At 43.6% G+C, this 563484-nt stretch overlaps 3 protein-coding genes across 9 annotated transcripts in view; 2 read left to right on the top strand and 1 right to left on the bottom strand.

Annotated features, from left to right (window-relative positions):
* WDFY3 (WD repeat and FYVE domain containing 3) overlaps positions 1 to 16371 on the top strand; it is a 642313-nt gene extending 625942 nt beyond the window's left edge. For all 5 annotated transcript variants that reach the window (XM_033914678.1, XM_033914667.1, XM_033914648.1 and 2 more), the window contains 2 exons: positions 6003 to 6200; positions 14921 to 16371. In XM_033914678.1, the coding sequence (XP_033770569.1) occupies positions 6003 to 6200; positions 14921 to 15041 (319 nt within the window). In that variant the 3' untranslated portion in view covers positions 15042 to 16371. The remainder of the gene's footprint in view (positions 1 to 6002; positions 6201 to 14920) is intronic.
* A 60008-nt stretch (positions 16372 to 76379) lies between these two features.
* On the bottom strand, positions 76380 to 445623 carry LOC117345659 (phosphatidate cytidylyltransferase 1). 2 transcript variants are annotated; one of them, XM_033914615.1, is made up of 13 exons: positions 445289 to 445623; positions 378943 to 379076; positions 351402 to 351498; positions 276013 to 276110; positions 252079 to 252218; positions 232648 to 232706; positions 212761 to 212843; positions 183040 to 183127; positions 161180 to 161248; positions 134080 to 134232; positions 116739 to 116858; positions 104274 to 104377; positions 76380 to 77370 (listed from the first exon to the last, which is right to left on the bottom strand). In XM_033914615.1, the coding sequence occupies exons 1-13, from the start codon at positions 445376 to 445378 to the stop codon at positions 77238 to 77240; spliced, it is 1368 nt and encodes a 455-aa protein (XP_033770506.1). In that variant the 5' UTR covers positions 445379 to 445623; the 3' UTR covers positions 76380 to 77237. The 2 variants fall into 2 exon arrangements, with proteins under 2 accessions (XP_033770506.1, XP_033770516.1); XM_033914625.1 differs by lacking the exon at positions 445289 to 445623 and having other exon boundaries at positions 378875 to 379071.
* A 73036-nt stretch (positions 445624 to 518659) lies between these two features.
* NKX6-1 (NK6 homeobox 1) lies at positions 518660 to 526100 on the top strand. 2 transcript variants are annotated; one of them, XM_033914592.1, is made up of 3 exons: positions 518660 to 520061; positions 521955 to 522127; positions 524278 to 526100. In XM_033914592.1, exons 1-3 carry the CDS (start codon positions 519470 to 519472, stop codon positions 524524 to 524526), a joined length of 1014 nt encoding a protein of 337 aa, XP_033770483.1. In that variant the 5' UTR covers positions 518660 to 519469; the 3' UTR covers positions 524527 to 526100. The 2 variants fall into 2 exon arrangements, with proteins under 2 accessions (XP_033770483.1, XP_033770491.1); XM_033914600.1 differs by lacking the exon at positions 518660 to 520061 and adding an exon at positions 521060 to 521084.
* The last annotated feature ends 37384 nt before the right edge of the window (positions 526101 to 563484 follow it).

The following is a 563484-nucleotide window of genomic DNA, read 5'->3' as shown; positions in this document are numbered from 1 at the left end:
CTAGTTCTCATCAGTTTATTTTTTTCTATATGCTCATTGATGCTGTCCTTGGTTAGCGATTCGGCCATCTTCCCCGGAACTGAGGTTAAGCTGACCGGCCTATAATTCCCTGGGTTGCACTTGAGATAGAAGGCACAGAGGGGAAGGAACAAGCAATGATGTTGGCTATCACCATGGAGAAGCCATTCAATAGGGTGGATTTGGAGTTCCTGATGGGGGTGATACAGTAAAAGAAGCTCAGAGAAAATATCATCTCCTGGGTGTGGAAACTGTATGAGGAAAAAAAAACCCAGAAGAAAGGATCAAAGAGAATGGAAGGTATTCAAAACCTTTTGGGCTGGAGCAGGGAAGAGGCAAGGGTGCCCACTATTCTCACATCTGTCAGTGGAACATTAGCAGAGAAAATTAGGAAGAATGGTAATATTGAGAGAATAATAGTGGGAGCTCAGGAACACAAGATTGCACTATTTGCAGACAATATTCTGTTGTACATGACTCATCTGATGCTTTAGTTTCTGGTGTTGAAGAAAAACTAAAATAATTTGAGGATATTGCAGGGTTTACAGTTAATATGGATAAAATAGAGGCCTTACTTAGGAGGGGGATGCAGTAGGAAAGTTACAAAGCTACATCCCCTTTAGATAGGAAAATAAGTTAAATATTTGGGGGTCCTGACAGGTTGATTTAGGAAAATTATATGATTATGGAAAAGTGTTTTAAAGGCATAATGGAAGATCTAGGCAGTGATGAGAGCTACCTATGTTGGTGGGGCACAATAGCAGTGATTAAGATGAATGCTGTTCTAAGGATGCTGTATTTGTTCCAGGTGCTCCAGTTGTGGTCCCTGGGGGGAGGGGGGGTTGGAGGCAAGACAGGGTATGATACCAACGTTTTTCTGGGGAAGAAAGAGACCTCAAGTATCTATAAGTATTTTATATAAGAACAAAAAGAAGGGGGTCCTGGCATTGCTAAACTGTAGAATTTATTATTTGACAGCATAGATGATGCATATTTTGGATTGAGAGATGAAAGAGTATAAATTGATTATACAAACAGAACCATGGGTATGTGGGAAGTACAAACTAAAGTGCCTAACCTGGATGACAGAGCAGAGTGAGTGGTTGAAAGAAGTAGATAATCCCTTCACAGAGCATTTACTAGGGGTGTGGAGAAAGGGGGGGGGTGTCCAGCCTGTCAACAATTATGCTGGAATCATTTGTGGTAGCAAGAGACATGTGGGATTGAGAGATGGGATAAACTGGGCTTATCATGGTTTAATCAGTTGATGAATAAGGGGAGATATCTAACATTTGCTGAATTAAAAGAGAAATAGAGACTTTGATGGGGGAGACTTTTTGCTACTGATTCAGGTACAGTGATATTGTACCCTCTCTCGCTCTCCTCTCCTATGTTCAATCATTTTGTACCTTCTCTTAATCTTTTGTAAACCGCATAGAACTTCACGGTATTGTGGTATATAAACTGTTATTATTATTATTATCATCATATTTTGAAGGCCCAGGGAACAGGAAAGGGAAGTGGATTAGGCTATGGGGAGTTTCGAAAACATTAAAAGGGGTGAATGACTAAGATTTTATTTTATTTATTTATTTATTTAAATCTTAATTAATTTTTCAAAGCCAATACAAAGTGCCATGAATTATACAAGCATTAATAACAAAATAAGCACTTAAATTCCATTAATAACAATGCAGAAGATAAATATCCCTCCCCTCCCATCCAACAATTTAATCAAGAAATAAACCAAAAAGATATCCCTTCTCTCCCCCCCCATCCTGGATATGTATAAAAATAAACAAAAAATTTAAACAAAGACAACTATGTTGAATTAACAAAGGTTGTCAATGGGCCCCAAACCAAATTAAATAATTTGCCAAGCCCCAACATATCCGCATTCATCTTTTCGTTTTTGTACCCTAAACATAAATTGGCCCACTCATGGAATCACTGATCAAACAGAAACTCGACAAAATTCTAGATGAAGAAAATTTACGTGATCCACATCAACACGGATTTACCAGGGGAAGGTCCTGCCAATCTAATCTGATTGATTTCTTTGACTGGGTGACCAGTCATCTGAATGCCGGGGAGTCCCTGGATGTGATATATTTGGACTTCAGCAAAGCTTTTGATAGCGTCCCACACCGCAGGCTGTTGAACAAACTAAAATCGATGGGATTAGGGGATACATTCACTACATGGGTAAAGGATTGGCTAGATGGTAGGCTTCAAAGGGTGATGGTAAACGGTACCCCCTCCAAAACGTCAGCTGTGACGAGTGGAGTACCTCAGGGCTCCGTCTTAGGGCCGATTCTATTCAATTTATTCATAGGAGATTTGACCCAAGGGCTTAGAGGAAAAGTATCACTGTTTGCCGACGACGCCAAACTATGCAACATAGTAGGCAAAAGCGGTGTGCCTGACTTTATGACGCAGGACCTACGGCAGCTGGAACAGTGGTCATCAACTTGGCAGCTAGGCTTCAATGCTAAAAAATGTAAAGTAATGCACCTAGGCAAAAAAAATCCACACAGAACTTACACACTAAATGGTGAAACCTTGTCCAGGACCACGATAGAACGTGATTTAGGAGTGATCATTAGCGATGATATGAAGGCTGCCAATCAGGTGGAGAAGGCTTCGTCCAGGGCAAGACAAATGATGGGCTGCATCCGTAGGGGTTTTGTCAGCAGAAAACCAGACGTCATAATGCCACTGTACAGATCCATGGTGAGACCTCATCTCGAGTATTGTGTTCAATTCTGGAGACCACACTACCGGAAAGATGTGTTGAGAATTGAATCGGTTCAGCGAATGGCTACCAGGATGGTCTTGGGGCTCAGGGATCTCACGTATGAAGAAAGGCTAAAAAAACTGCGGATGTACTCACTGGAAGAGCGAAGAGAGAGGGGGAACATGATTGAGACCTTTAAGTATATCACGGGGCGTATAGAGGTGAAAGATGATATCTTTAGTCTTACAGGGCCCTCGGTAACCAGAGGACACTCGCTGAAAATCAGGGGAGGGAAATTTCAAGGTGATGCTAGGAAGTACTTCTTCACTGAAAGGGTGGTCGATCATTGGAACGAGCTGCCTCAGCAGGTGATTGAGGCCAACAGCGTGTCAGATTTTAAGAGAAAATGGGTTATTCACGTGGGATCTATAGGGGAGTAAAAGTCAGGGAGTGGGTCATTGGTATGGGCAGACTCGATGGGCTATAGCCCTTTTCTGACGTCAATTTCTATGTTTCACCAAAACGGAAAGTTGAGGTGATCGCAATTTTTCCAGTTGCGGGTTATCATTTGCATACCTATCCCTGTCATAATCAATAAAAGCCTGCCTATGTATGAGGTTTGATATGCAGCAATGTTCCAATGACTATGGGCTCCTTTTACGAAGGTACGCTAGTGTTTTTAGTACATTCACCAGATTAGCGCACGCTATAGCACACGCTAGCCCAAAAACTACCGCCTGCTCAAGAGGAGGCGGTAGCGGCTAGCGCGCACAGCATTTTAGCGCACACTATTCCGCGTGTTAAGGCCCTAACGCGCCTTCGTAAAAACAGCCCTAAGATTTTAAAGACTGCTTAGGGGGAGGGTTGTAAGAAGGTTTGCTTTATTGTTAGGGTAAAACTGCACTGAGCAATTTACCAAATGTGTAAACTTTTCTCTTTTGGCTATGATTTTATCCAAGGCCTGTATTTTTTTATTTAAGCTAATGTTGGGAAACTGTTCTCAAGTTCATAAAATCATCTTTCATATAATATACCACCCCAGTATCTAACAAAAGAGACCAGAAATGTAACTTAAAATAATCAGATAAGTTTATTGGAAGAATTAATTCAGCAAAAATACAAAGGAAAAAAAAGAACTCAGTACAGCTGGTTAATATATTACTGGAGATAAATTTGTTCCTAACATTATGACACATTGGGGAAAAAGATTTAGGGAAAAGCTATTAGAGGAGGATGGCGGGTATTTTGAAAGAGGCAGGCAAGGTGTCTGCATGTATGCTTTTGAAGGAAATGCATGTATGGTCATCTATAGGTGGCAACCAGGATTAAATCAATGTACCTGGGGGCATCAAAACAAATGTTGGAGAGAGTTACCAGAAGGAGGATAAATTTTTGCATATTTGGTGGACTTGTCCAATGATAAATGAGTTTTGGGAAGCAGTAACATAGAAGGTTGGGGAATTAGTAGGGGGCACGAATGGACTTGGAATTGAAACTGTTTTTATTGGGGAAGATATCAGCAAAGTTCACTAGAGAGTTTAGAAAGCTTCTGAAAATGAGGTATGTTACTATAAAATGTGAAGTGACAGTAAGTTGGAAGAAGCCCGAGGCACCCAAAGTGGACACCTGGAAGCAAAGATTGGGGTTAATAGAAATAAAAGATAAGCTAACAGATTTGAAGTTTGGAAAGAAATAAGGGGAAGAGGGTAGAATAGTGAATTATCAGATACCGGAGAAGTAAATGACATTACAGGAAGCAAGAGAGTTTAGGTGGAAGAAGTAGACAGAGAGTAGTTTAGAAGATTTAGGGGAGGTACTAAGGAATTAAGGGGTTTGGGGTTATGGCATTGATGAGGCAAATGAATGGAAGATCTGGGAGAAGAACCAGAGCTGGGCAGAGGGGCAGTAGATGGCAATAAGGAGCAAAAAGCAATATTAAGAAAGAATGGGGATTATCTTCGTTTGATGGTTGTTGCATTGTAAGAGTTACATTTTGTTATGGTTAAATATTTTGATACTATCACAACTTATATTGATCACCTATTCACAATCTGTAAATCTCTCTGTATAAAAATTAACTACACATGATTCTATGTGCTTAATGGTGAACATTCAGATCCCAGTGAAAAATCACAGAGAAGCTGTGTAAAGAGACCATCATTGCAATTTCACAGTCTCTCCCACCAATACTATCACATTAACAGTAACGCGACGCCAGAGCGTTCTGTATGTTGGACAAAGGAAGTTGCTTTCCCATTCCCCTCCTGATGAAGCCAACCGGTGAAACCTGGGTTGGGGGGTCGGTGAAATTGTACCTGGTTCAGTTGAGGTGATTAAGAATGTACCCCGAGCAGCTGTAATGACTACACCACCACCATACTCAGATAAGTTGTTTTTGGTCCTCTTTTTGGAGTTGTTAATGTGATAGTATTGGTGGGAGAGACTGTGAAATCGCAATGATGGTCTCTTTACACAGCTTCTCCGTGATTTTTCACTGGGATATAGTTGTGGGTCTGAGCGTTCACCATTAAGCACATAGAATCATGTGTAGTTAATTTTTATACAGAGAGATTTACAGATTGTGAATAGGTGATCAATATAAGTTGTGATAGTATCTATCACCTTCTTTGTTATTACAATTCCCTCTTTTTAGTAAGTTAAATATTTTGATAAAAATAATGTTAAAAAAAGATTTGCATTGTTTTAAGTATATTTTGTCAGACACAAACTCCCCAATGATATTCTATCATATTGGCTGTCAGATTAGTCTGCCATTTAAACCTATCTGCATTTTTTTCCCCAAGACTTCCATGTTAGATGATAATTTTGAGCTGCAGGGCTATCTCAACACAAGAACAGGGAATTTCCACCCAATGCAATGCACCACCACTCTGACTCTCTAGCTCGCAGAGTGAGCAGGTTCAGAATTAGACCTCATGAACTATCACATCCTGCTGCAGATTTTGCAATACTGGAGATCACCTGCAGGAAATTCCAGTGCTGAGATTTGAACCAGTTCATTCCCGTTCCTCTTTGACAGCTTTGCTTCCATCCTATAGCATCAGTATTAATGCAAGACAGGATATGTAATGAAATTCTTCTAGAGAATTGCGCCTTCTTGGCAGTCTTGAACTGTGTTTTTACAAATATTATCGCTATAGGGTCATATATATGTGAGGTCTGATGGACTGATTCCTGTTATTGAGCTTCTGACCACTTTTATTTTTTTTGTTCTTTGTTCCTTTAGGGATCACAGCCGTATCCTGGTAGGGGACAGCCGTGGGAGGGTGTTTAGCTGGTCCGTTAGTGACCAGCCTGGTCGCTCTGCTGCTGACCACTGGGTGAAGGATGAGGGAGGAGACTGCTGCTCAGGATGTGCTGTCCGGTTTTCTCTCACCGAGAGGCGTCACCACTGCAGGAACTGTGGGCAGCTCTTCTGCCAGAAGTAAGATGGCACTTACATGAAGTCCTGGAACTTGCTCCCTTTCTTCACTTCCACACCCTCATTGGGAAAGTCATGTTACTTAGTTGCTGGGAAAGTTTCTAAATCTGTTATTTTGCAGTAATAGAGTAAAAAAACTGAATTGGGGCAGGTCCAGAGGGTTGAGATATAGTGCTGTAGTATAGAAGATTTGAGTTTAAATTCCTCATCTGTCATGGCTAGTTGAGCTGGGTGTACCATTAGAGTGGTCCCAAAAAAATTAACATATTTTGTTTGTCCACAAGGCTAATTTTCTTTATATAAAACTGAAAAACACACAAAAGTTTACTTAAAAAACCCAAAGTTTAGGGGTTGCCCCACCTCGCTGTTTTTTTAAACTACCACTAAGGGCTCCTTTTACAAAGGTGCGCTAGCAATTTTAGCACGTGCTTAGTGTGCGCTAAAATACCCCGCGTTCTAGCCGCTACCGCCTCCTTTTCAGCAGGCGATAATTTTTCAGCTAGCATGCACTAATCTTGTGCGTGCACTAAAAACACTAGCGCATCTTTGTAAAAGGAGCCCTAAGTTTAATAGTATATTGTAATTCTTGTGCACTCGACAAATAATCAACAGGAAACTTCTTTCAGTGGCTTGCCACCAGCCAAAGAACAAATTGCTTCTGTTCGTCATCTTTTGCCAAAGTATCATTGTATTTTTCAATGAGGCTTATCCCTCATTTTGCTACATCATTAACAACAGTCAGTTTAGATGCCCGATTCCAAAGTTCCTTAAAAACTGGATCATCAGTCCACTCTGTGAGATGCTTCATCAGGAATATTTTTGCTTTTGTTGAGCCTCCTTCAATCAAGAGATCAAAAAATGACAGTGTTTTCTGTGTTGCAAGACTTTCAAAGGTCACAGGTTCCATTTTATTTTTACTCACGAGACGTCATGGAATGTCTGGCAATGGTGGACGCTGTAAGTTTTGCACCATTCATATCTTTGTTTCTGGTATGATTCTGTCATCAAGAAAGGCACGTGCTGCTAGCTGCTTGGAGAGAAACCATAGATGTCTGGAAATGGCTGTCAGCGCCTTGTTTGCAACAGTTTTCAATTTCCTAATGCGAGAGTCTATATGTTGTGTCGGTATCTTGGCTTGATCCCATATCACCATCGCTGATTCACATGCCAACTTATAGCTTTTCGTTAAAGGTTTTCCTTCATCATAGTGATGAAAGTTGAAGAACATCCAGTTCATGTGGCAGTCTAGCAGTTGACAGACTGGCTTCCCAAGGAGCCAGTTTTCAGGTGCAGATCGCAAACTAGACGACACCATATAAACTAATTTTATGCAATCACCTATATACACACAAGCAAACAGTGCATGCTGGGGTGACCTCTAAATATTGTCTAATCAAGCTGAAATTTGACAAATGAGTAAAACATACCAAGTGGATAAAAATAAGCCTTGTGGAGACAAGATTTTACAAGGTTGAAATTTTTTTTTGCACACTACCATGGATCGCCCTAGTGTACCATGGAGGTGGTTTAATAACCTTAACAAAATATAAAAATAAATAAAATAACAATTAACTATAGTCAAATTCAGCTTGAGAAAATAAAATTCAAACTAGAAATTAAAAAGTAAAATATGATACAATTTCTTAAAAGTAAACAAGGGACTAATTGTAACTAATTAGGAGGGCTGCCTCTTATTGATGTCAGAGAAAGCTTGAGTAAAAAAACAATGTTTTAGTCCCTTCTCGATTTAGGATAGGATAATTCTAAGTGGAGATCAAAAAGGTAAATGTTTTTAAATTGGGGATCCAGGCAAGAAAATATAGGATTCCTAGTAGTTTCTAAGCATACATTGCTAGGTGTGGGTAGAGACGTTCAATTTGCTTGTGAAGTTCTCAGTTGCTGAGAATGTAAATAAACAATGAAAAAATTGGCAAGATATTTGAGAAATCCAGAATAAAAGACTCTACAGGTATGTGCAAACAGATTTATCTTAAATTTAAGCTTATAAGTTAGAGAGGAGATATGGTTAAAATGTTGAACACTAGAGGCTCCTTTTACGAAGCCGCGTTAGCGGTTTAACGCGCGTAATAGCGCACGCTAAACTGCCGGCCGCGCTAGCCGCTACCGCCTCCTCTTGAGCAGGCGGTAGTTTTTCGGCTAGTGCGGGGGTTAGCACGTGATAAAAAGTCACGTGCGATAAAGCCGTTAACGCGGCTTCATAAAAGGAGCCCTATATAACAATTTAACAGCAGTATTTATATGTCCTGGACCAACTTTGGTGTCCTAGATTGGAAACCATTGTAAAGAGAATTGCAGTAATAAGTTGAATTTAAAATAGAGTATGAAGAAATAAAAGAAGATCTTTCTTATCAATAGTAAGTTCTGACTAGAGCAAAGCTTTGCAAGTATAATTATAGTTAACCACTGATGAAATTTGAGGCTTAAAAGACAAAGACAAATCATATGTCATCTAATTTGGTAAGTGTATTGGTTAGTTCAACAGACTTTTCAGAATCTTGTGGGCTAAAAAGTAAAGGGGATATTCATCCTTGAAAACCAAATAATATCAATCTATTTTCCCTCTGTCAGTCTATGGCAACATCTAGATACTGATTCAAGACATCCAGGTCAGGTCCAAGAATCTTGGATGATGATGATTACCTAATAGTATCTGCTCATACCTAGATCTTGAATAATTATGGTCGGAAAAAATTAACAAAATAGGCACATGTATGGAAATACATTCTGGAAAAGTATGAAAACTATGATCAGGGAGAGAAAATTGGATAAGCTACTAAGAAGAAGAGAATGATCAAGAAAGTAAAAGCTACGCTGTGGTCCAAAGATGGCTTTTTTTCCAGAATCAAGAAGAACTATTTCAGTGATGTGTTCTTCGTGTAATCCTGACTGCCTAGGATGAAAAAAAAGAAGCTTTTTAGACAAATATTTTTTTAAAAAAATCTGTAGGTTGGGCCAAACCATTTTCTTGACCACTTTAGAACTAAATGGCAAATTCAGTATTAGCAAATCATATTAAGAAATAATCTAGTGATGTCTTTTTCACAAGTTGTGGGAATTTGTCCTAAATGTAGATTCCTAAAAGGCAATGCTGTAAAGGGCAACTTAATTTAGGCACAAAGTACTAATATTTATAGAATACTAGAATTTATGTTCATGATTGGCACCAGTTGGCAGTTAAGAGCAGCAGTGCTAGTCACCATTCTGTAAACAGTGCATTCAAATCTAATTACATGCAACTTCTAGAATTCTGTTGTGTGCATTGCATGGCGCACCTAGACAAGCTCTCACTTATGCCTGCTATTGAGATGGCATAAGCGGTTATGCCTAAATCTTGGCACGCTAAAGCAGCAATGTGCTAGTATTCTAGAATGGCTAAGGCACATCTTTAAGCTGTTGTAGAACTGAAGTTACTACGCCGCATTGTGCCACTTTAAAGAATTGCTCCCTAATCAATATTTGTTTCCAAAAGAGGAATACAATCAGAAATTGTTTTACCACTTAAGAGTCTAGATAGCAATGGATCCACCATTGATAACAAAACCTATCCCACTCTTTCTCAAAGCTAGATTAAATGAAGATCAGCAATAACAAATCCTCAGAATGGGAGGGAACACCTAGAACTATAGATTTTGAAGGTGAGCTAGGCCTGAGGAGGAAGAGAGGCAAAATCACTACTGCTCTAGTGGCATCCTTTGCCAGCCAGCCTTCATGCAGCCTCAGAAGCAGCAGCCAACAGCCTAATGAAGACGCTGTGAGCCTCTCAAGATTTCCAAAGGGAAATGGGGAGAAGCAGAACCCTTGGAAAGGAGGGGGGAAGGGAAAATACCTTCTCCCCCATTAAAACAGTATTTTAATCAATGTTAGTAGGAAAACCAACACTGCTTTTCAGTGAGCAAAATCTATTTTATGAAGTTGCGTCTTCTCTCATCTTTCCTTTACCCATAGCATAGAAGTCAAAAAGAAGACACTGATCAAGTCAAGGGTGGGATAGGGATGAAAGGGGCACCATAAAAATTTGGTAAAAAATAAACTTGGTGCAATGGCTCTTCACTTAAACAGCTGAAAAGGGGAATTTAGGGAAGGAGGTGATAATGGTGAAAAATACAGTATCTGTTAAAAAAAAGATACATAGATATAGATAGAAAAATATGGATATGTGAGGGTTTTTCAAAAAGTTTCCACACTCACATTTTCACAGGAAATGGATGGGGCAGGAGAAGTGGTTAAGAAGGTGTGTTGTAGAACAGTGGTTCCCAACCCTATCTTAGAGGACCACCAGCCAATCAGGTTTTCAGGATAGCCCTAATGAATATGCATGGAGCAGATTTGCATGCCTATCACCTCCATTATATGCAAATCTATCTCATGCATATTCATTAGTGTTATCCCAAAAACCCGACTGGCTGGTGGTCCTCTAGGACAGGGTTGGGAAACACTGTTGTAGAATGACACATGACTAGTCAGTCAAGGAACCCAACTCACCATGCAGGTAGTGGTGTAGTTTGAATTTGAGATAAAAAGACACAGCGCCAGCACTCGCCATTTTCCAGCACGACCGGGCCGGCGTGGGAGCCCTGCTCCGCCCCCCCGATCCCGCAGGAGGACAATTAGAATAAAAAGACACAGCGCCAGCACTCGCCATTTTCCAGCACGACCGGGCCGGCGTGGGAGCCCTGCTCCGCCCCCCCGATCCCGCAGGAGGACAATTAGAATAAAAAGACACAGCACCAACGGCGCGCCGCCGTTCGGCGTGCCGACGAAGGCGCACGACAAAGGCGCACGACAAAGGCGCCTGCGCCTTAGTGAGCGCCTTCGTGGAGCACCTGAGAGGAGCACCAGCGGACCTTGGAAACGGGAACACCAACGCCCCAGAGACCACTCCACCGGACCTCCTGCCGACTTCCATTATAAGGTAAGGAGCGAAAGATCCCCGCTCCTCCCCCTCCTCCAACCAGGACTCTAAGAGAGAACCATTCCCTCTACCTAACACTCCGAACACTCCGAACCAGACATCAAACATGAAGCTCTCCCTGCATACACACAAACTAGCCACCCTTCTGATAATCCTCCTCATCTCTAGCTGGAAAACAACAGCAAACAACTTACCCACCACAACATCAACCGCCAGTACAACCAACTTCCAAATTCCCAACAGAAGAATACTCACATCAAGAAACCCGAACCACCACACCAGCACTCAACACCCCATCACTGTTATCTGGAGAAGAAGATCAACACCTCCGAAAACAAAATCTCATCCAACTCCCACAACACTCATATACCCGGAAACAACTTACATTCCCCAGACCGACACGACCTCCCTTACATGTGCCTATGTTAACATCAGATCTCTAGGACCCAAAACAGAAAACATAAAAAATTGGATAAAAACAGAAAAACTTGACTGCCTATTCCTCACTGAAACCTGGTTAACCTCAGACACAGACCCTAGAATAAAAGAAGTATGCCCGCCAGGATACAAAATAACAGTAACCTGCAGAGAGAAAAAAAGAGGAGGAGGACTAGCAATAATAATCAAGAACTCCCTAACTCTAAACATACTTGAGAAAACATCCTCTCCACAAATGGATTTCCTAGCGTGTCAACTCACAAACCCAACACTAAAAAACTCTCTAAACTGCTTGCTCTGCTACATAACACCAGGAAACTGGACCACAGTGAGACCTGAATTTGAAAACTTCATCTACCAAAACTCACTAACAGCTGAATATAACCTCATCCTAGGAGACCTAAACCTACACCTAGAAGACACAACCTCCACACCAGCAAATAACTGTCTATCCTTCCTCAATGCCTTATCCTTCCAGATCCTAAACCCACAAACCACTCATGAAAAAGGTCATCAACTGGACATTGCTGCATTCATGTCTCACCAACCATCCAATCCAGCAATCCAAACTCCTAACGGAACATGGTCCCCATCCCTATGGTCAGACCACTACATTTATAACTTCAACATCAATTGGACCAAGACCAAACACACACCTCAATCAAAAAAAACCACATATACCTCACGCAAACATATCGACCCAACCATTTTCTGGTCAAATGTAGACGAAACTATCCAAGACTGCGACCCAAAAAACTTCATCTCCCACTGGAAAAATGTATCCACCAACATCCTTGATGATCTGGCACCCCTACAAACCAAAACCAGAACCAGCAGGAAATCAGACCAATGGTTTGATAATGAATTACTCCAACTCAAAAGACAGTGTAGAAGATTAGAAAGAAAATGGAGAAAAAAGAACCAAGATCAAACAAAAACCGACTGGAAAAAAATCAACAAACAATACAAAAATCTACTAAAAGATAAGAGGAAAAGCTACTATACTAATCTCATAGGCACGGAAACACAAGATTCCAAAAAAATATTCCAAATCCTGAAAGAATTAACAGACACCAAACCATACACTACCACCACGAACACACCTCCACCATCACCCACCCTCTTAGCAGAACACTTCAAGAACAAAATCACCAACACCAGAGCCACACTCATCCTTAACCCATCCCATCAAAATCCAATCACAATCCACCCTACAGGAAAAGAGGCAATCGCAGCAGACAGAATTTGGACTCAATTCCCTAACATACAATGGTCAGAATTCAACAAATTCTACAAAAAATACAGCCATGCCTCCTGTGACCTCAACCATTGCCCCTCATATCTCCTTACCACCTCTAGTGTAAAATTCCGCACCATAACTCTACAATGGATACAATTCACGCTCACAGAAGGCACATTCCCTGCTGACCTCAGCGAAATTGTCATCACCCCAATCCAAAAAGACCCAAAAGCACCACAAAACCTCCCATCTAACTTTAGACCTATAGCCTCAATTCCGCTATATGTCAAAATTATAGAAGGCATAGTAGCCAAACTCCTCACCAATTACATAGAGGACCACAACCTACTCCACCCCATGCAATCAGGCTTCAGAACAAACTTCAGCACAGAGACACTACTAGGCTCCCTTATGGATACCGTCAGACAACAACTTAGTACAGGGAAAAAAATGCTACTCATACAACTGGACCTATCGGCGGCATTCGACCTAGTAGACCACAACATCCTTCTACAGATCTTAGATGCAATAGGCATCTCAGATAAAGTATACTCCTGGTTTGAAGGATTCCTAAAACTCAGAACCTACAGTGTAAAATCAAACAAAGAAAAGTCAGAATCCTGGTCAAACCCCTGCGGCGTACCACAAGGATCTCCACTATCCCCTACCCTCTTCAATCTCTACACTGCTTCTCTAGGAACGCATCTGGATAATCTAGGCATAACCTCCTATAGTTATGCGGATGACATCACCATCCTCGTCCCATACGATCATTCCAAACCTACCATGACAGACAAACTTCACCAAACACTTGAAGCAGTCACAACCTGGATGAAAAATCACAAACTTAAACTCAACCAAGACAAAACCAAATTCATCCTCCTAGAAAATGACAAGATCCAAACCACAACCAACCTAGACATAAACGCAACCAAATATCCCATCCAAACCACCATAAAACTACTAGGCATGACCATAGACAGATGCTGCACAATGCAACCGCAAATAAATAAAACAATTCAAAAATCATTCGCAATCATGAGAAACCTGAGACAAGTCCGAAAATTCTTTGAAAGAACACAATTCCAACTTATAGTACAATCCCTAATACTAGGTATATTGGACTACTGTAACATACTCTTCCTTCCATGTCCTGCAACTACGATAAGACAACTCCAAACAATCCAAAATACAGCTTTGAGACTCATCTACTCATTGAAAAAACATGACCACATCACTGAAGCCTTCATCAACTCACACTGGCTCCCAATCCAAGAAAGAATCCAATTCAAATTCTACTGCATATTATTTAAAACCCTACACGGAGACAGCCCATCATACCTGAACAATCGCCTCATCCAAGCACCCAGTACTAGACACAGAAAAACGCACTCCCCATTCATACCCCCCCCAATCAAGGAAGTAAAAAGAACAAAACTACACGACGGCCTCCTAGCCACTCAAGCCGCAAGACTGGACAACCAGATCTCCAACCTTCTGATGACCACCCCAGACTATAGGACGTTCAGAAAAGAAATAAAAACCACACTTTTCAAGAAATTCCTGAAACAGCAATAACAACACGACCTCTAAATGCTCTTAAGATCTACAACTTACCTCTCTAGCTAATCATTGTAATTCTGTCTTTTTTAAATTAACCTTTTGTAATCCGCCTTGAACCGCAAGGTAATGGCGGAATAGAAATCCCTAATGTAATGTAATGTAATGTAATATTTAATAAATAGTGTTTAAAAAAAATAAAAATGTGGAAACTTTTTGAAAGTCCCTTGTATATACACATATGAAATGAGGGGAAATGTCTAAAAATGTATAAATAAATTTATAAGGGAAAAAGATATAGGTTGAAAGTTTAAGGAGGCCCTTTTGATGTATTGGGCCCCTCGCTACACTCTTGGTGGCAGAGAAATTTGGTGCTGACTTACACAGTGGAATAAGAGTGCAGTTTTCTGTACTTAATGAGTTTGAAAAATACACATTGTGCCTGCCACCTGGTCTTGCAAGCAATTTGACTAGATTGAATGCTGCCTACAAAAACCTTTATTTCTTTGATTTATCCTTTTTTTTTTTTTTTTTTTTCCAATCTCCTTATAGGTGCAGTCGGTTCCAGTCTGAGATTAAACGTTTGAAAATCTCCTCTCCGGTGCGAGTGTGTCAAAACTGTTACTATAACTTGCAACATGAACGAGGCTCAGAGGAGAGCTGCAGAAACTAGGAAAGACTCAACTGGCAGGTCTAAAAGCTGTAACCCAGCCAAGGAGAAGGGGAGAGCAATCCCGGAGTATAAACCCACTGAATGACATCCTGTGGCACTTTTTTATGCAGAGCACTCAGAGGGGAACAAAATATTTTTTGAGTTTACATGCCGCTTTGCTCTTTTGAAGCACTGAAATTAAGAAAAATGGATCATGGAGTTCGAGTCATGATCAGGGTTAGGAGGGAGTGGAGAGAGTAGACGACTGACACAGAAGATGATTGTGGTAGCACCACATACAATGATCCCATGTATATGCTGCTCACAGCAAAAACTTACACCCTTAATAATTGCTCATTCTCATCTTGTCGCATTCTGCAGAGCACCCCATCCTCCTGTGGATACCATGACTCTCGAGGGAGATGGTAATACATCTGCCTCTTTTGTTGTCAACTGTGTATATTGTAAATAGGTGCAACTGCCTTTTTATCTAAATACAAATTGAATTATTCACCTGTTACATGGGACTTATGCTAATGACTAATTTAATGACTTCCCTATGATTCCTTTGTCATCTGTCATCCTGTTGATCAGCTTGCGTATTTGGACATTAGAAATGTACAGCAGCCTGTCTCAGCGCACATCAGAGGTGTCATGTGCATATTCCTTTCTTTAAATGTCATTTTGTATGGGGGGTTTATTGTTCTTGTCGTTCCATGTTCTAATTTAGCTTGTTCCTGGAATCTTGCTTTGAAGTAAGCCGTTTATGGAAACTACAGAGCACCTTCTGAATGCAAACTATCTGCATTGATTAAATAGGACTCAGAGTTGGCAGAAAATTAATTGAATAACTAAGTTTCTTAACACCATAAGATTTTCTTGCTTTACCTTCTTTTCCCCCCATTAGCTAACATTGCTAAATGGTAACTGGTTACCAGCTAATTTCACCCCCAAAAGCGTCAGGTGACTACTCCTTAAACCTATGAAGAAAAGCTTATCTGTAATGCACTACCGTTCATTTTTCTTGATGCAGATGTTCCAGGAATGGCTCCAGTGAATCTGGCTTTCCCACATGTGTGCCTGTTTTAAAACACTATACAGAAGAGCAGGGGTAATTCTTTCGGGAATGCATACTGAACAATCTTGAACCAATGGTAATGGCTCAGGACCTGCAGGCCCCAAAGAGTTAACCTTTGTGGCAACAACTAGTAACAGCTAAAGAGCGTTCACTGTATGTAATTAAGGAAAGTGTTGATAATGAATATGTATTTGATTACAGTATATTATGTAAAAAAAAAAAAAAATCCAAATATTTTAATATCCAGTTATTTATTTTTGGCATACATGAGATGCAGCACAAAAGCTGCCAGATTAGTACATCAGGAAACATGCATTGGAAAGGCAGATGGAGATTTTGTTTTGCTTTAAAGGTATGGTAAGAAGTGGAAATACAGGGATTCTACATCTCAGTTTGTAAACCAATGTTTGTATATAAGAAAAGTGCACACACATTTCAGTACTAGTAAATTTAAATACTGAACAACACTGGGGTATTTTTTTTTTTTTAAACAAAGGAAGGCAAACGGCCTTTTTTGTAACTAGGACCATAAGTTGTGCCAGTGATATTGCATATCTTGGAACTGGCAAGTTACTAAGAATAAAGAGCAAAAATAGTATTGGTACCCAAATCTCATCTCCTTTGTAATGTTCTTTAATGGATGGAAATATGCTTGGGCATGGGCAATGATGAACAGAACAACCTTGGGTTTAGGTCTTGTGTTGGAGGCTTTAAGGCTCCAACACAATGCAGTTTTTCATTTTTGCCAGATAGCGGGCCACCAGAATTGTAGATACTGATATATGTGCTTGCTCACGCTCCCTCTGGCAGCTAGCATTTTGGGCATCCCATTTTATTCAAGAATAAATTGATGTCCATTTTGCAATTAGTGCAAAAGGGAAAAGAAAACCTTTTGTTTTTCTAGAATGGCTATTTTATTTTCGAAGAACAGTAATAAAAAATGTTCTGTGTAAACTATACTCAAAAGCTCTGCAGTACCATTAGCAGGGGGTCTATATTCTGTGTGAGTCCTGTACCTCGCACGTTTCTCCTGCCTTGTTCTTGACTGTATACTTAGTCATTCATGTACTCTTAACATATTGTCGTATTTAGTGTAAAATTCTGCATAGACGTCGGCTTTTATCTATCCAAAAAGCAAAACACGTCAGATAAATTATTTTGCACCTTCTTATGTACAAATATTATTAGGAATTTTCTTTGCCCCATATCATTTTTAATATTTCTTTTTGTTCAGGTAAATGAATTGTGTATAAAATATTTATGCCGTTAAAAGTTTTTAGAAAGTATTTTTAATTTCAGCAAGTTTTGTTACTTGTTGCATGATGATTAACACAGCTGACTTTTTGTGTCAGTGCAATGTATATTTTTTTTGTCCTCTTATTAACATGAGAGCCCTGATAAATGACCATTTATTTGTACAGCAGCTGAAGAAAATGGAAGATAACTGGTTAAGACTGTGGAATTTTGTACTGTATATTGCAGAATCCAGTATCTGGGAGGGAGGGGTTGGTGGTTGAATGTAAAACAAAAATGGTAATAAAAAAAGGCCAAGCATAACAGTCTGTAGAATCTGAATATTCATTGTGAATTTGTCTTCAACACAAACAGGGATAACATTAACACAAACTAAAATGCATAACTAAATACAATAATTCAGATACTATAATTTTTTTTTTTTCATTTCAAATAAATTACCCGTTGTTTACCTCCAGCAATTGGTCTTGTTTTAATTATCTAAACAATTTCCAGGTAATGTATTTTTCTAGATCAATGGTTCTGAAAGGTCATCACAGGAAAGGAAAAAAGAAACAACAGATCATGCTACTACACTCCATATGACATCATCACTGGTTGTTCCTCGAAGGCTAAAGCAACAGTGGCAGGATTAGGGCAGCCTTTGAGAACCAGGAGCATGAGTGGTGTTTGTGGCAGGATTATCATTATAATTATTTTAACAGGCTACAGTGAATTTATTTTCATTTATGTATTATGATCTATTTAACGCCTTTTTGAAGAAATTTATCCAAGGCAGTGTACAAGATCAGTCTGGACATAAACAATTTCAATAGAAAAAATATTCCTATTTTGTCAGAGGTAGACTATATAGACAGGTGGAGGGGCATTTTCTTTTTTTTTTTTTTTAATCTTGATTTTCAAGTAGTAACTGCAATACATATGAATCTGAACGTATAACAAATCAAGAAAAGTTATCTTTCCTCCCCCACAAACCCCCTTTGCTTAATCAATAATATAAATGCAATAATCCTTCCAATAACCCACTCTTATTTAAAGTAGTAATACATTCTCACACTGGATATGTAAGGAGATCAGACAAAAATTAAAGAGAAATGACAACTATATAGAAGCAATAAAAGATGCCAATGGGCCCCACACCAAGTTAAATACATTACTATGCCCCAAGATTTCAGCATTCATTTTTTCATATTTGTAGCTGGAGCATAAATTCACCCACCAGAAAAGACAGTTAAGTCGGTCATAGTTCTTCCAATTGCGTGTTATCATCTGCATGGCTATTCCCATCATAATTAAGAAAAGCCGTCATTTATAACAATCCATAGGGGGTTTAACATGTAATAGTGTTCCACATATTATGACTTCATAAATTAATGGGATTGATGACTCAAGTACAACATTAATTTGACCCCATATCGACTTCCAAAAATTAAGTATCAAAGGACAACAGATAACAGATCCAAAGTCACTATATCAAAATGACAATGCCAGCATCTATTAGATTTAGAACTGTCTATCTTTTGCAAATGAACTGGGGTCCAAAAATTCCTATGCAACAACAAAAAAAAAACATGTTTGTCTCATAGATGCCGACGCAAACACCTCATCCTCCAAGTCCAAATTCGTGGCCATCGAGACACAGAAATATACTGCTTTATCTCAATGCTCCAAATGTCTCTAAGATTAGATTTTAGTTTTTAATTCAAGAACTCAGAAATTAATTTATACCACCGGGCGGCCTGATGTCCTAGAAAATCTGTCTGGAAGCAAGGGATCTGCAAGCTATAATGAGTTTTTATGTTTCACCAGTCAAGGAACCCACTCTGAATGGCCTGCTTCAACTGCCTCCACCTATAATTTTGAGACTTTGAAATACCGAATGATTGATGCAGTCATGAAATATCACAAGTCTCCAATATTCACCCAACCTCCAAAATATCCAACATCCCTCTCCACAAAATTACAAGTTGTTCCACATGCTCTCATATATTTCAAATCTGGCAAAATGTGGCTTCAGGTACACCTTAGTAATGTTCAATAGCGGTAGGGATACCGGTGTTTTTATTCCTCATTGGCCCACATTCTTTTATTGTAGTTATTTAGGTAAACTTTTTAAAAACTTTTTTATCCACCATAATCTTTTTAGAAGTTTCCTTGAGATTATTCTATTTAAACATATTCCAATAAATTGTATACTTAGCTTAGTATGCTACTGGGTTACATGATCCGACATGTTTCGCAACAATTTGTTTTATCAAGGATCCCCTAGAGCAGGGGTGTCAAAGTCCCTCCTCGTGGGCCGCAATCCAGTCTGGTTTTCAGGATTTCCCCAATGAATATGCATGAGATCTATTAGCATACAATAAAAGCAGTGCATGCAAATAGATCTCATGCATATTCATTGGGGAAATCCTGAAAACCCGACTGGATTGCGGCCCACAAGGAGGGACTTTGACACCTGTGCCCTAGAGCCATTATGTTCACCATCTTACTCAGAGTTTTTTGCACAGTCATGAAATATCAAGCAGTTTTCCATTAGATATATCATCGTCTAATGTACGAATGCCTGCCTGCATCCAATGCTTCCAGAAGATCCCAGACCTGCCTATTTGAATCTTGGAGTTTAGCCATAAGGATTGAAAAGTAGATTTCTCTATTGGAATATCCGTTAATTTATTAATAAATTTCAAAGCTTTCCACGTGTCCAATAAAATACTATTATCCTTAACATATCTAGGTAATTTGATACTCAACACATGAGACAGTCGTAATGGGGACATAAGTTGCCACTCTTAATATAACCAATCAGGGAGATGTTCCATGAGCTTGGGGAAGATCCAGTACATACCTTGACACATTATATAGGCTTGATGGTATCCATAAAAATTAGGAAAATTTACCCCACCTGCCGCAATTGGTTTTTGTAAAGATACTAAAGCAATTCTTGCAGTTTTACCTAGCCAAATAAATTTGGTAAGAATGCTATTTACCCATTTGGTAGCAAACCACAGGCAAAACCATCATCTTCACTGTTTGAACTCTCCCCCACCAAGAAACATGTAAAGGGTTCCATTGCTCACACATTTCTGTAACCTTCAGCAATAAAGATTTTTCATTTACTTTCATCATCTCGTCCAATGTTTTTTGTATTCAAATACCTAAATATTTTATACCCTCTTCCTTCTAAAGGAAGGGGAATGAATTAAATAATCCTCTTGGACAATGTTCATTTAGTGGAAGAACCTCCAATTTACTCCAATTTATTTTATATCCAGAAAATTTCCCAAATTGGTCAATCAAATCTAGTAAATGCAGAATGGTAGATTCAGGATTCCTTAAATGAAGCAAAATATCATCTGCATAAGCAGAGACCTTATATTCACGACCTGCATAAGGAATACCCTGTATCTCCTCTGCCTGTTGAATAGCCAATAGCAAGGGTTCCAGAACAATATCAAATAGCAAAGGAGATAATGGACAGCCTTGTCTAACTCCCCTCTCCAGACAAAACTGCTCTGAAAAAGTATTATTAATATATAATCTGGCAGAAGGTGCACTATACAAGGTTTGAATCGTATAAATCCTGAACCAATACCAAACCAATCCATTGCTTGATACATGAAGGTCTATTCCATATGATCAAAGGCCTTCTCTGCATCCAAGGATACAGAGAAGGCCGGATCTTCCATGTTTTTTGTTAAATTTAGCATGTGAAGAGCCTATCTGGTGTTATTTGAAGAATCTCTTTGAGCCACGAAATCCATTTGGGCGAGCCTTAGCAAAGCGCAAAGCCAATAACTTAGCCAACAGTTTTCCATCTACATTAATCAAAGAAATAGGCCTATAATTTGAAACCAACATGTGATCTTTATTTGGCTTTGGCAAAACAATAATTAACGATTCTGCCATAGTACCTAAAATGCAACCTTTAGTTAGTTGAACCTGATATAAATTTAAAAGATGAGGTAATAGGGTAATTTGGAATCTATATATATAAAATCGGAGGTATGTATGTGTGTATGTATGTGTGTATGTGCCGCGATCACGCAAAAACGGCTTGACCGATTTGAACGAAACTTGGTATGCAGATCCCTCACTACCTGGGATGATATGTTCTGGGGGTCTCGCGGCCCACCTGCACACGTGGGCGGAGCTACAAACAGAAAATCAGATTTCACCCATTCATGTCAATGGAAAAAATGTAAAAAGCTGCCAACACAAAAACGGCTTGCCCGATTTGAACGAAACTTGGTATGCAGATCCCTCACTACCTGGGGTGATATGTTCTGGGGGTCTCGCGGCCCACCTGCACACGTGGGCGGAGCTACAAACAGAAAATCTGATTTCAACCATTCAAGTCAATGGAAAAAATGTAAAAAGCTGTGGGACCGATTTGAACAAAACTTGGTATGCAGATCCCTCACTACCTGGGGTGATATGTTCTGGGGGTCTCGCGGCCCACCTGCACACGTGGGCGGAGCTACAAACAGAAAATCATATTTCACCCATTCAAGTCAATGGAAAAAATGTAAAAAGCTGTGGGACTGATTTGAACGCAAATTGGTATGCAGATCCCTCACTACCTGGGGTGATATGTTCTGGGGGTCTCGAGGCCCACCTGCACACGTGGGCGGAGCTACAAACAGAAAATCAGATTTCACCCATTCACGTCAATGGAAAAAATGTAAAAAGCTGTGGGACCGATTTGAATGAAACTTGGTATGCAGATCCCTCACTACCTGGGGTGATATGTTCTGGGGGTCTCGCTGCCCACCTGCACATGTGGGCGGAGCTACAAACAGAAAATCAGATTTCACCCATTCAAGTCAATGGAAAAAATGTAAAAAGCTGTGGGACCGATTTGAACGAAACTTGGTATGCAGATCCCTCACTACCTGGGGTGATATGTTCTGGGGGTCTCGCGGCCCACCTGCACACGTGGGCAGAGCTACAAACAGAAAATCTGATTTCACCCATTCAAGTCAATGGAAAAAATGTAAAAAGCTGTGGGACCGATTTGAACGAAACTTGATATGCAGATCCCTCACTACCTGTGGTGATATGTTCTGGGGGTCTCGCGGCCCACCTGCACACATGGACGGAGCTACAAACAGAAAATCAGATTTCACCCATTCAAGTCAATGGAAAAAATGTAAAAAGCTGTGGGACCGATTTGAACGAAACTTGGTATGCAGATCCCTCACTACCTGGGGTGATATGTTCTGGGGGTCTCGCGGCCCACCTGCACACATGGGCGGAGCTACAAACAGAAAATCAGATTTCACCCATTCAAGTCAATGGAAAAAATGTAAAAAGCTGTGGGACCGATTTGAACGAAACTTGATATGCAGATCCCTCACTACCTGTGGTGATATGTTCTGGGGGTCTCGCGGCCCACCTGCACACATGGACGGAGCTACAAACAGAAAATCAGATTTCACCCATTCAAGTCAATGGAAAAAATGTAAAAAGCTGTGGGACCGATTTGAACGAAACTTGGTATGCAGATCCCTCACTACCTGGGGTGATATGTTCTGGGGGTCTCGCGGCCCACCTGCACACATGGGCGGAGCTACAAACAGAAAATCTGATTTCACCCATTCAAGTCAATGGGAAAAATGTAAAAAGCTGTGGGACCGATTTGAACGAAACTTGATATGCAGATCCCTCACTACCTGGGGTGATATGTTCTGTGGGTCTCGCGGCCCACCTGCACACGTGGGCGGAGCTACAAACATAAAATCATATTTCACCCATTCATGTCAATGGAAAAAATGTAAAAAGATGTGGGATCTCCAGTTATTTTACTTAGCAACCTTGACCCACCAAAACTTTGCAATGGCACAAGACTTTGTGTAAAGAGGTTACTGTCCAATGTAATTGAAGCGACTATCTTAACCGGAAAGGGACAAGGTGAAACCGTATTTATCCCGCGGATACCACTTATTCCAACAGATCTTCCTTTTCAGTTTAAGAGATTGCAAATTCCAATGAGACTTGCATTCTCTATCACAATCAACAAATCACAAGGACAGACTATTACATACTGTGGAGTGGATTTAAGATCCCCCTGTTTTTCCCATGGACAACTCTATGTTGCTTGCTCAAGGGTGGGTTCACCCAAGAATGTATATGTTCTTGCTCCTGGAGGTGAAACTAAAAATGTTGTTTATAATCAAGTTTTGTGTTAGTTGTATTGTATTCATTTTGTCAAATATTTCACATTATTATTTGAATATTGTACTTTTTATAAAGCTGTAAAAAAATAATTTATTTCACCACTATAAAGTATCTTTATTTGAATCCATTTACAGTGTTATTGCTATAATTAAATACCCGTGCAACGCTGGGGCATCAGCTAGTGATTTATAAAACTCTACAGTGAAACCATCACCACCTGGAGCGGATCCAACTCTAAGGGACTTCAACGTTGTTTGTAATTCCTTCATTGATATAGGCGCCTCAAAAGTTTCTTTTATATGCTCGGGAATTTTTGGTCCCTTGATTAACTTTAAAAATTCTAAACCCTCTAGCTCTTTATTTGAATAAGGCTCAGAAGAATATAAAACTTTATAAAAGTTCAAAAATTGTTTTAAATATTTCCAAAATGAGAATGAGTTTCTCCCTTCTCATCTTTAATCGCAACAATTTTTACTTTTATTTTCTTAGCTTTAAGGTAATTAACTAATAATCTTCCTGCCTTATTTGAGTTTCCATAATACAGAGCCTGTTGAGAAAACAAATCTTTCCTGGCCAATTGTGAAGAGATCTCATTATATTTATATTTTGCTTTTAAGAGGGCCTGTAAATTAATTTGTTCCCACTTCGCAGCCAATTATGACTCCAATTCCTTAATATCTTGTTCCAAATTTGAAAATTCCATTTTAAGTTGTTTCCTAATATGTGCCGAATATGATATGTGCCCCCTCATGATAGCTTTGAAAGCATCCCACAATGTTTCTAAGGAGATTTCCTCTGAGGCATTGATTTGGAAATATTTATTCATTTTTAATTGAAATTCTTCAAGAAAGTTTGAGTCCGCAAGCAATGTATTATTAAATCTCCACACAGGTCTACTAGAATCTTGTTCAGCAAACTTAAATTCAATCTAAACTCCACCATGGTCCGACAAAATAATCGGATCTATGGTGGCTTTTGTTACTTGCTGTACTAATTGATCTGAAACAAAAATATAATCTATTTATGAAAATGATTTATTAACATGGGAGCAAAATGAAAATTCCCAAGCATCAAAATGAAGGATCCGCCATATATCTTTCAAACCATAGGATTGTACCAAGTTATCTAATCCTAATGACTTTAGTATCTTAATGGGATTTTTGTCCAGCAATGGATCCATAACAGCATTAAAGTCCCCTGCTACTACTACATTAAAAATTTCTTAATGCTCTTATTCTTTTTGGATTCACAGCATGTTGCCCTAAAAAGCTCACCTACTCCCTGAAGAAAGGGATGAAACAGATACTTTGTCAGAGAGGTGGTGCTGTTGAGCAAGCTAAGTACACGGTCGCTAACTTGTAGTGTATTTGGATGATTTATTGATGAATTGAATAAGCATAATTTGCACAAGAAGAGTGAACACATGAAGTGAACAAATAATTTAAAATAATTTAATATACTAATTAATTTAATGAATCACAAACATTTATAAAATATATCAATTAAACCAATGGGACTAATGAGGAGCCCAGTCAGTTTGTGTCTATTGATTCAACTGGCATTCTAAAGACCTAATGGTTGAACACCAGCATATCTACACATTTTGTTTTGTAAAAGTTGTACTTTGATGCATAGTTTTCACATAGGTATTTAAACATCTCTTAACATATCACCCCTCACCTTCCTTTCCTCCAATATTGAAATTCCTCCATATTGAAATTACTGCAACTTGCTTCTTAAAGGTCTTCCACTAAAGACTAAACCATCTCTCTCCCCTTCAATCAGTTCAAAATTCTGCTGCATGACATATTCTGCCAGTGTTGCTATGCTCACATTACCCTTCTCCTCAAGTCACTTCATTAGTTTCCTGTCCATTTCTTCATACAATTCAAACTCCTCTTACTGACTTACAAGTGCATTCAAGTGCAGCTCTTCAATATCTCTCCTTATACTACTCTCTGGGAACTCTATTTATTGGGTAAGTATCTCATCTAATCTAATCTTCTATTTGTGCTCATACCTATACAGGCTCAAGGCTCTTATCAGTCCCCTTCTCCTCTACTGCCAGCTCCAGACTCTATCCCTTCTATCTTGCTGCATTATTTGCCTTGAATAGACTGCCTGAATCAGTACATCAAGCTCCCTCTCTGGCAGTATTCAAATCTAGGCTTAAAACCCACTTTTTTCAGGCTGTTTCTAACTCCCACTCACTTGTAAAGTACCCATGTCTGTTTTATCATTCCCTCTGTAAGAAATACCCTAACCCCCTATTTCTCCTGTTTGTCTAATTTAATTAGATTGTAAGTTCTATTGAGCAGGAATTGTCTCTTACAAATGTTAAGCAGAGCTATAAAAATGATTAGTAGTATGCTCTGTGTAGTATAGCTAATCACATAGGCTCCCATATTTTCTGATAACCTTATCCACCTTTCTCACAGTCCATCCTGCTCTATAGCACTCCATGCCCATTATAGCATACAGTATAAGAGATCTAACCATTGCATAATATTAGGTGGGGAGGTATTTTTCCATTGCAAAATAACTTTATGCACCAAGAGGAGCACATAATAATAAAGAAGCCGAGAGAGATACGTCTGACGAAAGCACAGGCGGAAGAATAAATGGCTAAAAATGTAAAAAAGGGAGACAAAAATTTTTTCAGATATATTAGTGAAAGGAGGAAGATGAAAAATGGAATTGCTAAACTAAAAGATGCTAGGAACCGATATGTTGAGAGTGATCAGGAAAAAGCAAATGTGCTAAACAAATATTTCTGTTCTGTGTTCACAGAGAAAATCCTGGAGAAGGACCGAAATTGTCTGGCAAAGTTACACGAGAAAATGGAGTAGATTCTGCGCCATTCACGGAGGAGAGTGTTTATGAGCAACTTGAAAAACTGAAGGTGGACAAAGCAATGGGACCAGACGGGATCCATCCCAGGTTACTAAGGGAGCTCAGAGAGGTTCTGGCAAGTCCTATTAAAGACTTGTTCAACAAATCTCTGGAGATGGGAGTGATTCCTGGGGATTGGAGGAGAGCGGATGTGGTCCCTATTCATAAAAGTGGTCACAGGGATGAAGCAGGAAACTACAGGCCCGTGAGCCTCACTTCAGTTGTTGGAAAAATAATGGAAGTGCTGCTGAAAGAAAGGATAGTATACTTCCTTGAATATAATGTGTTACAGTATCCAAGGCAACATGGCTTTACAAAAGGTAAATCTTGCCAAACGAACCTGATTGAATTTTTTGATTGGGTGACCAGAGAGCTGGATCGAGGACATATGCTAGATGTAATTTACTTAGATTTCAGCAAAGCCTTTGATACAGTTCCTCATAGGAGGCTGCTGAACAAACTTGAAGAGCTGAAGTTAGGACCCAAAGTGGTGAACTGGGTTAGAAACTGGCTGTCGGACAGACGTCAGAGGGTGGTGGTTCATGGAAGTCGCTCGGAGGAAGGAAAGGTGAGTAGTGGAGTCCCTCAGGATTCGGTGCTGGGGGCCAATCCTGTTCAATATGTTTGTGAGCGACATTGCTGAAGGGTTAGAAGGAAAAGTGTGCCTTTTTGCAGATGACACCAAGATTTGTAACAGAGTAGACACTGAAGAGGGAGTGGAAAATATGAAAAAGGATCTGCAAAAGTTTGAGGAATGATCTAATGCCTGGCAACTAAAATTCAATGCAAAGAAATGCAGAGTAATGCATTTGGGGATTAATAATAGGAAGGAACCGTATATGCTGGGAGGAGAGAAGCTGATATGCACGGACGGGGAGAGGGACCTTGGGGTGATAGTGTCCGAAGATCTAAAGGCGAAAAAACAGTGTGACAAGGCAGTGGCTGCTGCCAGAAGGATTCTGGGCTGTATAAAGAGAGGCGTAGTCAGTAGAAGGAAGAAGGTGTTGATGCCCCTGTACAGGTCATTGGTGAGGCCCCACTTGGAGTATTGTGTTCAGTTTTGGAGACCGTATCTGGCGAAAGACGTAAGAAGACTTGAGGCGGTCCAGAGGAGGGCGACGAAAATGATAGGAGGCTTGCGCCAGAAGACGTATGAGGAGAGACTGGAAGCCCTGAATATGTATACCCTAGAGGAAAGGAGAGACAGGGGAGATATGATTCAGACGTTCAAATACTTAAAGGGTATTAACGTAGAACAAAATCTTTTCCAGAGAAAGGAAAATGGTAAAACCAGAGGACATAATTTGAGGTTGAGGGGTGGTAGATTCAGGGGCAATGTTAGGAAATTCTACTTTACGGAGAGGGTGGTGGATGCCTGGAATGCGCTCTCGAGAGAGGTGGTGGAGAGTAAAACTGTGACTGAGTTCAAAGAAGTATGGGATGAACACAGAGGATCTAGAATCAGAAAATAATATTAAAAACTGAACTAAGGCCAGTTCTGGGCAGACTTGCACGGTCTGTGTCTGTATATGGCTGTTTGGTGGAGGATGGGCTGGGGAGGGCTTCAATGGCTGGGAGGGTGTAGATGGGCTGGAGTAAGTCTTAACAGAGATTTCGGCAGTTGGAACCCAAGCACAGTACCGGGTAGAACTTTGGATTCTTGCCCAGAAATAGCTAAGAAGAAAAAATTAAAATTGAATCAGGTTGGGCAGACTTGATGGACCATTCAGGTCTTTATCTGCCGTCATCTACTATGTAACTATGTTCCCTTTCTGCTCTATTAGTCTTCTGTTTAAGTGTCAACTAATCAGCAGTGGGAGATACTGGTGACACAACTCCAGAATCCTAAAAATATTATTTATTACTCCCATAATTGTTGGATAATGGCACTCATCCAGAATTGGTGACCAAGGATAGCTATAGCTTCCTTGCATTTTGAACAACAATTATGCCTTATTCTCTAAGGGGATGTTTATGTTCTAAACATAAACAGTTCTTTTCTTTCATTAGAATGTGTATAAATTTATTTATTTATTCAATTTTCTATACTGTTCTCCCAGGAGAGCTCAGAACGGTTGGCATGAGTTTATTCAGGTACTCAAGCATTTTTCCCTGTCTGTCCCGGTGGGCTGACAATCTATCTAGTGTACCTGGGGCAATGGGGGGATTAAGTGACTTGACCAGGGTCACAAGGTGCAGCATGGGTTTGAACCCACAACCCCAGGGTGCTGAGGCTGTAGCTTTAACCACAGCACCACACTCCTCCTAAATGTATCCATAAGCATATAAGATGGGAATCCAAGAAAAATAAAATCAACTTTAGTACAATTTATCAAAATCCCATCTAGTCCATATCATCAGGGGGGGGGGAGGGGGAATGCATCAGCTGTTAAAGGGGAAAAAAGACAAATCCTTACATTTCTAGACATTATATAATAGTTAACTCCCGCTTTCATCTATAAATTATTAATTCCATATACTTCCAATAGAATGTTGAGATCCAATGAACAGCATTTGCTAACGATTCCCTCTCTCAAAATTATTAATACAAGACGACAATTTATTTTTTCTGTTACGGCTCACCACAGTTGAAGTGAACTTAGATCAGATATACTATCAGATCGACAAACTTAAAAGTGACAAATCCCCTGGACCGGATGAAATTCACCCAAGAGTCTTGAAGGAATTGAAGGTTGAAATCGGAGAGTTATTGCAAAAACTTGCAAACCTGTCAATCAGAACTGGTCAGATACCAGACGACTGGAAGAAAGCAAACGTCACGCCAATTTTCAAAAAAGGATCGAGAGGAGAACCGGGCAACTATAGACCTGTGAGTCTTACGTCTGTCCCCGGCAAGATGATTGAATCACTGATCAAGGATAGCATAGTTCAGCACTTGGACACACACGACTTGATGAAACCCAGTCAACATGGATTCAGGAAAGGGAAATCGTGTTTGACGAATTACTCCAATTCTTTGAGACCGTGAACGAGCAAATTGATAGTGGAAAGCCGGTGGACATAATATACTTGGACTTCCAGAAAGCGTTCGACAAAGTTCCACACGAAAGACTTCTCAGGAAACTACAAAGCCATGGCATAGAGGGAGATATACAAAGATGGATAGGCAAATGGCTGGAGAACAGAAAACAGAGAGTGGGCATAAATGGGAAGTTCTCCGACTGGGAGAAAGTGACTAGTGGTGTACCCCAGGGCTCAGTACTTGGGCCGATCCTTTTTAATATTTATATCAATGACTTGGAAAACGGAACAACCAGTGAGATCATCAAGTTTGCAGATGACACAAAACTCTGCCGGGCAATCAGATCGCAGGAGGATAGTGAGGAACTCCAGAGCGATTTGTGTCGGTTAGAAAAATGGGCGGAGAAATGGCAGATGAAGTTCAACGTGGAGAAATGCAAGGTAATGCATTTAGGCAGTAAGAATAAGGAATACGAGTACAGAATGTCAGGTGCAACTCTGGGAAAAAGTGAACAAGAAAGGGATCTGGGTGTACTGATAGATAGGACCCTGAAGCCGTCGGCACAATGCGCGGCAGCGGCAAAGAAGGCAAATAGAATGTTGGGCATGATAAAGAAAGGAATCTCAAGTAGATCGGAGAAAGTTATAATGCCGCTTTATAGGGCAATGGTCAGACCCCACTTGGAATACTGCGTCCAACATTGGTCTCCCTACCTAAAGAAGGATATAAAACTGCTGGAGAGGGTGCAGAGACGAGCAACTAAACTAGTGAAGGGTATGGAGAAACTGGTATATGAGGATCGACTTAAAACACTGGGATTGTTCTCCCTTGAGAAAAGGAGACTGCGTGGGGATATGATCGAGACCTTCAAAATACTGAAAGGAATCGACAAAATAGAGCAGAGAAGATTATTTACATTGTCCAATTTGACACGGACAAGAGGACATGAAATGAAGCTAAGGGGGGACAAGTTCAGGACTAATGTCAGGAAGTTCTGCTTCACACAGAGAGTGGTTGACATCTGGAATACTCTCCCAGGGGAGATTATTGCGGAATCGACAGTCCTAGGCTTCAAAAGCAAACTAGATGCATATCTCCTTGAGAGAGGCATATAAAGATATGGTTGGCTGTAAAATAAACCAGGTGTATACCTGGCAGGGCCTCCGCGTGTGCGGATCGCCGGACTTGATGGACCGAAGGTCTGATCCGGAGATGGCGGTTCTTATGTTCTTAAGCCTGGAATTATCTTCCTGTTTACTTGAGGGAAGAATACAATTTGGAGAAATTTAAGAGTAAATTGAAGAGTTTTCTTTTTAAAGACGCCTTTGAAAATTAGTTATCTAGTCAATTTTAATCTGACTCTATTATTTTATTGAAGCTTTTTAACTTCATCCCCCCCATGTTTTTCCCCTGAATGTCTCGCTTTCTGTCAAATAACTTGTAGTTCTTTTCCTTTTCCCTCTGTTTTAGTTTTGTCAAGTTTGTTAATAGTTCCGTAGGACTTCGTTTTTGTCATGCATTGTTTTGTTTACCCAACACTGTAATTTTTATTATGTACATCGCTTAGAATCAAGATTAAGCGATTAATCAAAATTTTATTAAACTTGAACTCAAATAGAAATCACCATTACATTTCAAGAAAACAAACAAAAGAAAAAATAATAATTCTGTTCCTTATAAACCTACATGTATCAATGGCAAGAAAAAACAGAAGAGTCGTCTCCACAACCAAATAACAAACAAGTAAACAGTGGAGACTTTCAAAACACAAATGTACTCATTTCTTTCAAAACTTTGCTTTATTTGTACGATGGATCGACACCCATATGTTTCGACTTAAGCGGCCTGCCGCAGGAGCCTATAAAAATGTTGACACATAAAACATTAAAAAAACATTTTTAATAATAATTTACATGTATAACTATAAAAACATATGAGATTCCAGAACTTGGGGGCAGTGAGGATGGCTGCTTGACTGCTGAGCTCCTCCTTAGGCAGCACATTTATCAGCATTGAAATACTGCTTTTCTTCTGATAATGGCATTAGGGAAACAAACTAGAGTAGAAGTTGCCTCTACTGCTAATGAAACAAGTAAGAGACTGAAGGCTGATCCCATTGCTCCATATAATGTGCCTTTACCTAAAGACTCCATAGAGATGTTTGAACAAATGATGGAGAGATTGAAAAGTGTACATGAACTGCTTCAAGATAATTCAAATAAACTGGCATCAATGCAAGAAGAAATGGGAAATTTAACTAAGCAGGTACAGATCTCTAATCTTAGGTTGGAGACCTGTGAGCATCGAGTAGAGACTTGTGAGACCAAATTGCTACAGTGCCAGTCTGAGCATAAGGCTGTTTTACGTTTGTCAAAAGAGCTGGAAGATTTGAGCAACATGGAGAGATGGAAAAATGTAAGAGTGATCGGTATTCCAGAGGGGGCTGAAGGTTCAGATCTTATAAAGTTTTTGAAAGACTTATTACTGAAAACCCTATCATTAAAGTTTTCACAGCTGTTAAAATTTGAGAGGGCTTACAGAATCTCATTAAGAAAAAATAATGGCTTTTAAGGGCCCAGGCCGATAATTTTTCCCAGGTAATGGAAATACTGCAGATGGCCAAAGAAAAGCAAAATATTAAATGACAGGATTCAAAGATCTTTCTCTTACCTGATTTTGCTCCGAAGACTGCAAGTGTAAGAAAACAATTTCTAATGCTCCGCCCACAACTTCGGCATTTAGGAGCAAAGTATGGGCTCTTCTATCCAGCGGTGATGAGAGTAACTCACTTAAATAAGACTGTCAACTATGAGGAGCCAGGAAAGTTGCAGGAGTACATTGACAAATGTGCAGAAGAAAAGATGTCATAATTATTGGAGTATGTTTTTTTTTTTTTTTGGGGGGAGCTTAATGTCGGTCTAGTAAGAAATTTTTTTGAGAGTAATAACTTTTATTCCTTTTGATTTATCTATTTATCCATTTCAATGTTTATATAATTTACAATTGAGGGACACAGTTGGAGACAGTTATTTTTTTAAAAAAGAAAAAAAAAAAAAAGCAATGTTAATATTCAATCATAGATTCCTAGCTCTAATGCCAGTTTTCAACACTACCTATTGGATATAAAGATTGGTACGTAATTGGATGTGTCAATCTCTGGAAGACGCTATGAAGTCAGGAAAATGGGGGTGGATAATATAATGGAAGTTTACTGCTGATGCCTTACTTTAGTGTGGTAATGTGGTATCCAACTGTAAAGAGCAACTTTAAAGAATGAATAATGTGAGTTTAGTGACATCACCTGGTTTGTGAGTGAGGCTTGGTTGATGGCTGGAATTGCGCCAGAAGTCGTGCGTGGCCTTCTATGTGGCCCTGTCTGGGAAGGTCTACATCAGCGCTACAAGCCATTTCAGGAAATGCACAATCGTAAACTGATCTGGCACGGTTCCCGCACAACCAACTTTGCAGGTATTCTTTTTTTTTTGAAAATATTTTTATTAAAGGATCAATGCATACGAGAAAATACAAAGTATGACCATACAAGAAAGACATCAGATACAATAATCAAGGGTGCAGGTAAAGAATAAACAAACATCGATAAATCCACAACATATCATCCCCCATGCAGATCCAATTTTTAAATGAAACCCTCCCCTCCAGCCCCTCCCCCACCCTGTGCACCCATGATCTCTAACCAGCCCTAAAAGGAACTCCAATAATCCAAATAGGTCCTAGATTTCCAGCTCACAGCCCCCCGACGGTGCTGCCGCTCCCACCCAGCCATCAGAGACATATTAGCCCGCCACTGTTGCACCGATGGCCGAGTGGTACCAATTCAGTGGCGAAGAATTAGTTTCTTTGTGATTCCTAAGGCCACTAAAAGGAAGCGCCTTCCAGAATCGCTAACACCCGCTTCCACCAGGGGACCTGTGACACCCAACAGCAACGTCTTATAAGACCAGTCTATAGATAATCCTATAACCTTCTCCAGCTCTGAAAGCACAAAAATCCACAGGGGCCCTACATGTGAACACTCCAAAAAGTGATGTAACAAGGTGTCCCGCCGAGCCGGACAACGGGGGCAGCAGTCGTCAGGCCATAGCCCCAGCGTTCGTCCCTTACATCTCGTTAAATAAGATTGGTGCAGAATCTGCAGATGTACTTCCCGCAAACTTACATTAGAGGAGGCAGAGGCACACTCCCGAAAACACAGAACTAATTCATCAGCAGTGACCTGCTCACCCAAAGCTGAGGCCCAATCCGTTGCCATAGCATCAAGAAACCTATCAGACCGTCATTCCCTCCCCACTTTATACCACTCCGAGAGCGAGTTAAATTCAGATGGTGCTGACAAAAACTGTTGATCCAAGGAGGTGAAGGTGGGCAATCTGCCCTCCGGCGAACGGAGCACCAAACAATAACTACGCATCTGCAGGTACGCAAACATAGACCCTGCGGTCCAACCCCAGCGGTCCTGGCATGCCAGAAAAGAGGGAACCGATCCCGACCCCACTTCAGCAACCTGCCCCACAAAGCGACACCCAGACGTCCGAACTGAGGCAAAAAATGCATGCAACGAACCAGCAGGAAACTTAGGGTTACCCACCAATTCCGTAAAAGGCGAAGGACCCACCGCGCCCCCCAAGGAAGACATCCACCAGCACCAGGCCATTCGTAAGGGTCGAAGCATAGAAGGGGAGGGTCCCGCCCCATGCCACAGGAGTTTAAAAACTGATACCGGAGCTGACAAAATGTACCAAAATCCAACCGGGGCAAACCTGGCAGCTCCCGTATACAATTCATGTACCCATCTCAACAAAGCAGCAACATTATAAAGACGCAAATCGGGCAAGTTCACACCTCCGTGCTCGCGCCCCCTAATCAGTTTGTTATAGCCAATTTTCACCCGGCGGGAGCACCATATAAAGGACAAAACGATCCCCCTATAGGTCTGCACATCTTTCTGTTTGATCCAAATGGGCACCATTTGTAGTGGATACAGGAGCTTCGGCAAGAGGACCATTTTAATAAGGGCAACGCGTCCCAGGAGCGAAAGGGGAAACTCCATCCACTTCTTACACAGAGCTCGTACTGCATCAAGTTTATCAAGTACGTTCTTCCGGTAGACCACCCCCGGATCTGCATGCAGATATATTCCCAGATATTTGAGCGTACCCTTAGACCAGGGGTGTCGAACTCAATCAGAGAAGGGGCCAAAATCTAAAATCCAGCCTAAATCGCGGGCCGAATGGTTTACTGAACATTCATAAACTGACAATGTTAACCAGAAATGTGAATTTAAAATGAGTGGAACAATCTTTTCCTTAACAGTGCTGTTAACCAACTCACATGCTATCAAGCAAAACAGTATGGAGGTTATCGGTAATGCGTGATCTGTGCTTGTTTTTGTTCAGATTCATTATTGAAAACATCTGTTCACAAAGATAGGTGCTCCCGAACATGGATAGAATACGGGCAGCATGAAGTCGGAGCTCTGGCATTGAGTCAGGGGGCAGTAGAGGGTAGAAGTCCTCAATTTCAACATCCTGAAACATTGATTTCAGGCCACTGTCAGACTGAAGCTCGATTATCTCCATCTGAAGGTGATGGGGCACATTGTTGACATCAACTGTAAAAGGATTGGCAAAGATGTCAAAGCCTGAGTGCTGTGTTCTAAAGTCAGAGAAGCGCTGCTCAAATTCACTTAGTAAATGGCTAACTTTGGTAGCCAGCCGACTGCAAGGAAAAGTACCAGAAATAGTGGTTGAGATACTCAAACAAACGGGAAAGTGGGCAAGATTGTCCTGTTCCAGTTGGGACTTCCATAGTTGAAGTTTACGCTGGAATTCTGTGATCATGTCAGACATCTTCGTGATGACTTGTTTGCATCTCTGCAGCTTCAGATTCAGTTGGGCGAGATGCTCGCATATGTCACACATCATAGCAAAATCACATAGCCAGGCGGGATCCGACAGTTCAGGCAAGGGCTTTCCTTTACTTTCCATGAAAAGAGCAATTTGTTCTCTGAGCTCAAAAAATCTTTTGAGGACTGCGCTCTTGCTCAGCCATCTTACTTCTGTGTGGTATGGCACGTCTCCATGCTCTGCACCCACCTCCTGTAAAAACTGCTGGAACTGGCGATGATTCAGGCCACGTGCCCTTATAAAGTTAATAGTTTTAATGACTGTGGTCATTATGTCATTCATGTCCAGAACTTTTCCACACATAGCCTCTTGGTGGATAATGCAATGATAAGTAATCAAGGGTGTGTGGCAGTGACTTTTTTGCATTCTTTCCTTCATTAGTCCAACCAAGCCTTTCTTTTCTCCGCACATTGAAGGTGCGCCATCGGTAGTTAGCCCCACCAACTTTTCCCAGGGTAATTTAAAATTATTTATAGATTTCTCCACAGCCTCAAATATATCTCTACCAGTCGTCGTCCCATGCATGGCAGCTACATCCAAAAGTTCCTCAGTGACAGAGAGGTCGGTCTTCGTAGCACGTATAAAGATGGACAGCTGCGCTGTATCAGTGTTGTCTGTGCTTTCATCGATAGCAAGTGAAAAAGCGAGATAACTGCATGCCTGTTTGGCCAGCTGTGATGATAGATTTCCTGAGAGTTCTTGAACTCTGTCTGCAATGGTGTTTCTTGACAAACTGACAGTTTGAAAACTCTGTATCTGGTCTGGGCATACTTTCTCACACACTTTTAGCATGCATTGCTTCAAAAAGGCACCCTCTGAAAAACACCTTGAAGTACGGGCAATTTCTTCAGCCACTATAAAGCTTGCTTTCACTACAGCATCATTTTTCGCTGTAGCCTTTGTAAACATTTGCTGTTGTGATTGTAGTTTGCCTTTTAGTTCTTTAACAATTTTATGCTTTTCTTCCAAAGTATATTTGCCATACTTAATATTATGTTTGGTGTCAAAATGACGACGTATATTGTACTCTTTCATCACCGACACTGTCTCATAACACAATATACACACTGGTTTGCCCTCACTAAGCACAAACATGTATTCATTTTCCCATTTGTCATTAAATTGTCTGCCTTCACCGTCAACTTTTCTTTTCCTGGACATTTTGGGATCAATATTGGCAGTAAAAGATGTAGTTTATTGGAAATCTGCGTTAGAATGAAAAAGTCAGTCAATAAATGCCTGGCTGGGTACAGATAGCAGATTCTGTTGCGATTTTTATCCCTACACTTTATGCCAGGAACTGGCAGCTTCTGCTGTGTATTTTTTATGCTCGCACACTCACTCTCTCCTCTGCTCTGCCACCCGCACAACCACATCGGATGCCGGACTATAGGTCACGCCTCCTGAATCACCCTTGCGCAGTATACGCGTGAGCGCGTTGTACAAAATTTTTTTTACATAGTTCCCCCCCCCCCCCGACGTCCGATTCACCCCAAGCAGGACCGCTCGCACGCACCTGCACCCCCACCCCGAAGGACCGCCGACTCCCCGACTCCCAACACGATCGGGGCAAGAGGGAGCTCAAGCCCTCTTGCCCCAGCCAACCGCGGCACCCCCGACACGATCGGGGCAAGAGGGAGCTCAAGCCTTCTTGCCCCCCCGACTCCCCGACACGATCGGGGCAAAAAGGAGCCCAAGCCCTCTTGCCCCGCTGATTCCCCAACTCCCCGACAATATCAGGCCAGGAGGGAGCCCAAACCCTCCTGACCACGGCGACCCCCTACCCCCACCCCGCACTACATTATGGGCAGGAGGGATCCCAGGCCCTCCTGTCCTCGACGCAAACCCCCCTCCCCCCATCGACCGCCCCCCCCAAGAACCTCCGACCCCCCTGGCCGACCCCCACGACACCCCCACCCCCCTTCCCCGTACCTTTCTGTAGTTGGCCGGACAGACCGGAGCAAAACCCGCCTGTCCGGCAGGCAGCCAACGACGGAATGAGGCCGGATTGGCCCATCCGTCTCAAAGCTCCGCCTACTGGTGGGACCTAAGGCTCCCGGGTCTATTCTGATTGGCCCAGGCGCCTTAGGCCCCACCAGTAGGCGGAGCTTTGAGACGGATGGGCCAATCCGGCCTCATTCCGTCGTTGGCTGCCTGCCGGACAGGCGGGTTTGGCTCCCGTTTGTCCGGCCAACTACAGAAAGGTACGGGGAAGGGGGGTGGGGGTGTCATGGGGGTCGGCCAGGGGGGTTGCGGGTCGGCTGGGGGGGGCGGTCGATGGGGGGAGATAGATAGCAAGTACGGCCGGCGAGATCACAAGCCTCCTATGTCACTGCGCGTCATTGTAATGGAACGCAGCGGCGTGCAGTGATGACAGCGCGGTGCGGGCCACATTGCAAGGCCTGGCGGGCCGGATTTGGCCCGCGGGCCTTGTGTTTGACACATGTGCCTTAGACCATTGCAACGGAAAGGAAGGATCCTGCCATAGAGTACACGGGGGGCGGACCGCCAGAGCCTCTGACTTATCAAAGTTAATTCGCAACCCAGAAAAGGCTCCAAATCTCTGTATAAGATCTATTAATCGAGGAACCCCCTCTGCAGCATCTCCCAGAAAGATGAGCATGTCATCCGCAAACAAATTAATTTTAAATTCCTGGGAACCCAACCAAATACCATGCAAGTCGGTGCTCTGACGGAGCTTAGCCGCAAGAGGCTCTAGAGCCAAGACAAAAAGCATCGGGGAGTGGGGCCAGCCCTGGCGCGTCCCCCTCTCGAGTTCGAAAGAAGAGGTAAGCTCCCCATTAATCAGGATTTGGGCCGTAGGATGAGCGTATAATGATCGAATCTCAGTCAGAAAGCTCCCCATAATGCCGAACTGAGGAAGAACCCAAAAAAGATAATCCCACAACACTTTATCGAACGCTTTTTCCGCCTCTAAACTAACTATAAGAGCTTTCTGCTGTCCCGGGTGTTGCCCAACAAGTCCAGGATTCTGAAGCACCGAAAGCGCCCTCAGCATATTAGCAGATGAATAGCGGCCCGGCACAAAACCTGCCTGATCCGAATGAATTAAATTGGGCAAAACCCGACCCAGGCGAGCCGCCATGATAGCAGCAAACAACTTGATATCTTAATTGAGCAGAGAAATAGGTCTATAGGATCCCAGCTGATCTTCCGCTCGACCCGGTTTCGGTAGAACCACAATGTTGGCGTGAGTTAGTCTATGTGGAGGCAATTCACCTCTACTAAGAGCCCCACATAGGGCTTGAAATGGGCCCACCACTCGTACCCCCAACAACTTATAATATTCAGAACCCAGTCCGTCAGGCCCAGGGGCTTTAGCCAATTTTAAGGCCCGAATAGCTTGTTGAATTTCCAACCCTCGCTGCTCAGTTCCCAGGGACGGAAGCTGTAGGTCTTGAAAGAAAGTCGTCCTCTGTCCTGTGTCACAGGTCCCCCTTTCATATAGTGCCCTATAGTAGTTAACAAAACTTTGCTGTATTCCAGCTTGGGCAGTTACCTCCCTACCATCAGGCGCCTGAATCTTTGAAATAATGCGCTTCGGAGCCCGTGAGGTAACCAAAGATGCAAGCAGTTTCCCCGCTTTGTTACCCCAGCGATGGAGGCGATATTTATACAATCTGATATCTCTAAGGGCTCTTTCTGCCAATAAATCATTAATTTGCCTACGTAGGTCAGAATATTGAGATCTAGCTGTCGTAGCACCCGGAGCATGTAAACTCCCACGCAGCGTGGCCAGACGCTGTGTTAAGTCCAACAGTGTCTTATCTTGGGCTCTGCGCTTGCGGGTAGTGTACTCAATAATTTTACCACGCAAGACCGCCTTGCTCGCCTCCCAAAACACCACCTCTGATACATCAGAAGCAGGGTTTTCGTTCACAAAGAAATCCCATTGTTCCAGGAAGTCCTTGAACTCATCATCTTCGTATAACGTGGGATTCATACGCCAGCTAGTAGTCGACCCCTGGGACCCCGGCCTATCAATGAGCTCCAGCCAAACCAAGTGGTGATCTGACAAAACCCCATCTTCAATCACCACTCGTGGAATACCCGCTAGCAGAGAAGGAGCCACCAGCAGGTAGTCCAAGCGACTATGAACATCATGCACGTGAGAGTGAAAAGTGAAGTCAGATTCAGTAGGATGCAGTGTGCACCAGACATCAATCAGACCCAGTTGGTGTAGCACAAAGTTCACCCCCTTGTGATCGCCTCCTTTCAATCGAGGCTTAGGCGGCTTGCAATCAACAAGTGGGTCTGCAGTGATGTTAAAGTCCCCACCTAGTACCAATTGGTATTCAGAAAAGGGCGTCAAAGCCGCTACTAATACAGAAAAAAATCTATGAGAATGTACATTAGGTGCATAAAGAGAACAAAACACATATTTCTTCCCCAAGAAAATTCCGGCCCAGATCACATATCGCCCCTCAGGGTCCCGTATCACCTTGTGCAAAGTACAAGGATGCTTTTTATGAAAGAGGAGAGCAACACCTCGCTGTCTGGAGTTATATGAAGCAAAAACTACGTCTCCTACCCAATCCCTCTTCAGTTTAACATGCTCTGTCACGCTAAGGTGAGTCTCCTGAAGCATTAAAACATCTACTTTTAATTTCTTACAGTATTGAAATAATTTACTGCGCTTCACTGGGGAGTGCAAGCCATCAATGTTGAAGCTGGCAATCTTAACAGACCTCACAATAGCAGTTGGTAAGAAGTAAGTCCCCCCAGAGACAACAGATCTGTGGGGCAGCAGCGCCGGCCTCCCAGCCAAATCAGCACGCCACCCACTGAGTTATCAGTACATTCCTGACCAGAGACCCCAGGTGCATCCCACCCCCCACCCTGCCCCACCAAAACCCCCCTCCCATCCCAATCTCGTCCTCTCTCATCCCCTCAGCCCTACCCCCAGGTCCCCAATGCATCTCAACCATTCTCACACCAAACAATCCCCACACACACATCCAAAACCCCAACACTACCTCCATTCCCCTTCCCCTTCTCACACGAACACTCTCGTCCTCCCACCCACCACCCAGCCCTCGGCTGAAAACTAAAGTGAGAACCCCCACAACAACTCTAGAGGGCTAATACATCCAAGTATATAGAAAACACATTAAAGCAGTGCAAAAAGAGCTGCATAAACAACAAACTGGCAAATCTTTCAAACAGACACTCAACATAATCTCAAACCAAGAGTCCAGCGGCCAGAAGTCCTTGCAGTGTAGGTCCCCTGCTTCCGATGGGTGCCGAGACAGTATGGCTTCCAATAGCTCAAGGAGACTGTATAGACTGGAGTCATGCCACGCAAGCAGGTCACACAGGCGGCAGCAAAACATAGGCCCCCAGCAGCAGTGAGCAGGACAGAGTCAGCACCACACTGTCAGATGACCAAAACGACATGATAGAAGAAACACCACCAGAAACCACACGACAGACGCCCATCAGCACTCCTGAGGTGCCGGCAGCTTCTCGAGGAACTTTTTCAGCTCATCCGCCGTGCTCATGGTGAAAGTCCGATTTTCATGAGTTAGTCGCACCTTAGCGGGGTATAGAAATGCAAATCTTATTCCCCTCGTGACCAACTGCGAGCAATACGGCGTAAGAGCCCTGCGCTGCTCTGCGACTTTGGTGGAGAAATCTTGAAATAGCATAATCTTAGCCCCTTCATAGGACAGAGATCTATTTTTCTTGAACAGGTCCAACAGGCGCACTTTGATTGCATAATTGTGGAATCTTGCCAGCACCGGCCTCGGACGGCCCGGTCCGTCTCCATCGCGACGTTGACCAACACGATGGACTCGCTCTACCACCACCGGGCCAGCCTGCTCTGCCAGGCCCAGCTCCTTCGGCAGCCATCTTTCCACCACGTGGAGAAGCTCAGAGTCTTTAACTGACTCCGAGAGCCCTATCAGACGGAGGTTCTTTCTGCGGGCCCTGTTCTCCTGGTCCTCCACTTTCTCGAGCAGTTGGCACACTCGGGTCTCCAAGGAGTCAAGCCTGCTATCTGCGACCCCTGCTCTATCTTCTTGCGCCGAGACCCGTTCCTCCATCTGGTGGATCTGCGTCGCATGGCCCGCCAGCACATCTTTGATTTCATCCATTGAAGCATGCAACTTGGCCAATTTATCATCTAATAATTGAGAGAGGTTCCGCATGGATACCTGGAGCACCTCGTCCGAAGTGCGGTCCACTGGCGCCTCCGTTTGCGTCCCCGCCATTTTAAGAGCCGGTGCCACGCTGTGTCTAGGGGCCTTCAGGGCTCGAGTCGGCATCCCCCGCGCCGCCACCGTGAGTTGCGCTCCCGATGCTCCCCAGCTAGGCGGGAGCGATCCCGGAAGTGCAGGAGCCAAAATAATCACAAGTTTACCGGCGGCGGCAGGCGTTAGGGGAGCTGAATGGTGCAGGGAGGACGGAGCTCCGCGTTCAGGCGTCCGCTCAGGTGCCGGCCATCACGTGACCCCTGCCGGCCATCACGTGACCCCAACTTTGCAGGTATTCTGTCGCATCGCTCCACCTGAAGCTCCTGTGACCGGCTATATGTTTGGTAAAGGCATCTATTTTGCAGACATGGTCTCCAAAAGTGACAACTATTGTCATGCATTCCCTGGAAATCCCATAGGCTTACTCTTATTTGGCAAGGTGGCCCTTGGAACATAGATGAACTGAAATCAGTCTCCAAAATAATTAAATTGCCTAAGGGGAAGCATAGTGTGAAAGGTTTGGGAAGAATAGCTACTGACCCTGCTGCTAGCATTACCCTCAATAGTGTGGAAGTTTCTTTAGGAAAAGGAGTTGATACGTACATCACTGGTGTCTGTTGACTATGATGTTGCTTAGGTCAATCTGAAGTACCTGCTGAAGCTGAAATTCAACTATAAGACATCACTCTGGTGAAGAACTCCAAAGTGCCCTCAGTAACAAGTTATCCCATCTCCCAGAACCACTTACAGGACATTTCATTGCTGAACTCCCTCACCCATCTACTGTGGTTGAAAGCGGATCAGAACGAGCTTGTGCACATACAATTGTATGAACTGCCCTATCTGCAGGTTGCCAACTTTAGTCATAACCACATCAGGGAGCCTGGAGGCAACAGCAACCCCAGTCTGGAGTTGCTTAATCTTAATGGGAATGAAATATCCACATTCTCTAGAGTGAATTGTGCGAAGCTGGAAATCTTCAGACTCTAGAACTCTGAGGCAACAGGCTAGAGAGCACAGCGGGAGTCCTTTTTCCCAACCTGCGCAACCTTTACCTGGCTCAAAATGCGATCAGACACCTAGATGGACTCCACCTGACAAGAAGAGGCAAGAACGTCTTCGGACATCGACTAGCCCACCTCCTCCGAAGGGCTTTAAACTAGGTAAGTTGGGGGAGGGTACCCACTCATGTACTAGCGCAGTAAGTAATTTTCCAGGAGATGTGAATCGACACTCCATTTCTGAGACCGAGGTAAGTTCACACAGTAAAAACAATCATATAAAAGCCACTCAAACTCAGGCGGGAAATTCTACACAGGGTCTTAGCAAACATAAAGTATGGAGGGCTATGTATGTTAATGCACACAGCTTAGGCAATAAAATTCTAGAATTAGAGACAGAGATAACGAACGCCGACCTCGATGTAATAGCGATATCTGAGACTTAGTTCACAGACTCACATGGGTGGGACATGGCTATACCAGGATACAACTTACTTCATCGGGACAGAGAGGGAAGGATAGGGGGTGGGGTAGCACTATACACTAGAGATAACATCAAAGTCACCAGAATCACAGATGTCAACTACACCGGGGAATCACTCTGGGTGAACCTGGCCAGAGGAAATGAAAAATGCTTGTATCTGGGTGTAGTATACAGGCCCCCAAAACAGCAGGAAGACAGGGATATGGAACTAATCAAAGACATTGAGAACATCACTTTATGCGGGGACACGGTTCTGCTAGGGGACTTCAATATGCCCGATGCTGATTGGAAGACACTTTCCGCTACTACCAGCGGCAGCAGAAGGCTTTTAACCTCCATAAAAGGGGCGCGACTCAAACAAATGGTGCTGGAGCCCACCAGAGATCAGGCGACACTGGACCTGATACTCACCAACGGAGAAAGCGTTTCAGAAGTTTCGGTAGGCGATACACTAGCCTCCAGCGACCACAACATGGTATGGTTCAACATCAAGATAGGCTTCACTAGATCAAACACAGCAACAAAGGTCCTCGACTTTCGGGGCACTGACTTTAAACGCATGGGAGACTTCGTCCATCAGGCGCTACAAAACCAAGCTGAAACCAATAATGTAGAGGCTATGTGGTCAATCCTGAAATGCACCTTGCATGAGGCAACAAACCGCTATATAAAAACAATAAGCAAACGACGGAGAAAGAACAAGCCCCAGTGGTTCTCTGCAGAGATCTCGGATCTTGTCAAGGAAAAAAAAAAGCTTTTATTTCCTACAAGCATACAGGAAACAGGGTGACAAAAGAAGACTATCTGACCATGTCTAAAGCAGTCAAAGCGGCAGTCAGAGAGGCCAAGATTCAAACAGAAGAACAACTAGCGAAAAACATTAAAAAAGGGGATAAATCCTTCTTCAGATATATTAGCGACAGGAAACGAAACACAGATGGGATAATACGTCTCAGGAAAACAGACGGGACCTATGCAGAAACGGATTCTGATAAAGCCAAACTACTAAATGAATACTTTTGCTCAGTCTTTACTTGTGAGGCGCCGGGGACCGGTCCACAACTGCAGGCAAGGCAAACCTCAAAAGACCCATTTCAAAACTTCAAGTTTACACCCAGCAGCGTCCATGGTGAACTATCAAAACTCAAGGTGAACAAAGTCATGGGACCGGACAATCTACACCCCAGGATTCTTAGGGAGTTGTGTGATGTCCTGGCGGAACCGCTATCCGTGCTGTTCAATCTTTCCCTAAGTACCGGAAAAGTCCCCATGGACTGGAAAACAGCTAACGTCATTCCATTGCACAAAAAAGGTTGCAGAACGGAGGCTGCGAATTACAGACCGGTCAGTCTCACCTCAATAGTGAGCAAACTCATGGAAAGACTTATTAAACAAGAATTAGATACGATCCTGACCGAGGAGAATCTACAGGATCCCCAGCAGCATGGATTCACAAAGGGAAGGTCCTGTCAATCCAATCTGATCAGCTTCTTTGACTGGGTTACAAGGAAACTGGATATGGGGAAGTCTCTAGACGTCGTGTACTTGGACTTCAGCAAAGCTTTTGATAGCATCCCGCACCGCAGATTGTTGAGCAAGATGACTTCGATGGGATTGGGAGTGATATTGACGACATGGGTCAATGACTGGTTAAGCGGTAGAGTCCAGAGGGTGGTGGATAACGGTACCCCCTCCAATACATCGGAGGTGACCAGTGGAGTGCCACAGGGATCAGTCTTGGGACCGATCCTTTTCAACATATACATAAGAGACCTGACTCAAGGGCTTCAAGGTAAAATAACACTATTCGCGTTCCTGAACCCACCCCTTCAACTTCCGGTACATGACTTTTAAATTCAGTCACTTTGCGGCGCACGCCAAAGGAGCGCGCTTAAGGAGCAAGTCTTGCTCCTTAATGCGCTCCTTTGTGCAAAACTGCAGTGCCAACTATGGATTTTCTTCACATTTCTTCTACAATTCAAAAAAATTACACAAAAGTTAAATAAATATTCTCAACTTTGCTTAATAGCTCCCTTTTTTTGTGCAATACTACTGGAAGTTAATTCAAATGCTCCTTGTATTCCTAATTCTAACTTTGTAGAAATGGAGAATACATCAACTTTTATTCCTGTTTTTTGGGGTCATAGACTCATTAAAATTAAGTCTAATCAGACTGATTCTCTCTCTGTACTACCATCAAATTTAAAAGTGCTCTCTACAAATAAAACACTTTCCACTAATTCTAAATTACCTTTTAATCTTAAATTCAAATCTCTAAATATAGGGCTAATTAATACTCGCTCTATCAAAACAAAATATCATCTTATTAAAGATCTTCTCATAGATCATTCATTAGATATACTGTTTTTAACGGAAACTTGGTTATCAGAAGGAGAAGAAGCATATCTTACTTTTGCCTGTCCAGATGGTTTTTCTTTTTTTTATAACCATCGTTATAAGAAAAAAGGGGGAGGTTTAGCAGTTATATTTAAAGAATTCTTAGTGACTCAAATTGATAAATCCACAGGCAATGTGCCTATTGAATATCTATAACTCGCCATACAAACAAAACCCAGAACAGAAGTTTTGCTAATTTATTTACCTCCTCCAATAAATTCTGACAATATTGCTCTCCTTCAATCCTTATTGTTTGAATTCGGCAGCTCATCTTCAAATCCATTAATCTTAGGGGACTTCAATATCCATTTTGATGATCAAGATAACCATTTTGCTAAGTCTGTACTTTCGTATATGAAACAATTAGATTTATACTCATTAATAACTCAACCAACACATCAAGCAGGTCATACCATTGATACAGTATTAATTCCAATATCAGAAAAAAATAATTTTTCCTTAAATTGTTGTAATTCAGTTCCCTGGTCTGATCATTTTTTGATTACACTGAAGTATGTTAGCCCTTATATTAAACCAAACACTAAACAACAAACAATTTCATTCAGGAATTTTAAGGAACTTTCATCGGATTCAATTCAATCTACATTTAAACTCGATTTTTCAGAATCGATTAATACTTCAATAGATGATTTTAACGACTTGTGGAATAAAACTATCCAAGCTACTTTAAATAAACTTGTTCCATTACAAAATAAAATAATTTCTGCCCGAAAAATTAATAACCCTTGGTTTACTGCAGATCTTTTACTCCTCAAAAAACAATTAAGATCTTTGGAACGAAGATGGAGGAATGATAAATCTCAGAATAATCTAATATCATACAAGGAACATATGAAACTCTATAAAACAAAAATAAATCAAACTAAAATGAAATATTATTCTGAAAAGATTTTAAAAGCTAAAAATCCTTCCATACTTTATAATATTCTCAATAAAATAGCATCTCATAACAAAATACAAAATGATACAAGCAGTAGAGTTCCTACAGCCCAAGAAATTGCAGACTTTTTCACTAAAAAAATTAGTAACATCAGGAAATCATTCAAAAATTTATCACTTCCAAGTGATTTAGAACAAACTACCTCAGATTTATTATCCTCTAAGTGTTCAAAATTCAAAATACCTACCGTTAAGGAGATTGAAAATATTCTAAAAACTCTGAATATCAAAAGTTCAAAGGCTGATCTGATACCACCTCTAATTCTCAAACAATATTTTAACATTTTTGGGCCTTTGATTCATGTATTGGTTACTGAGAGTTTGAATCAACATACGGTGCCCTTGGATTGGAAGAAATCATATATCCGCCCAATAATTAAAGATAAAAATGTAGGTCAAGAAGAACTGTCTAATTATAGACCAATTTCTAATATTACATTCCTGGCAAAATTAACAGAAAAAATTGTTTTCAATCAAATTTCAGAGTTTATAGAACAAACCAATGTGTTACACCCGAATCAAACCGGTTTTAGACAACACCATAACACAGAACACTCCCTTATTGGTATGACAACTTCAATTCAATATTTTTTGGATCATCATCAATCAGTGCTGTTAGTTTCTCTTGATCTTTCAGCAGCGTTTGATACAATTGATCATCAGTTGCTCCTTGCTAGACTTCAATCTATTGGGGTTACAGATGAAGTTCTAGCTTGGTTCACATCTTACTTTACTGATCGCACGTCTACAGTCATTTTCAATAATTTATTATCCCTCTCATCTCAAATTTCACATGGGGTTCCACAAGGATCTATTCTTTCACCTTTGCTTTTCAATATTTTTCTGGCACCTTTGTTGACTTTATGCCAATCCATAGGATTTCATGTTTTTGCCTATGCCGATGATATCCAATTATTGCACCCTTTAAATAATAATAATCAAAGTGAAATTTTGGTCATTAATGAAAAACTAGATCAAGTACATCATTGGCTAGATAAAAACAGATTGGCACTCAATATCAATAAAACCAATGTTATGCTATTTCCGTGGAAAGAGAGTTTTCCTCTTGTTGCTCCTATTTCTATTCTTAATGTACCCCTACAATTAGTAAAAAATACAAAAATTTTGGGGGTAATTTTTGATACTAAACTTTCTTACCATGATCACATCAGTAACATTGTAAAATCACCTTTTATAGGTTACGCAAAATTCGTTCCATTTCAAAATTTCTTTGCCCCAAATCAATTACAATACTTATTCACTCTTTGGTGATGTCTAAAATTGATTATTGCAATTCCTTATTTAAAGGAATTGCACTATATGAAATTAAAAGATTACAAATCATACAAAATACAGCCATAAAATTAATAACCAATGCAAAAAAATATGATCATGTAACACCACTCCTCAAAGAGGCTCATTGGCTCCCTGTTAATTACAGAATTACTTATAAATTATGTTTAATTATCTTTAAGACTCTGATCAACAAGACCCCAGCATTTTTATATCGATTTCTTGTTCCTTATTCTACAAAAAGAATATTACGTTCTAGCGAACAAAATCTGCTATCTGTCCCTTCGTTAAAAATTATCAATACAAGGAGACAATTTATTTTTTCTTGTACTGCACCACAGACATGGAACGCTCTTCCTATTTTTTTACGAGAGGAAAAAGAACTTGGAAAATTTAAAACTGAACTTAAAACCTTCCTTTTTAAAGATGCTTTTATATCATAATTTTAATTTTAGTATTATGTTTTTCTATATGAAACCTATGTTAATTATTTCCTTTTGTGTTTCCCCTCAATGTTTCTTCTTTACTTTATGAATTGTAGTTCATCCCTTCTTTCCCATGTTTATCAATGTTATTAATCATGAGTTCTTACCCATTATTTAATAATTGTATGTACTGTCTGCCAAGTCTCTTCCCTGAAGAAGCCCTTTCTGGAAACGTCAATCGCTCCTCCTAAACTTACTTGCTCCACTTCATCACTGACGCTGAAACCGTGGATTGAAGACAAAGTTTTATTTTATTTTTCTTTCCAGCTTATGATTTATCTTTAATCTTATCTATTGTTTTGCCTTTTGTCTTTGTTTTGTTCTATTTCTATCATTTAAATTTCTCCAGAATTCTACTGTTCAACGGCTCCCCCTTCTGCTTCTATTCCTTTCTCTCCTCTCTTCTACCTTCCAAAGTATTTAGATCAATGCTGTCTTGTTAAAATGTTTATTTTATTTTTATTTTTCCTCTAACTCTACTTTTCACTTCTCTATTACCCTCCAGGTACTTTAGTTAGATTGTGAGCCTTCGGGACAGTAAGGGAATTTTTCAAGTACCTTTCTTATTTCTAATCTTAATGTATATTTTCTGTAAACCGCTTAGAACCTAACGGATGTAGCGGTATATAAGAAATAAATTACATTACATTACTGTATTGTTTGTTTTTGTTTTTTATATTTAATAATTGTTAAATTTAAAGTGTACATCGCTTAGAATATTTGATTAAGCGATTTATCAAGTCATCTAATAAACTTGAAACTTGAGAGGACTGCAGGCCCTGGCAATGCAGGCTAACCCCTGTACAGAGGTTGATGACTATCACATGGAAGCGCTAAGTGAAGGCTTTCCTCCTCCTCAAATGGCCAGTGCCCATATTGCTAATGTTGGAAATCTGGGATGAAAAAATGTTTTGGTGCCAATCTTCTGCTGTATTATTCCTACCCACTGGCTGTTAAAAGAGGAACTGGCATTTTCCTAATTAAGGGAAGGAGATTAATGTTGTAAAATTGTACAATTGAAAGCTGAATATAGTTTAGGTGAGAAAAGGGGGGTTGTCTGATATAAAGTTTGGGTATTGGCTTTATCTCAGAATGGAGTGAATGAGTTGAATGGTTGTTTAAGGATAAGGTGCCAAGACTTCTAGAGGCATAAGGGTACTTGGATAATAATAGAGGAAAAATTGAGGGAGGAGGGAGGGGGGAAAATGTGTTATGCTCTTTTTCTGTGTAAGGAACTAAGAGGGTAATAGTGGATTATTATATACAGTAGAGGGGTTTCACGTTTGCAAAATATAGACATGATATGATATATGTGATTTAGAGGAAGATATATTGTTATATATAAGATAGGAGGGAAAGTTAATGAATTATATTTTGAAGAAATAATTATTCTGTAATTCTTGTTGTTTTATATTCTTTGTTTATGTGTCTAAGTGATGCTGAATAAGAAAAATTTGTGTTGGTTAGATGTGCCTGAGAGGGGTTGGTAGTTGCTAGTCGTGATGCACACTCCCAAGTCTATGAGGTATTTTAAGGGAGGGTTTTGGGAGGGTTGGGGGAAGGGATTTAATTTGGGTCCCTGGATGTGGGGGGGGAGGGGATTATATCTATTTATGTGTTTAAACGGAAATCAAGGAAATATTGGGATGAATGGTATAATCACTTGTGATGGATTTAAAAATATTCTCATTGAATGTCAATGGCCTTAATCCAATCAAGAGAAAAAAACGCTTAACTTTCTAAAACAACAGGATGCGGATATTTATTATATACAAGAAACACACTTAGCCATAGAATTGGGCAAATTAGAAGGGGGATAGGTAAAGCATTGTTTTTTTGCCCCTGCGGTAGGTAAGAAGGCTGGGGCGGCTATCCTAGTCCATAGGAAATGTTCGGCTGTATTCAATCAGATTTCTGCAGATCCTGTGAGCAGGTGGATTCATGTGGATATGAGCTCGGAGAATAATACGCTGGTGCTCTTCAACTTATATGCCCCTAATTCAAATCAAGCTGACTTTTTCAAAACTCTTCAACAGTTGGTACTACCACTGGTCACTTCTAATATAGTTGTGGCGGGGGACTTTAACACTGTAGTGGACCCAATGATGGACAAAAAAACCAATAAAATTATAAAGTCATTGAGATTAGATAATCTGATACAATCCTGTAGTTTGAAAGATATATGGCAAATCCTTCATTATGATGCTCATGAATTTTCTTTCTGCTCCCAAGTTCATAAATCATTCTCACGAATTGATTATATTTTTTCTTTTAGATCAGTTAGTACAGGTAGTAACAAAAGCCACCATAGATCCAATTATTTTGTCAGATCATGGTGGAGTTTGGATTGAATTTAAGTTTGCTGAACAAGATTGGAGATGTGGAGATTTAATAATACATTTGCTTGCAGACTCAAATTTTCGTGAAGAGTTTCAATTAAAAATGAATTAATATTTTCAATTCAATGCTTCAGAGGAAATCTTATTAGAAACATTGTGGGATGCTTTCAAAGCTAACACAACAAGTGAATGATGTGTATCAACAAAGTAAATACAAGTACCACCACATGTTGATACTAATTGATATATATCTTAAATGGAGGAAAAAAGATCTCAGAGTCACCTTTTGGGGATCACAGATTCCTCGCCCCAAAAACTGTACGGTGACGAGTCTCTGTCATTGATCAAAAACCTCCATCTTATCCTACAAAATCTTCTTTAGATTGTATAAATTAATATCTTATATTCTCTTTTAGATTTCTTTTTTAATTTTTAATTTTCTTATATTTTAAATTCTCATATTATAAATAAATCAATGTAACTGAAACCAGTAATGAAATAAATTTAAACACATCTGAAGATGATGATAAATCAAAGTGTCTTTCTGCAAGGGTAAAATACCCAAAATGGAAAAAGAATCATTACTTTCTCCAATTCCATGCTGGAACTCAGTTAAAGTGTTCAGTGCTTTAGTAATCATCGACGGGTCCCGTTTCGCCCTAGTTTCTGGGCTTTATCAAGAAATGAGCTATAAAAGATATACAAAAAAGCATTGAAAGTTCATTAAAGTTAACCACATTGATTTTATAGTTAAAACCACACACAAATTTACTTACCGCACGTATCTGGTTGATCTTTTAAGAATCACATTGTGTACCAGTCAAAATGGCGCTTAAATCTCAAAAGATTCAATTTACAATGAATTCATCCACTGAGAAAATTCATTTTCTGGATGTGGACATAGATTTAGAGTCCCATTCATTTTCAACTAAAGTGTACACCAAGAGTACCAATTATATCGATTTGATTGAACGATTTGGAAAATTTTCTGGATATAAAATAAATTGGAGTAAGTCGAAGATTCTTCCACTAAATGTGCATTGTGTAAAAGGATTATTTGACTCATACCCTTTCCTTTGGAAGGAAGATGGTATAAAATATTTAGGTATTTGGATTCAAAAAACGATGGAAGATGCAATGCAAGTAAATGAAAAATCTTTATTGATGAAGGTCACAGAAATGTGTGAACAATGGAACCCATTACATCTTTCTTGGTGAGGGAGAGTCCAAACTGTAAAAATGATGATTTTGCCTGTCATTTGCTACCAAATGAGTATATTGCCAGTTTATTTTCAGGGGTCCTTTTATAAGAAATTGAATAGTATTCTTACTAAATTTATTTGGCTGGGTAAAACTGCTAGAATAGCTTTAGTATCTTTACAAAAATCAATTGCGGCGGTTGGGGTAAATTTACCAAATTTTTATAGGTATTATCAGGCCTATATACTGTGTCAGGGTATGTATTGGATCCTTCCTGAGCTCATGGAACATCTCCCTGATTGACTTTACTTAGAATGGCAACTTATGTCCCCATTAAGATTAAGATTATTAATTCAAAGTAGCTACCGACTTCTTTTAATTCATTAATTTTTTAAAAAACAAACATTGTTCTTGCTTATTTATATTCAATTGTGCTATATATATATATATATATATATATATATATATATATATAAACTCAAATCATAATATTGATTATTAAAAATATTAAAATTATTTCTTCCCGCTTTTAATAAGTGCTCAGTCTCTTATCTCCTACATGGGAGCCACAGTGAGATCATTCCAGGACCATCATCACACTTATGGGTCCCTTATTGTTTATTTGTATTTGATCACAGAGTGTTAAATATCCAGCCTGTGCTTTTATATTTCTATTCCACTTCTCTACTAATAAATATGGCACTTATCTTATCCAGCATGGATGGTTGAATCTCGTGGCTCTACAGGTTTTCTTATCCATTGTGAATGTGTAAAAACGTGCAAATGTGCAAAATGTGCTGACAGGTGAGCTTTTATCCTTTCACCGGCATGAGGGAGCCCAAGCCCTCCTGCCAGACAGAACTTCCCCCCCTCGCTCACCAGTAGGTGGGAGCCCAAGGCCTTTCTGCTGGACAACCTCCTCCAAAGCCCCTTCCCCTGACCGAGCCTCCCCACAGACCCCACCCCCACTAACCTTAATCGAGGGGAGGCCAGACGTGTCCTCCCTCCATCCAGCTGGCAGGACTGCCCCTTCCCAGTGCATTGTGCGATACAATGGGGAGGGGCCTAGGGCCTGATTGACCCAGATGCCTAAGGCCACGCCCACAGGAGGGGCCTTAGGCACATGGACCAACCAAATATTTGATTATGAACCCCTTAGTGTACACATATATAAATGTTCTAGATACATCTGTATGTACACGGTTGGAGTATAGTGACCTTCACATCAGATGCACTTGGAATGTAGTGCCATGTGATCTTTACATCAGATGTACAATCCATGTAGACTCTAATTTTTAAAGAAAAGTAATTGCATTGCTTTTACTTTCTAGCAACTGTGGATTACTCATCTTCAAAGAGGTACATTTGATTGTTTTTGTTTTTCTTTTTTGAGGCAGGAGCAATGTTAAGCCCTTGGTGTTTCAATTTTTTGTATGCTTTTTATGATACATTGGGGGGGGGTTCTGTTTGAGTGTTTTTAGGCATTAGTCATGTGGTTTATAACAGTTACCATTAATAATTGCTTTACTAATGAACCTGCGCTCTGTTTACCTTGTCAGCGTATTTTATGCACTGTTCTTATACATACATCGTTGGCACAATCTAACATTAGTTTAGTTTCTAAAATTTATTGTTGCTCAAGAATATTTTGATCTGATAATGCATGTTACAATAACTACCATTAATAATTACTTCACCATTGCACTCATTCTTCTTTCATCTTATCAGCATATTTTATGCGCTGCATTTTAACATTTTTTTGGTGTTATGTTTTACATCATGATATTTATGCTTATTTCATTTAGTTACAAAAAGAGAGGCAAAAATGTCAATAAGGACTCTATGAGTGGGTCTATCAGCCAATCACTTCTAGCAAACCAAACCACACTAATAATAAATGTCGATTTAGAGATAGGGACGCTCTCAGTGTGAGGTTATTAGCGACGGGAGAACAAACTCCAGCGCTTCCACTTACAAAGGCGAAGGTGAATCACCCCGCCTGCATACCATCATCGGGCGTCCCTAGTGTGCAAAATCAATAGTGCAGAATTAATATAATAAATAAGTCACAAACTGTGAACAAGTGAGAGAGTGAACAAACTGAAAACCCACTCATAGAGTCCTCCCCAGCCTGATCCCCAAGATGTAAAATGAAACCACAGCCAACTTAGCTTTTAAAACGAGCCAAATGAAGTCAATGAAAATTGCAGGAGACCAGAATAGTCATTGGATCAACCGGTTTCGGGTGGAACCCTTCATCAGAATCATAAGGCTGGAGCAGAACCGGCTGGGAGGGAGAACCCAGCCGGTTCTGCTCCAGCCATATGATCCTGATGAAGGGTTCCACCCGAAACCGGTTGATCCAATGACTATTCTGGTCTCCTTCAATTTTCATTGACTTCATTTGGCTCGTTTTAAAAGCTAAGTTGGCTGTGGTTTCATTTTACATCTTGGGGATCAGGCTGGGGAGGATTCTATGAGTGGGTTTTCAGTTTGTTCACTCTCTCACTTGTTCACAGTTTGCGACTTATTTATTATATTAATTCTGCACTATTGATTTTGCACACTAGGGACGCCCGATGATGGTGTGCAGGCGGGGTGATTCACCTTCGCCTTTGTAAGTGGAAGCGCTGGAGTTTGTTATCCCGTCGCTAATAACCTCACACTGAGAGCATCCCTATCTCTAAATTGACATTTATTATTAGTCTGGTTTGGTTTGCTAGAAGTGATTGGCTGATAGACCCACTCATAGAGTCCTTATTGACATTTTTGCCTCTCTTTTTGTATCTTTTTAAGCACCTTTTGGCAAACGTTGAGGAGTTTATAGTATTTATTTCATTTAGTTAGCATATTTTATGCACTGTTGTATATTTTTTTTGCTGCTTTATGTTTGTCAGCATCACATTTATACAGTATGGGGCTCAAAATAAAAAAGTCGTCTAAAAAGCTGGCCTAAATCGGTACTTGGACGATCAAAAAGCCAGATCGTCCAAGTACCGATAATCAAAGCTGGTTTTAGATGTATCTAAAACCAGCTTAGGCTTTTCCCCTGCCTCTAAACGCCTAGAGCGAAAAGAGGCGTTTTTAGAGGAGGGGAAAGGGCAGGAGGTAGGCCGACCTAGATTTAGTCGTACAGCAGGCATAACTAAAAGTTTAACAGATTGCCTAGTCGGCACTTATAAGTTTTGACTTAGACCAAGTCAAAACAGGTATAAGTGCCGAAAAGGGGTGGCTGCCACGATCAGATCAGCAGCCCCTGTAACCTGCCCAGCCCCCACTGAAACAATCACAGCAGGAGAGATACCTCATCTCCCCCGCCGCGATCTTCCCCCGAAGTGCCGTGGTTCGGGGGAGATCGCCATCGCGGCAGGCGAGATAGCCAATCTCTCCTGCCGAGAGCAACCCCTCAACCCCCCATCCAATATGGGCAGGAGGGAACCCAACCCCTCCTGCCCGGTGACCCCCCACAACCACCCTCCAAACTCCCCATCAGCTCCCCGAACCCTTGATCTTCTCAACACTCCCTTTACCTAAAATCAGTTGGCCGGCCAGACAGGTCCCAAGCCTGTCCGCCCGGCAGGCCCACCATCCGCCGAATGGCGGGCCTAGGGCCTGATTTGGCCAGGCGCCTAATCCCCCACCCATAGGAGGAGCCTTAGGTGCCTGGGCCAACCGGAATTGGCCCAGTTGCATTAGGATTGTCCTGTGGGCGGGGCCTTAAGCACATGGGCTGGGTTGGCCTAAAAGGTCTGGTTTTGGGCGTTTGGGGCTTAGGCTGTTTTGGGGTTGATAATGTGTTGTAAGTGTAGACGTAGTTGTGGTATGGCCGTTTAAACTGCTGAACGTAGAGGTAGTATTTACTTTCTCCAAAAACTTATGATTAATATATAATAAAGATCTTTGCTCAGAGTATAGAATCTGTATTATGGTTTAAGTACTCTGAGCACCTACAACTGAAGTTTATGAAGTTAGATGAACTAAATGATACAAAGCTAAGTTATTTGATCTATTTATATATTATTTATTTATAAAATATAGATGAGGTTGATGAAATAAGTAAGCATTAAGCACTTTGATATAAAGTATAAGGAAGTGTGCAATAGTATAAGGCACAATGCACTTTTAAAATAGTTGAGAACAAGAAAAAATGACAGAAAGTAGAAAATAGAATGAGTCAGTGAGGAAATAACCATGTAAAGCTCGCTGCGATGAAAGCAGTTTTAGGCAGTGGAGTGGTGGGGCTGAGGCTCAAAAATTTTTCCAAAATTCAAAAGTTGTGTAGGTGCTCAGAGTACTTAAACCATAGAACGTAGAGGTAGGCCAGTCTTTTTTAAAAAACTCATTTTGGACTTTTTTTTTTTAGAATGGACATTTTCCCTGCTTCTACTTTCAGCGTTTAGGGCCTAGGCCATACGGGGACTTAGATGTTTTTTAAAATTATGCCCCTCACTAGCTTCTCTATTTTACAGAAGTTGATTTTCAATTTCTCATTTGATGAAAAATGAAACTTTTAATAGGTGTCACAACTTTTTGGTAAAGCCTATATATTGAGATTGATCAAGTATTTGGAAGCAATTCCGTGTTTGACTTATATGGATTATGTTCCAACTTTTGGGATATTACAATGTCTTTTGAGGAGCTGTTCTTTCCTGTGAAATGCTATATTCTGCAATATATATATAAGAACATAAGAATAGCCTTACTGGGTCAGACCAATGGTCCATCAAGCCCAGTAGCCCGTTCTCACGATGGCCAATCCAGGTCACTAGTACCTAGTCAAACCCAAAGAGTAGCAATATTCCATGTTACCGATACAGGGCAAGCAATGGCTTCCCCCATGTCTTTCTCAATAACAGACTATGGACTTTTCCTCCAGGAACTTGTCCAAATCTTTCTTAAAATCAGCTGTGCTCTAGTCTGGATATTCAGAAACCAATGTTTTAAGAGCAAAATTTGATAGGTATTAAGGCTGACGTTTTGATATATCCGAATTTGTTAATGGCATTGTCTATGTATGTCACAGTTATACACATATATAAATGTCTTAGATACATCTGTATGTACATCTAATATGTACAGGAATATTGCATCTCAAATGGGGAGGGTGGCAACTTTGTGTAGTGAAACAAAGTGTTTCTGTCGGTGGGTTTTCGATGGATTGTATATGAAAACCCCTCCATTGTGAAAGTGACCAATAAATCCAAAAAACAAATCTGAGTTTCATGGTATGCAAAAGTGAACTTAAGATTATTATCACAGCCATTAAACCACCTAAAAAAAGTTGCTTAACTCTTCCACATCTGTGCGTATGTTATTTAGATGTTTTGACAGAAAGTTGTCCCCGGTGCCATTTAAAAATTTTTTGAAATCATAATGTGAATATAAGGGTTGTATATATGCGTTTTGGAGGATTGAAATGAGTAGTTTGAAATTAGCCCATAGGGGTTGATTTGTATGTATAAGGAATGTTAAGATGGGTTGTTTGAATAAAGTACATGATAAGCCTTGTGGGAGTTAGTTTAATAGGCTATTTACTGTGTAAAGGATTAATTAGTGCATGAGACGTTTGAGGAAGTGCATTTAGACATGTCAATCCAGCAGACTGAGGGAGTTTCTAATATTTGGTAACAATATCATCATATCCTTTATTTTATTTTTCTGTTCAGCTTTTGTGTCCAGTTTGTTTGTAGTTTTGATTATTCATTTGAGTTTGGGGCTTTTTTAGGTTCAGGGTTTTCATTGGTTTGGGAAATTTGTGATGTTGTGTTTTGTTCTTACGAAGGCAGTGCATATGAAAAATCCACCGAGGAAGATCCGTTTGGGATTGAAACGCCTAAAATAAAAGGCGTCGGGAGTCTGTACTACATATCAATGTTGATTGTGGTAGGATCCCCTAAGATAAATGTTGCCTTTCATGATAAAAAAATTCTTGAGTCATGTTTTTCATGGCAAAAAAAATTTTTAGTCACAGAACACTATGGGTTGCATGGAAGTCTTTTAATCATTTTTTGATATATAATAAATTAATAATTTAGATACTAAAGCATGATAATAATTTAAAAAGTATTAGGGCGGTAGGAAGTGATGGACATAAATGATTATAAAATACAAACACAGGATGTGGACCTGGAATGGTATATAAATCACATGAAGTCCTAAGATCTGACATCTGTATTATGATATGCCTACCACCCTTTGAGTAGTTTGAACATAGTTAAAATACTCCAAAAGAAAATGGGAGTAGTCCAAATAGAAAGTGGATTAAGTATGATATTATAGTTATAATGACAATGAACACACATAAAAAAAGTTTCTTTAAAAAAGGACCATTGTGGTCATCTGATCAACCCCCTTTTTTCTGTAAATACAGATTGGATGTTTTTTTGAGGCTTGATTTTTCTCAATATTTTAGTGGTAACTGTGTTACCGACAGATCTAAATGGGGGGGGGGGGGGGGTCATTTTTTTTAAATGGCACAGATATTTTGCATATATTACACAAGCAAAATATCTGCCCAATTTAAAAAAGCCACTCCTTCCTGCCATCGCCACCGAAATCATATGCGGTGTGGTCCAGTCGGCCAGGCCACACACCCCCTGTTTCACCCCCCCGTTCCTGTAACTTTAAGATGGGAGCAGAAGGGGTGCCCCATCAAACCCTCCTGCTCCTCTGGCCTGCTCCTGCTGCAATGTAGGCATTAGACCCCTCCCCAAGGCATCATGTGATACATGGGGAGAGTCCTAAGGCCCTGATTGGCTCAGGCTCCTCCTTTGGGATATGTGTATACTTCACAATTTTTCAAGTACATACCCATTTGGAAACACTTCCTAGACAATCTATTTTGTTCTTTGGAAAGGATCTGAAGAACAACTGAATCTACACTTGCAGGGGTGTCCATCTTGTAGCCCCAGTCGAGGATGACGCAGTGTTTTCCTCTGCTGCCCCCGGATGTTTACCGTCATGCCAGCTCCCTTCTCTGTCTTGCTTGCAGTGTTTGCGCGTTTGTGCGGCCCTAGAAAATTTTTTTTCGGCCAATGCTGCCCAGGGACGCCAAAAGCTTGGACAACCCTGACACAGGATATTCACCTACAGTTTACTGTAGCATATAATAAAAGGAAAATCAAATTTCTTGATATAGAAATCAGTAAAATAGGTGATGACATCCATACAACCCTATGTAGGAAGGCAGTTGCCCGGAATACATTTCTGCATTTCTCAAGCTACCACCCCTACTCCTTAAAATTCAACTTACCAGTAAGTCAATTCCTTAGGGCCAGAAGAGTCTGTTCTCTAGCTGAATACACAAAGGCAGCAGATAATCTAAAACAATGCTTCTATAATAGAGGATATCCAGCTAAAGCCATAAAACAAGCACACTTACAGGCTAGATATGCCCATAGGGAACTTTTACTGGAAGAACAAACTGCAGAAAATGTTAATGAAAATAATCTAGTGTGTGTTTTACAGTTTTCAGAAATAACCAAGAAATTAATACTAGTGATAAAGAAATACTGGTATGTTCTCCAAGTTTACAAATTGTTCTAAGAATGATATCCCCACCCGCCCCTCCCCAACTACCACTCTCCCAGAAGATGCAACCCAGTATCTGCAACCCTACCACAACATGAGGCTCAAAGATCTGTGTTCTGATAATCACCAAACTACTTCCCCACCACAAAACATAGCCAAGTTACAACCCCCCCCGCCACCACAATCCCAAAAAATATCCCATCACAGAAGATTACATGGTTCAACAGAAAGCCACTACACTGAGTATCTCCACCTCACCAACTTCACTCCTACCCAGGAACCCACACCAATCCCAACCCTCCAATACCAGGACTCACCATTTGCATACCACAACATTCACAGGGCATTCAGAATAAGACTACCGTATTTTCTCGCATATAACGCGCGTGTTATACGTGGTTTTTACAAACCGCGCATACCCTTGCGCGTTATAAGTGTGAGCGCGTTGTACAAAATTTTTTTTACATAGTTCCCCCCCCGAAGTCCGATTCACCCCCCCCGCAGGACCGCTCGCACCCCCACCCCGAAGGACCGCTCGCACGCACCTGCACCCCGAAGGACCGCTCGCACGCACTCCCACCCGCACCCGCACTCCCACCCTGAAAGACCGCTCGCACCCCCACAGCCTCCCGACCCCCCCCATCATGTAGAAGCTCCTACCGGTGTCCTGCTGCTTCATCTTGGCGGTCCCGGCCCTTCTGTGAGCCCTGCGCCTGCGCTGCTTCCTCTTCCGGCGATTCGCCTTTTCTCTAACGTCAAGCCCTCTTGCCCCGCCGACTCCCCGACACGATCGGGGCAAGAGGGAGCTCAAGCCCTCTTGTCCCAGCCAACCGCGGCACCTCCGACACGATCGGGGCAAGAGGGAGCTCAAGCCCTCTTGTCCCAGCCAACCGCGGCACCCCCGACACGATCGGGGCAAGAGGGAGCTCAAGCCCTCTTGCCCCCCCAACACGATCGGGGCAAAAGGGAGCCCAAGCCCTCTTGCCCCGCCGACTCCCCAACTCCCCGACAATATCGGGCCAGGAGGGAGCCCAAACCATCCTGGCCACGGCGACCCCCCTACCCCCACCCCGCACTACATTACGGGCAGGAGGGATCCCAGGCCCTCCTGCCCTCGACGCAAACCCCCTTCTCCCCAATGACCGCCCCCCCAAGAACCTCCGACCGCCCCCCCCAGCCGACCCGCGACCCCCCCTGGCCGACCCCCACGACACCCCCACCTCCCTTCCCCGTACCTTTGTGTAGTTGGCCGGACAGATGGGAGCCAAACCCGCCTGTCCGGCAGGCAGCCAACGACGGAATGAGGCCGGATTGGCCCATCCGTCCCAAAGCTCCGCCTACTGGTGGGGCCTAAGGCGCCTGGGCCAATCAGAATAGGCCCGGGAGCCTTAGGTCCCTCCTGGGGGCAGGGCCTTGGGCACATGGTCGGGTTGGGCCCATGGCATAGCATGCGCATAGCATGCGCGGTATACGGGTGTGCATGGTATATAAAAATTTCTGTACATAAATTTGTGTTTTCCGCGCGCTATACCCGTATGCGCGTTTTACACTGGTGCGCGTTATTTACGTGAAAATACGGTACAGCCGTTAGGATGTAACTGCCTTAAATATGGATCCCAAATTTGCAAAAATCTTTGATCCCCTTTTCTAGAACCTCTCATATCCCTCGCTTTCAAGCAGGCCAATTGATGTACATCAGCCCGCCAACACCAAAACCCAGGGGGCTCACTCAAAGTCCAATGTTTCATGATACATTTACAAGCCACCAGCCCAAGCTTGCGACACAATAATCTATGTGCTCCTCCCAGGGCCCCAAACGCCTCAGATAAGACCAGCACTAATTGTTCCAGGGTACCTGTCAAGGCAAGGTGGAGGCTATTACACATAAAATGTAAAATATCCCTCCTATACGATTGAATAATACTACACCCCCAAAACATGCCCAAACGTCCCTTCCACTGTCCCACATTTAGAACACATGGGATGGGCGGTTCCCCACTGTAAAAATATTGTTTAGGTGTTAAGATGCCCTATAAATCACCCTATAATAACACTCATTCCACAAAAGATAGAAATATGTGCCTGCGGAGACACATAGAGCGCGTGTAAAGCAGAAACAAAGAGGCCCCCGAACCCATATGCCTTCAAAGTCTCAAACATAAAATTCCACCTCACCCGGTTGATGGCATTTTCTGCGGCGAAACTGATTAAGAGTGACCGTTGTTGCCGGGTGGCCCTCAATTCCAAAGAAAGCAATAGTTTACGCATATTCCAGGCAATCAACCTACCTTTCATAAACCGCTGTGCCTCGTGCAACAACAGAGGCAAGACCCTAGCCATTCGATTCGCCAGTATTTTTGCTAGCAATTTAACTTCCGCATTTAACAAAGAGATAGGCAGATAGGCTTCTGGCACCGTGTGGTCCCGTCCAGGTTTAGGGAGAACCAAAATATGCGCTATATTCAAAGTCTACGGCATCGCCTCCACCTGAATCATTACATTAAATGCTTGAGGCAGTGGCTGCATGATCCCCGCACCAAGAATCTTGTAAAACTCATTCTGTAGCCAATCCTCTCCAGGGGCCTTTAATAACAGACTCTGCACAATAGCCGCATATACCTCCTCCGGCGTTATCAAGGCTTCCAATTTTGCTCTCCCGCAAGTTAACACGAGGGTGACTAACATTCTGAAGATACAGTGAACCACACAAACCCCCATCCACATACAACCGCTGATAATACTGCTGAAAAATCTCACAAATGCTCTTGGCCATGTGGACCCGCTGGCCATGTTTATTCCTCAATCCGCCTTGAACCGCAAGGTAATGGCGGAATAGAAATCTCTAATGTAATGTAATGTAAACCCTGGGCTGGTGCAACCAAATGAGCTAACAATTTCCCTTCTTTCTGTCCATAGCGATATAACTGATATCTATAATAAGCCCGTTGATGTAACAACTCATTTAAAGCTACCTGTATCTCCAGATACCGGGCCCTGTTCGCAACCAAGTGGGTACGGCCAAATTGATGGCGCGCTTGCCTCAGATCTTGATCCAGACGCAAAATCTCTCAATCATGCGTCTTACACACATGGCTGGTGTTAACTGATAGCCCCTCGCAGCACTGCTTTAGCAGCCACCCAAAAAAGCACTAGGTGGTCTCAATGGGCCTCATTATGATACACATAAACATTCCATTGCAAATGCAACATCTCCTGAAATTTAACGTCCTTGTACAGGTACAGAGAGAATATCCCGCGCCTATTGTTCTTTTTGTTCGAGCCGGGCGCGTCTCGCAGTCCCGGAACCATTTTGAGAGGAGCCAGCTGTACAATTGTGGCGTTGGAAGAAGCGTGAGATATTTGGACATTGAATTTTCCCCTGAAGTAGCCTTCTTGGCGAAACAGAAAGACTTTTCTGTCGGGATAAGGAACTGAGAATCTTTTGAGTCACGTTGCATCTTCAGATGAGTGGATGTTTTTCTCTTATTTTTGTTCCAAACTCCTTGCTTCAACAATTGCTTTTCCCTATAAAGTTGAGCTGTAGCCCTCGTCTAGTTTTTAGTTAGTTTGGGATCCTGTTTATGCTATAAATAAGTTCTAAATTATTGGACTCTGCTTATATTGCTCACACCACTAAAAAAATCTTTTGGAAAAGAAAAAATCATTGAAAAATACTAAATTGCGCATGAATGAAATCATTTATTTAAATGTACACGGAGTTTTTTTATAAATCAATGATGATGTGAGTTGGCTCGGGTACTTGTGTAGTCCCGGCCTCTCGCAATTGAGGTTTATTTTTCTCTGTTGTTTTATACTTTATGATATTAATGGTGTGATGTCAAGAGTTGTTGTTAATGTGGTATGAATGATTCCCTACTGCTAAAACACTATTTTCAATACGTCTTTTTTACATTTCAATAATGTAGCCACCATCCATTTCTAAAAGAGGGGGGTCATAGACATTTGGAGCATAGTAACAGCCAAAAATAATTGTTCGTTGAGCAACCTCCCCCCGACAGATGACAGAGCGCCCTCCTGCATCTTTATCCAATAATTCAAGATTGGTCACCACCCCTTTTCGAAACAATATGACAACCCTTTTTGTCTTATCCATCCCATCTGCAGCCACATAATCCTTCACCCACCATCGTTGAAGTTTACTATGTTCCTTTGCATCTAAAAGGATTTCCTGCAATAGGGCAAATCTACCTTATGCCTCTGTAAGTGTTGTAGTATTTTAGACCTTTTTATTGGTGAGTTGATACCACCCACATTCTATGTCACCACCTTAAATATAACCAGCCCATACCAGCCATTCACTATACATCACTATCCCAAATCTAAATACGGCCAGCCCAGCCTCCAGCCACGTTACCCCCCTAATCAACCATGCCTCCCCTAGAAGGAAATATCCTTGACCACCAAAATGTCTTAACCCCTCTACCCCAGCCCCACCCCATCCCACCCCCTCTACCCAATTCAACCCCATAGATGGCCAAGGCCAACTAAACATGGAAGGCCCATCAATGACAAGGCCACAACAGTGACTTCAAACATGCTAGTCCTGCACTTACTACCCCAGTACCCCTCACTCCCTTTTATCCCATCACCCCACCAATAAACAGATCAACTCCCACCGTCCCAATCAGACTCTCCCACACCCACACCTCCCCACATATAACCATCCTCCAACATCCCTGTCTCCCCATACCCCGAGAGCTCTAAACCATGCTCCCAAACATTTAGTAAAGAGTAGAAGACCCGCTACAAGTCCAAACTGCAGCATCACTGCAGATACTGTAGGCACTCCTCTCTGCTTGCCCTGCAACCGCACTCTCTGCCCATCTGGTACTCCGATCTCCAGCAGGGCCCCCTGCCAATCTCACTGTACACATCTCCTAACAATTCTTTCAAAGCACTCCATGCTTCCGCTGTGGTTTTGACACGCTTGTGCACTGATCCAATGATCATCAGCATGGCAAAAGGTATATTACATTACAGTAGGGATTTCTATTCCAGCCTAACGAAGGTAGCGAGTTACTCCTTGAAAGTCCCTCCGCTTTTACAGGGTCAGCGCTGCTAAATCTTGATAGACCACAATGGGCAGCCCATGCCATTTGTAATCACTACAGTGGCGGGCCATTTGTAAAATGGTTTCTTTCACTCCATATGAAGTCAGGCAAATTACAATGTCTCTGGGAAGATTCCCTTGCGCCCGGCCCAAAGTTCTATGTGCACGTTCAATATGCACTCCAGGGTCTCCAATTGACTCTCCCTGAGCCAGGCGCATCAAGTCTTTACAAATATCTTGCACTACTTGCTGCACATCTTTGTAGGTCTCCTCCTCAGGTATACCCCTTAGGTGCAAATTACATCTGTGAGTGCGATTTTCAATGTCCTCCAACTTCTCCCAGATGTCTGCTCCATCTTTCTGCAGGGCGTCACATCACCCTGCATGTCAATTAGATCCTCAGCCATTGCGTTCACTCTGGTCTCCAGCTCCTCCTGTCAGCGCGCTACCTCGTGCAAGTCCTTTTTTATATCCATTACAGCCTGTTTAATATCAGCGCTGATAGTAAGGATATCTTCCCAGAGGCTTGCTATTTCCGCCAGCCCTCCCGATTCCGGAGGTCCGTGCTCTCCGACACTCACTCCTGCCTCTGGTGTCTGTGTATCCACACTCCACACAGCGCTCAGGTCTGCCGCCATCTTGGATACGCTCGGGAGAGGCGAGGTCTTTTCAGTTCCTGGACCTGCTTTGATGCTCGCATATTTATAAGTGTCCAGCTTGCAGCAGATGGACGCCATCTCACACCACTTCAGGATTTGTTATGGGAGGAAAACTGTGCCAATTTCACTGCTAGATTGCCACTATTTGCCGCGGCCCCAACGGAGCTTCAGCCTCTTGCGACCTGCCACATCGGTGATGTCACTTCCTCCCAAAAAGGCAAATGATGGAGATAATATGTCTGCAAATATCTGTGAACATTATGTTTCAGCAATACAGAATACTACTACTATTTATTATTTCTAAAGTGCTAAAAGGCATATGCAGCGCTGTACATTTTAACATACAATAGACAATCCCTGCTCAGAAGAGCTTACAATCTAATTTAGACAGGAGATTTCGGGGTTGGGGAGATTATGGTAGAGGAAATGATACAGTAGGTATAGGTATCTGACAGCTGTGAGTGGGAGTTAGGAGTTGAAAACAGATTCAAAAAGTGGGCTTTTAGCTTGGATTTGAATGCTGCTAGGGAGGGAGCACAACATATTGATTCAGGCAGCCTGTTCCAGGCATACGGCACCACAAGAAAGAAGGGACGGAGTCTGGAGTTGGCAGTGGAAGAGAAGGGTACAGATAAGAGGGGCTTGCCCGATGAACAGAGATCACAGGGAGGAGCAATGGGGGAGATAAGCAAAGAGAGATATGGGGGGCTTCAGAACGAATGCACTTGTAAGTCAGCAAGAGGAGTTTATTTGGAGATGGACAGGAAGCCAATGAAGCAACTTGAGGAGAGGGGTAATGTGAGAATAGTGGCTCTCACGGAATACGAGTCGCGCAGCAGGCTTTGTTAAAATAACAATTTGAAGGACACAAGAATGTAGCTGGAGGGATGAGAACATGACAGAAGGACTGGGTATGTGAATAACCATATATGGGAAGAAGTAAATAAGGCTGAGTTCGGGACAAATAAGAGTAATGGGAGAAATAAACAGGGGAGTGGAAAACAGAAGTATAGGAGGTGGCATTTGATAGGTTGTGAACTGTTACTACCCTAACCAATGGGTATGCAAACAGGAGGGACCAGAAATATTTGAACTAACTATATAATGCATAATTTCAGGTAGCTTTATGTGTCTACTTTGTATATACAATACCCTTTCTTGCAAGAGAGATAAAGAAAATAAGTTCTGCTTCACCGTGAGTCTTTCCCGAGTGTCCCAGTGGGGATACCTTACTTCTCACATAGTGAATCAGAACTCTTGATGGGATTTTAAAATGCTTGAGAAAGATGGTAAAGAAAAAGGGTGAGGATAAGAGCTAGAAGGTATGACACAAAGGAATATACTTGGACAGAATAGTAGAGGAAGCAGGGATCAAAGGCTGAATAAGACATAGGTGAGAGTTTGCTGGTGTTGGTTTTGGCAGGATCATGTCAAACAATAACTGCACCCCGTCTAACTTGCTCCCTCCTCCACTCTGTCCACTTTGCCACCGCCAATCAGCAGAAACAATTTTTATGCTCCTCCATATTTGTGTCTTGTGCGCCCACATTGCTCACATAGCTGTTGGTATGGTGCTGGGTTTAGCCAATGTGAATTTGCTTATTTACCGAGAAAAATCAGAGTGTGATTTATTTAGACAGACCAGAACAACCAGTTGTAGCAGGTGCTGTTATCTACAGTTACTATGTAACAGCTTGTACTTGGAGTCCAGGCTGTTTACTCAAATTCTGTGGTTCATTTTATGTGTTTGGCTGCAGAAGCTCTGGCCACACCAAGTCAAAGGTGATAGAGTTTCAAGTTTGTTTATAATATAAAAGCACTCCTTCTAAATTGATTTAAGCTCAGACAGCTAAAAACTTTGGAACACACAAAAGTATCAAGATTCATATTTTAAAACAATTTTTGTTGGTAAATACTGATTTAAACAGGTAAATTAGCCTTCCTGACATGTACTCTCTAAGCAGCTAAAAACAGGAAAGGGGACTCAAGAGAATGCATACTTTTAGCTGTGTTAAAAAGGGCATTTCTTCAGGAAGAAGACAGTAGACATACATTTTTTCTCTCCGCTGCTTGCAGAAATGAACCAGTGCAACGCATATCAATGGCTTTAACATGTATATTTATGAATAATTTTATAAACTATTTTCTGCATATAAAGCCTGTTTTACATATGGAAAATAACTTACAAATTGCACCCACATGTGTGCATAAAATGTATGAAAATATACATAGGCATTATTGGAGGCATAATTTTTTTTTTAAAATAAAATATGGGTGTACAGAGTACATGTACAAATTTGCATTTTGTTCAGAGCAAGTACATATTAATGCAGTGGTAGCTCCAAGCTACTGAGGCTGGTTCTGAGAACCTAGTTTATAAAATAGACACCTGTCTGGACTTCTCACATAAGCCTCCTGTTATAAAATCAAGCCCTTTATTTAGAATTTCAAAAAGGCCAGTACTGACTTTGCTTCCTTTAAAAATAAAAGCAAACTGTGTGTTAAACTTGCCTGCATAGAAATTAGTGGAATTTTCCTTTTAAGGAGATATATTTGAGGAGTTTGATTTAAGCATTCTGAGCCTGATTCTATAAATAGCATCTAACTTGTAGGCACTGCTCCACGCAGTTGTCAATCAACCGTTAGGCATCCTAGTGGTAGGCACTAGTGCTGCCCGATTCAGGAAAAAAAATTTTTGATTCGATTCGATTCAGCCTATTGAATTGGTTTTTCGATTTGATTTTCCTGCTCAATTTGGTATTTTTTTTTTCAAACATCCTGGTGGGTTTATTTTATAGCCTCTTCACCCCCTTTGCCTTCTCCTAACCACACTGGCGCTGTGGTGTAAACAAAATAAACAAACAAAAAAGACTTTTCCTTTCTCTGTTAAATCCTAGCTCATGTTTGCAGTCTAACACCATCTTTGGCAGGATACACATTTCAAATCTGACATATGGTAATCACAAAACAGAAAATAAAATTAGTTTTCCTACCTTTTGTTGTCTGGTCATTATTCAAATTTTGTTGGTCCCAGACTCTGGTTGTCTTCTGATAACTTGCTTGCCAGGGTCTCCTTCTTTCTTCGTGCTAACCATCCATCTGCCATCTCTCCCTCCGTTTCCCTTCCTTCCCCAGGAGGTCTGGCATCTTTCCTTTTTTTCGTCTCCCTCCACAGATCCACCTTTTCTTAACTATCCTTTCATCCAGCATCTCTCCCTCCTTCCCCACCACCCCAGGGTCCACCATCTCTCCCTTTATTTTCCAAACTACCTTCCTATCCAGTATCTCTATCCCCCCTTCCACACCATCCCTTGTGTCCAACTTCTCTCCCTTCCTCCCTAAATCCCATTGTCCATCATCTCTCTCCCTTTCCTCTATTTTTAGACCCATTATTTCTTTCCCCCCCAGTCCAGCATATGCACGTCTCTGTGAACCCCCCTTCCCTCCGTGTACTGCTACACCAGGGCCCCCCTCTCCTGAAGGTCTGTTCCCCCAGAAGGTCTGCACCCCACTCCTAAAGGCCTGTGCCAACATCCCTGAAGGCCTGTTTCCCCCTTGAAGGCCTATCCCCCCTTAAAGGCCTGTACCCCCCTTAAGGTCTGCATCCCACCCCTGAAGGCCTGCCTGTCCCCCCCCGAAGGCCTGCATCTCCCCCAAAGGCCTGCCTGTCTGTCCCCCCCGAAGGTCTGTCCCCCACCTGAAGGCCTGTCCCCCTCTTAAAAGCCTGCATCCCATCCATGAAGGCCTGCATCTCCCCTGAAGGCCTTCCTGTCCCCCCACCTTGAAGGTCTGGCCCCCTTGAAGGCCTGGTCCTCACCTGAAGGCCTGTCCCCCCCCTTAAAAGCCTGAATCCTACCCCTGAAGGCCTGCCTGTCCTCCCTAAAGGCCTGTCCCACCCCCCACCCCAAAGGACTGCTCACCTCTCCCTCCCCGCCCCCGGAAGGCCTGCGTGTTCCCCCTGGCCTCTCCGCACCGTTTACCATTGAGGAGCAGCCTGCAGATAAGATCGCGGTGCTAGCGACCTTTGCACTGTTTCGGAGCTGTTTCCTCTGCTGCAGTCCTGCCCCTCCTCTGACATCAAAGGCAGGATCGCAGCAAAGGAAACAGCTCAGAAGCAGTGCAAAGATCGCTAGCACCGCAATCTTATCTGCAAGCTGCTCAGCGGTAAACGGTGCGGGGAGGCCGGGGGGGGGGGGGGGTAAGCAGAATGCCAGGGAGGAAGCCAACAGCAGAACTTCCCGACTGACCCTCCCCCCTCGCCCACTAAAGCAGGTGCAGCAGCGGCCAGCCAGCAAGAGCAGTGCTGCCACTCCTGCTTTAGGGGGCGAGGGGGGAGGGTCAGCCAAATTGGAAAGCCAATTTTTTTTGTTTTGAATTGATTCGAATCGTGAATCGGGCAGTACTAGTAGGCACTGGTATATAAGGCCAGGATCTTCCTAGGCTAATTTACTGGCACCTAACTATAACACCTAGCAACACCTAAGTGAACCACACCTATTCTCTGCCCCTAACCACACCTACTTTTCAGGTAGGCATCAGAGTGCTTTGACTTACATGTTACTAGGTATTGCGTGTATATTTGTATATAACCTAACTTGATCATTAAAATAAAATTTTTAAAATCAATTTTTAATAGTGTGGTCAATTAAAAACAATTAGGTTGCACATGTAACTAAGTTAGATATCGCTAGGCATCCATGATTAGGGCAACTAATCTAGGCGCTGTTTATAGAATCAGGCCCTCTGATGCCAACATATTAACCTTGTGTAATTTTGAAAGGTTATCTAACAGGAAAAGAGCAGACTGAACTACATGCCTCTGCTACTACTGAATGAATGCCTTTGTGATTAAAATCATGCAGTATAGACATTCAATTTTGTTTTATTGCAAGTAGCAACCAGGTGGATCTACGCTCTCCCTGTTGGCCCAGAGCAGTATGGACAGCATAAAGATCAACAAAATGGAGAAAAAGGTGGCACAATTTCTGGCATTAAAGGATGGCACAGGAAGACTCTAAATTTGAGCCTTTCCCTGAAGTTAAATTTCCAACTGTAGTCATCCAAAAGATCAACTCTGGTAACTGGGGGCTAACAACCAAAAGTTTTGGAACCTGTCAATGGTAACTGTACAAACCACAATTTTAAACTTCTAACAGTAGCTTAATACTTGATATTCCCCTCACTGTGCATGCTAAAAAATATGCACTGTAATATACAGGCCTCTATAATAAAGGAAAATAAGGAAAGTCCATTACACAAATTGCTATCCATATTCATCTGTTTGGTTGCCTTGAATAGCATCCGATTCAATATAATATATTATGGTCTACTGCTCTCTCAGATGCTTGATTAGCAAGCATTGTAAAATTCCTTTGAAATGAGATTGCAATTGTCTTCTCTATAGCAACAGTACAGCAAATATAAAGTAAATATCTGCTATTCCTAGTAAATACAGTAAGTAAATTTAACAGTTACAATAACAGTCAACTGTGTCAAATTAAGTTTTTATAATATGTTCTTTAGATGTCACCTATTCAACAGCAAATGTAAAAAGCTGACTTGTATGTGTAAATGGGCACAGGTGTGTAAGCACAGATTTTAGAGAAGTTGATACTTACATGAGTATATCACAGCATTTGAAAAAACAAAAGGTTTCAGCTTTAGAGTTCTGCTCCCTAGCTCCTTTGGATGTTCAGTTTTGCAAAGCACAGTTACTTACCTGTTAATATGTGTTATCTGAGGACAGCAGGCAGATATTCTCACATGTGAGGTGACATCACTTTAAACTTTTTGAAAGTCTTGAGGCTGCCCATACTGTGCATATACCGGTGACTTCCTGCCCATCAACTCGCAGGACCATCAGTTCAGTAAAAAAGCTAAGAAGCCAACTAGGGGTGGTGGGAAGGTTGTGAGAATATCTACCTGCTGTCCTTGGATAACACTAGCTGCAGGACAAGCAGGCAGCATATTCTCACATGTGTCACTCACTAGCTGAAACTGAATGCATTGGAGGGAAGTTGGCTTTATGTAGAGAATAAATTTTGTAGAACTGTTTGGCCAAGACAACTAACTACCCCATCTGGAACGATTGTTTAGACAGTAATGGAATGTAAAAATGTCCTCAATGGGAGAGGAATGTAGATGAGCTACTAAAGTTGCCATTGCTTTAACTCTATGCGCTGTGACATAACTTTCTAGCAGCAGCCCAGCCCAAGCATAACATAAAGAGATATAATCCGTGAGCCATATGGAGATTGTCCTCTTGGTAACTGGTGCTCCAAGTCTATTAGGATCAAATGACAAGAACAACTGAGTGGATTTTCTGTGAGGTTTTGTTCGATCCAGGTAATAAGCAAGAGCACATTTGCAGTCCAATGTATGGCGTGCAGTCTCATCAGTGTGAGAACGTAGTCTTAAGAAGAAGACAGGAAGAACCATAGACTGAATGAGATGAAATTTGAAGAAGACAGGAAGAACTATAGACTGGATGAGATGAAATTTGAGATGTCCTTTGAGACAAATTAGGATGAGTTTAGAGAATGACTCTTGTGGTAGAATGTTGTATAAGGAGAGTCCGATACAAGTGCTTGTAGTTCACTGTCTTGATGTGCAGAAGTGATAGAGATGAGGAAAACCACTTTCCAAGTGAGATATTTAAAAGATGAAGACACTAGTGGTACAAAAGGTGGCTTCAGAGTCAAAAGTACAATATTAAGATTCCAAGTCACTGGAGGAGGTTTGATTAGTGGTTTGGTTTGAAGAAGGCCTTTCATGAATCTGTAAACTAAGAGATGTACTGATAATGTCCTTGGGTTTTTGCCAGGTACTAGTGACTTTGATTAGCCACTGTAAAGATGGGCTACTGGGCTAGATGGACCATTGGTCTGACCCAGTAAGGCTATTCTTATGTTCTAAGAAGTTCATGAAAAGCACTAATAGCACTGATATGAACTCTGACTGAAGTAGTTTTAAGGTAGTTTTAAGGCCAGAGTTGGAAAGATGCAAGAGATATTTGAGAACCAATGACACAGGAGATGTTTCTGGTTGCAGAGAACATTGAATACACCAGAGTGTGAAGCGAATCCACTTGAAATTGTACATTGCTGGGTGAAAGTTTTTTGGAAGCTTCAATGATAGCTGACATTGGTGCAGAGAGAGTAAGAGCAGCTACTCAGAGGGAGAAAGATACCACATTATGAGAGCTAGCGAATGGAGATCAGGATGGAGAAGTGATTCTTCATTTTGTGTTGAAATTGGAAATATTTGTAGTATGATGGGTTCTTGTACACTGAACTGAAGGAGAGGGAACCATGGCTGTCTCAGACATTGAGATGCAATGAGTATCATGATAGCCTGTTGTTGGTGTAGTTTGAACAGTCTTCCAGAGTAGTATTGGAGGGAAAGCATATAGGAATTTGTCTATCCAGTCTAGGAGAAAGGCATCAGACTCCAAGTGATTAGCAGAGTAAATTCTGGAAAGACTGGAAGCTTGTAATTGTGGGGAGAAGCAAAAAGATCCACTTGTGGGGTCCCCCAATTGTCAAATATTTGACATAGGACAGCTGAGTTGAGTGACCACTCATGAAGCTGCAGAAGTCTGTTGAACTTGTCTGCTAAGATGTTCTGTTTTCCTGCAAGATAAACTGCTTTGAGAAATATGTTGGAAGGAATTGCCCAAGTCCAAATTTTGATCACTTCTTGGCAAAGTGATTGAGACCCTATGCCTCCTTGTTTGTTGACATAATACATAGTGACTCGATTGTATGTTTGAATGAGTACTACTTGATTGAAGAAGCAATCTTGGAATGTGAGTAGAGCATTGTGGATCACCTAAAACTCGAGGAGATTGAAGTGGAGAATTTTCTCGTGAGAGTTCCACCTGCCTAGAGTATGAAGTCTTTTGAGGTGGGCTCTCCAATTGAATATGTATGCATCCGTTGTTAATATCTTTTGATGCGGTGGGGTATGGAAAAGGAGGCCTCTATACATATTGAGTGGTGAAAGCCACCACTGAAGGGAGTGGCAAAGCACTGAGGTTACTTGTAGTTGCTGGAATAGCAGATTGGTGGTTGGGACCATTCAATTGAGAGTGTCCACTATGGATCTTGGACGTGTAGACGGGCAAAAGGAGTTACATGAACTGTAGATGTCATGTGACCTAGACGATCTATTATTTGACATGCGGTGATGCTTTGAAGAGTGGAGACCTTCTGGCAGATATGAATTAGATTGTTGAGCCTCTGTTGTGAAAGAAAGGCTTGAGTTTGAGTTGTGTCAAGATGTGCCCCGATGAATTCTAGAGTTTGAGTGGGTTGGAGATGAGATTTCTCGTAATTGACTGCAAATCCCAGAGATGAGGCCTTGATCAAGGGGATACATGAAAGCCATGTGAACGAATGGTTACAGCTGCTACCACTAAGCATTTCATGAATACTCTGGGTGCCGAGGCCAGACCAAAAGGTAGCATTTTGTATTGAACATGGTGAGTTTCCATTCAAAACTGAAGGTATTTCTTGTGGAGTGGGAGAAAAGGAATGTATGTATATGCTTCTTTAAGATCTAGAGAGCACAGTCAGTATTTCTTCACTTAAAGAGGTAACAGGGTTCCCAGAGAGACCATGTGAAACTTCTCCTTTACCAAGTATTTGTTGCGAGCATGGAGGTCTAAGATTCCATGGAATCCTCCTGTCTTTTTTGGTATGAGGCTTGATGGCATTGGAGTAAGGCTGAGAGCTATTGGTGAAATAGTGAGGTCTGACTGGAATTGAGAACAGACTCTTTTGGAGGATGATTTGGAGGTGGTGTTGTAGTTGAAGAGTAAAACCTTGTCTAACTAATTTTAGGACCCACTGGTCTGTTGTTATGAGGGCCCAACATTGATGGAAATTAGGGAAATGGCCTCCAGTAGGAAGAGACTGAGGAATGGGTTATGTTATGCTGGCTAAGCTCTGGAGAAGTAAGTCAAAATGACTGCTGAGACTTTTGCTGAGTCTATGATTAAGTCTTCTGAGTCTTTTATTGCCTAGAACATCTTTGAGGAGGAGCCCTGGAGGATGTAGATAATACATATTGATGTCTTTAAGGGGCACTTTGGGTTGTAAAAAGTACTTAATTGACTGAGGCTTGGATAATTTTGCAGTAGAAAGAGTAGACATGAACTACTCATGCCTGGTAATCTTTTGGGTAGCCTCTTCTATCTTTTTTCCAAAGAGCTCATCACCGAAGTAGGGAATGGTGGCCAGGCATTCAGATCTGGCACTCTTTGCCAAGCTTGCCTCCTCATGGCAATAGATAAAGCCAATGCTCTGAATGTGACATCAAAAGTGTCAAAGATTGATCTGGACATATACTTTTGTTTCCAGAAAGTCATTGGTAATATGTTAGAAAGCATTTAGTTGGGCATCTGGAAGATACTGTTTATATTTGGATAGTTTCTGAACTAAGGACCTTCAAGTAAAAAGTCATAAAAAATTATAACTCAAAATTCTTCAAGTCAGCATTGAGTTTTAAAACAGTTTGCGACCAAATATCTCTAATGTTCTTCCTCTCTTTCTGGAGGGGTGCTAGGGTAGGTTTTGGAGCTGCTAGTTTTTTTCAACACAGACCCTACCAGAAGTGATTGATGCTTGAGCTGCGGGTTATCAAATCCCAGGCATGATTGAACCCTGTATAAAGAATCCAACTTCCTTGGGGCAACAGAAACCAACAGTGGAACTTTCCAATTCTTAAACATGGTATCTTTCATGAGGTTGTAAAATGGGAGTTTTAGACAATCCCATATCTCTGGTCATAGTCTAATGCATCAAAGAGTTCTGCCCTAGGTTCAGATTCTGACTCCATTTTGATTGGGAGGGCTTGCCAATCTGCTAGCTAAATTTTGTAAAGACAACTCTCTGGTGGTGAGTTCCTGCAAGGTGGCGGAAGAGATGTGTCTGAAGAGATCCCATACGATTTCTCAGCCGAGAGCTCTGGACATTCAGAGGAAGAATAATTAGACAAGTTAGAGTTGTATTCTTCAATTCCTTCTCTTGGAGATGGGGAACGTCGAGATAGATGACGTTGAATGGACATCAAGGCAGGGATGAGTACTGACCATGACGTCAAGGAGAATGTTGAAAGGCACTTCTGAATGCTGTATGACATTGATCTGACATAAAATGAGAAGTACTTTGGCCACCTCAATGATGTTTATCTCCTTGACCTTGTGCGACATCTGTGGGGAGTATGAGACCTGGCTCTTGAGGATCACTTGGAGCGCTGCTCAGACTAGGCCAGTACCAATTGTGTCACAGTAGGGGCTTAAGCTACCTGGGTTTGCAGAATGTTAGCCAACTCCCTTTGTATGAGCTCTCTTATCTGCTCCTGAACAGAAGACACCGGTACTGTGGATATCATTGGTACAGAAGGTGCTGTAGTGTGTCTAGGCACAGGTTACCTCGATGAGGCATGCTTTTGAGAAGACAGTACTTTTAATGATGGTGAGTGTGTCTCTGTGCACCAATGCTTTGAATGTGTTGATGAAGTACACGCTTCAGACAACCTGCATGCCTGGAAGGAGACGCATGCTTATAAGTCTTAACTTTTCACTGGGTGTTACCAATGAAGGCAGTGGCAAGGATGCTGACACCAAATGAGGTGTTGAAATCGATGCCAGCTTTGTTGCTAAAGATGGTCTTTGTGGCTTAGCGTCAGAGATAGCAGACATTTTCAATGTTCCTGCTGTTGATCTGAAGGTTTGTCAAACTGGAACTGTCTAGCCTTCAGCAAAATATTTTGAAGCTTGGAGCAGCGCTGGTAAGAATCTGGACTGTGCGCAGGACCAAGGTACTGAAGACACCAATTATGTGGATCAGTGACTGTAATGGTCCTGCTGCACTGAGTGCACCGCTTAAAGCCACTGGAAGGCTTTGAGGTGGAGGGGAAGACCACTTATGCAAGACTGAAAAACTCAATGGTCTAGGGAGGGCAAATAAATTTGAACCCGAAAAGGGCTTAACACTCCCAGCCTGAAAATAGGCTAGATGGGGTCAGAAGGTCCAAAAATGAAAATTTTTACACAAAGGAAGTAGATAAAAGAAAATAAAGCAAATTAATAACAAAAACAATCGGAAAGGAACAAAAGACAAGTTTGATGCACTTTTGGACCGACTCCAAAAGAACACAGCGTCTCAGCTTCATGGAAAACTGAGAACTGATGGTCCTGTGAGTCAACACTGGGTGGAAAAACACCTGCGCATGTACAGTATGGGCAGCTTCAAGACTTTCAAAAAGTTTAAAATTACAGTACACTTTTGCATTGTCCGTACCAGGCTCCGTGGATGACGTCATTCCACATGTAAGAATATGCTGTCTGCTTGTCCTGGGATAAAATCTACTTTCACGTATAACTAGCAAATGTGCTGCTTATATAGGTGAATGCTGCACCCATGTGTTGTGGCTCTCTCTCTGATTTTTTTTTTTTTTAGAAATAGCTGTTCACATTGTTTATGCTACTGAAAATATTACCACCACAAAAAGCTTCATGTTTAACCAATAGAAGATAAATATAAAGAAGTAAAATAACTGAAGGATTACAAGAAAGACTTATGTAGGATTCAAAACACTGTAGTCTGGAGACAACAGTCAGATCCTTATTTACTAAAGTGCTCTAAGGTTCTGCAGTTGACACATGTTGACTGTAAACCTGTGGTTTCTGTTGGGGGAATTCCTAACATTTTTGGGAGGGCCGCTATGCAGCTAACACAGAAAAGTTTGATACATCATAATTATAACATTGAGGGTCATTTCAATTTAAAACTGGCATGTCTACATTTAACAAAGTTTTCATATACAACTATAACACTTTGCATTAAAATCAAAAGAGCTGTACTGTAGAGATAAATTTCTTACTTGTAGGCTATTTGTATACTACTTTCCCAACCAGAAAAGACTGTCCAAAGCAGCGTTACCCATTTTGCAGACTGGCAAAGCCACCTTATTAATGTTTTTTCCAGAACAAACATCAGAGCTCTCAAAATCAACAGGAATAATTCTTCAAAATCATGATGACTCCCCTGAAGGGATGGGAAGCAGATAGTGACAGAAGAGACACAAATAAAAGTACACCTGAAAATGTCAAGTTCTATCGGATATAGGACAACTTCTTCAGTTATTTCTGAATGGGCACACTCCTGAATTTAAAACATTTAGCTATGCCTGTTTCCAGATCTCAGTTGGGTATAGTTTCCTGCTCCAATTCCATCAGTCTTCTTGTAGCTCATCAGCTAGTTCTATGGTGCTGGTAGTACAGGCTGGAGTAGTCCCCTCTCTGTCAAATAAGCTCTCAGGATTTTGTAAATATGAAGTTGCTGTTCTGGCTGCAGTACAAGAAGCTGCTGAAGTACTTTGCTGGGATTTGGGCCTCTGAAAATGAATACATTAAAGAAAAAGTTTATTACCATTTGTAAGGATGAGTCCCCATCCAAAATGTAAGATTTTGGAGGGGTAAAGTTGAAGCAAATAAGCCCCAATGATATAATGTGGCGGCCTTACAATCCACCAGGCCCCGGGTTAGATACTCTCGTTGAAGATTCAGTAGGAAGTAAAATTACTGACAATGACAACCCAGAGTGATTACATAAAGAATATATATTGTACAGAAAGGCAAAATTTATAAAGATACATCAAACATATACTGGATTACAAACATACAGAAAGAAATAGACATAAGCTTTACAAATACAGAGAGGATTCAGAGACTGCTTGTTTATGTGAGAGAGAAAGAGAGGATAGTTTTCCTGCATTACAGTCCAGAGGAAAGAGAGAAGGAAGGGGAGGGGTTGGTTCAGGCTTCAGAAAGGAGTAAGCCAGGGTCCAGGTTCCAGAGAGAAGGGAGGGGGTGATGGTCCAGACTTCAGGTTCCAGAAAGAGAGAGAAGGGGGGGGGGGGGGTGTTGCAGAGAGGAGGCTTTTATAGGTTGGAATCTTATTCTAAAAATAGAAACTATTGTATTTCCCAGTATCTTTCTATTTATAATTTGTAAACTGTTTGAAACAATGGTTAGTTTAATTGATAAGGAAGGTGTAACACTTAAAGGAAAGGTAGGATGGGATTAGTCTGTCTGGCTTCTTTGTCCCATTCAAGTAGCATACCTTCTTGCTAAACAATCCAGTCTGGCCTGATGCTTAATGTATGTGAATTCTGTGCTGGAGCATTTAGCTGCGGCTGGTGTTCATCTTAAGTACCAGACCTTAGCACATCTTTAGAATCTCAGGTCTGTTAATCACTGATCTTTAGATGTAATTTTCTGAGGCTGTTTGCACTGACATGCTCAAAGGTATAACTGATATGATCTCCCCTATTGGTAAGGCCAGCAAGTTAAGGCTGGGCTGAAACCAGTTAGTTTATTCATAAATATATAGATGGAAAAATAATAATAAATGTTACACAAATGTGACATCAAAGTGCCCCTCTGAACATAAAACCTAAAAATATAACCTTTTCATTCCAAATATGTATCAATTTTCAGACATCCTTCTTGAGGTAAAATTGTTCTTCTATCCTCCTGATTATTCTGAAATGAAAGCCATGTTCCAGGCATGATGTATTCAGTCATGCTATACAACCTTAGCAACTATTTGAAAATAGAACAAATTTCTAAACTGGGATTAAGAAATGTATGTATATTTTCATAAAACATGTGTTCTCAGAATTTATAAGACTATTTATATTTAAAAGAAAGAAAACATATTCCTTGAAGAAAATTAGTAGCAAAGAGAAATAGTTTTTTTGTTTTTTAAAAAATCTTTATTAATTTTCAAAACTAATACAAAGTGCCAGGAATTACACAGACATTAATCGTCAACGTAAGCACTTAAATTCCTTCAATAACAATACAGAAGAAAAATATCCCTCCCCTCCCATCCAACAATTTAATCAAGAGATAAACCAAAAACATATCCCCCCCACCTGCCCCATCCTAGATATGTATAGAAATAAACAAAATAAAATAAAAGACAACTATGTTGAAATATCAGCATTCATTTTTTCATATTTGTAACCTAAACATAAAGAGAAATAGTTGCTAGCATGAAATTTTCCAAAAATGCTCTCAGCAACATATATGTCGACACCACAAGTAGCTCCTCTATTCTCCTTAAGCAAGTTAGCACCCACCCTTTTCAACATGTTCATGTTCACTCTTACCCAGTCACTGGAACTCACCACAATGACGTATGCTGATCTACAAACTGCAGGCCTCAATCCCAATGACAGTCTTGAAACAATTTCTCTTTAATAACTAACTATTCCTTCATAGCTGATTGGATTCTTAATCACAAATTTAAACTCAATCCAGAAAAAGCAAAATCCTTGTTTATCTGTTGCATTATCACTCAAACACATACAGTTCCAATTACAATCTGAGGTTCTTCTGTCATTCTTAAGCATGACCATTAAAGATCTCTCCTTCCAAACACATATTTCTCGTATTACATGACACTGTTTCTTCAAATTAAAAATGATTTACTCAGTATGGAACCTATTTACAAAATATGCCCTTCAGTACAGTTACTTACCTGTAACAGGTATTATCTAGGGACAGCAGACAGATATTCTCAAAGATGGGTGACGCCATCCACGGAGCCCCAGTACGGACAGTGTAAAAGTGTACTGTCACTTTAACTTCATTAGAAGTCTTGAGACCGCCCATAACACGCATGCCCAAGTGCCTTACTGCCTGCTCGAGGGACCATCAGTTCAGTATACAAGCTAAGAAGCTAACTAGGGGAGGAGGGAGGGTTGATAGAATATCTGCCTGCTGTCCCTTGATAACACCTGTTACAGGTGAGTAACTGTGCTTTATCCCAGGACAAGCAGGCAGCATATTCTCGCAGATGGGTCTCCCTAGCTACTACAAATGGGATGAAGGGAAGTTGGTGACTAAATAGAGAATACATTTTATAGAATGGCTTGGGTGAACCGACTATCCTGTCTGTAATTAGTCTCCAGACAGAAATGGAATGTGAAAATATGGACTGGGGACCTAGAGTCTGTTTCATAAATGTCCTCAATGGGAGAGAAACAGAGTGAACTACTGAAGCTTCCATTGTTCTAATTTTGTGTGTTGTAATACGACTTCCAGTGGCAGCCCAGCCAAAGCATGGCAGGATGATATGTAGTCCGCTAATTGTGGAGAGATTATCCTTTTGAGTACAGGAGCTTCTAGGCTGTTGGGATTAAAGGATAGGAACAGATGAGCTGTAGTTTTGAAAGGCTTAATATGATGTAGACAGTAAGCTAAGGCAGGTTTATAGTCCAATAAGTGGAGTACAGCTCACTGAAGATAAGAACGTGGTCTGGAAAAGGCGGCAGGTATTGCTATAGACTGGTTGAGATGAAAATTTGAGACTACTGCTGGTAGGAAGTTGAAATGTGTGAGAAGGACAACTCTATCGGGAGAAAATGTGTATAAGAGATTAGAATTCACTGACTCGGTGTGTAGAAATTATCCAAAGTGAGAAAACTATTGTCTAAATGAGGTTCTTGAGAGATGAAGTTGTGTTTCAAATGGAGGCTTCATCAAGTGGAGAGGACATGTAGGTTCCAAACAACTGTAGGAGGTTGGATTGGAGGTTTTGACATCATGAACTGAGAAAGCAATGGATATGGAGTCAAAGGTTTGGTACGCAAAGGCACATGTAAGGTACTGATAAGTCTTGAGATGAACACATACTGAAGTGCTTTACTTCTTTCTCATACTAGTAAAAAAAAAAAAAAGAAAAGAAAAAGAGCAATCAAAAAGGTAACCCAGGACTGATATAGGACATATGTTTGGAGCCAAGTTCTGTAGGCGACACCAGAAGGTAAAATGCATCCACATGAAGCAGTAGAATCACTGTGTGGAGAGTTGTGCATAGAAGTTATGATGGTTGACACTGGAACAGAGAGATGGAAGTTATTACGAATGGAGAGCCAGGAATCAGGCTGTAAAGTGCTGATACTGCAGACCCAGTAGGCAGAAAGGGATCTTTCACTCTGAGTCAAGACAGTTGAAAGGTTTGAAGAGGAACTGGCTCCTTAACATTGAGTTGAAAGAAAGGTAATCAGGGTTGCCATTTTTAATCTGGACATTTTCTCTTGGAAGTTCATTTAGGACAGGTTCATGAAGAAGGATTATTTCCGAAACTGAATCAGTTGAACCATCTATGTTTCCTGGAGTACAGCTTCTGCAATTGGACCCCTTGTGAAATACGTTTGGGGAGTTCCTGCTTTTGCAGGCCGTCCACTTAAGTTAAATCTTTTTACTGCTTTTTGGATAGACTGTGCAGTTATTCTACCTTGTTGTCAGTTAATGTGTTACTGCAACTTTATATAATTTTGTATGATTTATCACGAGTGTTTATGTGCATTGTTATTTTGATTCACTAAACAAAAGTAAGATTCTATGATGGTGTGGTGTGCTGGGTTGTAACCCGCGCACGGAATGAAGGATTGAACGGTTTCTGTTCATTTGATTGACCAATCCACACTGAGATCTTCTCACTACATATTTTTTTTATTATTACTGATATTAGTATTCAAATATTATTACTGATATTAGCATATATATATATTGTGTTACATGCATATATATATATATATATATATATATATATATATATATATATATATATATTTCTGCCTCAAGCTAGTATTATCTAGAGCTTTTCTGCTCAGCTGTAGATCCAACTGAGAATTGGCTAACACTCTTAATCCCTTGGAGGGAATGTTTGAAATAAAAAGTTACTTTGAATAATGGACATCAGTATGAGCCCTTCAAGTATAAACGAGGGATTTTGGGCTTGGGCAGTAACTCATAGGTGACCAGCACCAGACATAAGTCTAAATAAGAACTGCCCCTTAGAGATCTGGCCGCCATCGAATCCAGTCATCCAAAGAAACTTTTTATTAATATGACGACTGGTAAATTTCAAGCTCTTCAATCTTTACAACAAGATCAACACTTTATTATTAAACCAGCGGATAAAGGAGGTTCGATAGTGATTCAGAATAGACAACAATATGAATCAAAGGTCCTCCGCCAATTAGGTGATCCTCAGAATTACGATCTTTTATAAAATGATCCTACCAAAACTCTTCAGTTGGAGATTGGTAAATTGGCCCAGGGAGCTTTAGAAAGTGGGATGATTACTAAGGCAGAAAGTTGCTTTCTTCAAATTTCTTATCCCAGAATTCCTGTTTTTTTACACAGTGCCCCAAATTCACAAATCCTTTAAACTTCCTATGGGCAGACCCATTGTTTCCCTTTAAAAAAAAAATACAGTTTTGGAACCGTTATCTCAATCTTTGGATCATTTTCTTCAACCACATGTGGGCAAAGCTAGATCCTTTATTAAGGACACTACAGATTTTCTTTGTAAGCTGCAAACTTTGGAATTACCTAACACTGATGTATATGGCTTTATACACCTAACACTGATGTGGTGGCTTTATAAACCAGTATTCCTCAAGACCAAGCCTTGAACATTGTTGAAAAAACTCTGGCTCAACGAGTTCCACCATGCAGAGTTTCTACTTCTTTTTTGATGAATCTAGCTCATTTAGTTCTTACTAGGAACTATTTTAGATTTGATTGTTCCTTTTACCAATAGTCCCAAGGATTTGCCATGGGCACTACAGCAGCCCTGAGTATTGCCAATCTGTTTATGGCCCAATTCGAAGAAGACTTCTTCTATACTAACATCCAATTCCAATATGTTGTTGGGTTAGATGCGTTTTATTGATGATATTTTTTCCATTTGGACTAACTCTGATGAACATCTTCAAGTTTTTGTCAACTGGCTTAACTCTCTTACTAATTACTTACAATTCACAGAGACCAGTCACAGACATTCCATCATATTCTTGGATACCAGTGTTATATTAGAGAATGGGAAACTTTTTACTAAAGTGCTTCACAAATCCACTGAGAGAAATAATTTTTTATCTTTTTCAAGTTGCCACCCCAGATGACTGAAGGCAGCCATTTCCATTGGACAATTCTTGCGTGTCAGGCGCATTTGCACTTCAGATGAAGAATTTAAGAAAGAGACCAAAATTTTTGGCCAGAGGTTATCCTAGAAGTGTTATTCATAAAACCTATCTAAGAGCTTGGCATGCAAATCGTAACCTTATGCTGGCAGGCAACAGTAAGGAAGCTTCTACTAATCAAATTTGTGTGTTATCTCATTCTACTCAGTCTTCTGCTGTGGCTGCCAGTATTAAATCTCACTGGCACGTATTGCAACTTCATCAGGCATTTCATGAAAATCCATTGCCTTCACCCAGGGAAAAAATTTCTCTGAATATGTAGTTTCTTCTGATTTTCAAGTGAAACCTCAGTATCAACGTGGCACAGGCTACCATTCTCCTTGTGGAAAATATTCTGTATGTAGTATGTCTCTTTCAGGCAACCAATGGGTTCATCCCATCACCAAGAAAGTGTACTATCTTGGATCCCACACTACCTGTGAGTCGAAGTTTGTAGTTTATGTTATCTCTTGTCCCTGTGGATTAATATATGTGAGCTGCATCACTCGCAGTATCAAAACCAGATTAATTGAACACCGCAGTTGTTTGAGAATAAGGAAACTCACTGCTCCAATGGTGACTCACAATGATACTTATCACCATAATTTTCCCACCTGAAATAGTGTGTTTTGGAACAAATCTACACGAGTTTTAACGGTGACAGAAATACTTACCTACTTAGACGAGAGAATCTGAAATCATATCCTCCTATGGGACTTAATGAAAATGTGGATAGATGCTTTATTTATTAGTTAGTTTTTCTTTATCAGCATGTTGAGGTTTTCATTTCATCTTTTGAAAAGCCGATTTGGGATAATTGACATTCAGATTTTAATTTTCATTCTTATTTTCATTTTTTAAATTTTTTTCTGGCATCTTAGATTCATTTTTTGACACTTTTCATCATTACATTTTTCTGACATCATCCCGTCAGGTCATATGCGCTGTTCTCGAGGGTTCTCCTTGGCGCTCTTAAACTCCTGAGACGCCATTATTATCTTTACTCTCCTAAGCAATTTATGGATTATTTTCCCGCTTTAGTGGATCGTGCTGATGGATTTGATTAGATTCTGTCGCCTTTCTAAAGCATTGTTCCTTAGTAATCTCCGCTCCTGATAAAGGTGGCAAAATGGAGCTCTGTCAAGTGGTGATATCAATTTCTACAGGCAGCATTTATTCCTTTCAGGATTCAGCTAAATACTCCTTTGTGCATAACAGACCTGGATGAATTTTTTTCAGATATTGAGTGGCGTTATGAATTGCCATAAGGGAATATGAATTTTGCAAGGTGATATCAATTTCTACATGCAGTATTTATTTCTTATAGGTCTCAACCAAGATTCCTCTGTGCACAATAGTCCTGGATGAAGTTTTTCATAAATTGAGTGGTGCTATGAATTGCTATAAGGGAATATGAACTTTGCATAGGATATATATTATCCGTGATTTAATGTATGAATTGCATATTTATTCATTGGGCACATGGACATGAAATTGGATTTTTGGATCAACTTTTACAACACTAATTTCTGCATGAATTTTTATTAAACATTTTTATGCACTCAGTTTACTTTGAACTATTTTTAATTTTTTTTAATTTGTCTTTAACATCAAAGAAAATACCTTTGGTATGGAAAATAACAATATCCAGTTAGGAAATAATAGGCATTGAAAATTTATTGAAATTTTTCAATAAAAGATTACAGAAAAAAATAAAGAATTAAACAAAATAATGAGAAAGGGGCCAATAATATGTTATTAGTGATAATGGAGGCTTTGGGAGATGAATACAATATTTTAACGTAATCTATAAATTTAGATGGGATTCCAAACCAGGACATTGTGCTAAACAAATGAGACCATTCTAATCTAATCTAATCCTTAGGTTTGTATACCACATCATCTCCACGTTCGTAGAGCTCGACACGGTTTACAGTAGGAGAAATAGGAAGGAACCACAACAGAGGGTTAGTATCAAATGCTTTTTCTGCATCAAGAGAAAGGGCTATGCATGGGACTTTAGCAGTATGTGCAATAGAAGCGAGATGGAAGAAAAGCCTGGAATTATCTGTGATAAGTCTACCTGGCATGACCCACCTGATGAGTAGAAATAAGCGAGCCTATAGAATGTTGAAGTCTGGAAGAGAGAACTGTAGCATAGATTTTGTAGTCTGCATTTAGTAATGAAATCGGTCGATAATTTGAGATTTGTTGAGTCTTTGTGTGGTTTTTTGGAATTACTGTAATAATGGCATCTAAGAAGCGACTCTTAGACACTATTTGAAGGGCCAGTGAGTTAAATAGAATGGTAAGAGTCGGTGACAATTTGTTTTAAAGAGTTTATAAAATTCCACTGTAATGCCATCCGGCCTAGGTGATTTTCCAGTTGAGAGGCGTTGTATAGCCAATAAAATCTCCGAGGCTTTAATTTGAGATTGTAATACCTCTATATCTGCCGCGTCTAGAGAGGGCGGCTGTAGAGACGTTAAGAAGTCATCTGAACCGGTCAGATAGTTCATATTCTCTGATATATAAAGTTGGGTATAATATGAATGAAAAGCTGCAGAGACATCCGAGTGCGAGGAAAGAAGTGATCCCGAAGGAGTCTTAATAGAGGAGATCTGAACTTTGACTCGCTTTCTTTTAAGATAATTAGCAAGCAGTTTGCTGATCTTATTCATTTCCACGTAATATTTAGTGGCAGTAGTAACGATATCTTGTTGCGCAGCCATACTGGCTAGTTTGTTAAAGGAGTATTTGAGTTTATAGATTTCAGGTAGAAGAGCTTTATCATTAGATGCTTAAAAGGCCCTTTTTGTTCGCCACACTTACTAAATTTGGCTTCCCCTCACAATTTATTCAAATGATTAAAGTTTTATACTATGCCCCCTGTACTAAGATTTGCATCAATGGATGCCTTTCTGCTTCTTTTAGACCATCAAGAGGAACAAGACAAGGATGCCCGCTTTCGTCACTGTTATTCAACTTGGCTCTAGAGCTGCTGTTGACTGCTATCCGAACAAATGACTCCATTAAGGGATTTGGCTTTGAAACCATGGAGGTTAAACTATCCACATATGCTGATGACATAATACTTTATGTAACTCCTAATTCAATTCCATCTGTCCTCAACGTGATAAACAACTATGCATTGGTCTCTGGATACAAATTGAATACATCAAAATCTGAGATAATGCCATTGAACTGTGCTCAAGACAAACATGAATTGGACTCGCATGGTTTTCTTTGGAACCCAACCAAGATTAAATATCTAGGTGTTTATGTGGGCCCCAATTCTGGAGGATATGGAGCAGTACAACACAGACTATATTCTAAATACCATCAAAGACTCCATTCGGAAATGGTCACCTCTCAAGTTGACCTGGTGGGGCTGACTGGATACCATTAAAATGATGCTACTTCCTAAAATAAATTATATACTGAGCATGGTTCCATTCCTGTTCAAACGACGTACATACCATAACATTGAAAGTTCCTTGAGTGCATTCTTATGGCAAAATAAACAACCTAAAATTGCCCTACATAAATTGAAGCAACCTAAAGAGATGGGGGAGTAAATTTTCCTGACTTTTTGCACTACAACCAAGCTTTCATCATGTGACATGGATCATTGTGGTTGGATTCTGATTCCAATCCTAATTCTCCCATCTGGTTACAACTGGAAAAATGTCTGTATGATCCAACTCGCCTAGCCTACACTCTATCTATCCCTCTACGGACGAAGGATAAACAACAACCCATTTTCTATTCCACTCACGAAGTGCTTAAAGCCTACGACAACTTGTTTGAAATTAAATGGCATGAATCCCGTCGTATTTTGCTGTGGCATAACGATCATATCAAGATACAGGACAGATCACTTAGAAATAGAAATAGACGGCAGAAAAGGGCCACGGCCCATCAAGTCTGCCCACTCCAGTGATCCTCGCTATCTATCTTTGCGGATAGATCCCACATGCCTATCCCATCTGGCCTTAAAATCCGCCACACTGGTGGCCTCAATAACCCGAAGTGGAAGACTATTCCAGCGATCAACCACCCTTTCAGTGAAGAAGAACTTCCTAGTGTCACTGTGCAGTTTCCCGCCCCTGATTTTCCACGAATGCCCCCTTGTTGCCGCGGGACCCTTGAAGAAGAAGATGTCTTCTTCCACCTTGATGCGGCCCGTGAGATATTTGAATGTCTCGATCATATCTCCCCTCTCTCGACGCTCCTCGAGTGAGTAGAGCTGCAAATTCCCCAACCGCTCCTCGTACGGGAGCTCCCTGAGTCCCGAGACCATCCTGGTGGCCATCCTCTGGACCGACTCCAGTCTCAGCACATCCTTGCGGTAATGCGGCCTCCAGAATTGCACACAGTACTCCAGGTGCGGTCTCACCATGGATCTATACAGTGGCATAATGACTTCAGGTTTACGGCTGATGAAACTCCTGCGTATGCAACCTATGATTTGCCTTGCTTTGGATGAAGCTTGCTCCACTTGGTTTGCCGACTTCATGTCTTCCCTGACAATCACTCCCAAGTCTCTTTCTGCTACAGTTCTTGTCAGGATCTCGCCATTTAGGGTGTAGATCTTGCATGGATTCTGGCTTCCCAGGTGCATGACTTTGCATTTTTTGGCATTGAAACTGAGTTGCCAGGACCTAGACCAGTGCTCCAGTCATGCACCATATCGTCTGCCATTGCTTTTTTGTCTGTTGTGCTTTTGCTCACTACATTGCACAGTTTGGCATCATCGGCAAACAATGTTATTTTACCTCGAAGCCCTTCTGTCAGGTCTCTTATATAGATGTTGAACAAGATCGGGCCCAGGACGGAGCCCTGTGGCACTCCACTTATCACCTCCGACATCTCGGAGGGAGTGCCATTCACCATCACCCTCTGAAGCCTACCTTCAAGCCAGTTCCCAACCCATTTGGTTAAAGTGTCGCCCAAACCTAAAGAACTCATCTTGTTCAGCAACCTGCGGTGTGGCACGCTATCAAATGCTTTGCTGAAATCCAGGTAGACGATGTCCAGGGACTCACCAACATCCAGCTTCCTCGTCACCCAGTCAAAGAAGCCGATCAGGTTGGATTGGCACGATCTCCCCTTAGTAAATCCATGTTGATTGGAAGTTATGGCAGAATTGTGGCATTTGGTCTCTTCAAGATTTAATAAAGAACTCCCAATGGATGTCCTTTGAAGACCTTCACACTCGTTACCACTTGCCCTCTCATCAACAATACCGTTGGATACAGCTGAGACACTGCTTGACCGCTCTTTATCCGGATGTGAGGAAATTTGGAACTACTCCGACATTGATTTCTCAATCATTGTTAATTAATAAAAATAAAAAAGGAGTCGCCTCGAGATGGTATATCCTATTGAGAAAGTCTTCGATTTATTCCCTGTCAAAGGTGATGAATGCATGGTATGGAGACTTGGGACTAGTATTAGAGGATGAAACTTGGCAGGCTGTCTGGAAAAATTTGTTTAAATCCTCTCGATCTGCCAGCATTCTTCAATCTATGTTCTTTCTGTTGCATAGAACTCACTGGACCCCAATTAATGTAGCAAAAATCTCAACCGGTCTTTCTCCCATGTGTTGGTCTTGTAATTTGCAGGAGGGCACCTTAACGCATATGATCTATGATTGTGCACACTTAGTAGGTTATTGGAATAAAGTATGGGAAACTATTTCTAAAATCTTAAACATTTCAGAACCTCTAAGTTTGCGTATTATTGTACTAGGTCATCATGGCCTCCCGCATGCACTGCCTGATCACAATGCGCGACTGCTCAACATATTGATATTTCTAGCCCTTAAAAATATATTACATTGCTGGAAAGACATGTCTAAGGTGAATTACAACACATGGTGGAATACGCCTTACAGTAAAATATGAAAGTGTTATTGCAGAAAAACATAAGGCCATGAGTTCCTACACTAAAATATGGAGTCCGGTTAACTCCTATTGCAACACAGGCTGACGACATTCAGTTCATGTGCTGAAACATGGATATCATCATCTAAACCTGGCTCTTACTTTATGGCTCACTCCCAGTGTTCCTATAGGTGTATGGCTCCGGTGTCTCTCTGTGCTCTGTGTTTTTGGATATTACATGTACTTTTGGCTGCATGTCGTGCTGCTACTTTCCTCCTTATAGATAGGCATAGGTCTGCCTGCTGTATTACATTATATAGATAATATTTTGTGAATCTTTGCATTCGTACGGCATGCATGTTTCTTGCCTTGTTAACATTTATTGTACTTCATCTATTAAACTCAATAAAAATTTTTGAACTAAAAAAAAAAAAAGAAGAGCTTTATCATCCTGTTCTCGGGATTTGAGTTGAAGTTCAATGTTTTGCTGTTCCACATTAATTTGTTTCAATTTGTATGCATGGCATGAGATAAGTTCGCTTCTGAGAGAAACTTTAAATGCTTCCCAGATAGTCAAGGGATCCATCGAATCTGTGTTATTGAAATGAAAGAATTCAGTGATAAATTTGTCAAGCCGTTGTTTAACAGATTCATCTGTTAATAGATGGTTAGGAAGATGCCAAAGGGGAGATCTAGGAGAAGTCAAGGCTGACCACTTCAATTCAATAGATATGGAGGCATGATCTGAAATAACAATCGAATTGATAATTGAATGTTCTAAGTTGGTTATTAATGAGGAAGAAATAAGAAAATAGGCAATTCTCGAGTAACTATTATGTGGAGAAAAAAAAGTAAGAATATTCCCTAGTATCTGGATGTTGTAATCTCCAAGGCTCTGTAAGATCATAGTGTTTAAGTAAGGAGTGTAAGGTGTGGGTTGCCTTAGAGGGGAAGAGAAAACAGGATGAATGCCTATCAAGCCATATATCTAGGGGTAGATTAAAATCACCTGCCATAACAAGGGGTAGAGGTTCAAATTCAGAAATAGCTTGAAAAAGTTGTAGAAAAAAATTGGGGGAACCTACATTAGGGGCATATATGTTAACAAGAAGCACCTCTTGGGAGTAAATATTTGCTTTAGCAATCAGCCACCTATCTTCTGTATCACATTTTGTATCTAAAAGCTGGAAAGGTAATTTCTTATGTGATAAAATTGCAACTCCATGTTTCCTACCAAAGGCTGGTGCTTCTGCAACGTGAATAAGCCAGTCATTAGTACCTATAAAATGTGAGAGATTAGAGATGTGGGTTTCTTGTAAAAAGACAATAGATGGCTTGAGTTTTTTAAGATGAGTGAAGATTTTTTTCCTTTTTATAGGATGTCGCAAGCCATTCCAGGATATGAAAGTAAGCATGGAAAAATTAACCCTATTAGAGGCCATTATGTGATAAATCCATACAAGGACAGAATAGGAACTGCGTGAGAGTAGAGGAAGAAAAGAACAGAACAGAGAAGAAGGACCTCTGAGGGAAAAAATACAAAGAAGGCATGAAGAGCTAAAAGAAGCTCAGCCATATGGAAGAAATTGAGACCATGGGGGAAAAGCAAGTAAACAAGAGACACCTGAAGGACAGGAAAGAAAATCCTCCAATTTGTATCATATAATTTGGGGAAGCCATAAATACAGAAGAAATAAATGCATAAGTTTTGTACATAATCAACGCAAGGAAGTTAAAATGATAAAGATCATAACTCCTAAGTATAAAAAGTGCATTAGGATAAAAGAAAAAAGCACAACACAATTGATATTTATCACGAAGAAATAAATATAAAAAAGGAAAAGGTTCATATGCAATGTATTAAACATGGAAATTCATTAAGGTATAAAGTCCATATATATATATAACAGCTTTAGTTGGTAGTAAGGATACATAAGCAAATATATTTCATTTGATATGGATTGATTCTACAGCACAAAGAGAACTAAGACTCATAACACCAAATTTATATTTAAATTTAAATCATAAGTCTGATTATGGAATTTGGATACAGATAGAGATAAGCGGAACAATTAATTCTGAGAACATGTAATCAATTCATTAGTGGTGTTTGAAATAAAAAAAACAAAAAAAACAACTAGATAAAGAGCTGAGGAAAGTGCAATTGATTGTAACAGTCTAGGCAATAATAGGTAATATTATATTATAATATAATAGTCGCAGGGACACAAAAAAGTAGTACACAGGGTATAGTAAGTTGATAAATAGAAGTCATCAGGCAGTCATTCAACAAGGGACACTAGGACATAAAACTAATAAATGAAAGGAAATAAAACCCATTGCAAGTAGTTGAGTTAGGTGTAGAAAAAAAGGCTGTGGAATATAAATAGATGTGAAGTTAAATGTAAAAAAAAAAATACTTTTCTAAAAACCAGCCAGCCGAGTGTGCATATGTAGATTAAAGTTGTAAAGGCATAAATAACATGGCTATTAAGAAGAGAGAGATGTATTTAATAGAACAATTAATTATAAGAGTATCAATCTAGTTGCATATATATTAAGAAGGGGAAAGAAAGAAGATAATTCATTTTAGAACATTAGGATATTATTAACGACAATGAAAATGTTGTACAGGAGAGAAAGTTGATTATGTGACAGAAAGTACATAATAAAAAAGAAAGATTGAAATGATAATAAAATAGATTTAATTGGGGAATATGGTGGTTAGACAGGAAACTAAAGACAAAGAAGTATGAGGAGCGAATCTATAAAAAAAAAATCAGAGGAGAGAGTTCATGAGCTCTGAGCGCAGTACATATAAAGGAAGGAAAAGACGAGCGGGGTGTTAATAAAGGTAGAGAAGATAATTTAAAGCAAAGGAAACAAGCGGTATATATTGTCACAACCCTAGCCCTAAAGCTCGGCTTGTGCCAGGTAAGGCTTTGGATAAACCTAGCCCAGCCATTAAAAGAGCTAATCAGTGTGACAGGCTAGAGTCCAGGAATAGGGAAAACTTTGCATTCCCCTTTAAATCCCAGATTACAGATCCCTGGGGAGAAGAGGACTATGAGGGTAACAGCCTGGAACAGCTACTGAATCCTCCTACTCTCTCAGCTAACTCCCAGCTGCAGGAGCTAATTAGAAGTCCTAGGAAAGCTAGGCAGAAGCTGCAGGCTGTCCCTCCCCCTCAGAGAACAGGGCGTGGTCGCCTCAATGCACTAGAGGCTGCTCTGAGGAGGAAGCAGTCAATCTGCCCTGGGTCAGCCCAGGAAGGAGGTTGGCAGGATAGCTCTCCTGAACCTCAACTTTGCCAGGACATTGAGATGGTGGATCCAGCCCCTGACCCTGAAGCTAACCAGCTAGCAGAACCAGAGCTCATGGACTGCCTTGAAACTGCCAACATTACAGAAGCTTGCCCTATGGAGGAAAGTTAAGTTTAATTGATGGTTGTGTTCTGTTTGTATGCTCATGCTAGCAATCGTTTAGGCTTCTTGCTGGGGAATGCTGTGCACCTGTAAGAAGTAAGGGAGCAGTGCTGAGCTCCTTACTAGGTGCCTGGAAGTGAAAACCTTTTTGTTAGGTTTCAGTGTGCTGGACTGTTTGAGTTTATGTTTTTGTTTTGAAAGCCAGCAAAGTTTCAATTTTTGATTGTGTGCCTGAGGAAGTAGTTTGGGGGAAGAATCCACATAATATCCTAGGTTGGGATTGTGGGGCCATTTGTGGCATTCTGTTACTTACAGAGTAAAGTTAGTGGATTCTGCTACTCCCCTCCCCCACCAACTACTGTTAAGTTGGTTGGGGCCAAGCCGGCTTCAATCTAGGCTTGGGCACAGCACTGGCTTTATTTATAAAGGAAGTGTGACAATTTGTTACTGCCTGTTTGCCAAAGGCAGAACGATTGGGACTACACCTTGCTACTTACCTGTATCACCTGCAAGGAAGGTGTGAGTTGTTGGTTGTTTGCTTTTCAACTCGATTTGATTTTTGTTCCATTTTTCTTATGTTTTGGGAAAGAATGAACTGAACCTTGTTCAAGCTGCATTGCCACAATAAAGTGGGACTTTATTTTATTTTGAAAGTGACTGTTTGGAATCCTTTTTGCTTCCTCATTGGATTGTGTGCCCAGCAGGACTTCCAGCTTTTCTGGAAGCACGTAGGACGCAGGCTGTTCTGAGCGTTGACCGGAGCCGAGCGTATCCACGGGCCCGGCGGCGCCACAATATATATATATATATATATATATATATATATATAAACCAACAACCGAAAGGCATAGTGGTAATCCAAAAAATTAGGAAAATTAGTACCACCCTCGCATTTGGGCAATTTTAATCTGCTTAATGCAATTCTGGGAGTCTTATTATTCCACAGAAATTTAGTTAGCAATTGATCTACTCTTTTGTAGAATGATGGGGGAAATAAAACTGGCAACATATTTAGGGGATATAGGATTTTTGGAGCTATCATCATCTTAATCGTTTCCATACGACCCCACCAAGACAGATTTAAGGGACTCCACCTAGCAGTGAGCGTAGTAATCATATGTATTATATCTTCCATTGCAAATTTAATAGTGTCCTCTATCGTAGGTCCAAAATGTATTCCTAAATATTTAAGTTTTACTTGAGACCACTTAAAATTATGATCTATAATAGTATTTTGTAATACATGTTTATTTAGTGGGAGCAATTCTGTCTTAGAAGTGTTGAGTTTGTAACCTGAGTTTTGAGAATAAGAACTTATTAATCGCAACAAACTTGACAGCGAGTTAGGATCAGTATAGATTAACACATCATCTGCGTACGCAGAAAGTTTTATTTCAGTAGATCCACATCTAACACCCATTATTTCAGGAGATTGACGAATACTAATGAGTAAAGGCTCTAGCGCTAAGTTAAATAGTAACAGGGATAATGGACATCCTTGTCGGGTACCACGTGTGGGGTAAAACGATTCCGAATTTAATCCATTTATTCTAACAGAGGTAGAGGGTTTAGTGTATAACATCCGTACCATTGATATAAATTTATTAGAAAACCCAAACCAAGACATTGTTTGAAATAAAAAATCCCATTCAACCCGGTCAAATGCTTTTTCAGCATCTAACGCCAAAGCCAGGAAGGGATGAGATGAATGCTGGGCAATTTGAATGATTGAGGTGAACAGTCTGGTATTATCACTGGCAAGTCTACCTTGCATGAAACCATTCTGTTCTTTACCTATCAATACAGGTAATACTTTTTGAATTCTATTAGCTAAAATTTTTGCATATATTTTTGCGTCTACATTAATCAGGGATAGTGGTCTATAATTCTGTATTTTCAACGGATCCTTCCCTGGCTTAGGTAACACTATTATGGACGCTTCAGTAAAAGTTCCCCTAATATCCTCCGTGTCATAGTAATAATTAAACAGCTGGCATAACTGAGGTGCTAATATATCTTGAAATGTAGAATAAAATTCAACTGTGTACCCATCTGGTCCCGGGGATTTTTTCTTAGCCATCAAGGACAGAGATGCTATAATATCGTGCCCAGTAATCTGAGCTTCTAAGTGATTGTTCACGAAGGCCTGGCATAGCTTACACAATATGTTGTCTCAGTTAAATTTAATAGATTCTTGGAGATTTTTACATCAGATGGAGATGCAGTACTCTTTCTATTCTCCACCCCATAATTCCTACTCTCGAATAGATTATTTTTTCATAAGCAAATGTTTAACTCCATGTTTACTAAGTGCAGTGATAAATGAGATATCGATTTCAGATCATGCTGCTATAGAAATACACTTGGATAATCTATTACCTAGACCAGGGGTGTCAAAGTCCCTCCTCGAGGGCCGTAATCCAGTCGGGTTTTCAGGATTTCCCCAATGAATATGCATTGAAAGCAGTGCATGCACATAGATCTCATGCATATTCATTGGGGAAATCCTGAAAACCCGACTGGATTCCGGCCCTCGAGGACCGACTTTGACACCTGTGACCTAGACAGTCTTCATCTACATGGAGATTTAATAATACATTACTAGAAGATCCGCAGTTTACTACTCACATAAGGAATGCTTTACTTGAATACTTTGAGATGAACGATACTGTACAAGTTGATAGAGTAACATTGTGGGATGCATGTAAAGCATACATTAGAGTTTAGAAACATAGAAACATAGAAAATGACGGCAGAAAAGGGCCATAGCCCATCAAGTCTGCCCACTCCAACAACCCTCCCCTAATCTACACTCTATCACTCGTCCCCAATCTGCCCTCCTCTATGCTACCCTCGTAGGGATCCGACGTGGGCGTCCCATTTATTCTTAAAATCTTGTATGCTGCTGGCCATGATCACCTGCTCCGGGAGCTCGTTCCAATGGTCCACCACTCTTTCAGTGAAGAAGTACTTCCTGGTATCCCCATGAAATTTCCCCCCCCTGATTTTCAACGGATGTCCCCTTGTGGACGAGGGCCCTTTTAGAAGGAAAATGTTGTCTTCCACCTCTATTCGACCAGTGATGTACTTAAACGTCTCTATCATATCTCCCCTCTCCCTACGTTCCTCGAGAGAGTATAGCCGCAACTTGTGCAGCCTGTCTTCATACGAGACATCCTTGAGCCCCAGGATCATCCTGGTGGCCATTCGCTGAACCGACTCAACTCTCAGCACATCCTTACGGTAGTGCGGTCTCCAGAATTGCACACAGTATTCCAGATGAGGTCTCACCATGCTTCTGTACAGCGGCATAATGACCTCTGGCTTCCGGCTAACAAAGCCTCTACGGATACATCCCAGCATCTGTCTAGCCTTAGATGAAGCCTTCTCTACTTGATTGGCTGATTTCATGTCTCCACTAATGATTACCCCCAAATCCCGCTCTGCTGTAGTCCTGGACAAGGTTTCACCATTCAGTGTGTATGTCTTACACGGATTATTGTTACCAAGGTGCATGACCTTGCATTTTTTCGCATTAAAGCCCAGCTGCCAGGTTGTGGACCAATGTTCCAGTAAAAGCAGGTCCTGCCTCATGCTGTCGGACAAATCATTTTTACTTGCGGTGTCACTCACAGTGTTACATAATTTAGCATCGTCGGCGAATAATGCTATTTTACCTTGAAGCCCCTGAGTCATGTCTCCTATAAATATGTTGAAAAGGATCGGGCCCAAGACTGATCCCTGCGGCACTCCACTGGTCACCCTCGACGTTTCAGAGAGGGTACCGTTAACTAACACCCTCTGAAGTCTCCCGCTTAGCCAGTCGCTGACCCATGCAGTCAGTGTATCACCCAATCCCATTGATTTCATCTTGCTCAGTAATCTACGGTGGGGGACGCTGTCAAAAGCTTTGCTGAAGTCTAAGTACACGACGTCTAGGGACTCTCCCAGGTCCAGCTTCCTAGTTACCCAGTCAAAGAAGCTGATAAGATTGGATTGGCATGACTTACCCTTGGTGAAACCGTGTTGGTGGGGGTTGCGTAGGTTCTCCTTATCAAGGATCGTGTCTAGTTTGTGTTTGACTAGTGTTTCCATGAGCTTACTCACAATCGAAGTGAGACTCACCGGTCTGTAATTTGCAGCTTCTGCCTTGCAACCCTTTTTGTGCAGAGGAACGACGTTAGCTGTTTTCCAGTCCAATGGGACTTTTCCCGTACTGAGAGAGAGATTGAAGAGTACGGCTAACGGTTCCGCCAGAATGTCACATAGCTCTCTGAGCACCCTTGGGTGCAGATTGTCCGGTCCCATGGCTTTGTTCACCTTGAGTTTCGATAGTTCGTCGTAGACGTCACTGGGTGTAAACTCGTGGTTCTGAAATGGGTCTCTCGAGTTATGCTTCACCTTTAACTTTGGACCTGACCCTGGCGCCTCGCAGGTGAAGACTGAGCAGAAGTACTTATTTAGTAGTTCGGCTTTATCTGTGTTCGATTCTGCATATTTTCCGTCAGGTTTTCTGAGGCGTACTATTCCATCTGTGTTTCTTTTTCTATCACTAATATACCTGAAGAAAGATTTGTCCCCCTTTTTAATGTTATTCGCTAAGTTTTCTTCTACTCGGAGCTTGGCTTCTTTGACTGCCAGTTTGACTGCTGACGACTTAGTCATATATTTTATTTTAGCCTCTTTACCCTTCGTGCATTTGTAGTGAATGAATGCTCGTTTCTTGTCTTTAACGAGGTCAGATATCTCTGAGGTGAACCATTGAGGTCTGTTTTTAATTCGCCGTTTACTCACGGATTTTATGTACCGGTCTGTTGCTGCGTGTAGGGTTGATTTCAAGGTTGACCACATAGCCTCCACATCGTTGGTCACTGCTTTGTGACGCAGTGCTTGATGGACAAAATCCCCCATGCCTTTAAAGTCAGTACCTCGAAAGCTGAGAACTTTTGTTGTCGTGTTAGATCTATTGAACCCTTTCTTGAGGTCAAACCATATCATGTTGTGGTCGCTGGAGGCTAGCTTGTCGCCCACTGATACCTCCGAGACACTTTCTCCGCTGGTGAGTACCAGATCCAGTATCGCCTGGGCCCTGGTAGGCTCCAATACCAATTGTTTGAGTTGTGCTCCCCTTATGGAGGACAATAGCCTTTTACTTCCGCTAGTAGATGCTGAAAGTGTGTTCCAGTCTGCATCGGGCATATTGAAGTCCCCTAGTAGTACCGTATCCCCCCGTAAAGTGATATTCTCAATGTCCTTGATTAGTTCTGTGTCTTTGTCTTCCAACTGTCTTGGAGGTCTGTATATTACACCAAGGTATAGGGATTTTTCGTTGCCTCTGGCTAGGTTAACCCAGAGGGATTCCCCGGTGTACCTGACATCTGTGATTCTCGTAAGTTTGATGCCTTCTCTGGTGTATAGTGCTACCCCTCCCCCTACCTTTCCCTCTCTGTCTTGACGAAGCAAGTTGTAACCTGGTATAGCCATATCCCACCCATGAGAGTCCGTGAACCAAGTCTCAGAAATTGCATATCAAGCAAGAATAAAAAAAAGCACCCAAAAATCCCTTATTGATCAAACATCTGAGATTAGAAAACTTGAGATCTCGCACCAATTGAATCCAACAAATATGCAGTTGTTACAACAACTAAGAGAAAGAAGATTAAAATATAATTTAACATTAAGTACTCAGGCTGGGAATACATTATTCATGCAATCTGCGTCTTATCATAGTTCAAACAATAGAAGTGGACATTTATTAGCTCAATATTTAAAGATGCGTGAGGAGAAATCCTATATTTATGCTATTTTAGATGAAAAAGGCACCAAACATACGGACCCCAAACTAATCATTCAACACTTTAAATTATTTTATGAAACTTTATACGCTACAGAAATGTCTCACTCTGACCCGAAAATATTTTTAAAACCGTCTCTTCAAAGACCACAATTAAACTCGGTTCATTCACCTGGGCTTTAACTGAATACATTTAACGTATTAGTTGTGTCGTGTGCTGGTCGGTGGTTGCTTTATAGTTCGCTTTCATTAAACGTTTTCTGGCAGACACAACAAAGTGTTAAGAATTTGGTGATTTTGGCGGGCTTTTCCAATTTTGTTCTAACCTGCCTATGCCTTGCCTTCAAATGGTTTAAAAAAACTCAGACTTTTGCTTGCCTCTGCAATTTTATTTTGCTTAGCCTTTGCGTTGATTCTACACTGCAATTTTATTTCGCCTTGCCTTTGCGTTGATTCTACTCTGTGTGCAGAATTTATTAAATCGCGTGTGGTGGTATTTGAACTTGTTTAGTGGTATTTGATTTTATCTGGTTCGTTGGACAGGTATTTGAGGGTTTTTTGATGATTATTTGGTGGTATTTGATTATTGGTTCCAGTATGATGAATTCTTATTTTTACTTTTAGAACTGCATGTGTGGTTTTGGCATCTCCAGTCCTTGTATTGCACATCATCCAGAGGCCTTCAGTTCCTGTTGATCTTTAATACTTTGGGACAGTGACAGTTTTGGATCAGATTCAGCCAGTGTTTATACTAACTTAGCAGATCTGGCCTTCTTACATCCAGCCACTCCAGTATAACGAAGATGAGTGTTCCAAAGAAGAGCAAAACATAAGAACATAAGAATTGCCGCTGTTGGGTCAGGCCAGTGGTCCATCATGCCCAGCAGTCCACTCACGCGACGGCCCTCTGGTCAAAGACCAGCACCCTAACCGAGATTAGCCCTAACAGCGCACGTTCTTGTTCAGCAGAAACTTGTCTAACTTTGTCTTGAATCCCTGGAGGGTGTTTTCCCCTATATCAGCCTCCAGAAGAGCATTCCAGCTTTCTACCATTCTCTGGGTGAAGAAGAACTTCCTTACTTTTGTACGGAATCGATCCCCTTTCAACTTTAGAGAGTGCCCTCTCGTTCTCCCTACCTTGGAGAGGGTGAACAACCTGTCCTTATCTACTAAGTCTATCCCCTTCAGTACCTTGAATGTTTCGATTATGTCCCCTCTCAATCTCCTCTGTTCGAGGGAGAAGAGGCTCAGTTTCTCTAATCTTTCGCTGTACGGCAGCTCCTCCAACCCCTTAACCATCTTAGTCGCTCTTCTCTGGACCCTTTCGAGTAGTACCGTGTCCTTCTTCATGTACGGTGACCAGTGCTGGACGCAGTACTCCAGGTGAAGGCGCACCAAGGCCCGGTACAGCGGCATGAATACCTTTCTCTGATTTGTTCGTGATCCCCTTCTTTATCATTCCTAGCATTCTGTTTGCCCTTTTTGCTGCCTCCGCACATTGTGTGGACGGCTTCATCGACTTGTCGATCAGAACTCCCAAGTCCCTTTCCTGGGAGGTCTCTCCAAGTACTGCCCCGGACATCCTGTATTCGTGCATGAGATTTTTGTTACCGACATGCATCACTTTACACTTATCCACGTTGAACCTCATCTGCCATGTCGATGCCCATTCCTCGAGCCTGATTATGTCACGTTACAGATCTTCGCAATCCCCCTGCATCTTCACTATTCTGAATAATTTTGTGTGGTCTGCAAATTTAATCACCTCACTTGTCATATTTATGTCCAGATCATTTATAAAGATGTTAAAGAGCACAGGTCCAAGCACTGAGCCCTGAAGCACCCCACGGGTAACCCTCTTCCAGTCCGAGTATTGTCCATTTACCCCCCACTCTCTGTTTCCTATGCTCCAGCCAGTTTTTAATCCACGTGAGTATTTCACCCTCGATTCCATGGCTCGCAATTTTCAGAAGTAGTCGTTTGAGAAGGCGGAACCTTGTCGAACGCCTTCTCAAAATCCAGATATACAATGTCGACCAGATTGCACTTGTCTATTTGTCTGTTTACTCTCTCAAAGAAGTGCAGCAAGTTTGTCAAACACGATCTGCCTTTGCTAAAACCGTGCTAACTGGTCCTCATCAGCCCGTGTCCGTCAAGGTGATCAATAATGCTGTCCTTTATCAGTGACTCTACCATCTTTCCCGGTACCGAGGTCAGACTCACAGGTCTTTAGTTTCCCGGAACTCTCCTCAAAGCTTTCTTGAAGATCGGCGTAACATTCACCACCTTCCAGTCTTCCGGAATCTTTCCTGATTTGATCGACAGATTGGCTATTAGTTGAAGGAGTTCAGCTATGGTCCCTTTCAGTTCCTTGATGACCTTTGGATGGATGCCTTTGGATGGATGCCATCCGGTCTCGGGGATTTATCGCTCTTAAGCCTGGGAAATGGACTAATTATTCATCATGGTGAAAGACAAATGTTGTTGTCTAATTTGTAACGCCCCAGTATCCTTGCCCAAAAAGGGTAATCTGGAACGTCATTATAAGGCTCTGCATAGCAAAAAATTTGATGCTGATTTTCCACCCAAAAGTGAAATTCATAAACTGAAGCTCAAAGAACTTAAATCAAAATTAGCTACTCAGCAACAGTTGATGGTGAAGCCAAGGCCACATTCGGTCAATGCAACAATAGCATCCTTCAAGGTCAGCAACCTGATCGCAAAGAAATGCTGACCTTTCACTGAAGGGGAATATGTAAAAGATTGTTTTCTTGAAGCAGCTGACAATCTTTTTGAAGGATTTAAAAATAAGAAAGAGATCATAGCTGCTATTCAAGATGTACAATTGTCAAGAAACACTGTTGTGCAGCGAATAGAAAAGATGTGTGGAGACACAACTGAACAATTGTTGGAGGATGTTTCAAATTGTGTTGCTTTCTCACTCCAACTGGATGAATCCATAGACATAAGAGACATAGCCCAGTTACTCGTCTTTTATCTGGATGGTTTTTGAAGACTTCAGTGTTAAAGAAGAACTACTTGGAAAGATTTCTTTAAAAGGGAGAACTACCAGTTAGGAAATATTCAGTTCTTTCCATTCTTTTGTGACAAAATGAAATCTTCCATTGCACAGACTTGTTTCCATCACTACTGATGGAGCAAAAGCAATGACAGGTGAGGTTAAGGGTTTCATAGCCCTCTGTAGACAGCATGATGACTTCCTAGATTTCCTTACTTACCACTGCATCATTCACCAGCAAGTTTTGGCAAGCAAGAGACTCAATACAAAGACTGTCATGGACATCACTTTCAAAATTATAAATTCAGTTCGTGGAAGATCACTTTAAAGATGGCTTTTCAATCTTACTTTTGATGAAAGGGCAACAGAAATCATTTTGCACACAGATGTAAGGTGGCTAAATAGACACAAATTTCTACAAAGATTTCATGATTTGCTGAATGAATTAAGAAGTTTTTTGAAGGAGAGGGGAGATGACCAAGCAGAGTTGGAAGATGAGGAGTGGTTATGTGATCTGGCATTTCTCGCTGACTTTACAGGCGAACTAAATGATATGAACCTTGAACTACAAGGTAAAAACAAATGCATTGGCAAGACGATGAGTACAGTTTCATCCTACAAGAGCAAATTTGAGCCACTGATGACTGACCTTGCAAACAACACTTTTGATCATTTTCCTAATACGCAGGACCATCTGGGATAATATCCAAACTTTGTTTTTCAGAATGAGAAGTATGTGACAGAAATCTGTTCTGTTATCCATGAATTCAAAAGTAGATTCTGTGACTTCCCAAAAATTGTAGAGTACTTGTCATACCCATTGAACGTAGATGTGGACATTAAAGAAACTGCAGCTGCTATCAGTAAAAATTACTCATTGAACAAGCCATCTCCTGAAAATGAAATATTAACCCTTAAAAATTACATTTTTCTCAAGACCCATGCTGAGCAAGAATTGTTTTGGAAGCTAGTGCCTAGAAACAAATTTCCCAACTGGAGAAGATGCAGTGAAGCTGTACACTCCTGTTTCAGTTCAACTTATTTGTGTGAATCTGCATTTTCCCATCAGAAAATGACAAAGAGTACACATCATTCTAACATGACAGATGAACATCTCCAGGATTCCCTGAGACTGGCCCTCATACAATATTCACCCAACTTCAATAAGCTGGTGAATGAAATGCAGGCTCAGACGGCTCACTAATGAACAAGAGCGAAATATTAAAGATTGTGCAAGATCAGCCTGGATCAATACTCGACCTAAATTTAACATAAATTACTCAATAAAAGTTAAAGAAGACAGTTAAAGTAAGTTATTACTCAATAAAACTTTAAGAAAAAATGTACTTTCCATTTCCCCTCGCAGTTGTTATTGGATCTCCAACCTATTGACAACAACCCCAGACTACAAGATGTTCAGAAAGGAAATAAAAACTATACTCTTCAAGAAATCCCTTAATAAAGCTTAATACCATGATAAAGCTTAACCCCCCTCTTACCATCCCCTCCCTAACCCCAGATCCTACTTTTCCCTCTCTTGGAAACCTTCGCTGATCTAACGTTGTAACCCTTCTTCCATAACTTTTTTTGTAATCCGCTTTGAACCGAAAGGTAATGGTGGAAAAGAAATCTGTAATGTAATGCATCTTCGTCTCTCTTTTGTTTTTGCTTAATTTGCTTAAAAGCTGATTACATACAAGTAAATGACAGAAGATTCATTAAAAATGGGGGGGGGGAAATCCTCCAACTTTATTGGGTTAAAATTTAATTGGACATGCCTGGTATATTGCAAGGACATGTGCCATTTTCTTCCTTTTCAGGTTCTGTTAGGATTTTGCTTTTCACTAATTTTTGCTTCAGATTAGGTAGTTATGAGAAGGCCAGCACTGATAGAGCTGGACGTTCATCCTTCTGGATAAATCTTTTATGGTTCTTTTTAGTTTTTCCAGCTATGGATTGTATATTACTACTAGGGGAAGACTCTTTTCTTTTGGAAGCTTATTACTTTCTGTTGGTCCTGTGTTAGACAACACTAGAGAAAAAGTTTGCTGTTTTCCCAGACAGTTTCCTAGTTGGATAATAGTTTGATTGCCTATTTATTATTCTAGAGAGGTTTCTTTTCTGTTCAATTTTCTACTCTTTTTCAGAAGGTTCAACCATGTCATGCCATAGCTGTTAAAACTTTCTGTTTCAAGGATTAATTGCTACTACTCTGCAACTTGGCAGAAATCTCAATTTCTAACTGTCAGAAGTTACAGTTTTGTAAAGAAGGCATCCTGTACTTTGTATTCATCTTGGGACAGGATGAAAGAAAGCTGAAAACAGCTAGTTTTCAATCTACAACCGAGCTACCAAGACCCATCACAAAGAATCAACTAAGAGGATTTCTGGGGATGATCAAACTTAGATATTGAGGGAAACTATCCACTATTGAACCACATTGCCTTTCCTCTTCTTTATTTCCTATTCCTCCAGACTTTGAATCACAGAAACTCGATGATCAGGTTAATAATCTCAATTCTATCTTAACTTCTAGCTTAGATCAAATAGCTCCACTATAACAGATAAATCTGTCCTCTTTGAAGACTAAGGCTCCTTGGTTCCACAATGGCTTCAAGCTACTTAAAAGACAATTGCATAAATCAGAGCAACTGTGGAAGAAAACAAATAAGAATACAGACAATGGAATGGAGGTTAGAGAAGAACAATTGAAAAAATTTCCTTGGATTTATTTTAAGCCTTCTTTATATGATTTGCAAAATAAGAGGTCTTTGTTTTCCTTACATAAAAGTGATATTCCTAAGCTTTTGTTTATAAATATTCATGTGGGTTTTCTTATTTGCCCTCCCCCCCCAGCTACTGTCCTATGATCTCTGGGAACCTCTGTAGCATCAAGAAGCCTCAAAACTAGATTTAAAAAACCCAAAACAATATAACAGATACAAAGCAGAAAAAAATACACTTTCTCAACTCGTTTTCAGAAGGAAAAATTGAGGGACTGAAGCAGAATTGAAGAAAAACGTACATGATGCCTTCTGCAATCCTCACAGGTAAACAGAAAGAACCAAATAATGAGGACCCCTGTCCTTCCCGCACTGGAACATGTATGTTTAAATAAATAAATAAAGTACCTTATGAAGCTGGCAATGTACACATGAACAAATGTGGCCATCAAATACTGACAATCAAACCGATCCATTATTCCTCCATGGCCAGGGATAGTGTCTGCAAAGTCCTGTTGAAATCACATTTTGTCATATTACTCAAAAAATACTTTCTTTATGGAATAACCCTTTCATTATTCTTCTTTTCTTAAGCAACTGCTCCCCAATAAATAAAGAGAGAATGAAGCTGCTGTCCTCTATTAAATCATTCGCTTTGCAATCCCCATCCATTTGAAGTAGTAATGCTAAATTGTTCCCAGATACCAAAGTGGAATTCCTTCCCTCACTATGACACCCTATTTCTAAGAAAGCAAAGTTATTCACCTGTAGCAGGTAGCTGGCTTTAGGTGTAGAAACAGAATTGCCCTGAGACCCCATTCTATAGGTGGCCTCTAATTCTGCTTAAAGCTGAAGTTGATGCAACTGGCTGAAGAGCATTGAGACCTCTTTCAGGTTTCTGTTTTGGGCCCCCCGAGGTTAAGCTGCTCAGGAAAGATTTTTGGTACTACTATGGGAGATAGATTAGGGAACCTTCTGGACCTTATGTCCGATACTCTTGTCCTAGTCCAACACTCATCAAACTTTCTGTGGCTGCAGCCACGGAAAGCATGTAATCCTTGTCAGTGTGCACCGTTGCTTTGAACAGCCTACCTAGGTCACAATCGCAAATGCAGGTTTTGTGACCTTGTTTGGAGTCACGGTCCACAGTCTGGGAAGCTTTGTCCTAGCCTACTCCACAGATAGTTGTCTAACCACACAGGCTATTGCTCTAGAATTTATATTTAAGTTTCCTGTTTTCAATACAGTACTACAGTTTGCTATAGGCCAAAGTTTCCCAACACGCTGTATGCATACCTAAGGGAGTACATGGAATATGGATTATAGCAAAAAGAAAGGAATTGTTCCCTCTTGCTCCCACCACCCTTTTCATGGTCTTTAGAACTTTAGGTGTAGCACAAGTGGGCCCAGGTCCACCCAGGATCAGTGCATGGAGAACCATTATGGAGGCAACAGGCTGGGCTCCTGCAGTCCTGCATCTCTCTTCAAAGAGTCCCTACCAACAACAGCAATTGCTACTGAGTTGGAAGCTTCCCCTCTGCCGCAACTTTCTGTTTCTCTGTCTGGGTGGGATACGGCAGAGGGGAGGCTTCTGGGCCATCAGGAAGCAGGATGTGAGAATCGCTGCCACTGCTGGGGTCTCACTGAACTGAGAGGAAGAAGTATAAGTGCAGTGGCATGAGGGAAAGTAGGAGAGATGCATGGGGGGTGGGGGGAAGAGAGGGAGAATGGCTGTTCATGGGGTGGAGGTGAGAAAAGGAGAAATCTTGTATATGGGGTGAAGGATGCTGCAGGGGGTGAGGGATGATTGAACATTGGGGAGGTGGAGAGGAAAAGGTACTGGACATGATGGTGGAGGAATAAATGTTGCATTAGGAATGGGGAAGAGAGATGGTGGACTCAGGGCACAAGGGAGGGAGATAGGGAGAGATGTTGGACTTGAGGGTAGATGAAAGGAAAAATTGCTAGACATGGGGTAGAGAGAAGGAAAGATGAAATCTTGTATAAGTGGTGGAGGAGATAGAGATGATGCGTGGAGGGGGCAAGGGGTGAGAGGGAAAGGGAGAAAATTTTGAACATAGGGGTGGAGGGGAGGAAGAGATGGAGCATGGGGAAAGAGGGATAAATATTGGACATGAGAATGGAAAGGAGGGAGAGATGGTGCATATGGGGGGGAGGGGAGATGTTGGACCCATAGCACATGGGAGGAAGAGATGTTGACCATGAGGGAGGAGATATACATAGGAAGCAAAGAAGGGAGAAAGAGGGAGATGCTAGATCCATGAGCAAAAAGGAGTGATGGAGAGATGCCAGACAATGGGAGTGAGGGGAGAAAGGATGAATACTGAACCATGGGGAGAAGGCAGGAGGGAAGAGAGAAGGGACAGGGAAATGAGAGCTGACGGGGAAGGAACAAAGAGGGAGCAGATGCTGGGCTAGAAGGGTGGAGGTAGGAAGACCTGGGAATGGTGTAACTATGTGGAAAAGAAGGGTTTGGCAAGGAAATGAATAAAAAAATATAAATACTGAAAAAATAGGGAGAGGATTCATAGACGGCATCAAATTCAAAAACAGACTGGAGATATACCTCTGAGAAGTAAAACCCAAGATCAGAGACCTTACAGAATGGGTGAGACTATGGTATGAGACACTGGACTGAAGTCTAGAGCAGTGTTTCTCAATATGCAGTACGCATACCCTTAGGGGTACGTGAGCCGTTGTTGGGGGTATGTGCCACCATGGATATTGCCTGCCTGTCCGCCTCTGCCGGGAATCCCTCCTTCCTGCCCACCAGCCTCTGTCAAAGCCAACACAACCCTAGCCCCCACTCCTCTCAGCCGGATCCGACCTCTCCCCAGTTCCCGATTCCCCCACCTACCAGCTCCCCGCCACTGTATTTGAAAAACTTTGGGTAACCAGCAGCGAAACAAAACCAGTCTCCCGCCATCTACTTGCCTGCTCCAGAAGTGTTCTTTCTGCAGCCTACGCAGAACGCTCCAGAAAGAATACTTCCGGGGCATTGGCAGAGGCAGGTTTCGTTCCCGATTCGCCCACCTACCAGCCCCGCCGCTGTATTTTAAAATCTTCAGGCTGCCGGAGGCGCAATGAAGCCAGCCTCCTGCCATATGCTTGCCCCTGAAATGTTCTTTCTGCAGCGTTCTGCCTATGCAGAATTCTGCAGAAAAAATACTTCCAAGGCAGGTAGGCAGATGGCGGGAGGCTGGCTTCATTGCATCTCCGGCTGCCCAAAGATTTTAAAATACAGTTGGTAGGTGGAGGAATCGGGAACTGGGAAGAGGTCAGATCCAGCTGAGAGGAGTGGGGGCTGGAGTTGGGAATAAGGGAAGGACAGATGCTGCATAGGGGTAGTGGGGGTGAGTGGGAGGACAGATGCTGTACGGGCTGGGAGTTAGGAAGGGAGGGAAAGAGATGCTGCCGGTGGGTGTGGGAACAGGAAAAGAGAATTATTGTATATAGGTGTGGAGTGAGAGGGAAAGACATAGTGCACATGGGGAAAGGAAAAAAGAGGAAAATTGGGCAGAGAGAGAGAGGATATGCATGAGGCAGAGAAAGATGAAAGGGAGAAATATTGGATATGGTGGTGGAAAGGGACATTTTGAAGGGGAAGAAAAATGGAGGAATATTGGACATAGTGATGGAGGGAGAGATGTGGTATTGTGCTGGAGAGGGGTGATTGAAGGAGAAATGGGTATGGGCTGGTGGGCAGTGGTAAAAAATGCTGCACTTACTCCTGGGGATGAGAGGAGAAATGTTAGATATGACAGTAGAGGAGGTGGGAGAGATGCCTGGATCTCTTATGACAGATGGACAGTGAGAGAGGGTAACATGTTGCCAATAGAGGTGGAGGAGAGAGGAAGAAAAGTTGGATTCATGGAGGGACAAAGAGAGAAGTTGGTTGGGGAAGGGAATGAGGTCCGGAGGAGAGGAAGCATGCAGGAGGCAGAAAGAAAGAAATATTGGATGCACAGTCAGAAGGAAGTGTAACCAGAGACTCATGAAATCAACTGACAACAAAGGTAGAAAAAATGATTTTATTTTCAATTTAGTGATCGAAATGTGTCCGTTTTGAGAATTTATATCTGCTGTCTATATTTTGCACTATATTTGTCTATTTTTCTGTAGTTGTTACTGAGGTGACATTGCATATTTTAAAATCATCTGCCTTGACCTCTTTGAAAAAAAACCCAAAAAACAAACATAAATGATAATTAAGATTTTCTTGTGTACCATGTGCTTTGTGCTTTGTGGTTACCATTATATATTAATAAGATTATAGTATGTGTATATGAAAAATGGATGGAAGAAATTGCATTACAATTAGTACTATTATTATAGGGGGTGGGGTCTGATGCAGAGCCTGGGAGGGTCTGGGGTGGAGCTTGAGTGGGGGTATTCGTTCGATATTTGTTAAGACTTAGGGGGTACTTGGCTTGAAGAAGTTGAGAAACACTGGTCTAGAGGAGGTAGCCCCATTAAAATTACAAACAAAAGAAAAGATGGATTCACCTCCTCAGATGAAATCATGAAGCTTAAAAGAGAGAAGAAAACTTGAAAGGAAATGGAGGAAATCAGACGAAGATGAAGAAGCCAGAAAAACCAGGCTTAAGAGTCAACAGAATTTACATTAAGATAAGAAAAGAAAGAATTTCTCTCAAAAAAGATCCTAGAAGCTGGAAACTCCACAAAAATCCTATACCAGGTAGTATATGGTTTGTTGGAGGGGGGGGGGGGGGCCTGAAAGAAATCATCAACAAATGTTACTTGACTAGTAAAGAATTCAGCAACTTCCTCACAGAGAAAATGAAGCTACAGAAAAACATCGGCCTAAATAACAACATATTAATAGACAAAGAAACAGGGGAAATGGGAGAGAATTCAGCAACTTCCTCACAGAGAAAATGAAGCTACAGAAAAACATCGGCCTAAATAACAACATATTAATAGACAAAGAAACAGGGGAAATGGGAGACACAGTGGAAGAGTTTGAACCAGTCAAAGATCCAGGTGAAGAAACTTCTGAGAAGAGTGAAACCGGGCCTACCATCCCTAGACACATGCCTGATACAACCGATGAGAGAGCTCGAAGATTTCTATCTCACAGACCTTATCAATGAATCATAACAGTCTGGACATGTTCCACTGAAATGGAAACTTTCAGTTATCAAGCCTATCCTGAAGAGTATAGAAAAAGACCTACAAGATCCCTCCAACCACAGAGCCGTAGCTAACCAACCGTGGATATCTAAATTAATAGACAAACTAGCTTGTCAACAAATATCAAACTTTCTAGAAAACTTGTCAAAGCTAGACCAGGCCCAATCAGGGTTCAGAAGAGACCTGAACATAGAAATTGTGCTAGTAGCAGTACAGGACTCAGTCCTCAATTGCCATGCAAAAGGAGAAGATGTACTGCTGGGGTTCCTTGACCTCTCAGCAGCCTTCGACCTAGTCTGTGTTGCTAAAATCAAGATGCACAGAATTGGGCCTCAAAGGCCATCATGGCATGGATAGAGTCCTTTCTATCCAAAAGACTAATGAGGGTAGAATGGCAGTGGAACACAAGCAAATGGAAAGAATCAGATATAAGGGTACCACAGGGTTCTGCTATGTCAACCATGCTGTTCAACATCAATTCCTCCAACCACTGGGGAAGTTCATCAGAAAACTGGGATGGGAATGCTACATTTACGCAGATGATGTCCAACTGATCATCCCGCTGAAGAAACAGGACACAAAGATTAAACAACGGATTAAGACAGGTCTAGAGAAAATCTTTGGATGGTTGCAAACAATGGACTAGTAGCTAACAAGGATAAAACACTTCCAATTAACAAATGGGGAGGAAATAGCCCGAGATACCAACTAACTGAATTGCAATACCATAAAATCATCCATGGAAGGGGGAGGAACATTACATTACATTACATTAGTGATTTCTATTCCGCCTGTGCCTTGCGGTTCTAAGCGGATTACAAATTAGAAGAGATCTGGACATTTCCAAGAGAATTACATAACAAAGATTTATGTAGATACATGTTACAGTAGAGAGTTACAAGTATAAGATATCTGGATTTTTTTCGAGAGAATTGTATAGCAAAGATTCAAGTACATTGCAGAATACAGTGGAGAATAACAATATTTTTGGGTAACAGAAAACGTTATCTAACATTGAAGGAAGAAGTTTATTGGATACTGATGGAGGGTGCTTATTTAGGCTTCTGAATATATATTGGTAGGTATGGTTTGAGGAGTTAACTAATGTGTTAACATGGGGGGAAAGCGTGTGCGAATTGGGAGGAGATTAGTAAGTAGGGAAGTGTTTTTTGAATAGAATTGTTTTGATTTCTTTTCGAAACACTTTAATGTCTGTTGTTTTGCTCATCAGTTTGGTCAATTTTTGCTGCCTGTGTCGCTAGAAGGTTGTCGTATAGTTTCTTGCATCGGGTGCCATTGTGAGGGGGGAAGGTGAAAGGTTCTGAGTTCTCCTTGTTCTGGGTGTGCGGTAGCGGTATAGGCGGTTGTTTAGGTAACTGGGGGCAGTACCATGGGTTACTTTAAATAGAAGACAGTAGAATTTGAATTGAGTTCTTGCTTTTATCGGAAGCCAGTGAGAGTCTACGTAGGCGGCGGTAATGTGGTCAAATTTGCTAAGTGAGTAGATGAGTCTGATGGCGGTGTTCTGAACAGTCTGTAGTTGTTTTATCATGTTGTTTGGGCATGGTAGGTAGAGGCTGTTGCAGTAATCTAAGATACTGAGTATAAAGGATTGTACAATGATCTTGAAGTGCTCTTTGATGAAGAATTTTCTTATTTTTCTTAGGTTTCGCATGGTGTAGAATGCTTTTTTTATGATTTTGTGGATTTGTGTCTGCATTGTGCAGCATCTGTCTAAGTGTACTCCCAGGATTTTGAGGGTGCTCTGTATTGGATATTTGATTGTGTTTACTTCCAGTTCTGTTAGGGATGGTTTTTTTTCCTTCTCTAGTAGTAGGAATTTGGTTTTATCCGCATTCAGTTTCAGCTTATGGTTCATCATCCATTTTTCTACAGTTTCCAGTGCTGTTTTCAGGAGTCCATTGGAGATGGGGTCTTGGATGTCGAAGGGGAGGAGGATGGTTATGTCATCCGCGTAGCTGAAAGATGTTATGTTTAGAGCATCTAGGGCTGTGCCTAGGGAAGCTATGAAGAGGTTAAATAGTATGGGCGATAGTGGGGATCCTTGTGGTACTCTGCAGGGGTTTGTCCAAGGGTCTGATATAAGTTCTTTTGACTTGACTCTGTATGATCTTGTTTTAAGGAAACCTTGGAACCAGTTGTGAACTTTACCTGATATTCCTATGGCGTCAAGTATCTGGAGTAGTATGGAATGGTCTATTAAGTCGAATGCTGCTGAAAGATCGAGTTGGATGATTAGTAACTTGTTTCCTTTGCTGAGGTGCTGTCGTGCTATATCTAGTAAAGATGCCAGTAGTGTTTCAGTGCTGTGATTAGCTCTGAATCCTGATTGAGTTGGATGCAGAATGTGGTGGTCTTCTAGGTAATTGGTGAGATATTGTGCTACTAGACCCTCTGAGTTTGACGTATAGTGGGATAGAAGCGATTGGTCTATAATTTGTTGGGTTGTCTATTGGGCCTTTGGGGTCTTTTAGTATGGGAGTGATTATGATTTCGCCAAGTTCCTGAGGGAATAGACCTTCCCTGAGCGTGGTTTGCAACCATAGCGTGAGACCAGCTATGAATTTAGTGGACGCTGTAGCTAGTAGATAAGGAGGACAGTTGTTCAAATCACATGAAGATTTGCAGTATTTTTTGAACAGCCGGTCTAGGTCCGACCATTGTGTCGTTGGGAAGTTGGTCCAGATCCTATCTGCTGAGATGGCTTCGTCTATTGTGGGTGTTGTTAGTATCTCTTCTAAGATGTTTCGAGAGTTGTTGAATGTGGATCCGATTGTGATGATTTTATGTTTGAAGTGGTCCGCTAGTTGAGAGGCTGTTGGGGTCTGGTTTCCTTGGGTGGCGAGGTGGGGTTTGGTATCAGTGAGATTTCTTACAAGGTTGAAAAGTTTTTTTGTGTCCGGTTTTTCGGTGCCAATGAGTTTGGAGTAGTAGTCTTTTCGTTTTTCCTTCAGTTTGATGTTGTATTGTTTGATTTGGGATCTCCATTCTGTTTTGTTGTGGTCTTGTTTCTGTTTTTTCCATGTCCGTTCTAGTTATCTGCATTGCCTTTTTAGGTGTAGGAGTTCGGCGTCAAACCATTTATCTGATGCTCTGCATATTTTGTTTTTTGTTTTTAGTGGTGCTAGTGTGTTCAAAGTGGATTCACTTGTGGCGTGCCAGGTGTTTATGAATTTTTTGGGATTGTTTAAATCTATTTCTGGCTGAACCCAAACCTAGACATGACGTTACAGATCAAACGCATTGTGAAAAACGCTTATGGCAAACTCTACTGGGTTAGAAGACTTAAACCCTACCTCACCCATCAAGCAATGTCCAACGTAATCTTTGATTACTGCAATGGCAAACTCTACTGGGTTAGAAGACTTAAACCCTACCTCACCCATCAAGCAATGTCCAATCAATCTTTGATTACTGCAATGCAATCCTGCTGGGCATTCCAATGTACATGATCAGGCAGATTCAAATGGTACAAAATGCAGCAGCAAGATTTCTGCTGGGAAAATCAAGGCAGACAGCTCCTGGACGACTCCGTCAATGTAGGCCTCATCCTCTTGGATGCTTCTCAGGCGTTTCACCTCCTCCCTGAGAGTCCTAAGTTACTGAATGATGTCTCCGTCTAGCTGGTCGACCTCCTCTGTCTGTGTAGAGACTGTGGAGAACAGGGGGGAGGGGGATGATCTCGGTCTGCACGGAGACCTCTGTCCACAGTCCTGGGTCCTCCTCCTTCTGAACGCACACCGTGGTCGCCCCCTGGGTCCCCCCCAGTTACCGGACAGTTGGTCTTGATTGCAGACATGGAGCTTCTTGTTCTCCCTGCCATAACCAAGTTGTAGCTGAGGTCTGCCTGATAGTGAGTAAGTTAGAGAGTTAGAAGAAATATCTGTCTGTGAGTCAGAGTGAGAGATTGAAAGATCAGAGAGAGAGTTTGAAAGATTAGGGTATTTGAGAGGGTGTCTGCCTATGGGTTAGGGTGAAAGTTTAGAATAAAGTTTAAAGAATAGGGTAAAGATTAGGCTCTTCTTAAGGCTCTTCGCAAAGGCGCTCTCGCTAAGGCGCTCTCGCTAAGGCGAGCGCCTTCGCCACGCACCGAACGGCTGCGCGCCGTTGGCTCATCCCCTTTTATGGGGGGAGTTTGGCTGGTGACATCGGGGGTGGGCGGAGTTAGCTCTCGCCTCTTCCCCTGCTAGAACCGCCTTCTCTGCTCCTCTCTCCGCTCCTTCCTGCTAGCACACTCTCTGCTCCGCTCACTGTTCTGCCATGTGCTCAGGACTGTTCTACCATGTGCTCAGGACTAGGCACAGCTCCTACAGTCTCCCTTCGGCTGGCCTTGCACTGTGGACTCTCTGCCATTGGCTCGTCCCCTTTTATGGAGGGAGTTTGGCTGGTGACGTCGGGGTGGGCGGAGTTAGCTCTCGCCTCTTCCCCTGCTAGCACCGCCTTCTCTGCTCCTCTTTCTGCTCCTTCCTGCTAGCACACTCTTTGCTCCGCTCACTGTTGCCTCTGCCTCTGGAAGATGTAAGTGATATTGGAGGGGGTGGGCCGGCAGACGCAGGGAGTTGCGGCAAGGTTCCGCAATGACTGCAGCTGCCGGTCCACCCTTTCCGACGTCATTTACGTCTTCCGGAGGCAGAGGCGGTAAATATAGTCATCGCGGGACCTTCCTGCACTTCAGTGCGCCTGCTGACTCTGCTTCAGAATAAGTACGGCAGCCGTGCTGAGGTGCAGGTGCCATTTAGAGCAGCTTGGAAGGTTCTGGATCCAGCCGGCTGTGTACCCCCCTAGGGCTGGCACCCGGGGCAGTCTGCCACTGTATGAGGGGACAAAAAATAATAAAAAGAATGGATAACTTGACCGATTTAGACATATCATACAATTATAACCACAAAAATATGTCATAAAATGTAATTCTAAACTCAAAAGACTCCAGACGAAAAGCAGACTATAGAAAGGAAACCAGAAAAGGCCAAACCCATAGTACTAAGATCGGACATGTCCATTACGAAGAGACGTGTGGTTCACCGCTAATTATAATGAGTGAGTCTTTAAAATATGAGACGGTAACGGATAGCCAGACCTGGTGGATGGAAGTGACAAATACTGGAGCCAAAACCAGAGCACCGTGATTAAACTTGAATATGGATACCTATTTATACTTTTGAATAAAATTGCGATGTGAACATGTCATAGAAAAGAATAAATAATGTGTAAACTAAAAACCAAGAACAACATATATTATAACACCGAACTCAGAATTAATGAAACAACATGCTAAAAGAAGTTAACCCCCTCCTAAAATAGGGCATATATATACTTAAAATGATGGCTGGTTACAAACAGTATGCCTAGACTATATAGACCTAAACAGGGCAAAAGTAAACGTATGGGAAATGAACAGCTGATAATACAGAGTGTATCTTGAAAACATAAGCCGATAGTAGCTCAAAGACAAGCCGACCGGGTAGATGATAAGTGAACCTGGGAAAGATCTAAATTATTGTACAAATGAGCTTCTAATAAAACCAAAGAATAAAACCACAGCACTTGGGAAAGTAAAAAAGGGAGAGTAAAAGGACTTACCAAAAAGGTCTCTGCACTGATGAGATAAACTCGTACGCAGAATAAATGTGAACATGCGACAGACAGTGGGGCTATGATATTTGATCCGTTGAAAGAGGCGCCAAAAAAGTGTCAGCAGTGGATTGAATGCACACTGATAGGGGAGGGGCATCAGGCTGTTAAAAAAATGCTGCTTTAATAAATAAATGAAAATACTGGTGAAAAACTAAATATGACAAAACCATGATAAAATGCCGAACCTGACTGCAAGTGGTAGTGAAAGTAGCATAAGGCACCCGTAGTACTGTTAGTGTCAGAGCTGCTTAGAATAAAGAACCGTTCTGTACATAAGGAGAAAAAAGAAAGAATGAGGTGATAAGACGTAAAGTGCTGGCCCCTCACTGCACCACTTGATAAAACTAAGGAGCGATGTTCTAGAGCAGGGGTGCCCACATTTTTTGGGCTTGTGAGCTACTTTTAAAATGACCAAGTCAAAATGATCTACCAACAATAAAATTTTAAAAAAACCACAAAGCACACGGTACGCAGAGAAAATGTTAATAATCATTCCTATTCCGGGGTTTTTCCAAAGAGGTCAAAGCAGATGTCTCTATGCACTGTTACCTCAGTAACAACCATACAAAAATAGATAAATACCCCCCTTTTTACTAAACTATGATAGCAGTTTTTAGCGCAGGGAGCTGCGCTGAATGCCCAGCGCTGCTCTCAATACTCATAGGCTCCCTGCGCTAAAAATCGCTATTGCAGTTTAGTAAAAGGGAACCATAAAATATAGACAGCAGATATAAATTCAGACACATTTTGATCACTAAATTTAAAATAAAATCATTTTTCCTACCTTGTTGTCTGGTGATTTCATGAGAGTCTGGTTGCACTTTCTTCTTCTGACTGTGCATCCAATCTTTCTTCCCTTCTTTCAGCCTGTATGCTTCCTCTCCTCCTGACCTCATTCCCCTCCACCAACTTTTTCTTCCTCTCTTCCTCCTCTGCCCTTTCTTTCTTTCTCTCTTCATGCCCACTTTCTTTTTTTGTTTCTCTTCTTTCCTTCGTCTCCCTGCCTGCCCTCTTTCTTTATTTCTCCTTGCCCTCCCCCAAGCCACTGCCAATGCCGCTGCCATCGGGGAACAGGCCTCAAAGCCGCCGCCACCGCAAGTTCTCCCTACTTCGGGCCGACCAGCATTCCTGTCCCCGACATCAATTCTGCCGTCGGAGAGGAAGGCTGATCGGCCCAAGATCACAATCGATTGGGAGAAATGCTGCCGGGTCCTGTCTTCGCGGTAACTGAAAGTAGGCAGGAAGAGCAAATGGAAAGATTCACTGACCTGTCTCCCGCCTTAGCCCATAGCGAACACATGCTTCGGGGCTCTAACATGTGCATGCCGGCTTCCCTTCTCTTCCCCCCCCCCCCGGACATAACTTCCGGTTTCGGAGGGAAGAGAAGGGAAGCCGGCATGCACACGTTAGAGCCCGGAGCATAAGTTCACTACGGGCTAAGGTGAAATCTCCAAGCCGGCTTTTTTTTTTTTTTTTAATGTTGAGCAGCAGCGGCAGGGGCAGAATTTAGCTGGGCGGTCATCTAAATTACCTGGGCGGACCGTCCGGCTGAAAGGCCCTAGGGAGAACACTGCATTTATGAACCAAAGAAGTAAACTAGACATGATGAAATGTATATACTTTATGTCAGGAAATTAAAAAAATTTCCATAACATTATAGGGTCCTTTTATTAAGGTGCGCTAACCAATTTAGTGCACACTAAATGCTAAGACGCCCATAGAATATAATGGATACCTTAGCAGTTAGCGTGCCTTACTAATGGACCCCTATGTACTTTGAGCACCCTGAGATTTCAACTAAACTGGTCTTACCCCTTATAGAGAATAAAACAAAACAGAAATTTTAAGAGCAGGCTACATCAGATAAACATGAAAAGTATGAGCTAGGATCGCTGGATACTACTTGTGTCACAAATGTGAACAAACTGAGATGAATGGCTTAAAGGTAATTGGGGTAAATGACGGACACTGAAGGAGAAACAAAGATGTTTGTCTTATAGGGTAATACAACTGTTGTTTTAAAATTGAGATTATTGTGCATACCTTAATTTTGAAAGCTCTTTTGAATCCACTTGCAAAAAAACCTCCAAATGGCCCAATCAATGAAGCAAATGTGGCGAGGGCAATGCTGTGTATTTGGAACGGGTACAAACTCACAGTTTTCTACAAGAGAAGCATATATTTCAACTATGGGTTTCACTCATTTTACTGTATTCCTCTTTTTTAAAACCAATAACTATACAAAACCAATGAAAAACATTTTTTCTTTTTTAACAATGGGAAAATTAGGTTCTTATCTCGATAATTTTCTTTGTAGTAGAAGGGCAAAGAATTCTGGACGATAGGTTATCACCTTCTTCCCATGAACTGTTTGCAGAAGGATGTCAATCACATCTTTCATCTGCGCCTTCTTCCCCAAACGACTGCACTGCCACCTTAAGTTTGCACCAAAGCAGTCAAATATCACTGTAACTAAGAAAAAGCAGTCAAACACACACTGTAACTAAGAATAGCTCTTGAAAATACAAAGGAGGGGCATGGGGAGCCTCCCAGACAAATCAATGCTGTTCTGCTCTGTAACAAATACATTAAAAGGAGATTATGTACTTACTCTAATAGGCTCTTTTCCAGTAGATAGGTGAGACATTCTAAACCATAGGGTTATTTCCCCTTACTCGCATGAGTTGCAGAAGAAATCCATTCCAGCTTTTTCACTCTGCCTCCAGAGTACATCACCGCCACTAATTTAGTGCTCTCTAGCAATCAGTACCCAAGCACAGAGAGACACACCCATCTGTGAAGTAGAGGCACCTGTAATGACAAGCTAAAATATTGTTCAGCTCAAACAATTAAAGAGTACCATTAACCATTAAAGGAGTTCAGAACTACTCCCACAACAGGTTATACATATGTACAAACTCTTCTTAACCCCATAGGGTTGACTGGTCTTCAAGAAACAGATTGGATAAGCAGGAGACTGAAAATTGAAATCAGAATCTGAAACAGACACAGTAAGGACAGAGCGGGCGGGGAGTCTAGAATGTCTCACCTATATACTGGAAAATAGCTTACCAGGGTAAGTACATAATCTCCTTTTCCAGTGCAATAGGTGAGACATTCTAGATCACAGGGATGTACAAAAGCAGTCCCCCAAGAAAGCTAGGGCAGGCTTGCTGTGCTGGCCCTTAAGACCAAGTACCCAAAGGCAGAGTCCTGTCTGGCAGCAACATCCACTCTGTAGAACTTGGTAAACATGAGAAGAGAAGACCACATTGCCGTCCTGCAAATCTCCTCAGAAAAAACAGATCTAGCTTCTGCCCACGAAGAAGATACATTCCTGACAGAATGCGCCTTAACAGAAATAGAGGACAGCTGCCCCGCAAGAATGTAATATGCCTTAACAGAAATAAGGGGACAACTGCTCCGCAAGAATGTTAGTGGACTAAATGGCTCTACGGATCCACCTGGAGATCGTAGCCTTAGAAGCGCGAGAACCTCGCATAATAAAATGAGCCAGCACAAACAGGTGGTCAGAAAGTGAAACATGTTAGAGACCTGCCAATAATGCAGGAGACCCCTGCGCACGTCCAACTTCTTTAGCAGATGATCCTGATGATTGGAACCCATCAGCTGAACAACTGGCAAACACTACCGGATGGGCATGGAAAGCCGAAACCACCTTCGGCAAAAAGAAAGGAACAGTCCGCAGGGAAACTCAGTCTCCAGATGTCGGAGCAAAGGGTGTTGACATGACAATGCTTGCCATTCAGAAACCCTATGGACCCAAGTGAGGGCGACCTGAAAAAAAACAGTCTTGAGTGTTAAATCCAGGAGAGAAGCACCCCTCAAAGGTTCAAAAGTAGCCCTGACAAAGCCAGACAACACCACACTAAAAATTCTTAACGGGCGGCTGGATCAGAAGATATTTCTGCAAAAACTGAGCAACATCCAGATGCAACGCCAAAGAAAACCGACAATCCTGGGATCTAAAACCAGATAGACCGGCCACCTGGATCTGCAGTGATGCCACCATGAGCGGCTTGGAGAAAAGCAAGAACTTGCAACACTGGAGTCGAATAAGGGTCCACCTGTTCCTGGAAGGTCTTTTACACCTTAACATATGCCGACACCATGGACGACTTTGTAGACCTAAGAAGCATAGCTATGACAAGCTCTGAATAGCCGTTATATTCTAAGGCTGCATGATCAAGCGCTAAGCCGTAAGAGCAAAATGACCCAGATCCTTCATGGCAACTGGCCTTGGGGAGAAGGTCAGGAAATACGCTCCGGCGCAGACTACATTCCACCCACAGCCACATCAGATCTGCGCACCATGGCTTCCAAGGCCAACCAGGTACCACCAGAATGATGAGGCCAGGGTGAGTTGCAATCCTCCAAAGGACCTGGCCGATCAGTGGCCAAGGCGGAAAAACGCATAGAAGAACCTCCAGAGGCCACAGTTGCTTTACAGCACTGATTCTCTCGCTTCCAGGCTGGATATGCAACTGAAAAAGCATAGTGCCTTCTTGTTTTGTGCCATGGCCATGAGGTCGAGGAGGGGCTGCCCCCAGCACCTCATGATCGCCCAAAATGTCTACTGCACTAGGGTCCACTCGCCTGGATCTCTAGACTGACGGCTGAGGAAGTTTGCTTGAATATTGGCCACTCCAGCCACACGCGTCACCATCAGCGCCAGGAGATGACATTCTGCCCAAAGGAAAAGAAATTGAGCCTCCTGAGCCAAGGGAGAGAGATCTTGATTCTTCCCTGACGATTAATATAGGCCACTGCCATCATTGATCGACCACTTCTTGGGTGACAGAGGCCAACAAACCTGAAAAGGACAATGACCGCACTGAGCTTCTCCCAACCACGAAGGTTGGCAACTGTGATTACTATAATCCAGGAAGCAATGCTTAATGTAACGCTCCAGCAGAGGTCATACATGCTCTGACCTCCAGAGTCCACAGCAGACTCAGTTCTAAGACATCTCGCTGGGAGGCTCTGCGAAAGAGGAAGGCATTCTGAAGAGAATGCATATGCATCCTCACCTAGGGAACCACATTGGGCTGGGCAACCCAGGAACCCACAATCTGGAGGATTTCCCTTGCCAAAGGAGCCACCATCTTCAAAATCTATGCCCAGAGCTTCTGTTCCCGAGCCTCGGGCAGGTAAACATGGCCCGCTGCCATTTCGAAAAGAGCTTCCAGGTATTCCAGCGACTGCATCAGATGGCTCTTTTTTTTTTTAATTTGACAATTCAGTCCAGGTCTTCCAGTATGCGCAGCACTGTCACTACCATAGTGTGCCCCTTTTCTGAGGGCACTCTGAGCAACCAGGCGGTCAGATAAGGGTGAGCCTGCAACTCCATTTTCCTTAGAAGAGCTGCTACCACCATTTGGTGAAGGTCTGAAGTGCTGTCGCCAGCCCCAAAGGCAGGGCCGAAAACTGATAATGCTGATCCAGTACATGAAACCGCAGAATCTTGCGGTGATCTGGAATAATGGGAATGTGTAAATTTGCCTACGTAAAATCCAGGGAGTTCAGAAACTCTGCTGGAGCCACTGCTGTAAGGACCAACCACACGGTCTCCATCCAGAACTGAGGAAGCTTGAGAGCCGGATAAAAGTGCTGCAAAATCAGCATCGGTCTCCAATCTTTTGATCCTCTCTTAGGAACGATAAAGTGAACAGAGTATCTGCATGAACCTGAATGTTTGCTTGGCACCGGCTCTACTGCTTGAATATCCAGCAAGCGCTGAACAACAGCCTCGATTTAGCACTCTGTGTCTGAACTTCTGACAGGTGAAGAAACGAACCAGTCTGACAGAGGCTAGGAAATTCCAGCTTGACTGAATAAATTCCACAACCCACTGGACTGTCATAAAGCACATGCATGCCGCAACACCGATAGCCGACCCCCTATCTGAAGAGGGGCCCTCGTCTCCCTGGCATCATTGGGTTGTACAGGCAGGTCAGGCAGGATGGGCGGCGGTAGGCAGAGCACACCTGTAGCCTGAAACCCTGAAAAATCTCTGCGATGAGAAAGGAGAATCTCGCCTGTAATCACGAAAATTTAATCAGGAGTCACACAAAGGAGGATGCCCAGAACCATTGGGTCATGCTCTACTATCCAACAAGGTATTTGGGTGATGGTCCATTACCAAATATATGAGGTCAACCAGACCCTTGCCAAACAATAACTGCCCCTAAAAATGTAGCCGCGCCAGAGTTGCCTGGGAGGTGGAATCACCAGCCCACTGCCGAACCCAGAGCATTTGGCAGACTGAAATAGAATACACTGGCAACTTTGCCAGTACCTTCAAAAGGTCATAGAAGCCATCCGCATGTAGACCATCCAAGCCAACAAAAGCTGAGGAAAAGATGTTCATAGCTGAGCTAGACAGGTGTATGCCACAAAGGATAACGTCACCGCAGCTCCAATGCTTAAATTAGCTGGTTCAAAACTTTCCGGAGAATCAAACTAAACCTTAATTTTATAGACCGGGTCATGAACCAGAAAGAGCTTGATTCGGTTAACAATAATGTAAAACATAACAAGGAAATATAAACTAGAATGGTTAGTTTCCAAAGTGTTTAGCAAACAAGAAGGTTTTCAGGGCTTTCCAGAATAGAGTGAAGGGACCTAAACTTCTTAATGCAAGCGGTAAAGCATTCCAGAATTCTGTAAGTTTGAAAGCAAAAGATTGATTAAATCTCCTGAGAGTTCTGTTTTTACCCCTGAGGGAATGACATGTAAGTTTTAATTTCTGAGAGCTTCTGGCGAGATGAGATCTATGCACGTTCCAGTCTAAGGGAATCAAAGTAGTGAAAATGACAAATAAGATCTTGAATGCAATACAAATGCACTTAAATTGAATTCTGAGATACACCGGAAGCCAATGTAATTCCTTTAGCAGAAGGGTTGCGTGGTCGAATTTACTCTTACCGAAAATGAGCTTAGCAGCAGTATTCTGTATCAGTTGGAGTTTCTGCAAACTGACCTTTGAAAGACCCAAGTACAATGAGTTACAATAATCCAACCTTGACAAAATGATTGGTTGAACCAATACAGAGAAGTGCTGTTGCTAAAAAAGTGCTCTCACTCTTTCAGAACACGGAGGCTGAAAAAACACTTTTTAATAAGCTGTCTTGCATAGCTTTCAATACAACTGTCCCATCACTAGGGACAGAGGTGCCGGCGGGTCACCTGAGCCATCAGTGAATCCCCTTGGGCTGCCACAAAAGCTGCTGACACTCCTGCACCCAAGGATGCAAGCTGGACATAGCTCGAGCATTCTGTAAAGGACCCTTCTGAGAGTCAAACTGCTACGTAACCATGAACTCATATCCGGATGTCAGGAAAGGTCGCACATTGCGAACAAATGCTGAAGAGCCAGGGAGAAGTTGAAGAAATGAAAGGAGCGGGCTGGGTATCCAAGCTTAATTCCTGTAAAGATGCAGTAATTAGATCCAGTAGTGCCTCAAACTTAAACAAGCGCCTGACAAGCAGATCATCTCTGGAGCCCGGAAGGGATCCGCAGATCCAGCACCCAAGTCTGGATTCCCAAATCCAGGAAGTGCAGCACTGTCCAAAAAAGGATCAGGGAGGTCTGGATCAGCCACTGGAACCCCTGAAACAGTCTGGGAAGGAGGAACAGATAGCACAGGTGGAGGCGCAGAGACCTCCCAAGGACACTCAGTCGGTGAGATACGAGCAGGGGAGAACAGAAGAGCACCCAGCAGCCAGTTCCCTGAATTAAAATTCATATCATCAATATCTCATGAATTCTGAGAAGGTATCTAGACCCTGGGGTATAGAGTTACCTTTAGATGACAGACTTGCACTTCTTAAGCTGCAGATGGTCCATCTCGTGGCAGACAGACAAAGCTGTAGGACAAACGCCGAAAACAAAGGTGGCCGCCCCAACAGGCTAGCTGAGTGTGTAATCACCTGCTTCTATGAAGGGGAGGCTGAACCAGTAGTTACCGCCCCCCCCGCCCCGCCATTTGGCGCAAAGATGCTCTAAAGGCATCAATTTTGCACAAATTTGGCATGAATCCATACTAGGAGACCCAGCCTAAGGACTCCATTCCAACAGTTTTCCTGGCAAAAGTGTGAATTTTAAAGAAGCAGGGAAAAGTTGAAAAAAGATAATTAAAAATTCAAGATGGCAGCAGGACCCTAATTTGTGCCAATAATGCGCTAAAAATGGCACTTCCCGAAATAAAAAAAATTGCAAAAATAGTATATTTGAGGTGGGGGAACACAGAGCAACACTAGGAAACCTTCAAAACCCCTCAAAATTACCTTTTAAAAATCATTGTTGGAGCCTGTCAGCTCCTCTATACTCACAGATACCAGAGAGACAGCTGCTACAATTGCTTCCAGCCTTTTCAATGGCTGGTTCTGAATTCATTGCTGGAAATGCATTCTTCAAGCTGCCAGTCAGACTCCACTGTCTGACTATGCCTCCACCCCTGCGGACTACCAGATGCGCACCTGCACATGCTGAGGCACAAAAACACAGCCAGTGCACTGCGAAACACCTCTGAGCCCCCTAAGTGCGCTATACAGTCTACGCTCGACTCCCCGCTTAACAGGGAGTTAGACTAGATCAGGGACTGCCCTGAGCTCCAAGGAAGACTAAGCAGACTAGCTAACAGGGACCCCCCTAAGGGATCGACCTGTCAGCTAAAGACTGAAATCTGTGAATTTTCAAGCAGGCAGAGCTTCAAATACATTTCAAACGCGAAAATATCCATGAAAATAACAAAACTACGTTGAATTAAAATAATAAAATGGGGAGAGCAGAATCCACACAGCTGCAATCATGCTTGCAGAAGAAAAGACTGCTAGAGGACACTAAACTAGCCTGCGATGTACTCTGGAGGCAGAGTGAAAAACCTGGAATGGATTTCTTTTGCAGCTCATTTGAGTAAGGGGAAATAATCCTATGGTCTAGAATAGTGGGCTCAAACTCAAACCCTTTGCAGGGCCATATTTTGCATTTGTAGGTACTTGGAGGGCCTCAGAAAAATACTTAATGTCTTATTAAAGAAATGACAATTTTGCATGAAGTAAAATTCTTTATAGTTTATAAATCTTTCCTTTTGGCTAAGTCTTAATAATAATATTGTAATTTATAGCTAAAGAGACATGATCAAGAAACTGTTTTATTTTACTTTTGTGATTATGATAAACATACCGAGGGCCTCAAAATAGTATCTGGCGGTAATGCTGCTCGATTCGCAATTCGAATCGAGTCACTGATTCACTTTGGGTGAATCAATTCAAATTGATTTATTTTTGAAGAAAATCAGACTTACCGATTCGTCAGTCCCCTTGCTAGTGACCCGTTCAGGCTTTTCATCTGTCACCGAGTCCTTGCTTCTGATGTAACTTCCAGTTTTGCAAAACCGGAAGTTACATCCAAGCAAGGACTCCGGTAGTAGAGGGAAATCCCGAACGGGTCTCTGCATGCAGATCGGCGGCAGCAAGGCTTTGTCCTTCCCGGGCGTTAGTATTTCTCCTCTCCTCCCTGGCCAGGCAAAAGCGGTAGTAGCAAATGCAATTCACTACCCTGCCGCTACTCCGGGCGTCTTCTCTCAATTCGGCTGCCCAAGCGGAAACAGGAAGTTTTCACTGAGGGCCGGCCGCAGTGGAGAGAAGACGCAAGGAGTGGTGGCAGGAGTGGATCGCTAAATAACTACCGCCACCAGCAACACATTGTAACGTCAAAATAAAGGGAGATGGAGGGTAAGGGGAGATGGACTTGGGGGAGTTGGTGGACTGGAGGAGAGATGGAGAGAAGATGGATGGGAGAAATGAACTTGGTGGAGGGGAAAGATGGATGGTGGAGGGGGGAGATTGACTTGGGGGAGATCATGGAGAGGGGAGATAGGGGGAGGGATAGAAGAAATAATGGATCTAAAAACAGGAGAGGGAGAGAGATGGTGGACAATGGGATTTAGAGAGGGAAGGGACAGAAAGTGAGAGAAGTTGGACACAAAGGATGGTGTGGGGGGATAGAGATACTGGATAGGAGGGTAGTTAGAAAGAGAAAGGGAGAGCTGGTGGGGAAGGAGGGAGAGATGCTGGATGAAAAGGTAGTTGGAGAGATGGTGGATCTGGGGATGGTGGGGTCCATCGCTGCAGCTACGGGAATAGAGGCAGAAAAAAGGAAAGATGCCAGACCTCCAGGGGAGGGAAAGGAAATAGAAGGGGCGGACAGAAATGGAAGATGGATGGTTACCTTGGAGAAAGAAGAAAATGACAAATGGGCAAGAGACCCTGGCAAGCAAGTTATCAGAAGACGTTTGTTGCAGAGCCTGGGACCAACATGATTTGCCTGCACTGCCTTCTTGGTATGCAAATCTCTCTCATGCATGTTCATTGTGGATATACTAAAAACCTGGCCTGACAGTAGATCTCGAGGACCAGAATTGGGCAGCTCTGCCTTACTGTGACAATCAGCCACACTGGCCATAAAATCATTCAGCCTCTTACCAAAGAATATCTGGCTCCTGAATGGAAGCATGATCAATGTCAAAACAGCAGTCAGAAAGGCCAAACTCTGAATAGAAGAGAATCTAGCAAAGAACATTAAGAAAAGGGATAAATCCTTCTTCAGGTATATTAGTGACAGAAAAAGAAACATAGATGGGATAGTACGCCTTAGGAAACCAGACGGGAATTATGTAGAATCTGATTCCGATAAAGCCGAACTACTAAATGAATACTTCTGTACAGTCTTTACCTGCGAGGCGCCGGGGTCCGGTCCACAGTTGCAGACAAGGGAAAGCTCAGAAGACCCGTTTCGGAATTTCGAGTTTACGCCCAGCAGCTTCTACTGTGAACTATCAAGACTCAAAGTGAACAAAGCCATGGGACCTGACAATCTACACCCCAGGGTGCTTAGAGAGTTGAGTGATGTCCTGGTGGAACCGTTATCCGCGCTCTTCAATCTTTCCCTAAGTACAAGTCCCGTTGGACTGAAAAACAGCTAACGTCATTCCACTCCACAAAAAGGGATGCAGGACGGAGGCTGCGAATTACAGACCCGTGAGTCTCACATCAATAGTGAGTAAACTTATGGAAACACTAATTAAACATAAATTAGATACGATTCTGAACAAGGAGAATCTACGTGATCCCCATCAACATGGATTTACAAAGGGAAGGTCCTGCTAATCCAATCTAATCAGCTTCTTTGACTGGGTAACAAGAAAGCTGGATATGGGGGAGTCCCTGGACGTCGTGTACTTGGACTTCAGTAAAGCTTTTGATAGCGTCCCACACCGCAGGTTATTGAGCAAGATGAGTTTGATGGGATTAGATGAAACATTAACTGCATGGGTCAAAGACTGGCTAAGCGGTAGACTTCAGAGGTTGGTGGTGAACGGTACCCTCTCTGAAATTCAAATTCTGAAGGACCTCCTCGAAGATTTTGACCCTGGATTCCTGTGCATCACAGAATCATGGATTTCTAAAGACGACCTTTTCACACAAAATGAACTCTGCTCCCATGGCTACCAAGGCCTCTTTTCACCCAGAATCAACCGCAAAGGAGGTGGCCTGGCACTCCTCTACAAATCCTTCTTCGATGTCCAGCTCCTCGAAAGAGGCAGCCTCGCCTCACTAGAATATATGCTAGCCTCAGTCAACGATGAACTCCGCCTTCATCCACTGGGCATCCTGTTACTATACCGCCCACCTATCCCTTGGTCCAAATCCTCCGACCTCATCTTCGAGACCATAACTAATGCCTTCCTCAAATTCCAAAGATTACTAATCATCGGAGACGTTAATCTCCACCTTCATGACACCACCAGCAAGGACACGACTGAATTCAGTTACTTCCTCACCTCCCTAGGTTTCTCCCCCCACCCCGCATCCGCTCCAATCCATGAAAAGGGGCACACACTAGACTTCATCAGTTTCCTCGATCTCACCGCTTATAAAACTTCTGCCGAAGACACTCGTTGGGAACACGTCCCCTGGTCTGACCATTTCCTAGGGGCCTTCTGCCTCCCCATCTTCATGTCTCCTCTTGGATCCTCACCCCGCTCCCCTAATTCCATTACCTTCCGAAAAAAAATCAAGAGCGATCTGTTCTGGACCAATTTCCTCAACCATTTCCCCTCCACTCCCAAGCTTGCAGACTCAGAAGACAATTGGCATAACTGGATCGCCTTCTCCAAGTCTACCTACCACTCCCTTGCCCGTCAAACCACTAAATCCATTACCTACCTCCATAAGGCCCCTTGGTACCTTCCACTCCACAGAGACCTGAAATAGAAATGTCAAGCTTTAGAGCACAAATGGAAAAAAATCCAAATCCCCTTCTGATAGACAGGCCTGGAGAGTTAATATCAAGCTCTATAACTCAATATTAAAAAAAGCTAGGAAGAACTTCTACGGTGACAAGATCTCCAGATCCAACAACCAGAATAGCACACTATTCAATATTTGGCGCTCCTTAACCACTAAAAACGATTCCACCCTGCTCCCCTCATCTCCTTCAGCCGAGGTCCTAGCAAAATTCTTCAATGATAAGGTTACTACCTTAAGATGCTCCTTCCCGCCCGCAGTCTCCTACAACTCTCTGGTGCCCTCCGACCCCAACCCTACCCTTTCAACCCCATCCCTGCCGACAGATCCTGGACTGCCTTCGAGCTCGTATCTGATTCTCAGATCCTTAAACTCTGCCTCAAATTAAAATCTTGCAACTGCACCTTGGACCCATTCCCCTCCTACCTATTTGAGAAAATTCCCACACAGGCCGTCGCATCTCTTACAAAACTCATAAATTCTGCCCTGCTATCGGGCCTATTCTCTACTGAAATGGGTCACATCGCTCTGACCCCACTACTGAAAAAAGCAGACCTAGACCCCTCCATACCATCAATCCAGCTATCGTCCAATAGCAAATATCCCTCTCCTCACCAAGTTGCTTGAGTCTATCATATCTACCCAGCTCTCTTCCTATTTAGAAAGATTCTCTATTCTCCTACCTTACCAATATGGCTTCAGACCCAACTTCTGCACCGAATCCCTATTGGCCTCACTAATCTCTAAGATTCAGCAACTGCATTCTCGTAACAAGTTCTCTGTTCTACAATTCGACCTCTCAGTAGCTTTTGACGTTGTCCACCGTGATATTCTAATTTTCCAACTCCCCGAGATAGGCATTAGCTCCACAGTTCTAGACTGGTTCTCCAAATTCTTACGCTCCCGCTCTTACACGGTTAACATGAGCGGCACCTCATCCTCCCCCTGGATCCCGACTTGTGGTGTCCGCAAGGCTCACCCCTCTCTCCAATCCTTTTTAACATTTACATGTCCTCCCTGAAACTCCTCCAACTATCCGCCCTTGAAACACTTTACACTTACGCTGATGACATCCTCGTCCTCCTTGAGATCGACTCGAACCTCACTAACCTCTCTACGAACATATCCTCATGCATAACGAACCTCCAATCCTGGGCACTCACAGTACAAATGAAACTGAACGAGTCCAAAACAAAATTCCTTTGGCTCGGCCCAAAACTAGACCATTTACCCTCCTCCATCCCATTGTCCTCCGGCTCCTCACTACAGCTCGAGTTTTCAAGCAAAGTTCTGGGTGTCACCTTGGACTCTTCTCTATCCTTCAACGACCATCTCCATTCCTTGGTAAAAAAAAATGCTTCTTCAGCCTTCATATGCTAAGGAAAGTCAGACCCTACTTTCATCAAAAACACTTTGCAGTCCTAGTACAATCCATCATCCTTTCCAGATTGGACTATTGCAACTCTATCTACCTCAGCCTAACCAAGAAAAGCCTCCATAAACTTCAGCGGATTCAGAACGCTGCGGCTAAGCTTATTTTCGCAAAAAGCAAATTTGATCATGTCTCGCCACTCCTGTCTAAGCTTCATTGGCTCCCAGTAATCCCCAGGATCCACTTCAAATGTGTGTGCCTAGCCTTCAAGATCCTACATGGCATCCTTCCTGCCATTATCCCTCTATCCTGGAACTCCACAACTCCTATCTCCTCCAGACCCTCCCAAACTCTTAAACTATCTTTCCCTTCCACAAAAGGTATTTCTCATGCAGGCAAACTAGGGTCATCCCTCCCCTTTAGAATCACTGAGCTCTGGAATAACCTTACCTCCCCGCTCAGAACTTCAAGCTCCCTCCAACTTTTCCGTAAACACCTAAAAACCTGGCTATTCTCAAAACTGTAACACTTTTCCCCCTCTTAGGTCTCTCCCACCCATCCACACCCTCCTACACCTAATCCTTAAACCCTCCACTGGAGTTCCTTTCTCATCCTAATTCCTGTAAACCGTGCCAAGCTCTGCGTCTACGGAGATGATGCGGTATATAAACCTAAGGTTTAGTTTAGTTTAGTTTAGGTGATCAGTGGAGTGCCGCAGGGCTCGGTCTTGGGCCCGATCCTATTTAACATTTTCGTAAGGGACCTGGCTCAGGGGCTTCAAGGTAAAATAACATTATTCGCTGATGACGCCAAATTATGCAACATAGTAGGCCCGACAGTATGACACAGGACCTACTCTTACTGGAACACTGGTCCTCGACTTGGCAACTAAGGTTCAATGCCAAAAAGTGCAAGGTCATGCACCTAGGCAGCAGAAATCCATGCAGAACTTGCACTCTAAATGGTGAGACCTTAACTAGGACTGCAGCAGAACGAGACTTAGGAGTGATCATTAGTGAAGACATGAAAACTGCCAATCAAGTGGAGAAAGCTTCATCCAAGGCTAGACAAATGATGGGTTGTATCCATAGAAGTTACATCAGCCGGAAACCCGAAGTCATAATGCCGTTGTACAGATCCATGGTGAGACCTCCTCTGGAATACTGTGTACAATTCTGGAGGCCATATTACCAAAAAATTGTGCTGAGAGCTGAATCGGTTCAGCGAATGGCCACCAGGATGGTCTCAGGACTCAAGGATCTCCCGTATGAGGAAATGCTGAGTAAATTGCAGCTATACTCACTCGAGGAACGTAGAGAGAGGGGAGACATGACTGAGACATTCAAATACATCATGGGCCGTATCGAGGTGGAAGATGATATCTTTTTTCTTAAAGGACCCACGGCCAAAAGAGGCCATCCGCTGAAAATCAGGGGTGGGAAATTTCATGGCGACACCAGGAAGTATTTCTTCACCGAAAGGGTGGTTCATCATTGGAATGATCTTCCACTGCAGGTAATTGAGGCCAGCAGCGTGCCAGATTTTAAGAGAAAATGGGATAGGCATGTGGGATCTCTTGGGGGAAGAAGTTAGGGGGGTGGGCCATTAGAGTGGGCAGACTTGATGGGCTGTGGCCCTTTTCTGCCGTCATTTTCTATGTTTCTATGTAATGTGGTTTTAAAAGCTGAATCCCTCGTTCATTGTCTGATCCAGAGCATTCTGCAGGCATAAATCAAGTAAGCAGAAGCTTTTCTTAGGACTCTAATTATGTCAGAGTGCATCTGCCACCTAAGCCATTCTCACCAGCACAAACTGGGGGCATACGGTATCATCCATTTCTGAACTCCTACATAACCTAACATGGCAGGTGCATGCCATGAAGGAGCTGCTGTTGCGGCTTTAGTCCCCAGAGCCAGGGCCTCAAATTGCCTTTTAATCAAAATTGAGGGTTTTCGAGGCAGATAGAGACTTGAAATAAAATTGGGAAATCCAAGATGACCACCACGTGTGCAATTTTGTCTCTCTAATCTTCAAAAAATTATGGAAAGTGTTTTTTGGAGGGGGGACCCTGTCTATGGCCTCAGAAAACCTTAAAAATTGAAATTTCAGACTGTCCCCCACCTCTGATTTTCCTCATAGGCTACAATAGCCAGTACTCAAAGAGTTGTGTTGGTGTCTGCCTGCTTCAGCTGAATCTGTAGCTGGAAATCACGGAGAAGACTTCTGCTTCCAGACTGGATTCTGTACATAAAAATGCTGGTATCTTTGGGCTGCCAATCAGACTGAAGCCGGTCTAAAACACTAATCTCCAAAAAGACTACGCACCGTGACAGGGTGAGATAAAATGCAGCCAACACCCGTTAAAGCCCTCAGCCTGCTACAGGGTCATACAGCCTGCACTCAAGTTTCTGATAAATCAAGGATGAAAGCTAGCTTCTAGAGAATGTGCCAAACACAAGGCCTGTGGGGCGAATCTGGCCTGCCTGGCCGTTTTATGTGGCCCATGGCAGTGCTCTTGGAATGTTCCCTTCTCACGGCCCAGCATGTCTTCCCTCCCGCGCCAGTCCGATGTTGCTGTCACGCTGAAGAATCTGCCAGCCTCAGCAGTGATTCAGCAACGTTGTCCATGGCTCCTCTTCCTGCTTTCCGTCTGCCATGGTCCACCCGGTCGGAAACAGGAAGTTGCGTCATTGGAGACAGATCACACAGATAGAAAGCAGGAAGGAAAGCTGTGGCAATGTTGTTTAATCACTGCCAAGGCTGGCAGAGTTTTCAACGTGACGGCGACATCAAACCAGTGCGGGAGGGAAGACATGCTGTACCGTGAGAAGGGGGAAGTTCTGGGAGCACTGCCGTGGGTCACTTTTTGAGTGTGACGTCAACATCAGACTGCGTGGAGAGAAGGGGGAGGACAAGCTGGACCAAGGAAGCCTCCTGGATTAACTGGTTCTTTGGGTTTTTCTTAAAGTAGGAAGGCGGGGGGGGTATTAAAAGCAATGACAGATTGGGTGTGGGGAGAGAGCTTAAGGGCCAAAAACAGAGGACAGAGAGAGCGAGCTGGTGGGCAATGTTCTGCAGGGAGAGAAGTTGGACCTGGGGTGGTGTGGAGGAACAGGAAAAGAGATATTGAAGGGAGAACTGTTGGGAAGAGAAAGGGAGAAATGGTGGACCTGGGGGAAGGGAGGGAGGAAGGCAGACAGGGGAAGAGATGGGATGGGGGGTAGTTGGGAAGAGAAAAGGAGAGAAATTGCATCTGGGGATGGGAGGGAGAAATGTTAGGCCCAGAGGTGAAAGGGGGAGAGAGACGCAGCATCTCTTTTTTTTTCTTCCATCTCATTGTTCAGCATCAAGAGGGGAGGGAAGAAGAACAGAAAAGAGAGGGAGCAAAATGTTGGATCACAGGGAGAGAGGAGGAGAGATGTGGTAATGGAATTAGGAGGCTGAGAAAGGAGTGAGATGGGAAATGGAAGAGCTAGATACTGAGAGGTGATGGAGAATTGAGAGGTAGCTGAAAATTTTTTTTAAAAAGGGTGAGAAAGAGGGCAAGATTTAAGTGGACAGAAGCAAAAAAGAAAAGAAAAAGTTAAGAAAGCTTAATGGGAAAAATCAATATGTTGGAGACAGACATAAGGAGGGAATGGAACAAGAGAGAAGAGGAGAAAAAATAGACAACAGACACTGGAAAGAAAATTAGTAGAAGATAGACAAAAAGTAGAAAGAGAAACTGGGATCAAGAAGATGGAAAAACAAAATGACCAGACAACAAAAGGTAGAAAAAATAATTGTATTTTCTATTTTATAATTACAATATGTCAGAGCTGGTGTTAGACAACAAGTGTGATCTAGGACCAAAAAAAGAAAGGGAAACAGGGATATAGGAGGGACTCCTCATTCTGATTGATGAAGGTCAGAAAGCATTAGTGTTTCCATAGATCCTCAAAGGCTAGCTCCAGAGATAAAGGCTTGATGATAATCATGGTTCCTCAATCTTGTTTGAGTTTCAGGAGAACTGTCACTATAAGATGCATTTTAAGATACTAATCCAGAAATCCCTTATCCCAATTAAGAAGAAAGGCAGGGCTTTGTTTATCAACACAGCTACAATACTACTTTATCCTAAAGGAAAAGGAAAAGAAACTGTTTTCTGTGCTTCTTCAATATGACATCTCCTCTATTTCTATGCCTCTACCAGAAACTGTCTGCCTCTCTCTTCCATCTGCCCCCCCCCCTCCATTGGTCTGACACCAATCTTCTTCCCTCCTCTCCCCCATGGTCTAGTATCTCAGTCTTTTTCACTTCCAATTCTCACTACCTCTTCCAGGTGGTTTAAAGCATCTCTCCCCTCCTTTCCTCCCTTCAAATCTGGTATCTGTCTCTTCCCCCTCCCCCAATGCTCTGGTATCTATCTCTCTCTCCTTTCTGCTTTTCCACCTCTTGCCTACTTTCTTACTTTCTGGTCCTCAATTTCTCTTTCATTGTGTCTACCTACAGCTTGCTACCTCTTTCCCTTACCCCTTCCAGTATCTCACTAACTGTCCTCTTTCCCCAATCCAGGATGTGCCTTTTTTTCTTTATCCCCTCCTTCCATCCAGTATCTGCTCCCCTCTCAATCTCCTCCCCACTTCCCTTCAGTGTCTGTTTCCCTCTCTCCCCCTCCCACTTCCATCCATCTGCTCCTCCCTCTCTCCACTTCCCTTCAGCGTCTGCTCCCCTCTCTCCTCTCCACTTCCTTACAGCTTCTGTCCCCCTCCCTCTCTCCTCCCCACTTCTATGCAGCATCTGCTCCCCTCTTCCTCCCCACTTCCATGCAACATCTGCTCCCCCCTCTCCTTCCCATTTCCCTTCAGCGTCTGTTCCTCTCTCCCCTCCCCCTCTCTCGCCACTTCCCTTCAGCACCACTTAACTCAACCTCTTCCCCTTATCGGGCCATTGGTTATGGTTTTTACTTATAGCCTGCATTATACAAAGTGGGTTCCAAAAACACATAAACAGTAAAAAAAAACACAAATCTCCCTCACTTCCTGTCACCTTCGCGGGCGCTTTTCAAAATCGAAGTTTTCTTTCTCCAAGTGGTCTGGATGCCACAGCCTTCTCACAAGTTGTGCGTGGCTGCCCCGCAACTTCCTGTTTCCTCTTGGGCGGCTCATATCAGAGGAGAAGTTTTGGAGCAGCTGCGCGCGACTTGTGAGAAGGCTGTGGTGTCTGGGCCGCTCGGAGAAAACTCTGAAAAGCGCAAACAAAGGTGAGGGGAAGGGAGGGAGCTGGCCGGACAAGGGGAAGAGAAGCCCAGACTGTGACAATCGGAAGGGAGGGGACTGCTGGACCTTGTGATCACGAGGAAGGCTGCTGACTGGGAGGGGTGGGAAGGGAGGGAGGCAATGCACGGCAGATATTTTACTGCAGGGACAAGGCCATTCATTGCTCCACAGGGCGGCAAATGGCCTTGTCCCCATACCCATGGCTACCAGTCTTTTATTTGCCCCATTCTTGTGGGTTAGCCGCAGTTAACAGTCACTATGTCATTCTCTAACTCAGTTAAGAGGAACGGTTAATTTGCTGGCTGGGTTGATGGTGAGTGGGGAGTAGGTTTATGGATTGAAGGCTACATCAACTCATACTGTTTAAAGAATGTAAAAGAAACAGTTTTTTTAATGGTGATAAGGATTGATTTCTATTTACCCATGCCAGAATAGGTTGTAGCCCTGGTGGTATGGTGTACTTCTGAAGCTGGAACATCTGAGAAGGTTCACAATTAGCAGAAAATCTATTTGTTTCACTGTTGTAGTCCACAGGACACACAAAATACTCATACTGGGAAAGTATGTAAGCAAGCTGAAAAAAATAAAACATGATTTGAATCAAGTTCTTTCTATTACACAAGATCAGCCTGCATAATCTCATTATACTTTTGGATGCTAAAGAAACTGGATTTGAAAGGCAGCCTTCATAAATATATCTCACACTACTTATTACTACTAATCGTTTCTCCTCCCCCCCAACAGGTGCTTCTCTCTCTCACTCTCTCTCCCCCTCCCTCCAACCCCTCCGTGGGTGCTTCTCCCTCACTCCTCCCCCATGAGTGTTTTTTTCTCTCTCTCTGTCCCCCTCCCCATGAGACAGTGCTTCTCTTTCTCCCTATGGTTCTTCCCTGTCTCCCACTTACTGTCTCACTGAAATTTAATCTTTGGTTGGCTGGTAGAAGCAGTGAGGTGAGCCTGCTGCTGTTAACCTGCCCTGGAAGCCTTCTCTCTGGAGCATTCCGCCTATGCAGGGAACAGGAAGTCACTCCAGATAGAAGGCTTCCACAACAGGCTGACATCAGCAGGCTCACCTCTCTGCTGCTGTTGGCCGGCCTGAAGATTAAATTTCAGCACAGCCCTCCGGCAGGGAAGAATACCCCGGAGAGAGGAGAAAGCCATCCGGACAGTACTCTTAAAAAAGAGGACATGTCTGGGTAAATCTGGATGTCTGGCAACTCTAATAAAAAAAACATCTGCACTGTAGAACTTACAATCTATTCAAGCCAAACTGGACAAAAAAAAATTAAGGTATTTCATTTATTATGAAATGGTGTTATGAGGGCGAATTAAAAATTAAAGGCAATTATTAAATTACATGATAATTTTTGATCAGAACTAATGAAATGCAATATTGCCTGTTGGATAGTTCGCCAATGCACAGTGCAACACTTGGTCTTTAGTCATGTGGCAGCCACAAGGTCAGAAACATGCAAAATTGAGAGTGTAGGCGCTTGAAGAGCTGGGACATATACTGTATATGGACATAATACCATGAAACAACGAAAGGTTTATGAGTGGGTAAAAAGGTTTAAAGTGGGAAGAACAAGTGTAACCAACGAAGATCATTCTGGTCGCCAATCAACATCGTGCATACAAGAGCACATTGTCTTCTCTAATCAAGGTATCCATCCTGTCAGACAGAAAACAGCATCTCAGTTGGTTGCAAATCTGGATATCAGCTGTGGATATGCATTTACCATAATGCATGACGACTTGGGATAAAGGAAAAACTGCGCACAATATGTTCCCAAGTAGCTTACTGATCTGCATAAGCAACAGCATGTGGAGGTTACAACCCAGTTCCTGAGATGGTATGAAGAAGATCCAAATATTCTGGAGAGAATTGTCACTGGGTGCATCACTATGACCCGGAGAGCATAAGACAACGCATGGAGTGGAGACATCCATCTTCTCCAGTGAAGAAGAAATTCAAACGTCAGCCCTCCTCCAAGAAAATCATATTAACCTTCTATCTTGACCATGCCTTTAAATAATTTTTGCAGCAGCGGTAGGATACTTTCCTCCTCAACAACCACTCTGATGATGTCTTACCTACTATATATTGGGAAGGCGGGGAGGGCTGTCATATTTTGGCCTACAGCGCTCGAGTACGAAAAGATCAGGACAGGGTGCTTTTGACTTTAAGTAACCGGTTAACTGTGCTTAGGGGGCAGGGAGGCAGGCAGCTTGAGGACCAGCACCTGTCCTGACACAATGACCAAGATAGCGCAGAGTACGTGGACGTGACTAAGAGGGCAGCCTGGGATATTCAGGTCTATACAGTAATTACAACCTTCACCGGTGGGGTAATAAGGCCAGTAAACTGCTGGCTTGGTTTGGCATAGAGATGCAAAGCAAGTCATTACACGTATTAAAGTGTCAGGAGGCCCTCAGTCACTACAGAATGTGCTATCTAATATACTTTTATGCAGTTTTACCAGTCCCTGTATGATAAGGGTTGCTGTAATGTGGAACAGAGGGATGCGTTTTTTAAAGACTTGTTCCTTGAGGCATGGCTTGAGCGCGTATGAGGAAGGTTGGATAGAGAGTGAGATCCTTAAGGATTGACCATGAAAGCAAATAAAAGTCAAAAAAAAAATAATTTGTTTGGCTCAAAAGTGATTGAGGAAGGTAAAGGAAGGATATGGCGTCTGGAAAACAAAATAAGAATGATTCGGCATTCGCGTCAACAAGCAGTGTGAAAAGAGCAAAGCCGGAGCCTGAAACGCCGTTAAAAACAACGGTTAAAAATGGTGATATGGATATTGGGAAAGAACTAAAAGCTATTAAAGAAATTGTGACGGATACTGCAAAAAAAGTAAATGCGATTAAGGAAAAATTGTCTACAATTACTAAAAGGCTGGAGCAAATGGAAATGAAATCGGTGAATATAGAAACGAGGTTAGAAGAAGTTGAAGCGGTGGTAGCAAGGAAAACTGTGGAACAAAAGCAAATTGACTCTCTTACCCGGGAGCTGGAAGACCTTTCTAACTGTGAAAGATGGTGTAATTTACATATCTTAGATCTTCCAGACGGGGTGGAGAAAGGGAGCCCTATTTCCTTTTTAGAAAATTTGCTGACCAAAATACTGCCTGTTAAATCAAAGTTTCCGATTGAGATAGAGAGAGCACATAGAATTCCTATTAAGAGGGATGAGAAGCAAAAAGGTCCTCGTCCATTAATTTTCAAGCTTCTCAGATATCAGCAGGTTTTGGAAATTACTCAGTTGGCAAAACAGAACAGGAATTTAAAATGCCAAGATGCAAGGATTCATATAGTCCCAGATTTTGCCAGGAATACTGCTCTTAGAAGGAAGGCTTTCCTGGAGTTCAGACCTCAATTAAGAGTATAGGGGCTAAGTATGGCTTGCTTTATCCAGCATTAATGAGAGTCACTTTGGAAAATAAAACTACAACCTTTGATAGTCCAGAACAATTGAGTGAATTCATTAACAGGCAAGAACAGCCAATGACATCGTGAATGAAAGCAGTAAAGGGAAGTGATTTAAAAAATTTTTCCCTATTTAAGATGTGATTTGAACCTATAAATTATAAATGGATATGATGTGTGGGATGCATCTTTTGAATGCTTTACCTTCTGCTTTTTAAGGATATAGAATTTCAGTTAGAATCTTCATAATTCAAATTCAAGAAGATGGAATGTTTATTACTGCTGGTATTCTGAAAATATTAGCTGGGTTTTGGAGATTAATATGACTAAAAGAACATAAGAACATAAGAAACGCCTTCACCGGATCAGACCGAGGTCCATCTAGTCCGGTGCTCCGCACACGCGGTGGCCCATTTAGGTACTCCTTTCTGGAGACCCGACTTTACCATATCCCTCAATATGATATGCCAGAAGGTGTGCATCCAGCCTGCGCTTGAATCCCAGTACAGTAGTCTCTGCCACAACCTCCTCCGGGAGTGCATTCCAGGCACCCACCACTCGCTGTGTGAAACAGAACTTCCTGACATTTGTCCTGAACCTGCTGCCACTCAGTTTCAGGCTATGACCTCTTGTCCGTGTCACATCTGAAAATGTTAGCAATGCTGCTTCTTGGTCTATTTTATCAAATCCTTTTAATATTTTAAAAGTCTCTATCAAATCCCCTCTCAGTCTTCCCTTCTCGAGGGTAAACAATCCCAGCTTCCTAAGTCGTTCTTTGTAGCTCAAATGCTCCATTCCTTTGACAAGTTTTGTGGCTCGCCTCTGCACTTTCTCCAGCAGAGTTATATCCTTCTTAAGGTATGGAGACCAGTGTTGGACACAGTATTCCAAGTGCGGTCTGACCATTGTTCTATAAAGTGGCATTATGACATCCTCAGATCTACTCGTGATCCCCTTCTTAATTATGCCTAACATCCTGTTTGCTTTATTCGCCGCCGCCGCACATTGTACCGATGGCTTTAGGGTACTGTCAATCAGTACCCCCAAATCCCTTTCATGTTCGCATTTTGCCAATGTCACCCCCAACATCTTATACTCGTGTTCCTTGTTTTTCTTTCCTAGATGCATCACCTTGCATTTGTTTATGTTAAAGTTCATCTGCCACTTTGTCGCCCACGTTTCCAGCTGGTTCAGATTTTTCTGGAGGTCCTCGCAGTCTCTTTGAGAGCTAACCGCCCGACATAGCTTTGTATCATCCGCAAACTTTATTATATTACATGTTGTTTCCTCTTCTAGGTCGTTTATAAAAATATTGAACAAGATAGGCCCAACAACCGAGCCCTGGGGCACGCCGCTAGTCACTTTCTCCCAGTCCGAGAATTTCCCATTTATGCTAACCCTCTGCCTTCTGTTTTCCAGCCATTTGCCGATCCATCTGTGCACTTCTCCTCCTATTCCATGGCTTAGTAGTTTCTTCATAAGCCTTGCATGTGGGACCTTGTCAAACGCTTTCTGGAAGTCCAAGTAAATTATATCCACTGGAACTCCACTGTCCATTTGTTTGTTCACTTTCTCAAAGAATTGTAGTAAATTTGTCAAACATGACTTCCCTTTTCTGAAGCCGTGTTGACTAGCCCTTATTAGATTGTGATCCTCCAAGTGTTGTACAATGTTATCTTTTATCAGTGTTTCGATTATCTTCCCTGGAACCGATGTTAGGCACACAGGTCGGTAGTTTCCTGGATCACCTCTTGATCCTTTTTTGAAAATTGGGATGACATTTGCTATCCTCCAGTCTTCTGGTATTTGCCCAGTTCTAATAGACATGTTAGCTACGGATTGTAATAATTCGCCAGTTTCCACCTTAAGTTCCTTTAATACTCTTGGGTGAATTCCATCCGGTCCAGGGGATTTGTCGCTTTTTAGTTTGTCCAACATCACATTTACTGTAGTGAGGCTTTCCTCTATGCCCCCAGTGAATATCTTCCCTGTGGTTGGCACTGTTGAAATGTCCTCATTTGTGAAGACTGAGGCAAAGAATGAATTTAACTTATCGGCAACCTGTTTGTCCTCTTTAATTGACCCTTTCTTTCCCTGGTCGTCGAGAGGCCCCACTGCCTCTCTTGCTGGTTTCTTTCCTTTTATATTTCTAAAAAAAGGCTTGAAGTTTTTGGCTTCTTGCGCTATCTTTTCCTCATAGACTTTTTTGGCGATTCTTACCACTTTGTGACACTTTTTTTGGTCGATTTTGTGACAGTTCCAGGCTTCCGTCGTTTTTTCTTGTTTCCATTTTTTAAACGAGTTCCTTTTCTCCCTCACTGCATCTTTCACCTGTTTGGAGAGCCACGCTGGTTCTCCTTTGTTCTTATTTCGCCTTCCCTTGGATATCTTCAGTATGTGAAGATTCTGTGCTTCTGTGATGGTGTTTTTCAGTAGAGACCATGCTTGATCAACTGTTTGGATGCCCACTTTGCCCTTCTTGAGCCATTTTATAACCATAGTTCTCATGCTGTCGTAATTTCCTCTTTTGAAGTTAAAGGTCGTGGTTCCAGTCTTGATTGGTTTCCCCTTTCCGATGCCAATGGTAAAATTGATCATATTGTGATCACTTGTCCCTAGCGGGGCTGTAACTTCTACATCTGCTGCCCTACCAGCAATGCCATTTATGACCAATTCCAGGATTGCATTTCCTCTTGTCGGTTCTCCTACCATTTGTTCAAGGAAGCAATCTCCTAACATTTCAAGGAATTCTACCTCCCTGCCGCAGTTTGACGTTGCCAATTTCCAATTGATCCCTGGAAAGTTGAAGTCTCCCATAATCGTCGTATTTCCCGATTTACATCTACGTTTTATTTCCTCCATCATTTCTTGGTCTGTTTCCTCAGTCTGTCCCGGGGGTCGATAATAAAGTCCAATTTGTATGTCTGCTTCCTTTTGTCCAGGAATCTTTATCCAGAGTGACTCTAGTTTACCATTCGCTTCTGTCTCTCCTTCTCTAACAGACTCTATTTCTTCTTGGACATACAGGGCAATACCTCCCCCTTTTTGCCCAATCCTATCTCTTCTGTAGAGTTTATATCCTTTCAACGCCGTGTCCCATTCATTCTCTTCATTCCACCATGTTTCTGTTATTCCTATGATACCCAGTTGTCTTCTTTTTGCTAATACTTCCAGCTCGCCCATTTTGTTTCCTAAGTTTCTAGCATTCGTGTACATACATTTAATTTCTGTTCGTACTAATTTACTGGATTTAGTGGTTCTCCCATCCTTTTTTGTATCCATTTGGTCTTTTTCATCTGCTCTTGTAGTATCCTCATGTTCTTGCCCTATATCAGTGTGGTTGCTTGAAGTTGCATCCTCAGGATATCCTGGTGTCCGGGCCATCGACCGATTGTCGACTGTCGGCTCTCCCCTGATCTTTAGTTTAAAGCCTTCTCAATGGATTTCTTTATGTTCTCAGCCAGGACTCTTGCTCCCTGTTTGGCGAGGTGTAGTCCGTCCTTTCTATAGAACCTGCTTCTTCCCCAAAATGTTGTCCAGTTTCGCACGAAGTCGAAACCCTCCTCTTCACACCAACGCCTCATCCAGGCGTTCACAGCTCTCAGTTCGTCCTGTCTCATTGCGTCCGCTCTCGGTACCGGAAGGATTTCCGAGAAAGCCACCTTCACCTCCCTGACCTTCAACTGCCTTCCAAGTGAGCGAAGCTGGTCCTTCATTACTTCCCTGTCATACTTCCGTCCGCATACATCATTGGTTCCCACGTGGATAAGCACTGCAGTATCCTTTCCTCCTGCTCCATCTATAATCCTGGTAATCCTGCTGGCCACATCCTTCACTCTTGCTCCAGGCAGGCAGGTGACCAGTCTATCCTCCCTTCCTCCTGCAATGTGGCTGTCCACATTTCTTATTATAGAATCTCCGACTATAATCCCAATCTTCTTTAGTTGGAGGTTCCTTGGGGGTCTTAAGTCCGTATCCTCAGCGTAAGTCATATCTTCTTTCTTCTGCGTCACATCCTCAGATGGTCTTTCGTCTGTGCTGATTGGATTGGTGCCACTTTCTGTTCCAATTATTCCACCCTCCTGGGTTGATCGATCACAGATCTCAAGCCACGGGGTCTCCACAATCTGCTGGTGGGCATCTTCGATGTATCTCTCCAATTCTTCAATCACATCACTAGTGCTGGACTCTACAATCAATCTCTCCTGCGTGCGATTTACCTCTTTATTGATGAGAAGTTCTTCTAGTTCCTTCACCGTTCCCTCCAGCAACTAGACTTGCTGTTTCAGGCTTTCCAGCTCTCTGCACCGGCTGCAAATGTATGCCATAGTCCCTGAGGGGAGGTACTCATACATACTGCAGCTGGTGCAGAAGACTGGAAAGCTCATCTTCTGGTTTCCGTAGGTGCTCATAACCAGTTCCTCCTCCGAGCTGCCTGAGTTGTATGTGTGATGTATGTGTTAACCCTCTGTACCAGTAAGTACCAGCGAGTCCTTTTGCCAAATTAGTTGTCCTCCCTTTGTCCCAACCAACCGTCTGATTTTGTATGACAGATTACTACTTAGTTTGGGATTAATTAATTTGTTGGCCCTGCTTCCTGGCTCTTTCTTAAGGCGTCTTCGCAAAGGCGCTCTCCTGCGCGCCGTTGGCGCTCTCCCCTTTAAGGGGGAGCCGAGTCGCGGTCCTGATGACGCGCTGGGGGTGAGCGGAGCTACCTCTCGCCTACCCCACGCTGCCTGCGACTGTTAGCCTTCCCTTTGCTGATATTAAACAAGTAAAACTAAACTGCTCACAGTGCATGCTGCTCCTTTGTCTCCTGCCTTCTTACAATCTGGACTTTCTCTCCGCGGCTCTCCCCTTTAAGGGGGAGCCGAGTCGCGGTCCTGATGACGCGCTGGGGGTGGGCGGAGCTACCTCTCGCCTACCCCACGCTGCCTGCGACTGTTAGCCTTCCCTTTGCTGATATTAAACAAGTAAAACTAAACTGCTCACAGTGCACACTGCTCCTTTGTCTCCTGCCTTCTTACATGGGGTATATAGATGTGCATGATTTGCTGCAGGATCGAATAGTGGATTATATACTATGGATGATATGTAATTGCTTCATGTGGGGACAGTTTATTGAGAGATCGGAGAAGCATACAAGTTATATGGAGTGAAAACGGAGCTGCGTCAGGACGTCGTATGGAGAATGATTAACTTCAATCAACGTCAGACTTTGTGAGATTGTTGGCGTATAACAAGGAAGGAAAAGAATGAGAATAAATTTTAAAAGTTTTAAAGATGTACAATTCTTCAAAGTCATTTCAGATACCTTTTTGGGTAGTTTGGATATAAAGAGAAAGATAGTAGAATGGAAAGAAGCGCAGATATGAGGGCCCATATAAAATAATAACTAAAGCTTTAAATTGCATCGGAATTTTGAAGAATTGATTGATAAAAGGAAGAAGTTGAGTTCAAAACTATATGGATAAAGTTCTATTGGAATTCACTGTTGATCTGCTAAATTTGCATGAAGGAGTGGTGGTAGATAAATGTATCGAATCAGATATATATTGATATGTAAAATTTTATTTTATAAGTGATATTTGGTTGTATTCATGAGGTAATCTTATAAAGTAGAAATAGATTAAACTACTGAATAGTAATTAATATTTAATAGAATCTCATAAGGGGAGCTAATATTTTATTGTAACATCTTATCATTTTGGGAAGTTGTTCTGAATATATATTCATGGAGTTTTATTGTTTTAGATGGAAGGTCAAATTAATTTTTGATGATGAAATATAGAGTTAAGGAATGTTGGTGAATTTTAATTAGATATGGTGTAATGAGATAATTATTTTTGGTTGTGGATATTGGTATAAGAAAGGAATTAACTTAATGAAACTTTATTCAGTAAGTCTATAGATAGCTAATGACTTAAAGAGCAATGTTTTTAAGCATTTGATGCTTTCATTGGAATGAAGATTATAAAATAAAAGGAACTATATAGAATAAAAATAGGAAGAATCAGGGAGGGATGTATTAAATAAATTGAATAGATTGGTATGAGTTGAAGGGGGCATAGTAATATAATTTATTTTAAATTTTATCATTTTTGATGAATGTTTAATATATATTTTTTGTTATTGATTATTTTATAATAATGACTATTGTAACATCGCCTATTTAGCAATTTCCCAAAAGAACACGCAGCGTTTACAATTGATGCAAAATGCAGCGGTCAAACTGATCTTTGGGCTGAGGAAGTTTGACCACGTGACACCCTACTACCGGCAGCTGCATTGGCTGCCAATGGAGGTGCGCGTAAAGTTTAAATTTGCCTGCTTCTGCTTCAAAGCACTACACGGACTTGCCCCTAAATATATAACTGATCTTTTCGTCTTCTCAGCCAACAGACACAAGAGAAGCTCACATTCCAAGTTCGTTTCTCCCCCAGTGAGAGGTTGTAAACTGAAAAAACACCATGAACATCTTCTCTCGCACCAAGCAGCATCATGGGGTAAAGACCTAGAACAATTGCTTTCGCCCACTACTTATGAGGAATTTAGGAAACGTCTGAAAACACACCTGTTCCTAAAGTATCTAGACAACTGATCCTCTCTTCTTTCTCCTCTCTATAGCGATTAACTTGTTCTATTGATCACTCTCTCCTCAAAAATGGATTTCCTGTCCTATTAACCCTCTTTCTTCCTCTCCTCTTAAAGTCAATCAATTTGTACCTTTGCTTAATCTTTGTAAACCGCACAGAACTTCACGGTATTGCGGTATATAAGCTGTTATTATTATTATTATTATAAAATAATTAATTGATAATATGTCTTAGATGAATTGAGTCTGTTTTTAATATAAGACTTTATTTAACATATTGTTTTTAAGATGGTCTTTGGGGAGTTTATTACTATCTGATCTAATATGCGTGTCATCAAGTTTTCACTATTATTAATCAAATGGGTGGGGTGGGATTGGGAGGGGTTTGGGTTAGGGGAAAGGGGATTTGACGGAAAGTGGGTGGATGAATTTTTTGCAGTAGTAATGATGATATATTTATTGGGTGTGATGATATCTGATCATTTTAATTGTATTAAATTGAGAAATATGTGTTTAAATGATATGTTAAATGGATTTTAAGTTGTTTTTTTTAAATGTCAATGGCCTGAATCATCAAGTAAAGAAGAAGAAAATTTTATATTTTTTTACAGAAACAAAATGCGGATATATATTTTATCCAAGAGACATATCTGTTGTTAACAGAAACTAAGAAACTAATAGGTGGTTGGGTTTCAAAGTGTTCTTTTGCCCTAGCAATAGGGAAGAAGGTTGGGGTTGCTATTCTAATAAATAGGAAATGTTCATTCAATTTTCAATTAATAGCTGTGGATCCTTTAGGAAGGTGGGTGCATATTAAAATGATAATGGGAAATATTGCCCTGGACTTATTCAATGTATATGCTCCAAATTTGAATCAAATTGAGTTTTTTAAAAATATTCAGCAGATGTTACTACCACTGGTTACTAATAATTTGGTGGTGGCTGGAGATTTCAATGCTGTAATGGATCCAATTATTGATAAAAGACCAAGTAGAATTATTAAGTCATTAGGGTTAGATAATTTAATACAGTCATGTGATTTAGTTGATATATGGCGTATTCTTCATTTTAATGATCAGGAATTTTCATTTTGTTCACAGGTCCATAATTCATTTTCGAGAATTGATTATATTTTTGTTTCCAATAGTATAGTTCAAAGGGTGAAGAAAGCAGTTATAGATCCTATAATCTTATCTGATCATGGTGGTGTGTGGATTGAATTGCAATTAGATGAACAAGATTGTCCTAAACCAATATGGAGATTTGATAATGGTTTACTTGCTGATTTAAAATTTATTGAAGATTTAAAGTCAAAGATGAATGAATTTTTCCAGATTAACATTGCGGATGATATAAGTATTGAAACGTTATGGGATGCTTTCAAAGCAACTATAAGAGGGAACATTATTTCTTATTCAGCATATATCAAAAAACAACTTAAAAAACAATTTTATGAATTGGAAAAAGAAATTAAGGTATTGGAGAATAAATTAATTAATAGGTGAGAACAATATACTTTATAAAAATTATTAAAAGCAAAAGCCAAATATAATGAGATAGCTTCCCAATTTGTAAGAAGAGATTTGTTTTCTCAGCAAACTCAATTTTATGGTAATTCAAATAAGGCGGGAAGATTATTAGCAAATTTTCTTAAAGCAAAAAAAAGGAAAACTAAAATTATTGCAATTAAGGATATGCAGGGAGGTTCACACACTACGAATGATCATATTTTGAAGCAATTTCTTTATTTTTATAAGGATTTGTATTCTTCTGAGTCTTATGAAAATAAAGAACAGGATAGTTTAGAGCAGGGGTGTCGAACTCAATCAGAGAAGGGGCCAAAATCTAAAATCCAGCCTAAATCGCGGGCCGAATGGTTTACTGAACAGTCATAAACTGACAATGTTAACCAGAAATGTGAATTTAAAATGAGTGGAACAATCTTTTCCTTAACAGTGCTGTTAACCAACTCACATGCTATCAAGCAAAACAGTAATATTGGTATCAAGCAAAACAGTAATATTGGAATGTACCTAAAATGCTCATTGTTTTGTTTTCTGGCTAGATGTCTGACACCGTTTTCCCCGTATCAATGAGTCAATGTTCGGTTTTATTTCTTGGGCTGTAGCAACCCGCAAAACAGCATGGAGGTTGTCGTCGGTAATGCGTGATCTGTGTTTGTTTTTGTTCAGATTCATTATTGAAAACATCTGTTCACAAAGATAGGTGCTCCCGAACATGGATAGAATACGGGCAGCATGAAGTCGGAGCTCTGGCATTGAGTCAGGGGGCAGTAGAGGGTAGAAGTCCTCAATTTCAACATCCTGAAACCTTGATTTCAGGCCACTGTCAGACTGAAGCTCGATTATCTCCATCTGAAGGTGATGGGGCACATTGTTGACATCAACTGTAAAAGGATTGGCAAAGATGTCAAAGCCTGAGTGCTGTGTTCTAAAGTCAGAGAAGCGCCGCTCAAATTCACTTAGTAAACGGCTAACTTTGGTAGCCAGCCGACTGCAAGGAAAAGTACCAGAAATAGTGGTTGAGATACTCAAACAAACGGGAAAGTGGGCAAGATTGTCCTGTTCCAGTTGGGACTTCCATAGTTGAAGTTTACGCTGGAATGCTGTGATCATGTCAGACATCTTCGTGATGACTTGTTTGCGTCTCTGCAGCTTCAGATTCAGTTGGGCGAGATGCTCGCATATGTCACACATCATAGCAAAATCACATAGCCAGGCGGGATCCGACAGTTCAGGCAAGGGCTTTCCTTTACTTTCCATGAAAAGAGCAATTTGTTCTCTGAGCTCAAAAAATCTTTTGAGGACTGCGCTCTTGCTCAGCCATCTTACTTCTGTGTGGTATGGCACGTCTCCATGCTCTGCACCCACCTCCTGTAAAAACTGCTGGAACTGGCGATGATTCAGGCCACGTGCCCTTATAAAGTTAATAGTTTTAATGACTGTGGTCATTATGTCATTCATGTCCAGAACTTTTCCACACATAGCCTCTTGGTGGATAATGCAATGATAAGTAATCAAGGGTGTGTGGCAGTGACTTTTTTGCATTCTTTCCTTCATTAGTCCAACCAAGCCTTTCTTTTCTCCGCACATTGAAGGTGCGCCATCGGTAGTTAGCCCCACCAACTTTTCCCAGGGTAATTTAAAATTATTTATAGATTTCTCCACAGCCTCAAATATATCTCTACCAGTCGTCGTCCCATGCATGGCAGCTACATCCAAAAGTTCCTCAGTGACAGAGAGGTCGGTCTTCGTAGCACGTATAAAGATGGACAGCTGCGCTGTATCAGTGTTGTCTGTGCTTTCATCGATAGCAAGTGAAAAAGCGAGATAACTGCATGCCTGTTCGGCCTGCTGTGATGATAGATTTCCTGAGAGTTCTTGAACTCTGTCTGCAATGGTGTTTCTTGACAAACTGACAGTTTGAAAACTCTGTATCTGGTCTGGGCATACTTTCTCACACACTTTTAGCATGCATTGCTTCAAAAAGGCACCCTCTGAAAAACACCTTGAAGTACGGGCAATTTCTTCAGCCACTATAAAGCTTGCTTTCACTGCAGCAGCATTTTTCGCTGTAGCCTTTGTAAACATTTGCTGCTGTGATTGTAGTTTGCCTTTTAGTTCTTTAACAATTTTATGCTTTTCTTCCAAAGTATATTTGCCATACTTAACATTATGTTTGGTGTCAAAATGACGACGTATATTGTACTCTTTCATCACCGACACTGTCTCATAACACAATATACACACTGGTTTGCCCTCACTAAGCACAAACATGTATTCATTTTCCCATTTGTCATTAAATTGTCTGCCTTCACCGTCAACTTTTCTTTTCCTGGACATTTTGGGATCAATATTGGCAGTAAAAGATGTAGTTTATTGGAAATCTGCGTTAGAATGAAAAAGTCAGTCAATAAATGCCTGGATGGGTACAGATAGCAGATTCTGTTGCGATTTTTATGCCTACACTTTATGCCAGGAACTGGCAGCTTCTGCTGTGTATTTTTTATGCCCGCACACTCACTCTCTCCTCTGCTCTGCCACCCGCACAACCACATCGGATGCCGGACTATAGGTCACGCCTCCTGAATCACCCTTGCGCGGTATACGCGTGAGCGCGTTGTACAAAATTTTTTTTACATAGTTCCCCCCCCCCGACGTCCGATTCACCCCAAGCAGGACCGCTCGCACGCACCTGCACCCCCACCCCGAAGGACCGCAGACTCCCCGACTCCCAACACGATCGGGGCAAGAGGGAGCTCAAGCCCTCTTGCCCCAGCCAACCGCGGCACCCCCGACACGATCGGGGCAAGAGGGAGCTCAAGCCCTCTTGCCCCCCCGACTCCCCGACAATATCGGGCCAGGAGGGAGCCCAAACCCTCCTGACCACGGCGACCCCCTACCCCCACCCCGCACTACATTACGGGCAGGAGGGATCCCAGGCCCTCCTGCCCTCGACGCAAACCCCCCTCCCCCCATCGACCGACCCCCCCAAGAACCTCCGACCACCCCCCCAGCCGACCCGTGACCAGTGTTCCCTCTAAGCTGAGCAGGTGTCCTCCAGCTGCATTGCTACCACTAGGGGGTGGAATATTTTCAGTCGCTAAGGACAGGTATGTTCCCTGGAGTCCTGCAGAACTTGCCTGTCCCTCACAATTGAAAAATGTGACAGTAAAACAGCACCCTCTATTGGTGAGACTGTGGGTGGAGGACTCCTGCTCAGCTTAGAGGGAACAGTGCCCGTGACCCCCCTGGCCAACCCCCACGACACCCCCACCCCCCTTCCCCGTACCTTTCTGTAGTTGGCCGGACAGACCGGAGCCAAACCCGCCTGTCCGGCAGGCAGCCAACGACGGAATGAGGCCGGATTGGCCCATCCGTCTCAAAGCTCCGCCTACTGGTGGGACCTAAGGCTCCCGGGTCTATTTGGCTAACAGAGGGGGAGGAGGGATGGTTGGCCATTAGGAAAATAAATTTTGTAACACAGATTGGCCGAAGAGTCCATCCCGTCTGGAGAAGGCATCCAGACAGTAGTGAGTAGTGAACGTGTGAACTGAGGACCAAGTGGCAGCCTTGCAGATTTCCTCAATGGGCGTGGAACGGAGGAAAGCCACGGAAGCAGCCATAGCTCTGACTCTGTGGGCCGTGACAGCACCTTCCAGCGAGAGACCGGCCCGAGCATAACAGAACGCAATGCAGGCAGCAAGCCAGTTAGAAAGCGTCCGTTTAGAGACAGGGCGACCTAAACGGTTAGGGTCGAAAGATAGAAAGAGCTGAGGGGATGAGTGGTGAGCCCTGGTGCAATCAAGATAGTAAGCAAGGGCACGCTTACAGTCCAGCGTATGCAGCGCCTGTTCCCCAGGATGAGAGTGGGGTTTGGGAAAAAAGACAGGCAAAACAATGGACTGGTTGAGGTGAATGTCCGAGACCACCTTGGGAAGGAACTTAGGATGGGTGCGCAGAACCACCTTGTCATGGTGAAAAACAGTGAAAGGTGGGTCGGCAACCAGTGCATGCAGCTCACTAACCTTCCTGGCAGAAGTGATGGCAATGAGGAAAAGCACCTTCCATGTCAGAAATTTGAGTGAAGTAGTGGCAAGAGGCTCAAACGGAGGTTTCATGAGGTCTGACAAAACCACATTCAGGTCCCAGACGACTGGAGGAGGCTTCAGAGGTGGTTTGACATTGAAGAGGCCTCTCATGAACCGGGAAACCAGGGGATGAGCCGTAAGAGGTTTTCCGAAGATAGGCTCATGGAAAGCAGTGATGGCACTGAGGTGGACTCTGATGGAGGTAGACTTGAGGCCAGCGTCGGACAGAGAGAGCAAATAGTCCAGTACAGTTTCCACCGCCAATGAGGTGGGATCGTGGTGATGCAGTAGACACCAAGAGGAGAACCTGGTCCACTTCTGATGGTAACATTGGAGGGTGGCCGGTTTCCTGGAAGCATCCAAAATGCGATGGACAGGCTGAGACAGATTCTGTGGAGAGGTCAGCCCGAGAGAAACCAACCTGTCAGGTGGAGCGAGGACAGATTGGGATGTAGTAGAGACTGATGCTGCTGCGTAAGTAGAGTAGGAAACACAGGAAGAGGAATGGGCTCCCTGGAGCTGAGCTGGAGCAGGAGAGAGAACCAGTGTTGGCGAGGCCACCGAGGAGCGATGAGAATCATGGTGGCATTGTCTCTGCGGAGTTTGAACAACGTCCGCAACATCAGAGGAAGTGGAGGGAAGGCATAGAGAAACCGACCCGTCCAGTTGAGCAGGAACGCATCCGGGGCCAGACGATGAGGAGAGTATAGTCTGGAACAGAAAAGGTGCAGTTGATGGTTGTGAGGAGCTGCAAAGAGGTCCACCTGAGGAGTGCCCCACCGATCGAAGATGGAGTGGAGTGTGGTCGGATCCAGAGTCCACTCGTGAGGTTGAAGGATGCGGCTGAGATTGTCGGCCAGGGAGTTCTGTTCGCCCTGGATGTAGACAGCCTTGAGGAAGAGATTGCGGGCCGTGGCCCAGGTCCAGATGCGGATGGCCTCCTGACAGAGGAGGGGAGAACCGGTGCCGCCTTGCTTGTTTATGTAATACATGGCGACTTGGTTGTCTGTGCACAGGAGAAGAACCTGAGGGTAGAGAAGGTGTTGGAAAGCTTTGAGTGCATAGAACATGGCCCTGAGTTCCAGGAAGTTAATATGATGTTGACGTTCCTGAGGGGTCCAGAGACCCTGTGTGCGAAGTTCTCCCAGGTGGGCTCCCCATGCGTAGGGGGAGGCATCCGTGGTGATGACCATGGAGTGAGGGGGTAGATGAAAAAGCAGACCCCTGGAAAGATTGGAGGAGTTCAATCACCATTGAAGAGATCGCTGAAGAGACGATGTCACACAGATGGGATGAGAAAGAAGGTCCGTGGTCTGAGACCATTGGTTGGCTAGAGCCCACTGAGGTGTTCTGAGGTGGAGTCGTGCCAGAGGGAGCACCTGAACCGTGGAAGCCATGTGGCCCAGGAGGACCATCATCTGCCGAGCAGGGATGGAGTGATGAAGGAGCACCTGGCGGCAAAGATGGAGCAGGGTCTGTTGACGGTCGGAGGGGAGAAACGCCCTCATCAGAGTGGTGTCGAGAACTGCTCCAATGAACTGAAGTCGCTGTGTGGGAAGCAGATGCGACTTGGGGTAGTTGATCTCGAACCCCAGAAGATGGAGGAAAGAGATGGTGTGTTGAGTGGCTTGTAGCACAAGCGGAGACGTAGGTGCTTTCACCAACCAATCGTCCAAGTAGGGGAACACCTGGAGGTTGTGAGACCTGAGGAAGGCCGCCACCACAATAAGGCACTTGGTGAACACCCTGGGCGATGATGCGAGGCCAAAGGGTAGCACTTTGTACTGGTAGTGATGGTGCTGTATCTGAAACCGGAGGTAGCGACGTGAAGTCTGATTGATTGGAATGTGAGTGTAGGCCTCCTTGAGGTCTAGGGAACATAGCCAGTCGTGTTGAGAGAGAAGAGGGTAAAGCGTGGCAAGGGAGAGCATTCTGAACTTTTCCTTGACCAGACACTTGTTGAGGTCCCTGAGATCGAGGATGGGACGTAGGTCTCCTGTCTTCTTGGGTACCAGGAAGTAGCGGGAGTAGAATCCCTGACCCCTTTGGTCTTGTGGGACTTCTTCGATGGCATTGAGAAGAAGGAGGGATTGAACCTCCTTGAGAAGGAGGAGGGTTTGAGAGGAGTGAGAAGCAAACTCTACGGGAGGATTGTCTGGTGGAAGAGTCTGGAAGTTGAGAGAGTAGCCGTGGCGAATGATGGTAAGGACCCACTGGTCTGACGTGATGACCTCCCAACGGCTGAGAAAAAGTTGCAGGCGTCCTCCGATAGGTTGAGGAAGAGGTAACGCTGGTGAGAGACTGGCTATGCTCTGGAGAAAGGAGTCAAAAGGGCTGAGAAGGTTTTGACTGAGGGAGAGGCTTGGCAGGTTGATGAGATTGGGAGCGAGCCTGAGTTTGCTGTTGCTGACGAGGTCGGCGAGTTGTTGCGGAGGTGGATGAAGAGGTTTGGCTGAGAATCTGCGTTGGTATGAAGACTGCTGTCTATAGGGGCGAGCAGGCGGAGTCTTCTTCTTCGGTTTGATGAGAGTATCCCACCTGGTCTCGTGAGCAGAGAGTTTCTGGGTGGTGGAGTCTAGGGACTCTCCGAAAAGTTCATCACCAAGACAAGGTGCGTTAGCCAGGTGGTCTTGGTGGTTAGCGTCGAGGTCGGAAACTCTCAGCCAGGCCAGACGTCTCATGGCAACCGCCATGGCCGAAGCTCAAGAGGTGAGCTCGAAAGAATCATAAATAGAGCGCACCATGAATTTGCGGAGTTGGAGCAGACTGGAAATGTGTTGTTGGAAAAGAGGGACCTTACGTTCAGGAAGATACTTTTGTAATGAAGAGAGTTGTTGAACCAGATGCTTCATGTAGAAGGAGAAGTGAAAGGTGTAATTATTGGCTCTGTTTGCAAGCATTGAATTTTGATAAAGGCGCTTGCCAAATTTATCCATCGTTTTGCCCTCTCTGCCAGGAGGGGTAGAAGCATAAATACTGGATCCCTGGGTTTTCTTCAAGGTGGATTCGACAAGAAGAGATTCATGGGGTAGTTGGTGTTTGTCAAACCCCGGGATAGGGATGACCCTTTAGAGACTATCCAGTTTTCTAGGGGCCCCCGGTACCGAGAGAGGGTTCTCCCAATTCTTGTAGAAAGTTTCCCGTAAGATGTCGTGGATGGGTAACTTTAGGAATTCTTTGGGGGGTTGCTCGAAGTCTAGGGCATCTAAGAAAGCCTGTGACTTCTTAGAGTCAGATTCTAATGGGATAGAGAGAGCCGATGACATTTCCCGAAGAAATTTGGTGAACGAGGATTGTTCAAGCTTGGAACCGGTATCGATTGTGGAGGGCTCCTCGTCGGTTGAAGAAGCCTCATCGTCGGTACCGGGTTGGGATTCTTCCCAGAGGTCCGGGTCCCTAACGTCGGTGTGTATAGGACGGGACGGTGGTGTGGATGGTTCTGCGTGGCGAGTCTTAGAGAGAGATTTGCCAGAACGCATGGAGACGGTACCGGGGGAAGAGGAGCGGTGCCAGTCTCGGTCGGCTTGGTGACGGTCCCGATGTCGGAGAGGATCGGCATCAGAGTGTAGTTGCACGAGAGGGTTGATGGATTCCGCCGCGAGCACCGGCATGGACGTGTTTAATGGTACCGTTGGAGTCGACTCCGGTGGTATGGTGCGAGGCTCGGGCCGGTCCGGTACCGGACCAATATTGTTGGCAACAGGTGCTGTAGTTGTTGCTGTAGCTGCTCCTGTAATTGAATTTGGAGTATGGCCGCAATGCGGTCGTCCAGAGGAGGCACCGGTACCGCTTTTTTCTTTTTCGGTACCATAGGTGCTGCTCTACGCCCCGGCGATGAGGAGGCCGATGACGAGGCACTCACCGAAATCGGGGCGGAGCGTTTACGGGGTCGGCTGGATGCCGGGAGGACCGGTGTCGCCGCCGTGGCAGGAGGGCGCTCAAGGGAAGTGGAAGGCTTCTTAGCCGGCTTACCTGACGCCATCGACCCCGAGGAAGGATCAGGCGGTGTGGAGGTAGTCGGTGCCGACTTTAGCGGCGCCGTCGATGGTATGGCAGACTCCATGGCAGATCCGGTGCCAAAAAGGATGTTCTGCTGGATCTGCCTATTCTTTAACGTACGTTTTTTAAGAGTAGCACTGCGGGTGCAGGTGTCAGCCCGATGCTCTGGACCCAGGCACTGTAAGCACCAATTGTGCGGGTCAGTGAGAGAGATCGGGCGTGCACTACGCTGGCACTTCTTAAAACCCGGCTGAGGGGGCATGAATGGAAACACGGCCTCCGCAAAATCAAACCCGGAGGCCTGTATGTTGGCAACAGGCCCCGCCGGGGCCGGCCTGAAAAATAAAGGAAAAGACAAATTAAAGAATTTTTTTTTTTTTTTTTAGACGAAAAAGAAACCCGAAGGGAAAAAAGCAAAAAAGGAAGAAAATTACGCGAGCGGGAAGGCAAAGTAGAAAATTTCAAAAGCCGTTGAAAGCACATGCGTCTTCTTCGCTCCGCGGAAACGAAGAAACTGGGGACCACACTCTCCTCCGTCGAGCGGGAAGGCACCCGCGCATGCGCGGTGCGGTCAACTAGAACTTTCTAGTTAAAAGTGTCCGTACCGGGGCTCCGTCGGTGACGTCACCCATACATTAAGAATATGCTACCTGCTTGTCCTGGGATAATAATTGATATATGTTAAGTATTAGTATATGGGTGGGAGGGGTGGGTCTTTTTTATAAATATTTATTTGGAGTAATACAAACAAGAATGTCAAGTGATTAATTAATGTATTTCTGAAAGATTATTGTACCCTTGTTGAAATTTCTGAAAATGAATAAAGATTTAAAAAAAAAAAAGATTTGTTCCTCCCTTGCCTAGACCATGAGTAGCAGGAGCTTCTTAATGCTCCAGTCTCAGAAGTGGAAATCTTAAGGGTGATCAAAGGCCTAAAAAATTGGCCAGAGCTCCAGGGCCTGATGGCTTAGGGTCTGAATTTTACAAAATTCTGGTTGAGTGACTAATTTGCCCCTTTCAGGCTGTATGTAAAGATTTATGTGACTCCGGGAAGGCACAGGGACGACTGACACATGCTTATGTAGCAGTGACGCTCATGACGGGATGAGACAAGGAGCTTTTAGGGTCTTATAGGCCTAACCCATTTATGCCTCATGTTCCATTATTGGAATGGTAGTGACATTGGAGTTATTTATATCCTACTGCTCAAGGTCATCACCAAGGTCTGATTCTTTTACACGTCTGCCTCCTTAGAGTACATATTATCATGTGGTGCACAAAGTTAGTCACTGCTGCAGATACTGACATGCTGGGACCTTGTCAAAAAGTGATGTTGAATTTTCAGAACACTTTTGGAGAACTATTCAAAGACAGATAAATACAATTTTACTGTATTACATCTTATACTAGTAATTTTTTTTCTGTTACTTCTCTACTAATAGTTATGCTATTGTGCTTTAAAAAGAAAATACCAAAGTTATTATTAGTTATTAGTTATGGGTTTGACGTTTTGCATGTTCCATTTTTGGAGCACTAGGCAAAACCACTACAACTAGGACAAATAATATATTTTCCCCTTTTTCTAGTTGAAATCATTTTACAAGTCTCAAGATGCCTCAAACTCTAAGTTTACATGAACTAACTGACCTGTTAAGAGACAGGTGACAGAATAGAAGCAAGTGCTATAGTGATATAACCACCTGAAAATGCTACAGCACTTGTTTCTGATGAGGACTCAGGAGATGAAGAAGGTAGAACAATAAATAATTTGCCAGGTTCTTTGTTGTGCGCACCTGCATATCTTATTCAAGATGTCTATGATGCTGAGTCTGACTTGGATGATCCCTCATAGGCACCTGAAGATGACTCTCTTGATGAAGTTCCATCTCCATCTACTGCGCAGCAACCATCTCCATCAAAGAAAAAGTGACAAAAATTGTTGGCAAACGGAAAAAAGCTTACCTAACTGCACAGCCCACAGCAGATAGAGTTACAGAACAACCAAACAATTTCTTCAACGAAATGAGAATTCCCACATAAATTCTTGAACTTTTTATTGATGACGAGGTCGTTGAACTCATTTTCACATACTTCAACTTATATGCTGCAAGTAAGGGTGTAAATCTTGGCTCAACTAGCTCCGAATTCAAATGTTTTCTGGGAATTATTTTTCTAACCTCTGTTCAGCGTCAGCAACAAAATCTACTCCAGTTAAAAGAAGCTTAGGAGAGGGGCTCTATAACCTCCCTCACAAGAGTGCGCAGCCGGGACAGACAAGTGTGCATAATAAAGGACGCCACCAGAGCAGACTTTATGTCCAAAGCCGCTGTCTCAAAGAGGTACCTGAGGACCACATCCACCCAGTGGTCCTGCATGTCTTTAAGCACACCACCACCCTCACTGGGAAGGGAGGTGCATTTAGTCACTTGTACCGCCAAAGAGTCCACTTTAGGCTGACCAACAAGCTGCTGGCACTCCTGCACATAGTATGCCAACAAGATATGGCTCTTGTAACACTGAGAGCACCTTCTGGAGAGACCCACTGCTCTGAAATCAGAATGCTCATACCAGGATACCAGGGAAAGCAGTAGACTACGACTGCACACAACATAGCCATGAAGAGGAAGTAGATGGAGCTGGCTGAGTGACTAAGTGCAACTCCTGATAGACTCAGGTGAGAGTAGGTAAAGCTGCAGATTTAAAGAAATGCAGAACTGTGGGATAGTCCCTAGGTTCTAAAATCTCGTAGAGATCCAAAGATCTGGCATACAGCTCCAGATCCCCAGTCACGGGAAGTGTAGTGCCGGAAAACAAGGAGACTGCAAGCTGGTTAAATCATCAGCAGTATCCCCCAGGCCCTTATCAGCCAGCACCTGACAGTGAAGAGACTGCGCCATAAGAAGTTAGTGCCAGCCACAGACAAGTCCTTGACAGAGCGGGAATGCGCAAGAGAATAGATGCACTGAAACACCTTCCACAGAGATTTCATTAAATCTGGGAAAGCCTCCAGACCCTGGGGCAGAGAGTCACCCTTTGGTGACTGTACCTTACATTTCTTGGGCTGCAGAAGGTCCACGTCCTGTCTTGTGGAACCTTCAGCCCTGCCGAGTCCTGAACAGAGAGAAGGCCACCCCAACAGGCTAGCCAAGCATCTTGACCCCTGCTCAGTCAAGGGAGAGGCTTAGCTTTGTGCTGCCTCTCCTCCCGGCTGAGCCACATGGCATGTGGTGCAAGGACACTCCTGAGGTGCTAAATATGCGCAATCCTAGCAAGAATTCACAATAGGAGAGCCCGAGGACTCCATACCAACAAATTTTGAGGCAAAAATTGCAGTTTTGGAAGAGCAGGGAGCTTTTGATTAAAAAGATCACTAAAAATCCAACATGGACACCGCTAAGAAATTTGCATCAAAATCGTGATATTTTTCATATATAGCAAATCACAAAAATGGTGATTTTAGGATTTTTCAGATGGGAGAACACAGGGGGCATGCATAAACCTTCAAACTGTCAAATTCAGATCCCCCTCAACTCCCAATCCACCTCATAGGCTGTGACAGCCTTCCTCACTGTGATCTGTGCTGGAAATGTGCTGCAGCCTGCCTCAGCTCTCTTACAGTAGCTTGAATCAATCTGGGAATGCCTCTTCGATGCTGATCTTCTGGTTGCCAGTCAGACGGACTGACGGATGTGCTCAGGAAAGGACAGAGGCGAAAAATGCAGCTAGCACCCTACGAGACACTGCTGAGTCTCCTAGGTATGCCTAACAGGCTGAACTCTAACCTCTGTTCAGCATTAGGAGGAAAAACACGGGGACAGCCCTGAGCTCCTAAGAATTCAATGAAGGCTGGCTAACAGGTACCCACTGGGATCGACTTCTCAGCTGCAGACCGAAGTCTGTGTGTTCTCAATGCAGGCAGAGCTTAAGAATTGCTCCAAGAACAAAGAAAGCCTGAAAAGGGGGTGAAAACACCAAATAAAATAAGAAAAAGGGGAGAGCAGAACAGAAACACTCCTTCATGCATGCGTGCAGAAGGGAAAAACTACAGGTGATGCTAGAGCTCCCAGTGAAGTAGAACAGTCACAGAAAAAATCCGGAGTGGATTCCTTCTGCATATGGCATGCAACCATTGGGAGATAACCCACATGTCTAGAATGTCCAAGGGGGCTTGCAATCTAAGTTGTACCTAAAGCAGTGGATGCTGAAGCGGCTTGCCCATGGACACAGAGAATCTGTGAGGGAAGTCGGATTTGGACCCTAACTTCCCTGATTCTTACCTTGCTGCTCTAAGCACTAGGTTTCTACTCCCTTCTTTTCAGCCTCATATATGACCCTTTGTTTTAACAGTTATTCTCAAACCTGTCCTGAGGGGTCATCAGCAAGTTGGGTTTCATGATATCCTTAATGAATATGCATGAGAGAGATTTGCATGCTTACATTATATGCAAATCTATTCACTCACCTCAAATCCATCACCGAACCCCTCAAAGTGTTATTTTATCGTTTTCTTAATTGGTTCTCGCTATCTCATTTCTGTCCTTGTACTTTTTCTCCTCATAGATACCGTTTCTCTTTTGTGTTTACATAATTTCCCCTTTGCTCTTCCCCCTTCCCCAGTGGAATTCTATGCATGCCTTTCCCTAAAATGTTTTTGTTAAAAAATGCAAGCTCTCAATGGTGCCTCTTTACTATGTGCTTAACTCAATGCATATATATGTAAATGTGTGTTAATATAAGTTAGTAAGTCTGGGTCTAAGGGCTAGATTCACTAACCCTCCGATCCATGTCCGATCTGTGGGCAATTAATTGGAAGAAGGCCGACCGATTCGTCAACCATCTGCATGCAAATGGGGACAATCAGAGGTAGGCCCCCAACCGACTACATGGATCGGATTGAGCCCTAACAGTAGTGACAGGAGAAGCAGCCTCCTGTCACTGCTGTCAGGGCTCTGCTGGCTTTATTTTTTTGTTTTTAAATAGGCTGCAAAATATCAGGCCTATTTAAAAAAAAAAAAAAGAAAAGAAAGCCTCCCCTGTGCTGAACACCCCCTCCCCCAATGCGTGCTCGAACCGGCACACACACCTCTTCAACCAGCACAGCCCACCTGCATGGCCCACCCCCTCCCTGTACCAAATCTTTGGGAGCAGGAGGGGTGCTCAGCCCCTCCTGCTCCAGGCCTCCTCTGAGGCCGGCCAGCCAGCTGGCTGGTCCCAGTCCACCTCCGCTTAAAATTATGGCAGGAGGGTTCCCACTCCTTCCTGCCATCAGTCCCACCCACCCAAAAACTAATGTAAATCAGGGACTTCCTTAGACTCCTCCCTAAGGAAGTCTCTGATTGCCTGAGGCACCCCAGGCCCCTCTCAAGGGAGGAGCCCGAGGTACCTCAGCCAATTAGGGCCTTAGGCCCCACCCCGTACATCACACGATGCACCGGGGCGTGGCCTAAGGCCTCAGACTCGTCGCATACTCGAGGCATTGGAGCAGGAGGGGTTGAGCACCCCTCCTGCTCCGTGAAAGGTACGGGGAGGGGACTGGGAATGGGGAGGGGGCGTCTGGGAGGGGGAGTAACAGGAGGAAGTTGGCATGCCTCCTGCCGTTAGTTTTTGGGTGGGTAGGACTGATGGCAGGCAGGAGAGGGATCACTCCTGCCATAATTTTTTTAAACGCGGATGTGGGGGCAAATTTTTGGGGGGGTTTGGGGAGGGAGGGGTGTGTTAGGGACACTTGTTGGGAGGGGGAGTTAGTAGTAGTAGATATGGCAGGAGGGAGTGGGAATCCTCCTGCCATAATTTTAAGAGCCCGGAGTGTATGGGGAGGGGCGGGCCCGGCCGGGCCGATGGCAGTTTTGCGATGGCAGGAGGGAGTTGGCATCCCTCCTGCCATATTTGCGGGGATGGGGTGGGCAGTGTTGGGTCCCAAGGCAGTGGCGGCGGCAGATTTGGGGTTAAAACCACAGGCTTGCTCTGCTAAAAAGCATTGCGAGCCCGTGGTTTTAAAGGGCAGAAGAGGGCAGGCGAGTCAGCCAGGATAGAAGCGACTGGTCTTCAGCAGTCGCTTCTTTTCTGATCAGCAAGCCCAATCGGTGTTAGCTAAAGTGTTTAGTGAATCGCTGCCCTCCCAAATTTGCATGTCATTTCCCTCATTTGTATGCACGGATTGGGATGGGATCGCTAAACACTTAAGTGAATCGGGTCAGAGGGAAATCAGGTTGCAAAGGGCTTGAAAGCTGATCAGTACATGCTCGGTTTGCTTTGTGAATCTAGCCCTAAGTCTGGTATACATTTACTGTAACAAGTTAATGAATACATTTCAAAGAGTGTAGAACTGTAAAGGTGTAAGTAAGATGCTAAAGACTTGCAAGAGAAAACACTGAGGCCCTGATGCACAAGAGGTTTATTTGTAATTAAGACTGGCTTTAACAGTTGCTAGGAAACTCTCCTGCTGATGCACAAAATGATTCTCTGTGGCTGCTAACGAACGTTGGTAGCAACCACTGAGAATCCTATGCTAATGCATTTCAAGGAGCTCATTAGTATACTAATGAGCATTCCATGTAATGCACAGCAGGGAAATGCATCGTTTCCCATGCAAACTTTACCGACAAGGTCTGGGGGGTTGTCAGTCTTACTTTCTTGTCAGTGCTTGAAAGCTGATTGGCTCAAGCATTGACAAGAAAGTAAGACTGTGATAGCCCATCCTGCTGATAAAGGCCCCCAAAACCATTAACCCCCCCCCCCACAAACCCATCCCTCCCATTGATCTCTCCGTCCATGCCCCCATATCCCTTCCTGCTGAGCTCTCCCCATATGTCGCTCCCCCACACTCCCGTACTTTTTTTTTCCAAGATCAGCAGGAGGGATGCCCACTCCCTCATGCCTTAGCCACCGTTGCCTGGACTCCCCTCCCCACCCCCTAATGAAAACCAGCAGGAGGGATGCTCACTCCCTCCTACCGGTAGGCTCTTCTCTTCAAAATGGCGAGCCTTCCCCTTCCCAGTTCATTCTGGGATGCACTGGGAAAGGCCTTAGGTGCCTGATTGGCGGAGGGGCCTTATGTGCCTAAGTCAATCAGGGCCTTAGGCCCCTCTCAGTGCATCCCAATGATGCATTAGGAGGGGCCTAAGGCCTTGATTGGCTCAGGTGCCTAAGGCCCTTCCCAGTGCATCCCAGGATGGGGAAGGCCCATCATTTTAAAGAGGTAGGCCTACTGGCAGGAGAGAGTGGGCATCCTTTCTGCTGGTCTTCATTAGATGGTACGGAGGGGTGGGAGTCTTGGCAGCAGCAGCTGAGGCAGTAGAGTGGGTTTCCCCCCTGCCATACTCTTCCTTTGATATTGGAGGGCTATGGATGGCTGAAGGGGATCAGTGGGTGGGAGGGAGGCATGGGGTTGTCCGGTGTTAGGAGGGGTGGCTGAGGAAGGAGGGAGTGGGCATCTCTCCAAATGATCCCACAGGGGTCTGGCATGGGGATCCTAGAATGACTTTTTTTTTTAATGGGCACAGATGTTATGTGCCTAATATATGCACAACCTCTGTGCCCATTTAAAAAAAGCTGTTCTTCCTGCCTGAACAACTGAGCAGCAGGTGAAGCCCCAAAGCTGCCGGTGGCTTTGGGGAGTCCTGCAACTCAGTTGATTGGAGCATGGAGAGCTGCTTGACAGGAGGGAGGAGTTGTGCCCAGTGATTGAGCAAGCACCAGGCACCGTTCCTCCATCCTGCATATAATTTGCATGCTATTGTGCTGAGCATCATTAGTAAAAGAAAAATTGCTCCCATCACAGTGGGGGGTTTTTTGTTTTGTTTTTTACTGTGGTGTTGGAGCTTTGTGCATCTAGGCCTGAAAATCTCCATAAAAAGAAATAAAAAATTATAAACAACAACTTACAATAAATCCAAACACAACAGTGGAAAAGAATCCTCCAATTAAGCCTTCCCAGGTCTTTTTAGGAGACAGCTGAAAAAGTAATCAACAAACAGATAACAGAATAACATTTTTAGTACATCTGCTAGTATAAATAAATGGCATGCTCTTACAGTTTCCAAAATATATGAACAGTCTAAGTCTGAGAAACCAGCTTGTTAGCAAAGGAGAAATTATGACTTACCAGATCATTTTTTCTTTTCTTCAGTCTGTTCTGCATGATTGGTTGTTATCCCTTCCTACCAGCAGGTGAATGTAAAGAAAACTGAATTCTGCCAGCGACATCACCAGTATAAGCAGTAGTGCTCCCTGTATATATAATTTGCTTTCAGTTTAGCCACCCATCTATTTATTGCAATGACTTTGTACTAACTATCATGCACCACTTAAATATCTTGACTGCATGTCTCCTCAGCTACCAAATAAGCAGTAGCTTAGCAGGCAGTAAATTTTGGGTGGGCACAAAATGTTTTCTCTGCCTCCAAGCCCACTGAAAACCACATCCAGTGCCCTGAAGACCATCAGTATGCTATGCTGCCAAGTTCAGTAGTCAGCATTCTTGAGCCTTAGCCAGAACCTAGTGCATGCCCACTTCTTACACATATGCAGGAAGTGACCATATGCTAGGTATCAGCTTGGGCTCAAGAAATTTAATAAAATTTAATAAAATATGGAGACCATTGACAATTTATTCCACTGATCAGATATAATAACACATGTATAGAACATATAGAAGGGGTAGGGAGGGAAAACTATTGTAATATTAATATGATATAAATTCTGAAAAAGGGTTTATTTAATTCACATTGTAAGAAAATTTAATGATAATTTCAAGTGTTTTTTTGTATAATTGAATGTATTACATGTATTTCACTTGATGTAAGAATTTAAAAAAAAAGAATAAAAAATATTTATACAAAAAAAAAAAAAAAGAAATCGACTGCCAAGATCGGCAGCATGGCATTTTGAGTGCAGTACTCTCCCCAGAAATTTTTTCCAGCTAGGTGGCATGAGAAAGTAGCTGGGTGGAGAAGGACGGGATGGGGAAATTTGATGGTGGGGAAAATGAAATATGCACTATTTTTATTAGTTAGTATTATTTTCCAATGCTCAGATATCAGGGGGAAAGTGTGGCACAGTGGTTAAAACTACAGCCTCAACACCCTGAGGTTGTGGGTTCAAACCCAAACTGCTCCTTCTGACCCCGGGCAAGTCACTTAATCCCCCATTGCCCCAGGTACATTAGATAGATATTGAGCCCACCAGGACAGACAGGGAAAAATGTTTGCATAGAAAATTGAATAAATAAATAAATAAATATTGCTGGCCGTTTTCTTTTAGCCTCTTGATCACAATTTAGGGACAGTGTAAAAAGATGGTTACAGCGCAAGAAGTGAATAACATGTCGAACAAAGCACAACTTGGGCTACTTTTTGCCATGAGTTTTGGCTGGAAAAAATTTTGCCATCTGGTAACCCTGTTCTCCACTTCCATTCAGCATCTTCTCTCCCCTCTCAACTGACATCTAACATCTGCCCTATTCTCTCTCTCTTCTCCCCACTTCCATCATCTGTCCTCTTCTCTCTCTCTCTCCCTTCTCCCCACTTCCATCTCTGCCCTCTTCTCTCTCTCTCTCTCTCCCCTTCTCCCCACTTGCATCATTTACCCTCTTCTCGCTCTCTTTTCCCCTTCGCCCTCCTTCCATTATCTGCCCTCTTCACTCTCCATCCCTTCTCCCCACTTCCATCATCTTCCCTCTTCTCTCTCTTCCCCCCTTCTTCCCATTTCCATCATCTGCCCACTTAACCTCTCCCCCTAGTTGGGCCATCTCCCTCCCTTCTCCTCACTTTTGCAGGCCACCTTTCCAATACTTTCTTTGTCAAACAGGCCCCGGCATCAAAAGCAAATGTTATCTTGTAAGCAGTGCTTGGCCCAAAACTTCCCCTCTGATATGAGCTGCCAAGGTGGAAACAGGAAGCTATGTCAGAGGGGAAGCTTTGGGCTGAGCACCGCTTGCAAGATAACATTTGCCGTCAGTGCCGGGAAAGGTGACAGCGAAGCTTAGGGCCAATTAGCGGGAGAAATGCCCAGTCCGCAAGGACCCAAACTGCCCTAAAGCACCGCACCGAGATGACAGCTGGGCACTCACCTAAATTAGCCGGGCGGAGCGCCCAGCTAAAAGACACTGGGGAAAACACTGGAGTGTCTTTGGAGAAACAAAGTTGGTCTGGAGGGGACTTGAGGATTCCTGCCAGCTACAGTAAGGATGCACTGCTACTTGGTGGGCATGAGCAAAAAGTAGATGGGCCTCTGTCCACCTGGGCCCACCCATGGCTACACTAATGCTATTAAAGGCATTTCACTGCATTCTATGAATAGCATTAAAATCACATTTATGTTATTTAAACATTCCTATGCATGTCCTATTAAGATGTTTCATTTGTATCATTCTGAAATTGTGAATATCTTAGCTTTGTTACATGTTTCATGTTGCCTATTATGGTGTCATTCATATTCTGCTGATGACCATCTTATTTCTGTTAAATGATTGTTTTATCGTATTGTTAATGGAAGATTAGGTTCATACCTTGATTATCATCTTTCTGGTAGATGTGTCTAGGAGTCCTGAATTTAGATGATATCCCATATTAGTGAGTTGATGAAATTTACATTCTTCAGCTCCACCTCCTCCAGTGGCTATAGTGCTCCCTTCAGTTTGTACCAAGCAATCGATCATCACTAAGACATAAGAAGGAGGGTACGATGAACATCCCCAATAACACATTTCTGGATTGGTTTAATACAATTTTGGTACTATGTTCTTATACAGTAAATATGGATGGCGTAATGTCAACATCATGGAGATCTACTTACGGGTTCCCACAGGGATCCCCTTTGTTGTCAATCCTTTTTTAATATCTACATGAGTACTTTGAAAAACTTTAAGCCGTCAGCTCTGGAGACTCTTTTTACATATGCTGATGACATTTTCATTTTGCTTGAAGTAGACCCGAATCTCTCAAACCTTGCTTCTAATGTAAATCATTGCATTTCCAAGCTTCAGAATTGGGTGCTGTCAATACAAATGAAATTATTTCCTCCCTCTTATGATAACACTAACCTCAGGAATTAAATTGCAAATTGAATCTTCTTCTAAAGTTTTAGGAATTCTCTTAGACTCTTCACTTACGTTTAAAGATCAAATAAATTCTCTGGTCAAGAAATGTTTTTTTTAGTTTGCGTATGCTGAAGAGGGTTAAGGCATTCTTTCATTATCAACACTTTACAGTTTTGATATAATCTGTTATACTAGCGTGGTTGGATTACTGCAACGCTATCTCCTTAGGCCTAATTAAAGGCAACTTGCAAAGATTGCAATTGATAAAGAACACTGCGGCCAAGCTGATTTTGGGGAAACGGAAATTTGACCACGTATCTCCTTTGCTGGAAAGACTACACTGGCTTCCTGTATGTTTCAGGATTCAATTTAAATGTGCTTGTATCGTTTTTAAATTCCTGTTTGGTATTTTTACTCCTTTGGTTCCATTAATCTGGAATACTCAAAGATCTTGTTTCTCGCAAAATACACAAAGATTAAAATTCTCTTTCCCTTCTTTTAAGGGCATTAGATCTAAAGGAAAACTGACAAATTCTTACATGTTTAAATTAACAGAAGTTGGAATTCAATCTCACCTAAGATAAAAGACTTGAACTCCCTTCAATTATTTCGTAAAGCACTAAAAACCTTTTTATTTTCTAAGAATTTAGCAACTCACTCTGTTTAAATGTCTTTTTATCACTACTTGTATATTTTAGGCTTATCTGATTTTTTTTCCATTCTATTTTTTGTTTTATTATTACTGGTTCACCTTATGATTGTTAACCGAGTTGAGCTTTATTTTTTTTTGGGGGGGAAGATGACCCGGTCTATAAACTTAAGGTTTAGTTAAGTTTCTGTTCTATTCTGTAAAATAAAATTGAACCAAGTTAATCAACACATAACGTAACTCCAGGTGAAACAAACTTCCCACCTGTCAATGTGCAACCAGCACTAACACTTATGGAGCTCTAAAAGACTCAATATATATATATTTTTATGTTTGATATCAGACTGGCAGGAGAAGCTCTACAGCTTTGAACATACACTCTGTCCGAGACAATAAACAGGCAAATTTTAACTGACAGGGCAGGGCATCAGGACTCCTACACACATCTACCAGAAAGAAGATTATTGAGGTAAGAACCTAATTTTCCATTCTAGTGCAATGTATCTAGGAGTCCTGACTGTAGATAATGTACGAAAGCAGTCTCCTGAGACTAGAGTGGGACAGATGAGCCTTAAAACTGAAGACCCAAAAGTGGAATCCTTTTGTGCTGCCACATCCACCCTGTAAAACTTTCTAAATGTACAGAGAGTGGAATGTAGCCGCTCTATAAATTTCTTCAGGAAGAATTGCCCATGTCTCCGCCATACTCTTAGTGGAGTGTGCTCTAAAGAAAATTGGTGGCTGTTTCCTAAAATCAATGTATGTTGATGAAATCGCCATATAAATCCATTAGGAAATGGTCGCCTTAGATGCCAACTTGCCCAGATTAGGCATTGGTTAAGGCAGACAAATAATCTGAAAGATGAGAATCATTAGTTACTTTGAGGTATCGGAGAACTCTCTGTACATCCAACAGCTGCAAAACTTTTTCTGTCTTTTTGGAACCCATGGTCTGAAAAGTGGGCAACCTGACTTCCTGATGGAAGAATAAAACCACCTTTGGCAGAAACGAAGGGACAGTGTGAAAAAAAACCCCAACCCTGTCTCTGTAAATCTGAGGAACGTCTCTCTGCTTCATAATGTCTGTAAATCTAACATTCTTCTCTCAGAGAAGATGACTATGAGAAAAACTGTCTTCACTGTCAGGTTCAGCAATGACGCTTCCTGCAAAGGCTCAAAAGATGCCCTGCTGAGCCCACTCAAAATAATGTTAAGGTTCCATGAGGGAAATGGCTGTCTTACCAGAGGCCTCAACCTGTGCACCTACTTCAAAAATCTGAATATGTCAGGATGCTACGCTAAGGAACTCTTGCCTAACTGAGCTCTGAAACATGAGAGATCCGCTGCTTGCACTCTAAGGGATCCAACTACCAAAACCACTGACACCAATCCCATTGAGGGTGTCATCTCAGCTTTTGCATACCACCAATAAAACATCCTCCAGGGCTTAGCATAGGCAGCAATGGTGGTAGGCTTTTTGGCTCAAAGGAGGGTAGCAATAACCATCTCTGAATAGTCTTTTCGCACAAGGGCTGCATGCTCAGAGTCATGTCATAAGACCAAAATGTTCAGAACTCTCTATGGGAACTGGCCCCTGTGACAGAAGATCCATATTGTCACAGAGTAGGCCCTGCGACTGAGCCGGGTAGTGAGAGGACGCCGATGCCTAGGGCTAGGCAGGGGAAAATGCTCTCCCAAAGAGATAAAACACTACCTACACCAACACCTCAACCCAGAACTAAAGCCAGGCAAGGAAGGTTCAGTGAAGAGCAAGGGAGTACCTATTTGTTTTCGCCAGAATTAGAGAAGGGAGAACAATGGGTAAGGGGAATTAAAAGTACTCAGGATATTGTTCCTAGGGGAGGATGCACCACCCATCTCCTAACACAATTCCAGGCAACACCAGGAACATTCTAGTCCTCAATTTAGCCAGGAACAAGCCACACCTGTTGCTCATTATCCTGAGGCTTATAGGGACCAGCAGCAGTGCTCAGAAAGGAGGCAGCCACTGAACCAACCCACACTAGAGCAGAGGAAACAGAATGGAAACAAGAGACCAGTTCCAAGAGCACGGCGCAGTATACCTCAGCCTAACACCCAGGTCAGAGCTAACTTTATGGAAGCTAAAATGTTAGATGAATGAGCGCCCAGTGATGCCCAGTGACAATATGCACCTCTGTCTTTTTGCAGGTGCACTAGATCCCCATGCCACTGTCACCTCGGCCAATCCGGAGCCACAAGGATTACCTGTCAATCTTATTTCATTAGTAATTTTCCCTAGCAACAATATAATGACTTAGTTATCACATGTTATTTAGTTTTGTTCCTGTCAGCAATAGGGGGTGTTATATTTCAGTGCATTGCACATCTTGTAACAACTTGTTCAAGTTTCAAGTTTATTTAGGTCTTGATATACTGCTTTTATAAACAAAGCAGTTTCCAAATTATAAAAATTATTTGAAAGTGTTTTTAAAAAATATACAATAGAGGGAACAAATTCACAATTACAATACAGATATAACATGATACATATGGGCAGATGGGGAGGATACATTGCTTAAAAGAAAAGAAAAGAGACAAAATACAAAAGGAGTAAAGGAGATCTTTAAAATAAGGCCTAATGTCTGAGTTTTTTGAATGAGGAAAGAAAGCTAAATCTCAAAAGCATCTCTAAAAAGAAATGTTTTGAGATTAGATTTAAAGTTGTTAAGGTTATTTTCTTGTCTCAGGGTCAGTGGTAGTGCATTCCAGTGTGGGTGCAATTACCGAAAAGATTGTTTTAAGTGTTGTGTCATAAAATAACTGACAAACTGAGGGAACTGCTAAAGATATTGTTGGGAAGAACGTAGGGATCAGCAATCTGTCTATGAATGAGGTTGGACTTTGAAAGCAAGAAGTAATATTTTGAAAGTAATCCTATGTAAAATAGGTAACCAGTGAGCTTTTCTGAGGAGAGGGATAACATGGTCAAATTTTTTTGCATTAAAGACGGTTTTTACAGCTCAGTGACTTGTTTTCTGTTCTAGAACTTAGGCACTTCCTTTATTCTGTCATTGGAACAGGATGCAGCGGAGTCAAAGCCTTTAAGCAATCACCTTTCCACAAATACTGAAATGGATGCTTTTCTATATCATTCAGCTATATATATATATATATATATATATATATATATATATATAATACCGGTATCTTTTTTCAGGTTTCCCAGGCAAGGGGTGTGTCACACATATTGGGTTATGAGCCCCCCTTATATCCTGCTTAACATTATTGCCATTAGCCCCTGTGACAGAAGATCCACATGCACCTCTGTCTTTTCACAGGCGCACTAGATCCCTGTACCACTCCAGAGCCACAAGGATTACCAGTCCTCAATGGATCGCTATCCGACGGATGATCCGGTGTCCAATCCATTCCTTGCTCTCCTACTGAATAGACAGTATGATAACCCATGTGGGAGCATGGTCTGAAACCATAATGTTACCAATGTGAAAACTTTCCCCAATATAAGGTAAGGACTAAAACAGACTTGTCCAGTCTAAGGCCTGTGGGCCAGAATCTGGCCTACCAAGTGCTTTTTTCAGGACCTCGGAAGAATGGGCTGGAAGGGAGAGAAGCTACACTTTGTGACTCTTTGTAAATCTTGGATCAAGCATTTTGGATACATTGGCTCTTTGCTGTAAAAAGGTTGCTGACCCCTGTGCTAGGGGGGAGGAAAGATACTGCTGCACATGAGGAAGAAAGAGGGAGAAGTGCTGCTGAACAGGGGATGAGGGAAAGGGAAGGGAGAAGAGGTACTATTGGACATGGGGAAGGGAGAAGTGCTTCTGGACAGAGGAGGAGGGAAAGGGAAGGGAGAAGAGGTACTGCTGGACCTGGCAAGAAGGAAAGGGTGCTGATGGACTTGAAAGAAAAGGGGAGGGAAGGGACGCTGCCTGCCATAAACCCAGAGGAACGGAAGGTAAAATGTTGCAGGAGTGGTGAGAGAGGAAGAAATAAACACGGAGAGGATGGTGAGATGGTGCATATTAGTTGTGAGTGGGGTTGGGAGGAAGGGAAGGAAGAAGGGAAGGAAAATTGTTAGGGGTGGGAAGAAGGAATGTCACAGTCAAGGAAAGGGGAGAGAGAAAGCATACAGGAGGCAGTAAGTGTTGAACTCATGGGGAGAGAAGGGGAGAGATGTTGGATGGGGAGGGCAGAAAGGAGGGAAGGAGAGATGTCACACCCAGGGGAAGTGGAGAGGGCAGAGTGAAAAGTTGGACTCATGGAGGGAGAGAGAGATATTGGTTGGGGGTAGGAATGAGGTCTGGAGGAGAGGAAGCATGCAAGAGGCAGAAAGAAAGAAATGCTGAACTGACGGAGGGAAAAGAGAGAGAAATGTTAGCTTGGGAGAGGGCCCAGAAAGGAGGGAGGGGCGGTGTTGAACTGCAGGGAACAGAAAGGAAGAATGGATGGAGAAATGTTACACTGGGGGGGGAGGAGAGATGACACAAGGAAGGGAGAGATGTTGGATCCAGAGAATGGTGATGGAAGGAGGGAGAGAGAGATGTCAGATCAGTGGAAGGGGAAGAGGGAGGGAGAGAAGGAAGGAGAGATAGAGTTGCCATAGAACCATATAAGTTCCCTTTTTCTCTTGTTTTTATTTATTTTCTTCACATAAAGGCCCATAGCCATTTGTATTGCTCCTTTCAGCTTAGCCAACTGTTTTTCCACTTTCTCTTATGTCCTCCCCTCCTAACAGCTCTTTCTTAAGGTACTCTCCCATTTTATTAAAGTCTGTACGTTTGTAATCTGGGACTTTTAAATTTGTGCACCTACTCTCCACTTTAGCTGTTATATCAAACCAAACCATTTGATGATCACTACTTCCCAGGAGGGCACTCACTCGAACATTAGAGATACTCTTCCATTTGTGAGGACCAGATCCAACATCACTTTTTCCCTCGTGGGTTCCATCACCATTTGTCTGAACAGAGCCTCTTGAAAGGCATCTACAATATCCCTACTTCTTACCGATTTCGCAGACAGAACTTTCTAGTTAGCATCTGGCAGTATCTTCCAACAGCAGCATCTCTTCTTTCTTTCCAAACTTTTGGATATCCGCAATCAGATCTTTATCAATTTGCTGCGATTCAGTCGGAGGTTTGTAGACTACATTCATGTAGATAGAAGTTCCATCTTCTCTTTTCAGAGCAATCCATATCGCTTCTTCCTTTCCCCAGATCCCTTGTATTTCAGTCGCTTGGATATCGATCTTCAGAGAGCTATCCCTCCACCTTTTTGACTATCTCTGTCCTTCCTAACAAGATTATATCCCGGTATATTTGCATCCCATCCATGGGATTCATTGAACCATGTTTCTGTGATAGCAACAATATCTAGGTCTGTCTCTAACATCAGGGCTTGCAGATCATGAACTTTGTTGCTTAGACTGTGAGCTTCCCAGCTATTTTTCAGTGGTAATATTCTTTTTTCATATATTTTTTGTTTTGTTTCGCTTCCCATTACAATGCTAAGAAGTGAGTTGCTAATATTGTCTTTTGTTGGGGTGACCTCCATAATTGTCCTTCATACATACGCCACCCCTCCTTCTAGTTTAAATGCATAGAAACATAGAGGGGCATGATGAAAAAAAAGTCTACATCCCCTTTTGCCCTAAGTCAGTAGACGCTGAAGTTGGCAGAAGGAAATGTCCATTCTCAAAAAAAACCAAACAAAAAAAAAAAAAACATTCAAATTGAGGGTTTTTTTTGAGAATGGCCTACCTGTACCTGTACATTCAGCAATCTACTGGCCCAGACTTCACTACATCTATCCCTACACCACATTCCTGACCAAAAACTTGTCCACATCCCAAACGCCCAAATCCAGACCTTTTAAGCAAAGGAGGGGCCAGTCCTTCAATTAAAGCTGAATTCTGTAACCGGCATCTGTCAAAACACAATTGTAACTGCCACCTCCTTACCCACCGCAACGATCGAGGCAGGAATGATGCCTAATCTCTCCTGCTGCAATTGCGATCCACACCCCGACAAAACCTGAACAGGCAGGAGGGAGCCCAGACCCTCCTGCCGAAGACGGAATCCCCTCCCCCCATGATTACCGGCAGGAGGGATCCCAAGCCCTTCTGCTGAAGACGGCCCCACCCGGTGAACCTTCCCCTGAATACCAACAGGAGAGATCTCCCAAGCCTTCCTGCCAAAGATGGTACCCCCTCGCAAACCCCCCTGAATACCAGCAGGAGGGATCCCCAGCCCTCCTGCTGAAGACAGCCCCCCCGCAAGGCCCCCCTTAATGCGCCCCCCCCCCCCCCCACTAACCTTCTCAGTTAGCCAGATGGATGGGTTCCTGGTCTGGCGGCCGGCATGCTCACCATCTTCGGAATGCTGCTGTAGTAATATGTGGCCCATCAGTACAATATAGTTTCTTGTCCTTCCATGTATTTCCCCATCCTCCTATGTATCTAAAGCCTTCTTGATAACACCAGACTTTGAGCCAACTGCGGAAGTCCTCTGTGTTTATCTCTTTCCTCTCCTTTTCCATATGTAGGCAGTACTTCTGAGAAAGCTACAGTCTTCACAAAAGATTTTAAGCTCTCCTCTAGCTCCAGAAAGGCTTTCTGAGCTGCAAGTATTGGCCAAGTCATTTGTTCCTAAATGGATAACATCAGCTTTAGAAATCTTAGTTTCTTCCTTAATTATAAACATGATTTGTTGGGTACTCCTATTAGCCAAGGATCCTGGGAGACACTTCACTATTTTAGGCTCCTTGTCTTGTGTTTCAATATTAATGCCTCTGATAGAATCTCCTAAAAGCAATAATCTATTGGACTGAGCTTTTTTACTCTTCCTTTATGAGTGCTTTTCTTCATGAGTTACCTTCACTAGTTCCAATTCGATTTCAGTTTTCTTGAGCACTGTAATGCTTTAATGGAGCAAAAGAATTCTGTAGGTGCAACTGTGAGGGTGTATGTTTCTGTGTCACATGTTGCAGTCTGCTTGACCCTACAGTGATCCATTTGATTGTATTACTCTGAGGCAGTGGTGGTAAACTGGTATGATTCCATGGAGTGATGGAAGTTGCTTTGATTGCATTCAATTCCTGCTTAAGATTTCTGAGCTCCTCTTTAATACAGTGGAAACTTGGTTTACGAGCATAGTTCGTTCCAGAAGTATGCTCGTAAACCAAATTGCTCGTATATCAAAGCGAGTTTCCCCATAGGAAATAAAGGAAACTCGCTTTGATCCGTTCCACCTCATCCCACCCCCCGAGGCTACCGGCGCTGCTCCGTTCCCCCCCCCCCCTTGAGGCCACCGATGCTGCTCTATATCACCCTCCCGCGATCCGGCATCCCCCTCTGCAAACTGGCATCCTCCCCCCCCCGCTCACATTGCACCCCCTCCCCCGCAATTCTACATCCCCTCCCCGAGCACCGAAACGAAATCCCTTACCCCGATTGGGCACCGGCACCAGCACCAACGCATAGGACATGCTGGTGCCGGTACCCGAAGATCCTCCCTCTTCTGGGCTGGGCGGTGCGTTAAAGGAGACCCTCCCTGTTGCCTGTGCTGGGCTGGACTGGGCTTTGAGCATTTGCGCATGCTCAAAGCCTTCTGATCTCGCTCTCTCCGAGATTCTAATCTGATAATCTCAGAGAGAGCGAGATCAGAAGGCTTTAAGCATGCGCAAATGCTCAAAGCCCAGTCCAGCCCAGGACAGGCAACAGGGAGGATCTCTTTTGACGCACCGCCCAGCCCAGAAGAGGATCTTTGGGCACCCGGCATGTCCTATGCGTTGGTGCTTGTGCTGGTGCCCAATCGGGGTAAGGGATTTCATTTCGGTGCTCGGGGGGGGGGGGGACACGAGCGGGGGGAGATGCCGGATCGCGGGGGATGACGCTCGTAAATCGAGTCAAACTCAGTTTCCGAGGCGCCGATTTTGCGAATGTTTTGCTCATCTTGCACTCGTAAACCGAGGTTTGACTGTACTAGAAAGCTGAAGACTATTGGTATGATTCTGTGGAGTAATGGAAGCTGCTTTGATTGCATCAAATTCCTGCTTAAGATTACTGCGTTCCTTCTTAATACTAGAAAGCTGAAGACAGATGGGGGCAAACCCTAAGTGTCCAGATGGTGCGCCTTGGAACTAAAGCGCCACAATGATTGCACTGAATAAAGGTCATCTTGATTGGATGGTATAGTAAGTGACTGATATATAGACAACAATACTTATCAGTGACAATCCAGGGATGGGTGGAACAGTTTATCCTTAATTTAGCAGAGAACCAAGCAAAAGAGAATAAAGTATTTAAGTAGTGTAAGCATGGGGAGTGGGGGGCTGAGCAACCAGAGATCTATGAGCTATGCTAGCTATGAAACCTATCTCCAATGTACTTTTCTATTAAAACACCTTTCTATACTCTGTAATAGAGCCTGCCTACAGTCAAGAGGTATGGGGAGGAGGCTAGCAAATGTGTATATATAGTAAGTTGCTGCCCAATAAACCAGCTGCAAGACTTAAACTGCTATCTATCCAAGCTTTGGCAATGGAAAATAAACATTACAGAGCTAATCTACAGTTCAAGAATCCAAGTTAGGAAAGTTTAGAAAATTTAGCAACTCAAGAAAGATTAGATTCAGTCTGGAAGGGCTATCTCCTTTTCAGTGGCGTATCATTTTTTGGCACCCCCCCCCATCTGTACGAAAAACATGATTTTTAGTAACAAGCCACACGTCACACATGAGTACCTAGGAAAAGGCAGCATCTTACATACTGCAGTGAGCAGTACAACATCAATACACCCATTGTAAAACTAAACAAGCCAGACTAGTACAGATCAATCCTACACCATCAATCCTAACAGAAAACCATGTCTTTCGAACACAGAAAACACCTTCACCTAATATGGAATATGTCATCACAAACTAACCCCTCCCCCTTTTACAAAACTAGTGTGGATTTTAGCGAAAGTGGTAACAGCTCTGACTCTCATAGAATTCTGAGCATCAGAGCTGCTACCACTACATCTGGCGCTAAAAAACGCTCCACAGTTTTGTAAAAGGGGGAATAAAATAGAAATACAGACAAAGATTAAATTGAACCGGCAAGAAACTGAACTCTGCATACAATGCAACACCACAGAAACAGTGACACATGTCTCCTAAAGCAATAAATAAATAGAAAATTTTTGTTCTATCTTTGTCTTCTCTGGTTTCTGCTTTCCTCTTCTCATTCAATTCCTTCCATCCACTGTCTCTCTTCTCTCTGCGTCTTCCATTTACTCTGTTACTGTGCCTCTCCCTTTCTCCCCCCTTCCAAATTGGTTTGGCACCCATCTTCTTCCCTCTGCTCCCCCATAGTCTGGCATCTGTATTTTTCCCTGCCAGCGTCTTCTCCCCCCTCTGTCTTCCCCATGTGCTTTCAGCATCCTTCTCACCACTCTGTCTTCCCCATGTGCTTTCAGTGTCCTTCTCCCCCCCTCTGTTTTACCCATTTCCCTTCAACGTCTTTTTCTCTCCACCCCACCTTTCCTCCCTTTCTCCCTCCCTGCCCCTTACCTTAGTGGCGCTTTCTTCCCCCCCCCCCGGACAACAGGCCTGGTCCAACAAACGTCCCTGCCCTGTGGCCGGCAATGTCTAAACTGCCTTCGTACAGCAGCCAGCTGCTGTATGGCTGCTGTAAAGGTCATCTCTGATACAACTTTCAGTTACGTCAGAGATGATCTTTACGGCAGCCACATGCAACTCCATCTGCTGTAAGAAGGTAATTTAGACTCGTGGCCACGAAGGTAAGGGGCAGGGAGGGAGAAAGGAAGCCGTTTCAAATTCACCGCTGAATTTTCCGGACCTGGCCGGCTGTGCACCCTCTCCTTAAGCCTGTACCCGGGGCGGACCGCCCCCCTGCCCCGCCCCTGGTATGCCACTGCTCCTCTTGTATCATGGTTAACCAAAAAGGAAGAAAAAGTTTTTTTTGGGGGGGGAAAAGAGGTCTAGGTTTGAAAACAGGGCAGAACACCACAATACAGATAAATAGAGTTAGCACAGTTTAACTAAATAATTAAGAATTCAGAGACTAGATATCAGGCATCAAGCCCTGTAACCAGACAGATTATAATTATAGCAAAATCAAAAGAGCACTTATCAGACTTGTGGTTCAGATCTTCCAATGTCAGCTATATTCTGAATGTCTACTATTAAATCTCTGTCCACTTTTTCTGTTTGTGAAGGAGGCCTGTACGAGGACAATCAGCCCAAGACCATTTCTTCTGTCAACGTGGGCTCTATGGCCTGAATTTTTAAAGTCTCTATACTGTCGCCACGACTCTGCAAGACCTTTCTGGTTACCTCACTGGAGAGTCCACAAACCATTCTGTTAAGAGATGGGTGAATTCAAGCTTCTATCCTTCCGAATGATCTCCATCACCCAGCAGTCTGATGAGATCTGAGCCCAAACCTCTACATATACTGAGAACATTCTTCCTATCCTCAGCCCTGGTATCACTGTACTTTCTTGGAGGATGCTGTGAGATGAGAACTAGAGGCTTGGCCTTGCCTAGATCCTGTGAATCTCAGTCTTGATCCCTGATCTCTGAGATGAGACTTCTCCTGAGTACTGTCGAAAGCACCTGGAATTATGAAAATTAGACCGCCCAAAGTTTCTAGAGTAGGGTTGTCCAATGTCGGTCTGCGAAAGCCGCAATCCAGTTGTGTTTTCAGGATTTCTTCAATGCATTTGCATGAGATCTATTTGCATGCACCGTTTCTATTCTATTCTAAATAGATTTCATGAATATTAATTTGGGAAATCCTGAAAACCTGACCTAGTGAGGGCCGAGGTTGGATTCCTCTGCTCTAGAGGTTCATGGTCTACTGTCAGGCAGAGATTTGAGCCAGTGATCGGCAATACTGGCTATCAGATCAATGAGACCCTTTCCGAACAACATCTGTTCTTTGAAAGGGAGTCTACTGATAGTAGCCTTGGAGGTGGAATCTCCCACCCATTGCCTGATCCAGAGCATTCTGCAGGCTGAAATGGAATAAGCCGAGACTTTGCTCATGACTCTGATGATGTTATAGAGAGCATCAGCTACATAATCCACCCCTGCTAGCATAAGCTGGGGCAAAGGCTCGTCCTCTGCCAGGGTGAGCCTAAGCATCTTTGTATGACAAGTTCATGCCATAAAAGAGGCTGCAGCAGCTGCTTTGATTCCTAATTCAAAAGTTTTGAACTTCCTTTGTAGTACCACATCCACTCTGTGATCCTGCATACCCTTTAATACTGCACCTCCCTCACTTACTTGGCAGGGCATGTGCTTGGTTACCTGAATAACCACCTTAGGCTGAGTGAACATATGTTGACACTTCTATGCCATAGCATATCATATAGCCTAGACATTGTCTTGGCTACCTTTAAAGTGCCCTTAAGAGCATCCCAGTGCTCCGTGATTAAACATTCATAAGATGATGTCAGGGAAAATACATAGGCTGCGCTCTCATTCCACTCAGGATAGAACACTGAGTGGAAGGAGCCTGCTGGGAGTCTAATTGTAATTCCCACAGGGAGTCGGTAATGAGTACTAATAATGCTGACTGCTTGAACAGCCAGCGTACTGTGGGATCCTCTCTTTGGTCGAGGGCCACCACTGCTTCCTGCATACTTGCTCTTATTTGCGGCCCTATATCATCTAGCAGGAAAGACTCGCTCTGTGACAGCAAGGGCATACAGACTGACCCCTCACCTCCTGAATGCCTATCAGAAGCATCCACTGGATCCTGGTCAGCCTCTACCAATGACCCTGAGGCGCCCTGGGAGCCCAAGCCCTCTTGAACAACCCCTGGCTCACTGCCAGATCTCAAATGAGGATACCAGCTATCCAAATAATCTATCCATATCAAATTAACAAATTCAGGAGAAAAGGCTTTACCATGCAGCTCCGCGTCCCCTTTAGGTGACTCCATCTTACGTCTCTTGGGTCCATGATTTCCATGCTCTTATGCTTAGTATGCCACTGTTCCAGGGCACCGGGAGGAATTTTCTTCCAGTAAACAGGACTCCCGAAGGATCCTCAGCTCTAGAGACCAAAGGGGAGGCTAAGCCCGATGTTCCCGTCCCTCCCCCCCCCCTCTTCACATGCTGTGCAGCATGTGGCACAAGGGCAATCTTCCAGCATCCTTCCAGCACAAATCTGGCATGAATTAAGGGTAAAAGAGCCTGAGGACTCCATCTCTACCAGTTTTGAGGCAAAACAAGGTGACTTGAAGAATCTGGAGAACTTTGAAAAAAAATCAGGCAATCCGACATAGCTTCAGCAGCAGCAGCATTTTAGTGTCAAAAATGGCTCAAAAATGACCTAACAAAAGTTTTTTAAAAAAATAGGATTTCTGAGGTGTGTGTGTGTGGGAGGGGGGAGGGGGCTCTACAGGAAGTGGCAAAAACCTTCAAAAATAGGTTTTTGAGACCCCTCTTCAATTTTGCCTTACTCACTGTGCCATGTGCTCTGAAGGTGGTGCAGCCTAAGAACATAAGAAAAGTCTGCACCGGATCAGACCTGGGGTCCATCCAGTCCGGTGATTCGCACACGCGGAGGCTCGGCCAGGCGTAACCTGGCGAATACCTTGATCACTCGTATCCCTCAATATGTCCTGCAAGAAGAGGTGCATCCAATTTTTCCTTAAATCCTAGAATGGTGGTTTCCTCCACCACCTCTTCTGGGAGAGAGTTCCAGGCGTTCACCACTCGCTGTGCGAAGCAGAACTTTCTGACATTTGTCCTGGCCGTGTCCCCTCTCAGCTTAAGTCCATGTCCTCTTGTCCGAGTCACATTTGACAATGTGAATAACGCTGTTTCTTGCTCACCATCCTTTCCCCCTGCTGGTGAGGGAGCTTGTTCCATTTTGTCGATTCCTTTCAGTATTTTAAAAGTCTCTATCAGATCCCCTCTCAGTCTTCTCTTCTCGAGGGTGAATAATCCCAGTTTTCTGAGGCGATCTTTGTAGCTCAAGGTTTCCATACCTTTCACCAGCTTAGTCGCTCGCCTCTGCACCCTCTCCAGTAGTGCCATATCCTTCTTCAGGTATGGAGACCAGTGCTGTGTCCAGTATTCCAAGTGTGGTTTGACCATTGCTCTATAAAGCGGCATTATGACCTCCCTTGATCTACTCGTGATTCCCTGTTTGCTTTCTTTGCCGCCACTGCGCATTAAGCTGACGGCTTCAGGTTCCTATCTATCAGTACCCTCAGGTCCTTTTCTTGTTCGCTCTTCCCCAGTGTTGTACCTAACAATTTGTACTCATGCTCCTTGTTTTTCCTGCCGAGGTGCATCACTTTGCATTTTTCTACATTAAAACTCATCTGCCAATTTTCTGCCCATCTCTCAAGTTGGTTCAAATCTCTCTGGAGTTCCTTGTTGTCTATTTGCGACCTGATTGCCCAGCATAGATTTGTGTCATCTGCAAACCTGATGATAAGACTGGTCGTTTCTTTTTCCAAGTCATTTACGAAGATATTGAATAAGATAGGCCCAAGAACCGAGCCCTGAGGCACACCGCTAGTTAACTGCTTCCAGTCCGAGTACTTCCCATTTATGCCTACTCTCTGTCTTCTGTTTTCCAGCCATTTTCCTATCCATCTTAGTATATCCCCTTCTATTCCATGGCTTTGTAGTTTTCTGAGAAGTCTCTTGTGCAGTACTTTGTCGAACGCCTTCTGGAAGTCCAAGTATATTATGTCCATCGGTTCTCCGCTATCGACATGTTTGTTCACCGTCTCGAAAAACTGAAGAAGGTTCGTCAAGCATGACCTCCCTTTCCTGAATCCATGCTGACTACCTCTCAGCAGGTCATGGATATCCAGATGTTGAACTATGCTATCTTTAATCAAAGCCTCAACCATTTTCCCAGGGACCGATGTGAGACTCACAGGTCTATAGTTTCCCGGGTCTCCTCTTGACCCTTTTTTGAAGATTGGGATGATGTTCGCTATCTTCCAGTCTTCTGGTATCCGTCCAGTTCTAATTGACATGTTAGCGAGGGATTGCAGTAGTTCTCCGATTTCTACCTTTAGCTCCTTTAATACTCTTGGGTGAATTCCATCTGGGCCAGGGAATTTATCACTTTTTAGTTTGTCAATCTGATAGTAGATCTGGTCCAGTTCCAGCTGCACTGTGGTGAGGCTCTTCTCTATTCCTCCTTTGAATACTTTAATTGTTTCGGGTATTGATGTGGCATCTTCTTCGGCAAAGACAGATGCAAAGAAGGAATTTAATCTGTCTGCAATCTGTTTGTCTTCTTTGATGTATCCTTTCCTTCCTTGATCGTCGAGAGGACCCACTGTCTCCTTTGCAGGTTTCATCCCTTTAACATATCTAAAAAAGGGTTTGAAGTTCTTGGCTTCTTGCGCTATCTTTTCCTCATAGACCCTTTTGACTACTCTCACAGCCTTGAGGCACTTTTGGTCGATTTTGTGGCTGTCCCAAGCCTCGGTTGTCTTCTCGCATTTCCATTTTTTAAATGAGTCCTTCTTTTCCCTTACTGCATCCTACCTCTTTAGTTAGCCAAGCCTTTATTTTTCCCTCCTTTGGCTATCTGCGGAATGTATAGATTCTGCGCTTCGGTGATAGTGTTTTTTAGTAGGGACCATGCTTGCTCTACCGTTTCGATTTCGGCTATCTTTTTCTTGATCCTTTTTCTCACCATGGCTCTCATGTTATCGTATCTTCCTTTCTTAAAGTTAAAGGTCGTGGTTAGGGTCTTGTTTCGCTTCCCCTTCCCGATGTCGAGTTTAAAGTTGATCATGCTGTGATCGCTCGTCCCCAGTGGGACCGTGACTTCTACTTCTTTTGTTTGCCCTGTAATGCCGTTTAGGACCAGGTCCAGGGTGGCGGTTCCTCTTGTCGGTTCTCCTACCATTTGTTCTAGGAAGCAGTCTCCCATCATTTCCAGGAACATTATTTCATTGCCGCAGCTTGAGGTTACTAGGTTCCAGTCTATCCCTGGGAAGTTGAAGTCTCCCATGATCGTAACATTGCCCGTCCTACATTCATGCCTTATTTCTTCTATCATCTCAGAGTCTGTTTCATCCGTCTGCCCTGAGGGTCGATAGTAGATACCTATTTTTGTGTCTGCTCCGTTCTGTCTGGGGATCTTTACCCAGAGGGACTCCAGTTTGTTTTTCCCTTCCACCTTCTCTTCTCTGGTAGATTCTACTCCTTCCTGGACATAAGGCAATACCCCCCTTTCTGCCCTATTCTGTCTCTTCTGTAAAGCTTGTATCCCTGCAGTACTGTGTCCCATTCATTTTCCTCGTTCCACCATGTTTCCATTATGCCAATGATATCTATTTCTTCGCTTCTTGCTAGTGCCTCTAACTCCCCCATTTTATTTCTCAGGCTTCTGGCATTCGTGTATATACATTTAAGCTCCCTTTGTGCTGCCTTCTTGGACATTCTGGGCTTCACAGTCCTTATTGTGTCTTTCACGGCATCCATTTGCGCTCCTTTTCTGTCTCCCTCATTAGCTTCAAGTTCTTCCCCTTTATTTGAGTGGATGTCCTTAGTGCCTTCGTTGGGGTCTCCTGTTGCCCGGGCCATCGACTGGTTGTCGACTATCTGCTCTCCCCTGATCTTCAGTTTAAAGCCTTTTCAATGGCCCTCTTCATGTTTCCAGCCAAAATTCTCGCCCCTTCTTTGGTGAGGTGTAGTCCGTCCTTTCTATAGTACCAGCTTCTTCCCCAGAACGCCGTCCAGTTGTGCATAAAGTCAAAGCCTTCTTCCTTGCACCATTGTCTCATCCAGGCGTTGATTGCTCGCAGTTCATCTTGCCTCTTCACATCTGTTCTCGGTACCGGGAGGATCTCAGAGAATGCCACTTTCACCTCCCTGACCTTCAGTTTTCTTCTGAGTGAGCGGAGTAGTTCTTCATTTCCTCCCTATCATACTTCCGTCCACTAACATCATTTGTTCCCAAGTGGATAAATACAGCAGTGTCATCCCCTCCTGCACTGTCTATGATCCTGATGATTATGCTGGCCACATCCTTCACCCTTGCTCCGGGCAGGCAGGTGACCAGTCGATCTTCTCTTCCTCCTGTGGTGTGGCTGTCAACATTGCATATAATGGAATCCCCAACGGTGATCCCTATCTTCTCTAGTCGAGGGTTTCTTGGGGGTCATAAGTTCACGTCCATGGTGTAGGTCCTAACCTCTTTCTTCTGTGACACATCCTCATGTAGTCCTGCAAGTTTGCTAAGTGAGTAGTTGTCCTCACCCGCCGCTTCTGACTCTTCGTCAATTGTAATGGTATTCTCCAGCCCTGGGACCTCTACATGTTGCTGGTGGGCTTCCTCGATGAATTTTTCAAGTTCCTCGATCTCTTCAATGGCACTGGACTTCACAGGCAACTTCTTCTGTTTTCTGGGTTCTTCTTTAAAGGTGAGGAGTTCTTCTAGGTCTCCCACTGTTCCCTCCAGCATATGGACTTGCTGTTTCAGGCTGTCCAGTTCTCTGCACCGACTGCAAACGTATGCCCTAGTCCCCGAGGGGAGGTAGTCATACATATTGCAGCCAGTGCAGAAGACTGGAAAGCCCATCTTCTGGCTACCGTGGGCGATCATTTCTTTCTTCCCTTCTGAGGTGTCTGGGCTGGTTGTGAACCTTCTGTCTTTGCCGGCCGTGTGTTTTAGGTGAGTGCTTGTTCTAGATGTGGTTCCCTTGTGGAAGTGTTTCCTGGTCTAGGTAAGAAAACACTTGTAATTTACGATTTTGGGTCTCTTTTGGGCGACCTATCCTCCTGGCTCCTTCTTTAGGCTCCTTTGCAAAGGCGCTCTCACTAAGGCGAGCGCCTTTGCCGCTCGCCTTCGCCGTGTGCCGAATGGCTGCGCGCCGTTGGATCCCCCCTTTTAAGGGGGAGTCCGGCCGATGATGCTGAGGGGGGGCGGAGCTACCTCTCACCGCTACCCCTAGGTTTGCTGTTCTCTCCGCCGCTGCCACTGACTTTCTCCTCCGCTTCCCGCTGGTGCCTCACTCAACTCTCTGCTCCACGAGGCTACCCCGGCTGGTGAGCAAACTCTTGGGCCTTGCGCCGCAGCTCCCCTCCCTTTTAAGAGGGAGTCCGGCCGATGACGCTGAGGGGGGGCGGAGCTACCTCTCGCCACTACCCCTAGGCTTGCTGTTCTCTCTGCTGCTGCCGCTGACTTTCTCCTCCACTTCCCATTGGTGCATCACTTGCCTCTCTGCTCCACGAGGCTCCCCTGGCTGGTGAGCGAACTCTTGGGCCTTGCGCCGCGGTTCCCCTCCCTTTTAAGGGGTAGTCCGTTCGATGACTTCAGCTCTAAGCAGTAGCTGGATCTGGGAGAAGAATTCCTGTCTCAATCAGCCAGTACTCCTTGGCCTGCCAGTCAGACCACAGTTGGACTGATCCTCAACCCCCATGGAACCGCACCCGTAAAGTTGGGGGGGGGGGAGAGAGGAGGAGGCAAAAATCGCAGCCAGCACCCTGAGAAGCCCCACTGCGCTTCCTGTGGATGCTTAACAGCCTGTGCTCAAGTCCCTGCCATTCAGTAGGTGAGCTAACCTACTAGGGATACAGACCCCAAACTACACAAAGTTTTCTGCAGGCTGGCCAAACAAGTCTCCAAGGGATTAATCTAGTGACTGCAGACCCAACCAAGTCTGCTGCTTCTCCACACAGGCAAAGCTTACCCCCTCACTGGGGAGCTCTGGTGCACTAATAGGTGCACAAAAATACACAAAAAAAATAAAAATAATAAAGAAATATACAAAGCAGATCAGAAAAACACCTTCTGGCTCGCATGCAAAAGGAAAAAACTGAAGGGGGCAGCAGAGCCCTCTTGAAAAGGCGGAGGAGTTGAAAACTTGGAATGGATACCTCCTGCATGGCTCTGGGACATGAGGAGAATACCCTACTGTCCAAAATAAAACACCTTATTGCACTAGAAAATGCTTTATAATGTTACCTCCAAGAATGCAAAGTAGGTTTTGCAATTACTACAGTATTCTTTCTACATATATTAATTATAAAGACTACAAAAGTTACTTTTTAGAATACCTTTATTAATGGAGTCCTCCCAAAAAAGAATCCAAAAAGATAAGCCATTATGTCATTGCAAATGACAATTGAGATTGGAACAATAAACCTAAAAAAATCAAAGAGAAACACAAAAATTAAATAATTGCATACAGAAATGTAAACACAACTTAAAAACATGGAGGGGCATAATAATAATAATAATAAAAGTCTAAATCTCCTTTTGGCCTAAGGCCTAGGTGCCCAAAATAGGCAGCAGGGAAATATCCATTCTCAAAAAAAACAAAAAACAAAACCATCCAAAATGTGTTTTGTTTTGTTTCTTTTCGAGACTTGCCTACCTGTACGTTCAAAGGTTTAATTGCCCAGACCGCCACTATGTTTACCTTTAAGCCCTATTCTCGACAAAGAAATCACCCAAATCCCAAAACAAGACCTTTTAGGTGTGGGAGGGACCAGTCCTTCACCTAAAACCACAATTCTCTAACTGGAATCTGTCATAAGCACCGGTTAGAGAATCCTGGAACCATTCCCCACCCTCCAGCTATGATCACGGCAGGAGGGAAGCCCAGTCTGTCCAGCACTCGCCACGACCCCTTTGCAATAATCGAAGCAGGAGAGATACCCAATCTCTCCTGCTGACACCCGTGAACCCTCCCCCCCCTCCCCACAATCTTTGCCGGCAGGAAAAATGACCAATCTTTCCTGCCGACACTCCCAAACCTCCCCGTAATCTTCGCAGGCAGGAGAGATGACCAATCTCTCCTGCCGACACCTGCTACGAACCCCCACCCCCAATGATCACGGCAGAAGAGATGCCCAATCTCTCCTGCCAACACCCGTGAACCCCCCCAGGAATTTGCCGGCATGAGGGATGTCCAGTCTCTCCTCCTGCCATCCCCCCTGAAAATTTGCCCCCCCCCATCCCCCTGAAAGTTTGCCAGCAGGATGGATGCCCAGTCCCTCCTATCGACACCCCACACCCCCAAAGGTTTGCCCCATCCGGACCCCCACTAGGACTCCCCCTAACCCCACTCAGTCCCCCTAACCTGGTTTAGTTGGCCGGCTGGACGGCTCCAGCTGGTGTCCAGTCGGCCCACTTTCAATGGGTCAACCAGAATATTAGGCCCATCTCCCAGTGCATTCTGGGATGCACTTGGAGTGGCCTAAGATCCTGATTGGCCAGATTCTCTAGGCCCTTCCTTTGAGAGGTGGCCTAAGGGATCTGGCCAATTGGAATCTTAAGCCAACTAAACCAGGATGGGGGGTATGGATAGGGTATGGGGGTCCCAGTGGTGGTGGTGGTGGGTGGTCCGGGTGGGGGTGAACTTTTGGGTGGGGATGGGGGCGTTGGCAGGAGGGACAGGGCATCCTTCCTGCTGATGAACTTTCGGGGAGTGTCGGCATGAGAGACAGCATCCCTCCTGCCAACAAACCTTTGAGGGGGGTTTGCAGGTGTCAGCAGAAGGGACTGGGCATCTCTCCTGCCGTGATCATTCGGGGGGGGGGGGGTGTTCGTCTAGGAGTGACTGGGCATCCCTCCTGCCACGATCGTTACGGGGGCGGAGGGATGCGTTGCCTGGTCCGCCGAGCTGATCACGGCAGCCATGATGAGCTCAGCAGCCTGATCCGGAACTTATACATGTTTGACTTAGTCTAAGTCAAAACGTATAAGTTCCATCCAGGGAACCTGTCAAACTTTTTGATTATAGCTGCTAGACGACTAAGTTTAGGTCGACCCACATCCCACCCATCTCCTACCTTACCCACTCCTCCAAAAACGTCCCTTTTCGCTCTGAGTCAGTGAAAAGGCATTGAAGATTGCTCTGAGTTCCAACAGATTGATGTGACACTGACGATCTGTGCTTGTCCAGTGTCCTTGAGTAGGAAGACCATCGAGGTGAGCCCCCCAAGCATAGATTGAGGAATCTATCGTGAGGACCTTCTGATGAAGGGGTGTTTGAAACAGTAAACTACTGGAGAGACTGGAAGAGAGCATCCACACAGCTGAGAGACTGTCTCAATGAAGGAGTGACTGTAGTGTGTCGAGAGAGTGATTCGCAAGCCTGCATCCACTGAGGAATTTGGAGGTGAAGTCTGGCAAAAGGAGTCACGTGCACTGTGGAGGGCATGTGACCTAGTAGTACCATCATGTGTCTCGCTGAGAGTGAAGAGCGGGAAGACACTTTGTGACAGAGCATCCAGATGTTGTTGAGGGAGGAATGCTCTGAGTTTGGATAGTGTCCAGAACAGCTTCAATGAACTGTAGATTCTGAGAGGGCTGAAGTTGGGGTTTGGGAAAGTTGATTTCGAATCCCAAGCTTTGTAGGAACCACATAGTCCATTGGGTCGCTACAATAACCCCCTGAGATGTGGAATCTTTGAGCCAGTCGTCTAGGTAAGGAAACACCTGAAGACCATGGTTTCTTAGAGCTGCTGCTACCACCACCAGGCACTTGGTGAACACTCTGGGAGATGAAGCCAGGCCAAAGGGTAGCACTCTGTATTGATAATGCAGATTCCCCACCCAAAATCTGAGATACTGATGGGAGGTCGGATGAATGGGAATGTGAGTGTAAGCCTTCTTGAGATCTAGAGAACATAACGAATCGTTCTGATCTAGAAGGGGGGTAAAGGGACAACATGCAAAATTTTTCTTTTGATTAAAAATTTGTTGAGAGCCCTGAGATCCAGAATGGGTCGCAGATCGCCCATCTTCTTCAGAATGAGGAAGTAACAGGAGTAAAACCCCATGCTCTGCTGTTCCAGAGGAACTTCCTCGATGGTATGGAGATGAAGCAGAGCTTGAGCTTTCTGAAGAAGGGCAGACTGGGATGGATTATAAGGATACTCTATTGGAGGAAGCTCTGGTGGAACCTGAGTGAAATGAAGAGAGTATTCTTCCCTGATTATTGACAGCACCCAGAGGTCGGATGTAATAGTTTCCCATCGATGGTAAAAGTGATGGAGACGACCTCCTATGGGGGAAGGAAGGACAGATGCAGAACGATGGAGGTTATGCTCTGTTTTAAACAGTCAAAAAGGCTGCGCAGCCTTAGACACAGCAGAAGGCTGAGGTTTCTTTTGCTTCTGCTGCTGCTGGAGCCACCCTTGGAGTATAACATCTCTGAAAGGATGGAGGAGGCTGTGAAGATTTTGCAGGAGCTGGCTTTGGCTTTGGTCTGACAATAGAAGCAAAAGATTTTTCATGCTCAGACAATTTCTTGGTGGCAGCCTCTATAGATTCATCAAAGATGTCATTGCCCTCACAAGGAATATTAGCCAGACGGTCCTGAAGATTAGGGTCCATATCAATGGTGCGAAGCCAGGCCAGACGGCGCATCGCTACTGAGAAAGCAGTGACCCTAGAAGAAAGTCCAAAGGCATCATAAGATGACTGGAGAAGATGTAATCTGAGTTGTGACAAAGTAGCAGTAACTTCTTGAAACTCAAAATGTCTATGTTGATCCAGGTTTTTCAGGAAGCCTGGAAGAATATCAATCAGGAACTTAAGATAAGTAGTGAAGACAAAACTGTAGTTGAGGACATCATAGAATTCTGATAAAGACGCTGTCCAAACTTGTCCATGGTTTTACCCTCTCTTCCAGGAGGAACTGTGGCATAGACTTTGGAAGGTTGGGTTCTCTTTAGAGAAGTCTCCACAAGGAGGGATTGGTGAGATAACTGTGAATTTTCAAACCCTTTGCAATGTAGAGTTCTATACCTTGAGTCCAACTTGCCTGGAATCGCAGGTATAGCATAAGGAGTCTCCAGATTTAATTTGAAAGTTTGAGACAAAAGCCGGTTAAGAGGGAGCTTGAGGGACTCTGCAGGAGGTTGAGGCAGATGTATTTCCTCTAAATACTCCTTAGAGTATTTAGAACTAGCATCTAATTTAATGTCCAGGTTGTCAGCCATCTGACAAAAAAGGAAGCAAAAGACAGCTGATCCGCCAAGGCTCGGCCTCAAGAAGGTTTCGATAACCTCGAGTAGAGAATGAAGGTGAAGCCTCGCTGGAGTACTGGTAATTCAAAGAATATGGAGACTTGGAGGAAGCATTGGAAGCAGTGGATTCCTCGGGGTCTGGAAGTGGTGACCTTGATCGAGGAATTGGAGGCCTCGAAGAACTGGAAGGTCTGGAATGAGGCCTGGACGAGGAAGGCTGCTCTTTAGAAGACCTGCATTTCGATGGATGCCTCGATGAAGGCCTCGATCGATGCCGAGAGTGTCTGTAAGCAGGTCTCGAGGAGGATCATTGAGACTTCGCCCTATGTATGGAAACAGGCAATGCTGGTAGTGAATGAATAAGGCTAGAAGCTGTAGATCGAAACTCAGTGGTTTGGATTGAGGAATCTCAAAGAACTCCCAAGGACTCGGCTCCTTGTATGGAGTGTGAGAATTCCCGTCGAGACACTCGCAAAGAATCGACTCCTTGCATAGAGTGTGGAGATTCCTATCGAGACACTCGCAAAGACTCGGCTCCTTGCATAGAGTGTGGAGATTCCCATTGAGACACTCGCAAAGATTCGGCTCCTTGCATAGAGTGTGGAGATTCTCATCGAGACACTCGCAAAGACTCGGCTCCTTGCATAGAGTGTGGAGATTCCCATCGAGACACTCGCAAAGATTCGGCTCCTTGCATAGAGTGTGTAGATGCCAGACCAGACACTCGCAGACTCGACTCCTTGCATACAGTGTGTAGCTTCAGCTCGAGGCACAGGCAGAGACTCGACTTCACGGGAGACTACTGATTCCCCAGGCTGAATTGCAGGAGGCAGAGTCGAGGCAGAACTATATTTGTTCAGTAACAAAAAGGCTGCGCAGCCTTTTTGAACAAATTGCTGCTCCAACATGGTCTGGAGAGAAGCCTGCAATTGTGGATCCGAGTCTGAAACTAGACCACTTGCTAAGGCTAAAGGCTCTAAGGTGGCAGTGGAGATGTGCTTAGACTTGGAGGTCTTGGAAAGCTTGAGGACCACCACCGGAACCTTCTGCTTAGGTATTGTACCTGAGGGAAGCTCAGGTGAAGACAAAGCAGGCGTACTCAAGGCCAAAGATGATCCAAATGAGGAAGGTCTAATAAGGCTCGAGATCGGAGTCGTGGAAGCAGTAGGACCCTCGGTAGAAGGTGGGACTGAGGCAGCACTTGAGGTCGAGGGTGTAACTGAAGAGTCCATCCTGAAGAGTTTTTCCACTAAAATCCAACATTTTGCTGTGCGGGCTCAAGTTATGAGGTGTGTATAAAGACTGTTTAATTCAATTCATGTGCAATAATTCATGGAAGCACAGCCCCTGACAAAAAGTGTGAAACGGTTGGGCAACCGTCGGGCGAGTATGATATGTGCTTTCCTTCCTTTGGACATTATATGCACCTTTAGCACTTTATTGGTTTAACAACCTTTTGCACAGCACTAGTCACTTGACCAAAAGACTATCAATAAGTTGTTTACCCTGGATGAGGCTATATTTATTGGATTAAAAGTGAGGCCTTGGGTAACATCAGGTCTGGTTGTTTCTTTTTTACTTGTTTCTTATTTTTTGTTCTCCATTTTTTGAGATTCCGTGAGGGAAATCGCATGCTGGCAGTGGCTACACTTCTTGAAGCCCATTGTTGGTTGGGACATAGGAGGGAAGATGGCCGCTGCAAAGTCGAAGTCCGCAGACTGTGGCTGAGCAGCCTGCCCCGCCAGTCAGTTGACGAAGAAAAAGAAAAAGAAAGTCTCTCTTTTTTCTAACAGAAAATAAAGAAAAGAACATAGCAATTCGCGACTAAAAAGAACACAAATCGCGGTGAAGAGAAGGCACGAAGCGAATGAAGTTCAGCGCAGAGAAAAGACAAACTTCTCAGCTCCGCGGAAAGCGGAAAACTGAGGAGACTTGTCCTGTGCTGGGTGGGAAGGCACTCGCACATGCGTGGTGCAGCAGACTCGAAACCTCTGAAGTTTTCTACAAGTAATTATGCTTGCGAGGCTGTCCGCATTGGGGCTCCGTGGATGACGTCACCCATATGTGAGAATAGGCTGCCTGCTTATCCTGGGATAACAAGTGTTATCCAGGGACAGCAGGCAAATATTCTCACGTGAGTGACATCATCCACGGAGCACCGATGAGGACTGTCTCGCTTGTAAAACTTTTAGAAAGTTCACGACTGCCGCACCGCATATGTGGGAGTGCCTTCCCACATGACGTAGGGCGCGCGTCTCCTCAGTCCAGATAGCCAACCAGGGAGGTGGGTGGGTTGTGAGAATATCTGCCTGCTGTCCCTGGATAACACCTGTTATGGTAAGTAACTGTGCTCTATCCCAGGACAAGCAGGCAGCATATTCTCACATGTGGGTGACCTCCAAGCTAACCAGAATAGGATGGTGGGAGTGTTGGCAATTTAGGAGAATAAATTTTGTAAAATTGCCTGACCAAAATGGCCAGCCCATCTGGAAAAGGAATCCAGACAATGATGAGAGGTGAAAGTATGAACCGAGGACCAAGTGGCAGCTTTGCAGATTTCCTCAATAGGAGTAGATTTAAGAAAAGCTACTGATGCCACCATGGCTCTGACTTTATGGGCTGTAACTCGACCCTATAGATGCAGTCCAGCCTGAGCATAGTAGAAAGAGATGCAAGTAGCCATCCAGTTGGAGATGGTGCGCTTGGAAACTGGACGTCCCAACTTGTTTGGATCAAAGGAAACAAAAAGATGGGGCTTAGTGCGTTGCAAGTAAAAAGCCAAAGCACGCTTACAGTCCAGAGTATGAAGAGCTGTTTCTCCAGGATGAGAATGAGACTTTGGAAAAAACACTGGAAGTCCAATGGATTGGTTGACATGAAATTCTGAAACCATTTTAGGTAAGAATTTAGGATGAGTATAGAGGACCACCTTGTCATGATGGAATACTGTGAAAGGTGGGTTCGCTACTAAAGCTTGTAGCTCACTGACTCTGCGAGCAGACGTGAGAGCAATGATAAAACCCACTTTCCAAGTGAGATAGTTGAGATGAGCTGAAGCCACTGGTTCAAAGGGAGGCTTCATCAATTGAGCAAGAACAACATTGAGATCCCAAACCACTGGAGACAGTTTCAGAGGTGGCTTGACATTGAAAAAGTCCTTTCATAAATCTGGAAACCACAGGTTGAGCAGAAAGGGATTTCCCTTCTATAGGCTGATGGAAAGCAGCAATTGCACTAAGATGAATTTGAATAGATGTGGATTTGAGACCTGATAGAGATAAATGCAACAGGTAATCCAAAACTGAAGACAAGGAAGTAGATTGAGGCTCCTTGTAATGAATGGTGCACCAAGCAGAAAATCTAATCCATTTCTGGTTGTAACATTGTCTAGTGGTAGGCTTCCTGGAAGCCTCTAAAATGTCCTTGACAGATTGAGAAAAATGTAGAGTGGCCGTTAGGTTGAGAGGTACCAAGCTGTCAGGTGTAGAGACTGCAGGTTGGGATGAAGCAGAGACCCCTGACTCTGTGTAAGCAGAGAGGGAAACACTGGTAGAAGTAGTGGCTCCCTTCTGCTGAGTTGAAGCAGAAGGGAGAACCACAGTTGTCTGGGCCACTGAAGAGCTATCAGAATCTTGGTGACATGTTCGTGTTTGAGTTTGACGAGTGTCTTAAGAATGAGAGGAAAAGGAGGAAATGCATATAGAAATTGATTCGTCCATTCCAGAAAAAAACCATCTGCCTCGAGGCGATGAGGAGAGTATATCATGGAGCAGAATTGAGACAGTTTGTTGTTGTGGGGAGATGCAAATATATCTATCTGAGGAGTCCCCCACTGAGGAAAAAATGTCATGGAGAGGCGAGGAATTGAGTGTCCATTCGTGAGGTTGCAGAAGACGACTCAATTTGTCCGCCAGGCAGTTTTTCTCTCCTTGAATATAGGCCGCTTTTAGAAAGGTGTTGTGAAGGATTGCCCAATTCCACACCTTTTGAGCTTCCTGGAAGAGATCCTGTTCCTCCCTGCTTGTTGACGTAGTACATGGCGACTTGATTGTCCGTCCAAATGAGGACTACTTGATCGTGGAGAAGATGCTGAAAAGCTTTGAGAGCATTGAAGATCATTCTGAGTTCCAGCAGATTTATGTGACACTGACAATCTGTGTTGGACCAATGGCCTTGAGTACGGAAGACCATTGAGATGAGCCCCCCCAAGCATAGGTCGAGGATTCTGTCTTGAGGACATTCTGATGAGGAGACGTTTGAAAAAGTAAGCCTCTGGAGAGATTGGAAGAGAGCATCCACCAGTGGAGAGACTGTCTCAACAAAGGAGTCACTGTAATATGCTGAGAGAGTAGGTCTAAAGCCTGTGCCCGAGATGTCAGGGTCCACTGAGGAATTCGTAGGTGAAGTCTGGCAAAAGCAGTCACGTGAACTGTAGAGGCCATGTGACCTACGAGAACCAATATTTGTCTTGCTGCAGTGAAGTGAGGGATGACACTTTGTGACACAATTGAATGAGAGCATTCTGACGCTGCTGAGGAAGGAATGCTCTGAATTGCACAGTATCCAGTACAACTCCGATGAACTGTAGAGTCTGAGAGGGCTGTAGTTGGGATTTTGGGAAGCTGATTTAGAACCCCAAGCTTTGGAGGAACCAAGAAGTCCATTGAGTCGCTACAATAACCCCCTGAGATGTTGAATCCATGATAAGCCAGTCGTCCAGGTACAGAAAAACCTGAAGACCATGGTTTCGCAGAGCTGCTGCTACCACTACTAGGCACTTGGTAAAGACTCTGGGAGATGATGTCAGGCCAAAGGGTAGCACTCTGTATTGAAAATGATGATTTCCCACCTGAAATATGAGGAACTTGCGAGAGGTTGGATGAATAGGAATTTGAGTATAAGCCTCTGAGATCCAGAGAGCATAACCAATCGTTCTGATCTAGGAGATGCTAGGGACAGCATCCAAAATTATTATCTGACAAGAAATTTGTTGAGTGCTCTGAGATCCAATATAGGTCGCCTGTCTTTTTTGGAACTAGGAAGTAACGGGAGTAAAAACCCCTGTTCTGCTATTCCAGAGGAACTTTCTCAATGGCATGGAGATGGAGCAGAGCTTGAGCTTCCTGAAGAAGAAGGGCAGTCTGGAAAGGTTTGGAAGGATACTCTCTTGGAGGAAGATCTATAGGGACCTGGATGAAATGAAGAGAGTAACCTTCCCTGATGATAGAGAGGACCCAGAGGTCGGATGTAATGAGTTCCCATCGATGGTAATAAGAGAAGGAGATGACCCCTTATGGGAAGAGGAGAGGACAGAGGCAGAACTATTGAGGTTATGCTCTGTGTTAGATGGTCAAAAAGGCTGAGAGGCCTTAGGTGCAGCAGGAGTCTGAGTTTTTTGCTGACATTGTTGCTGCTGTTGTTTCTTAGGAGGTGGCCTTGAATAAGGAGCCGCCTTCTGAGGAAATCGCCTCTGGTAGGATGGAACAGGTCTAAAACCTTTGGCAGTGGAAAACTTTGGCTTTGGTCTGATGATGGAAGCAAAGGACTTCTCATGTTCAGATAAGTGCATGGTAGCTGCCTCAATAGAGTCATCAAACAAGTCATCGCCCTGGCATGGGATGTTAGCCAGGCGATCTTATAGATTCAGGTCCATGTCCACGGTGCAATGCCAGGCAAGATGACGCATGGCCACCGAAAAAGCAGTGATTCTAGAGTTCTGTTCAAACGCATCATATGAAGATTGAACTAGATAACATTACATTACTTTAGAGATTTCTATTCCGCCATTACCTTACAGTTCAAGGCGGATTACAAAAGAGTTAAAAATGGAAGATCGTTTGTCATTTTTAGAGAGGTAAAGAGTAGGTCATGTAGTTTCTGTGTGGTGGGAAAAGGGAGGGAGGAAGGACGGTAAGTATGATGTTAGGACTGTTTCAGGAATTTCTTGAAGAGTATAGTTTTTATTTCTTTTCTGAACATCTTGTAGTCTGGGGTCATTATAAGTAGATTGGAGATTTGGTTATCTAGTTTAGCTGCTTGAGTGGCTTACGAAGTTGCCCCAGAGTATTGGGAAGTTGTTGAAACTCTGGAAGACTATGTTGAGGAAGATATTTGAAGAAATCAGGTTTGGTGTTAACCAAATGCTTGAGGTAAGATGTATGGACAAAGTTGTAGTTCAAAACTCGGGTCGCAATGAGTGAGTTTTGATACAGTCGACGACCAAACTTGTCCATAGTCCTGCCCTCTCTTCCAGGCAGGACGGTGGCATAAACCTTGGCAGTGTTGGTTCTTTTTAAAGAAGACTCCACAAGAAGAGACTGGTGGGATAATTGAGACTTGTCAAATCCCTTACAATGAACCATTCGATATCTAGATTCCAACTTTGCTGGCACAGCAGGAACGGAATATGGTGTCTCAAGATTTCTCTTGAAAGTTTGAGAAAGAATGCCATTGATGGGTAATTTGAGAGACTCTCTAGGAGGATGAGGCATTCCCAGCTCTTCCAGATACTCCTTAGAGTATTTTGAATCAGATTCTAAAGATATGTTAAGATATTTACTCATTTACAGAGAAACTTGTTAAAGGATACTGGGTCTGAAGAGGAATGACCTCATTGAGGAGAAGGTGATCAAGAACCCCTCGAGGTCCCTCTCATAGCAGAGAACAAAGGTGAAGCCTCTCTGGAGTATTGATACCTGATATCCGAGTCCAGAAGCAAAGATGACTCACTTCTGGAATGTGAAAGAATCTCGCAGAAGAAGAACTCGACTGATGAGAGTGGTGAGGCTCTGCAACTGACAAAGGAGTATGAGGTCTCGAGTGTCGATGCCTGGATAAATGAGACCTATCTTGAGAAGAAGACCTAGGTCTCAATGAATGCCTCGACAGATGATGTGGAGAAGGATGTCTCGAATCACGGTCCCATGATTGAGTTGTATCCAGTCTGGAAGATGAATGTCAAGAAATCCTCGGCCTATGCCTCGAAAAGGGCAACGCCTTATGTGAAAAGGAAGGACTGGTAGACGGAGTTTGAGGACGAGATACCAAAAAGGACTCAGCTTCTTGTAACGAGGTTATCTCGAGGCACTGTAAAGAACTCGACTCCTTGTATAGTGTGTGCAGACTCCTCTCGAAGCACTCTTAAAGGACTTTACTCCTTGTACAGAGTGACTAGGTTGAGCTCGAGGCACTGCCAAGGACTCAACTCCTTGTACTACTGCTGAGTGCTCAGGCTGGACTGCAGGAAGCAGAGTCGAGATAGGAGTGAATTTAGCAAGCATGTTACCATACTCCTAATGCAGAATAGTCTCTTATCATATTCTGCAAAAGTGGCACAGAGACCACTAGATCTGATACATTTGGTGCGACTATAGTCTCCGAGGAAGACGACCTCGAAGAATAAAGAGGTCTGGATTGTGAGACATGTTTCTTAGGCAGCTTCAAAACCACCGGTTCTAAGGGTGGCATATCTGAAGGAGGTGGCTTAGCTACCTTACCTGAAGGAGGCAGTGAGGAAAACAGCTCCTCAGGAGAAGATTTAGATGATTTCCCCAAAGATGAGGATTTTGCAAATTTGGAAGGTTAGATTAAGGGCGAGATCAAGGTGAAAAGTGATATGCCCGTAGAAGACTTCACTGGGTTCGGAGTAGAGGTCGAGGCCGAGGTTGGAATCAAGATCAAGGCCTTATCCATGCCGCCAAAGAGCTTGTCTACCTGAATACGACGTTTCAGGGCTCGAGGCTGAAGGGTAGCACAGCGGGCACACGACTCCGGACAATGGTCAGGTCCTAAACACTGTATACACCATTTGTGTGGATCAGTGAATGGAAAACAGCCACGGCTATATCGAAGCCCGCGGGCTAGGCCGCACCGTGACATGAAGAAAAAGAAACTTATAAAAAAATTTTTTTAATGAAATGCACAAATAAACACAGCGACCCTGTAAAGAAAAATACATGAGCCGCGGTGAGAAGGCACGAGCAGAACTAAGTCTAGCGCAGAGCGTCAAAACTAGTTGGCTCCACGGAGAACTGAGGAGATGCGCGCCCTACGTTGGGCAGGAAGGCACTCGCGCATGTGCGGTGCACAAGTCACAAACTTTCTAAAAGTTTTACAAGCAAGTCTGCTTGCAAGGTTGTCCGCATTGGGGCTCCGTGGATGACGTCACCCATATGTGAGAATATGCTGCCTGCTTGTCCTGGGATAACATGTGTTTATCCAGGGACAGTAGGCAGATATTCTCACATATGAGTGACGTCATCTACCGAGCCCCGGTACGGACAGATTTAAAAGTGCATTGCCACTTTAAGGTTTTAGAAATTTCATGACTGCCCGCACCGTGTGTGCGCAAGTGTCTTCCTGCCCAATGTAGGCTCGCTGTTCCTCAGTTCCGTAAGCAAGCTAAGAAGCCAACCATGGGAGGTGGGTGGGTTGTGAGAATATCTGCCTGCTGTCCCTGGATAGCACCCATTATGGTAAGTAACTGTGCTTTATCCCAGGACAAGCAGGCAGCATATGAGTGTGGGGCTCCCTAGCTTACTAGAATGGGATGGAGGGAGTGTTAGCCATTAAGAAAATACATTTTGCAATACTGCTTGGCTGAAGTGATCATCCCGTCTGGAAAAAGATTATAGACAGTAGTGAGATGTGAATGTATGAACTGAGGACCAAGTAGCAGCTTTACAGATCTCATCAATAGGAGTGGAATGTAAGAAAGCAACTGAAGCTGCCATAGCTCGGACTTTGTGTGCTGTTACATGATCCCCCGTGTTGAAGCCCAGCCTGAGCATAAAGCACAGTTACTTACCGTAACAGGTGTTATCCAGGGACAGCAGGCAGATATTCTTGACTGATGGGTGACGGCACCAACGGAGCCCCGGTACGGACAATTTTAGAACTTGGAAAGTTCTTTTTGTTTTTAAGTTTTTTATTGATTTTTTCATATACCAACAAGTGTTATAAATTTTCCATACAATTGTCTTAACAATACACTTGAATTCTCTATAATGTACTTTATATAAACCATATTTTATATTATTCTTCTTATGAATTTATATAACATATATATTGTAATAATTTTATTAATTATTATTTAATTATGAACCCTTTTCCCTCCCTTTATTACATTAATTTCACATAAGATTATCACTCATTATAATACATTATTTATAATGTATTATAAAGAGAATAAATTCCTTACCCCTTCCCTCCCTCCCTTCTTTAACCATTATCTTAGTATGGGAAAAAAATTAAAATCATTCATTGCAAAAATCTGTTAATGGTCCCCAAATCCTCTTGAACTTATCCATATATCCTTTTTGTGTTGCAAATGTACGCTCCATTTTATATATATGGCAAACTGAGTTCCACCAAAAATTATAGTTCAATCTATCATAATTTTTCCAATTATGTGTAATTTGCTGTATAAGAACATAAGAACATAAGAACTGCCATCACCGGATCAGACCTTCGGTCCATCAAGTCCGGCGATCCGCACACGCGGAGGCCCCGCCAGGTGTACACCTGGCGTAATTTATAGTCCACCATATCTTTATATGCCTCTCTTAAGGAGATATGCATCTAGTTTGCTCTTGAAGCCTAGGACGGTCGATTCCTCAATATAAATAAAAGTTTATTGTTATTTGATGAAATTTGACTTTGAGCTCTCATTGCAGTACCAAACAAAATTGTATCATATGTCAAGGCTACCGGATTTTCTAACATCCTATTAATTTGAGGCCAAATTGATTTCCAAAATATTAATATGAATGGACAATAGAATAAAAGATGATCTAATGTCCCTGGTTCAAGATGACAATGCCAGCATCTATTAGACTTAGAGCTATCGATTCTATGTAAACGTGTGGGGGTCCATAAAGCTCTATGTAAAATAAAAAACCAAGTTTGTCTCATAGAAGCTGACAATGTACATCTTAATCTCCAAGACCAAAGTCGTGGCCATTGAGATGCATTAATCTGATGCTTAATCTCAATGCTCCAAATATCTCTAAGACCATTTTTTTTCTTTTTATGTACGAATCCAGATATCAATTTATACCACATTGCGGCCTGGTGACCCATGGAATCTATCTGAAAACATAAGCATTCCATACTATGATAGTTATTAAGGTTTTTCCATTCAGAGAACCCTGTCTGAATGGCCTGCTTCAATTGCATCCATCTGAAATATTGTGATTTATTCAAACCGAATTTATGTTGCAATTGTGAAAATTCGAGCAGTTTACCTTTATTCATTACATCCTCTAAAATATGAATTCCAGCAATCATCCAATGTTTCCAGATAATTTTAAAACCGCCAACTTTGATCTTTGGATTGAGCCATATTGTTTGAGTCGTTGATTTAGTTATTGGAATAGGAGTTAGATTACTTATATATCTTATAGTTTTCCAAGTATCAACAAATATTTTGTGATCCTTATATAACCTTGGCATTTGAATACTGATAACATGACTTAGACGTAAAGGAAACATTAATCTCCATTCTAACCAGAACCAATCTGGTATATGTTCAATGGGCTCTGGGAGGATCCAATACATACCTTGACGCATAATATAGGCTTGATGGTACCTATAAAAATTTGGAAAATTTACCCCTCCCTCCGCGATTGGTCTTTGTAAAGATACTAGAGCAATTCTGGGGGTTTTTCCAAGCCAAATAAATTTTGTTAACATCTTATCCAATTTTTTGTAAAAAGACCCCTGAAAAAAAATTGGTATCATACCCATTTGGTAACAAACTACTGGTAATATCATCATTTTTACAGTTTGCACTCTCCCCCACCAAGATATGCATAAAGGATTCCATTGTTCACACATTTCTGACACTTTTTGTAATAAATTTTTTTCATTAATTTTCATAGTCTTATCTACAGTTTTTGTAATCCAAATTCCTAAGTATTTTAATCCTTCTTCTTTCCAAATAAAAGAAAATGAGTCAAATAAACTTTTTGTACAATGTACATTGAGTGGAAGCACTTCTGATTTATTCCAGTTTATTTTATAACCTGAAAATTTTCCAAATTTTTCAATTAATTCAAGCAAATTTGGAATGGTTGTTTCCGGATTTCTCAAATAAAGTAAAATATCATCCGCTTATGCTGATAGTTTATATTCTCTATCTGAATGCGGAATACCCTGTATCTCCTTTATCTGTTCTATAGCTAATAACAAGGGTTCTAAAACGATATCAAAAAGCAAAGGAGATAGTGGGCATCCTTGTCTAACCCCCCTCTGTAGAATAAATCTTTCTGAAAAATTATTATTGATATATAATCTAGCAACAGGGGAGCTATACAATGCTTTTATTATTTGTATAAAACCGGATCCTATACCAAACCATTCCATTGCCTGAAACATGAAGGACCATTCCACTCTATCAAAAGCTTTTTCAGCATCTAATGAAATAGAGAATGCTGGGTCATTAATGGATTTTGTCAAATATAACATGTGATGTGCTAATCTAGTATTATGAGATGAATGTCTTTGAGCAACAAAACCTGTCTGATGCATATCTATAATGAAAGGGAGAGCTTTAGCCTTAGTTAAAATTTTTCCATCCACATTTATTAAAGAAATAGGTCTATAATTTGAAACCAAAGTGGGGTCTTTATTTGGCTTAGGTAAAACTATAGTTATTGATTCAGCCTTTATTTAGTTGTACTTTATTTAGTAATACAACCTTTATTTAGTTGTGTCTGATATAGTTTTAATAAATAGGGCATTATAATGTTTTGAAATGATTTATAAAACTCCACTGTATAACCATCTCCACCTGGAGCGGATCCAACCCTAAGGGATTTCAAAGCTGTATCTAACTCTTTTAAGGATATTGGTTCTTCTAAACTTCGTTTTATATGTTCAGGAATTTTTGGTCCCTCTATTAACTTTAAAAAATCTAAACCATCCTTTTCCTTTTTCGAATAAGGCTCAGAAGAATACAAATCTTTATAAAATTTTAAAAACTGTTTTATAATGGGATCAATTTGAGATAAAATTTCACCATTCTCATTTTGAATAGCAATTATTTTTGTTTTTCTTTTTTTTGCTTTAAGATAATTTGCTAGCATTCTTCCTGCCTTATTCGAATTTCCATAATACAAAGCTTGCTGTACAAATAAATCTTTTCTAATAATTTTTGAAGAAATTTCATATTTACCTTTTGCTTTTAAAAGTTCTTGTTGTGTCAAATAATCCCATTTTTCAATTAATTTTGATTCTAGAGACTTCACCACTTTTTCCAATTCTGTAAATTGTTTTTTTTCTTTTTTTATTTGCAAAGCTGAATAAGAAATAATTTGTCCTCTAATGTATGCTTTAAAAGCATCCCACAAAGTCTCTATTGAAATTTCTTCTGTATCATTAATTTGAAAATAATCTTTTATTTTTTCCAAAAGATTTTCACAAAAATCAGTATCTGTAAGCAATGTATTATTTAATCTCCGTATAGGTCTATTTCCATTCTGATCTATTATTTTAATTTCAATCCACACTCCAGCATGATCAGATAGTATAATTGGATCAATGACAGCCTGTGTGACTTGATGTACTAATTGATTAGAAACAAAAATGTAATCTATTCTAGAAAAAGAATTATGAACCTGTGAGCAAAACGAAAATTCCCGACCATCAAAATGAAGAATACGCCAAATATCCTTTAAATCACAAGATTGTACCAAATTATCAAGACCTAATGATTTTATAAATCTTCTCGGACTTTTATCTATCAGTGGATCCATAACAGCATTGAAATCCCCTGCCACTACTAAATTTGAATTAGCAAGTGGAAGAATCAATTGTTGCAGAGTTTTAAAAAATTCATTCTGATTCGAATTAGGGGCATATATATTGAAGAGTGTCATGGTGGTATTTCCCACGTCCATTTCCACATATACACCCACCTTCCAAGAGGATCAGCTGCCTTAAATTTAAATGAAGCAGAACATTTTTTATTTATTAATATAGCAACACCAGCTTTTTTCCCTATTGCCGAAGAAAAATAACATTGTTTGACCCAATCACCTTTTAGCTTTATAGATTCATTATTTGACAGATGGGTCTCTTGTATGCAGCATATATCAGCGTTTTGTCTTTTTAAAAATAATAATGCTTTTTTTCTTTTAATCGGGTGATTGAGACCATTAACATTTAGAGATATTATTTTAAGATCCATCATGTATTATTATAATTTGTAATATAACAATTTCATCTTCAATATTCTTTATGATCTCCATTTTCCCATATATAAGATAATTCCAAAAATTGCCTACTTTACCTAAACCCTTAAAGTTTAATACCCTCCCATTCCCTCCCTCCCCACCCCATACATATACGAACATTTGGAAACGCAAATTAGATCAGGTCTGACATTACTCCATCACAAGCTAAAAAATTATAAATTTTGTAATTATTACTCCATATTAATATCATAATATATCATAATATATTGCTAACAGAATTTAAAATTTCTATATCTTTTGCTTTCTTTTTTATTCATTTTCACAATCATATTTACTTATATTTTTAAATCAATCCCTTTTTATATATTTTATAGATATAAGAATCTTTTAATTAACTTAAATCAATCTTCACATGCATTTTAATTCCATTCATAAAAATCATTTCTCTAAAAATTCTAAAATTAGAAAATAAGAGAATATTTAAAAACAAAACATAAATAAAAATTTTTTATAACTCTTTCTCACTAACATTCTTACTTGTATTTCTAAATCAATCATACAAAATCTTCGATAGATATATCAATTTACCTTTCTCTTTTTCCTGTTAAAAACTAATATTTGCAATAAAATGGGTCAAATATACTTTCTAAATCAATATATTTCTTTAAACATAAAATATTAGTTTTCATTTTAGAATCGTTTATTTTATTCTATTTATGTTCTTATATATAAGAGTCTTTACTTCCGTGTTCTTCTGATAATATGAACGCCTTATTTTTAGCTTTCTTCTCAAGTTTCCTTCTCACTCTCCGTCGACGTGGAAGCAGCCAATCCTCTTTATTTCCGGTGCGATCATTTATTGAGGAGAAAGACTTCCTGTTTTTGCGCAGATTTTTATCATTGACTCAGCGCCCACTGTATTTCCAGCGCATTTTCCTTTCCTTTATTTTCTTTCCCTTTCTTTTATTTTCTCTGGAGAACATAGAAACAATGGCACTGAGGATATATTTTAAAAGGTTGTCCCAGTTTATCTTCCAGTCTCGCATATATTTAGAATCTTCCAGGTAAGTCAATGTTTCGTCTTTCCTCCACGTCATTCAGCCATTGACGTGTTTGCATGTACTCCAGTTCTGTTCCACGCTCGTGAATGTAATCATCGTTGTTTTTTAAAGTAAGTTGAAAATTCCAGCGTTCTAAACGGTGTATTAATTTTTATATATTTTCAGAATTCCTTTGTAGTAAAAAGTAACTTAAAATGAAATAAGTCAAAGTGAAAAGTATTTGATATCAAATCATTCCTATTGAAGTATTTTGAATATTCCCAGTTTTTCCTTTAAGAAGTCATTGGTTGTTCACATTGTTCAAGATATTCTGCTAATTTTTTAGAATCGGTGAAGTTCTGTGTTTTATTTCCTAGAGTTACTTTCATCACCGCTGGGTAGAGAAGTCCATATCTAGCCCCTAGTGCTCGTAGTTGGGGTCTTAAATCAAGTAGTTGTTTTCTTTTTAGGGCAGTTTCTCTGGCAAAGTCTGGTACAATATGTATACGTGCATCCTGACATCTTAGATTTTTATTTTCTTTAGCCAGCTGACAAATTTCAACAACATGTTGATATCTTAATAATTTAAAAATAAAAGTTCTTGGTCCTTTTTGTGTAGTTGTTTTTTGTCCCGGTATTCTGTGCGCTCTTTCTATTTCAAGAGGCACCTTGGATTTTAAAGGCAGTATTTTTGGAAGGAATTGTTCTAAGAAAGTAATGGGATCGTTTTTTTCCACTCCTTCCGGCATCCCAATGATCCTTAAATTATTTCTTTTTTCTCTATTCAAACAGTCTTCCAGATCTCTCTTTATTATTTCCATCTCTTTCCAGGCTTTTTTGTTTTGTATAACTTCAGCATGTACCTCTTCCGATTTTTCTTCCAAGTATGTTATTTTGTCATCAATTAGATCAACTCTTTTTGTAAGTATGGCAACATCATCAATTGCCTTTTGAAGTTGTTTTTTGATTTCCAGTACGATATCTTTGATCTGTTTTATTTCTGCCATCATATCTTGATCTCCTTCTGAAGGCAACGGTACTTTTGAAGGTGTCCCTGGTTCCGGTTTTGATCGTTTATTACTGCTTGTACCCGATCCTCCAGCTCCTGCATCGTTTTTATTTTGTTTACCCGATGCCATTTTCTTGCGATCCACAACTTTTTTTTCAGCAAAATAATGGTATTGGAGCTTTTTATTTTGAAATAAGAGCTTGTTTGACACGGAGCTCGTCTATCACCCGACCATTTGCTTGCGTGTCCAAGCCACGCCCCCCAGAACTTGGAAAGTTCTAGCAGGCCGCACCGCACACGCGCGAGTGCCTTCCCGCCCGACGGAGGCGCGCGGTCCCCAGTTAGGATAAGCCAGCTAAGAAGCCAACCCGGGGAGGTGGGTGGGACGCAAGAATATCTGCCTGCTGTCCCTGGATAACACCTGTTACGGTAAGTAACTGTGCTTTATCCCAGGACAAGCAGGCAGCATATTCTTGACTGATGGGTGACCTCCAAGCTAACAAAAGGAGGGATGGAGGGAAGGTTGGCCATTAGGAAAATAAATTTTGTAACACAGACTGGCTGAAGTGTCCATCCCGTCTGGAGAAAGCGTCCAGACAATAATGAGATGTAAAAGTATGAACTGAGGACCAAGTAGCAGCCTTGCAGATTTCCTCAATAGGAGTGGAACGGAGGAAAGCTACAGATGCTGCCATAGCTCGAACTCTATGGGCCGTGACAGAACCTTCCAGTGTCAGTCCGGACTGAGCATAACAGAATGAAATGCACGCTGCAAGCCAATTTGACAACGTACGTTTAGAAACGGGGCGTCCCAATTTATTCGGATCAAAGGACAGAAAGAGTTGCGGAGTTGATCTGTGGGGCTTAGTAAGCTCTAGATAGTAAGCTAAAGCCCGTTTACAGTCCAAATGAGGTTTCGGGAAGAATACAGGCAGGACAATCGATTGGTTGAGATGAAATTCAGAGACAACCTTTGGATGTGTACGCAGAACCACCTTGTCATGATGGAAGACTGTAAAAGGTGGATCAGCAACTAGTGCATGCAGCTCACTGACCCTCCTGGCAGAGGTAAGAGCAATAAGGAAGACCACTTTCCAGTGAGAAACTTGAAAGGAGCTGTAGCCAAAGGTTCAAACGGAGGCTTCATTAAGGCGGAAAGAACCACATTGAGATCCCAGACTACAGGAGGGGCTTTAAGAGGTGGTTTCACATTGAAAAGACCCCGCATGAATCTGGAAACCAAAGGATGAGCTGAGAGAAGTTTCCCATGAACTGGCTCATGAAAAGCAGCAATAGCACTGAGGTGGACTCTGATGGAAGTAGACTTGAGACCAGAGTCAGACAAAGAAAGAAGATAATCTAACAAGGTCTCTACCGCAAGGGAAGAGGGATTATGATGATGAAGAAGACACCAAGAAGAAAACCGTGTTCACTTCTGATGGTAACATTGAAGAGTGGCAGGTTTCCTGGAAGCATCCAGAATAGAACGAACGGGCTGAGACAGAAGAGAATCAGTTGAGGTCAGCCCGAGAGATACCAAGCTGTCAGGTGCAGAGACTGGAGGTTGGGATGCAGAAGGGTCTCCTGATGCTGTGTAAGCAGAGAAGGAAATAGTGGAAGAAAAATGGGCTCCCAGGAACTGAGTTGAAGTAGAAGGGAGAACCAGTGCTGTCTGGGCCACCGTGGAGCGATGAGGATCATGGTGGCTTGTTCCCTCTTGATCTTGAACAAGGTTCGTAACATGAGAGGTAGAGGAGGGAAAGCATACAGGAACAGATTGGACCAATCCAGGAGAAATGCATCCGCTGCCGGACGGTGAGGAGAATAGAGTCTCGAGCAGAAGAGGGGCAGCTGATGATTGTGAGGAGCTGCAAAGAGGTCTATCTGAGGAGTGCCCCATTAAATGAAAATGGACTGGAGAGTCAAAGGATCGAGAGTCCATTTGTGGGGCTGGAGAATTCTGCTGAGATTGTCCGCTAAGGAATTCTGCTCTCCCTGAATGTAGATAGCCTTTAGGAATAATTGGTGATCTGTCGCCCAAGACCAAATCTTCTGGGACTCCTGACACAAGAGGCGAGAGCCTGTCCCACCCTGTTTGTTGATGTAGTACATTACAACTTGATTGTCTGTGCATAGTAGTAGAACTTGAGGAAAGAGAAGATGTTGGAAAGCCTTGAGGGCATAAAACATTGCTCTGAGTTCCAGAAAATTGATGTGATGTTTCTTTTCCAGGGCTGTCCAAAGGCCCTGAGTTTGAAACTCGTTCAAATGAGCTCCCCAGGCATAAGGGGAGGCGTCGGTGGTGATGACTAGTTGATGAGGAGGTAGATGGAATAGAAGACCTCTGGAGAGATTTGAGGATATCAACCACCATTGTAGAGATTGACGAAGAGACGATGTCACAAATATGTGTCGTGAGCAAGGATCCGTCGCTTGGGACCACTGGGTAGCTAGGGTCCATTGAGGAGTGCGCAGGTGAAGATGTGTGAAGGGGGTGACATGAACTGTCGAGGCCATGTGACCCAAGAGTATCATCATTTGCTTGGCAGAGATGGAGCGTTGTGGAAGCACCTGCTGACATAGAGATTGAAGAGTCTGAAGACGGTTGGACGGCAGGAACACTCTCATGAGGACTGTGTCCAGGACCGCTCCAATGAATTGAAGTCTCTGAGTGGGGATGAGATGAGATTTGGGTAGATTGATCTCGAACCCCAGGAGTTGCAGAAAAAGGATGGTCTGGTTGGTGGCAAGGAGCACTGCCTGAGAGGAAGTGGCTTTGATTAACCAGTCGTCCAGGTAAGGAAAGACCTGAAGATGATGAGAGCGTAGAAAAGCAGCCACCACAATCAGACATTTGGTGAATACTCTGGGAGAGGAGGCAAGGCCCAAGGGTAACACCTTGTATTGTACTGGTAATGACAGTGATTGATCATGAAGTGGAGGAACTGTCTGGAGGCCAGATTGACCAGGATGTGAGTGTATGCCTCTTTGAGATCGAGGGAGCATAGCCAGTCGCCTTGATTGAGAAGAGGGTAAAGAGTGGCCAGGGAAAGCATTCTGAATTTTTCTTTGACCAAGCATTTGTTGAGATCGCGAAGATCTAAAATGGGTCTGAGATCTCCTGTTTTTTTGGGGACCAGAAAGTAACGGGAGTAGAATCTCAGCCCCTTCTGATCTAGAGGAACTTCCTCTATGGCGTTCAGAAGAAGGAGGGATTGAACCTCCTGAAGAAGAAGGGAAGACTGATGAGTGTTCAAAGCAGACTCTTTTGGTAGACTTTGGGCAGGAAGAGTCTGAAAGTTGAGAGAGTAGCCGTGGCGGATGATGTTGAGGACCCACTGATCAGAGGTGATGATCTCCCAACGGCTGAGAAATAGAGAAAGACGTCCTCCTATGGGTTGAGGAAGATGGGCGGATGGTAGAACACTGGCTATGCCCTGGAGAACGAAGTCAAAAGGGTTGTGTAGACTTCTGTTGTAGAGGAGGTTTCACCTGTTGCTGTTGTTGTGTCCTAGGTGGTTGCCGTTGTTGTTGGCGCTGACGCCTGGGCTGTTGAGGAGCTGGTGGTAAAGGTCGAGCCACATAACGGCGTTGGTAGGCCGATTGCTGCCGAAAAGGGCAGACAGGTGGAGTCTTCTTTTTGGTTTTAAGAAGAGTGTCCCAGCGAGTCTCATGTGCAGACAACTTTTGTGTGGTGGAGTCCAAGGAATCACCAAAGAGTTCATCCCCGAGGCATGGGGCATTAGCCAGGCGATCTTGATGGTTGACATCAAGCTCCGATACCCTGAGCCAGGCTAGACGACGTATGGCAACAGACATGGCCGTGGCTCTAGAAGTAAATTCGAATGTGTCATAGATAGAACGGACCATGAACTTTCGAAGCTGGAGAAGAGAGGAAGAACAGTGGCGAAAAGCAGATCTCTTGTGGTCAGGGAGGTATTTCTCAAAAGAAGCTAGATTCTGAATGAGATGCTTCAGATAAAAGGAGAAATGAAAAGCATAATTCCCTGACCGGTTAGCCAACATAGCATTTTGGTATAACCTCTTACCAAATTTGTCCATGGCCTTCCCTTCTCTGCCAGGAGGGACTGAGGCATACACACTAGCTCCTGCAGACTTCTTTAGAGTAGATTCCACCAAGAGAGACTCGTGTGGAAGCTGCGGTTTATCAAAGCCAGGTATGGGGATGACTTTGTATAAAGAGTCCAATTTACGAGGAGCTCCTGGGATAGTTAAAGGAGTCTCAAGATTTTTATAAAAGATTTCCCTCAAAATATCATGGAGGGGTAACTTAAGAAATTCCCTTGGAGGCTGGTCAAAGTCCAGTGCATCAAGGAACACTTTGGACTTCTTGGACTCAGCCTCCAAGGGAATAGAAAGAGACTCACACATCTCTTTTAAGAAAGAGGTGAAAGAGGCACTATCTGGTTTAGAGGAGGGATCCTGAATCAAAGGATCCTCTTCACCAGAAGAACATTCACCCTCAGAGAGAAGAGGATCTTCGGAGTCACCCCACAGATCAGGATCTCTGATTTGAAAACTGCAATCCCGAGACTCCGGTGTCGAGGGTTCAAGGTGTCAGGTTTTACGTATCGACTCCTGACCTCAAAGAAGCGGTACCGGGAGAAGTTAAAGGCTGTATCGGTGCCGAAGTTTGGACAGCCTGATGCAGCGCTCTCGGTTCCGGTGCCAGAACCGGCATGGAAACCGAGGAAGCGGAATGTACCGGTACCGATAGAGTGGAAGCGGACAATAGAGGCTGCCCCACTGTCGGTACCGGCGGCTCAGACCGGACCGGGACTGGAAGGTTCGGTGCCAATAGAGCAGGAAGGAGCTGCTACAACTGCTCTTTAAATTGCACCTGGAGGACGGCAGCAATGCGCTCATCCAGTGAAGGCACCGGTACTGCTTTCTTTTTCTGCGGTACCTGTGGTGCCGCTCAACGCCCAGAGGATGAGGAGCCCGAGGACTCACCTCTATGGGGCGGAGCGTTTGCGCGGGCACCTCGTGGTCGGCAGGACTGGACTTGCTGCCACAGAGACCCGAGGTCGCTCCAGCGGGGAAGGCTTCTTAGCCGGCTTACCTGACTGGTGCGACGCTGGCGCGGTGTTGCATAGCGTCGAAGAAGTGGGTGCCGATTGCGAAGGAGCCGACGCCGGGGTCGTTGCCGCAGAATCAGCCATGTCGGCACCGAAGAGTAACTGCTGTTGAATTTGTCTATTCTTCAACGTTCTTTTCTTCAAAGTTGCACAACGGGTGCAGGTGGAAGCCCTATGATCCGGACCCAGGCACTGTAAACACCAGTTGTGTGGGTCGGTCAGAGAAATGGGCCGTGCACACCGCTGGCACTTCTTGAACCCTGGCTGAGGGGGCATGAAAGTAAAAACGGCTTCTGCCAAATCGAAGGCCGAGGCCTCGATGATGGCAACAGGCCCCGCCGGGGCGAACCAGAAAGAAAAAATTAAAGGGATTTTTTTTTTGAGAAAAAACAATAAAAGAAAAAAACAAAAGAAGGAAGATATACTTCCTCACAAGAATTTCGCGAGCGGGAAGGCAAAAAAAGGGTCTTTTCAACGGCCATTGAAAAGCACGCGTCTTCTTAGCTCCGCGGAAACTAAGAAACTGGGGACCGCGTGCCTCCGTCGGGCGGGAAGGCACTCGCGCGTGCGCGGTCCGGCCTGCTAGAACTTTCCAAGTTCTTAGAGTGCAATCACTCTAAAATTGTCCGTACCGGGGCTCCGTCGGTGCCGTCACCCATCAATCAAGAATATGCTGCCTGCTTGTCCTGGGATAACAGAAGGCAATACAGGCTGCCAACCATATGGAGATAGTTCTCTTGGATACAGGCTGTCCCAACCTGTTGAATCAAAGGAGACGAACAGTTGAGGAGACGTTCTATGTGGCTGAGTCTGTTGCAAGTAATAAGCCAAGGCTTGTTTGCAGTCCAAAGTATGACGAGCTGGTTCTCCAGGGTGAGAATGAGGCTTGGGAAAGAACACTGGAAGCACAATCGATTGAGATGAAATTCAGTGACTACCTTTAGGAGGAATTTTGGATGTGTGCAAAAACCTACCTTTGTCAAGGTGGAACACTGTAAAAGGTGGGTCCGCTACCAGTGCTTGAAGCTTGTTCACTCAACAAGCAGAAGCAATAGAGATGAGAAATACTACTTTCTAAGTGAAATATTTGAGATGAGCTGAAGACATTGGTTCAAAGGGAGGCTTCATGTGTCTAGAGAGAACAGAATTAAGATCCCATACCATTGGAGGCGGTTTGAGAGGTGGTGTGACACTGAAAAGTCCTTTCATGAATCTGGAAACAAGAGGATGAGTAGTCAGAGGTTTACTGCTGACTGGTTGATGAAAAGCATTGATAGCACTAAGATGAACTCAACTGAAGTGGTTTTAAGACCTGAATTGGATAAATGGAGAAGATAATCCGATATAGAGGAGGATGAAGCATCATGATGAAGAGTACACCACATAGAAAACCTTGTCCACTTCTGTTGGTAGCACTGCTGTGTAGAAGGTTTTCTGGATGCATCCAAAATGAGCTGGATAGGATCAGAAAAATCAGTGTCAGCTGAGGTCATCCCGAGAGGTACCATGCTATCAGGTGCAAGGACTGGAGATTGGGATATAAAAGAGATCCTTGACCTTGTGTAAGAAGAAATGGAAAGATCTACAGGAGTATTGGCTCCTTGAGATTGAGCTGAAGTAGAAGGAAGAACTATAGTTGTCTGGCCCACCTAGAGGCAATGGGGATCATGGTGGCCGATTATCATTTGAGTTTGACTAGCGTCTTGAGAACAAGAAGAATTGGTGGAAACACAAAGGCATTTGTGCGTCCAATCCAGAAGAAAAACATCTGCTTCTCAACATTGCAGAGAGTATTGTCTAGAGCCAAATTGAGGCAGCTTGTGATGGGGGGGATGGGACACAAATAGGTCTATTCAAGGAGCCTCAAAAGAGAGAATATCTGCTACAAGACTGTGGAGTTGAGCGTCCACTCATGCAGCTGGAGAAATCTGCTGGGTGTCTCGACAAGAGAATTCTTCTCTCTGTGAATATAGACCGCTTTGAGAAATATGAGGTGAGCAATAGCCCAGTTGCAAATCTTCTCGGTCTCTTGACAAAGACAGAGAGACCCTGTTCCTCTGTTTATGCAATATATTGTGATTTGACTGCCCATGCGTATAAGGAGAACCTGAAAGATATCAAGCTGCTGAAAAGTTTTGAAAGCAGTACGAAAGGCCCCAAATACCAAGAGATTGATGTGGTATTTTTGCTCTTAGGCAGACTGACCTTGCGAAGAATGTGCAGATGAACTCCCCAAGCATATTTGGAGGAGTCTGTGGTCAGAAGTATATGTTGTGAAGGGATTTGAAACAGCCCTTTGGAAGATTTACTAAATTCATCCACCACTGCAGCAATGTATTTATTTATTTTTAGTATTTGTATACCACTTATTGCCTAAGTGGTTTACATTCAGGTACTCAAGCATTTTTCCTTATCTGTCCCGGTGGGCTCACACTCTATCTAATGTACCTGAGACAATGAGGGTCACAAAGCCCAGGGTCACAAAGCGCAGCGTGGGATTTGAACCCACAACTTCAGGGTGCTGAGGCTATAGCTCTAACCACTGTGATTGAAATCTCTTATGAGAGCGGATAAAGAGCTTGAGGCCATTGGAAGGCTAGGGACCAGTAAGATGTCCTGAGATGGAGTCTCACAAAGGGAACCACATGGACTGCAGGCGTTATATGACCCAATGGCATCATTGTCAACCTGCTAGGATGGACAGAAGCTGCAAAGTCACATGAGAACTGGTGGCAGCCATTCAGCGAACAGCACAGGGCCAGGCGGAAGCTCGAGAAGTTCGCTCCTGCATGCCGCTGTGACACTGGCCATGAGATTGGAAGGTGGGTCTCAGCGCAGGGCATGAGCATGGAAAGTTCACTCCTGCCCATACTTTGCTGAAACACAAGGGATGCGAGAAAAAGTACGAGGGAGAGGTAAAAAAAAGTTGTTAGTATCGGCTGGGACGGGAGGGTCCTGCCCCAGCCTACCAGAGGCCTGCATCAAGTCCGGGAGGGATTGGGTGATGACCTGAATGTAGGACGAGACCCCCCATTTTTGGGCCATTTTTTTGGGCCCAAAAATCTCATCCTAAATTTGAGTATATACAGTATATATAAAAATGTTTTATCCTCTTCTATTGAGAAAGAAGGGTCATAATATGTAACACTTGGTTGAGAGAAAAAAAAAGACCTCACTCCTTGTAAAGGTGCTTATCAAAACAGCATAAACTGAAAGCGAGTAAGCCCCTTAATCATCATTGGTCAGAAAAAAAACACCAGAATTTAATTTTCCTTCTCTTTCAACAATAAGAAGACATCAAAAGAAAGACATGGTTTAGCAACCATGTAAAGGCAAGTTGTGTAATAGCACTAAGCAGCAATATTTAAAATGGAAATCTCACAGTTCAAAAAAGGTTCAGCCTCCAAAAGGTCCAACATTCCTTTAAAAAATTCAGAGAATCTATACAGTATTTACAGTACAGTCCATACAGTACTTAGTTCGAATCACGAGGTCCGGTCTCCAACCACTGACCTGCTCTCCTCGTCCAGGGCTTGTAAATTTTATCTACAAATCCACGATTGCGGGCACCAATTCACACAGGCACCAAATTGTCCCTAAGGGAGTACCCCATTTCACGTTATGCGTTGTCAGGGGATTACACAACACATCTTCATGACTGCTCCCACTGAACACAAAGTATCAGACATTATTTTTATAGCGTACTTATGGCAAACGTCAGCAACTCCTACAGGAATGCCTTACATTCGATGGCGTAGTTTAGACCAGTGATCTTCAACCACCGGTCCACAGAAATTTCCTGCTGTTCCACAGGGCCAGCACCTGCATCAGGCCCAAAACTGTTCTTCAACCACCAGTCCATGGTGCGATCGATATGGTGTTATCTTCGAGCCAGCTCTCTCTTCCTCACTGATTCAGTGCAAAAGCCAGGGGCAGTGGCTCCTACACGCATACTGCGCCTGAACTGGAAGCCTTCTCTCTGACGTTGCAACATCAGAGGGAAGGCTTCCATATGAGGCATGGGACGTGCAAGGAGCCGCTGCCCACAGCTTTGTGCACTGCATCAGTAAGGAAGAGGGAGCAGACCTGAAGATAACACCGGGGGTGGCATAAAATGGCCAGGCGGGAGCAGGCCAGAAGGTAAGGCATAGCATGGAGGGAGGGAGACAACAAAGGTTAGGGGGAATGATTTTATTTTTGAATTTAGTGATTGAATTATGTCAATTTTGAGAATTTACATCTACTGTCAGTGTGCTTTGTGTAGTTTAATTTTGTGGTTAACCATTATGTGTTCTTAATAAGATTATATGGTGTATCTGTGAAAAATGAATGGAAAAAATAGTGTTACAATTAGTATTATTATGGGGGTGGGGTCTGGGGTGGAGATTGGGTAGAGATGGGTGGGATCTGGCCCACGACTTAGCCCAGTGTTCTGCAATCGCCGGTCCACAGACCAATGCTGGTCCACAAAATAATTATTTTATTTCTGCCAGTCCATAGGTGTAAAAAGGCTGACGAACACTGGTTTAGACCAATAGGAGCAGCAGAAAGTAAAGTAAAAATCTAACGCTGCTCCCTATGACATAGCCGATGGTGGATATCCCCACATCAGGCTCTCAGCTGTAACTGCTCAAGCACTCAGCAACGGAATGAAGCAAAACTGTGCTGATATTGAATACAGGTTCAACTGGCACTGATGCTTCTTACGATCCTCAGCAAGCCACTTAACCCTCCATTACCTCAAATTGTAAGCCCTCTGAAAAGTCTGAGCTATCTCTAAACCACACTCTAATAGCATACTTCTTTCCCATATCTTTTAGAAGGAATAGGATAAAGCTTGCCAACCATTTTGAAAAAAAAAAAATCACAAAAATATATTAACACAAAACAAAGATAATACAAACAATTTTATAAATATGCTTCTTAAATAAGAGACTTGTGGAGGGTGGATGTCCGAGATGAAGGTTTTATTAAAACAACTTAATAATCCACATGGAAATGTATAGGATCTAATTCACTGAGAGCATTTGGATCTAACACAATCCGTGTTTCGACACTATTGTCTTCCTCAGGGGTCCCTGTAGGTCCTATAAAGAAACTTGTGGATTATTTGCTAAAAACTAACAAAGAAACCTCTACGCTGTTGAGAATTTCTAGCAATTCTCGACAGCGTAGATGTGTCATTGTTTGTTTTTAGCATATAATCCACAAGTTCCTTTATAGGACCTATAGGGATCCCTGAGGAAGACAATAGTGTTAAAACACAGACCATGTTGGGTCCAAGTGCTCTCAGTGTATTAGGTCCTAGATATTTCCATGTGGATTATTAAGTTGTTTTAATAAAGCCTTCATCTTAGGCATCCACCCTCTACAAGTCTCTTGTTTTGGTTGGTTTCCCTTTTTGTGGAGGAACTAGGGCCAACTCTTTTGTTTTGTATAAGTATGCTTCTTACCAGATCATCCCTTCAAATAGATTCTGGATGATAAGATGAGACTGAGTAACAGTTATCAGCAAGGTGACATGAGTCCATCCAAACTGTTAACAAGGTAACAATAAAACAATCAGTGAAGTTATGAAAAACCACCACAAAACATTCACTATAACTATATGAGACACCCAAATGGTCTGCAAAAGACCATGAAATAAGAAAAAATAAATTAGAATATCCAGAAATATTAAAATAGCTTGCATGATTAAAGGAGAGAGCATATTAAGCATAAAGGAACATGTATGTAATTTAGCAGTCTCTATTTACTCACTTAATACTAATACCAGTGTACATTGTGTTTTTTTATTTTATTTTTATTCTGCTTATAACTTACTATTGTAATGTTTATATTATACTTAGAAAATTATGTTTTATCCCATTCTCACACATAAAATAAAGTTTTTGACAACAAGCCTAGCAGGACTGAAGTAAGCACATAAATTACTACAATAGAATTCTCTCCCAGAGCTCAGAACATGGAGTAAGGTTCTGAGCATGCATGATCCTTATTACATGTAGCAGTCTCCTTAATCTTTACACTTTCTGTTGAATGGATGAGAAAAAGCAAAGTTACTTTCTGTAGCAGGTATTCTCTGAGGACAGCAGGGCAAATATCCTTACATATTGGGTGACAACATCCTGATGAAGCCTAGTACGGATGCTACTCAGTTCTTTAAGAGGCTTTTGGCAGCGGTCTCGCCATATATGCACAAGAACCTTCCTGCATGATGCATGAGCACAAGACCCTTGGCAATATAAAATAGCTTGAAAAAAATTCAATTCCCAGGGGAAATATGAGGGTTGAAAGGGTACCTGTCCTAAAGACCTCAGAAAACACCTGGTACAGGTTTAGTTGCTTCGCTTTCTCTAAGGACAAGCAGGATAATTGCATCCTTACATCTGGGAATCCACAGCTACCAGAGACACCAAAAACAACTCAGTACATCAAGGAGCCCACATCAATTCTTCCATATGCTCACTTCATACAACTCAAACCAAATAAAGCATATGTTTTCTAGTAAAATAATAAATCCTTTAAATTGTTATAAGTTTGTGAAACTTGTTCAGATCCCTTGTCTCTTGCAAACACGATCCGCTAAGAAAACAATATTGGGACCATCATTTCACTTTTCTGTCCCTATATGAATTCACTTCCTGAACTAGATACAAATCTAGTTGTTACTAAATTATAGCTACTAATATTAATACAATATGCATTAAACATCGAAACTTAGTAGCACTTATCTTTGTTTGTTGTTGGAAATAACATAATCTTCTTTGTTAGGTATAATTTCTAAAGTGGCCCAGCAGGGTTTTTTTTTCTTTTTTCACTGTTCCTTTTCCTTAAAGTGACTTGTGCTCCATGAATACACATAAAATGAACTGCTCCCCTCCTTAGACCCAAGTTTCACCAAATAAGGTTTCCTCAGGAGGAGTGTTAACTAAAATAAAACAAAAATAAAAAAGATCTATATAAGCCACCTCCCACACAGCAAACTAATACATTTTTCAAAATACTGTACTATTTTATGCTCCACTATTCATTCATTTGTAAACTAGGCAGTCAGACACAGATGAGAAAATCAGGAAAACCATTGCCTTATCTGTATAATGCTTACTTGTGCTGGAGTGAATAATCCAAATCGTAACCGGTATCTGATGCAACGCTGTCGAGAATAGCTAACTGTCAGAGCTATCTAGTTCAGGATGTGAATTCATATAGGGACAGAAAAGTGAAATGATGGTCCCAATATTGTTCTCTTAGCGACTTGTGTTTGCAGGAGACAAGGGCACTGAACACTTCTCACGAATGCGAGTGCCCCGAATCTGCTGATGTACACCACAGCTGTGATTTTGTTGGACAAAACCCGAACTGCACAGCCCTCCAAGAGAGGCTGAAAGGCCATCAGTGCCTTGCATACTGCCCTGAGCTCCAGATGATTGATTGACCACTGTGCTTCTGCTGCATTAAGAAAATAAGAACATTAAAAACAGCCTTACTGAGTCAGACCAATGGTTCATAAAGCCCAGTAGCCTATTCTCACGGTGGCCAATCCAGGTCACTAATACCTGGCCAAAACCCAAGGTGTAGCAATAGTTCATGCTACCAATACAGGGCAAGCAGTGGCTTTCCCCGTGTCTTTCTCAATAACACACTATGGACTTTTCCTTCAGGAACTCGTTCAAACCTTTCTTAAAACCAGCTACACTATCTGCTCTTAACCCATACTCTGGCAACACGTTCCAGAGCTTAACTATTCTCTGAGTTGAAAAAAATTTCTTCCTATTGTTTTAAAAAGTATTTCCCTGTAACTTCATCAAGTGTCCCCTAGTCTTTGCAATTTTTGACAGTGGAAAATCTATCCACTTGTACTCGTTCTACTCTACTCAGGATTTTGTAGACTTCAATCATATCTCCCCTCAGCCGTCCCTTTTCCAAGCTGAAGAGCCCTAACCATTTTAGTCTTTCCTCATACGAAAGGAGTTCCATCCCCTTTACCATCTTGGTCACTCTTCTTTGAACCTTTTCTAGCGCCAATATATCTTTCTTGAGATAAGGAGACCAGAATTGAACGTAATACTCCAGATGAGGTTGCACCATGGAGCAATACAGGGGCATTATAACATTCTTAGTCTTGTTAACTATCCCTTTTTTAATAATTCCTAGCATACTATTTGCTTTTTTGGCCACCGCCACACAATGGGCAGAAGATTTCATCGTATTGTCTATGATGACACCCAGATCCTTTTCTTGGGCACTAATCCCCAAGGTAGACCCTAGCATCCAGTAACTGTGATTCAGGTTATTCTTCCCAAGGTGCATTACTTTGCATTTGTTCACATTAAATTTCATCTGCCATTTGGACGCACAGTTTTCTAATTTCCTAAGGTCCGCCTGCAATTTTTCACAATCCACTTGCTTTTTTAACAGCTTTGAACAGTTTAGTGTCATCTGCAAATTTAACCACCTCACTCATTGTTCCAATTTCCAAATCATTTATAAATAAGTTAAATAGCACTGGTCCCAGTACAAACCCCTGCGGCACTCCACTGTTTGCTGTCCTCCAATGAGAAAAATGACTATTTAACCCTACCTTCTGTTTTCTCTCCGATAACTAATTCCTAATCCACAACTGAACTTTGCCATCTATCCCATGACACTTTAATTTTCTCAGGAGCCTCTCGTGAGAAATTTTATCAAAAGCTTTCTGAAAAACTAGATATACTATATCAATCGTCTCACCTTTATCCACATGTTTATTCATACCTTCAAAGAAGTCAAGCAAATTTGTGAGGCAAGATCTCCCTCGGCTGAACCCATGCTGACTCCGTCTCATTAAATCATGTTTGTCTACGTGCTCCACAATTTTATTTTTTATAATCATTTCTACCATTTTACCCTGCACCAAAGTGAGGCTTACCAGTCTGTAATTTTGCGGATCTCCCCTGAAGCCCTTTATAAAAATCAGCGTAACATTGGCCACCCTCCAATCTTCAGGCACTACAGATGATTTTAGCTACAAGTTTCAGATCACTAACAGCAGGTCAGCAATTTCATTTTTGAGTTCTTTTAATACCCTTGGATGTATACCATCTGGTCCTGGTGATTTATCACTTTTTAATGTGTCGATTTGGCTCAGTACATCTTCCAGATTCACCGAGATTTCTTTCAGTTCCTCCGCATCATCACCATTGAAATCCATTTCCGGTTCAGGTAGATCTCTTACATCTTCTTCCATAAAGAACGAAGCAAAGAATTCAATCTTTCCGCTATGGCCTTATCCTCCCTGACCCCTTTCACTCCTTGATCATCCAACGGTCCCACAGATTCCCTCACAGGTTTTCTGCTTCTGATGTACCTAAAAAAATTGCTATGAGATTTTGCCTCTTTTCATATTCTTTCTTAGCTGTCTTTATCAATGCTTTGCATCTAACTTGCCAGTGCTTGTGTTTCTTCTTATTTTCTTCATTCAGATCTTTTTCCTATTCTTTAAAGGATGTTTTTTGGCTCTAATAGCCATATGATGGAGATAATATGCCCCCACCCCCACAGACTCACATCCGTTATCACTAGGATCCATTTGACTGCAGCTAGAGGTATGCCCCAACAGAGACTGACCGACTGCATTCACCAGTGCATGCAGCTATGAGCCTGAGGGGGCCAATGTAGCCGACAACTGTAGTCCCGAGACACCGGCAACCATCGACACAACAGGGAATGTTGTAGAGGCCGCATATGCAAGTGTGCCATGGGATCACCTCCAAAGTTGCTGCCATTGAACCCAAGAACTGTGTGTAATCCCAGGCTAAAGGCTGTGGTGTTTGGAACTTGAGAGGAAGGAGAAAATCATGGAAAACATGGAAAACTCTGGTATAAAGGAAAACCCACGTATAAAGTCCTTGTATGATACAGGTGAAGCATCATTAAGTCCTTTGGATATTCTAAAGATGGAGAAACTGGACCTCAAAGAAGAAAAATCCCCTCTCTTTCCCCTTGCACTAATAAACCAGTATATTAACAAAACAAAAGACATTTCTTGCAACATTTGCCAGCTGGCATATACTGATTGGGAAATACCCTGTTGCTGAGTTAGCTGCTAGGCCAAGCGAAACATATGAAAAGCAAGACTTAACACTGTGGCATGGCAATAGGGCTCGCACCTGGCAGGAAATTATGCAAAGATGAACACATCTCATGGTCAGAAATAGAATGCTCAAGAACATCATTTAGCAAGATATGTCTTGTGATCACGAAGCAGGGAGGAGGGTTGGAGCTCGGAATTGCTTATATGGTAAAGGAAAAGGGCATTTGCGGGAAAAGGTTAGGCCTTATGGTAAACTGAGCAGACGTATAGCGTGACACAAATGTATAAGCCAATAAATGAATATACTTATGTAATGACGTATAAGAAAAATAACCAATAAAGATTTATCATATGATTTAGACCAAAGTGGTGCTGGCCACCAAGAAATGTATAAAATCAGGCCTTTAAAAGGAAGTAAGTAGAACAGACATCAGCGGATCCTCAGGCCTGAAGATCACATTCTGTTACTCTATATGCTGAATGATTTATTCCTGTAAGCTGTTACTGATTTGCAAATAAATATACTTATTGATTGAAAACAGCATATAGCATGTGAGGTCTCTGCTTCGAGGTAGGCCTAAGCAGCGGCCTACTTCAAACTGAATCTGCGATTTTAGGTCGAAACATCTCTGATACAGCAGGAATACCTTGCCTTTAGCCATATCAAAAAGGATCTCCAGCTATTCCAGTTTCTGTGAAAGGCAGAAATGGCTTTTTGGAAGATTGACTAGCCAACCTAAAGACTGAAGAAGGTTAACTATCTGAGACATCACCTGCCGACTCTCCTGTGCAGAAGATGCTCGGATGAGCCAGTCGTCCGGGTAGGGATGGGCCTGGATGCCTTCTGAGAGGGAAAAAGACCCTTAGGAGACCCTCAGGATAGGCATTGTGCCTGAGAAAGGTACCTACTACCACGACCTTGGAGAAGGTCCGTGGAGTCATGGCTAAGCCTAACAGAAGAGCCTGAAACCAAAATTATTGCCCCAGAACCACAAAGCGGAAAAATCATTGATAAGGAGACTAAATTGGGATATGTAAATATGCCTTCTTGAGGTTCAACACTATCAAAAACTTTCCCAACTGGACCGCAGCAATGACTGAATGAACTGTCTTCATACAAAAGCATTACACTTTGTGAAATTCTTTGACCTTTTTGAGATCGAAAACCAAGCAGAAAGGTCCTCCCTTCTTTGGACAACAAAGTAAATGGAATAACGACCTTGACCTCGCTCTGCAAGAGAAATGTGCATCATCACCCCCAGCATCACCACCCCCAGCTCCATTAAGGACTGCAGTGTTAGGGCTACTGCTGTCCGTCTGGAAGAAGCTGTGCATTGGGACTCCAAGAAAAAAGGTCTTTGATTGGAGAGCACAACTCTAATTTGTAGCCTTCTCAAATAAAATCCAATACCAACTGGTCCAATGTAATCTTGGTCCACTCCATATAAAAGCGGGATAGCTGTCCCCCAATTTTGAGGGCAGCGTGAGACGAGACCCCATCATTGGGAAGGTTAAGATACAGTGGGCCTGGCTGGCTGGCTAGCAGCATGCTTGTCAGTATGAAATGACTTTCTCAGGGAACCTAGGCTTCTGAGGGAACGAAGTCTTTCCAGGTCTATAGCATCTGCTGTCCTAAAAAGGAAAACGAGCTGGGGGAGGCTTAAAAGATGCTTTAGACTTGTCCTTTGTTAACTGCTGGGATTTGGAATACCCAAAGTATTTGACTAATTTCTCTAGATTCTCCCCAAAAAGGAGCTTACCCTTAAAAGGAATTTAACCAAGCACTGTTTAGAGGCAGTGGTGGCTGCTCAATGGCAGAGCCACAGAAAACGCCAGGCTGTCACCACTAAGGACATTTGTTTTGCTGACACCCTAATGAGATCATACAATGCGTCTGTCAAATACACTAAGCCTGACTCCATGTCAGCTGATAGTCGACCTGACCTCGACACATCGGACATCAGTACCTGACAAAGGTACTGAAATGGGACAGTGCAAAAGAGGACTCGGGTCTGAGGGTGTATGGGTTGAAAAAGGACCTAAAGACGCATTGCAGGGATCGAGGGAACAAATGGACCAGGTAAGCGGCACCAACACAGAACAACAGGAAACAGAGGGGCAAAGTCATTGTGAAAAAGAGCCCAGGACTGAGTGGGAATTAGGAGAGCAGGAGGTGCAGGGGAAACAGGCAGAGGACGTCACACACACACAACAGGAGGAGGATGAAGCTCAGGGGCTGGCAAACCATGAGGGAAACTGCAGGAATACCAAAGCACAAGGGAAACAAAGAGAGAGGACAAAAAACTGGGTCTTAAACTGCCTATACACAAATGCTAGGAGCCTGAGGGCCAAAATGGGAGAACTGGAAATCACAGCCAGCGATAAGGACCTAGACATAATTGGAGTCACAGAAACGTGGTGGACTGAGGACAATCAATGGGATGTGGCCATACCAGGGTACAAACTATACAGGAGAGACAGGACACATAAAAAGGGTGGAGGAATAGCGCTGTACATAAAAGACTCCATACCATCAGCCAGGACGGAAACAACAGTACGGGCGGATGGCCTGGAATCACTATGGGTTAAGCTACAGGGAGGAGCAGGAGCAGACATTAAATTGGGTCTGTACTACCGCCCACCTGGACAACCGGAAGAAATCGACCAGGAGATGGAGGCTGAACTGAAGCAGGTATGCAGAAGCGGAAATGTGGTAGTGATGGGGGACTTCAACCATCCTGGGATAGACTGGAGTATTGGGCACTCAAACTGCGCAAGAGAGACAAAATTCATAGAAGTCACGAGGGACTGTTTCATGGAGCAGCTGGTCACGGAACCAACAAGGGGCGATGCCACTCTTGACCTAATCTTCAACGGACTAGGGGGGACAGCAAAGGAGGTGGCGGTATTACCCCCACTAGGCAACAGCGATCACAACATGATCCAGTGCAAGCTTGAAATTGGATCATCAAAGGGGAAAAGAACCACAACGACGGCACTCAACTTCAAAAAAGGAAATTATGATGCCATGAGAAAAATGGTGGGAAAGAAGCTCAAAAGCAACATAGGGAAGACGGAATCCATAGAAAAGGCCTGGACCTTATTCAAGGAGACTGTGCACAAAGCACAAAGCATATGCATCCCCAAGTTCAGAAAAGGGTGCAAAAAAAATAGAACAAAAAACCCAGTGTGGATAACAAGTGCAGTGAAGAAGGCGATAAGCGACAAGAAAGCATCATTCAGAAAATGGAAAAAAGACCAAACAGAGGAGAATCAAAAAGGGCACAAAGAACACCAGAAAGAGTGTCACCGAGTGGTTAGAAAAGCAAAAAGAGAATACGAAGAGAGACTGGCAAAGGAAGCAACAAACTTCAAGTCGTTCTTCAGATACGTCAAGGGGAAGCAACCGGCGAGAGAAGAAGTGGGACCATTGGACGATGGAGACAGAAAGGGAGTTGTAAAAGAAGAGAAAGAGATAGCTGACAGGTTAAATGAGTTCTTCACGTCAGTCTTCACGATGGAGAATATAACCACCATTCCGGAACCCGAGGAGATCGTAATAGGAGACCAATACGATAAGCTGGTCGAGTTAGAGGTAAGCCAAGAGGATGTACTCAAGCAGATCGACAGACTAAAGAGCGACAAATCGCCGGGTCCGGATGGCATTCACCCAAGGGTACTCAAGGAACTAAAAGACGTAATAGCGGAGCCACTTCGACAGATATGCAACCTATCCTTAAAAACCGGAGAGATCCCGGAGGATTGGAAAATAGCAAATGTCACGCCCATCTTCAAGAAGGGCGCAAGGGGGGACCCGGGAAACTACAGGCCGGTGAGCCTGACCTCAGTCCCGGGAAAGATGATGGAGGCACTGATTAAAGACAGCATCTGTGAGCACATCGAAAAAAATGGGCAGCTAAAACCGAGTCAACATGGCTTCTGTAAGGGTAGGTCATGCCTCACAAACTTATTGTACTTCTTTGAGGGAGTGAACAGCCAGGTGGATAAAGGGGAATCTATAGACATCATTTACCTTGACTTCCAAAAAGCCTTCGACTAGGTGCCACACGAGAGACTGCTTAAAAAGATATGGAACCACGGGGTACAAGGGGAGGTCCACCGATGGATCAAAAACTGGCTGGCAAACAGGAAGCAGAGGGTTGGCGTAAAGGGCCACTACTCAGACTGGAAAGGGGTCACGAGCGGAGTTCCGCAGGGGTCGGTGCTGGGACCGCTCTTGTTCAATATCTACATAAATGACCTAGAGGCGGAAACTAAGTGTGAAGTCATTAAATTTGCAGATGACACTAAACTATACAGCAGGGCTCAAACCAAGGCAGACTGCGAGGATCTCCAAAAGGATCTAACGCAGCTGGAAAAGTGGGCCGAAAAGTGGCAGATGAGCTTCAACGTGGGGAAATGCAAGGTCATGCACGTGGGGAAAAAGAACCCGATGTTCACATACAAAATGGGGGGAACACCACTAGGGGTTAGTAACCTGGAGAGAGACCTGGGAGTGATGGTAGACGCAACACTGAAGGCATCGGCGCAATGCGCCACAGACTCCAGGAAAGCAAACAGAATGCTGGGTATCATTAAGAAGGGTATTACGACCAGGACAAAGGAAGTCATCATGCCGCTGTATCGTGCAATGGTACGGCCGCATCTGGAGTACTGTGTCCAGTACTGGTCGCCGTACCTCAAGAAAGACATGGCGGTACTTGAGGGAGTACAAAGAAGAGCAACCAAACTGATAAAGGGAATGGAAAATCTCCCATATACTGACAGATTGAAGCAGTTGGGACTTTTCTCCCTGGAAAAGCGAAGACTTAGAGGAGACATGATAGAAACCTTCAAGATCCTGAAGGGCATAGAAAAAGTACACAGGGACAGATTTTTTAAATTAAGGGGCACCACAAGCACAAGGTGGCATTGGGAGAAATTGAAAGGGGACAGGTTTAGAACAAACGCTAGGAAGTTCTTTTTCACTCAGAGGGTGGTGGACACATGGAACGCGCTTCCAGAGGCTGTTGTAGACAAGAAAACATTAAATGGTTTCAAAGAAGGTTTGGATAGATTCCTAGAAGAAAAAGGGATTGGGGGGTATAGATAGGTATAGACCATTGCTCAGGCAATGGGCCTGATGGGCCGCCGCGGGAGCGGACCGCTGAGCAGGATGGACCTATGGTCTGCCTCAGCGGAGGCAACTTCTTATGTTCTTATGTCAGGGAACCCTAGTGCTAACTGAACGCCTGACTCCATTAGAGTATTTGCCATTTACTGGTCTCAGGAAAGGCAAGCCCAGGCAGCATAGGAGCCGCACAAAGCAGTCTGTAAGGATAGGGCAGAAATCTCAAGAAACATTTTCAAAGAAGCCTCCAGTTTCCTATCCTGAATGTCCTATAGTGTCAACCCACTTTCTACTAGCAGTATAGTCTTTTTAGTCACTGCTGCCACCAATGAATCCACTCTATGGAGCTTCATTTATCCTGGTCTTCTTGAACAATAGGATAGAGGTGTGCCATCACTTTGGCCACTCACAGACCTGCATCCCAATGAGCAGAAATTAATTTCTGAATGGCCTCATGTACTGGAAACATTTTAGGTGACTTTTTGGTGCTCACCATCTTACCTGGGCCTACATTTCAGTCACTTATCTTTGTCACAGCAGCCGATTGTGGCAGGGGAATTCCCCCCACCCCCCCAATCATCTGAGCGGCAGGGACTTACAAAGGCCACGATTCTGTAATCGATGCCCAAGTCGGATTGCCTATGAATCATTCAAGGGCGCCGGTTACAGAATTGTGGCTTTGGGAAATCCCTACTGCTCAGCTAATGGGGAAGGGCGAAATCCCCTGCTGTGATCAGCTGAGCCAACTGCCGCAGACAGAGATCCCCACCAACCAGCAGGAGGGATGCCCACTCCCTCCTGAAAGAAACCCCAAAACAAACCCCGGCAGTAGGGATGCCCAATCCCTCCTGCCAGCACACACACCCTTAACATCACCAGCAGGAGGGATGCCCACTCCCTCATGCTGGCACCCCTCCAAACACATGACCCCCTGAACACCTCTCCTCCCCGTACCTTTATCTGCAAAACTGGCCGAGGGATGCCTACTCCCTCTGGCTGGCAGGCCCATCTCTTCAGAGTGGAGGGCCTTTAGGGCCTAAGGCCCTGACCGGCCCAGGCACTTAAGGGGGCCTAGGAGGGGCTTTAGGCACCTAGGCCAACCATCTTTGGCCTCCTTCTCAGTCCATTCTGGGTTGCACTGGGAGTAGCCTAAGACTCTGGTTGGCCAGATCCCTAAAGCCCCTCCCATGCAGTGGGAAGGAGGTCTATGACTTGCAGTGGGATTCGGGGGGTTCCCTGCTGTGGCTGGCTCAGCTGATTGTGGCAGGGACCCCCCCCAAAGCCATGATTCTGTAACCAGTGCCCTTGAATGATTGACCAGTGCCCTTAAATGATTGACAGACAACTGACTTGGTTACAGAATTGCAGCTTTGGGGAGTTCCTACCGCTCAGCTGATGGGGAGGGGGAAATTCCCCTGTCGCGATCAGCAGCTGAGGTCTAATGGCAAAGACCAGGATTTTCCAGGCCAACATTTCAGTCGCTTTAGCCCAGTGGTCTTAAACTCAAACCCTTAGTGGGGCCACATTTTGGATCTGTAGGTACTTGGAGGGCCGCAGAAAAAAATAGGAAGGAAAATGGATTGATTGAGATGAAATTCTGAAACCACTTTAGGTAAGAATTTAGGATGAGTACGGAGGACCACCTTGTCATGATGGAATACTGTGAAAGGTGGATCTGCAACTAAAGCTTGGAGCTCGCTGAGCCTGCGAGCAGACGCAAGAGCAATGAGAAAAACCACTTTCCAAGTGAGATACTTAAGATGAGCCAAATCCATAGGTTCGATAGGAGGCTTCATCAATTGAACAAGAGCAACATTGAGATCCCAAACCACTGGAGGCGGTTTGAGAGGTGGTTTGACATTGAAAAGACCTTTCATAAATCTGGAGACCACAGGATGAGCAGAGAGAGGTTTTCCTTCGTTAGGCTGATGGAAATCAGCAATTGCACTGAGATGGACTGAAATGGATGTGGATTTGAGGCCCGATTAAGACAAATGGAACAGGTAATCCAATACTGAAGACAAGGAGGTAGATTGAGGCATCTTGTAATGAATGGTGCACCAAGCAGAAAATCTAGTCCATTTCTGATTGTAGCATTGTCTAGTGGTAGGCTTCCTAGAAGCCTCTAGAATATCCTGTACAGATAGAGAAAACTGTAGAGTGGTAAAGTTGAGAGGTACCAAGCTGTCAGGTGTAGAGACTGCAGGTTGGGATGAAGTAGAGACCCCCTGACTCTGTGTAAGCAGAGAGGGAAAAATTGATAGAAGCAGTGGCTCCCTGCTGCTGAGTTGAAGTAGAAGGAAGTATCAAGGTTGCCTGGGCCACTGAGGAGCTATCAGAATCATGGTGGCATGTTCCCGTTTATCTTGAGAATAATAATAATAACAGCTTATATACCGCAATACCGAGAATGAGACGGAATAGAGGGAACACATAGAGAAACTGATTCATCCATTCCAGTAGGAAAGCATCTGCCTCCAGTCGGTGAGGAGAGTATATCCTGGAGCAGAATTGAGGCAGCTTGTTGTTGTGGGGACTCACGAAGAGATCTATCTGAGGAGAAAAAAATGGAGATGAAAAGGTGAGGAATTGAGTGTCCATTCGTGAGGTTGTAGAAGACAACTCAATTTGTCTGCCAGACAGGTTTTCTCTCCTTGAATGTAGACAGCTTTGAGGAAGGTGTTGTGAAGGATTGCCCAATCTCACAGCTGTAGAGCTTCCTGGAAAAGAGGGAGAGTTCCTGTTCTTCCCTGCTTGTTGACATAGTACATGGCGACTTGGTTGTCCATCCGAATGAGGACTACCTGGTCGTGAAGAAGATGCTGAAAAGCTTTGAGAGCATTGAAAATTGCTCTGAGTTCCAACAGATTGATGTGACACTGACAATCCATGCTAGACCAATGGCCTTGAATACAGATACCATCGAGATGAGCCCAAGCGTAGGTTGAAGAATCTGTCATGAGAATCTTCTGATGAGGGGCGTGTGAAAAAGCAAACCTCTGGAAAGATTGGAAGAGAGAATCCACCAGTGGAGAGACTGTCTCAACGAAGGAGTCACTCTGATGTGTTGAGATAATGGGTTGCAAGCCTGTGCCCACTGAGATGCCAGGGTCCACTGAGGAATTCTGAAGTGAAGTCTGGCAAAAGGAGTCACGTGAACTGTAGAAGCTATGTGACCCAGGAGAACCAGCATGTGTCTTGCTGAAATTGTAGTCAAGGAAGACACTTTGTGGCAGAGAAGAATGAGAGCATCCTGACGTTGTTGAGGAAGGAATGTTCTGAGTTGGACAGTGTCTAGAACAGCTCCGATGAACTGCAAAGTTTGAGAGGGCTTTAGCTGGGATTTGGGAAAGTTGATTTAGAATCCTAAGCTTTGTAGGAACCATGTAGTCCTTTGGGTCGCTACAATAACCCCTTGAGATGTTGAATCCTTGATGAGCCAGTCGTCCAGGAATGGGAACACCTGGAGGCCATGATTCCGCAGAGCTGCTGCCACTACAACTAGGCACTTGGTGAATACTCTTGGAGATAAAGCCAGGAGATAAAGCCAGGTGAATCTGAAAATGCAGATTCACCACCTGAAATCTGAGGAATTGTCGAGAGGCTGGATGAATGAGAATGCGAGTGTAAGCCTTTTTGAGATCTAGAGAACATAACCAATCGTTCTGATGTAGAAGGGGGTATAGAGATGCCAGAGACAGCATCCAAATTTCTCTCTGACAAGAAATTTGTTGAATGCTCTGAGGTCCAAAATAGGTTGCAGATCACCCATCTTCTTCGGAACTAGGAAGTAACGGGAGTAAAACCCCTTGCTCTGCTGTTCCAGAGGAACCTCCTTGATGGCACAGAGATGAAGCAGAGCTTGAGCTTCCTGAAGAAGAAGGGCAGTCTGGGATGAATTGGAAGGATACTCTTTTGGAGGAAGATCTGCAGGAACCTGGATGAAATGAAGAGAGTATCCTTCTCTGATGATGGACAGCACCCAGAGATCTGATGTAATGATCTGCCAGCGGTGATAAAAATAATGGAGACAACCTCCAATGGGAAGGGGAGAGGACAGAGGCAGAATGATGGAGACTATGCTCTATATTAGATGGTCAAAAAGGCTGAGAGGCCTTAGGCGCAGCAGGAATAGAAGGCTTAGGCTTAGGACGAGTGATGGAAGCAAACGATTTTTCATCCTCAGACAATCGTTTAGTAGCTGCCTCAATGGAGTCATCAATTCATTGCCTTGACAAGGAAAGTTGGCCAGATCTTGAAGTTTAGGGTCCATGTCTATAGTGCGCAGCCAGGAAGCCTGCACATCGCTACTGAAAAGGCAGCGACCCTCAAGGAAAGCTCAAATACATCATAGGAAGATTGAAGGATATGCATGCAGAGTTGAGTCAAGAGTGGTGATCATCTGCTGAAACCCTGGAAGACAATGTTGACGAATATATTTGAAATATTCAGGCATTGTGTCAACCAAATGCTTGAAATAAGAACTGAAAACAAAATTGTAATTCAAAACTCTAGTTGCCATGTGAAAATTTTGATACAACCAGCGACCAAATTTGTACATGGTCCTGCCCTCTCTTCCAGGAGGGACAGTGGCATAATCTTTGGCAGGATTGGTCTTTTTCAGAGAAGACTCCACAAGAATGGACTGATGGGATAACTGAGATTTCTTGAAGCCTTTGCAGTGGACCATCCTGTAACGAAACTCCAGCTTTCCTGGGACCGCAGGAATGGAATAAGGTGTCTCAAGGTTCCTCTTGAAGGTATGAGAAAGAAGTCTATTAATGGGTAATTTGAGAGACTCCGCAGGAGGACGAGACATACCTATTTCTTCTAAATATTCCTGAAAGTATTTGGAATCAGAATCCAAAATAATATTGAGTTCCTTACTCATTTGACATAGGAAAGAAGAAAAAATATCTGCTCCAAGGAAGGATGAACTCAAGGAGAAGAAAGTGACCTCGAGGTGCCTTACAAGGCAGAGAACGAAGGTGAAGCTTCACTGGAGTACTGACACCTGAGGCCTGAATATGCAGGTATAGACGACTCGCTGAGAGAATGGAAAGAATTCCTCGCAGGAGAAGCAGCAGTGTCTGGAGGTGGTGTCCTCAACTTTGGAGTAGGATGCCTCGAAAAGTCTCGAGGCCTGGAGAGACTAGTCTTGCCTCCAGAAGAGGATCTATGCCTCAATGAATGCCTCGACTGTTGTGGAGAACCGTACCTCGAACCAGGCAGGTCTCGCTGAGAAGAAAGGGAAGGGCGATGCCTTATACGAAGAGGGAGGGCTGGAGGCTGGAGATCAAGACACCAAAAGGGACTGAACGCCTGGTGTTGAGGTATCTTGAGGCACTAACAAGGACTCGACTCCTTGAGTAGCGTGCTTATGCTCCAGATGAGACACTCGCAAAAACTCGACTCCTTGCATAGAGTGTGGAGAGTCCTCTCGAGGCACTCCCAAGGACTCGACTCCTTGTAAACAGTGAGGAGGATCAGCTCGAGGTACAGCCAAGCACTTGATTCTTTGTGATACTGCTAAGTGCTCAGGCTGGACTGCAGGAAGCAAAGTCGAGGTAGGAGCATGTTTGGCAAGCATATTACCAAACTGACGATCCAAGATAGTCTGGATCATAGCCTCCAAATGTGACACCGAGACTATAGTCTCCGAAGAAGAGGAGGACGAATGACTCTTCGACTTGGAGACATGCTTCTTGGGTAGCTTGATAACTACTGCTGGTACCTGACCTGAGGGAGGCAGTGAGGCAAGCGTCTCATCAGGAGAAGACTTAGCAGATTATTCGAGGACAAGGATGGCTTGATTAAAGTTGAAACCGAGGTCGAGCCAGAAGGCAGAACCCCTGTAAGCTTGACCAGATTCGAGGTCGAGACCAGGGCAAGTGGATCCATAGCTCCAAAGAGTTTTTCTACCTGAACTCGATGGCATTTGCAGGCACGAGGTTGAAGGGTAGCACAGCAGACACATGACTCCGGATGATGGTCAGGTCCCAAATACTGAATCAGTGAGGGAGTCAGTGGGTCAGTGAGGGAGGTCACGCTCTGGCAACGGCTACACATCTTGAAGCCTGTGACTGGCCGGGACATAAACGGGAAGATAGCCACAGCTAAGTTGAAACTCGCCAGCTGAGGCCACAAGGTAGGCCCCACCGTGACTGTAAGAAATACACAGCGACCCTGAAAAGAAATAAAACACGAGCCGCGGTGAGAGAAGGCACGAAATAGATACTGAGTGTAATGCAGAGCGTCGAAAAAGGACTTCTCGGCTCCGTGGAAAACTGAGAACTGAAGAGAGAAATACCCTGCGCTGGGCAGGAAGGCATTCATGCATGTGCGTTGTGGCAATCACAAACTTTCTAAAGTTCTACAAGTAAGTCTGCTTGCGAAGCTGTCTGCATCCGGGCTCCGTGGATGACGTCACCCACATGTGAGAATATGCTGCCTGCTTGTCCTAGGATAAAATACAGTACGTATCAGTACAGTAGGCCTAGTTCCTTATGTTGACCACCTCCATATGTTGACCAGTTTGTTACAGTCCCTTGGAAGGTCAACAAAATTGAAGAAACTGCTGCACATGGGAAAGACTGCACATGCTCAGAACTCTATACTGGTTTTTGAGCTCTGGTAAAGTTTCTGCCAACTGCCAGAAGTCACTCAGCTGGGTGTTTAATTTCAACTTGCTTGTCCAGAGAGAGAGTATAAATTCAATTAATATTTTGTTGTTCCTTTGCATTTAGGCTTTTAGTTCAGTTAGCCTAGGAGTTAGAGCAACAGGCTATGAGCCAGGAAAGCCAGGTTTCAAATCCAGTTTCTTCCACAAATGCTCCTTGTGATTTTTTACAAGTCACTTAGCCCTTTACTGCCTCAGATTTATGTTTCTTGGATAGGGAATACCTTCTTGCGCTTGAATTTGGATATACCCTAAAAAGCTAATAACCCCATCCACAGATTTACAGTTAATCATTTTTAACGAGTAGAGATGGATATACACGGTGGGGCTCATAATAAATAAAGAAAAAAAAAGTTCAAAAAGTGGCCTAAATCGATACTTGGACAATCAGAAAGATAGATTATCCAAGTGCCGATAATCAAAGCTGGTTTTAGACGTACCTAAAACTAGCTTAGGCCTTTACCCTGCCTCTGAACGCCTAGAGCGAACAGAGGCGTTTTTAGAGGAGGGGAATGGGTGGAAGGTGGGTTCACCTAGACTTAGTCGAATTGCAAGTATAACCAAAAGTTTAACGAGATTGCCCAGTCAGAACTTATACGTTTTGACTTAGACCAAGTCAAAACAGGTATAAGTTCTGAATAGGGGCCACTGAGCTGACCTACCCACCCCCCCAACGCAACGATCATGGCAGGAGAGATTGGGCATCTCTCCTGCCAGTTCGCGGCAGTTCGGGGGGGATTGCAATCGATCCCCATCCGAACTGCCGCGAACTGGCAGGAGAGATGCCCAATCTATCCTGCTAGAACCCCCCCAACAAAATCACGATTGTGGCAGGAGGGTTCTCAAGCCCTCCTGCCGAATGCGAACCCTCTGAACCCCCCACCCCCTTGTGAATACAAGCAGAAGGGAGCCCAAGCCCTCCTGCTGAAGGCAAACTCCCTGAACCATTCCCCCTCCCCTCGCAAACACCGGCAGAAGGGAGCCCAAGCCCTCCTGTTGAAGGCAAACCACCCCCGAACCTCCCACTCCACACGAATACCTGCAGTAGGGAGCCCTCCTGCCGAAAGATGAACCCCCCCAACATGCCACCCTGGACCCCGGACCCCCCCCAACTAATCTTCTCAGATGGCTGGCCTCATGGGTTCTCTGGCCGGCCGGCAGGCCCGCCATCTTCCAAATGGCAGGGATGCACCGGGGAGGGACCTAGGGCCTGATTGACCAAGGCGCCTAAGGCCTGCCCATAGGTGGGGCCTTAGGCAACTGGCCCAATTCCGGTTGGTCCAGTTGCTTAAGGCCCCTCCTATGGGTGGGCCTTAGACATCTGGGCCAATCAGGCCCTAGGTTCCTCCTCGGTGCATCCCATTTGGAAGATGGAGAGTGGGCCGGTGGGAGGACCCGCCCGTCCAGCCATCTGATAAGGTTAGTTTGGGGGGGCAGGGGGCCAGGAGGGGTGCATTGGTTCAAGGGGTTCGCCTTTGGCAGGAGGGCATGGGATACCCTCTGCTGGTATTCACAGGGGAGAGGTTCAGGGGGTCCGCCTTTGGCAGGAGGGCTTGGGATCCCTCCTGCCGCGATCACAGGTTTGGGTGGGGGTGCCGGTAGGAGGTTTTGGCAGTTCGGGAGGGGGATTGTAATTGCGGCAGGAGAGATTAGGCATCTCTCCTGCTGCAATTGTTGAGGGGGGGGCCAGGATTCTGTAACCGGCGTTGTTTCTGACAGACGTCGGTTACAGAATCCTGCTTTTAGGCGAAGGACTGGCTCCTCCTTCGCATAAAAGCTCTTATTTTAGGCATTTGGGACTTAGGTGATTTTTTTTGGTTGGGAATGTGTTTTAAGGTTAGATGTAGTGGTGATCTGGGTAATTAAACTGCTGAATGTAGAGGAAGGCCTTTCTTAAAAAAACAAACTCATTTTGGATGGTTTTTTTGAGAATGGACATTTTCCTGCTGCTACTTTCAGCGTTTAGGGACTTAGGCCAAAAGGGGACTTAGACTTTTTTTTTATTATGCCCCTTTGTGTTTACAAAACTTGTCTTCTGAATAACTCTCAAAATCTGGCCAATTTCAATAACAATTGGAATATGCTGTATCATCCTGAATAAATTTGCAAAAAGCCTACACTCATGTTGGTCACCACACTTTAACATGGTTCTTCAATTACTGCAATGATTTCTTTAGTGCACACTAATCAGACCATGTTGCTTCCTGGCTACTGACCAGTTGGAGTATGTTTCTTGCAATTTCTTCAAAATATATTTTATACTTATCCTCTTCCACCTTTTCTATAAACTCTTGCACAGTTTATGAGAACCCTAACCTTAATAAAGATTAGATCCTTCTGACTGAAAATTATGCTATGTTTAAAGCAAAATGGCTTCTATGCATAAGATGACTATAATTGCTAGGTGGTGGCAATGTTGTGAGGTGCCCATGAGTATAGGTGCAACCTCATCTGGAGTATTGTGTTCAGTTCTGGTCTCCTTATATCAAGAAAGATATAGTAGCACTAGAAAAAGTTCAAAGTATAGCAACCAAGATGGTAAAGGTGATGGAACTCCTCTCGTATGAGGAAAGACTAAAATGGTTAGGGCTCTTCAGTTTGGAAAAGAGATGGCTGAGGGGAGATATGATTGAAGTCTACAAAATCCTGAGTAGAATGGGTACAAGTGGATCAATTTTTCACTCTGTCAAAAATTACAAAGACTAGGGGACACTCGATGAAGTTACAGGGAAATACTTTTTAAACCAATAGAAGAAAATTTTTTTCACTCAGAGAATAGTTAAGCTCTGGAATGCATTGCCAGAGAATGTGGTAAGAGCAGACAGCGTAGCTGGTTTTAAGAAAGGTTTGGACAAGTTCATGGAGGAAAAGTCCAGAGTCTGTTATTGAGAAAGACATGGGGGAAGCCACTGCTTGTCCTGTATTGGTAGTATGGAATATTGCTACTCCTTAGATTTTGGCCAGGTACTAGTGACCTGGATTGGCCACCGTGAGAACGGGCTACTGGGCTTGATGGACCATTGGTCTGACCCAGTAAGGCTATTCTTATGTTCTTATTGCAAATGTATTCAAGATGCTTTATCCCATATTTTATTGAAATTGGTCAAGGTTTGACAGTTTTGTAGCAAATAAACATTGTATAGTTGTTTTTTTATGTGTATATACGTATACATATGATATGAAATATATATATATATTGTTCTGTATTAGACATTCAAATTTGACAATCATAGTTGCCCTTATATAACTATGATTGTCAAATTTGTATGTCTAATACAGACCAAATAAAGGACTAACATTTAGCAGATGAGAGTGTGAAACCATAACAGAATATGCACAGATTTTATTTTCTACTAGTCACTCTTATTTAAGCATTACTCTTAAAATTAGACAGAAAAAATAATAAAAATAGCATTAGAATATAGACTAATAGCTACAAAATGGTCAATACATACCATGTAGAACTGGAGACGATAATGTTTTTTCACTAAGCTCAATACAAATATGCAGAATCCTGTACAATAAAGAACAAATTTACACAGATGTCTCAAAATGTTGGGTTTTTTTTTCTAGTTACAATAGATATTGATACCTATGCAGTAAATCAACTACTCTCACAGATGGGTTACAAAGTTATGTATTGGCATTAGATCATCATAAGCTAACAGTCCTGCAAGGGTTCTAGGGATAAAATCAAACAAAGCACTTCACCCAAAATTTGTAACCCCTAAAAACTTCACACTAATTGTTTCTAATTATTACTCTCTATAACCCCAGGAGGAAAAACCTCCATAACCCCAGGAGGAAAATCCTCAGAAGCTAAACTTCAATCATTAAAGATAAACGATCTCTAGGCTTCTAAGGATTCCACAATCAGTTGAGTTTTCAGAATCTCCATATTGAATATGCATTTGAAATAAGAATGCACTATAGAATATGAAAATTTCTCTCATACATATTCATTCTGTAGATACTGAAAATCCAACTGGTTGTGGGATCCCTTGAACAAGTTTGAGAAGTGCTGTTATACTGATATAGAACAATTTTCTGTTAATGCTATAACTTGAGGCTTATAAACCATGACGGCAGATAAAGGCCAAATGGCCGTCTAGTCTGCCCATCCACAGTAACCATTATCTCTTTCTCTCTCCTAGAAATCCTACGTGCCTATCCCAGGCCCTCTTGAATCCAGACACAGTTTCTGTTTTCACCACCTCTTCCAGGAGACTGTTCCACGCATCTCTACCACTCTTTCCGTACAAAAAGTATTTCCTCAGGTTTACTCCGGAGCCTATCACCTCTTCATAAGTCTGTCCCCATAAGCCTTATCACGAAGACCACACACCATTTTAGTAGCCTTCCTCTGGACCAACTCCATCCTTTTTATAGCTTTTTGAAGGTGCAGCCTCCAGAATTGTACACAATATTCTAAATGAGGTCTCACCAGAGTCTTATACAGAGGTATCAAATACATCCTACTGGCCATACCTCTCCCTATGCAACCTAGCATCCTTCTAGTTTTCACCATCACCTTTTCAACCTGTTTGGCCACCTTAAGATCATCACATACGATCACACCCAAGTCCCGCTCTTCCGTCATGCACATAAGTTCTTCACCCCCTAAACTATACTGTACTGTTCTCTCTGGTTTTTGCAGCCCAAATGCATGCCTTGCATTTCATAGAATTAAATTTTAGCTGCCAAATTTCAGACCATTCTTCAAGGTTCGCCAGGCGTGTCTACTCTATTGCAGATTTTGGTATCATCCGCAAAGAGGCAAATCATACCCGATAACACTTCAGCAATATAATTTATAAAAATGTTATAAAGAACAGGAACAAGAACAGAACCTTGAGGCACACCACTGGTAACATCCCTTTCCTCAGAGCGATCTCCATTGATCACTACCCTCTGTCGTATATTTCTTGTGGCTTCTAGAGCTCACATTTTAACAAAACTAATTAGTTATAATAGAAGTTAAAAAAAAAAGAAGTATTAGTATTAAGATAAAAACGCAATTAGCTTCACCTTAAAAAAAAATACAATAAAAAAAAGTTTTCTTTCACTCTGAGGATTTTGTATTTCCCTACTCTTAATTCTATTTCTTTTTTTTTCTCATTAGGATCTATTTTCTAATTAACACTGGGTTTTACTAAACAGTGGAAGAACGGGGGAGTAGTTTGGCGCTAAAGCGGAATGGATGCATGATTTAACGGCTCCCTCCCTTCTCTAATATTTTTCCCCCAACTGACAGGTTTTGCGTATATACAGCACAGTTACTTACCGTAACAGGTATTATCCAGGGACAGCAGGCAGATATTCTTGATATGTGGGTGACGTCATCCACGGAGCCCCGTCGCAGATAGCTTTTCAAGCAAACTTGATTGAATATCTCAAAGTTTGCTAGTGCTGCAGTACGCATGCGTGTGCCTTCCCGCTCCACTAGAGGGCGTGTCCCCTCCTTGTGGTCTTCAGTTCAGATAGCTAGCAAAGAAGCCAACCCGGGGAGGCGAGTGGGTTGCGAGAATATCTGCCTGCTGTCCCTGGATAACACCAGTTACGGTAAGTAACTGTGCTTTAGCCCAGGACAAGCAGGCAGCATATTCTTGACATGTGGGTGACCTCCAAGCTAACCAGGATGGGATGATGGGAGAGTTGGCAATTTAGGAGAACAGATTACGCAAAACTGACTGGCCGACCGGCCGTTGTTCCTAGAAAAGGTATCTAGACAGTAGTGAGAGGTGAAGGTATGAACCTAGGATCACGTGGCGGCCTTGCAGATCTCCTCAATAGGTGTGGACCTGAGGAAAGCGACAGACGCCGCCATCGCTCTGACTTTATGCCCCGTGACCCGACCCAGCAGCGGGAGACCAGCCTGAGCGTAGCAGAAGGAAATACAAGCAGCCAACCAGTTGGACAAGGCACGCTTGGAAACAGGGCGGCCCAACCGATTGGGATCAAAAGATAGGAAGAGCTGAGAAATCGTCCAATGAGACTGGGTATGTTGGAGGTTTATGCCAATGCCTTCTTACTGTCAAGGGTGTGAAGCGCCACCTCACAAGGATGAGAGTGGGGCTTCGGAAAAAACACCAGAAGGACAATGGACTGGTTGAGGTGAAAGTCCAAAACCACCTTGGGCAAGAACTTGGGAGGAATACGAAGGACCACCTAGTCATGATGAAATACAGTAAAAGGCGGGTCCACAACCAGCGCTTATAGCTCACTGACTCTGCGAGCAGACGTGAGAGCAACCAAGCACACCACCTTCCAAGTGAGGTACCTCAGATGAGCCTTATCAATGGGTTCAAATGGAGGTTTCATCAATTGAGCAAGAACCACATTAAGATTCCAAACCACTGGAGGGAGCTTGAGTGGAGGATGAACATTGAAGAGGCCCTTCATAAATCGGGAAACCACCGGATGAAAGGAGAGCGGTTTCCCATCAAGCGGCTGATGAAAGGCAGCAATCGCACTGAGGTGGACTTGAATAGATGTCGATTTGAGGCCAGACCGAGACAAGTGGAACAGGTAATCCAGCACGGAAGGTAAGGAGGCAGATAGTGGCTCCATGCGGTGCTCAGCACACCACGCAGCAAATCTGGTCCATTTCTGGGAATAGCATTGTCGAGTGGAGCTCTTCCGAGAGGCCTCGAGAACATCCCTCACCGACTGAGAGAAGCTGAAGGAGGGAGGCATGTGGAGAGGAACCAAGCTGTTAAGTGTAGAGACTGCAGATTGGGATGCAACAGCGAACCCCGACTCTGAGACAGCAGAGAAAGAAATACAGGCAGCAGCAGAGGCTCCCTGACACTGAGTTGAAGAAGAAGGGAGAACCACGGCTGCCGGGGCCAGCGAGGAGCTATCAAGATCATGGTGACGCAAGCTGACTTGAGCTGCACGAGAGTCCTCAAGATCAAAGGAAAAGGAGGGAACGAGTAGAGGAACCGGCCCGTCCAATCTAGCAGGAAAGCATCCGCATCGAGACGATCCGGGGAGTAAATCCTGGAACAGAAGCGAGGCACCTTGTGTTTGAGGAGGGAGGCGAACAGATCTATTTGCGGTGTCCCCCATTGAATAAACACCTGGCGCAGAATCGAGACATGGAGCGACCACTCGTGAGGCTGGAGAAGACGACTCAACCTGTCCACAAAGCAGTTGTGTTCTCCCTGGATGTAGACTGCTCAAAGGAAGATGTTGTGGCTGATTGCCCACTCCCAGAGCCGAAGAGCCTCCCAACACAGAGACAGGGAACCCGTACCCCCCTGCTTGTTTACATAATACATTGCCACCTGGTTGTCCGTGCGCACCAGGACAACCTGATCCTGAAGCAGATGACAAAAGGCGACCAGGGCATTGAAAATGGCCCGAAGCTCCAACAGGTTGATGTAGCACCGACAGTCGGTGCTCGACCAAAGACCCTGGGTCCGGAGGCCATCGAGGTGAGCCCCCCAGGCATACGCAGAGGAGTCCGTTGTGAGGACCTTCTGCGGCGGGGGCACGAGAAAGAGCAAACCTCTCGAAAGATTGGAAGAGCGCGTCCACCAGCGGAGTGAACGCCTTAAGGAGGGAGTCACCGTAATGCGCCGAGAGGCAGAATCCCGGTCCTGTCTCCACTGAGATGCCAGGGTCCACTGTGGTATGGGGAGGTGAAGCCTGGCGAATGGAGTAACATGAACCGTGGAGGCCATGTGGCCCAACAAGATCAGCATCTGTTTGGCGGAGGTCGTGGACTGAAGGGCGACCCTCCGGCTCAGGCGGATAAGGGCAGTTTGCCGAGACTGAGGCAGGAACGAGCGGAGGCGAACCGTGTCCAGCACCGCCCCAATAAACTGCAGAGACTGAGAAGGGCTAAACTGGGACTTTGGAAAGTTGACCTCGAAGCCCAGATTCTGAAGGAAGAAAATAGTCCGTTGGGTCGCTGAAATAACCCCCTCCCGCGATGGCGCTTTCACAAGCCAGTCGTCGAGGTACGGAAACACCTGAAGACCCTGCAACTGCAGGGCCCCCGCCACCACCACTAGGCATTTGGTGAACACCCGGGGGGACGAAGCGAGCCCAAACAGGAGGACCTGATACTGCAGGTAAAGGTCTCCCACCTGAAACCGAAGGAACCTGTGAGAAGCCGGGTGGATCGGAATGTGAGTGTAGGCCTCTTTGAGGTCCAAGGAGCAAAGCCAGACCCCCTCGTCCTGCAGGGGATACAACAGGGGAAGAGAGAACATACGGAACTTCTCTTTGACCAGGAACTTGTTCAGCTCTCGAAGGTCCAGGATAGGGCGCAGGTCCCCGGTCTTTTTGGGGACCAGAAAGTACCGAGAGTAAAACCCCGAGCCCCGTTGACACACCGGGACTTCCTCCACCGCCCGGAGATGAAGGAGGGCATGGGCCTCTTGGAGAAGGGGGAGTTGTACTTTGTTCGAAGGACACCCTACTGGGGGCTGGTCCGGAGGCGGCACCCGGAATTGCAGAGAATACCCCTCCCGGATGACGGAGAGGACCCAATTGTCCACCGTGATCAGAGCCCAACGGGGAGAAAAGGCACTGAGGTGGCCCCCTATAGGCAGTGGAGAAGACTCGAGGACGGAGGGGGCCGGCCCACCCCAACCCAGATAGTCAAAAGGACGGTGCAGGCTTAGCCGTCGCCGGTGCCTGAGGCTTCTCAGGGGCCCTCTGCTGTTGCTGGCGCCGAGGAGGTGGCCTGGAAAATGCCAGCATCGACTTCTGGGGGTAACTCTGGGGGGGGGCAACTTAAATGATTTTGGAGGGGCGGGCTTCGCCTTGGTCCGTACCAACGAGGCGAAGAAGCGCTCATGCTCAGAGAGGCGTTTGGTGGCTGCTTCGATAGAGTCATCAAAGAGTTCATTGCCCAAGCACGGGAGATTCGCCAGCCGGTCCTGCAGATTCAGGTCCATGTCCACGATGCGGAGTCAAGCCAATCAGTGCATGGCCATTGCAAAATTGGAGACCCTGGAAGAGAATTCAAAGGTATCATATGATGCCTGAAACATATAAAGTCAAATCTGAGACAAGGTATCCAGGAGCCGGCAAAATTCCGCCTGGCGACGGACCGGCAAGTCCTCCAGAAATGAGGGCATAGATTTAATGCATTGTTTGAGGTAGGAGGTGAACGTGAAGTTGTAGTTCAGCACCCTATTGGCCATCATCGAGTTTTGGTACAGGCGCCTGCCAAACTTGTCCATAGGCTGGCCCTCCTGGCTCGGGGGTACAGCCGCATAGACTCGTGAAGGATTAGACTTCTTCAGGGAAGACTCCACCACCAGGGATTTGTGGGAGAGTTTAGCCTTCTCAAAGCCCTTACAGGGGACCGTCCGATACCTGGACTTCATTTTGGACGGAATAGCCTGGATAGCATAAGGAGTTTCCAGATTCCGGAAGAAAGTCTGCTGCAAGACCGGATTCAAAGGAAGATGAAGGGATTCCTTAGGAGGATAAGGAAGCTCCATCTCCTCCAAATATTCCCAGGTGTACCTGGAATCAGACTGAAGGTCTAATTGCAGCGCCTTGCCCATGTCCAACACAAACTTGGTGAAGGAGGATGGCTTACCCGCAGAAAGCCCCCCCCCAGGGGGGAAGCCGAACGAGATTCGGGGCAGCAGAAAATGAGGGGGATGCCTCCCTTGAATACTGCGCCGGGGTATCAGTGTCCACAAGCATGGAAGGCAAGGAGGCTCCACTGAAGGAACGAGGAGGAGTCGATGACTGCTTGCGTCAAGGAACCCGGGAAGGCGAAGACCCCGGGGTCCAAGGAATGGAGAACCGGGCAGCCCGCTCCGATAAGCCCCGGGGAGAAGAAATCGGTCGACTCCGGAGGGAGGTGGGAGTCCTCGACCTCGGCGCTCCGCGGTCCGCAGACCGGGGCGGGAGAAGAGAGGGGTCAGACAGGATGAGGTCTGACGGCTTAATGGACCCTGTAGTGCAGGGACCCGGGGACCGACCTCGCCTCGGGGGAAAATCCCTGGCCGCTTCGCAGCTCTCCGCCTTGAGGACGAGGCACGTCTCGATCGGTGCTTCACCCGAGGCTGGGCAGTGGGAGAAGTCCGCTTCGACGGAACCAGCGAGGAATCACTCGAGGACAAGCGTCAAGACCGACGCAACTTGCCTCGAGAGTCCCCGGCGCTAAGCTCAGGCTGGTCCGCAACGAGTGAGGTCGAGGCCGGGGCAAGTTGGGCCAAAGCCGAGGAGATCTGCGAGGTTAAAATAGCCTTAAGCATATCCTCAAACATCAGCACGGAAACCATAGGGTTCGGAGGTACCGGTGCTCCACTGCATTCCAACGAGGGTGAACTCTATGCAGAGCATTCCCTTAAAGTGGAGGCAGGCTTGGAAGTAGGCCTCTTTGAGGCTGGCAGGACTATGCTCGCTGCCTGGATGGCCAGAGACTCCGAGGAAGGCTTCTTCGGTAGCTGAGCTGAAAGAGGAAGAGGCGACTTACCCGAGGCCGAGGGAGATTTGCCTGGGATCGAGGTCTTCGAGGCCAACGTCGAGACCTGGGGTCCAGGTCGAGGCTTAGACTGGGGTTGAGACATCACCAGCTTCCATGGCGAAGAGGTCAAGGATCTTCGCCCGACGCCGACGAAGAGCCCGAGGCTGAAGGGTGGCGCAACGAGGACAGGAGTCCGAGGGGTGATCGACACCGAGGCAAAGGATACACCAACGGTGCGGGTCCGTAATAGAGATAACCCGACCGCACTGTGTGCACTTTTTAAACCCAGTGAGAGGCCGGGACATAAGGCAAAGAGAAGGGCCGCGGCGCAGATGAGGCCAAGCGGCTACAAAAAGACCGGGCGCCCCGGTCACAAAGAACCAAAAACAAAAAAAGATTTTTTAAAAAAATACGGAATTAAAAAAAGAAAATAATAAAACACAGAGCACAGCGACTTCCGACTTGAAAACAAGAAAAGAAGCCGCGGTGCAAGAAAGGCACAGGATCGCAGAGAAGAGAGACAGGGCTTTCTTGCTCCACAGAAAACTAAGAACTGAAGACCACGAGGAGGGGACGCGCCCTCTAGTGGAGTGGGAAGGCACACGCATGCGTGGTGCAGCACTAGCAAACTTTGAGATCTTCAATCAAGTTTGCTTGAAAAGCTGTCCGCGACGGGGCTCCGTGGATGACGTCACCCACATGTCGAGAATATGCTGCCTGCTTATCCTGGGATAATGTATAATACAGGTATTTCAGGTGTATTTACAATACGAATATATTAAGAGTATAATATGAGTTTAATGAGAATGGTGTCAGGAAAACAGAGTAAGTTAGAGGTGGCTTTCACAGCGGCAGGTGCCAAAAGGCCTAAACCTAACCCGCTGACACCACTAAAAGTGTCACAGGGTCAGGATATTTTGGAAATCCTTGACCCAGTAATGTCACAACTACAAGTTATTAAAACTTTAATACAAGAAAGTACATCTAAAAATTCCACATTGAAGGCGGAGTTTGCAAGTTTATCACAGCAGATGATAATCTGTAATAATAGAACAGAGCATTTGGAGCAGCACGTTTCTGCCATTGAAGATAGATATCAGTGTTGCCAAGCAGATCACAAAATACTTGCACAAATGAGAAAAGATTTAGAAGAAATTAACAATAGAAGTTGCTGTAATAATGTGCAGATTTTGGGCATTCCAGAGAGAGCAGAGGGCTCTAATGTCATAACATTTCAAGAGGAGTTTATACCCTGTTTATTAAATCTGCAATTTAAATTTCCTTTAGATATTGAAAGGGCTCATGGAATACTGAGTAGGGTGGTGAATCAAGAGTCTGGGCCTTGACCATTGATTTTCAAAGTCCTAAGATTCCAACAGGGTCTTGAAATACTTACAGCAGCAAAAAAACCCCAAAAGAATCTTAAATGGCAAGGAGCCAAGATCTCTATGGTTCTAGATTTCGCGAAACAAACGGCTTGGGCAAGGAAGCAATTTTTGTCTATGCGTCCTCAGCTCAGGAGCACAGTATGGGTAATGGGTTATTTTATCCAGGAGTGATGCATGTTACTTTTCAAAATAGAACAACTAATTATACAGATCTTACAGCACTGCAGGACCTTTTAAACGACCATTTGATCACTATGATTGTGAACTAATTATTATTGATTATTTGAACTGAGTCAGACTGTTTTGACTTATGACTGTAATGCCAATTTTAGCTTTCGTTGGGAAATTGGATTCCATTTAACAAGCATTTATTATCTGTTAGAGGAGGGGGGAACCAATTCTTGTGTTCCTACTGCTTGAGACCAATGCTCACCAGTAGAGATATGGGGGTTGGGAGGGCGATTTGGAGGGGGTTATGGGGGGAGGGAGGTAAGCAATGGAAGTTCTAGTGTGAATGGGGTTCTATGGAGTGTGTATGTATGGCAGGGGTTTGAATATAGAGGAATGAAAGTTTTCTATTATTTTAAAATCTTATGCCACTTAAAATATTTTCCTTAAATGTTAATGGCCTCAACCATCCTATTAAATGTAAAAAAACCCCATTACTTTCTTAAAAAGGCAAAAAGCAGATGTTTATTTGCTTCAAGAAACTCATTTGAATGCCACAGAATCTCCTAAATTATAGGGCGATTGGGTAAAGCACAGTTACTGTAAAGCACAGTTACTTACCGTAACAGGTGTTATCCAGGGACAGCAGGCAGATATTCTTGACTGATGGGTGACGGCACCGACGGAGCCCCGGTACGGACAATTTTAGAGTGATTGCACTCTAAGAACTTGGAAAGTTCTGGTAGGCTGCACCGCGCACGCGCGAGTGCCTTCCCGCCCGACAGAGGCGCGCGATCCCCAGTTAGGATAAGCCAGCTAAGAAGCCAACCCGGGGAGGTGGGTGGGACGCAAGAATATCTGCCTGCTGTCCCTGGATAACACCTGTTACGGTAAGTAACTGTGCTTTATCCCAGGACAAGCAGGCAGCATATTCTTGACTGATGGGTGACCTCCAAGCTAACAAAAAGAGGGATGGAGGGAAGGTTGGCCATTAGGAAAACAAATTTTGCAAAACAGATTGGCCGAAGTGTCCATCCCGTCTGGAGAATGCATCCAGACAATAATGAGATGTAAAAGTATGAACTGAGGACCAAGTAGCAGCCTTGCAGATTTCCTCAATAAGAGTGGAACGGAGTAAAGCTACAGATGCTGCCATTGCTCGGACTCTATGGGCCGTGACAGAACCTTCCAGTGTCAGTCCGGTCTGAGCATAACAGAATGAAATGCACGCTGCCAGCCAATTAGACAACGTACGTTTAGAAACAGGACGTCCCAATTTATTCGGATCAAAGGACAGAAAGAGTTGGGGAACTGATCTGTGGGGTTTCGTACGCTCTAGATAGTAAGCTAGAGCCCTTTTACAATCCAAAGTATGTAGAGCCTGTTCCCCAGAATGAGAGTGAGGTTTCGGAAAGAAGACAGGCAGAACAATGGATTGGTTGAGATGGAATTCAGAGACAACCTTAGGGAGAAACTTTGGATGTGTACGCAGAACCACCTTGTCATGATGAAAGACCGTAAAAGGTGGATCTGCAACTAGTGCATGTAGCTCACTGACCCTCCTGGCAGAGGTAAGAGCAATAAGGAAAAGTACCTTCCAAGTGAGAAACTTGAAAGGAGTGGTAGCCAAAGGTTCAAATGGAGGCTTCATTAAGGCGGAAAGAACCACATTGAGATCCCAGATAACAGGAGGGGCTTTAAGAGGTGGTTTCACATTGAAAAGACCTCGCATGAACCTGGACACCAGGGGATGAGCTGAGAGAAGTTTTCCATGAACCGGCTCATGGAAGGCAGCAATGGCACTGAGATGGACTCTGATGGAAGAAGACTTAAGGCCAGAGTCAGACAAAGAAAGCAAATAATCCAACAATGTCTCCACTGCCAGGGAAGTGGGATCAAGATGGTGAAGAAGACACCAGGAAGAAAATCTTGTCCACTTCTGATGGTAACATTGCAGAGTGGCTGGTTTCCTGGAGGCATCTAGAATGGAACGAACGGGCTGAGACAAAAGAGTATCATGAGAAGTCAGCCCGAGAGATACCAAGCTGTCAGGTGCAGAGACTGGAGGTTGGGATGTAGAAGAGTCTCCTGATGCTGTGTAAGCAGAGAAGGAAACAGTGAAAGAAGAAAAGGTTCCCTGGAACTGAGTTGAAGTAGAAGGGAGAACCAATGTTGCCTGGGCCACCTCGGAGCAATCAGAATCATGGTGGCTCTTTCCCTCTTGAGCTTGAACAAGGTTCTCAACATGAGAGGCAGAGGAGGGAAAGCGTACAGGAACAGATTGGACCAGTCGAGGAGAAATGCATCCGCTGCCAGACTGTGAGGAGAGTAGAGTCTGGAGCAGAATAGGGGCAGCTGGTGATTGTGAGGAGCTGCAAAGAGGTCTATCTGAGGAGTGCCCCATTGAGCGAAGATGGACTGTAGAGTGCAAGGATCGAGTGTCCACTCGTGAGGCTGGAGAATTCTGCTGAGCTTGTCCGCTAAGGAATTCTTTTCTCCCTGAATGTAGATAGCTTTTAGGAATAGATGGTGATTTATGGCCCAAGTCCAGATCTTCTGGGCTTCCTGGCACAAGAGGCGAGAGCCCGTCCCACCCTGCTTGTTGATGTTGTACATTGCAACTTGATTGTCTGTGCACAGCAGGAGAACTTGAGGGAAGAGAAGATGTTGGAAGGCCTTGAGGGCATAAAACATCACTCTGAGTTCCAGGAAATTGATGTGATGCTTCTTTTCCTGGGCTGTCCAAAGGCCTTGAGTTTGGAACTCGTTCAAATGAGCTCCCCAGGCATTAGGGGAGGCGTCGGTGGTGATGACTAGTTGATGAGGAGGTAGATGGAGCAGAAGACCTCTGGATAGATTTGAGGATATCAACCACCATTGTAGAGACTGACGAAGAGATGATGTGACAGATATGTGACGTGAGCAAGGATCCATCGCTTGGGACCACTGGGTAGCTAGGGTCCATTGAGGAGTGCGCAGGTGAAGACGTGCGAAGGGTGTGACATGAACTGTAGAGGCCATGTGACCCAAGAGTATCATCATTTGCTTGGCAGAGATGGAAAGTTGTAGAAGCACCTGCTGACACAGAGATTGAAGCGTTTGAAGACGGATGGATGGCAGGAACGCTCTCATGAGGACTGTGTCCAAGACAGCTCCGATGAATTGAAGTCTCTGAGTGGGGATGAGATGAGATTTGGGTAGATTGATCTCGAACCCCAGAAGTTGAAGAAACATGATGGTTTGGTTGGTGGCCAGGAGAACAGTCTAAGATGAATTGGCCTTGATTAACCAGTCGTCCAGGTAAGGAAAGACCTGAAGGTGGTGAGATCGTAGAAAGGCAGCCACCACAATCAGACATTTGGTGAACACTCTTGGAGAGGAGGCAAGACCGAAGGGCAGCACCTTGTATTGGTAATGACAACGATTGATCATGAAGCGTAGGTACTGTCTGGAGGCCAGATTGACCGGTATATGAGTGTATGCTTCTTGGTAAAGAGTGGCCAGAGAAAGCATTTTGAATTTCTCCTTGACCAAGCATTTGTTTAGATCGCGAAGATCTAGAATGGGTCTTAGATCTCCTGTCTTTTTGGGGACTAGAAAATAACGGGAGTAGAATCCCTGCCCTCTCTGATCTAGAGGAACTTCCTCTATAGCGTTCAGAAGGAGGAGGGATTGAACCTCTTGAAGAAGGAGGGAAGACCGAGGAGTGTTGAAAGCAGACTCTCTTGGCAGACTTTGGGCAGGAGGTGTCTGAAAGTTGAGAGAGTAGCCGTGGCGGATGATGTTGAGGACCCACAGGTCCGAGGTGATGATTTCCCAACGGCTTATGAAATGTATAAGGCGTCCTCCTATGGGCTGTGGAAGATGAGTAGAAGGAGAAAGATTGGCTATGTCCCGGACAACCAAGTCAAAAGGACTGAGTTGACTTTTGAGAAGGAGGAGGTTTCACTTGCTGTTGCTGCTGGGCAGGTCGAGCAGGTTGCCTCTGTTGCTGCCTCTGACGCCTGGGTTGTTGCTGTGTTTGAGGTAAGGGATGAGCCACAAACCTTTGTTGGTAGGCCGATTGTTGACGAAAAGGCCTAGAAGGTGGGGTCTTCTCCTTTGTCTTAAGGAGAGTATCCCATCGAGTCTCATGAGCTGAAAGTTTCTGAGTAGTAGAGTCCATGGATTCTCCGAACAGCTCATCCCCTAAGCAAGGTGCATTGGCCAGTCGATCTTGGTGATTGACATCGAGTTCGGACACTCTGAGCCAGGCCAGTCGTCGCATAGCCACTGACATAGCCGTGGCTCTAGAGGTCAGCTCAAAAGTGTCATAGATTGATCTGACCATGAACTTGCGCAGTTGCAAGAGCGATGAAGAAGTTTGGCGAAAGGCTGATTTCTTACGGTCAGGGAGATATTTCTCAAAAGATGACAAACTTTGAATAAGATGCTTAAGATAAAAGGAAAAATGGAAAGCATAGTTTCCTGACCTGTTCGCTAGCATTGCATTTTGATACAGCCTTTTGCCAAACTTATCCATGGCCTTACCTTCCCTGCCAGGAGGGACAGAAGCATATACACTAGCCCCCGTGGATTTCTTTAAAGTAGACTCTACTAATAAAGACTCATGGGGGAGTTGAGGCTTGTCAAAGCCTGGAATAGGTATAACCTTATATAAGGAGTCCAGTTTACGGGGAGCTCCTGGAATGGTCAGAGGTGTCTCCAGATTTTTATAGAAAGTCTCTCGCAAAATATCATGGATAGGCAGCTTGAGAAATTCCCTTGGAGGCTGGTCAAAGTCAAGAGCATCTAAAAATGCCTTGGATTTTTTGGATTCAGCCTCCAAGGGAATAGATAAAGTGTCACACATCTCTTTAAGAAAAGAGGTGAAAGAAGTTGCATCAGGTTTGGAAGATGGATCAAAACCAGAAGGATCCTCGTCCCCTGATGAACACTCTCCCTCAGAGAGGAAAGGCTCTTCTGAATCACCCCACAGATCAGGGTCCCTCACCTGAAAACTGCGGTCTCGTGACTCCGGTGTGGAGGGTTCTAGGTGTCGAGTTTTATGAGTCGACTTACCAGACCTCTGTGAACCGGTACCGGGAGATGTTAAGGGTTGTGCCGGTGCCGATGTTTGAACAGCCTGGTGTCTCGGTTCCGGTGCCAAGACTGGCATTGATACCGAAGAAGTGATGTGCCCCGGTACCGACAAAATGGATGCCGATAAAGGGGGCTGCTGCACCGTCGGTACAGGTGGCTCAGACCGGACCGGGACTGGAAGGCTCGGAGTCAAAAGAGCAGGGAGTAGCTGTTGGAGTTGTTCCTTTAGCTGGACCTGCAGGACTGCGGCAATGCGCTCGTCCAATGAAGGCACCGGTACCGCTTTTTTCTTCTGCGGTACCTTGGGTGCCGCTCTACACTCCGAAGAGGAACCCGATGTCGAGGGGCTCACCTCAATCGGAGCGGAGCGCTTCCGTGGGTGCCTCGTGGTCGGCAGGATTGGACTCGCTGCTACTGAGACCAGAGGACGCTCCAACGGGGAAGGCTTCTTAGCCGGCTTACCTGCGGGGTGCGACGCCGGCGCGGTATCGCGCGGTGTCGACGAAGTAGGTGCCGACTGAGATGGAGCCGACGTCGGTGCGGAATCAGACATCTCGGCGCCGAACAATAACTGCTGCTGTATCTGGCGGTTTTTAAGTGTTCTCTTCTTTAAAGTCGCACAGCGGGAGCAGGTAGACGCTCGATGGTCAGGACCAAGACACTGCAGACACCAGTTGTGTGGGTCTGTCAGTGAAATTGGTCGAGCGCACCGCTGGCACTTTTTAAACCCGGGTTGAGGGGGCATGAAAGTGAATACGGCTTCTGCCAAATCGAAGGCCGAGGCCTCGATGATGGCAATAGGCCCCGCCGGGGCTAACCGAAAACTGATGAAAAAAATTAAGGTTTTTGTTTTTTTTTTAAGAAAAGAAAAGAAACAACGGAAATAAAATTTCCAAAAGGGTTTACGTGAGCGGGAAGGCGATATTAAGTAGAAAAAAGAACTTTCAACAGCCTTTGAAAGAAACGCATCTTCTTAGCTCCGCGGAAACTAAGAAACTGGGGACCGCGCGCCTCTGTCGGGCGGGAAGGCACTCGCGCGTGCGCGGTGCGGCCTACCAGAACTTTCCAAGTTCTTAGAGTGCAATCACTCTAAAATTGTCCGTACCGGGGCTCTGTCAGTGCCGTCACCCATCAGTCAAGAATATGCTGCCTGCTTGTCCTGGGATAACAGGTTATCCAGGGACAGCAGGAATATATTCTCACATGTGGGTGACATCATCCATGCAGCTACCAAAGTGTACATGCACTTTAAGAACTTTAGAAAGTTTGTGACTGTCCGCACTGCGCATGCGCGAGTGGCTTCCCACCCAACGTAGGCACGCATCTTCTCAGTTCAGATAGCTAGCTAAGAAGCCGACCAGGGGAGGTGGGTGTGTTGTGAGAATATCTGCCTGCTGTCCCTGGATAACACCTGTTATGGTAAGTAACTGTGCTTTATCCCAGGAGAAGCAGGCAGCATATTCTCACATATGAGTGACCTCCAAGCTAACTAGAATGGGATGGTGGGAGTGTTGACTTTTTAAGAAAATAAATTTTATAATACATTTTGGCCAAAACGGCCATCCCGTCTGGAATAGGATTCCAGGCAATAGTGAGAAGTGAAGGTATGAACCGAGGACCAAGTGGCAGCTTTGCATATTTCATCAATAGGAATAGATCTAAGGAAAGATACTGAAACTGCCCTAGTTTGAACTTTATGGACTGTGACTCAACCTTCCAGTTGCAACCCAGCCTGAGCATAACAAAACAAGATGCGAGCAGCCAACCAGTTGGAAAACATCCAGTTGGAAACTGGATACCCCAACTTGTTTGGTCAAAGGAGACAAAAAGTTGTTGAGAAGATCTATGGGATTTAGTCCTTTGAAAATAGTAGGCCAAAGCATGCTGTTTCCCCAGGATGAGAATGAGGCTTGGGAAAGAACACTGGGAGAACAATTTGATTGATTGAGATGAAATTTTGTAACAACTTTGGGTAAGAATTTTGGATGGGTGCGGAGTACCACCTTATCATGATGAAATACTTATAAATGGTGGGTCCATTACCAAAGCTTGTAGTTCACTTACTCTTCAAGCAGACATGAGAGAAATGAAGAAAACTACCTTCCAAGTGAGATATTTAAGATTTGCTATAGACATAAGTTCAAATGGAAGCTTCATCAGTTGAGGAAGAACAACATTGAGATCCCAAACTACTGAAGGTGGTTTGAGAGGAGGTGTGAGATTGAAAAGTCTTTTCATAAATCTGGAAACCACAGGATGAGCAAAGAGAGGTTTTCCATCTAATGGTTGATGAAAAGCAGCACTGAGATGAATTCTAATGGAGGTAGATTTGAGGCCAGATTGGGATAAATAGAATACTTAATCCAGAATCGAAGTGCAACATTGTCTGGTGGTTGGTTTTCTGGAATCTTCTAGGATGTCTCTGACAGATTGAGAAAACTGAAGCTGTGAAGTTATCCTGAGAGGTACCAGGCTGTCAGGTATAGATACTACAGGTTGGGATGAAGATTCGTAGTAGAAGTGGCTCTTTGATGCTGAGTTGAAGTAGAAGGGAGAACCATGGTTGTCTGGGCCACTGAGGAACTATCAGAATCATAGTGAAAAAGGAGGGAACACATACAGGAACTTGTCTGTCCAGTCTAGGAGAAAAGCATCTGCCTTCAGACAGTGAGGACAATAGAGTCTGGAAAAGAACTGAGGCAGTCTGTTGTTGTGGGGAGACACAAAAAGGTCTACTTGAGGAGTCCCCCATTGAGAAAAAAATTTGATGAAGAATCGCTGAATTGTGTGTCCATTCGTGTGGTTGTAGAATGCAACTTAATTTGTCTGCCAGTGAATTTTTCTCTCCTTGAATATAGACAACAGCTTTGAGAAAAATGTTGTGAAGGATTGCCCAATTCCAAATTTTCTAAGCTTCCTGGCAAAGGAGAAGAGATCCTGTTCCTCCCTGCTTGTTCACGTAGTATATGGCCACTTGATTATCTGTACGAATGAGAATGACTTGATCTTAAAGAAGATGCTGTCTTTATCTGCCGTCATATACTCTTACTTGGTTCCATGTGGGAAAAGGTCCTCTTAAGAAACATATCTTAATTGCATCTACTAAAAGATCAGTGGTTAGTTTGTGATTTATATCTAAATAAAATGCACAGGCAATTGCATTGAATTTTGACATCATCATCCAGACTGCTAATTTTAAAGACAATAGCTTTACGCTAATTGTTTTCAACTTTCCAAACAGATATTAAGCAAAACTCAGCCAGCCTTAAAGAACAGTAACCCAGACACACCAAATTACATGTATTTCATTGCCCTCACAAACCAAATAGCCCTCTTCACACAAATTCAAAGAGTGTGGATTGTTCTTCCCTTGGTCTGGCATCTCTTCCTTTTTCTTCCATTCTCCCCAGTCTCCCCGTCCACGGTCTTACTTTTCTCTCTCATTCTCAAAAGTCCCATCTCCGCATCCTACCTACAAACCTGTCTCTGAAGTTATCAACAACACAGAAAATTTGCTTCTCCAATGTCCCGCTCCTTTTGCCGCAACTTCTTTCCATCTGTCATGTAACAGGAGGTTGCGGCAGAGGGGGCGAAATGTAGCCGCTGGAAACCTTCGGGGCTGGTACCTGGGAACCTGTGTGAATTGCTGTCAGTGACCTCATAGATAAGTGTTAAGGTAGGACGCTGGGTGAAGGCGGAGAGAGAGAGAGAGGAAAAGATACCAGATCGAGAGGGGGAGTTGGATTTATGTTAGGGGGGAAATGCCAGAGTGGAGGAAGGGGAGTTAGGTTTGACGGGGTAAGGGGATATGCAGAGTCCGGAGGGGGCTGGTATTTACAGAGAGAAGGCAAGATGCCAGATGGAGGGGGAGGGGTATTCGGTTTCGGTTTGACGAGAAAGAGGGGAGATGCTGAATCGGGAGGAAGTTGGAGATGAGGTTGGATTTGCAACCAATATAAACACTCTGATAATAATTTGATACATGATCAAATTTGCATCCATTTGATGTTCTTTTTCCATGAAGCTAAATAAATCAAGTTATAGTAATCTAAAGTACTTAAGACTAAAGATTGAACCAAAAGCCTAAATGTATTAAAATTAAAATAGGATCTAATGGTCTGAAGTTTCCATAGCAAGAAATAACATTAATAACACTAAATCCAGATGCACTATATCAAGTTCACCTATATTCACATGGATGCAAAGGTGACTGTACATAATATGGCATAGATATGCTGAAACCAATACTTCCTAGAGCAGGGGTGCCCACACTTTTTGGGCTTGCGAGCTACTTTTTAAATGACCAAGTCAAAATGATCTACCAACAATAAAATTAAAAAAAAACACAAAGCATACTGTACTAATAGAAAATGTTAATTATCATTCCTATTCCAGGGTTTTTCAAAGAGGTCAAAGCAGATGACTCTATGCACTATCACCTCAGTAACAACCATACAAAAATAGACAAATATACCCCCTCCCTTTTTACTAAACCACAATAGCAGTTTTTAACGCAGGGAGCTGCGCTGAATGCCCAGCGCTGCTCTCGACACTCATATGCTCCCTGCGCTTAAAACCTCTATTGCGGTTTAGTAAAAGGGGACCTTAGTGTAAAATATAGACAGCAGATATAAATTCAGACACATTTTGATCACTAAATTTAAAATAAAATCATTTTTCCTACCTTGTCTGGTGATTTCATGAGTCTCTGGTTGCACTTTCTTCTTCTGACTGTGCATCCAATCTTTCTTCCCTTCTTTCAGCCTGTATGCTTCCTCTCCTCCAGACCTCATTCCTTCCCCCAACTTTTCCTTCCTCTTCCCTTTCTTTCTCTCTGCCAGGGAGCCCTTTCTTTTTTTTCTGTTTCTCTTCTTTCCTTTTGTCTCCCTGCCTGCCCTTTTTCTTTCTTTCTCCCTGCCCTCCCCCAAGCCACTGCCACTGCCATTGCCATCGGGGACCAGGACCCAAACGCCATCAATAACAGGCCCCAAGCTCGCCCTGCTTTGGCCAACCATCATTCCTCTCCCCGACGTCAATTCTGCCGTCAGGAAGAGGAAGGCTGATCAGCCCAAGATCGTGATCAACCTATTGGGGGAAATGCTGCCGGGTCCTGCCTTTGCGGAAACAGAAAGTAGGCAGGACCCGGCAGGAAGAAGAACAAATGCTTCACTAACCTGTCTCCCGCATTAGCCCGTAGCGAACGCTTACTTCAGGGCTCTCAACATGTGCGTGCCGGCTTCCCTTCTCCCCCCCCCCCCGGACATAACTTCCGGTTTCGGAGGGAAGAGAAGAGAAGCTGGCACGCACACGTTAGAGCCCGGAGCATAAGTTCGCTACAGGCTGAAATCTCCAAGCCGTTTTTTTTGTTGTTTTTTTTAAATGTTCAGCAGCGGCAGATGACAACTGGGCAGACCGCCCAGCTAAAAGGCCCTAGGGAGAACACTGGAGAGGAAGGCTGATCGACCCGGTAGATCAGGACAGCAACACGCTCTATCACGGAGCCCGGGATGGGCTCCACGATTGACTCACGTTGCCTTCCTGAGCTACTGGTCGATCGCGATCGACGTATTGGGCACCCCTGTCCTAGAGGGTACTTCGAGATCAGCTTGAGAAACAATCAATACAATTCTAGTTTGATTTTTAAAAAAGGCTGTAGTCAAGTTTCAACAGTGTATACAGGTATTTTTAATTTTAAAAAGACAAAAAACAACAACTTTATTTTATCTATCTTAAACTTTATGTGAAAAATTGCTAGAAAAACAAGTTAAGTTTGTATGCCCATAAACTTCTATTGCAATGCTTACCTGCCAAATACAGTGCAAATGATATAAATCGATGGTAGCGAATAAGGAATTGGAGTGACTCTTCTCTTTGCACTGATGTGACAAAGTAATCTGCTGCTGTCTCTCCATAGAAAAAGTAGTTCACACATAGCAGGAAGTACCTGTAAAATGATTAGTGTCTTATTTACTACTGATTTTCCAAGATTGTAAATCAAATTTGATATAAGAATATTCATATTTTCACTAATGGTATTAAGTTCCTCATTTAGAAAATTAGGTAAAGCTTAGAATTTTATGCAATCATTTGGTTAAATGAAATACTGGAATTTAGTATAAGGATGTGAGATTATAAAAAAGAGAGATTGGAGTCCAGGGGATAGTAGGAATCATTCTATTAGAACTAGTTGAACGAGGCATTGTTTTTGAGTCAGATGTGTGAAAGAAATGTTTAATACAGGCTTATATACCACCATTCGTTTGGGCATCATGGCGGTTTACAACAACTCAGAAGCCAGGAAATGAACTATAAAGTAAATGACAGGAAATGATAGAAGTGAAGAGAGAGGAAAAAAAAAATACTAGCAGGTACAAAACTTAACATACATTGTGCAATACAAGTATTGTAACTGACATGATTCAGAAAACCAACATTAAGGGCTCCTTTTACTAAGCTGCGCTAGTGCATGCAGAAAATTAGCACGCGCTAACCCTGTTACACGGCTAAAACTAATACCAGCTCAATGCTACCATTAGCGTCTAGTGCGCGCACCAATTCTGAGCACACTAAGCGCGCGCTAAAACCGCTATCCCAACTTAGTACAAGGAGCCCTAAAAGTCAGCTTGCTGGAACAAATATGCTTTAAGTAGCGCCCTAAATTATAATACTATTTAATAAAGTGGGAAAGAGAGCTGGATATTGTATCTAGAAAATAAATTTTAGTGAGGAAACCAAGATTTTTTTTTTTTTTAAATACCTATCATAGGGGAGAGGAGTCATGATGGCGGACGGTCTTTGATAGCATTCTGAATACCCGGAACAATTCTTTGGTGCTAGCATACTTTATTCTTCTTGCTGGAATCGCCAGATTGTTTTCATGTTCCAACTTTGCCGCATTCAAAGAGGAAAAGAATGGTGAACATAAGACTTGCCACTGTTGGGTCAGACCAGTGGTCCATCGTGCCCAGCAATCCATTGACTCGGCGGCCCTTTGGTCAAAGATCAGTGCTCTAAATGAGTCCAGCCTCACCTGCATACATTCCGGTTTAGCAGGAACTTGTCCAACTTTGTCTTGAATCCCTGGAGCGTGTTTTCCCCTATAACAGACTCCGGAAGAGCGTTCCAGTTTTCTACCACTCTCTGGGTGAAGAAGAACTTCCTTACGTTTGTATGGAATTTATCCCCTTTTAACTTTAGAGAGTGCCTCTCATTCTCCCTACCTTGGAGAGGGTGAACAACCTGTCTATTTACTAAGTCTATTCCCTTCAGTATTTTGAATGTTTCAATCATGTCCCCTCTCAATCTCCTCTTTTCAAAGGAGAAGAGGCCCAGTTTCTCCAAACTCTCACTGTAAGGCAACTCCTCCAGCCCATTAACCATTTTAGTTGCTCTTCTCTGGACCCTTTCGAGTAGTACCGTGCCCTTCTTCATGTACGGTGACCAGTGCTGGATGCAGTATTCCAGGTGAAGGCGCACAATGGTCAGGTACAGTGGCATAATAACCTTCTCTGATCTGTTTGTGATCCCCTTCTTAATCATTCCTAGCATTCTATTTGCCCTTTTCGCCGCCGCCGCACATTGCGCGGATGGCTTCGACTTGTCAATCAGAACTCCCAAGTCTCTTTCCTGGGAATTCTCTCCAAGTACCGCCCCGGACATCCTGTATTCATGTATGAGATTTTTGTTACCGACACGCATCACTTTACACTTATCCACTTTGAACCTCATTTGCCATGTCGCTGCCCATTTCTTGAGTTTGATTATGTCATTTTGCAGATCTTCACAATCCCCCTGTGTCTTCACTACTCTGAATAACTTCGTATCGTCTGCAAATTTAATCACCTCACTCGTCGTACCAATGTCCAGATCGTTTATAAAGATGTTGAAGAGCACAGGTCCAAGCACCGAGCCCTGCGGCACCCCATTGGTGACGCTCTTCCAGTCCGAGTGAAAGCTGCAATGCTCTTTCATCTTCCCCTATCCAGTCAACACTTCCGCAGTTTCTTGAGTGTCAGATGCCTGCCAACCCTCAGACAGGATATCGGGGCTAGATGCTGAGGTGGAGTCAAGCGAGGGAGTGCTCATCTCTCTGGAACAGAACATCTCTTTGTCACCTCCGATTATCTTCGTACCTCCAGCATAGGCATGGAGTATTGAGTCTAGCTCCGGGACAGAGGAGGAGGAGGAGCTGGACTTAGGTGGAGCTTCACCTGCTTGAGAACTGCAAGGTCAGGAGAATGCCAAGGGAGCTGGAGAGCCAATGGCAGTACCTGCAGTCACTCTGGAGACACTTCTTGCAGCCATAAAGAAGTGGGATTTGACAGTGGGAAAAACAGCTCAGGATATGGAGGTATTGGTAGCTAAAGTGGATGCTTTCTCCTTAAATACTGACAAAGTACGACAAAACTGTATGGAAAAGATTCAATTAGAAACTAGCACTTTGAAAGACTCAATTTCTGTAGTCATTAAAGATCAGACTTTTGTTTCATGAAAGATTGAGCAAATAGAGAATTTTAATAGACTATTAAACTTAAGAGTGCTAAATTGTCCAAAATTTTTGGTTATGTCTCCAGTTAAGTTTTAAAAAAAATTTCTACTAGAAAATTTGAATTTTCCCCAGGAAAACCTATAAACAAAGCTTACTACATACTGGTTTCTAAAAATACAAAATCTGACACAGGGACGTACCACCTTTAAGCGAAAATGGGACTATTGAGAATAGACTACAAGATCTTACAGCAATTCTTGAAGATTCCCTTTCTGAAGTTAAGGAGTGAGCTACTTTGGTAGTGAATTTTGTTTTTGAACAAGACCTCACTATTATGAGAATTGTTATCCACTTGTTATCCACACTGGGTCTTTTGTTCGATTTCTTTTGCACCCCTTCCTAAACCTGGGGATGCACAGGTTTTGTGCTTGCACCGTGTCCCTGAGTAGGGACCAGGCTTCCTCTACGGTCTCCATCTTTCTTGAGCTGTTTCTGCTTTTGAGTTTCCTTCTCACCATTTTTCTCATAGCATCATAGTTCCCTTTCCTGAAGTTGAGCGCTGTTGTTGTGGTTCTCTTCACCTTTGGTGTCCCTACTTCTAATTTGTACCGGATCATGTTGTGATCGCTGTTGCCTAGTGGCCCTACTACTTCCAGGACCTGCAGTGAAGGGGAAGCAACCAGCGAGGGAGGAGGTGGGACCGTTGGGTGATGGCGACAGGAAGGGAGTGGTAAAGGAGGAAAAAGGTAGCAGATAGGTTAAACAGGTTCTTCTCATCAGTCTTCACGAGCGAGGACACATCCAATGTACCAGAACCCGAGGAGATCATAAGTGGGAATCAAGATGAAAAACTGGAGCAACTAGAGGTAAGCCATGAAGACGTCCTCCAACAGATAGATAGACTGAAAAGTGACAAAATCACCGGGCCCGGACGGAATCCACCCAAGGGTACTAAAAGAACTGAGGAATGAAATAGCTGAAACACTCCGACAAATTTGTAATCTATCCTTGAGGACTGGGGAGATACCAGAGGACTGGAAACTAGCAAATGTCACGCCTATCTTCAAAAAGGGATCGAGGAGTTACCCAGGGAACTACAGACCGGTGAGCTTGACTTCAGTTCCAGGTAAGATGATGGAAGCACTGATAAAGGACAGCATCTGTGAACACATAGAAAGAAATGGACAACTGAAAACGAGCCAACGTGGCTTCTGTAAGGGAAGATCGTGCCAAACAAACTTACTGTACTTCTTCGAAGGGATAAACAGCCAGATGGACAAAGGGGAATCCATAGATATCATTTACCTCGACTTCCAAAAAGCCTTCGACAAGGTACCCCATGAGCGGCTACTTAAGAAGCTGTGGAACCACGGGGTGGGAGGAGATGTGCACAGATGGATCAGACACTGGTTGGCAGGCAGAAAACAAAGGGTTAGAGTGAAGGGCCAATACTCGGACTGGCAGAGGGTCACGAGCGGTGTCCCGCAGGTGTCGGTGCTGGGACCGCTGCTGTTCAATATATTTATAAATGACCTGGAAACGGGAATGAAATGTGAAGTTATAAAATTTGCGGATGACACCAAACTCTGCATCAGGGTTAGAACCGCAGAGGAGTGCGAAGACCTGCAAAGGGATCTAAATAAACTGGAAGAGTGGGCAAATAAATGGCAAATGCGCTTTAACATAGAGAAATGCAAGGTCATGCATATAGGGAAAAGGAACCCAATGTTCAACTACAAAATGGGAAGCATTACTGGGAGAGAGTAAGCTTGAAAGAGACTTGGGTGTACTGGTAGATACAACAATGAAATCATTGGCACAATGTGCGGCGGCCTCAAAGAAAGCAAACAGAATGCTGGGCATCATTAAGAAGTGTATCATAATCAGGACAAAGGAAGTCATCATGCCGCTGTATCAAGTGATGGTGTACCCGCATCTGGAATACTGTGTCCAGTATTGGTCGCTGTACCTCAAGAAGGACATGGCGATACTTGAGCGGGTCCAGAGAAGAGCGACAAAAATGATAAAAGGTATGGAAGGCTGTTCATACGCTGATAGACTGGACAAGCTGGGGCTCTTCTCCCTGGAGAAGCGGAGACTTAGAGGAGACATGATAGAAACTTTCAAGATTATGAAAGGCATAGAGAAGGTAGACAAGGAAAGATTCTTCAGACTATGGGGAACTACAAGTACAAGGGGGCATTCGGAGAAACTGAAAGGGGACAGGTTTAGAACTAATGCCAGGAGGTTCTTCTTCACTCAGCGGGTTGTGGACACATGGAACACGCTCCCGGAGGATGTGATTGGGCAGAGTACACTACGGGGATTCAAAGAGGGATTGGATAGATTCCTGAAGGGTACAGATAGATTCCTGAGGGGTACAGATAGAGGTAGATAGGGTATAGAAAGAATATAGATAGAAAAATAAGGGGCTTTAGAGCTAAATCAAGAAAACCTGACAGGTCGTGGACCTGATGGGCCACCGCGGGAGCGGATAGCTGGGCGCGATGGACCTCTGGTCTGACCAAGTGGAGGCAACTTCTTATGTTCTTATTTTAAAAAAGGGGGAACTGCTTTCTGTGGACAGAGAATATGGTTATATCGAGATGTAACTACATCAACTTAGGAGAGATTTTCTTGTTCGCTTATTCCTGTAAGTGTGTAGTTAGATATTTGGGTCTAAGATATGTGTTTTTTGCCCCTAAACATCTAAGATATTTTTTGGACCTCATGAGGTTAACCAGTGGAGTGGGTTGAAGTAAAAAGATTGAAGACCGAGAAGTTTATCCATTTAAGCCTCTTTGCCTTGATTGTATAATATAAAAATCTCACTATAATTTCTATCTCCTTCCCCAACTTAATATAGTGGTCTAAGACCATTACACAATATTATAACATATTTTGCTATATTATTTTTCTAGTTTGGAATTTTTAAGGTTGGAAATGGCTCTGTATTTCTAGAACAAGTGTTAGTACTTGTAATCCTTCATCTCAAGGTGTGCCCTTAGCAACACATCAGACCATACTATTTCTTCAGAATTTGGGGCTGCAGCCAAAAAGCAAACAGATTGCTGGGAATTATTAAAAAAGAGATGGTTAACAAGACTAAGAATGTCATAATGCCCCTGTATCACTCCATGGTGCGACCTCATTTGGAGTATTGCATTCAATTCTCGTCTCCTTATCTCAAGAAAGACATAGTGGTGCTAGAAAATGTTCAAACAAGAGCAACCAAGATGGTAAAGGGGATGGAACTCCTCTCATATGAGGAAAGACTAAAATGGTCAGGGCTCTTCAGCTTGGAAAAGAGACGGCTAAGGGGAGATATGATTGAAGTCTACAAAATCCTGAGTAGAATCTGTTTACATTCAGGGGGCCCAGAATTCTTTTTTTTGTTTGTTTTATTTATTGAAATTTTAACATAATTCATAAGAAAAACAAATGGCAAATATAATACAAATCAGCAATATTGCTGCTAGACTTAGAAAAAAAAAAAGGTAATCTTTCTTAGATCACTAAATCAGGAGGAGGAGAAATATAAAGAGTGAAGAGAAACTCTATAAAAAATTAAAGATATGCAAATCAATAAAGGCATAGGCTTATGCCTTTCAGGGGGAACAAAATTATTTAGCTGGCAAACTAAGCTGCTTTCTTCAACTTCATGAATGGGTGCTTAACTCAGCAGCTCTCCATCCCATTTTCTCTCAGTGGGGGACTCCTCAAGTAGACTTGTTTGCATCTCCCCAAAACCCACAAGCTGCCCACAACCCACAAGCTGTCCCCCTTTTGGTCTAGGCCAGTGTTCTTCAACCTTTTTACACCCGTGGACCGGCAGAAATAAAAGAATTATTTTGTGGACCGGCAAACTACTAAGACCGAAATAAAAAAACCAATTTTCGCCCCGTCTCCGCAAGCTCAGTCCCCACAAACCATCTGATCCCATCTGCACAAGCCTCAGTTATGATTTTATATTGAACGTATTTTATTAAAGTATAAAAAGAAACAATATTCTGTATAATTGTCATTTTATAAATATAAATATTCAGAGCAAGGACCAACAAAACCCCTGTCTCCCCTCCCCTTCACATATATCCCCTCTACTATCAAGAAAACTGAACAAGCCAAATTATTACAGAATGCTACACAGAAATATCATGCTAACAGAATACTGCAGTCACACATGATAGGAATAGTGTTAGGCTTTGCAGTCCCCAGTTATGTCTCTAGTAGGATATATATTTCAAATCTGATATATTGTAATGACAAAATAGAAATAAAATGATTTTTTTCTACCTTTTGTGGTCTCTGCTTTCATCTTCTTTCCACTCTTCCTTCCAGCGTCTGCCCGTTCCATCCACTGTCTGGCCTCTCCCCCTTCCATATGTATCTGACTTCTTTCTATGCCCCTCTTCTCTTTCCATCCAGCCTGTGCCTCCTCTCTCCTTTTTACATCATTCATTCCAGCTTCACTGCTTTCTTCATTTTTATCTCTCCTACACCAGATCTAGCATCTTTATCCCTCTCTCATTTCTCTGCTGACCCCCTTTCCAGCATCAATCTCTCTCTACTTTCTCATTCCTGTCTCTCCCCTTTCCCTCCTCTAACCTCCCTGCCAGCTGTTTCCTTCCTTTTTTCCTTCTCCCTATCCAACAGTAGCTCTCTTCCCATCCCTTTCCCTCTTCCCCTCCCAGCAGCATCTCTCTTTCTACCTCCCTCCAGGTGCAGTAGCAGCTCTCCCTTTATCCAGCAGCTTCCCAACCTCCAACAGTGGCTTCCTCTCCTTCCAGCAGCTCTCAGTACTTGCCTGCAGCAGTGATTTCCTTAGGCAGCCTTGGGTCCATTGCCGCCTTTGAGGAAAGGGGAAGTTGCCAAAGTTGCCCTGGTAAGTACAGAGCTGCTAAGAGAGGAGACAGCCACTGTCGAAGGCTCTCCATGATCTTACTCCTGCTGTGCCCTGCACATTCGCGACCCCAAGCCGGCAAAAACAGCTTTGCACCGCAGGCCCTGCTGCCCAAGACGAGCCGGAGGCATCCTGCACGTGGGCAGACTCTCAGCACAGACGCTGCTGATGGCCCCAATTCACACGCTGACCCCCCCTGCGCACGCTGACCATCTCCCTTCTACCTGCACCTTCCCCGGGGCCCTCTTCGGCGACTCGGCAGGGGCAGTAATCAAGACAGGCTGCCGATGTCGGGCATTCCCTCTCTGAGTCCTGCCTATTTTGTTTCAACTTCCTGTTTCCGCATAGGCGAGACTCACAGAGGGAATGCCCGACGTCAGCAGCCTGTCTTGATCGCCCGAGGCTGGGAGGAACAGAAAGCTGGGAGGAACAGAAGATTTCCGCGAACACCATCGGGGCAGGGAATTTAACGGCGTCCATCTCGCCGGCCCTCCGCGGACTGGCAGGAGTTTTCTGCGGACCGGCACCAGTCCGCAGACTGGCGGTTGAAGAACTGTGGTCTAGTCTATATTCTCCTCAACGCCTAGAAGTAGACGCTTTTCTCCTGGATTAGACGCACAAGTTCCTCTATGCATTTCCACCTCTTCCTCTTGTTCTCAAAATGCTTGTCAAGGTTAAACAGGAGTCTGCAACCATGATTCTGATAGCTCCTTGGTGGCCCAGACAACCATGGTTCTCCCTTCTACTTCAATACCTCAGACAGTTTTTCCATCTCTTATCACGCAGGTTCACGGTTCTTTTCTACACCCCAACCTTCAGTTTTTTGCACCTGACAGCTTATTATCTCTCAGGCTGACTTTAGCCAACCTACAATTTTCTCAGCCTGTCAGAGACATCTTGGATACTTCCAGAAAACCGGCCACATGACAGTGTTATACTCAGAAAGGGACCCATTTTTCTGCCTGGTACATATGTTGCCACCAGGATTCAATATCCACCTCTGTTTCTTCAGTTTTGGATTATCTCCTGCATTTGTTGTACTCTAGCCTCAAATTTACTTTCATTAGAGTTCATCTCAGTGCAATTGCAGCTTTTCATCAACCAGTGGATGGAAAACCTCTTGCTGCTCATCTTGTGGTTTCCAGATACATGAAAGGAATTTTCAATATCAAACCACATCCAGTAGTTGGGATCTTAATGTGGTACTTACTAGATTGATGAACAAGTCAGATGTCTGCTAGGTAAGGTAGTTCGTAAAAATAGGTAGAGGAATCTAACTTTACAGACTCTACATCCATGTTAGATTCCCCACCGTAGAAGAAGAAGAAGAAATGTCCAGACAAGAGACTTCACAGCAGAAAGACCAATATGAAATTTTGGTAAAGGCCAGCAGTCCCACTGGCTATAGTGCTGCTTTTAGAACATAACAGTAGTAATAAACAGAGTCAAACTGCAGAGAAAAGAAAAAAAAGGGGGGAGGGAACCAATGACCTTATTCGTTCACAATAGATACCAATAGAGGCCTTGGTCAAATCTGTCCATAATATGCCCCTCTCCCCTACCAGCACTGAAGCATAGACCTTGATATGGAAAATATAAGGTCTAATTGGCCAGAAGGAGAAAAAGGAAGATCTCCCATGAAGAAGTTCTTGAAGGAGACCAGTTAGGTGACATCTGAAAAGCTGTAGAGAAGGTTGAGCTGAAGCTAAAGACTCATTAGAAAAACAGCAGGAATAAAACTGTAAGGTTGACAGGAGAGCCCATGTCCATATAGCAAAAAATAAAAACTCTCTGTAGAAGATGTCTCTCTAGGACAGGAGTGTCCAACCTGGAGCCCGAGGGCCACATGCGGCCCTGGTCGAGGGTGATGCATGTTTTCCTCTGCTGTCCCCGGGTGTTTACCATCTTGCCGGCTCCCTCCTCTGTCTTGCTGCAGCGTTTGTGCGCCCCAGAAAATTTTTTTTCGGCCAATGCGGCCCAGAGAAGCCAAAAGGTTGGACACCCCTGCTCTAGGAGGAGTCTTCCGAGGAGATTGTATGTAATCAAATGAGAAATGTCCACATTGGAATCAAATCAAAAAGTAGAGTCACAAAAGCTTGATGAAGAACATCGCTTGGAATGGTGTAGGCCCAGTGACACAAAGGTAAAACTTCTACAGGGTTCTTGCACTTGTCAGGACATACTTCAAAGAACTGGAATGGCATCAGGAGGAATAATGCTACAATGCAAGACTGGAAAGTCAAAATAACTGGTACTGGGTGATGGTGCATAGATGGTACCGGATAGCCGTCATGTTCAGGCCGGCCCAGTACCGTAGTAGTCAGTGTCAGGGAAAAAAGCTCAAATTGTTCCTGAAGAGAAAAAAACACCGGTACCCATGGCTATTTTGCAGGTACCCTTGGTCCCCACAGCCCATTCTGAAGAGAGTGATGATGTAACTCTTAAAGGAGAAGACAGAAGCCACTAGAGTAGTGTATTGCAAACTGTGTGCCTCCTGAGATTTCAGGTGTGCTGCGACATACTGGCGAGGAGAGTCATCCACGCCGGCTAACTGCCTACAGGATGTGCCTCTCACGGCAACATACATGTCCTGTAGGAAGTCAGCTGGCGCAGATGACTCTCCTCCTTGCTGGCAAATCTCCTCCTATCCCCGCACCTCCTGGATCCCTCCACCGAAGCGTGTCGCAGCCAGATGGGCCTCCACGCATATGTGGATGTCGGCACGTTGACATCATCGAGTCAACGTCTACACACTTCTGGGTGCCTTCCAGCCGGGGCACTGGACTTAGTGTGCTGTCGGCTGGAAACTTTGCGAGACACTGCACTAGAGGAATGGTCACATGGTCGGCATGAATGGACTCAATGCCAGAATGACCTGCAACACCGGCTGTAAAAACTGGTGGCTCGTGGAAGAAAAACACTGGTACCTTAGGCTTCTCTGTCGATACCGTTAGTGTTGTGGCTCACCTTGAAGAGGATAACTTGGATAATATGCAACCCTCGATGAAAGATAGGCAAGCCACATGAATGGTTGCTACAAGGTCGGCATGAATGGACTCGATGCCATAATGACCTGCGACACCGTTGAAACTCCTCCGATACTGATGTCGATGTCTTATGTCGATGTATTCCGATGTCTTGTCGACAACTGATTGAGAAAGTGCTCACGGCACCTGCTGCACTTATCAAAAATCCCATGAAATCCAAGGCTGAGGCAAGCAAAGATGCCCCACTGACCGAAGGCCCGCAAGGGAAAAGTGAGACGAAGAAAAGGAAAAAAAACTCGTCTTTTTTTTTTTTAACAAAAAGAAATTGAGAGAAAACAGATATTAGACTAAAAAAATTAAAATAAAATATGTGCGAGTGGGAAGGCAAAAGGCAAAATTGAAGGAACATGTGAAAACACGACTTCTTAGCTCTGTGTAAAACTTAGAACTGAAGAGCTGCATGTCTGTCGGGCAGGAAGGCACTCACAAACTTTCTAAAGTTCTTAAAGTGTCAGTGCATTTGTACAGCTGTCCATACTGAGACTCCATGGATGATGTCACCCACATGTAGGATAAAAGAAAGAACAGAAAAATCCTACCAAAGCAATGCTCTTTTCCTGGTTGTCTGAAGAGCCAAAAAAGCTCATCTTGATTTCAGTCTCAAACTAAGTTTTATTTTATTGGCAGTTCTGCAAGAGCCCATTGCTTAAATATGCTTCAAAGAAAAATTATCTGTCAAAAGCAAAAAAAAAAATCCAGGCTAAATCAAGAGAATAAGGATCTTGCAAGGATCAGCATGCTTGTCTCAATACCAACACCTTAAATATCTTGGGGGAAAAAAGGTTACCTCAGTTTATATTCTGGTTGGTGGGTCACCATCCAAGTGCGGAAGGTGCTGGAGGCGGAGCTTGACAAGATGGCTTCTCCTAGCAGCACACCGACATTGTAGCGGACTTGGTCTATTTCTCCTAACCAGGAATGGTTAAAAGAAAATCTAAGCATCCGGGGTTACCGGGTGAACGATTTCCCATAGTCGGCCCGATGGACGAGTTCGTGCAGCAAAGCCATGGGATGCGAGAGTACCCGGAGAGCAATACCTTGGCTGGAGGGGAAGCGCTGGCTGAGGCATGTCTTACCTCCTATGAGGGTGTCAGCTTCTCTTTGGTGGAACGGAGTCCTCCGGTCCGCCCTGATGTGACAAAAGCGGAAGCTGAAATGCTGGGAGAGGAGCAGCCGATGCCGAGTGGTATATAAGACGACTTCCTGCTTGCCCGGCAGGGCGAAGTTCCCGGAGCTATACAGAAGCAGGGGGAGTGTGTGGTTCTAACTAAGCAGCCGCAAAGAGAAAAGGATCGGACAAAAACTGTTTCAAAATTAACTGCAGCAAACGCAAGTACTTTGAGTTTATCAGGGGTAACCAGGGCTGAGTTTTTGCCCTTACCTAAACCAAAAGTCTTTAATATGGAAACAATTTGGGAAGCTATTTCAAATCTCCAGTCTACTCTGGGGAATCAGATACAGCAACTTTCCCAAAATTGTACTGCGGTACTATCAGAAAATTTGGATTTGAAGAATAGAGTATCATTATTGGAAAATATAACAAATGACTATGACAACAGAATAAAGTCATTAGAAGCACAAGCACTAACTTGGGTTAAAGATAGTGCAAGTCTACATTTCAAACAAGAAATGGTGGAAAACTCCATTAGGAGAAGTAATTTGCGGGTTATTAACTTTCCAAAATTATTTTTCATAACGGCAAAAGATATGTTTAAGCATTACCTAAGTGAAGTTTTGAAAGTACCTGAATCCTCACATCTACCTCTCTCTAAAATATATTATTTACCTATGAGATCTAGGTCTCAAAATCCCAATCAGCAGAATTTATCTGCAGATAGTTTGGATTTAACTGATTTCCTGGCGAGGTAGGAAACTAAGACTCAGGTACCAGCTACATTATTAGTACAATTTGCTATTGACTCAGATAGGGAATAGATGTTGAAAATATTCTTCAAATATAAAGATGTTCCTTTTAGGATTAATATTATAAGAATGTACCCAGACATTTCACGACTGACACAGAGGAGAAGGAAACAGTTTCTCTTACTAAGACCTAAGGTGGTTCAGTTGGGGGCGACCTTTGTTCTGAGGTACCCTTGTAAATGTGTAATGAAATATAAAGAGAACAGATATGTTTTTTACGAACCACAGCAGTTATCAAAATTTATTTCTTCTCAAGATAGTAAGTGATAATTAATTCTGATTCTCTGACTGTTTATAAACAATGTTCTAAGGCAGTTGAGCCTCCTTTTGGTTTTCCTGATTATATAAATTGTTTGTTAATTTTCAGCAATTTCAGCACCGTTTCCATTGATGTAATCAATTTTTTTTCTTTTTCTTGAATTATGTGGATTTAATAGATTTAATGATATTTCTAATTCCATGATAATTTTCCATATGTTTTGATTTTGATTGTCAAAATTATAAAACTAATAAAGAAAAAAATATTATATTCTGGTTGGTTTATATTCGAATATATACGGTGAGCAATATATGGAATGGTCTATCTCAAGCCCCATTGGTCACACACTGGCAGGAAATAGGACTCACAGAAGAAGATATTAAATATACTGTTTTGGTTCATATAAGTTTACCTTTTGGTGGAGATGTGTCCCAAGTCCTGCTGGATAAGGAGCAAAAATTGATTTATTTATGGCAGACTTTACAGCTTCCGGTTTTCAGTCATTTCCTAAGACAGGAGCCTAAATCCAGTACATTTAATCCTCCTGATGACAAATGGAGTGAAACTCGAGTCGAGGGACCGGGTTTAGGCACCTACAGGTGTGCACAGTTAAAGTATTGCTGCTTTCTATTAATTTTACACACCTCTACAGCAGAGGACAACTTTGCACCATCTCCAGATAAGTATATTTTTTTATCTGGTTTATGATGTTACTGATAATGTATTGTATGGGACTGTACTGTGGTTATAATGGTCCCAACCAGCAATCTCTGCTCTAGATTTCACTTTGATTTCAACCCACCCTAAGACTTCTGGGAGTGATGATAGATAGAGGCTGTACCATGCAACCACAAATCAACAAAACAATACAGAAATCATTCACGGTCATGCGAAACTTAAGGCAAATCAGAAAATTCTTCGACAGAAAATAATTCCAGCTCATGGTTCAATCCCTAGTCCTAGAACTTCTAAACTACTGCAACATCCTCTATCTCCCCTGCCTCGAAATCATGATAAAACAACTGCAAACAGTACAAAACACAGCCTTGAGACTGTTCTATTCGCTGAAGAAATACGACTATATCACTGCCACATACCTAAACTCACACTGGCTCCCAATGTAAGCAAGAATACTATTCAAATTTTACTGTCTACTATTTAAAGCCATGAATGGAGACAGCCCAGCTTATATAAACAGCTGCCTTATCAGAACCACCACAACCAGACAAAGGAGAACCCAGACACCATTCATATACCACCCAATCAGAGGCGTCAAATGCAAAAAAATGTACGATGGCCTATTGGTCACGCAGGCAGCGAAACTAGACCGTCAACTATCCAATCTACTAACCACGACTCTAGACTACAAAACTTTCAGAAAAGAAATAAAAACCTTGCTATTCAAGAAGTCCATCAAAACAAACTAACATCACAGGAAGCTCTTCAGTCCCCCGTTCAACTCTGTAACTCTTCTGGAAATGTCCAGATAACCTCTTATGTAATCCGCCTTGAACTGCAAGTTAATGGCAGAATAAAAGTCACTAATGTAATGTAATGTAATTTGAGTATTACATGCAGATCTGAACACAGCACTGCACAGTATTTATTCTGAAGTCAAGATAGATGAGAAAAGTTAAGTCTATATTTTTAGACTGAATTTTCTACATATCAAAAGAAAAATAGCCTGTGAGTAGTATATTGATATAAAACTCACAGGGGAGTTTTATTACAATACTCCAGGGAGTGTACAATTGTAAAACCAAAGACTTTACAGCCCAAAAGATTAAATGCTGATATTGAGTTATGCATTATAAATATAACAGGGTTTTTTTTTAGCAGTCTTATTATAACAGACTGTACAGTACATAAGGAATAGTCACTCAGGCTGCTTTCCCTCAGCTCCAGCTACATATAAATTGTGCTGTAATCAACAGCCCTTATATTCCTCTTACCTCCATCATTGGCTTCACTAATTCAAGTAGGAGGAAATAGGCTCCTGCTGAACATGATCCACTGCACCGTTCCATAATTTAGCCTCTTGCAATAAATGTTGTGCCTCCTGGGACATGGTTACTTTGTGCATTTGATTATGCAGGGCAAAGGAGAGGCCAGAGGGATCATGCCATCGATAACCAATGTTATGCTCAGCAAGGCACTGAGTTATTCCTCTGAAATCAAGTCTTTTGATGCAACATTTGTGCCAAAATATCAGCAAAAATCTCTACTTTAGAATTGCCACACATGGCTCACCTTTCACACCACCTGCAGAATCTGCTCCTTAACTGGAAATCTTAAAAAACAAGCAACAATGTCTCTAGTGAACAGGCTTAGCACCCAAAGACCTATGCACACAAATTCTATAACAGGAAGCTCCGTTGCTGTATCTACCACTAAGAGCAAATGCTACTAATAAGCTACTCCATGTGCTGGTTATTCTGAGACTCAGAAACACCACAAACTCTTAAATCATTCCTACATGCCTTGTTCTCAAGATAATTCAACTTCACCAAAAGACTATTCTGCTTAGCCTCCAAATTAGCACTCTTCTGAAGGTCAGCAACATCCATATCATGCTCGATGACCATATTTTAGGTCATCCAAATGATGCCCCATGTCCTCCATTTTGCTATGTAAACTCTCCCTGTCTGCATGCATGTCATGTTTAATGCTTATAATCTCTGACTTTAACTCCACCAACCAACTGCATAGTTCTCCATGACTAGCTGGCTGAACTATCTATTCAGATGCCATTTGCTCAGGGAAACACCTCACCATCTCGCAATCTAACAACTCTACATGCTCGGCCGCCATTCTAGTTGAATCCCTGCTGCCACAACTGATATGCAAAAATTCTTAGATCCAGTTTCTATTTATTTGTTTGCCATCGCCTACCAGCAAGTCAGAAGGATACCATTGTATCTGCACTAGATCTAATTCATAGAAACATAGAAACATGATGGCAGATAAAGGCCAAATAGCCCATTTAGTCTGCCCATCCACAGTAACCATTATTTCTTCCTCTCTCTAAGAGATCCCACGTGCCTATCCCATGCCTTTTTGAATTCAGACACAGTCTCTGTCTCCACCACTTCTTCCGGTAGACTGTTCCACACATTTACCACCCTTTCCATAAAAAAGTATTTCCTTAGATTACTCCTGAGCCTATCACCTCTTAACTTCATCCTATGCCCTCTCATTCCAAAGCTTCCTTTCAAATGAAAGAGACTTGATTCATGCGCATTTATGCCACGTAGGTATTTAAATGTCTCTATCATATCTCCCCTCTCTCGCCTTTCCTCTAAAGCAGCGGTCTCAAACACACGGCCCGCGGGCCACATGTGACTCTCCAGGTTTTATTTGTGGCCCGCGGTCTGGAGGCATCATTCTCTTCCTTTTGGAGCAGCAGCCGGCTCGTTCGTTCAAAGCCGCGGGTTGGTGGCTCCTTGCGCTATCCACTCCTGCATCGGAAGCCTCTCTGATGTCACAACATCAGAGAGGCTTCAGACGCAGGCACGGATCTCGCAGGGAGCCAAAAAAAAAAGCAAAAAATGGGGCACGGAGGAAGGACGAAAGAAGGAGGGGGGACAGGGAACCAGAAACAAAGCAAAAAATGGGGCACGGAATCAGAGAAAGACAGACAGAGAAAGAAATAAAAAGTTGGGGAAGGGAATGCGGTCTGGAGGAGAGGAAGCATACAAGTTTTTTCAAGTTTTAAGTTTTATTAGGATTTTATATACCGCCTATCAAGGTTATCTAAGCGGTTTTCACAATCAGGTACTCAAGCATTTTCCCTATCTGTCCCGGCGGGCTCACAATCTATCTAACGTACCTGGGGCTATGGAGGATTAAGTGACTTGCCCAGGGTCACAAGGAGCAGCGGCGGGGTTTGAACCCACAACCGCAGGGTGCTAAGACTGTAGATCCAACCATTGCGCTACACACTCCTCCAGGAGGCTGAAAGAAGGGAAGAAGTATTGGATGCACAGTCAGAAGAATAAGGTGCAACCAGAGACTGATGAAATTACCAAAGGTAGGAAAATGATTTTATTTTCAATTTAGTGATTGAAATGTGCCAGTTTTGAGAAAGAAAATATATTGAACTTTTTTTTTTAAAATTCAATCATTTTTATTGAAATTTTTTGAAAACATAAAAAAAATATAAACAAGAAATAACATAAACAATAAATAACAAGATGTGCTACTAAATAAATGCAATGGAGTGGGAACAGTGCAAAACAATCAGCATTAATTAGAGGCTAATTACTCTAAGAAGCATACATACCAGTAACATAGCAAATATAGCCAGCATAACCATCTATAACATTTACTGGCTTGTAAACGAACCTCTCTAACATTATCACATAGTAAAATGATTGCTTATTTCGATTTGCAATAAGACAAAACAGGAGACCACACATTATTATATGAACGAAACGAGTTGGTTTTGTCAGCAGCAATGAGTTCATATTTTGAAAACAGACAAACAGTATTCCACCAAGAGTTGTGATGGAGAGACGAGAAGTCCTTCCAGTTTGCCAGAATAGATTTAAATGCAATGAGTAATAAACATTTAAGCAAACGGGTTTCATATTTGTCTAGTTGACTCTTCTGTAGAGCACTTGCCCCATAAATAACAATAGCAAACGAAAGTGATATAGAAAGAGAACATTATGTAGTATGGCAGACGACTTCAAAGCCTTAAAGGAAGACAGCCAAATCTCTTCCCAATTATACAGTCCAATGGGTGTCGATGTATCAATGGCCCAGATATCATACAGAGCCTGAGGTGGTAGAAACTTGTGTTTATGAAGTAATTTGTACCAAGCTGATGCCTGACTTCTACCGGAAGAGATCAGTTCCGTCCATTGAAGTAAAGTCGGTAGTGCAGTATCCAGAGTTTTCTTCTTAAGATATGTTGAAATACAATGGCGCAACTGTAACCATTGATAATAGTGAGACGCATTCAAATCATAGTCTCTGGCCAATATATCAAAATTCAAGAAGTTAAGATCAGCTAGTAGTTGTTTTATGGACCAAACACCCTTCCTTCTCCACGACTTCCATTCCATATACTGACCTTGAATTTGCAGGCAAGGATTATGCCACAGAGGAGAACTGGTGGTATCATTCCACTTCACAGATGCTATAGAATCCAGTTCTAAAAGAGCAGCTTTAGTAGAGGAAAGGATTACATTATCATGAAATTTACGTTTCACTGAAGCAAATGGAGCATACATAAAGTGTTCCTCAGGAATTAGTGCATGTTCCAGTTTCAACCACGCAGGCATATGTGTTTCAGGAGGATCTTTAAGCCAGAGAGAACCTTGTCTGCACAAAAAGGCTAAGTGGTAGTCATATAGGCTAGGGAAGTTAACCCCTCCATTATCTTTAGTGCATTTTAATTTCTTCAAAGCAATGCGAGGAGTCTTGTTGTTCCAAAGAAACTTGACTAAAGCAGACTCGAATTTTTTGTAGGTCGCGATAGGGAAAAGAAAAGGAATCATAGACAAAACATATGTGATTTTAGGAACCAGAACCATCTTTATAGAATCTAATCGACCCCACCATGATAATTTCAAGGGTGACCATTTAGAGGTAACATTAGTAATGATATCTATGATGTAATTTATATTATATTCCTGAATTTCCTCAATAGATGGTCCAAAGTATACCCCTAAATATTTCAATTTATTTGGTGTGAATTTGAGATCTAATTCACGTACTTCAGCACCACAAGGTATTCCAGAGAGCGGCATGACCTCTGTTTTAGTCGGGTTAAGTTTATATCCAGACACAGAAGAGTAGGCTTCAATCGTATGAAGAACAGCTGGTAAGGAGTCCAAATGTGTGTATAGTTGAATATCATCAGCGTAAGCTGAAATTTTGAAAGTTAAATCTTCTATTTGAAATCCGCTGATGGAGGAGTTCGCCCTGATGGCAAGTAGAAGAGGCTCCAGGGCCACATTAAACAGTAGAGGTGATAAGGGACAACCTTGCCTTGTACCTCTCGATGGAGAAAAAGCATCAGAAAAAACTCCATTAATTCTGAGCCGAGTAGTTGGATGAGAGTACAGCACCTTTAACATTCGTATGAATGTGCCTCGAAAGCCAAACCACGATAAGACTTTAAACAGGAATGACCATTCCACACGGTCAAAAGCCTTTTCCGCATCTAGAGCCATGGCAACATATGGTGTCTCAGATTTAGAAGCTTGAGATACAATGTGAGAGAAAAGTCGAGAGTTATCACTTGCAAGACGGCCCTTCATAAATCCATTTTGGTCCGCATGGATCACTTTAGGTAGCACAAGTTGTAGTCTAGAAGCCAGAGCTTTCGCATAAATCTTGGCATCGACATTTATTAGTGACAAAGGTCTGTAATGTTGAACAAATAACGGATCCTTATCCGGTTTCAGTAGAACAATAATCACTGCTTCCGTGATGGAGCCCATCGCCTCACCTTGGTCAATGACATGGTTCAAATAGGAAAGAAGCACTGGTAGTAGAGTCTCTTGAAAGGCTACATAAAATTCTACTGAAAGGCCATCCGGTCCTGGAGCTTTGCGTTTAGCCATGGTGTTCAATGCATCCTTGAGATTATCCAGTTCAAGTGGCGAAGATAAAATTTGGTCATCATCCTCATCCAGCTTAGGACCATCCAGTTTTGAGAGATACTCATCTATTAGCGAAGAAGATGGGTTTTCTGATCGATATAAATCTTGGTAGAAGAGAAGGAATTGCTGACAGACATCTCGATTAGATGTGAGTAGTTCATCAGTGTCTGATTTAATAGCTGGTATAGTTGTGCGTTCCATTTTCAGTTTCAGATATTGAGCTAGTTGGTGCCCAGCCTTATTAGACGTGGCATAATAATGCGATGCTTGAAGAAGAACCTCTGAGGCAGCAGCAGTGCTGAGCTTTAGATTATAATCATATCTTAATTTGTTTAATTCAATCTGAGTTCTTATGTCAGATAGATCAGCAATGTGAGCAGACTCTAAGGTAGTAATCTGAGTCTCTAGCAATTTCAGCTGCTTTTTGGATTCAGATTTTTTCCTGGCTGTATAGGCGATGATAATGCCTCTGATATAAGTTTTAAACGCATCCCATGTAATTTGCCATGAAGTCTCTTCTACCTTATTGATAGTAAAATATTCTTTAATATGAGTATTAATGATCTCGTTAAATAAAGGATCCAACAGCAAAGATGAATTAAATCTCCATGCTCCAGAAGTTTTTGGCAAAGCTACATCCACAAAGGCAATTGTAATCGAAGAGTGATCTGAAATAGAAATAGCTTGTATTTCAGAAGTATCCATCTTGCATACCAATGAATAACTTATCAAGAAGAAATCGATCCTCGAATAAGAAATGTGTGGCGAGGAGAAAAATGTAAATGACTCAGCGCTTGGATGCTGCAAGCGCCATGGATCCACAAGCTTTAGTTTATATATAAGGTCCTGTAAGCTGAACCAAGACTTGGGTTTCTTATAAGTGGCCTTGGATTTTCTATCAATTTCCGGATTCAGTATTAGATTGAAGTCTCCACCCAGTATAAGTGGCTGGTGGCTGACAGTACTGATATCGTTAGCCAAGGTCTCAAAAAAGGAAGGGCAATCTTGATTAGGTGCATATATGTTGTAAATCTGAATCAAGCTATGGCCGACCTTCAGTTGAACTCTGAGCCATCGACCTTCCATATCATGAGATGAAGAGATAATGTTGATGTCCTGGCGGTTGCGAATCAATGTTATAACTCCATTCTTCCTGCCCACAGAAGGGGAGAACAACGGAACATGAGCCCATTTGGGAGCAACCTTAAGAGCTTCAGTGGCAGTAAGGTGAGTTTCTTGGTAGAACACAATATCTGGATTGTATTGTTCAGTGTAACGCAAGATTTTCAGCCTCTTTATTGGATTATGAAATCCTTTCACATTGAGAGAAAAACATGTTAATGTCATTTAAGTATAGTGAAAACAGATAGCATTGAGTTAGCAATTTGGCTAATACACAGCAATGGTACATATATGTATTTCCATATAGATACAAATAGCCCCTCCATAAGAATTAAAAATCTGAAATGCACATAAACAAATTTGAAATTCTGCAGTAGCACAGTAAACTGTAACAAACAGGTAAACGACACCATGGGTCAGAAAGCTGACAAGAGAGAAGCCCTAAACAGCAGGGCTCCAACAGACCAGGCATTATAATAATAAACAGCAGCACTGCAACACATGGGTATAACTGGTGCTGACAGCGTCAGCACAAGACAGATTAAATTGAACATAGTATACTACCAGCTGATTCAGGTTTTATCAATGGTGGTGGGCTTCACTGATTCAATAAAGTCTACAAGGTCTGCAGGGTTAAGGAAGTCTTTTGTAGTGTTATTAAAGGTGACCCTCATGCGAGCTGGGTACAGCATGCCAAATTTGGCTCCCATATCTTTTAATTGAGGCCGATATGACAACAATGATTTTCTCTTCTTCGCTGTTTCTTTCGCCAGATCAGGAACAAATAATATTTTATTCCCTTCAAAAGTGACAGGAGAGTGCATCTTGGCATGTTGCATTATTTTAATAACCTGCTGATGTCGAAGGAGGGTGACTAAAATAGGCCTGGGATATTTCTTGTGAAATGTATTGGGCTGCGGCAGCCTAAAAGCACAGTCAAAGTCAGGTTTGATATCATCATTCATTTGTAGAATTTGAGGAAGAAGAACCGCCAGAAATTCCACCAGGTCACACGCTTCCCGACCTTCCGGGAGACCCAAAAGACGGAAACTGGACCTACGTGCACGGTTGTCAGCATCTTCGATTGCACGCTCCAGTGCAGCCACGCGGTTCTGCTGTTTGAGTAGGGTTTTAATAGAGGACTCGGCTGCAGTGGTCCTGTTCTCCAAAAGGGCTGCCGTTGCCTGCGCTGTTGCAAATTCTTCCTTTAATGCAGCGATATCAGTTTTCATGTCACTGATATCCTGCTTAGTGTCAACTAGAAGATCTTTAATCACGCGGAGCTCAGACAAAATGGCCGCCGTAGCAGACTCGTCTGCCTTAGCCCCGTCCGATTTCGCCGGCGATGAGGGTTCGGCACTCTTGCGCTTACCGGGTTTGCTGGAAGCCATTGCCCTTCACTTAGGTAGCAAATGCGCTGCAGTAATCAGCCGTATTGATGCGTTTTCGAGCGAGTTTGAGCCTGGTCCGTCGGAGCTCGCGCTGTCGGCTGCCTACCTCATCGGGCTCACCAGCGCGCCCCCAATATATTGAACTTTAAATGTGAGTGCTGCAGAAAAAAATAGAGTACTTGGAGGGCCGCAGAAAAAATAGTTAATGTCTTATTAAAGAAATGACAATTTTCCATGAGGTAAAACTCTTTATAGTTTATATATCTTTCCTTTTAACTGTTAAAGGAAAGTTTTATAAACTACTAGCTGATGCCCCGGCGTTGCATGGGTATTTAATTATAGCAATAACACTGTAAATGGATTCAAATAAAGATACTTTATAGTGGTGAATGAAATTATTTTTTTACAGCTTAATAAAAAGTACAATATTCAAATTATAATGTGAAATATTTGACAAAATGAATACAATACAACTAACGCAAAACGTGATTATAAACAACAATTTTAGTTTCACCTCCTGGAGCAAGAACATATAAATTATTGGGTGAACCCATCCTTGAGCAAGCAACATAGAGTTGTGGGCCGCGAGACCCCCAGAACATATCACCCCAGGTAGTGAGGGATCTGCATACCAAGTTTCGTTAAAATCGGTCAAGCCGTTTTTGAATTACTGTGAGAATGGCAGCTTTTTACATATTTTCCATTGAAATAAATGGGTGAAATCTGATTTTCTGTTTTTAGCTCCGCCCACGTGTGCAGATGGGCCGCGAGACCCCCAGAACATATCACCCCAGGTAGTGAAGGATCTGCATACCAAGTTTCGTTCAAATCGGTCAAGCCGTTTTTGAATTACATTGAGAATGGCAGCTTTTTACATTTTTTCCATTGACATTAATGGGTGAAATCTGATTTTCTGTGTGTAGCTCCGCCCACGTGTGCAGGTGGGCCGCGAGACCCCCAGAACATATCACCCCAGGTAGTGAGGGATCTGCATACCAAGTTTCGTTCAAATCGGTCAAGCCGTTTTTGAATTACTGTGAGAATGGCAGCTTTTTACATTTTTTCCATTGACATGAATGGGTGAAATCTGATTTTATGTTTGTAGCTCCGCCCACGTGTGCAGGTGGGCCGCGAGACCCCCAGAACATATCATCCCAGGTAGTGAGGGATCTGCATACCAAGTTTCATTCAAATCTGTCAAGCCGTTTTTGCGTGATCGCGGCACATACACACATACATACCTCCGATTTTATATATATAGATAAAGAGTTTTACCTCATGCAAAATTGTCATTTCTTTAATAAGACATTAACTATTTTTTCTGCGGCCCTCCAAGTACCTACAAATCCAAAATGTGGCCCCGCAAAGGGTTTGAGTTTGAGACCACTGCTCTAAAGTATACAAATTGGGATCTTTAAGTCTGTTCCCATATGCCTTATGACAAAGACCATGCACCATTTTAGTAGCCTTCCTCTGGATCGAATAATCACCAATTTTTGCTAATTATGGCAGGGATCATGAGATCTCACCAATGAGACAGCCATCTACCAGGTGTTGTCACTTCCTCCTCAATTCTACAGTTCTAATGGTGAACAGAGTACAATAAAACCTTGGTTTGCGAAAACATGCTTGTAATCCAAAACACTCATATATCAAAGCAAATTTCCCTATAAGAAATAATGGAAACTCCGCAACCCAAAAACTTTAATACAAATGTACTTGTATTGCAAGACCTTGCTTGTTTAGAACAGTCACTACACTCCTGCAGGTCAGAGAGAGAGAAGAACCATTGGCTCAGTTGTGATGATGTGATGTGTGTATACTGTATTGTATTGCTTGTTATAATTTAATAAAATGTTTTGCTTGTCTTGCATAACACTTGCATACCAAGTTATTTGCAATCCAAAGTTTTGCTGTAATTCTTATGCATGAGACAGCATCAGCTTATACTGTACATATGACCATGTATACCAACATTCATTTTTGCTACTCACCAACTTAGAGTTCTAAACCATGGTAGTTCATAGGAATGATAGACCCGATACCCTATGGTGATGATTTCATGGAAACACTTTACCTGGATGGCAGACACCTAAAACAAAACAAAAAGACGGACCTCCAGTCATGCCACCTACTTGTTAATAGAAAATACAGTAAAGCTGAATAATGAAACAAGACTGAAAAATAGAATACACTTTGCTTGGGTTGCTGCTGACTTATGAAGATGTTAAAATGTAGTCTGGTCATTTATTAAATTTTAGTGTCTTAAACAGCATTATATGTAGGCTGAGATACCTTTTATTGGACTAATTTTAAGAATAACCCAAAGATGCTCTAGTAAAGTACCGTGTTTCCCCAAAAATAAGACCTAGCATTATTTTTGGGGTAGGTCTTAATTTAAGCCCTACCCCAAAAATAAGCCCTAGTCCCGGGATTCTCCGGCAACTCTTCAACCTGGCCTCCCCCCTCCCCCGCTGCCACACAGCCGAACTCCTGCTGACCCTCCATCCTTCCCTCCCCGCCGACCGCGAAGCGAGCCCTACCTTCATCTGAAGCAGCGTTGGGCCGGCAGTACTCTAAACAGGCTGCTTTGCCTTGTCCGTCGGGGATTTCACTCTGCTGCGTTTCCGACGCTGCTTCGGATGAAGGTAAGGCTTGCTTGTGGTCAGTGGCAAAGGAAGGATGGAGGGTCAGCAGGGGTTCGGCTGTGCGGTGGGGGCGGGTGCTAAAGGGTTTTGCTGCACAAGGGATGGGAGGGAGGGAAGGAAGGATAGAAGCTGAGCAAGGGAGGAATGGGAGGGAGGGAAGGATAGAAGCTGGGCAAACCTCTGCTGCACGGGGGATATGAGGGAGGGAGGGGAGGAAAGATGCTGCACATGTGGGGGAGAGAAAGGAAAGAGAAGAATTGGAGTGAAGGACATGAAGGGAGAAATGATCGTGTGCATATTCCAAAAATAAGACCTAGTGCCTTTTTTGGCCCCAAATGAATATAAGACACTGTCTTATTTTCAGGGAAACGTTAGTTCTCGACTACTATGTCAGGATGTACTGTCACAGATTTTTTTAAATTTATTTTTTTAGTAAGTACTGCACAAACTTTTCTTAACCACGGATGCATGCAAGTTTTGGAGAGCAAACAACCATGGAGTCATGTACAAAATCCTCATAACTGGTTTCTATTTCTGTTTCCCAATTATCTGCATTGATCACTGCTGCTGCCAACCCCTACTGAAATGATGTGTCTGCTGTTCCCCCCTAGCCCCACCTATCAATTACATTACATTACATTAGGGATTTCTATTCCGCCTGTGCCTTGCGGTTCAAGGCGGATTACAATATAGAAAATATCTGGGATATTCCAGTAGAGTTACATTTCAGGATAAGAGTAAGTTACAGGAACAGTAATGAGTTATGATACTACAATTTCACAGAAGATAATACTTATTACAGAAGATAATACATATAACAGAAGATAATGCATTTTACAGAGGTAATACATGTCAACTCGATCGGTTAAATCGGGTGTAGTGTAGAAGAATTACAGTACATTCTAGATCACAGATAAAGAGATAATATAGATGGGTATTTCCGATGTCGTTGATTGGGAGCTCATTGGGTGGTGGTTAGAGTGATGGGAGATATTTTTTGAACAGTAATTGTGTCCTACCAACTAAAAATGCTGCATTCTGTATCCTCCCATGTGGCTCTGTCAGTCTGTGACAGTAATGTGGCTGATTGCAGAGGAGGAGGAGGTAGCCTGAGGAGACATCCCTTCTTTCTTTTTTCCTTTTTCCAGCTTTGATCATTCCTTAGAGAGGGTGAGTTTTAAGAGGACTGGTAGGGGAAGGGTACTGAAAGCACAAAGCTCAGGTGCACTAAAGTCAGCGATCGTCTAACAATTGCCACTAAATCAGTTTTGACTGGTTTAGCGATGACTGGATTTGCTGACCTGATGCACAAAATGGCTCACCACCAGAACGATCGCTCAATCTCTGATCCAGCCATGCAAATAATGTCATTAATATTGAAATGCCATGCAAACTAGCCAAGAGACTGATGCTCTAACACTGCTTTGCGATGCAAAAAAAAAAGTGATTGATTTTATAGCAATCTGGAAAAAGCGACTGGTCAAGACCAGTTGCTTTCATGCATTACTGATAGTTCAGCCCTGAAATTAATATAATATTTATAACACTGATACCATAAATATAGTTTTTACAATAGTAGGGACATATATGTGTGTTGAAGCCACGTCTTTTACGTCCTCATTAACAGCGTAAAATATAAAAGAGAGAGCAGCTAAAGATGTAGCCAATGTGAGAAGGCTAAAATTTTCATTCCTCAAGATTAAAATATTTACAAGCAGGATCAGAACTTTATACAGCACTAGAGAACGACACAGAGACAAAATTTTCCCCGCCCCCGCAAGTCTTGTTGCTGTCCTTGTCCCATTCCTGTAAGCTCAGCCTTAACCACACAAACCGCAGACACTTATGATTTTAAAGTGTTTGAGATTTGTGCAGATGAGCTTGCAGGAATGGGGCAGGGACGGGAAAAGAACTCGCTGAGATGGGATGGGAAAATTAGTTCCCGCGGGGACAGGGGAAAATTTGACCCCATGTCATTCTCTATACAGCACCACTCTCAATTATGCCCCACATCTGCAGAGTCTGTTGCTACCTCTCTGTAAAGCATCAAGCGATTGCCCTCGCTGTACTATTTTAAAAGTGTGTGAAATACACTTCTCCCTCCATATTTGCAGGGGTTAGGGGCAAAGCCAGCCTGCGAATATATATAAATCACGAATAACTTTTAGAGCCAACTCTGACCCACCACAGCCACCCACCTGCCTCCTGGACCTTTCTACACCTTACCTGGTGGTCTAGTGGTGAAGTGGGGCAGAAGCGATCTTCCTATGCTCCTGCCCCATGCAGAGCCATCAACAAAAATGGCTGCTGTGAGTTCCCATGGTCTCACGAGACTACAGTGGGAACTCTCAGCAGCCATTTTTGTTGATGGCTCTGCATGGGGCAGGAGCATAGGAAGATCGCCCCGCTCCGCTTCACCGCTAGGCCACCAGGTACAGTGTGGAGAGGTCCTGGAGGCAGGGGTGGGTCAGGGTTTAGAAACTCACAAATAACCGAAATCACAAGTTCTAAACCCGCAAATTTGGACAGAGAAGTATATCAGCCTTTGTTAACTGCGTGTGCTTTGTGCTCCAACGATCAACATTATGGAAGGCAGTTGTAAGCTCTGATTTATGAAGGCTACCCTTTCCTTGGGAGGAAGAGGAAACAATGATGGCAATTGAAGGAGGGAGCACCAGCTTCCATGGAGGAGTCTGATGTAGCAAATCTGGCACATAAATACAAGAGTAGAACAGGAAGACAAGAACTATGAACCAGAAGGGAACAAACCAAGAAGTGGGGCAGAAATGTGCTGGTCTGATCCCTGCTGGGCCAATCAGGATACAAAAATTAAGAATACAAGAAAATACAAGGATCACATGTTAGATGGTGTTCTGCAAGGTGGTCAGTGCCTATAAACAGTGGCATACCTAACATATGTGACACCCAGGACCCATCATTTTTGATACCCCCCTCATCTATATGAAAAACATGATTTTTAGTAACAATCCACATATCACACAACAAGAATGTACCTAGGAAAAGGCAGCATCTAAAACACTGCAGTGAACACTAGAATGCCAACACGCATTGTAAAACTAAACAAGCTAGATCCTGCACAGTCAATTGATCTTGTACAGTCAATGCTAACAGAAAACCATGCCCTTTTCATACACGCAGAACATAGATACACCCTCACCTAATATGGAATAATCACAAAATAGAAATATGTAGACAAAAGTTAAACTGAACCGCCAAGAAACCAGACTCTGCATACAAAGCAACACCACAACACCACAGAAACAATGACACGTGTCCCTTAATACTGTGCAAAATATAAAGACAGTGACAGTAGATGTAAATTTGAAAAACAACTGATACATAATCACCACTTTACAAATTAACAAATAAAAATAAAACAAATAATGAGAAAAAAAGAAAATACTATTTTATTGGACTAATCCATTTTTCAATAAGCTTTCAGAGGCCAAATCTTTCTTCAGGACATTACAGTATACTGCTGTTATGGTATCCTGTCATGACCTGAGGAAAGGGGTTTAGTCCAAAAAAGATTGGCTTATTTCCATTTCATATTTATAAACTTTTATTAATACAGTTACAATACTACTTGATTCCATTTAAAGCAACAAAAAAATTGTTCTACCTTTTGTCGTTTCTTTTTGCTCTCTTCTTTCTATACAGTATTTGTCCTCCCTCCCTTCCCTCTCTCTTTGCCCCTTGCACCCAGCTTCTGACCTCTCTCTACCCTTTCCATCTATTGTCCACCCTCTCTCTACCCCCTCCATCCACTGTCCACCCTCTCTGCCCTTTCCATCCACTGTCGATCCTCTCTTCTATATGGCATCTTCCCTCTTTCTATGTCCCTTCATTAAACTGTATATCCTGTGTCCCTTCTCTCCTTTGTACATGATTCATTTCAGCTTCACCCCTTTCCATTTTTGCCTCCAACCCCTCCCCCTATGCTCTGGCATCTCTCTTCTTTCCTTCCTTCCCACTCCACCCCATGGTCTGGAATCTCTATCTCCTTCCCTTCCATACCCCCATGCCCTGGCATCTCTCTCCCTCCATGCTCTGGCACCTCCTCTCCTTCCTTTCCCTCTGGTCTGACATTTCTCACCTTAGTTTCCCTTCCCTCCCCCCCATGCCCTGGCATCTCTCTCCTCTCATATCCCCCTCCATTAATTGGCATCTCCTCTCCTTCCTTTCTCTCCCTCCCTCCTTCCTTCCTTTCCCCTGGGCTGGCATGTCTCCTTCCCTCTCCCCCCTTGCCCTGGCATCTCTCCCTCCCCCTCCATGGTCTGGTACCTTCTTTCCTTTCCCTCCCTCCCTCCCATGGTCTTGGCATCTCTGTTTCCTCTCCTTTCCTTTCCCCGGTCTTCCTTCTCCCTCCTTCCCTCTCTCTCCCCAACTGGGTGCAGCAGCATTTCTCTTCCACCCCCTTTCCCCGTCTCACACACCCGTCAGCAGTGCAGCATTCACAACTCACTGCTCTTGCTTGCTTCAGGCCTTCCTCGCTGCTGGGTCCCATCTACTTTCTGTTTCTGCGATGGCAGGACCCGGAAGTGAGGAAGGCTTGAAGCAAGCAGGAGCCGCGAGTTGTAAGCTTCCCTCTGTTCCTTCGACTCCCTCGCTGCCCTATCTCCCGCCGTAGCCTGTAAGCAAATTCACCCATGCTCTGGGGCTCTAACAGAGTAATACTCTCCCTCATGACGTAACTTCCACTTTCAGAGAAGTGTTGGGAAGCCGGCAAGCACAGTGTTAGAGCCCCGAATATAGGTTCAATTCGCTTACAGGCTATGGTGGGAGATAAGGCAGCGAGGAAGTTGAAAGGAGGGAGGGTGGTTCCGGACATGGTGGGTTGGCTGTGCACCCCCCTTAGAGCATGCATCCGGGGCGGACCTCCACCCCCTCTTGGTACGCTATAAACACAAGGCTAGTGGAGTCAAGATAATACCCCTGCCAAGGACAGATAATTTTCTAGTTAAAATTTTCTATAAAGGCCCAGATTAAAATAGAATAGCCTCTCTCATGCTCCTACACTCTGGAACTTACTCCCAGAGGGACTAAGGACTCAAGACTACCTCTACTTCAGAAAGCAGATGAAAGCCTGGCTCTTCTCACAAGCCTACATGTGCTGACTTTACATCTGGACTAGCTTGCTGCACACCTTATAATTAAGACTAGTTCCACTTACCTTATTCAATTGTATATGAATTTCAATGTAGCTACTCACTTATTTATCCCGATGATTATGGCCTATCCATCAATGCATACTCATACAGTTGTACTGTACTCTATTGTTTATATAGAATATTTCTATGTATCATTTTCCATTTTATAAAGGACATCCATGTAAAAAGTGGAACATCTAGGCTGGGATTTCACAAAACCCAAAGTTTTTAAAAGGCTCTGTAAAAGACCCTTTTACAAAATACTTATAAAAGGTCTTCTGCCCTTTCATCATGATCTGTTACATTAATGTTATATTATTAATACCTATGAATGACTGTGTCTGTCTTATTGCTGATTTGGAAGTTCTGTTTCTTTTCTGTGATTTTTTGGGTAGCCTCCTCAATTTTGTCTCCAAATAATACATCTCCCAAGCATGGAATGTTGGCTAAACGCTCTTGGACACTGACATCCAAGCCAGACACCTGGAGCCATGCTTGCCTCTTTATGGCAATTGATTGTGCTGATGCTCATGAGGTGACATCAAAGGCATCAAAGACAGAGCATGCCATATACTTTTTTGTTTCAAGAAGATTGTTGGAGACATGCTGGAATGTATTCAATTGATCTTCAGGTATGAATTGTTTGTAATGGGATAATTCTGTACCACAGTTTTCATATAGAATGTCATGTAAAAATTATAACTGAGTATTCTGCTGGTTAATATTGTGTTTTGAAAAGAGTCTATGACCAAATTTATCTAATGTTCTGCCCTCCTTGCCAGGAAGGGTACTGGCATAGGTTCTTGAACTTCTTGCCTTCTTCAATGCAGACTCTATAAGGAGTGATTGATTTTGCAATTAAGGCTTATCAAATCCTGGACAAGACTTAACTCAGTACAGAGTGTCTCATTTGCAATGAGCCACTTGGACTAGTAGGGGTGCTTCCCAATTCTTGAACATACTATCTTTCATCAAATTATGGAAGGGAAGCTTCAGACAATCTTTTGGCCATTCCTTATAGTCTATGGCATCAAAGAGCTCTGCTCTAGGACTCTGATTCTATTTTTATTGGTAAAGGTTGTCCCATCTGTCTGATGAACTTGGTAAATGAGAGACTCTCTGGTGATGATCTTCTTTAAGGAGGTGGAAGAGATGGGTCTGATGGAATCCCATAAGACTCCTCAGCAGACAGCTCTGGGTAATCAGACAAGGAACAGTGAGAAAAGTCAGTCATATTCTTCAATGTCCTGTCTTGGAGATGGAGAGTGCCATGTTAGACGTTGAAGTATCGAGGCGTATGTCTAGGTGAACGTACAGGTGAATGTCGACTATGTCATCAAGGAGAGCATTGAAAAATACTTTAATATGTCCTATGATGCCAATCTGATGAGTGTCTAGACCTTAAAAAACTTTGACATTTTGATGATGTAGTTCTCTTGGACCTCAAGCGTCAATAGTATGGAGTCTGAGATCTGTCTCTCGATGGCATCTTGGAGCTTTACTTTGACTAGGCTGATATCGGATGTGTCATGGCAGGGGCTTGCAGTACATGGGACTGTAACATGCCAATTCTAATTCTTTGCACAAATTCTCTGGTTTGGTCCGCTAGGGATAGCACCAGCACTGTGGTAGTCATCAGTACAAATGGTGTCAAGGCATTGGTGATCTCGATAGTGATGCATGCCTCCAAGAGGACACCACTTATAAGACTGGCGACCTTGCTTCAGTACATCTACGCTTAGGATGCGTCGATAGTGTTGACGCCCGATACGACACTGATGTATACTTGAATGAGGAAGAGCGTTTATGTTTCTTAGCCTTTTTAGATGATCCCCCAATGAAGGCAGCACTGATGATATAGAGGTTGATCGAGACGTTGATGCTGGTACTGATGCTGCTGGCTTTAAACAGGCTGAGATGAGCCCAAAGGCACAAAAATGAAAAATCAGGAAAAAATTACCAAAATGAAGGAAAAAAATAAAGAAACAACAAAGAAACTAAAAGAAAAATATGTACAGGAAGGCACTGTTGCTAGTCTGTATCTGCCTTTTTTGTTATGCAATTGTGTTCTGTATTATTGGATTTGCCTGTTTCTCTTGTGGCCTCTTGAATAAAAATGATGTTCAAAAAAAAAAAAAAAAAAGAAACTACTAAAGTTTGATGGGCTGGAAAAAATAAGTTTCTCAGCTCTGCAGAAAACTGAGAACTGATGGTTCCGTGAACTGACATTGGATGGGAAGGCACCAGCGCATGTAAGGTATGGGTTGTCTTGAGATGTTTCAGTCTTTTAAAGTGACAATACGGGAGCGCTGGTGAGCACCGACTGGGATGGTCGCAGGGTAACAGAGCTTCAGCTCTTAAATTATTATAACCCGAGAAAAACATTGAAATATTTTCCTACTTTAGTGCAATTTGCCCCTCTACTAGTCCCTGGCTATGGCTACTAATAAACCAGTAAGCGCAAAAATGCTGAACCATCTTGCCCGCAAAAATCTCCTGATGAAAAGCTTGATGACACATCTGCGGCCTCCATTTTGGAGGAGCTCCGCTCAATTCGGAACTTAATCATAGATACCAAACAAGATATAATCGATTTGAAAACTGATCTCACCACTTTTCGGGAGGAATTTGCTTCTGTTAAGATTTGCACTGAATCGCTGGAGGCCAAAATGCAGACATTGGAGGATTCCATCAAGTTTCTCTTTAAGCAGTCCTCCCGCATAATGCAGCTCGAGTTAGCAGTCCTCCCGCATAACGCAGCTCGAGTTAGCCCTGGAAGCTGAAAAGAACAGGGCGAAACGTAAGAGTTTTAGACTACTTGGAGTACTGGAAGGCAGAGAGGCTTGCGACCTCTCCGATTTCCTAGCCGCTCTACTGCCTGAACTCCTTAAAATACCATCGGATAAGAAGCTTGAATTTGATAAGGCCTTCAGGGTTCCCCAACATGTGGTGCGACCCAGTAGATTCCCGCACCCGATCGTAGTGACCCTGCTGCGTCAGGCACAAGTATAGTAGGTACTACAGAAAGCCAAAATGCACTCCCCTGTTCTATTTGAAGGCAATAAACTGATCTTGGTTCCTGACCTTTCTAAAGAAACAGCGAAGAAAAGGAAGCAGCTTCTCGCTTATCGGCTGAAACTGACTGCAATGGGAACCAAGCACAGTATTATGTATCCTGCTCGTATGCGGGTCACTTTCAACAACACCACTAAGGACTTTACAAATCCTGCTGACCTCGCCGAGTTCATTGAAGGAGTGCACCCAACTACGATTGACAAATCTTAATCATAAGGGATATCTCTCTATTGAATTATACCGTCCACTCTCACTCATGCTGATCCCTGCGCTTATCGTAAATATAGCTGTTGACAAGAGGCCATCCAGTCTGTTTCTGAATTCATACATTCGCTCTACTTACCGGAGATGTTTTTCATACTGACAGTGTTTTCGCTGGATTTCAAGGTTTCCTTTGCTCCCTGTTTGCTGCTTGCATACCCGTGGCGAATATCTACAGTTTTACATTTGTTCATGTTCTCCTTGATGCAAGTGTCTCTTTCTTTCAATGGTATGCAGGTGCCTTTTATTCTTCTATGATTTCTCTTTCCTTCTTGTGTGTTTTATTGATGTTGTTCCTTTTATTTCACATCGATACCAATTTCAATGTAGCTAGCTGCAGCGTATCCCTTGTTGTTCTGTATTGTCTTGTCTTGTGCTCTCCGTTCATTATGTACCATGGTTTTATGAAACACGCAGCATTCATGGTATTTCTAGACCTTTCTTTCAGCTATTTTGATCAGGTTATTGTCTGTCTATATTCTCATCCATATTTTCCAACTGGTCTTCTCTCCTTATTATTTTATTGCTTATTGCATGTATGCCACCAGTATAGATTGATGTTATATTATTATGTTTCATCCATGATTAGTATTCACTCTCTGATACGGTAGGGTGTTGTTTATTCTACCCATTAATCTGTACTTATTATGGCAACACCACTCAGCTGTGTATGTTTGCACCAGAGTACATCACCTTGGTGTCTTACAATGTTTCTGTCGCACCTCAAAGCACTATAGGGTTCTTACTATACTTATTATGCTAGCAGATCTTGGCATGCTGCAGCACTCTTATAGTTCTACCTGCCCAACTGTGTTTTGTTTTGTTTTTAATACCAGAGTACATCACTTGTTTTCTTCTTATACTGCCTGTATTATACTGCTTGGCCTGCCTTATAATGTTTACTTGTAGCTCTTGGTATACTGCTTTGTTTTACCAGTTTTCTATACCCAACTGTGTTATTTAACATCAGAGTACATCACATGCTTTCTTATTATTATGAGTCTATTCTCATGATTAACCTGAGATGTTCTGATTCTCTGCTTATATTATCAGCAAATATTGGAATTGTACTTTGCTTTATTAGTTATATATACCCAACTATATCATTTCGTACCAGAGTACATCACATGCTCTCTTTTTATATGGAGCCTGTCTTGTTGATTGCTATGAGATATGAGATGCTATGGTTTTATCTCCATTGACTGTTATTTTTGCAAATGTGTATATCACAATAATGTATTAATATGCCTCTAACCTGTTTTTCCTTAAATGTGAAAGGTTTTAATAACCCAATTAAACGTAACAAAATACTTTACTATACAGAACAGTATAAACCAGATGTAGTGTTCTACCAGGAAACCCACCTTAATGAATTAGAATCCAAAAAGATCTCTCCTAAATGGGCATACCCATCTTTATACTCACCTGCAGTGGGGAAGAAAAATGGTGTCATTACTTTAATTAAACGCCGTTCAGATGTCAAGATTATATCACGCACTACTGATGACAAAGGTCGCTGGATTAAAGTGGAACTAGATATAGGCACGTTCAAACTTAGTCTCATTAATATATATGCCCGAATATAGACGATCCTGATTTTTTTCACAAAATATCTGATCTGATCGCTGCTTCTTGTAACACATCGTGTATATTGGGGGGTGACTTTAATCAAATACTGGACAAGAATATGGATAGGAAATCTAAATCTGTATTCTGGCCTACTAAAACCTGGCATAGCATACAAGACTTAATGAGCCAATTGAAAATGTTAGACATGTGGAGAATTCTACATCCTGGGGATTGTTCTTACACTTTTTATTCTCCGCCTCACGCTTCATATTCAAGAATTGATTATTTTCTGGTTAGTTATTCTTTATCTCAACAAGTGGAAGTGGCACAAATCAATTCTATATTGGTCTCTGATCATGCCTCCATTCTCCTTACAGTGAATATTTTTGATCAGGGTCAGTGTTCAGGTCTATGGCGATTCAACTCCTCTTTGTTGGCTAATGAAGACTTCATAGTTACCACCAAACAACATATTGCACATTTCTTTGAATTTAACAAACCTTCCGACATTCCTGGCAGAATATGTGGGATGCCTTTAAGGCTTATATAAGAGGGTTTATAATTGCATACGCTGCTACCAAACGCAAATCTGATTGTGTCCAAGTACAACAATTGGAAAATCGCATTCAAGAGGCAGAAAATTCACACCTAGTGGACTTAAATAACCCTGAAAAACTGACCTCTCATTGAGGACTAGTGTGAGATCAGCTAGATTAGTATTTCCTTGTAGTAATATTAATTATGGAATTTTAGTTTAATATGTTGTTTGATCTCACTTTACTGTACAAGATGTATATGCTTGGAAATATTGTAAAATTTTATAAATAAATAATTTAACAAAACAAAACTGACCTCTCTTCAGAAACTGAGACTGGAATATAACCTGATTTTAAGCACGGAGGCCTCTAAAGAGATCTTTCAGAAATCTGCCAGTTATTATTCGAGTATGAATAAATGTGGACACCAACTTACTTGAAATGTGGACACTCTTACTTGAAATTACGCACTGAGAAAACTACCATTCCAGCCATTAAGGATGAGACTGGTGTCACACTGTTGAATACTCCAGATATCTGCAAACAATTTCAATTCTTTTATAAAGACCTATATGCCTCTGAACTTCCAGACGCTACCATGTTCGATTCCTTTCTGGATCCCTTGCCAAACCCGACTCTAATGGAAGATGAAGAGGTTCGATTATGTGAGCCACTTACAACATCGCAGATGGAACAGGCTCTGTATTCTATGGCAAAACATAAAACACCAGGACCAGATGGTCTGTCTGTTGAATTTTACCAGGCCTTCAGCGAAGATATTCTTCCCTTTTTGATTCAGTACTTCATTCATCTGGCTGACTGGAGAGGTATCTGGGACCTTTACAGAGGCCCTCACTATTGTTTTACCTAAACCGGGCAAGGATCCACTTTATGTGCAAAACTACAGACCACTCTCTTTGATAAATGTCGATGCCAAGATGTACGCAAAATTATTAGCTACTCGACTAAACTCTGTGTTGGCCAGTATTATACAGACTCTCTAGTGATAATACGAGACTTTTTGCACACGTCCTCTTGCAAGCTAATCTCTACAAGGAACCTATGGTAGCGATGGCATTGGATGCAGAAAAGGCATTCTATCGTGTGGAATGGGACTACCTTTTTAGAGTGATGTCTTGGTTTGGCTTTCCAGCGACTTTCATTAGAATGATATGAGTATTATATTCTCATCCTTCCACTAAGATTCGAATCAACGATGTCTTTTCAGAAGCATTCCACCCCACATGAGGTACACGACAAGGTTGTCCTCTCTCTCCACTCTTATTTAACATTGCTCTGGAACCCCTCCTCAAAGCTATCAGAAATCTCGCCGAGTATAAAGGGTGACTTGGCAATTAAATTATCAGTGTAAGCAGATGATGTCATGATTTATACCACCGTGCCCTCTATCCCACACATACTACAAGTCATTAATTTCTGGATATAAACTCAATGTTTCAAAGACTGAAGTAATGCCATTGACAGGCATCCCATGTGAAGATCTCATATCCAAACTTGGCTTGAAATATTCATAATCTCGTTTAAAGTATTTGGGAGTTTTCTTTGGTTCATCTCTTGAAGAAACTATGAGGTACAATGAGGACTACCTTATTGAGATAGTTAAAGAAATTACTTCGTCTTGGTCGCCCCTGAAACTCACTTGGTGGGGCAGATTGGATTCTATCAAGATGGTGTTAGCCCCTAAACTTACATATGTGCTTTCCATGTTACCTTTTTTGTTCCATGCCAAAACCTACAGGAAGATAGCGGCACTTTTATCTGAGTTTCTGTGGAACCATAAAACACCCCGTATAGCTCTGAAGAAATTAAAAGCTTTTAAATGTAATGGTGGTGTGAACTTCCCTAGTTTATATGATTATCATGTTGCATTTTTGGGCAGACAGGGGTCTACGTGGCTCTTGGAAGTTAAGCGCCAAGACATTCCACCCTGGCTACAATTGAAGCGTCAGCTATATGTCCTTCTTAAAATTCGTTCCTTTTACAGCACCTGCTTTTAACATATGTGACAATCTAATATTGAACTCTACCATAGTGGCACTAAATGAATTTGACACTCTAGCACCTGTTAAATGGAATTCTACTACTCTCGCTCCCTTATGGCTCAATCCACATGTTAAAATCCAGGGTCAACATGTTGAATGGAAATCTTGGATCAAAGTTGGTATATGGTCCATTTCACAAGTCATGGAGAACAAGGCATTGTCTACCTTTGCTGAGTTATCCTCTGCTTATAAAATACCGCCAACACAGTTTTTTTTCAATGGTTCCAATTGCGACATAGTATTCAATATTACTTGAATAAGTTTTCTCTAACACATGATATGCCTACCATTCTTGAATGGTGCACACTATTTAGTGGAAAAAATGGTGAAGCCTCAAAGTGGTACAAATTGATCAAAACGTCTAAATTCCAATGTCCTAATGCATTGTATGAAATTTGGGCTCAAGATACATCATTACATTTATCCTGTATTGAGTGGGAGTCACACTGGCTTACTTCTTTTGGGGCACTACATGCGGCTTTCATTAAACAACTAGTGTTATATTTGTACCATAGGGCATATTGGACGCCGTATAAACTGTCTAAAGTTTCTTCTGATGTCTCTAACTTACGTTGGTCTTGTTCCACTCATGTTGTTACCTTGAATCATATGTTGTTCTCATGCAATTTATTACAACCTTTTTGGTCCCAAATTTGGTCCACTATCTGTGACATACTACCTATTACTGATGCACTTGACTATTCTGTTATTGTTATGGGAGGTGCAGCTTTAACTTCTAAACTAGATAAAGGTAGACTAAAACTTCTGCACTGTTTCTTGCTAATTGCTGTTAAGACTGTTTTATCACACTGGAAGGACTTTTCATCACTTAATTATCATGAATGGTGGAATACTGTTTGTCTTTATGCCAAATATGAGAAGTCAATAGCGGAAAAAGACAGACTGTCTCTCTCCTCATATAAACAACTATGGTCATATGTGTTGGACTATGCTGAAAGGTCTTAATTTTGGCGTTCTGTATAAGTAACATATATAGTTTGTTGTTACCTTGTGAAGTTTCACGATATATATCCTGATGTAAATTGCCTGCATTATTATTGCATATAGAATGTACACTTGTATCTTTGAGAACGTGTCAGTTCTTCTTGTTCTTCTGTTCTCCTTTATGTATCTCTGTTTTTACAAAACTTCAATAAAAACTTATTGAACTAAAAAAATAAATAAATAAAGTTACAATACACTTTTGAACTGTCCTTACTAGGCTCCGTGGATGATATCATCCATATGTGAGAATATACTGCCTGCTTGTCCTAAGATAAAGCACAGTTACTTACCGTAACTGGGACAGCAGGCAGATATTCTCACATGTGGGTGATGTCATCCATAGAGCCCCGGTATGGACAATGAAAAGTGTAGTATCACTTTAAAAGTTAGAAAGCTTTTAGACTGCCCACACTGCACATGTGCTAGTGCTTTCCCACCCAACACCAGCTTGCGAGGTCGTCAGTTCTATGCCTAAGCAAAAAAGCCAACTAGGGGAGGTGGCCAGGTTATGAGAATATCTGCCTGCTGTCCCTGGATAACACCTGTTACAATAAGTAATTGTGCTTTATCCTTAGACAAGCAGGAAGCATATTATCACATGTGGGACTCCCTAGCTTCAATAAAAGGGATAGAGAGAGAGAGTTAGGTTCCAAGAAACTCAGAAAGATTTCAGTTGTCCCACAAAAAAACTAGACCTAATGTCTGATACAAGAGCGCAGAGGCAAGGGAAGGAACCTAATGGAAAAAATGAATAGAGGAACTTCATGCCCTACTAGAGGTAAATGGAAGATTCAGAGAAAACCTATATGCATGGAGGTTGGAAAATAATAAACGACACCCTAGAGTCATTTTAATCTAAATATAGGTGATGGAGATGCCAAAAAGATTAAAAAACAAATAAGAACATAAGCAGTGCCTCTGTCGGGTCAGACCACAGGTCCATCCTGCCCAGCAGTCCGCTCCCGCGGTGGCCCAAAAACAGGTCAAGACCTGTCTGAATCATCAGAAGGGGCTCCCCTGCCACCTTGGTTTCCCATTTAAGTCCTGCCTTCCTATCGAAGTCCTAGCCCTCCGGTCTACACAAGCACGACCAGGTTGGTTTACTCATTTCCTGGTTAACTTCCTACACCCGTGTTACATCCCAGCTCCTCCCTCAGTATCCCACGATCCCTCTATCCCTCAGGAATCCATCCAATCCCTGCTTGAATTCCTGTACCGTACTCTGCCTGATCACTTCCTCCGGTAGCGCATTCCAAGTGTCCACGACCCTTTGGGTGAAAAAAAACTTCCTTGCATTTGTTTTGAACCTGTCTCCCTTCAGTTTCTCAGAATGCCCCCTTGTATTTGCTGTCCCCTTCAGTCTGAAGAATCTGTCCCTATCCACCCTCTCTATGCCCCTCATGATCTTGAAGGTCTCTATCATATCTCCCCTGAGTCTCCTTTTCTCCAGAGAGAAGAGCCCTAGCCTATCCAGCCTCTCGGCGTATGAGCAGTGTTCCAGCCCTTTTACCATTTTCGTTGCTCTCCTTTGGACTCTCTCAAGTACCGCCATGTCCTTCTTGAGGTGCGGCGACCAATACTGAACGCAGTATTCCAGATGTGGACACACCATCGCTCGATACAATGGTATGATGACTTCCCGTGTTCTGGTTGCTATGCCCCTCTTTATGATGCCCAGCATCCTGTTGGCTTTTTTCGAGGCTGCTGCGCACTGTGCAGATGGCTTCAGTGATGCATCCACCAGCACACCCAAGTCTCTCTCGAGTCTGCTGTCTCCCAACAATACCCCCCCTAATTTGTAGCTGAACAACGGGGTTTTTTTTTCCCTATATGCATGACCTTGCATTTGTCCACGTTGAAGCGCATTTGCCATTTGTTTGCCCAGTCTTCCAGCTTGTCCAGGTCCCTTTGTAGGTCCTCACACTCCTCCCTGGTCCTAACTCTGCCGCACAGTTTGGTATCGTCTGCGAATTTTATAACCTCACACTTTGCCTCCTTTTCCAGGTCATTGATGAATATGTTAAAGAGTAAAGGCCCCAGCACCGATCCCTGTGGCACACCGCTCGTGACTCCCCGCCAGTCAGAATATTGACCCTTTACTCCAACCCTCTGCAGTCTACCCGACAGCCAGTACTTGATCCATCTGTGCACATCCCCTCCCACCCCGTGGTTCCACAGTTTCTTAAGTAGCCTTTCATGTGGCACCTTGTCGAAAGCCTTTTGAAAGTCGAGGTAAATGATGTCTATGGGCTCCCCATTGTCCATCCGACTGCTTATTCCCTCAAAGAAGTACAGAAGGTTTGTTAGGCACGACCTTCCCTTGCAGAATCCGTGCTGGCTTGTTCTCAGTAGGCCATTTCTCTCGATGTGCTCGCTAATGCCTTCCTTGATCATAGTTTCCACCATCTTCCCTATTATTGAAGTCAGGCTCACCGGCCTGTAAGAGAGGACTACTGACTAATGCACCTATATAGAGAATGGCGCAATGGTTAAAGCTACAGCTTCAGCACCCTGGGGTTGGGGGGTTCAAACCCATGCTATTCCTTGTGACCCTGAGCAAGACACTCAATCCCCCCATTGCTCCAGGTACATTAGATAGACTGTGAGTCTACCAGGACAGATAGGGGAAAATGCTTGAGTTCCTGAATAAATTAATGTAAACTGTTCTGAGCTCCTCTGGGAGAACGGTATAGAAAATTGAATAAATAAATAAACTCAATGAACAGTTGAAACCAGTCCTATCCCTGAGTAGATACAAATGAGAAGGAAAGGAATTTTGTAATCACAAAAAGCATGATTTTCTTGAACAGAATTGCTTTAGAGAATAAAAAGTAGAAAGTATTCTAGAAAAGCCAACACTATGGAGTTTAAAACTAACATGATATAGTGGCTTACTGTGTAGAAAAACAACCTCTCAATAAAAATATTTGTAATATTATTAATCTGTTACATCTCACAAAGGCTGAAAAAGTAATGTAATAAATCTTAAAATGAGAAAATCAGTAGAAACAGCTAGAGGATATACATATGATCAAAATAATATGCCAGTAAGTATGAAATCCCCTCAAAGTGTAAACAAGGAAAGTGTGAAGGGATTTGTTTAATATTCTTGATTGTTGAGTTTTCTTTTTTTTTTTTTTTTTTAAGTCATCTCAAGAGGAGCTCAGTAAGGATAGAATACCACTAAAAATGGGATCTGAACCCATGAAAGTATATTTCTAGTAGGAAAGTAGTTGAAATTTTAAAAACTACTATCCTCTGATAATGGCTCATGAGAAACCTGGGAACCATAATATATAAAATTGTATTTTAGTAAAATAAGGAACAGAGAAATGAGCCATGATAGATGTAGCTCCTAGTATAAGTGCCATATGAAACAGGAGTACTTAAGATGACAGGAAAACCATGTCATTGAACTCCTGTACACTCTTACTTCAATACAGGAATTTAGCCATGCGTTATCCTAAAATATCAAACAAAATATTCCTGAGCCAGTGGCATCAACTGAAGATAAGGAGATACCATAGAGTTGAGTATAACCCATCTAATGAAACGAGGCAAAGTGTCTGCCAAGTTAAGGTGCTGAATAGAATCCTCTTAGAAAGCAGTAGAGAAAGTTCTAGAAAATGGTCACCAACATCAGAAAACATGAGAGGAAATGGTAACCTCAATATTTTCTCATGAGGAGAAAATCTCAATGTTATCTCACATTATCTTGTGAGGAAAACTTCAATGTTTTCTTATATTTTTTTCATGAGGAGAAAAGCAAAATAAGGAGAAATAAAATTGCTGGACAGAAGCATAATACCAGAAGACCAGCAATAAACAACATAAACTGAGAATAAAATCTTGTGTGTGGATAGAAAAGCACAACATGATGTTCCTACAGAAATATAGAAGCACAAAGGCAGAAAAAGTCAAACAGATCAACTACTCTGCTCCTCCACAGAGCCCCTAACTCCTCCTTTCTTAGTAAAAACAAGAAGTAAAATAACTCTGCGAGACAATTAAGAAATGGATGTAACAAAAGATCATATGAGGTCATCAACAAAGAAAAGGTTTTTTTGTTGGGGTTTTTTTTTTTAAGACCTCCAAGTCACTTAAAATGATTCCAACAGTGAATCAAGATTACAGGCTTTCGGTAGCACCATGGAGGAGTTCTGAGTCTTACATGACTGTATTATGTTAGCAGGAACGAATAGTAAAAAAGAGGTGATCTATAAAGTCTAGAGGTTACAACATGCAACATGTTAGACAAAATCTCAGCATAATGTAGAGAAGTGAAACAAGTAGAACAGTAATGCACTGAATAAAGATCAATGCAAAAACCAAAGGACCTATGATAAATGTGGCTTGATTCCAGTACAGTACTGGAATACCCAATGATACTATGATATGCAATTAAAACTTGCATACGCTAACTTGCACCCGAGCATATCCATTTTCTCAGCTAGAAATTAAAATTGAAACTGAAATTGCACCCAAGCATATTCAATTTCTCTGGCTAGAATGAAAGAACATCTTAAAAAGGATGTACCGTATTTTTGCTCTATAACACGCAGCCACCTGTAAAGGAGGAAAAACCAAGGAAAAAAATTCTGAACCAAATGGTGTGCCCTCTACCCTGTCCCTCCCTCTGGTGGTCAGGACAGGGTACAGGGCACGTCTAATGGTAGGCACATCTAATGATAGGCACGTGTAGTGGCAGCCAGCCAGCTCCCCCATATCTTTTTTAATCCTCCTGTCTTACCTTTTAAACTGCGTCCCTCCCATCATACCTTTTAAAATGCGCCTTATAGCTTGGTGGTCCAGCGGTGTATCGGCCAGCAGAAGTGTGCTTTCCGCGCTCTTGCCTGGGACTGGGCCTGCGCCGCTTCTGAATGGCTGCTGTTAGTTCTCACGAGTCCCGCGAGAACTGTAGACAGCCATTCAGAAGCAGTGCATTAATGCTTTATGTCCCCACATTTATATTAAAAACACACACAAATAAAAAATGGAAAAAAATCTTCAAATCTTATCAATACCTGATTCTTTTCCCATTTCACCTCCTCTTATCCTCCCCCCCCCTTCCAAACACCCTCCCACTCCCAAAGTTTGCAACCATCTACTTAGGTAACTTATTCTCCCATAGCCCTCATGTAAAAAAAATCTAAACGTTTATAACTACTAATAACAGGAAGAGATTTTTTTCTGGTTTAAAGAATGAGTGTGTTACCCATCATGGTGGAGTCCTGAGCAATTTCTCGGACCAGACACTGGAAGGGAAGTTTGCGAATCAGCAGCTCAGTGGACCAGGTAGACTCCTTGATTAGAAAAGTCTTTCTCACCCTCTGAAAGCTTCGGTCCATCAGAGCTTACTTCGATGTCTCATCATTTTGAATTCTGGTATAATCCCTTATACTGAGTCAACTCGATTATTGTAACATCGCCTACTTGACACTCCCCCAAAAGAATATGCGGCGATTGCAACTAGTACAAAATGCAGCCGTTAGACTTCTTTGTGGACTGAAGAAGTTTGATCATGTAACACCTTCCTACCGTCTTCTACATTGGCTGCCGATGGAGGCATGTGTGAAATTCAAGTTTGGTTGTTTTTGCTTCAAGATAGTTTATGGCTTAGCCCCTAAATATATAACAGACCTTTTCTCTTTCACAGCCAACAGACACAAGTGAAGCTCTCACCCGAACTTTGTTTCCCCACCGGTTAGAGGTTGTAAATTTAAAAGTCATCACCAATATCTTTTCTCACATCAAGCAGCACTATGGGGTAAAGACCTAGAACAATTACTCGTGCCTACTACCTATAGGGAATTCAGGAAACGCCTAAAAACACATCTGTTCCTGAAATACTTAGGAAACCAACCTATACAATTTTAGTCCTCAACAAACAATCTCTTGAACTATCAATCAATCTGTAACATTTCTAATCATTGTAAACCGCATAGAACTTCACGATCTTGTGGTATATAAATTGTTATTATTATTATGGTAACGCCCGATTTCACGTAGAGCTACTGTACCTGGCCTATAACGATGTGTTTTCTTGACCCCACCAATAGAGGGGGCACGCTTCCTCATGGCTTTGGTGGCCAGTTGCTTGCTCGGTGCCTTACCACCAGTGGACTTAAGGGCAGTTTGCTTGGTATGAGTCATCTCCCTACAAGCTGCTCTCTCTCACATCTCGCGAGCGGCTGGGGATGCGACAGTGCCTCTGCTGCGGGCTGGCTAGCTGCAAACACAACTCATGCGGTATCTGTAGAAAGCACGAGCGGCTGGGGATACGATGGTGCCTCTGCTGCGGGCTGGCTAGCTGCAAACACAATTCGCACGGTGGCTGCAGTTAGCGCGAGCAGCTGGGGATGTGATGGTGCCTCTGCTGAGGGATGGCTAGCTGCAAACACAATTCGCGCAATTTTTTCCATTTATTTTTCATATACACACAATATACACAGCAGATATAAATTCTCAAAACTGACACATTTCTATCACTATATTGAAAACAAAATCATTTTCCCTACCTTTGATGTCTGGTGACTATTTTTCTGTGCTTTTAACTGTTTCCAGTGCCTTCTTATCCATTGACTGTTTTTCTCTCCTTCACTTTTTGCCTTGCATCCGTCTGGGGTGGGTCAGTAGAGTGGGCAGACTTGATGGGCTGTAGCCCTTTTCTGCCGTCACCTTTCTATGTTTCTATGTTTAGCATTAATTTAATATTCAATTTTTCTGCTTTCTTCTCAAAATCTACTTTTCCATGTCTTACCTACCCTTCTTCTCTCCTTCCCTCCTTGTTTCCATGGTCTGACATCTCTCTCCTTTCCCCCCAGTAGTCTGACATCTCTCTCCTTCCCTCCCTCCTCCCAGTGATCCAACATCTCTCGCCTTCCTTTCCCCTTCCCAGTCTGGCATTTCTTTCTACTACTACTACTATTATTATTATTTCTATAGCGCTACCAGACTCCCCTCCTTCCCTTCTATTCCCTGGTCTGGTATCTCTCCCTTCCTTTAGTCATGTCTTCTTCTCCCCACCCACCCACCCCTTGTGTAACATTTTTCTCTTCCTTCCTCCTTGTCCTCCCTGCAGTCCATCTCCCTTCTCTTCCTCCTTTCTGGCCCTGCTCTCAGTCCAACATTTCTTTCCTCTTCCTCCTGCATGCTTCTTCTCCTCTGGTCCTCCTTCCCTCCCCTAACCAAAATCTCTCTCTCGCTCTCCCTCCATGAGTCCAACCTTTCACTCTCTGCCCTCTCCTCATTCCCACTGAGTGTGACATTTCTTCTTCCCTCCTTTCTGTCCTCCCCATCCGTCTCACCCTCTCCACGAGTCCAACCCTTTCTGCCTCCTACACATTTTCTATCTCTCCTTGCCTCTTCCCTTGAGCGACATCCTTCCTTCTCACCCACTCCCCAACCATGTTCTTTCCCCATGCATCATTTCTCCCTCTCCTCCACCCCATGTCCATTTCTCCCTCTCTCATCACTCTCACTCCTTCTGTAACAATTTTCCTTCCTTTCCTCCCCCCAACCCCACTCACAGCTAATATGCTAATATGCTCTCTCCTCCTCCCCTCCAGTGTGTAGCATCTTTCTTATCCCTCCCCTTCTGCAAGGCCCAGCAGCACATCTTCTCTCTTCTCTTTCCCTGCCCAAAAGCACCTCTTCCTCTCCCCATGTCCAACAGTACCTCTTCTCCCTGCCAACCTCCCCTTCCCCCTGTCCAGCAGTATGCCTTCTCCCTTCCCTCCTCCCCTGTCCAGCAGTACTACTCCTGTCTCTAGTGGCAGCTCACTATGTGCTTTTAACTTGGCCACACAGCTGCCACTAGGATTAATTTTGACATGGTTTCATCAGGCAGCCTCGGGCTCATTGCTAGGCCGGCCCACTTCTGATAAAAGAGGAAGTTGCATCATTGAAACAGGCTGGCCTAGCAAAGGCCCTGAGGCTGCCTGATGCCATGTCAAAATTAATCTTCGCCTGCTGCTGCTGGTCGGGGGGGGGGGGAGGGGGATGTGCAGAGAGAAGATGCAGAAGGCAGAGAGATACATGATGGAAGCAGGAAAATGCTGGCGGTAGACATGAAGCGCCAGCACGTGAACCTCTGGCCCTACAAGAGGTGCCTCTCGTAGAGAGAGGCAAGTCAGCTGGCAGGCACTTCTCTTCCTCCTCAGTGTGCCACGGCACACTTGGAATCTCAGGAGGCACACTAGTATGCCGCAGCACAGTTAGCAATACACTGTTTTAGAATAAAAAAAGAGATAGAGGAAAGGGTATTGTGGATAATGTACATTAAATAACAGGAAAACCTCATGTAGGGAAAGATACTTCAAAGTCAGGGCTGCCATCAGGGCAGTACTACCAGTCCTGCATTCAGGGGCCCGGAGCTGACAGGGGGTCCGGGCTCCCCAATGTTCTCCCCAGCGCTTTTCAGCCGGGCGCAACGCCCAGCAAATTTAGATGCCCGCCCGGCTGTCATCTGCTGAATCCTGCTGTCGCCACTGCTTAATGAGCAGCCTGAAGAGCCGCCGAAAAACCCGCCGGACTTTAAACAAAAACCACCCCCCAGCAAGCAACTCGAACTAGAGAATGACACGGTGGCGGTTACCCGCGGCTAGCCGCGTTTAGCCGTGGGTAACCCGCCAAAACGGGGAATGAAAACTAGCAGTGGCTGCGGGGACGGGGACAAGGCCATTCACCGCCCCGTGGAGCGGTGAATGGTCTTGTCTCCGCAGTGAGGCATCAAGGATCATGCGGTCTAAGCAGCCCCCACCCGCCTGCCCAATCGATCCTAATGTTTAGCTAGCTCTCTCCCTTCTCCTCACCTTAGTTTGTAGGTTTTCTTTTTCGGCGACTCGCACGCTATCAAAGAGCCGCGCATCCGCGGTTGCTCAGTGTTGAATCTTCTGCTCTGACGCAACCGGAAACAGGAAGTTGCAGCAGAGCAGAAGATTGAACACAGAGCAGCCGCGCATACGCGGCTCTTTGGGAAAGCATGCAGGTCGCCGAAAAAGAAAGCCTCCAAACTAAGGTGAGGAGAAGGGAGAGAGCTGGCTAAACACTAGGATCGATTGGGCAGGCGGGTGAGGGCTGCGGGAACCGTGCGATCGCTCGTGTTCCCGGCTCATACTGGAAGGAGAGAGTGAAAGGGAAAAGGATTCTGGGCCAAGAAGATGAAGACGGAAAGAAAAACCCACAGCAGTAAAGAAAGGGAAGGACAGGCAGGTGAGCCAGATGCTAGAAGCAGGGGGGGGGGGAAGAAAAAGGGAAAAAAGCTAGATGGGGTTGAAAAGAAGAGACACACTGGTATGGAAGAGGAAGATAGGGGAAATCTGGACACAGGAAGGTAACAGAAAGAGGGGAGATTATGTGCATGGGGCATAGGGACAGAGACATAAAGGGGATATGCCATGGGGATGGTATATGGACACAGGTGAGGGCAATGGCAGATACATAGGGGAGATATTAGAAATGGGGAAAATAGGAGCATAGAAGCGAGATGGTTTGTGGGGATGGGACAGGGACCGAGCTCGCAGGCTCCAGTGGCTTGCACAAATTACATTTTAACGTGCCACGAAAATAAGAGGGAGGAAAGTAGATAGATAGGCCATGCGAGAGGAGCTGAAGGGTGGTAGAAAGGAACAGATGGTAAAGGAGGGAGGGAAGGGTGGTGGTGGAAAGGAATAGAACAGACATTGAAGGAGGGTGGAGAGGAACAGACCCTAAAAGGAAATGTGGAAGACAGAGTGGGAAGAAGACAGATGCCAGACTATGGGGGAGCGGAGGGAAGAAGAAGTTGGGTGCTAGACCAATTGGGGGGGGGGTGAAGGGAGAGGCACAGTAACAGCAAATGGAAGACGCAGAGAGAAGACACACAGTGGATGGAAGGAATTGAATAAGATGTGGAAAGCAGAAACCAGACAACAAAGGTAGAAAAAAAAAATTCTATTTATTTATTTATATTTTGCTTTAGGATAAAGTAGTATATTAGTTGTGTTGATAAAAATTTATAAACAAAGCCCTGCCAGCTGAACATCTCTTTCTCTAGTTCAGCAGCAGGAACTTTGATTTATAAGAAAGGAATAAGCTAAATATTACAGTACTAAGGCTTATATGGATGCAGCGGGGACGGTGACGGGGCGGTGAATGGGATGGCAGTGGTGGTGACGGGGCGGTGAAAGGGAACGGTGGTGACAGGGCGGTGCAGAGGATGGTGGGCCGGGGCCGGGGCGGTGACGGGGACAGATTTTTTCCCCATGTCATTCTCTAACTCGAACCCGGCTTCCCTCCGAAACCGGAAGTTACATAGGGGGGGGGAGGGTAGAGAAGAGAAGCCGGCACGGACCATTAGAGCCCCGGAGCATGCGGGAGATAGGCCAGCCACAGAGGGAAGCTTACTTGCTCTTGCTTACTTCGGGCCTTTCTCGCTGCCGGGTCCTGCCTACTTTCTGTTTCCGTGAAGGCAGGACCCGGCAACGAGAAAGGCCCGAAGTAAGCAAGAGCAGCAAGTTGTAAACTTCCCTCTGTCGCTGCCCTTTGGGAAATAGGTCAGCGACCAAGGGAAACTTGCAACTTGCCTTTGTCTGTAGCGAATCTGCCAGGTGTGTGAGACGGGGGGGGGGAATGGGAGGAGTAATGCTGCTGCACCCAATTAGGGGGGAGGGGGAAGAGATATGCTGCTTCTGCTGTACCCAATTGGGGGGAGAAAGAGAAATGCTGTTGATACTGCTGTACCCAGTGGGGGGAGGGGGAAGAGAAATACTGCTGCACCCATTTGGGGAGAGAGTGGGAAGGAGGGAGAAGGAAGATCAGGAAAAGGAGGAAAGAGATGCAAAGACCATGGGAGAGAGGGAAAGGAGATACCATATCATGGAGTGGAAGAGAGAGATGTCAGGGCATATGGGGGGGGGAGCAGGGTCAGATTAAAGGATAGGCCCAGTAGGCACAGGCCTAGGGCCCGAAATAGTCAGGGGGGGCCTGCCAGTACTGTGCTTTGGGGCCTCACCCTTGCTGGATTCGCTGGCAGCAGCAGCAGCCTCATCATCATCCCGGGCGACCCTCAACCCAATCCGACCCTCCTATCTCTCCCTCCTTCCCTCATCAGTGACGTGCCAGAGGGAATCACGGCAGGAGAAAGCCCTGAAGCAGCCTGCTTAGAGTAGAGCAGTGCTGTTTAGAGTCTCGTGATGGGAGGGAGGGAGAGATAGGAGGGTTGTGGGGGGGAGAGTAGCAGTCTGCCCCGGGTGTTCGACCTGGCGTCATGAACTTCTTCGGCTAGCATCAGCATTTACAATTCACTGCTGTTGCCAGCTTCAGGCCTTCCTCTCTGCCGGGTTCTGCCTACTTCTGTTTCCATGAAGGCAGGACCCGACAGAGAAGAAGGCCCGAAGCTGGCAACAGCAGCAAATTGTGAATGCTGCTGCCTGAAGAAGTTCATGACGCCAGGTCATGGGTGACAGGAGGAAAGGGAGCAGAGGGGGAGAGACTTGCTGCACCCAACTGGAGGGAAAGAGAAGATGAGGGAGGGAATGAAATGAGATGCCAGGGATTGGAGGGAAGAAGAGATGCCAGGGCATGGAGGGAAGGAGGAAAGTTTGCCAGACCAAGGGAAAAGGAAGGGGGAAAGGAAGGAGGAGATGTCAGAGCATGGAGGGGGAGGGAGAGATGGAAGAAAAGGAAAGGAGTGAGATGCTAGAGAATCAGGGAAGGGAAGATACCAGACTGTGGGGTGCGAAGAAAAGAAAGGAGAAGAGAGAGATGCCAGAGCATAGGGGACGGGGTGGTGACAGAGAGAGAAAAATGGAGAGGTGGCAGAGCTGAAATCAATCATGTACAAAGGAGAAGAGAAGGGGCACAGGATAGACAGTTTATTGAAGGAGCATAAAAAGAGGGAAGATGCCAAATGGAACGGGGAGAGGGTGGGCAGTGAATGGAAGGGGCTGATGCTGTATGGAAGACAGAGCGGACAGATGCTGGCTAGAAAAAAGAGTGAAGACAAGATGATTAAAGCAAAAACGACAAAAAGTAGAAAAAATTGTTTTGTTGCTTTACGTAGAATCAAGTAGTATTGTATCTATTGATCAAAGTTTATAAATAGGAAATGGAAATAAGGCAGTTTTTTGGGGACTAAACCCCTTTCCTCAGGTCAGGACAGGATACCATAACAGCAGAGGTGCCCAAATGGTCGAGCGCAATCGACCAGTAGATCGCAAAGGCAATGTGAGTCGATCGCGTTGCCTTGGCAATCTTTTTCTTCCTGCCTCCCTGAGCCAGGCCAGGCGCGTAGAAGCGCCGGACTCACAAGACTTCACTTCAGACGTCAATTCTGACGTCAGAGAGGAAGTTCTGGGCCAGCCAATCGCTGCCTGGCTGGCCTGGAACTTCCTCTCCGTCGTTAGAATTGACATCAGAGGTGAAGTCTTGTGAGTCCGGCGCTTGTACATTCCTGGCCTGGCTCGTGGAAGCAGGGAGAAATCAGCATGGTGGCTTAGGGGATAGGGAAAGAATCGGGGAAGTGGAGAAATTGGCGCGATGGCTTGGGGGGGCAGGGGAGAAAGAAAGAAAGAGAGACAGAAATAAAAGGGCAGGGGCAGAAAGAAAAAAATATTGGATTTATAGTCAGAAGAAGGAAGTGCAAACAGAGACTCATGAAATCACCAGACAAAAAGGTAGAAAAAATGATTTTATTTTCAGTTTAGTGATCAAAATGTGTCTGTTTAGAGAATTTATATCTGCAATAGCGGTTTTTAGCACAGGGAGCCTATGAGCATCGAGAGCAGCACAGGGCATTCAGTGCATCTCCCTGCTCTAAAAACCGCTATTGCGATTTAGTAAAAAGTGAGGGGTATATTTGTCTATTTTTGTATGGTTGTTCCTGAGGTGACATTGCATAGAATCATCTGACTTGACCTCTTTGAAAACCCGCGGAATATAAATGATAATTAACATTTTCTCTGCATACAGTGTGTTTTGTGGTTTTTTTATTTTATTTTATTGTTGGCAGATCATTTTGACTTGGTCATTTTAAAAGTAGCTCGCAAGCCCAAAAAGTGTGGGCACCCCTGCTGTAGAGCCATTTCTTGTATGACTGGATGAGCTATATTTATCTTTTTTTTTAGTTGTTTAAATTCATGCAGAAATAAATGGCTAGATTGAACCTAATGACTTCATTAACGCCTGTCCCTTTTTTTAACTTCTATACCATTTGAAAGAGGGCAAATACTTCTTAAATTTAGTAAAAATATTCTGGCACAAGTGTCAAACCTTAAAAAAGGAAGTCATATTGAGCATTGGAAAATAATAATAATTAACTAATAAAAATAGGGCTCCTTTTACTAAGTTACGATAGTGGCTTTAGCGTACGCCACGCGTGCTAGATGCTAACGCCAACATTGAGCTGGTGTTATTTTTCCCACGTAGAGCAGGGGTTTGTGCGCGCTAGACATATGTTAGTTTAGAATAGATAGGTATAGATTAGTTTAGTTTAGGTTAGGTTAGGGCCCTGCTGAAAGAGTCTACCTTGACGTGGTTGCAGGCTTACAAATATTTTGGTCAAAGAGTGTGGTGACAGAGAAAAGTATGTGTGTATTCGGCCCATGGAAGAAGGGGGGGTCGGGGGGAAGGGGTGTGTGTGGGGGGCCCAATAGGATTGCTCAGTAAGGGGCCCAGAAATTTCTGATGGCGGCCCTGTTCAAAGTAATTATATATGCCTTCTGGAAAATACTATATGAACATTGATGGTACAGTGGAAGGTGTGTCTCAGTAAAAAAAAAAAACAACCTAGTTGATCCTGTTTATAAGATAAAGCAGAGAACAATCCTGCTTCAATGGATAAAATAGAGAAATAAAATGTCCATTGATAATGCATAGGTACAAAAGTAAACACTGCTTGGCTTTTTTTTAAACATGGTAAGGAAACTAACTTTACAGGTTCTACCCCCATGTTAGATTCCGCCACTTGGCTTTACATGTTTGTATCCAGAGAACAGGACAAGGACCACCTTATGGGCTCTACACCCATGGTAAATTCCTGAAGTGGTTGGAAAGGCAGTTGCAACGTGGATAGATGCTGGTTGATCCTGGTATCTAACTTAACAGGTTCTAGCCCCGTGTTAGATTCCCCCACTAGTCTTTGGGTGATTGAGTCCAAACAACAGGAAAAAGACCACCTTACAGGCTCTACACCCATGGTAGATTCCTGTCACAGTAACCTGATGAAAACATTGATGTCGATGTAGGTTGTTTTGGACCCATGCTGATGCTCCAAGATAAGCAGCTATTCCACCTGAGACAAAACATCAATTTATTTTCTTAGTCATTGTTTCATGATGAAGTTTACAAGAAGTACGTTGATTTTTTTTTTTTTTTTTCAGACATACGGTGATGTTTCAACAATACTCCAATGCTCTGATGATAACTTGAAGAACAGAAGCCGGGATGGAATTGATGTTTGGTGCCCCTCCGATGAAAGGCTCCTTCAAACTGCAACTAATGCTTTGTCAAAAGTAAGTAGGTCATAGTCGATGAAAACAATGTGGAGCAATGTGCATAAAGTCATTGACTCTGGAACCAAAATCCTGTGCAGGTTGTCGAGGGGTAGAAGACCTCAAAGAGGATGCACGTCCAATAAGAGACATAATCTGCACAGGAGACACTGGTGTCAAAGTGGAGTTATTCCTCGATGATGTATTCTAGACAGGTATCATCGATGCAGACGCCGCAGTACTGAAGAAAAACTGCTATATGCAAAGAAATACTGCAGAAAGGTTTCATGATCATCAATGCTACTATGTAAGAAGAACCTGGAGAAAGTACCATTGTTGAGTATGCTACACTTAGTATGGATTGGTACCGATGGAGCGATGTATGACGAGGAGGCACTACACTTCAAAACAATAATCTGAATCGATGTTCATCGATGAAATAGAAGCACTATGACCATGTAGCATCAAGTGGTATCGAAGGTGCCACAGGTGTCGAAGCAAGAGTGCCTGCATAAGCGATGCACTTCAAAATGACAACCTATATCATCCAGAAAGCCATGTATGAAATGGACTCAATGCTTAATTGATAGGGCACTGTCCACTGTGATGCATCTGTGTCAATGTGGTTAAAACATCGGTACCGAAAGGCATGCATCCAATAGACTTGATGCTTATATGCCACCAATGCAAACAGATGGAGGTATCAATATCACTGCGATGCATTTTTGTCGAAGTGGTTAAAACATTGGTATAAAAAGGCATGCATCCAATAGACTTGATGCTTATATGCCACCAATGCAAACAGATGGAGGTATCAATGTCACTGCGATGCATTTTTGTCGAAGTGGTTGAAACATTGGTACAGAAGGCATGCATCAAATAGACTCGATACTAATATGTCACTGATGAAGGTATGGATGTTTACCGGTACTGGCAAGTCCCAGTCACTGGAAATCTGACTCCAGACCTATATATTGAAATAAGAAAGAAACAAAAGAAGAAGAAAAAACTTTGACATTAAACAATATAGCTTCTCTCCTCCTAGCCCCGGAGTCAGATATAGTTGAACAGGGCAAGCCGGAGTAAAGTAGAAATAAGGCCGAAAATCCATCGATGAGCCCAGTATGAAGTACAAGATTATGTACGGATGGAACTTTGTGTGTTTAAATAAAGAAAGTCCAAAATTTCTGTCAACTATTCTTCACTGATTTTCAAAAGTAAAGAACAGAAGAAGAAACTGAGATACTTGAAAAAGTTCATTAAAAAATTTAAATGGGAAGGCAACTCAACAGAGAATAAAAGAGATACATCTTCTTTACTCTGTGGAAAACAAAAAACTGATGACCTCACAAGCTGGCGTCAGGCGGGAAGGCACTCGCACATATGTGCTGCAGGCAGTCTAAAAGCTTGCTAAAGCTTAATGTGATACTACACTTTTCACTGTCCATACCGGGGCTCTATGGATGACGTCACCCACATGTGAGAATATGCTGCCTGCCTGTCTAAGAATAATGCTATTTACCACTACACTTCTTCCATGCAACCAGTTTCTAATCCAATAACTCACTTTAGGGCCCATATCAAAGGTGCTCAGCTTTTTTTGCAAGTCACTGTGGTAATGTAGACAAGGGTAGGCCCGAAACCCTGATCAACAGAGCCACACAGTGGGTTAAAGGTGAAAATAAAACAAAAGATCAGGTTCTTACCTTTGCTAATCTTGTTAAACCACGCTTTATTCTGGGACCAGTGGGTTATTTCCGTCTACCTACCAGGACTTTGTAGGAAGCCTCAAACTTCAGAGATTTAAACCCCTCCCCCTCTTACCTCATCACTGTCCCTGTGAACCTCAGTTAAGTCTTAAAGCAGCCAGGAACATCTGTAGAAGTTAACAACAAGAAAGAGGGGAACAGTGAAACTCTCTGGCAAGTAAGTCGATTCTGCTCATATCAACAAATACAAAACAGCAATAATGAAAAACGAGAGGACATAAAACATTAGAAACCTGAACGACAAAACAGTGCTAAAAGGAGACATAGCTTGCACTGTCAGAAGTGGGAGCCTGAACTAGGGACCCCCTAAACTAAGTGCTAAACCCATTCTGATGGCACTCTTATAAAGGCTGGTCACAAAACAGAAATCCAGCTTACTAGTACATGTAAGGGTAGACAATTGGCGAATTAGCAAGGTATAGGGCGGGTTCCTGGAATAAAGTGTGGATTTACAAGAAAGAAGATTAGCAAAAGTAAGAACCTAATCTTTCATACTTGTATATTCCCACTTTATTCCAGGACCAGTGAGAATTAACAGAGCAGTCCCATAAATTCAGATTGGGACTGATTAGCCTGCTGCCAAAACAGAGGCACCAAAAGCAGCATTCTGCTTGGCCACCAAATCGATCCTGTAAAACTTGGTGAACGTATGCAAGGAGAACCAGGTAGCGGCCCTGTAAATCTCATCCAGAGAAACAGCCGATGACTCTGCCCAAGAAGAAGCACCTCTGGTAGAATGAGCCCACACTGCGTGGGGGGGATTCTTACCGGCCACCATGTAAGCCACAGAAATGGCCATATGGATACACCTGGAAATGGTGGACTTAGAAGCTGTCCTACCCTTGCGAGCAGGACCTGTCAGAACAAACAGATGGTCAGGGGGCGAAACTCGTTTGTGACCTTCAGGTACCGCAACAACATCCTGAACATGTCCATAGGCAGCCATTGTAGATTTCCTTTTGCTATGTAGGAACATGGAAATCACAGCCAAAGAATAGCCCTGGTTAGTCAAGGCCACGCACTCAAGAGCCATGACATAAGACGAAAGCGATCCGGATCCTGTATCGCAATTGGACCCTGTGTTAAGGAGGTGAGAATGACAAGGTAGCCAGGATTCCTGATCCTGCTGGAGCCAAACCAAGTTGGCATATCACAGCTGCCTCGGCCTATCGGGTATGACCAGGATCACCAGACCTCTGTGGGCTGCCATCCATCTCAACAGATGCCCTATCATGGGCCACAGGAGGGAAGTCATATAGGAGACCTTCCCGTGGCCAGGGCTGAACCAGAGCATCCAGGCCTTCACTGCTGGCCTCACAGTGGCAACTGAAGAACCAATCTGCTTTCTTGTTGGCCACAGTCACCATGAGATTGAATGTGGGATGCCTCCACTGATCTACTATGCACTTGAATGCTCTTTGAAACAGAGACCACTCTCCTGGGTCCAGAGTATGACGATTGAGAAAATTCACTTAAACCTACACTCCTGCCACTGACAGCATCACAAGGTGTCTCTCCGCCCACCAGAAGAGAAGCTGAGCCTCCACACTCATAAAGGGACTCCTCGTGCCCCTTTGCCGATTGACATAAGCCACCGCCATGGCATTGTCCAAGAAGACACGGATGGCTCAATGACGGAGATGATTCTCAGAGTGGAGAAGAGCCAGCCAAACTACCTAAAGCTCCAAGGGACTAATCAACCACTTGTGCTCTGAGGGCACCCACTGGCCCTGAACAAGGATGGTCATACTGCTCCCCAGCCTTTGAGACTCGCATTCATAGACAGAATCACCCAATCCAAAATTCGGAGTAGAAGGCCTCTAGATAGTGAGAGGGGTCGCAACCACCATACAAGACTGTTTCATGCCGCAGTCATCCAGGGCAGGGGTGCATGTAATGGGTCCTGCTGGTGATTCCAGCGCAAAAGCAGAGCTTCCTGCAGCAGACACATACAGGCTCTAGCACAAGGAATCACATCGACCGGCGACAGCATAGGTTGGCTGTACGTTTGCTCCCGACAACCTTCTCAGAGTAGTTACTGTTTTTGAATTTAAACATAATTTCCTACCTCAAGGATGCCGAAACGGAGAGGGACCTCGCGGCGCTCCGGGACTCCCGTGGTCGGCATTATAGAGGAGCTTATCCGGCGCATGCAGGGCACGTCGACAGAGTCAGGGCTACCCCCACTGGAGACGCTGCAGGGAAACGGCATGCAGCAGTCCTCCTTGGGGCTTGAGACAACCTTTAGCCCTGACACGCGAGCACCACCCCCGCATCGTCGAACAACCAGTTCCCCGAGGGAGGGGGAGCTTCCGGGAGCCAGAGTGTTTCCCCCCCGGAAGCAGTAGAGATCAGTTTAGGGGATGGAGATCTGGGCTCCCAGCTTTCTTTGGGGAGCCTGAACATTGAGTTGGAGGCTTCAACAGCTGTGGGAGCTGGTCTGGTCCATCCTGAACAGCAATCAGAAGACTTGCCAGAGGGTGAACATAAAACTATACATTTACAATTTTCTCAACTTAATAAACCCCAGGAAGTAACGTTGGACGTTCTGTGGGACTTGGTAGCTACCATTCCTAAAACTATAGCTTCTCAACTTTACCAAGTAGAAGAACGGCTTAAAGAGCACGATAAGGACACTTCTGGACTACAGAAAACTACTAGTGATATTAAATCACAAATAGAAAATCAACAACAAAATATTAAATCCTCTACAGTAGTACAGGAGGCACTAATTAAGGATAATACAAATTTAAGAAGAAAGCTTGAATCACTTGAAAACTTCTCAAGAAGTAATAATCTTAGACTAATTAATTTTCCTAAGATTACTACAACAACTCCTAGAGAAATGGTCAATCGTTATCTAACGGAAATACTGGAAATTCCTGAATCTTCTATTCCACCTTTCACTCAGGTTTATTATCTTCCTGTTAAAGACACTAAAGATCAAAAGAATCCACAAGAAGTGATTCAAGAACCATTGGATATATCAGCCTTATTAGAGTCCTCAGATAGGGAAGTAGCCACTCCGGCTACTTTGCTTCTTTCAGTTGCTCTTACATTGGATAAAACAAGGCTATTGAAATTATACTTTAAAAATAAACATAAAGAATTTTTGGGACTAAAAGTTCAAATGTTTCCTGATTTGGCCAGGGACACACAGAGGCGTAAAAAAGAATTTCTGTTGTTAAGACCAGCAATTACTGCCCTGGGTGCTACCTTTTTTCTTCGGTATCCCTACAAATGTATCGTTTATTATAAGTTACATAAATTTGTTTTCTTTGAACCCTCACAATTGACAACATTCCTATCTCTGTCAAGGCTGGAGAAAGCTCATGACTTAGCACAGTTTAACCTATAACTGTTTTTTTTCTCTTCTTTAATTGATTGCTTAAATTCCGTTTAATTCAATCTTGGATCCCATATGAGGACTTGAGCGAGACTTAAGATAGAATTTATCTCTTGATTTTTTTTTAATATATTATGTTTGATGTTGTTTCTTTATTTCTTGAATCTTGCTTTCTGTACAAGTTTAAACTTGATTGTTCATATTTGAAAATTTATAAATAAATAAATAAATAAAAAAAAAGGAATCACATCGACCATCGTCATCATGGTCCCCAGAACCTGGAGGTACTGCCATGCTGTTGGGACTGGAGTGGCCAGAAGTTACCTGATAACCTGTCGAAGCTTCTAACGGGAGATAGGGAGGAACACTTTGTTATGACCCATGTGAAATCAAACTCCCAGGTATTCCAAATCCTATGTCGGCTCAAGGTGATTCTTCCTGATGTTGACTGCCCAGCCAAGCCTCTGCAGCAGCTGTACCAACTGATGAACACCCTGACGCCCCTCGGACTACGAGGGAGCTCTGATCAACCAGTTGTCCAGATACGGGCAAACTAGGATACCCAGGGTGCAAAGATGGGCTACCACCACCACTTTGGTGAAGGTTCTGGATGCCACTGCCAACCCAAAGGGCATCACTGCAAACTGGAAATGTTGCCCCAAGACATGGAACCTCAGATACTACTGGTGGTTCAGAAAAACAGGAATACGGAGATATGTCTCCATCAGATCCAGGGAGGCTAGAAACTTTCCCGGCACCACCAATGCTATCACTGAGCGCATCATCTCCATGCAAAAGTGAGGCACTTTCAGTGCCGCATTGACCGCCTTGAGGTCCAGAATCGGGTCTCCAATTGTCAGAGCCTTTCTTTGGAATGATGAAGAATATTGAGTATCTCCCAGAGCCCGAGTCTTGCTCTGGAACGGGTTCTTTGGCTGCAATATTGAGTAATCTGCGGACTGTGGTCTGCACACAAACCGCCTTCTCAGGATGGCCCACTGGGGAATGCAGAAATTACTCAAGAAAGAGGACAGAGAAACTCCGGTTTGAAGCCATCCCTGATAACCTCCATGACCCAGTGGTCGGAGGTAATGGCCTGCCATTCCGCCAGAAAAGCCAACAACTATCCCCTTATGCGCAGGAGAAGACACAGGCCTGACATCAGAACTGCTTCTTGGCAGGAGCTGCTAGATGATTCCCCATGAATGGCTGACGTCGAGAACCGCCAAAGCGTGGTATGGCGAAGAGGACCTATGGCCCACGGAAAGGCCCAACTATGGACGAAAGCACCTGAAGGGACAAAAATTAGGATGCCCCAAACTTCTGGAAGGACAGGATCTATTTACGGGCAGCGACTTGGGCCTGCAATCCTGCACACTGGCCACCAGGCCATCCAGACCCTGGCCAAACAGCTGCCCCTTAAAGGGCAATCAGCTCAAGGTCACTTTAGAAGATGAATTGCCAAACCACTGCTGGATCCAGAGCATCCTGTGAGCCAAAATAGATTAGACGGAAAGCTTAGCGAAGACTTTCAAGATGTCATACAAGGCATCAGCCATATAATCCGCTCCTGAGATTATAAAATCCAAGTCATGAAGCACCACAATGTCAGGATCATGGCATAGCTTGGAATGGCACGCCCTTGCCATGAAAGAAGAGGCTGACGCCGCATTAACACCAGTGGCCGCCAAATCAAACAGACGCTTGAGGACAAAATCCATCCGTTGGTCCTGAACATCCTCCAGGATTACACCCCTGTCACTGGGAAGAGAAGTGTGATTGGTGACCTGTGCTCAGTGTACTCCCTAGGGCCTTTTAGCTGGGCGGTCCACCCAGCTAAGTTAGACGAGCGCCCAACTATCATCTGCTGCTGCTGCTGAACATTAAAAAACCCCCAAAAAAACCCGGCTTGGAGATTTCAGCCCATAGCGAACTTATGCTCTGGGGCTCTAACGTGTGCCGGCTTCCCTTCTCTTCCCTCCGAAACCGGAAGTTATGCCCGGGGGGGGGGGAGAAGGGAAGCCGGCACGCACATGTTGAGAGCCCTGAAGCAAGCTTTCGCTACGGGCTAAGGCGGGAGACAGGTTAGTGAAGCATTTACTCTTCTTGCTGCCGGGTCCTGCCTACTTTCTGTTTCCGCGAAGGCAGGACCCGGCAGCATTTCCCCCAATAGGTCAATCGCGATCTTAGACCGATCAGCCTTCCTCTCCCCGACGGCAGAATTGACGTCAGGGAGAGGAATGCTGGTTGGCCGAAGCAGAGAGAGCTTGGGGCGGCGTCGGCTTTCGGGCCTGTTATTGGTGGCAGTTTGGGTCCTGGTCCCCGATGGCAGTGGCTTGGGGGAGGGCAGGGAGAAAGAAAGAAAAAGAGCAGGCAGGGAGACAGAAGGAAAGAAGAGAAACAGAAAAAAAGAAAGGGAGGCAGAGAGAAAGAAAGGGCAGGGAGAGTGGAAGGAAAAGTTGGGGGAGGGAATGAGGTCTGGAGGAGAGGAAGCATACAGGCTAAAAGAAGGGAAGAAAGATTGGATGCACAGTCAGAAGAAGAAAGTGCAACCAGAGACTCATGAAATCACCAGACAAGGTAGGAAAAATGATTTTATTTTAAATTTAGTGATCAAAATGTGTCTGAATTTATATCTGCTGTCTATATTTTACACTAAGGTCCCCTTTTACTAAACCGCAATAGAGGTTTTTAGCACAGGGAGCCTATGCGCATCGAGAGCAACGCTGGGCATTCAGCGCAGCTCCCTGCACTAAAAACTGCTATCGTGGTTTAGTAAAAAGGGAGGGGGTATATTTGTCTATTTTTGTATGGTTGTTACTGAGGTGACAGTGCATAGAGTCATCTGCTTTGACCTCTTTGAAAAACCCTGGAATAGGAATGATAATTAACATTTTCTATGCGTACGGTGTGCTTTGTGTTTTTTTAAAATTTTATTGTTGGTAGATCATTTTGACTTGGTCATTTTAAAAGTAGCTCGCAAGCCCAAAAAGTGTGGGCACCCCTGCTCTAGAACATCGCTCCTTAGTTTTATCAAGTGATGCAGTGAGGGGCCAGCACTTTACATCTTATCACCTCATTCTTTCTTTTTTTCTCATGTACAACACGGTTCTTTATTCTAAGCAGCTCTGGCACTAACAGTTCTACAGGTGCCTTATGCTACTTTAACTACCACTTGCAGTCAGGTTCAGCATTTTATCATGGTTTTAGTTTTTTATTTAGTTTTTCACCAGTATTTTCATTTATTTATTAAAGCAGCCTTTTTTAACAGCCCGATGCCCCTCCCCTATCAGTGTGCATTCAATCCACTTCCGACACTTTTTTGACGCCTCTTTCAACAGATCAAATATCATAACCCCACTGTCGCGTGTTCACATTTATTCTGCGTACGAGTTTATCTCATCAGTGCAGAGACCTTTTCGTTAAGTTCATTTTACTCTCCCTTTTTTACTTTCCCAAGTGCTGTGGTTTTATTCTTTGGTTTTAATAGAAGCTCATTTGAACAATAATTTAGATCTTTCCCAGGTTTGACTTTTCATCTACCTGGTCTTTTCTGGTTTCCTTTCTATACTCTGCTTTTCATCTGGAGTCTTTTGAGTTTAGAATTACATTTTATGACATATTTTTGTGGTTATAATTGTATGACATGTCTAAATCGGTCAAGTTATCCATTCTTTTATTATTTTTTGTCCCCTCATACAGTTGCAGACCGCCCCGGGTGCCAGCCTTAGGGGGTACACAGCCGGCTGGATCCAGAACCTTCCGAGCTGCTCTACATGGCACCTGCACCTCAGCGCGGCTGCCGTACTTATTCCGAAGCAGAGTCGACAGCCACACTGAAGTGCAGGAAGGTCCTGCGATGACTGCATTTGCCGCCTCTGCCGCCGAAAGACGTAAATGGCATCGGAAGGGGTGGACTGGCAGCTGCAGTCATTGCGGAACCTTGCCACAACTCCCTGCGTCTGCCGGCCCATCCCCTCCAACATCACTTACATCTTCCAGAGGCAGAGGCAACAGAAGCAGTCATCATGGGACCTTGCTGGTTTGGAGGGAGAGAGGAGCATAGAAGGGTGGTAGAGGGAGAAAAAGGGGTTCAGGGTGGTATGGAATGGTGGTGGAGGGAGAGAAAGGGACAGATGCTGATGGAATTGGTGTGCAGGGAAAGGAGAGAGAGACATAAGGGGGGAAGGATACTGGATGGAATTGGGTTGGAGGGAAAGAAAGGAGGCAGATGCTGATGGAAGTGGGGGGAAGGGAAGAACAGGAGAGAGATGGAGGAGGGAAGGGAAGAAGATGGATGCCAGAATAATAGGGGTGAAGGGAGAGATGGAAGGGGAATACAAGGAGAGAAGATGCCATATAGAAGGGGCAGAGAGAGGGTAGACAGTGGATGAAAGGAAGAGAGTGACAAGACTATGAGGAAAGCAGAAACCAGAGAAGACAATGTAGAAAAAAATTATATTTATTTTTTTGCTTTAGGGGAAATGCATCGCTGTTTCTGTGGTGTTGCATTGTATACAGAGTCCAGCTTCTTGGTGGTTCAATTTAACTTTTGTCTACGTTTTTCTATTTTATCCCCCCTTTTACAAAACTGTAGAGCGTTTTTAGCACCGGCCATGGTGGTAATTGCTCAGAATTCTATGAGAGTCTGAGCTGTTACCACCATGGCTAAAAACCACATTACAGTTTTGTAAAAGGGAGAGGGGTCAGTTTGTGATTACATATTCCATACTAGATGAAGGTGTTTTCTGTGTTCTGTGTGTTCGAAAGACATGGTTTTCAGTTAGGATTGACTGTGTAGGATTGATCTGTACTAGTCTGGCTTGTTTAGTTTTACAATGGGTGTATTGATGTTGTACTGCTCACTGCAGTATGCAAGATGCTTCCTTTTCCTAGGTACACTCTTGTGTGATGTGTGGATTGTTACTAAAAATCATGTTTTTCATACATATGGGGGGGTATAAAAAAATGATGGGCCTCGGGTGTCACATATGCTAGGTACACCACTGCCTTCATAGTTTATATCTAATCCACAAGCCTGCTTTTAGGACCTACATGGTATGTATCCCTTTGATTCATGACAATTTCACTTCTCATGTTATCTTATCCATTCTTTTTATTATACAACTGCCCAGATAAGCATTATTCTTTGACGTGATTGGACCTTGAAAACTAACGGCAACAGTGTTCTCTCCAGAAAATTTTTCCAGCCATGAAAACTATTTGCTGCAATTAGTGTGCCGGAGTTAAAAAAGTTTGAGAGACGCTGCTCTATACCATTTGAAAGAGGGCAAATATCTAATTATTCACTTCTAGAATTGGATACTTCTTAAATTTAATAAAAAATTATGGAACAAGTGTCAAACCTTAAGAAAGGCTGCCATATTGAGCATTGGAAAATAACTAATAATAATTAACTAATACAAATAGTACACATTTAGGGCTCCTTTTATTAAGCTGCGTTAGCGGTTTTACCACACGCTTAGCTCGCGCAGAATTGCCGCACGTGCTAGACACTAATGCCAGCATTGAGCTAGCGTTAGTTCTAGCCGTGTAATGTAATGTAATGTAATGTAATTTATTTCTTATATACCGCTACATCCGTTAGGTTCTAAGCGGTTTACAGAAAATATACATTAAGATTAGAAATAAGAAAGGTACTTGAAAAATTCCCTTACTGTCCCGAAGGCTCACAATCTAACTAAAGTACCTGGAGGGTAATAGAGAAGTGAAAAGTAGAGTTAGAGGAAAAATAAAAATAAAATAAACATTTTAACAAGACAGCATTGATCTAAATACTTTGGAAGGTAGAAGAGAGGAGAGAAAGGAATAGAAGCAGAAGGGGGAGCCGTTGAACAGTAGAATTCTGGAGAAATTTAAATGATAGAAATAGAACAAAACAAAGACAAAAGGCAAAACAATAGATAAGATTAAAGATAAGTCATAAGCTGGAAAGAAAAATAAAATAAAACTTTGTCTTCAATCCACGCGATAAAAACGCTATTGCAGCTTAGTAAAAGGAGCCCTTAATTTTCCCCACCACCAAATTTCCCTTTCCCGCCCGGCTACTTTTTCATGCCACCTGGCTAGAAAAAATTTCTGGGGAGAACACTGTGTGCTACCGAGGAATCCACTTTCAGGAAGCAAAGCACTTATTAAAGGCATTCGCCATGGGATAAAGCCGCGCCATAGCACGAGCATATTTCAAGGGACCCTCAGGAGTCTCCCAAATATCTGTAAGAATCCAAACGATTTTAGGATGATCAGGAAAAGAGGCAGATTGTGGCCTCTGGTCACTCATGAGGGAACATTCTGCAGTGACAGGATGCTCAAAACTGTAGCTTTAATTCCTGGAGATAGTCGGAGATCAAATCCATAAGTATATGTGTACTTGAAAATCTGCGCAGTGGGATCCTCCCCCAAATCAGTTATCCGGATCTTGGAGCTGCACTAGATCTGCCACATCTGCGGCCGCCATGGTGCTCCTCTGCGAAAGCAGAAGAATGGAAAGCATATCAGGTACAACCGTGCGCACCACAAGCTTAAATGCTGGCACCCCCGAGGAAACGTAGGAGAGAAGACCCTGGTCCACCTGAGCAGGGGTCCCCGTTACGGAGTCCAGCGGAAAAGAAACAGGCAGATACTTTCTAACCAAGTATGCCCAATAAAGCATATTAACAAAATCCGGGGAAAACCCATCCTCCGTGGTGGGAGCCATCCACTGCACACTAGGTTTGGACTATTTGGAGGGCTTATCTCCTGCAATGTGCTTACATTTCACCGAAACATCACCTACATACTCCCCAGGGCCCCCCGATGCCATTTTCGCAGGAGTTGGAACAGAAGGTGCTAGAAGACACTCCTTGGAGGTTGAAGGCATCAAATCCGGGCAAGCCTCGCACCCCTCACGGGCCACAGCACATGTGGAACACGGCTTCGCATCAGCCATCCATCCACCAAAAATGAGGAATGAATCTGTGACATCCTGCCCTGGGGAGGTCATCTATGTGTGGGAGGGGGGCTCAAAAATGAAGCTGGCAAGTATAAAAAATAATTTTAAAATCAAATCTGGAAAAATCCAAGATGGCTACCGAGGGCTTATTTTGACTGTGATTTTAGGGGTGGAGTGGGGGTAGGGCATGCAGGGAAACCACCCCAAAACCTCTTTTTAAAGACACTCTCCCCCCAAAATACCTCTGATTCAAGCTGTCAGCTTGTAAGTTATACTGACAGAAACATGTGCTGACAGGAAAATACTGCAGAGAGAGCTGAAACAGCTGACAGGAAGATCCTCTGCCACAACTTGCTGGAAAGCTAAACTTTGAATCTTCTGACTGCCCCAATGGCTTGACATCCACGGTCGGTCACCTCTGCCACCCTTGGACACACCGTGCAGCATGCCTGGCAGAGGAACCACACAGCCTGCTTCGACCCACTAGCAGACGAACCTGAGGAGAGCTAGCTTCCAAGGGAATGGCCCCTGAGCCCTGATATGATATGCAGGCTGTCCAGAGGGCTTACTGACAAGCAGGGAATCCTCCAGAAGCAGACTTTCCTAAAGGTCTGCAATCTCCTACAGTAAGAGCTGTCCCTGCAAGGAACCTCTGCAGCACGAGGGTGAAAACCGCAAATGCAAATACTGAAGTTGCACGAAATAAAACACATGCAGAAAAGACAAGCTCCTACAGCCTGGCTTGTAGGAAGAAAGATTGATGTTCACAGGGACAGTGATGAGGTAAGAGAGGAAGGGGTATGAGCCTTTGAAGTTTGAAGCTTCCTATAAAGTCCTGGCTGGTAGATGTTAATAACCCACTGGTCCTGGAATAAAGTGGGATTGTACAATAATAATTTATTAGTGTGTCATGGGGTCATAAAAATCTTATTCTTTTCTCAGATAGGGGGAAAACACAGACAGTCAGGTCTTAAATTTACTAAGTGTCCTCTTGTGGCCTGCTTTGATAGGATAACATGAACTACTGTTTCTCAAGACAATATATTTAACTTGCCTCTTACCTTGGATCCAGAGATAAAGTTGTCTGTTGCTAAATACCAATCATCAAACTACAAGTTTGGTTTCCACACATAGTGTTGTAAGACTCCAAGATGAACTTGGCCTACCAGGATGAAGCACCAGTAAGCACCTTGGATCATACCTATTTAAAGATATAGTCCTCTGAGCCCTCTTAAAATTTCCAGTGTTTTCCTCTCCACTGTACTTGGGCAGGCTAAAGGAAAGCTCTTTAAAAAGTTTCTTGTATAAGGATGCATTTGAGACATAGATAGGATAATTTGTCTATCATTAATGCTTATGCTCTAATACCTAATTTTAATCAGACCTTATATATTGGTCACAATCTTCTTTACCTTCTATTCTAGGCTTATCCATGCTTTCATGATTATTCTTTGTTACCCTCCAGATGCATTTTCCCTAAATGTTTCTTTATTTTCTTTAAAGATTGTAGTTCATCCCCCTCTCCTTTTGTATTGGTAACTAGCTGATGCCCCGGCGTTGCACGGGTATTTAATTATAGCAATAACACTGTAAATGGATTCAAATAAAGATACTTTATAGTGGTGAATGAAATTATTTTTTTACAGCTTAATAAAAAGTACAATATTCAAATTATAATGTGAAATATTTGACAAAATGAATACAATACAACTAACGCAAAACGTGATTATAAACAACAATTTTAGTTTCACCTCCTGGAGCAAGAACATATAAATTCTTGGGTGAACCCACCCTTGAGCAAGCAACATAGAGTTGTGGGCCGCGAGACCCCCAGAACATATCACCCCAGGTAGTGAGGGATCTGCATACCAAATTTCTTTCAAATCGGTCAAGCCGTTTTTGAATTACTGTGAGAATGGCAGCTTTTTACATATTTTCCATTGACATGAATGGGTGAAATCTGATTTTGTTTGTAGCTCCGCCCACGTGTGCAGGTGGGCCGCGAGACCCCCAGAACATATCACCCCAGGTAGTGAGGGATCTGCATACCAAGTTTCGTTCAAATCGGTCAAGCCGTTTTTGAATTACAGTGAGAATGGCAGCTTTTTACATTTTTTCCATTGACATGAATGGGTGAAATCTGATTTTCTGTTTGTAGCTCCGCCCACGTGTGCAGGTGGGCCGCGAGACCCCCAGAACATATCACCCCAGGTAGTGAGGGATCTGCATACCAAGTTTCGTTCAAATCAGTCAAGCCGTTTTTGAATAACTGTGAGAATGGCAGCTTTTTACATTTTTTCCATTGACATGAATGGGTGAAATCTGAATTTCTGTTTGTAGCTCCGCCCACGTGTGCAGGTGGGCCGCGAGACCCCCAGAACATATCATCCCAGGTAGTGAGGGATCTGCATACCAAGTTTCGTTCAAATCGGTCAAGCTGTTTTTGCGTGATCGCAGCACATACACACACACATACACACATACATACCTCTGATTTTATATATATATAGATTATTTGGACGTATATATTATGTTTATTTGTATGAAATTGTTTTATTTTTTGTCTGCTATTTTTAAATTGTTATACGCATTGATGTACTTGACATTGCGTGTACAACAAATCTATATATATATATATATATATATAAAATCGGAGGTATGTATGTGTGTATGTATGTGTGTATGTGCCGCGATCACGCAAAAACGGCCTGACCGATTTGAACGAAACTTGGTATGCAGATCTCTCACTACCTGGGATGATATGTTCTGGGGGTCTCGCGGCCCACCTGCACACGTGGGCGGAGCTACAAACAGAAAATCAGATTTCACCCATTCATGTCAATGGAAAAAATGTAGAAAGCTGCCATTCTCAATGTAATTCAAAAACGGCTTGACCGATTTGAACGAAACTTGGTATGCAGATTCCTCACTACCTGGGGTGTTATGTTCTGGGGGTCTCGCGGCCCACCTGCACACGTGGGCGGAGCTACAAACAGAAAATCAGATTTCACCCATTCATGTCAATGGAAAAAATGTAAAAAGCTGCCATTCTCACAGTAATTCAAAAACGGCTTGACCGATTTGAACGAAACTTGGTATGCAGATCCCTCACTACCTGGGGTGATATGTTCTGGGGGTCTCGCGGCCCACCTGCACACGTGGGCGGAGCTACAAACAGATAATCAGATTTCACCCATTCATGTCAATGGAAAAAATGTAGAAAGCTGCCATTCTCAATGTAATTCAAAAACGGCTTGACCGATTTGAACGAAACTTGGTATGCAGATTCCTCACTACCTGGGGTGTTATGTTCTGGGGGTCTCGCGGCCCACCTGCACACGTGGGCGGAGCTACAAACAGAAAATCAGATTTCACCCATTCATGTCAATGGAAAATATGTAAAAAGCTGCCATTCTCACAGTAATTCAAAAACGGCTTGACCGATTTTAACGAAACTTGGTATGCAGATCCCTCACTACCTGGGGTGATATGTTCTGGGGGTCTCGCGGCCCACAACTCTATGTTGCTTGCTCAAGGGTGGGTTCACCCAATAATTTATATGTTCTTGCTCCAGGAGGTGAAACTAAAATTGTTGTTTATAATCACGGTTTGCGTTAGTTGTATTGTATTCATTTTGTCAAATATTTCACATTATAATTTTAATATTGTACTTTTTATTAAGCTGTAAAAAAATAATTTCATTCACCACTATAAAGTATCTTTATTTGAATCCATTTACAGTGTTATTGCTATAATTAAATACCCGTGCAACGCCGGGGTTTCAGCTAGTTTTTAATAAACTTGAAACTTGTAGGAGTTCTGCCTCTGCATCCAGAGGTTGTGGGATCAAATCCCAGTGCTATTCCTTGTGATCCTGGACAAGTCACTTAATCCTCCAGTGACCACTGCTGTGAATGTCAGCTTTGAAATGCCAAAGCTACAAAAAGGCGATATACAAGTCCCCATGCCCTATCTTCCCCTGTACTTGTAACCTCAACAACTGCAGCCCCTAAATTCAGAGAGCAGCATAGCTTTTCTAAGAGATGCATATTGTGGCCTTGTCAAAGCAAGCCAAAGGAGAGCATTTCTTGAATTTAAGACCTAGCTGTCTGAGTTTATTTTTTCCCTACCTGTGAAATTAACAAGATTTTCCTGGACCCCCCTTCAACACACTAATAAATTATGTTTATTCACTCGTGAAGTGAACAGGATTTTCCCTAACCACCAACACATTAATAAATTATTTTATGTTTACCTTTAACCTTTCAGCAGGGCTCCAGGCTCACCCTTGTTCATGTTCCAATATATTATAGTAGCAGTGGCATCTTGCTTTTCAGCAAAAGACAATCCTTAACTTCTTGAGGCACTAGGCCTTGTAGAAACACCAAAGTACCCAGCCTTCTACTTCTGCTTTTGTGGAGAAAAAAACACATATGTTTATTTCCAGTTCTCCAGGACCACTCAACTCTAAAGAACTGCTGAAAAAAATTCAAATAGCAACACCACCAAATATCACACAAAATATCTGCCCAATTTAAAAAAAATGAGAAAAAAGCTCCCACCCTCCCCGATCCATAAAAATGGCAGGAGGAATGCCCACTCCCCATCGGGCCTGCATGCTCCCCGAAGTGAAAAAAAATGGCAGGAAGGATGCCCACTCCCTCCTGTCATCAGCCACTCCCCATACCTTTACGCTGGGAGCAGGAGTGGTCCCCTGACAGCAGAAGCCTGGTTCTCCCATTCACTTCTATTACAGCTATAGTGAGCCTCTTCAGAGGCGAGCCTCATCAGAGTGAGGATGCTGAAGCAGCTGTCAGAGGTGCACATGGAAGATCGCTCAATCAGAGTGTCCCTTTAAAATTGTTTATATTTTTTACTTTTTTTTTTTTTTTTTTTTTAAATAATGTCTCCTTTAAAAACAGATATACATAACTGAGGTGCAAGCCAATTGGCAATTTCATGTTATTAAAAATTACTTTTTCTTCTCAGTCTGCAGCCATCCAAAATGTGAAAAATCAACCACCCATTCCTGTTTTTCAGTTTTGTACATCTTAGCTCCAATGCCAGAAAATTTACTTGCTGCTTTTGACTTTCCTTGAACTGGGAAGTTTTTAATTATACTGCTGTGTTGAGTGGGTCCTCACTTGCCGCATATTAATTGCATGTTGCAGGGGTTCCAAAAATCAGATTCAGTCACTTCCATGGTCCCTGCCTGGCTCACTCATAATTTATTAAGATTTGAAGAGGATGTGAGAGCTGAGTTTGGAGAGCCTTGGTGAACCTAACACCCAAAAAAGTGCAAAAAAGTCATTTATAATAAAAACAATCTCCTGCAACTGATTGTGATTTGTAATGGAGCAGTTCTGCAGGTGAGGGGTAGATTTTTTCAGCGAGATTAAGATTTTCTTTTTTTTACAAATTTGTAAATAACAGCAGCCTATGAGATATTCAGTAATGCTAGAGCCATCATCATGTTGACCCTCAGCATTTTAATGAATATCACATTGAAAAAAATCTACCCCTCACCTGTAGAACTGCTCCATCACAAATCACAATCAGCTGCAGATTTTTTTTTATTATACCGTTTTAGCACTTTATTAGGTGTTAGGTTCACCAAGGCTCTCCAAACTCAGCTCTCACACCATCTTCAAATCTTAATAAATTACTCCTGCCTAAGTAATAGGCCGCACAATAGAGGCCATACATTACAGGCTGCACATGCGCAGTACAGGCAGTCCACAGGTTAATAACAGGTTCCATTTTTAAACCGTTCTTAAGTTGAATTTTATATAACTCAGATCCTAGTATTCTTCCAACCTTCTCCACCTCTTACATTCCTTTCCATCCCACTGTTCCCTCTTCACCACCACATCCAACATTACTCCCTCTCATCTCTCTTCCCCATTCATCTCTACCTCACTCCTCTCCCACAACTATGTCCAATAATTCTCTCTCTCTCTCTGCCCAACAGTTCTCCTCTTTCTTCATCTCCTCACGTGCACCATCTCTTTCCCTCTGTCAGACACCCAATTCTTCCTTTCTATTCCCTCCCTCACCTCAGCTTCTCTTTCCCTCACTCCCTCCATTTTTCCATCCTATGGCCCATGCTCCCCGCCCTCCTTCCCTTCATTCTGTTCCCCAAGTTAATGCCCCTCCCTACTTCCTTCCATCATTTGTCCGAAGTTTGTGCTCCCTCTTTCTCAAGTCCCAACATATCCTTTCTCCCTCCCTCCCTTATGTGCTTCCTTCCAACGGGTGTTTACCTTCTGGCTGGCTCCCTCCTCCTTCTTGCTGCAGTCGTTTCTCTGCTCAAAACCACGGGTGGGCAGCGGCTTGCATGCACGTCCTGCAACTGAGCTGGAAAGCCTTCTCTCTGATGTCATGACGTCAGAGGGAATGCTTACAGCTCAGCCGCAGGGTGCGAGGAGCTGCAGCCCGCGGCTTTGAGCAGAAAAATGACTGCAGCAAGGAGGAGGAGGGAGCTGGCCAGAAGGTAAAACACTCGGGGGCAGCAATTAGCAAAACACCGTATCGCTCTTGAGCTGGGTGCACAAAACACCTTGCTGGGCTGTGGTTTGGACACCCCTGATGTAAATTAAAGAACTAAGGCTAGTATTGGATAGACCTGCATGGTTTGTGTTCCATATATGGTGATTCAGTGTAGGATGAGCTGGGATGGGCATCAATGTGAACTCCACTAATATGGAACATGCCTTTCAGACAATACTTCTCGAAGCCAGATTCTCTCTCAACCACTCTATGCCTTTGCTCTCTCCCATATGGAGTACTGCAACGCACTCCATGGGCTCACTACAAACAACCTCCACCGACTACGAGTACAAAATGCCGCCATCCGACTCCTAAATAATCTCTGCATATGTGACCCAATCGTCCCAGCGCTGCACACTGCCCACTGGCTGCCGTTCGACAAACAATATATATTCAAAGGCCTAGTAATGGCATACAAACTTTTCCACAACATGGTACCAATCTATATGGCCTCCAAACTTTCACTCTATGCATTAAATCTACCGCTTCGCTCGCAAGAAAAAAAGTGATTACACAAGCCCTCAGGACTCGCCCTTCACCTTGAGAATGCCCAAAAAAGATCCTACTCGCACTACCTACTGTGCTTCTGGAATAAACAACCTACCAACATAAGATCATTAGAAGATCTACTGAACTTCAGTAAGGCAATAAAAACTCAACTCTTCCCCTGACATCTACAGGTGGATAATACCGAATTGCCTATTGCAAAAGGGAGGCTTAAGTTGTCTGCAGGTTTTCTGGGTGGATTGAGGCCTACTCTACTACCAATTGTACAGCTCTCACCACTATTAAGAAATTAATGTCCCCTTTCTTCCCTACTTGGGGAATACCCCTGGTAATTGCCTCCAATCAAGGTCCTGCCTTTGTGTCCTCCCTTTGGGAGGGTTTGGAGCAACAATTTGGGCTTAAACGGCAACTCCATTTGCCGTACCACCCTCAGAGCTCAGGCCAAGTTGAAAGAATAAATGCTTTAATTAAGCAGCAATTATGTGTCCTCATGTCCAAGTGAGGAAAAGATTGGGTTCAGTATTTGCCTTTTACCCTTATGGTGGTCCCTAATTCTCCCCAACAGACTAGAAGAGATCTAACTCCACATGAGATAGTAACTGGTCGACCGCTAATAACTCCTGAAATCTTTGGGACTCTCTCTGATTCTGTTTTACTGCGCAACAACCTTTTGACCTACTGTCAGGCCATGCACAAAGCCTTGTCCTCTGTTTTCCCTTGGCAGGAAAAAGACTTTCAGATACAGGTTGGAGAGCTTCCCAGCTATGCTCGACTACAGCCTGGAGATTATGTATATGTGAAAGTGCTAAGATCCCATATGGCTTTGTCACACACCTTTCATGGACCTTATCTAGTGCTCCTAGTGGGACATTCAGCAGTGAAGCTACAAGGACTCTCTACGTGGATCCACCTTTCCCAGTGCAAGAAGATGGGTCTGCCACATCTGGATCAGCAGACCTTTACAGAATCAGCTGTCATACCTGAGGTTACAATTCCCGGAGAATCAGCATCGGATGGAAGATATTGAACTGAATGATTTGACTACCAATACAGAAGCCTCATACCACTCTTTCCTGAACCTTAGAAACATAGAAACATGATGACAGATAAAGGCCAAAGGATCCACCCAGTCTGCCCATCCATATTATCTCTTCCTCTCTCTAAGATATCCCACGTGCCTATTCCAGGCTTTCAAGTCAGACAAAGTCTCTGTCTCCACAGGAATACATTTGGACTGGTGTTTTATTTGCTTTTTGCTTATCATTAGTGCAAACATTATAGTCATAGTTTTACTGCTTAAATTCCTATAGAAATGATTAGAATACTGATATTCTCATTAGGTTTCCTGCCCCTAATTATGGGGGTAAAAAATACCTGGCTCATGCTAGCCCAGGATGGGCCAGAATCCAGTCGGGTTTTCAGGATTTCCCCAATGAATATGCATTGAAAGCAGTGCATGCAAATAGATCTCATGCATATTCATTGGGGAAATCCTGAAAACCTGACTGGATTCCAGCCCTCGAAGACTGGAGTTGCCCACCCCTGTGCTAGCCCAAGCTGCATTAAATAGCACTGATTTTTGTGTGAGAGGAACTCTGACGGCTAGCTCCACCCTTGTAACTTGTTTAATAGGGGTTCCTTCTTATTTTTGTGGCCTTCAGAATGTCACTATGCTGTCTACCTTACTCAACTGTGATTCCATCTCCTTTGCTACTGTCCTTTATAATTTAGGTAGTATTGATAACACTGGCTTTTTTATGAACACTTAAGTCCAGTAAAGCTAAATGGATGTCTTTTGACAACTGGACCAAAAAAGGCTTAGAAACCCTTTAGTAAGGAATTTTGGACGCCTCAGCCCCACCACTCCACCGTTGTAATTTATTTTATATTACATCGGGAAGGCTGTGTGGTGCCTCATCATCGGCAGTCCGTTGATATTTATTTTTTTGATATTTTTTGATATTTTTTTGTTTTTTATCAATTTTGTTGTATTACAGATTATATTAATCCATTCTTAAATATGAATATTAAGTTCAATAAAATTATAAATAATGACTTATCTCAGCCGCCTTGGGAGCCAGACCCGACATGTTTCGCACTGCTTGAGTGCTGTTTCAAGGGTCTCCCTGCGAGAATAGAAAGGAGAAAGAACTAAGCACAATAGTTTATTCTTAGTCTCCCCCCTTTTTTTAAAATTGTCTAATCGAGTATTTTCTGTCCCCTAAAGAACCAAATTTCTTAACCAAATTAAAGGACTCACCGGGGCTGCCGCTGTCATCCGACTCCTACTATAGTTTTTTCATGATGGCGGCGGCGTCTCCCGGGTCCATTTAAATAACAGCTGAAGTAGTATCTTAACCCCTCCTACTTAATGGCGAAATTCTGTGTCTCAGCCTATCAGCGTGCCCCATTCGACTTCGCTATTAAGCCCACGTGGTGTCACAGTATCGAGCTCGAAAATATAGCGTTGTTCCATCTCGTTTAATCTAGTTAAATTTTTCCCACCCTCCATACCCATGATCACATCTATGACACGCCACCTAATGTCTCCACTCGTATGTTTAGATTTTTCCCAATGTTCAACCAATGGGGCCTGCATAATCTTATTCTTTAAGCGGGATTTGTGTTCTGTGAGCCTGACCTTGATTTTCCTGTTGGTTCGCCCTATATAAACCAGATCACAAGGGCAAACGATTGCATAGATCACATTTATAGAGTCACAGTCTGTATCCGATTTTAACCTGAGTACCCTCGTTCTACCTGGGACCCTCCAAGTATCACCTAGGATACCGGAAGAACACCATTGGCATTTTCCACATGCCCTGTGATTTCCTGTTTCTACCTTTGTTTTAATACCATATTTCTGGAAATTACAGCGTTGGGCCAAGGTGGTCCCCCGCGAGTATGCTATCATAGGGAACCTTTCCAATGGGGTGTGGGATTGTACTATATGCCAATATTTTCTTAACAAGCCTTCCATCGTTGTAACAGCCCTTGAAAACGGAAGAATACAGGTAAGTAAATTTTCATCCAGCTTCTGGGAGTTTTTAGATTCTAAAAGGAGAAGATCACGTTGGGCATATCTTCCCCTTTTATAAGCTAATCGGATGGCTCGTTCCGGATACCCTCTGTCTCTAAGTCTATCTGCTAATTTATTAGCATGTATGTTATACTCGCTCATTGAAGAACAAACCCTGCGGATCCTTAAAAATTGGGCAATCGGTAGGTTGAACCTTAATTTAAACGGGTGGAAACTTTCGTAGTGTAAGATAGTGTTGCGTGCAATTGATTTCCTGTATAGTGAAGTAGCTATTTTTCCTTCTTGTATATAGATCAAAATATCTAAAAACTGTATAGATTGTTGGTTACATGTCATAGTAAAACTTATATTCAAATCTACTGAATTTAAGTACTCCAAAAAAGAGTCAAGTTCTACTGTGGTACCATCCCAGATGAAAAAAACGTCATCTAGGAAACGACCCCAAAAACAAACCTGTGGGTACCAGCCTGAACTGTATACCCATTTTTCCTCAAACTTTGACATGTATAGGGATGCAGCAGAGGGAGCCAGTGTGGCCCCCATTGCCACCCCCTGTATCTGTTGGAAAAATGTGCCTTGATATTCAAAATAGTTATTATTGATGACCCATTTTGCCAGTTGTAGTAGAAAATCAATCGTCATGCGGTGGGGGGGGTTCTTTTGTAGGGTCTCACTGATAACTTCCAGAGATTCTGTCTGGGGGATTTTAGTATAGAGGGAAACAACGTCAAGAGTTACCATCCATTTGTTTGTCATATCTAACTGAAGGTGGGAAAGATTTCTAATAAAATGGGACGAGTCCCTAATATATGATCTTATCCGAGGAACTTGGTCCCTCAGAAAATAATCCACCACTTTCGATAGAGGTTCTAAAATGGACTGGCGGGTATTGACTATAGGACGCCCTGGGGGATTCATAATGGTCTTATGGATTTTAGGTACAAAGGAGATACGAGGAACCTTGGGATTCTTCTCAAACAGGAAAGAATACTCTTTCTGAGTGATGGTGCCTTCTGTTAGATGGTAATTCAAAAATTTGAGAATATCTTCACCCAACTTAGTTGTGGGATCTTCGAGCAAGGGGACATATGCTCGTCTATCTAAAAGTTGGCGGTTTGCTTCAGCCTCGTAATCAGTTCTGTTAAGGATAACCGTGGCCCCACCCTTATCTGCTTTTATTATCACTATATTTTGATTTTCTAAAAGTTCATTAAAGCCTTGATGTTGTAATTTAGTGGTGTTGTATGGGCCTCTATTCACCCATTGGTTTTGTAGTTCCTTCAACCCTTGGCTAACCAATTGGCGAAAGGTGAAAATCAAGGGGTCCATTGGGCCAGGAGGTATCCAGGATGATTTTACTTTACATACTTCAATGGACTTAGGTTTAGATTGAGGTTGATCCTCTTGTTCTTCTTCTCTCTCTTCCTCAGTTGCTGTTACATTTTCCAGTCCCTTGTCAGTATGAAAGAACAGCTTCAGTTGCATTTTCCTGATGAATGAATGAAATGCCACATGCAATCTGAAAAAATCTGGAGGTTGAGTCATCACAAACCCCAATCCTCTTTCCATAATTTCTTCTTGATGGACCGAAAGTCGTAAAGAGGATAAGTTTATCATGGTCGATTTGTCCCCGTCCGAGTTTTCATTGTTGGTTGTTGTATCATTGCTCTCCCTCTTGGTTGTCGTGTCCGTCCTCTGCCCCGTCTTTCCACATTGGTAGACTCCCCTGGTTTTTCACTGTTTGCTTCCATGGAGGATTCACCGGTAGAGTCTGAGTCTCCTGAAGTGCTATCAAATGCTACCTTCTTTTTTATAGGAGCTGTAGAATATCTTCTCTGCCAGGTATATACCTGATCGTTCAAATAGTCGCGTTCGTCGCGCTTCCATTTCTATAGTCAATACCCGCCAGTCCATTTTAGAACCTCTATCGAAAGTGGTGGATTATTTTCTGAGGGACCAAGTTCCTCGGATAAGATCATATATTAGGGACTCGTCCCATTTTATTAGAAATCTTTCCCACCTTCAGTTAGATATGACAAACAAATGGATGGTAACTCTTGACGTTGTTTCCCTCTATACTAAAATCCCCCAGACAGAATCTCTGGAAGTTATCAGTGAGACCCTACAAAAGAACCCCCCCCACCGCATGACGATTGATTTTCTACTACAACTGGCAAAATGGGTCATCAATAATAACTATTTTGAATATCAAGGCACATTTTTCCAACAGATACAGGGGGTGGCAATGGGGGCCACACTGGCTCCCTCTGCTGCATCCCTATACATGTCAAAGTTTGAGGAAAAATGGGTATACAGTTCAGGCTGGTACCCACAGGTTTGTTTTTGGGGTCGTTTCCTAGATGACGTTTTTTTCATCTGGGATGGTACCACAGTAGAACTTGACTCTTTTTTGGAGTACTTAAATTCAGTAGATTTGAATATAAGTTTTACTATGACATATAACCAACAATCTATACAGTTTTTAGATATTTTGATCTATATACAAGAAGGAAAAATAGCTACTTCACTATACAGGAAATCAATTGCACGCAACACTATCTTACACTACGAAAGTTTCCACCCGTTTAAATTAAGGTTCAACCTACCGATTGCCCAATTTTTAAGGATCCGCAGGGTTTGTTCTTCAATGAGCGAGTATAACATACATGCTAATAAATTAGCAGATAGACTTAGAGACAGAGGGTATCCGGAACGAGCCATCCGATTAGCTTATAAAAGGGGAAGATATGCCCAACGTGATCTTCTCCTTTTAGAATCTAAAAACTCCCAGAAGCTGGATGAAAATTTACTTACCTGTATTCTTCCGTTTTCAAGGGCTGTTACAACGATGGAAGGCTTGTTAAGAAAATATTGGCATATAGTACAATCCCACACCCCATTGGAAAGGTTCCCTATGATAGCATACTCGCGGGGGACCACCTTGGCCCAACGCTGTAATTTCCAGAAATATGGTATTAAAACAAAGGTAGAAACAGGAAATCACAGGGCATGTGGAAAATGCCAATGGTGTTCTTCCGGTATCCTAGGTGATACTTGGAGGGTCCCAGGTAGAACGAGGGTACTCAGGTTAAAATCGGATACAGACTGTGACTCTATAAATGTGATCTATGCAATCGTTTGCCCTTGTGATCTGGTTTATATAGGGCGAACCAACAGGAAAATCAAGGTCAGGCTCACAGAACACAAATCCCGCTTAAAGAATAAGATTATGCAGGCCCCATTGGTTGAACATTGGGAAAAATCTAAACATACGAGTGGAGACATTAGGTGGCGTGTCATAGATGTGATCATGGGTATGGAGGGTGGGAAAAATTTAACTAGATTAAACGAGATGGAACAACGCTATATTTTCGAGCTCGATACTGTGACACCACGTGGGCTTAATAGCGAAGTCGAATGGGGCACGCTGATAGGCTGAGACACAGAATTTCGCCATTAAGTAGGAGGGGTTAAGATACTACTTCAGCTGTTATTTAAATGGACCCGGGAGACGCCGCCGCCATCATGAAAAAACTATAGTAGGAGTCGGATGACAGCGGCAGCCCCGGTGAGTCCTTTAATTTGGTTAAGAAATTTGGTTCTTTAGGGGACAGAAAATACTCGATTAGACAATTTTAAAAAAAGGGGGGAGACTAAGAATAAACTATTGTGCTTAGTTCTTTCTCCTTTCTATTCTCGCAGGGAGACCCTTGAAACAGCACTCAAGCAGTGCGAAACATGTCGGGTCTGGCTCCCAAGGCGGCTGAGATAAGTCATTATTTATAATTTTATTGAACTTAATATTCATATTTAAGAATGGATTAATATAATCTGTAATACAACAAAATTGATAAAAAACAAAAAAATATCAAAAAATATCAAAAAAATAAATATCAACGGACTGCCGATGATGAGGCACCACACAGCCTTCCCGATGTAATATAAAATAAATTACAACGGTGGAGTGGTGGGGCTGAGGCGTCCAAAATTCCTTACTAAAGGGTTTCTAAGCCTTTATAATTTAGGGGCAGTACATACTCCTACTCCTTATATGAACTCTCAACCTTTTAGTCTAACATTTATCAATGTGACCCCAGCTGAGGATTACTTCTATTTTGCTAATCCAAATAAGGGGGTCTACCAATCTTCTGATTTTAACTGTACTTTCATTACCACCACATCTTATGCAAACACCCTCATGTACTTACCAAACAGGTGGTTGGTTTCTTCTGTGTGAGAAACTGGTTTTCTCTTACATCCCTGCCAACGGCTCTGGAGGGCCCTGTACTCTCGGTCGCCTGCCCACAGGTGCCTTCCTGCCATGGCCTAAGTACAAGAAGGTGCACAAGAAACCCCCTAGATCTATCTCTATTTAATTTGCCCCAGACTGAGTCTCAGACTTACATCTGTTTTCCAAAGCCGAAGCTTTAGGTTTGGCTACCTCTCTTGTGAAAGTCTCTGGACTGGCACTCCATGTGCACAATGAACTAACTAATCTTGCCTGTGCTCTAGCCAAAACCATTAGTTTGATCTTCTCACTGATTAAAGTTCTCACTCAAGAAACGTACAGTCTAAGAAAAGCTGTGGTTCAAAATCGATTGGTCATTGATTGTTTGCTCTTGCGAGCCAATCATGGGTGTGAGGAATTTGAGGGTATGTGTTGTTTTAATCTGACTGATAACAGTGTAATAATTGGACAAAAGTTGAAATCGCTTAAAGATCTCTCCTCTGGTATTCAACACTCTACCACAGGGAATATATTCACTGATTGGCTCCATGATTAGATACCTAGCATTGCTTGGTTGCATACCTTGATTTTTAGTATCTTTGGTGTTATCGCTGCCCTAGAGGGCATTTGCTGTTTCCTACATTGCGCATGCTCCCTGTGGCAGTTAAGTAAAGACCTATTCTCCCAATCCAAGATTCACCTAATGGTACAACAAAATGTTCATGATACCTCTACTTTGGTCTGCTCTTCCTCCATGCTTGAGCTGGAACGTCTCGGTACTATGTATGATCATCTTTGGGAATATGATCAAAGGGGAGAAGCTGTGAACCCTGAAAGGCACTATGTGAGGATTAGGCCCCCATCTGGAAATATTTATGAAGAAATATAGACACAGGGGATATCTTGTTGTGACTTTTGCTGCATTATCAATAAAATTATTTAAAAAAAAAGAAATGGGGGAAATATTATTCTGCTAAACCAGCTAAGAATTGCTACTTATGAGAATGACAGCTATGCAGCAGAGTGCACTACACCCTAAAAGTAAATTGATCAAGGTTCAGAAAGTAAGTCAGTGTTAGAAAGTCTGTTAGTTTGTTTGTTAGTAATCAGCACATTCTGAACATCTGCAAAAAATCATTTAGGTGAAAGTGACAGTGTCGTAAGATGTTTTAGCCACGATGCAGGTGAGAATATAGGAAGCACTAATTTTGCATACTAATGCAGAACCAAACAACCACAGGTTATATGATATACTGAGTGTTACCCTTATACACTTCCCATGATAGAATAAAGGTCCTAGCCCGCTGGGTATAATCACTGGCTTTATCTCTACTGTGAAAGGTTAAAAAGGCTTGTGGACATACTTTAATGGCCGTGTGATTTATTACCTATGTAATGTGGTTTTGAATGACCATATGACTTGTATCCTGTGCACTTTGATCCTTTGATCTGTGACATATGTAACCAATTACTGAATGATTGGCAACTGCTTTGTCATTTTGCTTGCGATTTCTCAATAAAAGGCACAAGGGCTGCGGGTCCTGTGAAAGACACTCTTGGTGAAGCCACTTTGTGCCCGTGAGTCGCTCTCCCTGAATCTTCAGTGCCATAAATATATGTTCCTTGTTGTGTGTACCGAGTGAGTCTTTTCCTTCTCCCTTCGCATGTCAGGTTGAATTCACCCACAAAGACAGGGAGTTTGCTGCCTGTTTTTATGGATTTTTCTGGATAACACACCAATCCAAATTCCCCGAACCTCCTGACAAAGGACCCTGACCCTCCAACTGTTTCAAATCACAAACATCGATGTGCTTCATCCTGTGTCTGACCATGCCATGTTTTGTCATACAATATTCTACCAAATTCTGTTGTACTGTTCGCCATCCTTGTCCTACCACACTATGCTATATGCCATATTTACCACACTATGTTTGCTATACAATGTCCATCATGCTACAATCTCTCATACCATGTTTGCCATTCTATTCCATGTTTTATTTCATCATGCATGCTTGCCTTACCATTTTTGCCAAGTCATGTCAAACTATGTTAGCAATGCTTTGTAATACTGTTTACCGTGCTATGTTTTGACTATGCTTACCCTGCTATGACTCACCATACCATGTTTTGTCATATTATGTTTTTACCATGCTTTGTTAACTATGTTTTGCCATCTCTGTCAATGTTTACCATGATAGCTTTTATGATACTGTTTGAGAGTGTGGCACAGTGGTTAGAGCTGCAGCCTCAGCATCCTGAGGTTGTGGATTCAAGCCCATACTGCTCCTTGTGACCCTGGACAGGTTGCCTGATCCCCCATTGCCCCAGGTGCATTAGATAGACTGTGAGCCTGCCGGGAGAGACAGGGAAAAATGCTTGAGTACTTGAATAAATTCATGTAAACCGTTTTGAGCTCCCCAGGGAGAACAGTATAGAAAATTAAAGGAAGGAAGAAAGAAAGGGGTATAGTCAGAGAGGGAGAGAGAGAGAAAACCCAGGCTGGCATTCTCTGAGAAGTGAAGGAGAAAATCATAGGAATATTTCCTTAAATGCTGAGGTATGGGAGGATAGTGCAGGATCCCCAAGACTCCAGCAAGGTGGGTCCTTGCTCTACCCAGAAGAGGTTATCGGTCCTATCAGGAGGTAGCTGGGAGGGACCTGCAGTTCCAGAGAGCCAGAACCCTAAAACCATCAGAAACACCTGGAGGGAGGTGGCAGGGCAAAAAAGAAGCACCCTCCTCCAGGCATATCTAGGCTTGATGGACCTTTGGTCTGTCCCAGTATAGCAATTCTTATGTTCTTAAATGCATATAAGAGAAACACTTAGCCTGGAGTCCCTAGAAGTGACACTTCCAATCTGGGGAGAAAGAGAAATTCCCCACCCCTTGGATTTAGAGGAAAAAGGACCAATGGACTGACTTGAGTAAGGCAGTAAACCCTAAGAGTGAGTATCAAACAGTTTGCTCAGAGAGTATGTTTTGCTGATACTAAAAATGCTCAGAAGTGGTGAAGGCAGACAGCAAGGTAATAGTGGTGCAGAGGGGGGTTGCTGCTTATCAAGTCTAGATGCCTGCCCAGATCATGATAGAAGAAAGCATCTAGCAGTGTTAAAACTAAATGGAATTTGTTTCATTCCTTGTGAATGTATGAAGAAGGAAACAGCCGCAGAGTGGCGGAGGGTGAAGCAGAGCCTCCCAGCAGTAGTGCCTAAAAAACAGGAAGTAATGAAGTATCTGAAACCCTTAAGGAGCTTAATCCGTAGAGAACATAATAGTCATTTGTAAGATGTTTAAATGAAGGCATTGCTCACAGAAAGACATTTTCTGAATCAAAAATTTCACAAGATACTAGCCCTGCATAGTTTGACTGCAGAAGAAAGCCTGCAGATGTGGACATGGCAGTGGAAAATTTTGCCCAAACTCCTATGGCTACATATTGGAGGAAATTGGAGAGGAGGTGTGTATTGTGGGGGAAAGGGATCAAAAGTTAAGAAGACTAGATGACTGTGCAAGCAAATAAAGGATTGAAGGGAGGGATGATGATGATTGTGCTGTGGGAAGGGACTGAGGAGAGATGTTTGCAATAAAAGGATTGGGGGGGGGGTGAGATCATTATCTGGGTTCTGTTCTTTGAGTACTACTCCATTAACTGGAAAATATTATTTTTCCACAGATTACTTTAAATATTTTTGTTGGTAGTTTTAAGCTATGTTGATAAATGTCTTTTTTTTGTGGGAATAAAAGCCAAAAATGAAGGTCTCTACTGAAGAAAGGATACAAATGAAATATTTATCCTAGAACAAGTCGGCAGCATATTCTCACATGTGGGTGACATCATCCAGCATCCCTTGGTTCCAAATATAGAGCAAAGCTCACAAAGAAGGCAGCACAAATAAGAAATGTTGCTCACTGACAACTCCTGTTGGCTGGAGGGACAAAGTAGAAAGTGGTGAAGAAGATGATCTTGCTGCCCCCAAATAAAAGTTGTTATATTATCCAGCTCCTGCTTCTCTGCAGGCACCTTAGCACAGTTTCTCAACATGTGGCACATGTACCCTTGGGGGTATGTGGGCCGCCTGATGGGGGAACACGGCCCGGCTGCCGCCAGGCATCCCTCCCTGCCCCCCACTGAAGCCGCTGCCTGCCGGCCCTGCCATCCTGTCTGCAAGCGTACACCACCCCCCACCCCCGAAGCCGACCCTGCCACCAAGCCAGAATGCTCCATCATCCCACCAGCAGCAACTCTGAGCAGGGACGGGCCACGGTGTGTGCAGTGACTCAAACACTGCATGTGGCCAGCCCACAAGCCTTCCCCCCGACGTCAATTCTGATGTCAGAGAGAAGGTTCTGGACCAGCCAATTGCTGCCTGACTGGCCTGGAACCTTCTCTCTGACGTTAGGGGGGGGGATGGCTTGTGAGCCGGCCGTGTGCGAGTTGCTGCACGCGCCATCGTGCCTGTCCCTGTGCGGAGTTGCTGCTGGGTGATGATGGAGTGTGTCGGCTCTGGCTTGGTGGCAGGGTTGGTTTTGGGACGGGGGGATGGTATAGCATGTAGGAGGCATCCCAGCGGTGGCGGCTTAGGGTTCAGCGGGGGGCAGACAGAGATCCCCGGTGGCACCTACGGCTTCTGTGGACAGATTGGCTTTATGGAGGAGGGGGCACGAACTCAACACATGAGGTCACTAACTTGGGACATAGGAGGGAGGGAATAGAAAGGGAGAATTGATGGGCATGAATGTGTGAGTGAGAGATGGTACACATGAGGAAAGGAAGAAAGGAAAATTAGGCATAGAGAGAGAGGAGTGAGGTACAGATGCATGGAGAATAGAAAGATAAGAGGGAGAAATGTTGTATATGGTGGTGGAGAGGGCAGATTGAAGGGGATGCAAGGGGGAGGAATGTTTGACATAGTGATGGAGGGGAAAATGTGGCATTGTGCTAGAAAGGGGTATTAGAAGGAGAAATAAGAATGGGGCTGGTGGGCAGTGATGAAAAATGCTGCACATGATCCGGGGGATGATAGAGGGAGAAATGTTGGATGTGGCAGTAGAAGGGGTGGGAGAAATGCCTGGATCTCTCAAGACAGATGGACAGTGAGAGAGAGAGAGAGAGAGAGAGAGAGGGAGGGAGACATATTGTCAATAGGGGTGGGGGAGAGAGGAAGTAAAGTTGGACTCATGGGACAGAGAGAAAGAGATGTTGGTTGAGGAAGGAAATAGGGCCTGGAGGAGAAGAAGCGAACAGGAGGCAACAAGAAAGAAATATTGGAAATGCAACCAGAGACTCATGAAATCACCAGACAACAAAAGTAGGAAAAATCATTTTATTTTCAACTAGCTGATGCCCCGGCGTTGCACGGGTATTTAATTATAGCAATAACACTGTAAATGGATTCAAATAAAGATACTTTATAGTGGTGAATGAAATTATTTTTTTACAGCTTAATAAAAAGTACAATATTCAAATTATAATGTGAAATATTTGACAAAATGAATACAATACAACTAACGCAAAACGTGATTATAAACAACAATTTTAGTTTCACCTCCTGGAGCAAGAACATATAAATTCTTGGGTGAACCCACCCTTGAGCAAGCAACATAGAGTTGTGGGCCGCGAGACCCCAAGAACATATCACCCCAGGTAGTGAGGGATCTGCATACCAAGTTTCGTTCAAATCGGTCAAGCCGTTTTTGAATTACTGTGAGAATGGCAGCTTTTTACATATTTTCCATTGACATGAATGGGTGAAATCTGATTTTCTGTTTGTAGCTCCGCCCACGTGTGCAGGTGGGCCGCGAGACCCCCAGAACATATCACCCCAGGTAGTGAGGGATCTGCATACCAAGTTTCTTTCAAATTGGTCAAGCCGTTTTTGAATTACAGTGAGAATGGCAGCTTTTTACATTTTTTCCATTGACATGAATGGGTAAAATCTGATTTTGTTTGTAGCTCCGCCCACGTGTGAAGGTGGGCCACGAGACCCCCAGAACATATCACCCCAGGTAGTGAGGGATCTGCATACCAAGTTTCGTTCAAATCGGTCAAGCCGTTTTTGAATTACTGTGAGAATGGCAGCTTTTTTACATTTTTTCCATTGACATGAATGGGTGAAATCTGATTTTCTGTTTGTAGCTCCGCCCACGTGTGCAGGTGGGCCGCGAGATCCCCAGAACATATCACCCCAGGTAGTGAGGGATCTGCATACCAAGTTTCGTTCAAATCGGTCAAGCCGTTTTTGAATAACTGTGAGAATGGCAGCTTTTTACATTTTTGCCATTGACATGAATGGGTGAAATCTGAATTTATGATTGTAGCTCTGCCCACGTGTGCAGGTGGGCTGCGAGACCCCCAGAACATATCATCCCAGGTAGTGAGGGATCTGCATACCAAGTTTCGTTCAAATCGGTCAAGCCGTTTTTGCGTGATCGCGGCACATACACACACACATACACACATACATACCTCCGATTTTATATATATAGATTTAGTGATCAAAATGTGTCAGTTTTGTGAATTTATATCTGCTATCTATATTTTGCTCTATATTTGTCTATTTTTATATAATTGCTACTGATTGCATATTTTAAAGTCATCTGCCTTGACCTCTTTGAAAAAAACAAGTTTCAAGTTTTATTAAAGTTTGATGAATCGCTAAATCATAATGCAAAGCGATGTACAAGTCTAAATTCAGGGGGACAACCTGATTGACTGAACAAAAGACATGAACAGATCCAGAGGGGAAAATGGGGGAAGAAATACAATATGTGATAAGAAAGAAAGACGAAAAGGGAAAGAACGATAGGGAGGGGAATGACAACACTAACAGTCAAGCTGATATTAACAAGATACTGTACTAATGTTTTAAGAAAAGAGAGAAAAGTTAGCAGTTAAACAAATCTTTAAAAAGAAAACATTTTTACTTGCTTTAGAAACTGTTGATAAGACTATCTTCCCTTATATGAATTGGTAATGAATTCCATAGTTGTGGAGCAATGACAGAAAAAATATATTGCCTTCGAGTATTGATGGATTTCAGAGTAGGAATGACCAACAAGTGTTGGTTACACTGCACAACAATTTTTTGGTTAAGTCTTGATTCCTGAAAAGTTTTTGGTGATTATGACAGGTACCAACTTGGTATGCTCAAATATGGTTTTGGTTTTACTGCATCACGTAAGAACTATGAGAAATAGACATTTTTATGTTTACTGACAATAAAATATATAGTCAAGTTTACGTTTCGCACAAGCGACTAAATGAAACAGAATTAAAAGTGTTTTGCTCCCGAGTTTCTTTTATATTCAGTGTCTGGTGCATCACGTTGTAGCATCCAACAATAGTCGGCAAGCATTGACGGATTCCAATTGCCCTGGTATCGTTTCTCCATCGTAGCTATGTCTTGATGAAACCTTTCACCGTGCTCGTCACTCACAGCACCGAGATTTGCGGGGAAGAAGTCCAAGTGTGAATGGAGGAAATGAATCTTGAGTGACATATTGCACTTCATTCTCTTGTATGCTTTGAGAAGTTTGTCTACCAGCTGAATGTAGTTTGGGGCTCTGTAATTGCCCAGAAAATTGTCAACAACGTCTTTCAAGGCTTTCCAGCCAATTTTTTCCGGCCCAACTAACAGATCTTCAAATCGCTTGTCACTCATAACATGTCTGATCTGGGGGCCAACAAAAATACCCTCTTTGATCTTGGCATCAGTTATTCTTGGGAACATCTGTCTTAAATAACGAAAACCTTCCCCTTCCTTGTTCATTGCTTTCACAAAATTCTTCATGAGTCCCAGTTTAATGTGAAGAGGAGGCAAAAATATCTTTGTCGGGTCAACAAGCGATTCATGTGCTACATTTTTCTGTCCTGGAACTAACTTTTTACGGAGTGGCCAGTTCTTTCTAGAATAGTGCGACTCTCTGTCTCGGCTGTCCCATTCGCAGATGAAACAGCAGTACTTTGTATAGCCAAGCTGCAGTCCTAGTAACAGAGCAACGACTTTGAGGTCTCCACAGATATTCCAGTTATACCTGGTATACTGGACATACTTTAGTAACATTTCCATATTCTCATATGTTTCTTTCATATGTGCTGCATAGCCAACAGGTACTGAAGGATAAACGTTGCCATTGTGCAACAGAACAGCTTTCAGGCTTAACATTGACGAATCAATGAAAAGACGCCACTCTTCCGGGTTGTGATCACAACCAAAGACCGAGAACAATCCTTCAATGTCACAACAGAAACAGAGACTGTCGACTTGTGCAAAAAATTTGGTTATATCATGATGCCGGTCTCGAAACACAGAAATTTTCGTACCTGGTGATAGCAAACACCATTCCTGCAGTCTCGAACCTAGCAGCTCAGCTTTTGCTTTTGACAGACCCAAATCTCTGACCAAATCGTTCAATTCGGACTGTGTTATCAGATGTGGATCGCCTGATGAGGATGGTTCAAAATCCGGGTCAATGTCACTGTTAGAACCCTGCACTGCAGTTTCTTCATCTGGTTCGTCTAAGGTCCAATCCTCTGGTGGTTTCGGAACTGGAAGACTGTCATCATGTGGCATGGGTCTCATTGCTGAAGGCAGATTAGGATATTCAATTGACTTCTTGTTTTTGGCAGAGAAACCAGACACATTAGTCAAACAGAAATAACAGTCCGTCACATGGTCTTTCTGTTCTCGCCATATCATCGGAACAGCAAATGGCATCGTCTTTCGAGTACCTCTGAGCCAGGCTCTCAGACTAACAGCACATGTCGCACAGCAAATGTGAGGCGCCCATTGCTTGTCTTGATCACCTATTTTGCAGCCAAAATACAGATGATAGGCTTTCTTTACAAGGGCAGTCATCGAACGTCTCTGAGGCGTAAGTGTATATTCCCCACAGATATAGCAGAATGTGTCGCGGCTGTTACGACACCGACGAGACATATTGCCCGACACCAAAACGTCTATAGCATCAAGCTTACTTACTGTTATATTGCTACAGCTACTATACTACTATACTTTACTATACTGATACTATATACACACACGGACTATCTATATTAACCAAATGAGCAGGATCGGTGTATGGAAGCCACCATTATAGCATGGTGAGACAGCGCAAGCTCGTTCAGACCTGCCCAGACATGCCCAGGATGTCATCTTCCATAAAACAGCTTCCAACCTGGCTAGATTTTATGCATGGACATACCCAGGCGGCACAAACCGTTGTTGATAAGACACTTATGGGAGAAAAAATTGTTTGCATCCAAATATAAGAAAAAATCACGACAAAATTGAAGATTTCTCTGAAATGGTACGTGATGGGTAATTTTTGATGTAATATTCATGATCAGCACCCAAAATTCTATAAGAAACACCCAGCAGTGTTCAGGAAGCAAAAACTTTGTTGTGCAGTGTTATTAGATCTAAGTGATTGGGTGGGAATATAGGGTATTAAGACACGCTCAATAAAGCCCGGGGTTTTGTGAAGTATCAATTTAAAAGTTAATAGGCAGATTTTATAATTTATTCGGTGTACCCCCACAAAAAAAAAAAAAAATGATAATTAACATTTTCTGTGCGTACAGTGTGCTTTGTGGGTTTTTTTTAATTTTGTGGTTACCATTATGTATTTTTTTCCCAATTCTTTATTCATTTTTAAAAAACTTACAATAAGTGTAACAGCATAAAGTCAATTACAACACTTAATATTCTGTTAAACACCAAATCAGAATTTATCCCCCCTCCCCCTAATCAATTACATTCTTTAAATTCCAGAAAACCTACCATAAACTACCATTCTTATATACTTATTTAATGTTCAAATCAATAAACCCCTCCCCCCATCTTGGATGTGCACTTTTAAGGGGGAAAAATAATATTCAATCATTACAATATTTTGTTAATGGCTCCCAAACCTCCTGAAATTTTCTAAAATTCCCAAGCTGTGTGGCTACTGTCCTCTCCATTTTATAAATGTGACATAAAGAGTTCCACCAGAAACTGTAATTAAGTCTCTTCCAGTTTTTCCAATTACTCATAAGCCGTTGTATGGCAACCCCTGTCATAATAAGTAGAAGCCTGTTATTCTTAGATGATATTTGGCTCTTAGCCCTCATTGACATGCCAAACAGCACAGTATCATACAATAATGCCATTGGATTTTCCAACATACAATTTATTTGACCCCATACTGATTTCAAAAAAGCAAGAATCAATAGACAATAGAATAACAAATGATCTAATGTTCCAGCTTCGAGATGACAGTGCCAGCATCTATTAGATTTAGAGCTATCTAACTTCTGTAAACGAACCGGGGTCCAAAATGCTCTATGTAATAGAAAAAAACCAAGTTTGTCTCATAGATGCAGACACTGTACATCTCATCCTCCAAGACCAAATAATTTGATGCTTAATCTCAATGCTCCAAATGTCCCAAAGACCCGTCTTTGATTTTTTTATTCATAAATCCAGATATCAATTTGTACCACTGAGCAGCCTGGTGTCCCAGAAAGTCCACCTGAAAACACAAGAACGGCAAACTATACTGATCACTAAGATTTTTCCATTCAGGGAACCCTACCCCATCATGTAGTAAGAAATGCAAGACGTCGGGCAAAATATATTAACAGAGACTATCTTCTGGATATGAAGAGGAAGAACTCCTTTGAAGATGACGTGGAGACTTTTGTCATGAGGTATTCCTCTAACGCTAACAGGGTAACAAAAATCATGAAAAATAATTGGGACATCATGAAACTTCATTCGATTTTTGAAAACAAGGGTCTTCGAATCGCTTTCTCAAGAAATTTAAACTTAAGAGAGATTTTATGTCCATCTACAACAAAATCTCCATCAACATCTCAGCAGATCAAAGGCCACTACAAATGTTTATCATGCAGTATATGCGAAATCACTATACAAACGAAGATTTTCATTAATCCCAATAACAATAAACAATATTCTTTGAACTATTTCACGAATTGCAGATCCACCTTCATCATATACGTTATTCTCTGCCCATGCAAGATGTTATATGTCGGAATGACGACACGTGATTTAAAAACAAGATTATGCGAACATAAATCCAACCTCAAACGCAATCGATGCTCTGAAGTCATTGTAGAACATTGTACTCAGTATAAACATAACTTCTCTGACCTCAGAGTTCTAGCAATTGACCATGAACCAAAAACTCAGCGTGGGGGAGACAGAGTGAAAAGACTACAAAGAAGAGAAGTAAGGTGGATCTATGTCCTAAACAGTATGCATCCTCATGGTTTAAACACAACAATAGACTGGTCTGTATTCATTTGATTTAGTTGCTCAATCATTTTAATATCATTTTAACAATACTGTTCAATGTTTCCTTATTAAAAAATATCCTATTGGTAGTTGCATGGCGCATGCGCTGGCGTTCCATGCTTAAAAGCGCCATTTTTGAAAGCCCGGATTGCTATGTGATATAAGTGCTTTAAGCTGTTGATCTAATATTTACCTATTTTTGACTTTCTGTAATCAATTATTTTGTTTCAATATCTTTGTTTTCAGCCCGTTTGCCTTATATTACCCTGAGGAAGCCGCTCGAGTGCGGCGAAACGGGTTCCCGTTGGTTGGGATACACGGGTTTCTTACGGCTAGATGAATGTGCCGTTTCTCTGATACATCATGTTTAACAGTTAAGTGCCAGTTTTAGGCCTCTCTCATGATGCTTTATCTTTGTTATTTTGCTATTTTGCACAGCATATTTAGATAAATAAGCTAGATTTGCACTAGTCACTTTAGGAAATATTTGCATTTTTGCACAAAAAATAAGAAAAAACTATGAAAAAATATATAGGATAAATACTCCCTAAAGAAAATGAGAAAATAGTTTAGAGTGGTAGTATTTAATAATTTTTAAAGTAGATTTAAAGAATAATTATATCACTACAAATTAACAATGAAGGTTGATCAATGAAAGATACCACAAGCCACAATTCCCTTCCGGACAATAACAATATTATCCTGGGAGTGGCAACTCTGAGATCTTTCCTTCATTTGTAAAACTACCATTATATTTAATGGTCTATAGTTTTCGGTAGATTAACCTTTTGGGGATCTTGCTTCAATTGCAACCACTTATAATTTTGTGATTTATTAAGACCATATTTGTGTTGCAATTGTAAAAAGTCAAGCAGCTTACCATTAGAAATAACATCATCTAAAGTACGTATACCTGCCTTCATCCAATATTTCCAGAGACCTTAAATCCGCCAATTTGAATCTTGGAGTTTAGCCATAGGGTCTGATATGTTGATTTAAGTATTGGGTGTTAAGTTATTAACATATCTTAACGTTTTCCATGTATCTACTAATATTCTATTTTCTTTATATAACCTAGGCATTTTGATACTGAGAACATGGCTTAATCTCAGAGGATATACAACTAGCAATTTTCTGAGGTACAATCGTAATAATTAATAAATATATGTTAAATACGTATTGTAGAATGTAGTTAATAGCAGGGAAACATTCAGGCCATATATACAAAAAGTACTGACATAACATCAACTGTATGAAAAATCATAATAAAACGGAGAAAAATAAACCTCAATTGTGGGAGGTTGGGACTACACAAGTACCCAGCCCTCCACACATCATCACGGGTTTATAAAAAAACTCTGCATACATATATATAAGTAAATAAATCACTCATTTCCATTCATACAGAATCGTGTTTTTTTCAAAAGCTTTTTTTCAAAAATATAGTAACAGCTGTGAACACGAAATTCCATGTGTTATTTGTGTCAAACACTGAAGACCAGAATCCCAAACTTAACTAAATTAATGGCGAGGGCCACAGCTCAGTTTCACTTATGTAAGTAGTTTTTGGAGGCATAGAGCACAAAATCTTAATTTAGGAAGGAATACACTCATCTGAAGGTGTGTAGTTTCAAAATAGGCTTTCAACTCCTAATCCCGACAGAAAAGGCTTTCTGTTTCGCCTGGAAAGGGCTACTTCAGGGGATATATGCCATCTTCAAATGTCTCCTTGCTTCTTACAATCCAATGGAAGTGAAGCTGGCTCCTCTCAAAATGGTGCTGGGACTGTGAGACGCGCCCGGCTCGAATAAAAACAAAACGAGCCGGGCGTCATGACGTCATCACAAAACATGATGCGTGATAGGCTAAACAACGGCATATAACAAAACCACTAAATGATCAAAAATTGACAAGTTCAGTGATAATATTCAATTTCAGAAAAAAGGTTGCCATTCGTGTACTGTATTTAGACCCAACGGTTCCAAAGTCTGTAATCTATTGATTCACTGTTGCTCCTTCTGCCACAACACTCTTCTGATATCTCCTCTTCTCTGGGTAAAAGGCAATTTCTCAATTACCCAACATTTCAAGTTTTCAAAATTATGACCAAATTGGATGCAATGAGCAACTATGGGAGCTGTTAATTTACGGGTGTTAAAACAACTTTTATGTTCAGTTATTCTTACAGTTAAAGTCTGTGATGTTTGACCTATATATAATAGGTCACATGGACATTGAATTGCATAAACAATATTAATAGATTGACATGAAGACAGGTGATGTAAAACATAATTCTTACCATCAGTAGGATTGATAAAATTAGAAACAGTAGCCATTATGTTGCAATTTGAGCAGTGGCCACATGGCCTGTGTCCATATAATGGTGTTTAAATCTTCATCTGTAAATTTTTCTTTAGATGTATGACATAACAGGTCACTCAGATTTTTATTTCTTGACTGGGAAAAAATAAATCGCTTATTTTCAAAGCAAGGGAGAGTTTTCAGTAGAGGAAGATGTCTTTTATATTTCTTAATTATTTGCGGTGACATACGAGTTTGTTTAATTACACATGGGATTATTGTTTCTTCTGATTGAGATTTCTTATAATCTAACAACATTTCCCTAGGATTGTGTAAAGCTCGTTTTTTGGCTTTCTTCACTATAGTCTCTGGGTAATCTCTTGACAACATTAATTTAGTTAAGTTTGGGATTCTGGTCTTCAGTGTTTGACACAAATAACACATGGAATTTCGTGTTCACAGCTGTTACTATATTTTTGAAAAAAAGCTTTTGAAAAAAAACACGATTCTGTATGAATGGAAATGAGTGATTTATTTACTTATATATATGTATGCGGAGTTTTTTTATAAACCCGTGATGATGTGTGGAGGGCTGGGTACTTGTGTAGTCCCAACCTCCCACAATTGAGGTTTATTTTTCTCCGTTTTATTATGATTTTTCATACAGTTGATGTTATGTCAGTACTTTTTGTATATATGGCCTGAATGTTTCCCTGCTATTAACTACATTCTACAATACGTATTTAACATATATTTATTAATCTCAGAGGAAACATGAGTTGCCATTCCAACATCAACCAGTCTGGAAACTTTTCCATGAGCTCTGGGAGGATCCAATACATACCTTGACGCATAATATAGGATTGATGATACCTATAAAAATTAGGAAAATTTACCCCACTCTCCGTGATTGGCTTTTGTAAAGATACTAGAGCATTTCTTGCGATTTTACCCAGCCAAATAAATTTTGTAAGAATACCATTCAATTTTTTTAATAAAAGGACCCCGGAAAAAACACTGTTAACAAACCACAGGCAAAATCATCATTTTAATAGTTTGAACTCTCCCCCACCAAGATAGATGTAATGGGTTCCATTGCTCACACATTTCTGTGACCTTTTGCACTAAAAATTTCTCATTCACTTCCATTGTCTCGTCCAGCATATTTTTTATCCAAATGCCTAAATATTTTATTCCCTCTTCCTTCCAAAGAAAGGAAAATGAATCAAATAATCCTTTTGTACAATGTACATTTAGTGCAGTGGTCTCAAACTCAAACCCTTTGCAGGGCCACATTTTGGATTTGTAGGTACTTGGAGGGCCTCAGAATAAATAGTTACTGTCTTATTAAAGAAATGACAATTTTTGCATGATGTAAAACTTTTTATAGTTTATAAATCTTTCCTTTTGGCTGAGTCTTAATAATAATATTGCAATTTATATCTAAAGAGACATATGATCAAGAAACTGTTTTATTTTACTTTAGTGATTATGATAAACTTACCAAGGGCCTCAAAATAATACCTGGCGGGCCGCATGTGGCCCCCGGGCCGTGAGTTTGAGACCACTGATTTAGTGGAAGAATTTCTGATTTACTCTAATTTATTTTGTATCCTGAAAATTTCCCAAATTTCTCTTATCAATTTCAGCAAATGTGGAATGGTTGTTTCAGGATTTCTCTAATGAAGCAATGTGTCATCTGCATAAGCGGAGACCTTGTATCCCCGACCTGTGTAAGGAATACCCTGTATCTCCTTTGCTGTTGAATAGCTAACAACAAGGGTTCTAATACAATATCAAAAAGCAAAGGAGACAAAGGACAACCCTGTCTAACACCTCTTTGCAGACCAAAACGTTCTGAAAAATTGTTATTAATGTGAAGTCTAGCAGCAGGGGAGCTATACAAAGTTTGAATCATCTGTATAAATCCCGAACCAATACCAAACCAATCCATTGTTTGATACATAAAGGTCCATTCCACACGATCAAAGGCCTTCTCTGCATTCAAGGATACAATGAAAGTCGGATCTTTCAAGGCTTTTGTTAAGTTTAACATATGAAAAGCTAGCCTGGTGTTATTTGAGGAATGTCTCTGAGCTACAAACCCCATTTGGTGCATACCAATGATATAAGGGAGAGTCTTAGCCAAGGATAAAGCCAATAACTTAGCTAAAAAAGTTTACCATCTACATTGATTAAAGAAATAGGCCTGTAATTTGGCTTTGGCAAAACTATAGTTAAAGATTCTGTCATAGTACTTGTAATGCAACCATTAGTTAATTGAACCTGATATAAATTTAATAGATGTAGTAAAAGGGTATTTTGAAATGATTTATAAAAATCTACCATAAAACCATCACCACCTGGAGCGGATCCAACTCTAAGAGATTTCAACGCTGTTTGGAATTCTTTTAGTGATATAGGCTCTTCCAACCTTCTTTTTATATGTTCAGGAATTTTTGGTCCTTCAATTAATTTTAAAAACTCTAAACCATCTTTTTCTTTATCTAAATAAGGCTCAGAAGAATATAAAGCTTTATAAAAATGTAGGAATTGTTTTAATATAAGTCCAATTTGAGAATGAAAAACACATTTCTCATCTTTAATTCCAATAATTTTTGTCCTTCTTTTTTTTACTTTAAGATAATTTGCCAATAATCTTCCCGCCTTATTTGAGTTTCCATAATTCTTTCCTTACTAATTGTGAAGAAATCTCATTATACTTACACGTAACTTTTAAAAGAGCCTGTAAAGTAATTTGTTCCCATTTTTCAATCAATTTTAATTCCAAGACCTTAATTTCCTGTTCCAAATTGGAAAATTTTCTTTTAAGCTGTTTCCTAATATATTCTGAATATGAAATAATTTGTCCTCTTATGGTTGCCTTAAAAGCATCCCATAAGGTTTCCATAGAGACTTCTTCTGAGGTATTAATTTGGAAATATTCATTTATTTTTAACTGAAATTCTTCAAGAAAGTTTGAATCTGCAAGCAATGTATTATCGAATTCCATATAGGTCTACTATTATCCTGTTCCGCAATTTTAAATTCAATCCACACACCTCAATGATCAGACAAAATGATTGGATCTATGGAGGCTTGTGTTACCTGTTGAACTAATTGGTCTGAAACGAAAATATAATCTATTCTTTAAAATGATTTGTGAACATGGGAGCAAAAAAAAAAAATTCCCGCTCATTAAAATAAAGGATCCGCCATATATCTTTCAAATCACAAGAATGTACAAAATTTTCATAACCTAATGATTTCAAAATCTTACTAGGTTTTTTATCCATCAATGGATCCATAACAGCATTAAAAAACCCCGCCACTAATAAATTAGAAGCAGCCAGTGGCAGTATTAATTGTTGCAGAGTTTTGAAAAATTCAATTTGATTAGAATTAGGGGCATATACATTAAAAAGCGACAGGATATTATTTCCCAAGCTCATATCCACATGTAACCACCTTCCTGAGGGATCTAAAGCAATCAATTTAAACATAGCTAAACATTTATTGTGTACCAAGATAGCTACTCCAGCTTTCTTTCCCATAGAAGGGGCAAAAAACCAATGTTTTATCCAACCTCCTTTTAGTTTCCTGGATTCTGCAGCCGATAAATGAGTATTTTGGATATAACATACATCTGCATTTTGTTATTTCAAAAAATTAAGCATTTTCTTTCTTTTAATCAGATGGTTGAAGCCATTAACATTTAATGAAAATTTTTTTATCTCCATTATATAATTTTAAAAATAAAAAGGAACTCCAGCAAATTCCATAAAATATATTGATTCCTCTATAAAATTATAATTCCCCTTAGAACTAAAACCTAGAATATATAATTAACCCCCCCAACCCTCCCCCCAAAACCCACCCCTCCCTCCCCTTAATAAAAGTGAAAACTTGGGAATGCACATATAAAGATCAGATAGTGAAAAACTCCTAACAGGCTAACAAAAAAACCCCTCCATTCTTAAATTTAATAAGTTACTTTAAATATTCTACAAAAAGCCTACTCTTTAAAACATAATTCATCTTAAATTTATCAATCTTAGAATATATCTCATTGCTAGATTAAACCATAAGACTCAACAGAATATCTATCTATATACATCTTAGACCACCATCTAGACAATTAAAATGATATTTGATACTCGCATTCATTTACTTTAAATAGAGATTCTCCATTAAAATTCATCCTCGCACTCAAACATAACTAGATTATTCAACCCTTCCTCATATAAAGCTAATTTACTTAATATATTTATCATTTTATGCATATATTTACCCACCTTATCCTTGTATTTTCCTTCAAAATCTATAAAATTCATTATAAGACTACTAATATCCATATTTTAACCATTCATTAAATATTAATATAAGACACTGTACCCCACTGTAAACTTTTTTTTTCCCCCCTCCTCCCCCCAATATATTTTAACATGTTAAAACATGAATAAATCTTTAGGGCTAAACTGCAATATCTTGACAAATTATCTATTTTTTTCCCCACAATTAAAAACATCGTATTAAATTCATCACACAGTCAAACTACTGCAGGATATTCTTCAAATAGTACATTCGTTCTTCATCAGTTCCTAAAACAAACAAGCCATAAAACCTTCATTGTCCTGCCAATATCCATCCTTTTAATCCAAAAAATCTTCATAGCTTTCTTCCTTTGATTATCACTCCCCTCGTTATGTAGATAAGACCAGAAACCAACATTTTGACATAGAAATGTTCAGTACAAAGACGTTTCACAGACAGCAATCCATTAATTCAAATTAAATTCTGTATCAGTCTAACATGGACTGTCAAATAATACTATCCTTCACACTTGTTAGGTCTCTGTATCCAGAAAAACAATTCTTCTATTTCAGCGCTGTATAGTTTTCCTAGCATTCGATTTTGTCTCTACCATAGCAGGACATTCTCCGTTCCATGACTCGTGCAGAAACTGTTGATCTATCCAACCATAGAATTTAATCATTATAGTTATTGGTTGCTTTTTGTTTGTTTGGTTGTTTTTTTTTAATCCTAGGAAACAAATCATGTAACATTTTCTGTTCTTCCATATAAATTAAGTAAAATAATGACATTGGCTCCTCTCTCTTACTTATGAATTCCTGAAGCTTATCAGGATCTCCAAAATTTATTGTTTTATTCGCATACGTCACCCTCATGATAGCAGGGTAAATTAATCCATATCTGGCACCAAGTTGCCAAAGCTGAGGACGTAAATCCAAAAATCTTTTCCTCAACTGTGTAGTAGCCCTTGCAAAGTCAGGCACTATCATAATTTTAGAATCATGACATTTTAAATTTTTATTTTCCTTTGCCAGTTTAAGGATTTCCATCACCTGCTGGAATCTAAGAAGTTTAAAAATTAACGGCCGTGGACCCTTTTGCCAGTTGTTTTTTTGCCGGGATCCTATGGGCCCACTCGAACTCCAAGGGGTACTTCGTGCATAGTGGCAAAATCTTCGGTAAAAATTTTTCAAAAAATTAGATCGGGTCTCCTTGTTCAATCTCCTTCGGTAGCCTTAAAATTCTTTTTTTTTTTTAAATTCTTTATTTATTTTCAATCTTACATCAAGTGTACAAACATTAAAACAATACAGTTAAACACATCACTTGACAATCTTTCTATTTATCTTATAATACATAAAATTACCACCCTCCCCTCCCATCATTCCCTCTATTATTTTCCCAATATGAATAATAAAATATTTAAGATCTGGCCCTAAAATTCTTAAGTTATTTCTACGTGCTCTGTTGGCACAATCTTCCAAATCTCTGGACAAAATTTCAATTCTTTTCCGATCCAATTTGTATTGAAGTATCTCTACTTCAGCGGCTTCAGCTTTCTTTTCCAGTTGTTCCACTTTCAAATTTGCAATTTGCAACTGTCTCGTGAGGTTTGCAACTTCCTCTTTTACCTCTTTAAGCTTTTGTGCGTTGTCTGTCACTATTTCCCTTATCCCCTGCAGCTCTGCTAAAATTTCACTGCTTTCCTGAGGTTCCTTAGGCAGCGGCGACTTCAACGGGGTAGCTGGTTCAGTCTTTGATCTTTTCGCACCTTCTACTACACTCCCAAACGCTGAATCAATCTTTCCTTGCCTTCCGGAAGACATTCTGTCACAATATCACTCGTTTTTTTTTTAAAAGAAAAATTTTCTTAGTAACTTATATTAGTAATATAGATACCAGTCAACGTGGAGCTCAACTCTCACCCAACCAAAGCGTTGCGTTGCCATGCCACGCCCCCTGTTACCATTATGTATTAATAAGATTATATTGTGTGCATATGAAAAATGGAAAGGGGGGTATTCGGTTGGTATTTGTTAGGCTTAGGGGGTACTTGGCTTGAAGAAGTTGAGAAACACTGCCTTAGCACACTGCATTTCTACTGTGTAGCAATTAGAAGCTTTAGATGGCCTGAAAGGAAGGCAAACACTGGTTTAAACTGATAATGAAGGATTCTACCTATGAATATTAGGACAGTTAAGTTCAGTTTCTTCAAAAGATATTACTACTATTTCACAAAGTATTAAAGCTTGATAAACTTTCTATTAAAACACACTTACTAGAAGAATCAGCATAAATGGTCCCATATAGATGATTAGGAAAAATAATGAAATCATAGTTAAACTTAAAACCCCACGAATCCACCAGTTTTTCCATCTGAAAAACATCAATTATACACACATAAATTAGTCTTTTTAGAAAGAAAATAGTTTCATTTAACTAGTAATATCACTGAGTTTCATGAAATGCTACCTACAGATACAATCATGCAATACAACATTATACCATGTACTTAGTCCAATGACTTATCAGCCCATGCATATGATATGGTTACATGTAAAGTAGCTAAGTACCATATATGATGAATGAATTGTACTGTAATTATATATATTGATGTAATTTTCTTAAATTTAATGAGAAATATTTAAAAATTTCACAATGTAATTATCCATCAATATTCAGCTAGCAGATTCCAATTTTTTACAGGTGCCCAAACTCAGTAATAAACCGCAACTGAAATGACATCTTTAACCGAGTTTCAAGGCGCCTACCGGCACTGGAATCGCACCTTTGTAGACACTCTAGGCCGCCTAACATCACTGTGGGTATGGTTAATGCCAGAAGCGGCATTAGGCAGCCTAAAGTGTCTAAGGAAGCGCAATTCACATCATAGGTAGGCGCCAGAAAATCCTGGCCTACATTTTGGCACCTACCTTTGCCAGAGGCACGATTCTGTACCCAGCACCGTTGTATGATTGACAAGTGATCGGCAGCCGCCGACAATGGCATCAGTTACAGAATTCGGGACTTAATGGCACTACCAGGTTCAATAGTTTGCCCGTGGGGTTGTTTTTTCCTTTGTATTGTTTTGATACACTATCTGGTTCAGTGACACCAAGGGGCATATTCTATAAAAGGCATCCTGGCTGTAGGCGGCAGTAATCAGCCAATTGGGACGAACGTTACCTACACCATAGGCGTCTGTTGCGGTTGAGGGAGATGCGTAGGGATGCTTAAGCTTGCCCAAGGATAGGTGTGGGTGTGGTTTCGCCCGGTAGTGTCCTTGGGCAAGCTTAAGAGGCCCTACACATCTATCTAGGGCAGCAATAGATGACTGAAATATAGGCCAACAAAAAGCAGATCTACATTTCAAATAGATGTGGCCGCTATGCTGATCTCAGCAAAACAATCTTACTGCCACGATCAGCTGAGTGGGTGTGGCAGGGAACTTCCCCCCTTCAAAGTCAGGCAGCAGGAGGGATGTCCACACCCTCCTGCCCCCCCCTGAAGAATACCCTGGCAGGAGGAGTGTCTAATTCCTCCTAGCGGAATTCTCCAAGCAACCTCCGGCAGGAGTGCCCAATTTCTCCTGCCGGAATTCCCCTGAAACACCCCTCAGCCAACCGCAATAGGCAGGAGGAATGCCTACTCCCTTCTGCCAGAACACCCCTCCCCCCCAAAAAAAAAAAAACCACCCTCCCACCCAGCAACCGACTGACCCTCCACCCACCCGACGATCCTCCTAAAGGGGAGATCATCAGCTCCCCAACTCTCCCCCGTACCTTGTAAACAGAAGGTCTGGCTGGAGGAGGCATACACCCTCCAGCCGGAAAGCCCGCCACTGAAAAATGATGGGTCTTCCCCTTCCCGGTGCATTCTGGGATGCACTAGGAAGGAGCCTAGTGCCCCTCCCATAGGAGGGGCCTTAGGCATCTGAGCCAACTGGAGTCTTAGACCTCCTTCCAGTGCATTCTGGGATACACTGGGAGGGGCCTAAGTCTTTGATTGGCCAAATAACTAAAACCTCTCCCATGGGATGCACCGATAAGCCTAAGGCCCTGATTGGCTCAGGTGCTTAATGCCCCTCCCATAGGAAAGGCCTTAAGCTCCTGGGCCAATAGGAGTCTTAGCATATCACGGTTGGAAGGGTGGAGGTGTTCTGACAGGAGGGAGTGGGTATCCCTCCCGCTTATTGCGGTTGGGTGGGGGTGTTTCAGGTGGGGGTGTTCTGGTAGGAGGGAGGGAGGGGGGTTAGGCATCCTTCTGCCTATCGTGGTTGAGTAGGGGGTGTTTGGGGGGGTTCTAGCAGGAGGAATTGGGCACTCCTCCTGCCGGGGGCTGCTCAAGGGGTTCCAGCAGAAGGGACTTGGCACTCCTCCTGTCGCGGATGTTTCTGGGGGGGCAGTTCTTTGGGGGCAGGTAGCAGGAGGGAATGGGCACAGGAGGAGGGATTTGGAGGTTCCCTGCCGCTGTGGTTATTGCTGAGCTGATCATGGCAGGGAAATTCCCTTACCGCGCGATCAGCTCAGCGGGACCGTGATTCTCTAACCACGTACACGCCGGTTAGAGAATCGGAGTGGCTTGGCGGGTTTAGATGGGGTTAGGCATCTGTCCTTTAGAACAGGCGCGATTCTATATAGGATGCCCATGTGCAATTTTCAAAAGCCGCTTAGGTGGCTGCTGAGACTGAGCATCCTATACAGAATCAGGCCTAAATATCAGCTCTAAATTGTACCCAAGTGATTTAGCAGGCAGAAGCATCTCTTGCCCAGTAAAAGCACTATGGGGTCGATTTACTAAGCTGTGGTTAAGCACTAGTGTGTGCTTACCACAGCTGAAAAAGGACGTGCTGAGGCATCCCATGATAATTTTATAATCTGCACTTGAAAACTGTGCATTCATTTTTTATTTTTTTATTTCTTTTTCTTTTACAGAGGGGGTATATCTGTGCTAATCAGTTAGCTAGGGTTATCAGATGTCCAGGTTTTCCCGGACATGTCCTCTTTTTAAGGACTCAGACGGGCATCTGGGCGGATTTTTCAATTTGCCACTTTAGTCCGGTTTTTGCCATTTAAGGGGGCAGTGGCATCAGCAGCCTGAAAAATAAATCCTAGCTGGGGTCAGTGTCATGCTCTGGAGCTCCTACCTCTTCCAGCAGTCTTCCCATCTGGCCCTCTCCCTTCTACCTGCCCTCACTCGCACCCCTTTCCCCATGGACCTCTTCAGCAGCAGCAATCAAGACAGGATGCCGACGCTGGGGCCTTCCCTCCGCGAGTCTCATATACTTTGTTTCAACTTCCTGTTTCTGCACAGATAGAACTCTTAAAGGGAAGGCCCTGACTGCTGACGAGTCACCGAAGAGGGTCACGGGGAAGGGGGTGCGGCTGGGTGCAAGATGCTGCCATTTCATAGGTTTGACTCATGGAGTATTACTAAAAATATTTTTTTCTTATAGAGAAGAGGGTGTTTAAAATGATTGGCCCTAGGTGTCAAATATGCTAGGTATGCCACTGACAGCTGGAATCGGAGTTCCAGACCCGATGCTGCAGCAGTTAGTACCAATGGTTATCACAGATGCACGGCATGAACCAGTAGAGGTCAGCTCAGGTCACACTGATCACTTTATCTTCTGGTGTGTCCTGTGCGGCCAGCAAATAATGTCTCCTTTCTCCTCCAATCTTTTGCATTGCATGTAGCTGGCAGCCGCCAAGGCCTGAGGAGAGGAGGAAAGATTCAAGAGGCCAGACGGGATCCGGGAGGGACTTACTGCATAGACAGAGCAGGTGGACCAGTGTTCTGCTGCCTAACTTAGCCTGAAGTTGAGACAAAATAAAATAATGCTCTCTGTCCTAAGATTAGGGGGCAACCAAAAGGAGGATGTATCAGGAAGTTCCTCCCAATTGTCTGTTCCCTGGGAAAGAGAAAAATAAAAGGCTATGGATTGGCTGCCAGGTCAAGAAATAAACCACAATGGAATAGATATTGTGGATTTAAGATAAGTAGAGACTTACTTATTTATTTATTTATTTATTTATTTTTGGGGGGGGTTGACAATCTGTAACTTGTGCTCTGCAAGTGTTACTGGGACCTCTGGGGCTATCTGCTATATATGAGCATTTGCAGAATGTTTTTAAAAAGTTGGAAGGGAGAGGTGCTGAACCTGACTATGGTTAGGAAAGAGAATAAGTTTCCCTGGCTAGGCTTTGAAATAAAGCCCACAGAGCCTGCTATTTTAGTGTTTGGTTGGTGTTTTCAATTGCCCCTGATGCTTCGAATCTGTTAACAGCTGGAGGACCGTTTAATGTTTTTTCCACATTGTTATCAACACAAGGGTTGGTCCACTCTACTCAGTATTTTATAGACTCACACCTGAAAGTCTGGTATATCATGGGTGCAGCACAAGAAAGCTTGCTATGACCCTGACTGCACATAGCAGGCAACTGCCTAGGCAAGGGGTGGAGCCATGTGTCCTCTTTTTTGACCTCACAAATATGGTAACCCTACAGTTAGCACAATGTGCAGCAGCGGCCAAAAAATCAAACAAGATGCTAGGAATTATTTTAAAAATGGATGGTTAACGAAACTAAGAATGTTTTAATGCCCCTGTATCGCTCCAATGTGCGACCTCACCTGGAGTATTGTGTTCAGTTCTGGTCTCCTTATCTCAAGAAAGAAATAGCAGCACTAGAAAAGGTTCAAAGAAGAGCAATCATGATGATAAAGGGGATGGAACTCCTCTCTTATGAGGTTAGGGATCTTCAGCTTGGAAAAGAGATGACTGAGAGATGTAATTGAAGTCTACAAAATCCTGAGTGGAGTAGAACTGGTACAAGTGGATCGATTTTTCACTCTGTCAAAAATGACAAAGATTAGGGGACACTAAGTTACAGGGAAATACTTTTAAAACCAATAGAAAGAAATATTTTTTCACTCAGAGAATAGTTAAGCTCGTGGTAAGCTTGTGGTAAGAGCAGATAGCGTAGCTGGTTTTAAGAAAGGTTTGGACAAGTTCCTAGAGGAAAAGTCCAGAGTCTGTTATTGAGAAAGACATGGGGGAAGTCATTGCTTGTCCTGGATCGGTAGCATGGAATGTTGCTACTCTTTGGATTTTGGCCAGGTACTAGTGACCTGGATTGGCTACAGTGAGAATGGGCTACTGGGCATGATAGACCATTGATCTGATCCAGTAAGGCTATTCTTATGTTCTTATGTATTACTGCATGCTTAGTGTAAGATTAGTGCGAGTCCTTACTGTCTATAATATGGAAAAATTATGTTCTTATCTGTTAATTTTCTTTCCTTTAGATGCAGCAGATGAATCCAAAGACCAATGGGATAGCACACATCTACCAGCAGGTGGAGATAGAGAAACTGATTAACAGGTGGTCCTATTGGCTGGCACGCCTCCTAAATCTTCAGTATTGCTCCTTGCCCAAGCATCCGTAACCATCAATATGCTTAGCATGTAAAAAACTTCTTTCCCATAACAAATTTAAAAGGTAATAATACAGAATACAACTATCAATAATAACAGACTTCGAAAAAGACCGACAGTCAATATCCAGAAAGGGTGAGGCTCTGGATTCATAATTTTTCCTTCCTTAGCAACAGCAGCAGATGAATCCAGAGACCAATGGGATGTAGCAAAGCAATCCTCAATCTGGGTGGGAAGCAAACACTACCTCCGCAACAACCAAAGCACTAAACGCAGCCTCTGCATGCGCCACCACATCCAACTGGTAATGCTGAGATAAAGTATTCTTGGAAGACCAAGTAGACGCGTGACAAAACTCCTTCAAGGAGAAAAACTCTGGACTGAGTCCAAGTAGCCACCATTGCTCTGGCTGAATGGTCATGAAGTTCTTCCGCCAACCGCTTCCCTGCCATCAAGTAAGCGTAAAGAATGTCCTCCTGGACCCTTTGAGCAATGGAGGCTTTGGATGCTGCCATACGTGTTTGTCGCATCCCTTGAAGAATACAAAGAGATGATCTAAACAACTAAAAGTTGTTAGAAACCTACAGATTGCGGAGAATGCTACGCACTTTTAAAAAACGCAGTGAAGAAAAGTTCGCCTCCCCATTCCTCCTCCCAGGAAGAAGGAAGGAAAAGTGAAAGCGGTATAAAAGAAAGGATGACACCACCTTAAAAAGAAATTGTGGTACTGTCCAAACTGACACCTCAGAATTTGTAAATCAGAAATAAGAATCCCTGCCATACAAGGCCTGCAACTCAGAAAACCGCCAAGTTGAAGCCATGGCCAGAAGAAACACTGTGTTCAACATCACAGCCTTTTAGAGTCTCAAAAGATAAGGTTGAAACGAAGCCTTCTGTAAACTGCGAAGAAGTACCTTAAGACTGTACTCTGGACAGGGCTTCTTAAAAGGTGTACGAATATACTGTACTTCTTTTAGGAACTGAACTACATGAAGCTGAAAAGTAAGCGAAGAGCGAGACAGCTAGCCCTTGTAACAAGATAAGATTGCCACTTGAAGCTGAAGGGAATTGAACGCTAAGACCTTGGCGATACGCTTGTGCCAAAAAAGAAAGAATATAAAACATAGAACTCTGGAAGAGTGCCAATGTTGAAAAGTACCCAAGAAAGGAAAAGCCTCCAAAAGGAAGCATAAACAACATATGAAGACATCTGTATCACCTGGAGAAGAGAAGAAATAACCTGCTTTGCATAACTCTTACACGTCAGCCATGACTTTTCAAAAACTAGGTCGTAATATTAAAGCAGGATGAATATCCATGTTGATTGGACCCTAGGTGAGTACATCCAGAGATACCAGGAATCTCAACAGTCCGGCCATCAAAAGACTCATCAGATCCGCATAGCAAGGATGGCACAGCCAATCCAGAGATTCTCTAATTACTGTGCCCTGAAAGCAAACTTGAGATGGCAAATCCATCCAATCAGCAGCCAGGGGAAAACACTTAAAAAGAGAAACCAGAGGCAAGAAAGAAGCAATGCTTCTACCGCCTCTGCCTGCTACTCCCTGAGTCTGCTGAAGAAGCTAGGAAGCTTTGAATTTTGAGACGAAACCATGAGGTCTAGTTCTAGGAGATCTCACCTTTATACAAAGAGCTGGTACGCCTGAGCAAATAGTACCCAATTTCCAGGATGTAGAAGATTTTACTACTACTACTATTTATTATTTCTAAAGCGCTGAAAGGCGTACACAGCACTGTACCTTTTAACATACAATAGATGGTCCATGCTCAGATTTTGTGGTGAGAAAGTCTATCTAAACCCTTTTCCTGTCCTGTAAAATGATGCGCTGACAGAAGAGGAAGATGAGATTCCACCCATTGAAGTAGAACCATTACTTTACTCGCCAACTGAGTACATCACGTACTTTCCTGGCTGTAGAGAAATACCACCATCATAACACTGTCCTAAAAGACCTTTATCGTCATTCCGGAAGAATGGTCTGAAACTCCTGAAACGGTAGCCTGACCGTGCTTCAGTCCAGAAGAATGAACGAGTACTGACTCCTTGCACTGAGGACTGAAGGCACTGAGCCCCCCAACCCGACAGCCAGGGATGTTTGTGACTTTGAGCCAGTCCAGCAAAGACCGAGGCATGCCTTTGAAAAGATACTACAATTTGAGCCTTGAGACACCAGGAACCACTGGAACAAAAGCGACTGCTGTAGCGTTCTCATGTGAAAGCAAGCCGAAGTTCCCAGTGGAGTCACCACCATAGATCCTAGAACCTGTACAGAATCCCATACTCTTGTCGCCCCAGTCTCTGGGAAGAAACACATTCCTCTCCTACGTGAACAACATCCCCCGATATTCCAATAATTAGTATAGGAGAAAAGAGCTCTTTGGAAATTTGAAGATTCACATCCAAAGAATTGAAGAAAAGAAGTTCAAATAAAAGAAATCACCCATTTGTGTCTGACAAATTGACCTGGCTGGAAAAAAGTACCTGAATCTCCTGTTTGCGCCAAAATGCCACTACTGCCCTCATTTTCTAAAATGTTCATGGAGCCGTAGCTAGGCCAAATGGCATCTACCATAACTGATAGCGCTGCTCGATGAGAGCCAAGCAAAGATAGTACAAATTCGGTGTCCATAGGGAAATTGTAAATATTCTCACAGTTTTTCTCTGGAAATGTCTAACTCTGAGAAACTAATTTACCAGAATGAGATCCAGCCCCCGTCTGACCAATTCCCCCATTGACTACCCCATGGGAAATAATCTGCACCCTAATTGTTATCAGACAAAGCTCACATCCCTAAAGAGAGCTTCAGGGATGATTCCAACAGCCACATAGCATTTGATACTTGTGGGTTTGGGAGAATAGGGAACTTGTCCCTGGTTAGAAGGAGCCACGCAGCTCTTCTTGCCAGTTTGAGGGACTGTCTAGCAGGTGCCATGAAAAGATGGCGACATGAGAAAACTGTACGAGAAGCTTTGAAACTTGCAGTCCCTGGCACACTTGAAATAGAAAATACAGTTCAGGAATCAATTCTATAGTGCTACCAGACACACACAGCGCTGCACAGAGGCACAAAGAATAAGAAAACCTCTAAACCTACATAGACTCAGCCTTCAGGGACATCGAGAGAGACAAGAAGATACCCATATGTAACACAGGGTACTCTCATGCCGCTGACATCACTGTGCAGCAATTTGTCTTCTGCTGACCCATAACAGCAAAAAACTGAGATTGGGCGGCTGAGCACAGGGCAGAATCTCTTTCTTAAGCACCGTGAGGCATAACAGAACAGTCGCAATTAAAGTAGTTAAATCTTTTCAAGCAGAGAGAGTGGAGAAACACACACACAAGGTATATCACTGCAACAGTGGCAAAAGCTGTTGAAATACTCCTGACCCCAAAAACAGAAAAGCCGCAGAATAGTGACCTAAGTCAGCTGCAAAATAAACTCTGTGAGCGCTGCATTGCTCCCGCTAGCGCCGGAGACCCAAGCGCGTGTCTGTTTACTGGTGAAATGAGCTGGCTCTATCAAAAATGCATTAAAAACCTACCCAGAGCCAACCATTAAAATATTTTTCACACTGTCATGGTATAAAATGCTTAAAATGAACATTGGAGAGAAATAAATGAATGCTGCTTTGTTCTCAACTTAGGAAAATAAGCGCATGCCTCTTGCGCTCACTCAGGAACCGGCTATGTGAAGAACATATCTGGAGCCGTCCAAATATTTACCTCCTCCCGGCCGAGGGAACTGCCAAGCAGAACCCGCCTCTTGGAGAAATCCAACTACCACTGTGGCGCTGCTGCCAGAATATGAAAACTGTGGCACTGCTGCCAGAATATGAAAACAAGCGCGCCCCTACAACACGGGGGAAGGCATTAGTTCCATCAATGGAGCTCTATCAATACACTCGAAGCCCTTTACTGAATAAACTTCATACAAATGTAAATTTACTTGTCAGTCACTAAACCATTTCCACAACTCTACAAAATATAGCTTTTGATAAAAAAAACATATTCCTTCTGTAGACTCACACCAAACCCGCAACTCCACCACAACCAGAAACCAGAAAAGAAGTTCAAATAAAACATATACTTACAACTTTGTTGATAGTGCAGGGAGATGCCGGTTGCTCAGCACTATGAGGGCGGAATTGTTTAATAGTCACTGTGGGGTTTTTTTGTTTGTTTTTTTTTACAGTGAAGGGAAAGAAGAAAAATTGAGACCCAGTCAGACCCTCTATCATTGGAGAGAGGGTGAGGCAGGGACCTGGGGGGCCCAGGTGTAACCCCTAAAGCCGGCACCATTCAGCCAGACACCCCTGTCTCACTGAAGAAAAAACTCAACAGGAAAAATAAAATTGCCATCTCACTGAAGAGAAACCTCAACAGGAGAAAATAATTTTCCAGTCACAGCCAAAATTCAGGAGCTGGTTGAATAGCGACCATCACCTGCTGGGAGATAGAGCATACTGAAGATACAGGAGGCGTCCAGCCAATAGGACCACCTGTAATCAGTTTCTCATACACATGTACAAGTCTGGTGAGCTGGCAGCCAAAGGTAAGCAAACAGGCCACAGAGCCAATATCAACTATCAGGAGCTGGCCATTGAGCGTAGGGAGTTCCATGGAGCGGTACTGAAGAGGAGGTCCTGGTAAATTGAAGATGCAATAATGGAAGTCCGCAAGGCCCACATGTGCTATCCCATTGGTCTCTGGATTCATCTGCTGCTGTTGCTAAGGAAAGATGTCTTAAGTGCTCACACGCTAATTTTTGATAATGGCCATGTGCTAAAAGCAACATTAGCACATGACTGTTAATTCAGAAAATAGAAAATTGGCCATTTTCAAGCTGAGCAGAAAATGGCCTTACTGTGCAGGGAAAGAGCTATGTAAAGATGTGCTAAGGCCACTTTTAGTGCAGCTTAGCAAATAAATCCCTAAGTATACCAATCCCAGCAACTTTAAAAAAGAAAAATGTGGCCTGGAATCCTCTGATTCATTTACCAATCAATTATTTTTTCTGTTTATTAAATTAAGTGTTCCATGCTTATTTTGCTCAATAGATAAAACCTTTAATTTATTCATATTTTTTCTATACTGCCTTCCATACATCAAAAATCTCCAGACACTCACCTAAAGCACAGTTAGTTACCATAACAGGTGTTATCTAGGGATAGCAGGCAGATATTCTCACATGTGGGTGATGTCATCCATGGAACTTTGGTAAGGACAGCTTTAAAAGTGTATCGCCACTTTAAGTTTTTAGAAACTTCACAACTGCCCGCACCACACATGCATGAGTGCTTCGCAGTACCTCAGTTCCATAAACAAGCTAAGATGCCAACCAGGGGAGGTGGGTGGGTTGTGAGAATATCTGCCAGCTGTCCCTGGGTAACACCCATTACAGTAAGTAACTGTGCTTTATCCCAGGATATGCAGACAGCATATTCTCACATGTGGGAATCCCTAGCTTACTAGAATGGATGGAGGGCGTGTTGGCCATTACGAAAATAAATTTTGCAAAACTGCTTGGTTGAAGCGACCATCCTGCCTGGAAAAAGATTCCAGACGGTAGTAAGATGTGAATGTATGAACAAAGGACCAAGAAGAAGCTTTACATATCTCAATAGGAGTGGAATGTAAGAAAGCAAGTGAAGCTGCCATAGCTAGGACTCTGTGTGCTGTTACACGACCCCGCAGCTGCAGCCCAGCCTGAGCATAACAAAAGTCAATACAGGCTGCCAACCATGTGGAAATAGTTATCTTGGATACAGGCTGTCCCAACCTGTTAGGATCAAAGGAGATGAACAATTGAGGAGATGTTCTATGTGGCTGAGTTCACAGTAAATAATAAACCAAGGCTCATTTGCAGTTCAAAGAATGAAGAGCTGATTCTCCAGGGTGAGAATGAGGCTTGGGAAAGAACACTGGAACCACAATCGATTGATTGAGATGAAATTCAGTGACCATGTTTGAGAAGAACTTTGATGGGTACGAAACACTATTTTGTCATAGTGGAACACTGTAAAAGGTAGGTCTGCCACCAGCGTTTGAAGCTTGCTCACTCGATGGAGATGAGAAATACCACTTTCCAAGTGAAATATTTAAGATGAGCCAAGGACATTGGTTCAAAAGGAGGCTTCATCAGTCTAGCAAGAACCACATTAAGGTCCCAAACTAATGGAGGTGGTTTGAGAGGAGGTTTGACATTGAAAAGTCCTTTCACAAACCTGGAGACAAGAGGATTAGCAGTGAGAGGTTTCCCATCAACTGGTCTATGAAAAGCATTGATAGCACTGAGATGAAATCTAATCAAAGTGGTCTTAAGGCCTGAATTGGATAAATGTGGAAGGTAATCCAATACTGAAGATACATCGTGATGATGAAAAACCATGTCCATTTCTGCTGGTAACACTGCTGCGTAGACGGTTTTCTTGATGCATCCAAAATGAGTCTGACAGGCTGGGAAAGATGAAGGTCAGCTGATGTCATGCTGAGAGATACCAAGCTATCAGGTGCAATGACTGAAGATTGGGATGAAGAGATCCATGACTCTGCGTGAGAACAGATGGAAAAATCTGAAGAGGGATTGGTTCCTTGATACTGAGTTGAATTAGAAGGGAAAACCAGAGTTATCTGGGCCACCGATGATCTATGAGAATAATGGTGGCCTCTTCCCTTCTGAGCCTGACAAGCGTCTTGAGGAAAAGAGGCATTGGAGGAAATGCATAAAGAAACTTGTGCATCCAATCCAGTAGAAAAGCATCTGTTTCTAGCCATTAGGGAGACTACTGCCTGGAGCAAAACTGGGGCAGCTTGTGATTGAGGGGGGAATCAAACAAGTCTATCTGAGGAGTCCTCCACTGAGAGAAGATGTGATGCAGAACTGCAGAGTTGAGCGTCCACTCGTATGGCTGAAGAAACCTGTTGAGTTTGTCTACAAGAGAATTCTTTTCTCCTTGAATGTATATTGCTTTCAAGAATATGTTATGAGCATTCGCCCAGGTCCAAATCTTTTGGACCTGGGCGCCCTGCTTGTTTATGTAATACATTGTGACCTGATTGTCAGTGCGGATAAGAAGGACGTGGTTGGTGACAACCTGCTAGAAAACTTTGAGAGCATTGTAAATCACTTTGAGTTCCAACAGATTGACATGGCAAAGTTGGTCCTGGGAGACCAGTGACCTTGAGTGCGAAGACCATACAGATGAGCTCCCCAAGCATAAGTGGCCGAGTCCATTGTCAGAACCTTCTGAAGTGGAGGTATATAGAAAAGAAGCCTCTGGAAATATTGGAAGAGTTCATCTACCACTGCCAAGTTTGTCAAAGTGAAGGAGTTGCAACAATGAGTTGAGACAGTGGGTCGAGAGCTTGAGACCACTGAGATGCGATAGTCCATTAAGGCATCCTGAGATAAAGTCTCGCAAATGGGATAACATGCACTGTGAAAGCCATGTGACCCATCAGTACCATCAAACAAAAAATATACGTGAAGTGGGAAGGCAAAGCAAAAAAACTGAACAGACTTCAGGAAACACGACTTCTTCGCTTCGCGGAAAACAAAGAACTGAGGTAACGCGAGCCTACGTCAGGCGGGAAGGCACTCACGCATGTGGGCAGTCGCAAAGTTTCTAATACTTAAAGTGGAGATATGCTTTTAAAGCTGTCCATACCAGGGCTCTGCGGATTACGTCACCCACATGTGAGAATATGCTGCCTGCTTGTCCTGGGATAATCAATTTAACAAAATTTTTCTGGTGCAAAGGATTACCGTATTTTCACGGATATAACGCGCGCGTTATACGTGATTTTACGTACCGCGCATACCCCTCGCGCGTTATATGCCTGAGCGCGGTATACAAAAGTTTTTAAACATAGTTCCCACCCCGCCCGACGCCCGATTCACCCCCCCAGCAGGACCGCTCGCACCCCCACCCCGAACGACCGCTCGCACGCGCTCCCACCCGCACCCGCATCCACGATCGGAGCAAGAGGGAGCCCAAGCCCTCTTGCCCGGCCGACTCCCCGACGTCCGATACATCCCCCCCCCGGCAGGACCACTCGCACCCTCACCCCGAAGGACCGCCGACTCCCCAACAATATCGGGCCAGGAGGGAGCCCAAACCCTCCTGGCCATGGCGACCCCCTAACCCCACCCCGCACTACATTACGGGCAGGAGGGATCCCAGGCCCTCCTGCCCTCGACGCAAACCCCCCCCCCTCCAACGACCGCCCCCCCCCCAAGAACCTCCGCCCGTCCCCCAGCCGACCCGCGACCCCCCTGGCCGACCCCCACGACACCCCCACCCGCCTTCCCCGTACCTTTGTGTAGTTGGGCCAGAAGGGAGCCCAAACCCTCCTGGCCACGGCGACCCCCTAACCCCACCCCGCACTACATTACGGGCAGGAGGGATCCCAGGCCCTCCTGCCCTCGACGCAAACCCCCCTCCCCCCCAGCCGACCCGCGACCCCCCTGGCCGACCCCCACGACCCCCCCACCCCCCTTCCCCGTACCTTTGGAAGTTGGCCGGACAGACGGGAGCCAAACCCGCCTGTCCGGCAGGCAGCCAACGAAGGAATGAGGCCGGATTGGCCCATCCGTCCTAAAGCTCCGCCTACTGGTGGGGCCTAAGGCGCGTGGGCCAATCAGAATAGGCCCTGGAGCCTTAGGTCCCACCTGGGGGCGCGGCCTGAGGCACATGGGCCAAACCCGACCATGTGTCTCAGGCCGCGCCCCCAGGTGGGACCTAAGGCTCCAGGGCCTATTCTGATTCGCCCACGCGCCTTAGGCCCCACCAGTAGGCGGAGCTTTAGGACGGATGGGCCAATCCGGCCTCATTCCTTCGTTGGCTGCCTGCCGGACAGGCGGGTTTGGCTCCCGTCTGTCCGGCCAACTTCCAAAGGTACGGGGAAGGGGTGTGGGGGGGTCGTGGGGGTCGGCCAGGGGGGTCACGGGTCGGCTGGGGGGGGGGGGGGGTTGCGTCGAGGGCAGGAGGGCCTGGGATCCCTCCTGCCCGTAATGTAGTGCGGGGTGGGGTTAGGGGGTCGCCGTGGCCAGGAGGGTTTGGGCTCCCTTCTGGCCCAACTACACAAAGGTACGGGGAAGGCGGGTGGGGGTGTCTTGGGGGTCGGCCAGGGGGGTCGCGGGTCGGCTGGGGGACGGGCGGAGGTTCTTGGGGGGGGGGGCGGTCGTTGGGGGGAGGGGGTTTGCGTCGAGGGCAGGAGGGCCTGGGATCCCTCCTGCCCGTAATGTAGTGCGGGGTGGGGTTAGGGGGTCGCCGTGGCCAGGAGGGTTTGGGCTCCCTCCTGGCCCGATATTGTTGGGGAGTCGGCGGTCCTTCGGGGTGAGGGTGCGAGTGGTCCTGCCGGGGGGGGGGATGTATCGGACGTCGGGGGGGGGCATCAGGCTTTCAGGATGGGGACAGACCTTCAAGGGGGGACAGGACTTCAAGGGAGGACAGTGCGCGGAAGTCAGGGGGGGGTGAACGGAGAGTCGGGACAGCGCACGGAAAGTCAGGGCGGGCGAAAGGAGAGTCGGGCAGCATGCGCGTTATATGCCTGAGCGCGGTATAGAAAAGTTTTTGTACATATCATCGTGATTTCTGCGCGCTATACCCCTGTGCGCGTTTTACAATGGTGCGCGTTATATCCGCGAAAATACGGTACTCTATTCAGGCTAATATAAAGTTCAGACCTAAGTCTAAATGAAGTAAAAGGAACAGAAACCCTATGTAAAATCCAACAAAGAAAGAATAAGCGGGGAGTGGGATAGAACACATCAACCTTGAGACAATCTTTTATTTCTATAAATTCAAAAAAATACAGGACGTGTTCCCCCGCGAAATCGTGGATCATGAATTGCGGACTCGCTCATTTGCAGTCTGCTCCGACCGCCTCTTCCTGTAGTAAAGTCGGGCTACACCAATCGGGAGCTGCGTGTCATAGCAGCTCCTGATTGGTGTAGCCCAACTTTACTACAGGAAGAGGTGGTCGGAGCAGACCGTGAGTGATTTTCTTCACCCTGCCGGTGCTCCAGCTGCTCTCTCCTGCCTCCCCTGCCTTTTGAAATGCAAAAAAATACATTTGCGGTTTTTCAAAATTCGTGGGGTTCCTGGAACAGAAACCTGTGAATTTTGGGGGATTACTGTATTACCTGAAACTGAAAGCTTGATTTTGATGTTCTTGAGAAACAATTTGGAGGCAAACTTATTAATTGAAAATGGTATCCCAACTGGGCTATCTTGAGATCCACTAATCTGAGGTTACAAAGGGCCCATCTGTTTGAAAAAAAAAAAAAAAAAAAAAAACCCCAAACAAACAAAAAAAATTATAGTGGTTACATGGGCTAAAGCTATGTGTTAGTGAAGGCTGCAAAGTTGCTTACATTTTTTGGGCCCTCTGCTGTCTAATATGAGAGCAAGAACCTTGTCTAGCCTGAGATGAAGAGAGGGTAAAGGATTCCTTCGAGAGAGTAGGATCTCCATTGCCCACTGCTCTGATACTTCCTGAAAAATGAGGCCTGGTTGGAAGTGGCCTTGTAGATGATCCAAAAGAGTATCATTATACGGCTTGATAAGTGCCGTGTTACCTGGCTTTGTGACTGGACTGGGACAATTCCATTTGCCTTTCCTCTGTTGAACACAACTGGGACAACTTAGTTCTGCCCCTTTGGTGACATCATATGGACTTGATGTTTATTGCTGTGGGGACTGCACCAGATAACACACATCAACAAAGGAGCACAAACAGGGCACTTTTGAGCAGTTAGGGAGAGATTTAGGAGCCAATTGTGGTTTTGACAGAAGTAGAAAAGTTTAATACGACATCAGCTGAAGTTGCAACAGGCCAGGGAAGGTATGGAGCCTTATAAATCAATGTCACAGAAACACATTGAGATATATATGGGTGCTGCCAGGAGTTACTACTGCCTTACGGAGAAGTAAATTTTTCTCTGACAGATAGTTAAAAATTGATAGGTTAAAAATAGGTCTACGTCGGTAAAGAATAAAACAATGTTGATTTATGATTTGAAAACTGAATCTTGGCTGTTAAAATCTCATTTGCTAAGTGTCAGGCAATGTTGTCTAGCTACTGTAGTTATTGCTGTGAATGTGCATGTAGAACTTAAAGAGGTGGTGGTAGGGAAGATGTAGTAATATTTTAGAGGAAATGTTTGCATTTTAAATTAGCTCACTCAGAATTTGCTGAACTTTTAGTCATTTCAAATAAGGAGATTTCCTTTTGTGCTGCTTGCCCACCTGGAGTATTATTGTCCAACTGCTCACCTATATTGGGATTTTATTGTTTCTTTACCATTAGATCTAAGTTGTAAATTTATTTTGGGTGATTTTAATATTCCATGTGATCCTTTATTTGGGAAACAAACATATGTTGTTTGATGCATTGGTAGCAGGCACTTTTAAACAAATTGTAGCTACTGTAACTCATGAATCTGGTCATGTTTTAGATCTTGTATATGCTATACAATTTTATTTTATTCACCTATTATATCTAAACTTGGATGTCAGACCATAGTTTGATTATGCTATACAATTTAGTTTGATTATGCTATACAATTATATCTAAACTTGGATGTCAGACCATAGTTTAATTATGCTTGAATTGCAACTAATTCTGAGTTTTCAAGTCCAGTCTTCTGTTATACAAATTATTTTGGATTTATTCCAAACAGGATGTTTCTGTTGAAGGGGAGTTGAAGAAAATCTATTGATGATTCTGCAATGTAGAAACAGTTGAGTGTGTCCGCTTTTGAAGGGAATGGGAGAAGGGTTCATGGAATGAAAAGTGTGAATTTTTCCTGAATGGAGTTCTTGGTTTTTAATTGTATATTTTAATTGTAAACTGATGTGATCTGAAGCAGCTAGGGGTTAAACAAAATGTTAATGAATACATCAGGTAGCATAATATCTTTATACCTTTTGGGAAGCCTAAGTAAACGTTTCAAAAGACACTTTTCCCATAACTACTTGTTCAAGAGTCAAAGTTTGTGATAATATGCTCAACACCATTTATTGACTGCCCTAACCTGTGCCACTTTGTAAAAGTAGTAAAAATTTGGTATGCTCAGGCATCTTTGTTCTTTGCTTCTATAAAAGCATCCTCCTAAGGAACTTAGGCCTTTTGCCTGACCTACATACTGACAAATATCAAATTGTAGATACTTCCTATGTCTTAGGTACCCCAGAAGAAAGGCTTGATATAGACGAGGGGGTGATGAAAAGTTCTCAGCCCAACCAAGAAGGGAATGATGTGGAGCCATGAAATTTACAAGTTATTCCACATATTCACCCCTAAGTTTAAAACATTTGGCACATCATGTCTGAATTTTCTGTAACCCTTCCAAAAATTATTTTGATGTCTGGTCACTAAAATACAGCTCCATTGCTGCACGAATCACTCAAAAATTGTCGCCTCTTTTTAAAGTTTAGAAACAAAAAAATAGTCAGATGGAGCAAGATCTGGTAAGTAGGGTGGATGGTCTATGCACTGAAACCAAAACAAATTGGAACAATAGTCTCTGGATGTGAGAGGAATTGGTTAGTCCAATACCGAATGAATAGAAGATGTGGAAGGATCAAGTTGATGGAGATTACACCACGAAGTGAAGCATATCTATTTGAGTCAATAGCATTACTGAGTGGAAGGTTTTCTGGAAGCAGCTATAATGGCTTGTACAGGGTCAGAAAGACGGAAATCTGCTGAAGTCAGGTTGAGAGGTACCAAGTTGTTAGGTGCAGAGATTGCAGATTGGGATGTAAAAGAAATCCTCGACTATGAGTGAGTAGAGGTGGAAAGATTTGCAATGGAATTGGATCCTTGACACTCAGTTTAAGTAGAAGGGAAAACCAAGGCTTTAAGGGCCACTGAGGAGCTATTAGGATCATGTTGGCTGACTCTTGCTTGAGTTTGAGTAATGCCTTCAGAACTAGAGGCAGCAGCGGCGTGTTCATCATCGTCGCCCCCCCTCCCCCCGGCGCACCTCCCCAGCACATCCGAACCCCCGTGACATGGCAGAGGGAATCATGGACAGTAGAAGGCCGTGAAGCAGCGTGTTTAGAGTGCTGTGGACGCTGCTGGAGCCGGGAGGTTTGTCGGTCGTCTCACGGTAGGAGGGTCAGTGGGGTTGGCTGCAGGGCGGTGGTAGTGGCGGGGGGGGGGGAGATGGAAAGATGCTGCTCAAGGGCTCTACTGCACAGGGGGATGGAAGGGAGGGATAGAAAAATGCCAGGTTCTACTGTATGGGGGGGATGGGGGGGTAGAAATGGAAAGATGCTGCTCAAGGGTTCTACTGCACAGGGGGATGGGAGGGAGGTAGGCAGGCAGGCTGGCTTCGGAGGTGGGGGTGGGACAAAGTCTGGAAGGCATTGAGGGGGACATAGGAAGGAGGCATTGAGGGCACTAAGGACATAGGATGTGACACTAAGGACATAGGAAGGAGGTACTGGGGACACTAACGACATAGGATGGGACACTTAGGACATAGGAAGGAGGCACGGGGGGTACTAAGGACATAGAAAGGAGGCACTGGGGGCACTAAGGACATAGGAAGGAGGCACTGGGGGCACTAAGGACATAGGAAGGAGGGAGGGAATAGAAGATATCTTCTTTTTCAAGGGTCCCACGACAACAAGAGGGCATCCGTTGAAAATCAGGGGCGGGAAACTACGAGGTGACACCAAGAAATTCTTTTTCACTGAAAGAGTGGTTGATCGCTGGAATAGTCTTCCACTACAGGTGATTGAGGCCAGCAGCGTGCCTGATTTTAAGGCCAAATGGGATCGGCACATGGGATCTATTCACAGGGCAAAGGTAGGGGAGGGACATTAAGGTGGGCAGACTAGATGGGCCGTGGGCCCTTATCTGCCGTCTATTTCTATGTTTCTATGTTTCTATGAAAGGGACAATTGTTGGGCCTGAGTGCAGAAAGAATGAAAGAAAGGATACACAGACAGAAGGAAACGCAACCAGAGACTCATGAAATCACCAGACAGCAAAAGTAGAAAAAATGATTTTATTTTCAATTTAGTGATCAAAATGTGTCAGTTTTGAGAATTTACATCTGCTGTCTATATTTTGCATCATATTTGTCTATTTTTCTATAGTTACTGAGGTGACATTGCATATTTTAAAATCATCTGCCTTGACATCTTTGAAACTCCCCCAAATATAAATGATATTAACATTTTCTCTGCATATAGTGTGCTTTGTAGTTTTTAATTTTATGGTTACCATGATGAATTAATATGATTTTATGTGTACATGAAAAATGAATGGAAGAAATTGGGGGTGGGGCTAGGGTGATATTGGGGCGGGGCTAGGGCAGGATTGAGGGCAGGACTGACAATAGATGTCCCCTTTTGTTGAAAAAAATAAATGGTCACGTTAAGTATGGCTCATATGAACCCAAGCGCTTGAGAGAGTTGAAGATGAGACTTTGGTAAGCTGACTTTGAACCCTAGAAGCTGGAGAAAAGCTATGGTCACTTGAGCTGCTGAATGTACTTCTTGAGGTGATGCAGCTTTTATCAACCAATTGTCTAGATATAGAAATACTTGAAACCCATGGGTATGGAGGATTGCTGCTACCACCACCAGGCACTTTGGGAATACTCTTGCAGATAAAGTAAAGCTGAATGCTTATAATCCACACAAAAAAGCTTTCTGTGTTCGGGGTGTATGGATATGTGCATATAGGCCTCTTTGAGGTCTAGAGAGCATAGCTAATCATTTCATTCTAGAAGTGGATATAGGGTTCCCTGGGATAACATGCAAAACTTTTCTTTGTGGAAATATTTGTTGAGTGCTCAGAGGTCGAGAATGGGACAAAGTCCTCCCATCTTCTTTGAAATTAGGAAATACCTGGAGTAGAACCCCTGATTTTTCTATGGTATTTAGTTGAGCAGAGCATCGATTTCCTGAAGAAGGGATGTCTGTTGAGATGTGAAAGAGGACTCTCTTGGAAGGTTGTTTGGAGGAATGATGATGAAATGAGAATAACTCCTGAATGATTTTGAGGACCCAGGTGTCTGTCGTAATGAGTCCAGCATTGATGATATAAGAGAAGTCGGCCTCCGATGGATTGGGGAGGTGGCTGAGACAAGAGACAAGAGGCTTTGCTCTCTAGAAGCATGTCAAAAAGACTGAGCTGGCTTCTGAGGAGCAGAAGTCCAAGGTTTCTGAGGCTTTTGCAATTTCTGCCTCTTCTGTGGTGGGGGTTTTGAAGAGGACGAGGTTGTTGGATAATGCCTCTTGTATGAATAGGAAGCAGGTCTCTGAGTAGATTTAGATGGTTGAGTCTTAGTCTTGGATCCCGATAATGTGGTCCAGATTTGTTTGTCAGATAAGTCTTTGGGTGGCATCCTCCACCTTGTCCCCAAAGAGCTCTTCACCAAGACAAAGAATATTTGCTAAACAATCTTGAAACATTAAATGTCCATGTCAGAGACTTGCAGCCATGCTGTCTCATAGCAATAGATATAGCCGATGCTCTGGATGTCACATCAAATGCATCAAAAGCAGTTCTTGCTATAAACTTTCTGGTTTGAAGGAGGCTATGAGTAGTCTCCTGGAATTCTGGAAGTTGGTCGGATGGCATATATTGTTGAAAATCAGCCAATTTCTTAATGAGTTATTTTCAGCCAATTTCTTAATGAGTTATTTAAGATAAAACAACATATAAAAGTTATAACTGAGAATTATATTGGCTAACATAGAATTTTGGAAGAGGCGGAGCTTAAACTTGTCCATGGTGCGGCCTTCATGTCCTGGTAGAGCAGCAGCATATACTCTGGTACTAGAAGATTTTTTAAGAGTAGATTCCGCCAGCAAAGACTGATGTGCCAGTTGCAGCTTTTCAGAGCCAGGACAGGATTGTATTTTATATAAAGAGTCCATCTTCCTTGGAGCTATAGGAAGAGTGAGAGGAGTCTCCCAGTTCTTAAAGAGAGCCTCCTTAAGGAGATTATGTTGGAAGATTCCCCGCCTTGAATCGAAGGTATTTGCGCGAAGCTGGATGAATGGGGATATGAGTGTAAGCCTCTTTGAGATCCAGCGAGCACATCCAATCTCCCTGAGCCATCAGGGAGTATAAGGTTGGCAATGAGAGCATCCGAAACTTCTCTTTGACCAGAAATTTGTTGAGAGCTCTGAGGTCCAGAATGGGTTGCAAGTCCCCCGTCTTCTTTGGAACCAGAAAGTAATGGGAGTAAAAACCCAGGTTCCGTTGAGACAGAGGAATCTCCTCGTCAGCTCGAAGGCGAAGGAGAGCCTGAGCTTCCCGAAGAAGAAGAGGAAGTTGTGATGAATTGGAAAGAGACTCTCCTGGAGGAACCTGAAGCAAACGAAGAGAGTATCCCTCTCGCAGAATGGTCAGAACCCAGAGATCTGAGGTTATGGTTTCCCACTGGGAATAAAAATGGGAAAGACAACCTCCTATGGGTAGAAGAGAATTCTGATGCAGGAGGTTGGAATGCTCAAGCTGGGAACGTCAAAAAGACTGAGCCGACTTGGTGGCTGCAGGAGTTGGAGCCTTCTGCCGACGCTGGTGTTGCTGAGAACGTCTGGGAGGGGGCCTGAAGAAAGCTGGCATCGTTTTCTGAGGATAACGACGTTGTGGCTGTTTATAAGCCCGAGCAGGAGGAGTCTTGGGCTTGGGTCGAATCAAAGATGCAAAAGAGCATTCATGTTCTGAGAGGCGCTTGGTGGCAGCTTCAATGGAGTCATCAAAAAGTTCATTGCCTTGACAGGGTAAGTTGGCCAAACGATCCTGCAGATTGGGATCCATGTCGACAATGCAAAGCCAAGCAAGGTGACTCATGGCGACTGCAAAGGCAGAGACTCTGGAGGAAAGTTCAAAAGCATCATATGAGGCCTGCAACATAAAAATCTCAACTGAGATAGTGTTTTGAGGATTTGCTTAAACTCTTGAAGATGTTGTTTTGGAAGATCCGGATAGAATGAAGGCAACAATTTCAGAAAATGATTGAAATAGATGGTAAAAACGTAATTATAATTAAGGATTCTGTTAGTCATCATGGAATTCTGGTATAATCGGCAGCCAAATTTGTCCATGGTGCGACCCTCCCTGCCTGGAGGAACTGCAGCATAAAGTTTCGAAGGACGAGACTTTTTCAAGGATGACTCCACCACCAAAGACTGATGGGAGAGTTGAGATTTTTCAAATCCTTTGCAGGGCACAGTGCGGTAGTGGGATTCAAACTTGGAAGGAATGGCCGTGATGGAATAAGGTGTTTCCATGTTCCTCATGAAAGTCTGTTTAAGAACAGGAGTCATAGGCAGCCTCAAGGTCTCTTTAGGTGGATGAGAGAGAGCTCCATGTCGGCCAAATATTCTGGAGTATACTTGGAATCAGAATGAAGATCGAGTTGAAGGGCCTTCCCCATGTCGGAAGACAAACTTTGCAAAAGAAGTGGACTTCGAGGATGAGGCATCCTTTGGAGAGGGAGAGCGAGACCGAGGCACCACAGAGTAGGATGGAGAAGCCTCTCTAGAATATTGAGATAAGGGCTCCGAGCCCAATTGCACAGTGATGGAAGAAGCTGCACTATCAGCATGAGGTGGAGTCAGCGAATGCCTGTGCTTCAAGGTCCTCGACGGCGAGGCTCTCGGTGTTCGAGGCACAGAATGTGTCGAGGCAGGAGGCAGGCCTCGACGGAAGAGTCCTCGATCTGGATAAACTTCGAGGAGAAGTAGTCGAGGCATCTCGAAACCGAGATCTATGCTTGGATGTAGAGGAAGTCTCGGGATCCATTGAAGTTGAAAGCTTCTGTACCCGGGACGGCTCCTTACGAAGCTTGGAAGGAAGGTGTCTCGAATGCTTCGAGCGATGCTTCGGACGAGGCAACGGAGACATGGACGGAGGCTCAGGTGAAGTGTCCGTAGAAGAGAGCCGATGAGGCTTCCGAGACCTGCCTCGACGTACCTCGACAGAAGGCTCAGACTGATGCACAGGCTGGTCCACAGGAGGCAGGGTCGAGGACGGGACAAGTTGAGCCACAATCGAGGAAATTTGAGTGGTCAAAATGGACTTCAACATGTCCTCGAACATCAGCACCGAGACAAAAGGATCAGGTCTCATAGGTGCCGCAGTGCGCTCCAAGGAGGGCGACCACGAAGATGTGTATTCCCGATGCTAGGAGGCACGCTTAGCTGGAGGTCTCGAGGAGGCGGACAAAACCGGAGGTACGGTTTGTGAAGCCTGAGACTCTGGTGGCTTCTTAGGGACGGTACCTGAAAGAGAAGCAGGAGACTTACCCACGGAAGCGGACTTCAGAGGAGGAGCCGACGAGGCCTTCAAGACCGGGGATGTCGAGGTCGAGGCCCTAGCGGGTAGACCAGCAGGAGTCAATGTCGAAGTCTTCGAGGTCGAGGCCTGCGTCGAAGCCGAAGGCGAGGCTTTCAAACCCAAGGCCGCACCCGGGACCGAGGCCTTTGAGACCGAAGTCGAGGCCTTCTCAGGTGGTTGCTCCATAATTCCAAAAAGTTGTTGAAAACAAGCACAGCGGCGACGAAAGGCTCGAGGTTGAAGAGTCAAGCAGCGGTGACAATCCTCGGGGGAATGTCCGGGACCCAAACAGACCATACACCAAATATGAGGGTCGGTGATGGAAATTGTCTTGCCACAGTGACAACAACGTTTAAACCCGGTAAGAGGCCGGGACATAGAAAAAACAAAGTCCGTAGTGCTGAGCGGTTGGGCCTAGGCCCAAAGCCCACCGACCGGATAAAAGAAAATAAAAGAAATTAAACAAATACTTAAAATTTTTTATTTTTTTTTTTTACTTTTTGACAAAAAGAAGAAAGAAAAACACGAACACAGTGACCAAAATAAAAAGTTGCGGTGAAGAGAAGGCACGAAACTGCAGAGCTGAGATGAAAAAGGTCTTCTCGGCTCCGCGGAAAACGTTGAACTGAAGATCCTCACAGGAGATGCGCCCCCTAGTTCGGGAGGGAAGGCACACACGCATGCACGATGCAGCACTCGGAAGCTCTTATAAAGATCTTTCAAGCAAGTCTGCTTTCGAGGCTGTCCGCTGGGGATTCCGTCGGTGACGTCACCCATGTGTGAGAATATGCTGCCTGCTTGTCCTGGGATAAAAAGTGGGTTCAAGATCAGAATTGGTGTCTTGTTAAGAAAGATTAGAATCAACATCTGGAACGCCAGGACATTCTCTATAGGAAAGAGAAGGATGCTTCCTAGACTGAGAAGTGTGATGACTGTGAGAACGTTGAGAAGGGCTCCTTCGACGACACTGGTATCAGTTGGTTGAAGAGGAAGATTAAGTGTATCGACAAGAACGTCTAGATCTTGATCTGTGTTGAGAAGAACGGGAGTCAGTACAATGTGATGCATGTTTAGATTTAGAGGAGCATTGGTTCCATGTGATCTCGATGTCCGTTGATGTTTCGATGGAGAGCTGGAGCTGGTACCCTTGGGCCTTGATGTGCCATGTTCAGGCTGGGCCAGTACCGAGGGAGTCGATGTAAGCACTGGTGCTATATGTAGCTTATACAGGTCACCGAGCTCCCTGCGAAAAAACTCCTTCAGCTGATCCTGGATGGACTATACCGGTACCGTTGGCTAAACAGCCGGTACCATCGGTGCTACAGGGTGTCAAGGTATTGGTGACCTCAATGAGGAAGCACATCCTATAGGAGAGACAGCCTACACAGAAGGAGATTGATGATGGCGTCAGCGTTTGGCATGCATCAAGAGACTCAATGCTGAAGATGCCTGCAACACTGGTGGAGTACAGGACGGTTTCTTAGCACGTTTACCCGATGCAGAAATGACGTCTGATGTCAAGGAAGACATCGATGCTGGTACCATCAGAACAGATGGCATCGATTTGTCTCCAGAGGCCATGGCTGGTCCGAACAACTTCTCCTGCTGAATGCACCAAGCCTTAAGAGAGTGCTTTTACAGCGTAGAACAGTGGATACAAGTATCCACTCAATGCTCCAGGCCCAAAACACTGAATGCACCAGTTGTGCGGGTCAGTGGAGATGGGCCGTTAGCAATGAGTGCACTTTTTGAACCCAGCAGAAGGCCTCGACATGTGAGAAAAATCTCATCAGCTAAATAAAAAAAAATATACTGTGTGACACGCAGCTCCCGATTGGTGAGGCCCGACTTTAGTACAGGAAGAGGCGGTCTGAGCATACTGCGAGTGATTTCCTTCACTCACCAGCACTCTGGCTGCCCTCTCCCATCTCCCCTGATAAAAACCGTATTTGCGGTTTTTCAACATTCGCGGGGGTTCCTGGAACGGAACTCCTGTGAATATTGGGGGAGTACTGTATACACAAGGCAATGAGCACTCAAAGGCATGTTATCATTAGAAAAGATTGATTGCAAACCAATGTTTACAAATGTTTAAAACAACTCTGATTGGATAGCGAAACATCTGATGCAAATTCAAAGTTCAAATACGAAATGCCTAATGTGTAATGAAACAGCAGGGAAAATAACACTGGTCATCAAGCATTTTTCTACTGGAGTTCTGTCACCTGTACCTTAACAAAGGCACATGCTGACTCTAAATCTGAAAACAGTTTTCGTCTATCACATCCTGTTTTTAAGTATTGCGTCAGTTTGTGTTTAGACAATTTTTATCATAACGCTACTGTGAAGCGTCAGTATTTTACTGTTTCTGTAACACAATATTGCATTTTAGCACAGCTCATTGATCACATATACCAGTAATTTTAAAGTTTATACTAAAAAGTGATTGTGCTGCTTTTTCTACCTGTGAATTTTTATATTTTGTTTATTTTTGTCTAAGATATTATAATTAAGACAAGCTGCAGTTTATGCCATGTTTGTCTCTTAAGTAGTTTTTCCTGAATTTTTCTTAATCTTGGGCCACTTTTTCCCTTTCTGTTGTGGTTGAAATTTAGAATTGAAGATTTACAAGAACTGGATTTCCTGTGTAATTTCTATTACTTCTCTTATGTCATATATTACGGCATGAGTGTTATAATTGAAAATGTATAAAGAAAAAAGTAAAAGAAAACCCCCCACAATTAGACTTTGCAACTGCCCTGTCCCAAAAGGCTCCCATTCTTTAAAACTCGCCTCTTCTCATTTGTCTCACCACTCTGTAAAATCACTCTACCCCAAAAACCCACCCCACAATGTGCACACATACATGCTTTCCCATTTGTTATATTTCTAATGTGTGCACCTTCTTTTCTGCTGGATTTCAATTTTCCTTTGTACACATGATACAGGATCCACAGTGAAAACTGAGTTCTATTTTGAACTAACCCCCCTTTTTACTAAGCCAAGGTAGAGGTTTCTTCTGTAGCCTGGAAAGCTAAATGCTCCCACGCTGCTCCAATGCTCATAGGAATTCTATGAGTGTGAGAGCATTTAACGCTCTGGGCTGTGGTAGAAACTAGAGAATGACACAAGGACAAATTTGTCCCCATCCTGTCCCCATGAGTTTTCTCACTGTCCCTGCTCCATTCCTGTAAGCTCTGCATTAACTGCACAAGCCTTGGACACTTATGATTTTAAAGTGTTTGAGGCTTGTGCAGACGAGGACAAATCTAGTATGAATGAGGCAGGGACAGGAAAAGAACTCGCTGGGATGGGAAAATGAGTTCCCGCAGGGACGGGGAAAAATTTGTCCCCGTGTCATTCTCTAGTAGAAACCTCTACTGTGGCTTAGTAAAAGGGGAGGGGGGGGAAGTTAGATGATTTGGTTTTCATTTTCATTTTCTTAACTTTTTCAGTATATTGTAGACCATTTACTGATAAGCTTTATTTGTAATATCATTATAAAACTGAAAAAAGAAAATAAAAATAAAAGTAATAACCTTTTTTCTTTTAAAGTATTTTCATGTTTGATTTGTACATAAGAACATAAGATTTGCCCGCTGCTGGGTCAGACCAGTGGTCTATCGTGCCCAGCAGTCCGCTCACACGGTGGCCCTTAGGTCAAAGACCAGTGCCCTATTTGAGTCTAGCCTTACTTGCGTATGTTCTGTTCCAGTAGTAAAAATGACCTTTAGGTCAGGCATCTTAATATTCATGAAAGCAAACAGAAGTGTGAGCATGCAACCCACTCCCAAGCATAGGCATCCTGATGGATACAAAGAGCCTCAAATTCAAAATAAAATATTTATTTGATGTTTGAAGGACAGTGGTAGGAGTAAAACTGGGAAACTGCAGTATTTTGAACAACTCACTCTTCACTCCTTCCATAATAGAGGTAAGGGGAGAGGTGAAAAACAAGAGGCAGACAAATCACCTGCATTCATGGATTCTGTACAACTGTTCAAGCTGGACAGTTCTTCTTGGAGGTGTACGCTAGCATACCTTGATGACAAGCCAGCAAAAGCCTTTTTAAAAATATCTGGTGTGCTGTCTCTTGTAGGTGGAACTTCAGCAGTATCTGAATTAGCTCTAGAATCTAGGTCACCTTCTCCACATTTGTCATCTATATCAGTTTCCTAGAATAAGAAAAGGCATACAATAACATTATGACAGTAAAACTTAATGAAGAGCATAGAGTAACACTAAAATGTTTTAACACTAGTTTTATATACTCGTATATAGAAAGATTATGTTCTTACCTTGATAATCTTCTTTCCTATAGACAGGTGTAGAGGTCCTGAACAGCTAGGTAGTTACCCTCAAACCAGAAGGCAATCATTCATTTTCTTCAGCTCCACCTCCTTCCCCAGTGGGCTGTACTGTAGCCTCTCGGGCCCATATACTCAAAACATACCATGCCTTTAACCATTGACACTATACTAGTTTTAACCTGTTTAGTGTCAAAGTATTTCAGCCAGCAATGCCCAAAATAGTTAATCATGGTCTTTTCCGTGATTTCTAGCAGCCTCCAATATTGGTCTTTTCTGTGATTTCTAGCAGCCTCTAATAATCGTATGTAAATGATTACAACAAGCTCATCAAGATTAAAAACCAGCACTGTGATTGTGCCCAGATGATGCACAAAATGAAGCACCTGTTTTTAATGCTCCAAAATCTGCAACCGGTCTGGAGGTGCTGATAGTGTTAAAAAGAAAAGTTATTTTTTAGGGGTTTTTTAATGGGCACAGATGTTGTACATGTGTTACACATGCGCAATATCTGCCCGCCCCCGCCGTTAATGGGGACATGCACAATATCTGTCTCCATTAAAAATTTTAAAAAAGTTGTGCCAGGACCCCCCTCCCGACAATGCACCATACTCCCTGAACTTAAAAAAAAAAAAAATCAGCAGAAGTGAAGCCCACTTTCTACTGCCTCAGCCACCCGCACCCCCCCACAACCCCCACCCCAACCTTTAAATTGAAGATTGACAGAAGATGCCCACTTCCTCCTGCCACCAGGGCCCCTCCACGGACCCCCCACCCCACCCCCTATTTCTAAATTGAAGCTCAGCAGGAAGGATGCCCACTCCCTCCTGCCAGCAGGCCTGCCTCTTCAAAATAGCAGGCCTTGCCCTTCCCGATGCATCCTGGGATGCACTGAGGGGCCTAAGGCTCTGACTGGCCTAGGTGCCTAATGCCCCTCCCATAGGAGGGCATCACTCCTGCTGATTGTCGATTTAGAGGTATGGGGGGTGGTTCGGGGTTTGTGGAAGGGGATCAGGGGTTTGCGGTGGGGCCCCTGGTGACAGGAGGGAGTGGGCATCTCTCCTGCTGATCTTCAATTTAAAAGGTGAGGGGGGGTCTGAGTGACTGAGACAGGAGAAAGTAGGCATCATTCCTGCCCATCTTTAAAGTTGGGGGAGAGGGGGTTCAGGGAGGCTCATGGCAGGCGGGAGTGAGAATCCCTCCTACCGATTTTTAATTTAAAACTTTGGAGGGTGGGGGTTTGACCTGACAGAAGGAGGGAGTAGGCATCCCTCCTGCCGATCTTCAATTTAAAGATGGGTGGGGGGTAAGGCATGAGGGGAGGTCCGGGTGGCCGAGGTAGGATGGAATGGTTTTCTCTCCTGTCAATTTTTTTCAAGTTTGGGGGCATCATTGGGTGGATGGGTCCCAGCACAACTTATTATTTTTTTAATGGGCACATTGTGCTTATGTATTACACACGCACATCTGTGCCCATTAAAAAAAAAAAAAAAAACCCTACTCTTCCTGCCCCAAACAGCTGAGCGGAAGGAAGCTGCTTGAAGGCTTCTTCCCCTGTTGCTCAGCTGTATGGGGCTTCCCCTGCCGGCTCTGCGCATGTGTCAGTCGCTTTCTTTAGTGACTGATTGGATAGGATTACGGCACACCTCTCCAAAAATCATTTGCATGCAAAATTGTTTCTACATCGATTGCCATTTTCAAATTGGATAATTTACCAACACCACAGCAACGCATAGGAAATTTTAACGGTTATTTTAGAGCATGCGGCCTTCAGTTTATACAAAGCAACCTAATAACATCAAAACAGAAAGGAGGTAACAAGGGGAAGCTTCCCAAATAACAAGTTCTGTTCTGCTCTGCTCTGTAAGTAACATGTCAAACACATGACAGAAATATTAGATCATAAAACAAGGTAGATCAAACAAGTCACCTATTTGAATGCAATCTACACTAACTCTTGTTCTGCTCCTGAACTGAAGAAGTCTCTTCACTTTGTAACCCTGCTAAACTAGGGAAATGCAAACTCTGTTAAGACATACTTGACTGAGACACACTGTGTACTATAATGTAGTATTGTTCTTTACATCACAAGCAAGCGAAGGGTTTCAGGACCTCTACACCTGTCTACAAGAAAGATTACTGAGGTAAGAACTTAATCTTTCTTTCCAATGGAAAAGGTGTAGAGTAGAGAATGACATTGGTGGTTGTTACCCGTGGCTAGCCGCAGTTAACCCGCTGAAACGGTGAGAAAAAAAATGGTCACTGCGAGTAGGGGAACAAGGCCATTCACCGCCCCGTGGAGTGGTGAATGGTCTTATCTCTGCAGTTAAAGGAGTGAGCACGCGTGGTGAATGAGCACGCGGTCCAGCAGCCCCCTCTCTCCCGCCGGCTGGCCATGCATCTCCCTCCCTTCCCCTTACCTTATCTTCATGGCGATTTCTATAAGGCTAAGTGTTGTATTGCAGCCGGAGCCTTTAAGTCACGTCGCATGTGGCTGCTGGAAAAGTCTCCTCCGACGCAACTTCCTGTTTCCGGTTGCATCAGAGATTTTTCCAGCAGCCACACGCAACGTGACTTCAAGACTCTGGCTGCAATACAACGCATAGCCTTATAGAAATTGCCATGAAGATAAGGTAAGGGGAAGGGAGGGAGGGAGATGCATGGCCGGCCGGCGGGGGGGGGGGGGGGAGCTGCTGGACTGCGCAAAGGGTGCTGGGGGGAAGATGGAGAGGAGAAGACGCTGAAGCAGCCTGAAGGGAACTGAGGAAGAAAGAGAGAGGAGAAGACGCTGGAAAATGGGGAAGAGATAGTGGGGAGAAGACGCTGGGAAATGGGGAAGAGAGAGTGGGAAGAAGATGCTGGGAAAGAGGCTAGATTAAGAATATTTGAATCGCTATCCCCTTTTGACTCTTCCCTATCAATCTCCCCTGCCTTTTCTCCTTACCTCCCCCACCTCCCTTTCCCAATCCCATCCACTTTGGTTAACTCCTTCTACTTAAAGAACAATCTTCTCTCTAGGTTTGGCGGGAAGGGGTGGTGACGGGGACCGAGCTTGCGGGGACGGTGACAGGAACTGAACTCGCGGGGATGGGACAGTGGCAAGCTTGCGGGGACGGGGCGGAGATGGGGACAAATTTTTCCCCCGTATCATTCTCTAGTATAGAGGTCTTGAACAGCTGGGATGTACCTAAACAGTCTCTAGAGTCCAGGGCGGGCTAGATGAGCATGCTGCCAGCACTGAGGACCCAAAAGCTATGTTCATGTAAGCAGATATATTAATCCTGTAAAACTTTGGAAATGTATGAAGTGTAGACCACATCACTGTCCTGCAGATCTCCTCGAATGTAATCACCCAGTAAGCTACTATATTCCTAGTGGAGAAGTGCACTTTCAGTGATATAGGTGATCGCTGTCCACACCCAAAGTATGCTGCAGACATGACCATGCAAATCCATCTAGAAATAAGATGCCATAAAGCCAACCTTCCCCGCTGACTGGAATAAGTCAAGAAACAGATGATCAGTCAGATGAAACTCATTGGTCACTTCGAGATACTATGCAAGGATTCACCTTACATTCAACAACTGCAAGATCTTGTCATCCTTTTTGGACCCCGTCAGTCTGAACGCAGGCAAACTTCTTGATTTACAGGGAAAGGCAAAATAACATTCGGCAAAAAGGACAGCACTATGCATATTGATACACCCACATCATTAACCCTGAGAACGGCTCTCTGCAAGACAAGGCCTGCAGCTCCGAGACTCTTCTCACTGATGTAATCGCCACTAAAAAAACAGTCTTTATAGTAAGGTCTATGAATGATGCTCCCTGCAATCGCTCATACTGCACACGAGTTATGGACTTCAGAACCAGGTTCAAATTCCACATCGGAAAAGGCTTTCAAAAAGCTGAATACATCCGGGTGCACAGCTAGAGGGACTTTGTCAACCTACAACTTAAAGCACGAGAGACCTTAAGCAATCTGACTTCTAGGCCCTTCTTGAAGCTGTCCTGGAGAAACACCTGGACTAAAACAATCATCACCTGAAAAGGATCCTAGTTTCTGGTATTGCACCAGGCTCCGAACATCTTCCAGGCCTTTCAAAGATGGCAACCATTGCCGGTTTCTTTGCCTTGAGGAGAGTTGTCACAACTACCGTATTATCTAGTGTATAATGCGCACTTGTTTTCCATCCAAACAAATGTCAAACTCTGGGTGCGTATTATACATAGGTATACACTTTGAAACTTTTAGGAAATTTAGTGGTAATGCACTATATAATTAATTCCAAGAAAAACACATCCAGCTTTCCCCAACTCTAGTGGTCCCACATCCAGCAAATCGTTGTTGTATTTCCTCTTTTACTGCTACCATACTTCTTTTATTTTAACATGACCATGTGGAATTAAAATTAAATGTTTACATCGAAAATTTTAATTATTTTTTACATACTGTACATACATATAGAATATAATAACTAGAACTCGTATCTAATACTTACAGGTAATTCAATGTGCTCCGAATTTAAATTCCTTATCCAGTAATCGTAGCACTTGTCAAAGATTTAACATACCTGTATATAGCTTAAGCTGTGCCGCATTTACATTACAGGGACATCAACAATTATACCTGCGCATTATACATAGGTATACAGTTTTTTGTATTACGTTATTTTAAAAAAGTCAGGCTGCACATTATGCACGAGAAGGTAAGGAATAAGAGGTTAGCTATCATAAACTACAAAAGATCGCAGAAAGAGGAAGACAGGCAAAAATATCTGGAAAAGTTAAGAGAGGTTGGTCTTGTAGTCAAGAAAGCAAAGATGCAAATGGAAGAAAAAATAGCTGACATGGTAAATCGGGGAGACAAGACTTTTTTTTAGATATATTAGTGATAGGACGAAGTGGAAAAGTGTCATTGTGAGACTCAAAGGTGGAGGGGAGGAATATGTAGAAGCTGAGAAAGAAAAGGCTGAATTGCTTAACAGATATTTTTGTTCTGTGTTCATGGCTGAAGCGGAGGGAGCGGGACCGCAGAAGACAAACGTGAATAGGGATGGAGGAGTAATAGACCCTGATCGATTTTCATAGGGTTGTGTTTGTGAGGAGCTAGCTAAAATAAAGGTAGACAAAGCAATGGTGCCGGATGGTGTACATCCTAGGGTGCTGAAGGAACTTAGGGAAGTTCTGTTATCTCCGCTGACTGACCTTTTCAACGAATCTCTAGAGTCAGCAGTGGTACCAGAAGACTGGCGAAGGGCAGATGTGGTCCCTCTAAACAAAAGTGGAAGTAAGGAAGAAGTAGGGAATTACAGGCTGGTAAGTCTGACTTCTATGGTAAGGAATTTAATGGAAACACTTTTAAAACAGAGAATGGTCAAGTTTCTGGAATCCTGTGGATTACAGGACTGGAGGCAACATGGATTCACTAGAGATAGGTCTTATCAGACAAATCTGATCAATTTCTTTGACTGGGTGATCAGAGAATTGGATAGAAAATGTACGCTAGATGTGGTGTATTTAGATTTTAGCAAAGCCTTTGACAGTGTTCCACACAGATGTCTAATAAATAAACTGAGTGCCCTCAGGATGAGTCCCAAAATGACGGGCTGGGTCATGAACTGGTTGAGTGGAAGGCGACAGAGGTTAGTGATCAATGGAGATCGCTCTGAGGAAAGGGATGTTACCAGTGGTGTGCCTCAAGTTTCTGTTCTTGGGCCTGTTCTTTTTAACATTTTTATAAACGATATTGCTGAAGGGTTGTCGGGTAAGATTTGCCTCTTTGCGGATGATTCAAAAATCTGCAATAGAGTACACGCCGGATGGTGTGAATAACATGAAGAAAGATCTGGCGAAGCTTGAAGAATGGTCTGAAATTTGGCAGCTAAAATTTAATGCTAAGAAATGCAAAGTCATACATTTGGGCTGCAAAAATCCAAGGGAACGGTACAGATTAGGGAGTGAAAAGCTTATGTGCACGACAGAAGAGTGGGACTTGGGTGTGATTGTATGTGATGATCTTAAAGTGGCCAAACAGGTTGAAAAGGTGACGGTGACAGCTAGAAGGATGCTAGGTTGCATAGGGAGAGGTATTGCTAGTAGGAAAAAGAAGATATTGATGCCCCTGTATAAGCCTTTGGTGAGACCTCATTTAGAATATTGTGTACAATTCTGGAAGTTGCACCTTCAAAAAGATACAAAAAAAAATGGAGTCAGTCAAGAGGAAGGCTACTAAAACGATATGTGGTCTTCATCATAAGGCGTATGGGGACAGACTTAAAGATCTCAAGCTGTATATTTTGGAGGAAAGGCGGGAGAGGAGAGAGATGTTCTTATATGATAGAGACGTTTAAATACCTATATAATGTAAATGCGCATGAGTTGAGTCTCTTTAATTTGAAAGGAAACTGTAATGAGAGGGCATAGGATGAAGTTAAGAGGCGATAAGCTCTGGAGTAATCTAAGTAAATAATCTTTTAACTGTTTGTCAAAAGTTTAACTTGATAAATAAAGAATTTTAAAAAAAAGAGCCATGCCATAAGCCCAAAGTCTTTCAGATCGTCCAGGGCAATCTGTTCCTACGACAGTATGGCAAGATGCAGATGTAGCTTGAGGCTTGTAGTCACACTAGATCCACATACCAGGGCCTTTTCAGCCAATGTGGAACTATTAGAATCACCAGTCCAGGTGAGTCGTTATCTTAAACAGCCTGCACAGTGTCAGGTTGTCTCCTTGGTCCAAAGCCCCCATTGACCGCTGGACCCAGCCTGAGCTTCCAAACCCCTAAATATAAAAAGTCACTTTAATAATGAAGCTGCATAGAGATAAAGCTCCCATCATCCCAGTCCTTATCCTCAAGCTCGTAACCTACTCAAATTATGTCCAACACCCACTGATTTAAGCAAATCTCTGCCCAAGCCTCCCAAAATTCTGATAGCCCACTCCCCATGAATAGGGAGGGGGTAGGGCAGAGGCTATTGACCTGGAATCTTTGCTGCAATTCTAATAGTGAAACAATAAAACAATCAAATCTAGTATGACAAGCGTGAGCAACAAATGTTACTGCCACTGTCACCTTCAACCCTAATGCTAAGGCCTCAATTGCCTTTTGAAGACGGAATCCAACATGCGGTTCTGCGAATCTTTAAGCACTACTACTACTACTCCTTTGGTAATCTGCACCACCGAGGAATCCACCTTCGGTGTGACAAACAACTGCTGAAAATCAGCTGCCATGGGGTAAAGCTTCATTATTGCCTTAGCCACCCGCATGAGGATTTCCATTGTTGCATAAGGAGCAACGTAATACCCAGATGTGAAGGAAAACATGTGGACTGTGCTTTAGATCCACTCATCACTGAAGGATGCAACCGAAGTCTGAGGCAGTTCTAATTCCTATAGTGCCTCTGTAACAATGTCAGGCAAGCCCGCCAATTTAAACAGCCTGCACAGTGTCAGGTTGTCTCCTTGGTCTAAAACCCCCATTGGCCGCTAGACTCAGCTTGAGCTTCCAAACCCCTAAATATAAAAAGTCACTTTAGTAATGAAGCTGCAAAGAGACTAAGCTCCCATCATCCCAGTCCTTATCTGACTGGTCGTCCTAGTCTGCTGAACCCTGCTTAGCAGAGACCCCTGCTCCACCACCATTGCAGGCAGCAAACTGGTGGATTGCTGTTTGTAATTCAGATAAGAATCATAAAACACATTGACAAAATAATGCATAAAAACCAGGAATGGGGAATGGAGGACCCAAGACCCCCAGAGAGGGCTCTGTCTGCCTCTTGGAGGGACCAGCATCCTTCGTGCGGCACCTCTTTGTCGCAGACACAGACTTAGCCTTTGATACCTCTGGGGACATTTAAACCCCCCAAAGCAGCCTGTCTGGCATCCTAAGACTCTCAAGAGATTGGCCAGAGCTGAGCCCTAGGCCCCCGCTCCTTCCTCAAGCACCACATAGCACGTGGAGCATAGGCACTCCTCAGGTAGCCATTTAGCACAAATCTGGCATGAATCCAATGTATCAGAGCCTGAGGAATGCTATGCTGAGTTATTGCAAAAACAAGGAATATTAAAGCAGATAGAGGCTTTTTAATTCAAATTGGTAAATCAAAGATGGCTGCTGCAATAGCGATTTTTGCGCTCAGGGAAGCAAATGTTAAAAACAAAAATTCAGGGAAAAGGGTTGGTTTTTTTTAGGTAGAGGACCCCCAATCTGGCCTTAGAAACTTTCTAGAGATTTTAAGACACCCCTTCCACCTATTTTCCCCATAGGTTGCAATAGCCAGAACTCACATGTGCCTGCTTGTGCTGGGCCTGCCTGAGCTGTAACTGCAACTGCAACAGCAAGAAGACTTCTGTCTCAAGCAAGCATCAAAAACAGATGCTTGCTTCTTTGGGCTGCCAGCTGGACCTTCAAAAAAAGGTAGACTCAACCCCCACAACTCCTCGCACACCAAATGGGGGAGCAAATTACACAGTCGTCACCCTCTCTGGCTCTCAGGACTGACTGCACTCAAGCCCCGGACAAACTCACGGGTGAGCCTCTATATGAGGGGAACAGTCCCACAAGCAGCTTCAACCATTAGAGCAGGCTAGCTAGGCAGGTACCCTGAGATCAGAGAAGCCTGCTAGCACCAGATCTCTTTTTTTATTTATTTATTTATTTATCATTTTACACAAAAAATTATCAAGCATTATATATTGTACAGAAAGATTGTATCCAAAGTACAATAATGAGAAGAATACATATAACATATTCTCTTACTCTTAAGCAATCTGTAGTCCCCAATTTTTGAATCCAAGATTTTCATTAGAGTGACTTATAAACTAAAAAGAAAATAACAATAATAAGCAAATCAAGGTGGCTGAAATTGGAGGGAGTTTCCTAATCATGAGTCAGATATCATTCCAGTTCTTTCTTTCTCAAGACGTTTCAAAGCCACAAAATTTGTTAGGTGCATTGGATCAAAGAAAACATATTTATCTACACCATGAAGAACAATGCATTTGCAGGGAAACCTAAGAAAAAACTTTCCCCCCACTGAAATCACTCCTGGTTTTAACAATAGGAACTGCCTTCTCCGTTTTTGAGTCTCTTTGGTGACATCTGGAAAAATCTGTACTTTTTGTCCTAGGAACTCTTTAGTTCTATTTTTAAAAAACATTTTCATAATCCAGTTCTTATCTGGTGCTAAAGCAACAGTAACTAACAGTGTTGCTGGTGTAACCAAGTCCTTTGTAGAAGATTCCAATAAAGTGGATATGTCCATTTGTGGTTCCTGCTGATCTTGATTACCCAATTGCTGTTCCATTTTTCTGACAGGCAAATAATATACTTGAGAAAAGGGCGGAATTAATTCCTCAGAAACTGAAAAGACTTCCAAAAAGTATTTCTTTAACATTTCTCTAGGTGTCATAGATAAGACCCTAGGGAAATTTAGGAACCTTAAATTATTGGCTCGCTGGCCATTTTCAATCATTTCCAGTTTCCGCCTAATATTCACACAATCTTTAACCACTGTTTCTTGCACTTGTTTAACCTCCATTATTTCAAGTTCATTTTTTTCCAACTTTGTTTTAGTTAAAGTCATATCTGCTTGTATTTTATTTAGTTCTTGCTCTTGTTTGTAAATTGTCTTTCCATTTCTTTAATTTGTGGAGTCAAAGTATTCCCCAGTTTTATTACTAAGTCCCATAGAGACTCCATAGTAATTTCAGTGGGTTTTTTTACCATAAAGGAACCATTCTCACCTTCCAAAGATGTAGTTTGTTTGTCTTGTTTTTCCTCTCTCTTCTCCGGTGTTTCCAGCGCTTCTGTATCTCTCCCTGGACTCAAAAAGTCCTGGGGGATATCTGTCTCCAGACTCACCGATGAAAGAGCCTCCCGGATAGCAGACCTTATCTCTCCGGACAAGTCTGGTTCCCGTGGTGAGCTGGTGCGCTGTGGCTGGGGAGGAGTATCTCTTGCATCAGGGCTGAGTGTAACCTCCAGCCCAGGGATCCCTCTAGCGACGTCACTCTGCGTCGCCGGTTCCAACGGGCGACTCCCTGATGCCGTTGTCTCCCTCTGAAGCCGATTCAGCATTTGCTCGATAGTGATAGTCGGGGGATTTCCAGAGCGCCACGAGGCTCCTGCAGCACTTCTCCCCCTCCTTTTCGGCATGAAGAACAGCACTCAGCCAAGCTGAAACTAAAGGTAAATTCGATTTAACCGAGCTTCTGATGAACGCTTCCAAAATTCAGCCACTCGCGTCCATCTTGGATCTGACCTCCGAGATCTGTTTTCAGCACCAGATCTCTTTAACAAGAGTCTGTGTCTTCTCACAGACAGAGCCATCCCAGGAGTACTGGAAACCTTTGCAGCACTTAAAGTCTCAAGATCCCGTAAGAAAAAATCCGAAAATAAAACAAAATTAGAGCAGATCAGATACCTTCTGAACACGTTTGCAGAAGAGAAAAACTGAGATGTTACAGTACAGCCCACTGAGGAAGAAGATGGAGCTGAAGAAAATAATTGATGCCTTCTGCAAAAACACACAGATTGAGGGTGACTACCCTAGCTGATCAGGATCTCTACACTGGAATATGTGTCTAAAAAACATATTAAATAAGTTGTATACAAAGTGCTGCCATTACTCTCTGATGTTCAGATAACATGCAAGCAATTTTTTTTTAATAGCCTGTTTCTGGCATTGTGCAGAATGTGTGGCCAGTGGGGGATGGAGCAAGATACAGGTGTTTCCAGCCTGAACTGATGGCAGCAGTAATTGCAAGAGGAAGCACAGAGAGATTGTAGAAATAGTAATTACTGGGGATAGGTTAAAACAGAATTAGGGAGCAGTTTTGAGACTTCAACTATCTGGCTCTCTGCTTTGCATTCTCCCTAGCCTACAAGAACACTCCCTACAGAGCAGACCACAAGTTACACAGGCCTCACAACAGGAAGAGCACTAGTAATAACTTATTTTTAAGTCTAGCTAAAGCCCCAGTTATTACAAACAGGAACAGTTGTTGCAACACACTCTAAACTGAAAAATGAGAACTGCCTTTGAAACACTGTCTACTCCCTCAAAGATTGCAGACCATAACTATATCACTACTATCTATAATAGTACTAAAGTCCATCAGGCCTAAGATCATCATCAGGGAGTAGAGGTGGTGCAGGAGGAGAAGGGCCTTCATGCTGATTGACATTTTCACTTTGGCAAAAAAAGGATTTCCTAGCAGTTAATAGGAACATTATACAAACATTTATAAGTGTAATGTCCACATTAACATCCACATAGAAACACGTCTCCCTCTAGACACACACGCTATATAAAAAAATAAGCTTCCATGTTAGAGACAATAGCCCTTTTATGGAGTCTAATTTATTTATTTGGTATGCTGTCCCTTCATCAAAATCATCAGGGTATTTTACAATCATTGGAAATGTATGGATAAAAACCAATAATCCAGGACAAACTTGTAGACAACTTAAACACAAAAGAAAGGGTAGTGAACACATCAGCCTATAACCAATGAAACAGAGGGGTTGTCGGAACACAGTGGGAATGAGTAAAGAGAAAAACCACTGCAATCAATGCCTATACTTACTGGAAGGCTTTGGCAAGGAGCCAGGCTCCAACACATGCTTAAAAGTTTTTAAGGGATGATTCAGTATGAAGATCTACTGGTAAAAAGTTGGCTACTGAAATCTGACAATTAAATACCATACTGCAGGCCACATGTGTCAAACACAAGGCCCGCGGGCCAAATCCGGCCCGCCAGGCCTTGCAATGTGGCCCGCACCGCGCTGTCATCACTGCACGCCACTGCGTTCCATCACAATGACGCGCGGTGACATAGGAGGCTTGTGATCTCGCCGGCTGTACTTGCTATCTATCTCCCCCCATCGACCGCCCCCCCAGCCGACCCGCGACCCCCCTAGCCGACCCCCACAACACCCCCACCCCCCTTCCCCGTACCTTTCTGTAGTTGGCCGGACAGACGGGAGCCAAACCCGCCTGTCCGGCAGGCAGCCAACGACGGAATGAGGCCGGATTGGCCCATCCGTCTCAAAGCTCCGCCTACTGGTGGGGCCTAAGGCACCTGGGCCAATCAGAATAGACCCGGGAGCCTTAGGTCCCACCAGTAGGCGGAGCTTTGAGACGGATGGGCCAATCTGGCCTCATTCCGTCGTTGGCTGCCTGCCGGACAGGCGGGTTTGGCTCCGGTCTGTCCGGCCAACTACAGAAAGGTACGGGGAAGGGGGGTGGGGGTATCGTGGGGGTTGGCCAGGGGGGTCGCGGGTCGGCTGGAGGGGCGGTCGGAGGTTCTTGGGGGGGGCGGTCGATGGGGGGAGGGGGGTTTGCGTCGAGGGCAGGAGGGCCTGGGATCCCTCCTGCCCGTAATGTAGTGCGGGGTAGGGGTCGCCGTGGTCAGGAGGGTTTGGGCTCCCTCCTGGCCCGATATTGTCGGGGAGTTGGGGAATCGGCGGGGCAAGAGGGCTTGGGCTCCTTTTTGCCCGATCGTGTCGGGGAGTCGGGGGGGCAAGAGGGCTTGAGCTCCCTCTTGCCCCGATCGTGTCGGGGGTGCCGCGGTTGGCTGGGGCAAGAGGGCTTGAGCTCCCTCTTGCCCCGATCGTGTTGGGAGTCGGGGAGTCGGCGGTCCTTCGGGGTGGGGGTGCAGGTGCGTGCGAGCGGTCCTGCTTGGGGTGAATCGGACGTCGGGGGGGGGAACTATGTAAAAAAAATTTTGTACAACGCGCTCACGCGTATACCGCGCAAGGGTGATTCAGGAGGCGTGACCTATAGTCCGGCATCCGATGTGGTTGTGCGGGTGGCAGAGCAGAGGAGAGAGTGAGTGTGCGGGCATAAAAAATACACAGCAGAAGCTGCCAGTTCCTGGCATAAAGTGTAGGCATAAAAATTGCAACAGAATCTGCTATCTGTACCCAGCCAGGCATTTATTGACTGACTTTTTCATTCTAATGCAGATTTCCAATAAACTACATCTTTTACTGCCAATATTGATCCCAAAATGTCCAGGAAAAGAAAAGTTGACGGTGAAGGCAGACAATTTAATGACAAATGGGAAAATGAATACATGTTTGTGCTTAGTGAGGGCAAACCAGTGTGTATATTGTGTTATGAGACAGTGTCGGTGATGAAAGAGTACAATATACGTCGTCATTTTGACACCAAACATAATGTTAAGTATGGCAAATATACTTTGGAAGAAAAGCATAAAATTGTTAAAGAACTAAAAGGCAAACTACAATCACAGCAGCAAATGTTTACAAAGGCTACAGTGAAAAATGATGCTGCAGTGAAAGCAAGCTTTATAGTGGCTGAAGAAATTGCCCGTACTTCAAGGTGTTTTTCAGAGGGTGCCTTTTTGAAGCAATGCATGCTAAAAGTGTGTGAGAAAGTATGCCCAGACCAGATACAGAGTTTTCAAACTGTCAGTTTGTCAAGAAACACCATTGCAGACAGAGTTCAAGAACTCTCAGGAAATCTATCATCACAGCTGGCCGAACAGGCATGCAGTTATCTCGCTTTTTCACTTGCTATCGATGAAAGCACAGACAACACTGATACAGCGCAGCTGTCCATCTTTATACGTGCTACGAAGACCGACCTCTCTGTCACTGAGGAACTTTTGGATGTAGCTGCCATGCATGGGACGACGACTGGTAGAGATATATTTGAGGCTGTGGAGAAATCTATAAATAATTTTAAATTACCCTGGGAAAAGTTGGTGGGGCTAACTACCGATGGCGCACCTTCAATGTGCGGAGAAAAGAAAGGCTTGGTTGGACTAATGAAGGAAAGAATGCAAAAAAGTCACTGCCACACACCCTTGATTACACTGCACAACAATTTTTTGGTTAAGTCTTGATTCCTGAAAAGTTTTTGGTGATTATGACAGGTACCAACTTGGTATGCTCAAATATGGTTTTGGTTTTACTGCATCACGTAAGAACTATGAGAAATAGACATTTTTATGTTTACTGACAATAAAATATATAGTCAAGTTTACGTTTCGCACAAGCGACTAAATGAAACAGAATTAAAAGTGTTTTGCTCCCGAGTTTCTTTTATATTCAGTGTCTGGTGCATCACGTTGTAGCATCCAACAATAGTCGGCAAGCATTGACGGATTCCAATTGCCCTGGTATCGTTTCTCCATCGTAGCTATGTCTTGATGAAACCTTTCACCGTGCTCGTCACTCACAGCACCGAGATTTGCGGGGAAGAAGTCCAAGTGTGAATGGAGGAAATGAATCTTGAGTGACATATTGCACTTCATTCTCTTGTATGCTTTGAGAAGTTTGTCTACCAGCTGAATGTAGTTTGGGGCTCTGTAATTGCCCAGAAAATTGTCAACAACGTCTTTCAAGGCTTTCCAGCCAATTTTTTCCGGCCCAACTAACAGATCTTCAAATCGCTTGTCACTCATAACATGTCTGATCTGGGGGCCAACAAAAATACCCTCTTTGATCTTGGCATCAGTTATTCTTGGGAACATCTGTCTTAAATAACGAAAACCTTCCCCTTCCTTGTTCATTGCTTTCACAAAATTCTTCATGAGTCCCAGTTTAATGTGAAGAGGAGGCAAAAATATCTTTGTCGGGTCAACAAGCGATTCATGTGCTACATTTTTCTGTCCTGGAACTAACTTTTTACGGAGTGGCCAGTTCTTTCTAGAATAGTGCGACTCTCTGTCTCGGCTGTCCCATTCGCAGATGAAACAGCAGTACTTTGTATAGCCAAGCTGCAGTCCTAGTAACAGAGCAACGACTTTGAGGTCTCCACAGATATTCCAGTTATACCTGGTATACTGGACATACTTTAGTAACATTTCCATATTCTCATATGTTTCTTTCATATGTGCTGCATAGCCAACAGGTACTGAAGGATAAACGTTGCCATTGTGCAACAGAACAGCTTTCAGGCTTAACATTGACGAATCAATGAAAAGACGCCACTCTTCCGGGTTGTGATCACAACCAAAGACCGAGAACAATCCTTCAATGTCACAACAGAAACAGAGACTGTCGACTTGTGCAAAAAATTTGGTTATATCATGATGCCGGTCTCGAAACACAGAAATTTTCGTACCTGGTGATAGCAAACACCATTCCTGCAGTCTCGAACCTAGCAGCTCAGCTTTTGCTTTTGACAGACCCAAATCTCTGACCAAATCGTTCAATTCGGACTGTGTTATCAGATGTGGATCGCCTGATGAGGATGGTTCAAAATCCGGGTCAATGTCACTGTTAGAACCCTGCACTGCAGTTTCTTCATCTGGTTCGTCTAAGGTCCAATCCTCTGGTGGTTTCGGAACTGGAAGACTGTCATCATGTGGCATGGGTCTCATTGCTGAAGGCAGATTAGGATATTCAATTGACTTCTTGTTTTTGGCAGAGAAACCAGACACATTAGTCAAACAGAAATAACAGTCCGTCACATGGTCTTTCTGTTCTCGCCATATCATCGGAACAGCAAATGGCATCGTCTTTCGAGTACCTCTGAGCCAGGCTCTCAGACTAACAGCACATGTCGCACAGCAAATGTGAGGCGCCCATTGCTTGTCTTGATCACCTATTTTGCAGCCAAAATACAGATGATAGGCTTTCTTTACAAGGGCAGTCATCGAACGTCTCTGAGGCGTAAGTGTATATTCCCCACAGATATAGCAGAATGTGTCGCGGCTGTTACGACACCGACGAGACATATTGCCCGACACCAAAACGTCTATAGCATCAAGCTTACTTACTGTTATATTGCTACAGCTACTATACTACTATACTTTACTATACTGATACTATATACACACACGGACTATCTATATTAACCAAATGAGCAGGATCGGTGTATGGAAGCCACCATTATAGCATGGTGAGACAGCGCAAGCTCGTTCAGACCTGCCCAGACATGCCCAGGATGTCATCTTCCATAAAACAGCTTCCAACCTGGCTAGATTTTATGCATGGACATACCCAGGCGGCACAAACCGTTGTTGATAAGACACTTATGGGAGAAAAAATTGTTTGCATCCAAATATAAGAAAAAATCACGACAAAATTGAAGATTTCTCTGAAATGGTACGTGATGGGTAATTTTTGATGTAATATTCATGATCAGCACCCAAAATTCTATAAGAAACACCCAGCAGTGTTCAGGAAGCAAAAACTTTGTTGTGCAGTGTTACTTATCATTTGACTCGTGGCTAGCGCTGTTTATGGGACGATATTGAAATGGATGTCAGAAGTGGGATAGTGCAGTATTTTGTAGCGCCAGTTTTTCGTATGATTCTGGGTAATTCTAGTTAGACAAACATCTGTGTTAGTTAAGGACCGTGCCCAAATAGAAGCGTACGGAAAAACAGGTGAATAAAACATTTAAATATAATATAGCTAAGGCCAGAAGAAAAAACACACTAAAGATTAATATAAGGAAAAGAATGGTGTTTTCTTGTGTACTTTGCTGTTGAGCTAAATCATGGTGGAAATCATGATTACATGATTACATGGAGTCCAGTTTAGGTTCTTTTGTATGTGCTATAACTGTCCTGTCTTAGGTCACCATCTTGTGCCAGTGAATAGTTTCTGTTCTTTGTTCAGCTTCCCGCCTTTAGCCTCGTGGTTCTAAATGATAACAGATGTGCTTAGACCAGTTAGGAAAAGCATATTAGACTCCATATTCCAAACTGAGATATAAAATGTATGAAGTATGAATGGCCAAGATATGAATGAAATTATGAATGTTTGGGGCCCATGAATGTGATATATAAATGGTTTATAAGAAGAAACACTAAGGAAAAATCCTGAGCACGACATCTGGAAGTGATTAGAGTCAGTCTCAAGAATAGGGAGAAGGGGGGCATTGGAAGCCCACGCTTCAGGAAGAGGAGAGGGGGATTTAACCCCCCTTTTTCTCCAGAGTAAGCTTTCTGTGTAAGGCCATGCAATTTGAATCTGTCAGCTTAGGAGTTTTTTTTTTCCTTTAAGACTCAGAACTTGTCAGTATGGAAGGGCTGAGAATTTTTCAGCACCATGTTAATAATTATAGATTCTCTTGAATGTTATAATGTTAATTCAGAAATCAAAAGTAATTTTCTGAAAACTTTGTATAACTTTTAAACATGGAGGAATGTTTCTTTGTCTAAACTTTGAGACCACCCATAGAAATGTTATTGGTCGTCAAACTTGATGATGTCACTAAACCAAAAGTTATATATGGACATGTAACTGCTAAAAAACTTTGGAATTGTTAGGAGAAAGCCACGTTTGGCTTCTGTAATAATTCTCTAATAAAATTAATTGCGTACTCTTATGACCTAATATAGATATCTAATAAAAAATAATATTTTGGATTTTATTAAAATATTTTGCATCATTATTTTTTAAATTTCATTTTACAATCCTAGAAAGCTATTAGTACGCATGTGTGCAATTATTCTGCTCACATTGCATTATCCACCAAGAGGCTATGTGTGGAAAAGTTCTGGACATGAATGACATAATGACCACAGTCATTAAAACTATTAACTTTATAAGGGCACGTGGCCTGAATCATCGCCAGTTCCAGCAGTTTTTACAGGAGGTGGGTGCAGAGCATGGAGACGTGCCATACCACACAGAAGTAAGATGGCTGAGCAAGAGCGCAGGCCTCAAAAGATTTTTTGAGCTCAGAGAACAAATTGCTCTTTTCATGGAAAGTAAAGGAAAGCCCTTGCCTGAACTGTCGGATCCTGCCTGGCTATGTGATTTTGCTATGATGTGTGACATATGCGAGCATCTCGCCCAACTGAATCTGAAGCTGCAGAGACGCAAACAAGTCATCACGAAGATGTCTGACATGATCACAGCATTCCAGCATAAACTTCAACTATGGAAGTCCCAACTGGAACAGGACAATCTTGCCCACTTTCCCGTTTGTTTGAGTATCTCAACCACTATTTCTGGTACTTTTCCTTGCAGTCGGCTGGCTACCAAAGTTAGCCGTTTACTAAGTGAATTTGAGCGGCGCTTCTCTGACTTTAGAACACAGCACTCAGGCTTTGACATCTTTGCCAATCCTTTTACAGTTGATGTCAACAATGTGCCCCATCACCTTCAGATGGAGATAATCGAGCTTCAGTCTGACAGTGGCCTGAAATCAAGGTTTCAGGATGTTGAAATTGAGGACTTCTACCCTCTACTGCCCCCTGACTCAATGCCAGAGCTCCGACTTCATGCTGCCCGTATTCTATCCATGTTCGGGAGCACCTATCTTTGTGAACAGATGTTTTCAATAATGAATCTGAACAAAAACAAGCACAGATCACGCTTTACCGATGACAACCTCCATGCTGTTTTGCGGGTTGCTACAGCCCAAGAAATAAAACCGAACATTGACTCATTGATACGGGGAAAACGGTGTCAGACATCTAGCCAGAAAACAAAACAATGAGCATTTTAGGTACATTCCAATATTACTGTTTTGCTTGATACCAATATTACTGTTTTGCTTGTGAGTTGGTTAACAGCACTGTTAAGGAAAAGATTGTTCCACTCATTTTAAATTCACATTTCTGGTTAACATTGTCAGTTTATGACTGTTCAGTAAACCATTCGGCCCGCGATTTAGGCTGGATTTTAGATTTTGGCCCCTCCTCTGATTGAGTTCGACACCCCTGCTGCAGGCGATATCCAATCAAAATTTGGCAGGGGAAGGAATCACAAGAGATCTGTAAAATGTTGATGCTGTATATTGGTAGGCAGAAGATATCTTTTACTCTGAGTCAAGACAGTTGAAAGATTTGAAGAAGAGGAGCCTCGACATTGAATTGAAAAAGGAAAGATAAAGGGTTGCCTTGGCCACCATGGAGATAAGAATCATGGTGGTTGGATTCTGCCAAAACTTGAATAAAGATTTCCCAATCATAGGGTAGGAACTGGTCTGTGTCCTCAATCATAGGGTAGGTAGCATGTAGGAACTGATCTGTGCTGTCTAGAAGAAATTCTTCTAATTCCAGACAATGAAGAGAATGGAGACTGAAGCAGAAGTGCTAAAGATTGTGATTGTTGCAGATAGCACAGTTTCTTACCGTAACAGTTGTTATCCAGGGACAGCAGGCAGATATTCCCACACATGGGTGACGTCACCGACGGAGCTCCGCAGCGGACAGCCTCGAAAGCAAACTTGCTTGAAGATCTCGAGCTTTTGAGTGCTGCATCGCGCATGCGCGCGTGCCTTCCCGCCCGAACTAGGGGGCGCATCTCCTGTGAGGATCCTCAGTTCAGATACCAAGCCAAGAAGCCAACCAGGGGAGGTGGGAGGGTTGTGGGAATATCTGCCTGCTGTCCCTGGATAACAACTGTTACGGTAAGTAACTGTGCTTTATCCCAGGACAAGCAGGCAGCATATTCCCACACATGGGTGACCTCCAAGCTAAGTAAAAAGGGAGGAGGGAAGTTGGCAAATTTACGAAAAAAGATTTTGCAAAACCGACTGGCCAAAATGGCCATCCCTCCTGGATAAAGTATCCATTCAGTAATGAGAAGTGAAAGTATGAACCGAGGACCAAGTGGCGGCCTTGCAAATTTCCTCAATAGGTGTTGATCTGAGGAAAGCAACAGATGCCGCCATAGCTCGGATTTTGTGGCCCGTCACTCGACCCTGTAGAGTAAGACCAGCCTGAGCATAGCAGAAAGAAATGCAAGCAGCCATCCAGTTGGAGATGGTATGCTTTGAGACAGGACGTCCCAACCTATTTGGATCAAAAGAGATGAAGAGCTGGGGAGATGTTCTGTGAGGTTGAGTACGTTGAAGGTAAAACGCCAAAGCACGTTTACAGTCCAAAGTATGCAGCGCTGTCTCACCTGGGTGAGAATGCGGCTTAGGAAAAAATACCGGTAGAACAATAGATTGATTGATATGAAAATCAGACACTACTTTAGGTAAGAATTTGGGATGTGTACGAAGAACCACCTTATCATGGTGAAAAATCGTGAAAGGTGGGTCCGAGACCAAAGCTTTCAACTCACTAACTCTACGAGCAGAAGTGAGGGCAATCAAGAATACAGCTTTCCAAGTAAGATATTTAAAATGAGCCAGGTCAATAGGTTCAAATAGAGGTTTCATCAGTTGAGCCAGAACAACATTCAGATCCCATACAACAGGAGGCGGTTTAACCGGTGGATGGAGATTAAAAAGACCTTTCATAAAGCGAGCAACCAGAGGATGTGCAGAGAGAGGTTTCCCATCCAGAGGTTGATGAAAAGCAGCAATCGCACTAAGATGAACTCTAATAGATGTGGATTGGAGGCTGGAATGAGATAAAGAAAGCAAATAGTCGAGAACTGAAGCCAAAGAGGAAGACATCGGCCGAAGTCGTCGGCTGGAACATCAAGTCGAAAATCTAGTCCACTTCTGGCCATAACACTGACGAGTGGACGGCTTCCTGGAAGCCAGAAAGACATCTTGAACAGACTGAGAGAATTGAGAAGAGTCTGTTAGGTAGAAAGGAACCAAGCCGTCAAGTGGAGAGACTGCAGATTGGGATGAAGTAAAGACCCCTGACTCTGAGTGAGCAGAGAAGGAAAGACTGGCAGAAGAAGAGGTTCCCTGATGTTGAGTTGAAGAAGAAGGGAGAACCAAGGTTGTCGGGGCCACCGAGGCGCTATTAGAATCATCGTGGCATGGTCCGACTTCAGCTTGACCAGAGTTTTGAGAATAAGAGGGAATGGAGGGAAGGCATAAAGAAACTGATTCCCCCAGTCCAGAAGAAAAGCATCCGCCTCGAGCCGATGAGGCAAGAAAATGCGGGAACAAAACAGAGGTAGTTTGAAGTTGCTGGGCGACGCAAAGAGGTCTATCCGAGGAGTCCCCCACCGAGCAAATACTTGACGAAGGGTGGGGGAGTTGAGCGTCCATTCGTGAGGTTAAAGCAGACGACTCAATTTGTCTGCAAGACAGTTCTGTTGACCTTGAACATAGACAGCTCGGAGGAAGATGTTGTGAGAAATCGCCCAATGCCACAACCTCAGAGCTTCCTGACAAAGGGAGTGGGATCCCGTGCCGCCCTGTTTGTTGACATAGTACATAGCCACTTGATTGTCCGTCCGAACCAGGACTACTTGGTCGTGAAGCAGGTAAAGAAAAGCTTTGAGAGCAAGAAAAATCGCTCTGAGTTCCAACAGATTGATGTGACACCAACGATCTGCGGATGTCCACAACCCTTGGGTACGGAGACCACCTACGTGGGCTCCCCATGCGCAGGTGGACGAATCGGTTGTGAGCACTTTTTGATGAGGAAGATGGTGAAACTGCAAACCTCTGGAAAGATTGGAAGAGAGCGTCCACCAGCAGAGAGATTTCTTCAAGAAAGGAGTCACTTGTATATGCCGAGAAGGCGGGTCTAGAGCCTGTTGCCACTGAGACGCCAGGGTCCACTGAGGAATGCGAAGGTGTAGGCTTGCAAGGGGAGTGACATGAACCGTAGACGCCATGTGCCCGAGCAGGACCATCATATGACGAGCAGAAAGAGTCGACCGAGAAGCCACTTGCTGACAAAAGTCGAATGAGGGTGTCTTGACGATTGAGAGAAAGGAAAGCTCTCATTTGAACGGAATCCAAAATGGCTCCAATAAATTGGATCGATTGAGTTGGAACCAACTGAGATTTGGGAAAGTTTATATGAAACCCCAGACCTTGAAGAAACGAAATAGTCTGAAGGGTCGCTTGTATAACCCCTGGAAGAGAAGGAGCTTTGATAAGCCAATCGTCGAGGTAAGGAAAAACCTGAAGGCCTCGAGCACGGAGGGCTGCAGCCACTACGACCAGACACTTGGTGAAGACCCTGGAGGAGGCTGCCAAGCCAAAAGGGAGAACCCTGTATTGAAGATGAAGGTTCCCCACCTTGAACCGGAGATATTTGTAAAAATTCGGATGAACAGGAATATGAGTATAAGCCTCTTTGAGGTCCAGTGAGCACATCCAATCTCCCTGATCCATGAGGGAGTACAAGATCGGAAGGGAGAGCATGCAAAACTTCTCTTTGACTAGAAATTTGTTGAGAGCTCGAAGATCCAGAATGGGTCACAAATCCCCCGTCTTCTTGGGAACTAGAAAGTAACTGGAGTAAAGCCCCAGGTTGCACTCGGAAGGAGGAATCTCCTCCACTGCTCGAAGGCGAAGCAGCGCCTGAGCCTCCTGAAGAAGAAGAGGGAGTTGCGATAGACTGGAAAGACACTCTCTTGGAGGGTGATCTGGAGGCGCCTGAAGCAGGCGCAGAGAGTATCCCTCGCGGATGATGGTGAGAACCCAGAGGTCCGATGTAATGGTTTCCCAGACAGATGTAAAAAGGGAAAGGCGACCTCCTATGGGCAGAGAGGAGTTCGGATGCAAGGAGGTTGGAACGCTCACCACTGGACCGTCAAAAAGACGGAGCGGGTTTGGTCGGAGCGGGCGCCTGAGACTTCTGAGGACGTTGTTGTTGAGGACGCCTCGGAGGAGGGCGAGAGAAAGCTGGAGTGGATTTCATTGGGTAGCGATGAGCAGGAGGCTTATAAGCTCTAGTCGCTGAAGGTTTCGGCTTGGGCCGAAGGAGAGAGGCGAAGGAGCGCTCATGTTCAGAGAGTCGCTTCGTAGCTGCCTCGATAGAATCATCAAAGAGTTCAGTACCCTGGCAAGGCAAGTTTGCTAAACGGTCCTGCAGGTTGGGGGTCCATGTCAACGATTCTGAGCCAGGCGAGACGGCGCATGGCCACCGCAAACGCCGAGACTCTAGAAGAGAGCTCAAACGCATCATAAGATGCCTGCAACATGAAAAGTCGTAATTGAGACAAGGACTGAATAATCTGTTTAAAGTCCAGAAGATGCTCTCTGGGCAAGTCTGGGCAAAAAGATGACAACTGTTTCAAAAAATAATTGAAATATGATGTAAACACATAGTTGTAATTCAAAATTCGATTAGTCATCATCTAATTTTGATACAGTCTGCGCCCAAACTTGTCCATAGTGCGACCCTCACGCCCCGGAGGGACTGTTGCAGACACCTTAGAAGTGTGAGCCTTCTTAAGGGATGATTCAACCACTAAGGACTGGTGGGAAAGTTGTGATTTCTCGAAGCCCTTGCAGGGAACAGTACGATATCTAGACTCTAGCTTCGATGGGATAGCTGTGACAGAGTAAGGAGTTTCCATATTTCGCAGGAAAGTCTGCTTCAGCACCGGAGTCATGGGCAGTCGCAAAGTTTCCTTAGGAGGATGGGAAAGCTCCATATCTGCTAAGTATTCAGGCGTGTATTTAGAATCAGAGTGTAAATCTAATTTAAGAGCCTGCCCCATGTCGAAGACGAATTTAGCAAATGAAGAAGACTTTGAAGTCGAGGCTTCTTCAGGCGAGGCTGAACGAGAACGAGGAGCCAATGAAAACGAGGGAGAAGCCTCGCGAGAGTATTAAGATACCAGCTCCGATTCCAACCGCAAAGTGATGGACGATGCTCCACTCCCTGTCAGAGGCGGGGTGAGCGAATGCTTCCACTTGAGACTCCGGGACGGTGAAGTTCTCAGAGTGCGAGGCTTAGATTGAGGGGATATATCCCGAGGTAAAAGCCTCGAGGGAGGAGTCCTCGACCTCGAATGCCTCGATGATACAGAGGAGGCAACTGTACTATGAGAGCGAGGCATATGCTTCGAAGGAAGGTCCGAAGGCCTCGAGCTCTTCGATGGAGGAAGCTTCGATGACCTCGACCGATGCTTCGGGCATATTCAGGAGAGGAGTCCGAAGCATGTTCAGGAGAGGAGTCCGAAGAGGAAATCCTGGTCCGAGACCTGCCCCTAGGAGATTGCCGACGAGGCTCAGACTGCTGCTCAGGCTGGACTTGCGAAGACAGAGTCGAGGTCGGGACCAACTGAGCTACGATGGAGGATATTTGAGTAGTTAAGATCGACTTAAGCATATCCTCGAACATGGGTACAGAGACCAAGGGACTCGGAGTCACAGGTGGTCTGGTGCGCTCCAAGGAGGGCGACCTCGAATGTGAGTATTCCCTAGACTTGGAGGTACGCTTAGAAGATGGTCTAGAAGACGGAGTCGAGCCCGGAGCCCCATGCTGCGTGGAAAGAGACTCCGTCGGCTTCTTGGGTATGGCACCTGAAAAGGAAGCAGGAGACTTACCCCCAGTCACAGGCTTCGAGGAGGACACCGCCAAGGCCTTCGAGGCCGAGGACCCAGAGGTCTTCGAGGCCGAGGCCGATAGAGGAGGTGAAGTCGAGGGCTTAGCACTCGAGGACTGTCCCGAGGTCGAAGGCTTCGAAGATGCCTCGACCGAGGCCAAAGCTTTGTCAGGCTCCATTTGAGGAAAAAGTTTGAAGAACCTGTCACAGCGGCGCTTAAGTAGTCCCCACAGCGACGATGAGTAGTCCCCAAACAGATCATACACCGACTATGAGGGTCGGTGATCGAGATGGTTCTGCCACACTGATAACACCTTTTAAACCCGGTTACAGGCCGGGACACAGATAAGAGAAAGTCCGTGTCGAGAAGAAGGGAGAGAGGCCTAAGCCTCAGATCCCCAAAACCTGGCACCACGAAAGAAAAATAATAAAATATAGTTTTGTTTTGTTTTTTTATTTTATGAAAGAAACAAATAATAAAGTACAAGCACAGCGACCGTGAAGAAACTTCCCAGCTGCGGTGATGAGAAGGCACAACGCTACGGAGACAGAGTTGACGAGTCTTCTCAGCTCCGCGGAAAACGTTGAACTGAGGATCCTCACAGGAGATGCGCCCCCTAGTTCGGGCGGGAAGGCACGCCGCATGCGCGATGCAGCACTCGAAAGCTCGAGATCTTCAAGCAAGTTTGCTTTCGAGGCTGTCTGCTGCGGGGCTCCGTCGGTGACGTCACCCATGTGTGGGAATATGCTGCCTGCTTGTCCTGGGATAAAGAAATAGACTTACCGTATATACTCGAATATAAGTCAATCCGAATATAAGTTGAGACCCCCTCCCCCCCAAAAAAAGAGGAAAATATAAGTTGAGACCCCCTTCCCCCCAAAAAAGAGGAAAAATGGTTGATTCGAATATAAATCGGGCGGCTTAATATTCAAGTGCCCTGCCCTATCAGGCTCTGCCCCCAACCCCCTCCCTGCCAGGCACTGCACCCAGCTCTCTTCCTGCCAGGCACTGCACCAGTACCCTTCCCTCATTCCCACTGAGTGGCTTCCTTACTTCCAGAGTGTTAAGCAGACGTAAGCAATGCTGTACAGAATCACGAAGGAGACAGTCCCTGCTTGAAAAAGCTTACAATCTAAACAGAGAAGACACAAGCAGGATGCCAGCTCACCTTGGCAGGGTGGGGGATACACTTGGGATGGTGAGCAGTGGGGAGCAGGGTTGTGAATGGAAGGATAGGTCACATGTAGCTTTCTGACATGGGACCTGCAGCACTGATTTTTGAATGGGTAGAAGCAGGGACTACAAATCCCATAATGCTTTGGGATGACTGGCCAAGGAATCTCCCTCCTAGAACTAGGTCCATACAATGAAACTGCTGCTTTTGGGGGAGGGGAAGGAGGGGTGTCTCTCTGATGTATGAGTGCAAGTCCGTGAGCTCCCCCATGACAAGGCCAGTATTCAGTGCTTCCTAACTGTCCGGGCGCATAAATCCATCACGTGAATCTGTGTGCGAGGGGAGAGGTTACCGCCCTCTCGCTTTCCCAATGAGTCTGCCCAATTGGCATGGGGCCTGGGTGAAGAGTCTTGGCCTCTGTCCAATGGCACGAGGCTGGGGGCAGTGCGGCTTGTTTTTTTGTCCGATAGTGAATGGAGGGGGGTGGAAGCAAGAAGGGGCTAGGGGGTGGGGAGGCTTGTTCTTTGGAAACCTCACACAATTAGTGCTGACCAACAGGAGTGAAGGAGTCTGGGACTGGTTTTCCTAAGTGTTGAACTAAGTTTTCTCTTTAATAAAATGCTGAATTATGTTTAGCTGCAGACCTAACTTATCTCATGTTCTAGCCTGCCTGCCTGCCTTGGGTATTAGCTGGGGCATTCTAACTTCTTATGGCTATTTCAGCATAAACGACATGTAACAGAAAGACTACAGGGCCTAGATAAGTGACCTGCTAATGACCTGCTAGTGTGAGCTTAGCACCAATGATTGTTAAGAAAAGTAACACGTGAACAAAGGAGCAGAGAAGACAGGGCAACCAGCAAGATGGTCTTCATTGCTGAACCAGAGGGCAACCAGGAGCTGAAGGTACCAGAGATCCAGTCTGAAGTGAGGCCACGCCAGGTCTGGACAGGAACATGAGCCAGTTTGGTAATACGATTTCCAACGTCCTCAATCACTTTACTCAAGTTCAAGGCAGCAGTTGGAGAGGTTGAATTTACCACAGGCACCACCTTCTATCTAGAGTTAGGCAGTTTGATAGATAGCAGTGCGCATTTTAGCATTCGCTCTGCCAATGGTACTCAAAGCTCGGGAGGTCTCATTAGTTATCAGTTCGAGTACAGCTTGTAGATGAATAATGCAGTTCAGCATATAGATTGGGGTCCGATAGCCCCAGGTGTCACCCTCGGCCCATGTGGCAGGTCCGTAAACAGCAATGATCCGTTCTGCAGGACAGTCATCTCCCCATTCACCTATTTTAAGGGAATTAGTGGTAGTAGACCGCTTTTGACGACCCCTTTTGTCGAATACAGGGGCTCCCAGGTGTTCACCATCGGCCAGCGGTAACAAGAAGAAGCTGGGACGGATCATGCCAAGTACACATGTACCAGTCCAGTTAGCAGGCAACCAAGAGTAGGCAAACAGATCACAGAGCCAATATCGACCATTAGGAGCAGGCCATCGTTCATAGGAAGTTCCATTAAGCAGTGTCTGAAGGGCGCTGAAGACAGTGGGAAGCAACAATGGAGGTTCGCAAGGCCCATCGTGAAGGTCGTGGATCTGATGTAAAAGTGAGGTTCTATGAAATCAGGTTTAACATGTCCAGCTGCTCTGCCTCCCATGGCCACTGTTCTCCCATACCAGTCCCTCCTCATACAAAACAATTGCTAACATTAAGAGTCTGACCTATAGTTTCAGCAAACTGTATACACAGATTTCTAGTGATTACAGGAATATCAGTATCTACTTTCATAATTTCATAAAACTGGGGAAACACCACAGAGTGATGGACAGGAGCACATGAGCGGGATACAATATGGACATATACATCCTGGGTCTCACCTTTTACCATCAATATACAATGCCATGCAGTCTCTGGCCCTCTGGACTTGGACATTGGCATTCCAGTTATGTGGGTCAGTGATAATGAAAACCATAAGATTGCAGTGGCCTGTAGTACACAAGGGGCCGGAGCTAGTACCTAAAGTAAGGGAGGCAGAGGGGGTATTGACTAGGTATTTATGAGGGTTCTTGTAGGTGGCCCACGAGACACACTCCTATAAAGGACAGGCTCTACCATTAGAGAAGGTTTCCTCATAGGGGCATTTCTTAAAGACATCAGGTTAAACAGACATATATACTTAGCATATTTGGTATAATAACGCTGTCAATCTAGGGAGCCATACAAAACTGTATTAGGGGCAAAATCATGACCCTGGGCAACATCAAATAACACACATGTATCAAAATACAAAGACACCGGGCGAGTGGGGTCTACAATAAGTGTCTGGTTGATAAGTGGACCCTCAACATTATCAATGCAGATTTCCACCCACTTTTACACTTCATCACCAGTATGTTGGAAACAGAAAATACCCTCTGATGTTTGACACTTTCTGTACTTAACTCCATCATGCAAACAAACATCAGGCAAAGGGTCTAGGGGCCCTTATTAAGTACAATAGGAAAGAAACACAGAAGAAAGAGGAGAGGCGGACGGTGGGAGGCACGATCAACATTTCCTCTTCGGTTACCAATCAGAGGCTGTAGCCATTGGTGGGCCATGTGCTTAGTTGGTTGTGTGGTGTGGGGCGGGGCTGAAGCATTCTCTTGGCTTTTCTGCCAGGGGTACCTGCTTGTTTCCCACCCTGGAGTGATATCGCTATAGCTACGGAGAGCCAATGGCCGCCAGGGAGCTTCGTTGTGCTGACACATCCGATGAAGCTGTGTGAGGCACCTGCAACAACGCAGGGAGGGGAGCAGGGTGCAGAGCCCGGCGCTGGCCTGCAATAATTCTGGATCGAATATAAACCGGGACCCCCATTTTGGGCAAATTTTTGGGCCCAAAAATCCCAGTTTATATTAGAGTATATACGGTAACTGTGGAGATCCCCTTTCTTTCTTTCTCTCTCCATGCCCTCTTTCTTTCTGTCCCCCCCTTTCTTTCTGTCTCCCTGCCTCCCTTCCTTGTGTCTCCCTTCCTGCCCCCTTTCTTTGTCTTTTTTTTCTTCCTGCCTTGCCTTCATGAGGCAGACCAGCCTAACAAAGGCCCCAAGGCTGCCTGATGAAACCGCATCGAAACTACTGCTAGGGGCAGCTGTGTGGCGAAGTTAAAAGTACACAGAGCTGCCGCTAGGCTAGAGAGAGGAAAAATTTGCTGGAGAGGGAAGGAGGGAAGGGAGAAGAGGTACTCCTGGACAAGGGAGGAGGAGGGGAAGGGAAGAGATTTACTATTGGATAGAGGAGGGAAGGGAAGAAAGTTACTATTGGATAAGGGGAGGAGGAAAGGGAGAAGGGGTAGTGCTGGACAGGGGAGGAGGAAAATAGGAAGGAAACAGCTGGCAGGGAGATTGGAGGGGTGGGGAAGAGGTCAGGATGGAATGGAGAGATCAGAGAAGGGGAGAGACAGAGGAATAAAAGTAAAGAGAGATTGATGCTGGGAAGGGGGTCAGCAGAGAAATAAGGAGAGAAGGACAAAGATGCTAGATCTGATGTAGAAGAGATAAAAATGATGAAGAGAGCAGTGAAGCTGGAATGAATCATGTAAAATGGAAAAAGGGGGCGCAGGCTGGATGGAGAGGGGCATAGAAAGAAGGCAGATACCATATGGAAGGGGAAAGGGCAAACAGTGGATGGAAGGGGCAGATGCTGGAAGGAAGAGAGTGAAAAGACGATGAAAGCAGAAACCAGAGGTGACAAAAGGTAGAAAAAAAATATTTATTTTTATTTTGTGATTAGAATATATCAGATTTGAAATACGCATCCTGCTAGAGCTGATGTTTGACATAACTGGGGACTGCAAAGCCCAGGCAGTGCTTCTTTAGCTTCCAGCTGGCTTAGGGCTCTCTCTGACCAGGGGGCAGTTGCCCTAGTTGCACTTCCCTAACACTATTCCTGTCATGTGTGACTGCGGTATTCTGTTAGCATGATATTTCTGTGTACCATCCTATATAATAAAAGACTAAGCGCACATGCGCACTTAGGATTTCGTGTTGCCTGCCGCTGTGGTGTGTGTTCCGTGGCAGCCAACCCAGCGGCAGGGAACATTCTGGCCACTCCCTTCCTCCCGCCCTCACTCACCCTGGAAGCCAGGCAAGCTCTCTCCCTGCCCGCGTCCTCGGCAAGGAACACACCTCGGCCCTCACTCGCCGCCGCCGCTGCTGCTGATCCTCCTGTAAAGAGCAGCCTGCAATGGTGGCCGGCTTTAGCGAACCTTGCAGGCCGCTCTCCAACTCAGTAGCACGTTCCCTCTGACGCGATCCCGTGCGTCAGAGGGAACGTGCTACCGAGGCTGGAGAGCGGCCTGCGAGGTTCGCTAAAGCCGGCCACCATCGCAGGCTGCTCTTTACAGGAGGATCAGCAGCGTGAGAGGAGCCGCTGCCGGCACTTTTAAAACTTAAAACAAAAACCTTCGGCCGCAGCAGGCCAGCCCGCGGGAAGGGAAGGGGGAGGGGCCGAACAGAGCAGGCCAGATCGCAGGGAGGGGCCGAACGGAGCAGGACAGCTCAGGTAAGAGAAGGGAATTGCTTCAGCAGGGACCTGGAGGGGAAGGGAAATATCACTGCTGCTTCTGCAAAGGAAAGTGGGGGGGGGGAGAGAAGGGAATGGGGGGTGGGGGAAAATGCTGCTACTACTTCACAGGGACCTGGAGGGGAAGGAAAATACCGCTGCTGCTTCTGCAAAGGAAAGTGGGGTGGGGGGAGAGAAGGGAATGGGGGGTGGGGGAAAATGCTGCTACTACTTCACAGGGACCTGGAGGGGAAGGGAAATACCGCTGCTGCTTCTGCAAAGGAAAGTGGGGGGGAGAGAAGGGAATGGGGGGGGTGGAGGAAAATGCTGCTGCTACTTCACAGGATCTGGAGGGGAAGGGAAATACCGCTGCTGCTTCTGCAAAGGAAAGTGGGGGGGGGGGGGGAAGAGAGGCAGAAAGAAATACAGACAGACAAAGGAGGCCAGGGAGAGAGACAGACAGAAAGAAAGACAGACAGAAATAAAGGGGACCAGAGAGACAGACAGAAAGAAAGAAAGACAGACAGACAAAGGGTGCCAGGGAGAGAGAGAGAAAAATAGCAGGAGGGAGAGAGACAGAAATAAAGGAAGAAAGAGACAGGAGCAGGGAGAGAGACATAAATAAGACAGACAGGCATATATTCTAGCATCCGTTAATGTAACGGGCTTAAACACTAATTCTATAATAATTTGGCTTATTCAGTTTTCTTGATAATAGAGAGGATATATGTGATGGGGAGGGGAGACAGGGATTTTGTTGATCCTTGCCCTGTATTATTTGTATTTATAAAATGACAATTGTACAGAATATTGTTTCTTTTTATACTTTAATAAAATGCGTTCAATATAAAATTATAACTATATGAGGATTGTGCAGATGGGATCAAATGGTTTGTGGGGACTGAGCTCACGGGGACAGAGCAGGAGATGGGGCTTTTTATTTCAGTCTTAGTAGTTTGCCAATGCATGAAAAGCACAGTAACTTACCGTAACAGGGGTTATCCAGGGACAGCAGGCAGATATTCTCACATGTGGGTGACGTCATCTACGGAGCCCCAGCGCGGACAGCTTTTCAAGCAAACTTGATTGAAGTTTCAAGTTTGCTACACTGCACCACGCATGTGCATGCCTTCTTGCCCACTAGAGGGTGCATCCCACCTCGTGGTCCTCAGTTCCATAACTAGCAAAGAAGCCATCCTCGGGGAGGCGGGCGGGTTGTGAGAATATCTGCCTGCTGTCCCTGGATAACACCTGTTACGGTAAGTAACTGTGCTTTATCCCAGGACAAGCAGGCAGCATATTCTCACATGTGGGTGACCTCCAAGCCAACCAAAAAAGGGCAGGTGGGAGGATGGCAATTTAGGAAAACAGATTACGTAACACCGACTGGCCAAACCGGCCGTCGTTTCTGGACAAAGTGTCCAGACAATAGTGGGAGGTGAACGTATGAACCGAAGACCAAGTGGCAGCTTTACATATGTCCTCCATAGGAGTAGATCGGAGGAAAGCAACCGAAGCTGCCATCACCCAGACCTTATGCCCCGTGACTCGACCCGGGAGCGTAAGACCAGCCTGAGCGTAGCAAAAAGAAATACAAGCAGCCAACCAGTTGGACAAGGTGCGCTTGGAAACAGGGTGTCCTAAACGATTAGGATCAAAGGACAAAAACAATTGAGGAACCTTCCGATGAGACCTGGTACGTTGGAGATAAAATGCCAACGCCTTCTTACAGTCAAGCGTGTGGAGCGCCGTCTCGCCAGGATGGGAGTGGGGCTTAGGAAAGAACACAGGAAGGACAATGGACTGATTGAGGTGGAAATCAGACAAAACTTTAGGTAAAAATTTAGGATGGGTGCGGAGAACCACCTTGTCATGATGGAACACAGTGAAAGGCGGGTCCGCAACCAAAGCTTGCAACTCACTAATCCGTCGAGCAGATGTGAGGGCAATCAGAAATACCACCTTCCAAGTAAGGAATTTCAGGAGAGACTTGTCGATAGGCTCAAAGGGAGGTTTCATCAGTTGAGCTAAGACAACATTCAAATCCCAAACGACAGGAGGGGGCTTCAGAGGGGGACAAACATTGATTAGACCCTTCATGAAACGCGTCACCAGAGGATGAAGCGAAAGAGAACGTCCATCCAAGTGCCGATGGAAAGCCGAAATGGCACTGAGATGTACCCGGACAGATGTCGTCTTCAGGCCGGAATTAGACAAATGTAACAAATAGTCCAGTACCGAAGACACCGGGACCGAATCCGGATCCAGATGACGCGAGGAACACCAGGAGGAAAACCTGGTCCACTTCTGGGAATAACAAAGCCTGGTCGAGACCTTGTGCGAGGCTTCCAAAACTTCCCGCACCGACTGTGAAACCGAAACCGAAGTCAAGGGGAAAGGAACCAAGCGGTCAGGTGTAACGACTGAAGATTGGGATGCAACAGCGAACCCCGACTCTGAGATAGCAGAGAGGGAAACACAGGCAGAAGCAGAGGCTCCCTGACACTGAGTTGAAGAAGCAGGGAGAACCAGTGTTGACGAGGCCACCGAGGCGCAATGAGAATCATAGTGGCTCTGGATGATTTGAGACGAACCAACGTCCTCAAGATCAGGGGAAAAGGAGGAAACGCATAAAGGAACCTCCCTCCCCAGTCGAGAAGAAAGGCGTCCGCTTCGAGACGGTCCGGGGAGTACATCCGAGAACAATACAGGGGTAGTTTGCGAGTCTCCGGGGAGGCAAACAGATCCACTTGTGGAGTCCCCCAGCGGTCGAAGACCTCGCGCAGGACTCTGGAGTTGAGTGACCACTCGTGCGGCTGGGAAGCCGACTGAGTTTGTCTGCCAAGCAGTTCTGTTCCCCCTGGATATAGACCGTCTGTAGGAAGATGTTCTGGGAGATCGCCCATTTCCAAAGGCGCAGAGCTTCCCGGCAAAGGGACCAAGAGCCTGTCCCACCCTGCTTGTTCACATAATACATGGCCACCTGGTTGTCCGTTCGCACGAGGACTACCTGATCGCGGAGCAGGTGGCAGAAAGCTCGGGCCGCCAGAAAGATGGCGCGAAGCTCCAACACATTGATGTGACAGCGTCGGTCCTCCACTGACCACAGGCCTTGGGTTCGCAGACCGTCGAGATGGGCCCCCCACGCGTACTCCGAGGAGTCCGTGGTCAGAACCTTGCGATGCGGAGGGACGAGAAAGAGCAAACCCCCGGAAAGATTCGAAGAGTCGGTCCACCAACGGAGTGAGCGTCTCAAAGAAGGAGTCACCGTTATGCGAGAAGAGACAGGATCGCACTCCTGGCGCCACTGAGAGGCCAGAGTCCACTGAGGAATTCTCATGTGCAGTCTGGCGAACGGCGTGACGTGGACCGTAGAAGCCATGTGGCCCAGAAGCATCATCATGCGCTGAGCCGACACCATCGGCAGCTGAAGGATCAGACGACCCAACCGAACCAAAGCCTCCAACCGCGGAGGAGGGAGGAATGAATGGAGGCGGACAGTGTCCAGCACTGCGCCTATAAACTGAAGTGATTGGGTCGGGCATAATTGGGACTTGGGAAAGTTCACTTCGAACCCTAGTCGTTGAAGGAAGGCGATAGACTGTAGGGTCGCTGAGATAACCCCTTCCCTGGTCGGGGCCTTGATCAGCCAATCGTCCAGGTAAGGGAAGACCTGAAACCCCCGAGACCTTAGTGCTGCAGCGACTACCACCATACACTTCGTGAAGACTCGAGGGGACGAGGCCAGGCCGAAGGGGAGGACTCTGTACTGCAGGTGCAGCTTGCCCACCTGGAACCGTAAGAATTTGCGGAAAGCGGGATGCACCGGAACATGGGTGTACGCTTCCTTCAGGTCCAGGGAGCACATCCAGTCCAAGAGAGGATATAATACCGGAAGTGACAACATCCGGAACTTCTCCCGGACCAGGAACTTGTTGAGCTTCTTGAGGTCTAGAATGGGGCGCAAGTCCCCGGTCTTCTTTGGGACCAAAAAGTAACGGGAGTAAAACCCCCGCCCCCGCTGGTCGGAGGGTACAGGTTCCACCGCCCGAAGCCTCAACAAGGCCCTGGCCTCGGCCATGAAGACGGGGAGCTGGGTCCGGTTGCATGGGCAAGCCCCCGGTGAATGTTCCGGCGGCGCAGAGCAAAAGTTGAGAGAGTAGCCCTCGGAGACGGTCCGGAGCACCCAAGCGTCGGATGTTATCTCGGTCCAGGCCGCGTAAAAGGACCGGAGTCGACCCCCCTATGGGAAGGGGGTCCGGCGCGATGGCGGAGGGGGGCCGGCCCCATCCGCCTATCCCGTCAAAAGGACGGCGCTGGCTTGGCAGGACCCTGTGCTGGAGTTTTGGTTTGTCCCCCTCTGCCCTGTCGAGGGGGGCGCCGAGGCGGTGGCCTTGAAAAAGCCGGGGTCGACTTTTGGGGGTACCTCCTCGGGGGAGGCCGGAAGGGTTTCTGCGGCGTGGCTCGAGGTTTCGGACGGACCAAGGAGGCTTACGAGCACTCCTGTTCCGAGAGCCGTTTGGTCGCCGCCTCCAGGGATTCATCGAATAATTCGGACCCCACGCAAGGCAAGTCCGCAAGGCGTTCCTGCAGGTTTGGGTCCATATCGAGGGTGCGTAGCCATGCCAACCGGCGCATAGCTACCGCAAAGGCCGACACCCTCGATACCAGCTCAAACGTATCGTACACCGCATGAAAAAGGTACAAACGCAATTGAGACAGGTTGGACATAAACCTGTCGAACCCTTCCTTGCAGGAGTCCGGCAAGGCCTCACGATATTGGGGCAGATCCTTTACCATGCCACGCAGATAGGAGGAATTGGCATAGAGGCGACGACCAAACTTGTCAAGGGTCCGACCCTCCCTGCCGGGCGGAACCGCCGCAGAAACCCGGGAGGGTTGCGTCTTTTTGAGCGCAGACTCGACCAGTAGAGACTGGTGGGAGAGTTGAGCCTTCTCAAACCCCTTGGGTGGTTTCGTCCTGTACTTTGACTCCATCTTAGAAGGCACCGCTGCGACTGTAAGAGGTGAAGTCAGGTTCTTAAGCAAGGTCTGATGAAGGACCTTATTCAGGGGCAGCCGAGGGGATTCCCTTGGGGGAGCAGGAAGGTCCTGCTCCTCGAGGAACTCTTTAGTATATTGCGACCCAGCCATGAGGTCCAGGCCCAAGGCACGCGCCATGTCCTGCACAAAGCTGGAGAAGGAGGACGGCCTGGCAGGCGGGGAGGGAGTTCTCGACCTCTCCGCCAAAGAAAAGGGGGACGCCTCGTGAGAATAACGTGGCTCCCTACCGGACCCCGAGCCCCATGAGGCCAGATCTAATGGTCTCGAGGGGGTCGGGGAACGTCTCCGCCTCGAAGAACCTCTGGAAGACGTCCCAGGCGTCCGAGGGACCGAGGCACGCCCCCCTTTCCTCGGCGAGGAGTCACGAGAACCCCCTCTCGCAGGGGAACGGAGAAGCCTCGGGTTATCGAGACGAAGCTCCGAAACCCGCAAGGACTCGCCCACGAGCGGCGAGGAGCGACCACATCACCGAGGAGAGCCTCGCGAACGATTCGGCTTCCTCGGGCGACGCCTCGCCCGAGGCCGGCCCGAGGGCATGTAACCCCGGGAGGACCTCGAGGAGGAGGAGGAGGAGGAAATCCGTCTCACTCTGCGTACCTTGTCCCGGGGCCGAACGCTGCTCTCAGGCGGGGCCCCCGAGGTCGAGGTCAAGTTCGAGGCCAAGATCGGTGGTGCCCCGGTAGCCAAGACCAAGGGAGTCGAGACCGAGGTCACCGAGGTCGCCGAGGTCGGTGCCCCCGAGGTCAAAGCAGTCGAGGTCGCAGCCCGCTGCAGTTGTTCGAGGGCGCCAGACAGCTCTGAGGAAATCAATGCTCGGAGCAGGTCCTGGAACACCGGGATCCCGACCATGGTAGGCAGGTCCGAGGCCGGGGGATGCTCCCTGGAGGGCGACCTCGGTCTCAAGTATTCCCTCGGGGCATTAGTGGCCGGAGTCCTGGGCGGGGCCGAGGACGACCCACCCGCCGCAGAGGAGCTCAAGGATGGCTTCTTCGATGACCCTGGAGTCGGGGATGGAAAAGAGGACTTACCCGAGGCAGGTTTGGTCGCAGGCGTCGGCTTCGAGGTCGAGGTCGAGGGACGCGGCGAAGCCGAAGGCGCCGAGGCCGAGGTCAAGGCCGGGGCCGAAGCCGAGGCCGACGTCGAGGCCTTCCCGGGCGCGGAGTCAACTGCGAAAACCTCCGCCATCCTGGCGCGGCGTCGACGGTGCGCTCTGGCCTGAAGAGTGGATCACCGATCACAGGAATTAGTCGGATGCTCGGGTCCAAGGCAGAGCAAGCACCACCGGTGGGGGTCAATGATGGTTAGTAACCACTCACACCGGGTGCATTTCTTAAAGCCCGTCGAGGGACGGGACATGAAAAAGAAAGGGGCCGGGAACGAACGATGTCCCGCGGCCGCGGCTCCCAGGAGCCCCCGGAGCCGAACGGAAGAAATAAACCTTTTTTTTTTTGACGATAAACGAAGGCCAAGAAGGAAAAAACAACAAATAAAGCACAGCGACCGAGCTAAATAACCCAGACGCGGTGTCAGAAGGCAGAAAAATAGGAGCTCAATTTCCACAGGGCTTCTGGCTATGCGGAAAAAACTGAACTGAACTGAACTGAGGACCACGAGGTGGGATGCGCCCTCTAGTGGGCAAGAAGGCATGCACATGCGTGGTGCAGTGTAGCAAACTTGAAACTTCAATCAAGTTTGCTTGAAAAGCTGTCCGCGCTGGGGCTCCGTAGATGACGTCACCCACATGTGAGAATATGCTGCCTGCTTGTCCTGGGATAATAATTCTTTTATTTCCGCTGATCCATAGGTGTAAAAAGGTTGATGAACACTGCTCTAGGTGACGTACCAAAGCAATGGCAGCGTCTAGGGAGGGACAGAAGAGCTTGCCCATAACACCACAGTCCGAAAAGCGGCATCTGAGCAAGCCACCATTTCCACTCAGTAAAACCAGCAGGCGATTCCAAACTGAGCTTACACAGAAAGAGCGGGTCGTATGGAATCCTATAGGGACTGTACAAAAGGAAGTGCGAACGGACAATGAACACTCCACTGAAGATCACAGCCTGCACCCTGAAACCCAAAGGGACTTTTACACAGGGCGCATACAGCCTGTGCTTAAACCTCTGAACAGGTCAGCGGGCAAGCGAGTTCCCAGGGGAATGAATGGAACCTGAGTCAGGTAGCACACAACAGGCAGGCTCCACAAGTCCACCAAAGTTTCTCTGTGAAGCAGCAGTTTGGCTCCGCAGAACTGCATCCTTTCCTCCAGCAGAGGACACGACAATGGGTCTCGCAGCACTGAAGCCTCCGAAAAAAAAAAAAAAAAAAAGAACCTTAAGCAATCAAAAGAAGCAAAGCAGATCAGAAGACTTCAGCATGGATTGTTTGCAAAAATTGAAACTGCAGGGGGCTCTATCGCTCTCTCTAAGGTAAGAGGAGCATATGCTCAGAAAAGTATTTGGATTTCTGCAACTTCCGGATTGCGAGAGGGGATTGAACACCTTGAGTATGGAATCCACAGGGGACGTTCAGAAGGAAAGTTGCTGGCACAGGGGGAGGGGAAGGATGAGAGGATAGATGCTGGCACAGGGGGAGGGGAAGGATGAGAGGATAGATGCTGACACAGGGGGAGGGGAAGGATGAGAGGATAGATGCTGGCACAGGGGGAGGGGAAGGATGAGAGGATACATGCTGGCACGAGGGGTAGGATGAGAGGATACATGCTGGCACGAGGGGAAGGATGAGAGGATAGATGCTGGCACAGGGAGAAGGGAAGGATGAGAGGATAGATGCTGGCACAAGGAGAAGGGAAGGATGAGAGGATAGATGCTGGCACAAGGAAAGGGGAAGGAGACATGCATGGTGAAGGAAGAGGGTGAAATGTTGCACATGATAATGGAGGGGAGGAAAGGATATATAATGTATGGAGAGGGATAGAGAGATTTGAACCAGGGCACAAGTCAAGGGGAAAGAGAGATGGTGGACAGTGCAAAAGAAACAGAAAGGTTGGATATGGCAGTGGGAAGGAGGGAATGCTGCATGGAGGAAGAGAGAGGGAGATGTCATGCTATGAGGGTGGGGAGGGAAGGAAGAGGGAGCAGATGATGGGCTATAAGGGTGGAGGAAGGAAGAAGCTGAGAATGGTAGAATCCTGAGAGGGAGAAGAGGGTGGCAAGGAAATGGATAAGAGGATGGATATTACAGAGGGTAGAAATATGGTAATGGGGAGTAAGTTGAAGATGAAAGGGAATAGCGGGCTGAGGAAGAAATGAGATGGGGAATGGGAGAAAAGATGGAAATTTGAAAGGTAGCTGAAAAGTGAATAAAGAGGAGAAGAAGGGTAAGAAAGAGGCATAAAAGCACTTAAGAAGCACAAATGTCAGAGGCAGGTGAAATAAAGGAATAGACAGGAGAAAAGACAAATGGAGAGATAGCAGATAGTAGGAAAGCAGGAAAGAGAAGCTGGAACCAACATGATAGAAAAATAAACACTTCCAGACAAAGGTAGAAGAAAAAAAATATTTTAAACGGAATATGTATAATAATAAACAAATATATTGTTTTAAATTTTGACAAACTTCCAGAATTTTGAAGAATTCACTAATTTTGTGCACAGAATTTTGATTTATTTTGCACAGAATTCCACCAGGAGTAATCTTAAGAGTGTTTTAACACTTGGGGGGCTCCTTTTACAAAGGTGCGTTAGGGCCTTAATGCGCAGAATAGGGTGCGCCAAAATGCCATGTGCGCTAGCCACTACCACCTCCTCTTGAGCAGGCGGTAGTTTTTCAGCTAGCACACGCTAATCCAGTGTGTGCGCTATAAATGCTAGCGCACCTTTCTAAAAGGAGCCCTTGATTTTGGACTCTAGTGAAGGCAAGTGAACTTCCTAAAAGCATTTTCATACCAGAAGTATACCCTTTGTCCGATAGAGGGCCTGAAGGAGAGTTCTTATTTTCACAATTTTAATTCATGCATTTATTCTAAACTAGTTAGACTATTGCAATTTTTACACATGAATAGCTCTGTAAATTAAATCAGTTAGAGGGTTATCATCATTTCCAGCTTCTAAAACAGACGACACTAATTTTTTTTTAAATAGTGTTACAGCTCATCTGACTGAGGGCTGTCCGTTGGGTACTCTGGAAATTACTCTGTGCAAATTATTCTCTGGAAACTGTCTTTCATTGAATGTGTGTTAATCTAAGTATGAATGATTACTATTCTTTTTGATCATAAAATTGGAGTTCCTTTCCATCTGTAGAAATTAGTCTATATACCTTTTTGACCTTTGGAAAGATAGTACATTTTTAAATAAACAATTATTGAGCAGTACTGCAGACATAAGCCAGGCAAGTATGATAGATCATCAATTCTGCGAGACATGCATTGGCTTCCCACAGATGCCCAGCTTGCATTGATTTTCTGATTTTTTTTTTCCAAGTTCTGCAAGGCCTTAGTCCACTATATATGGTTTATTTACATTATCCTCATACTAAATTTTTACATCTTATGACCACTTAGATTTATGTTTTCCTGATGTGTTAAATCAAAAAGGATGTTGACATTTACTTTTGCCTAGCAGAATAAAAATCTTATGCCAAATAGTTACAGCTAATCAAAATATGCAATTTTACTGGAGGTTTGAAATTTCCTATGGATGTTAATTTCAATAATATTGTTCTAAGGATATTGAAGCTCCACCTTGATTGTTGAAATGTGACATCATAATAATGACTACTCTATCATTTTTTGTAATCTGCACTGAACCTTGTCAGCAAATAGTGAAATATAAATCCTTCTAGATTGGATATGAATTTGGATTTTGGTGCCCAAACCAAAAATGTACACATCAGTTGCACTTTATGCAAGAGACACCGTCTAAGCATTAGAAGAGAGAGGAGAATCGGGAAGGAGACATTCCAAGTACCAAGGATCTACAAATGCCTATATTTTGTCTGTTGTGGTTCATAGTAGAGAATGACACTGTGGCGGTTTACCCGCGGCCACCGCATTTTAGCCGCGGGTCACCCGCCGAAAACGGGGAAGAAAACTAGCAGTCGCTGCGGCGACGGGGACAAGGCCATTCACCTCCCGCGGGGCGGTGAATGGTCTTGTCCCCGCAGTGAGGCATGAAGGATCGCGCGGTCCCCGCAGCTCACACCCGCCTGCCCAATCGATTCTAGTGTTTAGCCAGCTCTCTCCCTTCTCCTCACCTTAGTTTGTAGATTTTCTTTTTCGGCGACCCGCACGCGCGGCTGCTCAGTGTTCAATCTTCTGCTCTGACGCAACCGTGCAGCAGAGCAGAAGATTGAACACTGAGCAGCCGCGCGTGCGCGGCTCTCTGATAGCGTGCGGGTCGCCGAAAAAGAAAATCTACAAACTAAGGTGAGGAGAAGGGAGAGAGCTGGCTAAACACTAGAATCGATTGGGCAGGCGGGTGTGAGCTGCGGGGACCGTGCGATCGCTAGTGTTCCCGGCTCAAATTGGAAGAAGGGAGTGAAAGGGAAAAGGATTCTGGGCCAAGGGGATGAAGTCGGAAAGAAAAACCCACAGCAGGAAAGAAAGGGAAGGACTGGCAGGTGAGCCAGATGCTAGAAGCAGGGGGGGGGAAGAAAGAGGGAAAAAAGCTAGATAGGGTTGAAAAGAAGAGACACACTGGTGTGGAAGAGGAAGATAGGGGAAATCTGGACACAGGAAGGTAACAGAAAGAGGGGAAATTATGTGCATGGGGCATAGGGACAGAGACATAAAGGGGACATGCCATGGGGATGGTATATGGACACAGGGGGGGCAATGACAGATACATAGGGGAGATATTAGAAATGGAGAAAATAGGAGCACAGAAGCGAGATGGTTTGTGGGGATGGGACAGGGACCGAGCTCGCAGGCTTCAGTGGCTTGCACAAATTACATTGTAACGTGCCATGAAAATAAGAGGGAGGAAGGTAGATAGATAAGCCATGTGAGAGGAGCTGAAGGGTAGTAGAAAGGAACAGATGGTAAAGGAGGGAGGGAAGGGTGGTGGTGGAAAGGAATAGGACAGACATTGAAGGAGGGTGGAAAGGAACAGACCCCGAAGGGAAATGTGGAAGACAGAGTGGGAAGAAGACAGATGCCAGACTATGCGGGAGCGGAGGGAAGAAGATGGGTGCTAGACCAATTGGGGGGGGGGGGGGTTAAGGGAGAGGCACAGTAACAGCAAATGGAAGACGCAGAGAGAAGACACACAGTGGATGGAAGGAATTCAATGAGAAGATGTGGAAAGCAGAAACCAGACAACAAAGGTAGAAAAAAAAATTATATTTATTTATTTATTTTTTGCTTTAGGATAAAATAGTATATTAGTTGTGTTGATAAAAATTTATAAACAAAGCCCTGCCAGCTGAACATCTCTTTCTCTAGTTCAGCAGCAGGAACTTTGATTTATAAGAAAGGAATAAGCTAAATATTACAGTACTAAGGCTTATATGGATGCAGCGGGGACGGTGACGGGGCGGTGAATGGGATGGCAGTGGCGGTGACGGGGCAGTGAAAGGAATGGCGGTGACGGTGACGGGGCGGTGAAGGGAACGGCGGTGACGGGGCGGTGCAGAGGATGGTGGGCCGGTGACGGGGCGGTGACGGGGACAGATTTTTTCCCCGTGTCATTCTCTAGTTCATAGACAGTAACGCGGAAGACAAAGGCGCGTGCCGACAACTGAGCGCAAGACGGAGGTGTGCGCCGAAGAAAAAGACTGTTTTTAGGGGCTGCGACGGGGGTTTTTGTTGGGGAGCCCCCCCACTTTACTTAATACAGATTGCGGCGGCATTGAAACCCCCCACATTTTAATGACACCATCTAAGCATTAGAAGAGAGAGGAGAATCAGGAAGGAGACATTCCAAGTACCAAGGATCTACAAATGCCTATATTTTGTCTGTTGTTCTTGTCTGAAGATTATAGATACTGTAACTTAATTTCTGGGAATCACCCAAAAAAGGTGTTTTACTTAAAAATACTTATCTTCTGTTTTTGTTTGGGATCTTTAAATTTACTCTATTTGGGTCCTGGGCTCAGATCTCCCCCATCAACCAGGAACCTTCATTTTCTTTTTGGCACCCTGTTCACTGACCTTCTGTTGTCCCCACCCCCTCCCATTTACAGCAACAGAGACCTTTATTTTCTTTTGTACAGTGTCTCCAAGACCACGCTCACTCCGTTAGCAAGAGGCCTGTTACAATAAATTCTGCTATATGACTAAGTCTAAGCCATAGTGTATAATTATTATAACTTGCTGCATTTTTCCCCCCCAAAATATTTTTTTTAAACGCCTTGCTCTTGCTTCTAGGGTATTGGAGACAATTGAACCTTTATATTTAAATGGTAAAATATTGTTATTTCCAGGAACAGTAGTTACATTCCTCACCTGTATATCAACTAGTCATCTCATGTAGAGAAAGGATTACCAAAAGTAAGGACTAAATAAGATCTATAATGAACTATTTAATTTTTTACAGCTGGACTGAAATATTTCTTGAATGATTAGATGAAAGTTCTTAGATGCAAAGTAAAAAAAAAAAAAATACACAAATAGGTTGACCACAAAAAACAGCAACATTAAAAAAATAAAGTTGTTCATACACAAACCAGTTATCTGAAGAAAAATAAAGTATTTTGTTCATATACAAACCAGTAAAGAGTATAACTGGCAATCCTAGAGTTTCCATAAAGCATGGTTCTTGTCTAGTGGAAGGTTTACTGCAACAATAGTAACTGCTGATCTTCTGGCCTTTGATTCTGCAGGACCAACACCACTGTTGATGGAATGGTAGCCCTAGTAGCTATATCTCTTTGTTAAAGATAGCAGCACAAGCAGCATATCTTCTTAGTGATGTCACAATCGCAAGGATTGTGTGTTCCGTGACATGCATTACTCCACTCTCTCTTTCTCAGTGAATAAAATTACTATGGCTTAATGTAAGATCTGCAAAATATGGCACTTGTAATATAAATTTCCTTTATGAAGAAATTATATCTCAGCTGATTTTTTTTTTAATTTTCTTTAGTCAGCAACACTGTTCTGAACAAACAGGTGCAATGCCTTCTTGCCAACAGGTGAATGTAGGGAAAAGACCAATTTCTGCCAGTGACATCACTGGTATATGCCATGGGGCCCCTTGAAAGATTCCAATATGCATCTGCCCAAGCAGCAGCAGGGCATCCCCAAATATCAAATACCCTCAAAAGAGCAGCTGACTGAGAAGCTACTTGGAAGCTGCATCTTCCACCCAGTGGTGGAGCCACAGCCAGAGATGGTCCACCAAAGCCAAGCACATTGATAGGGAGGCCAGTTAGACCAGATCATACAGATCATCAACCAAGAAGGCTGCGACAGACTGTAGATGGGAAACTTCTGCAGACACTGATAGCTGCTGTATCCAGCACAGACAGCATGGCACATGCAACACAGCTGCCACATATTGCTGCATGAATGCTGGACACCGCTACTGAAAAGGTTAGGTGTTAACTGCTGCTCTACCTGCTTATCAGCCCTGAAAGCTTAACTGTCCTGAACATGGACAGTGGTCACTTTAGTGATTGCTGTAATGAGAGCATCCACCTTCAAGTGCACCCAGTATTTCTCCACCTTCTCAGGAGCAAAAGAATAAAGGGATGAGCCCCCTTGAGTTCTATCCAGGGCCTCCCACTCTGCCAGTATCATGCGGGTAAGTACCTTGGGGGCCCCGCAAGGCCCTCCAAGACAGAATCCAACTCCAAGGGGTCTGTATTGTGCAACGAGATTCCTGAGATTCTCTGTAACCTCAATGAGATAAGACAGCTCCTCATAATGGAAGAGCTGCTTCACATGGTACCACCAGTCCTCACATGGGAGGTGGTCATCTAAATCTGAATCCAAAAGGGGCCGAGGGTCAAAAAGACCTCCATGTCCTCCCTAATGCTCCAAAATCAACTGTGACATCTGTGACCCTCTGATCTCCCCTGCAGCTTAGCCCTTACAATGAACCTTTGGCTAGGAGCATCCAGGTCCCAGTGCAGCTAGCAAAGGGATCAGTCTCCTCCAGCAGGCTTGTTTGACCACTGGGAGACCCATCAGAATCCACCTGCAGCTGAGCTTGAGATAGGTGGGACAGCAAGCCCCCCCCCCTCCCCGATCCCCAATGGGGGCTGTGAAGGATTTTGCTGCTGAAAGCAGTAGTAGGGGGGAAAAAACAAACTGGGACAAAAGTAGCCAACATTCCCACCTAGGTCATCAAGACCACAAGTCCCAATGCCTCAGAGCAAGGAGAACAAGAAGCTCTGGCAGCTCCTCCACTCCCACCCCAACCAGGACCATTTCTATCAGAAATGACCCATCACAGAAGGGGCAGACAGATCTGGCAGATGGAAAAATTTTGTATTAGCTGAATTTTCTTTCCTTAAATCACAGCAGATGAATCCAGGGACTTGTGGGTTATGACCATCTACCAGCAAGTAGAGATAGAGAGTATTAAACCAATCAATTAAAATTTGATTTAATCGCAATATCATATTTCAAAGCGATTTACAAGTATAAAACGGGGTATCAGTAAGAGAGACATATTTAGACTGACAATGCAGGAACAAAAGGCAGGCAGGGTGAACTACAATGTAAAAAAGAAAAGGAACCTCTTGCCAGGATCCTCAGCTACCAGGAGTTCCAGGCAAATACAGACTATAATTAAAGAAGAAACTAAGGATTTTAACACTGATGCTGTTATCCATCTGGGAACAAATGACCTGGCCAACAACTCCACACTTGCAGCACAAAAAAGCTTTTTGGGAGCTTGGTGAAGGCGTGAAACCTTTTGTAAAGACTTTAGCTTTTTCTGAAATACTGCCTGCATATGGAAAGGGAGAGCAAAGAGTGAAAAACACAGAGGACTTTAATAGATGGCTCAAAGCCTGGTGTCATCAAGAAGGCTTCAGGTACATAGGAGGATGGGTAAATATATGGAAGGACAAGAAGCTATATTGCACTGATGGGCTACATATTACTACACCAGGAAAAAGAAACCTTGCAGAGAAATTTAGACAATACAGTGGTGCCTCGCATAACGAACGCCTCGCACAACGAACGCTGCACACAACGAACTTCATGTCTTGATTCACACAACGAACTTCGTTTCACACAACGAACTTCGTTTCACACAACGAAGTCGCCCGAGCTGCCGATGTATTGCATCCTTCCGCGCAGGCACTGCAGGCAGTCGTTAGTCACTGCGCTTAACTGCCCTCTCTCACTGTATACAGTCGTCCTTTTAAGATAAACTCAATATTTTTTATATATCATGGCTTCTAAAAAAAGCAGGAAGGTGATTTCTGTTGAAATGAAACGGGAAATAATTAGAAGGAGTGAATGTGGGGTAAAACAGTGTGACCTCGTCAAAGAGTTTGGCCTCAGCAAGACCACCATTTTCACCATTTTGACAAATTTATCTTTTTTTATATCATCTTAGCATATTTTATGCTGCAGAACGAATTATTTTTTTTTACATGTATTGTTATGGGAAAACGCGTTTCACATAACGAACTTTTCGCATAACAAACTTGCTCCTGGAACGAATTAAGTTCGTTGTGTGAGGCACCACTGTATTTTTCTAGGCATTTAAACTAGAAGGTGGGGGTGGTGTATATACGAAGGACAAAATAAAAGATGTGATAGTAGTAAAGACTGCAACATAAACAATATCAGCAACTCATTTCTTAGTATTGCAATGGAAAGTGAAACAATACAAAAATCCATAAGAAAAAGGAGATTATCGCTGAAAAATAGCTGGAAAGCAATGACCATAAATGCTCGGCAGTCTAAGCAACAAAGTGCATGATCTGCAAGCCCTGATGTTATAGGCAGATCTAGATATTGTCGCTATCACAGAGACATGATTCAGTGAATCATATGGATGGGATGCAAACATACCGGGATATAATCTTTTTAGGAAGGACAGAGATGGTCAAAAAGGTGGAGGAGTAGCTCTCTATGTAAAGATCAATATCAAAACGACTGAAATGCAAGGGACCTGGGGAGAGGAAGAAGCGATATGGATCGCTCTGAAAAGAGAAGATGGAACTTCTATCTATGTGGGTGTAGTCTACAGACCTCCGACTCAATCGCAGCAAATTGATAAGGATCTGATTGTGGATATCCAAAAGTTTAGAAGGAAAGAGGAGGTTCTGCTGTTGGGAGATTTCAACCTGCCGGATGCGGACTGGACTGTTCCGTCTGCGGAATCGGAAAGAAGTAGGGAGGCTCTGCTCAGACAAATGGTGATGGAACCCACAAGGGAAAAAGCGATATTGGATCTGGTCCTCACAAATGGAGAAAGTATCTCTAATGTTCGAGTGGGTGCTCACCTGGGAAGTAGTGATCATCAAACGGTTTGGTTTGATATAACGGCTAAAGTGGAGAGCGGCCGCACGATACTTAAAGTCCTAGATTTCAAATGTACGGACTTTAATGCAATGGGAGAGTACCTGGAGAAAGAGCTGTTAGGATGGGAGGACATAAGAGAAGTGGAAAAACAGTGGTCTAAGCTGAAAGGAGCGATAAAAATGGCTAAGGACCTTTATGTGAAGAAAATCAATAAAAATAAGAGAAAAAGGAAGCCGATATGGTTCTCCAAACTAGTGGCTGAGAAAATAAAGGCGAAAGAGTTGGCGTTCGTGAAATATAAAAAAAACATAAAGAGGAGAGCAGAAAGGACTACAGGGTGAAAATGAAAGAATCCAAGAGAGAGATACGTCTGGCAAAAGCACAGGTGGAAGAACAAATGGCTAAAAATGTAAAAAAGGGAGACAAAAATTTTTTCAGATATATTAGTGAAAGGAGGAAGATGAAAAATGGTATTGCTAGGCTAAAAGATGCTGGGAACCAATATATGGAGAGTGATGAGGAGAAAGCAAATGTGCTAAACAAATACTTCTGTTCTGTATTCACAGAAGAAAATCCTGGAGAAGGACCGAGATTGTCTGGCAAAGTTACACGAGAAAATGGAGTAGATTCTGCGCCGTTCACAGAGGAGGGTGTTCATGAGCAACTTGAAAAACTGAAGGTCGACAAAGCGATGGGACCAGACGGGATCCATCCCAGGATACTAAGGGGGCTCAGAGAGGTTCTGGCGAGTCCTATTAAAGACTTGTTCAACAAATCTCTGGAGACGGGAGTGATTCCTGGGGATTGGAGGAGAGCGGATGTGGTCCCTATTCATAAAAGTGGTCACAGGGATGAAGCAGGAAACTACAGGCCGGTGAGCCTCACTTCAGTTGTTGGAAAAATAATGGAAGTGTTGCTGAAAGAAAGGATAGTGTACTTCCTTGAATCTAATGGGTTACAGGATCCGAGGCAACATGGCTTTACAAAAGGTAAATCATGCCAAACGAACCTGATTGAATTTTTTGATTGGGTGACCAGAGAGCTGGATCGAGGACATATGTTAGATGTAATTTACTTGGATTTCAGCAAAGCCTTTGATACAGTTCCTCATAGGAGGCTGTTGAACAAACTTGAAGGGCTGAAGTTAGGACCCAAAGTGGTGAACTGGGTCAGAAACTGGCTGTTGGACAGACGCCAGAGGGTGGTGGTTAATGGAAGTCGCTCGAAGGAAGGAAAGGTGAGCAATGGAGTCCCTCAGGATTCGGTGCTGGGGCCAATCCTGTTCAATATGTTTGTGAGTGACATTGCTGAAGGGTTAGAAGGAAAAGTGTGCCTTTTTGCAGATGATACCAAGATTTGTAACAGAGTAGACACCGAAGAGGGATTAGAAAATATGAAAAAGGATCTGCAAAAGTTAGAGGAATGGTCTAATGCCTGGCAACTAAAATTCAATGCAGAGTAATGCATTTGGGGATTAATAATAGGAAGGAACCATATATGCCGGGAGGAGAGAAGCTGATATGCACGAACGTGGAGAGGGATCTTGGGGTGATAGTGTCCAAAGATCTAAAGGCGAAAAAATAGTGTGACAAGGCAGTTGCTGCTGCCAGAAGGATGCTGGGCTGTATAAAGAGAGGCGTAGTCAGTAGGAGGAAGAAGGTGTTGATGCCCCTGTACAGGTCATTGGTAAGGCCCCACTTGGAGTATTGTGTTCAGTTTTGGAGACCGTATCTGGCGAAGGACGTAAGAAGACTTGAGGCGGTCCAGAGGAGGGCGACGAAAATGATAGGAGGCTTGCGCCAGAAGACGTACGAGGAGAGACTGGAAGCCCTGAATATGTATACCCTAGAAGAAAGGAGAGACAGGGGAGATATGATTCAGACATTCAAATACGGGTATTAACGTAGAACAAAATCTTTTCCAGAGAAAGGAAAATGGTAAAACCAGAGGACATAATTTGAGGTTGAGGGGTGGTAGATTCAGGGGCAATGTTAGGAAATTCTACTTTACGGAGAGGGTAGTGGATGCCTGGAATGCGCTTCCGAGAGAGGTGGTGGAGAGTAAAACTGTGACTGAGTTCAAAGAAGCGTGGGATGAACACATAGGATTTAGAATCAGAAAATAATATTAAATATTGAACTAAGGCCAGTACTGGGCAGACTTGCACGGTCTGTATCTGTATATGGCCATTTGGTGGAGGATGGGCTGGGGAGGGCTTCAATGGCTGGGAGGGTGTAGATGGGCTGGAGTAAGTCTTAACAGAGATTTTGGCAGTTGGAACCCAAGCACAGTACTAGGTAAAGCTTTGGATTCTCACCCAGAAATAGCTAAGAAGAAAAAATTTAAAAATTTAAATTGAATCAGGTTGGGCAGACTGGATGGATCATTTGGGTCTTTATCTGCCGTCATCTACTATGTTAGGAAAACAAGTAGGGTTAGAACATTAGGATAAGGAATTGTTACCTATTAATTTTCTTGTATAGGGATAATAGCTCTCTAAAGAAAGTTAAGTACAGAGGAATCAGAGAAACTCAATTTTAAAAGCATCTTTGTAGAGCCAGTTTTTTAAAAGTCCTTTGAACCTGTTAAGCGATTTTTCTTTCCTGATATATATCGGCAACAAGTTCCATGTTTATGGTGTCGTGACAGAGAAGATTGTGTCCCTCCAAGTGTAAATGAATTTTAAAAGGAGACATTTTTCCTCTGATCTTAAGGATCTAGTGGGAACATATGGAATCAGCTGACTTTCTAAGAATGCGGGAGCTTTGTCCATTAATATTTTATGTATCAGTAGTGCTAATTCAGTGTATTTGGGTCTTTCAAAGGTCAATCTGCAGAGACTTCAATTAATACAGAACACTGCAGCTAAACTTATTTTCGATAAGAGTAAATTTGATCACGTACCCCCTCTGCTCAAGGAATTACATTGGCTTCCAGTGTATGTCAGAATTCAATTAAGTGTATTTGTATTGCATTTAAGATCCTATTTGGCATTTTTGCCACTTTGATTCCTTTAGACTGGAATGTTCATAGATCTCATCTTGCCAGATGTTCTCAAAAATTAAAAAAACTTGCATTTCTCTCTCTCAGTGGTTAAAACAGAACCTTTAAGAGATTTAGTCATTATTTTGCTTTTAAGTTAACAGAATTCTGGAATGCTTTACCACTTACATTAAGAAGTGTCGGTTCTTTTGCTTTATTCCGAAAAGTTCTGAAAACTTTTTTGTTTGCTAACCATTTTGGAAATTAACTATTTCAGTCTACTTTTCCTTGTCAAGTTTATGTACTATGTATTTATTATATTATTGTTAAGCGAGTCGAGCTCCTCTTAGTTGATGACGGTCTATAAAACTAAGGGCTCCTTTTACTGAGGTGCGGTAGCGTTTTTAGAGAGAACAAAGCCATAGGGCTAAAATCAAAGGGCATTAAACGATTGTGTTCCACTCTATGCTGTCATTAAGTCCATAGGGTTGCACAGAATGAAGCTGGAAAATCCAAAACTGTTCCCTAAGTTTAATATGTGCCATCTTGTCACCTCTAAAATCTCCCAGTAGTTGTTCCAAGAAAAACCAGGTAAGATTGTAAAAATCATGATCTTTGTCCAAGCAATGTTTTTAGCCCTATGGCTTTGTTCTCTCATTGGTCTGTTTTTTCATGACGTCTCCCTCTGCTCGGCTTTTTAGTGCAGTGTGCGTGCCTCTTTGTTAGTTCCTCCCTCCTCCCAGCCGGTTCGGATTTTTGCTCTTCAGTCAGCCAGCAAGCAGTATGGGTTCCTGATGAAGGGACGTTGAACTTCCGAAACCGGGCTTGGTTGAACCCGTTTCCTGGGGTGTCTGGATTATTGCGGCACCCCCCATTTGTCTGCAAGATTTATGGATACACTTTTCCAGCTAAGTATAGGGTTATTTGCGGAGTTGGCTGGGGGGTTCTCAGAGTGGTTTTGATGATTGATCTCACCTGTGTGACTATTAGTTTTCACTGTGATGTTTTCACTATTTTGATTCAGCACACAGGAGGTATCCTATGATGGTGTGCAGGCAGAGGTGTGCTTACCTTTGCCTTGTATGTAAAGCACTGGAGTATTTCTCCCTTCGCTGACCTCTCACGCCGAGGATACCCCTTCACATTAACAAATTTTATAATTTATTTCAGTTTATTCACATCTTATGTTATTTCACTCAGGTTTGTCTATTATCTAGTTTACCACTCTCAGAACTCTTGACTCTTATTGCCCTGTGGTCTGTGTCTTTTGAAGTTTCTTTGGCAGTTTTTTGTTGGAGATCGTGTATTTATCTACTATCCCAAAAGCATAAAAAGCAAGTATACTTGTGTAGCCACTTTGTTAACCAAGAAGAATATTAACATTCTTCAAGTCTACACAAATCACCCATTGATGTTCTTGGTAATTTATCTTTTCCAAGACTAATGAGATGGCCTTGTACTCTTCTTTCATCCTGTAGATGAGTAGAGCCATATTGATTGGAGTAGAACTATATTTGTTGTTATTTAAAAGAACAAATTTCAAACTACATTTTGAACTGTCGATGAAAAGACACCACTCACTTGGGTTATATTCTGAAAGACCCATTTTCTTCAGAAGGTTTCCAATGTCATTTCAGAATACTAAGTTGTTATCTTTGGTTAAAAAAAAAAATGGCAGCAAGTCCCTTTCTCTCTTTCGATAAAATGTAATTTTCGTTCCAGGCTGAAGTACATTATGTTCCTTTAGTCTGGAGGCATGCAATTCAGAAGACTCCTTAGAAAGATTTAAGTCCCTGATCAGATCACTCAATTCATTCTGGGTCAAAATGTTCACTATGTAAAGTTATTTGGGAATCACTGTCACTGCCCTCACTTTCTTTACCTTGTGTGATATCAGACATTGAAGACTCATCCTCCAAGAGCTGTAGTAGTTCACGGAAAGGTGGAATGGGTACAAGATCCGAGTGCAGAACAGGTCTCCTGGCTGAAGGTAGATCAGGGTAAGACCACTTGTCATGATTATTTCAATTGATGCTTACGATATTAACTATACAAAAACAACAGTCATCGAAGTGGTTTTTCGGTTCCCTCCAAACCATTGGTACTCCAAATTTCAGGCAGCTTCTCTTTCCATTTGTCCACTGGCACAAATGCTCCGTACAAGTTTTGCATACAATAAGAGGAGCCCATGGCTTATCTTGATCTGCAAGCTTGACACACAAATAACCTACATATGCTCTTTTTACTAACTTAGAAATAGGTTTCCTACTTGCTTTCAGTGTGTACTCCCCACAAATATAGCAAAATACATTGAGATTATTCAAGCAGTTCCGTCTTGAAGTAGACATATCCTCTACAGCACATGTGTTAAACACAAGGCCCGCAGGCCGAATCTGGCCCATGGCAATGCTCCCGAACTTCCCCTTCTCACAACCCAGCAGGTCTTCTCTCCCATGCTAGTCTGATGTCGCTGTCATGCTGGAAAGTCTGCCAGCCTCAGCAACGATTTGGCGGTGTTGTCTGTGGCTCCCCTTCCTGCTTTCCATCTGCCGTGGTCCACATGGGCGGAATCAGGAAGTTGCGCATCATTGGAGACAGACCGCAGCAGGCGAAAAGCAGGAGGGGAGCCACGAACAACACTGCTGAATTGCCAAGGCCGGCAGATTTTTTGGCTTGGCGACATCGGTCCGGCGTGGAAGGGAACACATGCTGGGCTGTGAGAAAGGGAGAGAAGTTGGATCTGGAGATGGAAGGGAGGGAGAAATGTTAGGCCTGGGGGTGGAAAGGAGAGAGAGAGATGCAGCATCTCTTTTTTTTTTTCCTTCCAACTCATTGTTCAGCATCACGGGGGAAGAAGAACAACAGAAAAGAGAGGGAGCAAAATGTTGGACCAAGAGGAAGAGAGATAGAAGGAATTAGAAGGCTGTGAAAGGAGTGAAATGGTAAATGGGAGAGCTACACAATAAGAGAAGATGGAAAATTGATAGATAGCTGAAATTGTAAAAAGAAGGAGAAGGATGAGAGAGAGGGCGAGATTTGAGTGGATAGAGGCAGAAAAGAAAAAAGGAGAAAAGTTGAAAGGGAAAAATCAAAATTTGGAGACAGGGACTGGAGCAAGAGAGAAGAGGAGAAAAAGAATGGACAGCAGATACTGTAAAGAGAATTAGAAGATAGACAAAATTAGAAAGAGAAACTGGGACCAAAACCAAAATGACCAGACAACAAAAGGTACAAAAAAAAAAAATTATTTTCTATTTTATGATTACAATATGTCAGATTTGAAATGTGTATTCTTTCAGAGCTTGTGTTAGACAGCAAGCGTGAACCAGGACCTAAGAGAGAAAGGAAAAGTCTTTTTTATTTATTTTGTATGTAACACATAGCCAGCATGGGGTTGGAGAAATTATATCCCTATACTTCTACTAAGACTAACTCTCTCCTTTGCTGGTGTGTAGCGTGGGTTTTGGCACTGGTGGCAGTGAGTGATTCGACACTCATAGAAGTCTTTTGAGCGTTGGAGCAGTTGCTGCCGCTGAGGCCCACGCTGTGCATTAGTATCTTAATAAAAAAAATTTGGCCCGCGACTTAGCCTGTGTTTTAGATTTCGGCTCCTTATGTGATTTGAGTTTGACACCCTTGCTCTACGGTGTTCGATCTGCAAAAATGAAATGAGTGGAAATATACCTCCTATATGACTATTAACTATTATACAGTTAAGTTACAGTAGACCCCCTCAAATTTGCGGCTCGCAAATACAGACTCAGTCATTCACGGTATTTTCTGATTGCCTCTTCCAGTCAGAAAATACAGGGAATGACTGAGTCCACGAATCAGCCTTCTGCACAGCCGTCGATTCCAATGCAATCAGCATTCTGCACAGCCAATTCCTCCTCCTCTCCTCTCTCCCTGGTCAGCTAATCAGCCTTCTGCATAGACGATTCCTCCTCCCCCCTTCCCATCAGCCTTCTGCACAGCCAAACTGCCTGCCAGCCTAAATATTGTTTTTTTAGCACTCGCCGCAGCCCCTGCAGCCCTCTCCCACTTCCAATCCGCATTTGCGGTTTTTCCGAAATTCACGGGCGCTCCTGGAACAGAACCCCCATGAATTTCGGGGGAGTACTGTACTTACCTTTTACAATCCAATGTTTTGGATGTAAAACAACTACAGTTGGAAATATGCAAACACTCTCATTATATATGCTAGCTTTTAACCAAAAACACAAACCAGACAACAGAAGATAAAGCTGAAAAACCAGTTAGAATTTAAATCTATGTGCAACTATTTTAAACAGATCAGATAGAGAAACCTTTGAAATACAAATGTATGTAGTCTAAGAAAACCATGTTTACCATCTAAATTTTTTTACACATAATTATGTAATATAATAGAATAAAAGCGATTTTGTCATTTGAGTTTTACATTTTTATGCCAGTGTGCATTATAGGAAAGGAAGTAGACGAATAGTTGGAAACAAAGGTCATTTATAAACACAAAAAAGTGGGTAATTTAAATACACAAATTAGAGAATGACATGGGGAAAAAAATTTGTCTCTGTTCCCTTGAGCTCGGTCCCCATCTCCGCCCCATGAGCTTAGTCCCCGTCCCTGCAAACCATCTGATCCCATCCGCATAAACCTCAAATAGTTTTATACTGAACTTATAAAAGTATAAAAAGAAACAACATTCTGTACAATTGTCATTTTATAATTCAGAGCTCTGGCTGCTGAACTAGAAGAGGGCTTTGTTTATAAAGCACAGTTACTTACCGTAACAGTTGTTATCCAGGGACAGCAGGCAGATATTCCCACACATGGGTGACGTCACCGACGGAGCCCCGCAGCGGGCAGCCTCGAAAGCAAACTTGCTTGAAGATCTCAAGCTTTCGAGGACTGCACCGCGCATGCGTGCGTGCCTTCCCGCCCGAACTAGGGGGCGCATCTCCTGAGAGGATCCTCAGTTCAGATACCTAGCCAAGAAGCCAACCAGGGGAGGTGGGAGGGTTGTGGGAATATCTGCCTGCTGTCCCTGGATAACAACTGTTACGGTAAGTAACTGTGCTTTATCCCAGGACAAGTAAGCAGCATATTCCCACACATGGGTAACCTCCAAGCTAAGTAAAAAGGGACGGAGGGAAGTTGGCAATTTACAAAAAAAGATTTTGCAAAACAGATTGGCCAAAGTGGCCATCCCTCCTGGATAAAGTATCCAGACAGTAATGAGAGGTGAAAGTATGAACCGAGGACCAAGTGGCAGCCTTGCAGATTTCCTCAATAGGAGTTGATCGGAGGAAAGCTACAGATGCCGCCATAGCTCTAACTTTGTGGCCCGTCACTCGACCTTGCAGAGGAAGACCAGCCTGAGCATAGCAGAAAGAAATGCAAGCAGCCATCCAGTTGGAGATGGTGCGCTTGGAGATAGGACGTCCCAACCTGTTCGGATCAAAGGAGATGAAAAGTTGAGGAGATGTTCTATGAAGTTGAGTGCGTTGAAGGTAGAAAGCTAAGGCACGTTTACAGTCCAAGGTATGAAGAGCCGCTTCTCCAGGATGAGAATGAGGCTTTGGGAAAAATACAGGTAAAACAATAGACTGATTGATGTGAAATTCTGAAACAACTTTAGGTAAGAATTTAGGATGAGTACGGAGGACCACCTTGTCATGATGAAAAACTGTGAAAGGTGGATCTGCCACCAAAGCTTGTAACTCACTGACTCGTCGAGCAGATGTGAGGGCGATCAGGAACACAGCTTTCCAAGTGAGATACATGAGGTGAGATTTGTCAAGCGGTTCAAAAGGAGGTTTCATCAGTTGAGCCAAAACAACATTGAGATCCCAAACCATTGGAGGTGGTTTAAGCGGTGGATGGAGATTAAGAAGTCCTTTCATGAATCGAGAAACCATAGGATGTGCAGAAAGAGGTTTTCCATCTAAAGGCTAATGAAAAGCAGCTATAGCACTAAGATGGACTCGAATAGATGTAGTTTGAAGTCCAGAATGTGACAAGTGAAGCAAGTAGTCCAGAACGGATGCCAAGGAGGAAGATGTCGGTTGCAATTGACGTGTAGAATACCAAGTAGAAAATCTAGTCCATTTTTGACCATAACATTGTCTAGTTGATGGCTTTCTGGAAGCAAGCAAGATATCCTGAACAGACTGAGAAAATTGAGGAAAGTCTGTTATGCAGAAAGGTACCAAGCTGTCAAGTGTAGAGACTGCAGATTGGGATGAAGCAAGGATCCGTGACTCTGCGTGAGTAGAGAAGGAAATACTGGTAAAAGGAGAGGCTTCTTGACGCTGAGCTGAAGTAGAAGGGAGAACCAAGGTTGTCTGGGCCACCGAGGAGCTATCAGAATCATGGTGGCATGTTCTGACTTCAGTTTGACTAGAGTCCTGAGAATCAGAGGAAACGGAGGAAAGGCATAAAGGAACTGCTCCCTCCAGTTCAGTAGAAATGCATCCGCTTCGAGACGTTGAGGAGTGTAAATGCGGGAGTAAAATTGAGGCAGTTTGAAGTTGAGAGTTGACGCAAACAGGTCTATCTGTGGAGTTCCCCAATGGGCAAATATTTGACGAAGGGTAGGAGAATTGAGTATCCATTCGTGAGGCTGTAGAAGACGACTCAATTTGTCCGCCAAATAATTGTGTTGACCCTGAATGTAAACAGCTCTGAGGTAGATGTTGTGAAGGACTGCCCAATGCCACAACTTCAGAGCTTCTTGACAGAGGGAGTGAGATCCCGTCCCTCCCTGTTTGTTGACATAATACATGGCTACTTGGTTGTCGGTACGTACAAGAATCACCATGTCGTGAAGTAGATGTTGAAAGGCTTTGAGAGCATAAAATATCGCTCTGAGTTCCAACAGATTGATATGACATTGACGGTCTGCTGAAGTCCATAGACCCTGAGTACGGAGACCGTCCACATGGGCCCCCCAAGCGTACGTTGAGGAGTCGGTTATGAGGACCTTCTGATGAGGAAGATTGTGGAACAGCAAGCCTCTGGAAAGATTTGAAGAGAGCATCCACCAACGGAGAGACTTCTGCAATGAAGGAGTTATGGAAATCAGTTGAGATGGTGGATCCACGGTTTGCTGCCATTGGGATGCCAGTGTCCATTGAGGAATACGAAGGTGAAGTCTGGCAAAAGGAGTCACATGAACTGTAGAAGCCATGTGACCGAGCAGCACCATCATTTTCCATGCCGGAACGGATGGAAGGTGGTAGAATTGATGAGAAAGCTGAAGAAGTGCAGCCTGACGTGGTTGTGGAAGGTAAGCTCTCATATTGATAAGTGTCCAGAGTTGCTCCGATGAACTGTAGAGACTGAGATGGAGTCAACTGAGATTTTGGAAAGTTTATGTGAAATCCTAGACTTTGAAGAAAAAGAATAGTCTGTTGGGTCGCTGCAATAACCCCTGAAAAAGAGGGAGCTTTGATGAGCCAGTCGTCGAGGTATGGAAATACTTGGAGACCCTGATTGCGAAGAGCTGCAGCGACCACCACCAGACATTTTGTGAATACTCTGAGAGAAGAAGCCAACCCGAAGGGGAGAACCCGGTTTTGTAGATGAAGGTTTCCTACTTGAAATCTGAGGTATTTGCGAAATGCTGGATGAATGGGGATATGGGTATACGCCTCTTTGAGATCGAGGGAACACATCCAATCCCCTTGATCCATCAAGGAATATAAAATCGGAAGAGTGAGCATTCGAAATTTCTCTTTTACTAAATATTTGTTGAGAGCTCTGAGATCCAGAATAGGTCACAAGCAGTGTTCCCGCTAAGCTGCGCTGGCCTGCGCTCGCGCACAAAATATTACATCGCAGCGCACAAGTTTCTCTTCACAGCGCACACACGCGTCGCAAAGGTAAGGGGAGGTAAGGTAAGGGGACGCATTGGGGGGATTGCACTTCCCCACAATTGCCATGCTTCGGTTCCTCTTCTTCCTTCCTTCCTCCCCCCCCCCCCCGCGGGACCCTGCGGCACCATCAACTCTTACTCCCTCTAATGTCGGCCCTGCAGCTCCAGACTTCCTCGCACCTTCTCCCCTCCCCCTTTGGATCGCTATTATTTTAAATGTTATAGCCGCGGAGCTGTATCCATCAGTGGAGATGTCTAACCTCGGCCTGCCCCGGAACTCTTACTGCAGCAGCCGACCGTCTAGGCAGGAACAGGAAGTCACTGTTGCAGTAAGAGTTCCGGGGCAGGCCGAGGTTAGACATCTCCACTGATGGATACAGCTCCGCGGCTATAACATTTAAAATAATAGCGATCCAAAGGGGGAGGGGAGAAGGTGCGAGGAAGTCTGGAGCTGCAGGGCCGACATTAGAGGGAGTAAGAGTTGATGGTGCCGCAGGGTCCCGCGGGGGGGGGGGGGGAGGAAGGAAGGAAGAAGAGGAACCGAAGCATGGCAATTGTGGGGAAGTGCAGAGCTGCAGGGAAGAGTGTTGCGGTACCCAGCTGGAGGGAGAAGGAAGATGAGGGAGGGAATTAAAGGAGATGCCAGGGCTTGGAGCGTAGGAGGAAGGTATGCCAGTCTAAGGGAAAAGGAAGGGGGAGATGTGAGAGCATGGAGGGGGAGCGAAAGATGGAAGAAAAGGAAAGGAGAGAGATGCCAGAGAATCAGGGAAGGGGAGATACCAGACTATGAGGAGAGGTGTGGGAGAGGGAAGGCGAGGAGAGAGATGCCAGACCAATGGGGTGAAAGGAGAGATGGAAGGGGGAGGCATACAGTTTCTGGAAGGGGCATAGAAGGAGAGAAGATGCCATATAGGGGAAGAGAGACGGCAGACAGTGGATGGAAGGAAGAGAGTTACAAGAAGATGAGGAAAGGAGAAACCACAGAAGACAAAGGTAGAAAAAAATTTCTATTTATTTATTGCTTTAGGAGACATGTGTCACTGTTTCTGTGAAGCATTGTATGCAGAGTCCAGCTTCTTGCTGGTTCAATTTAACCTTTGTCTATGTATTTTTATTTTATCCCCCCTTTTACAAAACTGTGAAGCGTTTTTAGCACCAGCCTTGGTGGTAGCAGCTCTGATGCTCAGAATTTTATGAGCATCAGAGCTGTTACCTCCGTAGCTAAAATCCACACTACAGTTTTGTAAAAGAGGGAGGGGTTAGTTTGTGATTACATATTCCTTACTAGGCGAAGGTGTTTTCTGTGTTCTGTGTGTTTTCTGTTAGGATTGACGGTGTAGGATTGATCTGTGCTGGTCTGGCTTGTTTAGTTTTACAATGGGTGTATTGATGTACTGCTCACTGCAATATGTAAGATGCTGCCTTTTCCTAGGTACTCATGTGTGACGTGTGGTTTGTTACTAAAAATCATGTTTTTCTTACAGATGGGGGGGGGGTGCCAAAAAATGATGGGCCCCGGATGTTACATATGCTAGGTACGCCACTGTATGTAAAGATACCAGAAAGCTGGCGTAGCAAAAACTTCTAAGTTTTGAGTATTTAACCCTCCCACAATCTCACGGGCACTCGTTTCAAGTTTATTGAGATTTTGATTTAAACGCAATATCAAATATTTTCAATGCGTATAACAAAAATAAATTTGGGGAAATAAATAAAACCATTTGAACCAGTGTTCCCGCTAAGCTGCGCTGGCGCACAAAATATTACATCGCAGCGCACACGTTTCTCGTCACAGCGCACAATCGGAAGAGGCGTACGGCAGATGGCAGGGCGGCGAGAGGAGAATCGGGCGAGTTGGCTCATAACTTGCTGGCGCCCGATATTTTTGGCTCACGGTGAAAAAAGTTTGCTCACAACACCCGCCCGCTTAGAGGGAACACTGGTCACAAGTCCCCCGTCTTCTTGGGAACTAGGAAATAACGGGAGTAAAATCCCAAGTTCCGTTGAGCAAGAGGAATTTCCTCTACAGCTCGTAGATGAAGAAGAGCCTGCGCTTCTTGAAGAAGAAGGGGAAGATGCGACTGATTGGAAGGACACTCTCTTGGATGGCGATCTGAAGGCACCTGAAGGAACTGAAGAGAGTATCCCTCTCGCAGGATGGTAAGCACCCATAGATCTGATGTGATGAGCTCCCACTGGGGACAAAAAGTGGAAAGACGACCCCCTAAGGGAAGGGGAGAGTTGGGAAATAGAGAAATTTGAATGCTCAGACTGAGATTGTCAAAAAGACTGAGCTGGTTTGGTGGCAGCAGGAGTTTGAGACTTTTGTTGACGCTGTTGCTGTGGAGGACGACGAGGTGGAGGCCTGGAAAAAGCAGGAGTCGTTTTCTGAGGATAACGACGTGGAGTCTGTTTGAATCCTCTAGTTGGTGTAGACTTCGGTTTTGGTCGAATGAGAGAAGCAAAAGAGTGTTCATGTAGCTTAGTAGCTGCTTCAATGGAGTCATCGAATAATTCGTTTCCCTGACAAGGTAGATTCGCTAATCTGTCCTGAAGATTGGGATCCATGTCAACAATGCGGAGCCATGCCAAACTACACATGGCTACAGCAAAGGCAGAGACTCGAGAAGATAATTCAAATGCATCATAGGAGGCTTGTAACATAAAGAGTCTCAATTGAGCAAGTGTCTTGAAGATGAGTTTGAATTCTGAAAGACGAGTGGTGGAGATATCCGGGTAAAAAGATGGTAAAAGTTTTAGAAAATGGTTGAAATAAGATATTAAAATGTAGTTGTAATTAAGAACTCTACTTGCCATCATGGAGTTCTGATATAAACGGCGACCAAATTTATCCATGGTACAACCTTCTCTGCCTGGAGGAACTGAAGCGTAGATTTTTGAAGGATGAGCCTTCTTTAAAGATGATTCTACTACTAAAGATTGATGAGAAAGTTGTGACTTCTCAAATCCTTTGCAGGGAACAGTTCGATAACGGGATTCTAATTTAGATGGAATGGCAGTGATGGAATAAGGAGTCTCCATGTTACGAATAAAAGTTTGTTTGAGTACAGGAGTCATGGGTAAACGTAAGGACTCTTTAGGTGGATGAGGAAGCTCCATATCTGCTAGATATTCAGGAGTATACTTAGAATCAGAATGTAGATCCAGTTTCAGAGCTTGTCCCATGTCAAAAACAAATTTCACAAAGGAAATGGATTTGGTATCAGATGCTTCCTCAGGAGACAAACTGCGAGATTTAGGAAGCGCTGAGTAAGAAGGAGAAGCCTCTCTGGAATATGGTGAGAGTGGTTCTGACTCAAGACGTAAGGTTACAGAGGATGCTGCACTATGTGGTGGAGTAAGAGAATGTTTTCTCTTAAGGCTTCTGGATGGAGAAGTACCCGGTATATGTGGCACTGAATGAGTCGAAGTCTGAGGAGAAGTGTCTCGCCGAGTTGGCTTCAACGGTGGAGTCTTCGATCGAGAAGGACTTCGTGTCGATGCTCGGTGGTGTCGAGATCCGTGCTTCGACTTCGAAGAACGAGGCAGAGAAGTCTCGGTATCCAAGACAGAGGACTCCCTTCTAAGCTTGGAAGCAAGATGCCTTGAATGCTTCGACCAATGCTTCGGAGGAGGGGACTCCGGAGAAGAATCAGTGGAAGGAATCCGCTTCGGTGTCCGGGATCGGCCTCGAGGTACTGGAAGCTCTGGCTTGGTGACAGGCTGGTCCACCGGAGGCAAGGTCGAGGACGGGACCAATTGAGCTACTAATGAGGAAATCTGAGTGGTCAAGATAGATTTTAACATGTCCTCCAGCATCGGCACCGAGACAGAAGGTTCTGATCTCGTAGGTGCAGCAGTACGCTCCGAAGAGGGCGACCTCGAAGGTGAGTATTCCCTTATCTTGGAGGTACGCTTAGAAGATGGGCGTGAAGAGGACTCTGGTGGCTTCTTGGGTACAGCACCTGAAATAGAACCAGGAGACTTACCCCCCACTGAAGACTTTACCGATGCCATTGTCTTCGAGGGCACCGAAGTCGGCAAGGTCGAGGCCTTCGAGACCGAAGCTCCGGCCGGAGCCAAGGTCGAGGCCTTCGAGACCATGGAGGTCGTGGTCTTCTGAGTCGAAGCCTTTGAGACCGGGGCAGCCGCCAAGGTCGAGGTGATATCCGAAGGTTGCTCCATGTCTCCAAACAGTTGGAAGAATTGGGCGCACCGACGTCGAAAGGCCCATGGAGTGAGAGTGAAACAACGATGACAATCTTCGGGCGAATGGGCTGGGCCCAAGCACTGAATACAGCAGCAGTGGGGATCGGTGACCGAAATCACACGATTGCACCGACGACAACGTTTAAACCCGGTGAGAGGCCGGGACATAGAAAAAATAAAATCCTTGTCGAACGGAAGGAGCAATTGGTCCTAGGCCCAAGGCTCACCGGCCGGATTAGCGAAACAGAGAAAAATCAAATAAATTGTTTGTTTTTTTTTAAAGAAAGAAAGAAGAACGAGCACAGCGACCGAACTTTTTAGAAAAAAAGAAACAGCTGCGGTGAAGAGAAGGCAATATCGCTGAGAGTCGAAGAAAAAAATGAGTCTTCTTGTCTCCGCGGAAAATAATGAACCGAGGATCCTCTCAGGAGATGCGCCCCCTAGTTTGGGCGGGAAGGCACGCGCGCATGCGCGGTGCAGTCCTCGAAAGATCGAGATCTTCAAGCAAGTTTGCTTTCGAGACTGTCCGCTGCGGGGCTCCGTCGGTGACGTCACCCATGTGTGGGAATATGCTGCCTGCTTGTCCTGGGATAAACATTTATCAACACAGCTAAAACACGACTTTATCCTAGAGCAAACAACAAGAAAAGAAATATACATTTTTTTCTACCTTTGTTGTCTGGTTTCTGCTTTCTTCATCTTCTCATCATTCTCTTCCTTCCCTCCACTATCTGCCTTCTCTCTGCCTCTTCCATATGGCATCTGCTCTATTTCTATGCCTCTATCAGAAACTGTCTGCCTCTCCCTTCCATCTCTCCCTCCCCCCACCCACCATTGGTCTGGCACCCATCTTCTTCCCTCTGCTCCCCCCATAGTCTGGCATCTCTGTCTTCTAACCTTCCATCTCTCACTCCCTCCCCCAGGTGATTTTTAGAATCTCTCTCCTCCTTTCCTCCCTTCAGATCTGGTATCTGTCTCCTCCCCCTTCCCCAATATTCTGGTTTCTATCTGTCCTCTCCCTTTCCCTTCCTTTTCTGCTCTTCCTTCTCAATTTGTTTTCTACCTCTAGTCTACTTATTTTCCAGCCCTCAATTTCTCCTCTGACGCAAGCCGCCCAGGCAGAAACAGGAAGTGCGTCAGAGTAGAAGCTTTGGGGCAGTCACGCGGGACTTGTGAGAATGGTTACCACATCCGGACACCTCAGAAAGTGAAGAGCGCCTGCGAAGGTTAGGGGAAGAGAGAAAGGTAGCCCAACGAGGGGAAGAGAAGCCCGGATGGGTTTGGGGTTTATTTTGGGGGGGGCGGTCCGCCAGCAGGAGGGAGAAAGTGTTGTGATAGTGAGGAGGGCTGTTGACTAGGAGAGGTGGGAAGGGAAACAATGCGGCTTTACTACGGGGACAAGGTCATTCACCGCCCCGTGGAGCACTGAATAGCCTTGTCCCTGTGCCCGCAGCGACCAGTTTTTTTTTTCTCTCCATTTCGGTGGGTTACCCATGGCTTTGATGATGCAACTTCCTCTTTTGTCAGAGGTGGGCCGGTCTATCAAAGGACCCGAGGCTGCCTGATGGAACCGCTAAAGTAACGCTAGCAGCAGCTGTGTGGGGAAGTTAAAAACACACAGTAAGCTGACGCTAGGGAGAGGAGAGGTATTGCTGAGCCAGTGATTCCATCAGGCGGTTTCAGGGCCTTTAAGCCTCTGATGATGCAACTTTCTCTTTCGACGGAGGCAGGCCAAGGCTGCCTGATGGAATCACCGGCTAAACTAATGCTAGTGGCAGCTGTGTGAAGAAGTTAAAAGAACCAAGTGAGCTGCCACTGCTGGTCCGGGGGTTAGGCTGGGGAGAGAAGATGAGGAAGGCGGGAGAAATGCAATGGCGGAAGCTGGGAGATATACAGCACTGGCGCCACGTACACCCTGACAATGGTGTACGTACCCCCTAGGGTACATATACCGCATGTTGAGAACCTCTGTTTTAGGCAACCTTCAGCTTTATACCTCTCCCCACCAAACTACAGAACCTTCAGGAGGGAAATAAAAACCAGGTTGTTCAAGAAATATGTCAAGACAAACTCCTGATATAACCAATATCCTCTCTCTATCACCAGACTCCAAATGTTACAACCAATAGCTTCCCTATAATCTTTTGGAAATGACCAGAATCTCTTTCGTTTGTAATCCACCTAGAACCGCAAGGCATTGGCGGAATAAAAGAAACAAATGTAAATGTAATAATTAAACTCTACAATCATGACCAACACATACTAAAGATGACTATTTAATAAAAGACAGGCTCCCACATGGTGATTATCAGTATGTGTAGCTATCAGGACCTATTTTACTTTGACCACAGTTGCTCATTGCTGCCCTAAGAAGATGCTGCTTGAGGCAACTGCCTATCTTGCTTTATAAACCAAAAATAATGGGGGCAGGGGGAGCATTTTATATAGAAATGCAAACCATAATATTAAAAATAGATAAACCTCACTAACTCTGGACAGTCGGTAATTTTTATAGTGGTGTGAGACATTCTGAAAAAGTTGTGGAATAGTAGTGGCCACTTTTTTGGTTAGTGTGGTGCTTAAAGTGCTAGGTGTTATTGGCTGAGACACTGTAAGTATTGACATTCTCCAGCTTTTTAGGGGAACACTCAAAAACATTTTTTGAGACAGTGTAGGTGGTACAATAAAATTTTATTAGAAAACCTATTAGTGAGGTTTAACAATGTAATAGTCTTCCTTATGGCTGAGCCAGCCCAACAAGACAAAAGAGAAGGAGACAGCTTTATGAGAAACAAAACTGAAAGCATAGATGATACTATTTGCAGCACAGGACAGTAGATAGGTGGTTTACAGCAAGAACAAAAAAAGAGGAAAAAAAAATCCAGATTACTGAATGTAGACTCTAAGAGCAAGCTACATAATGAGTAACTGTTGCTAGGTTCTAATGGCAAAAAATGTATATACAGAAACGCACAATAAGTTACCACTGGAAACTTTGTAACAACAACAATTTATTATTTATAGAGTGCTACCAGGCACTATAAACTTCCCACACACTGCCTGACACTAACCTGGAAGTCTCTCTGTGGCAGAGGGGAGGCTTCCGGATTAGAGGCAGGCAGAATGTGAGAGTTGCTGCCAATACTGTGACCCAAAGAAGCAAGCCGTAGAGTATAGGGTAGGAGAGAAAGTAAAGTTGCTGGCACAAGGGGAGGGAAGGGGTGAGAGGAAGGAAAGTTGTTGGCACAGGGGGAAGAACGGGGTGAGAGGAAGTTGATGGAACGGAGAAGCAGAGGGTGAGAGGAAGGAAAGTTGGTGGCACAGGGGGAGGGAAAGGAGGAAGGAAAGTTGGTGGCACAGGGGGAGGAGAGGGAGACATGCATGGTGAGGGAAGAGGATTAAATTGCACATAATGGAGAGATGGTGCATGGAGGGCAATAGAGATTTGACACAGGGCACAAGGAAGGGAGAGAGAGAGATGTTGGACACGGGGTAGGAAAGAGGAAGGGAGAGATACAGTAGGTGGAGGGGGAGAAGGAAGGAGATGTTGGATCCATGAGCATAATGTAGTGATGGAAAGATGCCTGGAAATAGTAGGAGTGAGTGAATGGAGTGGGAGTAATGCTGGACCAGGGGGGAGAGTTCAGTAGGGAAGAGATAGGGAGTTGTCAGGCTACAAAGGTGGAAAGGGAAGAAAGAGAGAGCAGATGCTGGGCTATAAAGGTCGGAAGATGCTGAAAATGGTAGAACCCTGAGGAGAGGGTGGCAAGGAAACGGATGAGAGGATAGATATAACAGAGGGTAGAATTATGATAATGGAGGTACATTGAAAATGAAAGGGAATGGAGGGCTGAGGAAGGAATGAGATGGGGAATGGGAGAGGAGATGGAAATTTGATAGGGAGCTGAAAAGTGAAAAAGAGAAGAAGCGTAAGAAAGGGGCAGAAAAGAGCTAAAAAGGGAATAGACAGGAGAGAGTAGAAAAGACAAATGGATAGCAGCCACTTGAAGGAAAATTAGCAATGACAGGAAAGCAGAAAAACAAAACAAAACTGGAATCAACATGATGGAAAAATAAAACATCCACACTGTTGTACAAGAAATACATTTTATTTTAAATGGATAATAGCAAAAATATTGTTTAAAATTTTGATAAGTAAACTTGAAGAATTTGCTAATTTTATGTGCAGGATCTTGGTTTTGATTTTTTTTTTGTGCAGAATTCCTCAAGAAATTATTATCATTCGCACCAGTTATGGCCTCACACACATTCAGAAAAATGAATTGCGAACGGGAATTTAGGGAATTGTGTTGAGGGGGGAAGAGACCCGAAAATAATTTTAGCGCCCAGAATCATTGCATATGGAGCAAATACAGCAGTACATCGACACTCGGTAAAGTGGTGGTTATCTGTGCGGGCATCTTAGTTTAAGGAAGGGAAGAAGTAAATGAAGAACTAAAACACTGCAGTTAACATCTCCCTCTTTTTATAGCTTTTGAGGATGTTAACGGCCATACTATGGTGTCCTAGACTGAGAACCGGGAGCCAGCCGCGGATCACTGTTGTGGAGGCAGGTGCAGGCTCAGCGCCGTATTCGGCAGGCTACCCCCCCCCCCCCTTCCAAAATGGCTCGTCCACAAAAAACGAAAACCAAAACAGACACTTTTCGCGAAGAAAGGCTACACACCCACCGACTTCCTCTTACCCTGTCACTGGCTTCTTCCACTCGAAACGCCGGTTCCCCCGCTCCTGCTGCTGCAGCTGCCGCGGCCCTCTTCCTAAGCACCGCCTCCATGCTCAAACAGCTTAACTGTTTTAGGGGTTTGTTTGTTTTTTAAAACCTTCTTCCCTCCTTTTTTCTTAATACTAATTTCCCCTCAGTATCCCGGGAGAGACGGCACCGACTAGGGCAGCACCTTCGAAGCCCCGAGACTTGCACGCGCCGAATGACAGGTAACGGCGACTGTGGCAACACAACAAGCCCAGGTGTACGTGCCAACGGCGCCCCCACGTGACCCCCAAGCGCCCTCCACACGTACACAGTGTACTCCGGCGCACGCCCCACAGCTGCACCTACACTCCACAGTTCCGTACTCTGCTTCTAACCTGGCTCGCCCGCGCCCGAGATCGAGGGAAGGGCAGTTCCAGCGGGCAAATAACGTGCAGAGGGTGTTTCCTAAACTGGGTCCGCTCCGGACCTCAGGTAATGGAATCCCCGCCGCGTGCTGGCTTTTTATGGTTGGGAAGAATGGTGTAAAAGCTTAGGGCTCCAGGAAAAGGAGGACGGTTTGAGACATGCGAGTTTTACTTCTGCTGCTGTCAATGGAAGTAAAAAACCCAAATGTGTAAATACGTCCTCCTTTTTCTGGAGCCATACGCTCCCTTCTGGTGTGGCCAGACCTGAACGAGACTGGCTGAGGGAGGAATGTTGATGCTTTATGGTACCTATCAGCCAGTCTAGAATCAATGAGTTGTGTCTGCCAACCAGCAGATGGGGAAACAGAAACCAATCGCTTGCCAGCTTTACCCTAAACTCTGCAATCCCAGCACAGTAGTATTTATCTGCCTTGCTCATAAAGGCAAACTCTCCTAATAAAAAACATTATACTTTGTGTGATTCATTCACCGCCTGGCTTCCAAACCCCTCCTCCCAGAAGAACCTCCCCACCCTAAGTGAATAATTTGATCAGGATCAGCAGCCTGGAAACTTTGAAAGCGTCCTCCACTTTATCTTTTATGAGATGCAACAACAAGAATTCTGTTACATTTACTCATGAGTTCTACATTAGGTGATCAGTCCATTCCCACAAACTAGATTTTTCAGGGGTGTTACTCAAAACTTTCAGCACCTCCCACATTGCCAGTGGAAGGAGTGCCCCCTTCAGTTTTCTTTCTGCAGGCAAACTGTGCAGAGGTGTTTCTGATCTGCTCTGCTTTAGTTTTTCTTATTTTCACGTCAACCAGGAGTTTGTCTGCCTGCTTTACAACCTACAGGCTCAGACAAGTAGGATAGGATAGTGAAAAAGCTGGATGTGCAAAGAGTTTTACCTCACTACTTGGAAAAGACCAATGACTTTCGTCTTTCTGCCATCTGTTTGTGCTAACTAGCCAGTCCAGATGCAGCAGACCGGCGTCCAAGGCCTCCATACCCAAATGGATTTGCATGGCCAATTCATTGGCATATAACACCTGTGGTAAGCTGCTGCTAGTTTCTCTCAAGGTGCACTTGACCAGGAGTGTTGTATCTTCATGTGAGGAGTCTTGAGTAGTTCCTCCCGCAGAGATTTGTAGAGCAGCTACTTGGTCTACATTTCATACCTTTACGAGGTTTTACAGACTGCATGTGGTGGCTTAAGAGGACGCCGCCTTAAGGTCCTTGATCTTGCAGGCAGACCCACTCTAGAAGTCAACCATTGCTTTGGTATATCACCTAACGTACGGACTCCTGAGTAGATGTAACAGAATGAAAGATTAGGTTCTTACCTGGATAATCTTCTTTCTGTTATCTTCTCTGGAGTCTATATGGCCTGCCCTCAATGTATCCTGTTGCACCTGCTTTCTGCCTCGGATATTTCTAGATTCCAGGCCTGGAGTTTTCCTGTCAACCAGATGACCATGCATAAAGAAGTCCTGTATAAGTATGTGAATTGCTCAGCCTCTTGCTCCTTTGATGTTAATGCTTGTTGTACAAAGCAGGTTGGTTCACTATTGCTTCTGTTACAAATTCCTGTTGATAATTGTTCTTTTTTTTTCTAAGTTGTAGAGCAAAACAGAATTTTATGATGTTTGCGGGGAAGTTTCCCGTGCCCCTCTTCTTTGTATTTTATTCCAGTGGAGATCAATTACTTTTCAACGTACTGAAGGGATTCACTCCACACCACTGGCAATGTTGGAGGTGCTGAAATTTGTAACACACTAATGCAAAACCCAGTTCGTGGGAATGGATTGAGTATCTAATGTACAGACTCCTGAGAAGATTAAAGAAAGATTATATAACCTAATCTTTCATTGCACACAGTACTCAAAGTGAGGTTGCTCCATGAAGCAATACAGAAAGGATGATGATCTTTTTTATGTTCCTTTTCTTTTTTCTTTTGTTTATTAAAATTTTTAAGTAGATGCATTACAAAAGATTCATAAACAGAGAGAACAATGAACATATACAAGCTTACATAGAATAAAGTACAAAATATAGAATAAAGAAAATTGTTCCTGAGTTAATGAAAGATAATTTTCTAAGGACTTACATTTTCTAATTCTTAGTGAGTAATTTGAAGAGTTGAAAGAAAGATTATCTTTGTATTTTTTTATACGACCCAATTCCACCACATGTGCAATGTTAGATGAGAATTATCTTTAAAGTTATTAATAACCATTTTTAGAGCTATGGAAATAATGAAGTCAAAAAGGGCTTTATCTTCTTCCGAGAGATGTGTTGCAAGTGTCAATGACTTATACATTATATACAGACAAAAAAAAAAAGGAAACCAAACTTCCATGCAGATAAAGCACCAAAATCCAAAAGTGGAAGAAAAGGAAAACCAATCATGGATAGTATCTTGTGGGCAAACTTTATTGTTGAGAAAATATGTACAGTAGAATCCCAGTTAATCAGTACTCAACCAACTGGCAAAATAAAAAAAATCATCCTCCCTCCAGCCCCCAAAGCAGCAGCGGTAGCCAGTCCTGACCTAACAACCCCTCTTCCTCCCTCCAGCCCCCGAAGCAGCAGTGGGAGCCAGTCAGCAGAGGCAGTGCTATAAACAGACTGCTTGCGGCCAGCTCCAGCAGGACTTTTCTTCTGCCACATCACTTCCGACATGGCAGAGGAAAGAACCTGCTAGGGCTGGCCGTAAGCAGCCTGTTTACCATGCTGCCTCTGCTGCTTTGGGAGAGCCGCAAGTAAAAGATATTGGCTTTACAGTGAGGGGGGTCCATCAGAGGTCAGACCCGGGGAGGGGGAGGTGGACCAAAAGGGGGTGGGGAAGGAAGTGTCATGAATGCTGAACCTGCAGGGTGAAGGATAGGGGAGATGGATTGATGCTGGACCCATAGTTGGGGGGGGGGAGGAGAAAGTGATCCAGACCAGAAAGGAGGGTGGGAAGGGAGGAACAGAAGCTGGATCTACAAGTAGGGATGAGGGGATGATAGAAGAAGAGAGAGTAACTCAGACCAAAAAGGTATGGTATGGGGTATAGTATTACAGTATTTGGGCCTATTTTTAATAGTAATGCTCAAGCAACCAGAAACTACATTTATCCAACATCTATCCATGGGTGCCAGATAACTGTCTACTGTATGTTATTTGACCCATATTTTCTCAACAAGAAAGTTTGCCCAAATATATCATCCCTGGTTGGTTTTCCTTTTTCTTATAGATTATATGACCAGGGGAAAGAGAGTCCTTATATTTTAAGAATAGCTTACATTTTGGTCCATGTGTCCAGAAAATTTGGAGATTGCCACAGTAATAAATTTGATGAATAAGAGTACCAACTTCCTTAAGACTTGACCAGCTCCACAATGAACCAGTATTACACAATGACCAGTATATGTTCATTGTGTAATACTGTGGAGTTACACAATTTAGCTTTTCTTTTCTAAAAATTCCTGAAATTGTTTGCTTTTTGATCCACTGCTGACTTTTTTCCTTGGGCGGTGCCCCAGTTGTCCTCATAGTTAAGCTCTGCCTATGCACAACAGCTTTGGAGTGGTTTGTCAGCAGATCTCCCATCACGATATAGGTTTAGTACCTCAACTGGGAAAGGAAGAGTACAAGACTCCAGCAGTGTCCTAAGTAATTCTTGGAGGCTATATGGGTCTCCTTAGTTTGCTTGCTAGCCATGGTTGGTTTTGGCTAGCTGAGTCACAAGGTCCAGTACCTTAACTGCCTCTTATATTGGTTTTGCTACCATTTCATGGGCCTTGACTCTATAGTTGAACAAGCCTTCCAATTAGTTTCTGGTTCTAGTCTCATCATCAGTCTCTTGGAGGACTTAGTAAAAGAAAACAAATGGTAAAAGCAGCAAGGAGGTTGTCTGGTTAATGGGTCTCTTGCTCAGGAGTTGGGTATGTTCATTCAGCAGATAGTTGGTGGAGACTTGTAGCAGTCCCTGAACCTCTCAATTCATTCAAGCCTTGTCAACTAGGATATTGGCATCTAGTGGTACTGCCAAACTCACCTACTGGTGGGTAATGCTGTGGTCTCTTGAGGCAGTTAGGCATTGCTTCTGAATTGCTTAGGTTCAGCATTCTCCCTCCTGGAGTCTCATTTTTTGTTTACATTGTGGTTTTCTCTCACAATTCAGCAGGAGAAGAAGCATCAGTGGCATTAGTTTCAAGTTTATTAGGATTTTATATACTGCCTATCAAGGTTATCTAAGCGGTTTTTGCAATCAGGTACTCAAGCATTTTCCGTATCTGTCCCGGTGGGCTCACAATCTATCTAACATACCTGGGGCTATAGAGGACTGAGCAGCGCGGGGTTTGAACCCACAACCCCAGGGTGCTGAGGCTGTAGATCCAACCACTGTGCCACACACTCCTATGTTAACCCATTTCTACACCTACCAGTGGTGTAGTAATGAGTGGGGGGAGGACCTCCCCGGGTGCCAGCTCGGTGGGGTCACTGGTACCTCTCTGCCCTCCCCTTACCTCTGGGGCTTTTTGTCAGTACAAGCAGCATCTCCATCCTGCTGCTCGTGCCGGTCTCGGCTCTCCCTCTAAAGTCACTTCCTGGTCGTGCCAGCAAAAAGTTAAAGAGGTAAAGTGGGAAGGGAAGATGTGTGACAGGGGGAGGGCAGGGAAGGAGTGTTGGTGGAGAAGAGGGCAGTGGGGCATCTACTACCCTCCCTAAGCCACTGACACCTACCTCTAAATAAATGTCTATTTCTCCATATAGTTTAGTTGTGAACAGTGGTACCTGGATGGCTACAGGAAGAAGAAAAAAAATTCAAATAGTGGCATTTATTGAAAACAATAAAAAGCTCATGTCATATAAGCATAGATGTTGAAAGGACCCAACACGGTCCATGTTTTGGTTCTTGGCCTTCCTCAGGAGTCCATATTGCCTGAAGATGATAGATAAAAATTGTACTGGGCAAGTATAAATCATAACAACTCAACAAAAAAAACTGTTAAAAGAGAAAGTGAGTGCAAAAATTGTCACTGGTTCATTACTTTCATTATCTAGTCCCCCCCCCCCCCCCCTTTTTTGGTTATTCCATACATTTTAGAACAGGCTCCATATCAGCAAATTCTGTTCCTGCTTCTATCTAGTCCATTTGTCTGGACTGGTCTAGTAAGAAATTGGCAGGTAAGAACAAATTTCACCTTTTCACTTACTGGGATTCTCCTCAGTACACGGGAGATCCAGTCTTCTCCCATTCATCCTCTTTTGGAGACTGGTAAAAGGCACAGGCTGCAAGTACTTCTTTTCCTTGATCTCTAGCCCACCTAGATCAATCTCCTAAAGTAGTCCTCAGACTCCCCCCACCCCCTTCTCTTCCAGAACCAATGGTAACTTGATTCTCTCCATTCTGAGGCTGATCCTACCTCTGATTCTTAATGCAGTAGTTAGGTAATACTAGTATGGTGGCTATGCCAGCCAAGACTCAAAAACCCTAGGTGGTGCAATGGCTTCGGCAGCCAAACAAAATTGCCTTTGAGCTCAGGGCCGGATTAAAAGTATATTGAGTCCTTCACAAACATACATTTGTTGGCTTCCCCTACTATGCCCTCACCCCAATTTACTTCTCTCTACTGCATCCCCTCACCCCCATCTCTACCGCTTTGAGGATAGAGCTCCAGTTCCAGCAGGAAAACATTGTGGTTAATCCTGGTTGAATTTTCATCCCCAAGCAATGTGGGATTTGTAGTCCTTGATTCTGTACATTAAAAATCAGTGTTGCAGATCTAATAATGCATCAGGACAGAGTTGTCAGAAATCCAAGACTGGTTTACAATCTCTCCTAGAAATAGGTACCTTGGAATCTCTGTCATGGCCTCCCCTCCTGACACACATTTCGTCTCTCCAGAAGTAGCTGTGAAAAGTGCAGAGCCTAGCTGTGGGCGTGGCACCAGTAATAGTTTGTGAGTCAGCGTGGGAACTGGGCAAGAATGTTTTGAATGGCGTGGCTTAATGGTTACAGCTGGAGAGCTGCCAAGTTACCCAATTCCAGGAGGGAGATTGTAGATCAGTCCTGAATTTCTGATAACCATATCCTGGTGCGTTAGGCAGAATCAGAAACTCTACAAACAGCACACTGAATTGGTATATAAGATTAAAAGCAGAACGTACCACAAAATCTCTATCTGGAACTGAGTATTGGCAGCTTTTCAGTAGTGGGCTGAGAGCCAGAGTATTGGGCAAGTCACTTTTTTCTCCCTTCACTGCCTCTGATACAAACAAGGGACGCCAAGTGTGAACTGCCCCAAAGTGTGAGATTTGTAAATGGGGTTAATTCTATAAAGGGTGCCTACAATACCAACATATGCACGTGTATGTGGACATATAGGTACATAAATGCCTAAAATCTACCTAATTGTAAATACATTTATGTCTTACATCATCCCCTCTCTTTTACAAAACTGTGGAAGTTGCTCCTGACGCGCTCATAGGAAATCTATGAGTGTTGGGAGCAGTGCAGAGCTTTCAGTGCGCCACCCTGCACTAAAAACCACTTCCGCGGTTTTGTAAAAGAGGGGGTGGTATATGTATTGTATAAGTAGGCATATGCATGGGTTGGACTCACTTCTACCTAAATGTGTAACTTGTGTGAATAACTTCTAGTTTTTGGTATCTCCAACATTTACCAAAATCAGCTCAAAAAACAAAACCCTAGGACTAGTATAGCCAATAAAGTCCAAAGCAATATAAATAAAGAATTGGCTAAACGGTTCTCATCCCATGAAGGGAATATTAAGGCTAACAACTAATCACTTAAATAATGGACATCAGTATGAGCCTTTATGAATGAACGAGAGAATATAGACTCAGGCAGTGCCTCATAGATGTCTAGCATCACAATAAGTGAGGGTTGCCGCATACATCATATAGTCCATATAAGCATAAACTCTCAATCAGTGCAAATAAAAGATAACAAATGCCTTATAGACTTTACCATCAAGGAGAGGACACAATGAAAAATAATCATATGAAAGATGTGAAAAAAATGTATGAAAAAATAATAAGAAATGAAAAATCTAAACTGTCATCAAAACTCCCAAAGACCACAAAGAATATATAAAGTTGTTAAAGTGCAAGTGCTTAGAAAAAGTTCATGCTGATGTGCTCTAAGATTCCATGCTTATAAAAGTTAATACTGCAAATCTTGAATGTTTAAAAAAGTCATTGATCAAAATTTATAACAAACTGAAAACATGATTCGATCTATATAGAAAAATTCATGTAAAGAAAAAATATGTAGAAAAATCTTAAATACTAAAAAAGATAACAATTGATAAAAATGCAGTTCATAAATTTAAAATTCATAGCACCGTTTCTATTATAAAAATTCATCAAAGATTATCTGATACAAGAGAGTACTTAACTGTATCTTGTTGAAAAACATGTGCTGCCTTGAAAAATTAATGTCGCCACTCGACAGAGCTCCGTTTTGCCACCTTCATCAGGAACGGAAATACATATAAAGCAGACTTTCAAAGTTAAGGCAGCAGAAGTTGCATTTATTCTGTCAGTGCCATATCCCGAAGCGGAAGGAAATCCAACAAACACTGCGGGAGAGGAATTAATGGCGTCTCAGGAGTTTAAGAATGCCCAGGAGATCCCGCGAGAACCGCAAACTTGCACTGACGTAATGACGTCAGGGAATGATTCGAGGGACATAAATATCAATAAATATAAAGTATTTATTTAAAAAGAAGTCCCTTGTGAAATAATGCACACTGAAAAAGAAAAAATATATGAACCATGTATGGTTCATATCTTTTTTCTTTTTCAGTGTAAAACATGGTCTAAGTCACAAAAACCCACCTAAACTCACCAGATAAGCACTGAAAACATATAATACAGACTCCCCACACACTACCACAGTGATCACCGACCCCCCCCCCCCCATAAAATTTTAATCATAACTTTAAAATTTAGCCTCCAGACCATCATCACCTGGCTGCCTGGCATAGGAAAGCCTAGTTGTTCAGCATAGAGGCGGCTTAAGTCATCTTGGGGGTGGGTTAGGAACCCATAGAGAGGAGAACCCATGCCCATAAGCCCCTGTAATCATTGCACTGATACTTAAACATGTGCACTCCCCTATACACCCCCAAAATCCTTTTTTACTGGCATATAAGTGGCTCCTGCAGCCATAAGGGCTATTGGGATGGTAGATAAGTGGGTCTAGGGGATTCTGGAGGTGGTTTGGGGGGGCTCACCATGACCTATAAGGGAGCTGTAATGAGGAGAAGACATGGCACCCTTTTTGTGAAGTTCACAGCAGTGCTCCGTAAGGTACCCCACTATTTAGGTGCCATGTCTGGGTATGCAGTCCATCACTTTGCAGACCCCTCCCACGTCCAACAGGGCTTGTTCTAGACATTTTGGACTTGGACAAAAAGTTGGACGAAAATGTGGTATAAAGATGGACGATTTAGCGACTTGGACGATCAGATTGGCAGGACGTATAATTAGACGATTTTCAAAACAAAAAAAAAGTTGGACATATTTTTTGAAAATGTGTCTTAAGCTGTTTTTTTTACTTTGGATGACTTGCAAGATGGACGTAAACGGACTTAGACATCCCTTTCGATTATGCTCCTCCACGCATCTAAATGGAGGTACTGTACTGTATATCATTATATTAGAATTACTCTGAATGTGTCTTAGGCATAAATTTACAACATTTTACATGTGAATAAAAATTTGCCATCTTCAATCATCCAATAGCAAATTTACCCTTAGCAAAAATTACTGAAAAAAATTGTTCTTTCACTTAATACAGATTTCTTTGATAAAACAAATGTATTACATCCTAATCAAACAGGCTTCTGAAATAATCACTCTACTGAATTACCAGTATCTCTTGTAGGTTTTACTACTTCTAGGTCCAAAGAAAATCAGTACTTCTCATTTCATTAGAACTTTTAGCAACATTTTGACACTATAGATCACTTTCTTTTACTTCTTCATTTATAAGCATAAGGAGAACCCTCTACAAATGTTTTGTGTCTTACTTTGAAAATTGTTCATATCAGGTTCGCCATCAGGAAATCTCCACAAATTTCAGCTTATCATTTGGAGTTCCCCAAGGCACAATTTTAGCACCCACACTTTTTAATCTTTTTTCTTGCCCCACTTCTAACTTTAGCTCACTCCCTTGGATTTACTCCATATGCACATGGCATTGAGCTTGTACATCCTGTTGATCCATCTAATAAACATAAAATCCAAAATATCAACCAAAATCTTGAAAATATCACTTGCTGGTTATATGGTATTTGTCTATCTCTCAATCCTAGTAAGTCAAAATTATTATTGTTCTCAAGAGAAAATCATACTGATCTAGTGTCTCAAATATATCTCATGTGTACACTATTACCACTAGCATCAAGTTTCAAGTTTATTTAAAATTTCTTATACTGCCTAATCAAACTTCTAGGCGGTGTGCAATGAAAATACCATAAAATCAAATTAAAAATTAGTAATGCTAAACAATACCAGGATATATTAGTACAACAAATGACATGACATACAGACTTACTTCAAACAAATGGGAAAATGGGCAAGAAATACAATCTTTGGAGAAAAGAACACAGAGAAGGGAAAAAACAATAGGTAGGGATAAAAACAGACAAGCATTGTTTTAGTCCTTAAAAGGATGGTTATTGTCCAAACACATCCTGGAACAAGAAGGTTTTTAACTTGGATTTAAATTGGTTTAGTGGTCTCAAACTCAAATCTTTGCAGGGCCACATTTTGGATTTGTAAATACTTGGAGGGCTTCAGAAATAATAGTTAATGTCTTATTAAAGAAATGACAATTTTGCATGAGGTAAAACTCCTCTTGGCTGTCTTAATAATAATATTGTCATTTATAACTAAAGAGAAATATGATCAAGAAAATGTTTTATTTTACTTCTGTGATTATGATAAACATACTGAGGACTCAAAATAGTACCTGGCATGTTGCCCCCGGGCTGTGAGTTTGAGACCACTGGTTTAGTGAATCGTCAACCAGAGTTTTAGGAGTTATAATAGACATAATAGAGTAATTTTGTTTTATATTTTTTGTTTTTAAGATTTAGGGCTCCTTGTACTAAGGTGCGTTAGGGCCTTAACATGCGGAATAGCATGCACTAAATTGCTGCACGTGCTAAACCTTAACGCCAGCATTGAGCTGGCGTTATTCTAGAAGCGTACTGCGTGGTTTAGCGCGCGGTAATTTCATGTGTGCACTAAAAACGCTAGCGCACCTTAGTAAAAGGAGCCCTTAGTTGTAAACCACTCAGATACTTTGGCGGTATATAAAATTTTTAATAAACTTGGAAATAAAAATATTTAACTTCCTTTCATACTTCTGAAATGAGGTTTTTCAAATGAATTTGTCCTGTTAACTTGTTAGTTTGCTAAGTAAATTCTCCAGATTGAAACTTTCTTTCACTTACCCTCCCCCCCCTTTATTAGGCTGTGGTAGAGGTTTCTACCGTGGCATGAAGTGCTAAATACTCTGACGCTCATAGAATTCCTATGAGTATTGGAACATTAGCACTCGCCACGGTAGAAACCTGTATCGCAGCTTAGTAAAAGAGGGCAGGTACATTTGTACCAACAGAACACTCCAGCCCAAATTTTCAAAAAGAAATTCTGCTCTATTTTTTTTTTTTTTTATAAAAAGCTGAACACATAAATTTATACTCTTAATTGTGCTCTGTTTTTAGCTGAAAATTTGTCTTAATTTAGGAGTTCAAAAAATTATTCTTATATATTTAGGTCTGTCATTGGTTTGACTACATCATGGGCTGTATCCGTAGAAGTTTCGTCAGCCGTAAGCCCGAGGTCATATTGCCGTTGTACAGATCCATGGTGAGACCCCATCTGGAATACTATGTACAGTTCTGGAGGCCGCATTATCAAAAAGATGTGCGGAAAGTTGAGTCGGTTCAGCGAATGGCCACCAGGGCCATGGTCTCAAGGATCTCCCGTATGAAGAACGACTGGGTAAGTTGCAGCTGTACTCACTCGAGGAACGCAGAGAGAGGGGAGACATGATCGAGGCATTCAAATATGTCACAGGCCGTATCAAGGTGGAAGAGGATCTCTTTTTCCTTAAAGGACCCACGGCAACAAGAGGGCATCCGTTGAAAATCAGGGGTGGGAAATTTCATGGCGACACCAGAAAATATTTCTTCACCGAAAGGGTGGTTGATCGCTGGAATAATCTTCCACAACAGGTAATTGAGGCCAGCAGCGTGCCAGATTTTAAGAAAAGATGGGATTGGCATGTGGGATCTCTTCATGGAGGTAGTTAGGGGGTGGGCCATTAGTGTGGGCAGACTAGATGGGCCGAGGCCCTTTTCTGCCGTCATGTTCTATGTTTCTATGTCCAAAAAAACACCCTTCAAAGTACAGGTCTACGTATCAGAGTTATATCAAAAGGGAGAAAAGACCTCAGTGTCCAATAGGGGCTCTATATAGCTACCCACATAGACAAGCTGGTTTCAAACATAATTTGAGACCAGCAGACACATCCTTGGTCAAAAAACTCCCAAATAGGAGAGCTATAATGTATCAGTCTCTATCTTTAAAGAGAGTGTGCTTTTTTGATAGAGACTGATGCATTATAGCTCTCCTATTTGGGAGTTTTTTGACCAAGGATGTGTCTGCTGGTCTCAAATTATGTTTGAAACCAGCTTATCTATGTGGGTAGCTATATAGAGCCCCTATTGGACACTGAGGTCTTTTCTCCATTTTGATATAACTCTGATACATAGACCTGTACTTTGGAGGGTGTTTTTTGGGTTATTGATTTTTTGGACATCCTTTCTTGTTTATTTGGATTTCTTTGTTTATTTGGTTTCTATGTTACATTTATGAGCCTAGTGATGAAAATCAGTGCTAAGTAAAAACAAAATAGCCTTACTAGGCCAGATCAATGGTCCATCAAGCCCAGTAGCCCATTCTCACAGTGGCCAATCCAGGTCTCTAGTACCTGGCCAAAACCAAAGGAGTAGCAATATTCCATGCTACCAATCCAGGGCAAGCAGTGGCTTCCCTCATGTCTTTCTCAATAACAGACTATGGATTTTTCCTCCAGGAAATAATCCAAACCTTTCTTAAAACCAGCTCTTACTACAACCTCTGGCAATGCGTTCCAGAGCTTAATTGTTCTCTGATTAAAAAAAAAAAATTACTCCTATTGGTTTTAAAAGTATTTCCCTGTAACTTAATCGAGTGTCCCCTAGACTTTGTAATTTTTGACAGAGTGAAAAATTGAACCACTTGTATCTGTTCTACTCCACTCAGGATTTTGTAGACTTCAGTCATATCTCCCCTCAGCCATCTCTTTTCCAAGCTGAAGAACCCTAACCTTTTTAGTCTCTTTAGACCATGAGAACTCACAGCCAGTTCTAATCATGGCTCCACATGGGGCAGGAATGAAGAAAAATCACTCTTGTCCCGCTACACTGCTAGACCACCAAGGTTCAAAAGGTTTGTTGGAGAGGGGTCCCGAAGGCAGGAAGAAAGCGGGGTAGTTAACAGTTGGCCGGGACAGGATGCGGGAAGGATTGCTCCTGTCCCGGCTCACCACTGGGCCATCGGGTCTTAAGGCGGCCCCATGGGAGGCCTGCAACGGGTCTGGGAGGCAGGGTGGTTAACAGCTGGACAGGACATGGGAAGTATCACTCCTGTCCCAGCTCACCACTGGACCACCAGGGCTTAAGGCAGGCCCATGGGAGGTCTGCAATGGGTCTGGGAAGCGGGGTGGTTAACCGCTGGTTGGGAAAGGATGTGGGAAAGATCGCTCCTGTCCTAGCTCACCGTTGGATCACCAGGGTTTAAGGCAGGCCCACTAGTGACCTGGATTGGCCAACGTGAGAACGGATTACTGGGCTTCATGGACCATTGGTCTGACCCAGTAAGGCTATTCTTATGTATATGTTCTTATATTCCTCCCATTGATGGAGCTGTGGTTCACTCCTCAGACATGTGAACTAGGTGTCAATGGTCCAGATTTTATGATGAGTGTACCAAAATCACATTAAACTAGTGGGTCTTGGAGATCATCAGAGAAGAATACAAACTATAGTGTTTGCATGTGCTACCAAATGCAGCTCCCAAGTCCACAGATTATTCTGCCATTTTGGAAGGAGTTTGGTTCAGAGGACATGGTTGCTCATCTCCAGACATAACCAACAGATGACCTTTTTGTGTTCCCTTCTTGGCCAATGGTGGACAGAACTCTAGGAAATTTCTCATCATGTGGGCTCTTTAGCAATTGTAGCCCCAGAGTGGCTTAGAAGATCTAAGATCTATGTAGATCTAATTTGTTTTCACATAGTTTCCCCAATACAACTCCAGTACACAATGGCTCCTGAGCCAGTGACCCATCACAATGGAAAATCCCTCCCCCTTTAGTCTTATGATTTGACTCTTGAAAGTCAAGGTTGAGAAAGAAGAGTTATTCATAGTAGGTAATAACCACCCTTTTACAGGCACACAAAAGTCCACTTCTGCTGTGTATGCTAGAGTATGTGGAGAACCTTCAAGTACTAGTATGCTTAGCGTTATATTCCACCTTTTCATTCTTCTCCTGCACATATTTCAGCATTCTTACAAGGTTTAAAAAAAATGCTTAGCTTTGAATTCCCTTAATTTGCATGTTGCAGCACTCATGTGTTTGAGGCCATCTCCAGTATACTTTTTAAGAGGGATCAATCGGTTGAAGCTGCCTTAGAGGAGTATGTCTAAAATGGAATCTTAACCTGGAATTGAAGGCCCTACAGAAATTCCCCTTTGAACTTCTCTATAAAATGACTCTGAAGGACCTGACTCTGAAGGTAGTCTTCCTGGTGGCCATGTCTCTGGCTAGGCACATAACTGAGCTCCAAGCTTTGACTTGTACTGAATGTTTTTATGTGTTTTTCCAAAGCTGAAGTTATGATAGGAATGGTGCTTTCATTTCTCCCTAACATGGTTTCTTCCATCTCAATCAACCAATCTATCTTCCTTCCTTTTTGTAAGGAGAATTATGGCAAGAGCTATGATTCTTTGCAGTTGCTTGTTTGTATAGCTCTTTTGAATTATTTGGAGGTCACTAATAACTTCCAGTGGTCTTATCTTGTCATCCTCATTTTGGGAGTTAGGAAAGGTATGCAAATATCTAAAGCCACTATTCTGTTGGCTAAAATAGTCTATTTCTTCTGCTTTATGTGCTTACAGGAAAGAAGGCATCCTTGATAGAGGCCGACTCATTTTTTGGTTTCAGATTTGGCACCAAAACTGACACAAAATCCAGGTTCAAATTTAGTCCAAAACATGCCTGTGCTGAAGTCCTTTCCCATCACGATCACTCTCATGTACCCAATTACCTTTAGGGCCTCTTTGGGTCTTCCTTAGTGAAGTTCTGGACTAGTAGTCTCTTCAGGAGCAGGAATGGACCCTACTCGTTCCTGTCCCATGCTCTGCTCCAATTCAAAATGGCTGCTGAGTCTTTCTGCAACCGCCTCAGCACACAGGCATGGAAAAAATGGCATCTGTTCCTGCCACAAAGAAGCCACTAGACCACCAGGTCCACTTTGAGGGATAAGCAGCACAAGGCAGAAATACATGGGGAGAATGGGAGGCATGGGAGAGTGATCGCAAGGCAGGGGAGCTGCTGCCAGGATGGCTTTTATGGTTCGGGGGGGGGGGGGGAACAGAGTGTGAGAGCAGTTTCATGTACAGTTTCAGAACACCCAGTTTCGATCAGATTTAGTTTCTACACACATCTCTGGTTCCGTCAGACTCTAGTCTTTGGATATTAAGACTCGCTCTACTAGAGCATTTTCTACTTCTTTCATTGAAGCACAGGCGATCTCTAGTGATAAAATTTGTAAGTCAGCTACATCAGTATTTCTCAACACATGGTACATGGCACTACGCGGGTCTCTCCCCCCCCTTCCTCCTTAATGGCCGCCGCCAAGGATCAATTGCCCTCCTTATTGCCTGTCCATTTGTCCCCTCCATTGAAGTCACTGCCACTACCAGGGATCCCATGCCCTCCTTCCTGCCCATCCCTCTCCACTGAAGCCAACCCAGAAAGCTTCCCTCTGATGTTGCAGCTAACGTCGAAGGGTAGCCTTCGGGGTCAGCGGGGGATCCCAGTTACCTTCTTCCAGGTGGGCTGTTCCTTCCTGTCTTTAGTACTTGTTGCCATTTCACACTGCAGGTAGCTGACCCGAAAGCCTTCTTTTCGATGACAGAGCTGACATCAGAAGGAAAGCTTGTGGGTCAGCCACGTGCATCCCTGCAACAAGTGCCGCTGAAGGCAGAAGGAGCAGCCCAGCTGGACAGCCCTAAAGAAATCGAGTGTGGCCCTGGAGCGAGCACATCTGACTTCTCCTAGCACCCTTTCCCAGCTCTTACATATTGCTTTTCTCCTATTCTTAACACACTCCTCATCTTTTCCTCAGCTCTCTTCTTCCCCTTCCTCACTCCCTACCCTATTATTTTCCTTACCCCACTTCTTTCCTTCAGTCAGTCACTCTCTCTTTCCCTTCCCCATTCTCTCCTTCTTTTCTTGACTCTTCCCTTTTCCTTCAATTCCTTGCTTTCTCCACCCCACCCCACACCCTCCTCTTCTCTATTATCTATTTCTTCCCTTTCTATCCTCTTCTCATAAGAACATAAGAAAAGCCCTCACCGGATCAGACCGAGGTCCATCCAGTCCGGTGATCCGCACACGCGGTGGCCCATTTAGGTACTCCAAATGGAGACCCAGATATACAGTAGCCCTCAATATGATTTGCAAGAAGGTGTGCATCCAATTTTCGCTTGAATCCCAGAACAGTAATCTCTGTCACAACATCCTCCGGGAGAGCATTCCAAATTCCCACCACGCGCTGTGTGAAAAAGTACTTCCTGATATTCGTCTTGACCTGCTGCCACTCAGTTTCAGTCTATGACCTCTTGTCCTTGTCACATCCGAAAAAGTTAGTAATGCTGCTTCTTGGACTATTTTATCAAATCCTTTTATTATTTTAAAAGTCTCTATTAAATCCCCTCTCAGTCTTCTCTGCTCGAGGGTAAATAGTCCCAATTTCCTAAGGCGTTCTTTGTAGCTCAAATTCTCCAATCCCATGACAAGTTTCGTGGCTCGCCTCTGTACCCTCTCCAGCAGAGTTATATCTTTCTTGAGGTATGGAGACCAGTGTTGTACACAGTATTCCAATTGCGGTCTGACCATTGCTCTATAAAGTGGCATTATTACATCTTCCGATCTACTCGTGATCCCCTTCTTAATCATGCCCAACATCCTGTTTGCTTTCTTCGCTGCTGCTGCGCATTGAGCCGAAGGCTTTAGGGTTCTGTCAATCAGTACCCCCAAATCCCTTTCTTGTTCGCATTTTGCTAATGTCGCCCCCAACATCTTATACTCGTGTTCTTTGTTTTTTTTTCCTAGATGCATAACCTTGCATTTGTTTATGTTAAAATTCATCTGCCTCTTTGTTGCCCACGCTTCTAACTTGTTCAGATCCCTCTGGAGTTCCTCGCAGTCCCTTTGAGAGTCAACCGCATGACATAGTTTTGTATCATCTGCAAACTTTATTATATTGTTTCCTCTTCCAGATCGTTTATAAAAATATTGAACAAGATAGGTCCAAGAACCGAGCCCTGGGGCACGCTGCTAGTCACCCTCTCCCAGTCCGAGAATTTCCCATATTTTATTTATTCAATTTTCTAGCCCATCCTCCCAAAGGACCCAGATGTCTTTCCCATTTCTATTTTTTTTTTATTGTTTTCCTTCTGATATCTCCCACTAGTTCAAACATCTGTCCCCTCTGTCCTTTCCCTCATAGCCTGCAGCAGAGGCCACAGGAAGTTGTCACATGCACAGTGCTACTAGTCTGTGCAGCTCCCCTCCTTGTCCCCTTATTTCTACATTGAAACAGGAAGCTTGCAAGAAGACGGGGAAGGCCGAAAATTAGGATCTGCAGCATTGTGCATGCACTATGTCCTTGTAGTACACACTGCAAGGGCTGTAGAGCGAGTCCAGAGATGTGCGTTCTACATATTTGCCCTTGCTCATTGGGCAACTTCATTTCCAATTCATGCAGGCTGATTCAGGAGTGGAGCCCATGCTTTCCCCCTCTAAATTAGGGTGCCTGGTGCAAAGTTCTACTTCTGGTCCTTGCTATTATCACTGGATTGCGTGCTTTAAGGAAGCATCCCAGTAAAATCTTTTATTTTGGGGCATTGCTACTGTGTATGAATTGTTGTCTTGTACTCATATTTAGTTAAATTCCTTAAGCCTTGAAGTGAAGAATCTCTTCCTACCATGAGATAATGTCTGGCTTTAAATAAGGTCAATGGGACTTACGATAATCATTTAACTGGAGCACATGTGGGGGTGTACCTGGGAGGGGGTTACATGCGGTAGACACACATCTTCCTCATTCCCTGAGCAAGTTTCTTAATTTTTCTGATTTCAGTCTTTGGCATGCAATCTTTATCATGATTTTGCATACAGCAATTTGCACTTTGTGCTGCATAGTATGAACTTGAAATTGCTATGGCAGCTTATCTTGCTGTTCATTCTCCCTTGACCCTTGTCCCTTTATTCATACACGAATACATGTACAGTCAGACCCTTCAGATCTTATTTCTATCTCTGGAATGTTTGATTTGGCAATCTGGAGTGTAATATACAGTGAATAAGCCAAAGCAATATAGTGGATCCTGCTAGTGCTTATACATTTTAGATAGACAAAGCTATTCAGAAAAGAAAGAAGCACTTAAGTCCATGGTGCTTGCAGGACTATGGGTATAAGTACATGTTCATTTTGAAAGCTAAACTCCCTAGAGTGGGACCACTCAATTTCAGTCCTCGAGGTCTGCAGGCAGGCCAGATTTTCAGGATATGCATGAGAGCGATTTACAAACCAAGGAGGCAATGTGTGCAAATCCCTCTCATGAATATTCATCGTGAATATCCTGAAAATCTGGGCTGCCTGTGGACCTTGAGGACTAGCATTGAATATCTTTGCCTAGGGCAGTTCATTTTGAAAATGCAGTTGGTATGCATTATGGGAACTTTTCGAACCCATGTACTTGCACCTTCATCTGAGCTGTACAAATTGCACTCCTGAAAGTACACACAACAGGCGTGCTTTTCCTCCTCTAGTCTCCTACTGCTCCTTTGTTTGGATACTTTTAACTGTCAATAGGAAGAGAAAAGTAATCAAAACTGTGGGTCTCTTCTACTAATACTTAGGCCTAGATTCACCATTGTTGGGCGATCCATGGCCGAGTCTTGCTGAGCGACCGATTCACAACAGCTTCAGCATACAAATGATGTAATCGGATGCATGCTCTACAGCAATCCCATGGATCGCTGTAGAGCGATCGAGACGCATGCACAAATCATCCTTGTTGGTTGTAGATGCAATTTGCGCATGCGCTAGCTCTTAGCATAAGCGAGATCAAAGGAGGAGCGGTGGCTGCAGTTTAGCTGGCCCTACGAGTGGACATTAATAAGGAATCATTTCAATTTTGCCTAGGTGCAGCCAGATTATATGGAACAGAACACACTTGCAGCCAGATTGTGGAACAGAACACGCTTTTATGCAGAATATGGGTGGATTTACTGGGATTTCCTGGCAGCAGAGAGCAGGAGAGTCAGCAGGGACAGTAAGCGACTGGTCCTCAGCAATCACTTCATTTTGGATCTGCAAGCCCAATCGATGTTACTTCTGTTTTGTGAATCGCTGTCTTCCTACTTATGCATGCCATTTCACCTCATTTGCATGGGCGGATCGGATCGGGTGAGAAATTGATCGGCCAGAAGGTTAGTGAACGGGTTAGTGAACGGGTCGGTACAACAACTGCTTCATACCGGAAGTGAAAAGATTCCAGCTTCATACAGGAAAAGAAGGAAACATAATTTTATTGTTGGACACCATCACATCCTACAGCTGAAAGCTTAGAGCGAGAGGAAGGTCGATTCAAAATGCTGGCCCCATGAGCTAATGTTTGGCAGGAAGGCACCAGCACACACACAGTATGGGCAGCGCTTAAAATTTAAAGCGGCAATATACAGTGGAACATCGATTATCTGGACTATCCTCAGCAGAGGATAGTCCAGATAAAGGGAAATCCAGATGTTTGGACATACCTTTTCGAACAGAGCACTCATTCTGCTCAGTGTTGCATGTTGAACATTATTTTTTATTTTCAACAAGAAAGGGAAAATATATCAAATTGCAGTACTGTATTTGTAAGAAAGGAAGTAATTCTTAATTGTTTAGTGCTGATTTTCATTTTTGTGCTGCAAGATCATGTAGGCTTTTCAGACAAAGGAGCTGGGTCACACTGCTCTCTTCCTGCTTTTCTAGCTGTCATTGCTGTATTGACACAAACCCAGTGAGTAGCTCAAAAGTGTTCACACATAATATAATTAGAGAATTATAGCAACGGGATATCAGATTTGACCTTAGAGTTTGTAGCACTCATCAGGCCTGTCAATTCGTCATTAATCCCTGCTTAGTATCCTCATATTTCATTTTTTATATACTTTTTTATAAATTATATTATCATCGTTCTTGTTCTCTTAGTGGATTTTGCTTGTTCTCTTAATAAGTTAAATAATTTAAATAACTTAGCTTTTTTTTGAAAAATATGCAATCTGCATAGTTCACCAGTGCTGTTCCAGCATTAAGGTGATACTCCCCCGTGCTGACGCGTTTCGCATGTCTTTGTCAAGGCTGGGGATTCTGCGGGAACATAAAAGCACAGGGAACAAGCTTTCGATTTACAATTTTACTTACTTAGCTTAAAGTTCTTTAAATTTAATTTAATACCATAATTTAATACCATCACTACTTGTTATGCCGTCGGTATCCAAAAAGTGGCCGCGGCGTTCAACCCACTCACTAAATATACTCCTCCTCTGACGTAATGTCCTGAATGGAAAACAAACAGCTGAGAGGCGCACTACAACAGAGCTGTCAAAAACTGGAAGGGAACATAAGTTAAATGTCAGCCTGAGCTGAACAATCAGAAGCTTCATTCAACCCTTCCGGAGCCATGGACTTTAACATAAACATCCAGCCACGTCGTTTGGTAACGCGATACGTTTCTTCAAAGCAGCATTTAGTGAGATTGTGCACTTTTTATACAGTTGAAGACTCATAAGACTCCTGAGGCAGGCCGTTTGGGCCGAAACATGCGCATGTCGAGTCGTAGAGTCATTTTATTAATTTTGGAAGAATAAAGGTATTTGGATTTATCAGATGAGTTGAAAGATTGGGACAATTCCACCTTTGTTCTGTGCTTTTGAGGTTGTGGTTTTGTTTCCCCTGTTTTATCCTCCTACTACTTGAAAGGGTTCAGAGAAGAGCGACTAAAATGGTTAAGGGGCTGGAGGAGTTTCAGTACAGAGAGAGATTAGAGAAACTGGGCCTCTTCTCCCTCAAAAAGAGGAGATTGAGAGGGGACATGATTGAAACATTCAAGATACTTAAGGGAATAGACTTAGTAGATAAAGACAGGTTGTTCACCCTCTCCAAGTGAAAGGTCACTTGGACACACAAAGTCAGAGGCGTGAAGAAGTACAAGTTTTATTCACAGCATGCATGCTGGACCCCTGAGCTCCAAGCTGGCTCAGAAGTGCCGAAACCAGGAAGTTACAGAGATATTTATTCATTTTTCTGGCTATACAACTGAATTCTAGAAAAAGCTTTTCACGTGTTACTTTTCTTAACACTCATTGGTTCTAAGCTCACACTAGTAGGTCACTAGCAGGACACTTATCTAACTCTTACAGTTAAATGTACAGAAGGGCAGGGTACATCATGGCTCAAACTCTTATCTATTCAGCTTACAATGTGGTAAGGTAGGGACATACATTTTAGGCAGATGCAGTCAATAGATTATACACTGTTTTCAGCTATGTAGGCCAGAGCAATATTTTAAACAACAGTTAACTATTTCATGACCCTACATTCCCCCCTTTCAGGCTGGCGTACCTAAGGAGCCAAGCCTGACAAAATAAAGTTAGGGGTCAGGAAAGTCGGGGTTCCCAGTGGGTAAGGGACGATACTGGGAGAGGGCCAATGCAGCAGTGGAACGTTTGACAGCAGAGTCCATAGTTCAGTGGAGCAGCTTTATGGCTATGGGGACCATACAGGGCAGGCAGCAAAGGAGCAGAGAAGACAGGGCAGCAACCAGCAAGATGATCTTCAATGCTGAACCAGAGGGCAACCAGGAGCTGAAGGTACCAGAGATCCAGTCTGCAGTAAGGTCACGCTAGGTCTGGTCAGGAACATGAGCCAGTTTGGTGATACGATCCACATCGTTCTCAATCACTTTACTCAAGTTCAAGGCAGCAGTTGGAGAGGTTGAATTTATCACAGGCACAGCAGCTAGTAAATAGTCCAAAGCTAGACGATTCTGATAAATAGCAGTGCACATTTTAGCATTCGCTCTGCCAATGGTACTCAAAGCTCGGGAGGTCTCATTGGTTATCAGTTCAAGTACAGCTTATAGACAAATAATGCAGTTCAGCATATAGATTGGGGTCCGATAGCCCCAGGTGTCATCCTCGGTCCATGTGGCAGGTCCATAAGCAGCAATGATCCGTTCTGCAGGCCAGTCATCACCCCATTCACCTATTTTAAGGGAATTGGTGGAAGTAGACCGCTTTTGGCGACCTCTGGTGTTGAATACAGGGGCTCCCAGGTGTTCACCATCGGCCAGCGGTAACAGGAAGAAGCTGGGACGGATCATGCAAAGCACACATGTACCAGTCCATTAAGCAGGCAACCAAGAGTAGACAAACAGATCACAGAGCCAGTATCAACTATCAGGAGCTGACCATCATTCATAGGAAGTTCCATTAAGCAGTGTCTGAAGGGCGCTGAAGACAGTGGGAAGCAACAATGGAGGTTGACAAGGCCCATCGTGAAGGTCGTGGACCTGACGTAAAAGTGAGGGTCTGTGAAGTCAGGTTTAACATGTCCAGCTGCTTTGCCTCCCATAGCCACTGTTCTCCCATACCAGTCCCTCCTCATACAAAATAATTGCTAACATTAAGAGTCTGACCTATAGTTTCAGCAAACTATATAAACAGATTTCTAGTGATTACAGGATATTAGTATCTACTTTCATAATTTCATAAAACTGGGGAAACACCACAGAGTGATAGACAGGAGCACATGAGTGGGATACAATTCGGACATATACATCAGTACCTGGGTCTCACCTTTTACCATCAATATACAATGCCATGCAGTCTCTGGCCTTCTGGACTTGGACATTGGCATTCCAGTTATATGGGTCAGTGATAGTGAAAACCATGGGATTACAGTAGCCTGTAGTACACAAGGGGCCGGAGCTAGGACCTATAGTAAGGGAGGCAGATGGGGTATTCTTTCTCATAAAGGACAGGCTCCACCATTAGTGAAGGTTTCCTCATAGGGGCAGTTCTTAAAGGCATCAGGTTATACAGACCTATAGCACATTTGGTATAATAACGCTGTCAATCTAGGGAGCCACACAAAACTGAATTAGGGGTAGTACCATGACCTTGAGAAACATCAAATAGCACACATGTATCACAATACAAAGACACCGGGCGAGTGGGGTCTACAATAAGAGTCTAGTTGATAAGTGGACCCTCAACATTATAAATGCAGATTTCCGCCCACTTTTAAACTTCATCACCAGTAGGTTGGAAACAGAAAATACCCTCAAATGTTTGACATTTTCTGTACTTAACTCCTTCATGCAAACAAACATCAGGCAAAGGGGCTGCACTTGTTAAGTACAATAGGAAAGAAATACAGAAGAAAGAAGCATAAGTAAGTGCAACACAAATATCAGATATATATATACTAACATAGGAAACTCATTTTTCTTTCAGGCACAACTTAGAAAACTTCAAACAGTTATACTCAAGACACTTGCTAAAGGCAGTGTGAACCCAAGGCAGTCAATTAAACTCAAACACTTATAAAGAATTATATTCAGAACACCTGCTAAGTACAGTGGTAAATATTCAGAACTTTTGAGGTCTTAGAAAGCTTCAGCTGAAGATCCGTGTTGTAGTGGAACCAAGTTTCATGTCCGGACACCTTTGACAACTGTAAGAGAAGAAATTAGGACAGTAAAAGGACCTATCCACCTAAGTTTCAGGGGGTCTGACTTCCAAGTTTTAGCCATACTGTATTTACAGGGACATACCCATGGACTTGTGTAGCTATCGATAGTGGGGCCCTTTCCAGGACCCATTTGTGGAACTCTTAAAGGGCTTTAGCTAAAGACTGGACCTGACTCTGGAGGATATCTGATCCCAGAGTAGCAAAGGAACCAGGATCTGGGTTCACAATGGGTGGTGGCCGGCCGGACATGAGCTCAAATGGGGCTTAGATGGGATGCATCTAATCTGAAAAAGAACAGAAGGCAGCAGGACAGGTCAGGACAGATTAGTTTCTTCAATTCATTTTGTGAGAAGGGTCTTAAGAGTTCTGTTTATTCTTTCGACCTGACCAGAGCTCTCAGGATGGTAAGCAGCATATAATTTCTATTCAATTTGGAGGGCCTGAGCAATTTGTTGGACAACATCGGCAATGAAAGCAGGGCCATTGTCACTGCCTATAAAAACAAGGAGATCAAGGCACGGAATTATTCAGGAGGTGTTTGGTTACGTCTCTGGCGCGTTCAGTGCAAGTAAGGAAGGCTTTGACCCATCTAGTCAGGGTGTCTGTGAAGACTAGGAAGTGACTGAGGGAACGGGAAATGGGCATGTGGGTAAAATCTACAGACAGAACCTGCATTGGATATGTTCCAATAGGTTGGTATCCAAGAGGTGGCAGTCATCTGATTGGGAATTTTATTCTAGAACCAACAACACACTGTCGGACCATATTCCGGACTAGCTGATCAAAGTGATTGATAAAGAAATGTCTCTTGAGAGTCAATTTTCATAGCGGGTTCTCCAGAGTGTGCCAGATCATGGCATCTTTTGACAATCGTGAGGGCCAGGTGTTGAGGAATAACTATGAGGGTGTTGTGCTTGCGTTTGAAGTATCAGTGTGTGGGTCTGGATTGGCACTTGAATTGGCGCATTTTGTATCCACCCCCCTTTCAGGACAGACTGGCCCAAAATAATGCATGCCCAAGTCTGTTCCTGAGAAGCGTACTGGGGTGTAAGGGAATCCAGAAAAGGAATGATTGTATACAGAGGAGCTGAAAGAGGGGGCAGAGACTGGCAGCTCGGGCTGTGTGGTCGGCAAGGGCATTGCCACGAGAGACAAGGTCCATCACGCGTCTGTAAGCATGGCAGTGCATAACAGAAACACATGAGGGTAGTTGTACGGCCTCAAGAAGGTCAAGAATGAGGGGAGCATGATGGATCAGGCGGCCGGAGGCTATAATGAAACCTTGATGTTTCCAGATGGCCCTATGGGAATGCAAGTTAAGGAAAGCATATTTGGAGTCAGTATATATATATTGCAAGACTGAGAGGCAGAGTGGCGCAGGGCAAAAGTGAGGGCATAAAGCTCAGCTTCATGGGCAGAAGGGCCAGAAGGCAGGGGCCTGAGTCAGAAGTTTTTGGAGGCAGCGAAAAGACCGCTCCTGAAGTTGGGTCCAGACAAAAGGGGCTGAGTCAGCGCCTTTGGTGGAATCATACAGAGGACGAGCAATAGTAGAGAAATCAGGGATCCAGATGGGACAGTATCCTGCAATACTGAGAAAGGTGCTCAGAGCCTTGCAGTTATCAGGGACAGGGAGACTACAGACAGCCTGGACCTCGGTGTAGGAAGGGACCTGGTACCCTTGGAGATTTGAAATCCAAGGTAGGTGACACGAGGAAGGCATACTTGAAATCAATGTAAATATGGCCACAGGAAAATTTAAAAGGCAGACCCACTATCTGAAAGACTCAGATAAATAATAATAATAACAGTTTATATACCGCAATACCGTGAAGAGCTATGTGGTTTACAAAAGATTAGAGAAGGTACAAAATAATTGAACTTAAGATGTGTACTAACACATAAGAATTGTTCTCAATCCCTATTCTATATCAGGTTCCTACCCCAAAGAGCTGACTTATAAAATTAAGCTAAATGCAGTTCTGGATCCACCCACTAAGCAGGGTAGTCTGACACAAGCGCTCTCTAAAGCAGCAGTCCCTTCACTATCAGCTGACTGGCAAAAATATTTACTTCAATACAAAAGCATTCCTAAAAATTACATTGTTATACCTAAACTTACATTTGTTATATACAGAAATACAAAACAAAGATTGGAATATACAGTAAAACTTTGGATTGCAAATAACTTGGTTTGCAAGTGTTCTATAAGACAAGCAATGATTAAATTTTAACTTGCTATACCAGCAACGTCTTGCAATACACGTACATACAGTATAGAAGCATCACATTTTCACAACTGAGCCAATGGTTCCTCTCTATATGACGCTGCAGGAATGCAGTGACTGTTCCAAACGAGCAAGGGCTTGCAATACAAGTATGTATATTTTTGTACACTAGTGCCCTGGAATACAAGCATACTTCTGGAACAAATTATGCTCCCAAACCAAAGTTTTACTGTACTCACAAGTTTAAACATTGTTCATTTTTTTTCTTTTTTTGTTTTTACAATCAACATAGGTCTCAGTAGAGACTTACTCCCCCTTCCTACAGAATTTCACAAAGGAGAGAGAGTTGCTTAAAGATCAAAGAGATCAAATTACAGATGTAGTCCTTTTCAGAACTTTTAAATTTAGACAAATAACTACTAAATTTGGACAAAGAACTTCTTTTTAGCATGGAATATAAGTTCCAGAAATCATATTTTTCGTTTATATGCATTTCTGAATATGCATATACATTTTATAACATAGCCAAAAACTTCAAATGCAAAACCACTTATCTGTTTCAGGAGAAACCACATTGGAAGTGCTACACACTTCATGGCCCTTATCAGCACAAAAGGAAAAGTACTCTCCTCTCATGCTGTGAACAACTGACAGTTTAAACTTCACTGATACATTTGAACAGACAGAAGTCATAAAGAACCCGGGATACTGCAGGACTTGGGAATCAGATGAAGGGAAGAATTTGGCAAGGTCTGAAGCAAGGGCAGTGCTGAATAGAGAGGGGCTAATTTTAAAGCCCTGGGGTAGACGGGTCCAGGTTACTTAGGAGGTTTGTCCAGTGGAAGGGTTTTCCCATTGGAATGCAAAAATTGGCTGACTGGAAGAGGAACTGACAGCAAACGAATGCATAAAAACCTGACGAGTTATGTCCTCTTCCAGGGAGCCAGAGGGGGCCAGCCCACACCAAATATCGGCCATTCTAACTGGCACAGACAAATAAGGGTTGATTTGTTAAGTATAATCAAAGACAAATTCCTTTTTTAAAATTAGCTAACATATCAAGGGATCCCCACAGGTAGACAGACATCCCCCCATTGTGCAATGGAGGACAAAAACACTTCCCTGTATTCCTGGCCCCGCCCGTCTCCGGGCTAGGGAAACGCAGTACTAACAGGTCCACACTCGCTTCGTCCTCAAGGACGTCTCAGACACTCTCAAACACACAAAACACAACAGATTTCAGTTCAGTTACTCAACCAGAAAATAACAGTTCCTAGAATCCCTTTCCCACAACTTTTCAGCGACAGATCACGTGGCTTACTAGGCAGGAGACGAGAGACAGGATAGGGATGATCAATCCCCACTTACCAGATAGTGGCCACTCCAGGTACAGATAGAGATACAGATACAGATTCTTGTACTTTAAACTGAGACTAGATAAGTCAGTTGAAGCGGTCCAACGTCCTGAGGTCTGCAAACCCCCCAAAAGGAAGGCAGCCGGCTAAGCAGACATATCAGCCGTAGGACCAGAAACAAGTGACCAATCGAGTAACCAGTGGTCAAGAGACCTTCAAGTCCCTGTTCGGAAGCCAAATGAAAGGTCACTTGGACACACAAAGTCAGAGGCGTGAAGAAGTACAAGTTTTATTCACAGCATGCATGCTGGACCCCTGAGCTCCAAGCTGGCTCAGAAGTGCCGAAACCAGGAAGTTACAGAGATATTTATTCATTTTTCTGGCTATACAACTGAATTCTAGAAAAAGCTTTTCACGTGTTACTTTTCTTAACACTCATTGGTTCTAAGCTCACACTAGTAGGTCACTAGCAGGACACTTATCTAACTCTTACAGTTAAATGTACAGAAGGGCAGGGTACATCATGGCTCAAACTCTTATCTATTCAGCTTACAATGTGGTAAGGTAGGGACATACATTTTAGGCAGATGCAGTCAATAGATTATACACTGTTTTCAGCTATGTAGGCCAGAGCAATATTTTAAACAACAGTTAACTATTTCATGACCCTACACAAGGAAGGGAGAACGAGAGGGCACTCTCTAAAGTTGAAAGGAGATAGATTCCGTACGAACATAAGAAAGGTCTTCTTCACCCAGAGAGTAGTAGAAAACTGGATCGCTCTTCCAGAGTCTGTCGTAGGGGAAAACACCCTCCAGGGATTCAAGCCAAAGTTGGACAAGTTCCTGCTCAGCTGGAAAGTACGCGGATGATGCTGGGCTCATTTAGAGCACTGGTCTTTGACCTAGGGGCTGCCACGTGAGCGGACTTCTGGGCACGATGGACCACTGGTCTGACCCAGCAGCAGCAATTTTTATGTTCTTTTGCCTGATTCCGTGGCGGTGTTTAAAATTTTGAAGCCACCCAGTGCTGGCTTTGAATTCAGAATCTCCATGAAGTTGCTGATTGAAAAACATTGCCTTTTAAGCTAAAATCAGCCCAGAAATTAGATGGCCCAATTATCTTTTTTGCAAACACCATAGTTATAGAGCTTTATCTACCTGTTCATTAGTTGACCTTTTCATGGTTTTTCAGGAACAACTCTCTTCCTCTTTTTCAAGAACTGAAACATAGTTTACAATAGCATTACTTTGTCTTTTTAAGTTGGATATTATTGATGTTCCTAAACCATATTCTTCTGCTAATGTTTTTCCAGACACTCCCTTTTTTAACTTCTCCACAAGGTCTGTTTTTCTTTTAATGACAAAACAACCCTCTTTCACTTTGCCAGCATTTTAATTTTCTTGTTTTTAGAGAGAAGCAAGCACTGTACTGTAGAAAGCTTTCCTCATGGGAGCTGGGAGGAAAAGGAAAAGGCAGGGCTTTCCCCCGCTCTCACTCACGTCCTCGCTCTCACTGATGTCGTTTCCGGGGTGTGCCTGCAGAGACCAACACAGGCTGCAAGGATGAATCGCTGCAGCTGCCCGAAGCTACACGGTACACTGGAGAGAATGCCAGGTCACTGGCAGAGGGGAGGGAGACAGTGATTAGCTGTTGCTGAATGTATTTTTCTTTAATAACCTGTCTCTAGTATGTAATTTCGAATTTAAACCGACACCATGACCGGTCCAAATAACTGGACAACCGGAAAATTGGAGTTTGTCTAATTGGCGTTCCACTGTACTTGGTATCTGTTCATACTGGGTTTTGTGGATGATGTCACCCACATACGTGAGAATATATACCTGCTGTCCTTGGAGAACATCTACTACAGGTAAGTAACTTTGTTCCTGCTAGATGGTAAATTACAAAAAAAACCCTCATTTCTAAGATTATGCATATCAGCATAACAATAATCTTTGCCACAAAGCAGACTTGTGTAAAACCTTGGTTTGCGAACATAATTAGTTCCAGAAACAAGTTTGCAGTGGCGTACCCAGGGGGGGTGGGGGGAGGGGCGATCCGCCCCGGGTGCACACCTTGGGGGGGGGGGGTGCACAGCCGGCCAGGTCCGGGTCCTCCTGCCCTACTGTGCAACTGGACCTGCACCTCCTTCCTTTCCCCCAGTTCGCACCAATGCAGTCTTACCTCCCCGCTATTGCTGCTAATTGCCGACAAGAAGTCTTCTTTCCGACATCAATTCTGACGTGAGAGAGGACTTTCTGGGCCAGCCAATCACTGCCTGGCTGGCCCGGAACGTCCTCTCGACATCAGAATTGACATCGGAAAGAAGACTTCTTGTCGGTGATTAGCAGCAGCAGCGGGGAGGTAAGACTGCAGCGGCGCGGACCGGGGGAAAAGGAAGGAGAGAGGCTTTTTTTTTCTGCAGCAGGGAGGGATGTAGGTAGGCAAGCTGGCTGGCTTTAGCGCGGCAGGGAGGGAGGGAGATAGGTAGGCAGGCTGGCTTTGGGGGTGGACAAAATCTGGAAGGCAGTGGGGGACATAAGGAGGCACTGGGGGCACTAAGGACACGGGAAGGAGGCACTGGGGGCACTATGGACACAGGACGGAGGCACTGGGGGCACTTTGGACACAGGACGGAGGCACTGGGGGCACTAAGGACATGAGAAGGAAGAAGGGAGGGAATAGAAAGGGACAATTGTTGGGCCTGAGTGCAGAAAGAAAGAAATGAAAGAAAGGATACACAGTCAATTAATAGATGTCCCCTTTTGATGAAAAAAATAAATGGTCACGTTACCTCTGACTTACTTTCTCTGCAGCAGAGTCAGCAGCCGGCTCTGCTCCGGAAGAAGTAAGTTACGTTGGAGGGGGTGGACCCGGCAGACGCAGTCATTGCGGGACTTTGCCACAACTCCCTGCTTCTGCCGGGTCCACCCCCTCCGATGTAACTTACCTCTTTCGGAGCAGAGCCAGCAGACGAGTCATCGCGGGACCTTCCAGCATGCGGCTGCCGAGTCCACTCCAGAGCAAGTACGTCGGAGTGGGGTGGACTGGCAGCCGGCAGCTACAGTCATCGCGGGACCTTGCTGCATGAAGGGAGAGAAAGGAGCAGACGCTGACTGAAGAGGGGTGGATGGAGAGAGAAAGGGCAGACATTGGATGGTAGTGGGGAGCCTATGCTGGATGGAAGTGCAGATGGGAGAGATAAGTGAGCAAATGCAGGAAGGAAATGGGGGAGAGAAAGAGGGGAGCAGACGCTAGATGGAAGTGGACAGAGAGAGGAGAAGGTACTAGATGGAAGGGTTAGAGAAAGAGGGTACATGATGGAAGGAGGGGATAAATAAAAGGAGGGCACATGACGGGGAGAAAAGGATTGAGTTAGGGAAACACTGGCGGGGTGAGGGAAAGAGGTGGCAAGCTTTAGGTAGACAGTAAAAAAGGAAATTGATGAGAGGGTAGTAAGAATGTAATCTAGACAGATGCAGAAAATAAATTGAAAAGGAAAATGAGGGATAAAAGGGAAAGGGATTGCAGAGGAGAGGTGTGGGAGAGGGAAGGAGAGGAGAGAGATTCCAGACCAATGGGGGTGAAAGGAGAAATGGAAGGGGATGCATACAGTTTCTAGAAGGGGCATAGAAGGAGAGAAGATGCTATATAGGGGAAGAGAGACGGCAGACAGTGGATGGAAGGAAAAGAGTTACAAGAAGATGAGGAAATCAGAAACCACAGAAGACAAAGGTAGAAAAAAATTTTCTATTTATTTATTGCTTTAGGAGACATGTGTCACTGTTTCTGTGGTGCATTGTATGCAGAGTCCATCTTCTTGCTGGTTCAATTTAACATTTGTCTATGTATTTCTATTTTATCCCCCCCTTTTACAAAACTGTGGAGCGTTTTTTAGCACCAGCCGTGGTGGTAGCAGCTCTGATGCTCAGAATTCTATGAGCGTCAGAGCTGTTACCTCCGTGGCTAAAATCCACACTACAGTTTTGTAAAAGAGGGAGGGGTTAGTTTGTGATTACATATTCCATACTAGGCAAAGGTGTTTTGTGTGTTTGAAAGACATGGTTTTTTTGTTAGGATTGACTGCAGGATTGATCTGTACTAGTCTGGCTTGTTTAGTTTTACAATAGGTTTATTGTTGTACTGCTCATTGCAGTATGTACTGCACAGTATGTACTGAACAGTAGGCGGGCCAAAATCAAATTCTCTGAAAGATACTGCTTGTTTCCACAGCTACAAAGAAAACAAAAACAGATTGCTATGAAAGCGAGAACCAAGGGTTAAGTCAGAAAAAAATTCTATATTATGAGTCCCAGGTGATTTATCTCGCATCACACTGATAGATGCATGTTATCACCTGCAAGCTAAGGGAGGAGTGAGTGCAGTACATCCCATAATGCAGAAGTATGCACACTTGGATCCCTAGGGTAGTAGGCAGCAGTAGAAAAACCTGTAAATGGTGGAATAACACCAAGAGAGACCTCCCTCCTCCCCACACACACTTTCCAGTGGCAGAGTGTTGCATATTAAAGACAGCCTATGGCAGAGCATCATACTGGTCAATAAAACCCATTTGCTGGATTGAACTGAATTGACCAAGTCAGTGAATTTGAATGTGCTACTGGTTTGAATACCGGAGTATCCACATTCACCACATTAACAGTTTAAACCTTTAGAAGCATCAGTGAGAGTGTGATGGTACTGTCAGCCCAGCCTTACATTGCTAGCTGTCAGCATTTTCTGTTGGCCTAACCAATGTCAGCAAAGGTCTATGGAACATTATATCGACCTGACTCTGGAATGTTGATGCAGACAGGGCAGGATTAATTTGTCGAGGGCCCCTAGGCACACAAGTCCACGGGGCCCCCTGCCCTGCCCTGTGCCCTACCCTGCCCCATTTGTTTATCCTTCTTTTTTACTTCTTTAATTCCACTTGATTTCTCTTTTTCTTTTAATATTCGACAAAAATGACCATACCAGTGCCAGTGTACAGTTTTTTCTTCTATGCAACCTCCAAACATCTCTAAACAAATCCCCCCTTCCTTCCTAGAGGAAGAGATCTTCAGCTGGCAGGGCTTTGGGAAGCCCACCAATTTATATTTTGCATTTGGGTAGGAGGCATGGGGCATGACGGGAAGAAAATTAAGTGCCCGTCATTTTATTGGACTAATACATTTCTCAATTAGCTTTAGAGATTAACCTTTTTCTTCAGGTCAGTAAACTGTACTGCTGTTACAATATCCCTGTCCTGACCTGAGGAAAGGAGTTATGGTCTCTGATTTAGTAAAAAAAAAAAAAAAAGTATTAAAATTAGTCCAATGAAAAGGATCACCTTATTTCCATTTTATATTAATAAACAATTAGCAACACAGCTACAATAATACTTTATCCTAAGGCAAAAAGAAATAAATAAAACAAACAGAATTTTTTTTTCTACCTTTGTTGTCTGGTTTCTGCTTTCCTCATATCATCATTCTCTTCCTTCCATCCACTGTTTACCCTCTCTCTCTGCCTCTTCCATATGGCAATTGCTCTTTTTCTATGCTTCTTTCAGAAACTGTCTGCTTCTCCATTCCATCTCTCCCTCCCCCCCCTTCCCATTGGTCTGGTATCCATCTACTTCTCTCTGCTTCCTCAATGGTGTAACCAAATGCCTTATAGTAATGACGTCAAGTATCTTAACACCACAAAAATCACAGAGTCACAGAAATATAGTTCATGTGCTATTGATACTTAATCTTTATGAGGACCTAATGGGGTATCAGACAACCCGACAAACAGCATAGTTTGAAGGGAGAGATTCTTCATTTGCCCCACGGTACCTCCTCCTCCATACTTATTATTTTTTCTGAATTACTTTTCATATGAATTCTTCTCAGTTCTAGTGATTATCTTATCATTTCATATACTTTTGACTTGTTAATTGAAATTACTTAGCTTTCAGCCTTGAAATCATTCCCCTGAACGCCAACGCGTTTCGAGTTCTTTGTCAAGGCGACATGGGGAAACTGAAACACCAAGAAACATAACCATTAGGGCTAAGAAATCCAACTCAAATTAATATCTTAAGGATAACCTAACCCTCCCACTGTTCAAATACAGATTACTTACTTATTTTGTGAACATGCACAGCGTACCGCCAACAGACTTGAAAAAGCAAGCCGTGGCGTACTGACGTCTGGAGCCAGTACGCCCGGCTTGCTTTTTCAAGTCTGTTGGCGGTACGCTGTGCATGTTCACAAAATAAGTAAGTAATCTGTATTTGAACAGTGGGAGGGTTAGGTTATCCTTAAGATATTAATTTGAGTTGGATTTCTTAGCCCTAATGGTTATGTTTCTTGGTGTTTCAGTTTCCCCTTGTCGCCTTGACAAAGAACTCGAAACGCGTTGGCGTTTAGGGGAATGATTTCAAGGCTGAAAGCTAAGTAATTTCAATTAACAAGTCAAAAGTATATGAAATGATAAGATAATCACTAGAACTGAGAAGAATTCATATGAAAAGTAATTCAGAAAAAATAGAAAAAATAATAAGTATGGAGGAGGAGGTACCGTGGGGCAAATGAAGAATCTCTCCCTTCAAACTATGCTGTTTGTCGTGTTGTCTGATACCCCATTAGGTCCTCATAAAGATTAAGTATCAATAGCACATGAACTATATTTCTGTGACTCTGTGATTTTTGTGGTGTTAAGATCCTCAATGGTGTGGCATCTGTCTTCTGTTCCATCTCTTCTTCCCTCCCAGCAGATTTTAGCATCTATCTCTCTCTTCCTTTCCTGCCCTCAGATCTAGTATGTCTCCTTCCACCTCCAAGGTCTGGTATCTGTCTCCTCCCGCTCCCCCCATGCTCTAGCATCTCTCTCTCTTCCCTTCCTCCTTTTCTTCCCTGGTCTTCCTTCTCAATTTATTTTCTGCCTCTGTCTAAATTATTTCTTACTATTCAGTCCTCAATTTCCCTCTTTCATTGTGTCAACCTAGAGCTTGCCACCTCTTTCCCTCACCCCTTCCAGTATCTAACTAACCTCTTCCCCTAATCAAGCATGTGCTTTTTTTCTTTATCTTCCCCACTTCCTTCCAGCATCTAACCCCCTCTCTCACCCCCCCCCCACTTCCATTCAGCATCTGTCTTAAATCTAAAGCACTACTCAACCTCTTTCTGTTATCAGGCCATCTCCCTCCCTTCCCCTCACCTTCACGGACACTTTCTAAAAGCGAAGTTCTCTATCTCAGATGGGTCCTGATGGGGAAACCATTATCACAAGTTGCACATATGTGGATCCCCCCAAAGCTTTTCCTCTGATGCAACTTCCGGTTTCTGCAAGATCGCGGCAGCCGCACATGTGCAACTAGTGAGGGCCCTGCTTAGAGAGAGCTTGGAAAAGCGCCACAAAGATGAGGGAAAGGAGAAGAGATTCCCAGACAGCTGCCCTTTTTGCCTTCCAATAATGCCGGTGGGCCCCCCCTGATGTTTTTGGGCCCGAGGCACGTGCCTAGTGGGCCTACCCTTTAATCCAGCCCTGGATGCAGATAGACCCTAAAAGCTCCTGCACAGAATCCGCATACATTAGGTCAGTCCAGAGTAGTGCTGCCCGATTCAGGAAAAAATATTTCTATTTGATTCGATTCAGCCTATTGAATCGATTTTTTGATTCGATTCGATTTTCCTACTCAAATGGGTATTTTTTTCAAATATCCTGGTGGGTTTATTTTATAGCCTCTTCACCCCCTTTGTCCTCCCCTACCCACACTGGTGCTGTGGTGTAAACAAAATAAACAAAAAGGACTTTTCCTCTCTCTGTTAAATCCTAGCTCATGTTTGCGGTCTAACACCACCTCTGGCAGGATACACATTTCAAATCTGACATATTGTAAACACAAAATAAAAAATAAAATTATTTATTCTACCTTTTGTTGTCTGGTCATTATTCAGATCTTATTGGTCCCAGGCTCTGGTTGTCTTCTGATAACTCACTTGCCATGATCTCCATCTTTCTTCGTGCTAACCATCCATCTTCTATCTCTGTCCTCCCCTTCTGTTTCCCTTCCCTTCCCCGGAGGTCTGGCATCTTTCCTTTTTTTCATCTCCATCCCCAGATCCATAAGAACATAAGAATTGCCACTGCTGGGTCAGACCAGTGGTCCATCGCGCCCAGCAGTCCTCTCACGCGGAGGCCCCCAGGTCAAAGACCTGTGCCCTAACCAAGACTGGCCCTACCTGCATTCGTTCCGGTTCAGCAGGAACTTGTCCAACCTTGTCTTGAATCCCCAGAGCATGTCCTCCCCTACAACAGACTCCGGAAGAGCATTCCAGTTCTCCACAACTCTCTGGGTGAAGAAGAACTTCTTTACGTTCGTACGTAATCTATCCCCTTTTAACTTCAGAGAGTGCCCTCTCGTTCTCTCTACCTTGGAGAGGGTGAACAACCTGTCTTTATCCACTAAGTCTATTCCCTTCATTATTTTGAATGTTTCGATCATGTCTCCTCTCAGTCTCCTCTTTTCAAGGGAGAACAGGCCCAGCTTTCCTAGTCTCTCACTGTACGGTGATGAGGCTCTTTTGAACCTGGGCGTGGCAGCCTATTAAAAATGGACAGATATGTGGTGGAATGGGCAAGCATGAAAAATAAAATAGCCATTATATTTTCCTTCCATTGCTCTGGATTTACTAGTCAGGGTTTGATTTATAAGATAAGGACCTATCCAAGGGCAGAGGAGGAGGGGTTATAAATGGCTATCTAAAATTACAATTGGAGAAGCCAGAACACAAACCAGATAAGACAAATATGGGATAATATATTGACCTAAATATGTGTTTTATGCTGAGGTCACTGGAAACAGGAGTAGGCCTTCTCTCAGGTCACTAGAATTAATATATAAGCTCTGTTGAAGACCAGGGAAGATACACACAGGCTGTAGTTTAGTTTTATGAAGTTCCATTGTTTCAATTAGTGCCCAGTCTGGTCTCCAAAGACCTGTGTGGCAGATAAGGTTTGGCTTTTGACCTGGTTGCTATAGAGATGGACTTTTCTTCATACTACAGAGATTACATTCCAGGAGAGGATGTTCCTTCTCCTTTTTGCAGGGTAAAGTTAGAAATTCTAATTGGATATACAAAATGCATATATGATAAATTAAATTTTAGTAAACTAACAACGTAGGGACTTTCATATTTAAGGGTTCAGATTGAAATATAATTACCTCTAAAAATTGTACTGGAGGATGCATATAGGAAAATGTAGGGTTTGTGGGAATGGATTGGCCACTCCCCTTTTTCTTTCATTGAGACACAGGATTTTCAGTGCATGCTCTTAAATGACTCAGTAACATGGGAGCAGTAGTTTGAATTTTAAGGAGAAATGATTTACAGCTGTGTGGATGGATACTTTTTCCTCTGTAAGTATAATATATTGTAATACTTTTTCCTGGTTTCCTCTGTACCTTTTCTTTATTAGATAAGCTAGTATTAAAATGTAACTTTTAAGAATTCTTGTGTGAGGGGGACAGACACTCCCCCAATATGCATACAAGTGCCTTTTATGGTATCAAGTATTCATGACCAATTATATACAGGCAATAAAATGTCGTCATGTATTAGGTATATTTAAGTGAATCTAGCAGAACAGAATTTTGAGGGCGTTAAGTCAGAGAAAGTTGCATTTACACTCTCTGACTTGTTCCTCCATTGTACAAATGAATGCCTTGAAACAGGACTGTCTGTAAACTTTGAATAAAAAATATTTGTTGGGAAATATTTGTACAATTATGATCATTTCAGTGCACCTATGAGCAGGGTAGAGCCAAAACTCTGCTCAATGGCAACTCCTCCAACCCCTTAACCATTTTAGTCGCTCTTCTCTGGACTCTTTTGAGTAGTACCGTGTCCTTCTTCATGTACAGCGACCAGTGCTGGACACAGTATTCCAGGTGAGGGCGTACCATAGCCCGGTAAAGCGGCATGATAACCTTCTCCGATCTGTTCGTGATCCCCTTCTTAATCATTCCTAGCATTCTGTTCGCCCTTTTCGCCGCTGCTGCGCATTGCACAGACGGCTTCATTGACTTGTCGACCAGTACTCCCAGGTCTCTCTCCTGGGGGTCTCCCCAAGTACCGCCCCGGACATCTTGTATTCGTGTACAGGATTTTTGATACTGACATCCACGTTGAACCTCATTTGCCATGTCGCTACCCATTTCTCAAGCGTGGTTATGTTGTGTTGCAGGTCTTCACAATCCCCCCTGTGTCTTCACTACTCTGTATCGTCTACTGTATCGACTGCAAATTTAATCACCTCACTCGTCGTACCCATTTCCAGATCATTTATGAATATGTTGAAGAGCACAGGTCCAAGTACCGAGCCCTGTGGCACCCCACTGGTGACGTTCTTCCAGTCCGAGTATTGTCCATTTACCCCCACTCTCTGTTTCTTATCCGCTAGCCAGTTTTTAATCCATGTGAGTATTTCACCCTCTATTCCATGGCTCTCAATTTTTTAAAGTAGTCGTTCATGTGGAACCTTGTCGAACGCCTTCTGAAAATCCAGATATATAATGTCGACCGGGCCACCCTTGTCTATCTGCCTGTTTACCCCCTCGAAGAAGTGCAGCAAGTTCATCAAGCAAGATTGTCCTTTGCTGAACCCGTGCTGTCTGGTCCTCATCAGATTGTGTCCGTCAAGGTGATCAATGATAGGGTCACTTATCAGCGCCTCTACCATCTTTCCCGGTACCGAAGTCAGTCTCACCGGTCTGTAATTTCCCGGATCTCCCCTCGAACCTTTTTTGAAGATCAGCGTAACATTCGCCACCTTCCAGTCTTCCGGAATCCTTCCCGATCTGATTGACAGATTGGCTATTAGTTGAAGCAGTTCAGCTATAGTCCCTTTCAGTTCCTTAATGACCCTTGGATGGATGCCATCCGGTCCCGGGGATTTGTCGCTCTAAGCCTATCAATCTGCCTGCATACTTCTTCTAGACTGACAGTCAACCTTGTCAGTTTCCCGTCTTCACCTCCAGCGTATAGCCTGCCGGTATTTGTGTATGTCCTCTTTGGTAAATACAGACACAAAAAATGTGTTCAGTTTGTCGGCAATAGCTTTGTCCTCCTTTAGCACTCCCTTTATTCCATTATCATCCAACGGTCCCACCGAAAGAATGGCTTGAAGTTTTTCGCCTCCTTGGCTATTTTTTCCTCGTAGTCTCTTTTGGCCCCTTATACCGTTTTATGGCACTTGCATTGATGCTGTTTGTGCTTTTTCCAGTTTTTGTCCGTTTTTGACCTTTTCCATTCCTTAAGCGAAGTCTTCTTGTCTCTGATTGCTTCCTTCACCGCTACAGTGAGCCACGCCAGTTCTTTGTTCTTTTTTCTCTTGGCTCCCTTGTTGATACGCAGTATATATAGATTTTGCGCCTCGGTGACTGTGTCCACCTTTTCTCAACTACCCTTTCATCCAGCATCTCTCCCTCCTTCCCCACCACCCCAGGTTCCACTAGCTCTCCCTTTCTCTTCCCAACTGCCCTCCTATCCAGTATCTCTACCCCCCCTGTGTACAACTTCTCTCCCTTTCTGTTCCTTCCCTCCCTAAATCCCATTGTCCACCATCTCTCTCCCTCTCCTGTTTTTAGATCCATTATTTCTTCTATTCCTCCCCCATTTCCCCTCTCCCTCCCCCAACTCTCCTCTCCCCCAAGTTCATCTCTCCCTCCTCCAAGTCCATCCATCTTCCCCCCTCCATCTTCTCCTCATCTCTCCTTCTCCAGTCTACTAATTCCATCTCCCATCTCCCCTCTCCCCCAGCTCTCTCAACACAGAAGCCCAGTATTTGTCTGACAGAGTTTAACACTCATGCATTGTGGCAACTACCAAGAGCTCTGGGCGCTTTGCACAGAGGACATACACTTTTCCTGTGAGCTGCAGAAGATGCAGCCTTGCAAAAGCTGAGTGAGAAGCATCTCTGCACTGCAGCAATTCCAATGTGCTCGCACCGCTCCTCAGGAGCCCCCGTGCGGTACCATGTCACCTGGTGCTTGCAGGTGCGTGAGGCTCTGGTTGTCAAGTGGACAATGAAAGGCCAGCTGCTGGTAGGACCCGGAAGAGCAGGCGTGCGCCACTGAGCAGCAGCTGCAAGAGCGGTGCATGCAGATGGCAGATCGGGGGCGTATGCCGGGCTCCGGGGAAACATGAGCGTGCATGCGGGAAGATGAGGTGCGGGCATCTACTGCCTGCCAACCAATTAAAAATCATCTTGTTGCCACCGTTCTGCACTCAGAGGTCCACTCAGCTTTCCCTCTGTCACCGGAGTCCTTGCTTCTGGTGTAACTTCCGGTTTTGCAAAACTCATGGTCAATTGTCAGCTTTCCCCTTTTTCCTAGTTTAAAACCTTCTCAATTTCTCCGCTGAGGTGGAGTCCATCCTTCCTGAATAGCTTGCTCTTCCCCCAGAACATCATCCAGTTGCGTATGAAGTGGAATACTTCTTTCTCATACCAGCGCCTCATCCATGCGTTGATTGCTTGCAGCTCCGTCTGCCTCTTCTCGTCGGCCCTGGGTTTCCAGCAAGATCTCTGAGAATGCTACCCTTCGGCGTTCTGGTCCTAGCATCCGGAACTGGTCCTTCAGTCCTTCCCTGCTGTAGTTCCTGTTGCTCACATTGTTTGGAGGAGGACCATGGTGGATTTAGCAAGTAATGGCATGGACTTAGCAAGTAATGGCATGGACTGACAATTATTAATGTACTGTTCCCTCAGGACTAAAAACTAAAAGTACTAATATAAACAAATAAACCTTACGATGCAAGACTCTGCATGCAGTACAACCCCAGAAGAAAAGAAACAAATGCATTTCTTCCTGAACAGACAACAGATGTAAATCAATCATTAAATTAAAAATAAAATAATTAATATAAACATAGAAACATAGAAAAATGACGGCAGAAAAGGGCCAAAGCCCATCAAGTCTGCCCACTCCAGTGACCCTTCCCCCATGAGTTTGCTCACCAACCTCCTGCCCTTACCTCATTAGAGATCCCACATGAATATCCCATTTATTTTTGAAATCTGCCACGCTGTTGGCCTCAATCACCTGCCGTGGGAGTTCATTCCAATGATCGACCACCCTCTCAGTGAAGAAATATTTTCTGGAGTCCCCATGAAATTTCCCTCCCCTGATTTTCAGCGGATGCCCTCTGGTGGACAAAGGTCCCATAAGACGAAAGATATCCTCTTCCACCTCGATACGACCCGTGATATATTTAAATGTCTCAATCATGTCTCCTCTCTCTCTTCGTTCTTCAAATGAGTACAGCTGCAATTTATTCAGCCTTACTTCATACGGAAGATCCTTGAGCCCCGAGACCATCCTGGTGGCCATCCGCTGAACTGACTCAACTCTCAGCACATCTTTCCGGTAATGTGGTCTCCAGAATTGAACACAATATTCCAAATGAGGTCTCACCATGGACCTGTACAGTGGCATTATGACCTCTGGCATTCTGCTGATAAAACCTCTACGGATACAACCCATCATTTGCCTTGCCTTGGAGGAAGCCTTTTCCACTTGATTGGCAGTTTTCATGTCATCACTAATGATTACTCCTAAATCCCGTTCTTCCGTGGTCCTAACTAAGGTCTCACCATTTAACGTGTAAGTCCTGCACAGATTTCTTTTACCCAGGTGCATCACTTTGCATTTTTTAGCATTAAAGTTGAGCTGCCAAGTCGATGACCATTGTTCTAATAGTAGTAGGTCCTGCGTCATACTGTCAGGCATAGTGCTTTTACCTACTATGTTGCACAGTTTGGCGTCATCGGCGAACAATGATATTTTTCCTCTGAGCCCTTGGGTCATATCACTTATGAATATGTTGAATAGGATTGGACCTAAGACCGAGCCTTGTGGCACTCCACTGGTCACATCTGATGTTTTGGATGGGGTACCATTTACCATCACCCTCTGAATTCTACCGCTCAGCCAATCCTTAACCCATGCAGCTAGTGTTTCCCCTAATCCCAGCGATTTCAACTTGTTCAATAACCTGCGGTGTGGGACGCTATCAAAAGCTTTGCTGAAGTCATAAGAACATAAGAAGTTGCCTCCACTGGGTCAGACCGAGGTCCATCTCGCCCAGCGGTCCGCTCCCGCGGCGGCCCATCAGGTCTGCGACCTGTGAAGTGGTTTCTGACCACTTTTATAACCTACCTCAAGTTCTATCTGTACCCCTCTATCCCTTTATCCTCCAGGAACCTATCCAAACCCTTCTTGAACCCCTGTACAGAGTTCTGGCCTATCACTTCCTCCGGAAGCGCGTTCCATGTGTCCACCACCCTCTGCGTAAAAAAGAATTTTCTAGCATTTGTTCTAAACCTGTCCCCTTTCAATTTCTCCGAGTGACCCCTAGTGCTTGTGGCTCCCCTCAGTTTGAAGAATCTGTCCTTATTTACTCTCTCTATGCCCTTAAGGATTTTGAAGGTTTCTATCATGTCCCCTCTAAGTCTCCTCTTCTCCAGGGAGAACAGCCCCAGCATTTTTAACCTGTCAGCGTATGGAAAATTTTTCATACCTTTTATCAGCTTAGTCGCCCTCCTCTGCACTCCCTCGAGTACCGCCATGTCCTTCTTGAGGTACGGCGACCAGTATTGAACACAGTACTCCAGGTGCGGGCGCACCATTGCGCGATACAGCGGCATGATGACTTCCTTCGTCCGGGTTGTGATACCCTTTTTGATGATGCCCAGCATTCTGTTTGCTTTCTTTGAGGCTGTCGCACATTGCGCCGATGGTTTCAGTGATGAGTCGACCATCACCCCCAAGTCCCTTTCCAGGTTACTCACCCCTAGCAGTGTTCCCCCCATTTTGTAGTTGAACATCGGGTTCTTTTTCCCTACATGCATGACCTTGCATTTCTCCACGTTAAAACTCATTTGCCACTTTTTTGCCCAGTCTTCCAGTCTCGTTAGGTCCTTTTGTAGGTCTTCACAGTCTTCCGTGTTTCTAACCCTGCTGCAGAGTTTGGTGTCATCAGCAAATTTGATAACCTCACATTTTGTCCCCGTTTCCAGATCGTTAATAAATATATTGAATAGTAGAGGTCCCAGCACCGACCCCTGCGGAACTCCGCTCGTGACCCATTGCCAATCTGAGTATTGGCCCTTGACTCCAACCCTCTGTTTCCTGCCCGCTAGCCAGTGTTTGATCCATCGGTAGATATCCCCTTGCACCCCGTGGTTCCACAGTTTTTTAAGTAGCCGTTCGTGTGGTACCTTGTCGAAGGCTTTTTGGAAGTCAAGGTAAATGATGTCTATGGATTCACCCTTATCCATCTGACTGTTTATTCCCTCAAAGAAGTACAGCAAGTTCGTGAGGCACGACCTTCCCTTGCAGAAGCCATGCTGGCTCGCCTTCAGTTGTCCATTGTTTTCTATGTGTTCGCAGATTGTGTCCTTTACCATTGCTTCCAGCATCTTTCCAGGAACCGAGGTCAAGCTCACAGGCCTGTAGTTTCCCGGGTCACCCCTTGATCCCTTCTTAAAGATGGGCGTGACATTTGCTATTTTCCAGTCCTCTGGGATCTCCCCAGTTTTTAGGGAGAGGTTACATATTTGGCGAAGTGTCTCTGCTATTTCGTTTCTCAGTTCTTTTAGTACCCTTGGGTGGATGCCGTCCGGGCCTGGTGATTGTCCAAATACACTACGTCCAGGGACTCCCCGGCATCCAGTTGTCTTGTTACCCAGTCGAAGAAGCTAATCAGATTTGATTGGCAGGACCTGCCCTTGGTAAATCCATGTTGATGGGGATCACGTAGATTTTCTTCATCCAGTATTGTATCAAGTTTCTGTTTGATCAGTGTTTCCATGAGCTTGCATACTATGGATGTGAGACTTACCGGTCTATAATTTGCCGTCTCTGTCCTGCAGCCCTTTTTGTGGAGTGGAATAACGTTAGCTGTTTTCCAGTCCAAGGGGACTCTTCCCGTGCTTAGGGAGAGATTGAAGAGCACAGACAATGGTTCCGCCAGGACTTCACTCAACTCTCTGAGCACCCTGGGGTGTAGGTTGTCTTGTCCCATGGCTTTGTTCACTTTGAGTCTTGAAAGTTCGCAGTAGACGCTACTGGGCGTAAACTTGAAGTCTTGAAACGGGTCTTTCTGGATTTCCCTTGTCTGTAAAAGTGGACCGGATCCCGGTGCCTCACAGGTGAAAACCGAGCAGAAGTATTCATTTAGTAGCTCGGCCTTAGTGGAATCCGATTCTGCATAATTCCCGTCCGATTTCCTGAGTCGTTCTATCCCATCTTTGTTTCTTTTCCTGTCACTAATATACCTAAAGAAGGATTTATCCCCTTTCTTAATGTTCCGCGCTAGATTCTCCTCTATTCGGAGCTTGGCCTCTCTGACTGCCTTCTTGACAGCTTTAGACCTGTCCTGATAGTCTTCTTTTGCCTCCTGCTTTCCTAAATGTTTGTAGGCGATAAATGCTTTTTTCTTCTCCTTAACGAAGTCCGAAATTTCAGTACTGAACCACTGGGGTCTCTTGTTTCTCCGACTTTTGCTGACCGTTTTTACATAGCGATTTGTTGCTTCATGCAGGGTGGATTTCAGAGTCGACCACATATTCTCCACGTTGTCGGTTTGTGCTTGGTTTTGCAGCTCCCGGTGGACAAAATCTCCCATGTGTTCGAAGTCTGTGCCTTTAAAGTTGAGGACTCTCATCACTGTATTTGATCTAGAGGATCCCCATCTGAGGTTAAGCCATACCATGTTATGGTCGCTGGAGGCCAGCGTATCTCCTACCAATACTTCTGTGACGCTGTCTCCGTTGGTGAGTACCAGGTCTAGTATCGCCTGGTTTCTAGTGGGCTCCAGTACCATTTGTTTGAGTCGTGCTGCCTTTATGGAGGTTAATATTCTTCTGCTGCCAGAGGTAATCGCAGAGAGTGTGTTCCAATCTGCATCGGGCATGTTGAAGTCTCCTAGCAGAACTGTGTCCCCGCGCAAAGAGATGTTCTCTATATCCTCGATCAGTTCTATATCCTTGTCTTCCTGTTGTCTAGGAGGTCTATATACCACACCAAGGTATAAGCATTTTTCGTTCCCTCTGGCCAGGTTCACCCAGAGGGATTCCCCGGAGTATCTAACATCTGTGATTCTGGTAGTCTTGATGTTTTCTTTAATGTATAGTGCTACCCCTCCTCCTAACTTTCCCTCTCTGTCTCGACGAAGCAAGTTGTAGCCCGGTATAACCATATCCCACCCGTGCGAGTCCGTGAACCAAGTCTCAGATATTGCCACCACATCTAGGTCTGCGTTCATTATTTCAGTCTCCAATTCCAGAATTTTGTTGCCCAAACTGTGTGCATTAACATACATTGCTCTCCATACCTTATTGTTGTTAAGTCCCTGTGAAGAGATTCCCTTCTGATTTAGTGTGACTCCCATTTTATCTTGTATAGTATGGGTACTTACCTTGGACTCAGAAGTGTGGTTGTGGCTTGCTACCTCAGGATAGTTTCTTACTGCTCTGGAATGTGAGTGGATACCCTCCCCCAACTTACCTAGTTTAAAGCCTTACGAAGTAGGCGGGCTAGTCGATGTCCAAATACGTTTTTACCTCTCCTGGTCAGGTGGAGTCCGTCTGGTCCCTGCAGTCCCTGTAGCGCCTCTCCGTGGTCTAGGAATCCAAAGTTCATCTCTATGCACCATCTGCGAAGCCACTCATTAGTCCATTTGATACGCTCTTCTCTGGCTTTGCCTTTGTCTCTTACTTGGAGGATCGATGAGAAGACCACCTGTGCTCCTATCTGCTTTAACTTGTTACCCAGGGTTCCGAAGTCTTCGGGTATGTTCTCCGAGGTGCTCCTGGCAGTGTCGTTCGTACCTACATGGATGAGAAGCATAGGGAAATGATCATGAGGTTTTAGAAGTTTATCTAGACAGGTGGTGACATCTTTGATCTTGGCTCCAGGGAGACAGCAGACCTCCCTGGAATGCATATCCGATCTGCAGATTGGTCCCTCAGTGCCCCGCAGAATGGAGTCCCCAATGACCACCACTCTGCGCTTCTTCCGCGGGGGCTGAACCGTGAGCTCCTGAACTGAAGTTATGTGCTGGGTATCTTCTTGAGCCTCTTCTGGTACCTCCTCAGCGGTTCCATCTTGTAAGATCTGGAATCTGTTTCTTAGGGTGAGTTGTGGGGTTGATGTAGAACTACCCTGTTTGTGAGAAAAGAAAGAAGAGGAAGAGGTTACCAGCTGCCAGGATCCAGCATCTCCAATCATTTCCTGTACCCCAATTGTTGAATCTAAAGCTGGAGGTTTGGGTGTCACGGGGATGGACTTGTCATGGGTCTGGTCTGTGATATGGGACAGCTCCTGGATGACACCATCGATGAAGGCCTCGTCTTCCCTGATGCTCCTCAAGCGCTTCACCTCCTCCCTGAGGCTCCACAGTTCCTGTAAGGTGTCCTCGTCTAACTGTCCTACCTCCTCAGTCTGGGTAGAGGCTGTAGTGTACCGTGGGGGGGTGGCCTCGGTCTGCACAGAGACTTCTGCCCTCCTTCTAGTGTCACCCTCCTCCTTCTGTACACAGTCCTTGGCCATCCCCTGGGTCCCTCCGGTGACTGGAGTGTCGAACTTGATAGTAGTCTTGGTGCTCCGTGTCCTCCCTGCCATATCCAAGTTGCTGTTAAGACCTGTTTATTTGAGGGGGGAAAGTTTGAGAGATTAGTGTTGAGAAGGACAAAAAGTTTGAGAGATACAAGAGAAGATTGTCCTGACTGAGTGTGCAAGAAGGGTGTATGAGGATTGTCCTGACTGAGAGTGTGCAAGAAGGGTGTATGAGGAGTGTAAGAAAAGTCGTCTGCTTGAGTGCGCAAGAAGTGTATGAAGAGTGTGCCTGTTTGAGTGTAAGAGGAGTAGCCTCAAGAGTTTTAGATCTGGCCCTGTGAGAGGTAGTGCAAGTGTTTAAGGAAAAGGGTGTAAGAAGAGTGTTGGCCTGTTTTTGGGTTAGAGGGGTGTCCTGCTTTCTGCAACTAGGCTCTTCTTTAAGGCTCTTCGCAAAGGCGCACTCGCTTAGGCGAGCGCCTTTGCCGCTCGCCTTCGCTGCGCTCCGAACGGCTGCGCGCCGTTAACTCCCCTCCTATTAAAGGGGGAGACCTCTGCTGATGCGTGCGGGTGGGCGGAGCTTACTCTCGCCGCCGCCGCTAGCTCTCCTCTGCCCCTTCCTCCCTCTGCTCTCCTGAATCGCCTCTCAGCTGCTGCTTGCCTGCTCCTTCCAAGCCCCGCCGCTGCCTGCCTGCCCTTCCGACCACGCAGATCGCAGTGGTCTTCGCGCCGGCTCTGCTCCTATTAAGGGGGGGAGATCGGGTGATGACGCCTCTGCTGATGCGTGCGGGTGGGCGGAGCTTACTCTCGCCGCCGCCGCTAGCTCTCCTCTGCCCCTTCCTCCCTCTGCTCTCCTGAATCGCCTCTCAGCTGCTGCTTGCCTGCTCCTTCCAAGCCCCGCCGCTGCCTGCCTGCCCTTCCGACCACGCGGATCGCAGTGGTCTTCGCGCCGGCTCTGCTCCTATTAAGGGGGGGAGACCGGGGGCAATGACGCCTCTGCTGATGCGTGCGGGTGGGCGGAGCTTACTCTCGCCGCCGCCGCTAGCTCTCCTCTGCCCCTTCCTCCCTCTGCTCTCCTGAATTGCCTCTCAGCTGCTGCTTGCCTGCTCCTTCCAAGCCCTGCCGCTGCCTGCCTGCCCTTCCAACCACGCGGATCGCAGTGGTCTTCGCGCCGGCTCTGCTCCTATTAAAGGGGGAGATCGGGTGATGACGCCTCTGCTGATGCGTGCGGGTGGGCGGAGCTTACTCTCGCCGCCGCCGCTAGCTCTCCTCTGCCCCTTCCTCCCTCTGCTCTCCTGAATCGCCTCTCAGCTGCTGCTTGCCTGCTCCTTCCAAGCCCCGCCGCTGCCTGCCTGCCCTTCCGACCACGCGGATCGCAGTGGTCTTCGCGCCGGCTCTGCTCCTATTAAGGGGGGGAGATCGGGTGATGACGCCTCTGCTGATGCGTGCGGGTGATCATTTAAGCTCAGTAGGAACACTGTCAACCAAGATCATTCTACAAATGTTTCAAAATGATTAGGTGCTAAACACAAACCACCTCTCCCTGGGTAAAGTAAATGCACTTGCTCAATGCACAGCAGCCACAGAGCCAACACCTATGAATTTCAAAATCATTCCTTTCATTGACTTAAGGGGGAGTCGCACTTAACTACCGTGATTTAATTCCTGAAAACAAATGGTTAGTTTTGCAAGTATCTGCTATTCTTCATCCTTGAGAATTTGTCCTTTATTTCAAGAGCCCAGCCACAGATATTTACGGAAAGAAACCCCATATTCGATAAAGAGGAGAAAGCTACAGACCACAGTAATCAACCCCCCCCCCCACATAGAGCTACACATGAAAGCTCAACAAAAACGAACTATATCCCAGTTCCCCACCGCCTACAGACGTCCTTTTTCTGTACCCAATTTTCCCACCTGGTCCCTCCACAACCTACCGTTGTTGTCTCCCTCCCTCCATACTGTGCCTCGCCTTCTGGCCTGCCCCCGGCGTTGTCTTCAGGCCGGCATCCTCTTCCTGAGTGCTGCAGTGCACAAAGCTGTGGGCAGCGGCTCGTCACGTGTCTTGCGTCTCATCTGGAAGCCTTCCTTCTGACGTCGCGATGTCAGAGAGGAAGCTTCTGGTTCAGGTGCAGGATGTGCGTAGGAGCCTCTTCCCACGGCTTTGTGCACTGCAGCACTCAGGAAGAGGGAGCCGGCCTAAAGACAATGCTGCGATGATCACACCGTGGACCGGTGGCTGAAGAGCACTGAATGAGGCCCGATGCACGTACCGGCCCTGCGGACCAGCAGGAAATTTCTGCAGACCAGCAGTTGAAGAACAGTGATCTAGGAGACTCCCTTGTTGAAGAAAGACAAAAGGCTTGTTTCTTTTAGATGCTATCCTAATATTATGGCCTCAGAGTCAAAATAGAAATTGAGTTGTGTGGGGATGTTTGCGAAGGAGCTTCAATATTGAAAAAAGTGGCAGGCCCAAAGGGATAGTTTATAGCAGTCTTGAGTTGAGATTCAAGGGGAAATGTATAATATACACATCTAATGAGAATCCATCACTTTATAGTGATTTGGAGGAGAAGGTTATGCTGATTGATCAAGGTAAATTGATATTTTGGGGAGTGGGGGACTTTAATATGACAACGACCCAGACTTGTAAGACACTTCACAGGGGCAATATTGTAGAAGAGATAGTCCTGCACTAAACCTTTGAGATACTGCCCTGAGTGTTAAAGAGATTTAGAGAACAGCCCTTCTTCAAAATAAGATATACTTTCTATTTTGCAACCCTTGGGTCCCATTCCCACATAGACGTACATCGATGAAGAGGTAATAGATCTTAGGTATATGGTTCAGGAATTGAAGATAGTGTGGTCAGACCATGCACCAATATGGCTGACTTATAAACTTGGGAATGTTGCGCTAAGCTTATGTTCTGGAGACTAAAAGTTTATTAGACAAATTAAGAAGTAACACAAGATATACAATAAGTGACCCAGGAATATTTAGATATGGAGACCTCACTGGAAATGGATTAGATTGGACACTTACAATGTGGGCTAGCAAGTTAAAAAAGGAAAAAACATGGAAAGACCATCAGTTAAGGAGTATATAAAGTATGAGAGGAGATTTCCCAATTGAAAATCAACATAAGCTGTGAAACACTTAATTCTAGCCCGTGGGCAGCTACTTAACCTTTGGGTAGAGAAGATAGCCCATGATTTAATAATGGCACAATGGACGTATTTTGAGGAAGAAAATAAGTTGAGTAAACTCCTAGCTTATTAATTAAAAGCCCAGAAGGACAAAAAGATGGTAGTGTCTCTTAGAGATAAACTTGGGATCACACTTGGGGCTCCCAAAGATATGAGGGCCTGCTTTCTTCATTTTTATCTGGCAGGCCACATAACCCTCCACTGCCCCAGGTAAAAAAAAGTACCTGCTGCTTTGATTGTAACTACAGAAAGGCAATTTATCAAATCCCATCCCTTTCCCTTGTGCACCTCACAGGTCCCTTAATTAGGAGTATCTGTTTTGGAGTACCTGGCTAAAGCAAATTTGCCATAATTTATAGAAGCACAAAGTACTTGGTTGGACAGAGTTATCCATTTAGAAGAGGTACAAAGTGTCATTAAAAACTTATGCAGAGGAAGTCCCCAGGATTAGATAACCTGTCTTTTTTTTTCCTAAAATTTTCAAGAAATGTTTAGACTTAATGGCCCTGATACTAACTGAGGGCTCATATTTCTTAGAGTTGTTCTAATTATGTAAGTGAGAATCCACCAGGGGGAGTGTTATACCTTCTTAATGTTCTGACTCTGTGAGAAAGTGTCCAGCAGAGAGTTTGGCAATGTTCTTTGTTAGAAGCAAATGCTTCAATAAGTAAATAAATACTGGCCACTTGCTTAGCACACTGTCACATATGTCCAAAATTGTAAAGTGCTAGCTTATACAATATTTAACACACTGAATTTTCAGCAATTAACAGCTGTATAGATAAAGCACTACTTTGGCTTAAACAAGATCTAAAAAGCTAAACAAATTTTGTATGCAAGCAAAGAGTAATTTTAAGATATCACTTTTTGCTGATACATTGATAAGACCTTCAACAATCCTCACTCTATGTAATGAAGGAGTTGGAGAATGAGAGAGAATAGTTCTTCTGGCCTCATGGTACCAGATATGTCACCTCCTTGATGCAACTGCAGGTCCCATCATTGGAGCACTTCCTCCTCATCGACGTCAGACTATCATCAAAAAAGACATAGGAGTCCTCCCAACTCTATTATTGACACCATAGCCAGCATACCATGAAGCATCATATTTCTGGAGGAAAAGATTTTACATCTCTAGCCTTAAAGCATAAGGGCTCCGACGTATCCCTTCAGGATTTCTCTGACCCATAACATTTTGCACCAGAGTCCTATGGACTTTCATCAGATCATCAGTAGGTCATCTCTGGAGAGCCTTTATTGTACTCATTCATAAGGGAAATGGGTCAAGTTCTTCCTGTGCATATAGAATCTGAACCAGAACCAAGAACTGCACTTTTCAGTGCACTTCAAGCAAATCTCAAAGGAATGCCTAAACTCCCATTCCATGATCTCATGCGAAAATCCATGTTATAAAAATCTGGGAGCCTCCCCTACTTATTCCAGTGGCACTATCAAAATTGGATTCCCTGTACAGGGTACAATCATGTACTGGCTTTCATGCATACACATCTCCATTCTGAAAATCCATAGCCAGTACCTGCACTGTCAAATAGGCCAGCATTACCTTCACCATAGTGCCTGTCTGGAGAAGAATCAGAGTGCATCCTTTATAGGAGTTGCCAGTTGGGATGGGGATAGGAGGACAGGAGCTGTATTGACTCTGCTGTAAATAATCATCTGATTATTAACAATTAATCAGGATTTTGAAAAATCAATTACCGGTATATCCCCATCCCCAGTAAAGAGTCTAATGTGTACATATGTTCAGACACTGTTATTGGAAGTTACTGAAGAGGAAGATACTTGAAAAAAATCAGGCATGACGTTCAATGCTCCAGATAAGAAGTAAAGACAAAGTTATAGTTCAAAATTCAGTTTGTCATCATTGAATTTTGATACAGCCGATGACCAAACTTGTCCATGGTTCTGCTCTCTTGTCCAGGAGGGACGGTGAATTAAACTTTGGCAGGATTGGTTCTTTTTAAAGAAGACTCCATGAGAAGAGGTTGATGGGATAATTGAGACTTCTCAAATCCCTTACAATAGACCATCTTATATCAAGATTCCAGCTTTGCTGGCACAGCAGGAATGGAGTATGGTGTATCAAGATTTATTTTGAAAGTTTGAGAAAGAATGCCATTCATGGGTAATTTGAAAGAATCCCTAGGAGGATGAGACATGCCTAGTTCTTCTAAATACTCCTTAGAGTATTTTGAGTCAGATTCCAAAGTGATGTTAAGATCTTTACTCATTTGGCATAGAAATTTTATAAAGGACACCGGATCTGAAGAGGTATGACCTTGTTGAGGAGAAGGTGTATGAGAACCCCTCGAGGTACCTTTCACAGCATCTCTGGAGTATTGATACCTGAGATCTGAATCCATAGGCAAAGATGAAGACGAACGCCCACTTCTGGAATGAGTCGAAGAAGCATAACGTTGTGGTTTTAAAGAACCAGCTGGTGAAGAAAACCTCGCAGGAGAAGAACTTGACTGACGAGAATGGTGAGCTCCATAACAGATCTCCTCGACAAAGGAGTTGGTGGTCTCGAAGAGCCTCGATGCTTCGATAAACGAGGCCTGTCTCAAGAAGAAGAGCTGGGCCTCGATGAATGCCTCAACAAATGATGTGGGGAAGAACTATGCCTCGAATCATGGTCCCGTGATCAAGTCAAATCCAGCCTCGAAGGTGAATGTTGAGGAGTCCTCGTCCTGTGCGGTCGGAACAGGTCCTCAGGATACCAAGTTTCAAGGTGGTGGAGTGGCCTTAAGGATCTGGTCAATTGGAGTCTTAGGCCACTCCTAGTGCATCACAGAATGTATGGGAAGGAGGCCTAAGACTCCAGCTGGCCCAGGTGCCTAAAGCTCCTCCTATAGTAGGGTCCTTAGGCTCCTGGACCAATCAGGGGCCCCCTCCCCAGTGCAGCCCAGGATGCACCAGAAAGGGGAAGGCCCCCCATTCTGAAGAGGCAGGTCTGCCGGCCAGAGGGAGTAGGCATCCCTCCAGTCAACTTTGCTGATAATGGTACGGGGAAGGTCTGGGTGGGCTTTGCGGGGTTGGTGTTTCAGGGGTGGGCATCCCTCCTGCTGCAGATGTTGGGGGTGCCAGCAGGAGGGAGTGGGCATCCCTCCTGCCAGGGATTGTTTCAGGGCTGGCAGCAGGAGGGATTGGGCATCCCTCCTGCCAGGAGTTTTTGGGGGGTTCTGGTAGGAAGGAGTGGGCATCCCTCCTGCTGCAGACAGTGTTAGGGAGGAGTTCATGGGTGGTGGCAGGAGGAATTGGGCATCCCTCCTGCTGGCTGACTTGCAGTGGGGTTCAGGGATTCCCTGCCATGCCCGCTCAGTTGATCGCAGCAGGGATATTTCCTTGCCGTGATCAGTTTAGTGGCCAAATCTATTTGAAATGTAGGCCATTTTGCTGGCCTACATTTCAGGCCCCTATTGTGGCACTAGGGAGACACCTAGGTTAGCTTAAGCTCATCTAAGGTCACTTTCAGTCAAAACTATGCCCCCGCCCAGCCTTGGGTGAGCTTACTCATCCCTAGATGCCTCCCTGCACCTGTAACAGATGCCTATAGTGTAGGCAGCCTACCTCTGGGGTTTTTTTTTTTAAAAGAAAATGTGTGTCTTGATTTGCTGTTTAGACCAGACATAGGCAACTCCAGTCCTCATGGCCGGAATCCAATCAGGTTTTCAAGATTTTCCCAATAAATATGCATGAGATCTATTTGCATGCACTGCTTTCAATGCATATTCATTGGGGAAATCCGGAAATCCGATTGGATCGAAGATGCCCATGTCTAGGTTAGACAGTGGTAGGACGCCTACTGCTGCCTACAATTGGGATGCCATTTTAGAATTTTCCCCTAAGTATGTTTTTTTAATTGCTCATGCCTAAAAAGTATAAAACATGTCTGTTATTTCCATAAAACTTTGCTTTTTTTATGACCAGGATAGTCAAATTTTGCAATCTACCTATGTAAAATGTAAAAACACAGAATTTTCATTCTTATAAAGTCATAAAAAGCAACATAATAATCACAATTAACATGTATTTATATCGAAGTTATACAAAGATGACCACAGAAGATTTAGAAGTGAGTACAGTGGTACCTTGGAATCCGAACTTAATCCATTCCAGAACCCCATTCGAGTTCCAAACCGTTCGAGTTCCAAGACAATTTTTCCTATTGAAAATAATAGAAACTGGATTAATTCGTTCCTTGGTCCCACAAACTTAGCAAGATCGAGCCCACCTGGCAGAAACAGCAAGATCGGGTCCCCCACCGGCATAGGCAGCAAGATTGGCAACGGGAACTTCAAGCAGTGCTCAGCCCAAAGCTTCCCTCCCATGCGGAAACAGGAAGCTGCGTCAGAGGGGAAGCTTTGGGCTGAGCAACGCTTGCAGTTTGTTCGGATTCCAAAGCAGCGTTCAGATTCCGGGGCAAAATTTAAGAAAAAAAAAGTTCAGATTCCAAGTTGTTTGAGTTCTGGGGTGTTCGGATTCCGAGGTATCTTTATGAGATTTGAGATTATATTGTAAGTCACTTTCCTGAATCAGCCCCCAGATGTAGTCCCCTATCATGTTTTCATTATATTGTCCTTGGTAGTGGTATTCAAGTCCAGTATATCTTGGTGGAAATGCTCACCTTGCTCTTCTAAGTATGCTCCCATGTTCTCATTGAATGTCTCAAGATGAACATCAAGGACATGGACTTTGAGAGACATCCTACAGTCTATTTTACTGTAATTCTTCATCAGATTCTCAATCAACTCCACGTAGTTTTCGGCCTACTGATTGCCCAGAAAATCCTGAACCACTGTGACAAAGCTGTTCCAAGCTGCTTTCTCCTTCCTAGTTAGCTTCTTTGTAAATTTCTTGCAATACAGAATCTTCTTTATCTGTAGTCCAACATAGTTACCAGCTTTGACCTTTACCTCAGAGAGATTAGGGAAGATGTCTGTAAGGTACTTGAAGGCTGATGACTCCTTATCTAGAGCTCTAATAAATTATTTCAATAGGCCCAGTTTGATGTGCAGTGGTAGCATCAGCACCTTCTGAGGGTCCAGCAGTGGTTCCCGTTTGATGTTATTTCTCCCCACAGAGAATTTGGTCTGTTGTGGCCAGTCCCGCCATTGGTAGTATGCCTTTGTGTCCCTCCTGTCCCAAAGGCAGAGCTAGCAGAAAAACTTGGCAAAACCAGCTTGGAAATCCATTAGGAATGCCACCATTTTGAAGTTTCCAGTGACCTCCTAGCTGTACTCATAATATTTCAAGGTACCTAGTAAGGTCTTAATTCACCTCAAAGAGGATTACAACAGCATTAATAATAATAACAACAACTTTATTTTTGTATACCGCAATACCACAAGCAGTTCAGAGCAGTTTACAGAGGAAGAGACTATTCAGACAGCGATGTTACAAAAAAGACTTTCAAATTACATTAGCATGTCAAGAGTAATCAAGATTTATCCGGAAGCATTTCAAAGATACAAGACAGGAAAGGAGTCAGAGAAATTTATCAAAGAGATAGGTTTTAATTGATTTCCTGAAGATTTGGTAGAGGGGGGGCATTTGAAATGAAGTTGGTTAAACATTTATTCCATTTGTCTGTTTGGAATGATAATAATCTATCAAGGAATCTCTTGTAGATACAGCCCTTCAAGGATGGAAAAGCAAACAGGTAGGCACTACGTGTGCCTGGAAATTCAAAATGGTGTGACAGGTGGATTGGGGATGAACCTGTTATGGTTTTGAAGCAGAGGCAGGCAAACTTACTTCCACCGGCAGTCAGTGTAGTTTTTTGTAATATGGACTTACATGATCCGATTTTTTGAGATCATAAATGAGACGGATGGCAACATTCTGAATGACTCTCAATTGTTTGATGGTTTTCTTAAAGGATCCCAAGTATATAATATTGCAGTAATCCAAGATGCTTAAGATCAGAGATTGAACCAGCAGTCGAAAAGAGAGGAAGTCAAAATAGTGTTTAATGGTACGAAGTTTCCATAAGGTGAAAAATCATTTTTTAACCTGAGCATTAGTATGATCTTCAAAAGTCAAGCATCGGTCTAGGATGACTCCAAGGATTTTGATAATAGAATTAATTGGGTAATTAACCCGTTTAATCTCAAAGAGGTATTCATGATCTGTAATTAGGACTTGCCAAGAAAATCTTGGTTTTTTCTGAGTTCAGTTTTAATTTAAATTGTGTAGTCCAATGTTCTACCTTAGTGAGGACAGATGAAATGAGTTGTTCAGTATCTTGCATCAGTGAGGTTATGGGAATGATAACTGTAATGCCATCTACGTATATATACCATTTCAATTTTAAGTCAGATTGCATATGTCCCAATGATGCCATGTAGACATTGAAAAGTGAAGGGGAGAGAGGGGAGCCCTGTGGAACTCCACAGGGATTACACCAAGACTGAGAGAAGGTTCCTTCACTGTGAACCTGGTAAATGTGTTTTTTTAAGAAGCCCATAAACCAGTTTAGTACCTGTCCAGAAATGCCAATAGAATCGAGGCATCTAAGCAGAATGTCATGGTCAACAAGGTCAAAGGCACTGCTCAAGTCGAACTGAAGTACCAGTGCACTTTTTCCCAGGAAAAACAAATGGAAAAGATAATCAGTCAGCGAAGCTAAGACTGTTTCTGTACTGTAATTTGTGCGAAAACCAGACTGGGAGTTGTGTAGAATGCTAAACTTCTCTAAATATTTCATGAGATCAATGTTAACCAGTCCTTCCATTAGTTTAAGAAAAAGTGGTATGTTGGCAACCGAAGAAACTGACTCCTTGGAGTTTTTAATAATAGAAGTCACAAGGATATGGCCAAGTTCCATCGGAAAATAGCCAGTACACATACATAAAGAAACCCAGTTAAAAAGTTCAGCTTTGAAGGGGAAGGGAGCTGATTTTGTGATAGTCGGTGGACAGTTGTCTAATAGGCAATTTGATTTTGCATATTTTGAGTAAAACTTGAGAAACTGGTTCCAATCTGGGTTTTTGAAATGATTCCAGATCATATCAGCAGTTGAACCTTCATTTTCTAAAGCAAATTGGAAGAGAACACAGCTTTGATGTGCTTGGCTGAGTTGTCAATGAAGAGACTCCACTCTTTTGGGTTACAGGCGATTCCAATTGCCTCAGACTGGTCACATTATGGCAGAAGCAGAGCCCATCTGGATGGATGAAGAAGGTGTAAAAAGCATGTTGACGCTTCCTCTGATCTGTGACTTGCACACTTTCATCCAGCAAGTTCCACTGCTTGAGCCTAGATGTGAAAAGCTTGGTACTGGACTTGGTGAGACCAATATTTCTGATCAAGTCGTAGAAGTCTTTTGGGTTTGGATAGAATGTGTTTCTCTCATCAGCTGCACCACTGTTATTGTAAACTGGATCTACATGTCTCCCTCACTCTCTGACTTGCTGCTCTCTCTCTGGGGGACTGGGTATGGGGAGCTCGGGGCAATGTGGCACTAGGGCAATGGGTGAAGGAATGTTCAGATATGTGATTGCAGATGCAAGCATGCCAGTTCAACGTTTGGAAGGGACCACCATGCAGAAGTAGCAGTTGTTTGAGTGGTCAGTGGGTTCCATCCAATTTCATGGGATGGCTCTCTTTTCCCCTCTGTACCATCCGTAGAACCGGGGTGTCGAGCGATCACAACATGATCAACTTTAAACTTGACATCAGGAAAGGGAAACGTACCAAAGCCTTAACCACAGCCTTAAACTTTAAAAAGGGAAGATACGATAGCATGAGAGCCATGGTGAAACAACGGCTCAAGAAAAAGATGGACAAAGTTAAAATGGTAGATTAGGCATGGACCCTACATAAAATACTATCACGGAAGCACAAAATCTCTACATTCCGCGGATTTCCAAAGAAAGGAAAACTAAAAGCAAAGGAGAGCTGGCATGGCTTACTAGAGAGGTGAAGGAAGCCATAAAAGAAAAGAAGGACTCCTTTAAAAACTGGAAACGCATGAAAACAACCGAAGCTTGGAACAAACACAAAGATGATCAGAAGAAATGTCACAAGGCAGTGAGGGATGCCAAAAAGGACTATGAGGAGAAAATAGCGCAAGAGGCCAAAAATTTCAAGCCCTTCTTTAGATACCTAAAATGAAAAAAACCTGCAAAAGAGGCAGTGGGACCGCTGGATGACCAGGGAAGAAAAGGGTACATCAAGGAAGACAAACAAATTGCAGACAGACTAAATTCCTTCTTTGAATATATCTTTACGAAGGAGGACAACACAATACCAGAAGCAATGAAAGTGTTCAAAGGAATAATAGAGGACAGCCTCACCACAGTAGAAGTGGACTTGGACCAGATATACTACCAGATCGACAATCTTAAAAGTGACAAATCCCCTGGACCTGATGGAATTCACCCGAGAGTCTTAAAAGAACTGAAGGTTGAAATCGGAGAGCTTTTGCAAAAACTTGCCAACCTGTCAATTAGAACTGGACAGATACCGGACGATTGGAAGATAGCGAACGTCACGCCAATTTTCAAAAAAAGGATCAAGAGGAGAACTGGGCAACTACAGTCCTGTGAGCCTTACGTCTGTCCCTGGAAAGATGGTTGAAGCACTGATTAAAGATAGCATAGTCCGGCACTTGGATACACACGACCTGATGAGAGCCAGTCAACATGGCTTCAGGAAAGGGAAATCATGTTTGACGAATTTACTTCAATTTTTTGAGACCGTGAACAAACAAATTGATAGTGGAAAACCGGTGGACATAATTTACTTGGACTTCCAGAAAGCGTTCGACAAAGTTCCACATGAAAGACTTCTCAGGAAACTACAAAGCCATGGAATAGAGGGAGATATACTAAGATGGATAGGCAAATGGCTAGAGAACAGAAAGCAGAGAGTGGGCATAAATGGGAAATTCTCAGACTGGGAGAAAGTGACTAGCGGTGTGCCCTAGGGCTCGGTACTTGGGCCCATCTTATTTAATATTTTCATCAATGACCTAGAAGAAGGAACATCCAGTGAGATCATCAAGTTTGCAGATGACACAAAGCTATGCCGGGCAATCAGATCGCAGAAGGATAGCGAGGAACTCCAGAGTGACTTGTGTCAGTTAGAGAAATGGGCGGAGAAATGGCAGATGAAGTTTAATGTGAAAAAGTGCAAAGTAATGCATTTAGGCAGAAAGAACAAGAAACACGAGTATAGAATATCAGGTGCAACTCTGGGTAAGAGCAAACATAAAAGGACCTGGGTGTACTGCTAGAAAGGACCCTAAAACCATCGACACAATGCACGGCAGTGGCAAAGAAAGCAAATAGAATGTTAGGCATGATAAAGAAAGGAATCACAAGTAGATCGGAGAAAGGTATAATGCCGCTTTATAGGGCAATGATCAGACCACACTTGGAATACTGTGTCCAACATTGGTCTCCCAACCTAAAGAAGGATATAAAACTGCTGGAGAGGATGCAGAGAGAGCAACGAAGCTAATAAAAGATATAGAGAACTTGGAATATGAGGAACGACTTAAGAGACTGGGATTGTTCTCCTTTGAGAAAAGGAGACTGCGAGGGGATATGATCGAGACTTTCAAAATACTGAAGGAATCGACAAAATAGAGCAGGAAAAAAAATTATTTACAATGTCCAATGTGACACAGACAAGAGGACATGGACTGAAGCTAAGGGAGGACAAGTCCAGGACAAATATTAGGAAGTTCTGCTTCCCGCAATGAGTAGTGGACACCTGGAATGCTCTCCCAGAGGAGGTTATTGCGGAATCCACCGTTTTAGGATTTAAAAACAAACTAGATGCACATCTCCTTACGAGAGGCATAGAGGGATATGGGTGACTAAAATTATGCCAGGGTGTGTGCGGATCACTGGACTTGATGGACAAAAGGTCTGATCCGGAGATGGCAGGTCTTATGTTCTTATGTGTCAAACTCAATCACATTAAGGGGCCAAAATCCCAAAACAGGCTAAGTTGCGGGCCAGACCCCACCCAATCTCCGCCCCAGACCCTACTCAATCTCCACCCCAGACCCTGCCCCCATAATAATACTAATTATAACACCACTTTTCCATTCATTTTTCATTTATACACACACAATATAATCTTATTAACACATAATGGTAATGGTTAACCACAAAATTAAACTACACAAAACACACTGTATGCTTCTCAACATTCATTCCTACCAGAACACAGATAACCCTATGCAAATACGGGACCAAAAATTAAAAGTACTAATATATTTTTAAAAACACGCTAAGATTCAAGATTCTGCATGCAGTACAACCCCCAGAGAAAAACAAACAAATATATTTCTTCCTGAGCAGTGCAAAAGCTAGACAGGAGATTAAAATACTCAAAACTGACACAGTTGAAACTTGAAAATAAACCATTTCCCCCTACCTTTGTTGTCTCCCTCCCTCCATGCTGTGCCTCCCTCCAGCAGGTGTCTAACCTTCTGGCCAGCTCCAACCTGGCCGTTTTATGCGGCCCGCAGTCTGATGCCCTGTGGTGTCATCTTGTGGCCGGCTCCCTCCTCCTCACAGCCGTAGTGTGCACGGAGTCGCGTGCATTGGCTCCTCATGTGTCCTGCACCGGAAGCCTTCTCTCTGACATCGCAACGTCAGAGGGAATGCTTCTGAATAAAATGTGGGACGTGTGAGGAGCCGCTGCATGCAGCTCCTTGGACATTATGGATATGAGGAGGAAGGAGCCGGCCACAAGGTAAAACTGGGGCCATTGGACCACAGGCCCCATAAAATGACCAGGCCGGCCGGATTTGGCCCACAAGCCTTGAGTTTAACACCTGTGCCGTAGAACAAAATGAAATTGTGGTAATGAAACCAATAAATTTATTTCACCTATGACTGTGTATGAGATTCTTGCAACATATTTCACATATGATATATTTTCAAATACCACTGAATATTTTAAAATGTAAATATTTTTTTAAAATTAAACATTCTAAGAAATTTTATAGCAGAAAATTCCGCCTATGTAAAAACTTAGGTGCCGGAAATGTAGGCCAGGGTTTTTACAGATGTACATTTCAGGTGCCTAAGTTCATGGTGAAACGCGCTTAGCGGCGCCTACATCACGCTCAGCCCATAGAATCACCCATTTAGGCGTTAGGTGCTGCTAAGTGCCATGAAATAGGCACCTACATTTTATAGAACTGGGTAGGGGCCTATCAACCAATTAAATTGTTGTTTTTTTTTTCTATTATTGAACCTATTAAGGGGATTGTGTCATTTAACCCTCCCTTTTACAAAACTGCGCAAGAGGATTTTAGCGCCAGCCAGTGTGCTGAATGCTCTGCTCTGATGCTCATAGAGTTCCTTTGAACATCAGAGCAGCGCAGAGCATCCAACGTGCCAGCCGGCACTAAAAACCTCTTGCGCAGTTTTGTAAAAGGGGGGGGGGGGGTAATTTAGGTGCCTAACTTTAGGTGCTCCTTAGAGAATCTGACCCTAACAGTTTGTAAAATATAATTTAGTAAGTTAGTAGTCAGCATTTCTGCTTTAGACATATTTATCATAAAAGTGGAGAATTTAGCTGGTTTAAACTCCCTAATCCAGGGATCTCAAAGTCCCTCCTTGAGGGCCGCAATCCAGTCGGGTTTTCAGGATTTCCCCAATGAATAGGCATTGAAAGCGGTGCATGCGCATAGATCTCATGCGTATTCATTGGGGAAATCCTGAAAACCTGACTGGATTGCAGCCCATAAGAAGGGACTCTGAGACCCCTGCCCTAATCCATATTGCCGAGAAGAGTGGTCTTTTTGTGATGGAAAGTATAATATCTTCATAGAGAGAGCTTTTGTAATCCTCTTTTTTTATGGAATCATTCAGTCAGAAAGATGGCACATAGATGTTTTATCAAGAAATAACTAAGGGGGGAATTCATGAAAGGGGCATTAAGCATGTTAGCATGCACTAACTTCTAAAAATGTCATTATATTCCTATGAGTGTCTTTAGTGGTTAGTGCATACTAACGTGATTGCACGTGCTAACACGCCCTTTCATGAATTCCCACCTAAATAGTGATCCCCAGTAGATCTGGACGACAGTGTTCCTCCATGGATTCGTGTTTCACAAATCTCAGACTCACTAATTTGCAGTATGCTCCGACCACCTCTTCCTGTACTAAAGTCAGGCTGCACCAATCAGGTGTTGCGTGTCAAAGCAGCTCCTGATTGATGTAGCCTGATTTTAGTAACAGGAAGAGGCGGTCGGAGCATACTGCAAATGATTTTCTCCAGCTGCCCTCTCCTGCCTCTCGACAGGCGCAAAACCGCATTTGCGGGTTGTTGTTTTTTTTAATTCACCTGTGTTCCTGGAACTGAATCCCCACAAATTTTGGGGGAGTACTGTATGTCCTTTTTTTCCCTTCTCTTCCTATATTTTAAGTTCTTGTAAACCATGCCGAGCTCCACATCCGTGGAGATGATGCGGTATATAAACTTAAGGTTTAGTTTAGTTTAGTCCTATTTTATAAGCCAGTGGTTTCATCATTAAAGGAAACGAAAAGAGAGTAGGCAATCAAGTCTGGCCCTCTTCTTGCCTGGAAGATTTCAGAGCACCGCATCAACTTTGACAGTAACTAGTCATTCCAAAAAGTTGGCACCAGCTCACTGAAAATGCTGCAAATCAACTTGGAAGTGTCTACTCTGTGTCATTTCTCGTCAGCATTCAAACATTTGGGCACCCACTTGGCTGACAGCTTCTGCATACCCAGCTGCTCATGGATTATATATTCAACACGTTCCCTGGATATCTGTAGTCTCTTAGCAATTGTTTTAGCTGATATTTGCCAATCTGCCAAAATCAGGTCATGGACATGGTCAACAATTTCAAGCGTTGACAACATTTGAGGCCTCCCAGACCTTGCTGCATCTTTGGTCTCAAAATCTCCATGCTGAAAGTTTGCCCACAACATCTTCCCTGTAGAGTATGATGGGCATTTGTCACTACATGTTTGCATCATACATTCACGTATTTCCTTTGGAATTTTCTTCTGCAGGAATAGGAACTTTGTGACAGCTGGAGTTCCACTTTTCATTGACATGGTTCAATCGATCATCTGAAACAATGTCCAAACATAGCATTGCAATTCTGCAATTGGCACTTTGCAAAATAAAATTATACTCTTTTCAGTGGCAAAATAATGTCCAGAATTCAGGAAGTTGGTTAGACTGAGAACGTTCCAGCACCCCCTCATATGTGTAGCAAAATGCAGACAGATATACAGAAACAGAACAAACGGTAGCAGATAACTTCTAGAAAGTCCACTGAGGGATCTAAGCAGCCTTTTTTAAAAAAAAAAAAATTCCAGGCAGCAGTGGGACAGGAGCATCCAGGGATCGTCCCTGCCTTGCTACTGTCCCATTAGGGACACCTGTATGTTTCAAGAGGAATGGCTCTGCAGATTTTGAAGACCTGTGCTTGCATATCATCAGCACTATTTAGTTTACTGAACTTCTCTGCTTGTTGTGTGAGAAGGGCAGTTTATCAGGCGCCTAATAAACATAAACTCGCTGCTATTCAGCTGGCAGCAGTCAGCATTTTGTTAGCCATCACTGGCTTTATTCCTAGAAATGCAGCCTTCAGTCTGCCTAAGTTAGAAAAATGGTGGTTTACCAGACCTAAAACTAGTTACCCCAGCAGTATATATCGTAATCAGAAAAATATAGAATACTGCTAATACTGGACAATACACATCAGTATTGCAAGCCCAACAAACTTGAAGGGCTCTGGCCTCAGAATCGGAGCCTACGCACAGCAGTGAATCACAAACTGGGATGATCCGCGTAGTTATACAGCTCCTGCTCCAATCATTGGCCAGCGGATGATTTAAAAAAATTCCCACGAAACGTGGCCGCAATCGGCAAACAGACACTAGTGACCGATTATGTTGTAAAAAGACAAGTCAAGCATTGAGATAAGTCTTTTCGGTCTAACTTTTTTTCAAATCCTGGCTATTACGTATACACAGTATCCCTTTAAAGTTGAAAGGGTTTTAGCTTTATTGAATTGCTTTTAAAAAAAAAAAAAAAGTTTAAAAAAAATTTAAATACCGGCCAATGATTGGAGCAGGAGCTGTATAACTACGCGGATCATCCCAGTTTGTGATTCACTGCTGTGCGTAGGCTCCGATTCTGAGGCCATAGCCCTTCAAGTTTGTTGGGCTTGCAATACTGATGTGTATTGTCCAGTATTAGCAGTATTCTATATTATTTTTCGGTTTACCAGACCTGTCAGGTGCATTATGTGATGACTGCATCTTGTGCCTTTTCCATTGCTGGTCAGCGGTTTTGGAACAGTTTGCCAGGTTGCATTCGTTTTAGTACACCACTGCAGCATTTTAGGAAAGCATTAAAAACCCATTTGTATTTTTACAAGCTTTCCTTGGTGGCTGATTGCACGGCTCAGTTGCTGTGTTGGCTGGAGTGGAAACCCTGGACGTATGCCATGTGTTTTATGTTATTAAGTGGATGATGTGTGGAATGTATTAGTTTTCATGAAGTATTTGTTACTTTGTTTATGTTTTTAAATATGTATGTTTTATTGTGAGACGCTTAGATATAAGCAGCATATAAATAAATATTCAACATCAGGCCATACCTGGGGTATAAGCTTTGAATATCTAGGCATATGTGGCTGGCTAACACTGATGCTGTTAAGTGCAATATTCAGCTCTTAATTGCCCAAGATGAACTGCATGTGCAAAGTTTCTTTCTGTCTGCTCATGCACCATCTCTCCCTGCCCTTCACCCTATGTCCAACATTTCTCCCTCCTTCTCCTCCTTCACCATATGCAGGATTTCTCCCTTTCACCCCTTTCTACCTCTGTTGTATTTCTGCCATCCTCTCTTCTACCCCATGTCCAACAATTCTTCCTCTCTCCCCCCCTGTGCAGCAGCTTTTCATCCCTCCCATTCCCCTGTGCAGCACTTCCCAACCCCTCCCACTCCTTTCGGGCCTACTAAAGCAGTAGCAATAGTGGCCATTAGTGCTGCCCAATTCAGGAAAAAAATTGATTCGATTCGATTTTCCTGCCCAATTGGGTGTTTTTTTTCAAACATCTGGTGGGTTTATTTGATATCACAGAATATGTAAATACCACTCCTTGTAAACAGTACACATCAGTGTTATTAGCCCTAAAGTTTCCAGGCTTTGTACTAACGGCCTCAGAATTGGAGCCTACGCACAGTTGTTGGATCACAAACTGGAATGGTCAGCGTAGTAGTCCTGCTTTTTAAACCCTTCACCACACAGTTCTTTAAATTTATGATTTTTCTAAAATTTCCATAGCACTATTCATTATTAGTTGAAACACCTTTTCTTCATCAACTTTACGTGCTCAAAATTCCCAACGTGTACTTGTTCATTATGTTGAAAAAATTGACAAAATTTATTATGACTTATCTCTAGCAGTCTTCACTGTTGAAATATTTTTGGGCCATTAATGTCCCATCAAATGCCTGTCTGACGACGCGGCCAGCGTTTCGCGGAAAATGTATTCATCCGCTGCTTCAGGGCCACCAAGGCATCATCAAACAGTAGCTTATTCAGTCAATGATTTTATAGCCTCTTCACCCCTTTTATAGCTAAACAACAAAAAAATACTTTTCCTCTCTCTGTTAAATCCTAGCTCACATTCGCGGTCTAACACCAGCTCTGGCAGAATACACATTTCAAATCTGACATATTGAAATCACAAAAGAGAAAATAAAATTATTTTTTCTACCTTTTGTTGTTTGGTCATTATTCAAATCATGTTGGTTCCAGTCTCTGGTTTCTGTTTGTCTTGTCTTCCGATAACTCGCTTGCCAGGGTCTCCTGCCCATTTTTTTTTTTTCTCTGTGCTAAGCATCCATTTTCCATCTCCATCCTCCCCTTCCATTTCCCTTCCCTCCCTGGAGGTCTGGCATCTTTCCTTTTTTTTTTTTTTCTCCATCCCTGCAGCTGTAGCGATGGACCCCCACCATCCCCATATCCACCATCTCTCCTTTTCTCAACTACCCTTTCATCCAGAATCTCTATCCCCCTCCACATCATCCCTTAGAAACATAGAAACATAGAAAGATGACGGCAGAAAAGGGCTATAGCCCATCAAGTCTGCCCACTCTACTGACCCACCCCATTAAGTCTGAGTACTAATGACCTAGTTCCTTAACTTGACCCTCGTAAGGATCCTACTAGGGCATCCCATTTATTCTTAAAGTCAATAACGCTGGTGGCCTTGATCACCTGCTCTGGAAGTTTGTTCCAGTGATCTACCACCCTTTCTGTGAAGAAATACTTCCTTATGTCACTATCGAATTTCCCTCCTCTGAGTTTGAATGGATGCCCCCTTGTGACCGAGGGTCCCCTGAGAAAGAAGAGGTCTTCTTCCACCTCGACACGTCCCGTGATGTATTTAAATGTCTCAATCATGTCCCCCCTCTCCCTGCGCTCCTCTAGAGTGTAGAGCTGCAATTTGTTCAGTCTTTCTTCGTACGAGAGACCCTTGAGCCCCGAGATCATCCTGGTGGCCATCCGCTGAACCGACTCAACTCTAAGCACGTCTTTACGGTAATGTGGCCTTCTGTTCCTTCCCTCCCTCCATCCCATTGTCCACCATCTCCCTCCCTCTCCTCTGTTTTTAGACCCATTATTTCTTCCCTCCCTCCCCCCCCAGTCCGGTATATGCATGTCTCTTTGAATCCCCCCTTCCCTCCCTCCGTATATTCCTACACTAGGCCCCTCCATGAAGGTCTGGTCCTCCCCCCTCCAAAGGCCTGCATGTTCCCCTGAAGGCCTGGTGTCCCCCCCCCCCGAAGGCCTCCTAAAGGCCTGGTGTGTCCCCCTTAAGTCCTCGTCCCCTCCAAAGGCCTGCATGTACCCCCCTGGCCTCCCAGTCTTATCTTTGGATTGCTGGTGCTGTAGCGATCCTTGCAGGCTTCCATCGACCTCAGGAGCACGTTCCCTCTTCCACAGTCCTATCCCTCATCTGACATCAGGGAAAGGATCGCGGCAGATTGAATGTGCTCTGAAGGACGATGGCAGCCTACAAGGATAGCTACAGCACCGGAAATCCTCTCAGCAGGCTGCTGTAATTACCGGTGTCTGAACGGGTAAGAGCGGGAGGCTGGGGAGGGGGGGGGGCTGCAGCACTTCCCAACTGACCATTCTCCCCTCGCCCCCTAAAACAGGAGCGGTAGTGGTAGTGCTGCCTCTCCTGCTTTAGGGGGGGGGAGGGTTGGTAACCAAATCAGCAAGGCCGATTTTTTTTTTTTTTAAACTGAATCAATTCAAATCGGTGAATCTATTTTAATCGGAAATCGGGCAGCACTAGTTGCTGCTGGCAAAGGCAGTGCAGTGAACAGGTTGCTCATGGCCTGCCCTGTTAGTTCTTCCCTCTGCCGCATCATCAGTGATGCGGCAGAGGGAGGGCCCCAGCAGAGCAGGGCAGGCCATGAGCAGTCTATTCACCGCGTTGCCTCTTGCCTGCCAGCCACCGCTGCTGCTGTTGCTCAGGACTCACTGAATTTGGGAGTCTGATTTTTTTAGAAAATGAATTGATTCAAATCAGTGACTCAGGCAGCACTTTTTGCCACTAGGTGTCATGGATCCAGGTGCCAACCCCAGAGGGTACCTAGCGTGTCTAATTTTTAAAATGAGTTTTAATTGTTTTTTTAATGGTGCAATTATCATATCACTTAAAAACCAATTAAAATAAGAGTACTTAAGTTAGGCACTGGTGGGCTTGATCTAGGCACCTTTCAGCGGCTTTTTTGAGAATCTGGGATCTGGGCCTTACTGTTTAAATTGCTTTGAATATTGACCAGAAACTATTTCCATTAGCCACTTCAATTAAGAAATATAAGTCAAAATCAATTGCTGACTGCTCTGTAAGATCACCCATTCGGTGGAACAGACTTCCACAGAAGATTACATTACATTACATTAGTGATTTCTATTCCGCCATTACCTTGCGGTTCAAGGCGGATTACATCCAAACTAAAACAAGAATTACATTTCAACTTGAAGTACCAGTAATAGATTAAATGATGAGATAAAATTTTAAGGGAGAATTATGGGTTTTAGATAATGTTTGGTAACTAGAAAAATTAGAGAGTGTTGGATGTTGGGTTAGGATTGTTGTGCTGGATAGGTTTAACGTGTTTTTTGAAGAGTATGGTTTTAATTTCTTTCTTGAAGGTTTTGTAATCTGTGGATGAAGATAACAGAGTGGTGAGTTGTTTGTCCAACTTGGCTGCTTTGGAGGCTATTAGGTTGTCATAAAGTTTTTTTCGTTTGACATTTTTGGATGGTGGGTAATAGAATAGTGAATGTGTTCTTCTGTGTCTGATTGAGGAGGAATGATTTAGTCTGTTATTCCAGTAAGTTGGGCTTTCTCCGTTGATAGCCTTGTAAAGTAAGCAGTAGAATTTGAAGCTCACTCTCACTTCTTTTGGAAGCCAATGCGAGTCAAGGTATGCCTCTGTGATATGGTCATATTTTTTTAGTGAATAGACAAGTCTCAGGGCTGTATTCTGCACCGTCTGCAATTGCTTCATCATGGTTGCGGGACATGGTAGGTATAGTATGTTGCAGTAGTCCAGCATCCCAAGGATTAGAGATTGTACCAGTAGTAGGAATTGCTTCTTTTCGAAGAATGATCGGATTTTTCTCAGATTTCTCATGGTCATGAATGATGTCTTTATTATTTTGTTAATTTGTTATTTTGTTAATCTGTCAATCGTGATTCCAAGCAATTTTAAAGTAGGTTGTATTGGGTATGAAAATGAATTTATTACAAGAAGATGAGCTCAAAAGGCACTTCACTTGTCCATTAAAAAGAATCTCTCTCAAGCACAGCTCCTCCTCATCTGCCTAAGAAAGTCAAAATTGGTGCCATGGTTCAGAGGAACAAACTAAAGATGTCATTGCTGAACTTGTGCAGGAAATGCTGACAATAAAAAAAAGTAACAAAAGAAATGGCTTTAAATAACTACCCAAGAATTTGAAATTGTTCCTCTGAATATAAAAAAATCATTTAAGTCTCATTTAATATTTTAATAAGACCAAGTACAAGGTCATGCAACAGTTTCTGAAATCTACACCTGAATCCACAGAGGTCATATTACAGGTTTCAGGAAGAAGAAACCAAGAATACTAAAGGTGGTTTGTTTGATTTTTTGCAGGGGAGAGGGGGGAGGTTGTGGATGAAATAAAGAATTCACTATTTATTTAATTTAAAAAATTTATATTCCACCTATCAATTAGGTGGATTACAAATAGACATACATAAAATGAATAATATAGCAAAAATACAGAATTCAACATATAAGAAATAAGGTGACAAGTGATTTCATGGAATCCTTTATCCTGAAGTATTGCAAACCTTACATCTCCACATTTTCAGAGATGCCAAGTAACCCAGTTCCAGGCTGGAGATGTTTTGGAACTTACATCAAATAGCAATGTGGGATCTGTAGTCCCTGATTCTACATAGTCATATCAATGTTGCAAGTCCCATAATGTACTGGAATGCAAGATTATCCTAAAATCTCTATCCTGGAAGTGGATAACTTGGCACCTCTGCACATTAAGCACTCAGTACTTCTCTTATGCTCTCTCCCCAGTCTCTTTAGTATTGGGTTGGGGTTTTGGAGGTTTTTTTTTTGCCACCTGCTTACAAGGGGCAGTTATGCCATATCTCACAGAACTTGTTTTTCACTGTAAAAAAAAAAAAAAGTACACCTTTTGCTCATTATGTATGCTTTTGAAGCATGATATAAATACAGGTTTTTCCCAGAATCAATGCAAAAAGTTCATTAAATAATTATGTAATGACTGAGCTATTACAGCATTTGGCCACTAGGTGGTGACAACGGTTAAGGCTTTTGACATGAATCATAGTATTCCACGGGATCCGGGAGGTATAGTTTTAGGAGCAAGCCATGGCTACGGTTAAAGACATAAACCTTAGATGACGCCTTTATTTCAAGTGAAAGTAACCCAAGGTAATCGACTTAATGCACGATTTTACAGTTAAAGAGCTGCACTTTGTTCGTCAATTACAAAAGGCAATACAATCATTTGGGACAGACTGGAATTAGACACGCTTTATTTTCTCCAGTTATCGGTGATGCCTTATTCTTGAAGTTTCCTCGCTAGGACGTGTTTACTTTGTTGTGTAAGATTTACACAAAGTAGTGAACTGATGCTTCTCTGTCATCTGCATCTTTTTCATCTATGACTTGACCTTTCTCACTTTCAATAAACATATATTTAAAAAAATAATAATTGAACTTAAATTTTAAACAAATGACAGAAATCAGTTCCAACTCACAAAACAAATGTTAGGTAGCATCAAACCATTATTGGTCTTTAATGAAGCAATCCCCGAATGGAAATCAGGATTCTACTTTTCACGCACACTACTTTTCTATATAATACTTTTTTGCCTTCTAATTTCCAGAATATCAAGGTGGGATATGCCAAGGAAATGTTATTATTAAAGTCATCTAAGATTAACTTGACCTAACTTTGCATTTGTTTAATGTTCAATAATTTTTATTGAATTTTAAAAATAAAATATACATAACAAAAATCTTACAAAGAATATCATCTCGACTCAATTAATACATTGTAGATATATAAATTCAAAGAAATCAACAATCAACTATCATCACAATATAAACTCAATAAAATCTCTTTTCTTTTTTTGCTCAGATTTACAGTATGTTTTGTGTGGTGGGTTTTTGTTTTTTTTAATAAAGTGTTTGTAATTTTAGTAAATAGCCTCTGCCAATAGGTGGTCCGTCCCAGTGCACTGGTCTCGTTGAGAAGGCTGAAAAAAAGAAGACACAATTTTCCACAGAAAAAGGAGCAATCCAAAAACAAAGAGACTGTGGAAACTACAATGTTCTTGACTTCACTCTTTATTTCTTGCAAAAATCTTCGAATGATGTTGACAACTTATCCATATTGATAACACAGAAATTCCACAGACCCGACACGGGCCGTGTTTCGGCAATCAGTTTACCTGTGTAACAGCGTTGCAGGTTTTTTTTGTCTTCACAGTGTATTGCTACTCCAAAATTTGGACAACTAGCTCACATTTGCATATTCCAAACCTCCCTTCCTGGACCCTCGTTGAGAAGGCTCCCAGCTCCTATAGTTCCCAGCCTCCTCCTTCACTTTCAGGGCTGTCCATTTTCCTCCCTTTTCCTGCTCGGTGCTACTTCTGTAGATGACCGAAAACATTTTCAACTTTTTTCTTAGTAAATACTTTAATTCTGTGATGCAGCCTCTCTTTGCTGGATCATGGGTTTCTCTGGTCCTCTCTCTATTCTTCCCCCGCGGAGGTGTGGAAGAGATCTTTCCATTATTAGCCTCAACTTTTGTTAAATACAAGGCATCTATGTTCAGATTTATACATTAAAAATAATAATAATCAGCTAGCACTAGTAAAATGTTATGGAAACGGCAGACAGCGCATGAATTGCTGAATTTCATCATTCACCTAATAGCAGCACCTTTTTCAAAGATTATAGTTTCCTTATAAAATGAAACATAAACTTGTACCGCTTACCTATGCCTCAACAGTGATGGAAACACTGAGTGAATTTTTACTTTTAAGGGCAAAGCGTTTTTGTTGTCTTCTTGCAAAAAAAAAAATAAAAAAGTGTGCAAATGATAGAAAAATTGATATATGAACTCATGTAAAGGTTATCCACATTGAGCTGTATTAGCCAATTGTGCATGCAATTCCCCCGAAGAATGTTTCTTTGCCTTGTATAAATTTTAGAAATGACCAGCTGCATTCAGTACCAGTTCAGTCACCTAAAGGTACTTATCTAGAAGCCCACTTCAACTTACGACTATTTCAAATGCATAAAGGAGCAGGTGTCCCACAAGCAGAAACCCCAATTTCAAGGGGCTGCTGAAAAGTTCTCATTCCTATGAGCAAAGTTGGGGCAGTCTTTATACACTTTTAGGCCAGTGATTTTCCACTTTTTTTCATTCCGTCGGAACAATACAAAACGAAAGAAGTGGAAAAATCACTGGACTAAGTGTATAGCCCTCGATGGAGACTGCCCCAACTTTGTTGGTTGGGCTGAGAACTTTTCAGGGGCTCCCTCTACATCAGGGGTATCAAAGTCCCTCCTCGAGGGCCGCAATCCAGTCGGGTTTTCAGGATTTCCCCAATGAATATGCATGATGTCTATTTGCATGCACTGCTTTCATTGTATGCTAATAGATCTCATGCATATTCATTGGGGAAATCCTGAAAACCCGACTGGATTGCAGCCCTCGAGAAGGGACTTTGACATCCCTGCTCTACATTGAATAATTTCAGCCTTTGACCCAGTGTGACAAACAAATTAAATCAGTGCTTTGTGATTTTCGGAGGGCCTGGCTATAAAAAGTGTTTTTAAATGTTTACCAACGAAAGATCAGAAACAAAAATTAAGATACGCTTTTAGGCTTTCTGAACAAAACCCAGAAACACCTCTTCAACAGAGCATACCTAGGGTGTCCTGCAGTCAGTTCCACCAAGTTTTACTTCTCATTAGGTTCATGCTTTTATGTTGCTTCTGCCTCGTAGAGTATAGCGATGCTTGGCTCTATACTTGCCAGCAAGATGACAGAACCTCTGGACTGGGTTCAGTTTTTAAGCGATATATTTAGAACTGTAAAGTAAAGAGAAATATAACTTGTCGCATGGGTTATTTTGTTTCCTGGATACATCCTTGGCTATCTCCCTTCTGCCTCTGGAAAACATCTCCATCCCTTCGCTCAGTTCCCTTGCAATGCCAAACAGTATTTGTAGTAATTTAAAATGTATTATCTGTAGCTCGTTTGCGCTCGGAACATATGAAAGCAATCTTGATAGGCAACTTTAAGAGTGAAATGTAGCGAAGTGTAGTGAAAGTTCTGACAAGTCCTTTTGGGGGAAACTTAACCGCTCGTGATTTTTACTAACCGATCTGAGCTCAGATCTCAACACTTCAACCGGCAGGTAAAATCCAGATACCACCACACAGACACGGTGGCACAATGAGATTTTCATAATAAACCAAAATAACAATCGATGGTTAAGGGTTGCATATGTCAGAGTAGGTGCATTAGCACCTATAAAATCACAAAAATCTGAAAACGGTTTTGGTTGTACTACAGAAAAGCGCTCTTTCAAATATATGACCCAGACCTATTTTATTTTAATCTTTTATTCTATATTAGGTTATGGCTTACTATTCTGATGCTTTATTTTTTAATAACGAATTGGTCATATAAATACTAAATATAACCAAAAGAAAATAAGCCCAACAGTATCCCCTGTGCTTTAGAATATATACTCAATTGATATAATAAAAATTAATGTTTAATACAGTACTACCATTTGGGAATCATCTATTTTCGTTTCCAACAACACCAATGTTACTTCTCATTACCTTTATTGGACTGTCATTATTTATAGTTCACTATTTTTCTATTAAACAAAACAAATCCCTTTTTCGATGACTTATTTTCCAAAATCTGTTGGTTAAATTTTAATTTAAAAAAAAACCCAAAACTCTCCATCAAAAGTAAAACATCAGATAAAGACACTGGAATTTTATCCATCCAGGAAGGATAGGAGATAAGCCCGATGTCTCTGTTTAACCAGAAAGTGACTGAAAGAGAGTGGAAGAATATACTGCTTTGTATGTGTGGGTTTTTTTTTTTTTTTTTTTTTGGGGGGGGGGGGGGGTTCCTGCACAGTCCATAATTCGGATTCTTCACAGACGTACACATTTGTTTAACAAGCAACAAATTAATTTTCAGAATTCACTAGTAGCCATATGGCGCTTCATTAATAGCCCTCCAAAGGATCTATTCATTTTCTGTCTGCATTCATTAGATTTATTTTTGCCATACCGACCGAGAGAATTTATCAAAGAAGACAAATCCCGCGTTTGAAACAAAATGTCTGAGTCTCTCTTTCTTTTTATCTAATGGACTCCTTTCTTTTTGTTTGCCAGCTATTTCCACAAAACACGTAGCCACAAATAGTAAAACATCAACAACAAAAAAAAATCTTTTTTAACAGTGGAGCTGTGTTAGACCCGCTAAGTACGCAAATTTGAGGTCCCTCCTTCCCTTCTCACCGTGCGTATTAGCCTATCCAAATTCAAAGTGCCAGATTGGACTATGATGTCATAATTGGTCTCATCCTATAGGCTATTTTAGCCCCTCCCCTTGTGCCTGAGGTCTGCCCCCTGGAAGTTCTCGCTCCTGTCCTATAGCCCTAAAGGATGTAGCGAATGATGAAAATGTTTTATTACCTCTGAGCGCTTCATCTGAGCTGTCAGAAGAAGGGTAAACGAATATAACGTTAAGGGCAAAGATATAAAATAATTATAAAAATAAAATAGCTAAAGGGAAGGAGTAAAAGGAATTGTAAAGTGAGAAGAGAAGCAACTGCTATGAAACCGCTGCAAAACTGAGAGAAAGCAAAGGAGAAAACTGAAATTACAAGCAAGGCTCTACTGAAGCAGGACCCTGGCAGCGGAGGGGGAGGCGAAAAGGGCGATCCCGAGAAACCCATGAGGTTGGATTCCTGCACCTCGTTGCTGCGGCTCCTCTGCCAGCGGGGACCGAAGGCAAGAGCTGCTGGCGACCCTCGCGCGATCTCCCAGGCCGTGGCAGAGGCACCTGCCAGCCCCCGTCTTTCCTCCCCGTTCCTCCAGGCTGGAAGAGCACGCAGCGAGACCGCAAGCCCCGAGGCGGGCAAAGAGACAGCGGAATGAAGCCCTGACGCCACGTGAACCCCCCCTACGCGCGAGACATCAGCGTCCTGCGATGACCGCCCACGCCCTTTTCCGCTGTGAACTCTGACTTTTCCTTCGCTTATCTCCTGCTTGCAACGAGGTTTTCACTTTTTGGGGACTTACTTTGTCTTCTTTATTTTGCTGTCAATCGCATTTTTTTTAAAAGAAATAGTGAACCCCATCAACAGTCCTTGGTTGCCCACCCGAAAAGGAAGAAGAAACAAGAATTTGCCTGGCAGGGACTTCTTTGATTCTTGCCTCTGGTCTGGACAGCCCTGCCCACTGTCCCTCTCCCCCCTCTCTCGATCCATTGCCACCACTTGTTTCTTCGCCCCACTCGTTCTGGCGGTGGTGCCCTGGCCTGGGGATGTTAGCGGTGGGGCCCATGGACGGCAGCCGGCAGAGCGCCTTTCTCCTCAGCAGCCCCCCTTTGGCCGCCCTGCACAGCATGGCCGAGATGAAGACCCCCCTGTACCCGGCTTACGCCTTGCCCTGCCCGCCTCCCTCCTCTTCCTCCTGTTCCTCCTCCTCCTCTTCCTCGCCCTCCCCGCCCCTGGGCTCCCCCAAGCACCCCGCAGGGCCCTCCCCAGCGTCCGCCGGCTCTCTGCCTCCCCTCGGGAGCCCCCTCGCTCAGCACTCGGCCGCCACCCCCCACGGCATCAACGACATCCTGAGCAGACCGTCCCTGGCCTGCCTGGCGCCCCCAGCCCCCGCTCCCAACGCCGCTTCCTCCTCCTCCGCCCCGAGCGGGGGTCTCCTTGCCGGCCTGCCCCGCTTCGGCAGCCTCAGCCCGCCTCCCCCTCCCCCCGGCCTCTACTTCAGCCCCAGCGCCGCCGCCGCCCTGGCCGTGGCCCGCTACCCCAAGCCCTTGGCCGAGCTGCCCGGCAGAACGCCCATCTTCTGGCCCGGCATGATCCAGAGTCCGCCCTGGAGGGACGCCCGACTCGCCTGCGGACCCCGTAAGTACCGCCCCTTCTCTACAAGCCCGCCTCCGCTCGCTTTGCACCATGAAAAATGCTCCGGCTCTGCTGATTTCCGGGCTTCTGTTGCAGGGGAAGTAGAAAAGCTTTAAACTTTTGCAGAGGCGACCAGCTCTGCTCGACCCGTTTGTAAGCGGGCAATTTTCAGAAGTAGGAAAGGACTGCTTCTTATCATTGCGCCCCAAATTTATGAAGCAAAAATAATAATAAAAAAAAAAAATTGCTGCCTTCAAGAAATGTACCTTGCTTTTTATATGGAGTTAGTTTTCGGGGGAGGGGGGTACAAGATGCTTGCAGAAATTCCTTAATGATTTAGAATGGGTGTTCAAGGACAGAGAGGCCAGAAGTAATTCTGGGCCCCGTGGCTAATTACCAAAGTGGGTAGGGTCCTTGCAATCTTTATTTATTTGAAAGTTAAAAAAAAACAACAACCCTGCTGCATGTAATTTCACGGTGGCCTTTTGTAAAATTCAGCAAGAATTGAAAGGGTATCACTTAGTAACATATCTAAAAGCTGCAGAATTATGATCGGAATGGTAGAATGTCAGTTTAGGTCCTAGTATTTTATATTGGGTTTCATTGTAGCTGCTGTTTGTTGTATTCATAAGCATTTACCATTTCGTGTTCTAATTGTATTAATCATTTTGCTCCAAATCATCTTGTTTTTATATGCAGCTTTTTAACTGTTTAGTTTTTTTTAAAAAGATAGGGATGTAGTTTTAAAAAAGCAGCGGGTTTCCTCTACTTTTTGAGGAAGGAGGAAACATAAAAGCAAACGTTTTGGGGGGATTTTTTTTAAGAGAATTGAGGGGGAAGGGCTTAAAAGCTTGTTTCTTATTCCTGTCTTATTTTATTTATAACACACTCTTGCATTTCGTTTTGAACCTACAATATAGTTTATTCAGAAAAACTGATCCTATAATTGACAAAATGTTTTCTGCGATTTGGTACCCATAAATAATTTCTTTGGAAATAGATACGTAGGGCTTTACATGTTAACAGGTGAAATTTCCGTTGATATTTCATTCATTGATGTTCTTTTACTGTGTGCTTTGTGATTTATGGGGTTAACCCTTTATCAGCCAGACCTGCTTCTGCTGAGGGGCTGCTGAAAAGTTCTCAGCCCATCTAAGAAGAGAATGATGTGGAGTCATGAAACTTAACAAGCTACTCTTCACTTTTCCTGACACTTTTCGTTTCTTTGAAATGAAACGAAAAGTGTCATGAAAAGCGTGGAATAACTTGTAAGTTTTATGATTCTTCTTGGTTGGGCTGAGAACTTTTTAAGGGCCCCTCGCATAGCAGATTAAATAGAAATTCTGTGCCTTTAATGTAAATAAATGTATTTTCAGGAGTGCTTTGATATAGTTATTGCTCTTTAGTATTGGTTACCCATCTCACTATTACTAATATATATATATATATATATATATATATATATATATATACACACACACACACACTTTATTTATAATTCCCGTTGATCCCAGCTTATCCAGTTTTACTTCCCCTTTTACTCTAAAATTTTTTATCGCACACCGACACACATATTTAATCACTTAAATAGAAAGTAATAGTGAAATGGGTAACTGATAAACTAGAACCCATACTAAGAGCAATAACTATATCAAAGCATTCTTAAAATACATATAGAAAGTACCTTAACTTTTATGTTTCGTCTACCAAGTTTCAAAAATGTCTTTAGATCGGCATGGGAAGGGATCATCACTTCCAGAAATTCATTCATTAAGGAAGGCAATTTTTATTTACAAACATTTTTCAGAAAAAAAAGTTGCATTTATAAATATATGTATTTCACGGCTCTTAAAAACAACACAATACAACTAATTTTTTTTGCTATGTGCATTTTAGATCAAGGTTCGGTTTTACTTGACAAAGATGGCAAGAGGAAGCATACAAGACCCACTTTCTCTGGGCAACAGATATTCGCTTTGGAAAAGACATTTGAACAAACGAAATACTTAGCAGGACCCGAGAGGGCCAGGCTGGCTTATTCACTGGGGATGACAGAGAGTCAAGTCAAGGTGAGGAGATAAGTATGTCAAACATTAGATAAGAGACTCAGACCTAGGCGCTATTAAAACTGGGAAGGATAAGTGTATAGGAATAAATTGCCCTTGCAGCTAAAGAATGTAAAACGAAAACCAAGCTGATTTATTTATTTGTCTCAGTATACACCGTTACCACTTCCAAGGAAATCCTTACAAATGTGTTGCCACACACGCTTATATGATCCCATGTAGTAAGGCTGTGTGAAACGACCTTGCCAATTATTAAATAACCCTGTGCAAACATGATCTTGAATTGGCTTTCACTTCTGCTGATATTGTTGTTAAGCAAAAGGAGAGTGAGTAATTTGAAATAATGTAAATATTAGTAAATTAATATGATAATGTGAACTTTCTATGCATGTACTAATATTTTAATATTAGACAAATTTTTTTTTTTTGACTTGAGGAGAGCGGTATATAACATCAAGTTGGTATTTTGAAAGCAACCTTAAGTTGTAATAGTTATTTTTGATGAAATTGTGGACAAAATAACGATCTAATATGTTCTAATAATGTTAGAAAGTTAGATTTCATTGAAAAATCAAAGGAAGCACGGTCGAGGGATATGTGACTAAAATAAGGGTGAGGTTGTCAAAGGACATATGTGCTTATATAAATTGGTAGGGAAGCTAATGCGCATCTGCGATTGATTTTCGGCATGAGCTGCTTATGTAAGAAAGAAACCCATCCCTTTAGGGTCTCAAAGTCCCTCCTTGAGGGCCGCAATCCATTTGGGTTTTCAGGATTTCCCCAATGAATATGCATGAGATCTATGTGCATGCACTGCTTTCAATGCATATTCGTTAGCGAAATCCTGAAAGCCCGACTGGATTGCGGCCCTCAAGGAGGGACTTTGAGATCCCTGATTTGTTAGACAGATACTGATAGATAACAGTGAATCAGGAGGAGTGTTACCGCATTAAGCAATGTGCAGGTTCCCGTTCTAATTGAGCAGCCTCTTATTGTATGCTAAATTAAACCAATAGATTTGTCCTTATAAATATATGGTAAATCTGTGTGATTCAGAGTCAGACAGGGAGAGTTTTTGAAAGCCAATTTACTGATCAAACGGATGTACATTTAACAATTAGTTCTTAAATAAGGACACGTTTTAGTAACGTTTCTTTAAAAGCATAGTTCTCCAAGAGGGGCCGCTGAAAACTTCTCAGCCCAAGCAACAAAGTTGTGGCAGTCTCCATCGAGGGCTATACATCAGTCCAGTGATTTTTTTCCACTTTTTTTCCCATCGGAAAAATATGGAACCAAAAAAAGGAAAATAGCTGGACTAAGGGCTCCTTTTACGTTTTAGCGCTCGCTAACCCCCCGCGCTACACGAAAAATACTAATGTAAGGTCTAGGGAGGCATTAGCGTGTAGCGCGTGCTAAAACCGCTAGCGCACCTTCGTAAAAGGAGCCCTAAGTGTATAGCCATCGATGGAGGCTTCCTCAACTTTGTTGGTTGGGCTGAGAACTTTTCAGCAGCCTCTGGCATTTCTACAGTACAGCCAGCATAGGTCTGTTGTTCCTTTGGTTGCTGGCTTACAATTGAGCTTAGTTTTTGCGGGTTAGCTATTCAGTGCTCCTAAACGCTGTCAAATCAGATTCAGATTGGGGACCGTCTGATTTAATCTCAGAATTCATCATTTATGTTACGCACTGAGTATTGCAGGGGAGTAGCTTCCAATGTTTTTAAAATGGCAATTTCATTATAGAGCCTATTTCTTTCTTTGTATGATTTTCCAGCCATTAACTGGAGTAATCTGAAAGACCTGAAACAAATTATTTAGAAAACAAAAGGCTGGGAGAGGGATATGTGTCAAAAAAACAAATGCAGATGGTTTTGAAAGACTTAATATAAAGAAAATATGCAACAGGAAAAAAAGGCAAAAGGTGAACAAAAAGGTGTTTAATTATTGTAAATACTTTTAATAATATTTCTGCTATATTTCTCTATATAAGTTTAGGACTGTCTTTAGGCTAGCTATTAGAATTATCCACCACAATGGGAATTAGGACGATCAGTACGATGAAGTTAAAGTAAATAATAATCATAATAATAATTTCTGGTTTTATCACTACTACTACCACCACCAGCATTAACAAATTTGTTATTGTTTATGCAGGTTTGGTTTCAGAATCGGAGAACCAAGTGGAGGAAAAAACATGCGGCCGAAATGGCCACAGCCAAGAAAAAACAGGATTCGGAGACCGAAAGACTGAAGGGGGCCTCGGAGAACGAGGAGGAGGACGACGACTATAATAAACCCCTAGACCCCAACTCTGATGACGAGAAGATCACTCAATTGCTACAGAAACACAAGTCCAGTGGTAGCCTACACCTGCACACGTCAGAGAACGAAAGCTCCTCTTAGAGCAGGCCGTCACGCAGGACTGAGGTAGAACTGAGGCGTGGGGGTGGGGGAGCTGAGGAACATAAGAATAGCCTTACTGGGTCAGACCAATGGTCCATCAAGCCCAGTAGCCCGTTCTCACGGTGGCCAATCCAGGTCACTAGTACCTTGCTCTTCTGTGGCCCTATTCCTCACGCCTCCATTCTGAGCGGACCCCTGTTATTATCTGAGATGTATATATATTTTTCTAAACTGTACAATCTACTGGAGGAAAAAACAAAACTGAACGAGAGACTACTAAGTAGCTGGAGGGCCGGAATACCCTCGACTCCCAGATCCTGCACTTTGTACAGTAGTAAAAGCTAGTGGTGGACTGAAGTGAAGGTGGGTTTTCAGCCCTGCGCTTAACTGTAGTGGGGAAGCCCAGGCGACTCCTGACAGTATGCTGGCACGAGTGAACCTTTTAAACATTGCCCTGGGGAATCGCCCTTATGGACTACAAGAGACAAAACTCAGGCTCCCCTGTTTATGAGGCCCCGTTCAGCTATTGCTCTAACTCCTGATTCTCCTACAAGTGCGCTAATAACAGCAGAGTAAAAAGAACTATAAGGGGCTCTTCCTGATTTCCCTCCTTCGGATGTTTTCCTAGATTCGTGAACTTTCGAGCTCCTCGCTCTTCTGGGAAGCTGCATTTAGGGGGAAATAGTTGACCACTTTGTCGAAGATCTGGGCCTACCCTGTAAGAAGACGGAGCCTCATTTGTGAGGCCCACCGTCCACCAACAAGTACTGGACTCAAGCAAGCTGTTGAGGGCTCTTGTAAATAAATCGTGAGTCACAATGACAAGAAGTTACTTTACTGTGAATATTTAAAGCTAAAATACCATTTTTTTTTTAAATAGAAGGGGAAGGTGAAGGTCTTCCCTTTGAGGGAAAAAAACTGTTTATTGTGCGCCTTCCTCACTCTTCTTCTGATGCTTTCTAGAATATTAATGCTGAGATCCTTCAGCTTGTAGCTGATTTTCTTTAGATTTTTCTCACCGGGTATTTTCTTTTGCCTATTTGATTGCAGCCCACAAATGGTAAGGAATATTACAACCCGGCTTTGCTTGCCTCTTTTGTTTTCAGATTGCACACACGTTTAATCATTATTTATTATTAATTTTAAAATATTTTTTTTTTGGGGGGGAAACAGTTGTTTTAATTTAATCCATTTCCAGTAATATGTCCCTTGAAGTAGATGTGGGAACTGTTAACAACCACTTGCAAGTCAATATAAAAGCCAATTAGATGTTGGATTAAATTTGAAATGTTTTCGTATCAATAATGAATATTATAGAATATGTAAATTGTCTTCTTTTTTTAATCTAATAGCAGCAACATATTAGCATCTTAACATTTATTAATTTATATAAAATATTTCGCTTTATAAATGGAGAAACAAAAATCTTTGCAGGCCCAATGAAATATAATGCACTTTCTGTTTCAAAAGCTGAATCAGTGGAAAAAATGTTTAAAGATGTCTGTTACCTGAAATAAAAGGCACAGCTGAACTGGTCCCATCAGGGATGGAGTAATAAAACTGACCCAATGAAACCTATATGTTTTAAGTTCATTTGTTCAGTCTCCTGGAGATATATATTGGTTCCAGTGGCCTATACCCACTGTTCTGTTCCTCTGGGCTGCCCAAGTGTCTGCATTCAAGAACATACCAGAAATATTTAATAAGCTACCTCATTCTTTAGAATGCTGGATATAGGCTTACTGCTATAATGTGTGTATTTATTTATTTTTTTAAATTTGCCACCTACTTAACACCTAAGTGGTTTACACAAATACATTCATGTTAAGTTAAAAAACATACTCATAGCACAAACTCAAAACCACAAAATAAAACAGAAACCATGCTCTGTATACAATATTCTCTGCTCTCAAACATAACAGCATTGATCTATTCTAGATAGCAATTCGAGAAAAAAAGTCAGCACAAAAAAATGTGTGTGTAATTTAGAACGTTTTATCTTGAGTGACCATGTAGCTCTGTTTACAATTCTGAGAAAGCATTTCTTCCTACTGTTGAAATTCCAACTTGTGCTTGCAAAAGACGCCTCCGCCAATGGGGGTTTTCTTTTTATTGTACATAAATACCTTGAAAAACCACAAGAAAATCCCAGGTGGTTAAGGTAAGTCCTTGCGCAGCAGGAAACGAGTTGGGGCAGGCCCACAATTTGAATGGCTTTCCTATAACACAGAAATACAGTAGTCCCCATTAGCTAATTTATTTAACTAATAGTTGAGCCTATATATGATCAGAACATCCTTTAGTTTATAAACTGATTCAGCCATGCAGGCATTTTTAAGCCAAGGTCACTTATACTGGCTTGCTTCTTCCTTCTTTTTTTTTTTTTGGCTAAGCAAGAGATTCCAATAATTTTTGGGGGAAAACAGCTTGTTTATTTTTGAACTTTGGATAAGTCTTTAAATAGTAAGATACATTTTAAAATATTCATTTTTGACTAATGCTCTTATTCTAGTTTCCGAAACAAAAAGAATATGGGTTATGTTTTAATTTGTGCAAAACTAATTACAGTTCCATGTCACTGGGGAATGACGCTGTTGCTCAGGAACAATTGTTTCATATCAACAGGTTCATGGCTTATCAAGAGACGTGAAAAGGGCCTTATAGTTTTTCGATCAGTTCTCCTTTTAGTTAATAGGGACTGGATACGAGACAAAAATTGCCAGATGTTATAGGGTTGCAGGGCTCTGAGTTGTAAGTGCTGCTCCTTTTCGTGCTGTTTTTTGTGCCTGAGGCTGGCTGGTGATTTAGTTAACACAATTTAACACACTGCTCATGGACATTTTCCAATCTGAAGGCCTGTTTCTTCAAAGCACACGGATCTTTTTCCTTTTCGTCCGGCAACACCGCTCTAAAATCAGCTTGCATGGAAAAAATATGCAAATATGGCTTTTAAACAAAGCACTGGCTACTTAATAAACTTTTTTTTTTTTTTTTGTAACAAGGCCGTTCCGTTATCAGATTTGGAGTGGTCTCAAATAAGACAATGATTTTAGCAGAGAAAGGGCACTGTTGATTTTGTAAATAACCTGCTTGAACCCCTTCTACTGTCAAAAATTCTCATCAATTTCTATAGAGATAACCAATCTGCTGTGAGTGTTGTGGACATAATGGAAATGTTGGTTGAATAACACATCCCAGTTGTATTCAATTGTAGCATCATTATTATTCAGGGTTTTTTTGTTTGGTTGGGTTTTGTTGGTTTTTTTTGCATCCTTTACAGTAGAAGTTATCACGCAAGTAATGTACCGAATTGATAACTTAACTTTGCTCAGCTTAGTACCCTTATGAATGCATCTGAAGGTGTAAAGTGGGTTTGGGTTAGTTTGACTTGAGGTCGTGCAGAATTCTTTAGCTTATCTTTTTGAACTGAGGATCCCGATTGGATTCATGTTGTCCTCGTCCTATTCACGATCAATGGCTCACGCTGTCTTGCGCGAGGTTGGATGAGTTTCTACTTTTTTTTTTCCAGTTGACTGCAGCGCTGACTGAAGTTTTCCAGTTCATTTACTTCTACGAGGAGACGCAGCTGGCCACCAGTTGCAGTTGGCACCATGAAACTAGACATAGGAGAAATAATGCCCAGCCCTCAGTCTTTTGTGAGCTGAAGGGGGGGGGGGGGGAGTTGCTTCTGTTGTTGTTTTGTTTCAATCGTATTTGTAAAATAACAAATTACCAGAATGGTCTTTTCTTTTAAAATAAAATATTGTTTTGGGAGGGCGCAACCATCTATCAATTTCACTTGAACTTTTATAAATAAAAAGAACGGACCACCCCATTCGCAACATTTTTTTTTTTTCTGTTGTAGAAATATCTTTAAATGTCATTGACTTTATAAAGTTTAACGCGTAGGCTTTTTTTTTTTTTTTTAAACAGGGCTGCTTGCAGTAGTCAACCAAGATATCAAGACTGAATTAAAAACAAAACAAGAATACTTCGAATTGTTTTTTTTGGGGGGGGGGTTTCCACCTTGACAAGCAGACTAAAGGATCACTAGAATAAACGCAGACGGTGTATTTATTTTGGTTAAAGCACATCTGAACCTGAATGGAACTACGAGGGGATCGTGTCTGTCTTCCAAATGTTTTCTTCCCTTAAGCACAGAATGGGGGGAAACAGTTGGAAAATGAGGCGCCTTCGTTCTGGTAAGGCAACCCCCCTTCAGAATTAAAGTTGGTGGTTATAAGACCCTCATTTCCATGAGAAGGAAGGGCTGCGTTGTCACAGGATTCTTTAAGACTAAAGATCTTTCACTTGAATCTAGAAGATGTCTGTAACAATTTTATTTGATCGCGCCCTGTTCCTTGTAACATCCACTGGCTGGATACTACTTCTGACAAGCTTATAGTGTTCATCCGAAAGCCTATGTAGATGAGTACATTAAAACAGTATCAACTCTGGGTGGAGGATCAGCAGGGCCCTGTCCATTGACTTTATCATCAGCACGCATTGTAAAAGGCTGATATTCCATTTGGGAATGGGCAGGCACTTGGCATTTTAAAGAGACAGTAACTTCTTTGTTGACCCTTCACAATGAAGCAGTATAATCACAGCTCAGCTAAGTGGTTGATTTCATCTTATTCCCCCCCCCCCCCCCCCACACACACACTTCAGGCTAATCCAAGCTGCTTTTGTGCCTTTTGATTTAATTTTGAACCTTTTAGGAGTAGTTCCATTTTCTCATGGGAGGAGGGGGTGGGGGGGCTAGCTGGCTAATAGATAAAGCAATAAGATTTAATTTAGTTATTTATTTACCGTTTCCTATTAGCGAAATTTATATTCTCCGGGTAGCAGATTTCAGCTAGTTACAGAACAGAGAAAAAGTAAAACCGCACACTTGTTTCCCTTGTCTAATAACAAAAGATTCCAGACCTTCCTGTTTAAGGTTACTAGTTAAGATAACTTTTTTTTTTTTTGCACGGTTTCATTCCGTTATTGTATCCTTTGAGACTTTCACACATTGTTGGTTTGGATTCTACATTCCAAATTCAAGCTCTAGGTTCCAATACCGTCCCTGCTCTAGAAAGCTTAAGATTTATTGTTATCCGAGGCAATGAGGATGAGATGACTTAGCTAATGGCACAAGGAATCTCAGTGGAGAGGTAGGATTTGAACCCTTGCTTCTCTGCTTCTTTAACTGCTAGCCTTCTCGGGTGGAACTAGAGAATGGTTTCAGTGGATTTGTATTCTGCTACCCTGATTGTCAATAGCAGTTTGATACAATCAGATGAATTTAACATACCCCATGTACAACCCAACTGCACCAAATCTTTGCACCTTGAACCTTAATCCAAGACTCACCATGGAGACTTTGAATAGAAAAATGAAAGCGTTTTCAGATTAAAGATTAATTGTATTTCTTTTTATGGTTGCATAACGACTGTATAACAGATTAGCTCCTACTTTATATTTGGAGAAACTCACCTTTAATGTTCTTGTGCATTTTTGTAAACATTTTTTTTTAAAATGTATTGTGACCTACACCATTCCAGTGTAAAATAATACAATGAAACCGCATACAATTTTCAGTGTTTGGTGGCACTGATTCACTCCCTAACAACAGGACAGAGGGAATCAGAAGCGCTCAATTCTTGGGGTCCATTGTGCTTTTTTTTTTCCTACTGACTCCCCCAGAGACATTAAGGAGAAAGAGAGGTAGACGGGGGAAGACTGTGCACAGAAGTCAGTGCATTGTCAATACATTCGTACTACCCCTAACATGCAAATCACTTTGCAATTGAAAATCGGTTTGAAAGTCTTTGGATGAAGAACCTTTAGTGCAGAGGGAAAAAGAAACACAAAGATGAGGGGGAGAAAGTGAGAGATCACGTTTTTTCCACATTTGAGGTACTTTTTAGGTACAGTGGAAGAGAACGGAAATCAATCGGGTAGAATGCAGGTTTAATGAGATGCCTGGTTGTGACAGTCATATTGAAAAACTAGAACCCATAGGACCCTGAACCAACAGTGAAAAAAGAATATGATCAATTTCAAGACTTTGAAAATGTATAAAATAAAACAGAAGCTCCCTTTTTGGCTTTGATTTGTGCTTCGAAAGTTCTCAGCATCTATTGACCATTTAAAAAGATGTACAAGATGTTGCAACATGAATCAAAGCAAATAGTTCTAACAAGCTCCTGAAATGGGATTATGTTGAATTGTTCTTATAACTGACTACTGGTACACACCATAACGGTCAGAATTCCTAACTCTCACGTTATTGATTCCTGAAAACTGCTAAGGAAGTAATTTCCAGGACTTTTTCTGATGAACTGATTTATAACAAATAACTTCTTCATAGTAGCCACATCTTGCCTTTTTTTCTTTTTGTTAATCAGTGTGTTGGACTCGGTCCCGTTTGCTATGAAGTAGGGCCTCTCTGTATAGTATATTTTCTACTGCCCTTTCTTGCTTTGTGCACAAGAATGACCTTTATCTGCAAGAAGGCAAACAATAATGTGTTCTTCTTGCTGTTTTTTTTGAGTTGAGCATTACTGGTGATAGGCAGTCTTTGAAAATAGGATCTCTTTAAACCTTGTGTTTTTCTTTTGCAGCAGAGGAAATAACAAATGACTTATACCAGCAGAAAAAGATGTTTGTTATCGATACTGGACTGGTTGGAGGAAAAAAAAAAAGCTGCTCATAAGTCAAGACAAGTGGCTATTGATTAAGAGAAAATGGTCCGGATTGCTCAGCTCCTTCAGGGTGAACATGTTCATTACATGCTAATTGAGGTCAGTGGGCAACAGGGTCCTGTTGTGATCAGCACTGATTCTGACCAGACAGAGAGAGAGAACAACAACAAAAAAAAAGCAAGCTCACTGGAAAAAGAGAGGGGAGGGGTCAGGGAAACAGGAGGGGCCGCTGAAAAGTTCTCAGCCCAACCAAGAAGAAAATGATGTGGAGCCATGAAACATACAAGTTATTCCACACTTGACACTTTTCATTTCAGAGAGGCAAATGCATCTAGTAAATGGGCGCAGGTATAGGAAAACCAAGCCATTGTGACATCATCGATGAGGCTGGCTCTTAAGCATTGGTGGAATGAGGCATTATGACATCACAATACGAGGGGGCCGCTGAAAAGTTCTCAGCCCAACCAAGAAGAGAATGATGTGGAGCCTTGAAACGTACAAGTTATTCCACACTTTTCGTTTCATTACATATTATTCAAATGAAAAGTATATACAGTATAAATATATCTTTTTATTAAGGAGAGCTGCCAGAAATATGTATATTTCTCTGGTAATTGTCACGATTAATATGCTTGCCTTGGATGGAGAAATATGAATTTGATCAAGGGGCAATCATGGGCAAAGGAAATAGCTCAATTTGCTCAATGCAAGACAACGGTAAACTACAGTTTGGAGGTGAATTTAAATGCTTAGGTCCTTAAATATTTTGCCTTTTTTTTAAAACCGAAGACACCCTAATTCATGAACAGGGGGGAAAAAAAGGTAAAAGACGTAAACGCAAGTCCATATATCCTACCTAATATACCTACATTTCCAAAATATTTTGGCCATGGAAGAAAAAAGGATGGACACTAACGCTGGCACTCCTAAATAAACATTAATGACTTTTGGAAACACAGTTGTGTCGCTGTTCAAGTTAACAAACTCATCCGCCGGGCAGAACTGTTGAGACAAACCCCTTTTCCAAACTTTTTACAATTCAATTCTTTCTATTTTTGTTGCCTTTTGGGATCACAAACAAAGGTCTGCTTTGCCGATGTGACGTTCCACAGTAAAGTATTTTTGCACTGCTGTCTTTAGGGGAAAAAAAATGAATAAAATCATACAAGGAAAGATCTTGCACATTGTTCTACGATGCCTTGACCCTCCTAACGATCACTACTTCAAACCGATTTGTGCTGTTAAAAAACAGGAAGAAATTATTTAGAAATAAAATGTACTGTATATTATGCCTGCAGATACCATCTTGATTAATATTACGATTGTGAGGTTTGCCTGATAGAAAGGCAATGATGTCCCTAGTGTATAAACTTTTACATAGCAATTCTTCAGCAGTGCATTAAACATTTTAATTTAGACAACTAGCTTTAATCTAATTGCTATTTGCAGTGCCGCACATCCCTCTCAGGCTCTTATGTTTTTAATCATAGGTAGAATGTAATAAATACACATTCTACTTACTCAGCATATAAAGCCTATGACTGGATTAATTTACATACATTTTATTGACTCCTGAAAGACTAGAATTTTATTTCTGCAGAGAAAACCTATGCTATTTTATTTCTTGATAAGTTCTAAAATCCCAGAAAAGCGCATGGATTCCCCCCCCCCACCCCCTCCTCCTTTCTGCTTGTGTTCAAAATTGCTCTCGAGGCACCCTGCCTCCCCTGATTCCTCACTTCGCAAGTCTTTAAGGGAAGACACATACTGATATTGGAGGGCCAAGGCGACCTGTAAACCTTCTGACCTTTCAGAGCACTTCAGAGGCTACCTCAAAGACATTTTAAAATTACTTTTACTTTTTTTCCCCTCCAAAATAGATTCGTAACACACAAGTGAAACATTTTCCTACAGCTTCTCTTCTAACTTGGCCATAACTGGAAATTTATTTGCTGTCCAGAATTCGGAGTTAATTAATAAGGGCCATTATTTCTTTGGCAAACAGCAGCCAGCTGCTGAGATCCCTTTCCTTCATTCCCAGGTATAGAGGGCTGCCAATGGATCAGGTTTTCAGGATGTTCCTAATAAATATGCATGAGAAATATGCATTCCTATTGCATGGAATCTCTCTCGTGGATATTTATTAGGGATATCCTGAAAACCTGACTCGTTGGCGTTCCTCAAGGGCTGGAAGCGAAGACCAAAGAGAGATCTAAATTAAGCAGCTGGAAGCTGGATTTCTCAGACCAAAGTAGACCAACTCCTGCTCTATTATTGCTGCACTGGTTAGTAACCATCGAGGATCAGAGCTAGAGGCTGACATGAGGATAAATTTTTCCTCATCCCCGCAGTTACTCAATTTCCCCGTCCCGTCCCTGTGAATTTTGTCGCTGTCCCTGCCCCATTCCTTGTGCCGTAACCGCACAAGCCTCGAACACTTATGACAGAGCTTGCAGGCATGGGGCAGGCACAGGAAAAGAACTCACAGGGACGGAAAAATTAGTTCCTGCGGGGACGGGGAAAAAATTGTCCCGTGTCATTCTCTAATCAAAACAATAGTGAAGCACAGTCATGTCAAATTCTCATAAAATGCAGATCGGGTAATTGAGTACTAAATAGCTTTTAATGGGAAAAACCGTTGCAGACAATTTTTTAAAAACTGTTTTTAATTTTTTTAAATTGTTTGATCGCATAATTGAAATTATAAAATTGCAAAACCAACAAAAAATTAAATTTGAGAGTTATTTAAAGTTCTTTAAGCTATGTACGGGTAATTGTAACCGGTGAAACTAGGCCCTCTTTTACTAAGGTGCACTAACCAATTGGCACATGCTAATCGATTTAGTGTGTGCTAAACGCTAACACGTGCATGTTAATCTATGGATGCGTTAGCATTTAGTGCGCGCTAATTCAATTAGCACGCTAATCGGTTAACACACCTTAGTAAAAGGGGGAGGGTAAAGCAGATAGAATAGAATTGCTAATCAATTCGATGCATGCGCTTGCTTTTGAGTGCAAATTAACTCAAAACGCAGCTCAACAGTTGACAAGCAAACACGCATTTAATCGGTTTATACTTTTCTTTTTTTTTTTTTAAATCCCAAAGCTAATATGTTTTTATCTTTTTCCCTTTACCCCAGATTTTATTGTAACTAATCCATTTTTCCCCCTCATGTTTTGGAGATGTTTGTAGGGTTTGTATTTGTTCCCTTCCCTTTATTTTATAATATTGTAAACAGCTTAGATTGTAACCCTGGTTTTATATTTGCAGTATATCAAATAAATTGAACTTGAAATCAACCACCAAAAAACCCCAAAAAAACTGCTCGGTCCATCGGTCTTCCTCACTTCCTTCTCTGTCGGTTGGATCAGCTTTGCACAACAGTCAAAGCTTTGCCTCCTGTGATCAGAATATCATCCCACTAGAATCTGTCCTGCGGCTGTGAGGAACAGATTTTCATTATCCTGTAATCTAATTATTAGGCCTACACCGTGACAGCATTTAAGATTTTAAGGTGCCAGTAGGACCTTGAAAAATCATCAACTACTGTGTTGCTTTACCGAAAGTAAGCATTATTGAGGTGGTAAAATAATGGATTTAACTCTTAACGCTGAAATAGAGAATGCAAATATTGAACTGCAATTCAATTCTTATACCCTATACAGATCTATCAATTATCTGTTGCAAGTATAAGTAAAAAATGTGACTTATGAAATGTAAGAGGCACTAGATCTAGGCAGTGCGAACATAATTTGACGTTTAATTACTGTTAAAAAAGTCAAATAATATTTGTATGCTTTTACAGATTTAAAGGTAAGTATGAAGGACTTTATAATGATTTCTTGTATTTGGGTGTATGTGCACAAAGGCATACCTATAGACAGTGGATTTACAAATATATTTGGGTATACTTCTCTGCTCCAATATAAATTCACTTAGGGAACAGACCGCCTCCTTTTTATCTGTATACATTGAACTGTCATGATTGCATAAGCTAAATATTTAGACAATTATAAATATTTCACTTCCTAAGGACTACATATTTAATAGGGAGATTAATTTGACCCATAAATAAACAAAATTGTATTTAAATCACTCCAGAGTACATTTCTAAAAAAAAGAAAGGAAAAAAAAATACTAATTACTAATGAGAGCAGGCATGCTTCTTAACCAGTTATAGCTTAGTAGCACTGAAGGACCTTCCTTAATTCTGTATTCACTGTGGATTTTCAAACATGCCTCAGAACATCTGTTTGCATCTCAGGAATTATTGTATACTGTATACTTCAGTATTTGCACCAAATCTAATACAGTCAAACCTTGGTTTGTGAGCATAATTCGTTCCAGAAGCATGCTTACAATCCAAAGCACTCATATATCAAAGCAAATTTCCCCATAAAAAAATGGAAACTCAGACGATTCATTCCACAACCCAAAAACTTTAATACAAAATACTATATGTGCTCATATTGCAAGACCTTGCTCATTTAGAACAGTCACTACACTCCTGCAGTGTCAGAGAGAGAGAGAAGAACCATCGGCTCAGTTGTGATGATGTGACACGTGCATACTGTATGTACTCGTATTGCAAGACTTCACTTGTTTAGAACGGTCACTAAGAGAGAGAAGAACTATCAGCTCAGTTGTGATGTGTGTATACTGTACGTACTTGTATTGCAAGACATTGCTTGTATATCAAATTAAAATTTAATCAAATGTTTTGTTGTCTTGCATAACACTTGCAAACCAAGTTACTTGCAAACCAAGGTTTTACTGTACTATCAATATACTGTAAGTTAACTGTAACACTGTGCAGTGTTTTAGAACTTTCACCTGCAAATGCGCATTTTGAAAACAAAAGATTTATGGGATCATATAAGGTCAACCTCTACCATTTTCACCTCTGTACACTTATCTGATTTCTTATTCTAAATAAAGGCTAACAGTCAGCACATTCCACCATGCAGAGAGAAGCAGTAAAGAGGATTTAAGAAGGATTTTCTCTGTGCCTGAAAGCCTTGATTAATCAGGTCCTACGATCAGCCAGTCAATGAAGTAGGTTAACTAATATGGTGGCAAAAGAAGAGACGTCTACTAAAGCAACCCTTCTCAAACCTTTCCTGGAGCACATCTAGCCAGTCAGGATTGCAGGATTATCACTGTGAATATGGATGAGATAGATTTGCACATAGGGAGGGAGGCTCTAATACATGCATATTTAGGGCTAGATTTGATAAATGGTGGCCAAAGATAGGCGCCAGGAAGATCTGGCTAAGCCAGTAATCTGTAAAGGGTCTTCTGTATGGAATGGCTTTTATAGAATACTGGTGTAGGGTGTATTTCATGCCTAACTTTGAACGCAAATATTTATACCTGCCAAAGGCCCAACTAACGGCAGGTCTGGAAATGCAGGTATTCTATAACACCAAGTGGTCAGAGCTACAGCCTCGGCACCCTGAGGTTGTAGGTTCGAATCCCGCACTGCTCCTTGTGACCCTGGGCAAGTCACTTAATCCCCATTGCCCCAGGTACATTAGATAGAGTGAGAGCCCACCAGGACAGTTAGGGAATAATGCTTGGGTCCCTGAATAATTTGTAATCCACATAGAATTGTAGGATAGACGGAATATAAGTTATAAAATAAAGGCAGTAAAAAAATAAAATAAAATTAATGATAAATTTAGTGCCTACATTCTGGAAAGGCTCCTGACCTGCCTGTAGCCCTCCCATGGCCATGTTCCCTTTGGAGTTGCAGGCCATGAAATTTAGGTGCACATGTTATATAGAAAAGGGCCTAAAGGCAGATCCACCTGTAACTCCAAATGACTGAAAATTAGTTGTAAGTCTGTCTTATCTGCACCCTTCTCTTCTACTGCCAACTCCAGTCACTTGCTGCACCATAGGCCTGGGGCAGTACATCAAGCTCTGTCTCTGACAGTAATATTCAAATCTAGGCTAAAAGCCCACTTTGTTGAGGCTGCTTTTAACTCCCAACTCCCACTCACTTGTAATGTGCCCATTTCTGTTTTATAAGAACATAAGAATTGCCGCCGCTGGGTCAGACCAGTGGTCCATCGTGCCCAGTAGTCCACTAACGCGGCGGCCCACTGGTCAAATACCATCACCCTGAGACTAGCCCTACCTGCATACGTTCTGGTTCAGCAGGAACTTGTCTAACTTTGTCTTGAATCCCTGGAGGATGTTCTCCCATATGACAGACCCCTATGAAGAGTGTTCCAGTTTTCTACCACTCTCTGGGTGAAAAAGAACTTCCTTACGTTTGTACGGAATCTTTCCCCTTTTAACTTTAGAGAGTGCCCTCTCATTCTCCCTACCTTGGAGAGGGTGAACAACCTGTCCTTATCTACTAAGCCTATTCCCTTCAGTACCTTGAATGTTTTGATCATGTCCCCTCGCAATCTCCTGTGTTCGAGGGAGAAGAGGCCCAGTTTCTCTAATCTTTCTCTGTTCGGCAACTCATCCAGCCCCTTAACTATCTTAGTCGCTCTTCTCTGGACCCTTTCGAGTAGTACCGTGTCCTTCTTCATGTACGGCGACCAGTGCTGGACGCAGTACTCCAGGTGAGGGCGCACCATAGCCCGGTACAGCAGCATGATAACCTTCTACGATCTGTTCGTGATCCCCTTCTTTATCATTCCTAGCATTCTGTTTGCCCTTTTCGCCGCTGCCGCACATTGTGCGGACGGCTTCATCAACTTGTCGATCAGAACTCCCAAGTCCCTTTCCTAGGAGGTCTCTCCAAGTACCGCCCCGGACATCCTGTATTCGTGCATGAGACTTTTGTTACCGACATGCATCACTTTACACTTATCCACGTTGAACCTCATTTGCCATGTCGCTGCCCATTTCTCGAGCTTGATTATGTCACGTTGCAGATCTTCGCAATCCCCCTGTGTCTTCACTACTCTGAATAACTTCATATTGTCCACAAATTTAATCACCTCACTCCTTGTACCAATGTCCAGATCATTTATAAAGATGTTGAAGAGCATGGGTCCCTATCCCCTTTTTGTCCTGCTTATCTGTTTTAATTAGATTGTAAGCTTTATTGAGCAGGGGTTGTCTCTTATATGTTAAAGTACAGCAGTACTGTGTAGGTCAGCAACGCTAGACATGATAAGTAGTAGTAGTTGCTTATTAACACCAGTTACTGTTAGCGCCAGTTTGGTCAATTACTTTATGAACAGATCTGTGATCTATTCTCTTAATTGAGAGTCTAATTTTGGGTGACTTATACAAAATCTGGGGGTTCCTCATGCATGTGTGGTAATCCTGAAAACGGACTAGTTTATCCAGAGGAAGGTTGAGAAATGCTGCATTAAGGCTACAGGTTTAGAAGCTGAAGCTGAATTTGAGACTACGCTTCTCCTTCCGTATTCGCTGCGATAGGGGATTAACAGACCCGTGAATAACTTTTTCATATGTTATTCGCTGTTTTCTATTAAAAACCATCGTGAATATGGTGAAACCGTGAATAACATGGTAAAGAAATTGCTGGGAATCAGCGATTTTCTCTGTAAACGCTTGGAATCAGCGATTTCTCTACGCAAACTGATGTAATTGGGGAGGAGGAGCCAGCAAACTAAAAAACGCAAATAATCGAAACCGCAAATGCTGAAACCGCAAATACGGAGGGAGAAGTGAACTGTATTTCATTGAACCTGGTTATGGTAGAACTCATTGTACTATAAACTATACATTTGTCTATATGCCATTTTCTGTTTAGTTTCATTTTAAAATGGGCTGGAGTTGTCTGAATGGTTGTCCTGACCGATGCTTTGGAACTAGGCACAAATCAGAAGCAAATCATCTCTGTTTGTGTAACAATACAAACTGTTAGGAGAATTGACATTACTGGTTTATGTTGAACCCTTAGTTCCTTGGCCTGCAGCCCAGTTAAAAAAATGGTAAGGCTTCTATCACATTTATTTCATTTGGTTTATAGTCTAAGATGAACAAATAGGGTTTGACTGCCATGGTGAACAGATTTCCTTGAATGGTTTATTATGGTGCCTCATAATAAAACATCTAGATTAAATAACAGTTATACATACGGGTTCCAGCTGAGGTCTGGCAGTGGCAGACATAGGTGTAGTTTCCCTGTTTGCTTGGGGACTGGGGAAGTCATGTAACAACGTGGGAATATCGTCCCAATAAATTGAGCATTAGCACTACTGGCATTGGGGGGTGGGGGAAGTCCCCAGGTCCAACCTAAACTACATCCATTGCACAGATATCATAGATAGCAGGTCAGAACAACTTCCCCTCCCTCTTGCACCTAAACCAAATATGATAGCACAACCAGTAATCTACCTAAAAAAACAAAAAAAAAAACCCCAAGCAAAAAATCACAGCAAATAAGCAATCCTTGAAATCATCCAACACCAATAATCCTCCTAGCTTTTCACATTATGATAAAGCAACTCCTTTCAGGGTTCTCTTTTGGAAGACAGGAAGATCATGCCGGCTGCGATGGCCCTCTGAGCATGCCGCTAGTAACATGGCGACTGCCTGGAGGGAACATGACCATCGCTCCGCCCCCTTCCCCTGCAATTTCCCTGTCCCCTCTGACGTCATCTGTGATGTCGGGGGAGGTCTCTCCCTCGCATTGGATGAGTCGGGAGGGAAGGAGCGGAGCTACCCCGATGCGGCAAAATTCAAATGCTGAACGCTTGGGAGCATTGGCCCTTTTCTCCATGCTCCCAGCGTTCAGATTGCTCTCGCCCTCCCGCCACATATTTTTCTCCTTTTTCTGCAGTAGTCAGGAGTCTATGTTAGTAAGAAGTATGCCAATAATTTGTACTCCCTTATGGTGACTGCCAGTCAGATATGTCATGTTAAGAAGAAGCATGCTAGTATGCTATACTCTTTCTGCTGGGTTATACTCTTGCTGTTTTTGTTGTCACAACGGTGGATGCACCCAAGACCTAAAAATTTCCGCAAAATATTGAGACTGGACTCTCGCGGTGAGGGTATACTGCGCCTGCGGGCAAGACATTGTCCGCCTCGCTGGCTTGCATAGCAGGTGGAATAACAGAGTGCTCCAGTGGCCTCACTGGAAAAGAGGAGGGCAGGTCACGGAATGGGCTGAAGCGCATGCTCCCTCGCTGGAGGTCAAGGTGGGGAACAAGTCCTGGAGAGGGCTTATGGCTCGGGTGCTTCCTAGGGTGTTATTTCATGCATATCATTAATAAAGTTGTGACCTTTTATTCCCAGAACTGTCTCTGTGATTTTATTCTCAATGCCAAGGGCCGGGTGGATGACAAGGTGCTGCCTACCTATGTTATTGGAAAGCGAAAACCGCTATAACTTCTACAGGGAAAAAAGGTCTAATTTTTGGAGGCAGTATAGGAAGGCATACCTTCTAGTCACACATTGCCAGAAACTTCAAGGGAAATATCGCAAATACAAACGTTTTCTTGCAATACCTCAAGGAGCATTTTAAAAGATTTATATTCATTTAAGAAACATATTGGGTCAGTCCTGGAAGCTAAGCCAATTATCATAGCTGTGCAATTAAGAAACTAACTTACAGTAGATGGGATTTATGACATTTCACTTTAAAGACTTAACGAGATCTTCCGTTTGCTAGATAATTAAAACACAATGAACTAATTAATTTATCATATATGTGTTTTAAACTACTTATCTCTGTTATCTGAGCACATTAAAACAGAATATCTATAATCTCACAGACAAGATCTTCAGACATTTATTCTAATTGCAGCGCTCACAATAACCTTTAACTTAGGTATAGAAAGGAAATGTAAATAAGAAGCAGTGATATTCACAAGGCTGACCAGACTAACAACTAAGGTGGGGCAGATTTGATTATCTTTTTTGAGTGCTGACCTCACTGGCCCTTTTCCTATGCATGTTTGCCTTTTATGAACTGCTGAAATCCCATTACCATGTATCACTTCTTTCCCTTCTATATTAATTTGAAACCCTCACATATTAGGCATATTCCAGTTTCATGGCAGCACTCCTAGCATTTGTGATGGTGATGTCATGTTATGAGAAGCATTCCTTATAAATTATAGTCTGACAGTTATCTGGCTGCTTGATTTTTAATAACCATGTAATGTCAAAAGTTGCTGAGGGGCACCCTGAGTTACAGCTTCATCGCCTAAGAGGCGCAGTTTAGATCTTTGTTTTAAAACACAGATATGAATTCTAAACATCCAAGTGATATATTTTCCTATTTACACCAGTTTCCAATAATTCTTAAACGAGCAAAGGGCTAGATTCACTAAGCCCATGGATCGGATCCGATCCATGAGCGATCTGATCCGATCCATGGGCAAGGGGCTGATTCATAAAGCGTGCTTGGAATCACGCTCCCAACCGACTTCACGGATCGCTGAATAGCGATCCCGAAGCATGCTTACAGAGCAACCTTTTTTTTAACTTAACTTTTTTATTTTTTATAGCGAGCCTGTGGTTGTAACCCACTTTAAACCCATGGGCTTGCACTGCGGGGGAAGGCCAGGAGAGTCGGGCAGAAGCAGGGCGGCGATTTGGGCAGAGAGCAAGAGAGTCAGGAGCAGAGAGCTGGAAAGTCAGGGGCTGAGAGAGCAGGAGAGATGGGGTAGAAGCAGGACGGTGATCGGGGCAGAGATCTGGAAAGTCGGGGCAGAGAGAGCAGGAGAGTCGGGGCAGAAGCAGGGCGGCGATCAGGGCAGAGAGTAGGAAAGTCGGGGCAGAGAGAGAAGGAGAGTCAGGGAAGAAGTAGGGCGGTGATCGGGGCTGAAGCAGGGCAGCGATCAGGGCAGAGAGCAGGAGATGCAGTCAGAAACGACATGAGCGACTGTTCCCCAGCAGTCGCTTGTTTGTTGATCTGTCAGCCCAGTCGGTGTTCAAGTTTTTTGTTAGTGAACCGCTGCCTGCCGTTTCCCTTCATTTGCATGTGCAGATCGGATTAGATTGGAGTATGATCGGTCACGAGGTTAGTGAATTGGGTCGGAGGGAAATCGGGTCGCTAAGTGGTCGCAAAGTGGTTGGGACTTGAACAGTGGGCTCAGTGAATCTAGCCCAAAGTCCCTGTATCATTTGTGAATTTTAAGCCCAGCTATGAAAAAAAGTTACCATAAATTTATGAAAAAGACTGAGCTTAACCTTTTCTTTTGCCACATTTTCACATTAACGCTTTTTTTTTTTTTTTTTTTTTTAGGCCTTTCTAAAACTAGCATATTAAATACCTAAAGCAGGGTTGTCCAACCTTTTGGCTTCCCTAGGCCGCACTGGCCGAAAAAAAATTTTCTTGGGCCGCGCAAACGCTGCAGCAAGACAGAGGAGGGAGCTGGCAAGACACTAAACACCCTCGACCGGGGCCACACAAAATACTTCACGGGGCCGCAGTTTGGACACCCCTGACCTAAAGTCTTTCTATACCTAGGTCACATTCTAAGTCAGATGTCATATGCATACATATTTGTGTTTTCCGAATAACAGCAACTATAATAAATATTTCAGAAAACGCAAATTATTATTATTATCTTCACCGATATCTTAGAAACTGGTCATTTTGAAAAGCCAAATGCAAAATTGTACAGTTCAGCAGTTGCTACAGCACTGAAAAGCACTGCAAAGTGTTTGATACTCCCCCTCCCCTTACACAATTAATTGTAGCTGCTGATAGCTCTGAAAGACGTACACAGCGCTGTACATTTTAACATACAATAGACAGTCCCTGCTCAGAAGAGCTTACAATCTAATTTAGACAGGACATTTCAAGATTGGGGAGGTTATAGTGGGAATAGGTATCTGACAGCAGTGAGGGGGAGTTTAAAAGTTGAAAGCAGTTTAAAAAAAGTGGGCCTTTAGTTTGGATTTGAACACTGCCAAGGACGGAGCACGACGTATTGATTCAGGCAACCTGTTCCAGGCATATGGTGCTGCAAGAAAGAAGGGATAGAGTCTGGAGTTGGCAGTGGAAGAGAAGAGTACAGATAAGAGGGGCTTGCCCGATGAGCGGAGATCATGGGTGGGGGAGCATAGGGGAAGATGAGTGAGGAGAGATATCGGGGGGCTTTAGAGCGAATGCACTTGTAGGTCAGCAAGAGGAGTTTAAACTGTATTCGGAAATGGATGGGGAGCCAATGAAGCGACTTGTGGAAGGGGGTAATGTGAGAATAGCAGCTCTCACGGAATATGAGTCACAAAGCAGCATTTTGAACGGACTGAAGAGGCGAAAGACAGGTGCGCGAGCAGTGGCATGGGTGGGGGGCGGACCGCCCCGGGTGCACTCCCCAAGGGGGTGCACAGTTGGCCACCTACCGAGGAATAGGCTGCCACCGGGGAATAGGCTGCCACTCCGCCATCGGGAACAAGCCGGCGCCGAGTTCTTCCTGCTTTTCTTTCCCGTGGGGCCAACCAAATCCCTCCACCCGACGTCAATTCTGACGTCTGAGAGGATGTTCTGGGCCAGCCAATCGCTGCCTGGCTGGCCCAGAACGTCCTCTCCAACATTAGAATTGACGTCGGGCGGCAAGAGTTGGTCGGCCCCGTGGGGAAGAAAAGCAGGGAGGGAGAACTCGGCGCTGCCTGTTCCCGATGGCTGCAGTGGCAGCCTTTCCCCGGTGGCGGTTGCAGCAGCATGATTTCCAATGGCAGTGGCATGGGGAGGGCAGGGAGAAAGAAAGAAAGGGGGCAGGATGAAACAAAGAAAGAAATGGAGCACGGAGAGAGAGAAAGACAGACATAGAGAAAGAAAGGGGGCATGGAGAGAGAAAGAAAGAAGGGGCAGGGTGAAAGAAAGAAATGGGGCACGGAGAGAGAGAAAGACAGCCATAGAGAAAGAAAGGGGGCATGGAGAGAGAAAGAAAGAAGGGCAGGGTGAAAGAAAGAAATGGGGCACGGAGAAATGACAGTGATAGCAAAGGTAGATGGTGTCCATGTCCTCTTTCTGCCTTGCCATGAGCACCCCCTTCCGAAATCCCACTAGCGATGCACAAAAGAGACCCGTTTCCACTTGCTAATTACCGGCAGCTCTGGACACCACACTGCCCCAAGTATTTTTTGTAGAAAATCAGGCAGAAAGGATGTCCACTCCCTCCTGCCTGAAGGGCCGCCTCTTTAAAATGGCAGCCCTTCCCCCTCCCAATGCATCCTGGGATGCACTTGGAGGGGCCTGAGGCCTCAATTGGCTCAGGCACTTAAGGCCCCTCCCAGTGCTTCCCAGGATACACTGGGAGGGGGAAAGGACTGCTGTTTTAAAGAGGCAGCCCTTCAGGCAGGAGGGAGTGGGCATCCCTCCTGCCTGATTTCCCTCAAAAGTACTTGTGGCAGGGTGATGGAGCCTTAGGCCCCTCCCTGGGAGGGGGAAGGGCTGCCATTTTAAAGAGGCAGCCCTTCAGGCAAGAGGGAGTGGACATCCTTCTTGCCTGATTTTCCAGAAAAGGTACTTGGAGCGGTGTGGTGTCAGGGCGGAGGGTCCTTAAGCTGGGGTGGTGTCTGACTCAACCTAACCCCCCAAGTCCACTAGACCACCAGGATTTGGGCCCATGTGCCTCAGGCCCCGCCCCCAGGAGGGGGCGTAAGGCTCCCGGGCCTATTCTGATTGGCCCAGGCATCTTAGGCCCCACCTGTGGGCGGGGCTTTGGGATGGCTGGGCCAATCCGGCCTCATTCTGCCGGTAGCTGCCTGCTGGACAGGCAGGTTTGGCTCCCATCTGTCCGGCCAACTGAAACGAAGGTACGGGGAAGGGGGGTGGGGGGTCGTGGGGGTCGGCCGGGGGGTCACAGGTTGGCTGGGGGGGCGGTCGGGGTTCTGGGGGGGGCGGCCGTTGGGGGGAGGGGGGTTGCATCAAGGGCAGGAGGGCCTGGGATCCCTCCTGCCCGTAATGTAGTGCGGGGTGGGGGTAGGGGGTCGCTGTGGCCAGGAGGGTTTGGGCTCCCTCCTGGCCGATATGTTGGGGGTGCCGCGGTTAGCTGGGGCAAGAGGGCTTGAGCTCCCTCTTGCCCCGATGTTAATTGCGAGGGGGTGTGATGGATCGCGGCAGGAGAGATATCTCATCTCCCCTACCGCGATGCCATCACTCCTCTACCGGAACTGCCGGTCACGGCAGTTCGGGTAGAAGAGTGATGGCATCGCGGTAGGGGAGATGAGGCATCTCTCCTGCCACGATGGTTAGGTTGCCGGGCCGCTGAACTGATGGCGCCAGCGGCCATCAGCTCAGCGGCCCTTTTTCGGCACTTAGACCTGGTTTTATTTCGTCTAAGTCAAAAAGGTCTAAGTGCCGACTAAACTGTTTTGGTTATACCTGTTGTACGCCTAGGTGTAGGTCGGCCCACCTCCCGCCCTTTCCCCTCCTCTAAACACACCTCTTTTCTCTCTGTGCGTTTAGTGGCAGGGGAAAGGCCTAAGCTGTTTTTAGATATGTCTAAAAACCAGCTTTGGTTATGGGTATTTGGACGATCAGGCTTTTTGATCGTCCAAGTAGCCATTTAGGACACTTTTTAGACATTTTAGGGTTTTTTTTATTATTACCCCCATAGTATTCTTCTTTCCACCTGGAACACATTAAAATTTATTAATAATTTTACACCTATTCCAATACAGCTATCTACGAGTCAATCCCTATGGTTAAACTCCAAGATACAAATCGGCGGGTCTAAAATCCTCTGGAAACATTGGTTGCAGGCAGGCATACGTACTTTGGAAGATGTAATTTCTAATGGGAAAATGGGAAATTTTTTACAATTGCAACAATCATTTGGCATACCAAAGTCTCAAGGATTTAAATGGTTGCAGTTGAAAAAGGCCATTTAGAAAGGGTTCCCTGACTAGCGCAACTTTTTAAAAAATCACTATAGCTTGCCGGGCCTATGTTTCCAGACAGACTGGCAAGGACACCAGGCTGCCAAGTGGTATAAATTAATATCAGAATATTTGAATAAAAAACCTAAAAGAAGTCTAAAAGACATTTGGAGCATTGAGACAAAGTAGCATATTTCTGCTACTCAATGGCCACGGATTTGGACTTGGAGAATGAGATGTACAGCGTCAGCATCTATGAGACAAACTTGGTTTTTTCTGTTATATAGAATTTTCTGGACCCCAGTTCATGTACAAAAATTGGATAGTTCAAAGTCTAATAGATGTTGGACACCCATGGGGTAGAGCTTTGGATTCTTGCCCAGAAATAGCTAAGAAGAAAAAAATTTAAAAATTTAAATTGAATCAGGTTGGGCAGACTGGGTGGACCATTCGGGTCTTTATCTGCCTTCATCTACTATGTTACTATGTTACTTGCTATTCTATTGTCTGTTGATACTCAACTTTTGGAAGGCTATTTGGGGAAAAATCAACATGATATTGGAAGCTTCAATTCCATTGTCTTATGACTTAGTGTTATTTGGGAATTTATTAAAACTTAAAAGGCCAGTTACTGCAAGCAAGAACAGACTTCTTATAATGACAGGGGTAGCTATGCAGTTGATAACAAAAAATTGGGACAGACTGAATTTCAACTTTTGGTGGGAAACCCTCTGTCAATTTTATAGATACGAGAGAATGAATTTGGAACAACTGAGACATTATAAAAAATTTAAAGAGACTTGGGGTCCATTAGCAGAATTTGTAAAAACTGATTGAATAATTAAACCTTTGATTCCTAATTGATCTTCACACACATCCAGGGAGGGGGGAATATATTTCAAATTATTATTTGTTTGGGTATAAGTGCTGATTGTTGTATTAATTGATTATATATTTTTTGCACTTTTGTATTTGATTTGAAAACTAATAAAGAATTACAAAAAAAAAATTATTATTCTTTTTTTAAAATTCCAATTTTAACAATTGTAAACTGTCCGGATATTTGTTTGATGGTTGGTATATCAAACTGTAAATAAACTTGGAAACTTGGCAACCACCCTAAAATTGGGCCTCGCAGCTATAGTAGACCTAGGCAGGTCTTGCTTGCTGCAACCCAGTCAGATAAGGGATGGGATGGTTTGAGGGGGGGGGGATGTGTAGATGCATTGGAGTGTTCTGCCTCCTATGGCATCTTGCTTGGTTGGGCAAGTACAGATACCAATGATGTTGCAAGAAGGCTTCATTGATTAGAGCCTTCCCTAAGTGGTCAGGTGAGCTCAGGGTGGAGAATCCTTTAAAAGTAGGTGCCTCCAAGGTTCAGGATTTTGCCGCTCCTACCCTGAGTAAATGTATATTGAATGCGTTATTGTATTGAGTTTTAAGGAGGTGCCTTTAAAGGAGGTGCTTTGAACAAGGCCTTATCTATCACTAGGTGGTGACGATAGGACCTAAGTTCTCAACTCAGTCCTGGAGGTCCTGGGCTATTGCTTTTCTTGCTGTTTGTGGCAGAGCCGCAGAGCAACTCTTGTTTGATGAACAAACTGCTTGCTGCAAGTGGCAGGTAGTCCTTTGATTGTGTTAAGGATTATTTTGATTGCTTAAATTACGAAATTTGTCCCTCACCAATAAAAGATGCTGTGGCCAGTTATACCCACCTGGTTGTCTGACTAGTTATATGTACTTAAACTGAATTGTTGGTCATAGATATGTATATTGCTTTAAACTGGAGGTTCACATCTCCCATTAATACCGAGGCACTATCACCTCCTTTTTCCTGCTGGTCATTTTTCTCCCTTAACTCATAGACCTGGAACCACCCTCCTAGTGTCTATTCTCATTCTCATCCCACCCCCAACTTAATTCTTTCTTTACCTCTATCACTAAAACTTTCTTACATTAACATGTAAAGGAATATATCTGAAAGAAGCAGACATGTTGGTAGAAAACTAGGCTGCAGCTTTGTTTATTGTAGTAGGCAATGAAACCGTTAACTTATTAAAAAAACCCAAATCTTTTCCTGAGCTACAACAAAGTAATGATAATTAACAGGCACAGTTTTCTGTTACTATAGCCTTGCCTTGACAGCTAGAACCTGAGGATGACATGGACCTCCATGCCCCCAGTTGAGTCACCTGACCAATCAGTGAGCTTTATTTATGTTTCAACAGTTTTTATTGATGATTGCATGATATTACAACATGAAAGTACATTATAAGTTACACCTGCCATGCCTATTTTGGCAAAACAATTGAATACCCACCACAAGCAGTAAAACACTGTAACCTTCTATCCAAAGCTATCTCCCCCCTCTAAAACAATGTCAAGCAAACTTCCACAAATAATACCTCAAACTCCCCCCCCAACCCACTCTCCCCCCACTACTCATTACACAATAAACTACGCCTTTTCCCACACTTTCATAAATATACTTTTCTCTTGTGGAATTCCTTGGCTTCTTTGGCTTCCCAACTCACCAAGGTGTGGAGAGATGCCTGCCAATGCCAAAAATTAGGAGGTTCCAGTGTAATCCAGTGCTGCAAGATATATTATCCGGCCACTAAGCACATTTTACAGCATAACAATCTTGTCTCTTTACCCTGGGCGCCGAAGGCACCAAGAACAGCAAGTACCAATTGTTGCATTGTTCCCTGAAGGGGGGACCCAACCACCTTGCACATAAAACGTACAATATCTTTCCAAAAACCTTGAATATGAGCACACCACCAGAACATAAGAATAGTCTTGCTGGGTCAGACCAATGGTCCATCAAGCCCAGTAGCCCATTCTCACGGTGGCCAATCCAGGTCCCTAGTACCTGACCAATATTCTGTGCTACCGATCCAGGGAAGCAGTGGCTTCCCCAATGTCTTTCTCAACAACAGACTATGGACTTGGTCTACTTTTCCTGCACTCTCTGTTCAATCTCATCCAAATCTTAAAGCAGGAAGCTCAAGTTAAATGATGCTTCTCTGTTAGCCCTCTGCCCACTACCCCTCCTCTCAGTTTCATCCCCCTTCCTCCTATCAAGGTACTCCTACCCCTCCCACTTCCAGATTCTTCTACTTAACCATTTTACCCCCCCTCCCCCCAAGTGTGACCTCCAGGGCCATCCAGCCTATTGTTAAATTTGTCCATCAAGACTAGCTCTTGGGCTCCCACATGCACCAAAACATCCTTCTGACTGATAGTCCAAAGCCAAAATACCTCCCCAAATTGCATCACATAAGTCGTTGAACAAATTATATGTTCCTTTGTAAATGTATTATGATTTGATTGATCTAAATATTTTGTTCAAAAGTATGAAACTAGAGTTTGGGGAAGACCCTTTGGGTCCCTGAGTCCTTGAGTTTTTCTTGCAAAATACTGTATTTGTCCTGGAGGTCAGTAGGGCTATATGCCACTGTATTTCTATCTCCTACACAGCTTCATGAAGGCAATTTGTGTAACTTCTACTAACAAAACAATAACATCCCTAAACCAGTGTCAGTAAGTGAAGCTGCATATTTATATAGTAGATTGAAATACATACAGGAAGGGTATACTGGAAGCAATAAATGTAGAAAGATATTCTGGAAGACAGTTGCCTTACCTCAGAAAAGTTCTCTCTCTCTTGCACCCTTTTGGAACTCGATAAGGAACCTGTTAAAAAAAAAAAAAAAAGGCACACCACAGTGCACCGCTGCAACAAGAACCCCCTCAATCATTTATTAAAAGTTGCGTCAAGCAAGCCCACATAAGTCATCTTTATGCGAATACATCAATGTGACCATTAGCGTATTGCTCCGGTTTTTATTAAAGTGCATTCTTTTTAATTCAGCCCTGTAAAATACGAGCCCTATTGCTCAAGAATTATAGCAACTATTATAGTAACATATGGGCAACGTGCACTCAGAAAATAAAATTCAACAGATAAAGTGGCGGGGTCACAACAGGGAGCAAACACTTAACAAAATGGCAGCGGAGTAATAGATTTGCTTTCAGTGCCTTTGCAGATAGGGTGTCATTGGAATCAAAGCTATATTAGTGGCACAGTCTCCAGTGGTATGACAGAGTGCAGCCCCAGTGCAAAGCTATGTTTTGTGCAAGAATGGTTTCAAACAGAGCTGAGAATGAAAGCCATTAGAAACAAACAGATTATGACCGTGAATAGGGACCCCATAGTCTGTCTAGTCTGTCCAAGTTGTGTACTTTCGCCTTGTTCTTTCCAATCATGCATCGGCATAGAGGAGTATTTAAGTGCTCAAATGGAATAATTTTAGCAATGATAGAGCAATTTCCTTTCTTTCTTGTGTGAAAACAACCTTTGAAATATCGTTTTTCTGTTTATTTTGTTCAGTTCTGGGAAGAGAGCCAAATACTTGGGACTACGGGGGTGGGCTCTGCCTCTCTCACACCCCTCAAAAAAAAAAAAAAAAAAAAAAAGAGCAGTAATGGAGAATTTGACATTAAATTGATACAGCATTTCTTTCGTCCCCAACACAGCGTCTCTTATCCATATTTACTATTCCATACTTAGGCAGGGGCAGGGCATCTAATTGTATCAAAGGATAGAAACATAGAAACATAGAAGATGACGGCAGAAAAGGGCTACAGCCCATCAAGTCTGCCCACTCTGCTTACCCACCCCCTGTCTATGCCTAATGACCCAATTTCCAAATGCCCAAATGCAAAAGTGCGCAGCCCAGAGGGCCAAGATGGGAAGGGGTATAACGCGGACCTTGCGGATCTTAATTGCACGTCCTTAAAAATCTGAGGTCCGTGCTACTTTTAGTCTCAGCATAGGTTAAGGCTCTGACAGACCTCTATGACAATCTAGCTCTGACGGATCCTAATGCTTTTCCCTCCCTATGCAGAGACTAAAAGTGGCACGGACCTCAGGGCACAAGTTTTGTCACTTTTAGTCTCAGCATAGCAGGGAAAAGCATTAGGAACCGTCAGAGCTAGATTGTCATAGAGGTCTGTCAGAGCCATAACCTATGCAGAGACTAAAAGTGGCACGGACCTCAGATTTTTAAGGACGTGCAGTAAAGATCCGCGTTTTACCCCTTCCCGGCCAAGACTGCACTGTTACCGGATCTAAGAAGCCTTCAGAGGATGAAGTAAAGAAGTAGGCAAGCATGATTACTCACAAATTTCTCCAAACAGTTAAAACAGATAAAAAAGGCAGACTCTCCCAATCTTATTCATCATAGTGGGGCTATTTTGCCCTGTGTTAACAGTGATGCTGAGAGTTTAGCATTTTTATTAACACTAAGGGCTCCTATTAAGAAGCAGCGTTAGCGGCTTAATGCATGTAATAGCGTGCGCGCTACACTGCCGGCTGCGCTAGCCGCTACCGCCTCCTCTTGAGCAGGCGGTAGTTTTTCGGCTAGCGCGAGGCTTAGCACGTGATAAAAAGTCATGTGCGATAAAGCCGCTAACGTGGCTTCGTAAAAGGAGCCCTAAAAATCGCTTTTACAACCCAGCGCTATGGTTTCTGGTGCCCGAAGTACCACTTTAATGCATCCATTCTATTCCATTCCATGTGGCTTTTATGACCACATGGAAATTTAACACAACAATTTACAGGGTGTGTGTGTGTGTGTGGGGGGGGGGGTTATCTCATGTAGTACAAGCACCTTCCAAAATAGAATTTGGATTTTATGCAAACCTTAGACTTGCAGACTAGAGACAAGAGGAGGGTTGCCACACCAGTGGCTAAGATGACTGGCAGCTGACTCAACAATTCCAAATGGCAAATCACAAACTTTGAAAAAAAAAATATAACTCTTTGCCACCATGCTTGCCTCTGTTTTGGTGTGCTTCGATTTTCTCAGAGTACCAGGCTGCTGAGTTATTAGGTCGCAAATTAAGAAGCTATTTTCACAACCAGCAGTAGCAGCAGCAGCAGGTTGTAAATCCTGTTTCTTGGTTAGTACAGGGAAATTGTACACAACCCCGAGTTCCACTATTTTTTTAGTTTGTTTGAGTTAGTTTGGAACCCTGTGACCGCACTCCCATCAACGCTATTCTGCGCTAAGCCTAGCATAGTGCTATTGTCAGAGTTTGTAAAGGAGACCTTGACTCTTTTGACCTTTCATTTCACCAAAAACATATGTATAAACAATATTACTCTTTAGAAAATGTTTTAAAAACCAAGCTCCTCATATCACAGAGTTTGATAAACATTGAACATTCTGAAATGCTTCCAAAGCATAAAGCCATCATAGCATCAAGAATCAGCGACATAGGTATGTGTTGTCTTCATTTTTTTTTTCTCTGTAAGACCGTTTTACATAAAAAAGGCATACTTTGTTCAATTTACAAGCAGACTCTCATTCTGTCCCAATAAAATATTTTAGTGCAAATTGATTAGTTCTGACCGTTTTTACAAAACCTAACCCCTGAGCCATAGAGCTTTGTTAGTTCTGTCCGTTCTGAAACCCGTCTTATATAATGTCTTTGGACTAGTCCTTCTGTCTGGAGTTGATTGGCTCACACTGATCTGCTCTCACTGTGACCTCACACAGAAAACACAGGATTTGGACCAATTAGATCCCGTTCTCTGACACGGAAGGAGCAAGACTGTTCTCCGATAGCAATCGGAAATGCATGCAGGGTAACAGCTTAAAAGCTCTCACAAGTAAGTGAGGTTCTGTTACTTTTGGGTATGGCAGACAGGGCCATTTTCTTGTAAGTATTTACACGGACTGAAAGTGTGATTCAACTGCACACTTGAAAAAAAAAATAAATCCCCAAACAGCGCTAGCTTTCTGTTTTCATTTTAAATATTTAAGATTAATGCTGGATAAGTTGGAAACATAATACCGAAGAATGCATACCGAAGAATGCATGAATCCAAATATGGATGAAGGAAACAATAATAGGGCCCAAAGATATTGCCGGGGGGGGGAGGGGGGGATAAACCACGACTGGATACCTTTTCCAAGCGCATAGAAAAATTTATATATCCACCTTTTGCATTTCCACATAAAATATTTGCAGACTGCATATGGTTTTATATTTGCGTGGGGATGCATTTATTTTTAGGTACACTAAGATAATCCAAGTTCCCAAGAGTAGTGATATTACAAGTTTTTATTAGGTTTTCCCCCCAAATATTTTATTGAAAAAAATATTTTTTAAAAATACAATAAATGTGCAACATATTTCAGTACTAGTAGATATCATCCAGATATTTCAAGCTAATTATTGGTTTAAAAGCAAAATTTCTCAAAATACCCAACTCAGTGCCCAGTGACGGTCTTACTTTGGCAACAACTATGTTTCATATGTACTATTACAGCAAACGACATTAACTGATGATGTGTTCATTATTTCTGTCGTCCTTTACCAGTTTTTGCACAATTAAATTTTACTAAACTCACGACATTATGTTAATATTGTATTTTGATAAGTTAGCAATGCATTTCTGTAGAAGTAGACCAAGCGGGACACATTACCTATGTAGATTAGCCTTTTAAACTGTCATGGAAAAGCTTTTCAGATATGAGTGCTGTACTATGAGCCCTTTGATCATTATCTTTTCCCAGCATCCTATCAGAAGAGACTATAAAGGACACGTATACAGTCTCCTTAAGAAACCAATTTAGTGCTAAGTTATTCATAGTGGCAAACTGGACTGTTTTTGATTTGGGTCAGCACCTTTGGCCCTAGCCTGATACACATGTCCCTCCCCCATCCAACACCTGTTATTTGCATGTCTTAGCTAACCTTAAAACGAGACCTGATTACCATCCTCACAGAACTCCTACCAACAAGAGATATTAATTTATATTCTGAATTACCATAATCTCCTCCCCTGCATCCCTCCCCCCCCCCCATGGTTCCTAGTGAAATTACATTTCATCACATTATCTCATTACTGAGGACAGGTAGGAGAGCAAACAAATATGTTTTTATGATTAAGCTGAACCTACCAGATCCTCAACCTAACATCATGAAAGCAATTTTTTTGTTTGTTCTAATTGCAAGACCAGACCAGCAATCAATTTCAAGAGGTTAAACCCACCCCCATCCCTAAGAACAATCTCACCGATTTAATTAGATGGTGGCCCAAATCCTTCCTCACCCCGGCATGGTAATTGTGCAGATCTATTAACTTGTTTCACTAGATTTGTTTAAACAGACTATTACTCAGTCATTTAATCAATTCCTTACACTGGAGGTCTTGACTTATGAGACACTTGCCGTATGATTCCTTAATGACTGAATTAATTTGTTTTAATAAAAACCAACATTGTGTATAAGACATGTAATTTCTTAGAACATTCCAGTACTTCCTCTTTGTATATGACTCAACAAAAGTCTTATAGATTCCATCTTGGTCGGATGCGTGGCGTGTTTTTCTTTCTTCTTTTTTTTTATAGCGTCATTAATTTCATATGGATCATTAGTTTCTTTTCACACACATGACAAATGTAACCCAAGGCATAATGCGCCTGACGTGCTGGGGCTGAAATGCATCACATCATAACCAGAGACTTTCACGGCAGCAAAATCTTGTCCACTCACCCTTTATTGCACCGACCGCTCGATCCCAGCACCTGGGATTCCAGCAGCGGCCACCTTAAAGCTTTGCATTAGACTCACAGCAGATTTATTTCTGCTGAATTCAGGCGATTTCCAGAGCACGTGTAGGGCAAAGAAATGGCTCTCGCGCTTGATGGAAACCGACGTGTGCGGAATAAAATGTAAATAAACGAGGCAAGTCACTTGATGGTATCGATTAGGCAAAATGATCTGTGTAGTAAAAAAAAAAAAAAAGAAAAAGTAATGCACTATGTTAATACACTGCAAATGCCTCGCGCTCTTGATCCGAGCAGGCGCGAGGGTTCAGCACGAGGCGCTCAGATGGCTTGACAAATACAGGAAATGAAATAAGCCACGTAAAAAAAAAAGGACCGGCTTCTTCCCTGCTACAAACAATTGATATAAATGGTAACTGAATGAACCTAATGCAGGCATTTTAACAGCTCGCATAAGCAGTTTACAGAACGCTGCTCTGAGATCATTCCCCCCCCGGGCAGAAAACGATGCTGCTTAATCGGCGCATTTATACTAAAGCCAGATATTGACTAAATAGGCTACAAATGATTACCGAGAGCGGGAAGCTTCGAGATCTGTTTCCAACAAGCCTTTTATAAATCTTTCTTAAAGATGCAGGCGGTGTACGTGGACAGTCGAACTAGTAGACATTGCTTTGAATAAGCATCCCAAAGCAGCTTTTGGATTCGTTGGGTTTTTTTTTTTGCTTGGAACTATATTTCACGCGCGATCGCTAAATGGCAGATTGAGGGGGTTTGAATTTTAATGTTCAATAATTTTTATTGAGTTTTAAAAATAAAATATACATAACAAAAATCTTATAAAGAATATCATCTCAACTCAGTTAATACATTGTAGATATGTAAAATTAAAAAAAATCAACAATCAATTATCATTACAATACAGACACGATAAAGTACCTCCCAACACTCCCTCCTCCCTTCCCATCCCCCCTACCTCCTCCATCCATCCCATTTCCAAATATTACAAATAAATAGTGCTTCACTTTATGATTACAAATGTAATGAGTTCTCTACAAAATCTGGAGCTTACTATTAGCACTATGATTGCATTGTAATTTTTCATGAGAAAACATTTGAAATTCAATATTACGTTCCATACTGCAAGGGAGAAAGTAAGACCCCTCGGAGCTGGCCGGTATCTGGGCCAACATGACAAGCGCAAATATTTTCGTTGAAGAGGTACAATGACTTTTGCACGGTGGACTTCTCTTCCAACAAGTGTCTTTATAAGAATGCTGCTTTTTACCCTCTGATTCACCCCGTCAAACAGTGCGGCGTTTCAGGCATGAAATAAAGCAGCTCCGGGAAAAGTGACTAGTTTAGTGTATCAACCGTAGTTCTTGGTGCCTGGGTTTAAAAAGCTTAATACAACTGTGAAGTACTTTTCCAAATGCTGTTCCTGAATTTTAGATCATTTCTCCCCCCCTCCCCGAAAACAATAATCAGTAAAGCAATTACTTACAAAAATAAATCTTTGCATGACTATACAGATCACGGTCCAAACAAAAGTCTATATTTTTACAAGATGGAAACTATAATTTTAACTGTTTTCCTAAGCGCCTCCCAGCACACTGTATTTTCTGGCACTCTGCTAAAGGAATGGATTCAACCTTTTGTCCGTTTAACAGATGTGTGCATGACCGTCCCCAAAAAAGTCAGCCACTTTAAGCGCTTTAGGTCATGGTGCCGACCCAAGGTCATTTTAATGCTGGCAAAAGGTTAATTAGATCACTGCATTAAAGCAACAATAGACTTTCCTCAACTTTCCTCTAATGGCTCCTGACAGGTTTGCCGAGCAGCTGCTCTTTTTTAACTAAGTCTACTGTAAACAGTCACTTTCATTTATATCCAATTTCCATCTGCTTAAATCGGTTCTTCTGAACTTTAATTTTCAGGCACTCCCTACCTCCCCCTTAAGTAAAGAGAATGGTATTCAGTTTGCACCTATCCAGGAGGCTGATGCTCAAAACCTAGCACCAGTGCTAAAGGCCATTGCTAGAGTAGCACTGAAGTTAATGTGATTTCAAATGCTCTAATGCAGTGTTTCTCAACTCGGTCCTGGAGTACCCCTTTGCCAGTCAGGTTTTCAGGATAGCCACCATGAATATGCATGAAAGAAATTTGCATATAATGCAGGCAGTGTATGCAAATCAAGTTTATGCATATTCATGGAGGATATCCTGAAAACCTGACTGGCAAAGGGGTATTCCAGGACCGAGTTGAGAAACACTGCTCTAATGGCTTCAGTGTGGGTGGTGAAACCATGAGTGGACTGCATTTAAATGTGGCCATTTAGTACACCACATAAAATCTCAAAAAAACACAAAACTCAGACACATTTAGCACCAGAGAAAAAAATAACACCATGTCTGGGGCTGCATTAACAGGGCCATCTAAAGACACCCATTCTCTCCCACCAGCCCGACCACCTTATCCTGGATGGGCTTCCCCAACAATGCTGCAATGCCATGCTGCCCCCCCCCCTCCATTCCTGAGCATCAGTCCAACCCCCCTACCTCCACCAAACTAACAAAAATCCCCAATAGTCCAATGGACCCCTCCAGGCTTTCTCAGAAAAGGCCTTGGAGTTCCAGTAGACCCCCTAAATACTTAGAAAAAGCCCTGATTTAAGGACAAATAAGGGATGAAGAAATTGCTTATGGTGGGAATGATTAAAACCTGCCATTGCCCTGTTCCACCAGTCTTCTGCCCCTTGCTGCGTCCTGACCTCCTTCCAACACATAACTACCCCATCAGTGGGGTAGTAAGGGGGGAGAGCGGGGGGAGGTGGTCTTGGTAGGGGTGCCGGCACCTGTGCTCCTCTCTGCCCCCTTCCCTTCCCTCCTCTCGTATCTCTTTCATTTTCTCTGTGCAAGCAGCATTATGAACTCGATGCCTGCATCGGTGTCGCTTCTCTGACATCACTTCTAGACCCCGCGCCTAGGAAGCGACATCAGAGCAATAGCCGACATGGTGCAGGCAGCAAGTTCATGATGTTGCTCCCGCATGGAAAATTAAAAAGGTATGGGGAAGGGGGCATACATGTGGTGGAGGGGGGGGGTTGGACAGGAGCAGGGGTTGGAGAAGAAGGTGGGGGAGGGGCGCCACTGCCCCAGGCACTACTCACCCTCGCTATGCAATTGGGCAGCAGTACAGAATTCAGCACCTACAGGCCACATTGAGGGCTGGGAGGGGATTGTATAATAGCTTGAACTCTTTAGCCCCCAGAGAGTCACAGCTCCCTCCATTGTCCCTCAATATACATATGCTTTCTCCATACAGAATTAGAAATCGAAACCCTTGCGCTGGCCAAAAACTACCGCCTGCTCAAGAGGAGGCGGTAGCGGCTAGAGCGGCCAGCGGTTTAGCACGCACTATCACGCGCGTTAAACCTCTAGCGCGGCTTCGTAAAAGGAGCCCATAGTTTCCATTCAAAGAATCATTTAGTCTCTCCCCCAGCAATTAGTATAGAGTAGGAGCTAGGATGTTTCCCCATATAACTTGATGTAAAAAAAATATTTGTTTCTAATATAATCTCAAAAACAGTAACAGAAATCCTGTCAACTTATTGCGAAATAATACAAACTGTACAAAAATTAACTGTGAACCTAGAGCAAATCTACCATTCTGACATACTTTCAAAACTCACATTACAAGGGTCATACCTAGAGAAAGACAACACTATAAGTATGCAGTGGGCCCTAGAACATCAGTACAGATATTGGAAAACTGAACAAGCCAGATTACTACAGATTCTTGTACAGAAACTTCGTCTGAGTATCTTGCCTCCGGTCAGTTACAGAGAACATAGCTAGATCCTCACCATATACAGACTAAGGCCTCCTTTTACGAAACAGGTGAAGGAGGAGCCAATTCTTCGCCTAAAAGCTGGATTCTGTAACCGGTGTCTGTCAAAAACAACACTGGTTACAGAATCCCCCCTCACAAGGATCGGGGCAAGAGGGAGCCCAAGCCCTCTTGCCCCGCGGCACCCTCAAACTACCCGACACTATCGGGGCAGGAGGGAGCCCAAGCCATCCTGTCCTGGCGAACCGTGACCCCCCCCCCCCCCGCTGACATCGGGGCAAGAGGGAGCCCAAGCCTTCTTGTCCTACGATCCCCAACCCCCCCTCCGCCGAGTCCGACGGGGCTAGGAGGGAGCCCAAGTCCTCCTGGCCCGGCGATCTCCAACCCCCCTCCCCCCCACGATCTGGGCAGGAGGGAGCTCAAGCCCTCTTGGCCCGGCGACACCCCCTAACCCCCACCCCCTCATTAAAATACAGGCAGGAGGGATCCCAGGCCCTCCTGCCCTCGATGCAACCCCCCCAAACGCCCCCCCCCGAACCCCAGATCGCCTCCCCGCTGACCCGTAACCCCCCCTGCCAACCCCACGACCCACAGGAGGAGCCTAAGACAACTGGGATGATTCCGGTTGGCCCAGGCGCCTCAAGACCCACCTATGGGTGAGGTTTAAGCCCCCTGGGCCAATCAGGCCCTAAGGCCAGCCATTCCGGAGATGGCTGGCCTGTCGGACAGACGGGCTTGGAACCCGTCCGTCTGACCAACATTTTTTAAGGTACGGGGAAGGGGAGTGGAGGTGGGGGGTCGGCGGGGAGGCAATCGGAGATTCGTGGGGGTGGTCGGGGGGGTTGCGTCGAGGGCAGGAGGGCCTGGGATCCCTCCTGCCCGTATTTTAGTGGGGGGTGGGGGTTAGAGGGTGTCGCCGGGCCAGGAGGGCTTGGGCTCCCTCCTGGCCCCATCGGACTCGGCGGGGGGGGGGGGGTGGGGATCGCGGGGCAAGAGGGCTTGTGCTCCCTCTTGCCCCGAAGTCAGCGGGGGGGGGGGGGGGGGGTCGAGGTTCGCCAGGGCAAGAGGGCTTGGGCTCCCTCTTGCCCCGATGTCAGTGGGGGGGAGGAGGTTGCGGTTCACCAGGGCAGAAGGGCTTGGGCTCCCTCCTGCCCTGATCGTGTCGAGGGGGGGGGGGCGGTTATGTATTGCGGTAGGAGAGATTGGCCATCTCCCCTGCTATGATGCGATCACTCCTCTACCCAAGCTGCCACAACCCGCAGCAGGAGAGATTGGGCATCTCTCCTGCCGCAGATTGCGGCAGTTCGGGTAGAGGGGTGATTGCATCACGGCAGGGGAGATGAGGCATCTCTCCTGCTGCGATGGTTGCTGTGGGGGGGGGGGGGGGGTAGGTTGCCTGGCCGCTGAACTGATCGCGCCATTAGCTCAGCGGCCCATTTTTCGGCACTTATACCTGTTTTGACTTGGTCTAAGTCAAAACGTATAAGTGCCAACTAGGCAACCTTTCAAAATCTGTGGTTATACGTGTTGTCCGCCCTTTCCCCGCCTCTAAAAACACCTCTTTTCTCTCTGTGCATGTAGAGGCAGGGGAAAGGCCTAAGCTGATTTTAGATACGTCTAAAACCAGTTTTGATTATGGGTACTTGGACGATCAGGCTTTTTGATCGTCCAAGTAGCCATTTAGGCCACTTTTTAGATGGTTTTTTTTAATATAATGAGCCCCATAGAGTATAGGCGGTATATACATTTTTAAATAAATAAATATATTTCCTTGGTTTACAGTCCACTGCACTAACCACTAGATTACTCCTCACGTCTGTAAACTGCTCTATTCAGAATGCCTATAATACCTGAAGCTGTCATAAAATCTGATATTCCTTTCCAGTTTCATTTTCAGGGAGTGGAGAGGGATGGCAATCACTGGGGGATTAAGAAGGTGCTCTTCTTTAATCTCTCCACTGGCCAGCTGCACAGAGCATCATTTTGTACCCTAGAAACAGGCCATCTTTCTTTTTTAGGCTTGGACGTTTCCTCATGTTTGTTCTTTGCTTTTGGATGTCTAGATTTTTGGCTCTCCCTAGTTCTTCTCAAAACACTCTCCCTTGCTATTTGGACGTACTGCAATGTTGGAGTCCCTTTCCTGCCTTTTCAAAATCAAGAGTTGGACGTTTCAAGCACATGGACGTCCCTTTGGGCATTTTGAGATGCCCACATGCTTCAGAAATAAGCACTTTGGTGAACTAATAACCCGAATGGAACAAATAGAACAGAATTCAGGAGATCTGTTGGAGCACATTAACGATTTAGAAACTCCATAGAAAAATCAGGAAAAAAAGTGTTTACTGCATGCAAACGCTCCAGGCAAGTAGGGCACATATTGAGGAGACACACTTCAATGATATGGAGCATCAGAAGTTGAAAGGGTAATGAGTAGAACATTGTTATTATGCAACTAGCCCAGTGAGCAGGAGAACTTGTGTTGCTATTTTAATGCTTAGGGCAATCCCATTTGGGGAACAGAGGGTAACTATGAATAGGGATAGAAGATGGGTGGTTGTACAGGGGGGAAGTATTTGAAGAACAATTAGTGTTAATCTCAATGGATGCTCCTAAAGAGCATGGCAGCAGGTTTTGAAGTGCTAGATGAGGTTTTAAATTTTGGGAAAAGGGGTAATTTTATTAGGTATCTTTAACAGCGTAGCAGATCTCCAATGATATAAAGATAGTAACGCAAAAAAAGAGCTTTGAATATAAGAACATAAGAATTGCCACTGCTGGGTCAGACCAATGATCCATCATGCCCAGCAGTCTGCTCCTGCGGCGGCCCCTAGGTCAAGGAGCCCTAACTGAGTCTAGCCTTACCTGTGTACGTTCTGGTCTAGCAGGAACTTGTCTAACTTTGTCTTGAATCCCTGGTGGGTGTTTTCCCCTACAACAGCCTCCGGAAGAGCGTTCCACTTTTCCACCACTCTCTGGGTGAAAAAGAACTTCATTATGTTTGTACAGAATCTATCCCCTTTTAACTTTAGAGAGTGCCCTCTCATTCTCCCTACCTTGGAGAGGGTCTTTATCTACTAAGCCTATTCCTTCAGTATCTTGAATGTTTCGATCATGTCCCCTCTCAGTCTCCTCTTTTCAAGGGAGAAGAGGCCCAGTTTCTCTAATCTATCGCTGTACGACAACTCCTCTAGCCAGTTTAACCAGTTTAGTCGCTCTTCTCTGGACACTTTAGAGTAGTACCGTGTTCTTCTTCAAGTACGGTGACAAGTGCTGAATGCAGTATTCCAGGTGGGGTCGCACCATGGCCCGATACAGCAGCATGATAACCTTCTCTGATCTGTTCGTGATCCCCTTCTTAATCATTCCAAGCATTCTGTTTGCCCTTTTCGCCGCCGCCGCACATTGCACGGACAGCTTAATCGACTTATCGACTAGTACTCCCAAGTCTCTTTCCTGGAGGGTCTCTCCGTGTACTGCACCAGACATCCTGTATTCATGTTACATGATTTTTGTTACTGACATGCATCACCTTACACTTAGCCACATTAAACTTCATTTGCCATGTCGCAGCCCATTTTTCGAGCGTGTTTATGTCCCTTTGCAGGTCTTCGCAATCCTCCTGCATCTTCACTACTCTGAATAACTTTGTATTGTCTGCAAATTTAATCACCTCGCTCATCAATTCAATTTCCAGGTCATTTATAAATATGTTGAAGGGCTCGTAGCCGCTTGTTGAACTGTTGATATTTTGGTTTTTATTTCCCTCCTTATTATCTATGACTGAGCTGTTGTACCTGATTTCATTGGTGGTTCCTGTTCTAGTCTGTGGCCAAAGGAGTACCTGGGGGAGGGGGGGAAGCAGAGGGGGGTAGAGGTTAGGTTTGGGAGGGTTGTGGTTTGTTCTGGTATTTCTGGAAAATTGTGAGCTTGTTTTTTGTATTTTCTCTTGTTTTTGTTTCTTTTTGTTGAGCTCAATAAACATATTTTGACAATAAATATGTTGAAGAGCACAGGCCCAAGCACCGAACCCTGCGGCACTCCACTGGTGGTGCTTTTCCAGTCCGAGGATTATCCATTTACCCCCACTCTCTGTTTTCTATCCGCCAACCAGTTTTTGATCCACATGAGTATTTCACCCTCAATCCCATGGCTCGTAAGTTTTCGAAGTAGTCGTTCATGCAGGACCTTGTCAAACACCTTCTGAAAATCCAGATATACAATGTCGACTGGGTCACCTTTGTCTATCTGCCTGTTAACTCCCTCGAAGAAGTGCAGCAAGTTTGTCAAGCAAGATCTTCCTTTGCTGAAGCCACGCTGGCTGGTTCTCATCAGATTGTGTCCATCAAGGTGGTCAACGATGCGGTCCTTTATCAGCGCCTCTACCATCTTTCCCGGTACAGAGGACAGACTCACCGGCCTGTAGTTTCACGGATCTCCCCTAGAACTTTTCTTGAAGATCGGCATAACATTCGCCATTTTCCAGTCTTCCGGAATCCTTCCCGATTTGATCGACAGATTGGTTATTAGCTGAAGCAGTTCAGCTATAACCCCTTTCAGTTCCTTGATTACCCTCAGATGGATGCCATCTGGTCCAGGAGGAATAATGGGGAACAGGAGGACATTTTGCTTAAGTTTAGTTTTATTAGATACTTGTCATACATTCCACCTTATAGAAAGAGAGCATACTCATTTGTCATGAGCATATTGTATACAATGTAGGATAGACTATATATAGAGATAGGGCCCCTGTTGATTTTGGCTCATGCACCAAAGGTGATGCAGTGGCATTTTGCTTGGTGAGAGGATTCCCAGGTATGAAGGATGCCGAGTTAACCGGGAGAAGGTATTGATTTTCAGCAATACCTAATTAAAAAGTAGGAAGATGGGAGGATCCATGATGGAGCCCTAGCTGCACATACTTGGTGGTGGTATGCTAGTCTGACTGAGAACTTGCTGTTGTTTTACCATTTGTCTCTCCTGTCTGATAAGGGAAAGAGGAGAGAGAAGATCTAGGAACTCCCTCAGTCCTCGATTTCAGTTCAGTGAC

The sequence above is a fragment of the Geotrypetes seraphini genome, chromosome 1, assembly GCF_902459505.1.
Source record: "Geotrypetes seraphini chromosome 1, aGeoSer1.1, whole genome shotgun sequence".
NCBI classification, from domain to species: Eukaryota; Metazoa; Chordata; class Amphibia; order Gymnophiona; family Dermophiidae; genus Geotrypetes; species Geotrypetes seraphini.
The sequence above is the reverse complement of the archived record's forward strand: the minus strand, read 5'-3'. Positions and strand labels throughout refer to the sequence as shown.

What these genes read in the sequence shown, in the direction of transcription:
- NKX6-1 (XM_033914592.1), top strand. Translation starts at nt 519,470, where the DNA reads ATGTTAGCGGTGGGGCCCATGGACGGCAGCCGGCAGAGCGCCTTTCTC. An exon ending in CCGACTCGCCTGCGGACCCC is followed by an intron (nt 520,062 to 521,954) that starts GTAAGTACCGCC and finishes TGTGCATTTTAG; the next exon opens with ATCAAGGTTCGGTTTTACTT. An exon ending in TGACAGAGAGTCAAGTCAAG is followed by an intron (nt 522,128 to 524,277) that starts GTGAGGAGATAA and finishes TTGTTTATGCAG; the next exon opens with GTTTGGTTTCAGAATCGGAG.
- LOC117345659 (XM_033914615.1), bottom strand. Translation starts at nt 445,378, where the DNA reads ATGGAGGCGGTGCTTAGGAAGAGGGCCGCGGCAGCTGCAGCAGCAGGA. An exon ending in ATTTGCACTGTATTTGGCAG is followed by an intron (nt 232,707 to 252,078) that starts GTAAGCATTGCA and finishes TTTATTGTACAG; the next exon opens with GATTCTGCATATTTGTATTG. An exon ending in TACAACCTATTCTGGCATGG is followed by an intron (nt 116,859 to 134,079) that starts GTAAATAGAAAT and finishes CTTCTCTTGTAG; the next exon opens with AAAACTGTGAGTTTGTACCC.